Raw genomic sequence first — 531,566 nt, forward strand, 5'->3', positions numbered from 1 at the left:
CAAATTAGTCTGGTGACATAGAACTGCGCGCGAATGCTCCTCCCAGTCTGTGACGGACAGTAATCCATTGAGCGACACATTAATAATAAGTCCGGAGGAGATTCAAGCTGTTCTGCTTTTGTTTGTGATGTATTGGTTTACTAACGAGCTAATTAACAGAACGGCAGAAACGAGACACGAGCACTGATACTAAAGCGTATTCAGAAAGCTCGTAATGCTAGATATAAAAAAAAAGTAAAAATAAATAAAAACAGCCAAAAGATCAGAAACTCTTTCCAAACATATAAACGCTATTTACATAAACACATGCCAAACAATAACACCAGCCAAGCAAACAATCCCAAATAGCAACCGTAGGCGATCATGAGAGGAATCTGGAGAGCGAGTTAATGGTAGGTACACGAGACAATTTCCTCAGGGTGAGATCAGACTTGTCTGTAGTTTTTAAGAGGTCATATAGATGTCCCTCCTACAGAAAAGTTATTTTCAGTCCTTGGCTAATGTTATTACGGCCTCCAAAGGGAATCAAGGAAATAGGTCATATGGTAAGTAATCCAGGAGTAACATAACAGCATAAAAATCCTCTACAAGAAAAAGAAATACAACAAATCACCTCCTCATCCATAAACAAACAATCTATTTACAAAAAACCAGGTCTCCAACTAAATCAAAGATATTCAACAATCAAAACATGAAATGACATCACTTACACAAGTGGCCTTATGCCTGGTGCAACATTTGCTTTAATTTTAAAATAACGTTTCAACGCACTGGCGCTCAACACTGAACACCGCAAACTATCGTCATCACGGATATCTTGCTATAATACAATACAACACTCCCAGCTTGTGGGTTATTATTATTACCATAGGGAGTAAACCTGCGACAACACAAAAAGCACGATCCATACACAATGTAATGTACTAATCAATGTCAGTACATGTTAATGCCACACATCTCTTTTTAAACTTTTATTAATTTATAGCCTACATTTGATAAATTCTTATCTTTTTAAAATCAAACATATTCTAATAGTTCTGCCTTGATTCTGGAGCATTATTCTTGTCCATCACACGTTTATTTGTACTATTTTTCATGTATTTGGTGTATAATTCCATTGTTCTTCACTCGTCTTTTCAAAATATTTAATAAATAAATTCAGACGAGGAGTTTGCGGTTCTCAATCTTTATTGAAACACCACTTCAGATTTTATTAAAATCAAAAGCTCTTAATACATACATGCTGGAGACCTTTTACCATATGAATGCATCCAGATGTTATGTAATAATCCCTGAAGTAATTAACTTAATCCAGTATCTTTTCTCTCAGCAGACTAGCGTTACTGTTGTTAGCAGTTAGCACTAATCATTAGGCAGGGAGGGGCTGACTCTGCTGAGGAAAAACTTCAATGTTGTTATGTTACTGGATTTTAATATGAAATCTTCTGATAAATCCCTCAAATTGGAACCTCTTCTAAATAATTTACATATCTCAAAGGTGCTGAGTAAATCTCTTCTCGGGTCACACAACAGCAAATTCGACTAGGAGCAGGTACAATTCAGATATCTTAAAATATAATTGTGACTAGTCGAAACTGAATTAGAGATATCTATAATTACCTTTGCGTATGTGTGACTCATCAATTGAATATATTGCAGGGAATTATTTTAATTTTGAAAGATATTATGAACCTACAAATGCACTTCCAGATACATATACACGCACACACTAACACAGAGGCCCGGATGAAAGGCCAGAAGAATGCCCATATATAGGGAAAAATGTCGACACCAGAAGCCTCCTTGACTGAGGCAATAGAAGGTTGAGGTCACATGATTTAGTTCCTCTGGAAAAACCCCAAGAAATTGCATAGGAACGATGTAACCCAGTTCTGCTTTTTGACTGTTAGTTGTTGCATTTTTTATTTTTGATGTGTGCATCCCTGGGGAGAAATTAGCTCTCTTCCAGTTCAGTTTATTACCGGAATTTCTTTTTGCTTAAATTGCTCTGCTGTATTATCTTAACTTGAATAGCTCGGATGAGGACAAGTTATTTTGTATATCTATTGCTTGAACTGCTTACAAGGTAAATAGCCTGTGTAATTTTCCACTCATACAGGACTGCCCTGTTGAGATTGGATAAGCTGAAGTATTATAACCTGTAACCTTTTGATGATTTGCTACAAATATGAATCATTGTGTAACCAGTATTTTTATCTTCTGTTCAAATACATTTTTATTTTATAAAGACAAACACTGTGGAGTCAGGCTCTGACCAGGGGTTTAGTTACCATTTAAAGTTAATTAATACCTTGATACCAGATATCTTAAATGGAGTTTTGACTAGTCAAAATATATTAAAAGATATCTCAAATCAGATTTCTTACTGGTGCAATTATAATTGCAGATATCTCTAAATATTATTCTGACTAGTCAAATTATAATTATGACTAGACAAAATAGATTTATGACTATCCAAAATATATTTATGGATAGTCAAAACATAGTTATATATGTTAATTCGGCTTGCCATAATAATGCCTAGGGCAAAATCCATTATAGATATCTTTAATTACAATTTCTACTGGTCAGAACTCATTTGAAGATATCCGGAAATATTTTCCAATGGCAGAATATGACTTGTCAAAATAGCATTGTAGATATCTTCAATGTATGACTAGTCATAATCATAATCACATTGTAGATATTAATTTAAAATCACGATGAGTCAAAATTGGAATTAAGATATTTGGAATTTGAGTTCTGTCTAGTCAAAACTAAATAACGACTAGTACAGCCAGGGATATTTAATACTAAAACGGCTTGCCATTGGCGCATCTCCGATCATCTACAGTTGGCGGCCGATGACGTCACCGCTCGCTCGCGCCGTCTCTTCCAAGAAGTCCTCGCTGCAGCCTGTAGCACGATGACGTAGTTGGATGATCCAATACGTCATGGATGGGGAAGTTCGGATCATTTTGCTGACTCTCTTGTTCGATCTCGTTCATCAAAATGAATGAATCTTTTTACGAGTCATTTCGTTCATTTAAGGGGCTTTAAATGTTATACTTGTAACTGGCAAATTCCCCGAACACATCCACCTACGCAATATTGATCATATTCTGAATTAAGAAATCATTATAATGCAGTCAAAAATAATTTACAGGGAACATAAATAATTACTTTACCTTCCGAGTCTTTTGTTCATTTGTCACGTTCATGAACATAATTCGCATGCGCTCATTGCGCTGGTCTTAAGTGAGATGAATGTGATGCTTTCCTAGTTTCTCTCTACATACATGCAAAATAGTTCATTTTACAACATTTTAAATCACATGATTTTAAACCTAAATGTGATGGATTTAATGCGTGTATACAGAACATTTTAAAATAAAGCCATTTTATTTTATTCAGGTCATATTTGCTGTTGAGTGAAAGCAAAAAATTAGTCAAGTAATTGTCTCTGTAATTTTAATCATAGAGGTAGGCCTACAATAGCCTAGAATACGGTCTGTAAACAACTTAAAATACCAGTAGGCTACACATTCAAGGGAAAACGCAAAAATAATAACAGCATCAAGAAACTAAATCTTGTCAGAAAAAAAGTGCTTAATGATATTTTGCCTGGTAAGAGTTCCTTCTTTAATGGCTATACTAATTTTTCCACAGTGCTCTGTACATAAGGTCCCTTAAAATACGAAATCGTCCCGTATTAACAAGTAAGATGATGCGTCCCGACTCCCGTATCAAATCAATAAGGGACGGGATTTGTCCCGTATTTTTCATTAGGCCCACACATAGTTGAATAAAAACATAAGGATTTTACAGTATGGATACTAATAGCAAATATAAAAATATCATTTTCACAATAAGTAGTAGAGAAGCTCATTGTATGATTGCATTTTAGCGTCTTTGTTTCTATAGCGACGGAGTTTTATGTACCGGTACTTAGGCCTACATCATGCCATGATGTATACATAAAAAAAAATAAAAAAAAATAACCACACCCCCTGAATTTAAGTTTAATATACAAACTGATCACAGCAGTCAGATCACGCAGTTGTCACTCAAGTGATCATTTATATTTAACTTTTTTTATTTATTTTTATTTGTAGCCTACAGACCAAAACGCACCACCGCGCATGCGCGTCCAGTACGTATTGGATCATCCAACTACGTCATCGTGCTACAGGCTGCAGCGAGGGGTGTCTCGTCTCTTCCGTCATTGATTTTCAGCGTCGAGTCTTCTGAGGTGAGGAGAGCAGTTCACGGTATTTCTCATATTTACACAACTATCAAACACACTTTATACAGTTTGATTAAGCGACAGGCTCATTTCTGTATTATTTTCATCGATCACAGCGATACTTGTGCGTCTTTCAGTTTTCTGGCGTCTTCCTTCTGAAATAAACATTTAGTGCAGCAGCAGCGAGCATGAGGAGAATATGTTGAGTTCATTCAGACCTGAGCGAGTTTGTGTTCGTTTGTGTGATTGTCTCGATGTTTGGAGTGAGAACTGTTACTGAATGTCAAGTTAAAGTTTGAGATCTGTGAAGGGAATTAATTTGAAGTGTCATAGAACAGATTCTGCTAAATGCTTTAAATTGAGCCTATGACGACCCACGTGAGACATTAAACTAAAGCAATACTAATAAATATGAATAGCGTTTTACTCTTCCCTGTCAACACACCCATGTGGGGCCCATAAGGGATGGATATGGGCTGGTGAGTGGGCCCCATGTGGGCTGCCCAGATGGGGCCCAGTTAGTTTTGTCCGGGGGTTCCATGGTGGCCCCATGTGGGCAAGCCCAGATGGGCTGAAGGTGGGCTTTACATGGGCCCTAGCTAAAACCCACATGGGCAACCCAGGTTTCTCCCATCTGGGGCCCACACTAGCTGGGCCCCATGTGGGCTGATTATGGGTCCCTGCTATTCTACCCATATGGGTAATAACCATTATTATTATGGGCTAAAAAATTCATTTTTGGGACTTATTTTACAGTCAGCCCATACAGTTCAACAACTGTAAGATGTTAATATTTTTGTTACACAGCCAATATTCCCGGGTCTGGTGGACCCAACACATTATTAGGCTTTTAAATCAATACAGCCATAACAATTTATGTAAAAATACTTAACAGATGTTTACTTTAGCTCAATATTACCAATGGTATATACATAATTTATGGTTCTTATTCGCCATTTACCCCTGTGAGATCACAATTATGACCATATGATAGTTGTTGTGTTTTGTGAGAAAACAAGGAAATTCAATTATAATTTTTTTTTTAAAAAAAATAGAAACAAGATTTTTGATCATTATTGGTGCTCGTTTCTTAGAACTTAATCAGAACAGGTGAAACTGCTTGAAATGTAACGATTTTGTAACTTTGTGTGGGAATAGCAGTTGCAGAAAAAAAACATTCAGGCACACAGACAAGACACACACACAGCAGGCCCAGTTAGGAGGAGGACACAGTTAAGTTTCATAGCACCTACAATTATTATTCTCAGGTTCAGTAGAGCCGAACACCTCATATGTAATAGTTATGTGTAGGAGGGTGTACCATGTGCAGTCATTGAAAATAAGTAATTTTTTATGTTCTTCACAGAAAACTTTTTCTTTTAGCAAACATTGAAAACGGGTCCCACAGACCCGAACACAAGCTACAATAACAAAGAGACCAGTAATAGAATTAATTACGTTTTTATTTAAGTAAAATTTATGACAACATGCTTTTGCAATGTTCCCTCACTGTCACAGACAGAATTAGTTTCTTTCCACCTCAAAGGAGCATGAAGCCTGAAGTCCTTGTTGAGGGGTTGCCTGTCGGGCCTGTCTATTACCCCCCCGGTCCCTAGCACCAATGAGCCACTTGGAGACCGCCTTCTCGGCATCTTTACGGGTGATTTGGCTGGTCATGGCGTTTTTCTTTAAGCCTCCTTCAAGAAACAAATATAACGGTCACTTACTTCATATGTGCCAACACAACTCTCAGCCAGGACTGTAAAGACAACTATGTTAAAGGAATAGTTCACTTTAAAATGAAAATTCTGTCATCATATACTCACCCTCAAGTTGTTTCAAACCTGTATGAATTTCTTTCTTCTGCTGAACAGAAAGTAAGATATTTAGAAGAATGTCAGTAACCAGACAGTTTCTGATCCCATTGACTTCCATAGTGTCAATGGGATCAGAAACTGTCTGGTTACTGACACCAGACAGTTTCTGATCCCATTGACTTCCATAGTATCCTACTATGGAAGTCAATGGGATCAGAAACTGTCTGGTTACTGACATTCTTCTAAATATCTTACTTTCTGTTCAGCAGAAGAAAGAAATTCATACAGGTTTGAAACAACTTGAGGGTGAGTATATGATGACAGAATTTTCATTTTAAAGTGAACTATTCCTTTAAGAAAAGCGCTATATAAATTAAGATTATTATTAGAAATACAGACATTCTCTTAAACACACAAGCTAAGCAACTGAGAGACATGTGCGAACACACTGCTTAGCCAGGACAAAAAACGCTCCATTAACAATATTTAAAATCGACATGTTTATAATGTTAGGGTATTGTGACACCTTTCTATTATCGGTACAACTTAAAACATTATCCACATGCACACCTACCATATATTACTTCATACAGTTTTAAGGCCTTGAACTCTCTCTTCCCATTTCGGCCCAGAAAGTTATACTGCCTGGATAGGCCATGGTCTAGGAGGAAGGTCATCATCCTTTTTGTGGCCTCGTCAACAGTTCCCCCCCCTATGTCAGTCACAGCTGCAACCTGAGGGGGAACAAAGGCAATACAAAGCTATTTTATCCACAGTATATTGCTCACTGGCGTAAACCACTCAACATGAAAAAACTGCCAGAAGCATGGGTGTGAGCTAGGGGTGGAACGGTACATGTATTCGTATTGAACCGAAATGGTACGGGTGTCACGGTTCGGTGCATGAATATACACGGAGAATACACGGTATAAAAATAAATAAAACTTGCGTGCAAATTAATGTAATGCGAAACATTGTGCTTTTGTCAAACTGTAACCTACAACTGTCACCCAACCAAAATCTCTCTCACACACACACACTGTTTAAAAGCAAACAATATTTATCCAACCCCATTTAAAAACAGTCTGTCGGTGCCGTCTTTTGGACATTCATCATATTGCATTGGTTTTCATTTCTTGAACAGAGCACTAATCTGTTTATTTTTAAGTTACATATTCTACATTGATTAAAAAAGAAAAATCAAATGTTTTTAATGGTAGTACTATTTTATACAGAAATAAAGTATTTATAATTCAGATGAGAATAAAGTTAGTGTTAATTAAAATGATGGAAAACAAAAATATTGATCTGAAATATAGCAAATTAATTTTAAATTCATTCAGGTACAATTACCAAACATATCTAAACAAAGAAAAAAAATATTTTTGTCTTTTTATTAATTTAATTAATAAACTAATTATATAAAATTGTCAGTGCACTACAAATAAACTGGTTCTATGCCTTTACTTTATTAATAAAACTTATTTAAAAAATACAAGGCTTAAGACATTTATTTTACTTTGGTGGTACAGCCTGATATATGCAAAATAGGGATGTCAATTTTCACACATTTCCATGATCGATCGTCATTTAAATTAACGATCAATTAATCGATTAATCGTTAGCCTTAATACTGCGATATGCGTCTACTGCAGTGGCTATGACAGCATGACAGGGTCTGCAAATGCTGCTCAAAACGCTATGTTCGTCACCAAATCAATTAGAATGGTTTTAAATGTAAATAAAGGGCTAGTAGGATTGTAAAATGTTTCGATGTGATTGATAATTAAATTAATTATTTAATAATCAAATATAACTACTAATACAACGTGTCACCAACGCCGCCTCATATGCGCTTAGAATGTGTGACTGTTGTGGACGCGCTCTTCCTGGAACAACTGCACGCGCTGAATGAATCTGCTACCGTTAAACTGGAGCACTTTGTTTGCTCCAGTTTATTTATCTAAAAGAACGTTATTTATCTAAAAGAAACGCATCCTATATGAGATTAATCAGATATATTCAAAATAAACATAATATTACAAATTATATCTGCACAAAATGACGCAAATTCATGCACAAGTGAACTTGAACTAAGTTACGTGCCATTCATTCAGAACTACTCATGTTGTGGACGCGCTCTTCCTGGAGCAACGCGACACGGCAACTAAACCCAAATAATTCACAATGTTTTATTACAATATTGTTCTCTTTATAATGTTATGTAATATTACAGTCCCAGTAGTCATTATTAGTCGTGCACTGCCGTTTGAGCTGCGCGCGCTGAAGCTGACGCTTTACTACAGAGTTCATTCTTAACCAAATGCATCCAATATGAGATACATCAGATATAGATAGGCCTACAGAAAATAAACGGTATTACAACTTACATTTGCACAAAACAAAAGGCTGCGAATGCACACGCAAACTTATAGTCATGATGAAGGTGTAAAATGGTCCCAAACATAACTTCGGCGCGCTGGCTTTACATGTTTCGCGGTTGAGCAGCGCGCACGCGCATGAAGACCTGCTTAATCGATGATCGATAAGTTGTATCGATTAAATGTATTATCGACAATTAATCGATCGTCGATTAATCGTTGACATCCCTAATGCAAAATAAAATAAAAATGCTTCTTTTTTTTTGCTTTTCTCTCCCTCGTACCGAACAGTGATGTCTGAGCCAAGGTATGAACCGAACCGTGACTTCTGTGTCCATTCCACCCCTAGTGTGAGCACACCTGGGGAGTTTCAGATCAAATTCACTGCAAGCCCCCCAATAACAATTTAATTGAGTTGCACTACCCTAGACTTAACATACATACCAGTTCGGACATGAAGTTTGGGTTTGCCAGTTTTTCTTCCATGATTTCCACATCCCTAACTGTCTTTAGGGGGAAACCCTCTGGGGTAGAAGAGACGGTGGTGCTCATGTTGCCACGCTGTTGTAGAAGCGTTTGTAGCATCCTCCCCTGGATTCTTTGTGTCTCTTTCATCTCCTCAAGCAGTGTTAAGATGCGAACAAACATGTTGTCCCTGATTTGTCTTCGAGGGGTTTCTGGTGACGTGGTGACGTGGTGATGGGTTGAAACATCGGGCCATCTAAGGTTACCCGGTGCAAATGAAAAAGTAGACAACACAATACGAAGATCAAGCACATAGCACACAACTCAGTTCGCGGGCAGAGACAGACACAAGAACTCGATTCACTACAGAAAACTCATTGCGCTACAAGGAGCTCAGTTCGCTACAGAAAACTCATTCCACTACAAAGAGCTCAGTCCACTACAAAGAGCTCAGTCCACTACAAAGAGCTCAGTCCACTACAAAGAGCTCAGTCCACTACAGAGAGTTCAGTTCGCGATCGAGAGAAAGCATGAATGAACACGCCATCCTTTTAAACCAGCTGGGTGGCCTCCGATTGGCTCTCAAGCGCCGCCTTAATGATAACTGACGTCCGACTCAGCCACTCACAGCAACCTGTGAGCAGAGAGAGTGAGCTAGAGACAGAGAGAAGATAATGAAATGAGATAATGAAAAGTGTAAGCACTGACCTGAGGGTGGATGGAGGCGGTGCAGGTGTCTGCACTGACCTGAGGGTGGATGGAGGCGGTGCAGGTGTCTGCACTGACCTGAGGGTGGATGGAGGCGGTGGAAGTGTAAGCACAGATCTGAGGGTGGATGGAGGCGGTGCAGGTGTCTGCACTGACCTGAGGGTGGATGGAGGCGGTGCAGGTGTCTGCACTGACCTGAGGGTGGATGGAGGCGGTGCAGGTGTCTGCACTGACCTGAGGGTGGATGGAGGCGGTGGAAGTGTAAGCACAGATCTGAGGGTGGATGGAGGCGGTGCAGGTGTCTGCACTGACCTGAGGGTGGATGGAGGCGGTGCAGGTGTCTGCACTGACCTGAGGGTGGATGGAGGCGGTGCAGGTGTCTGCACTGACCTGAGGGTGGATGGAGGCGGTGCAGGTGTCTGCACAGATCTGAGGGTGGATGGAGCCGGTGCACTGTTTAAAAATCCACACTGTAAAAATCTTGTACAACAACAACAAAAAAACACACACAAAAAAGCCAAGAATCAAACCACCCAACCAAAGGAAGCGATCATCACCAAAATGGTAAAAAAAATTACAGTGTGGAGGTGATTACCTGAGGGTGGGTGGAGGTGTAGGCCTGATTTGGCTGCCGGACCAATTGTCATCATCCTCATCCTCACTGGACAAAATCACTCGCCTAGAAATGTATAATATACAAGCACAATCAACGAGTTTTTCAAATTCAAATTTTCATCATCCATTTAGTAGTAGTAATTCAAATAGCCTCACCTCTTTTTGCGCTTCCCCCTTCCTGTCTTCTCTGTAGAATCGGACTCAGTTGGTACATCTGTGTTCTGTTCATACTCGACTAATTTTGTGCGGGCAATTTCATACGTTGCTTTGGGAAAGAGACAAATGAGTGGCAATTAGTTTCATTCAGAGCTAATTTAAACTGAATCAACAGTGAACTCATCATGTCAGATAATCTCATACAAATGGACACCTTACCGACTTTTCTCTTGACTGTCAACTTGTATGTCGCCCAGTCAGTGTGAGGGTCCTGTTGCTCTATGACCGCCTTTGACATGTTCATCCTTGCTGGTGGCCAGTAGCATTCATCCTCCTCAGGCCCGATAAACCATTTGGTCGGTATAACTGCCAATCCTCCACTATTTATAAATTCTACTATTGCAAAAGGTAACATGCTTAAAGAAAAACAAATACATACAAAAAATTAAAACAATAAAAAAACAAAAAAAACTAAACAAATAAGTAGCACACTAGTGCAGGAGTGGCAATGCCACATATCCAGTCTTGAGTGGCAATAACACCATTTTTGTTTTTAACTCCTCCACGGGTAACAGCTGCAAGTCTTCAGATAAATTAAAAACAAAAAGGATTCCAAGACATGATGAGTCCATTGGATAGGTGAAAAAGGATTTGGCAGTTTCAAAGAAATTACACAGGACTTTAACAGTTCCAGAATGTGACAAAATGTTCCGCACAATAAGAATCTTTCCCCCTACAGAAAAACAGTCATCGCCACGAGAGGAGGAGATCAGTGTCTGTCCATCATTGTAACGCCTGTATTGTTCCCATGTTGCAATTGAATTAATCAATGGTCCAGAAAAGTGGAGCTGTTTAAGTGGGCTGAAAACTGATGTGGTCTTTTGGCTTGCCACTTTCTGCTTCTCATGGATCCGCCTGACGAGTTGTTGGACAGGGTTTTGAGGCCGACGGACAAGTTTTTTCAGTTTACCTAAGAATGTCTCAAAGGGAAAAGCTGAAACACTATCTAACGGACCGAATTTTCGTGCATCTTGAGCTAGGTGGATCAATGAATGCATGTTATAGCTGACAAATTCAGTGCCATAAATTGCAGCAAAATCTGTTACAAAGAGTTTCAAAATCTCCTCAGCATAGTCACAATTGTCAGGAGAACACAAGGCAGGACTCAGAAGAATTCTCATAGATACAGATAGAAGTAAAAAGTTTCTGTACATTATACTGGGGATATTATTGAGGAGAACAACAGGGCCAGTGTAAAGTAAAAATTGCCGAAGCTCTGTAGCTTTCCATGTGCTGAATTCAAACAAGGATCGTGGTTTCCTTGCAAAATTGCTAGGTAAATATTGCCTGATAGAAACCATATATGCTGACATTACAACAAAGAACTTCATAGATTGCCTGCATTTCAGCGGCCCCTTCAACCAAAGAAATATTAACTTACGCATTGCCCCCAAGCACACAAGGTGCATATAATCTAACACAAAACTGGTAACTAAACCTATACCCAGATCATTTAGGGGGGAGGCTGACAGTTGGTGCTGTTGATAGCCTTGCCTACCAAATTGCTCATCTGTCCTGAGCTCTGCTGATATTTCAGGATAAGCCACCTTCCCATTAATGTACTGGCCTTTTTGAGTGCACCTCTCACACCCATAATAGCCTGTATGGCCTTTGGAGCATTTAAGAAAGGCACGAGCAGGTGCATCACAAATAAAAGCATCGGGTAATGGTACCCTGAAATGTACACCATTGTACACAATACCACTCTGAGAAACGGCTTTCATATCTACAATGAATTCTTGTAAATACTCTTGCACATTTGCGGGTTTGGACGCACCCGAGTACACTCCAATTACAAAGACACTACACTCTGGAATTTCCTTAATCATACCCAGAATAGGCCACAGACTCATACTGGAGCTACGGAATAAGGGCAATCCATCGATGTTAATTCGAAGTGTGAGAGTATCAGTCACATTTGCTAAATGTCCTAAAGATGTTAGTTCAGCTATGAGAGCATTTTCGATTCCAAAGTGGTAGTAGGACCCCCCAGCCATATTCGCCACATTGCAAGATCTGTCAGTTGACATAAGAGTTCTGCCATCCATTGGGATATCAAGGCCCTTTCTCCTTAGGATTTTAAGAAGTGCAGACAGCGCTGTTTGTGGTATGTTGAATTCTGCAGCCCACTCTGCAAGCCCATGCGAATCATCATCATTATCATCTTCCAAGTCAGAACATTCATCTCCATGCAAATCACAGTCACTATCACAACCAGGCACCCAGTTTTCAGAATCCAAATCATCAAATGAGGAAATGTTAAAATCATAAAAAGAATCTGAGGAATTTTCATCTTCTAAATCATTTGATGAATTCTCAAAACAAATCTCATCACAAGCATCGTAGAAAGTGTCCGTGGAATCTTCGTTTTCAGTATGCTCTAACAAATCATCCAGTGGGTTTTCCTTTTCAGAATCATGTGCCAACAAATCATCAATCATAGACTCCTTTTCAAGTAGACGCAAATGTTCCTCCACTTTCGCTGATATTTTCCTCCTTTTAGTTCTTTCTGAACACGCCATTATTTCTATAAAAAAAAAAAAAGAAAATAAAAAAAGCATTTTAGTTTTTAGCTATGATTACAGGGGATCGGGAATGACAAACTCTAGAGTACAATTGCAATTCATATAGTTTGGTGAAGCTGGTATTAATGTGGCTGATTTTACCTACTGTTCTTCTAGTAGCCTTCAATTTGATCAGTACACTATTTTAAAGATAGCATTAATCTCTGTTAAGGCCTAACCTTTTACTACCGTGTGTCAATTGATTTCGATTAAGGCGAGACAAGGCAGGCAAAAACATCGGGTTTTTTTACTGGTCAATTTTGAGATTTTTGGATATTTGTCTTCAATAACATGTCTTCTTTCAGACTTGTGTTGAAAAAAAGTCAGAAATACACATTTAGGTCTTTATTGTATTACACTTTGTCTGTTTGCGTCTGTAGATTTCTCATAAATTCAACAAAATTTGGCGTTCTTAATCATATGCCTAATTTGCATATTTAAACATTAAATTACAGAAAACTTGTAATACATTTTTTTCTCATCTTAATGTAGGTAATCAACTGTTAAAGTTTCATGGTGATATCTCCTAGTTAACATTTTTACCCTATTCACCTGTAGTGTCTCGCCTTAATATGCGTGAGAGAGAGAGAGAGACAGCGCTCGTGTTGTTTGAAGACGGTGAGAGTGTGCGCGCGCGCGCGGCCGGGCGGGTCTCTCTCTCTCTCTGCTCGTTCGTGTTGTTTGAAGACGGTGAGAGTGGGCGGGCGGGTCTCTCTCTCTCTCTCTGCTCGCAGTCATTCACCGATCAAAATAAGGCTTTGGCGGGACAAAAAAAATTGGCCGCGAAAAAATGCAGGATAACCCCTGTATCAGTCGGCCTATGTAGCTTATAAGGTGCATGGCAATATGGAAAACACTGTCGATCAATCCACAATATTAAACGACGCATTAAACAATTCACACGTCGCCTTAATGTAACAGACAAATAAACATATTTATGTAGATAAATGAGTCCCTTATTACTATGGAAAACCCTTCCACGTCGCTATTTGTTCCATTTAAGAGGTGAATTCGCAGTGCAGGAAACTCCGCTTCTCTGCGTGCTCCCGCGGCCAGAGGATGCAAATCCTGGCGGGAATAAGTGCCTTGACACGACACCCTAGCCGATAAAACATTGCTGACATTCAAATGGACTTTCATCTGTGTTTTTGCTTTAACGTTAACTGTAAATACAAGTGCAAACATTAAAATGCCACCAGCTGGTAAAAGCGGAGAAATGGGCATTTTACAGCTTTTTTTTTTTTTTAACAGCTTGCTATGTTATGCCTGTTCGACTGCCTTGCTAACAAAGTTCACAACCAAATCCTTCTAAACAATATATTCAAGTCAACCACTCAAATTAAGCTCAACATATGCATGATATTGACTTAATAAATTAAACTCGTCTGTTCAACGCCATGCTTTAACCAGGTTTAATTAACGTTACCGAAGCTAACGTTACCTCACTGGTTTATATTCGCTAAAAGCTAGTTCCCTGGCCTCTTAACTAATACTTTACAAAAAAGCTTTTGGTTAACATTCATCATACGGTAAAATCATCCCCTGTTTATTATAGCCTACATTGAGGCAGATTCTTACCTGTCTTTTGTCCACACGACACCGTAATGGATGGATCCTTAACGGACAGCAGACTCAAAGGCGGCAAAGTTGTTGCTGGGCAAACTTCTTTCGCTCGGTGATGGGGGTGGAGCTTTCCGGATGTGCGCTGCACAGAGTGCGCACTTCTTACTTTAGGTTTTTAACATTTTGTGGGGAAACCTGCTGTGGCAAACTTGTCTGTTGAAAGTCGTATAGTGCTTAAGACCACTATTAAATTGCTATGGCTTCTAAATAGCTTAATAGTCTAATAAAATTCGTATAAAAAGTGGACCTAGCCCAGTGGCTATTGTTAAAAATAGCATCCATGTCTGACATAATCAATTTGGAATAATTATATATGAAAACATAATATCTAAAAATAATATATAAATATTAATATCTAATAATAAATAACAAAAACTAAAAATGCAAAAACGACAGAAATTAGAAATATAAGATATTATATTAGGCTATATTATATAATAGTATAAATACTATATATTTATATCTAATATCTATTTCTATTATATAGAAAACATAATATCTTAGGAGTGGAGCCCAGCTGGAGCCCACTTAGTTTAGCCCATCTACTGCCCATGTGGGGCCCAACAACAAAGCCCACTCTGAGCCCATGCCCAGCCGAAGCCCAACTAGCCCAAGTGAGGCCCATGTGGGCCCCAAGTGGACGTGTTTGCAGGGTTGGAACAATAGTGGGGGAGAGCTGGGACAGTTGAAACACTTTTCAGATAAACGTTGTTTTCTAAGAAGGTTACAAATAGTTTTTTATTTTTTTTTATTTTTTTTGATCAACAACCTGAACTCACATAGCCTATGTGTTCTCTTAGTATCATGTGTTATTCGGTACAAATATAGAATGATTTAAGTAAAAATTTACTTTGAACGGTAGTTGTGCTTTGTTTCAATCGTCTGACAGGGGTGGGACCATAGACTGTAAAAAAATATGGACGTAGTGTCCGTGACGTCACCCGTAGGTTTCTGAAGAGCATTTTTGAAGCCTAAAGTGGGCGGAGCCGGCCGTCGCCATCTTGGCCTTGCGTCACTCCCGGATAACAGAAAATAGGCAAACAGGCGGGGCGTGAGTGGAGCTAAGAAGCCTGGCCATAGATATGAGCCTGGCTATCTGAAATCACCTAGCTCGACGTGATCGAGTTAGCTGATGATGTAAAGCCAATTAAAAGTTCCTATTTTTGCCCTTCGAAATATTATAATAGTTAAAAGACATGGCTACAAGTGAGACTGTGTATTACTTCGAGAGTGTTTGTGCGTGACAGTGATTTATGTGCATAACGTTACATGTCAGTCACTCTTTCATGGTCCGTCAGCGCGGCATCGCTCAAGTTCGTAGAGAGCTTATTCAGTCCACTTTAAATTCTGATTTTGGCCGCCTCTCAAATTGGTTAAACCGTTAAACCATAGATATATTGCCTTTGAAGTGCAAGTAAATGCGCTAGAAAATCCGCGCTCATTCATGTGCATTTAATGCACGGACGGAGAAAGCGCCGACGCCTGCATGACAGTACATAAGCATATTATAATCCATCTGTTCCATGATAGCAGAATGAACGAGCCTTTATTGACGTTTTAAATTTGAGAACCCCAAAAAGCAAAGAAATTGTCAGACATCCATCCATGTTCACAGAGGAAAACAACTGAAATACAGCGCTGGTTGTTCTCTCAAACAATAACGACGGAATCCAAAGACGTGGGCTTTGTACCCAAGTATTAAATTTTATGAAATAATCCCGAAAAAAAGCACAAACACTGCAGAGAAGGCAAGTTCAGCAGCTAACATTTGCTGAGGTGAAGTGACGGCTAGTAACAGCAGACAAACGGCTAGCATTGACAGCGGCAATCCATCTGTCACTCAAGTGGCCACACCCTTAAATTTAAATATTAATCAACTAAACGGACGAGTTATAAAAAAATTCACCCCCCTCACAGTTGTTATGAAGGGCAAAATTAGCTGTATAGACCAAAGCCACATAGAGATCCAGGCTGTAAACATGTTTTTTTCTGCTGTAAAGTTGGCAATTTTAACATGAGGGAGATACAGATTTGACTCACTTCTGCAGCCAGGCCAAGCGGCCAGTTAATGAATTGCAGTTTAACTCACTTCCGTGTTGGTTTCAAGAGAGAGACGGGGAGGTTGCCGCTTGGGTGGGACGGATGAAACATAACAGTTTAAACGCCAACTATTCATCTAATGCTTGTTTTTATGAACAATACCTGACAATTAACTTATGTACATATTGTTACAAACATATTTTGTAATTTTATTTTAATTTAAAGGTTCATATTAACATTTTTGTTCTGTCGCCGAATAAACAATAGGCCTATGCGCATTTTGCGTAATCTTTCCAATGGCTCGTTTCCACTGAGCGGTACGGTACAGTACGGTAAGCAATTATTTGCGTTTCCACTGTCAAAAGTTGTGATTGGCACAAAAATGGCGTACCGTACCAATTTTTAGGTACCATTCCGTTGGGGTACCTAGCACAGTGGTACGGTACTAAAGGGTGGAGCTAGACTCACAGCAGAACGTTGATTGGTTGACAGAGAATCGTCACTTGCGCGTGCTACAAGGTGAATGACAACATTAGAAGCGCCATTTTTTTTATATACAGTGGAAATATAATACTACTGTTATTGTGTCACGAAATGTAGTTAAAGGGGGGGGTGAAATGCTATTTCATGCATACTGAGTTTTTTACACTGTTAAAGAGTTGGATTCCCATGCTAAACATGGACAAAGTTTCAAAAATTAAGTTGTACGTTTGATGGAGTATTTCTGTGCCAAAAATACTCCTTCCGGTTTGTCACAAGTTTCGGAAAGTTTTTTTCGACTATGGGTATGTGTGACGTCAGCTGTGGCGGAATTTCCTTATACAGGTCCTAAGGCCACTTCTCTCGGGAGGGCGCGCGCGTGCACCCATAGACCAGAGCGAGAGAGCGAAAGCAGTATGCCCATCAAAGCGCTGTGCTCGCTGCAGTCACAGGACTTTGTTTGTTCCCTGCATTTCGACGATGATTTTTTTTTATAAACAAGGCCCAGTTCGATGCTCTAATGCTTAAGGATGGAGCAGTCCCAACGATAAAGGTTCGCGGTCGTGCGTTGGAACCGCAGGCGGTGAGTAAAACCAAAAAAACTGCTTCAAATGTCTGTGTGTTGTTAGCTATCGGCGCGTAAGCACAGCCCACACGGCACGCCTCCAGCCGCTCGTTTTTTTCCGGAAAGACTCGGAACGGCCTATCTTTCTTTTATAAATATAATAAAACTAAAGACTTTTTGGAGATATGAAGGATGCAATACTACTCTTATAGTAGTAGAGTAGTTTCTTCTTGACATATTTCTTCTTGCTTGACTTTATTTATATACGTGACCTTGAAGTAATCCAAAAGTAATCAGTTACATTACTTTCATATTATAGTACTTGGATTACGTTACTGAATACTTTTTTATGAAGAAATTTGTAACTGTAACGGAATACATTTTTAAAGTAACCCTCCCAAGCCTGAGTACAGTGTATGCAATTATTTGCGTTTCCACTGTCAAAAGTTGTGAATAGTACCAAAATGCCGTACCGTACCACTTTTTAGGTACCCTTCCGTTGGAGTGCCTAGCACAGTGGTACGGTACTAAAGGGTGGAGCTAGACTCACTGCAGAACGTTGATTGGTTGACAGAGAATCGTCACTTGCGCTTGCTACAAGGTGAGTGACAACATTAGAAGTGACATTTTTTTAATTTACAGTGGAAATATAGTAATACTACTGTTATTGTGTCACGAAAAGTAGTTTTAAGAGTTTTTCAGGCGAGAATTTAGTTTAGTTTAAAGCTCACATATGTGGTTTATTTATAAAGATTTATGAAAATTTGATCCAGGTTATGAGATCCATTCCCGCCGATCACTGGGCGCTCGGCGCTCATGTACCTCGCCTGGAACATTCTGACATTCTGTAACGTTAGACTAGAGCGCTGAATTTGTATATTTGACTGAATTGTTTGCTTTATTTTTTATTGTATAGCTTCTTGTACCTTTTACTTGTACTTTTTTTGATAAAACTGAAATTAGGGTTGAATTACAAGATTATCACTGTAATGTTGTTTATTGCAACATTTGTACAAATGCACATATTGCCTGGAATAACAGGGGTGTGTTTTATATTTTGTTTTGTTATAAATAGGCTAACGTTATACATGCAGTGAATATAATCAATACACATGATTGTAAAAACGAAAAGAGGCAGAGTGGTGTTTTATAACACATTTCATTTTATTGTTGCCTAAAATGTACAAAGAAAGCCAGAGTAGCAGAGCGAGCTGAGTGATGCAGAATTACCAGACTTGCGTCCTCTGGAGTTATTCTCCTGAGTCGGACTTGGCAAGTCCGAACTTTGCGTACATGGTATTGAGAAACGCCTGATGTCAGCGCTTTTCTTCTTGTGACAAACACACTGAGAAGCAAGAACAAGATCTGCTGTATGTCATCCATTGTTTTTAACTATGGCTTTCTTATTTATGCGAAAATGACGTCGATCGCTTCATTCTGGCAAACACCACGCCTATCAAGTAAGGGTACTGCCTGGCGGTGGAAACGCTAGCCGGATCATGGTTTACCGACCCGAACCGTACTGTACTGTACTGTACCGCTCAGTGGAAACGAGCCATAATAGGCTATTTTGACGAAGACAGACAAATCCGTTAGGGCTGCACGATTATGACAAAAATCATAATTGTCGATTATTCCCTTGAAATTGTAATTGCGATTATTAATTACGATTATCACAATTCACATTGAATGATGTTTTGAATAGTTTGGCCATGGGACCCACATTTCCTCATGGTCATCAAGCTGCGACCCACCTTTTTAGGAATCATATAGGCCTATTATAATAAACAAAAATTGTTGACACACACACAAGTACTCTCCCCCTTTACTTAACATAATAAAATATAAGAATATGACTAATACTGATTTATTTTTTATTTATTTTATTTTACCTTTATTTTACCAGGGAAGAAAATCACATTGAGATTACAATCTCTTTTACAAGTGAGCCCTGGCCAAGAAGGCAGCACATAGAAGATACACTTTAACAGACAACAAGCAACAAAATGACAGGGATGCACAGAAATATTAAAATATACAGAAAATCACTATTTAAAACAATCACAAACATGATGATAAATTTGATTTAGGTAAGACTTGAATTCACTATGCGAAATAAAAACCTGCAGTTTTAGCTGGTTTTGCAACTCATTCCATGAAGTTGGAGCACTATAACTAAAAGCAGTTTTGCCAAACTCTGTTTTAATTTGTGGAACATCATACAGTATGTATCTACTTAATCTTAGCTTGTACTCAGATCTACTAGGTGTTAAGAGTGTAGTTAAATATGAAGGAGTATGTCCAGTTATTGATTTATACACAAAGATCAACCAATGTTTGAACCTTCTTGTGTTAAGTGAGGACCAACCAGCCATTACATATAATACACAGTGATGAACAGAGTACTTTGCATGCATTATAAATCTCAATGCTGAATGATACACAGAATCCAATGATTTCAACAAGGTCTTTGTGGAGTGTCTGTAAAACACATCTCCATAGTCTAAAACCGGCAAAAAGGTAGCTTCGACCAGCTTTTTCTTGGCTTTCTGTGTAAGGCAGGAACTGTTTCTGAAGTAAAAACCCAGCTTTAATTTTCACTAAGGTTATTAATATATACTGTAAACAGCAAAGGTCCCAAAATAGACCCCTGCGGTACTCCAGAGTTAACAGTAAGTGCCTCAGACATACAGTCATTTAAAAGTACACGTTGACATCTGTTATTTAAGTAGCTACTGACCCAACCTATAGCAGCATCAGAGAGGCCAATGCATGCCAACCGTGATAATAAGATGGCATGATTGACTGTATCAAAGGCTTTTGTTAAATCAATAAATAATGCAGCACATGATTTATGATCATCTAAAGCACTGATTATGTCATTAAGTACTTTCATAGTAGCGGTGGTGGTACTATGATTTTTTCTAAAGCCAGACTGAAAAACAGATAAAATACTATTACTAACCAAGAAGTGTTTTAATTGTTCACTGACGATAGATTCCAAAATCTTAGCTATCACTGATAATTTAGAGATTGGACGATAATTGTCCAAATTAGATGGGTCACCACCTTTCAGCATTGGTAAAACCAGGGCAGATTTCCAATCTTCAGGAACAATATTCTGTTCCAGTGATAAATTTAAGATATAAGTCAATGGCTCAGCAATAATTTCTGCTGCAAATTTTAAAAATATGGGTGCTATCTCATCAGGCCCTGCAGATTTACGAATATCCAGTTTTTCCAACGCCATTAAAACTTCATGACTCATAATAGGCAATTCATAAAATTGAATCTGGTACTATAGTCTTCCCTTGAGTGACATACGTTCAGATTATTTTGTTCAGACAAACCACTGAATATAGATCCAGCTGATACAAAATGCTTGTTAAAGCAATTTACCATCTTGGTTCTATCGGTTATTTGCCTTTCATTTATTATTAATTGGTTCGGGAAACCATTAGATGATTGAGTGGGAGACAACGACTTGATGGTTTTCCAAGACTTAGTTGGGTTATTTAGATTTCTCGTTGTTTCATTAAGATGAAAACTCAGATTTTGCCCTTCGAACCAGTGCTGTGCATCTATTTCTCAGGGATCTAAAAGCCACCCAGTCCTTTTGTTGGCCAGTTTTTAGCTCTGGCCCAAGCTGAATTCCTTTCACGAAAAAGCTCAGACAGTTCATCAGTGAACCAAGGATTATCGCGGCCCTTCACTCTAAATTTCTTGATAGGTGCATGCATATTTATGACCTTTAAAAATAATGTATGGAAATACTGCCATGCAGAGTTCACATCAGGTATTAAAACAAGTTTATCCCAGTCACATGCAAACAAATCATGCAAAAAACCTTGAATATCAAAGTTCCTAAAACACCTTTTTTGAATAATTCTAGGTTTTACTTTTAAAATCTTACAGTTTCGTATAGCTGCTACAGCACAGTGATCACTAACATCATCTGGAAAAATTCCTATATGGGTGAATTTATGGGGTTTATTTGTTAAAATGACATCGATTAGAGTGGATTTACTTGGATTCTTAAGATTAGTTCTTGTGAGTGTATTTATGATTTGAGTTATATTCACTGAGTCACAAAATTCCTTAAACTGGTTTGACACTGATGACAACCAATCCCAGTTTAAATCACCCAGCAGTAAGAATTCTTTTTCTAGCAACTCAACTAACACTGATGACAGTGAGGTGAGAGTGTTATTTACAGCTGAGGGTGGTCTATAACAGCCAACAATATTCAGATGACAATTATTTCCATAGTGTAAATCAATAGCTAATAGCTCAAATTGTTTTGGGATGGACAATGACTTTATAACAGTTGCATGGAATTGTGATTTTATATAGATTGCCACACCACCTCCCTTACTTTTCCTATCAGACTGAAAAACATTGTATCCCTCTATCGCAACATCATTATGTTAGGGGTTAACAGTTTAGGACCCAAGGACCAGATGTTTGAAAGAAGACCCGGAGTCAGAATTATAAAAAATAGAAGAAAAGTTTTACTGAAGATAGTTTGCAGTTTCATCAGCAGAAGTTCAGCTTCAAGACTCACACAGGAGTTCGTAGGCCGCCCCGCTTACAGTTACAAAGATCACAGCAGTTATACCATTTCCAAGGTCTAAGCTACGTCATTGCTTACAGGCTGAATGATTCTTATTGGCCAAGAAATTGATAAACATAGTAATTTTCCACACATATACAGATAGACAGAAGCATATCTCCATAGATTATGCCGCTGACACTCGGACCCTGAAGTTAGGCACGTCATGACCTTCCAGGTCGCAAATTTGGGTTGCTGGGTGCCAGCATGTCTCGAACAACAACTCAGTCAATCTCCAACAATGCCAGTGGTTCCTTAACCTGTAAGCAAGAAGACTAACACACACACCCGGCACACATCTTTTCCAAGGTTGGATTTGGCCAGGCTCTAACTATAAACAGGAGTCTCGTCTCAAAACATCAAGATAACAAGTTCTTTCTCTCAGGATAGGACACTTTATCCTAAATGGAAACTATAGGCTTTAACTGACAAATGGTACCTTAAACTGTAGACTTAAATGACCCCTATGTGTTTTAACATGTTGAAGACCTTTCTCAAACACAAAACCTATTTAATTTCTGGAAGCTGGGATAAATAGGCAAGCAACGTTACTGCATTCAAATATCAAATACTGACATTAATGAATACATGAAAAGAACATTTCAGTAATCACACTGGTAACTTCTATAACAAAGTAAAATCTCCAGAGAAGTCATTCAACTCATTTGATATTTAGAAGGAAAAGTATTGATTAATACCTTGATTATAGTCACTCATTACATATACATTGAAGCAGCAGTGGATTCCAATCCACTCCCTTCAATTATCTGTAATAGATTTTTTGAGCCAGGTCTCAGACAAGACCAAAATGTCAGTTTTGGTCGTCTTGGCCCAGATTTTTATTTGGTCTAATTTGGGCATTAAACTACGAACATTTAAATGTAGGACTGGACACCAAGGCCAGATCTATCAGAAAATTCCAGAGGGGTTGAAAGACAATTTCCCACTGGACCAGGATTTGGATTTATATTACCAGCCATCAAAAGCATCAACATTTTCAGGCATCACTGCTTTAAGTTTTTTAGTGGGAGATTGTAAACGGATTGTCCATTTTTAAAATCCAAACATAATTCTTTCGCAGAGCATAATACGTTCTGCAGAGTGAGAAGGAAAATGATAGTAAAATTTGTCCTTGATTCCATTACAACTGTAATTGTAATCGCTTGAAAAGATAGTTCCGTGCTTGTGTGTTTTGATGGTCGATGCCGGGGAAAACGTTCAGGGTTACACTAATTTTTGCCTTCGGCACAGCCTGGCCTGTAGCTTAAATCGAACATGCAGAAAGCTGCCCATATTAACAGCACAACTCTCATGTTGTCAACAATGTATGGAAAATACACCAACAACCAGTAACCTAGCTCATGGACTTCGGCTCGAAGACAACACCTCCGTGGATTAATATCGGGGAGTAGTGGCCGGAGCCAGAAAGTACACGCCGTTGATTATTTAGGCGAGAAAGCACCACCGACCTCAAAGTTGATTCCCTCCACTCCGACGTCCAGCAAACTCCTCCAATTCGTCCAACAACCAAGACCACGATAGGCTTCCAGGGGAGTATGGCGATGAGCCACTATTGCCAATTAGGCAGGTGAATTTACCAGGTTTAACAAGTGCAAATAGCGCAACAGATAGGCTCCACTTCAAGCAATGCGTAGGCTACGTGGCTAAAAGTCCGTCTTTTAGTAATTTGTTCCAACAATGGAGAAAGTGCAAGTTAATCCTTTGAACTGTGTAGTTTAGTTTAAAAAAAACATACGTTTAACATGAATGACGGGTCCAAATATAAAGTCAAACACAAGACGCACACAGAACTGCACACAGAGCTGCCATCTTGGATTGATGTCTACAAATAAATGTCTGTGATAAATAAACAGTATAGGCCTACAAGGTTAAGCTATAGCAGTCCCAAACTAGTTTTTGTTAATACAATCTTGCCACCACAGTCATATGCAAATATAGAAATAACCAATAAGTGGCATTTTGGGTTATGGAAACAACAATTAGGCTACCATGGTGATGCACAATACTTACAAGAACTGTTAAAGAAACATGGAAGCTGCTCCTGATAAATAGAATGAACATCATACCTGCATGCACATGACGTACCAATAACCTGATTTATTGGTATTTTACTTTTATTTCGTTACTTACTAATTTACGACGTTGCATGCTCGTATTTCTTTTGCGCTTTAGTGAAGTGATACAGCGCGCACCGGCACATTTGTGTGTGCAATTAAAGAGTGCAGGCTACGAGCACAGTATAACAATGACAGGACATGAAATTTCGTTTTTCTGAGGTGAGATTTTTTTTTCGTTACAAGTTATGAAAATAACGATAGAATAATGACACTGACATATAGCCTGACACCATCTTATCTGACCGCAGATATTGAATGTGAACGCGTTTTTTTTTCTAATTTAAAACGTAACGAAGTTGCATGCTTGTTTATTTTGCGCTTTATGGCGATATACAAGAGTGCAAGAGTGCGCGCTACTTCAGTATAGTCAAGTTAAGTCAAGTATATTTGTATAGCGCTTTTCACAATACAGATGGTATCAAAGCAGCTTCACAGTATTAAATCAAGGTTTGGTTCTAGTGGAAAAAAGTTCATGTTTGGTAAGGCTGATCACAATAGTATTATTGATTGATTAAATTAAATTAAATTTCCCCAACTGAGCAAGCCAAAGGCAACAGTGGCAAGGAACCGAAAAACTCCATCAAGTGACCTAATGGTGACCTGAAACTCCATCAGGTGCCCTAATGGAGAAAAAAAAAACCTTGGGAGAACCCAGGCTCAGTCGGGGGCCAGTTCTCCTCTGGCGTTTATGAACTAGAGGTCGGATTTAACTGTAAGATTAAAAATATTATATGAATGCCTGGCTGTAGAGATGCATCTTTAATCTAGTTTTAAACTGGGAAGAGCGAGTCTGAGCAACAAACAGTATCAGGAATAGGGATGCACCGAATATTCGGCCACCGAAAATTTTCGGCCGAAAATGGCCCAAAAGTGCATTTTCGGTTTTCGGCCGAAAGACTTTTATCACCGAAACAATACGGCCGAAATGTTGTGATGACGCAAACAGCAGATACCGCGACCTGCACGTGCTTGTCTGAAGCAACATATCTGCGGTGTGGACGTATTTCAATATATCTGAGAGTGACCCACGGACAGCGATTTTTAAAACACAGACGTCCCAAGTCTTCCGGAAGTTCCGGGAGTCTCCCGCGTATTGATAGCGGCTCCCTGATGCCCGCAAAGTAGTTTAAATCTCCCGGAATCGCGAGCGAGCATGAGCGCGCATACGTAGCGCGCGCGCGGCAGAGAGAGGGAGCGAGAGACCTTGCGTGTGTGTGCAGAGCAGCCGTCATTTATCAGAGGTGTGTGTGTTAGCTGTTTATGGTTTTTGCAACTCACGTCCATGAGCATATAGCTGCAGATATTATTATGGGCTATGGCAGTATTGACCTAAATGCACTTTGTTTTTATGAGAGGACATTTCATTTTTAAACCTTTCTGCAGGCCAGTATAGGCTTTTACATTATTATTTAATGTACACATGAGTGGGGTCAAGTTAAACATTTAATTTTATACTTTGCAATGTGCTAAATAAATATTTGCATAAAATGTTAATTGATTTATTATTTGAAACTTTAATATTAATTTATGCAATGCCTTGATTATAGTAAAGGTAGTACACAGTCATAGCCATAAATGCAATGGTACTAATAATTGGCATAAGTTATTTCGGTGTTTCGGTTTTCGGCCTTAGTTTCCTCTTTTTCGGTTTTCGGTTTCGGCCAAGAATTTTCATTTCGGTGCATCCCTAATCAGGAAGGCTATTCCAGAGTTTTGGAGCTAAATGTGAAAATGCTCTCCCTCCTTTGGTGGATCTGGATATCCTAGGTATGACCAAAAGCCTCGAATTTAGTGATCTTAAAGAGCGCGATGCATTATAGGGCGATATAAGATCCGTTAAATAGACTGGAGCTAAGCCGTTTAGGGCTTTATAAGTCAGTAGCAATACCTTGTAATTAATACGGAACTTTATAGGTAACCAATGTAGTGACGATAAAATCTGTGTTATATGATCATATTTTCTTGATCTAGTAAGAACTCTGTAACAGTTTTACAGTTACATTTTGTCCCATTAGCTTTCAGGGCGTGTGTTAAGCTATTTAATTCTGTCACTAGGGACGCTCTAGCCAGTGAGATGCCTAGTAGCATAAAAGGGTAAGAGAAGAAGTATGGAGTAGGAAGTATGTGTTAACCACATGGAGAAGCTTGCTCACCAGTGCGTCTTGCTTTTTTCCCTCATTTGAGGAACCTGAGGTTCTTTAACTCAAATGTAAGTGATCTTGTTAGTACTTTAATTTGTATATATGATGTTGGGTAATGTTTATGTAAATATGGGATGAGTAAACGTGTTAATGGTGGCACTAAGTTTATCTGTTTGTTTGATGCAGAGGGTTCAACATGCAGGCCTGAGCTGGAAGCTGAACTATTGATAGGACCTTGATAAAAAATGGGATTAACTGTCTTTGTTCTGTCCACAACATCTTTTTGCCATCTATGATTCATAAACTACAGTTCACATTACTGACAGTTATCTGGAAGCTCAGTTGTAGGCAGATGGGGCCTCATCAACAAGGCACTTGAGTACTATTTATTCTTGCTTCTACGTCACTTAAAGGAGAACTCCGGTCAATTTTAACATTGAGCTCATTTTTTTGTACATTTGGAGTGCTGTCAATACAGAGAACAACAACAAAAATCGGGGTTGCCTACACCGAGTTATTCTATTTTTTATATTTGCACCCTGTTGACTTCAATGGGGCAAGTAGTAAACCTGCTTTTAGCCTCTTGACATCCTTGATGTGTCATTACAAGTGCACAGAAGTCCAAAGTAGTCGATTGCCGAGTTCACGCGCATAGGTTTAGTTGCTATGATCACGCGCGTGAACTCGGCAATCGACTACTTTGGACTTCAACCGAAAACAGGATGTAAACACAGGTATTTGCGCTGGCTTAAATAACATCATTTTTATACATATCTTTCACATCTACTGCAGTCAGATTAGGGCTGGGACGGTATGGATTTTTTCTTACCGCGGTTGAAAAGCAAGAAATTCCCGCGGTATTGCGGTAAACCGCTTTAAACCTCAACCCCCCTCCCCACCCTCCCCCAGTTTTTTTTCTGTGATGTCGCGGCTGGAACAACAAACAAAGTGTGGCGATGATGATCTCAGGTACTGTTTATGTGCTTTATTTAATGTTAAAATCATGCAATGTGACTATGAATATCGTTTAGTGCTCCAGCTTTGTAGCTGTAAAAGCAGAATAATTCACCTCAGATCTTGATGGAAACAAGAACGTTCAAACTGTGAACATACAAGTGTATTCTTTGGCAAATATTGTTTTAGTAACTCAGTAGCCTATGTATTTTTAATAATGTTTAAATGGTGTAATATTTGTGAATTTAATTATGTAGCCTACTTATCCATTTTCTTGCAAGTGGCGTCAAGATTCCTCTCTGGTGCTGTGAGTGTGCACTTGCCGCGACTCCGCGAGGGTTAACAAATGCGGTCTTCACGTGAGAGAACTGTGTTAAATAAGCACGTGCAATTAAAAGTTGAGGTCCTGCTTTTACTTTTTTTTTTATTTACGGTGCGGCTTGGACGCGGCGTCCGTCGAAAATAGACTAGGCGCCTATCTTTAGCGAAGCGGCGCGGAGAGAGCTTCTGAAACGCGCCGCGTCGTGGCTGTTGTAAACACAAGCATTGACTAGAATGGGCACGATCAGCTCCGGGTGCCGCGTCGCAGCCGTAACGCGCCACAGGGGTTATAGTCAATAGCCTACAAATGGAATGTTATTATGTGTCATGGAACAACTTGCGAACGGTCAGATTTGCTCCATCTTTTGATGACGTTTTGTTTAGAAAACCTTGAATCCATGTAAGACACAATGTTATTAGACACAATCCATGTCATTAGAATCAATGAATCTATGTCATTAGACACAACGTGAACATGTGAAGGCCAGTGTTTTTTTTTGTTTTTTTTTGTTGCGGTGATGACGGTGACAAGCTCAGACCCGCGGTAGGCGTCACGTGACCGCGGTATTGCGGTAATGCGGTAACCGTCCCAGCCCTAAGTCAGATTCACTCGTGTTCTCTCAGAAGGAATCACTCACATTTTCTGTGCACTTGTAATGACACATCAAGGATGTTAAGAGGCTAAAAGCAGGTTTACTACTTGCCCCATTAAAGTCAACAGGGTGCAAATTTTAAAAATAGAATAACTCGGTGTAGGCAACACCGATTTTTGTCGTTGTTCTCTGTATTGACAGCACTCCAAATGTACAAAAAAATGAGCTCAATGTTAAAATTGACCGGAGTTCTCCTTTAAGACTGAACCTTGAGTAATCAAAGACACTGCTACAAAAGTCTGAACTGAACTGTTTGATTTTTCCCATGCAACTGCGTAACTATATGTACATTGTAAGTTACTGACTGTATGTTGATTTGTGGTGTAATACACGTGGCTCATTGAAATGATAATGTCTCTGGTCCCTTAATTATGTAGCATCAAAAACATGATTTTAAAATCAGGTGTTACATAATATAGCCTATGGCGCCCGAACAGGGACCAGGAAAAGAAAAAGCAAGACCGCATTGGTGAGCAAGCTTCTCCATTGCTGCGTTCCAGTCCAAAATTGTCATGCCCTTCACTCGCTAACTTCCCTCCGTCTCGTTCACTCGGATGTACGTCATTGCTTACGGTGCACGAGTGCCCAGTACTGGCGGAAGCTGCAATGGGCTGAACTGGAACGCCCTAAGCCCTTGATCACTTGGAATCAGCTATGGAGTTGATTTGTTATTTAATTTTTTTTTCTTTTAAGAATTTGTTTAATGCAGCATCCAAATGTTTATATGTGTGTTTGGGTTGTTTTAAAAAAAAAAAAAATAGAATTAACATATCATAGAGTTGTCTGTTGAAGTGGTGATTAGACGAGATCTGTGGTGATGTCACAATCGTACTGCATTGTGGGACATATAGGTGCCTGAAGTGTACATTTGAAGTAGACTCGCTCCCTCGGTCAAAATCGAGGGAACGAGGGTCTGTCCATATAAACTTCCCTCGTCCACTTCACGAAGTGGAACGCACTTCAAAATGGTGGCAGGGATTCCCCTGAGGGGAAGTGTTTAGGGAAGTTTGCAAGTGCGTGTCTAAAAGACTGGAACGCAGCACCAGTGGTTAACACATACTTCCTACTCCATACTTCTTCTCTTACCCTTTTATGCTACTAGGCATCTCACTGGCTAGAGCGCCCCTAGTGACAGAATTAAATAACACACGCCCTGAAAGCTAATGGGACAAAATGTAACTGTAAAACTGTTACAACTCTAGCGGCGGCATTTTGGACTAACTGTAGCTTGTTTATTGAGGATGCAGGACAACCAGCTAATAAAGCATTACAGTAATCTAGTCTTGAGGTCATGAATGCATGAGCTAACTTTTCTGCATCAGAAACTGATAGCATATTACGTAGCTTAGCAATGTTTCTAAGGTGGAAAAAGGCTGTTCTTGTAACATGAAATATGATTTTCAAAAGACAGGTTTGCAGTTAAGTATAACACCCAGGTCTTTTACTGTAGAGGATAAAGTAACAGGACATCCTACTATGTTAAAGTTGTAGTGTGAGAGGTTTTGTGGGCAGTTTTTTGAACCGATAAGTATTACCTCTGTCTTGTCTGGATTTAATAAAAGAAAATTACGCGTCATCCAATCTTTTATATCTTTAACACACTCTGTCAATTTGGATAATTTAGCGTTTTCATCCGGCCGTGATGAAATATATAATTAAGTGTCATCAGCATAACAATGTAAACTAATTCCATGTTTCCTTATAATATGTGACCCTGCCTGTGAAAACCCAGCTAAAGTCATTTTTTTGTGATTCAATGTTTTCTACATAAAATCATCCTACACAATGTAAAGAACATTCTGTGAAAATATAACCTTGATATCTTTAATATTGACTGAGTAAGGCCATGTCAAAGATTTGCTACAATTCGGGCTCAGAAAATCATATTTTGGAGAAATTCCAATTTAAAAAGAGGTTATTTGTTAAAACTGCAACACATTTGATCCATAGTTATCCTGCATATGTGCCATAACACATTAAAGCTGAGATTCTCCCCTTTTTAGTGATATATGAGACATTGGTGGAAAAATTCTTAAAGGAGAACTCCGGTCAATTTTAACATTGAGCAAATTTTTTTGTACATTTGGAGTGCTGTCAGTACAGAGAACAACGACAAAAATCGGTGTTGCCTACACCGTGTTATCCTCTTTTTAAAATTTGCACCCGGTTGACTTCAATGGGGCAAGTTTTAAACCTGCTTTTAGCCTCTTAACATCCTTGATGTGTTATTACAAGTGCACCAGCCATGTGAGTGATTCATTCAGAGTGAACACGGGTGAATCTGACTGCAGTAGATGTGAAAGATATAAATAAAAGTGACGTTAATTCAGCCAGCGCACAAACCTGTATTTACATCCTGTTTTCGGTTGAACTCCAAAGTAGTCGATTGTCGAGTTCACGCGCATAGGTTTAGTTACCTATGATCACGCGCGTGAACTCGACAATCGACTACTTTGGACTTCAACCGAAAACAAGATGTAAACACAGGTTTGTGCGCTGACTGAATTAATGAACACATGGCTGGTGCACTTGTAATGACACATGAATGATGTTAAGAGGCTAAAAGCAGGTTTAAAACTTGCCCCATTCAATTCAAGAGGGTGCGAATTTTAAAAAGAGGATAACACGGTGAAGGCAACACCAATTTTTGTCGTTGTTCTCTGTACTGACAGCACTCCACATTTACAAAAAAATGAGCTCAGTGTTCAAATTGACCGGAGTTCTCCTTTAAAGTTTTGTAAAACAGGTCTATTTATTATGATGTGCATGTCCAAAAAGCTAAAAGCATAAAAACATTGAAACGAATGGGGGGGTACCACAAGAGCTTGATCGTAGCAACAATTACCATGTCAATTCAATGGAATGATTTAATGCATAACTTTATTAGTAAAATGTAATATCAGTGAAAAAAATGTCAATAATATATCAATTAAATAACATAAACATTTATCATTCTCTTACTGGCCCACGGTGTAACATTGAGTAAATCTGGAGTAAAAAAATTATAAATAAATACAATTTCAAGGGATAGTTTACCCAAAAACTAAAATTCTGTCATCATTTACTCACACACAAAACCGGTTAAATCATAATTTGGGGCAATTCCACCGAGATTAATATCAAGCAAGCTGTTTAGGCCTATAGCAAGCAGCTATTTTCCGTTCCTGCTCATGCTTCGGTGTCGCCATATCAGATGTCAAAACACCGCATTACCATCCAGCAAATAACACGTAGCAGGCCAAAAACGTCCTTAAAATAAGTTTAATATTACTGGCAGAATACTGAGCTACAAAACAAATAAGCAGTTCTTAAAATATTGGCTATGACAAGAAAAAATCACCTCAGACATCTAAACGCGGCTGACGTGGCTAAACGCGGCTTACATCTCCTTTTTTTTCATTTTGACCTGATTACCGCTCGCGGATTGATATTAAAGTCCGTTTTTACTCTTTCTAATAGAAAAGACATAGAAAAGAAGTCCCTGAACCGAATAATATAAGAATCAGCAGTGTTGTTGCGTGAAATAAACCCAGAGACGATTGAAATCAATGTTTAGGAAGCCCACGTCCGTTTTTTTTTTTTCGCAAAAGTATAACGTAGTGTCAATAAAATCATTAATTTCAGTATTTATCATGTTATAAATGAAAATGTAAGTATTGCATCTCAAAACCATTGGTATAATCTATCATTTACAGCAATAAACACACATGGCCTAGTTTTGGCATTTTTATGGCTATGACTGCTTTGATGCTCGTTAACTCATAATGCGATTCTGCGACTTTAGCCGGGGTTTCACAGGCGGGGTCACATATTTCCAAGTGGCAGCATATATATTGAGAATAACAGAGGGCCTAACACAGATCCCTGCGGCACTCCATAGTTTACTGAAGTTATGATCGATTTTTCTCCATTTAAATAGACAAAATGGTAGCGGTCAGATAAGTATGATCTGAACCAGCTTAATGCTTGTCCTTGAACACCAGTATAATTTTGTAGTCGATCTAAGAGTATTGTGTGATCTATAGTATCGAACGCAGCACTAAGATCAAGTAAAACTAGTATTGATATACAGCCTTGGTCAGAAGCTAAAAGTAAATCATTTGTGATTTTAACGAGTGCAGTTTCAGTGCTATGAATCCAGACTGAAACTTTTCATAGATGTGATTTTAACGAGCGCAGTTTCAGTGCTATGGTGCGGCCTGAATCCAGACTGAAACTTTTCATAGATGTCATTTTCTTGCAAGAAAGAGCCCAGTTGAGCGGACACAACTTTTTCTAATATTTTAGACATAAATGGAAGATTTGAAATGGGTCTATAATTTTCTAGATTATGTGGGTCAAATTGTGGCTTCTTAATAGGGATGTTAACCGATGACCGTTTGACCGATGGTTGACCGCATCAACGTTAACCGATCAAAGTTGTCGGTAGTCGGTAAAAAAAAAAAAAAGTGATCTCTAAATTAGGCTATTATATAGAGATCTCATTCAAAAATATTTTTGTGTGAAGTGAACAAATCCCTCGCACTCAATTTTTCATAACTCGCCTGTATGTACTTAATAAACCAATAAAAACATTTGGCGCGAGGTCACAGCGTTTGGGTTCGCACGCTCACAAGGTCTGCGAAAAGTAAAGGCTACAGGCTAAAACACTCGAGGTTAGAGCCAGGGCAGACGTGCAAAGAAAAGTAGTGTGTGGGACCATTTCACCTAAAAGAATGACACAGATGTAAGTTGCAACTTGTGTGATACAGTGCTTAAATACAGTAGAAGCACATCATCTATGATGTAAGGTAGTGGTGTCAACAATAATCGATTCGGCGATGCATCGCAATGCGGGGCATGCACGATTCAGCATCGATGCGGTAAAGTGCCATAATCGATTATGTCACTGTTTTAGGGGTGTAACGGTACGCGTATTCGTATTAAACCGTTCGGTACAAGGCACGCATTTTTAAACCGAACGGTTATTTAAAATGTAAGCGCGTCGCGAGCACGCTCATAATGTAGACGCTGGCGCGACCACAACATCAAATGGCAAACGCAATGTAAGCGGAACGAAACTGAGCTACTCGTGACGGACTGTTTATCAGTTTGGACCAAAGCAGCGCGAGCCGATCTAATACTACACAGCGCTAAGAGATCCAGTGAAGAAAGCATTTGAATTCGCCACTAAAGTAATAACATCGCTGCGAGATCTAATGAGAAACATTCACATTTCTCCGTTATTAACAGATCAAACAGCGCTGACGTGGAAATCAGGAAGAAACATTGTGACATGAATGTCTGAATGAATACAGTGTCCACAGATCAGCAACATTCACCATGGATTTACTGTAGTAACACTAACTGCAACTTTGGAAGTTTGGCAGGAATAGTAGGCTATAATGCTTTCAAGTAACATTACGTCGGATTTATTTAGACATTATGAATACAATTGCTGCCCTCAAATGTTAATCTGAACTAAAATAAAAATTTGTTTATAAGCACAAAATATTACATTAAATTTTTTCCAAGGAGCTGTTTTGTTTTATATGCTCCTAAGAAGAGTCAAAGAAAAAAATATCATAGCCTACTTTATGATGTTAGTTTTACCGAACCGTGACACAAGTGTATCGTATTGAACCGAATGGTGAATTTTGTGAACCGTTACACCCCTACACTGTTTATTTTCTGGCCTCGAGTTGGACAATAATGTTGGAATTTAATTTCAAATGGTTCTCAAGCAGAGAGAAGAGAAACATTTCTCATTCAAAGCACTGAAAGCACGTGATTTATGTTTTCTTTTTCAGGTTTGAAAATCCCATATCCAATACCCTGTACCATTCAATTTTATTTTATTTAATGACATTTATATCAAAGATACAGGAGAGTGATAATACACACATAGCAGCCAATAAAATCTGTTGTTCAATATCTGACTGCTTGTATTGCCTCATGACTGATGAAAATTTTGCCTTGTTGTGTGCAGTAGAATTTTGATGCATCGCAATGCATCGTAGAATCGAATTGAATCGAATCGTTACCTGGTGAATCGTAATCGAATCGAATTGTGAGGGCAGTGCCAATGCACACCCCTAATGTAAGGTGATGATGATCATCATCTTTCTTTATTATTGTTAGCACTACCTCAAACTAAAGCGGCGTCTCATCGGAGCTGTCTTAAATGAGCCGCGGCAATGATTCAAAAGAGCTTAGACGCTAGACAAATGCCTTTATTTTCAACGCGATCACCTTGTACCCAAACCATTTCGAAACTAAGGAGCCATTTGTCCTCCGATTACATACAAGCTCCTCGCCGCGTTTGCGGGACTCATGTTTCGCGCTGTAGGGGATTTTAAAAAAGTGACGTGATTGGAAGGGCGGCAGTGTGTGTGTGAGCGGGAGGCAGAGCAGCAGAGAGATGCGACAGAGTTGCGAAATTGCAGGCGCGGCTCGAAATGGCTGTTATGTCAAATAGCGTAGCATATTTTAAACTAATCGATTAACCTGTTTTAACCGGCTAATGAGGCTCATGTCACTCCAAACCCGTAAGACCTCTGTTTCTCTTCTTAAGACATCTTAAGATATTTTAGATTTATTCCGAGAGCTTTCTGTCCCTCCATTGTAAGTCAATGGACGTGTCACTGTTCACGTCCATAAAGGTAATAAAGACATCATCAAAGTAGTCCATGTGTCATCAGTGGGTTATTTAGAATGTTTTGAAGCATCAAAAATACATTTTGGTCGAAAATTTATAAAAACTACGACTTTATTCAACATTGTATTCTCTTCCGGTCTGTTTTCCATCCGCGTTCACGAGTCCACATTGCAGGGTTTCCGCGGGGTCTTAAAAAGTCTTAAAGTCTAAAACTCTGAACTTTAAATTTAAGGCCTTAAAAAGTCTTAAAAACGGCCAATTTTTCATCCTAGGTCTTAAATTTAATTTAGTCAGGTCTTAAAAAGTGTTTACCCTAGTTCATCTCCAGAAACGCTGGCCGCAGAAAGTTATTATAAAGTAGCAAAAAAGTATCGAGTTGTAGCCTACAAAGCGGAGCTCTAGCAGGGGTCTCCAACACGTCGCTCGCGTGCTACCAGTAGCTCGTGGCTTGATATGAGCTAGTTCGCCTGAGGCCGTTCACATATCGCGTCTATTGCGTGCTCAAGTTTGTTCAAATGTAGGCGTGCGGCAAGCACGCTCATAATTGAAGCGGCGCGCTAATTTTTTTACCAGGCGCAACGAGATGAAAAAAATCTAAACTTTTCAGAATGCTGCAAACGCACCGCAGGTCATGTGACAGGAACCAACCAATCACCCCTTTCCATAACAACATTGAAAGCTCAGTCAACATGAAGGATGGGGGTGCACCCAAACACTACTAATAAATATAAGCTAATGTGTAAATGTCAGTAATTTATCTTTTGTGACTCATTCTTTTTATAAAAAAATATTTAAAGGCTGAAATATGAGGTTTATCTTTGTACAAAACCTTTTTTGTCAAAACTTTATTTGACCTTGTACATGTTAGTAGATAACATGTTGCAAGACACTCTTTTAAAATCTGGCCATCATTTTTAATGGTATTTTAATGTTTACGTAAACAAAAAGTGCATATTGATGCTAATCAATTTGTTATTTACTGTTTTTCGACATAAAACTTGTTGAATTGACTTAATTCTATAGTATTAGTACTTTTTGAACAGAATTCTGTGATAACCGTGATAATTTTGGTCACTTTAATCATCTCATCATTTCCTCTCTAGTTATGATCAACTAAAATCAACAATAATTGTGTTTTTACAGGATAATATGCAAAAGTACTATTTTCTATTAAAAAAATCTACCTCTCCCTCTCACACACACATCAGATACTCCTAGTGTGGTGGGGTCCTCTTCCAAACTCCTCACAATAGGGAGTAACACAGGCGTAGTCGAAAAATAGTGACGTGCTTTTTATTATGCCGGCCTCCAAAGTACAAATAGTGAATAAACTTGCAAGAGGGAAAAAAAACTATTTGAAAATAAATAAATAACTCACTATAATAAAGTTACACAAAAACAAAAAACATCCTCAATAACTCTATTTTTCTCTATTTTACGAAAAATGCAATTCACTAGTAACCTCCTCTGTAACCAGGCCAAGACTGCCTTCACAGGCCCAAAGCTGCGACTTTTAAAGCCAGTAGCCCCTCCCTTTAGGCTTAACCATCAATTACACAATATCATCAACACATTGTACTAACTCCAGAAAAGGAATTATATCTATTACACTTTGACATATTTTCAACAATAATTACAACCATCTCCACAAACATTTTCCTTCCCCTTGCATCCCAAATTATTATTACAATCCAAAAACCCATAATTATGCAGTTCACGTGACCATGAAAGCGCGCGAGAATCACACTATTTAAAGGAGACATATCATGCTTTTAAATCGTTCCTTTTTACATATAAATCATACATGTGTGGTCTATATAAAGCGGAACTGCAATGCTTGGGTCTGAATTCCTCATTATTATAGCTCCACAGGCCCCTTTTCTACCCCTTTTCTGATGTGCGTCTGAGAGCAACTCGTTTTGGTGCGGTCTTTTTAAATGCAAATGAGACGCGTCAGACCCCGCCCCCTCTCCAGTCTGCAGAGGTGACACTCGGTTCAACTCCACCCCGTTCGGCCACTTTTGTAGTTTGATAGCAGTGATACAATTATATAGCAGCACAGAAACTTTTGGACATCCAAGATTTCTGTCAACACAGAAAACATTTCATCATTGGATAGTTTTTTCCGTTTTATTAAAGTGTTGTTTTATGTCAGCTTAATGCCCGGAACGCTTTTCAGAAAAGATAAGGCAACTTATTTAGCACAATTCACACGGTAATATCTCCTAATGCTGCACATGAAACTTTGGTCTTCCGACCTTTTACCACCGTGTCGATTTATTTTGATTAATATGTGCGAGGGAGAGAGAGCAAGACAGCGTCTAGTTTGGAGATGGTGAAGGCTTGTTTACACTCGCCTGGCTCGGAAGAGAGAGAGAGAGCGCGCGCGCGCGACCGGGTCTCTCTCTCTCTCTCTCTCTCTCTCTCTCTCTCTCCTCGTTCTTTCAGTTAAACATGCGTCCTGACACAAGCGCGGCAGTTCATCTACATTACTCTCACCGATCAAATAAGACTTTGGCGGGTGCTAAAACAAGTTCAATGCAGGAAAAACCCTGTTGTTGCTGAAGTAATTATCCTTGAAGTGCTTCGCGTTCGCGCACACAGAAATGACTATGGGTACATTTCCGTTAAAAATAAAACTCAACCAGGCACTTCGAAGAGGTTCTGATGCTGGGAGACGGTGTAATGAAGCGTGTGGGTTACTACATCCAACAACCGAACATTTTGACTTACCCTCTCGCAACCTCTGCATCCTTGAGCTTAGACTACAAAATCACAGCGAGAAATAAATATGGCGGATTGCTCGAAGTGTTGAGCCGGTAGTCGATGTCCTTATTTGGCAGTTCCGCTGCAAATACTGTGACGTAATAGTTCACAAAACGTCATAGATAATAGAAAAATCGGAACCGGTTGAAAAATAAGGCCAGAACAGAATATAAAGATATCAACGAAGCACCTGAAGAGAATAATTTGAAATTTTCTATACTTCTAAACACTAAAAATATACAACAAAATGCATTTAAGGGCTAAAAAAGTGGATTTAGCATGATATGTCCCCTTTAAAAGGCGGAAATGTAACGCTTCGGTTCTGCCAAACTGAATGGGAAACAGAGCAAACCTGCGATGCATCTCGGCACATAGTAAGTATTTATGATGTTCGTTTAAATGTATGCTTAAAGAAGAGTAGAACTACCAAGTGTGCACCCTTGATCGCGCTACTTAAACAGTAGATGAAAAGTACATAACAGCGAGGTTTATGACCGGCTTAATTAAGGCTGAAAGGGAGCGGGGATTGAGTATGTGCATATGTGTGTATGTGTGTGTGACCCGCACTCAGTGACGGAGCCACTCCGTCACACCTAGATAGAAAGAAAGATAGATAGATAGATACTCTAATGATACCGAGGTAACTATCTATCTAACTTGGATAATGCATTGTGTAGGTCTTAAATTTCAATGTTTATGGTCTTAAAATGTCTTAAAAAGGTCTAAAATTTGACTTACTGAAACCTGCAGAAACCCTGACATTGACGCTGCTGACGTGTTATCTGGTGCGTCAATATGGACTCGTGAACGCGGATGGAAAACAGACCGGAAGAGAATAGTTAGCCTATCTCTGTAGTGGTTGATGAAGATGACTGTCATTAGTGATTGTTTTTGTGTTATTGATGTCTTCAGATCTCCTGTAAATTGACTCTTAAAGAGGACAGTGAGAACATGAGTGATCCAGAACCCTGCAGAATGAAACACACTGAAGATCCTGAAGAACAAAGAGGTTGGTGTTTATTCTTCATTCATTCATGATGCTGAAGAACATTCATGTTAGAAACATTGACGCACTTCATCACATTTAGATAAACAGTTCAACTATGAAATGGTACAGAATGTTCTGGGCAGGGCTTCAGACTAACTTTTTTCACTAGGAGCGCTGGAGCCCCTGACTGAATTTTAGGAACACAAGCAGAAAATTTAGGGGCACTTTATGAAAGTTTTATGTATCTGTATTAGGCTATTTTTCTTTATTCATAATTTCATAACGTATTTTGTCAAGCCAGAGTTTCATGTATGTGTTCAGTGCATGAGGAGATAGCATGGATGCATGTGAAGATCATATGTCACATGAGACAGGTGGATGAGCTATATTTTGTAGAGGGTGTGTACAATGTAACATGTTTTCAACTGATGCAGATGTAAACAGAAGTGAATTGTGCCATGTGTTCGTATGACATATACGTTCCATTTTTAAAGCTTAAGCAACATAGTTTGTTACCATAAAAGAAAGCTGCTCTGTAATTTATATAAGCTCAAGCTTACTGTACCACCTCAGAGAAACAGAGGCATGGGAAACTGAGAGACATGAGGGCAGAGAAACATAAAGCCAGAGAAACCATTTACGTCTAGCATGATGGGATGAGAAGATAAAGAAATGGGGAACATAGAAATCTGGAATGAAGACCTCTCATGTAGCCTTATGACACATGATACATAATAAATTGATATCTCTTGGCAAAGATAACTGGTGTAGCTTCCGTGATTCAACCATAAAGGGGAAACCATGATTTTTAAATCTACACCACTCTACACTTTGAGCTTGTGAAGTTTCTACACACACTGCAACGGCCGTGAAATGACGCCACTCTCTGCGGCAGCTTTTTTACAGACACAAGTTCAACATGTAACAAATAATAATAATTCAAAGTGTCAACATTTTTTAAATAAACAATCCACTCCACTTGAATGCTAAACGCTTGTGTTATTTCTCACAGGGTAATTCACTTGAGCTTGTGTTTCTGGTGTCCCACTTTCACATGCGCATGAATGGAAGTCAGTGCAAGGAAAAGTCTAGTGTGAACGGCCATTAATAATTAAAACAGTTTTAGTCAAATAAATATCAATCTCAAAGTTGGTGTCAAAATATATCAGTATTGTATATTTTAATGTTAATGTCATGTTAGATAATTGTGTCATTGATCAAATATATTTAATAGTTCTTGCTAAAGAAACATGGGATTCGTGCCTATAATGTTTTAAAAATAATAATTGGAAGATACATTTTCCTCATTAATGGAAAGTTTCAAGGACATATTATCAATTTATAAAAAGACATCAAATTATCATAATATTTTATAACAGTTGTCTACTTTCTACTATTACATCAGGGCTCACTTTCATGTCCTTTCACTTTATATTTCTTTATATTATTTTTATGTACTGATAATTTAATTGAATATTTGTATCTTTCATGTCAGATCTGATGGAAGAGAGCGAGGAGAGTGAAGAACTGAGTGAAGTGGAGGAGGAACATCTTGTCAAACCTGGAGAAAAACCTTTGAGTCGCTCAAAGACTAAACAGACATTTTTAAAGAAAAGAAGAGCCAAGAAATCTTTCACCTGCACTCAGTGTGGAAAGAGTATCACAACCAAACAAAGTCTTGAGCTTCACATGAGGATCCACACTGGAGAGAAGCCGTTCACATGTGATCAGTGTGGGAAGAGTTTCACAACCAAACAAAGTCTTGAGATTCACATGAGGATCCACACCGGAGATAATCCGTTCTCATGTGATCAGTGTGGAAAGAGTATCACAACCAAACAAGGTCTTTCACATCACATGAGGATCCACACTGGAGAAAAGCCGTTCTCATGTGGTCAATGTGGAAACAGTTTCAGGCAATCATCACACTTTAATGCTCACATGAGGATCCACACTGGAGAGAAGCCGTTCACATGTGATCAATGTGGGAATAATTTCAAAGACAAAAGTAGTCTTAATATTCACATGAGGATCCACACCAGAGAGAAGCCATTCACATGTGATCAATGTGGGAAGCATTTCTCAAGTAAACCTCATCTTAAAAGTCACATCAGAGTTCACACTGGAGAGATGATGTTCTCATGTGATCACTGCGGCAGAGAATTTCGTCATGCATCAGCCCTGAAGACACACCGGAGAATTCATACGAAGGAGAAGCCGTATTCATGTTCTGTGTGTGGAAAGAGTTTTTCACGGTGGGACACTTTACATAAACATGAGAAAACTCACACTGGTGTGAGAGAGTACATGTGCTTTGAGTGTGAGAAGACTTTTACTGCAGCGAACAGTTTGAAACTGCACCAGAGAATTCACACTGGAGAAAAACCTTACAAGTGTTCACACTGTGACAAGAGATTCAGTCAGCCAGGACATATGAGATCACATGAGAGGATCCACACTGGAGAAAAACCTTTCAGGTGTTCACATTGTGACAAGAGATTCAGTCTGTCAGCAAATCTGAAAACACATGAGAGGATCCACACTGGAGAAAAACCTTACAAGTGTTCACACTGTGACAAGAGATTCAGTGACTCATCATCTCTGAAAACACATGAGAGGATCCACAGCAGAGAGAAGCCGCACACGTGTGATCAGTGTGGAAAGAGTTTTGCTTTTAAAAGTGACCTGAAGCGACACCTCAAGATCCATGCAGTGGAGAAATCACATCAACACAATCTGAGATCACGGTAAGTAGTTTTTCATGTTCTGAGCTTCAAAGTCTTTTCTGTGTAAGTTAGCCACACATCACCCTATAGCCGGTGTGTGGTGAGCACAGGACACTTTGTTGATTGATTGATATCCATTAACTCGTGTTCAACCAACAGGAATGACTAATTTGTCAGTTCAGATCAATGCAAAAACCCACATATTTGCTCTCTGACAGTAGGTGGCGCTCATGTAAAGCAGAAATACAGCACTAAACAGGGCTCTAGACTGAGACTAAATGGTCACATTTTGTGACCTTTTTTAAGAGAGAGCTGCTATTTCTGCTGCATACGAGAAACATCACACGGCAAACGAAAGCAGAGTGAACCCACGCTACTCGTCTGAGCTGCGCAGCGCAAAAGAGTTTATCAGCTCGGAGCAATACTGGACAGCGGTTTACTCGTGAGCCGATCTCAATCACGCAACAACATTACCACACAGAGCTGGAAGATCCATTGAGAAAGCATTTTAAAGGGATAGTTCACCCAAAAAGGAAAATTAGCCCATGATTTACTCGCCCTCAACTCATCCTAGGTGTGTATGACATTCTTCTTTCAGACGAATGCAATCGTACAGTATATACAGTTGTAATAAATGTCCTGGCTCTTTATAATGTGCTTATAATGGCAGTGAATGGCTGTTTCTGTTTTGAAGTCCATAAAAGTGCGTCTATTCATGATAAAAGTGCATCTATCCATGATGAAAGTGCATCTATCCATGATAAAAGTGCATCTATCCATGATAAAAGTGCATCTATCCATGATGAAAGTGCATCTATCCATGATAAAAGTGTATCTATCCAAGATAAAAGTGCTCCACACATCTCCGGGGGCTAATAAAGGCCTTCTGAATTGAAGCAAGGAGTAAGAAAAATATCCACATTTAAAACTTCATAAAGTAAAATAACTAGCTTCTGGTCAAACAAACATACGGATTTGACTTAAGTCTAATGCTGCAAAAAGGACGACATCAAGGTGCAGCTCTTGGAGCAAATGGTGAAACTCGCCAAACTGGATAAGCCTCTGGAGGGTCTGGTGGACCCAATTACGGCAACAATGACCCTTATGATGCTGTCTCTCTCGATGAATGCTCAATTAACATCAGCCATCTTGCAAACAGACAACCGCCTAGCACTTGCCCCTCCCCCAAGAAGCGGATTTTGCCTTGGACGCACGTCAATTTAGCTTCAAATGCTTGCTTTTTACACGTGTCCATTTCGTTTTCGACGCGCGAGTGGATTCAAAATGTTTAAGCGTCCAACTAGACACGATAGATGCGAATTTGACACACTATTCACGTTTGGTGTGAACGTGTTGTGGCAAATTCAAAGTTCTTTTTGGTTCAGGTCTCAAATAAGTTAAGTTATAGCAAATTCAAAGTCCTTAGTTCAGGTCTCAAAGAAGTTTCTCAGAGTCAAAGTTCCAGGTCAGAAGAATTAACTTTATTGACAAGCAACAAAGTTAGAAGCCAGCTGGCCATCTGGACATCTAAAGTTACCATTCCCAGTCCTCATGTCTTATACTTTTTTCTGATCTGTAGGTGCCCAATGAGCACCCTCATATCTATGTCTTCTTCTTTGTCACTCCTTGTGGCCTTGCCACCATTAAAAACATCTCCCCCTAGACCTTCTTCTATTGGTGGAACATCTCAAAAACATGTTTTTCTTCCAGCGCATCCCAAAACCTGCATTTACAGACTTTTGGGTACTTTCCATTCTCTTATCCTTGTGACTTATTTTCTGCTGGGCATTACAGCATTCAGACTTTTACATGAGACAAGGGAAATTCTCCAACATAATCCCCCTTTTGGGACTAACTTTAGTCCCACCTTCACTTTTGTCCCAGAATGTATCTTCATGAATAAACCTCTGTTATCTATCAATCATGGCCAATATAGACCATCCATCTTTCTTATCAATAGGCTTTCATCACAAATGTACACTCTGGAGGAATAGTGAGACCAAACATCTCCACCCCCCTTTGACTGGAGTGGAGAAAAAGATCTCACCTTCCTGTTGGATCATCACTCTGAAGGGATAGATTACTTTAAACATTTGATTTCCAGTATAATCAACATATCTCAGTGTACAGACTTGAAGTTAGGATTGTCCCACAGTGCCAGAGGAACTGCATAGGCGTTTCCGGTGGCCTGGAGTGCTATCTGGGTTGCTCCATCGTTGCCAGAGGTGCCCTGTTCCTGTCTAGAGCGCTATCTGGTGTTGGAGCAGACAGCGGGTTTTTAAACCACCAGTTGAGTCTGCCCTTGCTGGTCCGGCAATTGTCGACCGCGCTTGTAATTAATTTATCTTTTTACCCTGTGGAAACATCTACCAGTAGTCTAATGCATGTACTTTTAATTCATAAAAAAACTGTAAAATATTAAAATAACTATTTTAAAATGAGTAAAATAGTAAAACATTCTTATCTTTTCCCATAATATCTGGCTGTATTACCTCGTACCACGGGAAATGACCTGCTTCAATCCTTGTATCGTCCCCTCTCATACACATATTCATATTTGCGAAGAGTTAGTGTGATTATATGTAAAAATATTCTCAGTAGGATTATAAGTATAAAACCAAATAAAAAACCCTCTAACTAACTCCCTACTTTACCCATGTTCTAATTATCTATCTGATTTTGCCCCAATAATAAAATACACAGTGTTACTACCTCCCGCTCTCTTCAAAAACAGAATCAAACTGTTAGAAATCAAAAGTAACAAGGTACCCCATTCCTTACTACTTCACCGGAACTCCTTATAGGAAGTCGTCTAGCTCGTCCAGTCCTGGCCCAATTGGGTACACTCTTGAGTTTGTGCACCTAATGTCAACTCCAGATGGTTTGTCTGACACATTAATCATCTGTTTGGAGGCCACGTTGGCTAGCATGAATCTGAGAAAAAGCACAACACAGCAAAACAACAAAAGAAAAATGACAACAGCCACAGCTATTATTATTATTCCCACTTTAATGAACCATTCTTTCCAGGACCCAAATATAGAGTCAAACCAGTATCCAACGTACTGTAAATGAAAAGATCGAATGAAAAGATGGCGCCTGTGACTGGCGGTACCACGGCTCGTCTCTTGCTGTATAGATTGCCAATGGTCATTTTGTCAACATATGCTATCATATCAGCCCAAATTACGAGAGGATTCCTGGCTTTAAGGACTTATGATCGGGACTCTTTGTTTCAAATTAAGCAGTCAATGGAGGACCTGTCTGATACGTGGGACAGTTACAAACAGGCGTTTCCTCCTCCTTTCATCATCGATCCTGGCTCACCTGACTACTTGTTGCTGTGTCGGGCGCCGAGTAGGGTCCGCAGGAGATCCAGGAGAAGAGGCTCTCGGTCCGGTGTCCAGGTTAAGCGAAGGCGTGCCGCAGCGCGTGGGGGTTACGCTGTCTTCGGTCGCCGGGATCGCTCTCGGTGCCTGCGCCGGATTCCTCTTCTCGATGCGTGTGACATGGTGTCCATGCCGACGCCTGCTTCGACTGCAACGGGTTTCCTTGATCCATCACAGCGCTGGAGTTGTGGTCAGGAGCTGTCATCGCCATTGTTTACTTCCGTGTTTGTGCCGGCTCTCCCAGGATGGACCAGCTGGAGTCCACGTGACTGCTGGACGTGCCTTCAACCAATCCCGCTGCGCAACACGGGCACTGCCTTCGTGACGTCATCTACAATCCGCGTTGGCCTGTTGAATACTCGTTCTATTGCGAATAAATCTCATTCATTGAATGATCTTTTCGCAAGGGAAAGCTTGGACATCATGTGTCTTTCGGGGACTTGGCAGAGAGAGGAAGAGTTCATTCATTTAAATAATCTCTGCCCAGCTGCCTGCTCTGCTGTTGGGAAGCCCCGCCCCTGTCGCCGTGGTGGTGGCTTGGCTTTTGTGCACAGGGATGTCCTCAGATGTAAGATGTCCCAGTCCCAAGAATTCTCATCTTTTGAATCTCAGATGGTTAAAGTGGGATTTTCATCCCCATTTTACTGTGTGTTGATCTACCGTCCTCCTGGCCCCGCTGCTGCCTTTTTAAAGGATTTTAGTGACTTTTTATCCTCTATAATAAAGTTGGAATCGGTTTTAATCCTTGGGGATTTTAATCTTCATGTTGATGACTGCTCATCTTGCCCTGCAATGGAACTGCTAACATTGACTGAAACTTTTAATTTTGAGCAGCATGTTTCTGAGCCCACTCACCAAAAAGGCCATATTTTAGACTTAGTTTTTACGCTTGGCCTAGACATTTTAGATATGTCTGTGATTGATGTCCATATGAGTGATCATAGTCTTGTTCGGTTTAATCTGCACTTTAGTCCTGAGTCCAAGCCTTCAGTAGTCAGGTCTCAGAGGCGTGTCATCTATCCAAGATGGCGCCGCGGATGGCTGCCTCGGTGTTGAGCTCTCCAGTTGTTACACTGTTTTTGTTAGTTTGTCCTGTTTTATGTTTGTCATTCGCTATCAGTTATACCAGGGACGAACTGCTGAACATTCGGCAGTGCACACCAACTGATCACCAACCAGTTTTTGATTCTTCTGGCGTTTTGCGGAACATTGTCGTCGGTTGCGCCGCTGCACTGTGGAAACAGTATAAGACGCGCAGGCGTGGGAAGCGAGCCGGCACACTCGTTAAGCTCAGGCAGCGCGGATTCAGAACGGCGCTGCCTAGCATCCATCTGGCGAATGTCCGCTCTCTCCCTAACAAAATGGACGAACTACTTCTGCTCTCACGCAAAAACAAGGACTTTACCAACTCTGCTGCTCTGTGTTTCACGGAAACCTGGCTGAACGAAGCCATTCCGGACAGCGCGTTACATCTACCGGACTTTCAGCTGTTCAGAGCGGATCGCGATATGGAGTCAACGGGGAAAACGCGCGGTGGTGGGACATGCTTTTACATCAACAGAAGGTGGTGTACTGATGTAACTGTGTTAAGGAAGATGTGCTGTCCTGATGTGGAAGTGCTTTTCATTAACTGTAAGCCGTTCTACTCGCCGCGGGAGTTTTCCTCGCTCGTTCTCATCAGTGTTTACATTCCACCGCAAGCACACGTGAGTACGGCGCTGCAACAGCTGGCTGATCTGATCACAGAAACAGAACAACAACACCCGGACTCTGTTCTTATCATTCTCGGAGACTTTAATCAGGCAAAACTCACACGTGAACTGCCTAAATTCAAACAGCACATTACATGCCCCACCAGAGACAATAATATTTTGGACCATTGCTACACCACAACAAAGGATGCATATCGCTCCATCGCCAGAGCAGCTCTAGGACTTTCCGATCACTGCCTGGTTCATCTTCTACCAACTTACAGGCAAAAACTTAAAACTGCTAAGCCAGTAATAAGGACTGTAAAGAGATGGACCAACGACACAGAGCAGGTCTTACAAGCCTGTTTTGAATGCACTGACTGGAGTGTTTTTGAAGCTGCTGCCAGCGATCTGGACGAGCTCACAGAGACTGTAACATCATACATCAGTTTCTGTGAGGATTTATGCATCCCTACCAGGACTTACTTATCATTCAACAATGATAAACCATGGTTCACACCAAAACTCAGACAGCTTCGTCAGGTCAAAGAAGATGCCTACAGGAGTGGGGATAGGATCTTGTATAATCAGGCCAGGAACACACTGACAAAGGAGATTGAAGTGGCTAAGAAGAGCTATGCCAAAAAGCTGGAAAACCAGTTTCCCTCCAACGACCCTGCATCAGTGTGGAAAGGCCTGAAAGACATTACCAACTACAAGACACCATCCCCCAGCATCGACAGCAACAAGCATCTTGCGAACGAGCTGAATGTCTTTTACTGTAGATTTGAGACCCCCGATCAGACACCCCATACCCGCCCTGACCATCTCTCTACACAGCCATCAACACCTCCAGCCATCCCCCTCCCCTCCCCCCCTGCACTTCAGATCAGTGAGGATAATGTGCGTCAGATCTTCAGGAAACAGAAGAGAAGGAAAGCACCAGGCCCAGACGGTGTTTCACCAGCCTGTCTGAAAACCTGCGCTGACCAGCTGGCCTCTATCTTCTCACTGATCTTCAACAGATCACTGGAGCAGTGCAAAGTCCCTCTCTGCTTTAAACGCTCCACCATCATCCCAATCCCGAAGAAACCAAAGATCACAGGACTCAATGACTACAGACCTGTTGCCTTAACATCTGTGGCCATGAAGTCATTCGAAAGACTGGTGTTAGCATATCTGAAGGACATCACTGGACCCTTGCTGGACCCCCTGCAGTTTGCCTACAGAGCAAACCGGTCTGTGGATGATGTGGTCAATATGGGACTGCATTACACCCTACAACATCTGGACAAACCAGGGACCTATGCAAGGATTCTGTTCGTGGACTTTAGTTCTGCCTTCAACACCATCGTCCCATCACTGCTCCAGACCAAACTGACCCAGCTCTCTGTCCCTAGCTCCATCTGTCAATGGATCACCAGCTTTCTGACAGACAGACAACAGCTAGTCAGAATGGGCAAAATCACGTCCGACAGCCGCACCATCAGCACCGGTGCTCCACAGGGATGTGTTCTCTCACCACTGCTCTTCTCCCTGTACACAAATGACTGCACCTCTAAAGACACCTCTGTCAAGATCCTGAAGTTTGCGGACGACACTACTGTTATCGGACTCATCCGGAACGGTGACGAGTCTGCGTACAGACAGGAGGTGGAGCAGCTGGCTCTTTGGTGCAGTTATAACAACCTGGAGCTGAACACGCTCAAAACAGTGGAGATGATCGTGGACTTCAGGAGAAACCCCCCTGCACTCCCTTCACTCACCATCATGGACAGCACTGTGACTGCAGTAGAGTCATTCAGGTTCCTGGGCACCACCATCTCTCAGGATCTGAAGTGGGACACTCACATAGACTCTATTGTGAAGAAAGCCCAACAGAGACTGTACTTCCTGCGTCAGCTGAGGAAATTCAACCTGCCACAGGAGCTGCTCGTACAGTTCTACTCAGCTGTCATCCAGTCCATCCTCTGCACTTCCATCACCGTCTGGTTTGGCTCTGCTACCAAAACCGACCTCCGTAGACTACAGCGGATAGTTCGGACTGCTGAGCGAATCACTGGCACTACCCTTCCCACACTCAAAGTACTGCACTCATCCAGAGTGAGTAAAAGGGCTCGCAAAATCACTCTGGACCCGTCACACCCAGCACACTTTCTGTTTGAACTGTTACCGTCTGGTCGACGCTACAGAGCACCGAGCACAAAAACAACCAGACACAGGAAAAGTTTCTTTCCCCAGGCCATCTACCTCATGAACACTTAAATGTTCCCCTACTGTGGAACAAACATGTGCAATACTTCCCTCAGACATTTCATTATAGCACCTTATAACTTTATATATATTTATAATTTATAATCTTTTATTTTTATTTTTATTTTATTTTTATTTTTTCTATTTTTTTTATTTTATTTATACCTATGTTACTTGTCACTTGTCTTGTCACTTTATATTGTATGTGTACTGGAAGCTACTGTCACCAAGACAAATTCCTCGTATGCGCAAGCATACTTGGCAATAAAGCTCTTTCTGATTCTGATTCTGATTCTGATTCTGATCTCTGCTAATACTGCAGATGGCTTTTCTGAGATGTTTGATCCTCTTTTATTCATGGACTGTTCTGATATGGATGATCTCATTCACTGTTTTAACAACCACTGTGTAACAATTTTGGATCAGGTGGCTCCTGTTAAATCAAACTTGTCACAGAAAAAAGCGTGTCCTTGGATAAATGAAGACATCTTAAGACTCAGGAGGCTGTGTCGTAAGACTGAACGTTTGTGGAAATCCACTAAACTTGAGGTGCACAGACTCTATCTCAGGGATCTTGTGTCATCTTACAATGTGATGGTTGAAAATGCCAGATCTGAATATATCCGTCAACAGGTAACATTGAATAAGAAAAATCCCAAAGTGTTGTTTGACACCATTAATTATTTTGTATGTTCTGCTGCTCCAGTTACCCCTGTCTTTTGTGAAGCTGACAGCAATGCCTTTTGGAGATTTTTCACAAACAAAATTAAGATGATCAAGGATAAGATCCCGCCCCTTCAGTGTGGTACCCCTGCTGTGTTTGAGCCTGTGTCCAGCATGTGGACATCATTTAAGAGTGTGACATTTGCTGATATTTCAGCACTGGTGTCTAAGATGAAGCCCTCCTCTTGTTCATCTGACATCATTCCTTGCAGGCTCTTTCAAAAAGTGTTTGAGGTAATTGGCCCTTGTGTTACCAAAATGGTTAATGTCTCTTTGTCAACTGGCGTGTTTCCCAGTGCCTTTAAACATGCCATTATTAAAAAGAGCAGGCTTAGACCCGACAGATCTTAATAGTTTTAGGCCTATCTCAAAACTCCCGTTCCTGTCTAAGATCCTTGAGAAGGTGGTCTGTGAACAGCTTACATTCTTCCTGGAACAAAATAACATCCATGAGCCATTTCAGTCTGGTTTCGGTAAACAACACTCTACGGAAACGGCTTTACTGAAAGTGTCTAGTGATATTATGATGGCTGCTGATTCTGGTAAACGCACTGTTCTGGTTCTCTTGGATCTGTCCTCAGCATTCGACACCGTTGACCATCAGGTCTTGCTGAAAAGACTGAGGGATCAAGTAGGACTATCTGGGTCAGTCCTTCAGTGGTTTTCCTCATATCTATCAGGGCGTAGCTTTAGTGTTTCAGCTAACCGAATAAGTTCTGAGTCTGTGGATTTGCTGTGTGGAGTGCCTCAAGGGTCTGTTTTGGGCCCTGTTTTATTTTTGTTGTATTTGATTCCTTTGGGAAAGATTATCAAAAGGTTTAGTGATGTTTCTTTCCACTTATTTGCTGATGATATCCAGCTTTATTGTTCCTTTAAGCCGTCTGAAATCCAGAAGTTAAACTCTCTGCTCCATTGTCTAGTGGAGATTAAACAATGGCTTAGTGAAAACTATCTGCAGTTAAATGCAGACAAAACGGAAACACTGGTTATCGCACCTGATGATGCAATTCCGGGGATTAAACAATACCTGGGCGATTTAGGCCAGTCTGCGAAGCCAAGTCTTCGCAACCTGGGAGTTATTTTTGACAAAGATATGTCATTAGCCCAGCACTGTAAGCAGCTAACAAGGAACTGTTTCTTTCAATTAAGGAACATTTCTAAACTTAGGAATATGGTCGCACGTAATGATCTGGAACTTATCATTCATGCGTTTGTGTCTTCACGTTTGGATTATTGTAATAGTTTGTTTTCATGCTTAAACAAGAAAGAGCTCTCTCGACTACAATTAGTGCAAAACTGTGCAGCGAGAATTCTGACCCGTACTAACAAGAGGACCCATGTATATCCCATTTTAAAACAGCTTCATTGGCTGCCAGTGTCTTATAGGATCCAATTTAAAATTTTGGTTCTAGCATTTAGAGCCCTGCATGGTCAGGCTCCTTTCTACCTCAGCGATCTGATTCAGCCGTATACCCCTGCACGGGCTCTGAGGTCTGTGAATCAAACTCTGCTGAAGGCTCCACGCACTTGTTTTCGGACTAGAGGTGACCGATCCTTCCAGGCTGTTGCTCCTAGGCTATGGAATGGTCTGCCGCTCTCTTTACGCTCTATTGACTCTGTGGATAATTTTAAAAGTAATCTTAAGACTTATTTATTTATTCAAGCTTTTAATTAGCTACTTTTTGGGCTGTTATGATTTCGGTGTTGTTTTCATTGCATGTCTTTTTTCTGATTTAAACTGTGTTGTGAAGCACTTTGTGGCCCTTGTCTGTGAAAGGTGCTATATAAATAAAGATTACTTACTTACTTACAACGTGTTTGTCTCTCCCCGCATTTTCAGCAACTTCTTGTCTTAGATCCTTCAGCTTCTTCATGGCCCTAGTAAAAGCTCCATCAGAGGCTGTATTATTCGGAATAAAGGTGCAACAGTCAGTTCCAAACATCACACATACCCCTCCTTTTTCTGCCAGTAGCCTCTTTGAGATAGCACCACAAGACGCTGTTCACTTGCAGAGCGTAAGCTCCTGGATGGCACGTAAGTCTGAAGTAAAGAGTTAAAGTAAAAGGGAGCAGAACCAGTGGTTGTTCTGTAGGCAAACGTCAGTGACTTGAATTTGATGCAAGCGGCAACTGGCAACCAGTGCAATTTTGTGAGGAGAGGAGTGACGTGTGCCCTTTTCGGCTCGTTAAAGACCACTCTAGCTGCGGCGTTCTGGATCAGTTGCAGAGGTTTGACTGTGCAAGCTGGAAGACCGGCCAGGAGAGTGTTACAATAGTCAAGTCTGGATAAAACAAGCGCTTGGACAAGGAGTTGTGTAGCATGCTCTGATAGGAAGGGCCTGATCCTCCTAATGTTGTACAAGGCAAATCTACATGACCGGGCAGTTCTAGAAATGTGGTCTGTGAAGTTCAATTGATCATCAATTACCACACCAAGGTTCCTGGCTGACCTAGATGGAGTTATGGATGACGAGTCTAGCTGAATGGTGAAGTTGTGGTGACGTGTTGGGTTGGCTGGGACCACAAGTAGCTCTGTCTTTGCAAGGTTTAATTGAAGGTGGTGGTCCTTCATCCAGCCAGAAATGTCTGTCAGGCAGGCTGAGATATGATCGGCTACCGTCGGATCGTCGGGCTGGAATGAGAGGTAGAGTTGTGTGTCATCAGCGTAGCAGTGATAGGAAAAGCCATGTTTCTGAATCACAGATCCTAGTGATGTCATGTAGATGGAGAAGAGAAGCGGTCCCAGCACTGAGCCCTGAGGCACTCCAGTAGCTAGATGTTGTGTCTTAGACACCTCATCCCTCCACGATACCCTAAAGGACCTACCTGAGAGGTAAGACTTGAACCATTGGAGTGCGGTTCCCGAGATGCCCTTCATCTTTAGGATTGACAGGAGGATCTGGTGGTTAACTATGTGAAGTTCAATTTCAGTCACTTTTTTCCATTTCTTGTTACTTTTTTCATGTGACTTATTCTAAGTTTCTCATCTGTCTCCTCCTCTTCATCTCTTTCCATTTGATGATGGCTCTGTTGAATTCAAACTGCTTAAGGGTCCAAGCTCTGAAATAATTATTAGATTTGTGAGACTTGTATTATTCAGTGAATTTCTGAATCTAGTTTTGATGCTGTTTTGGATCACACGACACACTCGCAACTGGTATGACCATGGCTGTCTGAATGAGTTTCTCCATTTCAGTGAAAACATGACTATGTTCACTTTACACAGTCTCTGCAAACTGCTGAAAGGACAATGAAGTATATGAATCACGTATATCACAAAGTATATAATATGGATCGTGATCTGCATTATCCGAACTTGCCTTTCGCTTCAGCCAGTGGTCCATATATAAACTACGCTAAACGAACAATTAATTGTCTGTGGCTGTGTTTGTGCGCGCGGGGAATATGCTGCGCATAACAATAGAAAACAAGGAGAAACGCGCCGTCACATGCTCAAACAATCAACAACGTTGCTCTAGATATGTAAAAACAAGTGGAAAGCGTGGGCGCGCCGCTGTCTCCTCCTTTCCACAAGCGCTTGATCTCTCGTGGCGGCTGTCGTTGCTATGCAACCACAAACTGCGCTCTCCATGATGACAAGGAAGTATCAGCAAAAGATGAATTGATTTCTAGCCCTTGCATTAGCTTTACTACTAGATATATTTATGGAGATGAAAAATAATTAGGCGCCCTGTACAGCTATGATCAGCTGTTCGGCCGAGCATTCATTGTTGTTAACTTTACGCTGTAAGCTGATCAGTTGGTTCGTTGCTGCCGCGCTCTATCACTCGCACACCATAAAGAGCAAAATGGTTTTTAATATTTCAATTTCGTGATTAAAATGACATCATTTGGAAGCGAATAATTTCTTCACAAACAGCTTATTATGACTCAAAATGATAGAATGCTGCACTTACACTCGAAAGTGTGAATAAGATCAGCGCAACGCAGACCACTGCATTGACAGCGTGAAACATAAGATCTGTCTACAGCCAGGACTCAGCGGGAGACAGAGAATGCCGGTCCAGCGCTGATTGAGGAATTAAATTCGAAAATAAAAGACAGTCTGACATCTTTTTTCTCACATCTGTGAATTTATTTTTTAATCTTTTGCTCTGAGATGAAGCAAATATATTTGTGCGGGAATTTCTCGCACTATAAAAGCTAACCTTGGTTTGGGTTAATGGTTTAAATTGTGCGCAATCCCTGCATTCCTGCACCGAAATTCAAGCCCTGGGTCACTATTACCTATTACTATCATTTGTTTTTGTTTTATGCCTGTACTATCTATGTATATTCCTTCAGGAGAGCACCATATCTGTAATTTCAGCTTGCATATAGCATCCCTACCCAAGAGATTAATTGGTGTTTGTTCTGACACTAGTACTGGAATTTTTATCTCTGAGTCTTTGATTTTTATGCTGACAGGGGCCGTCATTGAGATTAGCTGCATCAGTCCCGAGAATCCTACTGTCTTGACATATTTTCCAGATCTAGGGAGGTGAGAGGGGCATAATTTGGGCTCAAGCTCGTAAACGTCGTCCTCTATTTCAACCCGCAGCATAGGTTCTTGGTCAGCATTAGATAATATCATTGGAATCTGACCCCTCCCTGTAGGATTCTCTGGGCATCCCTAGTAGCCTTGATCTTGGCCACACCATGGGTTGACCGGTCCTGACACTTGGCCTTGCTTCATATCTTTTGTTTTGCTGTTCAGGATGGTATATCACAATTGGTGCATCTGGTTGCTGTGGATTTCCTGTGGTGATGGATGTACTCTGACCCTCAGGGGCTGGTGCCGGCTGCATGACTTGTGCAGCTGGGTTTGGGATGTTCATCGTTGCCATCACTGCAGACTGATCTTCAACATCCTTCATGGTAGCTTGAACTGACTCTTTTTTTTTTTTTTTTTTTTTTTTTTTTTTTGATTAGGTCATCCAGCCGTAGTTAGGTCAGCCTTCTTTGAAGTTCTCTTTCTTGATTCTTCAGCTTCTGTTCATTCTTCCTTTTATTGTTCTACTGCATTAGCCACATGGTCACACAATTATTTAGTTGTCTTTGAATTCAGACCCACTACATCTTCCAGTTTGGCTTTTACAGAAGGAGACATGGCTGCCACTATAGCAGACCTGAACAGTGCTGTTACCACTGGGTCTCGTTCAGGGTCTCTTTCCAGCTCTTGTTCCCATCTTCTTGATTGTCTCTGGACATAGGTAGTTGGGTTTTCTTCTCCCATTGGTTCCCCTTTTCTAGTGTGGTTTGTTATGGGGGAGTTCCTCCAGGAGGAGGGTCCCTGACACATTCTTGTATTCTTTGTTAGGGCTGGCTAAGCGAGGTCTGTTCCTTGTGTAGTCCTGAAGTGTCTGATGTTCTCTTCGCATGGTTTCCTCTAAGGCCTTTCACATGGACTCAGTCTCTCGTTGGATTTGTTCTTTGGTTATGAGTATGTCTCTCTCTATCTCATCTTGCTCAGGTTCAAATTGTTGGCTGTCAGCTTCCATCTCCTTCTGCAGTCTCTCTTCGAATTCTTGTTGGGCTTTACTTGCATGATGATAAGGATTGGAGAGGGTGGGGTCTGGGATTTTCCTGATCAGATGTCTCATGCTTAGGTTGCTGTCTTGACTTCTCCCATGACTCAGTGTGCCTTGTTTTGTTGGAAGTTGGAACTTCAAAGATGTCTGTAGGTTTTCTTTCTCCTGCTCTCTTCCTATTTTCTCTTCTCTTCACTCTGCTGGCCACTTAGTGTTTAACTTTCTAGTTCTTTTTTTCCCACTTCTCTGGTTTTTAATAGCATCTCTACATATCGAATATTGTGATATAAGCTGCTCTATAGGGGGTCTCTTGTTGTGGTGACGTCGAAGCCATTGTTTTAACCTCAGTTGTTCTGTCTTCCCACCCAAGACAAACTATAATCTGTTTTCTCAATTTTCTGTTTAGTTGAGGAATTCAGGTACCTGTTTGGTTTTTTGAAGATATCTCAAGATGGTTCGTATTTGTACATCAGACAATCCTCCCCCAGGCACATCAGTTTGAAGACTGTTATTTTCAAACCACCGGCCTCATGCAGTTATATCTCCTGCCCTATTTAGATAAGTAAGAGATGGTGTCAATTCCACTTCAAGGCCTTTCCACATGGTAACTGAAATATTTAATTCCTCTTTATTGCAAGTTTTTTTCTTAATAATTTTTTCTTTTGGTCTGTTAATTCTTGTCTCTGTCCTTCATGATCTACAAATTCCTTTTCCAGCCAAATGTTCCTTTTCTCTCACTCTGGTCCACATGTGTTCTTATCTTCAGGCTTCAAAAAAATAAAAAGCTCTCTTTCTCTGTCACCTCTCTCTCTCTCACACACACACACACACACACACACACACACACACACACACACACACACACACACACACACACACACACACACACACACACACTCACTCACTCGTTATTCTTATTCTATTTTTCTTATAACAAATGAAAAGACAAAGTTAAGCAATCAAACTTTTGTGCAATATGGGCTGTTTTTCCTTTACTGGATCACAACGCTTACAATCAGGAAAATAGGCAAACAGCCGACAAAACCAATTTCGAAGAATATTCTTTGTTTTTCTTTATTTATTTTCTTTTCTTTTCATTAATTTGTTTTTATTTTCCTTTAAACTTTTTAATAGCATTGATTCACCATTCTTATTTCTTGGAAGAGTTTTATTTCATATGCATTTGTCGATCTCAGCTTTCTCAGCCTGATTACTCCCTTTTTTTTTCACTGAGCGGTGCCAAGGTCACTTTGTAACAACAATTGTAACAACTCGGGGCAGTGCTGATTAATCTGACTGGCTCAACTGTAATTTTTCTCTTTTAGGCAGAACAGCCCAGTCAAAAAGCACTTTATCTTTGCGTCTCTGTCCTTTATATCAATTCTGCTTAAATGCGGCTATAAAATTTCTAACTTTTAATTTCTAGCGCTTTGGGTTTTTAGAAAAACACATTATAAATAAAATGTATTATTATTATTATTATTATTATCACTTTTGTTAATTTTCTCCTGTTGTGGCAAAAATTCATTAAACAATCATCAACTGCGTAAGAGACACTCTGAAATTCAAATGATCATTAAAAAGTATTTTATTCTTGCAAGAAGGCCCAGTTGCCACACAGAAGTCACCAGTACAGTCTGTGAAACAAGTGCGACGACGAGAGGGAGGGCAGAGGAGTCTTTATACTGCTTTCAAGGTCTTCTGCTCACAGGCCCTTATCTAAACAAGGAGAAGCTTTCCTGCTAGTTTTCTGATACTGCTAAGATTATTCTTACAAACTCACAATTTCTAAATTGTACGACTTCTGACCCTAGAAGTCAGAGGTCCCTTCTCATTCTGCAGCCTCCTGACGTCCCACCTGTTACCCAGCATTAAGAGACACACATACACGTCAGTTTTACCACGTAGACGACGTATAGAAGGTCATTTCAATGTTTTACTTAAAGTCAATGAAAATCAATACTGCAAATCAATGAAAATCTAAATTTTCTATAACATTCCGAAACGACTGTTCTCCTTATATTTACGATGAAAAATCACTTAGACTGACAAACAAAAAACACTTTACTTCTCACATAAAGACAAACAACGTGCTTCTCACGTATAACGCACTTTCTGCTTTGGGGACAATACAACAGATAAGACGCTTCTCACGTATAATGCACCTTCTGCGTTGAGGACAATACAACAGATAAGACTAACAAACGCGCTTCTCACGTATACAGTAACTCCCCTTCTGTGTTGGGGGCACGCGCTTCTCGCGTACACAGACAAACAAAAACAATTACTGCATGCACTGTTTTTCAAGACCTGGAACCTACCCTCCTTTTACTCTTTTATAAATTTTAGGTTATTTTATTTAAGGCAGTCACCAACCGGGCACCAGCTCACCAGTGGCAGCACAAAACAAATATAAGCAAAAAATTTGCTTACCTTAATTTGTTTTGTGAGGCCTCTGCCAGCACGTCCACTGTGGCCACTTCTTGACCACTCCTGGCTCGAGCTTGCCAATTATGTTGTGGCAAATTCAATGTTCTTTTTGGTTCAGGTCTCAAAGAAGTTAAGTTATACATGCATGAAAACTCCTCACCTTTCGGCAAAATTCGCCGTTTTAAAAACAAAATGGGTCACCTACGTGATTTTTGCAGATCAAGTTTTTACGGCGACACACACAAAACAAGAATAAAAGCAAGAAAAGAGCTCTTTTCCCCATGTAGGTCATGTGCCCGCTATAAAGTTCGCACACATGCACATAAGCATTGTCCCCACAGTTACCAATTCGCCACCACAGGCTACGAATTTAACAAATGTAGAAGGTGTGCCTAGGCCTGTCGCGATAGTCGATAAGTCAATTAATCGCACGATAAAAAAAAATGACCTCGATAATTTTTCCGGCCGCGATAATTCCATTTGCATGCTTGTTTGTTTTCCTCGTCTCTCTCTCTCAGTCTCTACCAAAGAGACTGGATGACCACTCTCGGTTCTTTAGCGTATAGGAGGAGTGAACTCTCTTGTCAGTTGCATGGTCTTTGTGTGGGGAGGCGGCGCGCGGCGCTTGTCAGTTGCATGGTCTTTGTGTGGGAAAGCGCCGGCGGGACTGTTTGCGGCGACTGCCAGGAGAGAGAGAAGACGCTAGTTGTGAGTTGCGACAGCGAGCCCGATCACATGAAAATGCGTATCTATACCACGAATGTTATTTCTCGTGCCATTTATACGGCAAAAATAGTTTTTGCGTGCATATGATACGCTCTTTATGGCGTGTAATACGCACGCACTCCTAGGGCTGGGCATCGTTCAGAATTTTTCGATCCGGTGCCAATTTCGATACCTCAGTTTCGATACCGATTCCTAACGATACTTTTTTCGATACCATATGTTTTAAAATTAATTTCAACATCAACAAAAATACATTAAACACAAAGCTTTTATTTTCCACCTTAATTGTGAATCAAAACAGTTATCAAAATAAAATAAAAAATCTGGTAAAACTACTCACTTAGCATGTCCACAAAACGTATATTTTTCTCTCCGTTTTGGCCTTCCGTCCACACGGAGACGGCGTTTTTATTAATGAAAATGAAGCTTTTTTGAAAACGCACTCCATAGTGGATACATTTGAAAACGCGGCAATACATGAGAGCAGTTGCGTTTTAGACCAAACATACGGTGACTGCGTGCGACCTGGACCGCATCATTGAATGGTGAGATATTTTACTAAATAAAATTATCCTGTCAGACGAATTGCGCGATAACTTCATTATTTATTTTTCCATCTGAATCATATCAGTGATCTTTGGTGGGGATTAACACATGCGCAGTAAGGTGAATTAAGCGTTTTCAGGCGTTTCTCAAAAGTTTCTCATCCACACTGAAACGTCCGAAAACGCCTGAAAACGCTAGTGTGGACGGAGAGCGTTTATAAACGAAAACGCCGTTTTCAAATGTATCCGGATTAATGTAGACATAGCCTAACATTAATAAAATGACTGCCTGTCAGTCAGTCATCAGGGGAGAGAAAACACCATTGTGGCTGCTTGTTTAGTAAGAGGAAGTGTAACGTCAACAGCACCGCGACCGCTTTCTGCTCGCCATTAAATTAATATCATATCGCAGCAAACGCTGTCTGCGTGAAGTTTTAAAAAACTGTTACCACACTTGAGACCAACCGTGACTCTCTGTGACTTCAGCAAAACTGCAAACAGTTTAATCCGTCCGCACCTCTCCGTGTGTGTGTGGGTCGGAGCTCCGCTCTTTGTCAATATGCAGAGAGGACAGATAAGCTTGCGCTTACGCGCTCAGATGGAACCGAAATTTGGCACCGAAAGATAAAGAATTTTTCGATACTCATAGAATTGGAGTATTTTTTTCGATACCATAAAAGTATCGAAGTTCGGTACCCAGCCCTCTCTCCTCACCCCTAATCCTAACCAAGTATTTTCAGTGCGTAGCATACACGCAATAAAGCGCGTCTCCGTCTTCCCGACAGTACACAATCACTTGACAAAGTAACAGGAGGACAAAGTAACAGGAGTAACAGTGCAAAATTGTGCGATATGGCTTGTTGAGGCTTTTTTTTGTTTTGTTTACAAAGGTCCTAACTGTCAGTTTTGCCTGTTATGGAATGTATCACTATTTATGCCTAATGTCTAAAGCCTAATGTTTAATATTTTTTGAAGTGCAATTTTGTTTACATCCATTTCATTTATTAACAGACATTTATTTTGTTAACAGACACTAAGAGTCCATTGCTTTTATTGTTTTTGTTAATTTTTTTGGATATTTAAAATGTTTTCCGTTTTCAATGTTTAATATTCTTTAGAAATAAAAGTTTATAGATCGTTGAAAAGGTGTACCTGCATTATTATGCCATTATAATTATATTAAATGAAAATGGTCTCAGAACGACAATATTATCGTTTATCGCGATAATTTCTTGGACAATTTATCGTCCAGCAAAATTTGTTATCGTGACAGGCCTAGGTGTGCCCACCACAAGGCCCGCACCTCCACACTCAAACACTGTGCATGCAGTCTCAAACACTGTGCATACAGTCATACAGCTCATGCTGCTCATGTAGTTCAGGTGCCCATTATAACGTTTACGCCCCTACACACAAGCATTTCCAATATGAACCGCTTTCTGACCGGAGGAACCTTTTCACAGTTCCTAGAACTATTGGCTAAAGTACCCGGATGTCGGCGTGTTCGCACCGCAGGAACTTTTATTTCTAGGAACTCCATTTGGAGGAACTAATTTAGGTCCTACTTCAGAGTAGGGGGCACACCCCCTCCAAGCTCAAAGTATATGTGGTGGCCATAAAAGCGTTTCATGCTCCGGTAGCCGACAAACCGCTAGGAAGAAACAAACTCATTGTGCGTTTCCTCTAGGGCGCTAGGAGGTTAAATCCTCCATGCCCACCCGTCTGTGCCTATCTGGGACTTCTCTAAGGTTCTGGAAGCCATGAGAGGTCCCCCATTCGAGCCGCTTCGGTCAGTAGACCTGAAGTCGCTCTCGCTCAAAACTGCTTTTCTGCTGGCGCTCGCCTCAGTCAAGCGGGTAGGTGACCTACAAGCGCTATCCATAAGCGCTTCCTGCCTGGAATTTGGGCCAAACAACTCTAAGGTCGTCCTTAAATCGAGGCATGGTTATGTCCCTAAAGTACTCTCCACTCCATTCAGAGCACAGGTCATTTCACTGGCGGTTCTCTCCTCGCCAGATGATGAGAGTGATGCGCATTTACTCTGCCCTGTAATGGCTCTCAGAATTTATCTGGAGCGTTCTGCCTCGTTTAGGCAGTCAGAGCAGCTCTTCACATGCTTTGGCAACTGTACTAAAGGTCTGGCTGCTACAAAGCAAAGACTGTCGCTCTGGATAGTAGATGCTATCGTGCTAGCTTACAAATTCAAGGGCCTTCCTTGCCGATTGGGCGTCAGAGCTCACTCCACGAGAGGCATGGCCTCTTCGTGGGCCTGGTCCAGTGGAATACCCATTGAGGACATTTGTTCGGCGGCTGGCTGGGCCTCGCCGTCCACATTTGTAAAGTTTTATAACTTGGAGGTACCCGCCTTACAGGCCAAGGTTCTCTCAGTATAAAAGTGTTAAGCACCCCCACAAAATCGTAGGGTTCATACACACCTGACACTGCTTTAGCTGGCCACTATGTATCCCTTATACCATGTTCTAAGGTTCCTAGTTATCCAATATTGATGCCCGTTTTCACTGGCTTATATTAGGTATAATATATGCTTCACTGTGATTCATACATATGCTTTTAGAGCAAAGTTAGCACGCACAGCGTTTTGCAAGGGGGTTCCCATAGCGTAAGCTAGCCTTACGCAATACGAGAGACCTCTCGAAAAGGAACTACTTGGTTACTAACATAACCTCAGTTCCCTGAGATGAGGGAACGAGTATTGCGTAGCCTGTCGTGCTACTGTGCTTGGATCAGGGGATCGCTTCAGTCATTTAAACCTGAAGTACCTAGGCGAGTCTTGCCAATATATAGCCTCTGACCACACCCATGCTGGCGGGCTATGACGCACCAGGGTGCCAAGCATCCCGATTGGTTCTCGCGTGAGAGCCGACTCGCCATAGGTTCATGCAGTTGCCGCAGCACAGCCAATGACCACTCTCGCGCTCAGTTGTGCTCGCAGTACAGCTGCAAATCGTTTTAAAAGTGTAACTTCAGTATTCTCGAGAAAAGGAGGTTTTCCCATAGCGTAAGCTAGCCTTACGCAATACTCGTTCTCTCACCTCAGGGAACTGAGGTTACATTAGTAACCAAGTAGTTAGAATAATAAAAGTCATGTTTGTATTTTAAAGAGAAGTGTTCTTGTGTCATGTGCTTACGAATTTAATGTCTTAAACTGCTGATCCAAGTTACCTTGCTCATAAATAGTGTTTCACTATAGATTGGATATTTGCAGAGCTGATAGTTACGACCTGTTCAAATGAACGCTGGACGAGTCATTGACTCGGCAGTAATAAGTGATTCTTTCGAATTCCCTATAAATTTGACCCTTACACCCTTTCAGGGGGTGCTTAATAAACTGGTAAACTTTATATCCGTAAAACGACTCTGATGTAATACACGACTCTGACTCTGACTGTAATAAAGTGCGCATTACTGTCGTGATCAGTAACGTTAGGCCTATCACTCCGGAGACTGTAAGCTGGATTAGAGCCCTGCACGGGCCTCAAATCTAGGCCCAAGCCCGGCCCTGGCCCGATACGCTCAGGCCCTAGCCCGACCCGTGTCCGACAGCTCATCAGAATTATCAGCCCGAGTCCGACCCGAGCCTGTTTTTTGTTGTTGTTTTTTTCACAGCGGCAGACTGCCATTAAAATATGTCCGTTTTGTTAGTATGTTTCTTTTCTTTTCATTTCATTTCTTTATTAAGCTAATTTAGACAAATGTTGGGAGCATTTAAAAAAAAAATATGACGGCCAAGCAAGCCGAGCCAACAGCGAGTAAAACATGTTTGATCAATTTAGCCTCTCAAATCAACGCTAATACTTTACTTAGCAACAATAAAATCCATAGATGTAAAACACTTCAAGCATATCACACAGACAGTTAGTTGAATGTTTATTTATTAAACCACAGTGAGTAATTTTTTTTTTTAAATACTGAGGCAGGCTCAGGCTGCTCGCAACAGCGCTCGCAAACGAAATGAGCAATAGTCAATCTAAACAAATTAAATTAAATAAATCAAAAACAAACTTGCAGGTTATCTTACCTAAAAAAATGCACCACAGAACATGGCCATTCTTTTTTCCCAGTAGTTTCCAACAGTTAAATGAAAATAAAGTCCAATCGAACGAAAAACGAAAAACATCAGTAGTTTCCAACAGTTAAACGAAAATAAAGTCCAATCAAACGAAAAGTTAGAATAGTCTCTTACAGAGCATCGTGGAGAAAAAGAATAGCATCCACAGTTTTGGAAGATTTTAACCCAGTCCTCTCTTCTATCACTCACGATTTTTCTCTTAATATTCTCCATTATTTGCACATGAGGTGAATCGTTGGTTCCGCTGACGGGAAACCACCTGTGTGTGCGTGCGTGCGTGCGTGCGACTGTCATGTCAATCATATGTCAGTGTAAATAATTATAAGATTATGAAAGTTATGAGGTTATTAAATGTCTTTCTATGTTTGTTTTTCTATCGTCGACGTCAACTTCTCATATTTTTTTTTATTAATGTCTAAAAATATAAAAAGGATAACTCAAAAAAGGCCAGAGGCTCGGCCCGCATGTGAACTATGACGTGAAAACTTGCCCGAAGCCTGGCCCTAGGGGCGTAAAAAAGTCGGGGCCCGTCGGGCTCGGGCTGAAATGCAGGGCTCTAAGCTGGATCACGAACAGTTGGTACAGATCCATCCTCGAGTAATAACGAGAGTAAATGAAGACGGCCATTTTCATTCTTACATCCAACAACAAAACACCTCAATCGCTTAGGAGACATTCGTGTCTACAGCTGCTCCGGCGTCGAAACACTGGCGGACTGTGTTTAGCTCACTCAGGGCGGGTCTACGCTAAAACTGCAGTGTCCCTCAAACACCATGTAAAAGTGAATTTTGCATAACAGGTGCCCTTTAGTCACATGATCAATCTCACTATTTTTTAAAAGTGATAAGCCTAGTTCAGAGTCTGAAATATTAATTATTCCTCTCGCATCATGTCTGTTAGAAATTAAACTTGATTGTTTTTAGCAGAACTCCCAGAAAGCATCTGGAAGGAGAGGACAGAGAGAACGCCAGTGATCCAGAATCTGCAGAATGAAACACACACTGAAGAACAAAGAGGCTGGTGTTTATTCTTGATTCCTCATTCATTCATCATGATGAAGAACATGCTGATGCTCACCAGATTTACATTGTTTCATGACCAAACTAGTGATTTATAACACACATCATCTTCATGACATTAAAATAGATCGTACTCGTGCACAGCAGTTGTCCACCAGATTTGATGGGATTGAAATGTCTATTGAAGACTGAATATTGACTTTGAGCTTCACTTTTCATTTCACATTTGTCTCTCATTTGAAATCTCACATGATTTATTGTTTCTTTTAGATCTGATGGACGTGAACAAGAAAGGCATAAGTGTAAAAAAACACTTCACATGGAAGAGTCTGAAGGTTCACATGAGAGTTCAAAGCAGAGAGAAACTGTGAAATGTGATAAATGCGGGAGGAGTTTCACTGAAGCCTCCGTTCTGAAATCATTCTGAAGAAGAGCACCGGAAAATTACCCCGGAAAAAGCTTCCGTGTTCAGGGAGCTGAAGAAGAGGCCGTAACACTTTCAACAGAGACATGACTCGAAATTTCTGAAAGCTAAGTATTACGTTTGCTTCTGGAGCTTCCCACCAAACACAGAACATTCCCCTATGGATCCTTTGACAATTTTCAATCTGGTTTCCGTCCGCACCACAGCACAGAGACAGCGCTCATAAAGATAATAAACGATATTCGCCTAAATACTGATTCAGGCAAATTATCAGTGCTGGTGCTACTCGACCTCAGTGCTGCATTTGATACTGTCGATCATAACATACTTCTGGACAGGCTGGAAAACTGGCTGGGGCTTTCTGGGATAGTCCTAAAATGGTTCAGGTCATACTTAGATGGGAGAGGTTATTATGTGAGTATAGGAGACCATAAGTCTGAGTGGACATCCATGACATGCGGAGTCCCTCAAGGCTCAATTATTGCGCCACTCCTGTTCAACCTGTATATGCTCCCAATGAGCCAAATAATGAGAAAGAACCAAATTGCTTACCACAGCTATGCAGACGACACACAGCTCTACTTAGCCCTATCGCCTAACGATTACAGCCCCATTGACTCCCTGTGCCAATGCATTGATGAAGTCAACAGTTGGATGTGCCAAAATTTTCTTCAGTTAAACAAAGACAAAACTGAAGTCATTGCATTTGGAAACAAAGATGAAGTTCTTAAGGTGAACGCATACCTTCACTCTAGGGGTCAAACAACTAAAACTCAAGTCAGGAATCTTGGTGTGACACTAGAGTCAGACCTTAGTTTCAGTAGTCATGTCAAAGCAATAACTAAATCAGCATACTATCATCTAAAAAATATTGCAAGAATTAGATGCTTTGTTTCCAGACAAGACTTAGAGAAACTTGTGCATGCTTTCATCACCAGCAGGGTGGATTATTGTAATGGACTCCTCACTGGACTTCCCAAAAAGACCATAAGACAGTTGCAGCTCATACAGAACGCTGCCGCCAGGATTCTGAGCAGAACCAGAAAATATGAACATATCACACCAGTCCTCAGGTCTTTACACTGGCTCCCAGTTAGATTTAGGATTGATTTTAAAGTATTATTACTGGTATATAAATCATTCAATGGCCTAGGACCTCAATACATTGCAGATATGCTCACTGAATATAAACCCAACAGATTACTCAGATCACTAGGATCATATCAGCTAGAAATACCAAGGGTTCACTCTAAGCATGGCGAGTCCGCTTTTAGCTATTATGCCAGCCGCAGCTGGAACCAGCTTCCAGAAGAGATCAGATGTGCTCCTACAGTAGTCACTTTCAAATCCAGACTCAAAACACATCTGTTTAGCTTTGCATTTACTGAATGAGCACTGTGCCACTGTTCGTCCGACTGTTTGTACTGTACTGTATTTTATTTTATTTTTATAAACTGTTTTAATTATTCTTATTTCTTTTATTATTTTAATTTCTTCTATGTAAAGCACTTTGAATTGCCATTGTGTATGAAATGTGCTATATAAATAAACTTGCCTTGCCTTGCCTTGCCTTGCCCTAATGTTAGAATTTGGTTCCTGATTGGTTATTGTTTTGGGAAATAAATAATAATGTTCTAGGAATGTTCTTTTTTATTTATTTATTTTTTGCAACAATAAAATAACTAGGGATGGGCAGGAGTACTTGTTCGTGACAGCGATGCTGGATCATGAAAACTATGTTAGCCCTGACTTTTAAATATTTTTCTATTTTTCTATTTTTCTGATTTTTCTGATTGGTTATTGGCTGGTCCACTGTCTCGTCCTCCTCGGGCAACCCTGCACGACCAAAGTTAGTAACGTTGCCAGGATCGAGTGCAAAATAATTAATCTGTAGGCCTAATGTTTGTTATTTTGAATAGAAATCATCCCTCATAAAGCGTCATTCACGTCTTCTCCGGTTTATTTGTGTTCACATACATGCAATAAACAGCATCCGCCAGGGCTCTTAATCCAATGGTGCGCATATTTGGAGAAATAATGATTTATCATCACATGTTTGTAAAAGATTTCGTCATACAGAATAACATTACTATTCATTTTCCAATGCATATCTGAAGAGCTCAAACAGCGAACAACACATCGAGCTCTGTCTCTGCTCTTCATGATTCGCGTCAGTTTATGATATCAGCGCTCTCTCGTTCGCTGTACAGCTGTCAATCATCTCAAGTGGACTGGTCAACGCGATTTGGGGTATTTTTTTTTTTAACCCTTTCATGCATGAATTATGATACCCTCAGTCAGGATTTTTTTCCTATGTGTTTTTATTGCTCTTAGGGCATGAAAAACAAGAATTTATTTTTATTTTATTTTTTTACAAATTTTTCAAAGAGATCTTCAGATGTCCACTTGAGTGGACAGCATGCGTTTGGTTTAAACTGAAGATATACTGTATTAAATATAAGACAATAATCAAACAGATAAAGTATGTGAATTTAACAAACTAATCAATGCAATTATATCAAATAATGTGAAAACTATAAAATATATACAAAAAATATAAATGCAAAATATTGCAATGGCTTCATACAACTTCATACAAGTTGCACTTTGCGTATCTTTGATATCAGAACATGAGGACGTGATTCCATCAGAATTTTCTACAGCCTGTCAAGGTACAACTGTGGAAACCACTCAGATGCTCCCTCCAGTGCACCAGAGTATGGAGATTTACCCTTATTAGCTGATAATTCTGATTATGTTCAAGATGGACATGCACATTTCTATCATAGCCCTCCTCTGAGAAAACCTAGCGATACGTTTTTTCAATCTCATCTGAAATGATCAGTGTTGGGGGTAACGCATTACAAGTAACATGCATAACGCATTCAGATTACTTTTTTGATGTTACAAGTAAAGTAATGTGTTACAAGTAACATGCATTACCTAATCAGATTACTTTTTGATCTAACAAGTAATTAACTACAAGTAATATGCATTACCTAATCAGATTACTTTTTGATGTAACGAGTAAAGAAACGCATTACAAGTAACATGCATTACCTAATCAGATTACTTTTTGATGTAACGAGTAAAGAAACGCATTACAAGTAACATGCATTACGTAATCAGATTACTTTTTGATGTTATGAGTAAAAAAACACATTACAATAACGCACATTACATAATCAGATTACTTTTTGATGTTATGAGAAAGGAAACGCATTACAAGTAACATGCATTATGTAATCAGATTACTTTTTGATGTTATGAGTAAAACATGCATTACAATAACATGCATTATAAAATCAGATTACTTTTTGATCTAACAAGTAAAGTAATGCATTACAAGTGTCATACATTATGTAATCACATGACTTTTTTCGATGTCAATGAAAATTACATTCTAATAATACAAATACATTTATTTACAGTAGAAAAAGTCAATGCATATTAAGTTTTTAAGTTTTAAATTTCAAAAACAATATTCACATTATAATTATGAATTGTATCTGAAATATAGCCATTGCATGCATGACGTCCACTACAGTGGACATGTGATTAATCAGAGTTTTCTCTCAATCTAAAATCAAAACTTGGAAAATTTTACTGTGATATGACTCATTAGATATTGCTTTATGCTGCAATATTTTTTTTACCTACAAGAGTCTCCTAGGATAGAAGGAATGGGTGGATATTCTGGAGCAACTTGGCATGTCTGACTGACCCTTGGCCATCTTGGTTTGGAGGGGGAAAAAATCGAAACACAAAGGCTTGCCACTTGATTGCAATTTATAGGATGATGCACCAGGGTCCAATGAAGAGATTGATGTGCAACTTTGCCATAAAAACCCGTGCAAATTCAAGAAAATGCTTTTTTAATAGCTGTCCACTGTAGTGACCACTATGCGTGAAAGGGTTAAATGAATAGAGAATGTTTATAGTATACGTGCTAAGCAAGGTAGCTATTAGCTGCATATAAAATGCTAAATATAACATATTTCAACATCTTTTTTTGACTTAAAACCATTTTAATACGCGACCGGATACAAATCAATGGTGTTTTAAAGTGAGCTTTTATACATTGAGTTAGTTTATACATGTCCAGAGAGTCCAGACCAGGGTGCAAGTTCTGCATATATAAATCTGTTTTTTGGTCTGGTGCAGAGGCATTCCTAATTTTCTCCCACATGGGCTGCAGCTCCCAAAACTAAAACTAAATCAAAATAAAATTTTCCTCTGTGAAATGAGCCTGTGACAGGTTTTGACTCCACCCCTCAAAGAATCGGAATTGAGAATCGAAAAGAACCCAAATCGAAATGAAGAATCGGAATCGGAATCAGAATCGTTCAAATCAAAACGATGCCCATCCCTAGTCATAAGGTGAACATCCTTGCTTCAGAAAGTAAAAGTCCAACCATGTATTGATCAAATATATTGTAATAACTAGCAGTTATTCAGTAAAACGTGTGGACTAACCGGAGCTAAGCTATGCTAATGCACTTTTAATAGGCTAATTGCTATCGCGACATACGAGCACTCATGTCCCATACACAGCACGACCAGGACACTCTGCGAGTGGCGTAGAACAAACCAGCAGGGGGCAGTACTGCTTTCTTTCTCATTTTTATTCCAAACACAGAATAAGAACAACACAGGCAAGGCCCCATCGCCAAGTCACTCCCTTACACATCCAAGAACACCCTAACTAACTTGAACATAAACACGCATAACTTTACTAACACAAATACCCAACCATCTTGCTTTAATAACGCATAAATCAACTCCCAACGCACAATATCCCATAATGCACCCAGCTGCTAGAGCTGACTGCTGGGTCATTACAATATGATAGGATGCATACCTTCTGTAGCCGGAGAGTTTGGTCATAATAGCACAGACCTACCACCATGGAAGTACTTTGCTTTTCAGATTCAACATTTGCAGTTCCTGTTCTGGTTACACGAACCATGAATTTCAGTGATGGTTCAATGACCTGCCAAAACCGCATCAGATGGTCATTGTTACATGTGCATCATGGTAGCACACCAGTGGGATAAATATTAAAGTGACTCTGAGAAACAAAGAGGTTAAAAGTAAAATTAAAGAATTCATAAAGAACAAATGTCAAGAAGTATGGAACAGTGATAACAACAAGTAAGAAATTGAAGAAGTGACAATAGAAAAGAAGATACAATTATATCTTGCATTCGAATAGGGCACACTAGACTAAATCATTTGTTGTTCAAAATAGGAAAACATAAAACGGGTAAATGTAATTATTGTGATCAGGCAGAAACAACTGAACATGTTTTAATAAAATGGATAAAATATGTAAAAGAAAGGTTAGAACTTATTAAGGAAGTAAGAAAATTGGGTGTTGTATTAATATGGAAAGCCTATTGAAAATGCATGCAGAACAAGATAAAATATATAGTGGTTTAAAAATAATATACAATTTTTAAATATATATCCTTTTTTCTTGACTATATTGTTTATTTAAGTTGTTAATTTCTAAACGCTTATTAGTGCTTCACACTCCAGTCTAGTTGGTGGCGGTAATGCACCGAAAGTTGGTTTGCCAACCGCCATAAAAACTCCACTAGAAGAAGAAGAAGAATGCGTTCGCTACTTTCCCATTGAAAATAGTTGGCAAAACTGTTTCCCTCATTGAGAGTTTCAGCGTCGAGTCTTCTGAGGTGAGGAGAGCAGTTCACGGTATTTATCATATTTACACAACCATCACACACACTTTATACAGTTTGATTAAGGGACAGGCTCATTTCTGTATTGTTTTCATCGATCACAGCGATACTTGTGCGTCTTTTCTGGCGTCTTCCTTCTGAAATAAACATTTAGTGCAGCAGCAGCGAGCATGAGGAGAATATGTTGAGTTCATTCAGACCTGAGCGATGTTGTGTTCGTTTGTGTGATTGTCTCGATGTTTGGAGTGAGAACTGTTACTGAATGTCAAGAGTTAAGGTTTGTGAGGGGAATCGATGGGAAACGATCTCAAGTGTTATACTGATAAGTTACTTTACGTTGAGCCTATAATGAGCAACGTCAGACATTTAAATCAACTCTTAAATGTTAATATTAATAAATGAATAGCGTTTTACTATTGGAACAATAGTGCTTTGTGATGCTCTTTATTTTTAAACGTTTTATGATCATTGTCAGTTTCAGCGCACATAAATGTAATATTTTAATGATTTAAGTACTTAGTGATTGTCATAAAATCTAACTAGATTTAGATTCAAATGTACATATTATGCTTCTGTAATTATTTATCTGTAGAGCAGTTTTACAGGCTTTTATCATGTATCCTGACTCAAATAATGTGTTTTTAACAGCAAACACTCAGAATAAAGTGAGATGATCTGCTGATGATCCTGAATGGCTTGTTGAATGAGTGTTGATAGTCTGAGGCTCATCAATATTAACAGATCTGCTGAAAACACTCTTTATTTCATGACAATAGTTCCTGTTTTCACCTCATTTATTAGATCTCCTGAAATTCATCATCAGTGAAGCTCCTCCCACTGCAATTCTCCAATAAATGCTGGAAAACAAGTGAAGACGAGCATCAGAGCATCAGGAAGAGCTGAAATCTGCAAAGACTGAGTTTATTAAAGAGGACAGAGAGAACATGAGTGATCCAGAACCCTGCAGAATGAAACACACTGAAGATCCTGAAGAACAAAGAGGTTGGTGTTTATTCTTCATTCATTCATGATGCTGAAGAACATTCATGTTAGAAACATTCAAGCACTTCATCACATTTAGATAAACAGTTCAACTATGACATGATACAGAATGTTCTGGGTTTTTCTTCAACAAATGGTCAGTAAAGGGAGGTTTGAGACACTTTTCATCAGATCAAGCTAAATACTATTTTATTGTTTTGTTTTACTTTTATATTATATCTGGTTCCCAATTTGCAACAATGTTACCATAATTTTAGTCACTTTCAATATAGATTACTAAATTTTTTTATTTTTTTTTAGGAATAATCAGTAAACACTAAATTACTGTTGAAGTTGTATTTGTCAAATATCAAGTTATTCATAATTATAGAGATTCTTCATCTTATAATAACCTTGGTAACAGGGTTGATGAATGTGATCGATGTAGGGGTGTGCGATATTGACAAAATTTGATCTCAATATTTTTGGGGATTTTGCCGATAACGATAATCAGATTGGTAAAATATTGCTCTCATGAAAAAAATATGTATGTAAACTAGGGCTGCATCTAAAGATTTTTGTTGTTGTCGATTAATCTATCGATTATTTGTTCGATTAGTCGACTAATCTAACGATTATTTTTGGGATTAGCTGATTTATCCAATGGCAAACTTTCCAATAAATGATAAGTACAACAATATATCAGTTGTATTTTGAAGAGGCTAGTGCATCTGTAAATTATTTTAACATGAAATTTATGAATGATGACAAAAAAAATTATTTCAGAAAGAGTATTTGTCATTTTATTATGTAATATGCAAACAGGAAGCATTTTAAACTTTTTTTAACTAATGGTACTATTTCATAAAATGTAAGATACAGTCACAGGCCTATTTAGGAAATGTTTACTGTAGTCTGTTATTAATTACCGTAGTGGGAGTCAGTGTTGGGAAAGTTCACTTTCTACATGAACTAGTTCAAAGTTCAGTTCACAAATTTTTAAAATGAACTAGTTCAGTTCATAGTTCATATACTCAATTTTGAACTAAGTTCACAGTTTCAAAAATGATTATTTATTTTTTTCCATGTTGCTGCAAGATATTATTTTTCAAAATGATTACCACAGCCCATATAGAACCACAGACAATTATTTTATCAGTTTTAACACTGAAGCTATGCGTCAGATTTTTCCCATCCTCACCGACCTTGTCATAAAACTCGTTTAAATGATCATACGACGCCTCTTTGCTGCTTTTTGTTTTGATTTGATTTGTGAGTCATTCATGAACGATCCATTCATTGTGTCTGTCACGTGGCAAAGAAACGAAAGACTTGAGGTAAAATAATTATTTATGTTCCCTGTATTTATGTACCATTTTGATGAACTAGATAGAACAAGAGAGTCAGTGGACACTGGTGGCTGGTGTTGCCAGATTGGGTGTTTTTTCCACTACATATTAAGGCCGGTTTACAGTGTGTTTTAGGTGGGTTTTTGCCTGGAAGGCCTTATGGAAATCTGGCATCCTACTGAACGAAGTTAAACTGAGAGAGCGTGGCGTTCACAGACACCAGAATGAACGAGTTCACCGTAACGTTCATCAGGCAGTAACGTTCAGTTCACGTTCGCCCAAAATATGAACGAGTTCATGAACTATCGTTCAATGAACGCGTTCAGGCACAACACTGGTGGGAGTATGATTTACTTTATTAAAGGGATACTTCAGGATTTAGCATTAAGCTTTGTATTAGTAGAAAACCTGTAGTATTTTCGAATTACCGTGCTTTCCACCCTCATATCCCCCTGAGACAAGAGATTTATGTATTTTTTGTCTGGAAAAAATCCTCCGATGACGCAAAAATCGTCATTTTGCGTCATCGGAGGATTTTCTGGCCAGAGGCTAAAGACTACAGCCAGTAGATGGCGTTTTTTCCGCATGTTTTCAGCCCGCCCATACAGGATGGGATCTCACTCACAGAATGTACACAGTGTCAGCCGTCTTTCTTTGGAAGCTAAGCTAGCAGGCTCTTGTTCTGTGGAGAAAGCTGAGTAAGTAGGGGTTACCCATAGACTGTAAAAAATAGGGGTTACCATCCTCTTTTTCCCAGACTTGTCCGGCCGGCGAGATCGTTCAAAATGTCCGGGTTTTGGCTTTTGCTTTCTGCGGTCGCCATTCATTGTTTACATGCACACCTTTTGTTTCAATCTAACTGAATTCATTCCGATTGGTGAATCTGAATGTAGTGTTTACATGAACGCTAAACAAGTGATCGGTTGATGTGCGTTTTACCATTGATAAGAAAAATCCCCGCTCCTCCGTGAGAGATGCGAGACCCGGCGCGTCTTAGTAATGACACCACCGGCCTCGCGCTGTTCTCCCGCGGCCGTCAGCCTCGTCCTGCTCGCCACAGTAAACATGATGAATGGCGACTTTAGAACGCAAAAGCCGAATCCCGGATATTTTGGGCTATCTCGAAATCCCTGGCAAACTCATCACGTAGGCTAGCCTTGTTGTTTTCAACTGCGCTGTCTTACCGGTAGGCGTGGCCTCCTAAGGCAGCGAAGCAAGTGCATTCTGGGAGTTGTTGTCTTTCATCCACATAAGCCAAAAATACATTTTCTGGCTTTTCTCAGTCTAGAAAGCTCCAAATTCAAAAATGTCTTCACATTTATTCTACTTAAATTTCTTCTTGCTTTGGCTCTCAACGAAGGCGGTCGCATTTTCCTACCCTCCTCTCCCTTATCTTCCCTGCTTTGCTCCTCTCGTCTCGTCTACTGTCTTGTACTTTGAGAGACTCTCTCCGCACTGCTCTACAAACTAAGAAATTATGGATTTGATCAACTGGTCTCTCAACGCAATTGACACCATCTTCTCGACGAGAAGCTTGGGTTCGGGGGAACCTGACTGCCCTGCCGGAACGTTCGCAGCTGGCTACACGATGGACGCATGGGAGAGGTGGCGGGTCGTGTGTCTGGCGGCTCTTTCCGTGGAGGACGTTGACGATATCTACCTATTCGGAACCATGATAACAGGTTTTCTGCTGTTTGGATTAGGCATTGCCCTGGTTTATCGAGGAATTAAGAAGACGGTGACAGCTGTCCAAAGCCCCACAAGGCTGCCCGTTATGATTGAAGCAGTGGGCAGAGCTGTTGGCACTCAGACTGTGACTATGAACCACAATATGGATAACATCATGGAGAAGCTCACAGCTTTGCAAAGGCAAATGGATCGTTTCGGAGACCCAAACGGACCAGGAGCTGTGTAAATTGGAATGCGGCTACTCGTCCCAAGACCAAACAACCACAATCTTATCTGCTTTTGGCCCCCCTCTATCAGCACTGGCCTTGGCCGAGGCCGCTGCTGCAACAACAACTCCCTCTGGAGAGAGCACTGCAAAGAGACGCTCTTGCGTTCCTTCCCCGACTCCACACTGACACCTGCTGATTGTTGACTCTGTCTGGGACCTGATCAAGGTTGTCTCCATGGCAACTGCTGTGTTTCGCTATGACATCCTGCGGACTGAGGCACCTAGATTGGGATGCCAGGCGTAGCGACTCTTCAGGCCCACACATACAGAAACTCTTTCATAGATACAGATATGCAATCACCCTCCCACCCCCCATCCCACGCCTTCGACGCTTTTTACCACCAGTTTGTCAGGCGGGTCTGTGACCAGCGCCGAAATGGCTGCAGGACCGGATGGCTGCTTGCCTGTGCTGGATTACCTCCAACCCCCTCTCCCCTCCCCCCTCCCCTGTTGCAAGTCTTGTGTGTTCATGTTGTGTACTGATTATGTGCAAATTGCTGAGGTGTTTTACTGTCCCCAAACTGTACTCCCTATTGGAGCATAGTCTGGGGGTTGCCTTTTTTTCTCCTCAACTCTCCTCATGTTATGCTGTATTCTTACTAACTTCAGGTCGGTCCTAAATTGCATTTCGTTGCCTTGTACCTGTACTTGTGTAATGACAATAAAGTTGAATCTAATCTAATCTAAAATGACCTATTTTAAATACACATTCATCTTCCCAGAGGTGTAATATCCCTTTAACCTGTCCGAAAATGCACTTGTGTTTATCTGCCAAAAAGTTCACATCCACTAGATTGCAGCCTAGGCTACTGTTAATGTAAATATAATGTTAGGCGTTTGTTTTTAAAGTCTACATTAGAGACCTGCGAGGGACGTATTTCTCCCTTAATAATTCCTAAAAAAACTGACATCTCACTTCATCGCAATCTCAAAAATCTCTGTTATTATCAATGAAACTGGCTGCTCAATGAATCTTACATAATATCTACACTTTGTTTGCTATAATCAGATGATTTGCCAGTATGCAGAACTCAGCACTGAACAAAAAGTCCATTTTGAGCGGCGAGGGGATTCTATCTTAAATGCATCTGATTGGCGTTCAAGAAATCAGCACATATGTCTGTGATTGGCTACATTGTTCAACGCTGCAAACATGTTATAAATAGATAAACTCTGGCATGTAAATCGTTTATATTTTGTTTTAGTTGTTCTTGTTGCTTTTGTGCAACAGATGAATGATCATTTATTCATTTTTAGATGTTCAATTTATAGATAATTCTATTTTGCGGGAGTCCCACGAATCGGAAAAAGTTTTTTTTCTTTTTTTTTCTGTGATGCAAAGATACATTTTAGCATAACAATTATTATTAGGCCTATTATTATTATTATTATTATTATTATTATTATCAATGTTGAAATCAGTTGTGGTGCTTAATATTTTTTGGGAAGCTGTGATAGTTTTTTAAAGGATTCTTTGAACAGAAAGTTCATATTCATATAGAATTTTTAAATAGACAGTTTTACTGTCAATTTTGATCAATATAATGCTTCCTTGCTGTATGAAAGTATTCATTTGTTTTGAAAAACTACTGACCCCAAACTTTTGAATGGAAGTTTGTTTCATTACTACATTTAGGCTACACTACATTTTTTTAATTTAGCCTACACTTTATTGACTTAGAAATTAAGAAAATGGTGCAATTTATGTTGTATGAATAAATATAATATTATGTGTCAATATGTGTAGGCTATGTCACGATATGTATCGTCAGGTTCTTATACCTCAAATTAAATCCCAGTGATGTCCACAGATCTTATGGTAACAAAATAAAAACGAAACTTAAGATTATTCCCTGTATCATAAAGAAAAAAAAAACCATTTATTTTGTGTTACATGATCCTAATGGTGTTGCCTACCGTACCTCTATGAACAGTGCTAATTCAGGTTAAGTAGCCTATACACTGTGACAAGAGCCAAAAATAAATCAATTAGAATAATAATGATGATGATGCAAAACAGAGAGAAAAGACTACCGTAATATAATAATTATTCATGGTTTGCTACAATTACATGATTTCTGGTGTGATCGCCTATATTGGGGATTTTGACCGTGATCCCATGCAATTAGCACAACATTAGAATTGCATCCCATGCAATTAGGCCTACTATACTATATTCCTATAACCATTTGCGTTCGTTTTTTTTACCGCTAATCCACGTAAATTATAACATTAATCATCTAGGTCAATCACAATCCCTCACGGAATGTTCCCACCTCTGGTGACACGCAGCGATCTGATATCTCATTGTTTGCGGTTACCATGGTGTCTCAGAACGTTGGAGTATCGGCGAGCCTATCAGGGATGAGTTCCCTAATGAATATTCATGAGTCTTCCCCTACCCTGCTAAAAAAAAATAGCCATCAGATCTATGTTTCCCCGCGGGAGTGCAGGTCTCTAGTCTACATGTGCATACACAACTTTTAAAAACTGGCAAATGCACTGAAAGCTTCGTTGACAGATTTAAGTTGAAGTTATAAATTAAAGTCCATTTTATTGTCACCGAATGGGGCATAGTTTGCATAGTAAACAAAGCACTTTTCTGTTCGGCCATAGTTTAAAGTATTCCCATACTTTGGATGATCGTGGTCTGTCATTTTCACCATGAGCGGGAGCAGAAGCTGCCAATACTCGATATTTAAACTAGGGGTGTCGCAATATACCGGTATTGACGATAATCGTGATATTCAAAGCATGAAATATCGACATCGTGTTAATTTAGAGCAAAACAATATACCGGTATTGGCGATATTGGCGTTTTCTAGACGCAGCGCTCGTCCGCGCCCGCGCAGCTAGAGTGAAACACTCTGTCCACACCCGAAAAAAGTAAGCTGAGCTCGCCAGTATTAACAACAGAGTTCTTCGGCTTCAAAGAAAACAGCACCTTAGAGGTGGTCGCACACCGGACGAGAAGCGCAGCGCCACGTCTTTAAAATTCGAACACATTCTGTATGAGTGTACACACACCGGACGAGAAGCCATACTGTCTATGCGAGAAGCACAGCGCGGTTCTATTCGGCGTCTGTCCGCGTCGCCCAGCAACGGCTCAGGACCTTGTTCAAAATCCTGCCGCGACACAGAGCGCAGAAAAAAGTGTTCAGATCACAGACTCAGCAACTATTGTATTTAATTGTACAGTATAATCATAACATAGTACAGACATTATCTCAATTCCATAATGTCCTTAAACAATGTTTAATAAACATAATGATATTGCTGGCCATAAACTGAGAAAGTGCGTGTCCGGTGTGCAATACCTGGAGTTGTCATAGACGCGACGCGGATATTATTTTACTAGTCATCATGGAATGGGAAACGTGACATTAACTGTTAACAGGGGGTTTCTGTGTTCATATATTTAATACAGGGTGATTATTAAAATTAAGAACCCCCGTTTTCTTTACTCATCTTATTTTTGTATTTGTATTTGCACCTGATTTTTTTATTCAAATCTGCTATCTGCATGACTTTATTGGCGCCAGTGCAACAACAGGTTTAAGAGCTTTTCAGTTCTTCAGGAAACCTTCAGACAGTGTTTGGCTTCAGTTTGAAACCAGATAAACTTCACATGCTTGTCTTCCTTCACAAAAATTTGCCATAGATTGAGTACCCCCCCCCACAGATTCTATAGATATCGCGATATATCGATATTGTGAATTCTTTTGGCCACAATAACCGTGGTGTGAAAAATCGAACATCGTGACAGCCCTAATTTAAACGTAAAAAATAAATGACACGTCGACGCATTTCATGTGTGTTGACGTATTTTCATAGTCCACGTAATCGATGACGTCGACGCGGCCCTAATGCAAACAAATGATTCTACTGTAAACAAAGTCTACGATTTAAAGACTAAAAGGTAAAATAGCCTTTATAATATAAAAGTCACTAGAACAGAGGAAACAGGCTTTCAGCAGCTTGAACATTTTTTGCCATTAACTGCGTTTCTTTGGATCTACATGCGTTTCAAGGTGTGTGATAAAAACACCAGCCTGTCCACAGAGCTGCACGGTGACATGTTACAAGTCAAGTCATCCTGATTTATATAGCGCTTTTAACAATGTAGATTGTTTCAAAGCAGCTTTACAGAGATAAACATATAATTTAAGGTAACAGAGATTGTTTTGGCTTTATAGCGGTTCTTTAATAAAGTTATTTTCCAGTTAAAGTTAGTTTTGATCGATTCGCTTCCGTCGCAACGATCATTTGTTATTAAACTAGGGGCCGCTAAGACGACACCATTCTCTCTACACAGACTTTAAACGCGAACCTGTGAGAAACGCTGATGGCGTTCACATGCACATTAAGAATTGGTTCTATAGTTATGTGCGTTTGAATATGTGTGCGCAGGGGCCCGTTCTTCGTACGTTGCAAAAGCAATACAAAGATACGATACAAAGCACGACTGGTTTCTGATTGCATAAAATAATAAAATAAACAAACAAGTTCATGGCGAATGAAGTGGTAATGAATGAAATGAAATTTTATATTTTTTTTCTTTTTTTAATGCCAGACCTGATGGAAAAGAGTGAGGAGAGTGAAGAACTGAGTGAAGTGAAGGAGGAGAGTGAAGAACTGAGAGAAGTGAAGGAGGAGAGTGAAGAACTGAGTGAAGTGAAGGAGGAGAGTGAAGAACTGAGTGAAGTGAAGGAGGAACATCATGTCCAACCTGGAGGAAAACCTTTGAATACATTTTTAAAGAAAAGAAGAGCCAAGAAAACTTTCACCTGCACTCAGTGTGGGAAGAGCTTCACAACCAAACAAAGTCTTGAGCGTCACATGAGGATCCACACTGGAGAGAAGCCGTTCACATGTGATCAGTGTGAAAAGAGATTCTTATGCAAAAGTAATCTTAAGAGTCACATGAGGATCCACACCGGAGTGAAGCCGTTCTCATGTGATCAATGCGGCAAAACATTTCTTAGGTCATCAGACCTGAAGACACACCTGACAGTTCATACGAAGGAGAAGCCGCATTCATGTTCTGTGTGTGGAAAGAGTTTTTCACTGCTGAAACATTTACATACACATGAGAAAATTCACACTGGTGTAAGAGAGTACATGTGCTTTGAGTGTGAGAAGACTTTCATAACAGCGAACTGTTTGAAACTGCACCAGAGAAATCACACTGGAGAAAAACCTTACAAGTGTTCACACTGTGACAAGAGATTCAATCAGTCAGGAGATATGAAATCACATGAGAGGATCCACACTGGAGAGAAACCTTACATGTGTTCACACTGTGACAAGAGATTCAGTCAGCCATCATCTCTGAAAACACATGAGAGGATCCACACTGGAGAAAAACCTTACAAGTGTTCACACTGTGACAAGAGATTCAGTCAGCCATCATCTCTGAAAACACATGAGAGGATCCACAGCAGAGAGAAGTCACATGTGTGATCAGTGTGGAAAGAGTTTATCTTTTAAAACTAACCTGAAGCTACACATGAAGATCCATGCAGTGGAGAAACCACATCACCTCAGTCTGAGATCACAGTAGCTCATCTTTATGTGCTGAGAAACATGTTTTTTCTAAGTTAGTTTCCCAACAGCCACGATGAGCAACAGGACATTTTCACATTAACACGAATGTTCGGCACCAAATTCACATGAGATTTGTTTGTTCGGACCAATGCAAAAAAAGTCAGTAAATGCAGTGTCAATCTCTGACAGTAGGTGGCGCTCATGGAAAAACGGAAAAACAACAGCGCTGCGCAACTTTCTGGCCATTTCTCAATATGCGTTCTTGTCTGTACTTGTGTTCTTGTGGACTTGTGAAACGTCATCAGTCGCTGCCCAAGTACTGTCCAAATACACAAGTTTGCATTTTGGCAAGAATGGTTAAAAATCCCGGAAGTGTTCTTGACATGCCCATTTTACCGAGGATGCAGCAGTTTGTAACTTGTGTGAACTTGACGGAAGAAATATCCCAGCATTCATTTCGGCATTTGAGAAAAGAGAGGCAGATCAAAGTCGTTTTTCATCACTAAATTCACTTCTGAGAACATTTGATGCGAGAAATCACCTGTGTAGATTTCAAATATTGCCATTTTCATGAAAATTTATGGCGAATCGAAAATGTGCTCAAACGTTTTTGGAAGTGAGAATCTCCATAAGCGTTGCTTTATTGTTATGAATATACATTACATTGTAGTGTACAGTAGAGTAATCCCTTGAGCTGAGGGTAGGCTTGGACGATAAAGCCTGGCTGTTAGCGTCAATAATTCTCGTTATGTTTGAGTACTGCAGACGGTGTCTGTGCGGGGGTATTATTGCGCAATACCAGCAAGAACACATCGTCTCAAACTGTCAGCAGCGTTCTGTGTGCTCGTCACCTTGTGAGTTCATTCTTCCAAGAACAACTAGCAAGAGCGTTCTCCCCAAGTCAAGTCATCTTCATTTATATAGCGCTTTTAACAATGGAGATTGTTTCAAAGCTGCTTTACAGAGATAAGTGTATAATTTAAGGCAACAGATTATTTTGGCTCTACAGCAGCCCTTTAACAAAGTCACTTTCCAGCCAGAGCCAGTTTTGATCGATTCGCTTCCGTCGCAGCGATCATTTGTTATTAAATTAGGGGCCGCTAAGAAGACACCATACCCTCTACACAGACTTTAAACGCGAACCTGTGATAAACGCTGATGGCGTTCACATGCGCATTTAGAATTGGTTCTATAGTTATGTGCGTTTTAGTATATACAGGTTTGGAATTCCCTACAGACCAAGCCTATACAAAGTATTGGTCTTCCCTTTATTTTTTCATTTATTTTATTTTGTCGCTTTGGGGTAGGAACGCAAAACGAATTTTCGCAACAACGCCTTATCTGTAGAGTGGTAAAGGGGTCCTCCATAGGGAGAGACTAGTTGGCACTTCAGCACTGCGTTGAACACAAGTCCGTTCTTTGCATTCTTGGTTTTGAGAAACAATGTCGGTCTCTGACTCCCGCTTGTCATACTTGCTACAGACTGCAATTTTTGGCATTTCTATAAGATTATAAATCAGACTGTACGATATGTATCTAACAAACTTGGTATGACATTTTGGACGTAATATGGACGTGTTATATTACAAATGTATTAAATGTTTAATTTAGGTTGCAACAGTAAAAGTTGAGTACATTGAAGTTAGCATTTTAAGGTTAGGATAATAATAACAACAGTTTCTGCCAGTCCTGTTTTTCTCTATTGTAAGTCACCTTTTGTCTTTAATGGCTCAAGCCCCAGCCCTAGACGATGAATAGTTAGGTTGATTGGATTAGCTGTAGGGGAGACTTTCACCTTTTGTCTTTAAATGGGGGGTGAAATGCTCATTTTCACTCAATCTTCTGTTAATCTTGAGTACCTATAGAGTAGTATTGCATCCTTCATATCTCCGAAAAAACTCGGTACAGCCTATCTGTCTTTTATAAATATAATAAAACTAAAGACTTTGTGGAGATATGAAGGATGCAATACTACTCTATAGGTACTCAAGATTAACAGGAGATTGAGTGAAAATGAGTGTTTCAACCCCCCCTTTAAATGTTAATATTAATAAATGAGTAGCGTTTTACTATTGGAACAATAGTGCTTTGTGATGCTCTTAATTTTTAAACATTTTATGATCATTGTCAGTTTCAGCGCACATAAATGTAATATTTTAATGATTTAAGTACTTAGTGATTGTCATAAAATCTAACTATATTTAGATTCAAATGTACATATTATGCTTCTGTAATTATTTTTCTGTATTTTTCTTACAGGCTTTTATCATGTATCCTGACTCAAATAATGTGTTTCTAACGGCAAACACTCAGAATAAAGTGAGATGATCTGCTTATGGTCCTGAATGGCTTGTTGAATGAGTGTTGATAGTCTGAGGCTCATCAATATTAACAGATCTGCTGAAAACACTCTTTATTTCATGACAATTGTTCCTGTTTTCACCTCATTTATTAGATCTCCTGAAACTCGTCATCAGTGAAGCTCCTCCCACTGCAATTCTCCAATAAATGCTGGAAAACAAGTGAAGACGAGCATCAGAGCATCAGGAAGAGCTGAAATCTGCAAAGACTGAGTTTATTAAAGAGGACAGTGAGAACATGAGTGATCCAGAACCCTGCAGAATGAAACACACTGAAGATCCTGAAGAACAAAGAGGTTGGTGTTTATTCTTCATTCATTCATGATGCTGAAGAACATTCATGTTAGAAGTTGATGAAAATAACTGTCATTAGTGATTGATGTTTTGATTGTCAACATCAGATCAAGCTAAATACTATTTTAACTGTTTTATTTTACATGCATTTTATATCTGGTTCCCAATTTGCAACAATGTTACCATAATTTTAGTCATTTTCAATTTAGTTTACTAAATTGTTATTTTTTTTAGGAATAATCAGTAAACACTAAGTTACTGTTGAAGTTGTATTTGTCAAATATCATACAAGTTATTCATAATTATAGAGATTCTTCTTATAATAACCTTGATAACAGGGTTGATGAATGTGATCGATGTAGGGGTGTGCGATATTGACAAAAAAATGTTATCTCAACATTTTTGGGGATTTTGCCGATAACGATAATCAGATTTGTAAAATATTGCACTCAGGAAAAAAATATGTATGTAAACTAGGGCTGCATCTAACGATTATTTTTGTTGTCGATTAATCTATCGATTATTTCTTCGATTAGTCGACTAATCTAACGATTATTTTTCCGATTAATCTAATGATTATTTTTGGGATTAGCTGATTTATCCATTGGTAAACTTTCCAATAAATAATAAGTACAACAATATATCAGCTGTATTTTAGTAGCATCTGTATATTATTTTAACATTAAATCTATGAATGATGACAACAAATTTATTTCGGAAAGGGTATTTGTCATTTTATTATGAAATATGTGAACAGGAAGCATTTTAAACTTTATTTTTAACTAATGGTACTATTTCATAAAATGTAAGATACAGTCACAGGCCTATTTAGGAAATGTGTTTACTATAGTCTGTTATTAATTACCGTAGTGGGAGTATGATTTACTTACCGTATTTTCCGGACTATAAGTCACACTTTTTTTCATAGTTTGGCTGGTCCTGCGACTTATAGTCAGGTGCAACTTATATATCAAAATTAATTCATACAATAAAGCACTAAGCTTAATTTAGGGTGTAGATGACATTAGAGGTCGACTGATTTGTTTTTTAGGCCGATGCCGATCTTTTGAAAGGCCGATGGCCGATTAATGCTGCCGATTTATTTTGGCCGATTAATGCTGCCGATTGATTTTGGCCGATTATGTGCTTGTTTTTAACCTCTATTTGGATGATAAAATGTAGCACAAATAATTACTTAAGATAGACAAGATTTCTCAACAAAAACATTTATTGAACACTTGACCAAATCTGTACAAAAGACCTTGAGATATGTTTGGTAATTGTACCTGAATGAATTGAAAATTAATTTGCTACATTTCAGATTAATATTAGGGCTGTCAATCGATTAAAATTTTTAATCGATTAATCGCATGATTGTCGTGAGTTAACTCCTGATTAATCGCATTTAATCACATTTTTTTATTTGTTCTAAATATACCTTAAATGAATACTTTTCAAGTTTGTAATACTCTAATCAACGTGGGCATGGATAAATATATATGCTTTATGCAAATATATGTTTATTATTGAAACCATAGTCAATATAGAGCATGAAGACGAGACATGTTTCAAAGGTCATAGATGTTTTTTCAAAGAACTTGTTCATGTCTATTAGACACATGTAGAAAGAACAAAGAAATACCATGTTCCCATTACTTCTCTTTCTTTGCACTGAGCAATTTACTAACAAAAAAATGTTTAGATTTTTGCATGACCGGGCAGATCTTCTGAAAATGCAAAATGTACATTAAGCATTTATTATTACATTGTAGTCTCTCTCTCTGTGCCCATTTTGATGAAGCTAAATTCTCAATAAAACTGTTTTTATTGGTATATTTGACTGTTTCTGTTGTCACACAACGGAATGAATTTGAAATGGTGACTGAAACGCGACCCAATAAACATAACCAGCTCTCCCTTCCAAGACGTTAAACTGCACAAAAATTCTGATAATCGAGCCGTCGTCTGGTGAAATCAAATACACATAAGCTAAAGACAATATCCGTGTATATTTGTAAAATTAGAGAAGCAACATAATATCTGTTTAACTGAATTAAAGCGTTGAGAGAGAGAGAGAGAGAGAGAGAGAGAGAGAGAGAGAGAGAGAGAGAGAGAGAGAGAGAGAGAGAGAGAGAGAGAGAGAGAGAGAGAGAGAGAGAGAGAGAGAGAGAGAGAGAGAGAGAGAGAGATCCCGCGTATCTAACAGAAGTTCTGCATTACTTTGCATGCAAGTTTTATTTATTTGTATACCATGCATTATACGTGTAAATCAGTGATGCGCGGGTTGATCTGAAATGAGCGGGTTCCTGTGGTCACCCGCGGTTACGAGTCATCCAAAAATATTTTTAATGATATTCGGGTCGCTGTCGGTCGGGTCGTTTGAAATAAAGATGCCAATTAAACCTTTGTAATTTATATAGTTCTAGACACAATTTTCTATGAATACGTTTTTAATTTAATTTACACTTTATTGGCTGAATAACTGGCGCGAAGATGACGCACGAGCTCAGTCTGCAGGTAGAGATGGAGGCGGCAAGAGAAAAGGTGAAGACTGGGGAGTGGAATCTCCGCAAATACACAAATAGAAAGAGCAAAGTGTGGGAGACATTTGCCGAAATAATGAAAGATGATGACCAAAGTGCTGGCTTTGTCATGTGTACGTAGGCTACTTCTTGCGATGCTATTTACACATTTGATAACCACAAAACTGGCACGACCAACCAGGCACGGCGCCAGGATTCCAGTTTTGGATAAGCCAGACCAATTGTGGCTGGGCCTTAAATTAAAAACGTTAAATAAAAAAAACTTAAAAAAAAACATTATCCAATCACTGCTTAACCTAATAAAAAAATATTGACTAATATAGCCTCCTAGCAACGGCGCTGTTTTCATTAAAACATGATTTTGACGACTTCATTAAGTTTTGTTTTATAGAAAACTCTTTTTAAAAGATTTTCGTTTTATATAAATTGTATCTTAATTTTGATCAATGTTTTATCAATCAATTGCCCGTATTTATTAAATAAGAAGCAAATATATAGCAGACAAAATAAGGCGCCGGTACGATCACTGCATGTGAACTGGAGGGTGCCGAAACTCAGCTTGTGCCTCACAGATTTGATAAATATAGGCTATATATTACAGAAAGCTTGAAATGTTTACTTTTAAACGAAAATATTCAAACCAAAATAAATAGGCTATACTCTCTGATTATGTAGGCTAATCCATATGAAATGTGCATTTCTCTCTGGCGTTCATGGCGAGTCCGCGATCACCGCATTGTCAACTTCATCTTTACAGCGACACAGAAAACACCAGTTTATAACTAAACAATTAAATGTCTCCTTGCTAATTTAGACACATTCATAATCATTACTTTAACCGGTTCTTTGTGGCAAGCTTTATGCGTGCGGTCATTACGCTTATTCCTGTAGAAGGCTAGCCTATTTAAGTAATTAATTTAATATAAAGGGGCGATTTGTCCACGAATGGCTTAAATGAACAACTAGTCGACTAGAAAAAAAAATTAGTCGGAGGCAGACCTTATTCCACATATTTTCACACCAGCAGGCCATCTGGGTTGGGCGAGCGACCGTGAGCGGAGCGGAATATTCAGAAATGCGCTCTCCGCTCACGAGCTCTGATCGGAACAAACCCGAACCTCACTAGTGTCTGCTGAACTTGCGCAGAAACATCAAAATAGACATAGCCAGCTTTTTAAAATGGTTTTTAAATCTAAACATTTAGACTATTTTGGTACAAATTATTAGCTTATATTGATGATTTTTTATAATTCTTGACAAAATTAGAATATTAAGTTATATTAAGACGCTACGATGAGCATTATAGCTACTTAAAAAAAAAAATGCGGGTCAGGAAGCGGGTCGGGTACAATATTTTCCTTTTCGTTTTTTGCGGTCCGAGTTGCGGGCGGGTTAGTTGAAAACGTCGGTCGGGTGCGGTTTGTTTATACATTGACCCACGCATCACTGGTGTAAATGACCGTGACGCCCGTACCGTTTTGGTTCAATACGAATACACGTACCGTTCCACCCCTAGTCTACAGTGAAATACAGTCACACGTTACACTGTTTGGCCAGCATTTTAACCGAGTTTAATCCACCTACTAGCTAATGGAATGTTAAAGTTAGCTGCTGACTTCGCTATCAATATCCAAAGTAGCCGAACGTCATGTCGCCTATTCATGTTTTTTCTCTAAGTTGGCAGTAACATATCAAAAGTTTTTAATTAAATATAAAGGAGTTTTCTCCAAAGAACTTAGCTCCTTCCTTAGGTACCAGTGATGCGCGGGTCAATGTATAAACAACCCGCACCCGACCGACGTTTTCAACTAACCTGCCCGCAACTCGGACCGTAAAAAAAAAGAAGAAAATATGTACCCGACCCGCTTCCTGACCCGCATTTTTTTAAAAGTAGTAAATGCACAGCAAGAAGTACACATGACAAAGCCAGTACTTTGGTCATCATCTTTCATTATTTCGGCAAATGTCTCCCACACTTTGTGTGTATTTGCGGAGCTTCCACTCCCCAGTCTTCACCTTTTTTCTTGCCGCCTCCATCTCTACCTGCAGCAGACTGAGTTCGTGCGTCATCTTCGCGACAGATATTCAGCCAATAAAGTGTAGGTATGTATTTCATAGAAAATTGTGAGCGGAGTGGAGAGGGAGCGAGCGGGGAGCCCGAGCGGGCAGATCTTGGACAGAGCGCAGAGCGGCATTTTTAAAAGGACGGAGCGTCGCCCTATTTCCCCCTCCAATTTCGCTCCGCGCACACCACGATTCTGAAGCATGCTCAGTCTAGCCTGACTCAGTTTTACTGTTGATGACTGCAAGATGGATTCTATTTTCAGTCAAAACTCGGCTCAATAACGGAGTTCAAAAAGTAGCCTACTTCAAAAAGGAAAATAAGAAGTCATACAGGTGTACTATAATATAAAACTAACTAATGTGGTAGAAGAAATAGGAGAAATCGTTTCAGTCAGTAAAGATTCATTTTGGAATCTAAAAAGACACATCTCTCGAAAACATGCAGTGTGCTATATGTGAACACGCTGGGAAGAAAGCAAAAGGTTAGCAAATTGAGTACGGTAACATGTAACAACGTGTAAATTAAATATAGCATAATATTCAAACAATTGATACAAGCCCATTTTTAAATTGTAATCCTGCGCGCTGCGCAAAAATTCAGTTATATGAATGTTGGCCTAATAGTTAATTTAGTCTACTTTTAAAACGTTTACGTATATTTTTTTATATATTTTTTGTTTATATAAATTTTATTTATATCATTAGGCCCATTTATTCGTTTTATTTTACAGCAGCTTGTGTGTAGGCCTACAATGGATATAGGATAAGCCCATTTAAATTTTAATCGTGCGCGTTGCGCAAAAGTTCACTTATCAAAATTCTGGCCCAATAGTAAATTTACTTTTAAAATTTTTATGTAAGCTATATTTTGTTTATATAATTGTTATTTATATTATGAGGCCCATTTATTTGTTTAATTTTACAGGACTTTGTAGGCTATTCCTTCTTACATAGGCCTAATTTGTAATTTGAAATAAAACATTTCTATTTGAAAAATGTTGTTGTTGCTCATTAGTTCTTTAGGAGGTAAGGCTGTGGTCTAAGCTAAAAGTGATATACATGTAGATTTTTTTTCCTTTTTTGGAGCGAGCGGGGTCGATTTGAGTGGAGCGCGGAGCAAACTGCGTTGAGCGCTGAGCGATAATGAGCGGAGCGGCCTGATGTAGCTTTGAGCGGGGGAGCAGAGGGGTGAACAGTTCCGTGAGTGATGAGCGGAGATTCTCACCGCTCCACTCCGCTCATATGCTCTCTAGTACTATATAAATTACAAAGGTTTAATTGGCATCTTTATTTCAAACGACCCGACCGACCGCAACCCGAATATAATTAAAAATATTTTTGGATGACTCGTAACCGCGGGTGACCGCAGGCACCCGCTCATTTCGGATCAACCCGCGCATCACTGATAACTATATGGATCCCCCCCCTTGTCCGTTCCATTTGGGAGAGACCCAGAGGTGAACTGTCTGGGTCCCCTCCCCTTTCCCCTTCTCAAACAAACAGCTTTGTGCACTGCATCTTCTCAGCAAGCAGGGGTGCAAATTTGTCAATTCCCCACACAGTGAAATGATAGATAATAGAAAACCGCTTCGCGGCGCAGATTTTTATAATTTTTTTTGCTCGTGCTGGCGGCGCCACCCCCCCAAAAATGCCACCCCGGGCAATTGCCCGGTTCGCCCGTGCCAAAAACCGCTACTGATCTGGCTTGAGAGCATGTTACAAGTCAAGTCATCCTCATTTATAGCACTTTTAACAATGTAGATTGTTTCAAAGCAGCTTTACAGAGATAAACGAATAATTTAAGCTAACAGAGATTTGTTTTGGCTTTATAGCGGTTCTTTAATAAAGTTATTTTCCAGCTAAAGTTAGTTTTGATTGATTCGCTTCCGTCACAACGATCATTTGTTATTAAATTAGGGGCCGCTAAGACGACACCATTTTCTCTACACAGACTTTAAACGCGAACCTGTGAGAAACGCTGATGGCGTTCACATACGCATTAAGAATTGGTTCTATAGTTATGTGCGTTTGAATGTATGTGTGCAGATTTGTAATTCCCTACAGACCAAGCCTAAATAAAGTACTGGGCCCGTATTCATAAAGAATCTTAATGCAAAGAGTAGCTCCTAGTGACAAAATTCTTAGAAAATTCTTAGAAATGTGGCCGTTTACTCTTAAAATTAAAGAAAAAATCCTAGTAAAGAAAAAAGTAATTCAGAAAGCATCTTAACCCTTAAAAGAGGTCTTAAGGTCAAAATTGTTAGGAGCAAGGACGAGGACTTTTAAGAGGCTTAAGAGTTTCTTTAGCAGAGGAGAAAATGGCAGAAAGACGAAGAGGGAGAAGAAATGTGTTGCAGACAATGGATGACAGTGAGTTAATAAGACGCTATAGATTAGATCGTGCAGGGATCATGTTTGTGACTGATCTTTTTAGAGACGCGCTAATATCTTCAACACATTGCAGAAATGTCATAGCGCCAGAAATGAAAGTAATCACTACATAATATTTGGCAACTGGGAAAATTCCATGTTTGATACATTAAAACCAACATTCAAACCACCACTTAAAGGGACATGCCAGCAATCAGTGTAACTGGAAAGAGTGGAACATTTTTTTATCAGTCTAAGCCAATCAAATACCTTATAGGAAATTAACAGCATGGTAAATAAAAAAAGGATTTATATACACATATATAATGTGTGTGTGTGTGTGTGTGTGTGTGTGTGTGTGTGTGTGTGTGTGTGTGTGTGTGTGTGTGTGAGAACGATCAAATAGGAAAAATTATGCATGTAATTTCAAAGTGAAGGCTTAGAATAGACCCTATACTTAAAATCACTCTTTTTTTCTTCCTTCTTGGACAACCAACCAATCACAGTCTTCAAAAGATTGTGTCATACATAGCAACGGGGTCAACCCCGCCTCCTTACTAAGATGAAAGTTTTTGTCTTTTCCTTACTCAGAGTTGCTCTCAGATCGGTCCCGAATCGCTTTTAAGCTAAGACTCCTACGTAAAAGTTTTTAAGCTAAATTAAGAGTTTTCTTAGAGGATTCTTAGAATCTTTATGAATACGGGCCCTGGTCTTTCCTTTATTTTTTCCTTTATTTTATTTTGTCACTTCGGGGTAGATGCGCGAAACAAATTTTCCCAACAACGCTTTATCTGTAGAGTGGTAAAGGGATCCTCCATAGGGAGAGACTAGTTGGCACTTCAGCACTGCGTTGTCATCGGGTCCTATCAAAACCATTCAAATTGCTCCTAAAAAAGACATGCGCTTTTCGGCAATATATGGCTTTATTGCGGTTATTGTCATGCTTTCCGTCAGTAAATGACAGCTGCTTTCTGGCAGAACAGGAAGGAAGGATTTGCACAGAGAGATACAAAGTGTGACCGGTTTGAGGGTTTCTGATTGCATAAAATAATAAAAGAAACGAACAAGTTCATGGCGAATGAAGTGGTAATGAATGAAATGAAATTTTATTTTTTTTTCTTTCCTGTCAGACCCGATGGAAGAGAGCGAGGAGAGTGAAGAACTGAGTGAAGTGAAGGAGGAGAGTGAAGAACTGAGTGAAGTGAAGGAGGAGATTGAAGAACTGAGTGAAGTGAAGGAGGAGATTGAAGAACTGAGTGAAGTGAAGGAGGAGAGAGAAGAACTGAGTGAAGTGAAGGAGGAGAGTGAAGAACTGAGTGAAGTGAAGGAGGAGAGTGAAGAACTGAGTGAAGTGGAGGAGGAACATCATGTCAAACCTGGAGGAAAACCCTTGAGTTGCTCAAAGACTAAACAGACATTTTTAAAGAAAAGAAGAACCAAGAAATCTTTCACCTGCACTCAGTGTGGAAAGAGTCTCACAACCAAACATGGTCTTGATGCTCACATGATGATCCACACTGGAGAGAAGCCGTTCTCATGTGATCAGTGCGGGAATAGTTTCAGTCAATCAGCACACCTTAAAGAACACATGAAAATCCACACTGGAGAGAAGCCGTTCACATGTCATCAATGTGGCAAAACATTTCTTAGGTCATCAGACCTGAAGAGACACCTGAGAGTTCATATGAAGGAGAAGCCACATTCATGTTCTGTGTGTGGAAAGAGTTTTTCAATGTTGCAATCTTTACATACACATGAGAAAACTCACACTGGTGTGAGAGAGTACATGTGCTTTGAGTGTGAGAAGACTTTTACTACAGCGGACGGTTTAAAATTGCACCAGAGAATTCACACTGGAGAAAAACCTTACAAGTGTTCACACTGTGACAAGATATTCAGTCAGTCATCATCTCTGAAAACACATGAGGTGATCCACACTGGAGAAAAACCTTACAAGTGTTCACACTGTGACAAGAGATTCAGTCAGCCATCATCTCTGAAAACACATGAGAGGATCCACAGCAGAGAGAAGCCGCACACGTGTGATCAGTGCGGAAAGAGTTTCTCTTTTAAAACTAACCTGAAGCAACACATGAAGATCCATGCAGTGGAGAAACCACATCACCTCAGTCTGAGATCACAGTAGCTCATCTTTATGTGCTGAGAAACATGTTTTTTCTACGTTAGTTTCCCAACAGCCACGATGAGCGGCAGGACATTTTCACATTAACACGAATGTTCGGCACCAAATTCACATGAGATTTGTTTGTTCGGACCAATGCAAAAAAGTCAGTAAATGCAGTGTCAGTCTCTGACAGTAGGTGGCGCTCATGGAAAAACGGAAAAACAACAGCGCTGCGCAACTTTCTGGACGTTTCTCAATATGCGTTCTTGTCTGTACTTGTGTTCTTGTGGACTTTTTGTGGACATTTTGGCAAGAATGGTTAAAAGACCCGGAAGTGTTCTTGACATGCCCATTTTACAGAGGATGCATCGGTTGGTAACTTGTGTGAACTTGACAGCAGAAATATCCCAGCATTCATTTCGGCATTCGAGGAAAGAGAGGCAGGTTAATACAGCAAGTCGTTTTTCATCACTAAATTCACTTCTGAGAATCAACTGTGTAGATTTCAAATATTGGCATTTTCACGAAAATTTATGGCGATACAGTAGAGATCAAAATTAGAGAACAATTAAGAAACACTTGATTATTTTCAGAAATATTGTTAATCTTCATTGCTTGAAATTTGAAGGATCATTTGCTGTGGGTATACCATTGTTCTACTAGCATTTTATTACAAAATAACCAAGGTAGTTCACCAAAAACCTTTATTTTGTGGAAAACACTGCGATCAAAATTAGAGAACAATAACCATTGCAGCACAAAAGAAAGCATTACAACTCAAATTTGAGGCTTACAGCAGTCACAATTTAGTAGGAAGTGTAGAGGCCCTTGCTTTGAATGACCTGAGCACATCTGTGGCCACAGGACATCACTAGATTCTCACACTGCTCTGGTGTGATCTTGGTCCACTCGTCTTCCAGTCTCTTCCAAAGTTCGGTAACTGTAGTGGGTTTTTTAGCCATAACTTTGTCACCAAGGATTTTCCAAAGATTTTCAATCGGGTTTAGATCAGGACTCTGGGCTGGCCATTTCATTATTTCAATTTTCTGAGTTTCAAGGTACTGCTTTACCCATTTTGCATGAAAATTGCATGCTGATTGGGAGATGCTTGCAGGGATGGAACCGCATGTTGCCGAAGGAGGTTCTGATAAACATTTGCATTCACCCTGCCATGCAGCTGTATAATAGGCCCAACTCCTGCTGCAGAAAACATCCCCCAAACCATGACACTTCCTCCTCCTCCTCTGACTGACTTCTTTACGCACTTTGGGTTCAATCTTTCCCCAGTTTGACGCCGAACATAATGTTTCCCATCGGACTCAAATAAATTAAACTTACTTTCATCACTAAAGTGAACTTTTGACCAGTTCTCCTCTGTCCACACAACATGCTCCTCCGCAAAGGTTAGTCTAGCCTTTTGATTCTTTCTGCTGATGAGAGGCTTGGTCACTGCAGAGTTAGCTTTCAGTCCAAATCCTCTTAAACGACGAGACACTGTATGCCGAGACAGAACCTTACCATGTTCAGCTCTGAACTGGCGAGCAATTCCAGCTGCAGTGTTGAACCGATTCCCCATTGAAAGTCTCTGCATCGTCCTGTCCTCTCGTGCATTTGTCTTACGTGGACGACCAGCCTTTTTGGGGGACTTGAATGAACGAGTATCTTTGTAAAGCTTCAATATTCTAGAAATCACCGATTTTGAACGACCAATTTCTGTTGCAATAGCTGAAAGGGTCATCCCTTTGGCCTTCATCTGGACAACCTGGTGTCGTAGGGTTTCAGTCACCTTAGAGCGGCTTGCCATCTTGCAAAGTAAGTTAAAATTGGAAAGTTTGCTGCCAGTTAAATAAGGTGTGCCAGATAATTAAGGAAATTAGCACCAGGTGCCACATTATCACCAATAACTTGGACGTATCTAAAAGAGTTCTCGTTTAATTTTTATATACTGTAGTTCTAAATACATTTAATTTATGAAATATGCAAAAAAAAAAAAAAAAAACTGCTCTTTTGCTCTTGTTTGTTTAACTTTAACTACGACTAAGCAGTGACCTTGAAATTTAGGAAATAGTATGTTGTTCTTTAATTTTGATCTCTACTGTACATTACATTGTAATGTACAGTTGTAGAGTAATCCCTTGAGCTGAGGGTAGGTGTTGAGGCAAAAACAAACAACTAACAAAACAGCATCAGGCATAAGAGACTTCATGATTCAAATTGTCCTTAAAATATATTTATTCTTGCAAGAATAGTTCCCAGTCCATCCACAGTCCAGCTGCAGGCGGAGTGAGACCCAGAGCAGAGGTTGGCCAGCTTCTTTATAGTGTTCTTTTCAAAGCTATCTCCTGTCACCCACCCCAAACACAAGGAACAAAAGGGACCCCCCTTGACCCCGGGAATCCTCTCACCTCTGAAGTCACACACACACACCCTGCAGCTGTATCAACATCACAAAACTCAAAATACAGCAAAAGAACGCATGGCATTCTTTTGTTAAATCATTGAAAATAAAATATAGAGAAAATATCAATTTTCCCATAACAATTCCTCCTCTTTATCATTCTCTGATAAACAATTTGGTTTCATTAACATTAGGTATGATTATAACATCTTAAAAACACCCTTGTTTCTAATTCTGCATCAAACCCATAAATGATAAGAGTTGTTTCAAGTCTTTACATCACAGTTACCTTTCATATCTGATTTTTGTATACCTGATCACTCTACTTGAACTTTGAAAGAAATAAGAAAAATAAACAAATAAAAATAATAACTTTAGGAGCAAGCAAGTAAACATTTTATCTGAAGCCGGGCTAAATGGATAAGCACTGCTTCCGCATTCCCGATAAATCGGACCCTCAGTCACTCCAGTATAACTTAAAGCATAGTAAGAATAAAGGATATTATAATACCGAAAAAACGTAAATGATTATAATTTCAACTTCTGTTACTCGTACCATCTGCATAATTTTGTTCACCCTTAGGATAGACTGTACCCATTAATAACAAAATTATCAGAATAACACATACAATCATAACACTATGTATTCAGCCTTTTTCAATTAATCACAATAATTTGTCAGGAAATGGTTTTACTTCTAAAGCTATATTTAATTAAAATCTATTTAATAAAATCTAACCAGAAAAGTTTTATAATTTGATCATTCGTTGTTCGAAATTATTCCCTGACTTTTCCATTACATACCTTCTTTCTTCTTATCACCATACTTCACATTAATTAATAGATCTTCTACCATTAATTGGTCAACATTTTTCTATGTTCGTTGCCCCATGGATGTTCCATCTTCACCATTTTGACACTTTGCGTGCCGTTGAAATGGTCTTTCCACCGTTGGCAAGGAGAGGTATGTTTCTAGCACATCCTTGATTCCTCACTTTATTCTTTGCGTTGGCGTGTGGGGTTGCTGACGTTGGTTGGTATAGTTTAAGGTGAGATGCTTGGACCCAGGTCTTCACACTCTCCAATCATTTTCAAATCCTTACAAGATTTTCCCTTAGATCACGATCGCACCCCCACTGGAATGAGTCGTTTACTGTCTGCTGTCACCTGTGAAAGCAGACCTTAAGTGATTTTGTTAGTGACCGCTTGTCTTGTCGTCCCTTTTGGTGTGACCTGTGGATTCAACAGCCTGAAACATTATTGTCACCAGATAATTTTGCTCACTGAATAGCACTCAGGGTCCTTGTCCCCTGAAAAAAACATTCAACCCACATTGCTCATGTTAACAAAACAATACAGAATCAGTTCTGTTTGGTTCAATCCATCCTGACATCCTGCAAAATGAAAATTTTAAGTTAGGCATTGCACAGGGTTAGGCACTGTTTCTTCACTTTGCTCATGCCATGTGCGCAAAAGTCTGCATCTTCTGTAAAGAAAAACAAATGTTGAGGTTATTGTCACATAGTTTTCTTTTGTCTGCTGTGCTGTCGCATCTGCCCTGGCGTTTCCTGTCGAAACAATTCTTGTTATTAGCACACTTAAAAAAAATACAAACAATGCACACAGCAATTTTGTTAGGGGGAAGAATGGCTTTTTGCAGGGCTTAAATCCAGTGTCCTTCCAACGTTTATCTTCCCACCTGTGCAATGGCTTTCAGCAAATGTGAACCCCTTAGTAAACCATATTTGGCAACTGTTATCATCCTCCTCTTGATGCACGAGATCTCATCTCATGCATCAATTTAACATAATAAGATTCTCTTACATTTATCAGACGCTTTTATCCAAAGCGACTTACATTTCAAGGTACACATTTACATTCTTATCAGTTCTTGCTTTCCCTCGGAAATCGAACCCATGACCTTGGCGTTACAGGTGCCAAACTCTAATGTTTGAGCTACAGGAAAACTGCCAATATTTGTTCATATTTATTTGGTAACATTTGTTTGGATAAAGTTTGCTAACCCAAACGTTGTCCTTCAGCCAAATTTCCTTTAGACATCTTCCAGTGAGAGGATTTTTCACGAGTGAAGATATTACTCCGCCAAGTCGAAGTGCTCATAAGGACTTGCTATGGTATTCCGCCATACAATATAGTTATCCATTTTACACGCTTAGAAAAGCGCAACGTTTTGTTTTGTGTCACCGTCCTAGGTCGAGTTACACTACGCGAGTAACTGTATTTAAATAGGGAAAACGTGGAGGTGTTTGGTAGCTTCTTTTCTTGGCCCATATTGAATGAACTGAGTGAACAAAGTTTCGCCGCGCGCCAGAGCGATTGAGTGCACGCACTGAGACGAGAGAGGTATGTATCAACTCGTCTTAGTTAAGGGAAGAACATAGTTTAATATGAAAAGACGGTGGAGTATCCCTTTAAGCTTCTGTTCATTCTTCCTTTATTGTTCTACTGCATTAGCCACATGGTCACACAATTATTTTGTTGTCTTTGAATTCAGACCCACGAACTGCTATAAACTGCACAAGAAAAAGTTCGCGTGGCTGTCGTCCGATTTGAAAGTCGCTCTAAAGGCTCTTTTCGCGGTTGTGGCTTGAGTCGACTTCAGTGAGGCGCGGTGGTTTATGGGAAGAGTAGTTCCTTCGCTCGGAAATGAAAATATGTACACAGTCTTGCAGAGGTGTGGACTCGAGTCATGTGACTTGACTCGAGTCAGACTCGAGTCATGAATTTGATGACTTCAGACTCGACTCGACAAAATGTACAAAGACTTGCAACTCGACTTGGACTTTAACATCAATGACTCGTGACTTCACTTGGACTTGCGCCTTTTGACTCGAGAAGACTTGCTACTTCCCATGAAAACTGGGGAAAAAATGTTCACACGGCCACGCCGCTCTGTTTATCTGCAACTGTGAAAAAATGTGCACCACCTGTATGCATGCAGAGAGCACCGCGCTGCCTGCACGACATCCAATCACTGTAGTCCCACGTTGTTTTGAAATCGACAGCATCTAAGCAGGCACATTGCAAGACAACCAATGAAGCGCAACAAGCAACAACGCATGCTACGAATTTGAACGAATGCTAAGCCCCTTATCGGATGTACCGTAACTTACTGCTACATAGCTGCCTCTCACGCATTCACCGTGAGACACACGCAATTGACACTTTTCACACGCTCTCAGCCACACATCCATTTTCTCACGCACAGAAAAATCGCGAAGCAAAGAGGACACGGAGACCGACAGACTAGACAGAGCAGGTTAGTAATGATATAAAAAAAAATCTCTGCTCTCAGATTCTGTCCCTTTTATTACGAAATTCAGACAATAAATACCGTTTTGGCGCTTGTAAATGTGACACGACAGATCCCTAGCGGCACGTGAACCGATCATCTCTAGCTGATAGTAAATGACGTTAAACACGAATGAACACTGTTGAAATATACAGTACAACTTACCGAAATGTATATCCCTCATACATAATATCGACCCATCAATCAAAGGGGTCAATAAAACAGTTGGAGAAATGTTAGTTGACTAGAAAAAGGGCTATAGAGAGTATTTTGCTAAATATGTGTACTATATTGCATGTTTATTATATTTGTACTCATATCATTAAATAAAGTTGTTATTATGATAAAAAAAAAAACGCATTATATTTAATTTGTGTTATTTGTAACCTTAAATAATACTGCCAGCTGATAGGGCTCTCTGTATGTTTACAGCATTAGGTGAGTTGTTTTTTTCTTGAGAAAAAATAATGCCTATCTTGTGTAGCCTACCTAATATTTATCCAAATGAGTCAATATTAAATCAAATCACAATTATTGAATTGAACTGAAATAATAAAAAAGTGTAGCTTACCAGAAATTGAACCATGTGTAAACATTGTCACATGTTGTCACTAAACCTAATAAAATTCAGTTTAGTTACTTAAATGTTTTGACAATCACAATACACTTATTGTGATGCAAAAATTACATCACAATTATTAATAATTGCATCACAATTGCACCTGTATTTTACTGTATTTGATTAATGTCATTGTATAAAAAGAGGTTTAAATAAATGCAAATCTTACAGACATGCATGATTTGTATACGGTACATTTTATTTCTGTGGTAAGAAGACTTGAAATGACTCGAAACTAAAATGGTAGGACTTTGGACTCGACTTGAGACTTGTTGGCTTTGACTTTTGACTCGACTCGGGACTTGCCTCATCTTTGACTCGACTTGACTCGGGACTCGAGGGCAAAGACTTGAGACTTACTTGTGACTTGCATAACAATGACTTTGTCCCACCTCTGCAGTCTTGTACCTTTGACTTTTTTTGGATTTTCTCGTCGTTTTTTCACTCGAAATAATATTTTGTATGCCTATGAGTTCAGCCGTAGCTGGTTATCCTCAGACATGCTCTAAAACTCTTAAGATACGGATTTTCCAAAAAGTCAATGGGAGAAATGAATGGGAAATTTACTTCCGGCACCGAAGCGCTCTCGGGCTGTGGGCGGGACTGTGATGCTCTATAAACTGGTAAACTTTATATCCATAAAACGACTCTGATGTAATACACGACTCGGACTCTGACTGTAATAAAGTGCACATTACTGTTGTGATCAGTAACGTTAGTCCTATCACTCCGGAGACTGTAAGCTGGATCACGGACAATTGGTTCAGATCCATCCTCGAGTAATAACGAGAGTAAATGAAGACTGCAATTTTCATTCTTACATCCAACAACAAAACTCCTCAATCTCTTAGGAGACATTCGTGTCTACAGCTGCTCCGGCGTCGAAACACTGGCGGACTGTGTTTAGCTCACTCAGGGCGGGTCTACGCTAAAACTGCAGTGTCCGTCAAACACCATGTAAAAGTGAATTTTGTATAACAGGTGCCCTTTAAGTCACATGATCAATCTCACTATTTTTTTAAACGTGATTAGCCTAGTTCAGATTCTGAAATATTAATTATTCCTCTCGCATCATGTCTGTTAGAAATGAAACTTGTTTGTGTTTTAGCAGAACTCCCAGAAAGCATCTGGAAGGAGTGGACAGAGAGAACGCCAGTGATCCAGAATCTGCAGAATGAAACACACACTGAAGAACAAAGAGGTCGGTGTTTATTTTTGATTCCTCATTCATTCATCATGATGAAGAACATGCTGATGCTCACCAGATTTACATTGTTTCATGACCAAACTAGTGATTTATAACACAAATCATCTTCATGACATTAAAATAGATCGTACTCGTGCACAGCAGTTGTTGACCAGATATGATGGGATTAAAATGTCTATTGAAGACTGAATATTGACTTTGAGCTTCACTTTTTATTTCACATTTGTCTCTCATTTGAAATCTCACTTGATTTATTGTTTCTTTTAGATCTGATGGACGTGAACGAGAAAGAAAATCTGTCTCCTGCCCTCAGTGTAAAAAAAAACACTTCACATGGAAAAGTCTAAAGGTTCACATGAGAGTTCAAAGCAGAGAGAAACTGTGAAATGTGATAAATGCGGGAAGAGTTTCACTGGAGCCTCCGTTCTGAAATCATTCTGAAGAAGAGCACCGGAAAATTACCCCGGAAAAAGCTTCCGTGTTCAGGGAGCTGAAGAAGAGGCCGTAACACTTTCAACAGAGACATGACTCGAGTCTGATATTAATTTTAACTTGTTCATTGTTTGAGATTGTCTCTGTTCTATTCACTTTTAATTAAAATATCATTTTATCAACAGCTTATTGTTATTGTCCAATTTTATTTGCATCAGGAATAATTTCATAATTTTCATTTCTGAAAGCTAAGTATTACGTTTGCTTCTGGAGCTTCCCACCAAACACAGAACATTCCCCTAATGTTAGAATTTGGTTCCTGATTGGTTAGTGTTTTGGGAAATAAATAATAATGTTCTAGGAATGTTCTTTTTTATTTATTTTTTGCAACAATAAAATAACTAGGGATGGGCAGGAGTACTTGTTCGTGACAGCGATGCTGGATCATGAAAACTATGTTAGCCCTGACTTTAAATATTTTTCTATTTTTCTGATTTTTTGGATTGGTTATTGCAGCATTTGGGGGGCAGTACCTGAGATCTGATTGGTTGGCGTTAGACTGCACGCCTTCCAGACCGGCAAAATAAAAGGAAGCTAGATTACAGTTAAGTGCAAAATGTGCAGCGCCAATCTGTCATTTACTTAGCATCATAATGAGAACACTATTGTAATCGATTAGAATGTTGTAAATGATCCGTGCTTTAGTTGACCGTGTATCAGTGTGCTGTTAAGGGAATCCACAACGACAGTTATACAACAGACTAGAGCGGGCAAGTTCTTGTGTGCATTCTTGCCCTTTTGTGTAGATGTTAGTTGTAAGATTTACTTTTATTTTATCGATCTGATTAATTTCATATATGAAGTGTTTGGTCAATTATATTAACCAGCTAGCAAAGCGCTGCAGGTGATAAATGTGCTTTAGTTGTCCGTGATCCAGCGTTATTAAAGGGTTAGTTCACCCAAAAATGAAAATTCTGTCAGTAATAAATCACCCTCATGCTGTTCCAACCCCGTCAGACTTTCGTTCATTTTCATAAAAAAATTTTCCACCGAAATTACCCGGAAGGAACCAGTCCCAGGAACTTTTTTTGCCCCAGACCAGTTTCTTTCGGTCTAAAGTACCGGGAAGGTTATGCAAATTAGCCTGGTGACGTAGAACTGCACGCGAATGCTCCTCCCAGTCTGTGACGGACAGTAATCCGTTGAGCGAAACGTTAATAATAAGTATGGAGGAGATTCAAGCTGTTCTGCTTTTGTTTGTGATGTATTGGTTTACTAACGAGCTAATTAACAGAACGGCAGGAAAGAGACACGAGCACTGATACTAAAGCGTATTCAGAAAGCTCGTAATGCTAGATATAAAAAATAAAGAATCGAACAAAGAAAAGTGAAAAAAAAAAAAAAACAGCCAAAAGATCAGAAACTCTTTCCAAACATATATTGATATATAAACACTATTTACATAAACACATGCCAAACAATAACACCAGCCAAGCAAACAATCCCAAATAGCAACCGTAGGCGATCATAAGAGGAATCTGGAGAGCGAGTTAATGGTAGGTACACGAGTCAATTTCCTCAGGGTGAGATCAGACTTGTCTGTAGTTTTTAAGAGGTCATATAGATGTCCCTCCTACAGAAAAGTTATTTTCAGTCCTTGGCTAATGTTATTACGGCCTCCAAAGGGAATCAAGGAAATAGGTCACATGGTGCGTAATCCAGGAGTAACATAACAGCATAAAAATCCTCTACAAGAAAAAGAAATACAACAAATCACCTCCTCATCCATAAACAAACAATTTATTTACAAAAAAAAAAACAGGTCTCCAACTAAATCAAAGGTATTCAACAATCAAAACATGAAATCACATCACTTACACAAGTGGCCTTATGCCTTGTGCAACAAAATTTTAAAATAACTTTTCAACGCACTGGCGCTCAACACTAAACACCGCAAACTATCGTCATCACGGATCTCTTGCTATAATACAATACATCACTCCCAGCTTGTGGGTTATTATTATTACCGTATGGAGTAAACCAAAAACAGAATCCATAGTACACAATTTTTAAACTTTTATTAAAGATGTTATGTAATAATCTCTTAAGTAATTCACTTAATCCAGTATCTTTTCTCTCAGCAGACTAGCGTTACTGTTGTTAGCAGTTAGCACTAATCATTAGGCAGGGAGGGGCTGTCTCTGGTGAGGGGGAGGAGCTGAGTAAATCTATTCTCACGTCACACAACAGCAGATTCGTACAATTCAGATGTCTTTAAATATAATTGTGACTAGTCGAAACTGAATAAGTTATATCTCTAATTACCTTTGAGTATGTGTGACACATCAATTGAAGATATCTATGACGTCATTACAGATTACACAGTAGCACACAGAACAACAGGCTGAATAGGTGTCCGGTATGTTAACGCAACACATTAACAGTTATTCAGCCACACAATAGCATAAGAACATATACCTGGGAGGCTGAATAGGCTTAATTAACATAAGCAAGCAACAAGCAAGTTACCAGTAAACAAGTTCACCAAGCTCCCGCAATCTCATTCCACATCATTTTCTTCATCCATGGTGTCACTTCTGAACAACTCCGCCAACTAGAGCCCCCTCTCGCGGCTGTAAATTTGATATAAGCCGCACCTGACTATAAGTCGCAGGACCAGCCAAACTATGACTTATAGTCTGGAAAATACGGTAGTCAAAATACATTTATGACTATCCAAAATATATTTATGGATAGTCAAAACTTAGTTTTATATGCTAAAACGGCTTGCCATAATAATGCCTACACAGTAAAAACAGAAGTGTTAATTCAACTCCTATAGAGTTGAATTTGACTCTGTTTCAGATAACATTTGGTCCCACTCGAAATCAGTGTAAAATTTACTCTTTGGTCAGTGTCAAGTTTTTAGAGTTAATTCTACTCAATATTGTGTAAAAAATAACAATGAAATGTGTAAAAGTATTTAACACTGTAGTTTAATCACACTGTTAAGAGTAATATGATTACACTGTATATAGTTAATTTAACTACAATTTTACTTTAAAAAAATGACACTTAAAGTGTAATATTTACTTTTCATTTCTCTACAGTGTTTTAAAAAATATATAAATCATAAGATGCAGTTACTGAATTATAGAACTATCAACTACTATCAAATGAAAACAAGCACAATAACACTAGATCACAGCACTCACCATTTATTGTAAAAAAAAATAGAGCATTTCAGTGTCAGTCAATTTACATTGCAAACCCATTGCCTTGTCTCTGACAGAAACATATAACATCATAATGTTTACCAGAGAAAGCAATATGGCACGACAAGGAGAGTTGTGTCATTCCCTCCATATGACATTTGTATGTCAAAAGGCCTAGGGTAATGCAGGTTGTCGACATGAAAAAAAACGAAATCCTGCTTTGATCTGATCACCTCATATGCATGGTAATGTTCTTGAAAAGTTACTGTAACTAAAGGCACTGTGAGTAGCAACAGTTTTTCACACATTATCAGAACTGACTCAATCTGATAAAACACAGGCACTTCAGATTCAACTTTGCCACAGATAACTAAGTATGGGCGATAAACAAACCCATTATGTTTAGCCCAATTAACCTTCATAACCTGAATGCTACTGGGCACTTGCATTGCCATAGCAATTCCAGAACCTCCTTTTACCATATTTAAAGACACCATTTTTCCTGGACCAATGTCTAACCGACTAAAAGTTGTTGAACTTCGCCAACTATGCGCCATATGATTCTGATGCTTTTTTGCCAGCGTTTTGGTAATGTTTTTAAACGATTTAAGCTGTTTTTTGAAAAAATTATGCTTGCCTTCATACCTCATACACCAACTATGAAGGACAGGCCCAATTTTCTGGATGCAGCGGGGATAGTGGATAAGAAAATGGTGCTTTGGTAAAAGGTTTTTCTGAGGATACAACTTCTTAAACAATGTGTGGTGATCCACAATTAAATGTTTTAAATATACACATAAACCTTGAGATAACATGGGCGAGAATATAATGTTTATTATTTGAAGTAGTAAAAGAAGCAGGCCCCAGTGTTGGTCAGTAGAAGTTACCAAATTTCCAAAGATAAGAGGAACATTCCTAAGTAAGCACCAAGACTGAGCTGCATTCAGTCCCAGATCATTAGATCCTTCACCTGAATCAGCCATTCTCAAACTGTGGTCCGCGGACCACTAGTGGTCCGTGAGGGTACTGCAGGTGGTCCGTGGAAAGGCTAAATCAAATATAAAATAATAATTTTTTTACCTTCATTTTACCAGGAAATTCCCATAAAAAAAGAAAAGTAAAAAGAATATGTAGGCCTATATTGATATAACATTTTAATTAAATTGTCAAGTTATTGTGTGATTACTAAAATAGCCTAGTGGTGTTCGGCCGTGACATTCAAGTTCAGTGCCGTTAGAACCACAACATTGGTTCGGTGGATAGCAACAGGTTCTCTGAAGAGAAAAGGGCAGAGGCAAATATGTTCTCATTATCACATCACACGCATAGCCTTTAATGGTGCGTTCACAACGGACGAAATTTCGCTTCAAACTTTTGTTTTTACGCGCGTCAATTTAGCTCTTGACGCGCGAATTGATACAAAGTGGTCAAGCGTATCACTAGACGCGGCAGGCGCGAATTTCACATAATCCCTTTTTGAATTTGACGCGCTATTCGCGTCCGGTGTGAACGCACAGTTAGGCATAGGCAGTTTATATGAAACGAAATGTTTATAAATGGAATGAATAAGGCCTGTTATTATTTAATTTCCAGTTAGTTTCTTGATCTCGCGTTTCTGAAATGTTTTGCAGATGTGCTGTTAAGTGGACAAACTTTTTGAGGACTAGTAAAACTCTGAAGATTAATAATAATAATCCCCTAAAATCGCCAAAGGTTTTGAAATGTTGACTATATTCCAGTGTTCTTATTACTGTATAGATTTCATACTACATTGCTATGGAAATAAGCCTGTTGTTCAAATGAACCTGATTATGCCCTGGGCGCTTGAGTAGCCTAAATAAATAAATTAAATATGTGGCAGCCGTTGTGTGCAGTAAACTTTCCTTTAACAAGCCTGTGATGTGATGACCAGTTATAGTTTTAGTGCTAGTAAGCCTATTTAGAGGTGCAGATTAATTCAGGTAGGACTGTGTGTAGACATATTTTATTATGTGTATTATGAGGTGGTCCGTGAAAATTCTTGATTACAAATAGTGGTCCACACACTCAAAAAGTTTGAGAACCCCTGACCTAAATTAACAGCTACAGGCCTGTTGTTTCTCTCCATGAAACCATAATCAAAACTTTGTATTCTTGAATGTATTTCTGCTGATGTAACATGTTTTTCCTTCAAATACAGAAATAGTAACTTCAGTTCGTACTGGCCCACCCCTTCTAACACATCATGCATCACATCAACTGAGAAGTTCTCTGTTGTGTGAAAATACTCCAATGAATTTAATATGCATGACCTTTTCACACCAAAAACGTATGGAAGGGATGGATTACAAGCCATTTCTTGACAGTGAGCAGTGTGTATATCTTTGGTGCGCAAAACTATTTTGGAAGAATCTTCAGAGAATTCTGTCTGAAAGTCCTCCTTTTCCGCTAAACAGAACCTGCAACAGTACCTTGCACTGAAAGACTCCACCAGACCAAACAAACTATGCAAACCCAAATTATCACCAGTAACCTGTACTACAGTGCCACGAACATAACCATTGTATAATGGAATCTCAATACCATCACTCTCTAACACTTTAATGTCTCGAACAATGGGAGCAAAAATTTCACTAAAACCATACCGTTTAACATCTTGAGTATGAAATAAGGCGCACAGGTGTATGTTAGCCAAAAAAGAATTCCATTTTGGAGAGAAGTTTCTTAAAGTAAAATATACTCCACCCAATTTATGAATACCTCGCTTAGGACCCAGAGGGTTGGCGACCTCAAAGTCATCATAGAACATCTGGATCTGTATTGTCTGCTTCTCAGTTGAGAACAGGGGGTGACTTTTAAAAAAAGATATCCCTCAGTCTAGAGTCGCTGGTATCTGAGCTTTGCAACATTTCTGCAACATACTGACTTTTAAATATTGACTGCAGTGTAGATAAAATTGGAATATACATGAATTTATCTTGAACTACTACCTGATCATATGTTCCAGTCTTTTTATTTCGTCTTGTGTTAAATCTTGAACCAATCACACATTCAACTGGTTCTACTATTTCCCACTTGTCAGTCATAAATTTTGATCGCTTGTATTCCGAATTTAGAATTGTGAAAGGATTCTCTAACCCCTCAAAACACGCCTCAACTTTCTTGCACATTTCCGTTTCTCTTTCATTACTAAATACATGCTTTATCACTGTCTCTTTAGCATGCTGATGGATATCTTGAACGATCTCTTCCATGGAAATCACTCCAGAATTCACTGTACTTTGACCAACACCTGCTGCCTTTAGATCAGATATTACAGCTGAACAACTATTTACAATGTATGGCGAAGATAACTGTGACTCGGCCTCTAAATATTCAGTCGACTCTTCAACATGAGAAACATTACCTGTATTGACGGTACTTTGAGGATATGAACGATCATATTCAACAGAATCAACTAAACTGCTTCCATGGCACTTATTAAGATGCTTTCTTAAACCAGAAAAACTACCAAAAGAACGTGAGCATCCTTCTTGAACACACTTCAGAAAAAGAGTCCTGCCTGTACATAGCCCATGAATTACCTTAAAGTGTTTAACAAGGTTGTTTGGACTTCCATGGTCACTTTTGCAAAGAAAACACTTCATCGTTTTATCTCAACTAACGCACCATTCTTGCTCGCAACTCTGCAACTCTAGGAGTCTCCTTTGTTTCCCCCATGTCGATGTTATAGATGGTTGTTTGCACAAAAGTGAAAAAGCTGCACAGGGAAAAACTGTATGACGTACCAAAGACGTAATGGGCTTTAAAGAGTTCGTCAAAAGCTCCAACTGAACCTGTTGCCTTGCATGGAAGTGCATGCTTGTCAACCACAATGAAGTAGGAGTGAATGGTGCTCTGTGTGGATCCCTGGGCGAGAAGGTAGGGCTGACTGCTTTGGGTGATGTTGTCTAGATGCTGCTGCACACTGGTTCCAACCTACAACAAAACACATTCAACAGAATTGTTTTGGTGACTAACTTCTGACAATAGATCAGATCACCTCTGGTGACAAGGTGATGGAATATATATTATAAACAACTGTTAAAGGATTAGTTAAACAGTAAATAGTTAAAGAGTAAATAATCAGCAAAACAATTTTTATAAGTGAACTAATCCTTTAAGCATACCTTTTGAAATCTGATGAGCTGATCTACAGCTTGATATGCAGACAGCTTTCCCGGCCTCTTTCTACCTTGTGCAGATGGTGGTAGCAAATGTAGCAGCAGCAAGATGGCAGACATGTCACTGTCCCAGCCTACAAATAAGTAAATTAAAACCTGGTTAACATTATGCCATAGCATAGCATTCAAATTGACAACTTGCACCATTACGAAAATGTACACTAAACACCTACATTAAAAAAGTAAAACAGTTCCATCCATACCATTCTCAACTTCAGCAGCTGACTCAGCATTGCGCATCAAATCCAAGAGTTCTATGGTGGGTACAAGTCCATGGCTTTCCTTTATTACTTTTGCTTTGAAAGTGGTTGGCCACTTCTCCAAGAATTTGTTGGCCGTGGCCTCACCAAACAGAAGTCTGAAATCTTGTTCTATCTGCAATGTAACAAACATAGACAGAAGTGATGAGTGATACCTAATGCTACATTGGATATTTTGGTGATGCAGTGAATTTACATTTACATTTAGTCATTTAGCAGACGCCTTTATCCAAAGCGACTTACAAATTAGGACAAAATTCAGCGAGTCATCATAAAGAGGCAAAAGCAACAACAACGCAAGAAGTGCTCAAAATACGAAGTTAATTAAGATGTCATACCAGTCCTGGTGTGTCCAGAAATCGTGGGAAGACCAAGAAGACATCTGATGATTTGGCTTCATCGTTGACCATTGCTTGCCGATATATGAAGGTCATTTCCATCTTCTCACGGACAGTCTTTTCATCAGCAGAGTGTCTCAAAACAGAAATAGCTGCTTCCACATCCTCATCAGATGGCTGAAGGGCTGAAGGGCTGACGAGCTGACGACCACGGCCTGGCCCACCAACTTAAGACAAAATACAATGTTAAGAACTCATTTCTGTACAATTCACAGGTCACCATTATAATCACATGTCACTGGTCAGTAAACATACCTTTAGGAGATTTGCTAACTGAGGCACCTCTCTCCTCTGCTGTTTTTCTTTGTATGGTCTTCAATCGCCATGCAAGGTATCCCGAACCACTCTCCGGATCGTAGTAATGTTCCTATGTGATTATAAATAAATTATAAAGGAGTACTATTAACATTTCAAAGAGTGAATATGTGCATAATTTTGCAATAACCCATTTACTTACATATCCATGCTGTGAGTATGGGTCTTCTAGATAGGGAACCAAAGCTACTATCCCCTGTGCATACATCACTCTGACACTTTTGGGGGGGGATGTCCTAGCATATGAATTCAAATTTAACATCACACTCAACTGACATTGCACAACACAATTTACATAATTAATAACTGTACAACAATAACAATGTTTCTTTACAGCCCATCTATATGCTTAATGCTTACCCATGTGTTTCTGTCATCTCAGCAGCAAGTATGTTAATCATCTGTCTTCTGGTGGCATCTGTCAGAGATTTGGTTTTTCCATACTCTTGCATAATGCGTTCACCACCAGGCTTTGATGTTAGGATTTTTTCAATCAACTATAGGTGGAATAAAATGTGCTTTCCGTTATTGTAAAACCATATGTAATGCTGAAAAAAATAGTTATCTAAAGAACACTTCCCATGGTGAAACAACAGCAATTTCCACCACTTACCGCTTTTGCCTCGTAGTTTATGTGGCATGGCCTTTTAGGCTGGCTTCCTTCGGCAGCGGCTTCTTCTTCAACAGGGTCACATATCGTGAAATTCAGGATGACGGTGTCATCAGATGTACCCGAGCATGATGATGATTGAGAGGCACCTGTTCATTATGAAATTTGTACAAAACAGAAACATATTACAAGAAACAGTTATTTTTAAGACAATAAATGTTCTCATTCCGGCCTTTAAACTAAACAAACTAATTTGTGAATTGTCTGAATGAATACCAAGTCCTCCATTGCCCAGCATGATTCTGAAAGTTCCAGGTGACTCCTTCACTATTTCTTCAAAAACCTCTGTGTCAACTTCTGTGTCTGACTGGTCATACACCTTAATGTCTGGCTGCCTGCTTTCTGGTATGTTGAATTTTAGACACGCTGTTTAAAAAAATTAAATAAAAAAACATGCATTCCCTTCTCACAAGAATCAAAGGTCATTTTTAAGTTTGCCTCATGTATTCACAAAATGATGAAAGACAAGTATCTGCACCCGATTTTATGTAACTGTAAATATAAAGCACAGCAGAAATGATTATTGACCTAACTAGATATCATAACATAATAGGTTAATGCTGTATCATTGGGTGATGTATTTTGCTTTAACCTAATGTACCCACCTTCTTTCAAGAAAGCATCGAATGTCAGCTCAGACAGCTTGACATATTTCTGCTCTTCCCCGAATTGAACACGCAACAGCATTTTGCCCCTGTTAACAAAGAAAATATATATTCAAAATCATAATTTAGGGCTGGTTCAACTAAGAGTTACCTATCCATTTCTCTCAGTAGTGGCAATGCTCTATGCATTACTTAAGATGTTACACTGCAATTGCAAAGGGTGGCTGAAGAAGACAAAGTTATGCTGGTTGAATATAACGTTAGGCTATTTTCTGCAGCAAATGGGTTAACGTTAACTTAGGCTAGTTAAAGTTTCGAGGCACGGTGTCCCACTAGCTACCAAATAACTGTGCCAAAGTTAGCTAGCTCATTAGCTATTTTAGTTCAAACAGTAACCCGTTAAAATGGTTAAGCCATGTTAAACAAACACGTCATGCAATCAGTGATCTAAGTTATCGTTTTATAAGACCAACATTAACAATCAGAAGCATGCTAACATTACCAGTATATATAAAAAAACCCAGATTAACGTTGCCTGGGAAGCTAAAAAAAAATAGGTATTAAATATTTTGTTGTTATATCGACCGAGCTAACGTTATTTTACGCATAAATCATTCTGACCAAAATCATTCGTGAAAATATTGCAACACTTAAAGAAACACAGTTACCGATACGGATTGCTCTAGCTGGTTACTTGTATTATGACCTCAACTAATATCAGCACAACTCTAAAATGATGTAAAGTTAAAAAATACCGTTTTATACTTTATTACTTACCTAGCAATATCAGTGGCCTAACGTTACTCCAGAGCGATCTTCCTCCACCGACAAACGTGCCAATCTTCAGCACAGCAGAGTGGCGGGTATTCATCACTGCTAGAGTTGAAATTGTCATGCGTTTCTGCAGATTTTTACACTCACTTTTAACTCCACTGATAGAGCAACTTTACTCTCCAAAATGTTGGAAATACTCTCTCTGGGTTAAAATAACTTTACTCTGTAATATTAACACCCCATTTTTTACTGTGTAGTGCAAAAAGTATGTCTAATCAAAATAGCATTGTAGATATCTTCAATGCATATTATGACTAGTCTTAATCACATTGTAGATATTAATTCCATTTACGACAAGTCAAAATTGGAATTAAGATATTTGGAATTTGAATTCTGTCTAGTCAAAACTAAATTACACTAGTACAGCCAGGGGTATTTAATGCTAATACGGCTTGCCATAGGCGCGTCTCCTTGGCGGCCGATGACGTCACCGCTCGCTCGCGCCGTCTCTTCTAGTGATGGGAAGTCCGGTTCTTTTCCGCGAACCGGTTCTTTCGGACAGTTCGTTTCAATGAACCGGTTCAAAAAACCGGTTCACCAGTTCTTTAACGTCATCACGTAATGACGTCAATTCTATCATCCCGGCGGATAAATATACATTCAAATAAAGGCATTTGTAATCATAACTTCAGTTAAATAATAGTACTCATCTTCATAATCATCTTGGATAGGTTTCTTACATTTACATTTTGAGAATGAACCCTGTAGGCTAGTAGGCCTAAGGCGATGCACAAACGCGGACCCAGCAAACATGCCAGTGTGGGCCCACTGTGGGTAAGTGTGGGTTTTCTGTGGGACAGTGTGGGCAAGGGCAAACCCTTTCGGGCCCATTTGGGCCCCCATTAGGATTTACTGTGGGCAGCCCACTGTGGGACTGCCCACAGAAAACCCACACGGGCCCCCAGTGGGTTAACCCATGCGGGGCCCATAGCAGTTTTACCCATTTGGGCCCCCATTAGGATTTTCTGTGGGCAACCCACTGTGGGACTGCCCACAGAAAAACCCACACGGGCCCCTAGCGGGTTAGACCATGCGGGGCCCATAGCAGTTTTACCCATTTGGGCCCCCATTAGGATTTTCTGTGGGCAACCCACTGTGGGACTGCCCACAGAAAAACCCACACGGGCCCCTAGCGGGTTAGCCCATGCTGGGCCCATAGCAGTTTTACCCATTTGGGCCCCCATTAGGATTTACTGTGGGCCCATAGCTGTTTTTCACTGTGGGGCCACCATGAGGGTTTACTGTGGGCAACCCACCATAACAGTACAGTTAAATAATTGTTTTAAGATTAGAAGCTCAGGGTTAATCAAACTATTTTAACGATCCTGTAAAATGTCATAAATGTTATTTCATTCAACAGTCCATCCCATACTTAACTAAAACTGCACACAGTCAACAAGATACCAAGACAAGTACTATCTTTACCTGTTTGCTTGTTGCAGCTGTTCCCAGACAGACTGATAAAGTCAGACAGACCACCCAGTTAACACAGAACATTCCCCTAACGTTAGTTTTTGGTTCCTGTTTGGTTATTTTTTGGGGAACCAAATACTAACATTAGGGGAACATTCTTTTTGGTTTTATTTTTATGTAACCATAAAATAACGTTCCCAGAACGTTGCTGGGTGGTTACTTTTAAATAACCTAAAAAAAACTTATAGAGAACGTTTCCTAATGGTTATTTTTAAGTTATTATTTTGCAACCATAAAATTACGTTCCCAGAACGTTGCAGGGTGGTTATTTTTTGAATAACCTAAAAGTAACTTATAGAGAACGTTCCCTAATGGATATTTTTAAGTTATTATATTGCATAATTGATCTCACTGAGGTTATACTTAAACAGGTTTTATTAAAATAGGAACAAATGGAACAAACCAAAGTTCAAGATATTTTATCTGATTATCAAATAATTCCCTCCATCAATTCTATGTTTATGTAAATGCTGCGTGACTTTTACGTGTTTTAATAATGGGCGCTCGCGCTGAACATTCGAGCCGCATTTGAACTGGAGCGGAGGGCGTTACCATGGAAACGGGACGACAGCTCAACTGACACAAGCAGTAACTCCGTCTCTCACTGTTGTTTTCACTACTTTCAATTTAGTCCCCAAACTTACACAAATAGTACATACAAATGCTTCTGACACATTCTTTAATGTAAATGACACGCTTCCGTTGAATATTTACTTTATAGAAATGATTTAGTGTCTTCAGGAAAAGTCCGCTAGCATCTCAACCGTTAAGTTAACAGTAGCAGCTAACTGTTACTAGCTAGAGGCAGGTTAACTTGAGCTGTAATTTAGGCTTTTAATCACATTGTATGTGTACAGTATATGAGAGATTTTGATAGTATTGTAAAGGTTTTGCTGGCAATTTCCAAATGTGTGAATGAAAGTAAACTAATTTATTTAACGTAAAAATATCACTGGACGGTTAATTCATTGATTTCACGTGACGTCACATGACTCACACCATTATAGGAACGCCCATCTGGAGGGCAAATGAAAGGAGTGCTATAATGCCATTTGTGCCTAGTGTTAACATGAATACAGTAGCCTAGTTTGAACCACTTTAAGATTCCTATTAATTAATGTTATACTAGTATGGCCGACTCTCTCATTATTAATAAATGGTAACACTTTATAATAAGGTTTCATTTTGTTAGCTTTAGTTAACATGAACCAACAATTAGGGAACAATTACTTCTACAGCATTTATTCATCTTAAAGTTAAGATCAACATTAAATACTGTATTTGAAATGTTGTTTGTCCTCTCTCTTTTCAGTATTTATTGCAGTCTAATCCTGATTGCAGAATTGAGCTCCAACCCCAGTTAAGCAGACCTGAACCAGTTGATCGAGGTCTTCAGGATCAGCAGACACTACAGACAGGCTGGAGCTAAACTCCTCCATGACCAGGACTGGACACCACTGCTGTAAGTGATCCATCTAGTCATGTTCAGAACATTTTGCAGGGGACCTCAGCTCTGGCCCTTGAGGACCACTGTCCTGCAGACTTTAGCACCAACCCTGGTCCAGCACGCCTGGACAAGCTAATCAAGCTCTTTTGGTTAAAAGAGCAAGTGAGATTGATCAGGTCTGGACATAAACTGCAAGACAGTGCACTTCGAGGACCAGAGATGAGAACTCCTGACATATTAATTAGTCAATAATCACTGATGAAAAAATAATCATTTTTATTTGTATAGATTTATGTAATATTTGACTAATATTCAGTTGTCTTCTCTCTTTTTTCCTTAATTGTGATGTGTCAAACAGCTAAATAATAAACCCAAAAGAGCCACTCAGGCACAGGTCACTCTTTTTCTGTGCAAGTACATTTTTGACTGTCGGACACATTCCCTCTATTTTTTTAAATAAAAATGACATATTCAGGCTGCAAGTTAAAGGTAGGGTAGGTAATCCTGTTCAGAAACACTTTTTTTTATACTGGGTGAAATGGTCCTTCCATCCTGATAGTAGTCAATACATTATGTGTTTAGAAAAAGGAATGAAAAAAATCAGACCTCTGTAGCAGCTGCAGGACAGTAAAAACTCTGACCAATCACTGCCATTCGGTGCGAATGTAAAGAACCAATCAGATGCCTTCATGTCTCGTGCCCGAGCCCCACTGCGCGCGCTGCCCTGCGTGCACTCATCACATGTCACCGTTCCCGGAAATATTCAGCTCAAAGCACCTGCATATGCAGTCAGCGAAGGCAAACAAGGCAAAAACTACTTCCTCGGACCCTGCCCGCGCTCTTGAACGACCTCCTCTGCTTCGCCCTCAACCCCGGACCTGTCCTCGAACCGACGATGCGGTACTTTTCTCGGAGTGTACGTTAACGTTAGTCTTCATTAGAGTCAACAATGTTTTCATCATGGAAACTCTTACATGCAAAACACCGTATATGTTATGAATCTTACACGAAATTCATCTTCATCACAGTGTAACTGATGGTAATGGAAAAACGTGTATCAATGCAACCTGTTTTTAGTTTTGCCTTATAAATATAGCTCGTTACCGAATGAAACTTTACCATTATCGATATGCTAGCTTGATAGTGAGTACTAAAAGAAATCTCATTTGTTTATATTCATAGTGATAAAGTTAGGTATTTTATTACATGTGATTCTGACATGATGTCACTGTATGCACTGTGCTCCTTCCTCTCCACTCGTCTCAGGTAATAAATGCGTCTTGTTCCAGCCTGAGCGTTTGGCGTCGCGCGTTCATGTGTTTTGGGGGCGTGGCTTTGGAAGGAGCTCAGAAGGGAGGGGGTGGAGTGAATGGAAATAATGAGCTGTGTTTATTGCAGATTAAAAGGTCTACAGTCACTCGATTTTTTAATTTTCTTTTTCAGAGTACTTACATTTTAATTATGTATTGGTATATAAAGACAGTTTAAACAAATTTGGAATGTTTTTTTTTTAGAAAAATGATTACCTACCCTACCTTTAAAGCTATCAATGATTTATTGATAAAGACATTAAAAGGATTGTTCTTCATGTTGTTCCAAACATGTATTTACTTTTTTCTGTGGAATGCAAAAGAAGATATTTTGAATTATGTTTAATCTGTTTTGTTCATACAATGAAAATCCCATTGGATCCCATTTACTTTTTATTGAGTCATTTTTCAAAATATCATCTTCCACAGAAGAAATCATGCAGGTTTGGAATGACATGAGTGTGAGTACAAGTTGACAAAATTATTCTTTACGTTGTGTTGATAATTTTAGTAAACTGTTCTCATGCTCTTATTTCATCATGCCCTCAATTGGTTCACTTTCTGTATGTTTCTCCTTCAACAACACTGCCTAAATTAGTTTTTTAATAATAATAAACACCTGTAACTATTTTTCCGGAACTCTAATTATTTTCAGGTTTCTCCAGTCATATATAAATTACACTTGGAACAACCCTTGTTTTTGTTTTGTTTTTGTAAAAAATTTTATGTTAACATTTCAATTGTTGTTGTTTTTTTCTCACTTTAGAGAAAAAACTGACACAAAAAACAGCCAGGCCGCAGCATCCGAAGGGGTTGATCCTGATCCTGTTAAATCATAATGCAAGAGACTGGGATGGTGGAAGGAGCAGAAGAACCAGAAGACTTGAGATCTGGCAAAGATCTTCTGGTATCCGAGGGGATTGATTTATTGTATTAGAGGATTCATAATCCAATTTTTTTTTGTTTTACTCAAAATCTATTTAAAATAAATGCTGCTCTTTTGACAGTTCTGTTCAAACGTTCCTGATTTGTTTTCACGATTTACATGCTGACGACTGGATGCTGGCTACTGTAATAAATTATTAACATAAATTTTTAACATCCCAGGAATAATTACTTTGTAAAATAGATTAAACCAGAAAACAGTTATCTTAAGTTGCAACAATATTTCAGAATATTACTCTTTTTAATGTATTTATTAAATACATGCAGCTTTGATGAGATGAAGGGATTTCTTTCAAAAGTATTTTAAAAAATGTACTGACCCCAAACTTTTGAACGGTAATGTATTGTGTATATATATATATTTTACATGACTGTGAATAAATGAAATTATTTGAAACATATGACTTCTAATGTACTACTTTGACTTTCACCAAGTGCAATTATTTTGCATGTATTGTGGCAAATGCAAAGTACAACCAAACTAATCTTGTTGTTTAAGGCCACAGGTATATTACAATACATCTTTGCATTGTCCGCAGTGTGCCCACACTTTTCCCAGTGTACCCACAGTATGCCCACACAGTGTACCCACAGTATGCCCACACTTAACCCAATGTACCCACAGTATACCCACACTTTGCCCATAGCGTGGGCTTGCTGTGGGCCCACAACTGGCCCCAATGGGGGCTCACTCTACACTCTACTCTACCGATGGGGCCCTACCTGGGGCCCACATGTGCCCCGCATTTCACGCTGGTATCTGGGCCCACAGTGGTCCCACACAGGTCCCTAAGGGGTTTGCTGTGGGCCCACAACTGGCCCCAATGGTTAGTGTGGGCTAGCCCACAGTCAGCCCACACTTTGGGCTGTCCCGATGGGGCCCCACCTGGGCCCCATAGTGTGGGGCCCACATGTGCCCCGCATTTCACGCCGGTATCTGGGCCCACAGTGGGCTGCCCGCAAGGGCCCCATTCGGGCCCCAAAGGAGCATGTTTGCTGGGGATGTTTTACATGTCTTAAAGTGAATAAATGGTCTTCATCATTTTTATTTTATTTGTAAATAAACTTACATTTAGCTGAATTCAGCCCCTCATTCAAGTCCTGGTTCACCCGTGCTCATGTATCAGCAGCACAGCACATCAATTGGCCAAAAGAAAGTTCGGTTCAGAGACGGTGCGATCACACATGCGCAGTCTCTCCAGCTCGTCGGTTCTCCGTATCGAACGCGTCCGAAAGAAACAGTTCTCGGTTCTGTGCTGGTGATCCGAGAACTGCTGCAACAACCAGTTCTTGACTCGAGAACCGCCTGTGTGTGAGCTGAGAACTACTGAAACCTTACTAGGCTTATTCAGTCGACAAAGCTAAAAACTTGATGCATATCTCCAGTATGTTTAATACGTTATGTTTTGATTAACACATTATAAACATTTACTTTGCACCCTTTAAAACCTAGGCAAGAGATTACGTCAAAAATGTATATCAACTTACTTCGAAATTAAATGATCTGTTGCAGATAATAATGTTTTAGTATAATAATAAATGTTTAGTTTTACAGTCCATTCATTGTGTTTCCAATCTTTAAAATAATACAGTGAAAAGGCAGTAGCCTATGAGATAAACATGTTTCTAACATGTTTTATTTTGTTACACTTATTGATGTTCAATAAAATAGGCTACAAGAAACATGCATTTCGTCCCTCTGAAAGAATTGCACGCATGCTCAGCTCATCAGCTCATCGGTTCTCCGTATCGAACGTGTCCGAAAGAAACAGTTCTCGGTTCTGTACTGGTGGTCCGAGAACCGCTGTACCTGTCTATGGTACCTGTACGGTACCATAGACTGGTAAAAAGTAGGCCTAGTGGTAAATGAATAGCTTTTAAGTAGTTAGTTTGTTTATAATGTTCTTACAGCTTTTGTGCATGTTTTGGATGTGATGCATACCCCATGATAGTGTTTTTATGAAAAAAATTTATCAACAATTAAACAATGAATTGACAAAAACATGGACTGTATGCTGATTATTTATATAGATTTACTGTTGTATTTTATCAGGGGCGTCATGCAAGCCAAAATTCTGGGGGGGGCACAATCTGAGACGTTGCAATTGTTTTGACGGGTGATATGGATCATGTTAGGAGGGGTAAGGGGGTTTCTCCCCCTGAAATTTTTTTTATTCTGGCTGCTAAACATACCATTTCAATGCAGTTTGGGAGGGACAGAAATACCTTAACGGAGCTAGCAGCAACCCTCCTCTATCTGAGGACTAAGTTAAAGTATCTATTTTGTAATGTTTATGTAAAAGACAGGTTGATGAAAGAACTGTAAGCTCAAATTCAAAAGCTTTTGAAGTCTACTTCATTAAAGCATGTTTACACACACACTTACTGTACACTTAGGCTTACTACACATGATTTTAAAAACAGTACCATTGCAGTTTTTATGTTATGATAATTGGTATGTGACCTAAGAACGATCTTACAGTCTGACTTTGTGGTGCTCTGAAATTAAGCTATTTTAATATTAATATGTGATGAAGGACTTTGAAAGAAGTTTGACAGATTTCAGTGCTGAATAAGGTTAACACTACCCCGTTTATTTGAAAATGGTTAATATTTGACAGAAATGTAAAAAAGTAATCAAATCAAATGTAATATGTAACATTACTTTAGTAAAATCATTGAAATACTGTAGTTACACTGCTCATTATTATATTTTAAATAAGGAACTTGTAAAGAGTAATTTAGAGCTGCCTGATCCGTGAATAACCGTGAATAACAGTCTATGGGAGAAACATCAAGTCGATGCCTTGATAACGTTAGGTTGTATTTTGCAGTTAGCCTACAACAAATTTAACACCCTCGTTTCTATGAAACTGAAAACAATTGAACCAGCTGGAGACTTTGACACAAGACAAAACAGAACAGATGTTTCAAAACCGATCAGATAACGTTACTATGGCTTTGTATGGCAGTAACGTTAGCCAACTAGTTTACGGTTAGACTAGGCTAGCTATCGATAACGTTACACTGACACAACTTAAGTTAATGCTCTGAATTCTCTCTTCCCTCATTGAGAGTTTTGGCGTCGAGTCTACTGAGGTGAGGAGAGCAGTTCACGGTATTTCTCATATTTACTCAACCATCACACACACTTTATACAGTTTGACTAAGCGACAGGCTCATTTCTGTATTGTTTTCATCGATCACAGCGATACTTGTGCGTCTTTTCTGGCGTCTTCCTTCTGATATAAACATTTAGTGCAGCAGCAGCGAGCATGAGGAGAATATGTTGAGTTCATTCAGACCTGGGTGCGTTTCCCAAAACCATAGTTGATAACCTGTTAGCAACTTAGTTGGTTGGCAATGGGAAATTGCCTTGCAACCAACAAAGTTGCTAACTTAGTTAGCAACTATGGTTTTGGGAAACGCACCCCTGAGCGATTTTGTGTTCGTTTGTGTGATTGTCTCGTCAAGTCAAAAGTCAAAGTTTGAGATCTGTGAAGGGAATTAATGTGAATCGATATCAAGTGTCATACTGGAGCAGAGACTGCTAAATGCTTTACATTGAGCCTAAGATGATCCACGTGAGACATTAAAGCAATACTAATAAATATGAATAGCGTTTTACTCTTGGAACAATAGTGGGGGAGAGCTGGGACAGTTGAAGCACTTTTCAGATAAACGTCGTTTTCTAAGAAGGTTACAGATAGTGTTTTTTATTTATTTATTTTTTATCAACAACCTGAACTCACATACGTGTTCTAGTATCATGTGTTATTCTGTAAATAGGCTAACGTTATACATGGGTCATTGATGAATAAGGTTTTTAAAAGTGTAAAAAAAAAATAGAATGGAGATATAACTATATTTGAAACCATTTTTTTTAGTTTACCTAGGTGTTAACAATAAGATTTTGTTGTTTGTACAATCAATTAGGCTAACACTCTTTTTTGTCGTTTTTTACAAGATGGACAAAATTTGCCACCAAATAATTTTTCCGTACATTCTTTCTCATTACAAAGCAACGACTTCTACACAGAATTTTAATACCATTTTGCACTATGTTGATGTATAATGTTATAAAATCATGCCAGAATAAAAAAAAAATATACAAATTTATTACATTTTAAGATATTTTAATCACAAATGAAATTGCTGTATTGGCCTTCGGATAGTTAAACCGACCTTTTGACACTTCAAAATCTTAAAAAATACCTTTATGTAGTAAAATATAATTAATACCTTTTGGCTTCAGTTAAAGAGATCAAGTTGCACTACCTTACATACTTTGGATGTTATATATTTTTTTTTATTATTATTATTATCAAGGCCTTTGGACAAAAAAATGACCCGTCACGTCATTGACCCATATGCAGTGAATATAATCAATACGCGTTGCCTCAACCACATTTGTGTGCCTATAATGTTTAAAATTTATTTAAATGAAAACGAAAAGAGGGAGAGTGGTGTTTTATAACACTTTTGTTTTATTGTTGCCTAAAAATACAAAGTAGCAGAGCAAGCAAGTCCGAACTTTGCGTACTTGGTATTGAGAAACGCCTAATGTCGGCACTTGTGACAAACATGTCGAGAAGCAAGAACAAGATCTGGTGTATGTCATCCATTGTTGTTTACTATGCCACTTTCTACGCTTTCTTTTCTTATTCGTGCGAAAATGATGTCGATCGCTTCTTTTCGGCAAACACCACGCCTATCAAGTAAGGGTACTGTTGGCGATAGAAACGCTAGCCGGATCATGGTTTACTGAACCGTACTGTACTGTACCGTACCGCTCAGAGGAAACGAGCCATAATAGGCTATTTTGACGAAGACAGACAAATCCGTTTACAACTAATTTTCTTACATTTCTTCCTTGAGTCATATTGCATGTTTGCTAGTTGAATAGCCTGCTATTATGAAGAAAATTAGTTTTCCTATGACCAGGTTTAACACTTGTTTCAACCGTCCCGACAGCGCCTCAAACAAAAACGTTTTGCCCTTAAACTAAAAAACTCTGATATTACACAATTAAGGGTGTGTTGTAGTACTAATACACCTTCCGTATTATCATTACTAGAGATACACCGATTGATCGGCTGGTGACCGGAATTGACCGTTCGCAAAGACCCGCCCCCCTTAGTTACTGTCGCTATGTCCGAAAAGCTACGCCGTTCTCACGCCACGCCATGTTCTCACGCAGTGAAAAATACATTGCGGAGCAGAGAGGAGACTGACAACACGCTGACAGACAGGACAGACCAGGTTACTTTTCGGTTACGTTTGATATTAAACATATTAAACAAAGTCTCATCTTTCAAATTTGGTCATTTTTTAAAAGAAATTGAAAAATAAATACCGTTTTGTGGCTCTTTAATGTGTCGCGACAGATCGCTGTAGAGCATCAGTTAAAGCTGCTCGTGAACCGATCATCTCTTCCTTCTAGTTAATTTATAGCCTCAAATAAACATGAACAAACATAAGAAGGAATGTTGTTTTAACCGCGGAAAGGCGTCAGTACACTCCGTTTTTCAAGTTCAAATCCTCCCATGTTAATCTGCTATCTCTCCTGACTGCTTTGTCGGACAAAATGGCGGATGGCGAAGTATGATTGGTCAGATCACCTGTCAATCAAGCTCCCTGCGAAGGGTCAATTGGCCGATTTTCACGTGATCGCCCGTAACCGGCGACCGGCCGGTCAGTCTGACAAATGTCGATTTTATGCCGGTCAAATGCACTCGGGTGCCGCATGATTAACATCTCGCAACATCAGCATCACACGTGCACACGGAGCACATGTAGAAAACCTCGTGAATTACGTCCGTTCAGACCGCAAGCGCGTATTTTTTTCCGGCGTGCATGTTAATCAATGAGTGCATTCACAACGGAAGCAAGAGCAGCGCGTGAGCATCAAGCAGGAGCGTCGCGAGCAGTGAAGCAAGTACATACTACATACTAAATACATATATATATATATATATATATATATATATATATATATATATATATAAAATGATTGGATAATGAATGGGAAAAGGAAATAGTTCTTCCACAACACTGCACTTTAGATGTGTGTGAACTATGCAAATTGTAAAATGTTCTATTACAGAAAAGATATAAAATAAATATTTGTGTGTGCTGTAAAGTGGTTAGAAAAAATGAAATCGGAATCGGCTAAAATCGGTATCGGCAGGTCAAAAAATGAAAAATCGGAATCGGCCCAGAAAATTGTAATCGGTGCATCTCTAATCATTACAGTGGCACATGAAACAGTATGTTTTCACGGATCTGGTAGGCATCGCGTGCTTTACGTGCTGACGAAATTTGACGTACATGACGTGAGTGGTTTTCAAGGAAATCTCAATGATTCATCCGTCCCGCGTTTCAGTCGTCCCGGCTCTGCCCTTCTTGTGGTGCTCTTTATTTGTAAAAGTTTTATGATCTTTTTCAGTTTCTTTTACTTTATAGTGATGAATGTAGATAAGATCAAACTTAATGTGGACATATTATGCTGCTGTAATTACTTCTCTGTAGTGGTTGATGAAGATGAGTGTCATTAGTGAGTGTTTTTGTGTTATTGATGTTTTATCCATGTCATAGTGTGAGAAATAACAATATTGTCTTTTCAATGGATCGGTTTAATAGACTTTTGTAATTTATGCTGACTCAAATAATGTGTTTCTAACAGCAATCACTCAGAATAAAGTGGGATGATCTGCTGATGATCCTGAATGGCTTGTTGAATGAGTGTTGATAGTCTGAGGCTCATCAATATTAACAGATCTGCTGAAAACACTCTTTATTTCATGACAATAGTTCCTGTTTTCACCTCATTTATTATGCTGATGTCATTTAAAGCTCATTTCATTGGTGTCAGCAGACTGAGGGTATTTGATGATTACTATATACATTTATTTCTCTGTTTATGATTTTAACTGTTTTTCTTACCATTTATTTATATTTGGAAGAATTTAAATTATATTAATTCCTGTATTTTAATGAAGAAGCAGAATAATGTTAGGATTAGCAATATAAATAGATAGGCCTAGACAAAACAAAGTACTGGTCTTTCCTTAAAATAAAATAAAATTCTGTATCAAAATTTATGTCACTTCGGAGTGGTAAGCGAAATGAATTTTCCCGACAACGCTTTATCTGTAGAGTGGTAAAGGGATCCTCCATAGGGAGAGACTAGTTGGCACTTCAGCACAGCGTTGCCATCGGGTCCAGGCGAAGGTCCTTTGTCAGATCTGGTTGACAAATGGCCAAGAAAAAGTACTTTTTTTGAAAAACAAAACTTTTTAAGAAAAAATACATATATTTATGGAGTATGAAAACTGCAGTTTCAGAAAATAGTAGTGGTCACTCATTTTGTCAATGACTTCACATATTTTTTTCACGTTTTCACTCAACAGTACTGTAAATGTGTCCTATGGTGTGACATTTAAAAAGTACTAAGAAATTCTATTAAATAACATAAAAAAATACTTGAGACAGAATTGTTCACATTATTAAAACATTATTTTCTTAAAGTGATATTTATTTTACATGAAAGTACTAATTAGAATCATTTTCAACATGGATAGATGAACCTGATAAACTTTTCCCTATGAATGTCAATAAAACTTTTTCGAAACTGTTTGAAATTGTACCTATTTAAGAGGAGATATTATTGTAACTCCCCTAATGCCAAACTTGACTCTTTTTTTAAAAGATATTTTAAAATAAGTATATTTTTCTGTTGTTTTATGTTTGTCAAACCATAGGACAAAACGTCACACTAAAGGACAAAGATAGTCATTGCATAAAAAGAGTCAGAATATATAGTGTTTATTGTAACAATAATAAAGGAGGACATTTGTTTTTTTTGTTGAAACTTTATATATTTGTTTTAAAAGCTTCTTAAGGAGGTCTTGTCCTATGGTGTGACATCTGTGTCCTATGGTGTGACAGGCCAAAGCGTCACACCAAATGACATTTCATGTGACATTTTCTGTCACACCAAAGGACATTTGAGCTTTTGTGGCAGTTAATAACCATGCTAATACTAGCTGAACTGTTATTAGCAATTGGCATGATACATTTGCATAATATTACATAGTCCTGCTGTTAAACATACACATTTTAATTAAAAATTTTAATTTAGGAGTGTCACACTAAAGGACAAAAAAACTTAACAACTGCAGTGGTCTGAGAACATAGTTAAATATTTGAACAATTCTGAGAGAAATACTTGCCATGTGCACTTCTCATGGGCTTCATAGGGGTCTTCAGTCACATGACCTTGAATGGGGTCTTTCAACTAAATTTAGTTGTCCATGATATTGCCCAACTTAATGTCAGGTTATTGCATAACACCAAAGGACATTTTTTTTCTGTGACAAACTTTATTAAATTCCTACACTTTTAGAAATGTATGTAAACAAAATAACGACTTTAGTCTACTATTCATTTCCTTCTCTCTGGGCCTCGTAGTGTTTTTGCGCTGCGCGTCTGTGTTGCACGTCATCACGCATCACACACATGACCAGCGTCGGCCAATAGTGAGCCTACGTGGTGACGTGTAACACAGACGCGCTGTGCAAAAACACTACGCGAACCAACTAGAGGTCGAGAGAGAAGGAAATGAATAGTAGAATAAAGTCGTTATTTTTGTTTGTTTTTGCGCACAAAAAGTATTCTCGTCGCTTGATATACTTAAGATTGAGCCACTGTAGCCACTTGGACTATATTAACGATCTCTTTAATAACTTTTCTGGGCCAGCAAGTTTGGGCCACCTAGCAGCCTATGGAGGAGTGAGACAAGGCTCAGATTTCATCAAAAATATCTTAATTTGTGTTCCGAAGATGAACGAAGGTCTTACGCGGTTGGAACAACATGAGGGAGAGTAATTACTGACAGAATTTTCATTTTTGGGTGAACTATCCCTTTAACAGAGCAGCCATCAAGTGTTTGACAGTACTCTAGGTTATTACATGTGGAAGTTTTTTGTCCAATAATTAGAATCTCTGTTTTTTCAGAATTTAGTAGTAGGAAATAACTAGTCATACAATTTTTTAGATCAGCTATGCATTCCGTTAATTTTGTGAATTGGTAAGTTTCGTCTGGGCGTGAAGAAATATAGAGCTGAGTATCGTCGGCATTACAGTGAAAACTAATGCCATGCTTCCTAATGATATCTCCTAAGTAGGGGTGGTTAATCTGTCTGATTTCCCGATTCGATTAGATTACGATTATTGAAGTTCCGATTCGATTACAGTCGATTTTCGATTATTAACGATTCTCGATTAGCGATTATTGATTTTCCATTTCACAACAGTAAACGAAAATACACTACAAAGTGACTGCAGTATTAAAAAAAGTCAGCTGCTGAATTACTTAACTCTTTTATTGAGTAACAACAACTCAAAGCACTTTCTGTGTCGTGTAGTTAGAACTTCAGAATTATTTGTATGTAGCTTATGTTCTGTAGAACACAGAAATGTGACTCATCAAGTTGAACTAAACAATAACAAATAAATGAAAGGCTTATTTCCTTTAGGAAGTAAATCAGAACCAACATACTGTAGAAATTGGACAATTTTCTTCTAGAAAGACAAGGTGTTCAGGTGGAGGAAGACTGCAGGTTGCAGTCGAAACATGTCAAGGTAAAGAAAACGTTTTTTCTCCACCTGAACACCTTGTCTTTCTAGAAGAAAATTGTCCAATTTAATCATTAAAAAGACAAAATGAACATTTTTGAACAACTTACTGTAGCTTCAATTAGTAACATACAAAGCCACTCTTATACACAACTAAATAATAAAGAGTTATGACTTGAAATGTTTGCTGTACTACAATCAAAAACAGCTTATACAAAAAAAGTGAATGAACATCTGCAGAGAGCACAGTCAAAATGTAACTTTTTGTGACTGAAATTGCACATATTGCAGTATAACGTACGTATAACAGATCGGTTTACAGTGTACTGATGTGAGAATTAAACAATACAGAAAGCAGCTCTCATACAAAAATACTAAATAGGTAACAATGAAATTGCCAATTTTACATACGTTAGCTTTTACATTTACATTTATTCATTTAGTTGACGCTTTTATCCAAAGCGACTTACAACAATTGCTATATATGTCAGAGGTCGCACGCCTCTGGAGCAACTAGGGGTTAAGTGTCTTTCTCAGGGACACATTGGTGTCTCACAGTGGATTCGAACCCGGGTCTCTCACACCAAAGGCATGTGTCTTATCCATTGCGCCACACCACCCCAGCTTTTAACGAAGAAGGTGCCGTTCGAATTTGGTGCTCAGCCATCATGAGTCTGTTATGTGTGTGCACGACTCTGTTATGTGCGCGTCTCTGTTATGTGCACGCCACAGACTGCACGCGCACTGCACGTCCGCTTATAGTTCCACCTTTTGCGTTCCGTCAATATTATGTTATTAGAAATTATTATTATTTTTTTTTTTAGAAAATCGATTTTTTGACATTTGTGAATCGATTCAGAATCGTCCGCATCGCGATGCATCGAAGAATCGATTTTTTCCCCCACCCCTACTCCTAAGGGTAGCATGTACAGAGTGAACAGAATTGCACAAGCATGGTTTAAGCATACTTATCTGACCGTTGTCAGTTTGTAGCAGTAAATGAATAGATGTCTCATCGATCACAAGTTCAGTATTGGGTACCACAAGGCTCAGTACTAGGACCGTTGCTATTAATGCCAACATAATTTTCGAGTCTATTTAAAAGAATGTTATGGTCGATAGTGTCAAATGCAGCACTTAGATCGAGTAACACTAATATGGAGATCTAACCACTATCGGATGATAGGAGCAAATCATTTGTGACTCTAATGAGAGCTGTCTCAGTACTATGGTACGGTCTAAATCCTGACTGGAAATTCTCGCAGATATCATTTCTTTCTAAAAAGGAACATAGTTGTGAGGATACTGCCTTTTCTAGTATCTTTGACAGAAAAGGTAGATTCGAGATCGGCCTGTAATTGACTAATTCTGTAGGACCAAGTTGCGTTTTATTAACAAGCGATTTAATCATAGCCAGCTTAAAGTTTTTGGTACATATCCTATTGACAAAGATGAATAATGATATTAAGAAGAGGATCTATGACCTCTGGAAGCATCTCTTTCAGTAGCTTAGTCGGTATAGGGTATAACATACATGTCGATTTAGATGATTTACGAGTTAAGTAAATTCTTCCTCTCCTATAGCAACGAATGAAAAAAATTTTTTAGGAGACTACAATGCACTGCCTGATGCGATACTGTAGTAGACGGTTGCATAGTTATAATTTTCTCCCTGATATTATCAATCTTGTTAGTAAGGAAGTACATAAACCCATTACTGCTGTGCTGCTTGGAAACATCTGGGGTTGAAGATTTATTTTTCATTAGTTTAGGCACAATTTCAAATAAATACCTAGGGTTTTGTTTATTTTCTTCTAATAGGTTTGAAAAATAAGCAGATCTAGCAGCTTTTAAGCCCTTTCTGTATGCAATCAAACTGTCTTTCCATGAAATGCGAAATACCTCTTGTTTTACCTCTGTATACCTCTCTTAAGGGCCCAAGTGTGCTCGTTGTACCACGGCGTCGGACTATTTTCTTTAATCTTCTTTAAGCGCAAAGGAGCAACTGTGTCTAAAGTGCTGGAAAAGAAAGAGTTAAGAGTTTCTGTCGCAATATCTAGTTATTCTAAGCTATCCGGGATGCTGAGATGATGAAACTGATCAGGAAGATTATTGATAAAGCAATCTTTAGTGGCAAAAGTGATAGGTCTAACATATTTATAACACGGAGTCGGCTTTGCAGACTTGGCTAAATGAAGTTCACACAAGACTAAATAATGATCTGAGATGTCATCGCTCTGCTGCAGAATTTCAACGGCATCAACATTTATTCCATGTGATTAATATTAGATCTAGAGTATGATTTCGAGAATGAGTAGGTCCTTACACGTATTGTCTAACTCCAATAGAGTTCAGAATGTCTTTAAATGCCAATCCCAAAGCATCTTTTTCGTTGTCCACATGTATATTAAAATCACCAACAATTAGTACTTTATCTGCAGCCAGTACTAATTCTGGTGCAAATCTAGTTTGATTTCTAACATTATTCTCTCAACAGACATTTACATCAGTAGTCTGGCGTTATAATTGATTTGCTTTTGGTGTACTGTGGAGTGGGTAAAACTGTTTTTAATGGCAGGCTAACGCGTGTACCGTTGACTCGCGCTAGCCTAGCACCAGCGAACTATCCAAAAGTAAGGACTAGATGAATTTTTTTTGAAAACGGTCTCCACTGATGAATGACAAACAGGCTCACTTGAAAATGAGGTCCGATGTTGAAAATCCTGAACCACCCCTTTAATTTTGGGTGTAGATGAGGCCATCCTTAAAAATATTTTGGTTTGCCGTAACAGCAAAAAAAAAAAAAAAAAAGGTCGGTAGGTCGGTCTATATTTTTTTTCCGGGATTCGATGTAAAAAAAAAAGTACAATTTTGGTCAAATTTGCATATCGGGACTTCACTATGGAAGTAAAATAATGTCAAATGTTTTTGAAACAAAAAGCCTGTTGAATTGCACTACTTGAAAAAAAAAATAGGCATTGCATTAACCATGCTTGCATTTTAATGCATTGTATTTTTAGGGCTTGCATTTTTATGGGCTGAAATTCAACATGGTTGAATATTTAAGCTGTGAATATTTCAATTAAAAACATTTCAAACACATTTTCATTATTAAAAATTCAATAATCCCTATTCACCTTTCATATTTCACTTCCAAAATATTCAAACTGTTTAAAAATACAACCTATAATATTCAACAGGCAATTTTCGGTCCATTTTATTTCGCTTTGCAAATTCGTTTCCACAAATTCAGTGGTTCAAATTCGACAGTAAATTCAACGGAACTGCAGGAAAAGCAGTAGATTACCGAGATACTCTCCATCTGCTGTTAGTCAACCTCACCAGCAGGTGGTGCAAAAGTCGTTCTATTCAAATGCTATTGAAGTTAGAAACGTGTATACCAAAGTCGTACACTTTAGAGACGGTCCCTAAATGTGCGAATGTCCAACGTCAAGCCAACTTTATGCCAGTCTTTCACTGGGAAACGCTCAGCATTAAACTTTGCGCGTTATTCTGAGTCAATCTGCTTGCCTGCGAGTTTGGTCTTTTATATCACTGTAATTAGTCCACTAAGCTATACTTTAAGCGTTTTATATGTCCAGCTGGGGAATCCTTAAGTATTGAGGGAAACCCTAATAGCTTGCATGCAGCACATCGCCACAATATAAAGTTAAGGCAACTAAACAACCAAGAGAAATATGTCAACCTCAAAAATGTAATATTGGATCTGTATATCCGCATCGGGGAATAACATTATAATCTTGTTCACGGTAGAGAAAGATGCTTGTAGGCTTCACAGGAAAAGTAACCGTGAAGACACTGAATTTAACATAAAACCGCCGTCATAATAATCACAAATACACTTGCATTGCTGTTAAATGAGTTTTATGAATGAATGGCTTGCTCTAACTGTTGCTGGTCTTCGTCAACAACAAGCGCTTTTGCACCTCCTGCTGGTGAGGTTGACTAACAGCAGATGGAGAGTATCTCGGTAATCTACTGCTTTTCCTGCAGTTCCGTTGAATTTACTGTCGAATTTGAACCACTGAATTTGTGGAAGCGAATTTGCAAAGCGAAATAAAATGGACCGAAAATTGCCTGTTGAATATTATAGGTTGTATTTTTAAACAGTTTGAATATTTTGGAAGTGAAATATGAAAGGTGAATATGGATTATTGAATTTTTAATAATGAAAATGTGTTTGAAATGGTTTTAATTGAAATATTCACAGCTTAAATATTCAACCATTTTGAATTTCAGCCCATAAAAATGCAAGCCCTAAAATACAATGCATTAAAATGCAAGCATGGTTAATGCAATGCCTATTTTTTTTTTCAAGTAGTGCAATTCAACAGGCTTTTTGTTTCAAAAACATTTGACATTATTTTACTTCCATACTTCACTGATAGTTTTCCAGAACTTAGTGCCAAGTTTTATATATATATGTGTGTGTGTGTGTGTGTGTGTGTGTGTGTATATTAGGCATGTGCCGGTATCACATTTTCATGCTGCGATTAATTGAGTGAGCTTTTATCACGGTATACGGTATTATCACGATATTTTAATTGCACATGAGAAACAGATGGATTGGGGGGTGGTGTAAAAAATAAATAAAACTTGCATCACAAGGTGTAATTGTGATTGTCAAAACATTTGGTAACTAAACTGAATTTGATTAAGTTTAGTGACAACATGTTACAATGATTACATGGTACAATGACTGGTAGGCTACTGTTTCTATTGCTTAACACAAATTTAACGATTTCAATTCAATGCTTGGGATTTGATTTAAATCTTGATTCAATATTTACTAATTTTGGATAAATATTAGGAAGGCTACAGTAGATAGCCCACATGTTATTTTTTTCTCATGAAAAAAAAAATCTCACAAAATTCTATGTAACCATATAGAGCCCTATCAGCTGGTATTATTAAAGGTTACAAATAACTAATTAAATCAAATATAATGTGGTTTTCATTATAACAATTATGTAATGACACAAGTAAAAATATAATAAATATGTAAAAAAGTGCAGTGCACATATTCAGCAAAATACTCCTCTTTATCTATTTGTTTTAGTCATCTAACATGCTGCTGGTCATTAAATGGTTTAAATGTAACGTTATGTGACACAATTGTTCTGTTTCATATCAAAAGTAACCTGCTCTGTCTTGTTTGTCGGTCTTCGTGTCCTCTTTGCTCCGATTTTTCTCTGCATGAGAAAACGGATGTGTGGCGTGAGCGTGTGAAGAGTCTCGCGCTGAATGCGTCGAGTTGGCAGCTCTGCTTTTAGAAGCGGGATGGATCCGGATAGTTCGGCGGCGGCCATATAGACTGTATGCGGCGGCGTTCCTCCTTCCACCATGCTGCTTCTCCATGTGAGGACTGTTTACATTAGACTAGAAGTGCGCACTGGCCACATGCTTATACATGTGGCGATTGTTTACATCAGAGTGCGCACGTGTTTCGCGCAGCATATACGCAGTGTTTGTTTAAGCGGTTGATGGAAAATAAGCTATAATGCGCGTTTTAAAAATCTAAATTCGGATTATTATTTTTCGCGGTATTTTGAAGTGCCCGCGATAACAATATCGTGCATATTCATTACCGCGATTTATTGCATTACCGAATACCGGCACATGCCTAATATATATATATATATATATATATATATATATATATATATATATATATATATATATATAATATTAAATAACAATTAGAAAACCTGTATAAACTGAACACCAAAGAATAATATTATAGCGGTAATATTATAGGCCTATTCATGTAACGGGTGCGCTGCCAATAACGCGCCTAAGCTGTCAGAACTGGGAAAAGTAATGATTATTAGTATGTCAAATATATCAAGGAGACATTTCAATTGTTTATTAATAAACAAGTGTTTTCTGTGTCAAAGATGAAGTTGACGATGCTGACGCGATCTTCGCAGTAGTGAACGTGCCAGAGAGAAATGCACATTTCATTACATAAGCAGAGAGCAGTCTGTTTTCTTTCGTTTTGAATTGTTTTGTTTAAAAGTGTACATTTCATGCTTTTTATATATAGGCCTATATATATGTCTCAGGTCTGTGAGGCAAGTTTCGGTTGATTTAAGAGACCAGCTCCAGTTCACGCGCCGGCGACTCCGTGTCCTGATTATATTGCCTTATTTAGCCTACCTCTTATTTATTAAATACAGGAAATTGGTTGATGAAACATTGATCAAAATTTAGATACAATTAATACAAAACGAAATTCACTTTAAAGACAGACTTTCTACAAAAACAAACTTAATGAAGTGGTTAAAATCATGTCTGCCCACTCCATTTGTCTTCCGATATTTTCGGGATCATCTTATCTTATTCATGCTATTCACTTTTCATATAATCAACATGAAATTTAAAAAATATATATTATTTTATTTAAACATGAATATGAAACTATCGTTTTTTTAATGACTGCGGGCTACAACACAGGCCTATTAGACAGTAGCCTACAGAGAAATTTACTGTCGGAGCGTTGCCGGTGAGATACAATTTTCGATCAATCATCTAATTTTATTTTGCTTGATATGCCCATTCTTAATATTTGGTGTTTTAAATGCCTGTTTGAGATCTCTGTGAAGTTTTAATTGTAGTGCCGCTTTCAGAGTGGTCACGTCCATAACATTGTTTCTTCCTCATAAATGCGAACACGAAAAATAAAATAAAATGAATAGGCTATTATGTTCTGTGGAGAGCCGATCCCTCTTCATCCGGTGGGTATATTAGCCTACTTTTGGTTTGCGCAGTGTAATTCATAGAAGTAGCCTACTAAAACATATTTTTCGTGGATCTGAGTGTCGCAATTTCGCTTTCATTTCGCATAGGCCTACACCCTACACAGCCCTTATAATCATAGATGACGGTCTATGTAGTACAAACGGATGAGTATGTAGGCCTATTTATTCACAATAAAATATAATTAATATAATTTTATTGCATTTGTATTAGTTGTTTGAAGAGTAAAAAAAAAATCGGTCGGTCTTAACGCAAGTTTACAATCGGCAAGTCGGTCGGACTAAAAGAAAAAAAAAATAATTAATTGGGTCGGACCTAAATTGACTGGGTCGGTCGGGTTACGGCAAACAAGAATATTTTTAAGGATGGCCTAAAATTAACTTGAATTATTATCATTCATAATGTCTTAATATTCATTAAAAAGCAAAACAAGTGAAAAAAAATTTATATTAGGGAGTGAAAATAGCCAATAAGCATCCTACTGTTTACAATGGTAATTAATTTTTGTTTTTGTTTTAGGGCAATCTTTGAAGGATAAACAACATGTCAGGGTTCTGTCACTTCTGTCTGGGTTATATTCTGGTTGGTGACAGAGCTCTGACATTCCCAGTTTGTCCTGTTTTTGTTTAGTTTGGTTTATTGTGAGCACATGGCTTGTCTTGTATTCCTTGTGCCATGTGCTCTCCTGTCAGTTGTCTAGCCCCTCCCATCTTGTTACCTGATAATTGATTAATCTTCTCCACCTGCTTTGTTCATTACCCTCTTTTGTTTGCTCCCTATTTACTCTCCCTGTGTTTGCAGTCCTGTGCTGGTTTGTTGTCCATGTTTCCCTTGTGTTTCCTGTTCCCGCCTGAGTTCTCTCTTGTTTTTTTCCCACGGGGTAGTTTTTGTTTGTAGGTTTGGTTTTGTCTTTTATTTACTTAATAAACATCCTTATTTCCGCACTTGTATCCTCGCTTCACTTTTGACCATTCCATGACCGTGACAGAACGAACCAGCCAACATGAGGATACAGCGGTGTGAGGTTTCTCTACCTGGAGGAGAGTCAGGGTCTCATATGACCTTGTTTGAGTATTGTGCTCGAAGGACTGAGGAGACCATAGCAGCCAGGTGTCAAGTTGGAAGAGGAAGGTCCAATACTGTTACTAGCAGCTCCCCTGAACCCCCTTCCGTCAGCACCATGGATACCTGTTCAGCTAACACTCCTTTATACAAACAATCCTTTGAGGGAACCCGCCTAGCCATATTCCCTGGGACCCGTGGAGGCCTATAGGACGTGGTCCATATGGACCCTGACGCCATTCCCCACTTCAACCTCTCTTCAGCCTTGAACCCGTGATGTCTAGCGGCCCCGAGTCTGAGTCGGGGGTCTTAAGTCCGGTGGTCCGGGAGGACCCGACTTCGGGGGTCTCAAGTCTGGTGGTCCAGGAGGACCCGACTTCGGGGGTCTCAAGTCCGGTGGTCTGGGAGGACCTGACTTCAGGGGTCTCCAGTTCGGTGGTCTGGGAGGACCCGACTTCGGAGGTCTCATGTCCGGTGGTCCCAGTGGTGGCCCAAGAGGCTGCAGCACCCCCAGTGGTGGCTGAGGAGGCTGCAGCGCCGCCTCGCTCACGGAGATGGAGAAGGAAGGCTTCCGGTTTCCCATTAGGCAAGGCAAGGCAAGTTTATTTATATAGCACATTTCATACACAACGGCAATTCAAAGTGCTTTACATAGAAGAAATTAAAATAATAAAAGAAATAATTAAAACAGTTTAGAAAAATAAAATACAGTACAGTACAAACAGTCGGACGAACAGTGGCACAGTGCTCATTCAGTAAATGCATAGCTAAACAGATGTGTTTTGAGTCTGGATTTGAATGTGATTACTGTAGGAGCACGTCTGATCTCCTCTGGAAGCTGGTTCCAGCTGCGGCTGGCATAATAGCTAAAAGCAGATTCGCCATGCTTAGAGTGAACCCTTGGTATTTCTAGCTGATATGATCCTAATGATCTGAGTGATCTGTTGGGTTTATATTCAGTGAGCATATCTGCAATGTATTGAGGTCCAAGGCCATTGAATGATTTATATACCAGTAATAATACTTTAAAATCAATCCTAAATTTAACTGGGAGCCAGTGTAAAGACCTGAGGACTGGTGTGATATGTTCATATTTTCTGGTTCTGCTCAGAATCCTGGCGGCAGCGTTCTGTATGAGTTGCAACTGTCTTATGGTCTTTTTGGGAAGGCCAGTGAGGAGTCCATTACAATAATCCACCCTGCTGGTGATGAAAGCATGAACAAGTTTCTCTAGGTCTTGTCTGGAAACAAAGCATCTAATTCTTGCAATATTTTTCAGATGATAGTATGCTGATTTAGTTATTGCTTTGACATGACTACTGAAACTAAGGTCTGACTCTAGTGTCACACCAAGATTCCTGACTTGATGTTTAGTTGTTTGACCCCTAGAGTGAAGGTATGCGATCACCTTAAGAACTTCATCTTTGTTTCCAAACGCAATGACTTCAGTTTTGTCTTTGTTTAATTGAAGAAAGTTTTGACACATCCAACTGTTTACTTCATCAATGCATTGGCACAGGGAGTCAATGGGGCTGTAGTCGTTAGGCGATAGGGCTAAGTAGATCTGTGTGTCGTCTGCATAGCTGTGGTAAGAGATTTGGTTCTTTCTCATTATTTGGCTCATTGGGAGCATATACAGGTTGAACAGGAGTGGTGCAAGAATTGAGCCTTGAGGGACTCCGCATGTCATGGATGTCCACTCAGACTTATGGTCTCCTATACTCACATAATAACCTCTCCCATCTAAGTATGACCTGAACCATTTTAGAACTATCCCAGAAAGCCCCACCCAGTTTTCCAGCCTGTCAAGAAGTATGTTATGATCGACAGTGTCAAATGCAGCACTGAGGTCGAGTAGCACCAGCACTGATAATTTGCCTGAATCAGTATTTAAGCGAATATCGTTTATTATCTTTATGAGCGCTGTCTCTGTGCTGTGGTGCGGTCGGAAACCAGATTGAAAATGGTCAAAGGATCCATTCAAGCTCAAGAATTTGTTCAGCTGATTGAAGACAACTTTTTCAATGATCTTGCCTATGAAAGGAAGATTTGAGATCGGTCTATAGTTGCTTAATATGGTCTTATCCAGATTGCTCTTTTTCAGGAGGGGCTTGACAACTGCAGTTTTCAGGGAGTTCGGAAAACTACCAGAGTGAAGTGAGGCATTTACCACTACTAGAAGATCTGCTTCTAGACTGTTTAACACACTTTTGAAAAAAGATGTGGGAAGTGTGTCAAGAGCGCAGGTTGATGTTTTAAGGTGCTGTACGGTTTCTTCCAAAATTTTGCCATCAATTTCTTTGAAGTCAGACATCGTAACTACTTTCTCAGGTGGTCTGATCTGTCTGACCCCAGTGCAACTCAAGGATGTGCTGATCACCTTTCTGATATTATTGATTTTCTCAGAGAAGAAAGAAGCAAACTCACTGCACTTGTTGTCTGAGAGCATTTCACTGGGAATCTGGCTTGGGGGGTTTGTCAGTCTCTCTACAGTAGCAAAAAGAGTGCGTGTGTTGTTTAAATGACTGTTTATAATATTTGAGAAGAAAGTCTGTCTAGCTTTGCCTAGTTCCATATTGAAAGCATGAAGGCTGTCTTTGTAGATGTTATAATGGACTACAAGTTTTGTCTTCCGCCACATGCGCTCTGCTTTTCTGCATTGTCTTTTCATATTTTGCACTGCTGTTGAGTTTCTCCAAGGTGCTTTTTGTCTGCCACTCTTCTTCCTGACTTTCACAGGAGCAATTTCATCAATTACACTTTTAACTTTTGAGTTAAAAGAATCAAGGAGAAAATCAACAGAGTCTGCAGATATGCTTGGTGTTAAGGATATAGCCTTCATAAATAGTACACTAGTGTTCTCATTTAAGCATCTCTTCTTGACAGACACAGATCTCGCTTCAGTGGCAGGAGAGATCAATATATCAAAGAAGATACAGAAATGATCAGACAGTGCTACATCCTTAATGACAATCGATGAAATGTTTAGACCCTTACTGATAAGTAAATCTAGAGTGTGTCCATGATTGTGTGTGGGTCCATGTACATGCTGATTCAGATCAAAAGTTTTTAAAACAGTTTTGATTTCTTTTGCCATATTGTTTTCTGCATTATCTATATGGATGTTAAAATCTCCAGCAATGGCAAAACAGTCAAACTCTGAGGTAATTGTTGATAACAGTTCTGTAAAGTCCTCAGCGAAGGCTGGAGAGTATTTTGGAGGCCTGTAAATAATAAGTAAAATGCGTGGAGCACCTTTTAACACAATACCCAGATATTCGAAAGAAGGGTAATTCCCAAATGATATTTGCTTGCATTGATAGATATCTTTTAAAAGAGCAGCTAGACCCCCACCTCTCTTAACAGCTCTGCAGACACTCATAAAAGTAAAGTTAGGAGGGGCTGCTTCATTGAGGATTGTTGCACTGTAGCTGTCTTCTAGCCAGGTTTCATTTAGAAGCATAAAATCTAGGTTGTTTGTGGTTAAGTCGTTAACTAGAAGTGATTTATTTTTAAGTGAACGAATGATTAAAAGTGCTAACTTAACAGTCGTACTTTTTGTCCCCACATCAATCTCACAAATGCCAGAGGAGAACTGGCCCCCGACTGAGCCTGGGTTCTCCCAAGGTTTTTTTTTCTCCATTAGGTCACCTGATGGAGTTTTAGGACACCATTAGGTCACTTGATGAAGTTTTTCGGTTCCTTGCCACTGTTGCCTTCGGCTTGCTCAGTTGGGGATATTTTGGGGATATTTAATTTAATTTTATCAATCAATAAATTCCTCTTGAAACAAACTTTGTTGTATTATTTTTAATTTAATACTGTGAAGCTGCTTTGATACAATTTGTATTGTGAAAAGCGCTATACAAATAAACTTGACTTGACTTGACTTGACTTTCACGTGTAATAGGCACCAGATTAGATGGGTTTGCTGTACGGCTATTGAAGGCCTTAGACATTCTATCTTGTATTAGAACAGCAATAGAGAAAGATACAGGCACACTGGGTTCCCGCTTGTTTTGTAAACATTTGAGAAAGTTACTGTTATCAGAGCGGGGACCCGACACATATCACTGAGAGCTGGTATCAGTTGTTTTTGGTTCACCTCGAGCAGATGGAGGAGGGTGTGGGCCCTGGCGTTGTGGCAGAGGCCGAAGAGCTCTCACAGGAGGAGGGGGAGGGCGAGCTGGGCCCGCAGGCTTTGGTGGTAGCGGTGCCTGTCGTTTTTTGGTTGGTATCTGGGGGCTTGCAGCAAAAGAGTGGGATAGTTTGGTTCCAGCATACACCAGTTCTTCCATTTTCTGTGAGAAGCACAGAAGTGGCGATGATGATGCTGGGGAGAGGGAAAAGGTGTCTGGTGAAAGGGGCTGTTGCTCTGGTGTTAAAGGAGGCTGTGATATGCTGTCCTGGCTTCCCTGGCTGTTTTCCAGGAAGTCGTCCTTGGGTGCTGAATCTTGGAGCATTTCTAATATGTGTGTCTGTGGTGAGCTCTGTGGGCAGGGCTCAGCTGAGATTGAGTCCGTGAGCAGAGGTTGTTGTGGCGGAGTGGTGTTATCATTGTCCTTGTGTGATATGTCAACCGCATGTCCATTTTGCTGCTGAAGTGAAGTCCTGTGGTCAGTCATACTGTGTCCTGGTGTGTGTGTGCCATTCAGATTGAGTGGATTGGCACACATTGCAGAAGGATGATTGAGGGAGAAGTAGAAATTGTCCTTTAACACTCTTGAACCAAGTTTGTTTGGGTGATGGCCATCCCGATGAAAAAGTTGTCTCTGACTCCAGAAAAGATTGAAATTGTCAATGAAGTTTACTCCTTTTATATTGCAGGTTTTTTGCAGCCATGTATTTAGCCCAAGCAACCGTGAAAACCTGTTTGTTCCTCTTGCTGGGAGTGGTCCACTGATGAATGTTTGAACTTTCAGTCTTTTAAGTGTTTCAAAAAGTTCATTGAAATCCTTCTTAAGGAGTTCTGACTGCTCTTTATGAATATCATTCTTCCCCACATGAATTATGAGTCGATTTGCAGTCTTATGTTTCATTAGAATGTTCTGAAGTTCCCTGTTTACATCAGAAGTTGTTGCTTGTGGAAGGCAGCACGTAGTTGTATCCCTGCTGCTAATGTTTCTGATTATGGAGTCCCCCACTATCAGAGTCCTGGGCTCGGCTGCGCTCTGAGCTGAGTGCCGCTGTCTGCTCGACCTTGAGCACCAGTTAGCATCAGTGTTAGCTACTGGCCCATTCAGTCTGTTTTCGATCACATTCATCACATTTGGGGATTCCTCATTTACATTCATTAGTACTTCAAATCTGTTCTCAAGATGTATAGGTGGTGGTAGCAGACCAGTGTTTGCAATCCTTGTCGGAGCTGTATCTGGGGTAGAGGATGCTACTGCGGCAATATGTGATGCTCGTGACAATCTGATGTCTCGAGTGCCTTTGGGTCTCGCTCCCTGTTTGTGCCATCGATTTGTAAGTCGATCGGCTTGTTTCTCTACCTGTCGAGGAGCACTAGTTTCATGGGACTTACCGGCTGTATGCTGAGGCTGTCCATGACGAAGCTCTGTTGTGTGCCCCGTCTGGTTTGGTGGTCCCGTAAGTAACTTTGTTTCAAGAACTGCAATCCTTTGTAAAAGTCTGTGGCAGTTGGTGCAGCAAGTAGATTCTTGAACCTGAAGAGGCATTTTCTCTCTTATCCTTATGAATGTAGGCAGTTGTGTTTTCCTTTCCCGGAATGTAAGCTGGTCGGGTAAAATAATTCTGCGTTTTTGTAGTAATCCAAACTTTGTTGTCTGAGCACTGTGCTGATTGCTGAAGATAAAATTAGGTGATAAAAGGAAATAAAATATAAAAATATAGGAGATAAAATGTAAAAGCAATAGAGCAGAGCGCGGAGCAGTAAGCAAGAGCGTCCAAACAGTAGCTGAGCAGGAAGTAGTGTGTTAGGCCCGGAGATCGTTCCTAAGCCTGCTGTGGGTCAAGAGGCCGTTCCCAGGCTCATTGCCTTGCCGGCGCTGCCCAAGGGTCTTGCCCTGCTGGCACCGCCCAAGCTCCTTGCCCTGCCGGCGCCGCCCAAGCTCCTTGCCCTGATGGCGCCGCCCAAGCTCCTAACCCTGCCGGCGCGGCACAAGCTCCTTGCCCTGCCGGTACCTCTCAAGCTCATTGCTCTGCCAACCCCACCCATGCTGCCTGTCAAGCCTGAATCTCTTCACGTCGGACCTGCCAAGCCTGAGCTCCTTCGCGTCAGGCCTGCTGTTCCAGAGACTGTTCACGTCACGTCTGTTTATCCAGAGACTGTTCACGTCACGTCTGCCGAGCCAGTGTCTCCGGACAAGATGGCCGCCGCCGAGCCAGTGTCTCCGGACAAGATGACTGCCGCCGTGCCTGTGTCTCCAGACAAGATGGCCGCTGCCGAGCCAGTGTTTCTGGACAAGATGGCCGTCGCCGAGCCGGTGTCTGTTCCTGTTCCTGAGCTGGTGTCTGTTCCTGTTCTTGTTCCTGAGCCGGTGTCTGTTCCTGTTCCTAAGCCGGTGTCTGTTCCTGTTCTTGTTCCTGAGCCGGTGTCTGTTCCTGAGCTGGTGTCTGTTTCTGTTCTTGTTCCTGAGCCGGTGTCTGTTCCTGTTCCTAAGCCGGTGTCTGTTCTTGTTCTTGTTCCTGAGCCGGTGTCTGTTTCTGTTCTTGTTCCTGAGCCGGTGTCTGTTCCTGTTCCTGTTCCTTAACCGGTGTCTGTTCCTGTTCCTAAGCCGGTGTTTGTTCCTGTACCTGCGCCGGGTCCTGTTTCTGTTTCAGACCCGGTGTCTGTTTCTGCGCTGGTGTCTGTTCCTGTGTCATGGCTGCCCAAAGGGTCATCTCCACCATGGTGCCTGAAGGGTGGTCTCCACCATTGCTGCCCGAAGGGTTGTCGTCTCCGCCATAGCTGCCCGAGTGGTCATTTCCGCCGTGGCCGCCCGATGGACTGTCTGCTCTGCCCTGGCCACCCGATGGACTGTCTGATCTGCCCTGGACGCCTGCTCGGCATTCACAGTTTGTCCTGTGTTTGTTTAGTTTGGTTTATTGTGAGCACATGGCTTGTCTTGCATTCCTTGTGCCATGTGCTTGTTGATTGATATCATTGATTAATCTTCCCCATCTGCTTTGTTCATTACCCTCTTTTGTTTGCTCCCTATTTATTCTTCCTGTGTTTGCAGTCCTGTGCTGGTTCGTTGTCCATGTTTCCCTTGTGTATGCTGTTCCTGCCTGAGATCTCTCTTGTTTTCCCCCACAGGGTAGTTTTTGTTTGTAGTTTTTGTTTTGTCTTTTTACTTAATAAACATCCTTATTTCCGAATCGAAATGTTTCTCACTAGATCTTGCAGCGATGATGCTATTAATTCTGAAGCGAATTCAACGGATTTCTTCACTGGCTCTCCAGAGTCTGAATCTCCTAGTAACAGTGTTGCGTGACTGGCAAGTTCGGGGTGCTGCGCTGTTTATGATTTGTCCGAACTAATAAACGGTCCGTGAAGCATAAATGAGTAACGCATTTTCGTTCCACTTTTATTGTTTGCATTCGCTGCTCGGCAACGTTGTGGCCACGCCAGCGCGACCTAAATAAATATTTGGCCGCACCGCAGGAAAAATGGTCGCAAAATGTGACCAATTGGTCGCAGTGTGGAGCCCTGCTGGGGTTTTTTTTTTTTTTTTTTAACAAATGGTCATAAAGGGAGGTTTGAGAATTTTATATTGATTGTCAACATCAGATCAAGCTAAATACTATTTTAACTGTTTTATTTTACATAGTAAACACCACGTTACTGATAAAGTTGTATTTGTCAAATATCACAAGTTATTCATAGTTATAAAGATTATGCTTACATAACTTTGGTAACGGGGTTGATGAATTCAGTCAATGCTACAGTTTGTGTAAAAACTGAGACAATGGATTGAGATTATTTTCTTGTCTTCCCATCATGCTGTAGAAAGAGCCCAGATGATGTCACGATTTTAAGAAATGCTGTTTTAAAAGGAAGAAAATCATGTCAGGAGTAACAGGGTTGAGTGAAACATGAAGGACACAGATAAAGATAATACAAATAGTTAATTTAAAGCCAGTTAAAGTTATGGCCACTCTACACTTTGAGCTTGTGAAGTTTCTACAGACACTGCAACGGTCGTGAAATGATGTCACATTCTGCGGCAGCTTTTTTACAAACATTAATTCAACATATAACAAATAATAATAATTTCAACATTTTAAAATAAACAATCCACTCCACTTGAATGCTAAACGCTTGTGTTATTTCTCACAGGGTAATTCACTTGAGCTTGTGTTTCTGGTGTCCCACTTTCACATGCGCATGAATGGAAGTCAGTGCAAGGAAAAGTCTAGTGTGAACGGCCATTAATAAAACGTTTTTAGTCAAATAAATATCAATCAATCAAAGTTGGTGTCAAAATATGGCAAGTGTTCACACTGTGACAAGAGATTCAGTCACTCATCATCTCTGAAAACACATGAGAGGATCCACACCGGAGAGAAGCCGTTCTCATGTGATCAGTGTGGCAAAACATTTCTTAGGTCATCAGACCTGAAGACACACCTGACAGTTCATATGAAGAAGAAGCCGCATTCATGTTCTGTGTGTGGAAAGAGTTTTTCACGGCGTCACAATTTACATAAACATGAGAAAATACACACTGGTGTGAAGAGAGTACATGTGCTTTGAGTGTGGGAAGACTTTTACAATAGCAAAGTGTTTAAAACAGCACCAGATGATCCACACTGGAGAAAAACCTTACAAGTGTTCACACTGTGACAAGAGATTCTGTCACTCATCAACTCTGAAAACACATGAGAGGATCCACACTGGAGAAAAACCTTACAAGTGTTCACACTGTGACAAGAGATTCAGTCAGTCAGCAACTCTGAAAAAACATGAGGATCCACCCAGTTAACAGGGAACGTTCCCATAACTTTCACTAACGTTATGTTAAAGTTATGTAAATGTTAGTAAAAAAAACTTTACTGAAATAATGTTTCTGGAACATTCTTATGTTTATAGAGTTAAAATACATTTTCGTAACGTTGAGAGAAAAACGTTCTTAGTTTTGGAACGTCCTTGTGATGTTATTTGTTCTTGGCTGATGTTCTCATAATATTGAGAGAAAATGTTCTTAGAACAACATTCCCAGATAACAAAAATATGTTCTTAGAATGTTTTTCTAACATTCCCATTAAGTTATGAAAACATTATTTCTGAATGTTTTCTGGACGTTCCAAACATCCGTTTTTTTTTGTTTGTTTTTTTAAGTATTAATAAAGTTTTATCCTTTTGGAAATGTTATGAAAACATAATAATTTTTTTTAAGACCGTTTTGTCCTAACATTTATACATAACTTTTAAAGAACGTTAGTGAACAATATGGGAATGCTCTCTTTAGGTTATAAAAAAAAGAAAGTACTTGAAAGTTCTCTTCAGGTTATAAAAAAGAACCTACAGAGAATGTTCCTACTAGAACGTTCTTATTTGGTGCCCAAAACAATAACCAAATGGGAACCACATGGGAACGTTAGGGGAAAGTTCTGTGTTTGTTGGGTTCCTTGTTAGCTGGGATTGAACCTAAAGCATTACACTAATCAATCAGGACTTTGAATTTCCCTTCACTAACGGCATTTCATTAGCCTGGGAAAACCCAGACAACTTCCGGTAAATTTAGATAAGCTCTGCAAGTAGTCTGGCAAAGAGCTCATTCAAGCCCATTTCTAATCCGTCGAAATTGCGGCACCAATCAGAAACGTTGAGGCAGGCTTTACACGATGACGATCGCTCTGATTGGTTTTAGGTCTATCCAATTGCGCCCAGAGGCATTTGGGCGACGTCCACTCCGCTGGTGAAGCACCAACTTTTAAATGCATTATTATATTCAAATTGCAAACACATGAGGACAGTCTCCATGAAAGACCCACTGGCAGATGAACGTGCTACTACATTTCTCTCCGAAACGGTAGGAAATTAAATTAGATTTAATAGAGGATTTTAACTGTGACAAGATGATTGACGGCAGTTTACGTGACAGGATGCACGCGACAGATTCGTCCGATAAAGATGACGAAGTAGTATGTTCCAAAGCTTGCCTACTTTTTTGCTACACATTCAAAAGTAAATACCTTTTCTTCACAAAAAGAATACATACTTTTATGGCGTTGTGTAACTTAAGGTACACGATGACGATTTAGGTCTATCCAATTGAGCGACGTCTGTTGGTGACGCCCCTTTGGAAATGATTTGTCTATGGAGCTTTGCCAGACCATAACTCAGTTACTACTGAGAATGGTCTGGTTTTAACCAGGCTAGCATTTCATCTGATTCTGATTAAAAGTCTTAAAGTTTTTGGAATTTTCAGTGCATGTCTGTGTGAGTGCAAGCTGTTGAAGCTCCGCCCCCTGTGCCGGGAGCAGCAGCTCATTTGCATTTAAAGGAACAGACACAAAACGGTGCATTTTTGCTCACCCTCAAAAATTGATAGATTTAACATGCTATATAAAAATATCTGTGGGGTATTTTGAGCTAAAACTTCACATACACACTCAGAGACTTATTTTACATCTTGTGAAAAGGGCATTATACCACCCATTTAAAAAATGTGACAAATCTAAAAAATGTTATGATACCAGCATTTCCCTCTAGCATTCTGAGCAGATTCTTAAACACCTCTGATTGGCCACTGTGTTGACACATTCAACATATAGACAAACATCCAGCGTCTCCAGACAACCATTACATTTTAAGGTCTCTCTTCAGCCTAAAGCATCACTGTAAAATAACAGTATTTGAATCTCCGTTTGAAACAATTCATATACATTGAATTTACATTGGGTTGTGTTTTTGGTTTAGAAAATGTAATTTTTGCTCTTTATAATTCCATTGTTTGGACTGTGTACTTCCCAGAGATTATTTACAAAATTTTGTGTACTACTTCAGTAAAATGTGAATCTTAAAGTAAAGTCTTATCTGTTATTTTTGTCATTTTAATATTTAATGCACTTAGAAATATTATACTCTGGAAAAAATGTGTCAACAGTTTTTGGTGCTTAAAACTCCTGTTACTTTGAAATCCAGACCTGTAGCTGTAAGAAATGAATTGCTTACATGTTATGAATTAATATAAACATAAATAGAAACAGGGCAGCACAGTAGCACTATCACCGCGAGGCGGTCCCCGGTTCGAGTCCTGGGTGAGCCAGGAGTTAGCAGGTTCTCCGTGATTTCCTTCAGGTTAGTTAGCGATACTCGAGTGTCTGTGTGTAAGCCGGGTGATGGGCGGGCCATCCGTTCAGGGTGATGTGAAAGTCCAGAAAACATTCAAAAATAACGTCTTCATAACATTTCCAAAATTATAGAATGGAATGTCCCTGTAACGTTTAGATACGCCAAGAAAAAAAAAAACGGATGTTTTGAACGTTCAGAAAACTTTCAGAAATAATGTTTTCAAAAAAACAGGCTCTGCTGCTGAAGGTGAATCCCATGCACTCTCATAGGCCTCTCCATGACTCTCACAGAGGTTATGTAGAGCACAGGATGTCAGCACTGTAGATTTCACAAGGTCGATCCCACAGTCACTTCTTTTAAAGGAACACGCCGACTTTTGGGGACTTTAGCTTATTCACCATATCCCCCAGAGTTAGATAAGTCCATACATACCTTTTTTATCTCTGTGCGTGCCGTAACTCTGTCTGACGCACCCACCGCTAGCCTAGCTTAGCACAAAGACTGGAGGTAAACGGCTCCAGCTAGCATACTGCTTATTTGTCACAGCGTGTACAAATAACAAGGTCACATGAGACACAGCCATCTTCTAACCGCATACATACTGGGAACTATATTCTCAGAAGGCGAACTCCACAGAAGTAGCAGTGCTTCGCCTTCTGAGAATATAGTTCCCAGTATGTATACGGTTAGAAGATGGCTGTGTCTCATGTGACCTTGTTATTTGTACACGCTGTGACTATACAAATCACAACATGTAAATAGGAAAATCTTGGCGTTATTTTGTCACTTATTGGGAGCAGTCGGGCCATTTATTTAAATTTTTTTACAGATCGGGTTTTGGTCGGACTCGGGCTCATTTAGCTTCTCTCTCCTTTCATCGTGCCCATAATATACGTGCAGAGGCAGGCTACTGTATGAAATATTGTTATATTGATAATATTATAAATATGCAATGCAGTATGCAATTACGTGAGTGCAATGCATTAGGTGACAGTTGACCACATTACCACAACAAACAATGAGCCTGAAGACTTCAACAGTGGATGCTATTCTTTTTCTTCACAACACTCGCGAATAAACGGTGGTTCAGTGGTACTCAGTTCAACAGATTTTTTTTTTTTTTTTTTTTTTTTTTAACGTTAACCAGTTGGCGAAGAGTTCTTTGAAACGTTGTTCTTCAGTAAAGTTATTAAACATCCAAAAAAGGCAGGCCTTAAATCTTTATTTACTGCTGGATCACATTTGGCTATATAATATTCTCTACTGCATGCTTATGCTTCACTGTAATGGACAGTCTGTATTCATATTTGTGGGCATGATTGTCGGTGGTGGTAGTTGTTTGAGGCCTATAATAAAATTTGACCTAGTAGCGTGTGTGTATGTGTGTGCGTCTAGCAGAGACAGCGTGCATCACAGAGCACGCGAGAGAGCTTAAAGTGATATTGATGTTGGTCTCGGTTTGGGCTGAAAAATTGCGGATTAGGGCTTGAACACCACGGGCCAAGTCTCAGTTAGGGCTGGATTTTTTGCCCTGTGCAGGGCTCCAGGCAGGATGCTAGCTGGAGCCGTTTACTTGCAGTCTTTGTGCTAAGCTAGGCTAGCGGTGGGTGCGTCAGACAGAGTTACAGCACGCACGGAGATGAAAAAGGTATGTATGGACTTATCTAACTCTGGGGGATATGGAGAATAAGCTAAAGTCCCAAAAAGTCACTGTGTTCCTTTAATAAGGCAACGCCATCTTCCTTTCAATCTTCCAAAAAGCATTTTCAACCACTACACATGCTCTGGAAATGTTCATGTTGTAGACCCGCTGTTCCGCAGTCAGCCGACAAGTGTCAATGAATGGTTTTAAGAGCCAGTTCTGCAAGGGATAGGCAGAGTCCCCTAGGATGTAGTAACCAACATTCACCCCACCAATGTTTTTGGTGTTAGCTGGTATGTGGTTTCCACGGCTTGCCAACTCCCAAAGTGTGGACAGTCTCAAAAGTCTCTCAGTCTTCTGTACTCGGAGCCGGTTGCAAGCTTCCACAGTGCAATGGCTACTCTCATCTTTAGAGGTACACACACACAGAAGTTTGTGTCCCGTCTCTACATCGCTGGACGCAGTTTGTTGCACAAGTGCATAAATGTTTCTTCAGACATTCTGAAGTTCTTCAGCCACTGAGTGTTTGCAAAAACCAGTTCAGATCAACGCAAAAAAAAAACTTTTTTAAGAGAGAGCTGCCATTTCTGCCACATACAAGATCTCGATCACGCAACAACATTACTACACAGAGCTGGCAGATCCATTGAGAAAGCATTTTAAAGGGATAGTTAGGAAAATTAGCCCTTGATTTACTCACCCTCAACTCATCATAGATGTGAATTCTTTCAGACAAATACAATCGGGGTTATATCAAAAAATGTTCTGGCTCTTTATAATGTGCATATAATGGCAGTGAATTGCAGATTAGGATGATTCTGAGGTGAGACTTGCGTCTCGAATGATGGTGCTACCTTCACAAGAGAGAGTTCAAATGTTAATTCCCTTTGTTCTCTCAGAGAGTTGCCCTCTCTTCCAGTTCTTCCAGTTTTTCCAGTCTTACATCCGTAATCTTTCTAAGTTTTTTTGTAAAACTAATAAACTAAGTTTTTCTTTCTAAACTCTTTGCCTGTTCTTATATTAATTTTTGCCTTCAAAAATATTTGCTAACAATTTAACCTGGTTCACAAAATTCTTATCAGAAAGCAATTGTTGTTTAATTTCCAGTATCTACGTATCATATTACCTTTATTCAAATACCCATCAAAAGAAATCAATATCAATTTGTGGTCTAATAGAGGAGCACAAGCAATTTTTGCCAAGGTAGACAAAAATCGACAGGCTTTGGATGGGTGCTTAGTCACCACGAGAGGAAGCACTCTGCGGACACAGCTGCATCGCTACAGAGCGTTCCACCGGGGGAACCCCAGTGTACCCACGGGCAGCGGCCTCATCGGGGGGAGGAAAGGCGGAAGAGGTCGACGAACGATCGCGGGAAGACAATGGTGTCTTCCAGGACCTCGTTACCTCCTCATGCACCTCCGGGAAGAAAGGTATTGGGGTAGGACACCGACGAGGGTCAGCGGCCGCACCCAAAAACCAATCGTCCAGCCGCGAGCGCACAGGGTTGGGTGGCGGGGACCACTCGAGCCCAATGGCCGTGGCTGCCCGGGAAAGCATGGCTGTCATCTCGGGTCTGACTCGGGCAATGCTGGCACACCGTAAGGTGGCAGCATAGCCGAATCTTCACTTCCCGAGGACTCCTGCCCACCTTGATGCAGCGATCGACATTGCACCCTCATCTGGAGCGCCGAAAGAGACACGCGGGGCCTCCGTAGAGGGACCAGCGGTCTCAATCTGAACACTCTCGTATATAACTATAATTTTCCTATACTATTGTGTAATGTAAAATATTATTTTTCATTTATACTGTACATTTATAGGCTATATGGATTACGTCATATGAATACTTATATAAACCATAAACACCAGTGATAATGTAATGTAGACTTGAGACTCTATATCATAACTAAAAAGATGTTTGAGCCCTCTTTAATGTCCAGGTACAAGTCAATGCTTTTTCTTTGTTCAATGGGTAGAAGCTCTTCATTTCCAGCTCTCAAAGTGCACCAGATTGATGCATTTAACCTTAAAATCGACAAAATGTTCTTGCGGGGGAGCATGTCCCCGAACCCCCCTAGAGGGACAGAGGTCCACCCAATATAGTTTTACAAAATCCTATGAGAAAGAACGATCATTTATGAACTTTACTCCCTCCAGCATAGTGCAACAAAGTCCTTTTAAGTCAGTAAAACCGTTAATGGCAAATTAAAACGGGGGTTCAACAGGACAATGTTATTATTATAGATAAATGTGAATAAAATGTTATATGTTTGATATTTTTGTGTCAGATGGTGAGAAATAACAGTAAACAATCTTTCAATATAGCAGTTTTATAGGCTTTTATCATCTATCCTGACTCAAATAATGTGTTTCTAACAGCAAACACTCAGAATAAAGTGAGATGATCTGCTGATGATCCTGAATGGATTGTTGAATGAGTGTTGATAGTCTGAGGCTCATCAATATTAACAGATCTGCTGAAAACACTCTTTATTTCATGACAATAGTTCCTGTTTTCACCTCATTTATTATGCTGATGTCTTCAGATCTCCTGTAAATTGACACTTAAAGCTCATTTCATTGGTGTCAGCAGACTGAGGGGATTTGATGATTACTATATGTACATTTATTTCTGAGTTTAACTGTTTTGTCTTATCATTATTTGTATTTGGAAGAATTTACATTAAGATATTTATGTTTTTCTTTATTTTTGCATATTGTAGAATATTTGTATTGGTTATTAACTGGATTAATTAATATGAATAATGTAAATTCACAACATTTCAAAAATAATATTATCAAAGACATTATTCTATTATATCTGGCTCAGGGCAGGAGCATAAGAGAAGCAAAAGCCGCGTTTCCACCGAAATTACCCGGAACAATTTGTCCCAGGAACTTTTTTCCCAGGAACTTTTTTTGCCCCAGACCGGTTGCTTTCTGTGTTTACACCGCGGTCTAAAGTACCGGGAAGGTAAACTCATAGGGTAAACTGCGCGCAACTGCTCCTCCCAGTCTGCGACGGACAGTAATCAATTTTGAGCGCCACATTTATAATAAGTATGGAGGAGTTTCAAACTGTGCTGCAGTTATGTATTGGTTTACTAACGAGGTAATTAACAAAACAAAATAGACGAGCACTGATACTAAAGCGTGTTCAGAAAGCTCGTATGCGTATAAAATTAGACAAGGTATGTTATCAGTTATTGTGAGATGCCTGGGACGAACGCGCAAAAATTTCCCCTTTCGCAAATACGCTTAAAAAAAAGCCTGAACCCCATCTATCAATCATAAATAGTGAATAGTCTTGTAAATAGTTGTTTGTTACTAACCTCAAAGCGCTATATTTCAATCCTGTTATAGTAAATTTGTAACATGGTTTAGAGTGCCTTGCAATAGATGACAATGTGTAAACATAATGACTTAATAATAAAAGCTGTGGCAGAAAAGACACGAGCACTGATAAAGTGTGTTCAGTAAGCTCGTAATGCTAACGTTAGATATAAAATGTGTATGTTATCAGCTATTGCGGACATTGGCCGTGAGATGGCTGGGACGAACGCGCAGAAAGTTTCCTCTTCCACAAATACCCTTAATAAAGCCTGAAACTCGTCGCCAGTCCACCAGTTTTTTTATTAAATTCCATATTTGCAGACAGACAACTCTTACTGCATGAAGCCACGACACGAACCGCAATAGATTTTTTAAAAAGGGAGGTTAAAAATAAATAAATGCTGCGTGGTGTCATCCAACCAAAATGCGGCGTGAACACAACCAATCAGCTTGTGCAGCGCACAAGTCCCACCCCTGAAAGTTCCTGAACTTTGAAAAAGTACTACCTCATGAGCAGGGACTATCGGAGGGGGAAATATTTACCCGGAACTTCATTTAGACCCTGGTTCCTGTGGTGTAAACACATCGAGTACCAGCCCAAAGTTCCTAGTTCCTGGGGAAAGTTCCTGCGGTGGAAACGCGGCTAAAGTATGCGACTGGAATGGATGGAAATGCTCACAGATGGTGAATTCCTTAGTCTCATGTTCACTGCTTAAAATAAAAGTATATGGAATGTATTGATTACCTTTAAGGTGTTTATATGTTCGATACTGGACTCAAGTTGCTTTTGCAAATGCACTCTGCTTTGTTAGATACAAAAAAAAAAATGTGTATAGTAAAGTTTATTCTCTGGCATCAAAACCCCAAGACTTCAATATTGACTTTTAATGCAGTGACAGACTCCACAACAATATTTGAATGAAGAAGGAGAATAATTTTGGGGTTCTGAGTTGAATGAGCATCAGTAACTTTATGATAGACAGACAGACATGATGTACACGATTTTACAGATGTGTCATTTAGTTAAAAAACCCTCACTAACTGATTTTTTGTTTTGGCAGATAAGCTCCTCCTACAGCAATCACATCATCAGTGAAGCCCTTCCCACTGTAGTCACATCATCAGTGAAAATCCTCCCACTGTAATACATCATCAGTGAAGCTCCTCCCACTGCAATTCCCCAATAAATGCTGTAAATTCCCATCAGCTACAAGTGAAGACGAGCATCAGAGCATCAGGAAGAGCTGAAATCTGCAAAGACTGAGTTTATTAAAGAGGACAGTGAGAACATGAGTGATCCAGAACCCTGCAGAATGAAACACACTGAAGATCCTGAAGAACAAAGAGGTTGGTGTTTATTCTTCATTCATTCATGATGCTGAAGAACATTCATGTTAGAAACATTCAAGAACTTCATCACATTAAGATAAACAGTTCAACTATGAAATGAGTACAGATTTTCAACAAATGGTCAGTAGAGGGAGGTTGGAGAAACTTTCACATTGATTGTCAACATCAGGTCAAATTATCTCCCTTAATTTACACTTATTTTATATCTGGTTCACCTTTTTTTTGCTACTATTTTAGCAAGATGTCAGACATCTTCTAATGTAGTTTACAACATTGGGTTTATGTACAGTGTGTATATATTTTACATTATTATTTTTATTATTATTGAAGCAGTAAACAGCAAACTATCAAGTAAATGAACTTTCCAGAATGGCTGACAGGGTTGTAATTATAATTTGAGCAAAAGCCATTTCATAGTATTATTTATTTTATAAATTTTATAAAATATTTTATAAATATTATTTTATTGTATTTCCACTAGAGTGTTCCCGTTTAGTGGGGTCCCAGCGCATCTCATGAGATTTATTTATTTGTGTTTTTTGTGGTATCATCCACACATGCACTGATAATATAACTGCAATAAAGTATTAGGCAAATTAGCGTTCACTTGTTAATATAGGATAATAATGTATTTTATTTCATTTATGCACCTATTGTTAAAAGAGCTATATAAATAAAAGTGACTTGACTTAACTAACATATCAGTAAAAAAAAAAAAAAAATGCAATCAAAGTGCCATGGTAGGTTAAACTAACTTTACTTAACATGTATTGAACATTTTAATTTCCTGTCATCTCTTTGAATATCTGAAAGCCAGGTTTTTGCTAATATGTGTCATTATTAGCAGAACACATTTTGGGGAAATTTATGTTGGTGCAGGATGATGTTTTCCCCTCTTTTCATCAGTCTTTTTAGTTTATGTGGCTGTTTTACATCATGTTTGACATTCTCATTGTGTTTTAAAGCAGTAAATTCTAGAATTCAAATAGCAAATTTTTTTCCCAGACTTTCAGATTTTTATCATTTCATAATTCACTATATTAAATTACACAAATATACGTTATGTACTTAATCTCATTTTGTTAACCAATGGCTTTGCTGCTGACCTTCAATTATCTAATTCGACCATACTAATAAGCAAAATTGCTTTAGATTAGATTTAGAAATAAGAGTGTTGAACCTCCTTCTCCTGTATCCTATTGTTCTTTAATCCAGAACGGTGGCAGCTGAAAGGTTTATTTGAGCGGCGCCCTCTACTGTACATTAAAGGAAATGCATATTTACTCCATTACAGTAATCTAGTCTAGAGGTCACGAAAACATGAACTAACTTTTGCATCAGAAACAGAGTTTAGCGATGTTTCTGAGGTGGAAAGATAAGTTGCTGTCTAATATAACGCCCAGGTCTTTAACTGTAGAGGATGGAGTTACAGGACATCCTTCCAAATGCTAATTGTATTCTACGAGATTCTGTGTACTGGTTTTTGGTCCAATAAGTAATACCTCTGTCTTAGCTGAATTTAATAGAATAAAATTACAGGTCATCCAATATTTTATATCTTTAACACATTCTGTTAAGTTAGACAGTTTAGAGAATTTATCTGGTCGTAATGAAATATATAACTGAGTATCATCGGCATAACAGTGGAAAATTAATTTCATGTTTTCTTAATAATATTACCAAGTGGCAGCATATATATTGAACATAGCAGAGGGCCGAACACAGAGCCACAATTCCAAGATGGCACGACAGCAGAGGTGTCTGCAGTTTAAACAGTCTATGAGGTGTATCATATCACCTACATCTACTCAGTTGAATAATTGATGGATGGTTACTGCCGTAATAATTGCATGTTTGATAATTGTTCAAACACGGCATACAATCCTATCTTTGGGGGCTGAGGAGTGTTTGTTTATACCTCCGGCAAGAAGCCAACATGTACTATACTCAAAGTTCCTGGTAAAGGGCTATGCCAGCGCCCCGTCCTCGTTGGACAAAGGCATGAGACACTCAACTAACCAGGGTCTCGCCCAGATAGCGGTGATGCTGCTGTTGGCGGGGGATATCGAGCTGAATCTGGGACCACATCCCTGGCTGTCTACTAACATGGATTCTATTGTTAGCCACACAGCACAACATCTTCAGTTAGCTCCACCTGTCAGTGGATCTACCAGTTAACTAACAAACTTAGCCTCTCAGCTGATTAATCCAGGGCTGAGGTTTGGGTTGGGGTCTGCGGCCTCGTTGTCCACGTTTTCCGGGGCTCTTCAATGTGACAGAGACGGTGCTTCTGATGACACGTCGTACTGGAAACTCACAACATTACTGTGTCTTGTCGTCTCCTATCTCCGGTACCCACCATCGTAATGGTACTGAGAATATGCCCCGGAGTAGTGAAGACCATCACAATAAGCACATGACAGCATCTTCGAACAGCAAAGCAGTGGATGGCCTGACATCGGAGGATAAGGGCACAGACTTTAAATCAACTTTTAGTAAGAAAGGTTTACATTTCCTACATCTTAATGTTAGAAGTCTACTACCTAAAATTGAGGAAATAAGACAATTGGTGAAACAATTAAAGATCGGGGTTATCTGTTTAACGGAAAGTTGGTTAGATGAAACTATAAGTGATGAGGAAATTGCCATTAATAATTACTGTATAGTTAGGAAGGACCGGAATAGAAAGGGGGGCGGGGTCTGTGTATATGTGCGCTCAGAAGTGGCTTTTATGTAGAAATGATATTGCTAGTGATTTAGAGATTGTTTGGATGGACATATGTTTACTAAAAACTAATCCCATTTTATTGGGGGGCTTTCTATAGACCACCAGGCCATTCTACTTTTTATGATAAGTTAGAACAAGTTCTCTTGAGACTATCAAACAAAATGAGCTCTGAGATGATTTTAATCGGGGATATGAACACAAATGTGTCAGGCTGTGGCCATCCTTACGGCAAAATACTGGAGGAACTGTGTCACTGTTTTGGTCTTGAACAGCTGGTAAAACAATCCACAAGAATAAGTAAGACTTGTGAGAGTATTATAGATCTGATCTTAGTATCAGACAAAACTAAAATATCTCAAAATGGTATTATTACTTACGGTATAAGTGACCATAATATAATTTTTTGCACAAGAAAAATTGGTAAAAAAAACTTTTACTCTCACAAGACTGTACTATCTAGATCATTTAAACATTACTCTCAGGAAACTTTTAGGATGCTGGTTGATGAGGTGGATTGGTCCCCTGTTGTCATCAACAAAGTGACCCCTCTTAGACAGACCAGAGTCAAACAGCGTTCTAGTGCATGGTTTGACAAAGTTATACATGATGCTATTAAAACCAGGGAAAAAGCACTTGTTATGTGGGTGTGTGGAGATGAACCCAATTGCAGACAGTAGTCACAGCAACACAGTTTATTGTACAAATAACAGGAAAAACAAAGCCCACACGGGGGCAAAACAAGACAAGACAGGACTACGAGTGACTAAACTAGACTATGACTCTGACAATTAACTAGACTATAAACAAACAGCAAAAACAGAACTTTCTCTAGACAATACTCTTGACAGGATACTCACAAGGTTTCACAATGAATAACACGCAATGTTAGACAATGTACCGACACAGTAGTGATGTTACGTATGACACTAAAGCTTCGATGCGCGTATCACACAAGCGACACAATTTCTAGTGAAGCCCCGTATCGGGGCGTGTATCGGTTTACTAGAGTCACGTGATCGATGACAAACGAAGCCTCACTTTCTGTCCAATCACGTGCGCGTTTCGCTTTGGGTGTCAGAAGGCTCGAACTCCAGATCTTATATAACGAGTCATTGTTGCCTCAGTCTGGTTGATGTGTTTGTGAGGAGAGTGTTGTACTTTGAAAGTTAATCAATATATTACATTTAAATAAGCAACATTTATTTTTCACTACTTAGGCTATTATTTTTTGTTGTTTTTTTGTCTTTTTGTTATTATAAAATCTTTGCATTTTTTGGTGATTTTAGGTCATTTGGTGTTGGTATTTGGGTTTAGGGGAGAGGGGATAGGGTGTTGGTGTTTGGTGAAGGGTTTGTATTTAGAGCAATGGCAACAGCCAAAAATAATAAATATAATTAAAAACTTGATCACCTTTCTGTCATTCCTACAGTTAAGCACTATCAGTAACAAGTGTCATAAGTGCATTTAATAACAGATGATCCTATCAGACAATGTCCTTATTCATTGTGTGTGTGTGTGTGTGTGTGTGTGTGTGTGTGTGTGTGTGTGTGTGTGTGTGTGTGTGTGGAGAGAGAGAGAGAGAGAGAGAGAGAGAGAGAGGCCTACATTAAATCTTGTTGAATCATATAAGCTTATATTATATTTTATTGTCACACTTTAATGGGAAAATGAATTTATTTAATGAACAAATCAAACACAAACATGTAAGGCTTTTATTTGTACACATAACATTGAAACTATGGAGTGTGTTGTGGAGAGCTTCTAACACAGGCTTCTGGCTGCTTTATTTTAAAGAAGCACCAGATGGCGCTGTTCACGACCAGTTCTCGACACTCTCGAAGCTTTGAATCTTTTCCCGGAACAGTCAGGAGAAAGCCTCAGTGATTCATGAGGCTTCATTTCCCCATCCCTACGACACAGGACAGAGAACATGAGGGGATTAAATAGGGAGCAAACTAATCAGGAACAGGTGAAAGCAACAATCTAATAATTACAAGATGAGATAACAAGGGGGCGGGTTAAGGTGACAAGACAACGCAAGCACACAGCCAAAACAAATGGCCATGTGCTTACACATAAAACATGGGCCTGTCATGATCCTGCCTCAAGACCAAGGAAAATCAGAGACAAGGCGGCAGAATCATGACAGCACTTCAAATTTTTCATAGAACTAAAAATCATGATGATTTTATTTTATATAAACAAGCAAGAAATAAGACTCAGGAACTTATTAGAGATGCTAAATCAACCCACTATAAGAATGATATATCAAATAATAAAGATAACCCAAAAAAGTTATGGAAGACCTTAAAGGAATTGGGGGCCGCTAAGACAAATACTATGAAACCAAGAAGCACAGGACTAACAATTAAGGGTGTCCTAAATTTCAATAAGAAAAAGGTTGCTAGTTATTTTAATATTTATTTCACTTCTATAGCAGAGCAGCTGGTCTCAAATCTTCAACCTTCCTATGGGTTTTTTAATATTGATAGGGTGAAATCATTCTACAATAAACTTGGAGCATTTCCTCATTTTCCTCCATTTTCATTTCCTCAACTCATTTTCCTTACCTAAGGTTGAGGTAGGGGAGATGAAAAAAAAGGCTATTACAGTTAGACTGCTCTAAGGGACCTGGGTTATCTCCTCGGTTTTTACGAGAGACCGCTGCCCAAATAGCCCCATACATCTTAACCTGTCTGTTGAAACTGGTGTTTTCCCTAATGACCTCAAGAGGGCCAAGGTAGTCCACCTTTTTAAAAAGGGAAACAGCCATGATCCCGGTAACTACAGACCAGTCTCTATTTTATGCACAGTATCAAAAATATTTGAAAGGTTGGTCAATGAGCAATTTAATGAATACATGAATAAAAGCAACTTCATGTTTAAATTCCAATCCGGATTCAGGAAGTCACATTCTACCGAATCATGCCTATTCTATTTATCTGACATCATACACAGGGAAATAGATAATGGAAATCTCTGCGGAATGGTGTTATTGGATCTTCAAAAGGCATTTGATACGGTGAACCATGACAGACTGATTGCCAAACTTGAGGCCTTAGGGGCAGTCAGACAGCGCCACCTGTAGATGGTTTAGATCTTACCTATCAGGGACGGAACAATTGGTGGTCTTAGGGGCAGTACTGTCAGACCCTTGTATAGTTGAATGTGGAGTTCCACAAGGAAGTATTCTCGGACCGTCCTTATTTTTAACATATATAAACAGTGTTGTGTGTAACGCGTTACAAAGTAACGCGTTACAGTAACGTAACTACTTTTTTGGGTAAAAAGTAGTGTAACGCGTTACTACTAAAAATTTGGTAACGAAACGTAGTTCCTTTTTCAATTCGCCGCAACGTTACTTTTGCCATGGATATATATGACAGCGACACTGCCTCAGCTGCGCACTTGAGAGAAGAGAACTGTTGAGAACTGAAGAAAACGATTTAAGGCCATTGCACACTGAGTCCGAAATTCGCATCCGAAATTTTCGCACGTTTAAAAAAACGTTATGTCAATCACGCTTGCACACTGTCTACGAAACTTTTGTCCGTAATAAAAAAATTCGGATCGGGTTCGATTTTCTGCGTTTTTCGCATCCACAGCCAGTATTTTGAGAGGTTTTTTCACAATTCAGAGCCACCGTACAACTAAAAATGAACGACAAAATCCACAATGGATTTAGCAGCCAATTCGATCACTAATCATGTATTATTTGGGTATAAAATATAACCTGTATACAGCTGTTCTATCTGCCCAGCGCTTCCGCCGCCCGCTTGCGTGTGTGTGTGTGTGTGTGTGTGTGTGTGTGTGTGCCCATACCTTATACTGCCAGTCTCTGTTCAGGATCGATTGGTTCACGGAAATTGGTGGTCTTGTTTTTAATATGTGGCTCCAGTATCGCTAGCAAAGCATCAAACTGTTCCACTGACATTCTGAGGTAAATTTTGAATCGCTCGGGATAATTTCGCAACTCCTTGAATACTGAAACTCTCCTTCCTCTCGGCGCAATCTCAGTATTGGGTGGACCCAATATTTCTTCTTTCTTTTTCTCTTTTTAAGAAGAAAGAGGGCAACAAAATCATCCCCACTGCTACCCTTGACGAATACATTTTGTATTTTTTGCGTTTTTTTTTCAGCAAAGGTTTAATAAATACGCATCGGACTCAGTGTGCAAGGTTTCTGTGCGTGACGAATTTTAAGGCTGACGAACACGAAAAAACGCATACGAAAATTTCGGACTCGGTGTGCAATGGCCTTTAGTTTCATATTTATGTTTAAATTAAATTAAATAAAAAAATTGCGTGTGGAGACATGATTTTGACCACTTTATTAAGTTTGTTTTTGTAGAAAACCTGTATTTAAAATGAATTTCGTTTTGTATTAATTGTATCTTAATTTTAATCAATGTTTTATCAACCAATTGGCTGATTTTAATAAGAAGTAAATTAAAGAAAACTATTTAGTTTCATATTTATGTTTAAATTAAATAAATAAATAAATAATTTAATCTATGTTGATTATATGAAAAGTGAAAAGCATGAGTAAGATCATAATTTTGTGCAATATATCGGGAGATAAATGGAGTGGGCAAACATGATTTAGACCACTTTATTAAGTTTGTTTTTGTAGAAAGACTTTCTTTAAAACGAATTTCGTTTTGTATTAATTGTATCTTAATTTTAATCAATGTTTTACCAACCAATTAATTGCCTGAATTTAATAAATAAGTAAATATGGCATGCAAAATAATCATGACGGCACCAGCGCGTGAACTGGAGCTCCTCTCCATACTGTAAATGAACCGAAACTCATAAGCTACTTGTCTCACAGACCTGAGAAATATATAGAAAGCTTGAATATGTGTACTTTTAAACAAAATATTTTTTTTTTCTCTCAAAATCTCTTTTTTTTCTACTCCCTTGATAGAGTGAGTCGTATGTCTGAAAACTAAGCTTATGTCTTCTATATCATTTTGTCCTATGTTATCAAGACGCGATTCGCACCGGTGTTAGAGAGCAGGGAAGCTTTATTGGCTGTTGCCGAAATTTAAAGTTCGGTGGATAGGGGAAGCGGAGCGGAGAGAAGTGGCGCGAGCACGCGGCTCATCGCGGAGTGTCGCACTCTACCCCATGATGCAGAGCCGGCTGAGAATAAAAGTTGCCGCACACAGCAGCGCCAATGAGAAGGACTTTTTTTCTTTTGAAATTGATACTATTTTTTATAATAAAGAGCACAAAATAATTACCTGTTATGTCCTCCATTATAACTTTATGTCTACATATTTAGGAACAGATATTGGGTTCTGCCCAAAGTCAAGCAACATAAAAGTAACGTAAAAGTAACGAGTAACGTAAAAAGTTACTTTCCAAACGGGGTAACTAAGTAAAGTAACGGATTACTTTTTTAAAAAGTAACGAGTAACGAGCAAACACTACTTTTTAAAAGTAACTTCCCCAACACTGTATATAAATGATATGGCAGACTCCTGTTCATGTGAACTATTTCTGTACGTGGATGACTCTGAACTTTTAATGTCTCATAAACAACAATCCACTCTAGAGAGTGTTGTGGAAATTCTTTCTAGACTTTAAACAATAATTGGAAGACAGCTGGAAATTTCAAAAGTTATAAAGATCTTTATTTCTTGCAAGAAAGGCCGTTCACACATCAGTCAGAGTCTGATATGAGAAGCGCACTGACTTCTCCTTTTTGCCCAGCTTATATACACAAAACTCATCACACTTATTCTAACACCCCATGGTTATACGCACACACTTACACACATATGTCATTAAAACAATTGAATATATATTTTCCAAATCAACACCTTTGCTCTTAGTGCAAGTGAGCTTATCCGTTTTAGAAAGAACAAACTGTTCGTTCTGCAAATGTCCTTGTCAACTCGTCTTCAGCTATGAGGAAGAAGATGATATCCAACTTGCAGTTTATTTAACACCATGTATGGTATAAGCTGGCTAGAGTAAATATTTCCACACCATGTATTGTATTATGCTGGCTGGAATAAAAATTTCTATTACAAGAGTAACCTGAGCTCTGAGCTATCTTCTGAAAACAACTGGCTGATTGACAATATGCTGTCTCTACATTTTGAAAAGACAGAGGCCATTCTGTTTGGCTCAAAATACAAATTGAATAGATGCTCGGAATTTAGGATTATTTTAAATGTTGTGGTCAGTACAAAAACGTCATTAAAATACCTGGGTTGCATCATAGAAAACAACTTAGATGGCAGGAAGTTGGCCAATAAGGTTCTGAGTAAAGTCACTGGGCTTACAAAGTTTTTAGCCAGAAATTCGACATTTTTAGATAGGTCAACAATGATCATTTTAGCTAACGCCTTAATTTTAAACCAGTTTGAATATGCACGCACTTCCTGGTTTGAAGGCCTAACAAAACGAATTAAAAGGAGGCTGCAAACAGCACAAAATAAATTAATAAGAGTAATTCTAAACATGGGCCATAGGTCTCATATAGGTAGGTCACAATTTGTTGAGCTTAACTGGCTTCCTGTTGAGTCACGTTTTATTATGTCAAGACTGACCATGACCCATAAAATATTGTATGGTAATGTCCCAAATTATTTGTTGTGTCTTATTACTAAGGTGAAGGACACACACACTATTTACACTCGTGGCAGTATATCAGACCTCTGTCCTTATGCATTCAAGACAGTGTTAGGGAAAGAAACATTTGCCTATATAGGGGCAGTTCAGTGGAACAAGTTAGATCGGCAAATTAAAGTGATTTCAAGCATGAACTCTTTTAAAAAGAGGATCAAGGACTGGTTATTAGAGAGGGTAGCGGAATAGAACCAGGGGCCAGTTACCGCTTATATTTTTGCTTATTTAAGAAAAATGTTTGTACAGTATGTTATGTCATTGATTATCACAAGTCTCTTGTCCTGATGTTATGTGTTGAGGACCACAATGGAAATAAGTCCTGGACTTTATTGTGTTTTTATCCTCTATTGTATTTGATGCCTTGTGTTTTATGTTTAAGGCATTCTTGATATAATTAAATAAATCAAATCAAATCAAGCCTTGAGGCACTCCATAATTTACTGACATTATCTTTGATTTTTCCTCATTTAAGTACACAAAATGGTAACGGCCTGATAGATACGATCTAAACCACCGTGATGCCTGTCCTTGAATACCGGTGTAATTTTGTAATCGATCTAAGAGTATTGTAATGTCAGTATAAATGGAAGACGCTAGTTACTTAGTGTTATGTTGTTCGACAATGTTAATCAAATCATAAGTGGTTCTATCTGTTAGTCCCTGGTTCTTTAAGGGGCAGGGTTTTAGTGGGGTCAAGTAACTAGAGCGAGTGGAGAGCTGGGAGCGGAAAGACAGAGTGCGTTTAACAGCAGAGACGGCACGTTATAGCTCTCCCTTCATGTTGTACGGCGTGGGTTACGGCCATAACAGTAACCCTGCAGTTCCTTAGAAGGAGGAAGAATCCGTCTGTTTACTTTTTAGTAGCGAAACGCTACAGGATTTTATGATATTTTCACTAAATAGTGCTGTAGCCTAAGTTTTTGCAGATGCACCCTACTTCGACAGTTCAGCAGAACAGTGTCTGCAAACGGCCATATTTGCATCTTTCTCTGAGACTCTAAAATGCTTCCACACCGTCGACATGTTTGCTGGATTCATAATTCACTCTATGCTGGTTGCCATTTGATCGCGTCATCAAAAGCGTCATTGTTCGGTAAAATTTATTCTGTCTTTTCACTTATTCGGCCGAATACCGAAAGTGCAGTTGTTGATATTTTCAGCCAAATAATTTCGGTAGCCGAACATTCAGTGCATCCTTAGAAAATGCAATCAAACTTTTTTCTTTCATTTCAGACCTGATGGAAGAGAGCGAGGAGAGTGAAGAACTGAGTGAAGTGAAGGAGGAGAGTGAAGAACTGAGTGAAGTGAAGGAGGAGAGTGAAGAACTGAGTGAAGTGGAGGAGGAGAGTGAAGAACTGAGTGAAGTGAAGGAGGAGAGTGAAGAACTGAGTGAAGTGAAGGAGGAGAGTGAAGAACCGAGTGAAGTGAAGGAGGAACATCATGTCAAACCTGGAGGAAAACCTTTGAGTCGCTCAAAGACTAAAAAGACATTTTTAAAGAAAAGACAAGCCAATAAATCTTTGACCTGCACTCAGTGTGGAAAGAGTCTCTCAACCAAACGAAGTCTTGAGATTCACATGAGGATCCACACAGGAGAGAAGCCGTTCACATGTGATCAATGTGGAAAGAGTTTCCCATACAAACAAAGTCTTGAGCTTCACATGAGGATCCACACCGGAGAGAAGCCATTCACATGTGATCAATGTGGCAAAACATTTCTTAGGGCATCACACCTGAAGTCACACCTGACAGTTCATATGAAGGAGAAGCCGCATTCATGTTCTGTGTGTGGAAAGAGTTTTTCAGTGCTGCAATATTTACATAAACATCAGAAAATTCACACTGGTGTAAGAGAGTACATGTGCTTTGAGTGTGAGAAGACTTTTACTTCAGGGAGAGATTTAAAACGGCACCAGAGAATTCACACTGGAGAAAAACCTTACAAGTGTTCACACTGTGACAAGAGATTCAGTCTGTCAGCACATCTGAAAAGACATGAGAGGATCCACACTGGAGAGAAGCCGCACAAGTGTTCACACTGTGACAAGAGATTCAGTCAGTCTTCATCTCTGAAAAAACATGAGAGGATCCACACTGGAGAAAAACCTTACAAGTGTTCACACTGTGACAAGAGATTCAGTCAGTATTCATCTCTGAAAAAACATGAGAGGATCCACACTGGAGAAGAACCTTACAAGTGTTCACACTGTGACAAGAGATTCAGTCAGTCTTCATCTCTGAAAAAACATGAGAGGATCCACACTGGAGAAAAACCTTACAAATGTTCACACTGTGACAAGAGATTCAGTCAGTCATCAAATCTGAGATCACATGAGAGGATCCACACTGGAGAGAAGCCGCACACGTGTGATCAGTGCAGGAAGAGTTTCTCTTTTAAAAGTCGCCTGAAGCTACACATGAAGATCCATGCAGTGGAGAAACCACATACGCAGTATTTAGTTTGATCAAACTTCAGCTGTGTTCCTGTAACTCTTTATCTCGTCTCTCTCTGCTGTGATCATGAAATACCGCAGTATGATGATAATCAACAGAAGACAAACAAGCCCGAAACTCACTGTTATTAAAACCATCACCACACACCAGCTATAAGTGGAGATCAGTGTTGCCAGACGTACGATAATTATCGTATTTATACGATAATTTTGACCTCTGTTCGATTTACGATCAATAATAATAAAAAAAATCCCATAATGTATGATAATTTCAGAATTATGTGACACTTCAAATGATGGTGGTTGTAATCATAGGGCTTCTATACTCATTGATCTAGCTGTGGATTCTACATCTACCGTGAGAAGAACCTGAACGTGGTGATACACATGTCTTTCATCTCATCTCACGTTATGTCTTCTCGGCCAATCATCGTGGAGAATGACTCTCTCATGAGCACAAGTTAATGTTCTTTTTGTATATTGTATACAAAGTTGTGTATCATTAACATGTCATCTCTGTATGTTTTGCAAGAAGAAGAAAAAAGTAAATAAAAAAGAAGAGAGTTCCTTCCGCTTAGGTAGGGCTGGGCGATATATCGCATGACGTATCGCCTGCGATAATTAATGCGATATGGCTCAGCTTGTCAGTTAACTACGGCTCTGTTGTAAATGCCGCTCCATCTGAAAGCAGGTGATGGCGATTTACTACTAATCAAGGAACCGGCTTTACTGACGAGATGCACCTAACAATGCCATGCGATATATCGCCCAGCCCTACGCTTAGGTCCGTTTTCTTCCAAGCCGATGTTGATATTTTAGCAAAAAAAGTCATTTTCATGTTGTGTCAAAAAGTTGTTGGTCAATAAATAGCTGTATTCTGTACGTTTGAATTGTTTACGATAATTTTCTTCCAAATACGATCATTTTGAGCTTCTGGTATAATACTTGGACATTTCCAACCTGGCAACACTGGTGGAGATGGAGTGATTTGACTTTGACTAACTTACACGTTTGGCCGAATCCCCTGTCAGAGAGATCTTCAACTTCCAACTCCGGCAGAGCTTCGACCGGATCCCGAGGGAGTCTGGAGATATTGAGTCCGAGTGGACCATGTTCTCCACCTCCATTGTCAACGCGGCCACTCTGAGCTGTGGCCGTAAGGTCTCCGGTGCCTGTCGAGGAATCCCCAAACCTGGTGGTGGACACCAGAAGTAAGGGATGCTGTAAAGCTGAACAAGGAGTCCTATCGGGCCTGGCTGGCGGGACTCCTGAGGCAGCTGACGGGTACCGGCAGGCCAAGCAGACTGCAGCCCGGGTGGTTGTGGAGGCAAAAAATCGGGCATGGGAGGAGTTCAGTGAGGCCATGGAGAAGGACTACCGGTCAGCCACAAAGAGATCCTGGCAAACCGTCCGGCGCCTCATGAGAGGGAAGCAGTGCCCTACCAATGCTGTTTTCAGTGTAGGTGGGCAGCTGTTGACCTCGGTAAATAACAGTCATAAACTCCTCGGTGGCAAGGCATCGAGGGTGGATGAGATCCGCCCCGAGTACCTCAAGTCTCTGGATGCTGTGGAGCTGTCTTGGCTGACACGCCTCTGCAACATTGCGTGGGGGTCGGGGACGGTACATTTGGACTGGCAGACCAGGGTGGATTTGAACCCTGATTCTTTTTAAGAAGGGGGACCGGAGGGTGTGCTCACACTATAGGGGGATCACACTTCTCAGCCTCCCCGGGAAAGTCTATGCCAGGGTACTGGAGAGGAGAATGCCGCCGATAGTAGAACCTCAGATTCAGGAGGAACAGTGCGGTTTTCGTCCCGGTCGTGGAACACTGGACCAGCTCTATACCCTCTCCAGGGTGCTGGAGGGTTCATAGGAGTTTGCCCAACCAATCCACATGTGCTTTGTGGATTTGGAGAAGGCATTCGACTGTGTCCTTCGTGGCATATTGTGGAGGGTGCTCTGTATGGGTATGGGGTTCGGGGCCCTTTGCTAAGGGCTATCCGGTCCCTGTACGACCGGAGCAGGAGCTTGGTTCGCATTGCCAGCAGTAAGTCAGACATGTTCCCGGTGCATGTTGGACTTTGGCAGGGCTGCCCTTTGTCACCGGTTCTGTTCATAATTTTTATGGATAGAATTTCTAGGCTCAGCCAGGGGCTGGAGGGTGTCAGGTTTGGGGACCACACGATTTCATCTCTGCTTTCTGCGGATGATGTTGTCATGCTGGCCCCATCAGACCAGGACCTTCAGCATGCATTGGGACGGTTTGCAGCCAAGTGTGAAGCGGCTGGGATGGGAATCAGCGCCTCTAAATCCAAGGCCATGGTTCTCATTTGGAAAAGGGTGGCTTGCCCACTTCAGGTTGGTGGAGAGTTTCTGCCTCAAGTGGAGGAGTTCAAGTATTTTGGGGTCTTTTTCACGAGTGAGGGAAGGATGGAACGGGAGATTGACAGACGGATCGGTGCAGCTTCTGCAGTAATGCAGTCAATGTACCGGTCTGTCGTGGTGAAGAAAGAGCTGAGCCGCAAGGCGCAGTTCCTACGTTCCCACTCTCACCTATGGTCATGAGCTGTGGGTCATGACCGAAAGGACAAGATCCCGGATACAGGCGGACAAAATGAGCTTTCTCCGCAGGGTGGCTGGGCAATCCCTTAGAGATAGGGTGAGAAGCTCGGTCACTCGGGAGGAGCTCAAAGTAGAGCCGCTGCTCCACATCGAGAGGGGCCAGCTGAGGTGCCTCGGGCATCTTTTCCGGATGCCTCCTGGACGCCTTCCCGGGAAGATGTTCCGGCCATGTCCTACCGGGAGGAGACCCCGGGGAAGACCTAGGACACACTGGAGGGTAGGGCTGTAGCAATACACTAATCTCACGATACGATACACGATATTCAGCTCACGATACAATATATATCATGATATTCAGCCAACGATACCATTCGATACGATTCGATGTAATACGATACACTTACATAATTTTCTGAAAGATTTAAAGGGGACAGAGTGATTCGGTGAGATCTTGTGAACTGAAAACTGAAAACATTAATTACAAAATATATGTCTCTGACTGGACAGAGAGTCTACAGCTTGCAAATACTGGACAAAATGAATCAAAGATGTGTTGAGAAAATTAGTTCCATTTATTGAAACAGTGCAAACTGTAGCTTACAAGCCTTTTAAAAGTAAATAAAATGCAGTATTGCAATTAACAATGGAGTTAAAAAGTGCAGCAAGTGACCTGTTCTGAACAGTTTCTTTGACAGCTTTTCTAGCTTGACACTGAACATATGAGGTAGCCAGTCTAGCCACCAGGTAAGTAAACATAGTACCATGGCTTTTCCAAAACATCCAACTATTCAAGTCACTAAGAAGAACATTTAAACATTTAACTTAAAATGTACCCGTCTTAGCCGAGTAGTTTAAGGCCTTTAGGCCTACAAGTATGTGAGGTAGCCAGTCTAGCCAGCAGAAAAGAAAAATAAATCATGGCAGCCAATAATTCAAGTCCATAGGAGCAACATTTAAGCCAACTTAAAAGTGTACCCATCTTAGCAGAGTAGCTTAAGGCCTTAAGTGAACACTAAACAGAAACTCTCCTCTCCACATAACTGCAGACCAAGTGATCTACATTGTCTTCAGATTTTTGTTCAGGAATAGAATCTGATCAACGTGCTCTGGGAGAAGTGCACTTCTCTGAGCAGTGATGATATCTCCGGTGGTGGAAAAGACCCTCTCTGAGGAAACACTAGTGCCAGGGACACAGAGGTACCTTTTAGCAAGTTGTGACAAGAGTGGATACTGATACGGGTACTCCTTCCACCAGACCAGTGGATCTTCTTTCACTTCCAGGAGATCTGCCTCCTTGTAGCGAGTCATCTGCTCCTTGGCCTCGTCCTCTTGGGTATTTGTCTTGGGTCGTGCTGCACCACCACTGTATCGTTCACCAAGAAGGGCAGCCAGTGGACAAGACGGCCTTGGATTCCTGGGTGGAGGACGCTGGCCATCAAATAAATAAACAATAAAAACAAAAAAGCATTATTTATAGTTATGCACATTCCATAATTCCTACACAGAGGTTCAGACAACACAGTGCGCTTCACTGGATAATGATGGGTGATACTGACCTTGACTGCTCTCTCCTTCCATAAATTGCTCTGCTTCATCTACAGCGTCTTCTTTAGAGCGTCTTCTTTACATCCCCTCATCATCAGCACGAGCATTTGCTGTCCCCTCTTCATCCACACTCCAAAGTGACTAAATTACTGAATTGAATTACTATATTTAAAATATGCCTTTAAACCTGTTAATGATTTGCCTTTTAAACTTTGAACAATGCATTATTTAGGCCTATGCTTACTCTCGCCAGGAGATGGCGGATAGGGTACAAGGCCAAAGGTTAAACCTAGCAGTACCATCACTGCCTTACCTCTGATGGCTGCATGCTCAGTCTTGCAGCCTCTACAATCAGTCCATCATAAACTTCCTGTCTTTCTTTGAATCTTGGATCCATCGCTGAACATGCATGAAGAGTTGCCTTGAGGTCAATGTACCTCTTCTGAAGATCTCCAGCCATGGCAGCCTTCATCTCTTTTATGACTGCAGATTCACCTTTGATCGGTTTCAGTCTGTTGATCAGTGTGTCCTGGAGGGGTGCGACGACTGACAGTGAGGGGGTCTTCTCCTTGGACATGTACTGTGTAGCCTCCTTCATGGGCTTCAGCGCGATGACTACTTCTTCAGCTGTTGTCACGTCTGACTCAGTCAGTGTGCACAGATACTTCTCGGTCTTCCTGACTTCACTCGAGAGCAGGGCTGTGCAGATGGCCGGTTGTTGCTCCACACACTAACCTGGTAACCACATCCGTCATCAGCTTGTGCTCTGGTAGTCGTAGAAGCCTCTGTTTCTCTTTCAGCATGTGGTTGGCTGTGGTGCTCCATCTGAAGAAATTCACAATGCGTCTCACCCTTCCCAGCAGGCGTGCGACTGCTGTGATTTTGAGGGCACGTTGTGCAGCCAGATTTAGTGTGTGAGCGTAGCATTTGAGATGAAGTGTGAATGCTGCCTTCTCAGCTGCGATTGTCATATTTGACACATTGTCAGTGACTATTACTGGATCCTTTTCTGTGATTCCCCTCTCAGATGTTCTGCCAGGTTGTGTCTGGTGTGGCTCTCGGGCAAGAGCTCCCATTCCTCATTGATAAAGTGGGCCGTGATGGTGACATATGCTTTAGTTCAATCAATCAATCAATTTTTATTTATATAGCGCCTTTACAACAACCAGAAAGGTGCACAAAGCGCTTTCCATTAAACACATAAAAAAGGCAGCAGGATATAAAAATAGCAAATTAAAGCTAATTTAAGCAGTTAAAACAAAGTAACTAACACAAAGACTAAAAACACAAAACAAGTGGTTACATGTTGAAAGCCTTCCTGAAAAGAAACGTTTTTAACTGCGATTTAAAAACACTAAACACAGTTACGTTACGAAGGGAAGTAGGTAAGGCATTCCACAAAGTAGGTCCCTGGATGGCAAAAGAGCGGCCTCCAAACTTTTTGCATCTAAACTTAGGGATAATCAAAGAAGTGTTCTGAGAGGAGCGGAGGGTTCTGGCAGGTTGGTATACAGTGACCAGCTCGGAAAGGTATGCCGGGGCCAGACCATTGATGGCCTTAAAAACAAACATCAGAACCTTATACTCCACCCTAAACCGTACCGGGAGCCAGTGAAGTGAGCAGAGGACGGGGGTGATGTGTGAATGTTTATGGGTATTGGTAAGGAGACGCGCTGCTGCGTTTTGAACCATCTGAAGACGGTTGAGAAGTGATTGGTTAAGCCCAATGTAGAGGGCATTACAGTAATCTAGCCTTGAGCTGATAAAGGTATGAATGGCTTTTTCTAGATCAGCACGGGACAGGAATGATTTCAAATGTAGTTGTTCGCAAGGTCCAGCCGTCGCACGTGTGCCCTTGTCTGAGCATACAGCCTGGGAATGCAAACCTTGGTGAGGTCTTCGCGGGTTGGAATAGGATATTCCATCGCGTTCACCATGTGCCTAAAATCCTGACAAATAAAGTAGGCAATGGACTTTGTAATTTTCTGCGACCATAGTGAAGCAAATGGAAACTTGTGGGAACAACCGCCATCGATGTCCAGCATGGTTTGTTTTGGGTCACACGACCGCAGCTTCTTGGGGTCCTCCGTTTGCATTACCTTGTCTGGGTGGTGACGTTTTAGGTGGGCTCGTAGGTTGGTGGTATTTCCAGAGTGTTTCATGTTTGTCTCACACAGCTTGCAAACCGCGATGCTTCTGTCTAAGTCGTCGCTTTCCTTCTTTTTAAACCCAAAGTGCTCCCACACATCTGCTTTAAAGCATGAAGGTGCTGGATTTATTTTAACCGCCATTTTTTTTAATCTCCTCGCTCTGACTCCGTAAACAGGAAGAGGTAGACGTCGGCGTCTGTGTAAAGTTAGTACGAGTAACTTGCTCTACAGCGACACTAGCGGCTGACTGACCAAATTGCTCTTCCTGCAACGCGAACGGGGGTAACCATGGTGGATTTGAATGGCACTTATGTATCGATACTCGCGGCTTAAAAATCGATACTTTCTTGGGAAAAAAATATCGATTTATGTCGCAGAATCGATAAAATTGGTCAGCCTTACTGGAGGGACAATGTCTGGTACCTTGCTGGCCTGGGAACACCTCGGTGTCCCCCCTGGAGCTGGAGGAAGTGTCTAGGGAGAGGGAAGTCTGGGCATCCCTGCTTAAGGCGGGAATACACTGTGCGATTTTCGTCCGATTTTGAGCCGAATTCTGACTTGTGCGACTCTTTTTCGGGTCGGGACGATTTTCATCTTTGTCGTGCAGTGTTCATGCAGTGTACACGGAGAAACGAGAGCCGATGAACCTCTCCGGACCGGCAATCGGATGGTCGGATGAATTTCTGGCATGTTAGAAATTTTGGTCGCTTCTCGTGACTATATCGCACAGTTGAAGCAGAGCTATGAACCGATTGCCCTAAACTCAGTGTTGTTTCCCTCACTGCACCTGCGCGAAAACAGAAGTTTAACCATTTCATCTGCAGCAAAAAAAAGAAAAAAGAAAAAAGGGAGATCTTTAAGTTTTGTAGTTCAAACTAGCTACAAATTACTGTTGCTTACTTCCAGTGTTGCAAAATGGATTAACCATCACCCACTTCTTCCAAGCCACCTGCGATGTAGGCTACACTTTGCCTCTTTTTATTAATTTGTTAAACAATGTTTTTGAAATAAAGCCGTTTTTAATTTTCATTGATGAATTATTGCAGTGTTCGGACATATTATAGACTGTTAATAATTAATTATATGCCTATTCATTGTAATCGACCTAAATGTTTTGGACAATTTTCAATGAGGAGGAGTAAGCTTCTATGTAATATTTTATTATCCTCACAGGTTTTGCGGTGATATGGTTTGAAATTATTGCGCGGCAATTTAATTATAACAGCCTATCACTTTAATAATAAAAGTAGTCTAGGCCTTCCCTATAATAATAATAATATACAATAATAATAATAATAATAATTTAATACATAAATTGGAAATGCTAAATCATCTTGATATTGATAGCTGATGCTTGTTTTGACATCTCTGGATACATGATATCATCTATATAGGCGTAACCCGGCACAAGGATTATCGCGCTGATTCGCGCATATTTCACACGTATAGTGTGAGCAGTGAAGTCGCAGCTCGGAGTTTGGACCGTATAGTGTGAGCACAGAAATCCTGAGCTTTGGCTTTACAGCGCATGCGATCTACTCGTTCAGTGTGAGTAGGTACCTTGCTGACATCGCACAGTGTATGCCCGCCTTTAGAATGCTGCCCTTGCGACCCAGCCCCGAATAAGCAGAAGTAGATGGATATAGCATAGAGCTATTGTGAAATCACAAAGGCTGTGATTCAGTTAAATAAATATGCACTCTTTTTTTTCCCCTCTCGCCACAACAACGCTTTAATTGTTTACATGTGTAGCAAAACGTGGCTCGTCTAATAGTGACTATGCCACCCCGAATTACCGGGGAAATAATTCAATAAACGGAACACAAGTCCGTTTGCTCAGAAGAGGCAGGAGGCCTGAGTTCACATTTAAACAAACAATTTTTATTAAAGAAAACAATTAAACAAATAATAACTCACAATAAGTTGTCTTGATCCGTAAACAAAAAGACAAACAAAAGACGACAAGGAATGTAGATCACTGCAGGGGCTGAGGCCCCCGAAAAGCAGGCTAGCTATAGCTGCATACGGCAAAGAAAACACAATTTGTTTGAAAAATCACACTCCACTACAGTGCAGCCGTGAGCATTTTAGTTTCATTTTCGGGGCGGATTGCTTGAATGTATTTAAAAAAAGCACAATGTTGTGTTTTATTGCTACTGTACAAAAATATAAGTTAACACTTTGCAGTTTGAATGATGTTCTGAACAAAATGACAGAGTATGTTTTTATGTGTCCACTGTTCAATCGCGCCCCCGTTTTATTGATTCCCAAGTTATTTTTCTCTACGTTTTTTTCATTGTTCTAATCAGGTCAGGCAAGTAAAATTTTCTGTGTCTTATCCCTTACATTTTTATATAATATATACACTACTGTTCAAAAATTTGGCGTCAGTAAGATTTTTAAGCGAAGTTTCTTCTGCTCACCAAGGCTGCATTTATTTGATTAAAAATACAAACAAAAACAGTAATATTGTAAAATATTATTCCAATTTAAAACAGCTGCTTTCTATTTTAATATATTTTAAACTGTTATTTATTCCTGTGATCAAAGCTGAGTTTTCAGCATCATTACTCCAGTCGTCACTGTCACATGATCCTTCAGAAATTATTCTAATATGATGATTGATGCTCAAGAAACATTCATTATTATTTTAAATGTCGAAAACAGTTGTGTACAGTCTTCGATGAATAGAAAGTTCAAAAGAACAGCATTTATCTGAAATCTAAAGCTTTTGTAACATTAAACACTACCGTTCAGAAGTTTGGGGTCAGTAATAATTTTTATTTTATTTTTGGGGAAAATAAATAAAATAAATCAATACTTTTATTCATCGAGAATGAGTTAAACTGATTAAAAGTTACAGTACAGACATTTATAATGTTAAAAAAATTATATTTGAAATAAATGCTGTTCTTTTGAACTTTACATTCATCAACGCATTTTGAAAAAAAATCTGTACACAACTGTTTTCAACATTGAAAATAATAATTCATATTTATTGACCATCAATCATCATATTAGAATGGTTTCTGAAGGATCATGTGACACTGAAGACGGGAGTAATGATGCTGAAAACTCAGCTTTGATCACATAAATTAATTACAGTGTAAAATATTTTAAAATAGAAAACAGCTGTTGTAAATTGGAATAATATTTCACAATATTACTGTTTTTGTTTGTATTTTTAATCAAATAAATGCAGCCTTGGTGAGCAGAAGAGACTTCTCCTAAAAACATTAAAAATCTTCCTGACCCCAAACTTTTGAACGGTGTATATATATATATATATATATATATATATATATATATACACATATATAAATACATATATATATATATATATATATATATATATATATATATATATATATATATATACACATATATAAATACATATATATATATATATATATATATATATATATATATATATATATGTTTGTATAATATATATATATATATATATATATATATATATATATATATATATATATATATACACATATATAAATACATATATATATATATATATTATATATATATGTTTGTATAATATATATATATATATATATATATATATATATATATATATATATATATATATAAATATAGCTGCGAGCAGCGATGGAGGGCCAAAGCCGGCGTTACCGCCACCCCGGTGCCTTTAGGTAACTAAATACCTAGGGTTGCGGTGCCACCGGCTTGGGCCCGTAATCGCTGCTCGCAGCTATATTTATTATTATTATTATTTTTCTGTCAACCTTTCGGGCACTTTTGAGACCCTTAACGTGCTCGAAAACTCTTGAAACTTTGCACACGGGTCAGAACCCGCGGCCATCAGGGCCGGGCTGAAGCTGGTACCCGGGCGTGGCAGGGGGGCTCAATAGCGCCCCCTTGAACGGGGTCCGAAAAGTTGGTCCATAAATCAAACACGCTTGCATGTAATAATATGAAACTCGGTACATATATAGATCTCATCGGGCCGAACAACTTTCCTACTTTTACTTTTTACGCCAGCTCAACAGGAAGTCGGCTATTATGGGTTTTTTGGAAACGCATGCTCAGGAATTTGATGTACTCCTCCTAGAGAATTGATCCAATTGCCTCCAAACTCAGTGTGCATGAAGTCAAGACATTGAGGATGAAAAATTGCCAGGGGATTTTTGATATCTCGAACGGTTTGGCTGTGGCGAGGAAACGAATTTATGGCGAATAAAGGGTCACATGAAGTGTATTATAACTTCAGCATACATTAACTGATCTTGATGAAACTTCCACAGTGTGTTCGTTGTAAGAGGCCGATCACATGGATGTGACTATTGTGAGTCAAAGTTATAGCGCCACCAACTGGCAGCAGGAAGTGTGTCACTTTCAAAATGCTTTGAAATCACCCTCTTATTTTTAACCGATTTGCTTCAAACTTTATGTGTATAATGTAAACACACGGCAGATGTAGACCTGTGAAAGGATTATTGATATCTTAGATACTGTTGCCGTGGCAACGCATCAAACTTTAATATTCTTTTTTGATGCTTTTGAGACTCTTAACATACTTGAAATTGCATGAAACTCGACAGACACATCACATTTATTAGCCAGTAGACATGTGCAAAGTTTCAGAAACGGGCGTGGTGCAGGGGCTCAGTAGCGCCACCTTTTGACTAAAGAGGGGGAGTTAGGTCTATACTTTTATCTACAATGATAAAACTCAGTACGTATATTGTTCTCGTCGAGCCGGACAACTTTCTAATTTACATTCATTACCTCCGACCAACAGGAAGTCAGATATTTTGGTTTGAATGTGGATGTTTCGAAGAATTTTCTCTCTCTCTGTGAGAGGGAGAGGGAGAGGGGGGGGAGAGATTTTTCTTTGAGTGAGAATAATTTTAATTCCTGGTTTTCATGGTTTCAGGGGCTTTTGGGGCCTTAAACGTGCTAGAAAACTCTTGAAACTTTGCACACAGGTCAGAACGTGCGGCCATCAGGGCCGGGCTGAAGCTGGTACCCGGGCGTGGCAGGGGGGCTCAACAGCGCCCCCTGGAACGGGATCCGAACACTTGTCCATAAATCAAACACACTTGCATGTAATGATATGAAACTCGGTACACATATAGATCTCATCGGGCCGAACAACTTTCGTGCTCTAAGTTTTACGCCAGCCCAACAGGAAGTCGGCTATTATGGGTTGTTTGGAAAATGCTTGCTGTGGAATGCGAAGTACTCCTCCTAGAGAATTCATCCAATCCCCACCAAACTCGGTGTGCATGAAGTCAAGACATTGAGGATTCTAAATTGCGGACGGATTTTTGATATCTCGAACGGTTTGGCCGTGGCGAGGAAACGAATTTATGGCGAGAAAAGAGAAACACGAAGTGGAATAACTTCTGCATACATTAACTGATCTTGATGAAACTTCAGCAGTGTGTTCGTGGTAAGAGGCCGATCAGATGGATGTAACTATTGTGAGTCAAAGTTATAGCGCCACCAACTGGCAGCAGGAAGTGTGTCACTTTCAACACACTTTTGACAAAAGTGGGCGGGTTAGTTTTAACTACAGTCAAAAAAAATTTGTTTGTATATTGTACTCATCAAGCCGGACAACTTTCTAATTTACATTCATTAGCTCCGGCCATCAGGAAGTCAGATATTTTGGTCTGAATGTGGATTTTTTTGCAAAATCAGCCTCTGAATTTTTAGCCACTCCTCTTAAACTATTTATTTTATTCCCACCAAACTTTTTCAACATGATGAAAATACATTAAATATGCTAAATTATGAACAGATAATAAATATCTCAAACGGTTTTGCTATGGCGAGGGATTAAAGTAATGTCCAAAAAGGAAACACTAAAAGCCTCAAATCTTATAAAAATGTAATTATATACCATTTATTTCTATATAAAAGTATACAAATATTACAACTAAACCCATTTTTTTCTGTTTTTAAAAAGAATTTTATTCTAATTTTATTCTAAAATTAAAAACAGTAAAGTAAAAAAAAAAAAAAAAAAAAAGTCATACACAGGGCTATTCTGCCCTCTTGTGTCCAAAAGGACATCAAAATAGTATATAAAACTTTTTACCAGGTAGGCCAATATTGTATTTAAATATACATTTATTAGGTATGTGTCTGAGGATATTTTCCCACCGGTTAATCGACGTGTGACACGAGCGGGTGCTTTTAAATTGCTAATATAAAAGTGAAAGAAAAATACGGACGTCCGCACGGACATTGATAATGTTGCACACACAAATCACACACACGTTGGAAAGAATGATACTTTTAAACATAACACTAAACCGCCATTAAGTGACGCCAGGCGACCGTCTTAATGAGTGAGTCATTGATTCATTCGTTCAAACGATTCGTTTGAATGACTGAGTCATTCATGATTAAGACATATGTTTATGGATTGATCATTCAATCTTTGAGTCAACCGATTCGTTCAAAATGCTGAATCATTCAGTAATGAGAAAACACATTGCTGAGAGATGCGCGTGATGATTCTGCTGTGATCTTTTTGTTTAACTATTTTCGCTGCTGAAACAGAACAAAAACAGTCAATATTGCATCTAAAATGTAAGTGACTTGATTGTAACTGTTTTTTAACCTGTTGTATGAAATCAATGTCACAGTTTCAATCGTGATTGTATTCAGGAAACAGCCTTCTCGTCAAGTGAGGTTGCTTAACTGTTATAAAATATATCAAAACTCCATATTTATCATTTTTATAGTCAGCAAGTTGTTAACTGAGTTTGTTTTTTGTGTGCTGATCTCATTTGTTTACATTTCTCCTGGAGAAGCTGCATGAGCCTCAGCAGCGCAACCTTGTTACCATTGATCAAATGATTACTGGTAATCCATTCATTAACAACTGTTGATTGCAACTTAAAATGAATGTAATCAAATTAGAATAATCTCTCGTTTTAGTGATTCCCAAGTAATTTTTTTGTCATTGACGTTCTAATCAGGCTACTCTGGTCGGGCAAGTAAAATTCTCTTTCAGGTTGGCCTATTGTATTTATATATAAATATATTAGGGATGTGACTGGGAAAATTTTCCCACCGGTTAATCGATGTGTGACATCGCTGGGGGCTTTTGAATCTGTAACTTAAAAACGAAAGTAAAATATGTTCATCCGCACGGACATTGATAATGGTGCAGAGCGAGCGCATTGCAATCTTGATATCGCAGTCTGTTCATTATAGCCTTTATAAAATATAATAATAAAATAGTCAACCTAACATATAAAAATTACACTGCTCTGAATAGTATGAATTGTACTGACTATTTAAACACAGTAATCACCGCTAAACTGTGATGTTTCCAAGCACATATTTGCGCATGTGAAGAGGATAATTTTTCCCTTCAATAGTGGAACGTGAGTGAAGTACAAAGCATATAATAAACAAATGTTTAGCATCCCAAAAATTTAATATATATATATATATATAAAATATATATATATATATATATATATATATATATATAAACACACTTAAAAAAATATATATATATATTTTTTTTTTTTTTTTTTTTTTTTTTGATATATATATATATATATATATATATATATATATATATATATATATATATATATAAATATAGCTGCGAGCAGCGATGGAGGGCCCAAGCCGGTGAAACCGCCACCCCGGTGCCTTTAGTGCAACTAAAGGCACCAGGGTGGCGGTGCCACCGGCTTGGGCCCGCAATCGCTGCTCGCAGCTATATTTATTCTTCTTCTTCTTCTTCTTCTCCAAAGTGAATCGCTTTTTAGAGGGCCTTAACATGCTCGAAAACTCATGAAACTTTGCACACGCTTCAGAAGTGGTGAAAATTTACGTGTGATATGGTTTTCAAAATTGGGTGGGGCAAATTCTGTAAATTATTGCCCCCACATTTTGCCCCGGCTCTACGTTTCACGCACAGGTATGAAATTTGGTACATACATGTAATGACGCAATACCTACAAAAAAGTCTCTTGGAGCATAGCCCTAAACACAACAGGAAGTGAGCTATTTTGAACTTCCTCCTAGATTTTGGGCATTTTTCGTAATTTCCTGATGTTGTACTTTAACGAACTCCTCCTACAGATTTCATCTGATCCTCTTCAAATTTGGTGAGTGTAATCTTAAGGCCTTTGCGACGTTAAATTGCGAAGATCTAGAGTTTTCATCGAAGGGTGTGTCCTCGGCGGCCTGACAAATGTTCACCCAATTTCGGCCTTTTGGTGATATATGCATGATCAGATAAGTTCTCTGTCAATATTGCTTGCAGTTCCGATGTTGTTAGGCAACCACAGACAGCCTGCAGTAACTCAGGCATACAATTTCCAATCTGTCCCAAACTTCACATGTTTGATAAGAGTCCTGTCCTGAACACATGACCATGCTCATTATGGTTATAGCAATAGCGCCACCTGCTGGTAGCAGGAAGTGTGGCAAATACGAAACGTGCTTGAAAAATCATGAAACTTTGCACACACTTCAGAAGTGGTGAAAATTTATGTGTGATATGGTTTTCAAAATTGGATGGGGCAAAATGGCTTAATTATTGCCCCCACATTTTGCCCCGGCTCTACGTTTCACGTACAGGTATGAAATTTGGTACATACATGTAATGATCCAATACCTACAAAAGTCTCTTGGAGCGTAGCCCTAAACACAACAGGAAGTCAGCTATTTTGAACTTCCTCCTAGATTTTGTGCATTTTTCGTAATTTCCTGATGTTGTACTTTAACGAACTCCTCCTACAGTTTTATCTGTTCCTCTTCAAATTTGGTGAGTGTAATCTTAAGGCCTTTGTGACGTTAAATTGCGAAGATCTTGAGTTTTCGTCGAAGGGAGTGCCCTCGGCGGCCTGACAAACGTACACCCAATTTCGGCCTTTTGGTGATATATGTATGATCAGATAAGTTCAATATTAATGTTGCTTGCAGTTCCGATGTTGCTAGGCAACCACAGACAGCCTGCAGTACCTCAGGCATACAATGTCCAATCTGCCCCAAACTTCACATGTTTGATAAGAGTCCTGTCCTGAACACATGACTATGCTCATATTCGGTTATAGCAATAGCGCCACCTGCTGGTAGCAGGAAGTGTGGCAAATACAAATTACTTTGACAAGGAAGTGTGGCAAACACAAATTACTTTGACATAGTCCTCCTATATTTACATACTGCCCACCGTGCTCTGTTTTCCTAAAGGCGCCGGGTGGCGGTGGCACGGCTGCGAGGGCCCTTTTCATCGCTGCTTGCAGCTTTAATTAGGGCCCGAGCACCGATGGTGAGAGGACCCTATTGTTTTTGCTCCGTTTATTATTATTCTTCTTCTTCTCCAAAGTGAATCGCTTTTTAGAGGGTCTTAACATGCTCGAAAACTCATGAAACTTTGCACACGCTTCAGAAGTGGTGAAAATTTACGTGTGATATGGTTTTCAAAATTGGGTGGGGCAAATTCTGTAAATTATTGCCCCCACATTTTGCCCCGGCTCTAGGTTTCACGTACAGGTATGAAATTTGGTACCTACATGTAATGACCCAATACCTACAAAAAAGTATCTTGGAGCGTAGCCCTAAACACAACAGGAAGTCAGCTATTTTGAACTTCCTCTCAGATTTCGTGCAGTTTTTGCCATTTCCTGATGTTGTACTTTAACGAACTCCTCCTACAGTTTTGATCTGATCCTCTTCAAATTTGGTGAGTTTAATCTTAAGGCCTTTCCTAAAGCCACCGGGTGGCGGTGGCAGGGGTGCGAGGGCCCTTTTCATCGCTGCTTGCAGCTTTAATTAGGGCCCGAGCACCGATGGTGAGAGGACCCTATTGTTTTTGCTCTGTTTATTCTTCTTCTTCTTCTTCTTCTTCTTCTTCTTCTCCAAAGTGAATCGCTTTTTAGAGGGCCTTAACATGCTCGAAAACTCATGAAACTTTGCACACGCTTCAGAAGTGGTGAAAATTTACGTGTGATATGGTTTTCAAAATTGGGTGGGGCAAATTCTGTAAATTATTGCCCCCACATTTTGCCCCGGCTCTACGTTTCACGCACAGGTATGAAATTTGGTACATACATGTAATGACGCAATACCTACAAAAAAGTCTCTTGGAGCATAGCCCTAAACACAACAGGAAGTGAGCTATTTTGAACTTCCTCCTAGATTTTGGGCATTTTTCGTAATTTCCTGATGTTGTACTTTAACGAACTCCTCCTACAGATTTCATCTGATCCTCTTCAAATTTGGTGAGTGTAATCTTATGGCCTTTGCGACGTTAAATTGCGAAGATCTAGAGTTTTCGTCGAAGGGTGTGCCCTCGGCGGCCTGACAAATGTTCACCCAATTTCGGCCTTTTGGTGATATATGCATGATCAGATAAGTTCTCTGTCAATATTGCTTGCAGTTCCGATGTTGCTAGGCAACCACAGACAGCCTGCAGTAACTCAGGCATACAATTTCCAATCTGTCCCAAACTTCACATGTTTGATAAGAGTCCTGTCCTGAACACATGACCATGCTCATTATGGTTATAGCAATAGTGCCACCTGCTGGTAGCAGGAAGTGTGGCAAATACAAAACATGCTTGAAAAATCATGAAACTTTGCACACACTTCAGAAGTGGTGAACATTTACGTGTGATATGGTTTTCAAAATTGGATGGGGCAAAATGGCTTAATTATTGCCCCCACATTTTGCCCCGGCTCTAGGTTTCACGTACAGGTATGAAATTTGGTACCTACATGTAATGACCCAATACCTACAAAAAAGTATCTTGGAGCGTAGCCCTAAACACAACAGGAAATCAGCTATTTTGAACTTCCTCTCAGATTTCGTGCAGTTTTTGCCATTTCCTGATGTTGTACTTTAACGAACTCCTCCTACAGTTTTGATCTGATCCTCTTCAAATTTGGTGAGTGTAATCTTAAGGCCTTTCCTAAAGCCACCGGGTGGCGGTGGCAGGGGTGCGAGGGCCCTTTTCATCGCTGCTTGCAGCTTTAATTCTTCTTCTTCTTCTTCTTCTTCTCCAAAGTGAATCGCTTTTTAGAGGGCCTTAACATGCTCGAAAACTCATGAAACTTTGCACACGCTTCAGAAGTGGTGAAAATTTACGTGTGATATGGTTTTCAAAATTGGGTGGGGCAAATTCTGTAAATTATTGCCCCCACATTTTGCCCCGGCTCTACGTTTCACGCACAGGTATGAAATTTGGTACATACATGTAATGACCCAATACCTACAAAAAAGTCTCTTGGAGCATAGCCCTAAACACAACAGGAAGTGAGCTATTTTGAACTTCCTCCTAGATTTTGGGCATTTTTCGTAATTTCCTGATGTTGTACTTTAACAAACTCCTCCTACAGTTTTGATCTGATCCTCTTCAAATTTGGTGAGTGTAATCTTAAGGCCTTTCCTAAAGCCACCGGGTGGCGGTGGCAGGGGTGCGAGGGCCCTTTTCATCGCTGCTTGCAGCTTTAATTATTATTATTATTATTATTATTCTCCGCATTTAATTGCATTTTTGAGGGCCTAAACGTGCTCGAAAACTCACGAAACTTTGCACACGCGTCAGAACTGGCGAAAATTGACATCTGATATAGGTTTCAGAATTGGGCGGGGCAAAATGGCTCGATAGCGCCACCTATAAAAGTTCAACGGAGTGCGCCTCCCGCTATGTTCCACGTACGTGTACAAAATTCGGTACATATGTGTAAGGACCTAATACCTACAAAAAAGTCTCTTGGAGCGTAGCTCTAAACACAACAGGAAGTCAGCCATTTTCAACTTCCTCTCTGATTTTTGTGCACTTTTTGCCATTTTCAGGCCTCGTACTTTAACAAACTCCTCCTACAGTTTTAATCTGATCATCTTCAAATTTGGTAAGTGTAATCTTAAGGCCTTTGCGACATTAAATTGCGAAGATCTTGAGTTTTCGTCGAAGGGCGGGTCCTCGGCGGCCTGACAAATTTTGATGTTTCGCCATGAAACAGGAAGTTGCTGTAACTCAGGCATGGAATGTCCAATCTGCACCAAACTTCACACGTTTGATAAGAGTTCTGTCCTGAACACATGACCATGCTCATATTCAGTTATAGTCATAGCGCCACCTGGTGGCAACAGGAAGTGACATGTTTAACACTGTTATGGACTCCTAATAACATATAAAAAAGTGCAAGCAAGTGCTAAACATGCTAACAACATACTAGAAGCATGCTAAAACATGCTAGCAAACTCTTAGCTAAGTGCTAAAGCATGCTATTATTGCAATTAAATAGGAATTTGCTGTAACTCAGGCATGGAATGTCCAATCTGCCCCAAACTTCACACTTTTGATAAGCGTTCTGTCCTGAACACATCTACATGAGAATATTCAGTTATAGTAATAGCACCACCTACTGGTAACAGGAAGTGTCATGTTTAACACGTTGATGCCATTCTAGCAACATGTTAAAAATGCCATTGACTTCTAAACATGCTAGAAACATGTTAAAACATGCTAGCAATACTTAGCTAAGTGCTAAAGCATGCTAATTCAATGAAACAGGATGTTGTTGTTACTCAAGAAGGCAATGTCCAATCTGCGCCAAACTTTACACGTTTGATAAGAGTCATGGCCTGAACACATCTACATGAGAATATTCAGTTATAGTAATAGCGCCACCTACTGGTAACAGGAAGTGTCATGTTTAACACGTTGATGCCGTTCTAGCAACATGTTAAAAATGCCATTGACTTCTAAACATGCTAGAAACATGTTAAAACATGCTAGCAATACTTAGCTAAGTGCTAAAGCATGCTAATGTCATGATAGATTACTGGAAGCAATAGCGGGTGAAAACAGTGTTTATTTGAACAGCACACTCAAAGGTAATATGTCAAAAGAGTCAATGAAGTTGAATCTCTCAGAGGGGAAGCAGCAATCAGGCTCTCTCGCAGGGACTTCGATGGTCAGGTGAAGTGGTGCTCAGATGAGGTGAATCGGTGGTGATATCCCGTGCGCGGTGCTCGATCCAGTGAACCAGAGAAGACAAATCCACAGACAAGACAGGATCCGGTAGACACGGCACGACACACTCAACAGGACTGCAAACAACGGATGGACACTGGAATGGAGAGATGAGTGTGTATTTATGGAGAGCGGGGATTGATAGCAGCTGGAGCGGGGAGTGAGTGTGATTAATATCAGCTGGAGCACTGAACAACCACGCGAGCGGGACAACGCCCACTCGCGCACACTCACAGACATGAAAACAAACAGTGACACGCGACACAGAGGAAACAGTGCATAACTCAACCGTGACAGCTAATTCAATGAAACAGGATGTTGTTGTTACTCAAGAAGGCAATGTCCAATCTGCGCCAAACTTCACACTTTTAATAAACGTTCTGTCCTGAACACATGACCATGCTCATATTCAGTTAGTCATAGTGCCACCTGCTGGCAACAGGAAGTGACATGTTAAACACTGTTGTGGACATATAAAAACATATAAAAAAAGTGCCAGCAAGTGCTAAACATGCTAACAACATACTAGAAACATGCTAAAACATGCTAGCAAACACTTAACTAAGTGCTAAAGCATGCTATTACTGCAATTAAATGGGAATTTGCTGTAACTCAGGCACGGAATGTCCAATCTGCCCCAAACTTTACACGTTTGATAAGAGTCATGGCCTGAACACATCTACATGAGAATATTCAGTTATAGTAATAGCGCCACCTACTGGTAACAGGAAGTGTCATGTTTAACACGTTGATGCCGTTCTAGCAACATGTTAAAAATGCCATTGACTTCTAAACATGCTAGAAACATGTTAAAACATGCTAGCAATACTTAGCTAAGTGCTAAAGCATGCTAATTCAATGAAACAGGATGTTGTTGTTACTCAAGAAGGCAATGTCCAATCTGCGCCAAACTTCACACTTTTGATAAGCGTTCTGTCCTGAACACATGACCATGCTCATATTCAGTTACAGTCATAGCGCCACCTGCTGGCAACAGGAAGTGACATGTTAAACACTGTTGTGGACTCCTGATAACATATAAAAAAGTGCCAGCAAGTGCTAAACATGCTAACAACATACTAGAAACATGTTAGCAAACACTTAGCTAAGTGCTAAAGCATGCTATTGCTGCAATTAAATAGGAAGTTGCTGTAACTCAGGCACGGAATGTCCAATCTGCCCCAAACTTCACACTTTTGATAAGCGTTCTGTCCTGAACACATGACCATGCTCATATTCAGTTACAGTCATAGCGCCACCTGCTGGCAACCGGAAGTGACATGTTTAACACTCTTGTGGACTCCTGATAACATATAAAAAAGTGCCAGCAAGTGCTAAACATGCTAACAACATACTAGAAACATGCTAAAACATGCTAGCAAACACTTAGCTAAGTGCTAAAGCATGCTATTACTGCAATTAAATAGAAATTTGCTGTAACTCAGGCACAGAATGTCCAATCTGCCCCAGACTTCACACGTTTGATAAGAGTCATGGCCTGAACACATCTACATGAGAATATTCAGTTATAGTAATAGCGCCACCTACTGGTAACAGGAAGTGTCATGTTTAACACGTTGATGCCGTTCTAGCAACATGTTAAAAATGCCACTGACTTCTAAAAATGCTAGAAACATGTTAAAACATGCTCGCAATACTTAGCTAAGTGCTAAAGCATGCTAATTCAATGAAACAGGATGTTGTTGTTACTCAAGAAGGCAATGTCCAATCTGCGCCAAACTTCATACTTTTGATAAGCGTTCTGTCCTGAACACATGACCATGCTCATTCAGTTACAGTCATAGCACCACCTGCTGGCAACAGGAAGTGACATGTTAAACACTGTTGTGAACTCCTGATAACATATAAAAAAGTGTCAGCAAGTGCTAAACATGCTAACAACATACTAGAAACATGCTAGCAAACACTTAGCTAAGTGCTAAAGCATGCTATTGCTGCAATTAAATAGGAATTTGCTGTAACACAGGCATGGAATGTCCAATCTGCCCCAAACTTAATATGTAACATGCAAGAAACATGCTAGCAACACATAGCTAAGTTCTAAAGCATGCTAGAAATGCTAAAGGAAGTTGTTGTAACTTAGGCATACAATGTCCAATCTACCCCAAACTTCACACGTTTGATAATAGTTATCTCCTGAACACAAGTCCATGCTCATATTCAGATATAGTCATAGCGCTGCCTGCTGGCAACAGGAAGTGACGTTTAACACTATTCTGGACTCCTAATAACCACTGTTGTAGTCGAGACCAGCTCACTCGAGTCCGAGTCGAGACCGAGACCAGAGGGGGTCGAGTCCGAGTCGAGACCGAGACCAAAGAGAGTCGAGTCCGAGTCGAGACCGAGACCAGAGAGAGTCGAGTCCGAGTCGAGTCGAGACCGAGACCAGAGAGGTTGGATAACCTAAGGTTGGGTCTAAAAACCAGACCTAAAGATATCTTCAAGAATATGTAAAATATTTGGTGGTAACATAAAATTGGCACCATTCTCAAACAGTAAATCAAATATACCATGGAATCATGTACACTGTAATGGTAAAAAGGCCACATAGTAGGTGGTGTAAAGGTCATTTTATTACAATTATTACGCGAACGTTAGTCTCAAGTCATGCGCAGTTGCGCACAAGAAAGTCAGCAATCATTGGACGTTTCAATCAAACAACAATTTAAAGAAATATTAACATACAGTAACAATCATGAAATATTTTGAATGGGACTCGAGTGGACTCGGGAATAAGTCCGAGTCCTAATATGTTCGAGTACGAGTCAATTCCGAGTCAAAATGCACACGAGTGCATGACAAGACCGAGACCATTAAAATATGGTCTCGAGACCGAGTCCGAGACCGAGTCCGAGTCTCGAGTACACAACACTGCTAATAACATATAAAAAAGTGCCACCAACTGCTAAACATGTTAGCAACATACTAGAAACATGCAATCAAATACTTAGCTAAGTGTTAAAGCATCCTATTACTGCAATTAAATATGAATTTGCTGTAACTCAGGCATGCAATGTCCAATCTACCCCAAAATTAATATGTAATATGCTAGAAACATCATAAAACATGCTAGAAATGCTAAAAGAAGTTGTTGTAACTCAAGCATACAATGTCCAATCTGCCCCAAACTCCACATGTTTGATAAAAGTCCTGCACTGAACACATCTACATAGCGATATTCAGATATAGACATAGCCCCACCTACTGGCAACAGAAACTGACATGGTTAACATAGTAATGCAGTACTAACCACATAAGTATTGTGTACTGAGCATGCTAGAAACACACTAAACATGCTAGCAACTACTATATATACCTCCTTAAATGCACATTGTCCAACCATGCTCTGTCTTCCTAAAGCCACCGGGTGGCGGTGGCACGGGTGCGAGGGCCCTTTCATCGCTGCTTGCAGCTTTAATTTTAATTTTGTGATTTTAACTTCTGCTTTACAAAGCTTTTTATTAGATTGTGTTCTAATGTTCTTCTAATAATCATAACCATGTACTACAGCTGCCAAACAAAACCAGAGAGAAATGTATTCATAAATCTTTAAAACAATCTAATTAAATCTTCAGCACAAAACATTCAGCCAGTAAGAAAAAGAAAACCTTTATATATAAAACCTATATACCTATATATATATATATATATATATATATATATATATATATATATACTATTAGTCCAAAAATAAATACACAGTATACAGAAAATCAACTTAAATAAGGCTACAATGATAAATTAGACAATAGACATACATGTATGTCTATTGTCTAATTTATCATTGTAGCCTTATTTAAGTTGATTTTCTGTATACTGTGTATTTATTTTTGGACTAATAATGGTTAATAAAGTCCAATAATGGTATGAGAGAGTGTCAGTGGTAATATCATTGTGTTCTTGTCGGTCAGTGTTAGAGGATCTGTGTAACAGCTGAGGCTTAGCCTGACAGTTAGCCTGCCCTGGACCAGGCTAGTTTCCCAGCATAAGTTGCCAGGGTAACTGAGTTTGAACTATTTTAAGTTTGCTTTATGAAACAGAATCCACCGACAATAAGTCTGACTAACCAAAATAAGCCTGGCTTGTATTCTAATCTTGTTTTATGGAACAACCCTCTGGTTCACTCCCGCCCAACGCCTTATGAAATCTCAGAGCCGTCAGCTGGAACGCCTTGCCAATAGAACTGGACTCACCATTCACAACAATATGTACAAGGACCATGTCAATCTGTATAAGGACTCCCTCTCCTCAGCTAAATCTGCCTACTACTCTCATTTAATTCACTCTAATCATCACAATTCTAAAACCCTGTTTTCCCTTCTCACCTCCATTACAAAACCTTCTGACTCTCTTCCCTACCATATGCAATCCCAGGACTTCTGCAATAAACTCATGTCCTTCTTTGTTTCCAAAATCACTGACATCCATAAACACCTGACTTCATCTGGAGCTGCAGCTTCTGGAGGCAACTTCAACACCCCTTATCCATCCCCAACTACTACTTTTTCCAGTTTCGACCTTCCCTCCGTTCAAGCCATTTCGGATATTATTCATAAATCTAAACCTTACACATGCCAGCTCGACCCACTTCCCTCCACCCTGGTTAAATCCTGTTGCTCTTCACTTGCCCCTCTCATCACTGAGATTATCCACTCCTCCCTAAGCTCTGGTTTAGTCCCCCCTTCACTTAAAACTGCCTCGGTCACACCCATTCTGAAAAAACCTGGCCTTGACCCCACCAATTTCAGCAATCTTCGTCCTATATCTAACTTACCCTTCATATCCAAAATTCTGGAAAAAACAGTCGCTTCTCAACTTCATAATCACCTCATGTCCAACAGCATCTACGAGCAGTTTCAATCTGGCTTCCGTCCCCTTCATAGCACTGAAACCGCACTCCTCAATTTCAGATGACCTTCTCATGGCTTCTGATTCTGGGTTACTTTCAATTCTCATTCTTCTGGACCTCTCAGCAGCTTTTGATACCATTTCCCATCCTACCCTCCTTAGTCGACTATCATCCATTGGTATCACCCACATTCCCATAGCCTGGTTTACTTCATACATTTCTGATTGCACACAGTTCATACAACTCAAATCCCAGAAATCCGTTACCTTCCCCGTCTCCGCTGGAGTGCCCCAAGGCTCTGTATTGGGGCCTCTCCTTTTTATCATCTACATTCTCCCTCTTGGTCACATCCTCCAAAAACATAACATTCAATTTCATTGCTACGCGAACGACACCCAGCTCTACCTCTCTACTAAACCATCCTCTTTACTCCCACCAACCTCTCTCACCCTCTGTCTCCAAGAAATCCACTCTTGGTTCTCATCCAATTTTCTCAAACTTAACAGTTCAAAAACCGAAGTCCTCTTGGTGGGCACACCTCATACTCTCTCCAAAGCCAATAAAGTTTCCATTGCCATTGATAACTCAATTGTCCTTCCCTCCCCTCAGGTTAAGAGTCTGGGTGCCGTCCTCGACAGCACATTATCTTTCCACTCTCACATTAATAGCATCACTCGGTCCACCTATTTCCACCTGCGTAACATCTCCCGTCTCCGTCCCTCTCTCACTCCCCAAACCACCGCCATCCTGGTTCACAGCCTTGTCACATCTCGGATAGATTACTGCAACTCACTCCTGTTTGGTCTCCCTAATAAGTCGCTCCAGAAGCTGCAGCTCCTACAGAACTCTGCTGCACGCCTGATTACTCGGATCCCCATCTCTCATCATATCACTCCCATCTTGCAACAACTTCACTGGCTTTCCATCAAACAGAGGATCATCTTTAAAATACTTCTCATTACTTTCAAAGCAGTTCACAATATGGCTCCTCCATACATCTCAGATCTCCTCCATTTAAACATCCCGACCCGTTCACTCCGATCCTCCTATACCTGCCAGCTTTCTGTAAGTAAGTAAGTAAGTAAGTAACATTTATTTATACAGCGTCTTTCACAGACACAGTGGGTCACAAGGCGCTTTACAATAGACAATAAAACATAATAAAACACTTTGAAATCAATTGAAACAGATAAAATTAACAACATCTACAACATAGATCACCCAAAGGCTAACTTAAACAAGTGAGTCTTCACTTGTCTCTTAAAATTGTCCACATTCTCAGCAAACCTAATACTGATCGGTAAAGCATTCCATAGACGAGGTGCGATAGCGGCAAAAGCTCTATCCCCACCTGTCTTTAGGCGAGTACGTGGCGTAGCCAGCAGATTTTGATTATTAGATCTGAGGGACCGGAGAGGTGTATGAAAATGAATTAAATCCGCAAGATAAGAAGGGGCCTGGCCATATAAGGCTCGATATGTTATGGTGAGAATTTTGAATTGGATCCTGTAAGTTACAGGAAGCCAATGAAGGGAGCAGAGTATTGGGGTGATGTGGGTGCGCCTATTTGATCGGGTAAGTAACCTAGCAGCTGAATTTTGAATGGATTGTAGTCGATGAAGAACAGATTTGTTGAGTGAAGAAAAAAGTGAGTTCCAGTAATCAATACGGGATGAAATAAAAGCAAGAATGAGCATCTCCAGTTCCGACTGAGAAACCATTTAAACACAATTAAAACCTCAGTCTTATCTGGATTCAGCTGCAAAAAACTTTCGGCCATCCAGCTGTTTATGACATCTATACAATCTAAAAGCCTCGAAAGTTTGAATGACTCATTTCGCCGGAAGGTAAAGTGAAGCTGAATGTCATCTGCGTAAAAATGATAGGAAATGTTAAAATCTCGTATGATCTGACCCAGAGGCAACAAGTATAAAATAAACAATATTGGGCCCAACACAGAACCCTGTGGAACACCACAAAGCAGGGGTGACGAGGCAGATTTAAAATCACCAATAGATACGTCAAAACTTCTATCTGTAAGATATGAGCTAAACCAATCTAGGGCCACTCCTGACACGCCGACCCACTCGCGCAATCTCATAATCATAATATTGTGATCCACAGTATCAAAGGCAGAACTCAGATCCAAAAGTACCAACACTGAACATAGGCCTGCATCCGATGCCACTTGAAGGTCGTTATTAACTCTCACTAAAGCGGTCTCAGTCGAGTGTCTCTTCCTAAAACCTGACTGAAATTTGTCATACAATTCCAAGTTCTCTAATACAGCAGTAAGTTGATTAGCAACAACTTTCTCAAGAATTCTGTCCCCCCTGCCCGTCTTGTCACAATGGAGAGCAGGGCGTTTAGTCGCTCTGCTCCCCATCTCTGGAATTCCCTCCCTCCAGACCTTTGTACCATCGAGTCATTTCACCTCTTCAAATCCAAACTCAAAACTTTTTTGTTCAGACAGTCATATTCCACCTGACCCATATCATCTCAATGTTGTCTTGCCAATTTTATTGTTTACTGATTTAATGTTTTTATCTGCTTTGTACAGTGTCCTTGGGTGTCCTGATAAGGCGCTTTTAAATAAAATGTATTATTATTATTATTAACACGTCTTGTTCTTTTTCTCTGCTTTATAGTGTGACTCGAGATGACCTTATCAAAGCACAGCAGGTGGATGATTCTTCAAGAATTGTTCTCTTTATCTCTGAAGCAGGAGACAAGGCTTTATCTCCCTTCTATTTTCTTCAAGATGGATTGCTTCATAGACAACAACCTATGAGCTCTGACTTTTCACTCGATCCTAGGATCCAAATCGTGGTTCCACTTAATTTCCGTCAAGACCTCCTACAGCTTTCACACCAGGGAATGGCTGGTCATATGGGCGTACGAAAGACCTATGAGAGAGTTCTTAGGAAATTTTATTGGCCTAGCCCACATGGAAAGAATCTATATGAGGATATATGCGCATATATGAAACCTATATGCAGTTTATATGCACATATATGCTGCATATATACAGCATATATGCACATATATGATAATATATATGCTGCATATATGCGTATATATGCCACATATAGGCATAATTGAGGTGCATATATGTGCATATACAGGCCATATAGGTCTCCTGTATTGCTTCTTTATATATACATATAAGCCCTATATGTACATACAAGATATGTCTCCTATAGCTCATGGCAGGATGGTCATTTTGTAGCTCATATCTCACTTTGGAAACTGTCATACATGATGCCTAGCTCAGATAGGCACATCTATCAATTCGAAGCTCACGGAGCTGAGATCAAAAAGATAAAAATAATTTTTTTTTTTTAAATTCTGTTAAGTTTTTTGTCTTATTTTTGTTCTTGTACTATTTGATTGTTCTTAAGTAAATAAATAATGTAAATTTCTACATTTTGGGGTTTTATTTATGTTGCCTACACTGTAAAAAAAAGTGTACTTTTACAGGTAATGGTCTGTATTTTTTTAACAGAATTTTACCGTTTTGTCATTATAGTGAATGCCTGTTATTTTACAGATATTTGCTGTAATTTAAAGGTCCACTATTAAATTTACAGGTAATTGCTTGTATTTTGGTTTTACATCAATTTACGTTTTTTAAGGAACTTGTCTGTATTTTTACAAAGTAATATTTTACAGATTTTTTTCTGTGAAATTAGAAAACAAAGAAAAGAAGGTATAACTGCAGAAATCTGCATCTATTCAATATGTTGTCCTTACAGATTATTAAGCATGTGGGGGTTAAAGTGATGTTTTTTTTAAGGTTAAATAATAGTATTTGTACATACAGCCTACCCTACATAGGCTACAGTAGACCTGTATTGAATTGTTTTTAGGCTATAGTCTTTTAATCTTGTCTTGCAAATAGATGCTCATTTTGATCATTATTTCATTGTCTTATTCTCCCATAATTTCATGTATATTTTATTAATATTTTTCTAAATCTCCGTTGCTGCACATTCAGGGCTTTGTGTGTGTGTGTGTGTGTGTGTGTGTGTGTGTGCGCGCGCGCGCACGCGATGACGCAGATTCAAATTCGCCGCCATTACGTTTCCGCTGTTTAGTCGCGCCCACAACGGTCAGCTGATCAGTCGACTTTGGATCTGTATCAAGTGCAAGTGGGAGATTTGAATTCAGTCTACTCTCCTGAAGTGGATTGTGAGATTAACAGGGGTTCAATATGACACCTCATAATTCAAAGCAATCGTGTTCGTCGAGAGCAGCCGTGAGCAGGAGCCCTAGCTGTTGTCAGTTTGGATTCTTCGGAAATAGCACCCTTTTCAGTGAGCCTGGTTCGTCACAGCGGACATCATGCCAACCGATCACCGGCTGAGGTAAGAGTCTGCATGTGAACGATATTTTATATTACATTTGTGTTAAGTTTACGTTACAGTTTTCAAGCTAACATTAGCATTTTAAATGATGAGCTGGAGGCAAAACACTGAAAATGTAGCATGCATCTTTACATTTTCCATCTGTTTTAAGAAAGATCAGTTGAACCCACACCTCAAAAAATACCTAAAACAAGCTTTCGTAGACTTGTTATACATAAAGTCTGTTTAATTGTGTATAAAATCTTTGTTAATACGCGATAGTATCTGTCAGTAAATCAATCTCTTAAATGGCGGGACATTTTTAAACACTGTCTGGAAGCTGAAAACTCTTCTCTTAAAAAATAGTAACCACGTTTTTGGCGGATTTTTATTACCCTTTTTAATAACCACAGTTATACTACAAATAGGCCTAACGTTACCAAGGTTTTTTTTTTTTTGGTTAAACCATAGTTAATTTTCATAAGGGTTAATGTGGTTATCAAGACCGTTAAGAAAACGAATTCAGCAAATACTGTACTTGTTGTTGATACAGGAAAACACATGAGGCTAGAATATGAACACCACATGATAAATTCCATATTCTGGCTGCATGCTTGCCAACACGTCAGTTGAGGTTTTGCATTGTCCCAGTGGAACATATTCTGACATATGCAAATGTAATACTGAGTTGTAAAAAAATATATATATATATATATATTTGTGATTTCAGGTCAAGTGGAAAGCAGAATGATCATGGCAAACAAGGTATGGGAAGAAGTAATTTAAAATATTGTAATGGCCGAGTCTTCTGATTCCATATGATTGCACTAAAAGTGGCAGAAAATTTAATTTGTTTTATACTATATTTTCCCATGTGAATATTCATTTGATCCTTGTGAGGCCACTGGAGCTGCACAAGGTTTGGTTTTGCTTCAGTAAGACCACGATTGTGTTAGATTCCACCCATCTATTATTATTCTTTTTTTGTATTGTAACTAGGCTCTGTCATTTAGAAACATGGGTTTTCCTATCACTTATAATGACATATATCTCTACCTTTCATTCCAGCCAGAGGATCTGACGGTTGCTGCTCGCATCTCAGCCTACCTGATGGAAAATTCTTGCTGGATGAATGACCTTCACCTTCAATTCAACCTTGCCAAGACAAAACTGCTTATGGTTTCACTTTCAGCCAAACCATGCGATCCTGCTGATTTGCCTTATACAACACCAGAAAGATCCGGCCCTTCCTGTCGGAGTCACACAACTCCTTGTCTAAGCTCTTGTTCTATCCAGACTGGACTATTGTAATGCTCTCCTGGCAGGCCTTCCAGCATCAGTCAAACCTCTGCAACTGATCCAGATGCTCCAGCAAGACCTAAACTCACTGCTTCAGATCTGTGTGTCTCCAGAAGCTTGTGTTCTGCAAGTGAACGGCGCCTTGTGGTGCCATCATCCCAAAGAGACACAAAACCACTTTCACTGACCTTTACCTGGACTGGTCCCTGCTGGTGGGATGACCTGCCCAACTTAACACATTTTCAAGAAACTGCTAAAGATCCATCTTTTCATAAACACTTGACCCAATAATACTAAATCTTTGTTTTAATAATAAATAAATAAACTTGTATACTGTGCTACACTAACTGGGACTTGTCACTGCACTTGTTGCTTCTATTGTTCTCTTAATTTTTAAGTCACTTTGGATAAAATGTAATTGTAAATGTGTAAAATAAGTTATATTAGAGTATAAAGGCATACAGCAATTGCCTTTTAATGTAGATATTTTTACATGTTCTAAATTATATACTAAGATTGTATTTCCTATCATTCACATATCTTGATGTTCAGTGTTTGTTTAATGAGTAATACTGTAAATGTGCAGGTATTTTGTACTTATACGTTTAATTAATTTAACAGAAATTGACTGTACATTTGCTATTATTAAGTACTTAATTAGAGATTGGTCAAAGTTGTGAAATTGGAAATGCCTTAACTGTAAATATACAAACTTTGAATTTGAATTTATGTATTTAATGCATTTTTATACATAACTTCATAGTTATTATACACAGGAAAAACTATATATTAAAAGATAATTACTGTAGATAGACAGCATTATTATAAAATAACTTTATAAAACCCTAAATTTACAGTTTAACTTGAAAGTTAAATGTTTTTTTTTAAATGTAATTTGACATCATTTATCCGTTTTTCCACGGTTTAATAAGGCATTATCAACAGTAATGTACTGTAATTTAATAAATTTTGACTGTAAAGTCAATTCTGTATTTTCACTGTTTTTGCCTGTAATTTTGTGAAATGGTTATTTGCTGTAATTTAACGGAATCCGTCTGGAAACTTTGCTGCCAGAGATTTACCGTTTGTATACGGGATTTTTTTTTTTTTTTACAGTGTAGGCCTAGTAGCTATGGATTTTAATAATTTTACTAATATATAGTAGGTAAACATATAGGTGCATATATAGGTGAACATATAGGTGCATATATGTGAACATATAGGTGCATATATATGTGAACATATAGGTGAGCATATATAGGTGAACATGTAGGTGCATATATGTACATATAATATAGGAAAACGGCCAATTTTATATATGTCACATATATTAAAAACATATATCAAAACATATATTAAAACATATATGTTTATATAGGTTCTTTCCATGTGGGAGATGTAAGTGAGATGTGATAAACTATATACGGTCTTGTTATACTTGTCAAATGACCGGAAAGCCAAATCAAAAAGTTCCATTGGCTCCTTTACAGCCTATTGCTGCAGTTACCACTCCTTTTGCACACTTGACTATTGATTGTGTTGGTCCTTTACCACGATCTAAGGCTGGATATGCTTATTTACTTACTGTAATGTGTCAGACTACACGTTACCCTGCAGCTTATCCTCTGAGATCAATTACTTCTAAAGCTATTTTAAAGGGACACTCCACCCATTTGCATTAAGCTTTGCATTGTTAGAAACCCAGTCATACTATTGAATGGTCGTGCAACACTCTCTCATTTTCCCCTGAGACGGGAGAAATCCGTTATTTACCTTTTACACTTCCTCCTACAATGACGCAAAAATCGTCATTTTGCGTCATTGTAGGAGGAAGTGTAAGAGGGGGGGATTTCTGTTGAGACTACAAGCACTAGTTCCTCATCTTTCCCAGGGGGCGGGACCCGCTCACGCTACAGACCTATTACAGATCATTGGGTGGGACTTTACTCTCTGAAACTGAAAGCAATATCCTCCATCTTGTTTGAAGCTAAGCTAACAGGCGCTGTGGAGACAGATGTAAAGTTATGACAATAGCGGAGGAGAGTGCTCAATATGATATAGAAGAAGAGGATTTCGGAAGTCTGATGCTTGAATCAGGTGTTTGTGGCTACCTTTACAAGCCGCATTATAGCGAAGAGCAGCTGAGGCAGAAGACCTGCCTGCCGCGGACGAGGAGCCCGGACTGGCTCGAGTTAGGGCGGACTGGTGGCGCCGGTGATCTCACTATGCAACTCATAGACTGTAAGATGCAACTACGAACACAGAGATAGAGTCCGTCTGCGGCAAAGAATTTCAACGATGACAATTTCTCCTGGACGAAATCTCTGAATCAGACGAGGACATGGACGTTTGTGTTGAGAACTATCCTAGTTTCGCACCGCATATGTTCTGACTGAACATCCAGGTACCATGCAATAATTCACCTTTTCGAAAGAAATACAAACGAGGAGTAATGAGTTCGCCAACTAACTAGACATTTTGTGTGAATGTGAAATGAATTTCAAGCTCTGGTGGTAGCTAGCCTTGTAGACGGAAGAGTGATTTCTCTTATAGGCAGATATGCGCTTTCTGGATTAGTGGGAGTGGCTTGTGGAGCTGTGCAATGTGGTGCATTGTGGGAGTTGTTGTCTTTCATACAAATGCGTCCTGAAGTTATTTTTTGTCTTTCCTCGGTCACGAAGGCACCAAATTCAAAATTTATTTTACATTTCGACTACATATATGACCCACTTTAAATAAAAAACAATGTTCAAATGGGTGGAATGCCCCTTTAAAGACTTTAACAAGTTTCATGTCTATTTTTGGCATTCCAAAAACCATTCAGTCTGAGACCAGGGCTCAAATTTTATGTGCCGAAACTTCTCTAAGGTCGTGTGACAACTTATGCTGCGTTCACACCAAACGCGAATAGAGTGTCAAATTTGCATCTATCGCGTCTAGTTCGATGCTTGAATATTTTGAATCCATTCGCGCATCTAAAGCCTTGTTTATACTTTTGCCTGGCTCCGCAGACTGCGCACACACCTCCCCAAACGGACGAGGTATTTATACTTGACGAAATATTATTTGATATATGAAAAATCATAGCTAGAATCAAGTAAAGGGTGTATATTTTCATCACTTACCAGGTAGTCCAACTTCTTCGCTGATTTTTCTCCTTGCAATCTCCTTTTCTGTCCGGTCTCTGTATGAGTATGATGTTGTATCATAAATTTCAGGGTAACTTTCAGGGTAAGGCATTTTGGCCCAGACCGGCCCACTATATGATCATAAACACCACCCATCTTTGCACACCCTTAATTATATACATACCAACTCCTATTCATTAAAACCACTAATGCCATGTAATGAGTGAGTATAGGAACGAGTGAGAGTTAACAGATGAAATAAGTAAAAAATGTGACATTTATTAATACAGTTGAACTATACTCCACAGTGGTGAATCCTAAAACAAGCTGTGGCATAGCAATACCAGTGTTTCTTAGAGGATTTTTGGTGAAACAGTGGTGGGTGGACCTTGTCCTTGTAGGGGGGTTCGGGGGCATGCCCCCCCTGTGAGAAAATTTTGTGCATTTTAATGTTAAATTCATCAATCTGGTGCACTTTGAGAGTTCAAAATTAAAAGCTCCAACCCATATTCAGTGTGCAAATTAAACAAAGAAAAATGCAAACCTCTTTTAGTTACAGTGTCTATTTACATTACACCTACTACATAATAATAGTTATAATATTAATCCAATGACAGTAATAGCCATATTTTGTAAAACAAATGCACAAAAAAATAAAGGAAACTTTTATAATTAGTTTTGTACCAATTTCTATACTTGAAAGAAATAAGCACATGATCTTTTATTTTGACGCAAACTGCATCAAGCTTTTATTTTGGCAGAAAACATGGTTTACAAACGCCTCTCATTAAATTTCAAGTGAATTGCGGTAATCGTCAACTATGCAGATGTGGAAATTATCTGTAACTGGGTTATGGGTTCCTACACTCATGACATGGCCTAAGTGTTTTGAAAGTAGTTCTGCTTACCGCAGGCTCTACACTTTCTCATCTCTCTCCTGATCCTCCTCACTATCATCATCTGCCACTGGAGCTGATGAAGGTCAGAAAACATATTTTGACACATTTTACAGTGTCTGCTTTAAGGGCCTGGTTCTATTTTTTCACGCTATTTCTCTGCACATTCCATGCGTTTCTTCTCCATCTCGCTGACTATTTTGACAGATACACACTGACACTGCTGCACGCTCGCTCACTCGTTTAAAGTTGTGATTGGGCCAGTCCAGTGTCAATCAAGAAAAGAACCAATGGGCCGCTGATCTATGTGTTTCATGGGCTGGTCTGTCAGAAAAAAAAAAAACTAACACTGACTTTTTTGGACCAATGCATTACACCGGCACAAACCCAGCTCCGCCAATTAAGCAAAACAAAACGAATGGGCCACCGATGTACAAATTTTATGGGCCGTTAAAAAAATAAAAAAATAATAATAATAATAAAAATTATGTATGAGTATGAGATGTGTCGGCCCAAAAAGCACATCGTTAGTTAGAAAGATGGCCAGTCCAGCCCTGGTAACCGGATGTATCAATGAGCTCTTTGTTGATTGGCTTGCGTCATGCGAATTTTCTGCTCAAATTGAAATTTTTCAACTTGCGCGGAAGACACGCTTGAGGCGATTCGCGGCAAACGCATCGCCCAATTTGCGTAATTTGCGCCTTTGCATTGACTTTGTATGTAATCTACTCGCGCAAATAATTAAATTCGCGTTTGGTGTGAACACGCCATTAAAGTTAAACATAATATCTCAAGTGCTTATCACCCTCGAAGTCTGGAAAGATTCCATGAGTTTTGAGGTCTTATTGTGTCGAACTTGACTGTGACTGGGAGGAAGGACTTCCTTTGATGTTGCTAGCTATCCGTGAGGTTGTACAGGAGAGCATAGGTTTTAGCCCTAGTGAGTCAGTGTTTGGACACACTGTTAGGGGCCCTATTGCTGTCCTGGCAGATGAGTGGATGACTTTAGACCCTCCTGAGAATGTTTTAGACTATGTAAGTAGTTTCCGTTATCGACTCTACGAAGCTAGAGCTATTGCTCTACGAAAGTTAGCCAAGTCTCAGGGAAAGATGCAGAGGTTGTTTAATTGCAAAGTCAAGTCCAGACACTTTCAAGCAGGAGATCAAGTGCTGGCGTTGTTACCTGTTTTGACTAGTCCTTTTCAGGCTAGGTTTGCTGGACCTTATACGATTGCAAAGTGTTTTCCGAATAACAACTATTTATTAAATACACCAGATCGTCGAAAGAAAATAAAGGTTTGTCATGTTAATTTATTGAAATCTTATGTGACTCCTGTACCTTCAATGTCATTTGATGTTGTGACATCTACCGAATTTGTAAGTCGCTTTTGATAAAGGCTGATGCCAAATGACTAAATGTAAATGAGTTTCAGCGTCGAGTCTTCTGAGGTGAGGAGAGCAGTTCACAGTATTTCTCATATTTACACAACAATCACACACACTTTATACAGTTTGATTAAGCGACAGGCTCATTTCTGTATTGTTTTCATCGATCACAGCGATACTTGTGCGTCTTTTCTGGCGTCTTCCTTCTGAAATAAAAATTTAGTGCAGCAGCAGCGAGCATGAGGAGAATATGTTGAGTTCATTCAGACCTGAGCGATGTTGAGTTCGTTTGTGTGATTGTTTCGTCAAGTCAAAAGTCAAAGTTTAAGATCTGTGAAGGGATCTTTCTTTCTTTATTTCTTTCTAACTAATCTATCTTTTTCTATATAACTAATCAATCTTTCTTTCTTTCTTTCTTACTAATCCATCTTTCCCATCTTTCTTTCTTTCTAATCTATCTTTCTTTTTAACTAATCCATCTTTCTTTCTAACTAACTAAGCCACCATTATTTTTTCTTTATTCTTTCTTTCTTTCTTTCTTTCTTTCTTTCTTTCTTTCTTTCTTTCTTTCTTTCTTTCTTTCTTTCTTTCTTCTTCTCTTTCTAACTAAAATATATATCGGTCTTTCTAACTAATCCATCTTTCTTTCTTGCTTTCTTTCTTTCTTTCTTTCTTTCTTTCTTTCTTTCTTTCTTTCTTTCTAATCCATCTTTCTTTATTTCTTTCTAACTAATGTATCTTTCTTTCTTTCTAACTAATCTACATTTCTTTCTATCTTTCTTTCTTTCTAACTAATCTATCTTTCTTTCTAACTAATCCATTTTTCTTTCTTTCTTTCTTTCTAACTATTCATTCTTTCTAACTAATCTATCTATCAAACTTTAAACTACTTTAAACTCTTCAAACTCTCTGGTCAGGCTTTCTCAAGCCAACTTAAAGTTTGTCTCAACAAACTTTTTTTTCTAGTTAGTGATTGTTTTTGTGTTGTTGATGTTTTATCCATGTCATATTGTGAGAAATTACAATATTTTCTTTCAATAGAGTAGTTTTACAGGCTTTTGTCATGTATCCTGACTCAAATAATGTGTTTCTAACAGCAAAGTGAGTGTTCTGTGAGTGAGTATCTGAGTGTTGATAGTCTGAGGCTCATCAATATTAACAGATCTGCTGAAAACACTCTTTATTTCATGACAATAGTTCCTATTTTCACCTCATTTATTATGCTGATGTCTTCAGATCTCCTGTAAATTGACACTTAAAGCTCATTTCATTGTCAGCAGACTGAGGGGATTTGTTGGCTACTATATGTACCTTTATTTCTGTGTTTATGATTTTAACTGTTTTTCTTAACATTTATTTATATTAGGAATAATTTAAATTATTTATATTCTTTTATTTATTTCCAGATACCTGTATTTTAATGAAGAAGCAGAATAATGTTAGGATTAGCAATAAAAATAATTAAAAATAATTAATGAACTGGCATCAGTAACTGTAAGATGAATAGATAGACAGACATAAATGCTTAAAAGTGTCATTTATTATTTTTAAAAAACTCGGTAATTTATATTTTTTTGGCAGATCAGCTCCTCCCACGCTGGAATACATCTTCAGTGAAGCTCCTCCCACAGCAATCACATCATCAGTGAAGCTCCGCCCACAGTAATTCCCCAATAAATGCTGTAAATTCCCATCAGCTACAAGTGAAGACGAGCATCAGAGCATCAGGAAGAGCTGAAATCTGCAAAGACTGAGTTTATTAAAGAGGACAGAGAGAACATGAGTGATCCAGAACCCTGCAGAATGAAACACACTGAAGATCCTGAAGAACAAAGAGGTTGGTGTTTATTCTTCATTCATTCATGATGCTGAAGAACATTCATGTTAGAAACATTCAAGCACTTCATCACATTTAGATAAACAGTTCAACTATGAAACGGTACAGAATGTTCTGGGTTTTTCTTCAACAAATGGTCAGTAAAGGGAGGTTTGAGACATTTTTATATTGATTGTCAACATCAGATCAAGCTAAATACTATTTAACTGTTTTATTTTACATTTATTTTATATCTGGTTCCCAATTTGCAACAACATTGCCAGAATTTTAGTCATTTTCAACATAGTTTACAAAATATATATTTTTAGGAGTAATCAGTAAATGGACTGCATTTATATAGCGCTTTCACAGACCCAATGGCCACCAAAGCGCTTTACAATATTGCCTCACATTCACCCATTCACTCACTCATTCATACACCGACGGCGGTGTCAGCCATGCAAGGCGATTCAGCTCGTCGGGAGCAGCTGGGGTTAGGTGTCTTGCTCAAGGACACCTCGACACTTGGTCAGGTGGAACCGGGGATTGAACCACCAACCTTCCGGTTTGTAGACAATCTACATGAACCACTGAGCCACTGCCGCCCCTACTGTTACTGATCCACCAAGTTACTGATCAAGTTGTATTAGTCAAATATCATACAAGTTATTCATAGTTATAGAGATTCTTCTTACAGTAACTTTGGTAACAGGGTTGATGAATACAGTCAATGCTACAGTTTGTGTAAAAACTGAAACACTGGATTGAGATTATGCTTGTTTGAGATGAGCAAAATCTGCGCAGAACCGATCACCGGTGATCAGCGCGAGATGCATGCTGGTTAGAAATGTGTCCGAGTGCGGTCCGCCTTGCTCTGATGTCATGATGACGTGTATCTGAAACTCTCGCGAGCGCAAGCCGCACCTGTCGGATTCTGCAGTCGCGCGCAGTTGCTCTCCACTGACTGCGCTGATCAAAATCACGATGCGACTTGCTGACGACACAGCTTAATGCTCATTGGTTTAAACAACCGTGATGTATTGTTCTCTTTTAAAATGTTTGATTTTAAAACTCTGATATCATGTTTTATGTGTATATGTTATGTGTGAATATTCCCAAACTATCTGACAGTGCGATCTCTTTGGGTTAAGCAATTTAATTTTTATAAAAAAAAACACATAGCCTATGTCTGTATTAAAGAAAAAATTATTGATAAACATGCATTTGGAATGGAATGAATTAAACAACAAGTAGCCTACTTTGGGTGTCTTGTTCAATTTATTTATTTTCATATAAAAGCAACAGAACTTGAATTACATCCAGTTTATTAGCAACACTGCACGAGCGTGAATCCCGCGATATCCATCTTTGATCTCCCAGTGTCTGATCCACTACGAGAAGAGAGAACTGTCTGGCTTGCCTGCTCTTTTTTCACTCCTCCTCTCACTGCAGCCGCCTACTCTCGCATACATTTCAGGCGACGCAAGGCGCATCTCAAACAAGCCTATTATTTTCTTGTCTTCCCATCATGCAGTAGGAAGAGCCCAGATGATGTAACTTCCTGTGTGTCACAGTTTTAAGAAATGCTCTGTTTTTAAAAGGAGGAAAATCATGTCAGGAGTAACAGGGTTGAGTGAAACATGTAGGACACAGATAAAGCTAGTAAAAATAGTTAAAGCCAGTTAAAGTTATGGCCACTCTACACTTTGAGCTTGTGAAGTTTCTACAGACACTGCAATGGTCGTGAAATGACGTCACATTCTGCGGCAGCTTTTTTACAAACTCAACTGGGCTCACTTTCATGTCTTTTCACTTTATATTTCTTTCTTTAAATTATTTTGATGTACTGAAAATGAAATGAATAATTTCTCTTTCATGTTAGATCTGATGGAAGAGAGCGAGGAGAGTGAAGAACTGAGTGAAGTGAAGGAGGAACATCATGTCAAACAAGGAGAAAAAACTTTGAGTCGCTCAAAGACTAAACAGACATTTTTAAAGAAAAGAAGAGCCAAGAAATCTTTCACCTGCACTCAGTGTGGAAACAGTTTCACAACCAAACAAAGTCTTGAGCGTCACATGATGATCCACACTGGAGAGAAGCCGTTCACATGTGATCAGTGTGGGAAGAGTTTCAGTCAATTATCACACCTTAATGTTCACATAAGGATCCACACCGGAGAGAAGCCGTTCTCATGTGATCAATGCGGGAAGAGTTTCCCATACAAACAAAGTCTTGAGCGTCACATAATGATCCACACCGGAGAGAAGCCGTTCTCATGTGATCAATGCGGGAAGAGTTTCTCAACCAAATATGATCTTGATGTGCATAGGAGAGTTCACACCGGAGAGAAGCCGTTCTCATGTGATCAATGTGGCAAAACATTTCTTTGTGCATCACACCTGAAGACACACCTGAGAGTTCATACGAAGGAGAAGCCACATTCATGTTCTGTGTGTGGAAAGAGTTTTTCACTGCTGCCGTATTTACATAAACATGAGAAAATTCACACTGCTGTGAGAGAGTACATGTGCTTTGAGTGTGAGAAGACTTTTACTACAGGGAGAGATTTAAATCGGCACCAGAGGATCCACACTGGAGAAAAACCTTACAAGTGTTCACACTGTGACAAGAGATTCAGTCAGCCAGCAAATCTGAAAAGACATGAGATGATCCACACTGGAGAAAAACCTTACAAGTGTTCACACTGTGACAAGAGATTAAGTGACTCATCAAATATGAAAACACATGAGATGATCCACACTGGAGAGAAGCCACATACGTGTGATCAGTGTGGAAAGAGTTTCTCTTTTAAAAGTGACCTGAAGCAACACATGAAGATCCATGCAGTGGAGAAACCACATATGCAGTATTTAGTTTGATCAAACTCTTCAGCTGTGTTCCTGTAACTCTACATCTCGTCTCTCTCTGCTGTGATCATGAAATACCGCAGTATGATGATAATCAACAGAAGAAGACAAACCAGCCCGAGACTCACGGTTATTAAAACCATCACCACACACCGGCTATAAGTGGAGATCAGTGTTGCCAGACGTACGATAATTATCGTATTTGTACGATAATTTTGACCTCTGTTCGATTTACGATCAATAATGAAAAAATCCCATAATGTACGATAATTTCAGAATTGTGTGACACTTCAAATGATGGTGGTTGTAATTATTGGGCTTCTATACTCATTGATCTAGCGGTGGATTCTACGTCTACCGTGAGAAGAACCTGAACGTGGAGATACGCATGTCTTTCATCTCATGTTATATCTTCTCGGCCAATCATCGTGGAGAATGACTCTCTAATGAGAACAGGTTAATGTTCTTTTTGTATATTGTATACAAAGTTGTGTATCATTAACATGTCATCTCTGTATGTTTTGCAAGAAGAAGAAAAAAAAAAAAAAAAGTTATTTCCACGGCGCTTAGGCCAGTTTTTTTCAAGCTGAGGTTGATATTTTAGCAAAAAAGTCATTTTCATGTCGTGTCAAAAAGTTGTTGGTCAATAAATAGCTGTATTCTGTTCGTTTGACTTGTGTACGTTTTCTTCCAAATACGATCATTTTGAGCTTCTTGTACAATGCTTGGAAATTTCCAATCTGGCAACACTGGTGGAGATGGAGTGATTTGACTGTGACTAACTTACACAGAAGAGATTTTATTTGCTCAGCACGTGGCAATTACACTGAACTAACACTGGATATAGATCGCAATGTCGCATCTTTAAGTGATCAACTAGAAAAGTAAGCTTTTAATATGGTTAATTAAGGTTAATATGAATTCATTTCAGTGTCAGTAGTTTATTTTTCCTAATTGTCTTTATCAGCCTATATTAGTCCCCGAAAAAAAGCCATTTTAGCAGGTTTAAACGACTGAAGCGAGACTTCGCCAGGTTACTATAGTGCAGCCGGCTACGCAATACTCGTTCCCTACTCTCAGGGAACTGAGGTTACGATAGTAACCGAGTAGTTCTCTTTCGAACGGTCACTTCATATTGCGTAGCTATACGCAGTCGGGACGCCATGCAAAACGCTGCACTATAAGTAACTGGTTGCCTACTGCAGCTCAGGACCCCTGACTTCACAGAACGCCGGTTACTGGTGTAACCTTGGTTCTATGAATAGTGGAAGACCGCCAGAGACGGTCGAACATAGTGGAAGGAGTCGCGTCTTGCGAGCCATATCGAAAATCTTGCATTGATTTGTGACCCTGACCGATGACGTGTCGGAAGCTATATCCACTCCGTTCATGTCACGGTCGTTCTCTGCAGTCATTCTCTCAATCCGAGTGACCAGAGACTCTGGCGGTCTTCCACTATTCATAGAACCAAGGTTACATCAGTAACCGGCGTTCTATTTCATTGTTACAGACCGCCGGAGACAGCCGAACATAGTGGAAGACGAATACAACCAAGTCAAGTCAAGTCAAGTCAAGTCGAACCCGATCGAGAGAGTGAGTCTGCCACACTGTTGCAGTGACCGGGAATGTGTGCCACTCTGATTAACAGGAAGTGCTGGTTTGCCCACAAAAGCAGCACTCGTGAAAGTCGAAGGCAAGGTAGAGACCTCGTGCCCCCTTGGTGATTGATTAAAAACACCACTGTGTTCCACCTTCCCAGCTCCAAGTACTTCCACCGTCCCAGCTCCAAGCACTTCCACCATTCCAGCTCCAAGTACTTCCACCATTCCAGCTCCAAGTACTTCCACCATTCCAGCTCCAAGTACTTCCACCGTCCCAGCTCCAAGTACTTCCACCATCCCAGATCCAAGTACTTCCACCATCCCAGCTCCAAGTACTTCCACCATTCCAGCTCCAAGTACTTCCACCATTCCAGCTCCAAGTACTTCCACCATTCCAGCTCCAAGTACTTCCACCGTCCCAGCTCCAAGTACTTCCACCATCCCAGATCCAAGTACTTCCACCATCCCAGCTCCAAGTACTTCCACCGTCCCAGCTCCAAGTACTTCCACCGTCCCAGCACCAAGTACTTCCACCGTCCCAGCTCCAAGTACTTCCACCATCCCAGCTCCAAGTACTTCCACCGTCCCAGCTCCAAGTACTAAGTACTTCCACCATCCCAGCTCCAAGTACTTCCACCATCCCAGCTCCAAGTACTTCCACCGTCCCAGCTCCAAGTACTAAGTACTTCCACCATCCCAGCTCCAAGTACTTCCACCATCCCAGCTCCAAGTACTTCCACCATCCCAGCTCCAAGTACTTCCACCATCCCAGCTCCAAGTACTTCCACCGTCCATGCTCCAAGTACTTCCACCGTCCCAGCTCCAAGTACTTCCACCATCCCAGCTCCAAGTACTTCCACCGTCCCAGCTCCAAGTACTTCCACCGTCCCAGCTCCAAGTACTAAGTACTTCCACCGTCCCAGCTCCAAGCACGTCTACCGTCCCAGCTCCAAGCACGTCTACCGTCCCAGCTCCAAGTACTAAGTACTTCCACCATCCCAGCTCCAAGTACTTCCACCATCCCAGCTCCAAGTACTTCCACCATCCCAGATCCAAGTACTTCCACCATCCCAGCTCCAACAACCTTCACTGTGCCAGCCACCCAGAGTACGCAAATACAAAGGGTCCATGTGAAGCAAGTACTGCGTAAAAATTGTCCCATCTGCCAGCTTAGCATGAACAGAATCAATTTTAAAAGGCACATAGAAAGGAAACACACAGGAAAACATAAGGACATTACAGCATGTTCACACCTTCCAAGTGAATGCATAGATCCAGAGAATGGAGTTTATACTGTTCACAAATATTTTCACGGGGCAACTACACCTCTGCACGTTCAAAATAAAGTCTGGGGGGAAAATCAACGTGTTTTTCGGTGAATCTGCTGAGTGAAGTGGGTTGAAAGCACATCAATGTGTACACCTTAAATCATTAACTTACTGCACATCCTATGTCTCCTCTCCTGTACTTAGTGAGGAAACACTTAATGAGATGGTGAACAGCCGGTGGTTTGGCAAGGATAAAAAGAAGGTCTGCCTTGATCTGCAAAACCTTGCAAATGCAAACCATATGCCTCTGTCTGTATACTCCCAAATTGGAATCCCTCAGTCCAAAAAATACATATCCGTTTATGAGCCGACTGTTTCATATTACAGTCGTTTAGGAAGAGTCATGGTGTCATATGACACAAAAAAGAATTTGTGTCACTGTCCTTGTGCAATGACGAAGAGATCATGCCAACACAAGTACATTGCAAAATGGCACTTATTTCAGACTCACCATGAGCTGTTCAGGAAAGTCCGGTGCACCGAGGAGGTGGGATTTCAAACACCAGCAGAGGATGGAGGCCGTCATGATGAGGTTGAGCTGGGTAACATTCCATATCCTCAAAAAGATGACCAAAAGTTCAAAGCCATGGCTGAGTATATTTTGAAGTTAAAAAAATTACCTGCTGTTCTGCCAGAACATTTACGGCATCCATTATTGGAAAAAGAATACCCAAGGCACCTCATTCCACTGGAGATGATGTGCCAGCAGTGCCCTGGCAATGTACCTATGAGTGACACAATCCTCATTACAAATAAGGTCAACATCCTCACCAACTCGCGTATTGTTGAAGGTAGGTCAATGAAACTATATCTTATGACAATCCACTGTGGTAGATTTGCTGTGCTTTCATTAATCATTGAATGTGTTGTAAACCGTACTGAAAATATTGTTGAAACTTCTGATTTCAAGACATCTCTATGTACTGTAAATCTTGCCATCAAAGCGGAACCTTCTACCTTTACCAAGAGTGGAAAGATGGCCTACACAATTTTAATGACCGGATAGTGCTTGATCTCTCTTTATGCTTAACCATAAGGAACATGCCACAGGTATTTTTTTATTTTTTTATTTTTTATTTATGAATTAATCTTTTAAAAGGGTAAATATATGAAATTTAAATTTTCTGTATTTTCACTATAATGTTTCTCCCTTAGGTGCATACTGCAGTGAGCAGAGTGGTAGAATATGTAGAATTGACTTCAGGGGTAAAGTTTCCCTCAGCTAATACAGTTCTACATGGGTATCTTTATTTTGAAGCACTCACTGATCATGACTATCAGTATTCCTGTGTAAATTGTGGTGATCATCCACCAGTGGTCATCATGGACCTCCATAAAAAGGGACCCTTCCATTTGTCAGGTAATTTTTTTTTCATGGAATGGACTGATTTAGATTCAATTACAGACCTACGGTCGCAAGTTCTGTCATTACTAATTGAGCTCAATGGTACTTACGACCATAGTTCACTAACAATGCTTGCTCAGTTGCTCAAACTGTTCCTGGGACTGCGGTTCTCCGACTCGGAAGGTGGCGCTGTCACAAAAAACTAGGGTCCTAGAAATGCGGTCCTAGAACTGGGGTCCTGAAAATGCGGCCTCCGGGACTGCAAACGGATAATATTGGTTTCAACAGTTACAGCTGCTTCATTAAACAAAGACAAGAATGTATTAAAAATGTAAAACTGAACTTAAATGATAGCAAAATATGATTTTAAATAAAGGTAATTGATGAGACAAAGTTCTTTTTCTTCTTCTTCTTTTAGACAGGACTTTCATTAGCCTATTTAAGTTTAAATGTTGTATATTTAATATGTTTAAAGAATATATATTTATTATGATACGATAAATATTACATAGGCATTTCTTTCTGTATGTATTTAATTATTTAACAAACATATACACTCATTCATAAATCATATTTATACATGTACAAAATCATAATTTATATATTATATTTATAATATGCTATATATTATATTTCGCTGCGTGTAATCAGCACTAATTACCCCCCCCCCCCCCCCCCCCCCCAAAAAAAACACAACTGTAACAAATGATTTAGCCTTTGTTGCTTCAAAGAAAAAGAATGCCTTTTTGAATTCACCTTATAGGACTACAATAAAACGAGGTTGATCGCGAATTAAAGCGCCCTGTATCTGCTGCTCACTCGCATTCGTTTCTAGCTGACATGAGCGCGTTTCGTCAACTGTTCATGTTTAAATAAGGCCAGATTGTTGACAATCATACACACTGCTCAAACATTCTAAAACTGCGAAACCAGTTGAAACAACTGGCATTGAACACTCCGATTGAATTTTGTTTATGAAAAACCTTTAAATACATTAGCTACAATATTTATAATTTAATAAAGATAGGGCCTATTTGGACAGAGATTTATCCTGAAATTAATTTTGCCTTTGCCTCATTATTTAAGTTTATGTTTTTAATAAATATACAATATGATTACATCTAGGCATTTATTTCTGTATGTATAGATTTCATTAGTTAACAAACATGTACACTCATTCATAAATTATATTTATACACGTACAAATTCATATTTTCAAGTGCAGCTTAATGTTTAGCTTTTTTCTATTATGTCTATGATCTTCGTTACTTGATTTATATTGCAGGGCTCCAGACTAACTTTTTGCCTTGGTTGCACTGGTGCGCCTAACTTATTTATTTAGGTGCACCAGCACAAAATGTAGGTGCACCCAAATTTTTTCTCGGCTCACATCAACTTTAACGCCACAATTTTAAGGTCACCTTTTTATCACGCTCTATATACATTCATATTATGTAAATGATTTTAAACAAGAATAAGGTGTAGGTAAATACTTTTTTAATTTGAAGCACAATTTTACTGTATATAAAAATAAAAATCTTTTTTTTTTTTTTTTAACAATGTTTAAAGTGTTTCACTGAGCTGCCAAACTAACTATTTTGAGTCTCTAGCTCAGGCGCGGTATAGGCTCTACCTCCATCTCTGAGTCGGATGCCATCTCAGACGAAGGACCAGGGCTTGGCATCTTACCAGGAACTGGGGAGACTGGTGGCTGAAGTAGCTCATGTCTGGGCTGTTGTTGGAGCAAGTGCAGTAATGGCGCAATTGTCCGCATGTTTATTAGACTGCGGCCCCTTTAAGACCGAGTGCAGATCTGCTACTGATCTGATGCACCATATTCTCCCAACTATTTCCATAACTACGTCCATTTAAGACATAAACAGTTTTTAGTGAATCTCCAAGCCGGTCATTTTGACATACTTTTGTGTACATTTGATCGTTTAGACGCGCACATGAAACTCAAAGTAGGCTATAATTTCGTGTGTTTTTGAAGCTTTGATTGTGTTTACAGTGTGCAATATAACATGTGTTCATGGTTCGCGTGTAAAAAAACACAGTATTTTTCACACAATTTACTTATCTGTATACCGCTGTTTTCACTGTCCTAAGTGCTTTACAACTATAGAACAAAAAGAGTTAAATAAACTTATCACTTCATCTAAAACAACAACATGTTTATTAGATCCTATACCAACTAAACTATTGAAAGAAGTGTTACCTATAGTGGAAGAGCCTCTTCTCAATATTATGAACTCATCTTTATCTTTAGGTCATGTTCCAAGAACATTTAAATTGGCAGTTATAAAACCACTCATTAAGAAACCACAATTAGACCCAAATAATATAGGGTTCGATACTATAGTTCGATACTATAGATCACACAATACTTTTAGATCGACTACAAAATTATACTGGTGTTCAAGGACAAGCATTAAGCTGGTTCAAATCATACTTATCTGACCGCTACCATTTTGTCTATTTAAATCTATCATAACTTCAGTAAACTATGGAGTGCCGCAGGGATCTGTGTTAGGCCCTCTATTATTCTCAATATATATGATGCCACTTGGAAATATTATAAGGAAACATGGAATTAGTTTCCATTGTTATGCTGATGACACTCAAATATATATTTCATCACGGCCGGATGAAAACGCTAAATTATCCAAATTGACAGAGTGTGTTAAAGGTATAAAAGATTGGATGACGTGTAATTTTCTGCTATTAAATCCAGACAAGACAGAGGTACTACTTATCGGTTCAAAAAACTGCCCACAGAACCTCTTACAATACAACTTTAATTTTGAAGGATGTCATGTTACTTTATCCTCTACAGTAAAAGACCTGGGTGTTATACTAGACCGCAACTTGTCTTTCAAAAATCATATTTCATATGTTACAAGGACAGCCTTTTTCCACCTTAGAAACATTGCTAAGCTACGTAACATGCTATCAGTTTCTGATGCAGAAAAGTGAGTTCATGCATTCATGACCTCGAGACTAGATTACTGTAATGCTTTATTAGCCGGTTGTCCTGCATCCTCAATAAACAAGCTACAGTTAGTCCAAAATGCAGCCGCTATAATTCTTACTAGATCAAGAAAATATGATCATATAACACCGATTTTATCATCACTACATTGGTTACCTATAAAGTTCTGTATTATTTACAATGTATTGCTACTGACTTATAAAGCCCTAAACGGCTTAGCTCCAGTCTATTTAACGGATCTTCTATCGCCCTATAATCCTGTTATGAGGTTGAAGGAGAGAACCCAAACGCAGACGAGGTGCAGACACTCAAGGTTTATTTGGACACAAAACAGAAAACAAAACCCACGAGGGGGCAAAACAGGAACGAGGAGAGGTCACTTAGACTAAGACAAAGTAATAAACAAAGACTAGACTCTGACTTGACGATGACAGAAAACAAACTCACAATACTGATTAACAGGTCTTTTGACAAAGTACTCACAGGGTATAACAAGCAATGTTTCACACTAAGTTAGACAATGTACCGACACAGGACAGAAAACATGAGGGGATTAAATAGGGAGAAACTAATGAGGGAAACGGGTGACACAGGTGAAGCAATAATGACAAAACGAGGATAACAAGGGGGCGGGACTAGGTGACAAGACAACACAAGCACATGGCCCAAACAAATGGCCATGTGCTTGCACATAAAACATGGGCCTGTCATGATCCTGCCTCAAAACCAGGGAAAATCAGAGACAGGAAGGCAGGATCATGACAGAACCCCTCCCTTAAGGAGCGGCTTCCAGACGCTCCCTAAGGGAACACTAAACACGTGACATGACGGACTGAGACATGGACACAAACCAACAAAACATGACAAAAACCAACAACGGCAGACACGAAAACACGACAACAGGGTTGGGATGAAACAATAAAAATAACAAACACGGGATGGGGGGCGGAGGAACAAAAAAGTTCATGGGGGAATGTCCAGGGTAGGTGGGTGGGACTGTGGTCTTGGGTCTTCTGGACGAGGGCTGTGGACAAGGAATCCGGGCAGGTTTGGATGGGGACACACGAGGAACAGTCTTGGGGGAAACAGTCCGGGGTGAAGTGGAGACAGGGGCGTCCGGGGAGACAAACAGGGGTCGGGTGACAGAGGGGACCGCTACAGCCGGCAGCGGAGTGAAGACAATGGGTGTGGCAGGTGGTAAGGGAGCGGAGAAAGATGCAGACTGTGAAGCTGGGACAGGGCTGGACACGTTAGCCGGGACAGGGCTGGACACGTTAGCCGGGACAGGGCTGGACACGTTAGCCGGGACAGGGCTGGACACGTTAGCCGGGACAGGGCTGGACACGTTAGCCGGGACAGGGCTGGACACGTTAGCCGGGACAGGGCTGGACACGTTAGCCGGGACAGGGCTGGACACGTTAGCCGGGACAGGGCTGGACACGTTAGCTGGGACAGGGCTGGACACGGGCATCCTCCCGTCAGCTGGGATAGGGCTGGACTCCTTAGCAGGGACAGGGCTGGACACATTTGCTGGGACAGGATCCCCGTTCTCAGAGACAGGCTCGGAACCTTCGCTCTCTGAAGCAGACTCGGACCCAGCGCTCTCGGCGGCTGCCCTGGAAACAGCACTCTCCTCAGCTGTGGGCACAGGACTTGAGGACATGACAGGAATTTCAAGGATCTTGGCCAGACTACACAGGTAATCAGACAAAGTTTTGGCAGCAACAATAACAGGCATCTCCTTTCGGGCAGAAACTGCTTGCAGAACCTCTTTAGCGGCTAGATCAGCCACAACTCTCGCAGCAGATTCTGGAACAGCGCTTGTAGTAGCGGGCTCTGGAACAGCGCTTGCAGTAGCGGGCTCTGGAACAGCGCTTGCAGTAGCGGGCTCTGGAACAGCGCTTGCAGTAGCGGGCTCTGGAACAGCGCTTGCAGTAGCGGGCTCTGGGACAGCGCTTGCAGTAGCGGGCTCTGGGACAGCGCTTGCAGTAGCGGGCTCTGGGACAGCGCTTGCAGTAGCGGGCTCTGGGACAGCGCTTGCAGTAGCGGGCTCTGGGACAGGCTGAGACGAAGGACAAGAGGCTCCCTTTCTCCTCTTCTTTCTCTTAGGTCGCGGTGTGGAAGTCATAGCCGGACTTGTGACCGGTTGGAGAAGCTCAGCGGGATCTGTGACTAGAGTAGGAAGGGTAGTCTCAGGCAGCGCTGACTCAGTCGAGGATGACTCCGACGGAGAATCCCACGAAGTCCGCCTCCCTCGTTTGCCACGAAGATCAACGGGAGTGGATGGGACCTCAGGAGACGAAACAGAACCAGCCTGATCACCCTGGGTAACAACGGCCAGGACGCAACCCTCCGGGACCACTGGCAGCGAGGCGGGTGGAGAGAAGATGGAGCCCCGCAACTCCCTTCGCGACAGGCAGTCCACCATATCAGTAAACGGGCGGTCTACCAACCTCTCCCGTTCAGCAAGAGGCAGAGGAGCGTTGAGACCCGCAATGAAGTAGCGGTTGAGAAGGATGTCAGGAAGGAAGAGTCTCTTCTCATGAGCGACCCGAGCGTACTCCTTAATGGTCCTTTCTCCCTGAGGAGGAATCGGCAGCTTGCCGATTCTGACGTCAGAGCTCGTCTTGTGCCACCATTCTATTAGAAGGTCTGCTTGGGACTCGACGGGCGAGGACCTTCTGTCTGCTGGGTTCGAAGTTGGTCGGTACATTCTGTTATGAGGTTGAAGGAGAGAACCCAAACGCAGACGAGGTGCAGACACTCAAGGTTTATTTGGACACAAAACAGAAAACAAAACCCACGAGGGGGCAAAACAGGAACAAGGAGAGGTCACTTAGACTAAGACAAAGTAATAAACAAAGACTAGACTCTGACTTGACGATGACAGAAAACAAACTCACAATACTGATTAACAGGTCTTTTGACAAAGTACTCACAGGGTATACCAAGCAATGTTTCACACTAAGTTAGACAATGTACCGACACAGGACAGTGTAACGGAGAGCAGATCACCAGTTGCATGGTGATTAAATCAAATTAATTAATGCAGTCTAAATCTACAAAACCCCCGTCTCGCTCTGACTCAAGCTATTCTCACATTCCAAAGCCCTCTCATTTACGACACCTCTGTGTTTTGAGATTGCTCCGCGCAAGACGTGCAGCCCAAACGGCGCCGAAAAATGGTGTAAATCAGTGACTATCTCTCTCTCTACATGATCTCTTACGTCTAAATCAACAAAGACCGTCTGTTTAGGGCTTGGAGAGCCTACGCTGACCAATGAGAGCGATCCCGAAAGCACCCCCCCCCAGGGAGTCCCTCGGACACTGATTTACACATAGACACTAATTAACTCTTCACAACAATAAAACAGTGTTGTAGCGACCAGATGCCCAAAGCATGTGATCTGTGCCTAATACATCAATCCAAAAAGCCAAACGCACGCACACACATAAGCCTCACCCGCGGCGCTGGGGACAAGGGTTCAGCGGACGGGTATGAACTTTCAAGACACACTCATACACACACACACAGACACACACGCAGATCCCACCACGTGGGACCAAAATCCTTGTATGAAATATTTTAAATGTATTTTCTTGATGTGTGTCTGATCCCCTGTCCCAAATATTATGCCTATGAAGTTTGTTGGCCTGTAATCACTCTGTGGTGTCCACAATTACAAGAAATGATGTACCTCCCTGATTTTAGATATTAGAACTGTCATTCGCGGTATTGCCGTGTTCCACGAACAACAACGATGCTGAATCTTTAACACAAAATATCAGAGAATGCATTGTTTTATTAAATACCAGTGGTATTAAGTTATGGACGAATTCATCGTTCAAAACCCCGCGGAAAAGGAGGCGTATAGACCTCAAAACGTCAGGAGGTGGGCCCATACGTTGTTAAAGACGATTGGCCCACGTACGTGAGGGAGGCGTGAGTTTAGCCCTTTAAAATTGCGCGCCCCTCTCCTCTCATTGCAGTCCGCCAGAGAGAAAGAAGACACGCCTCCTTCCCTCAAGGAAGCTCCGCTCGCTTTTATTTTCCTTTTATTTCCAAGTCTTTTCTTAGAACTACCATTACTTCAGTATAGTCTTCTGAAACCAACCCACAAAATCAACTTAAGGCTAAAGATAATCTTTGCTGAGTCTTCGCTCGCTTCAAGTCGCCATAGCAACCAGAACGCTGTGACCACGTGATCCAGGTGTCTTTATCCAACACAGACGAACGCACCCACAGAAGGTCGATCTTTCAAACAGAGTAACGTAGATCTTTTAAATTTGCAATCTGAAGGAAATGCTGTTTAAAGTGGTCTAAATATTACTGAGAAACGTTGGGGTTTTGTGGTGAATGACTAAACTGTTCCTATCCCTCTCTCTAAATTCTCTTTCACACACACAAACATACACATACACACACACACACATACTCTCACCCACGTGTGCCGAGACCAACACACTACCACGTGCTCACGGAGCGACACACCCACCTTACAAACGCTACCATCTCCACATCTCACACACACACCTAAAATCATTCGTATCGCAACTATTAGTTTCCTCTCGCTGAGTTTCTCTTTCTCTCTCTCTCTCTCTCCCTCTCCCAATCTCTCTCTAAAACCTTTTATTTTGTTGTATTTCTGTATTACGATCGTTATATTGCCTGTTTTGTTTATGCATTTTTACTCCTGCGTGATTTAAAATAATTGTGTAATCGCTAGCCTGTTTAAATAAACTTTGTTAAATCATTTGAATTAAGTTTGCCTGCTTTGTTTCAAATTCTGAGTCCCTGATGAGTGCAGATTGTACCTTATAAGCTCTACGATTGGTTTTATTCTTAAAAGAAACCTAAAATTGTCTAAAACACGGAGATAATTATCTTCTTTGTGGCCACAAGAAAGTGTTATCTATCAGTGTTAAAGACGCCCGATCTCCGTTCATAAATTATACATTCTGTCCGCTGGACGGCCAGTCTGCATGATAAATGAACATTCGTCAACTTCTACCTCAAATTCCCCCAAATTGAGTAAATGCTACCCGTCTCTATCAGTGATTATTACAAGTAATTGTGTAATCGCTGATACAAGCCGAGGTCTTGACCTATTCCCTAATTTGAATAAATTAATTTATGGAAGCAACAGATGCATATTCACATTGATGAATATTACCGCTAATTTGAGCTAATTAATTCCCCAACACAAAGTCATTGTTGTTACATAAATATTGGTTTTTTGAATGCGGGCACTCTCATACTCAGTTTTGATACAAATTGTGCAATTTGATATTCATGTGTGATTTTTGAAAGTTTAACGTTTTTGTGCGCGTTTGAATCTTGAAACGTTACTGAATAAGTATTGAATTACTGAATAAGTCGACTCGAAAAACTGATCAAAGGGCAAAAAGCCATAACCCACCAGTAAGTCTGGTCGTGGAGAAAAACTGCAGTTAGTTACAGTATTGTTGCGAGTCCAAAATTAGAGGAAAATAAACATCTCTTTTTACTTGACCGTACATGTAATTCTGTTTTAATACCTGTGTTGGAACAAAGGAGTCCATCAGGCATTGTTACCGGTATTTCTGTAAACCCCGAGAGCAAAATAAGCTACTCCGGTCAGAAAGAATATATTCTATTGTATGTCGCTAGCAACGACACTTACGGGTTAAACCACTGGCTTTGCTAACCAGCAAGAAACCCGCGTTATAGTTCTGCACGGAACAGAAACAAAAGATCCGCCGTGATCTCTCAAGAATTTATTTGCAGTGTGATTTTTGTGTTTGCAAAAGGTCTGCGTGACCTTTTTAAAGAATTTATTTGCAGTGTGATTTTTGTGTTTGTAAAAGGCCTGCACGCGTGAAATTGCGATTGCTGAAGTCAATCTTACAGGCGTGTATTGTTCTCATGTTTTAAATTTACCACCTCGTGTCTTTGTTCCGCGTAAGCGCAACACTGCCACCGCGTGGTCGACGACGGGGTAAACACCCGTCGGCCATTTCCTTCCGCCTTGATTTTTGGTGATAAAAAATAAATAAATAAATTCGCGGTCGTAAGTATCTAAGACGCTGTTTAAATACATATTTGTATTTACAGCTCGCTAAGTTCGTTTAAAACAACCCTTGTATTTTGGACTGAGACAGTTTATTGTGAATTTAAATTCCCAGAAAGGAAACCGGAAATTATAGGGTGTCTCAATCCAAAAGCACTGATAGTTCACCCGGAAGAGGACAGTGCCCCACGTGGCCACCCCCCCTCCAGGTCAACTATCCCTCTTCTCCTCAGGGTCACTATACCCTGCTGTGTTTTCCACTTCTAAATCTACATTGATGATTCTGTTTGGGTTTATTCCCATTTTTAAATAATCATTTAATAACAACTTCAATGTTATAGTGATTATTTTATTTTGTTGTTGAAATCCTTCCATTTCTAAAAAAAAAAAAGAAATTTTTTTTTTTTTTGTTATTCCCAATCATCATACCCCTGAGAAAGACCGAGCCCCCTAGTGGAAGCTCCCTGTCCAAGTCAGCTTTCTACAAATTTACTCTGTTGAATTTCATTCCATAGATGCTGATTTCGAATGATTAGTTTGTAATCATTACAAAATAACTTAAGTGTTGTTTGATTGTTATAAATAACCATTCGAATTCTCTGTTAAGGTACCCCAGGATCATTTGGATTTGATTTTAAGCCAATTTTGAATTAAAAGTTTAAGTGTGTCCAACAGTTAAGGCGAACCGACGAGAGGAAGAGCGCCCCCTAGAGGCTCTATTAAACCACTACAGTGGTCTACCGCACCGCTTCTCCTGTTTCCACCTACATCGAGAAACCGCTAACCTTCTTCTATTTCACCTTTAACTGACAAGACCATACACCCCTTTAATTCGGTTTTTCCGCTTCAAGGTTGGTTTAATTTTACTTTGTTTTTATTTTTTTCTCTCCTCTACGAAGTTTTATTTTGTTATTATTGTTTTACCACATAACCCATTTGGTGTAAGCAAGAAATCTTAATTCACTTTAAAGTCCCTTGTTTCACTCCATGTTGTGGCTCTTAAAGGCAAGAATCTCAGCACTTGCAGTGGACTAGGAAAGTCCCGGTTTGACCTCTGTGGGTGAGTCTCCCGACTGACGTTTCCGACACTGACCGGGCGGTGACCCTTGAGTTTCTCTTACCTCTGCCACGGGCGGCGGCACGCAGTGCGTGACCTCAGCAATCCGGTGCTTCGGAGTGTCAGCCATAAAAACCGACGCAAGAGTCAATTGTTGGGACCGCTGCGCAAACACTAGGCAGACCCTGCCACTGTTCTGTGATGCACCCACCTTTGCATTGCGTTTGGTTGGTTGATATCTCCGGAACTACTAGGATTGTGTTAAAAGTCACCCTGTTTGAGGGGTCGTGTCCGTGAGCAGAGTAACGGAGAATCCAAGGTCACGGCGGCCAGGTGTTCGGGGCGCCAGGAAGGTTGACCGCGCTCGGGGAGGGCCGGCCGGGGCGACCTCCGTCCATTTCAGGTAAGACTAAATCATTTGAAAAAAAAAAAGAAAACTCTGCCTCCCACTATGAGCCACATAATCTTAAATATCTCCCCCAAGGCACATCCTTTGTGCTATTAGTGTCCAAATTACAGCTCAGATCAAATCACTGATATTTTTGTTTTTGTTTTTGTGTTCAATTTCTGTTTCTTCCTCCCCTTTAAATCCTCGCCTACTCGTGCCTTGCATGTTCTGTGGTAACTTGTTTTTCAGTGCACCAACGAGACCCCAAAAAGCTAAGTAATAGAGGGACAACTGAACAGTCTCTATTCCGGGTCCTATGCTGACCCGCCTAACTGTCTAAAGTCAGGTAGCCCAAAGTTCTATAGACGGCATACCGTCCTATAGTTTATTAGCTTCACGACACGATTGCATTGGCCCTTCTTGTGTGTGTGTGTGTTGTGTTTTCTCTCGCCTACAGTGAGTCAACATGTCGCGCTCATCCAGCCCTGCGGCTCACTGGAGTAGCCTAGAAGCGTGGCTGTCCGCCATGACTTCCGGATGTCTATCCAAAGACTTCGGTGACCCAAAACTCCTGACCCAACAGGAACTGGAAAACAACGTGGACCAGATCATGTCCCAGGACCCCACGCAGGCCTACAGTTCAAAAGAATGGAGTCGCCTCATCGGGAGTCTCTCTCACTACCTGGTGTCCCAGGCACGTCTGCTGGAGGAGGACAAAGCCCAGCTGGAAAAGGACAAAGCCAAGCTGGAAAAGGACAAAGCCCAGCTGGAAAAGGACAAAGCCAAGCTGGAAAAGGACACCGCTGGACTAAAGACTCAGCTAAAGGAAGCCTGCAAACAAAAGGAGCTGGCACAACAACAACTGGACGAGCTACTTCTGGGAACTGAGGAGGAAACACACCCGGAACTACAACAGGAAGTGGAAAGACTACAACAGGAAGTGGAAAGATTACAGCAGGCCCTGGAGGACCTGCGTCTGGACACAGACAGGACAGTGGAGGCGGAGAAACAGACCACGGCTGCCCTAAATTCCAAGCTGCTACGTGGAGAGGATCTGCTAGCAAGAGCACGCACAGAATTAACGGACAGAGACGCTAGAGTCAAAGTTTGTGAAACATTTTTGCAGAAAGCCCGAGCTGAAATTGAAGAGCTCATCCAACAAAGACATGAGCTTAAGGACGAGCTGGACATGGTCCACTGTGAACTCAAACATGTGTACGACCTACAAGATAAGCGGGAGGGGGAGACACACACCACCCCGTCTCTCCTTACCCGCGAACCTGCACTTCACAGCCGAACTATTAAAGCTAAAGAAGAAGAGGAAAGCCCACGCCCTGACACTATCTCACCTGCTGGCCCCGTCCCGGAAAGACGAGCCACCAGTCACCGCACAGCCCCTAAAGAACTGGACAAGCTGGCAAGAAACATCCCTACATTCAACCCAAATCCAGCAGGTGGCAACGACGTGCACTCTTATTTAACCGATATTGAATTTCACTTGCAAACTGTGGACAATGTCACGACTTGGGACAAGTTATATCTCCTTCGGACCACTTCTGGGCGCATCGTAAGAAGTTTCCTGGATCGCCAGCCAGAATCCGTTAAAACGAACTATCCACAATTACGACAAGCCCTCATCCGTGAATTCTCTGATCCAGACTCGGACCAAGGCATCATTGCGGCAATGGACCTCAAACAAGCTCGTCTGGAAACGCCGCAAGCCTACTACGAACGTCTGCGGCTCGCCTACTTCGGACCGAGGAATGAGGCACACATGGAAGAGGACGTGAGTTTCAAAACGCTTTTTCTGCGGAATCTCCACCCAAGTCAAAGTGCGCACCTGGGCGTTCTAGTCTGTCCACAGACCCTGTCAATTCAACAGTTACGTGACCTGGCCCACAAAGCGTACGTAAAACAAAAGACTGTGTCTGAAAAACCTGTAAAATACCCCACAGTGTGTGCCGTCGCTGCGCCCGGTCCAGAACTTGCCCTGGAGGGTGCACAGCCTGCCAACTACGAACCCGGCAACAAACAGTCCCGACCGTTCCAAGCCGGCAGAGGACAGCGAAACCGGGGAGGTGTCCGCCCAAGGCCGCAAAATGATCGTTTCGGTGGATCCTGGGACCGGCATCGCTTCCCCCACAACCAAAAAGGCGGAGGCAGCTGGGAAGCCGACCGCAACCCCAGAAGGGGCCGACCCCGATCTCCCCGAACCACAAGCCCAGATCAACGGCCAAGGGACCCATCTCGACATGACAACGGTAAAGTCAAAATGGAGCCCACACCCGACAGAAACAGTGCAGCCACGCCCGAAGAAGCAGAACTCATAAGAGCACTGAGAAATCTTGTCCAAAAGAAACCTCACAAGGAAGACAAAGATAAACCAGACACCGCATGACTAGCCCACAGGCCTGAAACCAATGCTCCTCACGCTGACAGCCCACCTGAAACTATTGTTAAACCTCAGACTGCTGAACTCGCTGTCACATCACAAAATGACAGCTCCACTCACTCCCTCAAACTGACAGCCCCGCAAAACACTGCTTTCAAACCAAAGACTATCGAACTCGCTGTCACACCACAAAATGACAGCTCCACTCACTCCCTCAAACTGACAGCCCCGCAAAACACTGCTGTCAAACCAAAGACTATCGAACTCGCTGCTGCATCACCAAATGACAGCTCAACTCACTCCCTCCAGCTGACAACAACGCCTCCTGCACAAGACTGCAGCAGCTCTCACAACAAAATGCCAGACAGCGCTGTCCTAGTAATCTGCACCAACAACGAGACACTAGAGACCTACCCCCACTGCTTGTCAATCAACACACAAGAGCCCATGCCACAACTCCTGGGCAACCTCATTGAGAGAGGAGTGGCACGAAAACTGTACTTAACCATCACCTTAGAAAAGGAAATGCAGCTCGAAGCCCTGGTGGACACAGGTTCTGACCTAACGCTAATTTCTGCTCAACTATTTCAAAAACTCAAGTGTGAAGCGCAAAGACAAAACCGAACTCTTAAATTCCACACTTGTGAGCTGAACGTGCAGTCATACAGCCAGAACGACATCCAGCTAAAGAACTTAGCTCCCATTCACCTGGCAATCGGTCCTATGAGCGTAGTCCACCCTGTGTATATTTCCCCTGTGAACACTTATCAATTTCTCATAGGCAAGGACCTGCTGGACCGTTTTGAACCCTTGTTGGACTTCAAGCATCTACAAATTTGGGCTCAGGTGCGCGAACCCCTCCCCCTCCAGCCGCACAAATCCATTGAGCCAGAATGCCAAGCCACAAGGATCGTGGAAATTCCCTCAGCCAGACATGAGGATGAAATCCCCACAGCTGTTCAGGGTTCAAGTTCGCTACTCTGCACGTTCAGAACAACGCCAGACTCCAATAATTACTGCCCCCAGATAAAAACTCCCCTGCAGCTGCAGGACGTAACCGCAACAGACATTATCCTGGCACTATGGGCAGACAACTCAGCTATAAGCTTGTCACTATTCAATGCCATTCTCGAAAAGACTCCAGACCTGCCCTACACCTGTAAACGCACCCGTTTCCCTTTGAACCCAGAACCAACCTCATTGACATCTGCCAAAGGGATCTGTGCCTTGAACTTGACATGGAATCACCGGCACTTGACCCATTACTTCCTGATCCTGGAAGACCCAGCTCACGACGTCTACATTGGAGCAGACATCTTGATTCGCCTCAAGGCTCATGTGGACATGTTTAATGAGGTTGTATGGGCTCCATTGATTTCACTGCCACCTGTTCCCATCAGTCATGACAATCTACTGTCAGGTCAGACCATCCCTGAAGTCTGCACCATCATCAACGAACACGGAACAGTCGTACCTGCTTACACGAAAGGCGTCGCCGTGCGCCTCAACCTGCGACAGGGCCAAACCCTAAACCACACACTGGCTTTCTTCCAACCTTCACCTGAATGTGTAGAACTCGGACTCACCCTCGAAGCCACACCCCTCACTGAAGTGTCATCTCGGGTAGTCTACATTCTGTTCAACAACTGCACAGCAGCTGACATCAACATCCCCAAAGCCTACCGACTGGGATGGCTAGTCAGTAATGACTTTCATGACTTTGAACTGATACTACCCGTAATAGGGCCTATTCCACCTGCACTGATACCTGAGGGACATACTGACAATACATTGTTCACAGCACCCTTCCAATTCATTGCCATCACATCTGTCATGTCGGTAGCCAAACACCGTGTGTGCAGAACAGAGCTGACAGAGGATCAACACCTCACAGTGTACACAGTCTCCCACCAGCCCGTCAGTGAAGCTGACGCACCTGCCGTGCCGGTTGAAACCAACCCGACTGATGACAAACCAACAGAGGAACCATACCAAGGTTTCGAATTGCAAGTGCAACAAATTCTACAGGATGCTGATGCCCTTCAGGATGATGCAGACCGCCAAAGACTAAAACAAGTCCTATACAAGTTCAAAGAATCATTTGCAAAAGACTCTTTAGACTGTGGTCTGACGGACCTCCACACAGTGCGTATCCCCACGCACCCTGAGGCTCCGCCCACCTTTGTCAAGCAATACAAGATTCCCATCGCCTCACACGAACCGGTGCGGGAAATCATCGAATCAATGCTTGAGAAAAATGTCATTCGAGCCTGCAACAGCACATACTCTGCGCCACTATGGCCTGTTCTCAAGCCTAATGGAAAGTGGAGACCAACCATCGACTATCGCAAATTAAATCAACAGGTGCCATTGTCACGATGGCCCATGACTCAGCTGGAACAGGAAATCCCACAAATCAGAGGAGCCACCATCTTCTCTACACTCGATGTGGCCTCTGGATTCTGGACCATTCCAGTACACCCTGACGACCAACACAAGCTGGCATTCACGTTTGGCAACCGACAGTACACCTTCAACAGATGTCCGTTCGGATATGCAAACTCACCAGCTGAATTCAACATATTCCTGAACAAAGCATGCCCAGACGCCAGAATGAGAGGTAACCTGATTTACGTCGATGATGTGCTTATGAAAAGCACGACGGTGGCAGACCACCTAAAAGAAATTGACTATGTTTTAAACCAGTTATCTGCTGCCGGCGCCAAAATAGCCCTCCACAAGGGGCAGTGGTGTAAAAGCAAAGTCAATTACGTTGGCTTGCTCATTGGACCCCACGGCATTGAACCACAATCAAACCGTATTCATGCCATTCAAAACATCAAGCCTCCCACTAACGTCTCAGAACTTCGAAGCTTTCTAGGAGTTTGCAACTACTCCCGACAGTTCATCGAAAACTATTCAGACATCGCCAGGCCTCTAACAACTTTGTTGAAAAAGGACTGCCCTTTCGTCTGGTCAGATGCTCAAGAACACGCCATGGTAGAACTAAAAAGACATTTATGCACAGCTCCATGCCTTGCTTACCCTGATCCACAAAAAGAATTCCACCTGGAAGCTGGGTTCTCAAACCAATGTCTCAGTGCTGGCCTATACCAACAACATGACCAAGACAAAAAGGTAGTCGCATATGCCAGCAAGACACTTCTCCCTCCAGAATGTAAATTCTCAGACTGCGAAAAAGCCTTGCTCTGTACAGTGTGGGCAATTCAGCGCTTCTCCAACTACATTGGTGCACAGAAAGTCATCATAGAAACATGCCACCAGCCCGTCATGTTCCTCAATAGCCAGCGAATCCGCGATGGCGTAGTCACTAATTCACGCATTGCTACATGGCTAATGGCTCTCCAAGGACGAAACGTCGAGGCAAGGTATGCACAAAACCACAAATCCGCTCTAGGTAACGGCTTGGCGGCCTGTCAAAACTGCTCTGACAACTCTCCTGCCGCAACGCTGAACACACCTGAGCCCCAAGAACCACCACTGACCTGCCACAGGTACTTTGACAAGAATGCGTGCGAAGGCATGCCCACAGCCTACGTGGACGAATGCTCCTACAACAGCGAGGGCATCCTAAAAGCAGGTGCAGGGGTACTGTGGGTGAACGACCACCCATGCCCACCACAACACTTCAAGCTAGGCCCCAAGTCATCACAGTATGCAGAAATCGCAGCAATTCTCATAACTCTGCAAATCGCAGTATCAAACAACATCAAAGAACTTCTCATCTGCACAGACTCTAACTATGCCAGACTCAGTTTTGTATGCCATCTCCAGACCTGGAAACAGAATGGTTTCAAAACTGCTAACAACAAGCCTGTAAAACACCAACACCTGTTCCAGGAATGTGATAACATCACAACGACACACGATCTCGCCGTGTACTGGAAAAAGGTAAAAGGACACTCCAAACTCCCAGGCCAAGACAAAGACTTCAATGACCACACTGACGCCCTCGCAAAAGCGGGCGCCCTACACGGTGAACCGTGGAATTCCCCAAAACCCTCACCCACCCCCGATGTAGCAGTGCTAACCCGAAGCAAGAATCCATCACCTGCTACTGCACCTGCTTCGCAGATGCTGTCACTAACCCCACAAATTTCAAACAACGACCTTGCAGAAATGCAAGCCTCGGACACTGCCATAAAGACTATGATTCTCCACCTCAAAGACCCCTCCCCCAACCCAATCGCACCGTCTGACACCACTGATAACTCAGATCTCAGACACTTACACAACAGCAGACACATGCTGCGTGTGCGGGACGACATTTTATGGTTTGTCACCGATGACACCACTTCGCCAAAGCTTGTCGTGCCCCGATGTCAAAGGGGGGAGATGATAAACCACGCCCACAACGCACCTTACGCGGGGCACCACGGTACCAGAGCCACGTATGAGACACTTAGACAAGTGGCATACTGGCCAGGTATGCAGCAGGATGTGGCAGAGTATGTGAGAGAATGCCTGGTCTGTTGCCAGTTTCACCCAACAAACCTGACTCACAGAGCCCCGTTGCAACGCAGAGGAATCACATTTCCCTGGTCAGATCTCCAAATTGATTGGGTGGGACCGCTGCCCAGATCGAGCAGAGGTAACAAATACTTTCTCACGGTGGTGTGTCAGTTTACCAAGTGGGTAGAGTGTTTGCCAGCACCTAACGACACCGCCCAAACAACGGCATATCTCCTGATGAACCACATCTTCTCCCGATTCGGGTTGCCACTGAGAGTCAATTCAGATTGAGGTACCCATTTCACCGCCGAGATCATGCAAAAGATCTGGAGAATTCTAGGGGTACAAGCCAAACTTCACATCAGTCACCATCCGATCTCATCCGGACAGGTAGAAAGGTCTAACCGAACGGTGGTCGCCATGTTGAGAAAATATGTGTCGGCTAACCAGAAAGACTGGGATGCGAAACTTCCCCTGGTGCTGATGGCTATCCGAGCCACACCACAGGAATCCACCAGAGTGGCTCCATTTGAACTCATGACTGGGAGGCAGATGACTCTGCCCTTACACCTGTTGTACCAACCAGGAGACAACAACCTCGTCACCGCCTATACTACGTCCCAATATCTGGACGAGCTCCATAGACACTTGAAAACAACTTTCGCTTTCGCTCAGCAACACCTGAAGACCAGCGCTGAAGGCCGAAAAGCCTTTTACGACAAAAAGGCATCACACCAAGAACTCAGTGTGGGCGACAAAGTCCTGTACTACAGTTTCGCCTTGCCACCCAAGCAACTGTCAAAAAAGTTTCTGCCTCACTGGACTGGACCACATGAAATTGTGAACAAACTCTCTCCTGTAGCATACCAGATCCAGCTTAAACGGGGACCAAGAGAACCCGTTCTCAAATGGGTCCACCGAAATCAAATTAGAAGATATGTGGCCCGTAGTAGGGACAGACAAGAAGAGGCCAATACGAACTAAACTCAACCGCCGTCCCTACAGGAAAGAAGACTGTCCCATCCCCCGGGACAACCCTCGCTGACCTATGACCAACACGACACTGCTACACGTGTCAGCCTGCTCAACCAAAGCATGTGGATTCAAGTCCCACGAGGAGCCATCCTCCACCTAGATGACCTGGCCTTGTACCACCTCCCAAGTGAAGAGTACCAAGCCGAACTAGAAATTCTGTCTTTCTTCAAGAGCCGCAATTTCACTCTAGATCCCGAACTGGAAGATTGGATTGAAAAAGGGGGGGCCACAAGTTATCGACATAGCTCCCCTGGACTCAGCCCTTCAAGCATTGTCTCGACTACCCATTCTGAACACTTCACCTGTGGTACAAACATGGACAGCCGCTGATACCGCACTGTGCATTACCAGCATCCTCGGACACGCCCTAGCTTTGGGTTTGGCCTATATCCTGTACAGAAGGATCAACGCAATTCGAACCTCCACAGCCAAGCTCACAGAGGCAGTCTCCGTCGGCTTCAGGAGAAACCTCCGGAAGGATGACTCCCCACTAGAGCAAGCTGAAGACCTCATCGAGCTCACGCTGCAATCCTAAGCAACACCCGTGTGCAGCCTCCGCCCATCCATGCACCTGCCATCTGACCGTTGTTACCGTGATGACTCGACTAGGCCCATACACGCCCGGTCGACTCATCAAAAGGGGGAATGTAACGGAGAGCAGATCACCAGTTGCATGGTGATTAAATCAAATTAATTAATGCAGTCTAAATCTACAAAACCCCCGTCTCGCTCTGACTCAAGCTATTCTCACATTCCAAAGCCCTCTCATTTACGACACCTCTGTGTTTTGAGATTGCTCCGCGCAAGACGTGCAGCCCAAACGGCGCCGAAAAATGGTGTAAATCAGTGACTATCTCTCTCTCTACATGATCTCTTACGTCTAAATCAACAAAGACCGTCTGTTTAGGGCTTGGAGAGCCTACGCTGACCAATGAGAGCGATCCCGAAAGCACCCCCCCCCAGGGAGTCCCTCGGACACTGATTTACACATAGACACTAATTAACTCTTCACAACAATAAAACAGTGTTGTAGCGACCAGATGCCCAAAGCATGTGATCTGTGCCTAATACATCAATCCAAAAAGCCAAACGCACGCACACACATAAGCCTCACCCGCGGCGCTGGGGACAAGGGTTCAGCGGACGGGTTTGAACTTTCAAGACACACTCATACACACACACACAGACACACACGCAGATCCCACCACGTGGGACCAAAATCCTTGTATGAAATATTTTAAATGTATTTTCTTGATGTGTGTCTGATCCCCTGTCCCAAATATTATGCCTATGAAGTTTGTTGGCCTGTAATCACTCTGTGGTGTCCACAATTACAAGAAATGATGTACCTCCCTGATTTTAGATATTAGAACTGTCATTCGCGGTATTGCCGTGTTCCACGAACAACAACGATGCTGAATCTTTAACACAAAATATCAGAGAATGCATTGTTTTATTAAATACCAGTGGTATTAAGTTATGGACGAATTCATCGTTCAAAACCCCGCGGAAAAGGAGGCGTATAGACCTCAAAACGTCAGGAGGTGGGCCCATACGTTGTTAAAGACGATTGGCCCACGTACGTGAGGGAGGCGTGAGTTTAGCCCTTTAAAATTGTGCGCCCCTCTCCTCTCATTGCAGTCCGCCAGAGAGAAAGAAGACACGCCTCCTTCCCTCAAGGAAGCTCCGCTCGCTTTTATTTTCCTTTTATTTCCAAGTCTTTTCTTAGAACTACCATTACTTCAGTATAGTCTTCTGAAACCAACCCACAAAATCAACTTAAGGCTAAAGATAATCTTTGCTGAGTCTTCGCTCGCTTCAAGTCGCCATAGCAACCAGAACGCTGTGACCACGTGATCCAGGTGTCTTTATCCAACACAGACGAACGCACCCACAGAAGGTCGATCTTTCAAACAGAGTAACGTAGATCTTTTAAATTTGCAATCTGAAGGAAATGCTGTTTAAAGTGGTCTAAATATTACTGAGAAACGTTGGGGTTTTGTGGTGAATGACTAAACTGTTCCTATCCCTCTCTCTAAATTCTCTTTCACACACACAAACATACACATACACACACACACACATACTCTCACCCACGTGTGCCGAGACCAACACACTACCACGTGCTCACGGAGCGACACACCCACCTTACAAACGCTACCATCTCCACATCTCACACACACACCTAAAATCATTCGTATCGCAACTATTAGTTTCCTCTCGCTGAGTTTCTCTTTCTCTCTCTCTCTCTCTCCCTCTCCCAATCTCTCTCTAAAACCTTTTATTTTGTTGTATTTCTGTATTACGATCGTTATATTGCCTGTTTTGTTTATGCATTTTTACTCCTGCGTGATTTAAAATAATTGTGTAATCGCTAGCCTGTTTAAATAAACTTTGTTAAATCATTTGAATTAAGTTTGCCTGCTTTGTTTCAAATTCTGAGTCCCTGATGAGTGCAGATTGTACCTTATAAGCTCTACGATTGGTTTTATTCTTAAAAGAAACCTAAAATTGTCTAAAACACGGAGATAATTATCTTCTTTGTGGCCACAAGAAAGTGTTATCTATCAGTGTTAAAGACGCCCGATCTCCGTTCATAAATTATACATTCTGTCCGCTGGACGGCCAGTCTGCATGATAAATGAACATTCGTCAACTTCTACCTCAAATTCCCCCAAATTGAGTAAATGCTACCCGTCTCTATCAGTGATTATTACAAGTAATTGTGTAATCGCTGATACAAGCCGAGGTCTTGACCTATTCCCTAATTTGAATAAATTAATTTATGGAAGCAACAGATGCATATTCACATTGATGAATATTACCGCTAATTTGAGCTAATTAATTCCCCAACACAAAGTCATTGTTGTTACAACAGAAAACATGAGGGGATTAAATAGGGAGAAACTAATGAGGGAAACGGGTGACACAGGTGAAGCAATAATGACAAAACGAGGATAACAAGGGGGCGGGACTAGGTGACGAGACAACACAAGCACATGGCCCAAACAAATGGCCATGTGCTTGCACATAAAACATGGGCCTGTCATGATCCTGCCTCAAAACCAGGGAAAATCAGAGACAGGAAGGCAGGATCATGACAAATCCATCGCGCTCTATAAGATCACTAAATTCGAGGCTTTTGGTCATACCTAGGATATCCAGATCCACCAAAGGAGGGAGAGCATTTTCACATTTAGCTCCAAAACTCTGGAATAGCCTTCCTGATACTGTTCGTTGCTCATACTCACTCTCCCAGTTTAAAACTAGATTAAAGACGCATCTCTTCAGCCAGGCATTCATATAATATTTTTAATCTTACAGTTCAAACTACAATTCGGCCTCTAGTTCATAAACGCCAGAGGAGAACTGGCCCCCGACTGAGCCTGGGTTCTCCCAAGGTTTTTTTTTTTCTCCATTAGGTCACCTGATGGAGTTTCAGGTCACCATTAGGTCACCTGATGGAGTTTCAGGTCACCATTAGGTCACTTGATGGAGTTTTTTCAGTTCCTTGCCACTGTTGCTTTTGGCATGCTCAGGGATATTTAATTTTATTTTATCAATCAATAAATTCCACTAGAAACAAACCATTATTTTAATTTAATACTGTGAAGCTGCTTTGATACAATATGTATTGTGAAAAGCGCTATACAAATATACTTGACTTGACTTGACTTGACTTGACTTGACTTGACTAAGAACGGGCTGATTACTTCCTTGTTCTACGAAGTCCCTCCTACAGAGATACGTAACGAGTTCTGATTGCGCCAGCGGTTCCTGTGTTGTGATTCGACAGCAGCTTAGCGCACGTTGCCAGGAAAGGTCACGCCTTTGTACTGAAAATGCGTTCGTCTGAAAAAGATTGACATATGCATCTCAAACGGCTTGAGGGTGAGTAAATCATGGGTTAAATATCATTTTTGGCCGAACTATCCCTTTAAGGCCAGATTTTAAACGAACTGCCAAAATTAAAGCAAGTAATTTATAATCGACATTTGACAGTGATATAGGTCTCCAGTTTTCAATTAAAAGCGGGTCTTTATCAGTTTTGGGGATCAAGGAAATAATACCCTGCTTCATTGAGGGAGTCATCTCTCCTTTTTTAATACAGTCTTTAAACAAACTATGTAGAGGTTGCTTTAAGATGTCCCAAAAATGTAAATAAAATTCAACAGACAAGCCATCAGTACCTGGAGATTTTCCCCTCTTCATAGATTTCAGTGCATCCTCCATTTCAACTATAGAGATATCAGAATCACAAAGTTGCTTAAAGTCATCCTTAATACCTGAAATCTTATCATGAATACTCAAAAGAAAATCGTCAGATTTTTCTTGAGAAAACTGAGAAGTATACATTTTTTTTATAAAAGGAGTATACAAAGGTTGAAATCATTCCTGGATCTGCACATAAAACACTATTAATGTTTAAGGCAGAGAGAGAGAGATGTATTTTTACGATTTCTTTTTTCATCCATTTTACGATCCATTTTGCTCTAGAGTGTATAAAAACACCTTTAACAATCTCTGTGTACATATTTTCAATTTGCAAATGACATGTGCTCATTTCTACCTCATCCTCTTTACTGAGATTTTCCTTCTGCATTAACACACTTAATCTATGAATGAGTTCTACTTCTTTAATGTTTTTTTCTCTTTTAATTTGCTTACTTCTACACTGTAAAAAGTGAACAGTTGGATCAACTTAAAAAAATTACTTCAATTGGTAACACCTAAAGAAATTAAGTTTTCTCAACTTAAATTATCACATTTTATCGGCCAAGGCCAATTGATGATTAACAGTATGGACATCTTTCAAAATAGCATGAGAAATGAGAAAAAAGATAAATTCTAGCTTTAAGCGATCCAGATTTGTTGGACCAAGTAAAGCCTCTACAACCAGAGTTAAAGAAATACCAAGCATCTGCCACTGAAAGATTTCCACACAACCATAAAATAATATTATCATGTGAATTAGAGGTAGTTCTTATAGGAAATCTATCTTGTGCATCGTCAGGGGTTTCATTAAAATCTCCAGCTATAATCAAATAAGCATTACTAAAACGACTGTATACTTGTAAGCTTAGCTCCCAGTTCTTTAAACAAATGTTGCTGAACCCCCTCTCCTACAGGTGGCGGCCGATGACGTCACCGCTCGCGCCGTCTCTCTTCCCTCATTGAGAGTTTCAGCGTCGAGTCTTCAGAGGTGAGGAGAGCCGTTCACGGTATTTCTCACATTTACACAACCATCACACACACTTTATACAGTTTGATTAAGCGACAGGCTCATTTCTGTATTGTTTTCATCGATCACAGCGATACTTGTGCGTCTTTTCTGGCGTCTTCCTTCTGAAATAAACATTTAGTGCCGCAGCAGCGAGCATGAGGAGAATATGTTGAGTTCATTCAGACCTGAGCGATTTTGTGTTCGTTTGTGTGATTGTTTCGTCAAAAGTTTAAGATCTGTGAAGGGAATTAATGTGAATCGATCTCAAGTGTCATACTGGAACAGAGACTGTTAAACGCTTTACATTGAGCCTATGACGAGCCACGTGAGACAAAGCAATACTAATAAATATTAATAGCGTTTTACTCTTGGAACAATAGTGCTTGTGGTGCTCTTTATTTTGAAAGTTTTATGATCATTTTCAATTTCTGAGCATATAAAATGTAATTTTTTTAATGCTCTAACTACTTCTTTAGGGATTTATGTATATTTTAGTGTGTCGTCACTAGCTGATCTCATGATTGCTTTGATGGCATTCACCTGTGGAAGGAGTACACAAAGGGACTTTAACCCTCTGATGGTCTCAGGGCCGGCGCGTCCATATAGGCGAACTAGGCAATTGCCTAGAGCGGCACTTTTGTAAGGGCGGCAAAATGTGTGCCAATCGGGAATGAACAATTCACAAAATAGGCTATATGATTTGCTGAGCTGCCGCTGCGCCGCCCTGCGCCGCCCCGCGCCGCCCCCTGCTCTCACGAGTCATGACTCATGACTGAGTGATGGGAAGTTCGGATAATTTTACTGACTCTCTTGTTCGATCTCGTTTATAAAAGAGTCATTTCGTTAATTTAAGTGGCTTTAAATGTTACACAGCCAAAATCCCCGATCACATCCACCTACGCATATAGTATGTATATATTTGCTTCCTCTTGGCCTAAAGTGTTCCTGCAACGGGAGTGTTCTCTGGCTAGAGCGCAGAACAGCGGAGTTTGTATGGACAGAAGTGCATGCCTGAGCTTGTGTTTTGGGTTAAGCTGCGTTGCTTTGACATTGTGGAAAATATAACAATAGAAACAAAATATAGGCAATTAGCATTTTTACCCATTATTATCAATCTAAATTAATCTCGATTTTAATTTAACTTAATTTCGTTTTTCTTTATGTAAATTTCGTTTTTCTTTATTTAAATTTCGTTTTACTTTATTTAAATTTCGTTTTTTCTTTATTTAAATTTTAAATTTTGTTTTTTCTTTATTTAAATGTTTTTTTAAATCGTCACCACTTTTGAATAAGAAACAATATCAAGACTATAAAACTCCTCAAAAAACGCGCACACTCTCAAACCTGACTGCACATCACATTTTTGACTTTATTGATTCTGCTTTTATTCCGGAGTCCCTTTTATTTTATTGCTCCGGAGTCGCATATCAGTCACAAAATGCGCCACGAGGAAGAAAAAAACATATATAGCCTAAGTCGCACTGGACTAAGTCGCTTTTTTTTTTTGAAATGTATTTCTCTAAAGCGGCACTAAAAGAATGTTTTAAAACTTTCACAGAGACCTCAAACTGAAAGCACAAAGCCTGTCTTTAAATTTAATTTCGTTTTGTATTAATTGTATCTTAATTTTAATCGATGTTTCATCAACCAATTGTCTGGATTCAATAAATAAGAAGAATATATAAGCTATTAGAAAATAGATAATCAGGACACGGAGGCGCTGGCGAACCTGGAGCTCGTCTCATAAATGAACCGAAACTCACCGTGGGCCTATAAGGTAGCCTATTGCCTCACAGACCTGAGACATATAGATAGCTTGAAATGTCTACTTTTAAGCAGAACAATTCAAAACGAAAGAAAACAGACTGCGCTGCTTATGTAATTCGTATGAAATGTGCATTTCTCTCTGGCGCTGCGAAGATCGCGAGTCGTCAACTTCATCTGTCTAGCCTACACTGACATAAAAAATAACTGTTTTATTAGTAAACAATTAAAATGTCTCCTGCTATATTTTACTTATTTGCCTGTTCCTTACAAAACACTGACAGTGGGGTTTTTTTTTTTTTTTTTGAGCAGCTGCGGACAAATTCTTTCGACACACACACACACACACAATATTACGTAACACTCTGCGCTTATGTTTTAAAAAGATAATTTAACATATAAATAAAAAAAATTAAATAGCCCACTTAAAGTGTTTATTACAAATAAATGACTAAATGCTAAAAATTAATACATTTTAATGAACAAACATATGCGTTGCATTTACAATTCTGTGAAAACAGGGGGTGCTGCAGCACCCCCAGCACCCCCACTTCCCGCGGCCCTGTTCGGACCAGCCCTAGGGGCGGCACAAATGTTTTTCGCCTAGAGCGGCAGAAGTGCACGCGCCGGCCCTGGATGGTCTTCGTTTCTTTCTACACTCGTGGTCTTTGGGGTCTCCAGAGACCCCAGACAATAACATTTAATTTTGTAACAAGATAATAGTTTTTTTTTTTTTTTTTTTTTTTACAAATGTAATTTTACTCAGTTTGTTAATGTTTTTACTCAACATTTGTGCAGTTTTTGGAGGATTTATGATATCTTTTAAATTTCTATAAATGAATAAATAAATATTTATTTAAATAGGCTTTTTACAAAAAAAACAGCATTTGATGTAAAATTCACTTTATAAAAGACCCAGATTTCTAACTTTCATTCATGGGGATAACATGGATCATTTTAAATGGTTTAATGTAACATTTATACCCATTTTTTGGAAAATGCAGTTAAAAAAAATAAAAAAATAATCACTTTAACCACTAGATGGCTATAGAGCTCCACTATATGCTATTTGCTATTTGACTACCTGAAAGATGTCTTTTCACAAGTTGGATTCAGTTGGATTCATATCTAAATATTATAAAATCACAATTATAACAAAAATAAAATATTTTTTGTCAAAGTTTAGTATTTTTTGTACTGAAAAAAACCCAGTTTTTCAATAATGTTACATTATGATTAGAATCAAACCTGAACAAAATGTTACAAAGAGAAATTTTGGAGTCTTAAGATTTTATCATTTATTTCAATCATCTATTTTTAATATAATTCTACTATTTTAATCAACATTTCAGTTACTAACTGTAACAGAACAAAAATGAACAGAAATGAACATATTATATACTGATGTGCATGTAATGTACATTACATTACATGAACTGAACAGCAATAACAAGTGAGCAAATAAAGCAGTAAAAAGATAAAATTTAGTAAAAAAAATCAGTAAATGGGGGGGAAAAAATCAAACAACGAGGAACAATAATTGGTGGTTTCATCTCATACAGCTTCTTTTATAGTGCACTGCAGGTGTTTATGCGTCAATGCATTGCAGGCAGTAGTGTAAGGCAGTATAGCCTTACAAGTGTGTGTGTGTGTGTGTGTGTGTGTGTGTGTGTGTGTGTGTGTGTGTGTGTGTGTGTGTGTGTGTGTGTGTGTGTGTGTGTGTGTGTGTGTGTGTGTGTGTGTGTGTGTGTGTGTGTGTGTGTGTGTTTGTGTGTGAGTGTGCACATTTTCAATGTGTCAGTGTCACCAATTTATTTTTGTGGTGGTACTGCATTTTGGATGATTTTATTTTACAAATGATAAGAGAACAGTTTTTATAGTCTCAAAAATGTATTCCTCTATATGTGTGTGTGTGTGTGTGTGTGTGTGTGTGTACGCGTGTTGTGAGCAATATAATTTAGCATTGTGGATGTTTTTTGCATTGGTGGAAGTGTGCCACTTTATTTGTGCCATTTCTGTCGATGTGTTCTGCGTTGTTTCTGATTTTGATGATGAATTTTGTCTATTTTGATTGCGGGGTCTCCAGAGACCCCGAAGACCACGAGTGTCACAAATTTTGTCACGCTAACATAAAAACAGATATCATTCCAATTTTTTTTTTTTTTTTTTGTAGATCTAGAAAGTGTTGAGAGCCGTAGAAGGTTTCATACCATTTGGACAAAGGGAAACATTTTTTTAATTTGAGCAAAAGTCATTTGTGGTCAAAAAGACCCCGAAAACCATCAGAGGGTTAAAAAAGAGGCGTGGGGCAAGCGGGTTTGCTGGGCTCTGAGGTGGTGACCTGGGGAGAACGTTTTGGCTGTCTCTCGGGGACAATAGGTCCTCTGGAGATGAAGATAGTTAGTTAGCTGCCTTTGGGTGAGAAAGTGGAGTTAGAAGGGGGGGGGGGAATTATTATAGAGTTACCAATTACCTCGGAAGACTGCTCGGCTGACGCCCACATGCCACTGAGACTCTGCGAATGAGAATTCTCTGACGCGAACGACGCACTGACTTGATGAATGAACTTATGCTTTAAACGCCACTCCTGGATGGTGGATTAGCGTCCTTGGCTGAGGATACGGGAAGCTGCCTGCACTATTCACCCCATATGGATGGGTCTTCTTTGCCCTGGGAGAGGGAAGTGTTTTTAATCGATTATATGTATGTATGTATGGACTGGTGATTGTGTAACGGACAGCGAGTTAAGGAGGGAGGTCGGGGAATTGAGAACGGAGAAAACACGCCTTACTTGTGTCCACTGTGTTCTGTGCAGGCTGGGGTGTTACGTTGAGTATAAAACACTGTGTGACGTATTAAGCGTGAAACTCACTGTGTGTAGATGAAGTGATGTGCCCTGCGGGTCTTCCCGTGTTTCTCTTCCCCTTCTCCGTATATCTGTGCCTGTGAATATGAGTTTTATCTTTTCTATCTGAAATAAAGTGTAAACTCCTTTTGATCAAACCGACTGGCTGTTGAGAGTTTTTGACCACCGTTGGGCTGTTCTCTGAGGTTTATTACAACATCATAAGATCAAACTTAATGTGGGCATATTATGCTGCTGTAATTATTTCTCTGTAGTGGTTGATGAAGATGAGTGTCATTAGTGATTGTTTTTGTGTTATTGATGTTTTATCCATGTCATAGTGTGAGAAATTACAGTATTGTCTTTCAGTAGAGCAGTTTTACAGGCTTTTGTCATGTATCCTGACTCAAATAATGTGTTTCTAACAGCAAACACTCAGAATAAAGTGAGATGATCTGCTGATGATCCTGAATGGCTTGTTGAATGAGTGTTGATAGCTGAGGCTCATCAATATTAACAGATCTGCTGAAAACACTCTTTATTTCATGACAATAGTTCCTGTTTTCACCTCATTTATTATGCTGATGTCTTCAGATCTCCTGTAAATTGACACTTAAAGCTCATTTCATTGGTGTCAGCAGACTGATGGGATTTGTTGGCTACTATATGTACCTTTATTTCTGTGTTTATGATTTTAACTGTTTTTCTTAACATTTATTTATATTAGGAATAATTTGAATTATTTATATTCTTTTTTTAATTTCTAGATACCTGTATTTTAATGAAGCAGAATAATGTTAGAATTGGCAATAACAATAATTTAAAATAATGAATGAATTGGCATCAGTTACTGTACAATGAATAGATAGACAGACATAAATACTTAGTGTCATTTATTATAAAAAAAACTCGGTAATTGATTTTTTTGGCAGATCAGCTCCTCCCACTGGAATAATACATCAGTGAAGCTCCTCCCACTGCAATAATACATCAGTGAAGCTCCTCCCACTGGAATAATACATCAGTGAAGCTCCTCCCACTGCAATTCTCCAATAAATGCTGTAAATTCCCATCAGCTGCAAGTGAAGACGAGCATCAGAGCATCAGGAAGAGCTGAAATCTGCAAAGACTGAGTTTATTAAAGAGGACAGAGAGAACATGAGTGATCCAGAACCCTGCAGAATGAAACACACTGAAGATCCTGAAGAACAAAGAGGTTGGTGTTTATTCTTCATTCATTCATGATGCTGAAGAACATTCATGTTAGAAACATTCAAGCACTTCATCACATTTAGATAAACAGTTCAACTATGAAACGGTACAGAATGTTCTGGGTTTTCTTCAACAAATGGTCAGTAAAGGGAGGTTTGAGACATTGTTATATTGATTGTCAACATCAGATCAAGCTAAATACTATTATAACTGTTTTATTTTACATTTATTTTTTATCTGGTTCCCAATTTTCAACAACGTTACCAGAATTTTTGTCATTTTCAACCTAGTTTGCACAATTTTTTTTTAGGAATAGTCAGTAAACACCAAGTTACTAATAAAGTTGCATTTGTCAAATATCATACAAGTTATTCATAGTTATAGAGATTCTTCTTACAGTAACTTTGGTAACAGGGTTGATGAATACAGCCAATGCTACAGTTTGTGTAAAAACTGAGACAATGGATTGAGATTATATTCTTGTCTTCCCATCATGCAGTAGAAAGAGCCCAGATGATGTCACTTCCTGTGTGTCACAGTTTCACGAAATGCTCTGTTTTTAAAAGGTGGAAAATCATGTCAGGAGTAACAGGGTTGAGTGAAACATGTAGGACACAGATAAAGCTAATACAAATAGTTAATTTGAAGCCAGTTAAAGTTATGGCCACTCTACACTTTGAGCTTGTGAAGTTTCTACAGACACTGCAACGGCCGTGAAATGATGGAAATAAATTTAACAAATAACAAATAATAATAATTCAAAAATGTTAAATAAACAACCCACTCCACTTGAATGCTAAACGCTTGTGTTATTTCTCACAGGGTAATTCACTTGAGCTTGTGTTTCTGGTGTCCCACTTTCACATGCGCATGAATGGAAGTCAGTGCAAGGAAAAGTCTAGTGTGAACGGCCATTAATAATTAAAACGGTTTTAGTCAAATAAATATCAATATCAAAGTTGGTGTCAAAATATGGCAGTATTGTATATTTGAATGTTAATTTCATGTTAGATCATTGTGTCATTTATCAAATATATTCAATAGTTCTTGCTAAAGTAACAAGGGATTTGTGCCTATAATGTTTTAAAGGTAATAATTGGAAGATAAATTTACCTCATTCATGGAAAGTTTCAAGGACATATAATCAATTTATAAAAAGGCATCAAATTATCATAATATTTTATAACAGTTGTCTACTTTCTACTATTACATCAGGGCTCACTTTCATGTCCTTTCACTTTATATTTCTCTCTTTCAATTATTTTGATGTACTGAAAATTAAATGTAATAATTTTTTTCTTTGATTTCAGACCCGATGGAAGAGAGCGAGGAGAGTGAAGAACTGAGTGAAGTGGAGGAGGAACATCATGTCAAACCTGGAGGAAAACCTTTGAGTCGCTCAAAGACTAAACAGACATTTTTAAAGAAAAGACGAGCCAAGAAATCTTTCACCTGCACTCAGTGTGGAAAGAGTCTCACAACCAAGGCAAGTCTTGAGCAACACATGAGGATCCACACCGGAGAGAAGCCGTTCACATGTGATCAGTGTGGAAAGAGTTTCACAAGCAAACCTAATCTTGATGTTCACATGAGGATCCACACCGGAGAGAAGCCGTTCTCATGTGATCAATGTGGGAAGAGTTTCACGCACAAACAAAGTCTTGATGTTCACATGATGATCCACAACGGAGAGAAGCCGTTCTCATGTGATCAGTGCGGCAAAAAATTTATTTGTGCATCACACCTGAAGAGACACCTGACAGTTCATATGAAGGAGAAGCCGCATTCATGTTCTGTGTGTGGAAAGGGTTTTGCATGGCTGCCAACTTTACATAGACATGAGAAAGCACATACACATGTAAGAGAGTACATGTGCTTTGAGTGTGAGAAGACTTTTACTACAGGGAGAGATTTAAAACGGCACCAGAGAATTCACACTGGAGAAAAACCGTATAGGTGTTCACACTGTGACAAGAGATTCAGTCAGTCTTCATCTCTGAAAACACATGAGATGATCCACACTGGAGAGAAGCCACACACTTGTTCACATTGTGACAAGAGATTCAGTCGATCAGAACATCTGAGATCACATGAGAGGATCCACACTGGAGAGAAGCCGCACACGTGTGATCAGTGTGGAAAGACTTTCTCTGTTAAAAGTGACCTGAAGCGACACATGAAGATCCATGCAGTGGAGAAACCACATATGCAGTATTTAGTTTGATCAAACTCTTCAGCTGTGTTCCTGTAACTCTTTATCTCGTCTCTCTCTGCTGTGATCATGAAATACCGCAGTATGATGATAATCAACAGAAGAAGACAAACCAGTCCAAGACTCACTAGGTCATTAATAATTTTCATGTTGTGTCATAAGTTGTTGGTCAATAAATGGCTGTATTCTGTACGTTTGACTTGTGTATGATAATTTTCTTCCAAATACGATCATTTTGAGCTTCTGGTACAATACTTGGACATTTCCAATCTGGCAACACTGGTGGAGATGGAGTGATTTGACTGTGACTAACTTACACAGAAGAGATTTTGTTGCTCAGCATGTGGCAATTACACTGAACTAACACTGGATTTAGATCGCAATGTTGCATCTTTGAGTGATCAACTAGAAAAGTAAGCTTTTAAACAATGTTAATACGAATCCATTTCAGTGTCAGGAGTGTTTCTAAAATCTGTGTGCTTTACATGGGTTTTTCATCTCCATGGAAGAGAAGAGCTGGTCTGATAGCAGACTAGGGCTGTCACAATTCCTCGATTAAAGTGGAGTATTAGATTTTTAAAAATCCTCGATTGCAATTTACCTGTGTCGAGTAACCGCCAAAGTACCGTAAGTATAATACATGGAAGAATCCATGTACCACATTATTACACCTTTTTAAAGCTACGCGATATATTAAAACCATTTACAATCATAATATAGCATAGTGCTATTGTGAAATCACAAAGGCTGTGATTTAGTTAAAGGTGCTCTGTTGTGTCAAAAGGGAGGCCCACTGTCTTAGCCCACTGTCTTAGCTCACTGTCTGTGTCACGGGCTGGAAAAATGGCGAAGCGAGGATTCAAGTGCAAAAAGGAATATTTATTAAGTAAATGAAAAGCAATACCAAAACTACAAACAAAACCTTCCCGTGAGGGGGGAAAACGAGACAGCCATTAGACAGGAACTTGAAACACAAAGGAACAAACACAACAAACCAGCACAGGACTGCAAACACAGGGAGACTAAATAGGGAAGCAAACAAAAGAGGGTAACGAGAAAAGCAGGTGGGGTTAATTAATCAATAATCAGGTAACAAGATGAGAGGGGCTAGACAATAGACAGGAGAGCACATGGCACAAGGAAATACATGACAAGCCATGTGCTCAAACACATGACAAACCGGGAGTGTCAGAGCTCTGTTTCCAAACCAAGATACAAACCAGACAGAAGTGACAGAACCCTGAGTTTCTTCACGTCAGGTCTGCCGAGCCTGAGTCACCTCACGTCACGTCTGCCGATCCAGAGACTGTTCACGTCACGTCTGCCGAGCCGGTATCTCTGGACAAGATGGCCGCCGCCGAGCTGGTGTCTCTGGACAAGATGGTCACCGCCGAGCCAGTGTGTCCGGACAAGATGGTCACCGCCGAGCCGGTGTCTGTTCCTGTTCCTGAGCCGGTGTGGTGAACAATCGAGTCCGGTTGAAGAGATGAGTCCGAGCTTTGTCAATAGCAGAGGAGAAAGACCGCAAAATTTAAAAATACGACTGTTATTGTGTCACGAAATGTAGATTTAAGAGTTTCTCAGTCAAGAATATAGTTGTTTGAAGCTCAAATATGTTGTTTATTTATTATATAAAAAAACACACTAACAACGAGAAATGTTTAATTTCACAATATATAGCTTCGGTTAAATACTAGTATATTAAACATATAAGTTAAAATACATGAATTACTCATTATAACGTAGTACAAACTTAAATTATTAAGTCAAATTAAATTTAAATGAACTACAATAAAGTGATTTCGTATTATTTGTAACCAGGCACTAAAACGATTATTACCCATAAAACGTGCTTTGAACCAATCGGATTTCTTGAGTCCTAAGCTCGGACTCACCTCTTCAACCGGACTCGATTGTTCACCACACCGGTGTCCAGGCCTGGGACCACCGAAGTCAAGTCCTCTTGGACCACCAGACTTTAGACCACCGAAGTCGGGTTCTCCTGGACCACCAAAGTTGGGTCCTCCTTGACCACCGGGCTTGAGACCACCAAAGTCGGGTCCTCCGGGACCACCGGGCTTTGGACCACTGAAGTCAGGTCCTCCTGGACCACCGGGCTAAGGGAAGCAACAGGAGCCTTCCTCCTCCTGCGCTTGCGCTTGCGAGGGTGAGATGGTGTGGAAATAACCGCCTCTTCTGGGATGACAGCAGCCTCCCTAACTGGAGGATTCCTTTGGCGATCCAGAGAATTAATGAATTCCCCAAACGTCAAGTGCTCCAGCTCTATCATTGTCCATTGACATCCAGCCCCAGTCAATTTGCACAGGTGGGGGATGAGAGAGGACCCACTGTGCAGGTTGTGTAGTGGGTAAGAAACAATGGCGCACATTCTGTCAGGGTGTAAGATTGCATTGACACACGGGATATACAGGTGGCGCCATGACAAGGTGTTGGCAGTGCACGCAGACATCCTGGAGCAAGAAAGGAGGAAGAAACAACCAGCCAAAGGCCAATGCTGAGCACCATCGCCTTTGTAAAAGAGGGCCAAAGACCTGTTGTCCACAGCCAAGCCAGGCAGAATCTCCTGCAGTCAGCCCAGGGATGGGAAATGGAGGTTGATCTCGGGAGGAAACTCCACTTCCCCGAGGCGGTATTGTTCACAACTCTAAGGCCCGATATTATCATGTGGTCTCCAGAGGGAAAGCATTAGACAAGAACTTGAAAAACAAAGAAACATACACAACAAACTAGCACAGGACTGCAAACACAGGGAGACAAACAAAATAGGGAAGCAAACAAAAGAGGGTAACGAGAAAAGCAGGTGGGGCAAATTAATCAATAATCAGGTAACAAGATGGGAGGGGCTAGACAATAGACAGGAGAGCACATGGCACACATGTCAGGTATTTTCATAATAATAGATTATATTTATAATGTAATGCTAATCGATATAGACTTTATCATCGTGCAGAATACTATAAAATAATATATTTTCTGTCTGATTTTTTTATCTGAAACCAAATTAGATCACAGAAGATTATTTAAAACACTTGACTTGCGTTATAAAGTAAGTTTGGAGCACAAACATGGTTTTAATCTCATATATTGTCGTGTATTGATGGTGTGCTAAGCTAACATGCTAGCTCCCCCTAGGTGCACCTGCCACCTAGCAGTTATTCTTTTATGATTTTTTTCTAAATAGGAATGCTTACTGAAATGTTTCTTTATTCAAGAAGGGCATTTTATACAGTTTCAAATCTCATGTGAAATGAGAACTTTGATAAAAGAAATTAGGGATTGAAACAGTGTGAATAGTCAGTTGTTAGTAATTATAATGCAGCCAAAAGAAATGCATATTTAGAGCCATAACCAGGCTGAAGAGGTGTGAATGTGTGCAGGAGAGACTGAGACTGAATGGGGCTCGTTTGCACCACAAAACAATAGAGACAATAGACTGAATGTTGGATGCTTAGAAGATGACAATAAACATCAGTTTGCATTTTAGAGTCTAATCAAAATAAAGTCATATGACATGATCTTGAAAAACATTTAACTAAATACAGTTTAGTTTTAGACTTATCATCTTCAGATTTTAAATATAACATGGTCAGACATGTGGCTTTAGCTGCAGTGCATTTCTAGATTGATACAATGCCAACTTCAATTTTATGTTCATGAAGATGTTTCATAAAAATAAATTTCAAAATAACTTTACAAAACTTTGAAGCTATTTATAACTATTTTTTCATTATGATTAATTAATTCTCCATTTACAATAATAAATAAAGGTGTCAGCTTTCAAGTGAGATCATACTTGTGCTTTTAGTGCAAAGGGTTCATGAAGGGTCCTGTTTCAGTTTGGGTATGCCATTTCTGGGGATTTTTCCTGAGTGGGGTTGCAGCTTAACAGGTTAAATACACCAGATCATCGAAAGAAAATGTTAATTTATTGAAATCGTATGGGACTCCTGTACCTACTCTGTCTGTTGATGTTGTGACTACTACCGACACTGCAGATACAAGTGTTTCAGAAACATCTGTAGAGGGGAATGATAATCTAGAGGAGATGAAAGTGAATCTCCAGAACATTCTCATTCACGCTTCCATGCTGGTGGAATGATCTCCTCACCCTCATCCGGAGGGCAGAATCCCTGACAACATTCACAACACAGCTGGAAACTCGTCTCTTCCGTGAGCACTTAACCTCATAAAAACATGCAAATAAATTACTTTTCCTTTAATCCTCTGGTGTCTGGCTTATGCTACTCTGAACAATGCCTGAACATTGTATTTTGAGCACTTCTTGCGTTGTTTTTGCCTCTTCACGATGACTCGCTTAATTTAGTCCTAATTTGTAAATCGCTTTGGATAAAGGCATCTGCTAAATGACTAAATGTAAATGAGTTTCAGCGTCGGCATTTCTCATATTTACACAACCATCACACACACTTTATACAGTTTGATTAAGCGACAGGCTCATTTCTGTAGTGTTTTCATCGATCACAGCGATACTTGTGCGTCTTTTCTGGTGTCTTCCTTCTGAAATAAACAAACAAACAGGAGAATATGTTGAGTTCATTCAGACCTGAGCGAGTTTGTGTTCGTTTGTGTGATTGTTTCGTCAAGTCAAAAGTCAAAGTTTAAGATCTGTGAGGGAATTAATGTGAATCGATCTCAAGTGTCATACTGGAACAGAGACTGCTAATGCTTTACATTGAGCCTAAGATGAGCCATGTGAGACATTAAAGCAATACTAATAAATATGAATAGCGTTTTACTCTTTAATAAATATGAATAGAGTTTTACTCTTGGAACAATAGTGCTTGTGGTGCAATTTATTTTGAAAGTTTTATGATCATTTTCAATTTCTGAGCATATAAAATGTTTTTTTTTTAATGATCTAACTACTTTATAGGGATTTATGTATATCATAAGATCAAACTTAATGTGGACATATTATGCTGCTGTAATTATTTCTCTGTAGTGGTTGATGAAGATGAGTGTCATTGGTGATTGTTTTTGTGTTGTTGATTTTTTATCCATGTCATATTGTGAGAAATTACAATATTTTCTTTCAGTAGAGTAGTTTTACAGGCTTTTATCACTTATCCTGACTCAAATAATGTGTTTCTAACTGCAAACACTCAGAATAAAGTGAGATGATCTGCTGATGATCCTGAATGGATTGTTGAATGAGTGTTGATAGTCTGAGGCTCATCAATATTAACAGATCTGCTGAAAACACTCTTTATTTCATGACAATAGTTCCTGTTTTCACCTCATTTATTATGCTGATGTCTTCAGATCTCCTGTAAATTGACACTTAAAGCTCATTTCATTGGTGTCAGCAGACTGAGGGGATTTGTTGGCTACTATATGCTAGGACTGCACGATATTGAAGAAAAATGTGATAACTCATTAAATGATGCAACATGCGATACGATAATGCTTAAAGTGTGTAAAATGAAATTAAATGCTCTATTATATAGCCTACATGTGTGTTTCACATTCTTTTTGTGACAAGAAAACATCCCCACAACTTCTGAGAGTGAACATCAGTGTTTTACTGTCGCATTAATGTGTTATTTTAACATCAGTGTAAACCTCTGGGTTTAGAGTTTTAGGTTATCCTACATTAGGTTTATTTAACAACAGAAACTGATTATTCAAATGTAAAAATAAAACATGGCTTAGTTTTCACTCTATGAATTAAATATATTTAGCCTACTGATTCTTATTAAAGCTACAAAAGTTATTCAGCCAAGAGTGAGTGATTTTTTCTTTGTCTTTTGTTCCAGTTATTGCAAGCCGTTGCGATATTCATATCGCGATACATTTGTGATATTTTGATAATCTCAATATATTGCGCAGCCCTACTATATGCATGTTTATTTCTGTGTTTATGATTTTAACTGTTTTTCTTACCATTATTTATTCTTGGAAGAATTGAAATGATTTATATTATTTTCTTTATGTCTAGATACCTGTATTTTTATAAAGAAGCAGAATAATGTTACTATTAGCAATACAAATTATTAAAAATAAATAATGAATTGGCATCAGTTACTGTACGATGAATAGATAGACATAAATGATTAGTGTAATTTATTATAAAAACAAACTCAATAATTGATATTTTTTATTTTGGTAGATCAGCTCCTCCCACTGCAATCACATCATCAGTGAAGCTCCGCCCACAGTAATTCCCCAATAAATGCTGTAAATTCCCATCAGCTACAAGTGAAGACGAGCATCAGAGCATCAGGAAGAGCTGAAATCTGCAAAGACTGAGTTTATTAAAGAGGACAGAGAGAACATGAGTGATCCAGAACCCTGCAGAATGAAACACACTGAAGATCCTGAAGAACAAAGAGGTTGGTGTTTATTCTTCATTCATTCATGATGCTGAAGAACATTCATGTTAGAAACATTCAAGCACTTCATCACATTTAGATAAACAGTTCAACTATGAAACGGTACAGAATGTTCTGGGTTTTTCTTCAACAAATGGTCAGTAAAGGGAGGTTTGAGACATTTTTATATTGATTGTCAACATCAGATCAAGCTAAATACTATTTTATCTGTTTTATTTTACATTTATTTTATATCTGGTTCCCAATTTGCAACAACGTTACCAGAATTTTAGTCATTTTCAACCTAGTTTACACAATTGGTTTTTTTTAGGAATAATCAGTAAACACCAAGTAACTGATAAAGTTGTATTTGTCAAATATCATACAAGTTATTCATAGTTATAGAGATTCTTCTTACAGTAACTTTGGTAACAGTGTTGATGAACACAGTCAATGCTACAGTTTGTGTAAAAACTGAGACAATGGATTGAGATTATTTTTTTTGTCTTCCCATCATGCAGTAGAAAAAATCCCAGATGATGTCACTTCCTATGTGTCACAGTTTTAAGAAATGCTCTGTTTTTAAAAGGAGGAAAATCATGTCAGGAGTAACAGGGTTGAGTGAAACATGTAGGACACAGATAAAGATAATACAAATAGTTAATTTAAAGCCAGTTAAAGTTATGGCCACTCTACACTTTGAGCTTGTGAAGTTTCTACAGACACTGACACGGTCGTGAAATGACGTCACTCTCACTCTGCTGCGAGGCTGTGCAGGCGGGCAGGGCGGACCAGACCGTTCAGGTGGTCAGGGTTGACCAGACAGTTCGGGCGACCAGGGCGGAGACAACCCTTCGGCTGGCCAGGGCAGAGATGACAGTTCAAAGGACCCACTGCCCCCTCCCAAAATATTCTTGAGGGCAGCTGTGGAGTTATGCTCAAGAACAGGCCCACACACCGGCTCAGGAACCGACACGGGCTCGGCGGCGGCCATCTTATCCGGACGCACTGGATCGGCAGTCGTGACGTGAACAGTCTCTGGATCGACAGACGTGACGTGAACAGTGTCTGGATCGGCAGTCGTGACGTGAACAGTGTCTGGATCGGCAGACGTGACGTGAACAGTGTCTGGATCGGCAGTCGTGACGTGAACAGTGCACTAATGATGTTCAACTCCGCCAGTCGGAGATCACCAAAATTAATATTAAAGAGGTGTGTGAACTCGCAAGTACGATGTCAGGCACTGTAATTTGCTCTGGCCCCCTTCCTGTTCGCAGGAGTGATGAGATAGTTAGTAGATTGTGTTCACTGAATCGCTGGCTGTCTAAGTGGTGTCCGCATAATAATATAGAATTCATAGACAATTGGAAAAGTTTTTGGGGCAGACTTGACCTGTTGAAAAGAGATGGTATTCATCCCTCCTGGGATGGTGCTGCTCTTCTCTCTAGTAATATGGCTCATAGTCTTAGAGCTCAAACATGACAAATTGGGCACCAGGTCAGGAAGCAGACAGACTGGCTAAACCGACCGTCTGCTAGTGGCCTCGTGTCACCCAGGTCAGATAAATCCCATCACATAGAGCCTCTTTCACCTAGCTATCATCATTTAGAGACTGTGTCTGTTCCCCGAATTTGGAAATCCAAAAAACGTTTAAACCCATCTAAGGTTAAAAATTTAATTGATGTTCAACAAATAAAAAACAGCTATAATACAGATGAGCAAATGCTAAAGCTTGGGTTGCTGAATATTCGATCGCTTACTTCAAAAGCACTTATTGTTAATGATATGATTTCAGATAATAACCTAGATGTGCTGTGTTTGACAGAAACCTGGCGAAAACCAAACGATTACATTACTTTAAATGAGTCCACCCCGCAAGATTACTGTTATAAACATGAGCCTCGTCTGAAACGCAAAGGGGGTGGTGTTGCTGTAATTTATAGTAATATTTTCAAAACCACTAAGAAATCAAGTTTTAAATATAATTCTTTTGAAGTGTTAGTACTTAACATTCAAGATGGCGCAGGGCTGTTTGCTGGCTTGCCGTCGGATGTCAATGTTATTTGTTTTATATGTATTGCTATGGGCGATTTGTTGGTCGGTGATTGAAACCACTGCTGTACTCACCTACGATCGTCAAGCCCTTCTTTATTTACGTCTCTCTTCGGCGGACTGCTGCGGACGCATCCCTATTGAGGATTATTTCTTCAACTCACGGGCCTCCTCTATCTTTCCTGCGATCAGCTGTCACTCGACGGGCTGCTGTCTGCATCGTAAAAAGCGTGCCAGAAAACGAGGAAAACGCAGTGGACTTCTTGTTAGGCTAAAAAGACGCGGGGCTTCATCGCCACGGATTATCCGCGTCTGGCCTGGAAGCTATTGCTTGCCTGAACACAACAGCGCCTTGGAGTCACAGCTTATCGGTCCTGTTCCAGTCCTCTCGGACTCATGGACCCCCTTTCGCCAATCATTAAGACAACGCCGCGCCAACAGAGGTGTCGACATTCGGAACCTTCGCACTCTGGAATACGAGTCTTTAAAGAGCCTTAAAGAGTCTTTAAAGAGTCTTTAACAAGGTCTGTTTTGGAAGCCCCATCGCTTAACCTCAATACTGAGGAAATTACCATGTTGTTTAATGAGACATGTACAAATATCTTAGACTTGTTTGCACCACTAAAATCAAAGCGCTTTAAACGCAGCTCTTGCCCTTGGCTTAACCATCATACCCGAGCTCTCAGGCAGGAGTGCCGTAAAGCAGAACGTAAATGGAAAAAAGATGGCTACATGTCTCATCTGAGATTTTCAAGAACCACCTGTCTACCTATCAATGCGCTGTCAAAGCAGCTAAAATTGAGTACTTCTCAGATTTTATAAAGAAAAATTCACATAATCCTAAAGTACTGTTTAATACTTTTGATAAAGTGGTTAATCCGAAGCCTTATTCACATCCAGATGCTACCCCTGAGTTGTGTATACAATTTCTTGATTTCTTTAGGAATAAGATTGAGGTTCTATACTCCTGTATCCCAATCTATCATGCCTCTAGTTCTTCCAATTCTAGCCCTAATAATGTCCAGCTAACACATTTTAATCCAATTGATCTTATTAAAATGACAGAGTTAATTTTAAAATTGAAACCGACCACCTCACTTGCGGATATTATGCCGACACGTTTTTTTAGAGAGGTGTTAGGTGTGTAAGAAAAAATTATGTGGACGTCGAAGATCTCAAAAATGACGTTTATTACAGCATAGCATTGGCAAGGTACACAAAGCACCTTGGATTCAGCGGAGTCAAACAGAATGAACCTCATCCTCTCAGCTCAAACATTTATCCTCCATTTCGTTTGTCTTCCCCCTCTACATGTAAATTAAGCACATTGTCTTTCCCTTCAACATGTAAATGAAGCTCTGTTTTTAAGTGTAATTTAAGAATAACAGATTCGTCTTCCCTCTCAACATGAGGCTGAAACTCTGTCTTAAATGTAAATTGAGGATCTTTCCTCTGTGCCCACATCTTTGATGTTCTGTGAAATCAGAACAGCAAAAGGTTAAGGTGATAAAATCTATCTGAAGAGGATCTTCTGTTAAAACAGAACGGTCAGATGTTTAAGGTGACAAGCTATTTGAAGTCCCTGTAATCAAGATGGTTGTTAGTTGCCCTCTGTGATACTATTTACATATTACTGAGATTGGATGTAATTGTCTCTATATGATAATTAAGCTCTTTTAAGTGAAGGAACATTTTGATATATATATATTGGAGTGGAAGTTGTTGGGAACAGACCATAATTTCTTATAGACCCCCCTTTGATGCTCTTGGCCCAAAGTAGCATCACAGCCACTCCCTTTTCGTAGATAACACCTCCCGAAACCTGGTTGTCATGGTAAAGGATGATGGAAGCAAGATGCAAGAAACTCAGATTTTAATGTAATTGAAGCACAAATAATCTTCAAACACACAAACAAATAGTCCAGCACACACAGCAACTGGCAACGCAGGGACTAGATGGTCAGTGCAGAAGAAGTGATGAAAAGTCCGGTTGAAGAAGTGATTCAGGTGATTTCGTGAGCGGTGAAACAATGAACAGGCAGGAACACGAAACAGGAACACCAACGAGCAACACAGGATCTCAGACACGGACATCAACCAACGATCTGACAATGAGAGGAGATAAGGAGTGAGTATATATATATAGATCGCAAATGAGTTGCAGCAGTGTGATGGTGATGAGATGATGGGAATCAGCTGGAGCGCTGATAACTGAGCGCGAGTGGAAACGCCCACTCGCGCATACCCACACACATGTAAACAACAGTGACACGAGACAAGGACACAGTGAATTTACAAACCGTGACAGTACCCCTCCTCCTAGGAACGCCTCCTGGCGTCCCCAGACTCCCTTACCTGTCGATTGTAATCAATAAGGGAGTGATCCAGAATGTCTCGGGCAGGTACCCAACTTCTCTCCTCCGGACCGTAACCTTCCCAGTCCACCAAGAACTGGAATCCCCGTCCCTTCCGTCTCGAGTCCAGAATACGGTTTACCGAATATGACGGTTCCCCATCTACGAGACGCGGCGGTGGAGGAACCGGGGCTGGCGGATTAATACGGGAATAAAACACTGGCTTGATTTTGGAAACATGAAACACGGGATGAACTCTCCTGTACGCTGGAGGAAGGTTAAGGCGGACTGCCACCGGACTAACAATCTTGGTGACAGTGAACGGGCCAATAAATTTGGGAGCAAGTTTATTCGAGACGGACCGGAGAGGAATGTTCTTTGTTGAAAGCCACACTTTGGAACCGACGACGTATACGGGAGGTCTAGACCAGTGGCGATCGGCCTTGACCTTGGTGCGCGCCCCCACTTGGAGTAGAGTCTCACGGGCTCTAGTCCATGTGCGGTGACACCTCTGGACAAAAGCGTGGGCGGAGGGAACCGCGACTTCGGATTCCAGACTAGGAAAAATTGGTGGCTGGTAACCTACACTACACTCAAACGGAGACAGGCCCGTAGATGACACTGGTAATGTATTGTGGGCGTACTCCACCATAGACAATTGTTGACTCCATGAAGTAGGATTCTTAGAGACCAGACATCGTAATGTTCTCTCTAAATCTTGGTTGGCTCTCTCAGTCTGACCATTGCTCTGGGGATGGAACCCGGAGGACAGACTGACCATCGCCCCCAATAATCTACAGAATTCTTGCCAAAATTTGGACACAAACTGGGGTCCTCTGTCGGAAACCACGTCTGTCGGGAGGCCATGTAAGCGAAAGACGTGGTCAACGACAGCCACCACTGTCTCCTTGCTGAGGCTAATTTGGGCAAGGGAATGAAATGAGCCGCCTTCGAGAACCGGTCCACCACGGTCAAAACTACCATGTTACCCTGGGAGGGTGGGAGGGCGGTAATAAAATCTAGCGAAATGTGGGACCAGGGTCTCGAAGGGACTGGCAGTGGTTGAAGGAGCCCATCAGGGGGTCGATTGGAAGTCTTACCAGTGGCGCAAGCTGAACAAGCCAATACAAAACCGTGAACATCATGAGCCATAAGTGGCCACCAGAATCGTTGTTTAACCAAAAACTTGGTACGACTAACCCCTGGATGACAAGCCACGTTGGAACAATGCCCCCACTGAATAACGTTGGACCTTACTGACTCCGGTACAAAAAGGCGGTTTGGTGGACAACCGGCCGGGGGCGCTACCCCTTGTAAGGCTCTCTTGACCTTCGATTCGACCTCCCATACGAGTGTTGAGACAAATAGACTCGCAGGTAAAATGCACTCGGGAGTAGACGGGCGGTCGGAACGGTCAAAAATACGCAATAAAGAGTCGGGTTTGACATTTTTGGAACCCGGGCGGTACAAGAGAACAAAATCAAAACGTCCGAAAAAAAGTGCCCACCGAGCCTGCCTGGAGTTCAGTCTTTTAGCAGTCTTAATGTATTCCAGATTCTTGTGGTCGGTCCAGACGATAAAAGGTACCCCTGACCCTTCTAACCAGTGACGCCATTCCTCCAACGCTAGTTTGACTGCCAACAATTCTCTATTACCAATGTCATAATTGCGTTCTGCAGGGGACAAACGATGAGACAAAAACGCGCATGGGTGCATTCTGTCGTCTGTGGGAGAACGCTGGGATATCATTGCACCTACCCCCACCTTTGACGCATCGACCTCCACCACGAACTGACGTGATGGATCAGGGGTAGTGAGGATGGGAGCCGAAACAAAGCGACTCTTCAGTTTGGTGAACGCAGCTTCAGCTGCGTCTGACCACCTGAACGTCGTTCTGGGGGAGGTCAAGGCGGTCAGAGGCGAGGGTAGTTGGCTGAAGTTGCGAATAAAACGCCTGTAGAAATTGGCGAACCCCAGAAACCGCTGTAGGGCCTTACGGGAATCTGGACTTGGCCATTCTACCACAGCCTTAATCTTCTCAGGATCCATGCGTATTCCCTCAGCCGACACAATGTGACCTAGAAAAGAAACAGACTGTGCATGAAAATCGCATTTCTCCGCCTTGACAAAAAGCCCATTCTCTAGCAACATTTGAAGCACTCGTCGGACGTGCTGGATAAGTATTCTTTACTGTGATGCTATTCAGCCCTCGGTAATCAATGCAAGGTCGCAGGGACCCGTCCTTCTTCCCCACAAAAAAGAACCCCGCCCCCGCTGGAGAAGAGGAAGGACGAATGAACCCCGTTGCTAGAGAATCAGAAATGTATTTCTCCATGGCCCCCCTCTCTGGAACAGAAAGCGAGTATAACTTGCCCTTCGGCGGAGTCTTACCTGGCATTAAATCTATTGCACAGTCATAGGGACGGTGCGGAGGTAGAGACGCAGCTCGAGACTTACTGAACACTTCCTTCAGGTCCAGGTACTCCGTGGGCATGTTAGATAAATTCAGAAACAGACGAACAGGCAGACACAAGACAAGACTCATGACACTTAGTGCTCCACTCCAATACTGTCCGCTGTTGCCAATCGATTCTGGGGTTGTGTTTGATGAGCCAAGGGTGTCCTAAAACGATGGGAGCCAGGGGGGAGTCCAGGATGTAAAATGATAATGTTTTAGTGTGATTGCCAGAAGTGATGAGCGTGACTGGTCCGGTGTCGTGTGAAATGTGAGGTAGGTCTTGACCATTGAGTGCATGGACCTCAATCTTGTGGGTGAGTAGTTGGAGTGGAATCTGTAACTTGAGTGCTAGTGAGTGGTCCATGAAGTTACCTTCGGCTCCCGAGTCCACCAGTGCTTGACAGTCGTGCTCGTGAATAGACCATCGTAGTCTAACCGGGAGGAGAGTCGATGTAGATGAGGTCTTTTTGGCAGAGATCCCGCCCGACAGTAGCCTCATGCTTACTGTCGGGCTTGCCCTTTTACCGGGCAGTGAGAGGCAAAATGTCCCGCGGCTCCACAATACAAACAAAGTCCCTGGGATCTCCGCCTTTCCTTCTCCTCCCGGGAAAGCCGAGCTCGCCCCACCTGCATGGGCTCGGGATCGTAGATGTGACCGACCGCATCCCTGCCGCTGGACCGCTGGCTCTCTGTTAACCCCGGATGGCGATTGGGTGGAATGCGTCGCTCCATCCGGGATAGACGTGCATCCACTCTAAGAGCCAGCCCCACGAGTCCATGAAATCCGCCGGGAGGTCCAGGGCGTAGATCTCACGTTGAATGCGGTCGGCCAACCCATGCAGGAACATGTCCCACTGCGCCTCGTCGTTCCATTGGCACTCTACCGCCAGTGTTCTAAATTCAATGGAGTATTTGGATACCGATCGTTCGCCTTGCTTTAATTCGGCCAGAACGCGGGCCGCTTCTCGTCCGGTGTTGGCCCGATCAAATACTCTCCGCATTTCGGCGGAGAGTGCCTGGAACGACTCGCAGCATGGATCAGAGTTCTCCCACACCGCCGTCCCCCATAGCGCTGCCCTCCCAGTCAGCAGGGTGAGAACAAATGCCACTCGTGCAGCCTCCGTGGCAAAAGTGCGGGACTGTAAAGCAAAGTGCATCGAACAACGGGTCAGAAATGCTCTACAAAAGTTAGGCTCACCTCCATAAGCCTCCGGAACCGGCAGACGGGGTTCTGACTGGGAGGCGCGATCTGGTGGTGTGGGAGGAGCGGCTGGTGTGGGGGGCGCAGCGGGACCTCGCAACAGTTGTACTTGCTGGGTGAGCTCGGACACCTGCGTTACCAGTGCCTGAACTGCCCTCGCCGTATCATTGAGGTTTTTCTCTTGTTGGTCCATCCGTTGAATGCTGCTTCCCACAAATTCCTCCAGGGATGACGGAGCTCTTGCTGCTTCCATGGCAGGGTCAGATCGTTCTGTCATGGTAAAGGATGATGGAAGCAAGATGCAAGAAACTCCGATTTTAATGTAATTGAAGCACAAATAATCTTCAAACACACAAACAAATAGTCCAGCACACACAGCAACTGGCAACGCAGGGACTAGATGGTCAGTGCAGAAGAAGTGATGAAAAGTCCGGTTGAAGAAGTGATCCAGGTGATTTTGTGAGCGGTGAAACAATGAACAGGCAGGAACACGAAACAGGAACACCAACGAGCAACACAGGATCTCAGACACGGACATCAACCAACGATCTGACAATGAGAGGAGATAAGGAGTGAGTGTATATATATATAGATCGCGAATGAGTTGCAGCTGTATGATGGTGATGAGATGATGGGAATCAGCTGGAGCGCTGATAACTGAGCGCGAGTGGAAACGCCCACTCGCGCACACCCACACACATGTAAACAACAGTGACACGAGACAAGAAGGACACAGTGAATTTACAAACCGTGACACTGGTGGGCAGGTGCCCCAGTGGCGGCGTAGCCCTGGCTTAGGTTGTTCCCTTATGGCCAACAGAGAATCTTACCCGTCTTCGGGATCTACGCCTCCTGCACACTGAGTTATGGCTCTACTTCACTTGAGCAAAATTATCATAGTTTGTGATAATGAAATGTATTTATTATTTTTTTTTTTATACGAGGTAACCAAGAACCATCATATCCACTTGGAACATTCAATATTGATCATGGAATTATCTTCAATCTTACGTTTCAGCATGGAACACATACATCATAACATAATGCACTGACCGATAATAAGAATGATACATACACAAACAGCAGTTTTAAAGGTAACATCCCAAAGTAAACCAGAATAGGCGATAGCTAAGTCTCCATCATGTATCTGTTTTGCAAAAATCTTGTCTTTCTTCAAGGCCTTGGCCATCAGTGATGTTAGCATATTGTTTAGTTTTGATAACTCAAATAATCAACAATCAATAGACAATATAGTGTGTGTGTGTGTGTGTGTGTGTGTGTGTGTGTGTGTGTGTGTGTGTGTGTGTGTGTGTGTGTGTGTGTGTGTGTGTTTTGTGTCCATTTTCTCAGTGTGGACATCCTTTATCCACTTGTTTCTTCTCTATGTGGAAAAACTGCAGTCCATAGTCTCTGAAATGGTTTGTTTCTGAAATCTCCTCTTGTTTCACATCTCATTGTCCATTTTTTTTTCCACTTTGAGTGCAAGTCCTTCCAGAATCTAGAAGAAACAGTCACTGGTGTTGTTCGAGTCTGTGCCTCTTCATCAGTTCCATCCATCCCATGGTGGGTCTCAGGGTTTCTAGGTCTTTTAGGCCTGGAGTTCTGGATCTTGCAGGTCTGCAAATCTCTATTCTTTTCTTTTTCTTGAGAAAATCCCCCTGGCTCCACTTCCTTCTCGTCCTTCAAACGACCAGATCATCTTTCTCCAGGAGGTCACACATTTCAAACAAACATCTCGATGCTTATATCTGAAACTATAATAAAAAGAAGAGGTTGCCCCCCTTTCCCCCACAAGCATCTTTTCACATTCAAACATCAAAGTCAGTTTCATCTCAAAACATCAAACATCAGTAATGTTTTTAAAAATTATTTCTAAACATAATGGCCCTCATTTATCATTCTTGCGTAGAAACGGGCGTATATGTTGGCGTAAGATTTTGCTTACACTCTTCTCACCGCCTGATTTATGAAGCTGTGCGTACCTTTGAAATCCAGGTGTACGCAGTACCTGCGCTTGATAAATGCCGCGGCTGAAAACGAGCGTCATTAGAATAACACGCCCCTATATATTCAAGTCTCCGCTCCCCCCACGCCCTCATTTTACGCCATGGACACACGGAAGACGGCAAAGAAGAGAAACTTCTTTGAGAAAGAGAAAGAGAAACCAGGGAAGTGGAAAGAAACAAAATTGATTTCTAGATTTTTATTATTAATGACGCTTATTGTTATTTAGAAGAAGAATGTCGTTATTATTTGTATTATTATTATTATTATTATTATTTAAAAGAAGAAGAATGTCATTTTTATTATTTTGTCAGTCTTAATTATTTTTTGGTCATTGAAAGCCTTTCATTACTGAACCCAGTCCGTGCACACCTGCCGGGCCTAACCCTGGCCTAACCATCGTTTTAAAGAATAGTACAACAGCGAGCGCGTCGAGTATAAACGCCGCGGTCGTTTACTGCGGTGGTGCGCGCGCACTCTGCGGAGACTCGCGCTGCGGAGCCAGGCGAAAGTATTTAACTAGGCTTGAAACGTCAGGTAAAGCGCACAGGCTCGCAACTGAAGGAATACATATGCATCAAATGCTTTGGTAAAGTCACACAAAATTAAACATTGTCCATGTTGCACAAAAATAAACACTGAAGTTTATAATTACTATGTTGTTGTTTTTTTTACAGTGGGTAATAATATATCATATCTTTTAGTTTGTCAGTGTGTTTTGTGGTGTTAGGAATTGTTTTTCTGCGCATTCCCGCACTCAAAACGTGCATACACCACCTCCTGAGCTGGCGTAGGATTTGAGCGTGCCGTATGCCAACGTCCATATTGATAAATCTCAAAGTCACCGTGGTTTTGGGTGTACGCCAGGTGTACGCTGGAAATTTGGTGTACGCACTTTTGATAAATGAGGGCCAATGTCATTAAAACATTTATTTTAAATTACAACTACATATCAATGCTAATAAAACATGTTTCATAAATCATAAATAATCACCCCCCTTTTGATAGTAAACCTTTTTCTACAATGTGTTACTATCATAAAACTAATTCTAATTTGCATCAGCATTTGCTTGTGACTGAGCTACAGTCATGTTGCTCGTGTAGTGATATGTTTGACTAACTTCAAACATATGTTGGTATGTTGTGAATGACTTCTTTATTTTCTTCCAACAGTGCTAACTGGTTTTCTAAATTGCCTATTTTCTTAAGCAAACCACGATAGCCCATCTTTCTTTTGTGTGAAAAGTGACACTGTCTTGCCTTGTGTCCCATCTTTCCACAAGCAAAACAAACAACTTCCTGATCTTCCTTTCTTTTCTCCAAACAGTGCCTTGCAATATGACCATCCTTTCCACATGCATGACAGACAAAGTTTTGAAGAGGTCTCTCATTGTCTTGACAATATCTAGCAATGTGACCAGCTTTTCCACATGCATAGCAAAGAATAACACCTTCTGAATTTATTCTTGCAAATCTCCTTGGTCTATGATGGAAACCGTAAGACAATGTAGAACATTCTCTCTCTCCAAAGGCAGCAAATAGATGTCTAGATTTGGCAGCTTTCATTTGACTATTTGCATTAGCATTATTGTTGTAAAACTGTGTCATTTTAGCAATAATGTCATTATATTCAGAGAGTGGTGTCACTAGCATTGTCACAGCAGACCGGGTGAGTGGGTCACATTTGTTAATCAAGGCATACATGAAACTGACATCATTCTTAGTAATATCAGGATTGCCACTGAATGTCTTAAATGTCTCCAATAATCGTTCTGAAAATGCTGCTGGATGATTTCCTCATGTGCATCTCAGATATTTTATCCCAATTAACTGACATCACACCTAAGACTTCAAGCAGTGCCTGTTTCCTCTCTGACTTATTAGCATTTCTGTCCTTTACTTTCTGAGTTAAGGCTCCAGACAGAGTTTCAGGCAAACACATTCTTAACAAAACGCATGCATCACCATCTGTTAAATTGTAAACTTCAGCATATTCCTCCAAGTTTTTCAGAAAATTTAATGGATCTTGTTTGTCACGATCAAATTTACGAATATTCTTGATCACAGTTTCTAGTTCAGTTGGATTAAATCCTCGGACTGTGGTAGAAGTCATTGGTTCTTCCCTTCCTTCACTAGCACGCATAGTCATAGTAGTATGAACTGGTGCCATGGGAAATCTGACTCTACAGTCAGAGTATTGGCTACTGAATGACTTAGAATCTTTTCCCCAAACCTCTGTCCTGTCTTCCTGTAAATCTGGCATTTCTGGAACTGGGTTACACAATGTGACACCTAACAATGTCTTACTAGGGTTTTTCTCAGTTGTGACATTCTTTATCATAAACTGACAAGCCGCCTTCGTCTCCTCCAAATTTTTGGACAATGTTTCCACAGATGATTTAAGCATACTATTGTTAGTTCTTAGAAGTGCAATCTTGTTCTGCATCTTGACCTTTTCTTCTTTCCATATCGTTTCACTAGCCAGGTAATTTTTTGTAGAAATTACCCCAACACTGAGTCGCTCATTTTCAGCCTCTAACTCATCTACTCTCCTCCTAGTTACTTTGTATGAAGCAAAAAGTGCTTGAAGCGCATTAGCAATTTTCCCATTTTTGTTTAGTTTAGTTTAGTTTATTAAGATCCCCATTAGCTGCTGCAAAAGCAGTAGCTATTCTTCCTGGGGTCTATAGACTTCAACAAAAAAAAATTCTTATAACATAAAAACATACATTATACAGACAAAAAATGGAGTGCACACATTCATACATAATACAACAACGTACTAAAATAAAAACAATAAAACAACAGCTCTACATTATTCATTATCACAATACACAGTTACAGCTATACTACTATAGGGTTCATAATTTTCACAAAGTTTTCCCTCTCTTCAACCATTCATATCAAAAAAGCAACAAATATAAATAATAACAATTATTCAAATGTAAATAAATATAATCTTAATCTTTTACGAAAATTCATTGCATTCATTCCCAAAATCAAAAACTGCGGAAGAGAATTCCATGCCACCATTGCTCTATATAGCACTGTCCTTTGCATAAGATTAGTTCGACACAGAGGCAACAGAAAGCGACTCTCTGTTATATCTCTCTAATATTGATGCACAGCACTAAAAAAAGACAGTCTGCTGTATAGTATTCCTGGCATTTTTGTAACAATAATTTTTCTAACAAAGTTAACAATACAATAATTAATTCTACTTTTTACACTTAGCCAAACTAACCTAGTATTCAAATCTCTAACACTAGTCCTGAAAGGGCAACTCAAAACTACCCGAGCTGCTTTATTTTGAGCAACTTGCAATTTTCTTAAATTCATTTCAGTTGTACTTGACCAAATAATTGAACAATCAGGGCCGGCGCTCCGCACACGCACATCACGCACTGCGCGTAGGGCACCAAGTGCTTGGGGGGGCACCAAAAAATCTGGGTCGTGAAAAATCATCACAATAGGGTACTAGTATAAATAACAAATAAAATATGTCTAAAGCATGTTAATATTGGGTTTAAGTGGTCGTTCAATGAGGCCTATTATATGTTGATCCGACGAAAATTATGTGTGTATTTAAGTGGTCCAGTGGTAGAATTTTTGCCAAGCGTGTCAGAGGTTCTGAGTTCTAATCCGCACTCATATAGTTTTTTTTTTTTTTTTTTTCATCAAAACCGATTATGTTTTTTAGTGGTTGTATATCAGGCAGGGACACTTTTTGTGCTTTTTGTTTTCTAATTGTACCGGAGCGAATAGAGAGTCTCTCCACAACGGATTGAAACGCGCGTCTGAGTGAAGGCTGTGCGCGAGCCAGAAACAAACATAGTATCCGCGCCACTGATCGCTCGGCAACGAGCACTTTGATCAGTTGATTTAAAAAAACAACACATTTCAGCGCTAGATCGACTCTTATTTAAAAAACGAATGAAATGAATGCTCTGCTGGTTAACTGGAGATGTTTTGTTTGTTTGTATTGGTACATTCGTGCCGCGAGATGTTTCAAAAGTGGTGGGGACATGTCCTACCCGCAAATTACGCCTATGCGTATGCATGTCCAGGGGCGTCGCTATAGTAGTGCAAAAGATCCGGGGCTTTAGCCCTGCATGGCTAAAATCTTTTTTTTTTTTTTTTTTTTTACTTTGAAACTGCAATTAGAAGAAAAAAACCCCCCACAATCTCAGTGTTTGTATATTTTCATATTCACAGAGTTGTCAAATTATGTACAGAATTATTATATTGTGCCTGACCTTTGCACTTTTAACTTTCTGTGTTTACATTGTTCAGTTCCAAATCTGTGTTTTTAGTAATTGTGGTGGTATTTGGTATTTATAATTTTAACCTTTATATTATTTATTTCTTTTCATGTTTGGTGCCATTGTTAATGTAAAATTATTTATTTGCAGCAGTTATTTTGGAAGTAAAGAGAACCTAACTAAGAAATTCTGAATGGTTGTTATTCCCTTGGTGGGTGGGTGGGGGGGGGGCACCACCAAGCATTTGTGCTTAGGGCACCCAAATGGCTAGCGCCGGCCCTGTGAACAATAATCCAAATGTGATAAGACTAATGATTCTACTAATATTTTCATCACTCGATTTGGAATAAATTTTCTACAATGCTTAACAACTGCCAGACTCCTACCCATTTTCAATAATATTTGATTTATATGACTATTCCAATTTAACAGGCTATCAACAGTCACACCGAGTAGCTTTCCCTCAGTAACCTGTTCTATTACAATACCCCCCACAGTCAGACTCAACACAAGCGGATCTTTTAACAAATACTTGGATCCCAACACCATACATTTACTTTTCCCTACATTAATCACCATTTTATTGTCCCTAATCCAATTTTCAATTAGTTTCAGTTCAGCTTGTAAAATTTTATTAAGTTCAACAAGGGTTTGTGCGGACGTATAAATTGTAGAATCATCTGCATATAAAGCCATGGTGGAATTCTCTAAAACAAAAGGCAGGTCATTTGTAAAGATAGAAAATAAAAGTGGCCCAAGGCAACTCCCTTGTGGCACACCACAATCAAGAGTCTGTATATCGGAATTACTCCCATTAAATGTTACAGTAAATTCCCTGTTGGCAAGATAACTTTTAATCCATTCAATAGCAGATTTTTCAAAACCATAACAGATTAACTTTTCCAACAAGATTTCATGATCAAGTACATCAAAAGCAGCACTCAGATCTATCAATACTGTTCCAACTATCTTTTTATTTTCAATATCTTTTATCCAGTCATCAGTTATCTGAGCCAAAGCTGTGGTTGTAGAATGTTCCTTCCTATATGCATGCTGATAAACAGAATTTAAATCGTTTATACTAAAATACATACTGATTTGTTCATAAACAATTTTTTCCATAACCTTACTCAGCATAGGTAAAATACTAATAGGTCTACTATTTTTTCCCGACAGTGGTTCCTTATTATTCTTTATAAGTGGCATAATTTTAGCAACTTTCCAACTAGTAGGACAAATGCCTTTCTCTAAACTTAGATTTATTATATGACTTATAGGCATAGCAATCACATCAGCTACTAATTTTAATAATTCAGCACCTGATGGTTTCTCTTTCATTACTTTTAATAAATTCTCAACTGTGGTAGTACTCACTCTTTCAAAATCAAATGTGCATGCTTTATTTCCCATTATTTTATTACATATTGTTCTATTATTTAGATAACTTTTTTGTTTCAGGTTCATACCTTGTCTTAAAGTTAAAACTTTATTCTTAAAATAAGAACTTAAATGATTTGCAATATCACTGGGTTTAGTCAAAAAAAATCCATCAGCTTCAATAAAAGATGGCACTATTACAGCTTTTCTCCCCATTATTGTATTAAGCATACTCCAAATTTTCTTACTATCAGATTTTGCCTCTTTAATCCTATTTCCATAATAATTTCTTTTTTTTGTTCTGTTTAGTTTAGTAACATAATTTCTTAATTTCCTATACTTATTCCACAGGATACTATTACCTGATGCAATTGCTTCAGCCTTTAATTCATTTCTCAGCTTTATGTGCTCCTTAAGTTCTAAATCTACCCATGGAGCAGCAATGGTTCTCACAGTTATTCGTCTCAATGGTGCATATTTATCCATGATTGGCATTACTGAGCTTATAAAAGCCTCTAAGGCTCTATCAGGATCATCCTCAATTAATATCTTTGACCAATCAACATTTCTGACTTCTTCACAATATTCATTTTCATTAAAATGTTTAAATATCCTTTTAACAATAATTTTCTGCCCTGATTTGGGAACCTTAGTTTTCCTATTAATTGAAACTAAATTATGATCACTAAAACCTATCGGCATAGAGATTGCTTTTGAACATAAGTCTGCGGCATTTGTAAAAATGAGATCAATACATGTAGCTATTTTTGTGCCATCAGATCTATAAGAAACTCTAGTTGATTTTTTAACAACTTGTGATAAATTACAGATCTCTGTTAATGAGAGCAACTTATTTTTTAACGAACAGTTATTCAAATGCCAATCAATATTCAAATCTCCCAAAAAATATATTTCATAATTTGTATCACAAACTCTGTCTAACATAGTACAAATCTTATCTAAATAAACTATAGGTACATTAGGTGGTCGATAACAAACACCAATTAGAACCGGCTGGAGATGTGGTAACTGTACTGGGAGATGTCCCATTTTTGTTCTTAGGCATTTTGGGATCATTTTCAAACTTAGAGATAGCCCACTTGTACGGTTTATCAACAATATTCTCTATTCCGTCAAACATTCCCTGAGAACCGTGTTTACCCATATGGAAAAGGTTTGCTAAAAACACCTGTGATTCTTATATGTTCTAACAGAATGGGACATATATGCTGCAAAAACCACATATATGAATTGCATAATATTAATGTATTTTTAATCATACTATGTCATATATGTCCTACATACAACTAAAGCCATATAGATTTTCATGATGTAAAAACATAGGAAAATAATGCTAATTTGATATGAATGTCCAGCATGGACGTGTATAAAACGCAGTGCAGTTTACCAATCAGTATAAGGCTTTACTTCACTCATGCTTGTTCTTATCTTGTCCTGAGTCGAGCCCTATGCCTGTAGTCAATCATGGTTATATAGCCTACTGTATAATCAGCCTAGATGAAACACAGCATTTTACACACAAGCACACATTTTAATTTCAAAATTATTTATTAGAGTGTATTCTACAAGATACAGTTACATATATCACATATCACTAATTTTCATTTTAATCATGCATCACCAGATTTCATTTTCATTTGTGACAATTTCTCTAAACTTTATCACAGTACAACTCTGGTATACAGCAGTTCTATTCTTAACCTACAAACATAAAACTAAATGTCGAAGTGATTCTTATGTTTATCACTAGAAAAAATAATTCAGTGGCTTAGTAAATATCACAGTAATAATTAACTGTATTAACTTAATAAAATCTCTGAATATCATTTACTTGATAGTTTGAGTTGAAAATAATTGACTAAACTAAATTTACAGTTGTATTTAAGTTTGAAGTTTTCCACTAAAATAATTTAGTATTTGACTAACCAATTATTTATTTAAAATACACTGAGCTAATATATTTGTGAAATTTCCATCACAATATTTGAGAATGTATAATTAAAATGATCTGTTTCAAGAACCACAAATATTACTTAAATAAAATCAATATAATTAATATTTAACACGCATAAGAAATTGATTAAGTTTACTCAGTTAAAACAAGGCACCCCTCCCCCACCCTCTGACGTGACGACAGCTCAGCCAGCGGTTGAGTGAGCGCGCGCTGTATGAACTCTCTCCAGTCCAGCACAGTTCTCCTCTTCTCTTCTCAGCGTCGCAGAATTGGTGAATTTCCTCTGTGAAATTCAGGTGTGTGTATGTTTTATTTTATCTGTATAATCATTAATGTGCTTTAAATCATTTTATTTAATGCGAGAGAACATACAGAGATGCAATGTTACTCACCTTAAACGAGTTTAACGAGTGTCGACTCGCGTGATTGTAACGCCTTGCATAAAAAACACACGACTATATTCCTAAAGATAATGAATATAACTAATTTGGATGATAAAATGTCCTCAGAACTGTGCACTGTGTGTTTATTGGCAGGTGATTGAGTCAGTCGCGTCGCAGCATCTTTCGGCTGTGAGTGACGCAGGACGGCGGTCTAAAGTTAGAGGTTCCCCCGCAGAGGCGAGTCCATCTCCGGCACGCGAACCAGCGCTGATCCGGTGGATACTGGATAACAGACCGGTTGATTACACTTGAATTACTTGAATGTTTAGGCCTAAATGTTTAATTTTTTCTTAGAAAATGTTTCTTACATGAGTAGGCAATATTTTATACGTGTTAAAAATAGTATAAAATATGCTGTATTGCTGTAGGCTACTCATCGACAATAAAGGCCAATGTCATGTAGTTATACCGGTGGTTGTATGGAATATTTTTACAAAGGTTTAGAGGAAATAAAAAAAGTTAATACTACTGGCATGTAAACACAGTTAATATTACTCATAAATATTTGTTTTTAAATGCCCAATTATTTCTACTGAATTTTATTTGTAAATGTACTAAATGCAGTTACTCAGATCTATTTAATTTGTTTAACTTACATTTACTCAGTAAATACAGTGTATGCAATTGATTTCACTGCTTAAAAATCTAATCATTATTCTAAGTGTAAAAATGTTTCACCAAAAAATTGAGTAAATCATATTAAAAGTTTTTAGAGAGTGCATCACCACCAGAGTTCATGTCACATATACAAAAACATATTCCAGCCAATTTTCAACATTTTAATCACTGTTCAAGAAAAATATTTGTCTCAACTTTATTCATTTGCAATAATATGTTATGATTTGTTAACAAACAACAGGCCCATTCCATTCACAATTAATGTAAATACACGGTCTTACAATGTCATTGCTTTATAACTGCTCTTTCAAATCCTGTAGGAAAATGAACAGTCTTCATAAAGGTCAGTGATATTCTGACAGCTAGTAATCCTCGAACTGGCTTCTGCACTTGTACAATTTAAAGGGATACTCCACTTTAAAATGAAACTTCTGTCATCATATACTCACCCTTATGTTGTTTCAATCCTTTATGAATTTATTTCTTCTGCTGAACAGAAAGGAAGATATTTAGAAGAATGTCAGTAACCAGACAGTTTCTGGTCCCATTGACTTCCATAGTATATTTTCCAGTCAATGAGACCAGAAACTGTCTGGTTACTGACATTCTTCTAAATATCTTCCTTTCTGTTCAGCAGAAGAAATAAATTCATAAAGGATTGAAACAACATAAGGGTGAGTATATGATGACAGAAGTTTCATTTTAAAGTGGAGTATCCCTTTAAAAATGTGCCAACTGCATATAAGTGAATCAGATGTTGGTCATCAACACATGAAATCTGTATGAAACACATAAACAAATGACACAAAATGTGTATAAATTCTATGACTTTAATTTGACTAGCATATGATTCAATATAAGAACTTTAAATGATTTATATATGAATTTTATATGAGTTTTGTATATTTCTACTAATACCATATACATTTGCATACTTTTGTCATGTAAAACTCATATAAGTCTTTTAACAGTATTCATATATAATGCAAAAAAACCCTACAAGTTTTATGTGTGCAATTTAGTATGAAATGGGCCATAATCGGTCTGATTTTGTATAGGACATATATTGGCCTTATATGAAACACAGAAGGTAATTCTGTCCGATTTAAGTAAGGAAGATATATGGTTGCAGTATATGAACCATGCAGGTTTTTTTTCATATGGGTTATTCATGCAATATCTATTCAGTCAGTACAGTAGCCTACACTTTAGTAATGTTTCTGTTTAACGTTAAATAAAATGACCTGTCCCTGTCCCTGAACCCTCAGGCAGCGCGCCCACTCGCAAAGCAGACAGCCGCGCCTCTGCTACCGCGGGCGTTTTTCCACATTAATATTCATTTTCACCTTCGAAATTCTGTTTTTTAAAACTATTCGAATATATATTCGAATTTAGAATATTCGTTGACAGCCCTAATAGCCTACTCATGGGGGTTGTAGTGTCGTAGTGTCACACTTAATTCAGATGCCTTTTGAAAAGACTAAAATTATTCAACCCGCCAAAGTGGCTAGTTGGAGTGACTATGTTACCCGCCACGAGCAAAATCCACCCGCATTTGGCGGGTTGGCGGGTGTTAATGTCAAGCCCTGACTGCCATCATTTTTAAATAAATACAAAACAAAAACAATACCTCTATCTTCACTTATCCATAAAAAATGACTTGTTTCGGATTAAAATGTTCAAATTATTCCACAGAATTTCTTTGTGGGGAGAAAAATTGTGCACATAACACAATTTCCAAGCAAGTAAAACTTGTTGGTGAAATTTGGAGAGAGAAATAGGTAATTTAGAAGGGGTGAAATTACATTTTAAAAGAAACTCTAAACCGCCTAATCTACGGAATATGACATTGGGGATATAGTACCAAATTGAACCATTACTACAAAAACATTTTTTTTAACCAACTAATTCTGAAAGAGCTGACTAATCCTTTAAAATGTAAAACTTCCAGTCCACCCTCAGAACGTCTATTAGACAAAACAGATTTCCTAACTTTGTGAGATCTGTTCTTTCAAATAAAATTCAATAAGATTTTGTCAATATCATCACAGATTTTGTCACTAACAAATAAAGATAAAGAGGGATAAACACAACGAGACAAACCCTCTGCTTTAGAAATAAGTACTCTCCCATAGATTGACAGACCTCGTTGTAGCCAACAATTAAAGATGGTTCTTGTTTTCTTTATTTTATGTGAAAAATTAAGAAAATTGTTGGCGGAGCAATCTATCTTTAGTAGGGAAAATCCCCAGCTACTTGATACAGTCTTTTACAGGTATATGGTGCATTGATGGTTGTTGAGTGTCATACAGACAGAACAGTTCACACTTTGACACATTTAAATATAAGCCTGAAGCTTCAGAGAAAGAATTAATAATATTGACACACAGGGGAATTTGACTTTGGTCTTTAAGAAATATAGTTGTATCATCAGCTAGTTGAGATATTTTAAATTCTTTACCAAGAATAGAAATACCTTCTAAACTGGGATTTTGTAAAATAACAATTCAACAGCTAACAGAAAAAGAAATGGGGGAAATGGGGCAACCTTGGCACACTCCTCTATCGCAATTAAAGCGTTTAGTAGTTTGAAAGCCAACAAAAACTGAAGAGTTAATGTCATTATAAAGCATGCTCACCATATTGATAAAAGTACATCCAAAACCAAACAGACTAAGAGATTTAAGCAAAAATTGGTGTTCTAAAGAGTCAAATGCTTTATAAAAATCCAAAAACATTATAATAGCTTCTGAATCAATATTCTCTGAATAATCAATAATTTCAAGAACCAAGAACTAATCTTATGTTAGAGCTAATATGCCTATTTTTCATAAATCCATTTTGTGTTTCGCCAATTATACTATTAAGGCCAGATTTTAAACGAACTGCCAAAATTAAAGCAAGTAATTTATAATCGACATTTGACAGTGATATAGGTCTCCAGTTTTCAATTAAAAGCGGGTATTTATCAGTTTTGGGGATCAAGGAAATAAGACCCTGCTTCATTGAAGGAGTCATCTCTCCTTTTTTAATACAGTCTTTAAAGGTGCCATGTGTAAAAATTGAGGTAAAAATATCCAAAAAATTAGCTACACGCATCAAAAGAATGAGAAGAAATAAGGGCGATGATGTCATAAAAAAAATGTCAAGTTATAGTGCTGCAGAGATATCAACCTTAATTAGCATTAGCATTACTAGCCACGGCCCGACAGGTGTCGTAATACCAGTTTCGGCCATGGGAGGCAGTATGCAGGCAACATAACCACCAGCCAACCTGCAATACACGAATAACTCGCACGGCTTGTGGGCGTACTTGAACCTGATGTCAATCGTGTGGAAAGTACAGCCCACTACTTCATTTCAATTCAGGGAAGAGAGCGGAAGGATGGCTGAAGTCCTTGGCAAGAGACCCCTACCACCACCACCCGCTGCAGGGAAAAAAACGCGCTCTGAAGCACAAATCAAATCAGATAAGAAAAGGACCGCTTGTCACAGTCCGGGCTCGAAAGCGCGGGGGACGGCGAGCGAACTGCAGTGCATAGCCCTGTTTTACAACGTTCAGCACCCATTCTGACACGCCCGGGATCGCTTCCCATGCTTTCGCACGCATAGCTAGGGGCAGAATGGTCTCCGTGTTCTGACCGCCGCACTGCGCGGGTTCGAGAAACTGAATCGGAGGTATCAACGCGGCGCGCGCGCCCTCGTTGTCTGAATATTGCTGCTCACTGACGACAGCAGCCGGCTGTTTCACATTCAATGACTCGGTCGCTAAGGACGGAGAACAATTTGTGGCGCGAACAGGTCATTTGGTCAACAGTGTTCGTGTTTTTTTTACTATAGTAGAGATGATCGGTTCACGTGCGCTGTCTGATGTTGACCAATGATGTTGACAGAATGCTGTCTGTCAAATTAATTTAATTCAAACAATGTGTATATACAACTCAAAATGTAATATGAACAAAACGAATATGAACATATTCACTGGTAAAGGTGAAGGGGAGTAGCTTGAAGATGTCATGTTTCAAAATCACTTGACATCACCCAACGTTCCTCTGGAGGCAAAACGTCCTCTATTAGGCTTCGGCTATGGCTCTAGGGTTGTTGTGAAGGTAGGGGCGGAGCATAGAGACTATGCCGTTTCTCGTCTGTTACTCTAGAATAGACCAATTCACTTTATGGAGGTATACTGCCCCCATCTGGAATGGAATGTGGAGTATGACTTGATTTTTTTAAAGTTTCTATGTAGAGCAACAACCTTTAAACAAACTATGTAGAGGTTGCTTTAAGATGTCCCAAAAATGTAAATAAAATTCAACAGACAAGCCATCAGTACCTGGAGAGTTTCCCCTCTTCATAGATTTCAGTGCATCCTCCATTTCAACTATAGAGATATCAGAATCACAAAGTTGCTTAAAGTCATCCTTAATACCTGAAATCTTATCATGAATACTCAAAAGAAAATCGTCAGGTTTTTCTTGAGAAAACTGAGAAGTATAAACATTTTTTATAAAAGGAGTATACAAAGGTTGAAATCATTCTTGGATCTGCACATAAAACACTATTAATGTTTAAAGCTGCCGTCGGCAAGTCTGGCAGATTGGGTCGATTAGCCAAAATTTTGAATGTTTACAACTCTCATGCCCCTCCCCACTACCAGCGAGCACCCTCCCATCGAGGTCGTGCTCGTCAGTGCGTCACTGTGCGTGTGTACCTGATTTTCTGTGAACGCGTCCGTCTCTTCAGCATCTATCAACACCATGGACTCGGAGGTAGGCTGCCCTGGCTAATCTATCCATAGATAGCAATAACCGAGGAATTGGAAGCTTGTTAGTAGATTTTCTCTCAGCCATCACGCTTCATGCAATCTCCAGGCGAACTTCAGGCGTGGCGTGTGCATGTGATATTAACGTGCGCGAGTGAGGGGGGATCTGTGGCGTGTGCACGACCTGTGATTGACAGTCAGATCTCACACCCCCCTGCGCTGATTGGACCTGATGAAGCGGGAGCGCTGGATTTTTGCAAAACAAATAACACGCTCCAGGTGGAGTTAGAAGCTCGGGTTTTTTTCTAAAACCACCTTATTTATGTTGTTCTGTCGGATTATAGTGTCGATTACACTGAATATGATCAAAAAAATGTTGCCGACGGCAGCTTTAAGGCAGAGAGAGATGTCTTTTTACGGTTTCTTTTTTCATCCATTTTATGATCCATTTTGCTCTAGAGTGTATAAAAGCACATTTAACAATGTCTGTGTACATATTTTCAATTTGCAAATGACATGTGCTCATTTCTACCTCATCCTCTTTCCTGGGATTTTCCTTCTGCATTAACACACTTAATCTATGAATGAGTTCTAATTCTTTAATGTTTTTTTCTCTTTTAATTTGCTCACTTCTATTAACAATAAGGTAACTCTAACTCTAAATAAATAAAAAAAACTCCCAGCTAGAGCCAGGGTCGCTTTCAGTATTACTAAACATAAAATTAGCCAGTTGATCTATCATTAAAATTGGGTCTTCCAAAAGACAACTGTTAAATTTCCAGTAACCCCTTGTTCTATTTAACTTACTGTATTGTGCAAGATTCAAAGAAATTAACATGTGGTCAGTAAACGGGGCAAATTGATGATTAACAGTATGGGCATCTTTCAAAATAGCATGAGAAATGAGAAAAAGATCAATTCTAGCTTTAAGCGATCCAGATTTGTTGGACCAAGTAAAGCCTCTACATACAACCAGAGTTAAAGCATCGTCAGGAGTTTCATTAAAATCTGCAGCTATAATCAAATAAGCATTACAAAAATGACTGTATACTTGTAAGCTTAGCTCCCAGTTCTTTAAACAAAATGTTGCTGAACCCCCTCTCCTACAGTTGGCGGCCGATGACGTCACCGCTCGCTCGCGCCGTTTCTCTTCCGTCATTGAGAGTTTCAGCGTCGAGTCTTCTGAGGTGAGGAGAGCAGTATGGCAAGCCGTTTTAACATTTAATCATTTAAAGGTAGGGTAGGTAATCCTGTTCAGAAACACTTTTTTTTATACTGGGTGAAATGGTCCTTCCATCCTGATAGTAGTCAATACATTATGTGTTTAGAAAAAGGAATGAAAAAAATCAGACCTCTGTAGCAGCTGCAGGACAGTAAAAACTCTGACCAATCACTGCCATTCGGTGCGAATGTAAAGAACCAATCAGATGCCTTCATGTCTCGTGCCCGCCCCGAGCCCCACTGCGCGCGCTGCCCGGCGTGCACTCATCACATGTCACCGTTCCCGGAAATATTCAGCTCAAAGCACCTGCATATGCAGTCAGCGAAGGCAAACAAGGCAAAAACTACTTCCTCGGACCCTGCCCGCGCTCTTGAACGACCTCCTCTGCTTCGCCCTCAACCCCGGACCTGTCCTCGAGCCGACGATGCGGTACTTTTCTCCGGACTCGGAGTGTACGTTAGTGTTCATTAGAGTCAACAATGTTTTCATCATGGAAACTCTTACATGCAAAACACCGTATATGTTATGAATCTTACACGAAATTCATCTTCATCACAGTGTAACTGATGGTAATGGAAAAACGTGTATCAATGCAACCTGTTTTTAGTTTTGCCTTATAGCTCGTTACCGAATGAAACTTTACCATTATCGATATGCTAGCTTGATAGTGAGTACTAAAAGAAATCTTATTTGTTTATATTCATAGTGATAAAGTTAGGTATTTTATTACATGTGATTCTGACATGATGTCACTGTATGTACTGCGCTCCTTCCTCTCCACTCGTCTCAGGTAATAAATGCGTCTTGTTCCACCCTGAGCGTTTGGCGTCGCGCGTTCATGTGTTTTGGGGGCGTGGCTTTGGAAGGAGCTCAGAAGGGAGGGGGTGGAGTGAATGGAAATAATGAGCTGTGTTTATTGCAGATTAAAAGGTCTACAGTCACTCGATTTTTAAATTTTCTTTTTCAGAGTACTTACATTTTAATTATGTATTGGTATATAAAGACAGTTTAAACAAATTTGGAATGTTTTTTTTTTTAGAAAAATGATTACCTACCCTACCTTTAAACCGACTAGTCTCTATTTTCATGCTACTAGTACTTATTTTTTAGATACTAGTATCTATTCCATTAAGTACTAGTACTTATTCATTAGCTACTAGTGCTTATTCTTTAGGTACTAGTGCCTATTCTTTAGATACTAGTACTTATTCATTAGATACTAGTACTTATTCATTAGATACTAGTACCTATTAAATAGATACTAGTACTTATTCATTAGATACTAGTACGTATTCATTAGATACTAGTTCTTATTTATTAGATACTAGTACTTATTCATTAGTTACTAGTACTTATTATTAGATACTAGTACTTATTCATTAGATACTAGTACCTATTAAATAGATACTAGTACTTATTCATTAGATACTAGTACTTATTCCAATAGTGACTAGTAACTATTCTTTAGTTACTAGTAACAAATAAAAAAATTTGCCATTGACTTCTATGGGGATCTGTCATTCAGATATCAACTATTCAGTTCTGACTAGTATGTATTCCAATTGTGACTAGTACATATATATTAGATACTAGTAGTTATTTATTAGGTACTAGTACTTATTTTTTAGATACTAGTAACTATTACTAGATACTAGTATGTATTCAATAAACACTAGTACTAAGTAATTAGATACTAGTACCTCTTAAATAGATACTAGTATCTATTTATTAGATACTAGTATTTATTCCGGATGTTACTAGTAAGATTTTTTATTTTACTAGTCACAACTGCTTTTTTACTCGTCTTATGTTATGACTAGTCAGAACGGCCACTGGATAGTTCAATTAAAAATCTTACTAGTAAAATAAATAATCTTACTAGTAACATTTGGAATAAATACTAGTATCTAATAAATAGTTACTAGTATCTATTGAATAAGTACTAGTAACTAATTTATAAGTACTAGTATCTAATTAATAGGTACTAGTATCTAATGAATAAGTACTAGTATCTATTGAATAAGTACTAGTATCTAAAGAATAAGTACTAGTAGCTAATGAATAAGTACTAGTATCTAATGAATAAGTACTAGTATCTAATGAATAAGTACTATCTAATGAATAAGTACTAGTATCTAATGAATAAGTACTAGTATCTAAAGAATAAGTACTAGTATCTATTTAATAGGTTCTAGTATCTAATGACTTAGTACTAGTGTTTATTGAATACATACTAGTATCTAGTAATAGTTACTAGTATCTAAAAAATAAGTACTAGTACCTAATAAATAACTACTAGTATCTAATATATATGTACTAGTCACAATTGGAATACATACTAGTCAGAACTGAATAGTTGATATCTGAATGACAGATCCCCATAGAAGTCAATGGCATTTTTTTTTATTTGTTACTAGTAACAAAAGAATAGTTACTAGTCACTATTGGAATAAGTATCTAATGTATCTAATGAATAAGTACTAGTATCTATTTAATAGGTACTAGTATCTAATGAATAAGTACTAGTATCTAATAATAAGTACTAGTAACTAATGAATAAGTACTAGTATCTAATAAATAAGAACTAGTATCTAATGAATAAATGGTAAATGGACTGCATTTTATATAGCGCTTTCACAGACCCAATGGCCACCAAAGCGCTTTACAATATTGCCTCACATTCACCCATTCACTCACTCATTCATACACCGACGGCGGTGTCAGCCATGCAAGGCGATCCAGCTCGTCGGGAGCAGCTGGGGTTAGGTGTCTTGCTCAAGGCGACTCGACACTTGGTCAGGTTGAACCGGGGATTGAACCACCAACCTTCCGGTTTGTAGACGATCTACATGAACCACTGAGCCACTGCCACCCCAAAAAATAAGTACTAGTAGCATGAAAATAGAGACTAGTCGGTTTAAATGATTAAATGTTAAAACGGCTTGCCATAGTGTAGTTCACGGTATTTCTCATATTTACACAACTATCACACACACTCTATACAGTTTGATTAAGCGACAGGCTCATTTCTGTATTGTTTTCATCGATCACAGCGATACTTGTGCGTCTTTTCTGGCGTCTTCCTTCTGAAATAAACATTTAGTGCAGCAGCAGCGAGCATGAGGAGAATATGTTGAGTTCATTCAGACCTGAGTGAGTTTGTGTTCGTTTGTGTGATTGTCTCGTCAAGTCAAAAGTCAAAGTTTAAGATCTGTGAAGGGAATTAATGTGAATCTATCTCAAGTGTCATACTGGAACAGAGACTGCTAAATGCTTTACATTGAGCCTAAGATGAGCCACGTGAGACATTAAAGCAATACTAATAAATATGAATAGCGTTTTACTCTTGGAACAATAGTGCTTGTGGTGCTCTGTATATTGTAAACGTTTTATGATAATTTTCCGTTTCTGCGCATATAAGATGTTTTTTTTTTTTTTATGATCTAACTACTTTATAGTGATCAATGTAGGCTAGTGTATCATAAGATCAAACTTAATGTGGACATATTATGCTGCTGTTTATTTCCCTGTAATGGTTGATGAAGATGAGTGTCATTAGTGATTGTTTTTGTGTTGTTGATGTTTTATCCATGTCATATTGTGAGAAATTACAATAATTTTCTTTCAGTAGAGCAGTTTTACAGGCTTTTGTCATGTATCCTGACTCAAATAATGTGTTTCTAACAGCAAACACTCAGAATAAAGTGAGATGATCTGCTGATGATCCTGAATGGCTTGTTGAATGAGTGTTGATAGTCTGAGGCTCATCAATATTAACAGATCTGCTGAAAACACTCTTTATTTCATGACAATAGTTCCTGTTTTCACCTCATTTATTATGCTGATGTCTTCAGATCTCCTGTAAATTGACACTTAAAGCTCATTTCATTGGTGTCAGCAGACTGAGGGGATTTGTTGGCTACTATATGTACCTTTATTTCTGTGTTTATGATTTTAACTGTTTTTCTTAACATTTATTTATATTAGGAATAATTTAAATTATTTATATTCTTTTCTTTATTTCTAGATACCTGTATTTTAATGAAGAAGCAGAATAATGTTAGGATTAGCAATAAAAATAATTAAAAATAATTAATGAACTGGCATCAATTACTGTACGATGAATAGATAGACAGACATAAATGCTTAGAAGTGTCATTTATTATTAAAAAATAAAATTATTATTATTTATTATTGATTTTTTTGGCAGATCAGCTCCTCCCAATGGAATACATCATCAGTGAAGCTCCTCCCACACTGGAATACATCATCATTGAAGCTCCTCCCTCTGTAATTACATCATCAGCGAAGCGCCGCCCACAGTAATTCTCCAATAAATGCTGTAAATTCCCATCAGCTGCAAGTGAAGACGAGCATCAGAGCATCAGGAAGAGCTGAAATCTGCAAACACTTAGTTTATTAAAGAGGACAGAGAGAACATGAGTGATCCAGAACCCTGCAGAATGAAACACACTGAAGATCCTGAAGAACAAAGAGGTTGGTATTTATTCCTCATTCATTCATGATGCTGAAGAACATTCATGTTAGAAACATTCAAGCACTTCATCACATTTAGATAAACAGTTCAACTATGAAACGGTACAGAATGTTCTGGGTTTTCTTCAACAAATGGTCAGTAAAGGGAGGTTTGAGACATTTTTATACTGATTGTCAACATCAGATCAAGCTAAACACAATTTTATCTGTTTAATTTTACATTTATTGTATATCTGGTTCCCAATTTGCAACAACGTTACCAGAAGTTCAAGACTCTTTGAATTATTTTGATGAAAATGAAATGAATAATATTTACTTTCCTGTCAGACCTGATGGAAGAGAGCGAGGAGAGTGAAGAACTGAGTGAAGTGAAGGAGGAGAGTGAAGAACTGAGTGAAGTGAAGGAGGAGAGTGAAGAACTGAGTGAAATGAAGGAGGAGAGTGAAGAACTGAGTGAAATGAAGGAGGACAGTGAAGAACTGAGTGAAGTGAAGGAGGAGAGAGAAGAACTGAGTGAAGTGAAGGAGGAGACTGAAGAACTGAGAGAAGTGAAGGAGGAGACTGAAGAACTGAGAGAAGTGAAGGAGGAGACTGAAGAACTGAGTGAAGTGAAGGAGGAGAGTGAAGAACTGAGTGAAGTGAAGGAGGAGAGTGAAAAACTGAGTGAAGTGAAGGAGGAGAGAGTAGAACTGAGTGAAGTGAAGGAGGAGAGTGAAGAACTGAGTGAAGTGAAGGAGGAGAGTGAAGAACTGAGTGAAGTGAAGGAGGAGAGTGAAGAACTGAGTGAAGTGAAGGAGGAGAGAGAAGAACTGAGTGAAGTGAAGGAGGAGAGTGAAGAACTGAGTGAAGTGAAGGAGGAGAGTGAAGAACTGAGTGAAGTGAAGGAGGAGAGAGAAGAACTGAGTGAAGTGGAGGAGGAGAGAGAAGAACTGAGTGAAGTGAAGGAGGAACATCATGTCAAACCTGGAGGAAAACCTTTGAGTCGCTCAAAGACTAAACAGACATTTTTAAAGAAAAGAAGAGCCAAGAAATCTTTCACCTGCACTCAGTGTGGAAAGAGTCTCACAACCAAACAAAGTCTTGAGCAACACATGAGGATCCACACTGGAGAGAAGCCGTTCACATGTGATCAATGTGGGAAGAGTTTCACAACCAAGGCAAGTCTTAATCAACACCTGAGAATCCACACTGGAGAGAAGCCGTTCACATGTGATCAATGTGGGAAGAGTTTCCCATACAAAACTAGTCTAGATAAGCATAGGAGAGTTCACACTGGAGTGAAGCCGTTCTCATGTGATCAGTGCGGCAAAACATTTCTTAGGGCATCAGAGCTGAAGAGACACCTGACAGTTCATATGAAGGAGAAGCCGCATTCATGTTCTGTGTGTGGAAAGGGTTTTTCATGGCTGCCAACTTTACATAGACATGAGAAAATACATGCTGGAGTGAGAGAGTACATGTGCTTTGAGTGTGAGAAGACTTTTACTTCAGGGAGAGATTTAAAACGGCACCAGAGAATTCACACTGGAGAAAAACCTTACAAGTGTTCACACTGTGACAAGAGATTCCGTGACTCATCATCTCTGAAAATACATGAGATGATCCACACTGGAGAAAAAACTTACAAGTGTTCACACTGTGACAAGAGATTCAGTGACTCATCATCTCTGAAAACACATGAGATGATCCACACTGGAGAAAAACCTTACAATTGTTCACACTGTGACAAGAGATTCAGACTGTCAGCAAATCTAAAAAGACATGAGATTATCCACACTGGAGAGAAACCTCACAAGTGTTCACACTGTGACAAGAGATTCAGTGACTCATCATCTCTGAAAATACATGAGAGGATCCACACTGGAGAAAAACCTTACAAGTGTTCACACTGTGACAAGAGATTCAGTCGGTCAGCATCTCTGAATAAACATGAGATGATCCACACTGGAGAAAAACCTTATAAGTGTTCACACTGTGACAAGAGATTCAGTCAGTCAGCAAATCTGAAAACACATGAGATGATCCACACTGGAGAGAAGCCTTACAAGTGTTCACACTGTGACAAGAGATTCAGTCAGTCAGCAAATCTGAAAACACATGAGAGGACCCACACTGGAGAGAAGCCGCACACGTGTGATCAATGTGGGAAGAGTTTCTCTATTAAAAGTGACCTGAAGCGACACATGAAGATCCATGCAGTGGAGAAACCACATATGCAGTATTTAGTTTGATCAAACTCTCCAGCTGTGTTCCTGTAACTTTTCTTCTCGTCTATCTCTGCTGTTATCATGAAATACTGGTATGATGATAATCAACAGAAGACAGACCAGTCCAAGACTCATGGTTATTAAAACCATCACCACACACCAGCTATAAGTGGAGATCAGTCTTGCCAGATGTACGATAATTATCATATTTGTACGATAATTTTTGACCTCTGATTTACGATCAATAATGAAAAAAATCCCATAATGTACGATAATTTCAGAATTGTGTGACACTTCAAATGATGGTGGTTGTAATCATTGGGCTTCTATACTCATTTATCTAGCTGTGGATTCTACGTCTACCGTGAGAAGAACCTGAATATGCGTGTCTTTCATCTCATCTCACGTTATGTGTTCTGGGCCAATCATCGTGGAGAATGATTCTCTCATGAGCACAAGTTAATGTTCTTTTTGTATATTGTATACAAAGTTGTGTATCATTAACATGTCATCTCTGTATGTTTTGCAAGAAGAAGAAAAATGTTTTAAAAAAGTAAAGAGTTCTTTTGAGGTGCTTAGGCCAGTTTTGATATTTTAGCAAAAAAGTAATTTTCATGTCGTGTCAAAAAGTTGTTGTTCAATAAATAGCTGTATTCTGTACGTTTGACTTGTGTACGATAATTTTCTTCCATATATGATCATTTTGAGTTTCTGGTACAATACTTCGACATTTCCAATCTGGCAACACTGGTGGAGATGGAGTGATTTGACTGTGACTATTGGTGCGTTCAAGTCATCTCGTATAGATCGTATTTACGAGTTGAACGCACCACAATGTCGTAAATACCAGTGGGGAGCTCAGGATTTTCTCTAAGCTCCGATCTCTACGAGTTGGGGGTGTGTCAGTGATTAACATGGCGGAATACACAATACGTAAAGGGATTTAGCTGTGATATTGTCAGGCTTTTCTATTAACAGCTCAGTTAGCTAATCGCCAACACAGAATATGATAGTATTATAATATAACAATGCAACATGTAACGATGTGTTGGCAGTGCCTTCATAAATTAATTAAAAACATAAAAATACAAAGTACACCTGATGCACATTTCTTTGTTCTTTATTTTCTAGAACAAGAGTTTAAGAACCTTACTGTATTTTTGTGTAATTAATTAAGAGAAAGTACTCCGCCATTTTGCTCCGACGAAAGTAACTTGAACGCACATGCCGTTATAAGCATGACTTCCCACCTCGTACGTACGAACTTCCCAGGAGGACTTGAACGCACCATAACTTACACAGAAGAGATTTTGTTGCTTAGCACGTGGCAATTACACTGAACTAACACTGGATATAGATCGCAATGTCACGTCTTTAAATTATCAACTAGAAAAGTAAGCTTTTAATATGGTTAATTAAGATTAATATGAATCCATTTCAGTGTCAGTAGTTTATTTTTCCTAATTGTCTTTATTAGCCTATATTAGTCCCCGAAAAAAAGCCATTTTTATCAGGTTTAAACGACTGAAGCGACAACTTGCCTGGTTACTATAGTGCAGCCGGCTACGCAATACTCGTTCCCTACTCTCAGGGAACTGAGGTTACGATAGTAACCGAGTAGTTCTCTTTCGAACGGTCACTTCGTATTGCGTAGCTATACGCAGTCTGGACGCCATGCAAAACGCTGCACTATAAGTAACTGGTTGCCTACTGTAGCTCAGGACCCCTGAGTTCACAGAACGGCGGTTACTGGAGTAACCTTGGCTCTATGAATAGTGGAATACCGCCAGAGACGGTCGAACATAGTGGAAGGAGTCGCGTCTTGCGAGCCATATCGAAAATCTCGCATTGATTTGTCACCTGTGACCCTGACCGATAACGTGTCGGAAGCTATATCCACTCCGTTCATGTCACGGTCGTTCTCTGCAGTCATTCTCTTTTCTTCCACTATTCATAGAACCAAGGTTGCATCAGTAACCAGCGTTCTATTTCATTGTTAAAGACCGCCAGAGACAGCCGAACATAGTGGAAGATGAATACAACCAAGTCACGAGGGCCACTCACCTTGATACTGTCTGCTAATACAGCAGAACTGACCAAAGGAATAGGGGCCACATTGATCCTGTAGAATCTTGTGAACGTGCAAGGTGACGTCCATGTAGAAGCACATATTTCAGAAAGGGGCATCCCACGTAGTGCTGCCCAAGAAGTAGCCACTGACTGGTTTGAATGGCATTTAATAGATGCTGGAACTGTCTGACCAGCCGAATCATATGCCTGTACAATGGTATCCACCACCCAATGAGAAAAACCTTTGCTTTGACTAGGGTGAGCCTCTCTTACAGGCATCAAAACGGACAAACAGCTGATCAGTGGTACGCCATGAAGTAGTTTTCAACACATACTGTCGCAATCTCTCACTGGACACACAGTTACATTTACATTTACATTTATGTATTTGGCAGACACTTTTATCCAAAGCAACTTACATTGCATTATCCTATACATTTATACATAGGTATGTGCAATCCCCTGGGATCGAACCCACAACCTTGCGTTGTTAACGCAATGCTCTTACCACTGAGCTACAGGAAAGCTTATAATTTTATCTGCCCGGGATTCGAACACGGGTTTCTCGTGCGAAAGCCTAAGATTCCGCCGCTGAGCCACAGGAGGGGAACACAGTTGTCTGGGAAGCCTCTTGATTAAACGTTGCAAGCTGAATGGGTTGGTTCACAAAGCGATCAGACAACACTTTAGGTCGGAAAGCTGGATTCGGCCAGAGTGTAACCTGATTGTACTCATCTGAGGCCCCCATCTGAGACACTGTGGACTCACCGAGAGGGCATGAAGCTCACCTACTCTTCTGGTTGACGTTATAGTCAAGAGAAAAGCAGTCTTCATCGAAAGACTCCTAATATCAGCTTGTTCAAGTGGTTCATAAGGCAGTAAACGCAGGCTGTTAAGGACCATCTGAAGATCCCACTGGGTATGCATTATCCGTGCCGGTGGATTAAGACGTACTGCTCCCTTAAGGAAAGCCACCACCAGTTGTTCCGCACCAATCGATATCCCCCCCCAAAGGAGTTCCGATGTGCTGACAAGTCCGCCACGAATACCCTTAGAGTCGCTGGGGAGCGCCCAGTGTCCAATAAATGTTGTAAGAATTCCAACACTGAACTGATGGAGCAAGTGACTGGGTTAACAGACCGATCTGTACACCATGAAACAAAGATCTTCCATTTATGTAAGGGCCAACAGCAGACTGAACCATGGTCTCGCTGGCCAGCAGGGTGCCACTAGAATAAGCCTGTGTCGTCTCACCTGCACATGCCTCAGCACAGGCCAGGGAAGTGGAATTGGAGGGAAAGCATAGAGGAGGAGGTCTGGCCAGTCGTGGGCCAGGACATCCTGGCCTAGTGATCCCTGCTCCTCTTGATCCACGAACCATAGCGGACAATGTGTTGTCTTTCTGCTGGCAAAGAGGTTGACTGCTGCCGTCCCATAAAGTCCCCAAACTGACTAAACTACCGCCTTGTGCAGACACCAGTCCCCTGACTTCGGACCCGATCGAGAGAGTGAGTCTACCACACTGTTGCAGTGACCGGGAATGTGTGCCACTCTGATCAACTGGAAGTGCTGGTTTGCCCACAAAAGCAGCACTCGTGAAAGTGGAAGGCAAGGTAGAGACCTCGTGCCCCTTGGTGATTGATTAAAAACACCACTGTGTTCCACCTTCCCAGCTCCAAGTACTTCCACTGTCCCAGCTCCAAGTACTTCCACCGTCCCAGCTCAAAGCACGTCTACCGTCCCAGCTCCAAGTACTTCTACTGTCCCAGCTCCAAGCACTTCCACTGTCCCAGCTCCAAGTACAAAGTACTTCCACCATCCCAGCTCCAAGTACTTCCACCATTCCAGCTCCAAGTACTTCCACCATCCCAGCTCCAAGTACTTCCACCGTCCCAGCTCCAAGTACTTCCACCGTCCCAGCTCCAAGTACTTCCACCGTCCCAGCTCAAAGCACGTCTACTGTCCCAGCTCCAAGTACTTCTACTGTCTTAGATCCAAGTACTTCTACCGTCCCAGCTCCAAGCACTTCCACTGTCCCAGCTCCAAGTACAAAGTACTTCCACCATCCCAGCTCCAAGTACTTCCACCATCCCAGATCCAAGTACTTCCACCTTCCCAGCTCCAAGTACTTCCACCATCCCAGCTCCAAGTACTCCCACTGTCCCAGCTCCAAGCACTTCCACCATTCCAGCTCCAAGTACTTCCACCATTCCAGCTCCAAGTACTTCCACCGTCCCAGCTCCAAGTACTTCCAACTTCCCAGCTCCAAGTACTTCCAACTTCCCAGCTCCAAGTACTTCCACCGTCCCAGCTCCAAGTACTTCCACCGTCCCAGCTCCAAGTACTAAGTACTTCCACCATCCCAGCTCCAAGTACTTCCACCATCTCAGCTCCAAGTACTTCCACCGTCCCAGCTCCAAGTACTTCCACCGTCTCAGCTCCAAGTACTTCCATTGTCCCAGCTCCAAGTACTTCCACCGTCCCAGCTCCAAGTAATTAATAATAATAATGTTACATTTATATAGCGCTTTTTCTGAGACCTCAAAGCGCTTTACATAGAAGGGGGAATCTCAACCACCACCAATGTGCAGCATCCACTTGGATGATGCGACGGCAGCCATATTGCCCCAGAACACCCACTACACACCAGCTTACTGGTGGAGAGGAGACAGAGCGATGAAGCCAATCAGTATATGAGGATGATTAGGAGGCCATGATAGACAGAGGCCAAGGGGCAAATTTGGCCAGGATGCCGGGATTACACCCCTACTCTTTTTCGAAGGACATCCTGGGATTTTTAACCCTCTGGGGACCAAGCTGTTTTTGGGGCCCTTGAGATGTTCTGACATGCTCTGACATTTGTGCTTTTTTCAGTTATTTATAAACATGTTAATGGCAAAGGTGTAAATTCACTCTATATAGCACAAACAGGCCTACCATAATATGCGAGCAACATGTATGTAGATGTTTGTATTTTTAAGAGAATAATGTTTATGCGTGGTTATTTAAAAAAATAAAAATGAAAGTTGCTGAAATAAGACCACAAAACTCATACAAAATATGTGCCCACAAGACTTTTGACTAATGGATGTTGTCCCTTTCAGTTCTAGCTTCAAAATTATGTGAAAATAGTCTTGCTTTATCGTTCACAAAAAAAAATACATTGATTTAAATGGTGTAAAACATGGTTTTGCTTGGAAAGCCAATATGCGAGGGGGAGGAGTAGTTTACACCTTAGTCCCACCCACTCTGCATAATGACTCTGCATAATTAGCCATTCATTCAGGTGTGACACTGACTGAGCCACAATACAAGGACAAAATATATATTTTGAAGAAGACTTATATTGACCATTTAAGATTTTGCTTACATCTATCTTGTAAATATGTTTTGCTATTTTATTAAAAAGGTTACAATTACAACAATAATTACAATTTCAGCAATATTTCTGCAAAAAAAGTACTCTTTCTTTGTAAAAAAAAAAAAAAAATGATTATAGGCCTACATTTTATCATATGTATTCATTAGTTTGAATATAGCCAACATTGGAACATCTTAGTCTATGACTTTATTTTTGACAAAATAGTATTTTATATTTATGAGCAGAAAAGCTTATTTGATGTGACAGTATATTCTACAGTAAAAACTGTACCCAAATCTAGTCAACAAAATGTTGTCTTTCATACTTCGCCTGACTGTAACGCAGTAACTGTAACTGTAAAAGCAGTTTATTCTTTCACACACAGACGCGCGATTCATATTTAGGCTAAACACTCTTTACAAATATGTACCCTTCATTCATCTCACAGAAAACGCGATTCATATTATAGAAACGCGATTCATCTTTTTGTTTACATAAGCCTACAACGTTATTCCATAACGTTATTCCACATTAACACTTGAGAAAGGATAACTTAGCCTACCTCACTCCTCAGCGGGATCTGCTCCTCATATCAGCACGGAAAATTTTCTCCATAAGGTAGGCTATATTATGCCTCTTTGTTTACAGCTGATGTGGGGGCGTTTCACAGACTGAAATGGTTCTCAGAATTTGCGTTTGAATAGCACGCGCTCTCCGAGGCGTGGTCAAATTACTTTTGAATGGCTCGTAATGAGCTCGACTGGAGTCGGTCTCTTTTTATACAGATTACAGAAGCTGATAATATTTGTTTTTTATATAAATTACTTCTTTTAAAAGCTGCGATCTCAAGCTTTATGCCCGTGGGTCTGTTTGCCTGTTTGACTGAATTTTCGCGGAGTTATAGATAATTTTCGAACGCGTTTCAAATGGGAGTTTACTGACAGAGAGAAGGCAGAAATAGCATCATGTTAGTTTTTCTTTATTTGTCAAAAAGCAAAACACTTTATTTGTATTGTGAGTATACAGAAAAAAAATAGAAACTGAACAGGATCGATTGATGTATTACACGAAAATGAAAGATCAAAATTAACAGAGCATTTTGTGTTTATTTTTCATTGCTAAAAAAAAAAACGAGCAAGACACAGACCACAGGGTGAGCACGCCCTACTGGCCTCACTAACACCTCTTCCAGCAGCAACCTGGTTTTTCCCAGGAGGTCTCCCATCCAGGTACTACCCAGGCTCAGCCCTGCTTAGCTTCAGTGGGCAACCAGTCTTGGGCTAAAGGGTGATATGGCTGCTGGCTTATAAGTACTTCCAATGTCCCAGCTCCAAACACGTCTACCGTCCCAGCTCCAAGTACTTCCACCGTCCCAGCTCCAACAACCTTCACTGTGCCAGCCACCCAGAGTACGCAAATACAAAGGGTCCGTGTGAAGCAAGTACTGCGTAAAAATTGTCCCATCTGCCAGCTTAGCATGAACAGAATCAATTTTAAAAGGCACATAGAAAGGAAACACACAGGAAAACATAAGGGCATGCATGTTCACACCTTCCAAGTGAATGCATAGATCCAGAGAATGGAGTTTATACTGTTCACAAATCTTTTCACGGGGCAACTACACCTCTGCACGTTCAAAATAAAGTCTGGGGGGAAAATCAACGTGTTTTTCTGTGAATCTGCTCAGTGCCAGGTGAACATGGAGTTGACATGGAGAAGTGGGTTGAAAGTACATCAATGTGTACACCTTAAATCATTAACTTACTGCACATCCTATGTCTCCTCTCCTGTACTTAGTGAGGAAACACTTAATGAGATGGTGAACAGCCGGTGGTTTGGCAAGGATAAAAAGAAGGTCTGCCTTGATCTGCAAAACCTTGCAAATGCAAACCATATACCTCTGTCTGTATACTCCCAAATTGGAATCCCTCAGTCCAAAAAATACATATCCGTTTATGAGCCGACTGTTTCATATTACAGTCGTTTAGGAAGAGTCATGGTGTAATATGACACAAAAAAGAATTTGTGGCACTGTCCTTGTGCAATGACGAAGAGATCATGCCAACACAAGTACATTGCAAAATGGCACTTATTTCAGACTCACCATGAGCTGTTCAGGAAAGTCCGCTGCACTGAGGAGGTGGAATTTCAAACACCAACAGAGGATGGAGGCCGTCATGATGAGGTTGAGCTGGGTAACATTCCATATCCTCCAAAAGATGACCAAAAGTTCAAAGCCATGGTTGAGTATATTTTGAAGTTCAAAAATTTACCTGTTGTTCTGCCCAGAACATTTACGGCATCCATTATTGGAAAAAGAATACCCAAGGCACCTCATTCCACTGGAGATGATGTGCCAGCAGTGCCCTGGCAATGTACCTATGAGTGACCCAATACAAATACAAATAAGGCCAACATCCTCACCAACTCACATATTGTTGAAGGTAGGTCAATGAAACTATATCTTATGACAATCCACTGTGGTAGATTTGCTGTGCTTTCATTAATCATTTAATGTGTTGTAAACCGTTCTGAAAATATTGTTGAAACTTCTGATTTCTAGACATCTCTACGTACTGTAAATCTTGCCATCAAAGCGGAACCTTCTACCGTAACCAAGAGTGGAAAGATGGCCTACACAATTTTAATGACCGTATAGTGCTTGATCTCTCTTTATGCTTAACCATAAGGAACATGCCAGCTCGATGGTGTTTTAAGCCCCCAATGGCTCCTTAGAGGCAGCTAACCCTACCCTCAACCTTAAACCTACCCATCCCCTCGCTGCCTGGAAGGCGCCGTTGGGGGCTTAAAACACCAAAGACCAACATGCCACAGGTATTTTTTTATTTTTTTTTTTTTTATTTATGTATAACCTATGAATTAATCTTTTAAAATGGTAAATATATGAAATTTAAACAGAACATTTTCTGTATTTTCACTATAATGTTTCTCCCTTGGGTGCATACTGCAGTGAGCAGAGTGGTAGAATATTTAGAATTGACTTTAGGGGTAAAGTTTCCCTCAGCTAAAACAGTTCTACATGGGTATCTTTATTTTGAAGCACTCACTGATCTTGACTATTGGTATTCCTGTGTATAAATTGTGGTGATCATCCACCAGTGGTCATCATGGACCTCCATAAAAAGGGAGCCTTCCATTTGTCAGGTACATTTTTTTTCATGGAATGGACTGATTTAGATTCAATTACAGACCTACGGTCGTAAGTTCTGTCATTACTAATTGAGCTCAATGGTACTTATGACCATAGTTCACTAACAATGCTAACTTGCTAAATTTTCTACCGATTTTCAAACGGTTTGGTTTGTTATAAACATCAGAGATGTAGTTATGACACTGCATACTTATCAATAAATATAATATTATATATTTAAACATGTTCAGTAGAATTATAGCCACGTTAATAACGTTTATAAGAAACCAAACCATTTGTAAATCCGTCAAGATTTCAGCGAGATAAGAGGATTTGTGTTCGTGCTGATCACTCGCCTTACTTAAGATACTGTAAGCTCCAATCACCGGCCCAATGACGGTGTCCGATGTCTTGGTCGAAGGCAATGCAGCGTGTATGTCTTTTCGGGCGCTTCTGAAAAATCACTTTAAAGGGGTGGTTTACTGCTTTTTTTCTTTGCATGATTGTGTTTATGGGGTGCAATATAACATGTCTTCGGGTTTTTTTTTTTTTTTTTGTCTTATTTTTCATAAATTTCACCTTTATTGTAAGCTGCTTTCTCCTCTGTCATTTGAACGACCGGTTGACTTCCTGATTCTATGAAACCACTCCCTCAGAAACAGGCAATGGGCTCAGATTGGTTAGTTGGGCCGGTGTGTTGTAATTGGCTAAACTGTGTAGTGCATGTTGTCCGGAAACTTCACGCCCATTACCTTTACGGGCGAAAGTTGCATGTGCTCCGGTCAAATGTAAATAATGGTGTCAATACTGCCGTATCAGTTTGATCAGAATCAGACCCAGAAAGCGGCAATGAAGAGAATCAAGCAACCTCAGCAAACACGGCTCTTACAAAACGTTTCTGAATGGTACATTTTTTATTATTATTATTCTATTCTATTCTATTCTATTCTAATCTACTATTATTATTTCGATACGCTGTTACTTGAAAATGCTACTGCTGCTTGTTAGCTTTTGAGATACGGTTTTCTCCTGATTAAACATTTAATATAACTGAATAAATGACTGAGTAATACCGTTTTTTAAAGTTATTGTTTTAACTTCAGCAGCTGAAGTTGGCTGTTGCGATTACATATATTTTTTTGAACTTTATACACGTTTGTCTTATACACACAAAATAGCATCGAACTAACTGGCTATAAACAAACAGCGTTGGCATTGGTTTACGTTCTTGATCAAATCGAAAAATTACGTCATAAAATATACATGGAAAATACATTTACAAAATTAGTACATAATTACAAATTCAGGTCCAAAATGTTTGTAAGCGTTTGTACGTGTAAGTGGCTACTAAAGCCAGCGCTGGCATTTGTTTACGTCCTTGATAAAACTAAAACATTAACTTACGTCTGAAATTATACATGCAAACAATATTAAGTCTTACTTACAGGTTGTGGCCCAACAACTGCTGCCTCTGGTTTTAAAGTTGGAACTGCTTCATGTTTTAGTAACAGTTTCTTGTTGAATCCGGCATTGAATTCGTGGAGATTCTGGAAGCTGTCTTCCGTAAAATGCGCAGCACAGAGAGCTATTACGATTGAAATTTTCAGGAACATAATCAAACATAAATTTTAGCCATTGTTGATGAACTACAGCGTCCGTATGAAGCCCGAACACAGAAGACCTGGCAGCTGGGTGAAAATAACACACTTTCGACGGCATGGCTACAGCTCTCCACTATAACTCTTCCTCTTCGACAAAGCCGCAGAAATATGGCCATGCCCCCTTTTTTGCATGGGTTAGTTACGTATAAAACCCGGGAAGTATCTCGTTGTAGTCCCATTCCAGTCGTTTTTGTAGGCATTAAACTTCCTGATTTTTAAAAGACGATATCTCTGCTTACGTTGAACTTTCAGCGCAGCAACTTTGCAGATACTGTTCATGCACCAACAGCAACATTACACACCATTTAAAATGAAAAAAGTGAAATCACAATCAACCACCCCTTTAATTTATTAAACAGTTGATTTCCAATTTTAAATCTGACTCCATTAATAATTTAATCTGACTCCAATTTTAAGTGACTCTTTGTTTTTACAGATTTTTCTCTTAATAGCTGATCAACAGAGGAATTGTGATTTAATTTAGATCTTTATTATTCTTAACATTCCATACTTTCAGTTATTAATACATTATGGACCCGAATGCCGCTTAGAGATCACGTCGGCCAAATCGTGTTTCTCACGGACACAAACCTGTTAATTCTGATTTTAGTCAGTGGATGTAGGGTTTGCTAATATACCCCTAAAGTCGGTTGCCTACTGCTCACTCGAGCTAGAGAGTGTAGTTTAATTTAGCCATTTCCATACAACTTGCTAAACCAGTGATAGACAGAAATCAAAAGGTCTTCAGATGACGTGCCTACTGCTCCGTTCATACATGCGCCTTTAGTTTGACCTACCTTAACTAAGATTTGCGGTAGCACCAGCCTCCTTAAATATACTAAAATAATGATTTCAGAATACTTCAGAATAAATCAAGATGTAACATTTTATTTTGCCAGGCAAGGTTAAACATCAATTAAAAGAATTAAACAGAATACACAATACATAACTGATCAGCATAAAATACAAACATAATTCAAAATGTAATATCAAAATAGTTTAAAAGAGTCAGCATACCTGGCAATAGAGACACACAGCAACAGTGTGGGAAGTTCTGTTTACAGATGCTTCCTTGAGTGGTTTGCCAATCCCCTTTAAATACCCAAGTGGAACAAAAGAACAATAAACATCTAGCACCCAAATATTTATTCAGCTTTTGCTGGACCCTTTCTCGTGCCCAAGTGGTCACGCCTGAGTTTGGGGGATAAACACAAATGGTTATCTATTATCTTTATTGGGGCATCTTCACACATCAGAAGAACAGGCATTGTTTTCTTTGTTCTGACTGTTCTGCTGCTGCGGGAATGAAACTTCTTTACCATTCGCACCAGAAGTATTTATTTTGACCTCTCATAAAACAACTGGAGACAGTAGGTGTGTGTGTGTGTGTGTGTGTTTTGCATGGCTGAATGAGACCTGGGGGGGAAGAAGACAGTGTGAGGAATCAGGAACCCAGCATGGGGGGAAGAGACAAGATTGGAGAAGTTGTGTTGTGCTCTGTCCCATAGATCTCTTCTTCAGATTAGTGAGTTTTATTGTTTTATTGCAGGTTAGGATTCTTGAATTCAGTCTTAGTAAAAGTCCATCCTTACAATACCACAGAGCCAGAAAGCTCCCCTGTGACAAGATGGCTGCCGGTGTGATGCTGTTCGAGACTCCGCATTAAGACGTCTAGCCTTATATGGATATCTATGGGAAATACTGCCTTGGTGGCACTTTTTTCAGTCCTCCAAAACTAGGGTCCTGGAAATGCGGTCCTGGAAATATGTTCCTGGGACTGCGGTTCTCCGACTCAGAAGGTGGCGCTGTCACAAAAAACTAGGATCCTAGAAATGCGGTCCTAGAACTGGGGTCCTGAAAATGCGGCCTCCGGGACTGCAAACGGATAATATTGGTTTCAACAGTTACAGCTGCTTCATTAAACAAAGACAAGAACAGAGGAACCTTGATTTTGTGAGGCAATATTGTAAAGCGCTTTGGTGGCCATTGGGTCTGTGAAAGCGCTATATAAATGCAGTCCATTTGCCATTTGCAAGAATGTATTAAAAATGTAAAACTGAACTTAAATGATAGCAAAATATGATTTTAAATAAAAGTAATTGATGAGACAAAGTTATTTTATTTTTTCTTCTTCTTTTAGACAGGACTTTCATTAGCCTATTTAAGTTTAAATGTTGTATATTTAATATGTATAAATAATATATATTTAATAAATACAATATGATTACATAGGCATTTCTTTCTGTATGTATTTAATTATTTAACAAACATGTACAATCATTCATAAATTATATTTATACACGTACAAATTCATATTTTCAAGTGCAGCTTAATGTTTTGCTTTTTTGTATTATGTCTATGATCTTAGTTACTTGATTTATATTGCAGGGCTCCAGACTAACTTTTTGCCTTGGTTGCACTGGTGCGCCTAACTTATTTATTTGGGTGCACCAGCACAAAATGTAGGTGCACCCACATTTTTTCTCGGCTCACATCACCTTTAACGCCACAATTTTAAGGTCGCCTTTTTATCACGCTCTATATACATTCATATTATGTAAATGATTTTAAACAAGAATAAGGTGTAGGTAAATACTTTTTTATTTGAAGCACAATTTTACTGTATATAAAAAGAATAGTCTTTTTTTTAAATAAACAATGTTTAAAGTGCTTCACTGAGCTGCCAAACTAACTATTTTGAGTCTCTAGCTCAGGGGCCTGTACCATGAAGCCGGTTTAGGTGGCTAGCCAGCTATGTTTCAGTTTAGTTTCCGCCAACCCTGGGTTTTAGGTACTATGAAAGTAGCTTGGCTTTAATCGGTGTTCGTTGCCATGGTATCTTACGCCACACGGCTAACCTGCTCGAGGGCAGGTTCTGTTCTGGATTCAAGATCTCAGACTGAAGTTTGACCAATCAGCTGAGAGCAAAGAAACATATAGGTGACATAACTTATTCCCAGTGTCTGTTGCAATGACTTCACCTTTTCTTCCAAATCCTGTGACATCTCAGCGCAAATTGTTTGACGAGCACTTCGTAGAGAAAGAGTTTTTAGCCAGACAAAATCCCCTTGCCTTTCCTGATAGTTACTTGTATGAAAGATACAGATTTTCCGCGGAAGGAATGTCTTATCTTTGCGAACTTCTTGAGCCGCACATAAAGAATTTAACACGTCGAATTCATGCACTTACTGTACCGCAAATATTGCGTTGCGTTTTTTTTTGTTGCAAGTGGTACATTCTTGCACGGTGGGTGACGCACAGAAGCTCGGGGAAAACACGGTTTGTCGAACCATTCGTAAGGTGGTCCTCGCTCTGCAGGAGTACATGAATAGTTTCATTAATAGTGTTCCCCGGACATTTATCGGCCATGTCCATAAAAGAGGGCTTTTATAAAATTGCCGGTAAGATATATTGATAGGGTGACATCACATGAACACATTTTTTTTTTTTTCAAAAAGCAAATTGCACAAATGTACTATACAATATAATACATGTTAAGAATTATTTTAAATCTTTATTATTATTCTGTTAATCTTATGATAGGATTCCCTAGCTTTCTTAGTAGTACAAATACGTTCTATATTTATGTAAAATTATGTATACATGTATGTGTAGCCTATGTGTAATATAGCCTACAGCCTATTTTTATAATATATAAAAAATGTGCATGTATCATTTTTATATATTATAAAAAATAGGCTATAGGCTATATTACACATATAGGCTACACATATACATCATTTTACATAAATATAGAACGTATTTGTTTAACTTACACATTAACAATCAGCAATCTTTCTCCAACAGTCTTCTCTTGCTTTGGCAGCAGAGACCGTATTGTTTCGAGCTTGAAATACATATTTAAATTCATCGTAATTCTGAATGATTATCTCTTGCTCCTCCGCGGGAAAATATATCGCTCACGCTCTACCCGCGATTGGTTGTTCAGTGTCGACGTCACTCTTTTATGTGCACGCGCGTGTGGAGTAATCATAGCTTGAGGATCAAAGCCTGAGTTGACAAAGAAAGTTGATGAGCTGCATCATGGTACCAATAAAGCCTGATTGCATCGGTTTGGTTTTGTCAACTCAAAACTAATCCTGTAACCCCGAGTTTGTTCAGCTACCTTCATGGTACAGGCCCCAGGTGCGGTATAGGCTCTACCTCCGTCTCTGAGTCGGATGCCATCTCCGACGAAGGACCAGGGCTTGGCATTTTACCAGGGACTGGGGAGACTGGTGGCTGAAGTAGCTCATGTCTGGGCTGTTGTCGGAGCATTGACCGGGGAGTAGGGTTTTAACGGTATTCCTACTCTTACCGATACTGCTTATCGATCCGGTACTTTAACTGTATTCTTATCGGTTCTTTTTGTTATATATATATATATATATATATATATATATATATATATATATATATATATTAAACAAAGCTAAACAATAGATAAACAAAAGATGAACAATTAAACAAAGATACACATTATATATGCCTACACAGTGCTTTAATTTCAGGAAGTAGAGATGCACCGATTACAATTTTCTAGGCCGATTCCGATTTCCGATTTTTCATTGAGTTTGACCTGCCGATACCGATTTTAGCCGATTCCGATTTAATTTTTTTCTAACCACTTTACAGCACACACAAATATTTATTTTCGATCTTTTCTTTAACCCTTTCAAGGGTAAGTAAGTTAAGTCAAGTAAGTTTAAAATATTCGAACTGACACCCCCTCCACCACCCCAGGAGTGAGTTTTTTCAAGGCGAACGTTCCCTTTAATGTTTTCATGGCGACGCGTCACGCGATACACCGCTGCCACAATAATACTGTATGACAGATGTGTCGCTTTTATTCCGCTTTTCCTTTTTTATTCAAAATATTCACAAACTTGCTTACCATGTCATCAACTAGCCTATCTGATATTCCGATTCTCAAATACATGTAGGCCTAAGTGAGTGTGTTTGGTCGTTTAAAAACCTTTATAAATAATCTTGATCTATAACATGAGATGGGCGCCGCAATGTTGTCCTGTCAGTCAGATTTACAGCACGTGAATGAATCAGTTTCTCCCGAAATAAATGCAAGAAAGTGGCCGGTGAACTGAGAAGAATAGAGTCAACTTTATAGTTACTTCCACTATGTTTGTCTGATATGAATAACACATGTCGGCAAATTATATTTGAATAGATTGTTATTGCTGCTTCCACAGACTTCAGTGTGTATTTTACAAACTCCAAATGTATTGTTTTACTCGTGCTTATGTGTATTTAAATATCTGAAACCTTAAATAAACATTATGAGGTTGAAAACACTGCTTAGTTGTGATATATGACAGCGCTGAACGCGTCCGACTCTGGCTCAGCGCCAGCCAACGCGCAAAAGCACAGTTTGAATCTGGCAGTGATGCGACGTCACTGAACATTATAAATGTGCCGCCGTAACGTTACTCTCAGGGGCACAGAAATAAAAATCCCATATATGAGACCGTACCTCTCAAAAGGTTAATCGAGTGCATTTGACCGGCATAAAATCGACATATATGTCGGACTGACCGGCCGGTCGCCGGTCATGGCCGATCACGTGAAAATCACCAGCCGATCAATCGGTGCATCTCTATCAGGAAGGTCTACTAACATTACTCTTCAGGTATGGTCTAAAAAGAAATCTAATAAAGTAATAAAATGTAAAATAACTCTGCATAATTTATCATAAATAGATTAATGCTTATTAAAGCTGAAGTTATTCTTTCAAGTGCTGTGAGTGATTTTTCTCTTGTTGTTTGATTCGCAGTAATGGAGCAATCGTCCGCATGTTTATTAGACTGCGGCCCCTTTAAGACGGAGTGCAGATCTGCTACTGATCTGATGCACCATATTCTCCCAACTATTTTCATAACTGCGTCCATTTAAGACATAAACTGTTTTTAGTGAATCTCCAAGCCGGTCATTTTGACATACTTTTGTGTACATTTGATCGTTTAGACGCGCATATGAAACCCAAAGTAGGCTATAATTTGCTTGTCTCGGTCTCGGTTTCGGAGCACGTGCCGCCTTGCGAACAGCATCTCTTGCGCAGATTTTTGTGCTTTTAATAGCTCTTTTAATTATTTAAAGGTCCCGTTTTTCGTGTGTTTTTGAAGCTTTGATTGTGTTTACAGTGTGCAATATAACATGTGTTCATGTTTCGCGTGTAAAAAAACAGTATTTTTCACTGTTTTCACTGTCCTAAGTGCTTTACAACTATAGAACAAAAAGAGTTAAATAAACGTATCACTTCATCTAAAACAACAACATGTTTATTAGATCCTATACCAACTAAACTACTGAAAGAAGTGTTACCTGTAGTGGAAGAGCCTCTCCTCAATATTATTAACTCGTCTTTATCTTTAGGTCATGTTCCAAGAACATTTAAATTGGCAGTTATAAAACCACAATTAGATCATAATAACCTAGCAAATTATAGACCCATTTCAAATCTTCCATTTATGTCTAAAATATTAGAAAAAGTGGTGTCCGCTCAACTGGGCTCTTTCTTGCAAGAAAATGACATCTATGAAAAGTTTCAGTCTGGATTCAGGCCGCATCATAGCACTGAAACTCCGCTCGTTAAAATCACAAATGATTTACTTCTAGCTTCTGACCAAGGCTGTATCTCAATACTAGTTTTACTTGATCTTAGTGCTGCGTTCGATACTATAGATCACACAATAAACTATGAAGTGCCGCAGGGATCTGTGTTAGGCCCTCTATTATTCTCAATATATATGATGCCACTTGGAAATATTATAAGGAAATGCTGATGACACTCAAATATATATTTCATCACGGCCGGATGAAAACGCTAAATTATCCAAATTGACAGAGTGTGTTAAAGATATAAAAGATTGGATGACGCGTAATTTTCTTTTATTAAATCCAGACAAGACAGAGGTATTACTTATCGGTTCAAAAAAACGCCCACAAAACCTCGCACAATACAACTTTAACATCATAGGGTGTCCTGTTACTTTATCCTCTACAGTAAAAGACCTGGGTGTTATACTAGACTGCAACCTGTCTTTTGAAAATCATATTTCATATGTTACAAAAACAGCCTTTTCCACCTTAGAAACATTGCTAAGCTACGTAATATGCTATCAGTTTCTGATGCAGAAAAGTTAGTTCATGCATTCATGACCTCGAGACTAGATTACTGTAATGCTTTATTAGCTGGTTGTCCTGCATCCTCAATAAACAAGCTACAGTTAGTCCAAAATGCCTCCGCTAGAGTTCTTACTAGATCAAGAAAATATGATCAAATAACACCGATTTTAACATCACTACATTGGCTACCTATAAAGTTCCGTATTAATTACAAGGTATTGCTACTGACTTATAAAGCCCTAAACGGCTTAGCTCCAGTCTATTTAACGGATCTTCTATCGCCCTATAATCCATCGCGCTCTTTAAGATCACTAAATTCGAGGCTTTTGGTCATACCTAGGATATCCAGATCCACCAAAGGAGGAAGAGCATTTTCACATTTGGCTCCAAAACTCTGGAATAGTCTTCCTGATACTGTTCGTTGCTCAGACTCGCTCTCCCAGTTTAAAACTAGATTAAAGACGCATCTCTTCAGCCAGGCATTCATGTAATATTTTTAATCTTACAGTTCAAACTACAATTCGGCCTCTAGTTCATAAACGCCAGAGGAGAACTGGCCCCCGACTGAGCCTGGGTTCTCCCAAGGTTTTTTTTCTCCATTAGGTCACCATTAGGTCACTTGATGGAGTTTTTTCGCTTCCTTGTCACTGTTGCCTTTGGCTTGCTCAGTTGAGGATATTTTTGATATTTTATTTTATTTTATTAATCAATAAATTCCACTAGAAACAAACCTTGTTGTATTATTTTAATTTAATACTGTGAAGCTGCTTTGATACAATATGTATTGTGTAAAGCGCTATACAAATATACTTGACTTGACTTGACTTGACTAAGAACGGCTGATTACTTCCTTGTTCTATGAAGTCCCTCCTTCAGAAATACGTAACGAGTTCTGATTGCGCCAGCGGTTCCTGTGTTGTGATTCGACAGCAGCTTAGCGCACGTTGCCCGGAAAGGTCACGCCTTTGTACTGAAAATGTGTTCGTCTGAAAAAAGATTGACATATGCATTTCGAACGGCTTGAGGGTGAGTAAATCATGGGTTAAATATCATTTTTGGTCAAACTATCCCTTTATGGTCAGATTTTAAACGAACTGCCAAAATTAAAGCAAGTAATTTATAATCGACATTTGACAGTGATATAGGTCTCCAGTTTTCAATTAAAAGTGGGTCTTTATCAATTTTGGGGATCAAGGAAATAAAATCCTGCTTCATTGAGGGAGTCATCTCTCCTTTTTTAATACAGTATTTAAACAAACTATGTAGAGAGGTTGCTTTAAGATGTCCCAAAAATGTTAATAAAATTCAACAGACATCAGTACCTGGAGAGTTTCCCCTCTTCATAGATTTCAGTGCATCCTCCATTTCAACTATAGAGATATCAGAATCACAAAGTTGCTTAAAGTCATCCTTAATACCTGAAATCTTATCATGAATACTCAAAAGAAAATCATCATATTTTTCTTGAGAAAACTGAGAAGTATACATTTTTTTTTTATAAAAGGAGTATACAAAGGTTGAAATCATTCCTGGATCTGCACATAAAACACTATTAATGTTTAACGCAGAGAGAGAGAGATGTCTTTTTACGTTTTTTTTTTATTCTTTTTTTATCCATTTTGCTCTAGAGTGTATAAAAACACCTTTAACAATGTCTGTGTACATATTTTCAATTTGCAAATGACATGTGCTCATTTCTACTTTATCCTCTTTACTGGGATTTTTCATTCTGCATTAACACACTTAATCTATGAATGAGTTCTACTTCTTTAATGTTTTTTTTTTCTCTCTCTTTTACTCAGTACTTCCTGCTCAGCTACTGTTCGGACGCTCTTGCTTACTGCTCCACGTTTTGCTCTATCGCTTTTACATTTTATCTCCTATTTTTTCTATATTTTATTTCCTTTATTTTATTTCCTTTTATCACCTAATTTTCACTTCAGCAAATCAGCACAGTGCTCATACGACAAAGTTTGGATTACTACAAAAACTGAGAATTCTTTTACCCGACCAGCTTACATACCGGGAAAGGAAAACACAACTGCCTACAAGGATAAGAGAGAAAATGCCTCTTCTGGAATCTACTTGCTGCACTAACTGCCACAGACTTTTACAAAGGATTGCAGTTCTAGAAACAAAGTTACTTACGGGACCACCAAACCAGACGGAGCACACAACAGAGCTTCGTCATGGACACCCTCAGCATACCGGTGAGTCCCATGAAACTAGTGCTCCTCGACAGGTAGAGAAACAAGCCGATCGACTTACTAATCGATGGCACAAACAGGGAGCGAGACCCAAAGGCACTCGAGACATCAGATTGTCACGAGCATCACATATTACCGCAGTAGCATCCTCTACCCCAGATACAGCTCTGACAAGGATTACAAACACTGGTCTGCTACCACTGCCTATACATCTTGAGAACAGATTTGAAGTACTAATGAATGTAAATGAGGAATCCACAAATGTGATGAATGTGATCGAACACAGACTGAATAGGCCAGTAGCTAACACTGATGCTAACTGGCGCTCAAGGTCGCGCAGACAGCGGCACTCAGCTCAGAGCGCAGCCGAGCCCAGGACTCTGATAGTGGGGGACTCCATAATCAGAAACATTAGCAGCAGGGATACAACTACATAGGGGTGGTGGTGGCGCAATGGATAAGACACATGCCTTTGGTGTGAGAGACCCGGGTTCGAATCCACTGTGAGACACCAATGTGTCCCTGAGCAAGACACTTAACCCCTAGTTGCTCCAGAGGCGTGCGACCTCTGACATATATAGCAATTGTAAGTCGCTTTGGATAAAAAGCGTCAGCTAAATGAATAAATGTAAATGTAAATGTAACTACATGCTGCCTTCCATAAGCAACAACTTCTGATATAAACAGGGAACTTCAGAACATTCTGATGAAACATAAGACTGCTAATCGACTCATCATACATGTGGGGAAGAATGATATTCATAAAGAGCAGTCAGAACTCTAAGAAGGATTTCAATAAACTTTTTGAAACACTTAAAAGACTGAAAGTTCAAACATTCATCAGTGGACCACTACCAGCAAGAGGAACAAACAGGTTTTCACGGTTGCTTGGGCTAAATACATGGCTGCAAAAAACCTGCAATATAAAAGCAGTGAACTTCATTGACAATTTCAATCTTTTCTGGAGTCAACGACAACTGTTTCATCGGGATGGCCATCACCCAAACAAACTTGGTTCAAGAGTGTTAAAGGACAATATCTACTTCTCCCTAAATCATCCTTCTGCGGTTTGTGCCAATCCACTCAATCTGAACGGCACACACACACCTGGACACAGTATGAATGACCACGGGACTTCACTTCAGCAGCAAAATGGACATGATAACACCACTCCGCCACAACAACCTCTGCTCACGGACACAATCTCAGCTGAGCCCTGCACACAGAGCTCACCACAGACAGCCATATCAGAACTGCTTGAAGATTCAGCACCCAAGGACGACTTCCTGGAAAACAGCCAGGGAAGCCAGGACAGCATATTACAGCCTCCTATAACACCAGAGAAACAGCCACTTTCACCAGACACTTTCTCCCTCTCCCCTGCAACGCCATTACTGTGCTTCTCACAGAAAATGGAAGAACTGGTGCATGCTGGAACCAGACTATCCCACTCTTTTGCTGCAAGCCCCCAGATACCAACTAAAAAAAGACAGGCACCACTACCACCAAAGCCTGCGGGCCCAGCTCGCCCTCCCCCTCCTCCTGTGAGAGCTCTTCGGCCTCTGCCACAACGCCAGGGCCCACACCCTCCTCCTTCTGCTCGAGGTGAACCAAAAACAACTGATACCAGCTCTCAGTGATATGTGTCGGGTCCCCGTTTTGATAACAGTAACTTTCTCAAATGTTTACAAAACAAGCGGGAACCCAGTGTGCCTGTATCTTTCTCTATTGCTGTTCTATTACATGATAGAAAGTCTAAGGCCTTCAATAGCCGTACAGCAAACCCAACTAATCTGGTGCCTATTACACGTCAAACTAATATTGCTGTGGGGAAAAGTAAGTCTGTTAAGTTAGCACTCTTTAACATCCGCTCACTTAAAAATAAATCACTTCTAGTCAATGACTTAATAACCACAAACAACCTGGATTTTATGCTTCTAAATGAAACCTGGCTAGAAGACAGCTGCAGTGCAACAATCCTCAATGAAACAGCCCCTCCTAACTTTACTTTTATGAGTGTCTGCAGAGCTGTTAAGAGAGGTGGGGGTCTAGCTGCTCTTTTTAAAGATATCTATCAATGTAAGCAAATATCATTTGGGAATTACTTGTCTTTCGAATATCTGGGTATTGTGTTAAAAGGTGCTCCACGCATTTTACTTTTCATTATTTACAGGCCTCCAAAATACTCTCCAGCCTTTGCTGAGGACTTTACAGAACTGTTATCAACAATTACCTCAGAGTTTGACTGTTTTGCCATTGCTGGAGATTTTAACATCCATATAGATAATGCAGAAAACAATATGGCAAAAGAAATCAAAACTGTTTTAAAAACTTTTGATCTGACTCAGCATGTACATGGACCCACACACAATCATGGACACACTCTAGATTTACTTATCAGTAAGGGTCTAAACATTTCATCGATTGTTATTAAGGATGTAGCACTGTCTGATCATTTCTGTATTTTCTTTGATATATTGATCTCTCCTGCCACTGAAGCTAGATCTGTGTCTGTCAAGAAGAGATGCTTAAATGAGAACACTAGTGTCCTATTTATGAAGGCTATATCTTTAACACCAAGCATATCTGCAGACTCTGTTGATTTTCTCCTTGATTCTTTTAACTCAAAAGTTAAAGGTGTAATTGATGATATTGCTCCTGTGAAAGTCAGGAAGAGTGGCAGACAAAAAGCACCTTGGAGAAACTCAACAGCAGTGCAAAATATGAAAAGACAATGCAGAAAAGCAGAGCGCATGTGGCGGAAGACAAAACTTGTAGTCCATTATAACATCTACAAAGACAGCCTTCATGCTTTCAATATGGAACTAGGCAAAGCTAGACAGACTTTCTTCTCAAATATTATAAACAGTAATTTAAACAACACACGCACTCTTTTTGCTACTGTAGAGAGACTGACAAACCCCCCAAGCCAGATTCCCAGTGAAATGCTCTCAGACAGCAAGTGCCGTGAGTTTGCTTCTTTCTTCTCTGAGAAAATCAATAATATCAGAAAGGTGATCAGCACATCCCTGACTTGCGCTGGGGTCAGACAGATCAAACCACCTGAGAAAGTAGTTACTATGTCTGATTTCAAAGAAATTGATGGCAAAATTTTGGAAGAAACCGTACAGCACCTTAAAACATCAACCTGCGCTCTTGACACACTTCCCACATCGTTTTTCAAAAGTGTGTTAAACAGTTTAGAAGCAGATCTTCTAGAAGTGGTAAATGCTTCACTTCTCTCTGGGAGTTTTCCAAACTCCCTAAAAACTGCAGTTGTCAAGCCCCTCCTGAAAAAGAGCAATCTGGATAAGACCATATTAAGCAACTATAGACCAATCTCAAATCTTCCTTTCATAGGTAAGATCATTGAAAAAGTTGTCTTCAATCAGCTGAACAAATTCTTATGCTCGAATGGATACTTTGACAATTTTCAATCTGGTTTCCGACCGCACCACAGCACAGAGACAGCGCTCATAAAGATAATAAACGATATTCGCTTAAATACTGACTCAGGCAAATTATCAGTGCTGGTGCTACTCGACCTCAGTGCTGCATTTGACACTGTCGATCACAACATACTTCTGGACAGGCTGGAAAACTGGGTGGGGCTTTCTGGGATAGTCCTAAAATGGTTCAGGTCATACTTAGATGGGAGAGGTTATTATGTGAGTATAGGAGACCATAAGTCTGAGTGGACATCCATGACATGCGGAGTCCCTCAAGGCTCAATTCTTGCGCCACTCCTGTTCAACCTGTATATGCTCCCAATGAGCCAAATAATGAGAAAGAACCAAATCTCTTGCCACAGCTATGCAGACGACACACAGCTGTACTTAGCCCTATCGCCTAACGATTACAGCCCCATTGACTCCCTGTGCCAATGCATTGATGAAGTCAACAGTTGGATGTGTCAAAACTTTCTTCAGTTAAACAAAGACAAAACTGAAGTCATTGCGTTTGGAAACAAAGATGAAGTTCTCAAGGTGAACGCATACCTTCACTCTAGGGGTCAAACAACCAAAAATCAAGTCAGGAATCTTGGTGTGACACTACAGTCAGAGCTTAGTTTCAGTAGTCATGTCAAAGAAATAACTAAATCAGCATACTTTCATCTGAAAAATATTGCAAGAATTAGATGCTTTGTTTCCAGACAAGACTTAGAGAAACTTGTGCATGCTTTCATCACCAGCAGGGTGGATTATTGTAATGGACTCCTCACTGGCCTTCCCAAAAAGACCATAAGACAGTTGCAGCTCATACAGAACGCTGCCGCCAGGATTCTGAGCAGAACCAGAAAATATGAACATATCACACCAGTCCTCAGGTCTTTACACTGGCTCCCAGTTAAACTTAGGATTGATTTTAAAGTATTATTACTGGTATATAAATCATTCAATGGCCTAGGACCTCAATACATTGCAGATATGCTCACTGAATATAAACCCAACAGATCACTCAGATCATTAGGATCATATCAGCTTGAAATACCAAGGGTTCACTCTAAGCATGGCGAGTCTGCTTTTAGCTATTATGCCAGCCGCAGCTGGAACCAGATTCCAGAGGAGATCAGATGTGCTCCTACTGTAGTTACATTCAAATCCAGACTCAAAACACATCTGTTTAACTATGCATTTACTGAATGAGCACTGTGCCAATGTTCGTCCGACTGTTTGTACTGTATTTTATTTTTTATTTTTCTAAACTGTTTTAATTATTCTTATTTCTTTTTATTATTTTAATTTCTTCTATGTAAAGCACTTTGAATTGCCATTGTGTATGAAATGTGCTATATAAATAAACTTGCCTTGCCTTGCCTTGCCTTTTAATTTGCTTACTTCTATTAACAGCAAGGTCTCTAACTCTAAATAAAAAATAAATAAAAACTCCCAGCTAGAGCCAGGGTCGCTTTCAGTATTATAGAATTAGCCAGTTGAATTACACTATCATTAAAATTGGCGTCTTCCAAAAGACAACTGTTAAATTTCCAGTAACCCCTTGTTCTATTTAACTAACTTTGTGCAAGATTCAAAGAAATTAACATGTGGTCAGTAAACGGGGCAAATTGATGATTAACAGTATGGGCATCTTTCAAAATAGAGAAAAAAATCAATTCTAGCTTTAAGCGATCCAGATTTGTTGGACTAAGTAAAGCCTCTACAACCAGAGTTAAAGAAACGCCAAGCATCTACCACTGAAAGATTTCCACACAACCATAAAATAATATTATCATGTGAATTAGATAGTTCTTATAGGAAATCTATCTTGTGCATCGTCAGGGGTTTCATTAAAATCTGCAGCTATAATCAAATAAGCATTACTAAAACGACTGTATAAGCTTAGTTCTTTAAACAAATGTTGCTGAACCCCCTCTCCTACAGTTGTCGGCCGATGACGTCACCGCTCGCTCGCGCCGTCTCTCTTCCGTCATTGAGAGTTTCAGCGTCGAGTCTTCTGAGGTGAGGAGAGCCGTTCACGGTATTTCTCACATTTATAAAACCACCACACACACTTTATACAGTTTGATTAAGCGACAGGCTCATTTCTGTATTGTTTTCATCGATCACAGCGATACTTGTGCGTCTTTTCTGGCGTCTTCCTTCTGAAATAAACATTTAGTGCAGCAGCAGCGAGCATGAGGAGAATATGTTGAGTTCATTCAGACCTGAGTTCATTCAGACTTTTTATATACTGTCACCTGAGCGATTTTGTGTTCGTTTGTGTGATTGTCTCGTCAAGTCAAAAGTCAAAGTTTAAGATCTGTGAAGGGAATTAATGTGAATCTATCTCAAGTGTCATACTGGAACAGAGACTAATGCTTTACATTGAGCCTAATATGAGCCACGTGAGTCATTAAAGCAATACTAATAAATATGAATAGCGTTTTACTCTTGGAACAATAGTGATTGTGGTGCTCTGTATATTGTAAACGTTTATTATCATTTTCAGTTTCTGCGCATATAAAATGTTTTTTTTAATGATCTAACTACTTTATAGTGATCAATGTAGGCTATGTATCATAAGATCAAACTTAATGTGGACATATTATGCTGCTGTTTATTTCCCTGTAATGGTTGATGAAGATGAGTGTCATTAGTGATTGTTTTTCTGTTATTGATGTTTTATCCATGTCATATTGTGAGAAATTACAAAAATGTTCTTTCAGTAGAGCAGTTTAACAGGCTTTTATCACGTATCCTGACTCAAATAATGTGTTTCTAACAGCAAACACTCAGAATAAAGTGAGATGATCTGCTGATGATCCTGAATGGCTTGTTGAATGAGTGTTGATAGCTGAGGCTCATCAATATTAACAGATCTGCTGAAAACACTCTTTATTTCATGACAATAGTTCCTGTTTTCACCTAATTTATTATGCTGATGTCTTCAGATCTCCTGTAAATTGACACTTAAAGCTCATTTCATTGGTGTCAGCAGACTGAGGGGATTTGTTGGCTACTATATAGGGCTGCATGATATTGAAAAAAAACTCATTAAATAATGCAACATGCGATGCAATAATGCTTAAAGTGTGTAAAATTAAATTAAATGATGTATTATATAGCCTACATGCTTGTTTCGTTCTTTTTGTGACAAGAAAACATCCCTACAACTTCTGAGAGTGAAAATCAGTGTTTTACTGTCGCATAAGAAGTGTTATTTTAACATCAGTGTAAACCACAGGGTTTAGGGTTTTAGGTTATCCTACATTAGGTTTATTTAACAACAGAATGATCAGAACAGAATATATTGTGATATATACAGTGGGCATGGTAAGTATTCATACCCCCGGTAAATATGATCAAAAATGGCTGTAAAAAAATTAATCTTTCGTTCAAAAAATTTGCAAAAATCTAACCTTTCATTGAAGTAAAATAATTCAAATTGGGGGGAAATCACATTATGAAATAAATGTTTTTCTCCAAAACACATTGGCCACAATTATTCATACCCCTAGAATGTTTTATGAATAAAATATCTCTGAAGTATATTCTCATTAATATTGACCTTTTTTTAGCACACCAGGGGGACTAGGAACATGAAAATGTCCAGCTATGACTTCTTGTTTCACAGGATTTAAAAAATGAGGAAACACAAAGGCCAAATTCCCTTAATCATCCATCACAATGTGTAAAACCAAATAATACAGTTCTGATTTGCAGCAAAAGATTGTTGAGCGTCACAAAATAGAAAGTGGCTGTAAGAAAATAGCCAAATAATAAAAAATACCCATTTTGACCATCAGGGCAATAATTAAGAAGTTATAATCAAGTAAAAATGTTACAAATCTGCCAGGAAGAGGACGTAACTAGTATTTATTAGTAAATATTTTTGTCAGGTGTTCTCCAAACTCATCAGGCATTATAGGAGAAGACTCAGAGCTGTTATCTTGGCAAAAGGAGATTGCAAAAAGGTATTTACTAAAAGGGTATGAATAATTGTGTCCAATGTGTTTTGGAGAAAAACATTTATTTCATAATGTGATTTCCCCCCCAAATTGAATTATTTTACTTCAATGAAAGGTTAGATTTTTGCCAATTTTTTTTTGAATAAAGCCATTTTTGATCATATTTACCGGGGGTATGAATACTTTACGTACCCACTGTACATGTGCGATGTTTCGATAATATATTGTGCAGCCCAACTATATGCATGTTTATTTCTGTGTTTATGATTTTAACTGTTTTTCTTACCATTATTTATTCTTGGAAGAATTAAAATGATTTATATTATTTTCTTTATTTCTAGATACCTGTATTTTAATGAAGAAGCAGAATAGTGTTAGGATTAGCAATAAAAATTATTAAAAATAAATAATGAATTGGCATATAATTGATATTTTTGATTTTGGCAGATCAGCTCCTCCCACGCTGGAATACATCACCAGTGAAGCTCCTCCCACAGCAGTCACATCACCAGTGAAGCTCCTCCCACTGCAATCACATCATCAGTGAAGCTCCTCCCACTGCAATCACATCATCAGTGAAGCTCCGCCCAGACTAATTCAGCAATAAATGCTGTAAATTCCCATCAGCTACAAGTGAGGACGAGCATCAGAGCATCAGGAAGAGCTGAAATCTGCAAAGACTGAGTTTATTAAAGAGGACAGTGAGAACATGAGTGATCCAGAACCCTGCAGAATGAAACACACTGAAGATCCTGAAGAACAAAGAGGTTGGTGTTTATTCTTCATTCATTCATGATGCTGAAGAACATTCATGTTAGAAACATTCAAGCACTTCATCACATTTAGATAAACAGTTCAACTATGAAACGGTACAGAATGTTCCGGGTTTTCTTCATCAAATGGTCAGTAAAGGGAGGTTTGTGACATTTTTATATTGATTGTCAACATCAGATCAAGCGAAATACTATTTTAACTGTTTTATTTTATATTTATTTTATATCCGGTTCCCAATTTGCAACAACATTACCAGAATTTTTGTCATTTTCAACATAGTTTACAAAATATATATTTTTAGGAGTAATCAGTAAACACCAAGTTACTGATAAAGTGATATTTGTCAAATATCAGTTATTTTAAATTAAGTTATTCATAGTTATAGAGATTCTTCTTACAGTAACTTTGGTAACAGGGTTGATGAACACAGTCAATGCTACAGTTTGTGTAAAAACTGAGACAATGGATTGAGAAAAGGCTTGTTTGTAGGGCTGCAACTAACGATTATTTTGATAATCGATTAATCGGGCGATTATTTTTACGATTAATCGATTTATGTGCTTATATTTTAGTTTTGCCCATTTTTCCCCAAGTAAATTATTAACAAATGGTCTTTATCATTCAACATAGACTTTTTAGAGATTTTAACCATTTTGCATTGTCATATCCACATCAAAAACATACCTGGAGTTGTGTTTTATTATGTGTTAGTAATCGTTTGTCGAACTCTTCTGCAATCAAAACACTGACCCATATGTACTCTAGCAAATTTCACAAGGAGATTTCAAATAATGTTTTCACCATGGCAGTCATTAGGTCTCCTAAAGTAGTTTAACATCCCGAACAAAGCTTATTAAGGAATCTTGCAGAAAATATTTTCACGAAGAATAAGAATAAAACAGAATACAGTTGCAGTAAATTGCATTTTATTTTATTTTTTCCTGTAAACACGCAGCTTATACCTGAGAAACAGCTTTATAGCTTATGCTGTGAAATCAATCAGAAAGTTGAAAGTAGCTCAACTTTATGGTAATGAGCTATGATAAGGTTCGAAACATACGATGTAAACTTTTGTTCCTACCAAAACATTAGTTCCGAGAAAAAAATATTAATTGCAGAGTTTAACCATCATAGAGTGAAAGTGTATCATTTGCATGTGTTTTTAAGTCCTGTCAGTTTAACAGGGCGCGCTTGACAGGGCATATATAAGAACAAGCAGAGAGAGAGAGAGAGAGAGAGAGAGAGAGGAGAGCCCTGGCCGCGCGCGCGCGCACTCACCCGAGCGCTGTCTTGCTCTCTCTCTCCCTCCCTCGCGCATATTAATCAAAATCAATTGATACGATGGTGTCGAAAAAAAAACTCTCCAGTGATGAAATGTTTTCTTTGTTGACAAATCTTGTGCGATATCCTAAACTGCCGAATGCTGCTTCGTTCGATTAGTTTTATCTTCCGCTTTTTTCTTTCTCGAGCTTACTCCACTGCCGCCATAGACAGTATAAGAAATGGACAGAGTCATCTCATTGGAACTCAATTGAGGCAAGTGAAGCCCATTTTCAGCGATTTTTTTTAGGACTTCCGTTCCTGATGCGCAGACTCAAACTGAGCTTGACGACGTAGATGTGACGTGAGCAACCCGTCTGTCTTCTAGTGGCTGTGGCATGAGAAATCTGAATCATTCCCTTCCGAATCTTGCAGAGACGGAGATCGTGAGTAGGAGGTGTCCATGAGCTAGGAGCAGGAGAAACTTTTGCTAGGTATTCTGATTAATTATTTTGTCATTTTGCCTCCACGTCTCCCCGATTGTCCGCGAGCTTCTCCTCCCGTCAATACGGTAATCTCTCTACTGTGCGACAGAGAGTCGCGTGGTTATGACGCAATCGTTAGCCTACTTTTACAAAAACAGTTTTTACGGGGCCATAACGTAAGATATAAGGTAATGGAGCATTTTATACATTGTCGTGTTTCTTTAGAAATAATTAATGGACAAATGAAGTCTTCAAACGCCTCAGATGTAAAGTTATTCGCTGTCAAAGTGACGCCAAAATGAATGGGAGTCAATGGGATGCTAACAGCAGGTGAAGTTCTGCTACAAGATGGTGGCACGCGGCACGCGGCTTCAACTTCCGGTCGACTTCCTTCCCGCTTGACTGCCGCCTGCCTCCGCCATCTCGCTGAATGCTGCAGAGAGACACTGTGCGGGAAGCACGTGGCATAAAACAAGGCCAACTATTGGCTATTCGCTACTTCTCCTGCTGTACTGGCTGAGTAAAACCTCCGGTGGCTCATTACTGCCACACTTTGGTCACAGCAGATTTAAAATATGCACGAAATGAGCCGCTTACGGCAAATAAAAGTTATTCAGCAACTAATCGATGACTAAATTAGTTGACAACTATTTTAATAATCGTATTTTAATCGATTAAATCGATTAGTTGTTTCAGCTCTACTTGTTTGAGATGCGCCTTGTCTGGCCGGTTTTATTTTGACATTACGAATGAAATTGCCCTCAAATGTTAATGTGAACTAAAATAAACCTTTTGTTTGTAACTATTACAATATTAGGCCACATTTATTTATTTTTTCAAGGAGCTTTATTTTACATGCTCCTAAGAAGAGTCAATTATAGCTCCACCATTGCTCAAAGTAAAAAAAAAAAAAAAAAAAAAAAAAAAAATTATATATATATATATATACACCAAGACCAAGACAGACCAAGTCAAGACCAAGACCAAGTCGAGACCGGAGAAAAAAAAAAAAACAGACTAGTGTTGAAGCTAAGCAATAACTTGTATGAATTCAAGAACCAATTGAAATTATACTTAATGTGTAGATGAAATTGTAACATCAAATTAAAGATACACAATTATAAACTTGGATTAGGCCTAATGTTTAGTCAACACAATGGAGATATGCAGATAATATTTAAAAGACCATTTATTTAGTCTAACACCATCTTAAATACAATACTGTAATCAAACAACACACACACACACAGATATCAAAGACACAAATTCATCTAAGCAAATGCCTGCCTATCTCTGCCGATTTCGGAGTCTCCAAATGAATCCATTCTGCAACTTTTAAATGCATAATTAAATTTTGTTTTAAACGAAATTATAGGCTTAAGTGCAGGATCCGAAAGTTGGTCGTTTTGTCGCTATGGTTACACACACACACACACACACACACACACACACACACACACACACACACACACACCGTTGGCGGTGCGCTCAAAGTCATCTGTCAGTTGTGCAGTTAACCTAAATCTCCTGAATGAAGTTAAAACCCATCATGTCACTGATATGTGTTTTTTAAAGCAAGTGATCAAAGTGCTCGTTGCCGCTGCGATCAGTGGCGCGGATAAAGTGTTTTCACGTGTGGCTCGCGCACACGCCGCACTGTCTTCACTCGGACGCGCGCTTCAATCCGTTCCGTTGCGGATAATAATGTTGCATTATCGAACGTTGTGTCATCGTGGATATTGTAGCATTGTATTGCTAAATCCCCCGACCACTATGTCGGTCTGAAATAGCGAGACCTAGACAAGACCGGGAGGTCCGAGACCAAGACCAAAGACCGTCAAGGCCGTGACAAGACCGAGACCACGTAAAAGTGGTCTCGAGACCAAGACCGGTCTCGAGACATACATCACTAATATATATATATATATATACTTTATTATGTTAGTTTTAATTAAAAAAATAAAAAATTATCTAGCATTTCTTTATTTTTGCTGTATCGAAAACGTACTGAAACGTGACACAAGTGTATCGTATTGAACCGAACCGTGAATTTCGTGAACCGTTACACCCTCTGAGGTCTGAGCTGTTTTCTGGGCCCTGGAGGTGTTCTGATATGCTCTAACATTTCTGGTTATTTCTGTTACTTGTGACATTTTCATGGCTAAAGTCTAATTACACTGTATTCAGCACAAACTCTGCTACAATAATATATCAGCAGCATGTATGTAAAAGTTTGTAGTTTTGAGATAATGACATTTATGCATGGTTTGTGAAAATACAAAAAAAAATTCTCACTGAAATAAGGCCATGAAACCCATACTGATTATTTCTTCACAAGACTTTTGAAAATTGTATGACATAGCCTAGAATATTTGCTCTAAAAGGATGTGAAAAATCACCCTGACTGCTCATTCAGATAAGACAATATATTGATTTAAAATTTTTACGACGTGTTTTGTGTGAAAAAGCTTTATGCGGAGATCATTAATATGTAAGCTTTTCACACCTGAGAAAGACAAAGACCCTCCCCTAACGGCCCTATTAGGAGCTATCAGGCCCTGTCATTCTGAGCAACCTTGCACAATACTGTAGATGAGGAGATTTTTAAAAAGAATGGCTTTTAACCCTCTGGGCTTCTTCGTAAATGGGTTACACAGCTTCCTCCCGCCCGAAAACGGACGAAGCCTTAACATTTTACTTTACTTTTTCCCAGGATAACCAATCAAATATATTTTTGTTCTATAATGTTTTCTGATTATTATTTAGAATTTTTTGAATTTTTTATGATACTTTGCATTAATTATATAATTTTCATTAGCTATTTTTTCTATTAATATATATATATATATATTTTTTTTTTTTTTTAATTTATTTTATTTCAATAAATGCAACATTTGACATCAAAATAGAGTGCAGGCCAAAAAAAAAATAATAATTTCGTCTAGTGGCTTCAAAATGTATAAATATGTGTCATGTCCTATAACCGCCTATAGGCGGCCTATAGCTTTTTTATTTATTTATTTTATTTATTCCCATTCGGAAAGAAAAAAATAATTACTAAGCAACCACTGAATGGAACAACACAAATGATATATCATTTTAAAGCTTAGGATCTCAGCTTTTTAATGCATCTAATTACTAGGGCCGGGACTCGATTAAAAAAATTAATCTAATTAATTAGAGGCTTTGTAATTAATTAATCGAAATTAATCGCATTTTAATCGCATATAAATTAGGGCTGTCAATCAATTAAAAATGATTGTGTTGAACATGTTATTGAAATAATGTTCAAATGGTGAGCATTGGAATAATTGTGCCTAGCAAATAATCAATACAATACAATACAATTGAACATTATTAAATTATTGAACATTATTAAATTATACATTTAATATTAAACATTAAATTATAAACATTATTTACACTTGCTTTACAGGTTTTTAACATTAGCCTACTTCGAAAATGCTGCAATTTTAAGTTTGAGATGTTTTTCATCTGTTTTAGAAAGTATTTTTAGACTTGTTTTTTCAGAATAAAACTTGTTTTACAATCTTTTGCATGTTATATTTTTATTAAATGTGTTTAATTAAGCCATTGCTGCAAGTAATTTGACAGTTAACAATATTTTAGTATACAGTTAATCACAAATTCAGTCAGCATTGTCATGACTCATTATCCCATGATGGACGGTGAAACATCGTCACGATATCAACGTTGATTCAATTTGCAAAACCGAAGCATAATTCAACATTGGTTCAACGTCGACATACAATCTTTATTCACCCATATTGAAAGAAGAGACAGTGAAACAATGTCACGAAATCAATGAAACAACGTAACGACATCAACAGTGAAACAACGTCACGATTTCAACGTTGATTCGTTTTGCACAATCGAAACATAATCCAATATTGATTCGACCTTGGTCCCTTACGTTCACCGGTGAATTAACGTTGAAATGCCGGCTGCTTTTTTATAAGTAAATGTTCCAATCAATGATCCAGGCAGCGCCAGCGCGTTCTCGTCTCCCTCCTTCATTTTACAGTTGAATGGTGGCTAGAACGGCTCCAGGTTCAAAGGTCAATACGGAATGGATTAATCTGCGTTATTTTTTTTAACACGTTATTTTTTCTCCGATTAATTAATCGAAATTAACGCGTCAATGTCCCAGCCCTACTAATTACATTTATTAACTCTTAACGAGTGCTGAGTAATCCCTCTAAAACCGAGTGTACCGCCAGCAGGCGCCACCTAGCTGCAAAAATATTCATTACCATATTTTTCAAAAATCTTGCCTTGATTAACACAAAGTTGATGTCATTTGAAAGCTTAGAGTCTGAACTTTACTGTGAATGTATCCACTTTGAAAAACTCTAAGTATTGCTGAGTTATTTGCTGATAAATAGAATTTCTTTTTTTTCATAATCTATGAAATAATGTACTGCAATGTGTCAAAAACAATGTCCAAATGTAATGTAATTTATATTTTCGAAAAATGTAAAAAGAGTTCTACCAAACGATACCTACCTTTTGACTCTCCTTGCTATAGTTTTGGAGTTATTATGATTATATAATTTTTATATAGTTTGGTGCAAAATTTGCTGTTTCAGTCTTACCAGTTCATTTCTCTGTGTGTGTGTGTGTGTGTGTGTGTGTGTGTGTGTGTGTGGGGTCTTATTTGCACTCTTGATGTTTAAGAGTGTCACCCCTTCATTGCTGTACACTTTTTTCAGCACAGTGGCTGATCTGTATCTTGTACCACCAAAAGTTTCTCTGAGTTTTCCTATTTTTTTCGTATTTCCTATGTCGCCAGTTTTTGACCGGGAGGAAGCTAAGTGTGACTATTTTTTTTATGACCCTTTAACATATCAGAATCATCTCCTTGATTTTTTTGTGTGTTCATATAGGTAATACAACAAAAGTCACCAAGTTTCACCCCCATCCGATGAAGCAAATAAATTAAACAATTCGAAACGTTCAAGTTTTCGGGCGAAGAAGCCCAGAGGGTTAATTTATTTACAACACAACATAATCCAAAGATACACAACAAATGCCAAAAAAGCACTTATTGAAAACAATGATCCAAAGACAGAGACCTTTGTGCCATTCCTAAAAACATTGTACATACCTTTCATTTCCAAGGTGTTTGATTTTCACTTTACCATGTTCATGTACAGAGACTCATGTGGATGTTGAAGTTCTTAGTGGCATCTGGGCCCTGAAAAAAAAAAAAAGTGAACATACTGAAAGGCCTGCACGATTTTGGAAATAAATATTAGATTTTTCTGGTTAAAATTGCTTTATAAATCTCACAGAATACACACACACACACACAAATGTTTCCAACAATATATAATATAATGAACACCAGGTTTGTTGTGCCTTGTAGGCATAAGCTATGCGCAGTGCTGGATAAAATAACAATAACCTGTAGCAGTATAAATCTTCCAAAAGATTTCAGTAACAACTAAGCTAGAGAAAAATATATTGATTATCATGTTACTTCAAATGTTTCCATTCGTTATGATGATATGAAATGAGATAATAGTAAAAACATGAAGCCGTTTGGTGCGTTTTGCTTTCATCCAAAATATGATGCATTCAAACGAGATCGTGCTGCAAAATATGATACATTCAAACGCGATCGCGATCCAAAATATGATACATTCAAACGCGACCGCGCTGCAAAATATGATATATTCAAACGCAATCGCGATTCCAAAATATGATACATTCAAACGCGATCGCGCTCAAATATAAAACATTATGGTTACCATATACATATCTACGTTTGAGCAGATATCCACAAACACAGTAACAGTAAATACGGGTCTAAATATTATAATATTCCCCCATATATCTAGCAACAGTTCAACTGCAACGTGACATTTATGCAACAATAACAAACTAATATGTAAGAATTTCTTACCTTACATCTTTCATGTCTTCAAATGGCGTTCTTCTTCTTCTGAGGTAGCCTAAATCCAATGTAAGCTCAGGCGCGTCTTTCAAACTCGACGAAAAGTGAAGTGAAGTGAAGTGAAGTGGTGTTCTGTTGTTGAGGTAATGAGCGAGTTCGCGTTCCATGTGGAGATTTGCATGTCAATCTCTTTTGCGTGAGTGGGCGTGGCCAAATTAACTAATGAGCAAGCGTTTGAGAAGCTGGACATCTTGTTGGTTTTATACAAATTACTTAAACAGAGAATATTTGTTTTTGTTTTGAATCCGATCATTTAAAAGTACACACTTAAATGTTTATAAAGGTATATGGCTCATAAATGTGTGACAAGTATTCGCTGAGTTTTGTTTCAGTTTATAGACGTGCTCAAGAAAAAAAAGTTCACCGCGACGGAGAGGCAGAACGCACACCCTGTTTATTTTCTTTATTTTACAAAAGCACAATGTTTTGATTTGATTGTAAGTGGACACATACAAAAGAAGAAATATCACAGATTCTTTTTTTTATATTTCTTTTTTCTGTATGACCATAAATGACGGAGTAATTTAAGTTTATAGTGCTACAATGTGGAGAAAATCCAGCAAATCGCGCCCGCGCGTTTGCCGACCTCAGAGGGTTAAACTCCTACTTTCTACTATTACATCAGGGCTCACTTTCATGTCCTTTCACTGGTCCTTTCATGTCCATATTTCTCTCTTGGAATTGTTTTGATGCACTAAAAATATTATTTAATACATTTTTCTTTCATGTCAGACCTGATGGAAGTGAAGGAGGAGAGTGAAGAACTGAGTGAAGTGAAGGAGGAGAGTGAAGAACAGTGAAGTGAAGGAGGAGAGTGAAGATCTGAGAGAAGTGAAGGAAGAGAATGAAGAACTGAGTGAAGTGAAGGAGGAGAGAGAAGAACTGAGTGAAGTGGAGGAGGAGAGAGAAGAACTGAGTGAAGTGGAGGAGGAGAGTGAAGAAATGATGGAAGTGAAGGAAGAGAATGAAGAACTGAGTGAAGTGAAGGAGGAACATCATGTCCAACCTGGAGAAAAACCTTTGAGTCGCTCAAAGACTAAAAGTACATTTTTAGAGAAAAGAAAAGACAATAAATCGTTCACCTGCACTCAGTGTGGAAAGAGTCTCACAACCAAACGAGGTCTTGAGATTCACATGAGGATCCACACCGGAGAGAAGCCGTTCACATGTGATCAATGCGGGAAGAGTTTCAGTCGATCATCATCCATTGAGCGTCACATGATGATCCACACCGGAGTGAAGCCGTTCTCATGTGATCAGTGCGGCAAAACATTTTTTAGTGCATCAGACGTGAAGACACACCTGACAGTTCATACGAAGGAGAAACCACATTCATGCTCTCTGTGTGGAAAGAGTTTTTCAGTGCTGCAATCTTTACATGCACATGAGAAAATTCACACTGGTGTGAGAGAGTACATGTGCTTTGAGTGTGAGAAGACTTTTATTACAGCATACGGTTTAAAACTGCACCAGAGAATTCACACTGGAGAACAACCGTACAAGTGTTCACACTGTGACAAGAGATTCAGTCAGCCATCATCTCTGAAAACACATAAGAGGATCCACACTGGAGAAAAACCTTACAAGTGTTCACACTGTGACAAGAGATTCAGTCAGTCAGCAAATCTGAGAACACATGAGAGGATCCACAATGGAGAGAAGCCGCACACGTGTGATCAGTGTGGGAAGAATTTCTATTTTGAATGTTACCTGAAGCGACACATGAAGACCCATGATGTGGAGAAACCACATATGTGGTATTTAGTTTGATCAAACTCTCCAGCTGTGTTCCTGTAACTCTTCTTCTCGTCTCTCTCTGCTGTGATCACGAAATACCGCAGTATGACGATAATCAACAAAGGAAGACAAACCAGCCCGAGACTCAAGGTTGTTAAAACCATCACCACACACCAGCTATAAGTGGAGATCAGTGTTGCCAGACGTACGATAATTATCGTATTTGTACAATATTTTTGACCTCTGTTCGATTTACGATCAATAATAATAAAAAAAATCCCATAATGTACGTTAATTTCAGAATTGTGTGCCACTTCAAATGATGGTGGTTGTAATCATAGGGCTTCTATACTCATTGATCTAGCTGTGGATTCTACGTCTACCGTGAGAAGAACCTGAACGTGGAGATACGCATGTCTTTCATCTCATCTCACGTTATGTGTTCTCGGCCAATCATCATGGAGAATGACTCTCTCATGAGCACAAGTTAATGTTCTTTTTGTATATTGTATACAAAGTTGTGTATCATTAACATGTCATCTCTGTATGTTTTGCAAGAAGAAGACAAAACAAAAGAAAAAGTAAAGAGTTCCTTCCGCTTAGGTCAGTTTTTTCCAAGCTGAGGTTGATATTTTAGCAAAAACAGTCATTTTCATGTGTGTCAAAAAGTTGTTGGTCAATAAATAGCTGTATTCTGTACGTTTGACTTGTGTATGATAATTTTGTTCCAAATACGATCATTTTGCGCTTCTGGTACAATACTTGGACATTTACACTGGTGGAGATGGAGTGATTTCACTGTGACTAACTTATAGAAGAGATTTTGTTGCTCAGCACGTGGCAATTAGACTGAACTAACACTGGATTTAGATTGCAATTTCACATCTTTAAGTGATCAACTAGAAAAGTAAGCTTTTAAACAAGGTCAATACGAATTCATTTCAGTGTCAGTACTTTATTTTTCCTAATTGTCTTTATCCTTGCTGTTTAAAAAGGTGTGTGTGTTTCTAAAATCTATGTGCTTTAGATGGATTTTCATCTCCATGGAAGAGAAGAGCTGGTCTAATAGCAGACTAGGGCTGTCACGATTCCTTGATTAAAGCGGAGTATTAGATTTGAAAAAAACCTTGATTGCAATTTACCTGTGTTACAGAGTAACCGCCAAAATACCCAGTGGATTCTTCTATGTATTATACTTCATGTATTTTGAGATGGTCCTCACTGCAGTACACAAGATCCAGGGGGCAGATTTGGGAAGGAGACTCAGACGGGTCAGGATTCTTGGCTGCGGGCCAGGCTGGAGCAGGTGTCAAGGGTGGAGCAGGGGGCCAGGGTTGACCAGACAGTTCAGGCGGCAAGGGCGGAGACAACCCTTCGGCTGGCCAGGGCGGAGATGACAGTTCAAAGGACCCATTGCCCCCTCCCAAAATTTTCTTAAGGGCAGGTGTGGAGTTATGCTCAGGAACAGCCCCACACACCAGCTCAGGAACAGACACTGACTCAGCGGCGGCCATCTTGTCCAGAGACACTGGCTCGTTGGCGGCCAGCTTGTCCGGAGACACTGGCTCGGGGGCGGCCATCTTGTCCGGTGCCGGCAGGGCCAGGAGCTCTGGCATGGCCTCCAGGCCCTGTGGGACGGAGAACGCCTTCCTCCTCCTCTGTTTACGAGAGCGTGGTGACACTGCCTCTTCAGCCACCACTGGGGCTGCGACAGGGAGACTGGACTGCTCTAGGACAACCAGGCCTGGGACCCCCAAAGTCAGGTTCTCCTGGACCACTGGGCTTGGGACCACCGAAGTCAGGTTCTCCTCAACCACCAGGATTGGGACCACCAAAGTCAGGTTCTCCTGGACAACCGGAGACAGGCATTAGACAGAAACTTGAAACACAAGGGAACATACACAACAAACCAGCACATGACTGCAAACACAGGGAGACTAAATTAGGGAAGCAAATAAAAGAAGGCAACGAGAAAAGCAGGTGGGGCAAATTAATCAATAATCATGTAACAAGATGGGAGGGGCTAGACAATAGACAGAAGAGCACAAAACAGGAGATACAAACGTAGTCGTTAGTACCAGCCCTATAGCACAGGTTTTCTCAACCTTTTGCAACTCATGGGCCACCAATGACTGTTTACAAACATTTCGAGGATCACCTTTCCCAATATAATGAACACAGAATAACAGAAAATTCAAAAAGTATATAGATGAAAACTGTCCTTGTATAAAAAAGACTGGCCAGATATACTCAGTAACAATTCATTCCTGTAGCATTAACAGGGCAGGTCAGACCAATGACTGAATACCGTTTCTGAAAATTCCTTGTACTGTGTGTACGGATGTGGAAGATGTGATCCCTGTTCATGAGTCACATGATGTTGATGACCATAAGACTGATAAGTCTGATTCTATGTCAGAAAGTCAATTTATCTGTGATGACCATGTTAACACGTCTTGTTCTTTATTTCCGCTTTATAGTGCGACTCGAAATGATCTTATCAAAGCACAGCAGGCAGATGATACTCTTCAAGAATTGTTCTCTTTAGCTCATGAAGTAGGAGACAAGACTTCATCTCCCTTCTATTTTCTTCAAGATGGATTGCTTCATAGACAACAACCTATGAGCTCTGACTTTTCACTCGATCCTAGGATCCAAATTGTGGTTCCATTTAATTTCCGTCAAGACCTCCTACAGCTTTCACACCAGGGCATGGCTGGTCTTATGGGGGTACGAAAGACCTATGAGAGAGTTCTTAGGAAATTGTATTGGCCTAGATGTAAGCGAGATGTGATTAACTATATACGGTCCTGCTATACTTGTCAAATGACTGGAAAGCCAAATCAAGAAGTTCCATTGGCTCCTTTACAGCCTATTGCTGCAGTTACCACTCCTTTTGCACACTTGACTATTGATTGCGTTGGTCCTTTCCACGATCTACGGCTGATCATGCTTATTTACTCACTGTAATGTGTCAGACTACATGTTACCCTGCAGCTTATCCTCTGAGATCAATTACTTCTAAAGCTATTTTAAAGGCTTTAACAAGTTTACAAGAAGTTTACTTTAACAAGAAGACAAAGCGATTCATTTGTAGCATCTCCACATGCATCTCCCATCAAAACGTACGGGTACTATCTTCATATTTCTTCATATTCCTGCAGCTATCAGTGATGCTCTTACCTCACTGTCAGCTGTTTTAATTGACCTGCTTTCTAAAGATCTTGTATTATTGGGTGATTTCAATTGGAATTGATTGACATCAAACTCAGATCAGTTCAAAGCATATTGCGATTCTGTGAATCTTACTCAATTTATTGATTAACCTACACGACCTAATCATAAGAACCCAAGCAAGTCCACTCTAATAGATATTTTACTAACAAATAAACCCCATAAATACACCTATGCAGGGGTTTTCCTGATGATGTCAGTGATCATTGTACTGTAGTTGCTATAAGGAATTGTAAAATCGGATATAGAAAGAGATTGGGTAGCATTTAGAATATTGAGAAACAAATGTACAGCTCTTATACGCAGATCAAAATCTGAATATTATCTAAATGAAACTTCAAAAAATCTAAATAATCCTATTCAATTTTGGAAAACCATCAAGTCACTTTCTCCCTCCACGTTATCTAATGATTTTCCTGATCAAACTTTAGTAAAATATAGTCTTATTACGAATAGGACGGATATGGTAAATAGCTTTAATAAGCATTTCATTTCTTCAGGTTCTATTTTTAACAAAATTTCAGTGAGTGATATACCAAATCCATCTCCTCTTCTTAGAGAAGATAACCATACTTTTAGCTTTTCTCCATTCTTAAGAAGTGAAGTTTTAAAGGCCTTAAAAAAACCTGGACATTAAGAAGTCTGCAGGGCCTGATGAAGTTAAGCCATATTTTTTTAAAGTAGCTGCTGAGATCATTGCTGGCCCACTAGCTTATATTTTCAATTTATCATTAGAACAGAATGTTGTCCCTGATGTCTGGAAATCTGCTCTGGTTGTACCCCTGTTGAAAGGTGGTGATCCAACCAATTTAAATAATTATAGACCGATTTCTAAGCTATCAGTTAAAGCCAAAATTTTAGAATCTATTGTCAGCGAACAGCTAAAGGAATTTTTGGTTAGTAACAGCATTTTGTCTAAGTTTCAGCCCGGTTTCAGAAAGAATCATAGTATAGTAACTGCCACTATGAAAGTTCTAAATTACATTACCTGCGCCCTAGATAATGGAAGATCATGTGTTGCAGTGTTTATTGATTTGACTAAAGCTTTTGATATGTCAATCATGGTATTCTTCTATCGCGTCTACACAGTATCGGTCTTTCTGAAACCGCATTAGGTTGGATTAGGAACTACTTAAAGAATATGTGCCAAAGGGTGCAAATTAAGGGGGTCTCTTTCTGATAGGCTCAGTATTGAATCTGAAGTGCTGCAGGGGTCCATTTTGGGTCCCCTGTTATTTACACTTATCGAAATTCAGGCTGATGGTCATCCTGCTGGGCATTGCTGCCTGACACACCTTTTGTGCAGGTGTGCTCCCCTGAGCACCTCTCTGGGCATAAAACGGGTCATCAGCTAGGGACCACCAGTCATGGATGTTTCGCTCCTTTAACCCCAGTACATCTCTCTGACCACATGATCAGGTCTGGCTGGAGCAAAGTTTCTGCAATCTCCCTGGGGAATTGGAGCTGCCTCCCCAGGTCGACCCTCATGTTCCACTCACTGCCAGATGAGAGGACTCTAGACGTTGCTCTCTGATGAAGGTGGTTGTAGTAGTATAGTATAACATAGTATAACACTATACTGTATATTAACAATCTTGGTGACAACCTATCAGACGCAAGTATTCATTTATATGCAGATGACACCATAATTTATTGTTTTGCATCCTCCATTGATAGTTGCATTTCAAAGTTGCAGGAAGCATTTGTAATAGTTCAGCGCAACCTCCTCTCTTTAAAACTAGTTCTGAATGATAAGAAAACAAAATGCATGGTCTTTTCTTGGAAACATAAGTGTGAATCTTCTCCACCACCTCTTTACAGGGTAAATCTATAGAACTGGTCTCCTCCTACATATACCTAGGCTTTGTGTTGGAGGAGGATGTATCATTCAAGTTACATGTTAAACAATTGCTATCTAAGTTAAGGCTACAGCTGGGGTTTTATTTTCGGAATAGTGCCTGCTTTTCACAGTCAGCCAAGAGAAAGTTGGTGGAAGCTACCTTCTTACCTGTCTTAGATTATGGAGATGTTTTTACAGAAATTCCACTAAGGCTCTTTTACAATCATTAGACTCTGCTTATCATTCTGCTCTAAGATTTATAACTCATACAAATTATTATACTCATCACTGTGCACTGTATGAAATGGTTGGTTGGCCTTCACTTCACGTAAGAAGGTACAAGCATTGGCTTATACTTGTGTACAAGGCCATATTTGGCCAGCTTCCTCTGTATATGATTAGTCTATTAACTGTCAATAGTCAAGGTTATAATCTCAGTCAAGTAGATATATTCTTTTAAATGTTCCCTTAATGAAGACAGAGTTTGGAAAAACTGCTTTTATTTATAGTGCACCAACTGCTTGGGATGACATTCAAAGATCATTGAAACTTACTGTATTTATTTCAATGAATGAGTTTAAGTTATATCTCAACCAAACATTCCAAACTGTCTACACTGTTCTTAACTTTTAATTTTGTTTTAATGTGTGTGTGTGTGTGTGTGTGTGTGTGTGTGTGTGTGTGTGTGTGTGTGTGTGTGTGTGTGTGTGAGTGTGTTAGTGTATGTGTGTGTTGTGACTTGTTTTATGTACTTAATTTTACTTTGTCTGTTTTTATTATGTTTACTGTGTGCTGCTACCCAGGGCTCACTTGTAAATGAGATATCTATCTCAATGTGATTTTCTTCCCTGGTCAAATAAAGGTATAATTAATAATAATAATAATAATAATAAAAAGTCTATTTTTGGCATTCCAAAAAACATTCAGTCTGAGACCAGGGCTCGAATTTTATGTGCCGAAACTTCCCTAAGGTCATGCGACAACTTAAAGTTAAACATAATATCTCAAGTGCTTATCACCCTCAAAGTCTGGAAGAGGAAAGCTCTGGAAAGATTCCATGAGTTTTGAGATCTTATTGTGTCAGGCTTGACTGTGACTGGGAGGAAGGACTTCCTTGGATGTTGCTAGCTATCCGTGAGGTTGTACAGGAGAGCATAGGTTTTAGCCCTAGTGAGTTAGTGTTTGGACACACTGTTAGGGGCCCTATTGCTGTCCTGGCCGATGAGTGGACGACTTTTGCCCTCCTGAGAATTTTTTAGACTAAGTAAGTAGTTTCTGTTTTTGACTCTACGAAGCTACAGCTATTGTTCTACAAAAGTTAGCCAAGTCTCAGGGAAAGATGCAGAAGTTGATTGATCGCAAAGTCAAGTCCAGACACTTTCAAGCAGGTGATCAAGTGTTGGCGTTGTTGCCTGTTTTGACTAGTCCTTTACAGGCTAGGTTTGCTGGACCTTATACGATTGCAAAGTGTTTTCCGAATAACAACTATTACACCAGATCGTCGAAAGAAAATAAAGGTTTGTCATGTTAATTTATTGAAATCTTATGTGACTTCTGTACCTTCTCTGTCTGTTGATGTAGTGACAACTACCGAAACTGCAGATCCAAGTGTTTCAGAAACATCTGTAGAGGTGAATGATAATCTAGAGGAGATGAAAGTGAATCCCTCTCCAGAACCTTCTCATTCACGGTTCCATGCTTCTTTCATGCTTCCAGTGCTTCTTCCTGCCTCTATGTATTAATGCTCATGGGTAGCCTAAATGGGTTCCATTCAGAGCTTAATGTGAAGTATTTTACTGTTATATGTCAACAAGACATTTTCACCTGGCTATACCCAATGTTTAGATCTGTTGTGGTATATATGCAAATTAGCACATATGTTATTAGATTATGCACCGTTTGTCTATGTTAACAAACAATTAAAAAAAAACTTGTAATACATTTTTTGTTAGTCTTGATGCAAGTAATCAACTCAGTAATTGTCAAGGTTGATATCTAAAGGTTTAAAATGTTACCCTATTCACGTGAGGAAAGAAAATGCATAGGGTATGAATAGGCTATATTTGGGTCTTTTTCGAAACTTTCCCCTTATGGGATTCTTCTGGACTTTTTTTTCCTTACTCAGGACATATTGAGGATACAAAATCAGTTGAGTTTGCTTCTGTTGCAATTTGTTCAAGGTTGACCCCCATTTTGGCTTAAAATGACTGGACTATTTAGCACTTAACCTCATAAAAACATACAAATAAATTCCTTTTCCTTTAATCCTCTCTTGTCTGGCTTATGCTACTCTTATGCAGATCCACTTTTGCGACACGACTGCCGCGTGGTGTTGCGACGCCTCCCCACATTTGTACGTTGATGGGCGTTACCGCTATGCGCGTGGTTTTGACCGAGCGGGAAATGTTGCGTGTTAGAACAGAGGACCTGCGAGAGACTTCCCCCTGTCTCCATATGGTCTACTTCTATTGGATAGTCGCGTCACATTCAACAGAATTAATTTGCATAAAAATGGGCATCAGACAACTTTTTGATGCGCAGCATTTTTCCAATTGAAGCGCCGCCTTCCCAGAATGCTTTGCGGGTGTCAAAGTCGCTTGACGTCAACCTTAGGAATATAGTGGAGTGCGGCGCGTCAGAAGTGTCGCACGGACAAGTGGATCAGTACCGTTACGGTTTATTAGAAAATAATAATTGGCATATGATCCTGCACTAAAAAAAAAAGTGAACATAAATTAACTGGATTTATTGAAGTCTAAAATAGACTTTGATATAAACGGCAAACAGCTTGAGGTTTGATCAGTGTTATTCCGTCTGACAGTGATGTGTTACAGACGCGCGTAATTACAAAGCACATGAAAGCTGGAGAGCTGCTTATGTCGAAGATAATTTTATGAATCTGCTTTGAGGGTTGACTAATAAGAAAAGACTTTCAGAATATAAATGAAACTCGAGCATGTTCATGGAGTAGCTGCAGTTCTTTCTAACAGAAGAATTAGGTCAGTTGAGTTCCAGCCATCCCACTGCGTGCAGAATATCCCACAATTATCATCAAAATACACAGCGAATGTTGAAGATTTTATTATTTAGAAAATAAGTAATTTAGCTATATATTTGTACACTATTATTTCCTTTCTGTGTGTGTGTCTTTGGGTTTGACTTTGGAAGCCTGAACGACCAGATTGTTGATGCAACAGAGAATTCTATTTCAGTAATGTCACATGGTACAAAATATTTCTCAAAATATCTTTAGAATGCATTACCATCTTTGGAAGGGATGCAGGAGGCGTTCGGCTTTGTTTCTGAAATAAAGTCTAATATTTCTGCCATCAAAGATCTCTGAGAAGTGATTTCCCAAAAAGATTGAAACCATGTCAGGGTTCTTCCATGGCAGCTTTGACTGTGTCTTTGTTTCATGTATCTATGGCTCTGTCTTTCTTTGTGTTGGCCATGTGCTCCTCTGTTCCTGCCTCCTTGTTTCCCTGTACCACGCCCTCTTGTCTATTTGAGTCCTCGTTTGTCTGAGTGTTGTCACCTGTTCCTTGTCTGAATGTGCTCACCTGTTCCTCTTGTTCTTAGCTCCCTTTATATGTGTTGCCAGTTCGTTAGATGTTGTGCTATTGTGCTACATAGTTTATACAACATGTGCAAATATATTTCACATGAGCTCCATATAACCTATAGTAGTAACATGTTTTCCACATGTGCCATGTGCCCCATTATGTTCACATGTGGTGAAAAGTTGTTCACATGTGGTGACATGTTGTTCACATGAGGTGACATGTTGTTCACATGTGGTGACATGTTGTTCACATGAGGTCACATGTGATCACATGAGGTCACATGTGATCACGTGGAATTCATGTGTTTTTTCTGTAAGGGACTATCCGACTGTGTTGCTCGACACAGTGGCCGGAGGTTACGGAGATTAACTCCGCCATGGTAAATATGAAGATACATCCCAAGACGATGCGTGGAAACAATAACAGGTATAATCGCGCGTGGCCGCTGGAACTGAGCCTCAGGAGAAAACCTTCCAGTGTCGCATCCATAAACCTGAACTCCCAACGAGTAAAGTGGGTGCTGAGCGCCGTTCTCTCGAGCCAACGCAGTTTTCCGGCGAACAGCGACACCAGCCCGTTTGCCGCGCCTCCTCCGGCGCGTTCTTTTGGGTAAGTCCGTAGGACACCTACGCAGGTGCACAGGGAGATTGATCACAAAAGATGATGCGAACACTCGATGTCCATTAACATCACCATTTGCAGAGTCCATGACCACACTACGAATGTTAAGCAGTGTTAGGCGGTCGTACAAGAGGGTGGAATTAGAATTTGCGATAATGATGGAGATAAGAAAAAGAATAACACATGCCAACGGCAACGACGAAGCAGACAGCAGACGGCCAGCCAACACAGGTGCCATCTTGAATCTCTTGATCTTTATTGATTAATAAAGAATTTTAAACTGACTTCTGTGTGTTGTCATAATTGACGTAACATCTAATAATCAGTAATATAACTGTAATTCATTTTACAGTATAAAAATGCTGTAAGTTATTATACGGTATGCTGTGAAGTACTGTTGTCAGATTTACAGCTACCGGTAGCTCAGCTACCGTTCGGACGCTCTTGCTTACTGCTCCGCGCTTTTATATTTTATCTTCTATATTTTTATATTTTAGCTCCTTTTATCACCTAATTTTAACTTCAGCAAATCAGCACAGTGCTCAAACGACAAAGTTTGGATTACCACAAAAACGCAGAATTCTTCTACCCGACCAGCTTACATTCCGGGGAAAGGAAAACACAACTGCCTACAAGGATAAGAGAGAAAATGTCTCTTCTGGAATCTACTTGCTGCACTAACTGCCACAGACTTTTACAAAGGATTGCAGTTCTTGAAACAAAGTTATTTACGGGACCACCAAACCAGACGGAACACACAACAGAGCTTCGTCATGGACACCCTCAGCATATAGCCGGTGAGTCTCATGAAACTAGTGCTCCTCGACAGGTAGAGAAACAAGCCGATCGACTTACAAATCGATGGCACAAACAGGGAGCGAGACCCAAAGGCACTCGAGACATCAGATTGTCACGAGCCCCACATATTGCCGCAGTAGCATCCTCTACCCCAGATACAGCTCTGACAAGGATTGCAAACAATGGTCTCCTACCAACACCTATACATCTTGAGAACAGATTTGAAGTACTAATAAATGTAAATGAGGAATCCCCAGACGTGATGAATGTGATCGAAAACAGACTGTATCAGCCAGTAGCTAACACTGATGCTAACTGGCGCTCAAGGTCGAGCAGACAGCGGCACTCAGCTCAGAGCACAGCCGAGCCCAGGACTCTGATAGTGGGGGACTCCATAATCAGAAACATTAGCAGCAGGGATACAACTACATGCTGCCTTCCACAAGCTACAACTTCTGATATAAACAGGGAACTTCAAAACATTCTGATGAAACATAAGACTGCAAATCGACTCATAATTCATGTGGGGAAGAATGATATTCATAAAGAGCAGTCAGAACTCCTTAAGAAGGATTTCAATGAACTTTTTGAAACACTTAAAAGACTGAAAGTTCAGACATTCATCAGTGGACCACTCCCAGCAAGAGGAACAAACAGGTTTTCACGGCTGCTTGGGATTAATACATGGCTGCAAAAAACCTGCAATATAAAAGGAGTAAACTTCATTGACAACTTCAATCTTTTCTGGAGTCAGAGACAACTATTTAATCGGGATGGCCATCACCCAAACAAACTTGGTTCAAGAGTGTTAAAGGACAATATCGACTTCTCCCTCAATCATCCTTCTGCAGTGTGTGTCAATCTGAACGACACACACACACCTGGAAACAGTATGAATGAACACGGGACTTCACTTCAGCAGCAAAATGGACATGCGGTTGACATATCACACAAGGACAATGATAACACCACTGAGCCACAACAACCTCTGCTCACGGACACAATCTCAGCTGAGCCCTGCCCACAGAGCTCACCACAGACAGACATATTAGAACTGCTCCAAGATTCAGCACCCAAGGACGACTTCCTGGAAAACAGCCAGGGAAGCCAGGACAGCATATCCCAGCCCCCGATAACACCTGAGCAACAGCCCCTTTCACCAGATACTTTTTCCCTCTCGCCAGCAACTCCACTTCTGTGCTTCTCACAGAAAATGGAAGAACTGGTGCATGCTGGAACCAGACTATCCCACTCTTTTGCTGCAAGCCCCCAGATACCAACCAAAAAACATCAGGCACCTCAAACACCGAAGCCTGCGCGCCGAGCTCGCCCGCCCCCTCCTCCTGTGAGAGCTCTTCGGCCTCTTCGGCCAAAACGCCAGGGCCCACACCCTCCTCCATCTGCTCGAGGTGAACCAAAAACAACTGATACCAGCTCTCAGTGATGTGTTTTGGGTCCCTGCTATGATAACAGTAACTTTCTCAAATGTTTACAGAACAAGCGGGAACCGAGTGTGCCTGTATCTTTCTCTATTGCTGTTCTATTACAAGATAGAAAGTCAATGGCCTTCAATAGCCGTACAGCAAACCCAACTAATCTGGTGCCTATTACATGTCAAACTAAGATTGCTGTGGGGACAAAAAGTAAGACTGTTAAGTTAGCACTTTTAAACATTCGCTCACTTAAAAATAAATCACTTCTAGTCAATGACTTAATAACCACAAACAACCTGGACTTTATGTTACTAAATGAAACCTGGCTAGAAGACAGCTGCAGTGCAACAATCCTCAATGAAACAGCCCCTCCTAACTTTACTTTTATGAGTGTCTGCAGAGCTGTTAGCTGCTCTTTTTAAAGATATCTATCAATGTAAGCAAATATCATTTGGGAATTACCCGTCTTTCGAATGTCTGGGTACTGTGTTAAAAGGTGCTCCTCGTATTTTACTTATCATTATTTACAGGCCTCCAAAATATTCTCCAGCCTTTGCTGAGGACTTTACAGAACTGTTATCAACAATTACCTCAGAGTTTGACTGTTTTGCCATTGCTGGAGATTTTAACATTCACATAGATAATGCAGAAAACAATATGGCAAAAGAAATCAAAACTGTTTTAAAAACTTTTGATCTGACTCAGCATGTACATGGACCCACACACAATCATGGACACACTCTAGATTTACTTATCAGTAAGGGTCTAAACATTTCATCGATTGTTATTAAGGATGTAGCACTGTCTGATCATTTCTGTATTTTCTTTGATATATTGATCTCTCCTGCCACTGAAGCTAGATCTGTGTCTGTCAAGAAGAGATGCTTAAATGAGAACACTAGTGTACTATTTATGAAGGCTATATCTTTAACACCAAGCATATCTGCTGACTCTGTTGATTTTCTCCTTGATTCTTTTAACTCAAAAGTTAAAAATATAATTGATGATATTGCTCCTGTTAAAGTCAGGAAGAAGAGTGGCAGACAAAAAGCACCTTGGAGAAACTCAACAGCAGTGCAAAATATGAAAAGACAATGCAGAAAAGCAGAGCGCATGTGGCGGAAGACAAAACTTGTAGTCCATTATAACATCTACAAAGACAGTGTTCATGCTTTCAATATGGAACTAGGCAAAGCTAGACAGACTTTCTTCTCAAATATTATAAACAGCAATTTAAACAACACACGCACTCTTTTTGCTACTGTAGAGAGACTGACAACCCCCCCAAGCCAGATTCCCAGTGAAATGCTCTCAAACAGCAAGTGCAGTGAGTTTGCTTCTTTCTTCTCTGAGAAAATCAATAATATCAGAAAGGTGATCAGCACATCCTTGAGTTGCACTGAGGTCAGACAGATCAGGCCACCTGAGAAAGTAGTTACTATGTCTGACTTCAAAGAAATTGATGGCAAAATTTTGGAAGAAACCGTACAACACCTTAAAACATCAACATGCACTCTTGACACACTTCCCACATCTTTTTTCAAAAGTGTGCTAAACAGTTTAGAAGCAGATCTTCTAGAAGTGGTAAATGCCTCACTTCTCTCTGGGAGTTTTCCAAACTCCTTGAAAACTGCAGTTGTCAAGCCCCTCCTGAAAAAGAGCAATCTGGATAAGACCATATTAAAGCTGCCGTCGGCAAGTCTGGCAGATTGGGTCGATTAGCCAAAATTTTGAATGTTTACAACTCTCATGCCCCTCCCCACTACCAGTGAGCACCCTCCCATCGAGGTCGTGCTCGTCAGTGCGTCACTGTGCGTGTGTACCTGATTTTCTGTGAACGCGTCCGTCTCTTCAGCATCTATCAACACCATGGACTCGGAGGTAGGCTGCCCTGGCTAATCTATCCATAGATAACCGAGGAATTGGAAGCTTGTTAGTAGATTTTCTCTCCGCCATCACGCTTCATGCAATCTCCAGGCGAACTTCAGGCGTGGCGTGTGCATGTGATATTAACGTGCGCGAGTGAGGGGGGATCTGTGGCGTGTGCACGACCTGTGATTGACAGTCAGATCTCACACCCCCCTGCGCTGATTGGACCTGATGAAGCGGGAGCGCTGGATTTTTGCAAAACAAATAACACGCTCCAGGTGGAGTTAGAAGCTCGGGTTTTTTTCTAAAACCACCTTATTTATGTTGTTCTGTCGGATTATAGTGTCGATTACACTGAATGTGATCAAAAAAATTTTGCCGACGGCAGCTTTAAGCAACTATAGACCGATCTCAAATCTTCCTTTCATAGGCAAGATCATTGAAAAAGTTATCTTCAATCAGCTGAACAAATTCTTAAGCTCGAATGGATACTTTGACAATTTTCAATCTGGTTTCCGACCGCACCACAGCACAGAGACAGTGCTCATAAAGATAATAAGCGATATTCGCTTAAATACTGATTCAGGAAAATTATCAGTGCTGGTACTATACTCGACCTCAGTGCTGCATTTGACACTGTCTGTCACGGTTCATGAATTCACTGGTTTCTTCGTGTCTCGTGTATTTGTTGTTTTGTGTGTGTGGGTGTGTGTGAGTGGGCGTGGCTGCTCGTTCAGTTGATCAGCACTCCACCTGATCTCATTCCCCTCATCAGCTACCATCAATCATCTCTGCTATATAAACTCATCGCACTCTCCTTTCCCTGTCAGATCGTTGGTTTTGGTGTCCTCAGTGTGTTGTCGTCGTCTGCTCTTCCGGTTCCAGTTCCTGTTCCAGTTCCAGATCGTGTCCTGTTCGGTGTTTTCGTGGTGTTCGTCGTGTTGGATGTTCACTTCACTGGATTCACCGTCACCAGTCTTCACCTCCACGCTGACCATCAAGTCCCTGCGCCACCAGCCCACCCGTGTGTTTTTGCTGTGTCTTCTGACCAACAATAAAAGAGTTTTACTTGCATATTGCTTCCGCCCCTGAATTATGACAGAACGATCTGACCAGACGATGGGAGCAGCAAGTGGATCCTCTTCGCTTGAAGACTTCATCAGAGTAACCATTTCTCGGATAGAGGCTCAAGAGAGGACATCTACGGAGTCGGGTCGGGCCATTCAAGCTCTCGTGGCGCAGGTGTCCGAGCTCACCCAGCAGCTTCAACATCTACAAGCTCCCACTGCGCCACCACCCACACCGGCCGCTCCCCCAGTTCCACCATCAAGCGCCTCCCAGTCAGAACCCCGTCTACCGGTCCCTGAACCCTACAGTGGTGAGCCAAATTTTTGCAGAGCTTTTCTAACACGCTGTACTATGCATTTCTCTCTGCAACCCAGAACATTTGCCACAGAACAAAGCAAAGTGGCATTCGTACTCACACTGCTGACTGGGAGGGCAGCTCTGTGGGGGACGGCGGTGTGGGAGAATCAAGATCCGTGTTGTTCCTCGTTCCAGACACTCGCCGCCGAGATGAAGATGGTGTTTGACCGCGCGGTCGCGGGAAGAGAAGCAGCACGAACCCTGGCGGATCTCAAGCAAGGAAGCAGATCCGTATCAGATTATGCCATTGAGTTCCGGACCTTGGCGGCTGAGTGTCAATGGAACGAGGAAGCGCAGTGGGACATGTTCCTGCATGGGCTGGCTGACCGCGTCCTGAGAGAAATCTACGCGTTGGATTTACCCGCTACACTCAACGGACTCATCGACCTGGCGCTTCGCGTGGATTCTCGTCTCTCTCGTGTTGAACGGATGAGGTTACCGGTTCGGGCTTCAACCACCGTGGAGACCACGCAAGCCAGCGGCGGGGACGCGGTCAGCCCCGTCCACGATCACGAGCCCATGCAGGTCGGGCGAGCTCGGCTTTCCCGGGAGGAGAAGGAAAGGCGGAGATCCCAGGGCCTTTGCCTGTACTGTGGGACTGCTGGTCACTTCGCTTACAACTGCCCGGTAAAAGGGCAAGCCCGGCAGTAAATCTGAGGCTACTGTCGGGTGGGATCTCCGCTGAGAAGACCTCATCAACATCAACTCTCCTTCCGGTAAGACTTAGATGGTCAGCCAACACTCACGACTGTCTTGCACTTTTGGATTCCGGGGCAGAGGGTAACTTCATGGACTACACATTCGCTCACAAGATTCACGTTCCCCTGTTACCACTCACCCATTCCATTGCTGTGCACGCCCTCAATGGTCAAGCCCTTCCCACCATCGCATTCACCACTGGACCCATTACACTCACTGTATCCGGCAATCACACAGAGACTACCTCATTTTACATCCTGGACTCCCCCCTTGCACCTGTCGTTCTCGGTCATCCCTGGCTAATCAAGCATAACCCCAAGATTGACTGGCAGCAGAGATCAGTGTTGGAGTGGAGCAGTTTTTGTCATGAGTCCTGTCTTGTGTCTGCCTGTCCGTCTGTTGTTGTTTCTGCTTTTCAGGAGGAGGCAGTGGATTTATCAAACGTGCCCGCGGAGTATCTGGACCTGAAGGAAGTGTTCAGTAAGTCTCGGGCTGCTTCTCTCCCTCCGCATCGTCCCTATGACTGTGCAATAGATCTACTGCCAGGTACGTCTCCGCCTAAAGGCAAGCTTTACTCTCTATCTATTCCCGAGAGGGAGGCCATGGAGAAATATATTTCTGATTCTCTGGCATCCAAATTCATCCGACCTTCCTCTTCTCCTGCGGGGGCGGGGTTCTTTTTTGTGGGGAAGAAGGACGGTTCTCTGCGACCTTGCATTGATTACCGAGGGCTGAATAACATCACGGTAAAGAATACTTATCCTTTGCCGTTGATGTCTTCAGCCTTCGAGAGGTTGCAGGGAGCGTCGGTCTTCACAAAACTGGACTTACGTAACGCTTATCATTTGGTCCGCATCAGGAAGGGGGATGAATGGAAGACTGCGTTTAACACCCCCAGGGGGCACTTTGAATATTTGGTTATGCCTTTTGGGCTGTCCAATAGTCCAGCAGTCTTCCAGGCACTCGTCAATGACGTGCTCAGAGACATGGTCGATCAGTTCATTTATGTCTACCTGGATGACATATTGATTTTTTCTTCGTCTCTCCAGGAACATGTTCAGCACGTCAGACGAGTGCTTCAGAGGTTGTTAGAGAATGGTCTTTTTGTCAAGGCGGAGAAATGCGCTTTTCATGCACAGTCTGTTCCTTTCTTAGGGTACATTGTGTCGTCTGAGGGGATGCGTATGGATCCTGAGAAGGTTAAGGCTGTGGTGGATTGGCCAAGTCCGGATTCCCGTAAGGCCCTACAGAGGTTTCTGGGGTTCGCCAATTTTTACCGGCGGTTCATTCGCAATTTCAGCCAACTAGCCTCACCTCTGACCGCCTTGACCTCCCCCAGAACTACGTTCAGGTGGTCAGACGCAGCCGAGGCTGCGTTTGCCAAACTGAAAGGCCGCTTTGTTTCAGCCCCCATCCTAGTTACCCCTGATCCATCACGTCAGTTCATGGTGGAGGTCGACGCGTCAGAGGTGGGGGTAGGTGCAGTGTTATCCCAACGTTCTCCTACAGACGACAGAATGCATCCGTGCGCGTTTTTGTCTCATCGTTTGTCCCCTGCCGAACGTAATTATGATATTGGTAACAGAGAGTTGTTGGCAGTCAAGTTAGCATTGGAAGAGTGGCGTCACTGGTTAGAAGGGTCGGGGGTACCTTTTATCGTATGGACTGATCATAAGAATCTGGAATACATTAGAACCGCTAAAAGATTGAACTCTAGGCAGGCTCGGTGGGCACTTTTTTTCTGACGTTTTGACTTTACTCTCTCGTACCGCCCGGGCTCCAAAAACATCAAGCCCGATTCTTTGTCACGTATTTTTGACCATTCCGATCGCCCGTCTACTCCCGAGTGCATTTTTCCGGAGTCCCTAATTGTCTCCACACTCTCATGGGAGGTCGAATCGAAGGTCAGAACGGCCTTAGAAGGGGTAACGCCTCCGCCCGGTTGTCCACCGAACCGGTTATTTGTGCCAGAGCAATTACGGTCCAACGTCATTCAGTGGGGTCATTGTTCCAATGTGGCTTGTCATCCAGGAGTCAGTCGTACCACGTCTTTAGTTAAGCAACGATTTTGGTGGCCACGTATGGCTCGTGACGTTCACAGTTTTGTTTTGGCTTGCTCAGTTTGTGCCACTGGTAAGACTTCCAATCGACCCCCAGATGGGCTCCTTCAACCGCTGCCGATCCCTTCGAGACCCTGGTCCCACATCGCTCTAGATTTTATCACCGCCCTCCCACCCTCTCAGGGTAACACGGTAGTTTTGACCGTGGTGGACCGATTCTCGAAGGCGGTCCATTTCATTCCCTTGCCCAAATTACCCTCAGCCAAGGAGACAGCGGTAACAGTCGTTGACCACGTCTTTCGGCTACATGGCCTCCCGACAGACGTGGTCTCCGACAGAGGACCCCAATTTGTGTCCAAATTTTGGCAAGAATTTTGTAGATTACTGGGTGCGACTGTTAGTCTGTCCTCAGGGTTTCATCCCCAGAGCAATGGCCAAACTGAGAGAGCCAACCAGGATTTGGAGAGAACGTTGCGATGTTTTGTCTCCAAGAATCCTTCCTCATGGAGCCAACGACTGTCAATGGTGGAGTACGCCCACAATTCGTTACCAGTATCATCTACGTGTAGTCTAGCGTTAAGTGTAGTCTAGGTTACCAGCCACCAATTTTTCCTAGTCTGGAATCCGAAGTCGCGGTCCCCTCCGCTCACGCCTTTGTCCAGAGGTGTCGCCACACTTGGACTAGAGCCCGCGAGACTCTACTCCAAGCGGGAGCGCGCACCAAGGCTAAAGCCGATCGCCACCGGTCTAAGCCTCCCGTATACGTCGTTGGTCAAAAAGTGTGGCTTTCTACTAAGAACATTCCTCTCCGCTCCGTCTCTAATAAGCTAGCTCCCAAATTTATTGGCCCATTCACTGTCACCAAGATCATTAGCCCGGTGGCAGTCCGCCTCAAACTCCCTCCAGTGTACAGGAGGATTCATTCCGTCTTCCATGTTTCCAAAATCAAGCCCGTGTTTCGTTCTCAGTTTAATCCGCCCGTCCCGGTTCCCCCCCCGCCGCGTCTCGTAGAAGGGGAACCTACGTATTCGGTTAATCGCATTCTGGACTCAAGGCGGAGGGGACGCGGATTCCAGTACTTGGTGGACTGGGAGGGTTACGGTCCGGAGGAGAGGAGTTGGGTTCCTGCCAGAGACATCCTGGATCACTCTCTTATCGATGATTACAATCGACAGGTAAGGGAGTCTGGGGACGCCAGGAGGCGTTCCTAGGAGAGGGGGTACTGTCACGGTTCATGAATTCACTGGTTTCTTCGTGTCTCGTGTATTTGTTGTTTTGTGTGTGTGGGTGTGTGTGAGTGGGCGTGGCTGCTCGTTCAGTTGATCAGCACTCCACCTGATCTCATTCCCCTCATCAGCTACCATCAATCATCTCTGCTATATAAACTCATCGCACTCTCCTTTCCCTGTCAGATCGTTGGTTTTGGTGTCCTCAGTGTGTTGTCGTCGTCTGCTCTTCCGGTTCCAGTTCCTGTTCCAGTTCCAGATCGTGTCCTGTTCGGTGTTTTCGTGGTGTTCGTCGTGTTGGATGTTCACTTCACTGGATTCACCGTCACCTGTCTTCACCTCCACGCTGACCATCAAGTCCCTGCGCAACCAGCCCACCCGTGTGTTTTTGCTGTGTCTTCTGACCAACAATAAAAGAGTTTTACTTGCATATTGCTTCCGCCCCTGAATTATGATACTGTCGATCATAACATACTTCTTGACAGGCTGGAAAACTGGGTGGGGCTTTCTGGGATAGTCCTAAAATGGTTCAGGTCATACTTAGATGGGAGAGGTTATTATGTGAGTATAGGAGACCATAAGTCTGAGTGGACATCCATGACATGCGGAGTCCCTCAAGGCTCAATTATTGCGCCACTCCTGTTCAACCTGTATATGCTCCCAATGAGCCAAATAATGAGAAATAACCAAATTGCTTACCACAGCTATGCAGACGACACACAGCTGTACTTAGCCCTATCGCCTAATGATTACAGCCCCATTGACTCCTTGTGCCGATGCATTGACGAAGTCAACAGTTGGATGTGTCAAAACTTTCTTCAATTAAACAAAGACAAAACTGAAGTTATTGCGTTTGGAAACAAAGATGAAGTTCTCAAAGTGAACGCATACCTTCACTCTAGGGGTCAAACAACTAAACATCAAGTCAGGAATCTTGGTGTGACACTAGAGTCAGACCTTAGTTTCAGTAGTCATGTCAAAGCAATAACTAAATCAGCATACTATCATCTGAAAAATATTGCAAGCATTTGATGCTTTGTTTCCAGACAAGACTTAGATAAACTTGTGCATGCTTTCATCACCAGCAGGGTGGATTATTGTAATGGACTCCTCACTGGCCTTCCCAAAAAGACCATAAGACAGTTGCAGCTCATACAGAACGCTGCCGCCAGGATTCTGAGCAGAACCAGAAAATATGAACATATCACACCAGTCCTCAGGTCTTTACACTGGCTCCCAGTTAGATTTAGGATTGATTTTAAAATATTATTACTGGTATATAAATCATTCAATGGCCTAGGACCTCAATACATTGCAGATATGCTCACTGAATATAAACCCAACAGATCACTCAGATCATTAGGATCATATCAGCTAGAAATACCAAGGGTTCACTCTAAACATGGCGAGTCCGCTTTTAGCTATTATGCCAGCCGCAGCTGGAACCAGCTTCCAGAAGAGATCAGATGTGCTCCTACAGTGGTCACATTCAAATCCAGACTCAAAACACTTCTGTTTAGCTGTGCATTTACTGAATGAGCACTGTGCCGCTGTTCGTCCGACTGTTTGTACTGTACTGTATTTTATTTTATTTATCTAAACTGTTTTAATTATTCTTATTTCTTTTAATTATTTTAATTTCTCCTATGTCAGCAGGGCATTTAGCCCGAAACTGTAAATGCCCACTCAGAAGGTGTAAAAGAAAGTGATAATATGAAAGTGACGTGTATTAATGTGGGTTTTAAAGTAGAACAGTATTTAAATGACGATATTAAAGTTTTCGTCTGAGAAAGAATGTGAACGCAGTGCTAAAGAAAGTGAAAAGAACGTGTGAGTAAATGAGGGAGAAAAGAAAGTTAAAGGAAAGTTGATAGATGGAAGTCGTAAGAAGATTGAAGGTTAAAAGAAGGTTGAAAGATTTAAGTCTTAAGGGAATCCTTTGAAGGAAAGATCTATAATAATATTCTTTATTTTTTATTTTTTAAAAGTACTGTATTTTATTTTATTTTTCTAAACCGTTTTAATTATTCTTATTTCTTTTCATTATTTTAATTTCTTCTATGTAAAGCACTTTGAATTGCCATTGTGTATGAAATGTGCTATATAAATAAACTTGCCTTGCCTTGCCTTGCCTATAATAGCCTAATTTAGAGATCTTGGAATGAGATGGCTAAAACTGTAGTAGCGTTTAGTCCACTGCCTATAATAGCCTAATTTAGAGATTACTTTTTTTTTAACCGACTACCGACTAGAGAGTAAACTTGAGGCACTCGCAAGAAAATGGATAAGTAGCTACATAATAACATTCACAAATATTACACCATTTAAAAAAATACATAGGCTACTGAGTTACACTAAAACATTCTTTGTCAAAGAATACACTTGTTTGTTCACAGTTTTAACATTCATGTTTCCATTTGTTTAATTTCAAGATCTGAGGTGAATTATATCCATTGTTGCTTTTACAGCTTCAAAGCTGGAGCACTAAATGATATTCAAACTCACATTTCACGCTTTTAACATTAAATAAAGCACATAAACAGTAGCCTACCAGAGATTATCATTGCCACACTTTGTGTTTGATGTTCCAGCGCGACGTCGCAGAAAAATAGAAACCGTTTCTAAATGAGAAATGTCGCGTGTCGCCGTCGCGTCTGGTTAGGACAAAAACTCTGATTAACATGGAAAAGATACCTTTTATCGCGTGTCGCGTCTCGTGTAGTTAGTTAGGACAATTTTAATCGGACAATTTGACCGGAGAGATTTAATTTTGTCGGACATTTAATTTTTTTTCCGCCCAATGTCCGGCAATTACTGGACAACGGAAACCCTGCTCTGCGTATGTCTTAACATAATGTAAAACACTGAATCTATTAAGTCTACTCTCACCCTTCCTAAACTCCCAACACTCTGCTAACAAAGAAATTGAAGGAAGAGCTGACCCAGAGCTTTTAATTTTGACGAAATAATTTAATGCCAATTTTGCACGTCGCAGCCTCAGCGGACCCTCCCCTGCTTCCACCAGCAGCGACAGAATCGGCGTTGTCCCCAGTACATATCCTCAAAGCCCTAGATTGAACCACATCTAACTTACTAAGTGTGGACCTATAGCTGCTGATCCATATGCAAGACACCCATAATCAAAAACTGATCTTATCATAGCTTTATAAATCATCAGCATAAGATTCCTGTCTGCACCCCAAGAGCGTCCCACCAAACACCTCTAAATATTAATAACCTTTCCACATTTATTCACCTTTCTACATACATGTTCTTTATACGTTAGCTTCTCATCTACCCAGACCCCAAGAAACTTGAAGACCTTAACTCTTTCAAGAGATTTCCCATATAACTTAAGACCTAGACTTTCTATATTCCGCTTTCATTTTGTTTCAATTCATTTTGTGACAACATCGCCCTCCTGTGGACATCACAACCATTTTTGGTGACAACTTCCAGTTCGTCACATCTTTCACTGTATGGACAAAAAACACTGAGACATTTCTCCAAAAAAAAAAAACAACAACTAGTGAATAAACAACATTAAAAACTTGAACAGCAGCTTCATTTACATTTATTCAATCAAATCTCAATCAATTGATCACAGAGCCAGTGATATTATTCATACAACATAAAGACAGATTTGTTAGAAAGCTATAGGATACCAGCTAAAGCAGAGGTGAAATGCAGATATTTAGGTCCACAAAATTCAAATCAATATCACTTGCTCTTAAATGACATAAGACAGTTAACCTTAACATGCTAAATTCAATGTAAACCTAAATTAAACATTTTAATAAATTTGTAATCCCACAACAGTTATCCTTTACTTTTTGTTGTTGCTATCCCTACCTAAACTGAGCTGCTCACATGTGTTAAAGACAACAACAACTAAAATTATGTAAATAAAATGATTACTTTAGATTTTAAGTTATATTTATATTATAGACATATTAAGAAGGATATCTGTTGGATATGATGTGTTTGCACTGCTGATCTACAGAAATGTTATGAATCTAAATAAACTTACATTTATCAGATGCTTTCATTCACAACAACTTACAATAGAGGCAACAATATTCATCGTCTACAATGCCAGTTTAAAAAAGAAGCTATATTAGGAACTAATTTGAGTAAAGAACAATCTTCTTTTAAAGTAATAGGCTATTCTTAAATTAAGGGACATTTATTTGAGAACCAAAATGACAATGGATAATACATGTTGTTTTCTGTGAAACTCATAACATGCATAAAACAAAAAATGGCATGGTGTAACGAGCGAGAGTATAACCATCAGAGGATACGCCAACCCGGACAATCACCACACATTTATGAACATTTGGCTAAACGTATCTTTACAAAAGTTCACAATGCTGCTGCAGATGCAATACAATGTAGACAACATTGATTAAATACATGTTCGTCAGGTTAGAAACTGATAATTAATCACCCAAACCCCTTTATCTAAACATATCTGCATAACCGCCGGACTCGCGCGTCCTCCAAGTCTGTAGTTTTTAAGCACTTTTCACTCGTGTTTGTAGTTCTAACCGAATCCTCGGCCAACGCGCGATCTGCACTATGGATTCTGACCGGAAATAGTAGACCATCCGGGTATCTTTGAAACCAACATACTACGATCTGGGATGTACTAATTCTATTTGCTGAGACTATTTAGGGCGGATAGTACAGATTTGAGACGCACCGTCGAGACTTCTGAGGTGAGGAGAGCAGTTCACGGTATTTCTCATATTTACACAACCATCACACACACTTTATACAGTTTGATTAAGCGACAGACTCATTTCTGTATTGTTTTCATCGATCACAGCGATACTTGTGCGTCTTTTCTGGCGTCTTCCTTCTGAAATAAACATTTAGTGCAGCAGCAGCGAGCATGAGGAGAATATGTTGAGTTCATTCAGACCTGAGCGAGTTTGTGTTCGTTTGTGTGATTGTCTCGATGTTTGGAGTGAGAACTGTTACTGAATGTCGAGTCAAGAGGTAAAGTTTGAGATCTGTGAGAGGAATTATGTGAATCGATCTCTTACTTTACGTTGAGCCTATAATGAGCCACGTGAGACATTAAATCAACTCTTAGGCTACATGTTAATAAATGAATAGCGTTTTACTCTTGAACAATATTGCTTTGTGATGCTCTTTACTTTGAAATGTTTTATGATCATTGTTAGTTTCAGCGCATATTATTTTAATGATCTAAGTAGCCTACTTGATTAATGTCAAAATCAAACTAGATTTAGATTAATGTGGACATTATGCTGCTGTAAATTCCCATCAGCTACAAGTGAAGACGAGCATCAGAGCATCAGGAAGAGCTGAAATCTGCAAAGACTGAGTTTATTAAAGAGGACAGTGAGAACATGAGTGATCCAGAACCCTGCAGAATGAAACACACTGAAGATCCTGAAGAACAAAGAGGTTGGTGTTTATTCTTCATTCATTCATGAGTCTGAAGAACATTCATGTTAGAAACATTCAAGCACTTCATCACATTTAGATAAACAGTTCAACTATGAAACGGTACAGAATGTTCTGGGCAGGGCTCCAGACTAACTTTTTTTACTGACAAATTCTTTAATAATAAATAGACAACGTACAGATTTTACAATGTGCAGTTTTATTTTAAAGGAACATGCCGACTTTTTGGGACTTTGGCTTATTCACCGTATTCCCCAGAGTTTGGCTACGTTCACACTGCAGGGCTTAATGCTCAATTCCGATTTTTGCAATAATGCTCGATTTTTTTGCAAGGCCGTTCACATTTCCAATTATATGCGACCTTTTGTGATCTCCTGTGTGAACGTGAAATGACCCAGAAGTGACCCGCATGCGCAGAAGAGTACTCAACGGTCAACGACGTCACTTGTTGTTTGCGGAAGTAGCTAAACTTTAACTGTGATTCTCTCACACACACACACACACACACACACGAGCGCGCGCAGCGACCGTTACACAAGAGCCAGACAGCAGCCGCTGACCTATCTAATATCAGATTCAGCACAAATAAGTTAACATAACGTATATATAATGGGCGTGGGCTTTTTTATTATTTTTTTTTTTATTAACGGGCTCGTCGAGGTCGACCAGTTCGGCAGATTTACCTCAGCTCGACGAATATGCAGTCCGTTTTCAAACCGACGACTACTTCAACGCAGAATTATGACGTTTTTCGCGTATCAATGACGTGCGGGTCGGATACATGCGACCTGGCCGTTCAGACGCATTTCAAAAGATCGGATATGTATCGGATTTGGGACCACATACCCAAGTGGCCTGGGTCGCATTTGAAAAGATCGGATCTGTGTCGTTCAGATTGTCATGAAAAGATCAGATACAGGTCGGAATTGGGTCGTTTCAGCCTGCAGTGTGAACGTAGCCTTAGATAAGTCCATACCCTTCTCATCTCCATGCGTGCCGTAACTCTGTCTGACACTCAAGGTCTTCGGGACCAAATGGTCCGCCATAGGAAATGAATGGGAAATTGGCAAAAATGTGAAAATACAGAGTTTTTTTTGTGCGTACAATATACAAATCAGCCACGATCCAGAAAAAAAGCACACAACAGTGAAGGGGTGAATCTATAAAACATCAAAAGTGCAAAACAGACACACACACACACACACACACACTTTTATACACATACACACTAATAAATTCAGATTACAAAAATCTGTTTAGAATTTTTAAAAATCACAGCTTCATCGGAATGTTACGAAACTTGGTGACTTTTATGGTATTAGGTATGTGAACACACAAATTATATTATATTCATTGGGAAAAAATGGGTCATAATTATTGCATAAATATTAATTATAAATCATAAAATTATCTCAAAACACCAAAAAAGAAAAGAAAAAATATTATAAAAAACAAGTAAAAAAAAAAAAAATTATGATTTTTTTTTATAAATATTATTCCCACCCTCCCGGACCATTTGGTCCCGAAGGTCTTGAGTGTGACTCTGAAATGAAGGACACCAGAGGGTTTTTAAAGGGGGGGGTGAAATGCTATTTCATGCATACTGAGTTTTTGACACTGTTAAAGAGTTGGATTCCCATGCTAAACATGGACAAAGTTTCAAAAATTTAATTGTACGTTTGAAGGAGTATTTCTGTGCCAAAAATTGTCCTTCCGGTTTGTCATAAGTTTCGGAAAGTTTTTTCCGAGTATGGGTCTGTGTCACGTAAGATGGGGCGGAATTTCCTTATATGGGTCCTAAGGGCACTTCTCACTCGTAGACCAGACAGAGAGAGAGAGAGCGAAAGCAGTACTAGGGTTGTGCCGATGGAGTGCGACGCGCTAATCGTAGTCTCTTCTATATTAGTTAACCTAAAAACATTGCAGGGATTTGTATGTAAATTAAATTGAGAATATAACTAATGCAGATATGCTATTTTAAATACTGTAGTCTATGCCAGAGACGTGACGTGCTAGTCTGTGAAAATACCGTGTCAGGCAGGCTACACAAATATTGATCTTGACATTGTTAGACTCTTGTCTTTTTTAAATGTCTTACACTGTACATTTAACTTAAAATATTTAATTTTGTACAAGAAACAGCCCTTATTATTGAATTATTAGTAGCCTATCGTAGTGTCTCAGGAAATATTGCTCATTGTCCCAGCTCTTCTGTACACTGAAGCGGCAGTTTAAAATAAACGCAGACTTCAGGGAACGTCAAATAACTTTTGTCTGGTTAATACTTTTAAAGACAATTTGCCTTGGTCATAATGTCAAAATAATCAAATGAAAGCATGAAGGTGATTCTGATAACGCATTTATTAAAACACAGAAGAACTCAGAACGAAACTCAGGATTTACATTTCACTTAATAATAATTAACAGCACAATTAACTTTGTCGTGCAAAGCATAGCATAGGCCAAAAAATTAATGATGTTATTGAAATATTGTAAAGTGATAATATGAACTTCACAAATGAACATTTAAAAAACAACATGAAAAATCTAAATTGAATAACGGATTGCGAAAAGTGTGTAAAGAAAAATAAGTCTAATATCTTTCGTCATAGACCATGTTTAAAGTTCGATGTTTCTGGCCAGAAATACCAACATATTAACTTTATCTGGTTTTAATAAGCTGCGTATTGGAGTAACTACACTACCCGCTGTGCTGAAGACCCGCTCTGATGGAGTACTGGTAGCACATATGCACAGATATTTCCGTGCTAATCTTGCCAGGAACGGAAACCTTTTTTCGTTCGTTTTCCACCAAGTCAGTGGGTCCTCTTCCCCATCAATGGCCATTTCCTGCAGGTACATGGTCATTTCTGACTCGACCTTTTGCTCATCGGTGAGCATGGCAGCAGTTGCTGTGGCTGTTCTCTTCGCAAGAAGGCTGCCCAAAGACCACTTTTTTTTCTTAGGCGCGGTGGCGGTGGTAGCGCCGGCGCTGGCATCTGGTTCCTCTCCCTCTTCTCCAGCATGTGAGGGACCTGGTGTTGTCATCGTCAGAGCAGTGTCTCTCAAAATCTCTTCCATCATTTCAGTTTTTGTGGAATGAAGTTCGGGAGGTTTCATATGGTCCCCTCGGTACCTGGGGTCAAGCAGTGTTGCTTTGCACATCATCCTCTTGATGGTGTCATCACCATATCTGCCTTCCATCTGCTCTAGGATGACACGCTTCAGGTCGGCTGTCAGTTTGGAATCATCATTTGTCTCCTCCAGCACACCTTCTAAATGGGCCAACATCGGCAGCAGTGAGGACACCGTTACATAATTTTCTCCAGAGAGAATGTCTGTGAAGTCCGCTACTGGTTTCAGCGCGTTGTTCACAGATTCCAGAACACTAATGTCTTGCCATGTCAGCTGGGGGAGTGGGCGGCGGCTTTTGTCTTGGGCAAACACGCGTTTGATGGCTTGCTCCTGCTCCAGCATTCTCTCCACCATTTGTTGTTTTGAGCCCCATCGTGTTGCACAGTCCTGTCAGTAAAGACCCAGTAAATAATAAAATACATAATAAATAATTTAAACAATAATTAGTTCGTTGTTAGATAACCATTTTAAAAATTACCGTGATCAATGAGTGCTCAGGGAGTTTCAATTCCACTTGTGCTTTCTGCAGCTCACGTCGCCTTAGCCAGCTGTGCGAAAACGCAGTGTTGACTGCCCGGCAAACACCGAACGCTCGGTCTGTGCTGGCCCTCTGTTGCGCAAGCGAGTTGTTTATGGCCAGGTTCAAGTTGTGCCCAAAGCAACTTAACCATGGCCATTTCAACTGCCGGATGGCTGCAACAATATTCGCCCCATTGTCGGTAGTTATACAGGCAATTTGTTTCTCCTGTAGTTTCCAGTCATTAATTGCCTCGCGCAGTGCTTCTTCCAAATTATCTGCTGTATGGCTTTCGGGCATGAAGCTAGTTTGTAAGCATTTGGACTGCAGTGTCCACTCCTTATTCACATAATGCACTGTTACTGACATGTAGGGCATCATATTGCAGCTGGACCACATGTCCGTTGTCAGGGCCAAATATTCTACATCACTCAGCTCTTTCTGACCTCGTTGAAAATGTTTGGGATAGCCGTCTTGGAAAAATATTTCCGACCTGGCAGCTCGTATTGTTTATCAAAGGTGTGCAGCATGGCCTTGAACGACGGCTTCTCCACTGTATTGAACGACACCATTTCTTTGGCCAGGAAGCGAGTTACCGCATCTGTCAACTGCCTCCATCTGTCACTGTCGGTTTTATATTTAGTGCTTTTTGCAAAAGCCCCAGTTATCGTCTGCTGACCCTGGCTAGTTTTTTTGCTAGGCCCAGCACGTGCAGGCAAGGTGGCGTATTCTGCTGGATGGCGCACACGCAAGTGGTCATGTAGATTGGTCGTCTGCCCATCTTTTGCGCGGATCACACATGAGCAGATCTTGCACACAACTTCAGTCAGGTCCCTTGGCTGTCCACTCTCATCAGGTCTAAATCCAAAAAATTGCCATATAGGCGAAGTAGTACCCTTTTTAGCAACCAATACCAACGCCATTGTATCCACTCTTCTTAAGTGAAAGGAAGCTACTTTTTTTTTCTTCCTTGCGTGCAACCTATTGAAAAGCCCGGGTGAGTAATTGGTTGGGTTAGTAAAATAACGAAATTATAGTTTTTAAGTAGAAAAAAAAAATTTATGTAAAGAGATGTATTAAATTAAAAAGTGCTTAAAAGTGCACAACTCTTTTTAAGTGGAAGAAAGCTACTTTTTTTTCCCCTCTTCCGTGCAACCTATTGGAAAGCCCGGATGAGTCATTATTTGGGTTAGTAAAATAACGAAATTATAGTTTTTAAGTAGAAAAAAAAATATTTATGTAAAGAGATATATTAAAATAAAAATGCTTAAAAGTGCACAACTCTTCTTAAGTGGAGGAAGGTACGTTTTTTTCCCTGTGCAACCTATTGGAAAGGCCGGATGAGTCATTAGTTGGGTTAGTAAAATAACGAAATTATAGTTTTTAAGTAGAAAAAAAAATATTTATGTAAAGAGATATATTAAAATAAAAATGCTTAAAAGTGCACAACTCTTCTTAAGTGGAAGTGGAATTTAGCCTATTCAGCCTCCCAGGTATATGTTCTTTATGCTATTGTGTAGCTGAATAACTGTTAATGTGTTGCGTTAACATACCGGACACCTATTCAGCCTGTTGTTCTGTGTAGTTGAATAACTTGCCTTTCCAGATTAAATGTCTGTTCTTGGTCTTGGATTTTGTTAAATAAATGCGACTTATAGTCCAGTGCGACTTATATATGTTTTTTTCCTCTTCATGACGCATTTTTTGACTGATGCGACTTATACTCCGAAGCGACTTATAGTCCGGAAAATACGGTAAACTGCTGTCTCTGTGTTGTTGTTGTTAGCTCGGTTAGCCTCCAGACGCTCGTTTTTTTCCGGAAAAACTCGGTACAGCCTATCTGTCTTTTATAAATATAATAAAACTAAAGACTTTTTGGTACTCAAGATTAACAGGAGATTGAGTGAAAATGAGCATTTCACCCCCCCTTTAATTACTATCATTCATAATGCCTTAATATTAATTAAAAGCAAAATGAGTGAAAAAATTGACATTAGGGAGTGAAAATGGCCAATAATCATCCTACTGTTTACAATGGTAATTTAGTGTTTAAATAAGAGTTTTCCTAAATCTTAAAATGTTTAGTTTTAGTGGAATCTTTGAAGGATGAACAAAATGCAGTGTTTCCCCTACCATTATATAAGGGGGGCGCCCGGCCCCCTAACGGCTCCCCCCGCCCCCCTTGAAGGTCAAGTAAATTTGATTTGATTTTCTTTATACAATTTTTACAGATTACAATTTGTTATTTTATTAAAAAAACTAAATAGCCCTTAAGTAATCTGTTATTTATCTTATTTCCACGATGGCATGTCTTTTCTGTCTGTGTTTGCGCGTTTACAATTATCCCAATGAGTGCGCAAGCGCGCACACTCACACACAAACACTTGCGTCAAATACAGATGAGCACTAGCGGACAGAGAGCACGTGGCGGGAAATATGTCGCTGAACTGAAGATGGCAACACTCGCTCTACTGCGAGTAGCAGCCGGAGTAGCTCTCCTGCTCCGCCCGTTTCTCACATATTTCGTTTGCAGTGCGTATGCGGTGAGTATTTTTTTTCCGTAGCCTACCCATGTTAACATAGCTTTCACACTGCACGCGGATGCAGTCCGTCGATGATCGATCCGTTCCAGTTGCGGTGCAGCGATCGTTTCCGCACCGAGTCTATTTTTGCAGTTTATATACTGTCTATGATTTCTGCTGTGCTGCAAACGCTGAATTAAAGTAACAGCGCATGTTTCGTGGTCAAAATGAACACAGATTGACCTGAAAATGTAGTCATTTCACCATAAGTGCGATTAATTAAATAAAATGTAGTAATCTCACCATAAATGTATTTAATTAAATACTACTTTTTTCACTTTAAGACCGGGGTAAAGCAAGGAAAACAATTTACCTCAACAAGGCGACATAATGAACGACACTCGTCTTATTCGTGGAGGTGGAAAAACAAGTTCTTTGTGACATGCAAGATTTATTGTATTCATTTAAATGCAAAAGATTTTAATATAAGTACATGGTTAAATATTTTACCACTTGCTTGAGCAACTTAATATATAATTATATAGAAGTAATGCATTGAATAATACATTGTTTAAATGTGAATGCGCGTTCACAGCAGGGCTGCGTCTGACATGATTATTCTCTCCAATAAATGCATCATAGAAATAAAAACTTCTCACAAAAAAGCCCATTTAAAATTTGTTTGTCATATAAATGTATTAACTAACATTAACGAACAATGAATGAGCAATATATTTGTTAGTATTTCTAAATCTTTTTTTAGTTGTTAGTTAAAAAATAAAACTATTTAAGCTCTGGTCCATTAATATGAACAAATACTTATATAAATTTAACAAAGGTTATTTGCAAAAGTCAATTTAAAAAAGATTAAAATATGTTTATTTAATTTTTTTAAAGAGCAAATCCTGTGTGTTCACCGCTGCGTTCACACTTTAAAACAGTATATTTCCGAGGCGTTGTTTCAAATGCCTCGCACCACCTGCGCCTCGTGTAGAGGCCTACTCGTCGGTGGAGACCGCCACATTCTGTGCGCTTCCTGCCTGGTCCGCGACCACGCCGAGCTGCATTTGCTAAGGGCTGCTGCCCGGAATGTGACGTGATGGATCTTACCACTCTGCGGGCTCGACTCGCCTGCTTCACCGATGACGACCCGCTCCCCGCTCTCCGCTCCCCGCCCCTTTGCTTGAGCCGCGCAAGAAGAAGCGCCGTTCACAAAGGGAGCCTGAGCGAGCTGAGACGAGCGAGCTCACGCCGACCCAGTCCTCGGGTGCCTCGGTCTCTCTCCAGCGGTCTCCCTCGCCAGTCCTGTTTACACAGGTCGACCAGCGACCCTCTCTGTGAGCGGCGGACCTCGTGTCGTTCGGGACTTCGGACGAGGAAGAAGAGGAAAAGGATGACAGCCTTTCCCTCGCGGCTTTGGACTGCGACGACTGGACGGGGTCCGTTTCCGCCCCCCTCCGTCCACACAAGACAGCGTGAGGACCAATATCGACACAGAACTTCTCCGCGTACTCACCAAGGCAGTGGCAGACCTCTCTCACAGCGACCCAGGTCCTGTCTTCATCCAACCCCTAACTATGAGGGCAGAAGCCTGGGAGGCTATCCCCGAAATATCAAAATGGGTGTTGAACATAATAAAACGAGGTTACTCGCTCCAGTTTGCTTGCAGACCTCCACACTTTTGAGCCAAGGTCGAGACAACGGTCGAAAAGGGTTTGGCCCACGTTCTCCGTACCGAAGTGTCAAAACTGTTGGAAAAGGGAGCTGTCGAAACTGTTCCTATATCACAGAGCGAGTCAGGCTTTTACAGACGCTACTTCCTCGTCCCCAAAAAGGATGGCGATCTCAGACACTTGAACAAAGCGCTTATGACGCGTCTGTTCAGGATGTTGACAACCAAACAAATTCTCGCGCATATTGGCCCGGGAGATTGTTTTTTCTCAGTAAATCTGAAAGACGCCTATTTTCACATCCAGATAGCGCCCCATCACAGATCATTCCTGAGGTTTGCATTCGAAGAGCAGGCTTATCAGTACACAGTACTAGCATTCGGCCTGTCTCTAGCGCCCTGTACCTTCATGAAGTGTATGGACGCGGCGCTCTTCCCCTTGAGACAGTGGGGAGTGTTAAACTACCTTGACGATTGGCTCATCGTAGCCCAATCGGTGGAGCTATTAATAACTCACAGAGCCTGGCTCCTCAACCACTTAGAATGCCTGGGCCGCAGGATCAATTTCTCCAAAAGCACACTATCTCCCAGCCGGAACTAGGGCTGGGCGATATATATCACATGACATTGTTAGGCGCATCTCGTCAGTAAAGCCGGTTCCTTGATTAGTAGTAAATCGCCATCACATGCTTTCAGATGGAGCGGCATTCACTACAAAGAGCTGTAGTTAACTGACAAGCTGAGCCATATCGCATTAATTATCGCAGGCGATACGTCAACAACAGGGCAGTGGTGTCGTACATAATCCGCCAGGGTGGTCTCAGGTCACACAACCTGCACAGCATGGCAGAGAATTTTTTTTCTCTGGTCCCAGCACAACCTGTGCTTGCTGAGGGTGACGCATGTGCCAGGCGTTCTGAACCAGGGTGCGGATATGTTATCCAGATGCAATGTTCTTCCAGGGGAATGGTCTCCTCCCCCACAAATGGTTCAGCTGCTGTGGGGATGTCTTCGGCAGGGCGGAGGTCGACCTCTTCGCCTCAGAAGACAACGCTCACTGCCAAATATTTTTTACAAATAACAGGGACGCGCCCATCCACGACTGGCCGAGCCGCCCTCTGTACGCGTTCCGTCCTGTTACGATGTTACCAAAGGTCATCGAAAGGATCAGGGAGTGCAGATGTGCAGTGCTGTTAATAGCCCCCTAGATAAAGCTGCTGAAAATTCCACAGAGGAAAGACCTCACACAGGCGAACGGGAAAATTTCGCACCCACGTCCCGACTTATGAGCCCTTCACGCATGGCCCCTCAACAGGTACCCGGGTATCTCCCGGATAGGGTGCTGCAAACCATTTTGGAAGCTAGAGCGCCCTCAACAAAGGTGCCTGTACGCTCAGAATTAGGCAGTGTTTTCTAGCTGGTGTGCTACACTAAACGTAGACCCTCGTTCATTTTAAGTACCGAGTGTGCTCGCATTTTTACAAGAGCTCCTGGATCACTGTCACACCCCCTCCACACTCAAGTCTATGTGGCAGCCATAACAGCGTTTCACGCACCGGTAGCCGACAAACCACTGGGAAGGAATTCCCTGGATTGCGTCCACCAACAAGTAAATAGGAAATAAGCGAATCAGAACACTGCCAAACCAGCAGTATGTGCGCAAGCGTGAACCACTAGTCTGTCTCACTCTGGATCTGCCACTGCATCACATTTCTCTCTGCGTGGCGTGGCGTGTCCGTTTTTATGTCGGCTCTCATGTTAACTGGTTAGAGCACAATGCCTGCGTGACGCACACACTTCTCGAGCCGCGCCGAAACGCGTGCTAGAAATAGAACCGCAACCGACGCCTATTTTTCACGCGACACGCAAGAGTGTTGGAAGTTTTCAGACAAAATAGAAGGCGCAAATACATATTAATAAATTACATTTTGATGCTTGAAAGTCTCTCGGTTTTTACAAATGCATATATAATTGTAATTAAAAAAATAGGCCTAATTATCGATTTTCAAATATTGCCCCTGTCAATAGGCCTACAGAACGAAATATTCTGTAGCCTATTTTGCCGTCAATACTGCCGACGTTGTCTTTGCTGTATCTGGCTATATTATGTTTAACATCCAAATGTAGATGGTCTGTCGGCGCACAGAGCCATGCAGTCGCAGACAGCACGTGAAGTTCGTGAACACCAAATTCCCTTTTCTTTCTTATCTATTTGTGTTTGAACAGACATGTGCACGAAAAAATAAGCCAGTGTCCGTCTCAACGAGTTTCCCCGTAAACGCAGTCAAAATAAAACGGATGCGTGTCATTACTGGTATTAGATACGTGCATTCGTCTTAAAGGGACAGCACCCAATATACCTGCAGCTGTTTGTGTCACCAAAGTTAATCAAACAACAAAAGAGAAAGAGAAAAAATCACATTTTGTCAAAAGATAAACTGTATTAATACGTAATACAGTTAATTTACCTGAAAAAACATAAAGCACTGCTTTATTTCTCGTGTATTTGTGTTTTATTGTATTTATATATGCTTGCATTTTGTTTATTAGTTTCTATGCAGATGCACTAGGCCTACCCTACACAATTACCCCAATCATCCTAGAATTATTAATTCTTTACAAAAAGAGCTATTCAAATCATCAGGTGAAATTGTTTTCAGGAAGTAGCAGTAAAGCAAGAAGAAGTGCAAGATAGTTTTTCTAAATTTCATTTGACTCTATGTGCCTATAGGGGTGGGTTGGGGATGGTGGCAATGTAGTATCTGAATATTTGCCGCGGGACGAGGGCTTCGATTACCTCTCTCTTTTTTGACCATACATGTGTTTGCACCCTTGCATGGTGCATTATCCTGCTGGAAGTAGCCATCAGAGGATGGGTACGTGGTGGTCATAAAGGGATGGACATGGTCAGAAACAATGCTCAGGCAAGCCGTGGCATTTAAACAATGCCCAATTGGCACTAAGGGGCCTAAAGTGTGCCAAGAAAACATCCCCCACACCATTACACCACCACCACCAGCCTGCACAGTGGTAACAAGGCATGATGGATCCATGTTCTCATTCTGTTTACGCCAAATTCTGACTCTACCATCTGAATGTCTCAACAGAAATCGAGACTCATCAGACCAACCAACATTTTTCCAGTCTTCAACTGTCCAATTTTGGTGAGCTCGTGCAAATTGTAGCCTCTTTTTCCTATTTGTAGTGGAGATGAGTGATACCCGGTGGGGTCTTCTGCTGTTGTAGCCCATCCGCCTCAAGGTTGTGCGTGTTGTGGCTTCACAAATGCTTTGCTGCATACCTCGGTTGTAACGAGTGGTTATTTCAGTCAAAGTTGCTCTTCTATCAGCTTGAATCAGTCGGCCCATTCTCCTCTGACCTCTAGCATCAACAAGGCATTTTCGCCCATAGGACTGCCGCATACTGGATGTTTTTCCCTTTTCACACCATTCTTTGTCAACCCTAGAAATGGTTGTGCGTGAAAATCCCAGTAACTGAGCAGATTGTGAAATACTCAGACCAGCCCGTCTGGCACCAACAACCATGTCACGCTCAAAATTGCTTAATCACCTTTCTTTCCCATTCTGACATTCAGTTTTGAGTTCAGGAGATTGTCTTGACCAGGACCACACCCCTAAATGCATTGACGCAACTGCCATGTGATTGGTTGATTAGATAATTGCATTAATGAGAAATTGAACAGGTGTTCCTAATAATCCTTTAGGTGAGTGTATGGCAGTATTGTATTTTTGAATGCTAATATCATGTTAGATAATTGTGTCATTTACCAAATATATGTAATAGTTATTGCTAAAGAAACATGGGATTTGTGCCTATAATGTTTTAAAAATAATAATTGGAAGATAAATTTTCCTCATTTTTGGAAAGTTTCAAGGACATTTGATCAATTTATAAAAAGACATCAAATTATCATAATATTTTATAACAGTTGTCTACTTTCTACTATTACATCAGGGCTCACTTTCATGTCCTTTCACTTTATATTTCTCTCTTTTAATTATTTTGATGTACTGAAAATGAAATTAAAGGGGGGGTGTTTCATGTATTCAGTTGTTTACAATGTTAAAGAGATGGATTCTCATGCTAAACATGGCCAAAGTTTTAAAAATATATATTTTGGACGAATAACGGAGAATTTCTGTGCCGAAAATCTTACTTCCGGGTTGGTACAAGTTTCGGCTGTTTTTTTTCCGATCGTGGATCTAATGACGTAGACCAGAGTGGAACTCCTTATATGAGCATTTCTCTTGGAAAAGCGCGTCCGCGCACACGTCGACCAGAGGAGAGCGAGACCGCGCACATCAACGCGCTTCAACAGGAAATCATCGGCAGTGCTGCATAGGTTTTATAAACAAGGCCCAGTTCGACGCCGGATTTACAGATCGTCTAATGCTTAAGGATGGAGCAGTCCCAACAATAAAGGTTCACGGTCGTGCGTTTGAACCGCAGGCGGTGAGTAAAACTGCTTCAAATGCCTGTGTGTTGTTAGCTATCGGCGCGTAAGCACAGCAAGTAAACAGTGAACAGCGCTCGTGATTCTTTAGCTCCGCCCACACGGCACGCCTCCAGCCGCTCGTTTTTTTCCGGAAAGACTCGGAACAGCCTATCTTTCTTTTATAAATATAATAAAACTAAAGACTTTTTGGAGATATGAAGGATGCAATACTACTCTATAGGTACTCAAGATTAACATGAGATTGACTGAAACTAAGTGTTTCACCCCCCCTTTAATAATTTTCTCTTTGATTTCAGACCTGATGGAAGTGAAGGAGGAGAGTGAAGAACTGAGTGAAGTGAAGGAGGAGAGTGAAGAACTGAGTGAAGTGAAGGAGGAGAGTGAAGAACTGAGTGAAGTGAAGGAGGAGAGTGAAGAACTGAGTGAAGTGGAGGAGGAGAGTGAAGAACTGAGTGAAGTGGAGGAGGAGAGAGAAGAACTGAGTGAAGTGGAGGAGGAGAGAGAAGAACTGAGTGAAGTGAAGGAGGAGAGTGAAGAACTGAGTGAAGTGGAGGAGGAACATCATGTCAATCCTGAAGGAAAACCATTGAGTCGCTCAAAGACTAAAAATATTTTTTTAAAGAAAAGAGCCAAGAAATCTTTCACCTGCACTCAGTGTGGAAAGAGTTTCACAAGCAAACATAGTCTTGATGTTCACATGAGAGTTCACACTGGAGAGAAGCCGTTCTCATGTGATCAATGTGGAAAGAGTTTCAGTCGATCATCATACCTTAATGTTCACATGAGAGTTCACACCGGAGAAAAGCCGTTCACATGTGATCAATGTGGAAAGAGTTTCACAAACAAACATAATCTTGATGTGCATAGGAGAGTTCACACCGGAGAGAAGCCGTTCTCATGTGATCAGTGCGGCAGAGCATTTATTTGTGCATCAGCCCTGAAGACACACCTGACAGTTCATATGAAGGAGAAGCCACATTCATGTTCTGCGTGTGGAAAGAGTTTTTCACTGCTGAAATCTTTACGTAAACATGAGAAAATACACACTGGTGTGAGAGAGTACATGTGCTTTGAGTGTGAGAAGACTTTTATTACAGCGGACAGTTTAAAACAGCACGAGAGGATTCACACTGGAGAAAAACCTTACAAGTGTGATCAATGTGGGAAGTGTTTCACTAACAAAAAGCAACTTGATGTTCACATGAGGATCCACACGGGAGAGAAGCCGTTCTCATGTGATCAATGTGGGAAGAGATTCTCATGCAAAAGTAGTCTTAATGTTCACATGAGGATCCACACCGGAGAGAAGCCGTTCTCATGTGATCAATGTGGGAAGTGTTTCACTAACAAAAAGCAACTTGATGTTCACATGAGGATCCACACGGGAGAGAAGCCGTTCTCATGTGATCAATGTGGGAAGAGATTCTCATGCAAAAGTAGTCTTAATGTTCACATGAGGATCCACACCGGAGAGAAGCCGTTCTCATGTGATCAATGTGGGAAGAGTTTCACAAACAAACATAATCTTGATGTGCATAGGAGAGTTCACACCAGAGAGAAGCCGTTCTCATGTGATCAGTGCGGCAGAGCATTTATTTGTGCATCAGCCCTGAAGAGACACCTGCCAGTTCATATGAAGGAGAAGCCACATTCATGTTCTGCGTGTGGAAAGAGTTTTTCACTGCTGAAATCTTTACGTAAACATGAGAAAATGCACACTGGTGTGAGAGAGTACATGTGCTTTGAGTGTGAGAAGACTTTTACTACAGGGATAGATTTAAAACGGCACCAGAGAATTCACACTGGAGAAAAACCTTACAAGTGTTCACACTGTGACAAGAGATTCAGTCAGTCAACAAATCTGAAAACACATGAGAGGATCCACACTGGAGAGAAGCTGCGCACGTGTGATCAATGTGGGAAGTGTTTCACTAACAAAAAGCAACTTGATGTTCACATGAGGATCCACACGGGAGAGAAGCCATTCATGTGTGATCAGTGTGAAAAGAGGTTCTCATTCAAAAGTAATCTTAATGTTCACATGAGGATCCACACCGGAGAGAAGCCGTTCTCATGTGATCAATGTGGCAGAACATTTCTTAGTGCATCAGTCCTGAAGAAACACCTGCCAGTTCATACGAAGCCGCATTCATGTTCTGTGTGTGGAAAGAGTTTTTCACTGCTGCAATATTTACACACACATCAGAAAACTCACACTGGTGTAAGAGAGTACATGTGCTTTGAGTGTGAGAAGACTTTTACTACAGCAAACTGTTTAAAACAGCACCAGAAAATTCACACTGGAGAAAAACCTTACAAGTGTTCACACTGTGACAAGAGATTCAGTCGATCAGCAAATCTGAAAACACATGAGAGGATCCACACTGGAGAAAAACCTTACAAGTGTTCACACTGTGACAAGAGAGTCAGTGACTCATCATCTCTGAAAACACATGAGAGGATCCACACTGGAGAAAAACCTTACAAGTGTTCACACTGTGACAAGAGATTCAGTCAGCCATCATCTCTGAAAACACATGAGAGGATCCACACTGGAGAGAAACCACATCACCTCAGTCTGAGATCACGGTAAGTAGTTTATTTTCATGTGCTGAGCAACAAAGTCTCTTCTGTTTAAGTTAGACACACATCACCCTATAGCCAAATCTCTCCTCTCCACCTATAGCCAGTGTGTGGTGAGGACAGGACATTCTGTTGATTGTTTGATATCTATTAACCCTCTGGGGTCTGAGGTGTTTTCTGGCCCTGGAGGTGTTCTGACATGCTCTGACATTTGTGCTTATTTCTGTTACTTGTGACATTTTCATGGCTAAAGTCTGATTACACTGTATTCATGCCCCCGAACCCCCCTAGAAGACCCGAGGTCCACCCACAACAGATTTACCAAAACTCCTGTGAGAAACACTGTTATTGCTGTGCCAATGCAGTTTATAGCTTGTTTTTTGGATTAATCACTGTGGAGTATAGATCTATTGTATTAATAAATGACAATTTTGCACTTATTTCATCTGTTAACTCTCATTCGTTTTTTTATTATTTTTTTTTATTATTATTAAGGACCATGTACAATTTCTAACATAAATGTTGCCATTTGATGCATTGTACCAGAGTTAGCCGCAGGCTAATTTACATCTGCAGTCCATACAAATAACACTCCCCCACCCCCTATACAAAAGAGAAAAAGTAAAAAAAAATTAAAGAAAATATGAAAAACACACACAAGATACAAAAACACAATTTGACAGTAGCACATCAATGTAAGTGAGTACAAATTTGATTGTTTTTCAGAGAAACTTTCAGTTCTGATTTAAAACTCTTAATGGAACTGCAGCTTTTTATAACATCTGTTAGTGCATTCCACTGTGTGGTTGCTTTAAAAGAAAAAGCAGATTGTTTAAAAGTCGAACGGCAATAAGGTATGTTACAGTCAAAAATAGACGCTATTCTAGTAGATTTGACAGAAATCGCAGAACGAGTGTGAACATAAACCAATAAGCATGCAGGGGCCAGGCCATGTCGAATCTTATACACTAGAGTCAAGTTAGAAAGAGTATAAAGTTTTCAAAACTCAATAGATTGTGTTTCTCTAGAATCTTACAATGGTGGTATCGAAATGGCTTTTTATCAAAGATTTTTAAAGCTTGCTTATATAATTCCGGCACCGTGCCGGATCTCCGGCGTGCGGCCGTGAGGGAAAAAAATATACCGTATATATATATTTGAGATGCGGTTTAATATTTTCGAGCCAATTTATTTCACCTACCAATCATATGAGAGGAACGCAGCTTTAACTAACGTTACAAGCCTATCAGAAGCAGAGAAGGGCGGGTCCTTGCAACACAGTATGATTGACACCCATACATCAATGTCACGTTAGCGTTGTCGGAGAAAAAAAAATGGAGCGCAAGTTTATGAAGCCTGGTGATGATGTCCTAGCAATAGATAAAGGACTCAAAAATAAATGCCGCTGGGCGTGGATTGAAGAAAGTAGAGATGGTGAGCCTTTTGGCAGCTGGTGCAAGAAACTGAAAGAGCCCGGGGCTTGTTTCTGCACAATTGTCTCGAGGAAGCTACTGTATGCTAGCAGCGGTAAGAAAGTGCTTGCTCGTCATGATTTAGACTCCGGTCATAGAGCCGCTGCCCGTGCACTCAAACTTACCACGACGTTGCCGGGAGCAACTGTTACAGCTGACACACCGTTGTCTATGACTGACCGTGTCTGCGATTTAAAAATACGTTTGTGCACATTTATAGCAGAACATGATTTGTCATTCAGAATTTCGCAGCCACTGGTCACCCTGTGTAAAAAACTGGCAGAAGACAAAAAAGCGTTAACTAGCCTGTCGGTGTCAAATCAACATGCGAGTTACATAAACACTCATGGCATTGCTCTACAGTTCAAAAAATGTTTGTCTGAGAAGCTAAAAAAATGCATGTTCTCACTCAATGTTGATGAAGCAACAACCTTGAATATGGATAAAATACTCAATGTGCTTGTTCGCTTTTTTGATGATGAAAGCAACAGAGTAATAACACAACATCTTGCAAGCAGAAAAGTCAACATTGCCAATGCCCCAAACCTTATGCTGGAACTTAAAGATGTCATGCAGACTTATGGTCTTGAGTGGAGACAAGTTACCAGCATCCTCCTTGACAACTGTGCAGTCATGAGAGGAAAAAAGTCTGTCCTTGAAACTCAAGCAAGCAAGGAAGGAAAACCCATACCTCCTTGACGTATCTGGAGACACTGTGCACATGGTTTCCAATGCTGCCAAGGCCCTCATGAGTCCGTTCAGCTCAGAAGTGGAACATTTCTGCTCCGATGTCTATTATGATATTGAGAAGTCACCAAAACAGAAGGAGATTTTCTCAGAGTTTCAGAGTCTGCTCCATCTTCCTTCCAAGAGCTTGATAAGACCAATTAGCAACAGATTTCTTCAGATGCTGGAGGTGTGCACCAGGCTGAATGAACTCATGGATGTACTGGTGGTGCATTACTACTATGTTCTGGATCCAAATGAAGAACACAAATACAGGTAAAGCTAATAATTTTGTAGTATAAATTAAGTATTTTTTAATGTGCTGTCTCTGCAGTTAGTTAACCATTTTTATTGTATTATATTGCATGTAGAGTGATGTGCTAGTTTAGGGTGTGGTTAGGTTTTATGTAGGAATACGCAATGAAAATAGCCACAGTGGTGTGTGTGTGTGTGTGTGTGTGTGTGTGTGCAAGTGTATATATATATATGTGTGTGTTTGTGTGATACAGAAGGCTTCTTAACGAAGAGATATGCACTAACAGTTGAGGAAAAGACCAGAGTAGAAATTCTTCAACAAGAACAAGCCACAGCATCCCGAATGGGAACACAAGTCAACCTTAACCGGAAGGCACAAATCTCTGTGCTCTTTACAGAGTTTGACCGATTCAAAGTCATGGTCGACATGTTCAGAGGTATCTTGTAGTAGGCTAACTTGTGTAGGCAAAAACTTTAGGCTAAATGTAATGAAAGTTAATAACAGTTGTTGTTTTTTTACAAAGGGAACAGCCAGGTCTCTACTATAGCAATCATAACCAGCTTTAGAAGTTATACAGAGTTATATAGAAGTGTTTAAATAAATAGCAGTTTATTGTACAAAACAAGTGAATAAAATGAAATTATTTTAATCAGTATGTTATTTCCATATTTCAAATGTAATGGAAAGATTAGACATTCAATTCCAAGGCAAACTATTAAAATACTTTATGAAGTCTGCATTTTTTTTAACAGGAAGTGAAGAAAAGGAATATTTATCTTAAGAAAAAAAAATAGCAGTAATGAGAATTGTATTTTCTTTTCTCTTCAGCCACAAACATTGACACACTTAAAACATTTTAAAGATTTAACTGATGATAACATCTGATTATGATCTGATTAACATCTGACAAAAACAATGATTATGCACCATAATATTACTTCAGTAATTTAAAGTTAAGTTAAATCTTGAAAAATGTCTTAAGTTTATGTCAAGTGTTTGAGGTTGAAGAGAAAAATCTCAACACTGCGATTTTTTTTATTTTATTTTTTTATTTTTTTGCTTCCAGTAAAAATGCAGAAAAAATGCAGACCTGGTCAAATTCGTTAATAATTTGATTTGGAGTAATTTTTCCTTTACATCTGATATACTGTACGTTCACACCGCCGCCGACTTGAGCTTCCAAAGTTACCGGAAGTCATTCATTTTCAATGGAAGCTGGCTTCTCTCAGCTGCAAGGAGCGTCAAATCCATCGGCGTCGCGTTTTGGGCGTTTTGAGCGTCAATCTGAAAGTTGAAAGTATCTCAACTTTATGGTAATGAGCTATGACGCGGTTCAGCGGCAAGCAGCGGCAAACGCCAGCAACCAATCGGAATATAAACGTCCTTCGCGCTGGCTGATTCCGGAGAAACATACGATGTAAACTTTCGTTCCTACCAAAACATTAGTTCCGAGAAAATGGAGGAGAAACTGATAATCGCTGTTGCTGGGTTTCCTATCATTTATGATATGACGTTATTTTCATATAGGGACCAGTTACAAAAGAGAGAGAGCCCCGGCCGCGCGCGCGCACTCACCTTCACCGTCTTCAAACAATACATCTCGCTCTCTCTCCCTCGCGCATATTAATCAAAATATTTTTTTTCCCGACCAAATGTGACCAAAACGGTAATAAAAATGCTGTCATTATAAAAGGTTCCTAGTGTCAATGTATTGCTTGTTTTTTTTTCTGTTTACATTTCATGGTGTGACAGACTTCAGAGCGGCCAAAGCGTCAACAAGCTTCCCCGTACTTTTTTGACAAGCGTCCTTGACAGGGCGGCCAGAGCTTCTTTGCAGCTCAAGTCGGCGGCGGTGTGAACGTACAGATATGGAAATAAAAGCTATTAAAAGTATTTATACTTTATTCACTCTTTTTAAAACGCACTGCTATTTATTTGAACTGTATGTAACTGTTGTCTTTAATTCTGTTTTCTTGTTGTGACAAGTTTTTTTTACGCATGTGAAAATGTCAAATCAAAGTAACATTTTTTTTTTTATGTTTGCAGGCGTACTTTTCCCCATTTCAGGGATTTTTGAAAAAAATGCGACATGAAAAACCAATGGTGCACTTGCTGCACGTGGAGATGGTGGCCCTAGTTCGAGAGCTCCTCAGCAAATTTATGAAGCCGGAAGCCATCCCACTGAGTGCAAAGGATATCATCAAGGTTGATGTCTGGAGTAGAGATTTGCAACTATCAGACAAAAGGTTGTCTGTTGGAAGATACTGCTACTCTGCACTGAACAAGGCCCGTGTGGAGAGGAAGATATGGGTGAGAAACCTTTACGACTCTCTCAGAGAAGGATACATGAAGTCATCAGAGTTCCTTCTCAAAAACCTTCCTCTGGACAACAAGATAATCACCTCACTTTCTGCACTCACTCCCTCTCTGATTCAAGATGACTCCATCTGTGGGGCTTTTATCACATTAGGAGAGGCCTTGCCTAATGTGGTCGCACCAGAACAGATTGGTCAACTAGAGGAAGAGATACGGGCATACCAAATAGAGGTGGACCTGGTAACGTGTGCCCAGAACTACATTGAAGAGGAAGGCCGAGTTGATGTAGACTGGTGGAGCAGAGTTGTATCCATGAAAAATCCAGAGAGAGGTGTGAGATTTCCCATTCTGGGTCAACTGGTCAAAGCACTACTTAGCATTTTCACAGGCCCCCTGGTTGAGGGATCATTTAATCTCATGGATGATATTCTTGAAGCAGACAGATGCTCCATGAATGTTGAAACTTATGAGAGCCTTGCAATTGTAAAATCCACGATTAAAGCAAGGCAGTGGACAGCATCAACAATGACAATAGACCAGCCATTAAGGTGGTCTTGCCTGTCATCGTATCAAACATATCAAAAACATCTGCAGAAAAAGAAAGAGGCACAACAGGCACAAAAGAAGAAAAGGGTGAGTGAGGCAGCAAGGATTCGGCCATCAGAGATGGCAAACAAACTCATACGGCAGGCCAGGAATATTGCTGGATCAGCCAAAGCCTCCTCTAGACGAGCCAAACACTCATCCTCCTCCACTGGACCATCCAGACCCTCTTCAACCTCCTCTGGACCATCCAGACCCTCTTCAACTTCCACTGGACCAGCCAGACCCTCATCCTCCTCCACTGGACCATCCAGACCCTCACCAACCTGCACTGGACCATCCAGACCCTCTTCAACTTCCACTGGACCAGCCAGACCCTCATCCTCCTCCACTGGACCATCCAGACCCTCACCAACCTGCACTAGACCATCCAGACCCTCTTCAACTTCCACTGGACCAACCAGACCCTCATCCTCCTCCACTGGACCAGCCAGACCCTCAGCCTCCTCCACTGGACCATCCAGACACTCTTCAACTTCCACTGGACCAGCCAGACCCTCATCCTCCTCCACTGGACCATCCAGACCCTCACCAACCTGCACTGGACCATCCAGACCCTCTTCAACTTCCACTGGACCAACCAGACCCTCATCCTCCTCCACTGGACCAGCCAGACCCTCAGCCTCCTCCACTGGACCATCCAGACCCTCACCAACCTCCACTGGACCATCCAGACCCTCTTCAACTTCCACTGGACCAACTAGACCCTTATCCTCCTCCACTGGACCAGCCAGACACTCATCCTCCTCCACTGGACCAACCAGACCCTCATCCTCCTCCACTGGACCAGCCAGACCCTCAGCCTCCTCCACTGGACCATCCAGACCCTCACCAACCTCCACTGGACCATCCAGACCCTCTTCAACTTCCACTGGACCAGCCAGACCCTCAGCCTCCTCCACTGGACCAGCCAGACCCTCAGCCTCCTCCACTGGACCATCCAGACCCTCATCCTCCTCCACTGGACCAGCCAGACCCTCTTCAACTTCCACTGGACCAACCAGACCCTCATCCTCCTCCACTGGACCATTCAGACCCTTTTCAACCTCTTCTGGACTAGCCAAACTCTTTCTCCCTCCCTCTGGACCAGCCAAAGCCTCATCTTTATCCTCTGGACCAGCCAAAGCCTCATCTTCATCCTCTGGACCAGCCAAAGCCTCATCTTCATCCTCTGGACCAGCCAAAGCCTCATCCTCATCTTCTGGACCAGACAAAACCTCTTCTGGACTAGCCAAACTCTTTCTCCCTCCATCTGGACCAGCCAAAGCCCCATCTTCATCCTCTGGACCAGCCAAAGCATCATCCTCATCCTCTGGACCAGACAAAACCTCTTCTGGACTAGCCAAACTCTTTCTCCTTCCCTCTGGACCAGCCAAAGCCTCATCTTCATCCTCTGGACCAGCCAAAGCATCATCCTCATCCTCTGGACCAGACAAAACCTCTTCTGGACTAGCCAAACTCTTTCTCCCTCCATCTGGACCAGCCAAAGCCTCATCTTCATCCTCTGGACCAGCCAAAGCCTCCTCCTCCTCCTCCTCTAGACCAGCCAGACCCTCCTCCAATGTACCAGCTTCATCTTCTGGTCCACAACCCAGAAAAAAAGAAAAAATAAGTGATAATGGCCAGGCCTTGATTTCACTTCTAATCTTCAGTTTAGCAGTTCAGTTCTTTAGCACTTTGAGCACTTTTTATTTAAGCACTTTAAAGGGTCATTCCACCCATTTGAACATTGTTTTTTATTTAAAATGGGTCATATATGTAGTCGAAATGTAAAATAAATTTTGAATTTGGTGCCTTTGTGACCGAGGAAAGACAAAAAATAACTTCAGGACGCATTTGTATGAAAGACAACAACTCCCACAATGCACCACATTGCACAGCTCCGCAAGCCACTCCCACTAATCCAGAAAGCGAAATCACTCTTCCGTCTACAAGGCTAGCTAGCTACCACCAGAGCTTGAAATTCATTTCACACAAAATGTCTAGTTAGTTGGCGAACTCATTAGTGCATTACTCCTCGTTTGTATTTCTTTCGAAAAGGTGAATTATTGCATGGTACCTGGATGTTCAGTCAGAACATGCGGTGCGAAACTAGGATAGTTCACAACATAAACGTCCGTGTCCTCGTCTGATTCAGAGATTTCATCCAGGAGAAATTGTCATCCTTGAAATTCTTTGCCGCAGACGGACTCTATCTCTGTGTTCGTAGCGGTTCGTAGTTGCATAGTGAGATCACCGGCGCCACCAGTCCGCCCTAACTCGAGCCAGGCCGGGCTCCTCGTCCGCGGCAGGCAGGTCTTCTGCCTCGGCTGCTCTTCGCTATAATGCGGCTTGTAAAGGTAGCCACAAGCACCTGATTCAAGCATCAGACTTCCGAAATCCTCTTCTTCTATATCATATTGAGCACTCTCCTCCGCTATTGTCATAACTTTACATCTGTCTCCTCTCCACAGTGCCTGTTAGCTTAGCTTCAAACAAGATGGAGGATATTGCTTTCAGTTTCAGAGAGTAAAGTCCCACCCACTGATCTGTAATAGGTCTAGCGTGAGCGGTTCCCGGCCCCTGGGAAAGATGAGGAACGAGTGTCTGTAGTCTCAACAGAAATCCCCCCCTCTTACACTTCCTCCTACAATGACGCAAAATGACGATTTTTGTGTCATTGTAGGAGGAAGTTTAAGAGGTAAATAACGGATTTCTCCCGAAAATGAGAGAGTGTTGCACGGCCATTCAATAGTATGACTGGGTTTCTAATAATGCAAAGCTTAATGTAAATGGGTGGAGTGTCCCTTTAAGCACTTGTTATTTAAGCACTTTAAGCACTTGTTATTGTTTAGAATAAAACACTTTATTTGACATATTACTTTTAAATAAATGGTGCAAAGAGAGTCATCATTGAAGAGTCATGTCTATCTCAGTCTCAGTTTACCATTTTGTAAGCACTTTAAGCTCGTTACTATATTTTTGTTATTATAGTCAATATTTGAAGTAAGTCCGTCTGTGCAGTTTCTCTCCAAACAGCCTCACCCCCCCCCCCCCCCCCCCCCACAAAAAAGTTCAGGCTCAGGATTTTTTTTCACTTTAACCCCTGTATACTGATTCTAGAGGTCTAATGGCAGATTCGCTGGCCTGTCCCCAACAGGTGACACAGTATGAAATATGTGAGAAAATGAAAGCATGCATAAACACTTTGGCTACATCCATTGGGAGGGACGATCTAATCTGTCTGAAGTTTGCTAAATTATATTTTATAGTTTTTGTCATTTTCTTGATATGTTTCTTAAAGTTAAGATTCGAATCTAAAATTATACCAAGGTATTTAAAGTCGGTAACTATATCAATTAATTCATTTTTAATAAAAATGTCTGCAGTTTGAATCTGCCGCTTAGTTTTATAAAAGAACATACCTTTTGTTTTGTTAATATTTAATGTAAGACAGGATTCTTCAAGCCACTCAACAACGCCTTGCATGGCACAAGTTAATTTATCAGCCGCTAGTTGAGCATTTTTTGCATATGTGTACAACACGGTGTTGATATACAATTATATGCCGATGACACTGTGACAATACTGTGGAAGATCATTAATATAAAGACTAAAGAGTAAAGGACCTAATACAGATCCTTGAGGCACACCAGTTGTGTTTTTCATATAACTGGAGCGTGCATCTTTAATTCTAACACACTGCATCCTATTTGATAAGTACAATGAGAGCCAGGCTAGAGTTTGTGCTGAAAAGTTAAAAGTAGAAAGCTTTGAAATAAGGACCTCATGATTTACTGTATCAAAGGCTTTACGCAAGTCCAAGAATACAGCAGCAACAACTCCTCCCTTATCAAGCTGTGTTCTTACTTTTTCTGTGAAGTGCAAAACGGCTGTTTCGGTGCAATAGCTCTTCCTGAAGCCAAATTGCATAGGATTTAAACCAGGATTACAGTTATCTAGATGCGTTGTCAGCTGCTCTTTGATAATTTTCTCCATTACCTTGGATAGTACTGGTAATATACTTCTCGGTCTATAGTTACTTGCTTCATAGCGGTCTCCAGATTTGAAGATAGGTGAGATGACTGCATGCTTCCAGTTCTCAGGAAAGCAGCTGTGTGTAATTGAAAGATTAATTAAATGTGTAATTAGGGTGGTTAAAGTCTCTGAATGTTTCTTAACTAACATACTATCCATGTTAAAAGCATCTATACTTTTAGAATTCTTTAAAGAAGCAATGATCTTTTTAACTTGTCCTTCATTTGTTGTCATCAAATTAAAACCCTGTCCTTTATTAATATGTATAGTAGGAATGCTTTTTTTTAAATGATTTCCTAACTCATGTACTGACTCAATAAAAAAAGAATTAAAGATAGAAGCAATCTCCACATTTTCTTCAATTTTCTTATCCTGAAATCTGAGCTGTATATCTCTTGTATGAAGTTGTTCTCGCCCTATGAGGTTATTCATATTTTTCCAGGTTTCTTTACTATTACCTTTACTCTTATTTATTACTTGAAGATAAAAGCGTGATTTGGCTAATCTCAATTCCTTAATCACTTTATTCCTCAATCCTTTATAAATTAAAATATCTATATCTCTTTTAGACTTAATAGCTTTTTTTAAAGCTGCGTCTCTACACTTCATCATTTGCCACACGTTGTCACTAAACCAAGGTAGATTAACTCTCTTTCTGGGTTTTCTCTTGACCTTCACAATAAAATTCCTTCTAACAGATTCAATTTTTGTTGTAAATAAATCACAACCATGTTCCACATCTTCTGTTGACAGAATATCATCCCAGACCAAACCATCGATCTCACTGTCAAATGCAGGTTGTTTACTTTTAGGTACATGACACATAATGTCTGTGTGATATGATGTTAAATTCTTAAATCTGTTTTTAGTTAATTTCCTTGCTACAAGCGTCAAATTATGATCAGATAGCCCAGTGATCAGATTGTAGCTTTCTGTTATCCTCTCTGGTCTACTAGAGAAGACAAGATCCAACACTGTACTTTAATTTTTTGCAATTCTAGTTGGGCCTTTGATCAACTGTTGTAAGTTATATTTTTCTGTAATTGTTTTAAGTTTTCTCCTCTTCCCCTTGTCTGCCCAGTTTAAGTTAAAATCACCCATAAGAATAAGCTCTTTATTAAGATTACACTCTTTTAACATATCAATGAGTTGATCATAAAAAGTGTCATTTGCTGATGGAGGTCTATAGAATCCTATTAGAGTAAAAGACATTTGTTGGGACAATACGACTTTTAAAGCAACGTATTCCAATGTGTCTGCTGCTTTAAAAAGAATGCGCTCACATTTAATGTCGTCTTTGACGTATATCAATACTCCTCCTCCTCTCCCCCCAATTATATCTCGTCTGAAGCACTGATACCCCGGTACAGAGAAAACATTAACTGGGGTTGACTGTTGTAACCACGTCTCCGATTAACATAGATAGTCCAAGTTGGAATTTAATAATAAATGTCTCAATTGTTCGGTCTTTGAAACAACACTTCTGATGTTTAAGTGTCCCCCAAATAGTCCTCTGGGTTTCAATTTTGGATCCCATACGACCTTTGTGTGATTTAACAGTCTGAAATAAGTACGAACCTCGCTGCTTTATCACTGCAGGATTCCGACACGCCGGGTAGCTTGTAGATTTTGAATCCTGTTCATTGGCCACTTACTTAAAATACTGGTTGTGTGTCGGTCATAGAGTCACAGAAATCAATGGCAAATGAAACCGCGTGGGCGCCGGGTGTAACGTTAGATATTCCATAGTCACTCACCTCCAAGGATGATGTTACCCGGGGTTCAAAAAGAAGCTCAGCTCCGTTATTTTGTGATGCCTCCAGGGTAGTTGGTCCTGGATTTAAATGGACATCCCCTGACAGCACCAGTATTAACAGTAGAATGCCATGAATCCCTCGAGCCGGAGTGGTGAGTCTCTGCCGTTTGTTGGTTTGTTTACCTTGGTCAAACATGGCCTTCCCTTGATTCAGCACGGACAAGTAGACTGTGTAGAATCCCAACAGATTATAGCGCAGGCTTGCGGCGCCAATGCTCACTGTGTAGTTAGAAGGAGCCCGGTTTACACCGGACCAGTTCATCCGATGTTTCCACTGATCTCCGAGGTCTGAACGGCTGACATGTGTCGCTCCAGACAGGTAGACTCGCAAAGGTAGTGAGATGGTGATTAGCAGCAACAGAGTGAAAAGCGCATTATGGATACTTTGCAAGATCTTTCATTTATAATGTTTAACGGTAGACCTACTGCATGATGTGTCTGCCAAAAAGTGTATTTTGCCACGCGATAGGCGGCCTTTCTGATGTAATAAGAGGTGCGGGTCGGCAACCCCTGCCACGCAACATCTCCGCAACGCCGCCGCCGCCATTCCTCTCTCCACCATTTTTACATGAAGCCTTGCTTATCGCACACCCCGTTTCAATGAATTCTGCAAAACCTTCTTGTGACTTCTCGGTGGACAAACACATTAGCTTAGGTAATGTACTTCATACAGTCCTGTAATGAAAAACATCTCAAGATATTGCCTCCGCCTCTCTATATTCGGCATCGCTCAACTGGAATTCTCCGAAATGTGATTAAAACATTACAAGGGTGATGTTTCAACGCCTCACGGGTAAAGCACTGTTTCTTATGTGAGACTGGGCTGTTCAGTACCACAGTTACATGAAACTATGGGATTACCGGCACATTTATATTTTAGGTTCTTCCTTCCACAAACCCAGCAGAGACCCACATGTCCGTATATAGAGAGTCAGAGGAGGGCTAGGCAGAAGGACAGAGGAGAGGAAGGTCCCCACGCACAGTTTTGTGCCAGGACAACCATCCGTTTACCCGCACTGACTTCCAGAATCCTTATCCATATAGCTGTAGCACTTAGATCCGATGAAGATAAATCCAAATAGACAGCCAACATGCGAGACAATCTGCTTGTGCACAGACAATAACAATAACCCTGTTCCTGCTCGCTCATTAGTTTGGGGGTGGGGGGCGTTCAGGTCCTGGATATTGGATAGAGGGCGCTGGCCCAAAAAAGGTTGAGAACCACTGAGATAAGACAATATATTGATTTAAAAGTTGTAAGACGTGTTTTGTGTAAGAAAGCTTTTATGCGAGAGGAGTAAACATATCCTGAATATTGATGGCTTTTCACACCTGAGAAAGACAAAGACCCTCCCATAATGGCCCTATTAGGAGCTATCAGGCCCTATCATTCTGAGCAACCTTAAACAAAGAATGAGGAGATTTAAAAAAGAATGGCTTTTTGATTGTTTGGATTTATTTACAACACAACGTAATCCAAAGATACGCAACAAATGACAAAAAAGTACACTACTGAAAACAATGATCCAAAGACGGAGACCTTTGTGCCATTCCTAAAAACATTGTACATACCTTTCATTTCCAAGGTGTTTGATTTTCACTTTACCATGTTCATGTACAGAGACAGGATCTGATCCCTGTAAAAAAAATTAAATAATAAAAAAAAAACTGTGTCAGGAGAAACTATAGGGCTGCACGATTTTGGGAATACATTTTAGATTTTTCTGGTTAAAATTAGCATTTTAAAATTCACAGAACACACACACACACACACACACACACACACACACACAAATGTTTCCACACACACACACACAATATATAATGAACAGGTTTGTTGTGCCTTGTAGGCATAGGCTACACGCAGTGCTGCATAAAATAATAATAATAACAACAATAACCTATTGCAGCCTATAAATCTTTCAAAAGCAGCATTTCAGAGTAACAGCTATGCTAGATAAAAATATATTGATTATCATATATTACTTCAAATGTTTCCATTTGTTATGATGATATGAAATGAGATTGGAGTAAAACATGAAGCCTATTGTTTGGTGCATTTTGCTTTTCAAACTCACAGCCCATTTTCAATATGAAACAATCAAACGCACAGCACACTCCAAAATATTAAACATTATGGTTACCATATTAGGCTTTACATATCCATGTTTGAGCAGATATCCACAAACAGTATTTAACAGTAAACACGGGTCTAAATATTATAATATTCACCATATATCTAGCAACAGTTCAACTGCAATGTGAAGTTTATGCAACAATAACATGAACTAATATAATGTAAGAATTTCTTACCTTACATCTTTCTTGTCTTCAAATCGCGTTCTTCTTCTTCTGAGGTAAATCCAATGTAAGCTCACGGCACGTCTTCCAAACTCGACGAAAAGCAGAGACTTTTGAAGTTTTTTGGTGCTTTGTGTTTGAGGTAATGAGCGCGTTCGCGTTCCAGGTGGAGATTTGCATGTCAATCTCTTTTGCGCTCGTGGGCGTGGTCAAATTAAAAATAATGAGCAAGCGCTTGAGAAACTGGACATCTTGTTGGTTTTATACAAATTACTTAAGCAGAGAATATTTGTTTTCAGTTTGAATCCGATCATTTAAAAGTACACACTTAAATGTTTATAAAGATATATGGCTCATAAATGTGTGACAAGTATTCGCTGAGTTTTGTTTCAGTTTATAGACGTGCTCAAGAAAAGTTCAGCGAGACGGAGAGGCAGAAAGCACACCCTGTTAATTTTCTTTATTTTAAAAAAGCACAATGTTTTGATTTGATTGTAAGTGGACACATACAAAAGTAGACATCTCACAGATTCTTTTTTTATATTTCTTTTTTCTGTATGACCATAAATGACGGAGTAATTTAAGTTTATTGTGTTACAATGTGAAGAAAATCCAGCAAAATGCACGGGCACGTTTGCCAACCCCAGAGGGTTAAACAAGAGGTTAACTCATGTTCAACCAACAGGAATGTCTAATTTGTCAGTTCAAATCAATGCAAAAAAACACAAATTCGCTCTCTGACAGTAGGTGTGGCGCTCATGTAAAGCAGAAATACAGCACTATACAGGGCTCTAGACTGAGACTAAATGGTCACATTTTGCGAACTTTTTATAAGAGAGAGCTGCCATTTCTGCTGCATACGAGAAACATCACACAGCAAATGAAAGCAGAATGAAACCACGCTACTCGTCTGAGCTGCACAGCGCAAACAGTTTATCCGCTCGGAGCAATACTAGACAGCGGTTTACTCGTGAGCCGAACTCGATCATGCAACAACATTACTACACAGAGCTGGCAGATCCACTGAGATAGCATTTTAAAGGTTTAGTTCACCCAAAAAGGAAAAATAGCCCATGATTTACTCACTCTCAAGTCATCCTAAGTGTGTATGACCTTATGACCAGAGATATCACGCAACACCTGAAATCCCCACATGTTGAGCCTGGTCATCGATGACAGAACCTTGTCCCACTCGCCACAGCACAGACACTCTATTTCAGTCGGCATAGGTTGGCATATTCCCCCACTCTCACATCACCAGTTCATGTTGGCTCTCATCCTCACATCCTCAGGCTGTTGAGCGATCGCAACCTCCTCCTTCTGTCGTTCTATTTCCAAAGCGCGCAGCTCCTCTTCTCAAACTAGAGGTTCATAGATATGTTGATAGTTCATAGTTCATAGAGGTATGGTTCTGGATCTTGATTGTCTGAGAAGTCACCCTCTTCGTCTCTCACAAAATCCGCCATGTTCATCGCAATTCATTATGTCTACTGTAGGAAAAATAGCCGGCTACTTTTCACGCCGATATGTTGACGGAAGTTTTCAGGTGTTGCGTAATATCTCTGCGCCCAAGTAAGTGCTTTGCCTGTCCTTCCCCCCCAATATAGTCCCAAGTCAATATCTGACTAGGAAATCACCTTAAGTCAAGTGAAGTCAAGTCATCTTCATTTATATAGCGCTTTTAACAATGTAGATTGTTTCAAAGCTGCTTTACAGAGATAAACGTATAATTTAAGGTAACAGATTGTTTTGGCTTCATAGCGATTCTTTAAAAAGTTATTTTCCAGCTAAAGTTAGTTTTGATTGATTCGCTTCCGTCGCAACGATCATATGTTATTAAATTAAATTAGGGGCCGCCAAGATGACACCATTCTCTCTACACAGACTTTAAAGGCACACTATGCAGCTTTCCGTTTTTGTCAAACGGCGACCCCTAGAGTCGCTGTGGAGTACTTGTATTTAACGTTACTGTCGTAAATACCACTCGCGCAGAGCCGTCTCTGCACTCACTGCCTGATCCCTTTCGCCCTCTATACCGGTACCTTGTTCAGTAGGATGGAAGCTGTAATGAGTGGAAATAAGGTGTGACCCCTTTAAGAGCTGCGCGTGCCCTGTTGAACTGTCGGCAGTCTGTATTATATGTGCACCTCCAACACCCCGTGTATGCAGGTTATTTCAGTTTGATGCTCATTCTTATCCTACTTTTGTTTATCAAGTAAAGCTGTGGACGGTAGAACGGGTGATAGACAGTTACACAAGTTCGATTGGGGAATAAAGTGCAAGTTGTGAGATGTCAATCGCCTCCGGCGGTCCACCGGCCCAAAGTTGCAAGGGTGGTTTTTCGTCTCACACATCTACAAAAATACGCCTGTATTTCAAGTTGATAAAATCATTTAAAATCCACATCAGTTTATTTGTGCCCACGCGCCACGCCCTCCCAGGCTACTTTCACTTTTAAAAATCCCTCATAACCGCGCGCGATCTGCTTGTCTTCGAGATGGATGCTGAGGAGTTGAAGAAAAGAATAGCTCTAGTGGAGATTGTAAAGTTGTCGACAATACGTCATAAAAAATCAAGTCCAGTGTGTGGGAGAAATTTGGAGTTATCTGAAGAAAATATTGTGAAAGGCTTTGCTGCGTGCATTTTCGTGTTGGATAGCCGCAAATGTGGAACTTCATCGCTGAGGAAGCACGCAGAAACTGTGGTAAGAAAGCAGTTCTATCGAACAGTATTTTTCAAATTTAACACTGTTAAGTATGTGTGGTGTGCAGGGTGTGTTTGAACCCAAAATTGTCAGATGTAGGCTAGACGAATTGCGTGGCATATAGTGTTGTAGCCGTGTCTGTTCGATTGGTAAAATGTTATAAGGCTACTCAGTTTTGTGGTAACGTTTGCCATGTTCTTCATGTACCGGCCTTTTGACAGCTTCGGCTGAAGTTGTCCTTGTGTTAATTGTTGTGTAATAACTTCTGTATGACCTGGCAATAAACATTTTTGTAATTGTGTCTATAATGTGATAGTCTAAACCAGGGGTTCCCAAACTTTTTAGCCCGCGACCCCCATGATAAATGCGCTGCTGCCCCGCGACCCCGCACCTCCCCCACCCCAGGGTCCGAAATTACATTTTTGGCTCACCTGCCACGGGGACTGGTAGATGAAAAAATCCTCCAGCCAAGCATATTTTTTACCAGCCAAAATAATAAACAGCCTTTTTTTTGTCACATATACATTCATTTCAGTACTTTTAATTGAGATAATAAGGTAGGCCTATTATGTTGAATAGAAACGTAAAAAAAAATGTCCAGAGCAAAATTTGAAATGCATAATAAAAAAAATCGATATTGCCTATATATATTGATCAAAATGTGAGAAATATATGAAATATTACTATCATTGGGGTGAAATAATATATATATTTTTTTTTTTTTGTCAGTTTTGTTAGCCGACTCATGTGGAAGGGAAGGCACAACGTAACCTCGGTTCCCTGAGAGATAAGGGAACGAGTATTGCGTTGCGAACGCTATGGGAAAACTCCTTTTCTCGAGAAAAGAACGGCCATGGTGTGTAAAGCAGAAGCAGCCTGAGCCTGGCCAGCGGCGGAGTATGCACGATCCGCGAGTGCTGAAGACGTTCTGCACAGCTTAGATGGGTGCGCAGCCTTCCAACTGCCAGCAGGACACAAATGGGCGGCGACCGCTTCTTCCAGTGGCAGGAGCTTTTTCCTCAGCGCCGTCAACAGATAGAGCGTTAACTGTGTACACACCGCCGCCGACTTGAGTTGCAAAGAAGCTCTGGCCGTCCTGTCAAGGACGCTTGTCAAAAAGTATGGGGAAGCTTGACGCTGGGCCGCTCTGAATAGTGAATGCGCGCGCGCGGCCGGGGCTCTCGCTCTCTCTCTCTCTCTCTGTTCGTTCTTAGAAGAGCGCGTGCGCGCTGAAAATTTCATATTTTGGTATGAACATTCACCCGCCAGTGTGGCGGATAGCCTTTTGAGATTTACTCGCCAAACAGAAAATCTACCCGGTGTGATCGTACGTGCGAAAGGGTTAAATTAATTGCAACAAAAATATATAGGGCCTATATATTTTTTCCACTTTTTTAAAAAGAAATCATCTCGCGACCCCTGCGCCGGGGTCCGGCGACCCCCCGGGGGGTCGCGACCCCCACTTTGGGAACCACTGGTCTAAACTGATATTATTTCGGGTGCGGTTCGGGTATCGGTTCTATTTTAAGCGGGTCGGGTCGGGTGCGGATTTTAATTAGTGCTGCTGTCGGAAAACGGGTCAGATGCGGGTTTAAGCACTGCGGGTACGGGCGGGTGCGGGTTTACAAAATCGGACACGTGCAGGACTCTGGCAACGGTCCTAGTACTGGGCCTTGTGGTACGCCATACTGAACTTGTGAACGATAAGACATCTCTTCATTTACTGCTACAAACTGATAACGGTCAGATAAATATGATTTAAACCATGCTAGTGCAATTCCACTAATGCCAACATAATGTTCAAGTCTATTTAAAAGAATGTTGTGGTCAATGGTGTCAAATGCAGCACTAAGATCGAGTAACACTAATAGAGAGATACAACCACGATCGGATGATAAGAGCAAATCATTTGTGACTCTAACGAGAGCCGTCTCGGTACTATGGTACGGTCTAGATCCGGACTGGAAATCCTCGCAGATATAATTTCTTTCAAGAAAGGAACACAGTTGTGAGGATACTGCCTTTTCTAATATCTTTGACAGAAAAGGTAGATTCGAGATCGGCCTGTAATTGACAAATTCTGTAGGATCAAGTTGCGTTTTTTTAACAAGCGGTTTAATCATAGCCAGCTTAAAGTTTTTTGGTACGTATCCTAGAGACAAAGACGAATTAATGATATTAAGAAGAGGATCTATGACCTCTGGAAGCATCTCTTTCAGTAGCTTAGTCGGTATAGGGTCTAACATACATGTTGTCGATTTAGATGATTTAACGAGTTTAGTAAATTCTTCCTCTCCTATAGCAGTGAATGAATCAAATTTTTCCTCAGGGAGACTACAATGCACTGCCTGATGCGATACTGTAGTAGACGGTTGCATAGTTATAATTTTGTCCCTGATATTATCAATCTTATGAGTGAAGAAGTTCATAAAGTCATTACTGCTGTGCTGCTTGGAAATTTCGGTGCTTGAAGCTTTATTTTTCGTTAGTTTAGCCACTGTTTCAAATAAATACCTAGGATTATGTTTATTTTCTTCTAATAGGGTTGAAAAATAAGCTGATCTAGCAGCTTTTAAGGCCTCTCTGTATGCAATCGAGCTCTCCTTCCATGAAATGCGAAATACCTCTAGTTTTGTTTTCTTCCAGTTGCGCTCCATTTTTCTGGCTGCTCTCTTAAGGGCCCGAGTGTGCTCGTTGTACCACGGCGTTGGACTATTTTCTTTAATCTTCTTTAAGCGCAGAGGAGCAACTGTGTCTAAAGTGCTGGAAAAGAGAGAGTTAAAAGTTTCTGTCGCAATATCAAGTTCTTCTAAGCTATCTGGGATGCTGTGATGATGAAACTGATCAGGAAGATTATTGATAAAGCAATCTTTAGTGGCAGAAGTGATAGGTCTAACATATTTATAACACGGAGTCGGCTTTGCAGCCTTGGCTAAATGAAGTTCACACGAGACTAGATAATGATCTGAGATGTCATCGCTCTGCTGAATTTAAACAGCATCAAAATCTATTCCGTGTGATAATATTAGATCTAGAGTATGATTACGACAATGAGTAGGTCCTGACACATGTTGTCTAACTCTAATAGAGTTAAGAATGTCTTTAAATGCCAAACCTAATGCATCTTTTTCATTATCGATGTGTATATTAAAATCTGTAAAGTAATTAAAGTAATTTATCTGTAGTCAGTATTAATTCTGATAGAAAGTCAGCAAATGCTTTGATAAAGTCTGTATGGTGCCCTGGTGGCCTGTATACAGTAGCCAGCACAAACCTCAAACGTGATTTATCGTTTATACCAGTGGTTCTCAACTCCAGTCCTCGGGACCCACTGCTCTGCACATTTTGTATGTCTCCCTTATTTAACACACCTGAACCAGATCATCAGCTCGTCAGGAGAGACTCCATGAACTGATTTGAGTGTGTCAGATAAGAGAGACATACAAAATGTGCAGAGCAGTGGGTCCCGAGGACTGGAGTTGAGAACCACTGGTTTATACTATATATTTTTACATTAAGCACCAACACTTCAAAAGAATTATATTTAAAACTTGATTTCTTAGTGGATTTGAAAATATTACTATAAATTACAGCAACACCACCCCCTTTGCGTTTCAGACGATGCTCATGTTTATAACAGTAATCTTGCGGTGTGGACTCATTTAGGCTTTCCTGTACCTCAAACAGCAACGCCAAGGTCATGGGTTCCAACAGGTCAGGTCTGCCCCCAAAACTTATTCTGCATTGCTATTTGTACTCGTGGATACGCAGGCCACAATCATTTTTTTTTTTTTTAAATCACATGCTAACTGGCAACAAAGGATTCCATTCATTATGCTAAGCTAAGCTAGCGGTAGCGCTGCCAAACTAAAACAATGCATGCACTGAGACAAAAATGCGTTTGCCCACCTGTCTAAATGTAGGAAAGGTGTTTCTTTAAAAGTGTATTATAACAGTATATAAACTTCCTTATGTGTGATTTAAAGAAGCAGCTTACAAATAAATCATTTTTGACCTTAAATATTAGAATGATGTACCAACTGGGGTTCCTTATGGTTTACTTTACAGCATTAGTTGAGAGAGATTTTTTTCTTATGTACTGTACCTGATAGGCCCCAACTTAATCAATATGGAATCAAATTGTGTCAAATGTTTTTTGTTTTTGTTTTTTTTCACAGGCCTTCACAGGGGAGAGACTAGTTGACACATCAGGACTGCGCTGTCGTCGCGTCCAGGCGCAGGTCCTTCATCAGATCTGGATCCCGCGGGCTGTGGTAAACCTCGGGATAAACAGAGAGACTAATATAAGCATAGACACCATTCTTCTCATGATGTAACGAGTACATCAGGATTTATAGGAAGTGTTCCCAGTTCCGGCTGGCCTAATCTATGCAGCCTAACATTGAATTATAGAAGTCTATAATGTGTTATGTGAATGCTAGGTCAAAGAGATGTGTCTTTAATCTAAAAGACTCGTTCCCGCAGTTCTTCTGGATTTAGTCTGTCTCAGTTTCTTCATGTTACGTTCCACGTGTGTTTGTGTATTTTTCTTTTTTGTGTGTGTTTGTGTTTCTATACGTTATTCCTAGGTGGTGATCATTGGTTGCCCATAAGAGATGTGACGTCACAACGTTAAAATCAGAACTGACGTTCCAGCAATCCACAGACGTTCTGTGGGTTTAAAAGGCCCAGTGACCAAGAGCGAGGGGGGTCAGTGCCAGATCTCAGACAACTTCCCATGCCTGGAGTTGTTTGTTGAAACCATGATTACGTTTATGATTTGTTTTTGTTTTTTGTTTTTGCTTATGCAAGTGTTTAGAGATGAACATTCCTTTGTTAGTATTACTGCCGATGGAATGCACTGTTTAGAGTTAGAACACTAGACGTCCGTAGTGCGTGTGACCTGTGTGTGTGTGTGTGTGTGTGTGTGTGTGTGTGTTCCATCTTTAAAGACCACGGTAGTTAGAATTGTTTTCTGTTATTTAGTTGGAGAGTGATCACCACGCATTGAATTTATTGTTTTTTTTAGACAGCGTAGTTTATTTAAGGCGGCGTATACACTGAAGATTTCAGGTTTTGTTTCTGCATTTTTCTTTTGATGGGTAGATTTAGAGGTTTGGGTGAAATAATTATGTTTTGATTATTTAATTGATTTGGTGACACTCTCGTTTTCTTGCTTTGTTTTCCTTTTATATTTTATAATTTTTCATGTTTTGTAACGTCATTCACACCTTTTCAAATTAAACGTTTCCGACTGGGATATTAACATGCTTTTAAGACTTTTGCACTTTACTGTATGTTTATATATGTAGCACGGTGGTCTTGTGAGGCACAACATTTAGTTCCTCCATATAGAGGAATTATAATAAAACATTGATAAACAAAAACTTTGAGTCTCCTCGAGATATGGACCTATCATCCTACCACAGTGAAATAAATACTTTCATTCAGTGGTGTGACAAGAACTTTCTTGTGTTAAATGTAAAAAAGACACAAGAAATGGTCCTTGACCCAAGAAGTGTATCTGAATACAAGTCTGTGATCACTGAAGACACAGTGATACAGCAAGTGACATCTTATAGATACCTGGGCCCGTATTCATAAAGATTCTAAGAATCCTCTCAGAAAACTCTTAATTTAGCTTAAAAACTTTTACGTAGAAGTCTTAGCTTAAGAGCAATTCGGGACCGATCTGAGAGCAACTCTGAGTAAGGAAAAGACAAAAACTTTCATCTTAGTGAGGAGGCGGGGTTGACCCCGTTGCTATGTATGACACAATCTTTTGACGACTGTGATTGGTTGGTTGTCCAAGAAGGGGAAAAAAAGTGATTTTAAGTATAGGGTATATTCTAAGCCTTCACTTTGAAATTACATGCGTAATTGTTCCTATTTGACCGTTCTCACACACACACACACTCACACACACACACACATTATATATGTGTATATAAATCCTTTTTATTTTTATTTACCATGCTGTTAATTTTCTATAAGGTATTTGCTTGGCTTAGAATGATAAAAATTGTTCCACTCTTTCCAATTACACTGATTGCTGGCATGTCTATTTAAGTGGTGGTTTGAATGTTGGTTTTAATGTATCAAACATGGAATTTTCCCAGTTGCCAAATATCGTAATGTAGTGATTACTTTCATTTCTGGCGCTATGGCATATGCGCTGTATCGGAGATATTAGCGTGTCTCTAATAAGATCAGTCACAAACATGATCCCTGCACGATCTAATCTATAGCGTCTTATTAACTCACTGTTATTCATTGTCTGCAACACATTTCTTCTCCCTCTTCGTCTTTCTGCCATTTTCTCCTCTGCTAAAGAAACTCTTAAGCCTCTTAAAAGTCCTCATCCGTGCTCCTAACAATTTTGACCATAAGACCTCTTTTAAGGGTTAAGATGCTTTCTGAATTACTTTTTTCTTTACTAGGATTTTTTCTTTAATTTTAAGAGTAAACGCCCACATTTCTAAGAATTTTCTTAGAATTTTGTCACTAGGAGCTACTCTTTGCATTAAGATTCTTTATGAATACGGGCCCTGGGGTTTATATGGACAAGGTTCTTTGTTGGAAGTTGACAATTGACAGCGTGTGCATAAAGAAAAACACTGCAATTGTTGTTGTAAAATCATTTATTGAGAAAATGGTTTATAAAGAAAAATACCACACTGAATGTTAAGGTCATTTAGTAAGCAAAAAAGTAGAATAGAGAGAAACGAAACATGTATTAGAAAGTATTTATCTGAATATTAACTTTTAGACAGGAGATGTTGAACTAGAATGTGCTTCCCATTAAACCAGGCCCAAGGCCATGGGTCGCCTGATCAAATGTCTGTCAGTTCCTCCTTAAATACCCGAAGTGTAGGTCTTCCTGCAAATGAAATGCATAAAGATTTGTTTCAATGCACACTGATAGTCATACAAAAAATGTATTTCAACTGAAGGCTTCAGTTTTGGATATTGAAAAATTAACATCCTCATTTTTAAATATTTCCAGGACTACTTTCTTTTGTGGAGTAAACTTGGTGCCAGGAACATTAATGAAACCTTATTGTAAAGCCTTTCTCTGCTCTGTGTAGTAATGTTGTTGCGTGATCGAGTTCGGCTCACGAGTAAACCGCTGTCTAGTATTGAAGATCAAGTGTGTGTGTGTGTGTGTGTGTGTGTGTGTGTGTGTGTGTGTGTGTGTGTGTGTGTGTGTGTGTGTGTGTGTGTGTGTGTGTGTGTGTGTGTGTGTGCGCGTGTGTGTGTATAATGGTGTAGTTTGAGGACAGAAACACACACACACACACCTCTGAGTACCAGCTCTGATCACAGTCGGGAATACTGGTTAGATTCAGTATATTAGACTGAAGTCTGTATTCAAACCCGCCGTCAGTCTGAATCTCTGCACATGTTTTATTGAGTCTGTTCATGTTTCAGTGCTGAAAACAGGAGAGAAATTTTTTAAAGAACCAAATGACTGCAGTTTATTAATATTGTGTTGTAGAACAAACATTTAAACATACGTGGAAAATGTGAAGTGATGTGCATTTAAACCAGTGAAAATTACCCCTTAAAATATGAAGCTTTCAACAAATAACCTTAATTTCAATCTTTTCCTCCCAGAAAGCATCACAGTTCAGAAGAAACTCATATAAATTGTAACAAAACGATGACATGCAGAAATGACATTATTTGAATATGTAGGGCACAAGAGGGCGCTATTGTCACTGAGGAAATAATGAAAGTGAAAGTAAGTGTTGACGTTACTGCAAAATCTGGGAAACATTAATAATAAAAAAAATGCAAAGACAAACTCCTATTTGTGTTACAAATTAGTCAAATTATTAAAAACTAAATATTCATAATGAATTGTCTAGTTTAAAAGAGTTTTAATTGGGCAACAAATAGATACAATAGAAAAAAAATACTAGTTTACTTTATCTTATAGTGAAAAACTGTTTTTTCAACAAAAAAAAAAAATGTTACCCCATGTTATGGCAGGATAATTGAATTCCCAGGGTTGCCTAATGGTTTTATGTCATAGGCTAGCACTTGCTCCCGCTAATGTCTTTACTCCACTCGTGCTGCCATTGTTGTGTCAGTCTTTCCTTAATGATGCTACGGCACTCCAGTCTGTCAAATGGCACCTCCACCTCCACATTTCCCCTAACTAAACTTGCCCTAGCAGCCTCATTCCCCTCAACCCCCACATGTGCTGGAACCCACACTACACCCCCGCCTCTCTGATCTATAAACACTTGTTAAGATCTCCTCGACTAAATCTAACCTAGCCCCTCCTCTTTCTCCCCTTTTTAATAGATATATCTACATCAGCCTCAGGCAGTAACCAATGAGGGATAGATGACCAGTAGACAGAAGGCACCATTTTTCTTTCATTAAGCTTAAGCTCCTCTACGTATGTTTTAACAGAATGTAAAACACTGAATCTATTAAGTCTACTCTCACCCTTCCTAAACTCCCAACACTCTGCTAACAAAGAAATTGAAGGAAGAGCTGACCCAGAGCTTTTAATTTTTGACGAAATAATTTAATGCCAATTTTGCATGAACCACATCTAACTTACTAAGTGTGGACCTATAGCTGCTGATCCATATCCAAGACACCCATAATCAAAAACTGATCTTATCATAGCTTTATAAATCATCAGCATAAGATTCCTGTCTGCACCCCAAGAGCGTCCCACCAAACACCTCAAAATATTAATAACCTTTCCACATTTATTCACCTTTCTACATACATGTTCTTTATACGTTAGCTTCTCATCTACCCAGACCCCAAGAAACTTGAAGACCTTAACTCTTTCAAGAGATTTCCCATATAACTTAAGACCTAGACTTTCTATATTCCGCTTTCATTTTGTTTCAATTCATTTTGTGACAACATCGCTACTCCTGTGGACATCACAACCATTTTTGGTGACAACTTCCAGTTCGTCACATCTTTCACTGTATGGACAAAAAACACTGAGACATTTCTCCAAAAAAAACATTTATTCAATCAAATCTCAATCAATTGATCACAGAGCCAGTGATATTCATACAACATAAAGACAGATTTGTTAGAAAGCTATAGGATACCAGCTAAAGCAGAGGTGAAATGCAGATATTTAGGTCCACAAAATTCAAATCAATATCACTTGCTCTTAAATGACATAAGACAGTTAACCTTAACATGCTAAATTCAATGTAAACCTAAATTAAACATTTTAATAAATTTGTAATCCCACAACAGTTATCCTTTACTTTTTGTTGTTGCTATCCCTACCTAAACTGAGCTGCTCACATGTGTTAAAAACAACAACAACTAAAATTATGTAAATAAAATGATTACTTTAGATTTTAAGTTATATTTATATTATAGACATATTAAGAAGGATATCTGTTGGATATGATGTGTTTGCTGCTGATCTACAGAAATGTTATGAATCTAAATAAACTTACATTTATCAGATGCTTTTATTCACAACAATAGAGGCAACAATATTCATCGTCTACAATGCCAGTTTAAAAAAGAAGCTATTAGGAACTAATTAGAGTAAAGAACAATCTTCTTTTAAAGTAATATTCTTAAATTAAGGGACATTTATTTGAGAAGCAAAATGACATGGATAATAAATGTTGTTTTCTGTGAAACTCATAACATGCATAAAACAAAAAATGGCATGGTGTAACGAGCGACAGTATAACCATCAGAGGACACGCCAACCCGGACAATCACCACACATCCACACACTACATTTCCCATGATCCTTTGCCCAGACCAATCAGCCATGATCACGTCCACCTGTGTGTCATTACCTTGTTTAGCTCACCCCATATAAGCCTGGTGTTCGCACTCATTCCCTGCGAAGTCGTGTTATTTGTTCACACTGCATCTCTGAGTGTTTTCCTGGTCTTATGGCTCTTGGTTTGGGATTTCATGGCTGTCTCTGGATTAGGGGTTCATAAACAGTGGAAATATTCTGCTATTATGAGCTTCTTAACCCCATTCCTGGAGTTCAGGGAAACACACTCCGCATATGAATATTTTATTTAGACTTTGTGATTTCATAATGCTGAGCCAATTCACGATTCCAGCTTAAATTCAGTTGATAATGCAGCCCTAGATTGCCCTTACACACAGGGCCTAAAACTAACTTTTTACCACACCTGCCAATGGCCGGTGAATTAAGAAAATGTACAGGCCAAAGATATTTACTTTTACAAGCCATGACACAAGAACAGGCAGGTATGACACCACATCTAGATGCTTGTGAGAATGAATATACTCTATTCCAATTTCGCTACCAAAGCTTAAACTTCTAGCTTAACTAATATGAATTTAAAAGCCTACATTTTGTAAAGACAAGTAAACAGTCAGTAATAAAATAAGAACAATCAAATTGAAAGTGGTGCCAAAAGTCTGGGCTCCCCCTCGAGAGAGAACAGAAGGCTCACAGGAATTAACATCTGAAGCAACACCCGAGACGCAGCTCACACTTCACTTGGACAATCTCCCCTTTCTCCTCCTCACCTAGAACTCGCTGAAAACCTACGCAATGTTAAGGATGTGCAAAAAGTAAATATGCATGTTTGGTATCATTTAAAGTGTCTCAGTGCGCCTAAGTGAAAATGAAATGAAAAGCTAAAATAAAATATGAGAAAAGTGATGTGTCCCTTAAAGGTGTTCCCTCCCCCAGATCCTCCATTCAGACTATACCTCCTGTGTGTAAAACAGGAACCCATTCAAGTATCCTGATCTCACAGTTGTGAACCCCTCAATAGGGGACCAAAATTGAATTCATTTTTTTAAGAATATTAAGTAAGGAAAAGGAGCAGAAAGGTACGAGGAGTCTGTAGGTTGACTTTCCACACGACCGCTGTGTGTAATTGTCGTTGCCAGGTAATCATTTCTACAAATTTCTGAACTGTTGTTATGATAGGGTAGAGTGGGGGAAAACGCCCCCCTTAAGGAAAATGTGACATTACAGTGAAACAAAACATAAATGTGACTAGAATTGCCATCCCGGTTTTGAGTGACTATGGCAGGAGTTATTCACCAAATATTAAAATTGCTCAGCCTTCATAATTAATTAGTATTTTCACTGAAAATATTTTTGTACAAAGGGGGCGTTTTGCCCCAGCGGTGGGGTAAAACGCCCCCCAAGGTGGGGTAAAATGCCCCCTTTCTTACCAACCAGTTTGCTTCATAGATCAACAGCAAAATTAACAGACAATAGTTTTTAATCTCTAAAGGTAAAAGGCAAGTAATGTATGAACATGTATATATATTAATATTTATTTCAGCAATGTTCAAAATAGGCAAAATTAACTACCTTCCATCAGTGAGCTAACTGTGCTAGCAAGCTAGCTAGTTAATGCTCACTTGAGGTAATTTTTTCATGTTTTGTTCAAATATTTTGATTTTACCACCTAGTTATACTGCATTAAGTGTAAAACAAAGGATTTGATAGACAGAAATATTTTTTTTTTTACCCCACAAGCTATGAGTTTTTTAAAAAAATGTTTAATTTTTAAAATATAATTATATTCCTTATAAATAATATATGATCTCAAACTACAGACTTCACTATTCATCTATCATACATCACTGCGATATCCTGCAGAACAATATTCTCTTAAACACTTATTTACTAATATCTGAAAATTATAGCATTTACCATGTAATCCTCTTCTCTTCAAATGTGTCGCTGGTGTCAGCTTCTCCATAGAGATTTGTATATCCCCGACCCGTTATCAACGTAGTGCATAGCAACAGTAAAAATGTATCTTGACTACTTTTAGTGGTTATTTTGGGAAAAACAGGTGGGGGGCGTTTTACCCCAGGGGGGCGTTTTCGCCCACTCTATGATTAACTGATGATTTTATGATTTAGGCCGGCTTACAAAAGCAAAAGCACAAATATTAGCCTACCAATGAAATAAACAGTGCTCTTCAAGCAGGTCTCATAGTTTTCAGGTACCGCAATTTAATAAAGCAGGCTTGTGTGTGTGTGTGTGTGTGTGTGTGTGTGTGTGTGTGTGTGTGTGTGTGTGTGTGTGTGTGTGTGTGTGTGTGTGTGTGTGTGTGTGTGTGTGTGTGTGTGTGTTGTGTGAGTATCTTGTATCTTTACAAAAGTTCACAATGCTGCTGTAGATGCAATATAATGTAGACAACATTTAATAAATACATGTTCGTCAGGTTAGATAGATACTGATAATTAATCACTCAAACCCCTTTATCTAAACATCTCTACATAACCGCCGGACTCGCGTGTCCTCCATGTCTGTAGTTTTTTAGCACTTTTCACTCGTGTTTGTAGTTCTAACCGGATTCTGACCGGAAATAGTAGACCATACGGGTATCTTTGAAACTAGCATACTACGATCTGGGATGTACTGATTCTATTTTCTGAGACTATTTAGTATTAGGGCGGATAGTACAGATTTGGGACGCAGCGTCGAGTCTTCTGAGGTGAGGAGAGCAGTTCACGGTAACGTTATTTCTCATATTTACACAACCATCACACACACTTTATACAGTTTGATTAAGCGACAGACTCATTTCTGTATTGTTTTCATCGATCACAGCGATACTTGTGCGTCTTTTCTGGCGTCTTCCTTCTGAAATAAACATTTAGTGCAGCAGCAGCGAGCATGAGGAGAATATGTTGAGTTCATTCAGACCTGAGCGATGTTGTGTTCGTTTGTGTGATTGTCTCGATGTTTGGAGTGAGAACTGTTACTGAATGTCGAGGCAAGAGGTAAAGTTTGAGATCTGTGAGAGGAATTATGTGAATCGATCTCTTACTTTACGTTGAGCCTATAATGAGCCACGTGAGACATTAAATCAACTCTTAGGCTAAATGTTAATAAATGAATAGCGTTTTACTCTTGAACAATATTACTTTGTGATGCTCTTTAGTTTTAAATGTTTTATGATCATTGTTAGTTTCAGCGCATATTATTTTAATGATAGATCTAAGTACTTGATTAATGTCAAAATCAAACTAGATTTAGATTAATGTGGACATATTATGCTGCTATAATTATTTCTCTGTAGTGGTTGATGGAGATGAGTGTCATTAGTGATTGTTTTTGTGTTATTGATGTTTTATCCATGTCATATTGTGAAAGATTACAGTATTGTCTTTCAATATAGCAGTTTTACAGGCTTTTATCATGTATCCTGACTCAAATAATGTGTTTCTAACAGCAAACACTCAGAATAAAGTGAGATGTTCTGCTGATGATCCTGAATGGCTTGTTGAATGAGTGTTGATAGTCTGAGGCTCATCAATATTAACAGATCTGCTGAAAACACTCTTTATTTCACGACAATAGTTCCTGTTTTCACCTCATTTATTATGCTGATGTCTTCAGATCTCCTGTAAATTTACACTTAAAGCTCATTTCATTAGTGTCAGCAGACTGAGGGGATTTGTTGGCTACTATATGCATGTTTATTTCTGTTTTTATGATTTTAACTGTTTTTCTTACCATTATTTATAGTTGGAAGAATAGTCCTGATTGGTTCTGGCGTCATAGCCTCGCCATAGGTTCGTGAAGTTGCCGCAGCACAGCCAATGACCGCTCTCACACTCAGTTGTGCTCGCTGTGAAGCTGCACTGCATTTTAAAAAGTTTGCTTCAATATTCTGGAGAAAAAGAGGTTTTCCCATAGCGTAAGCTATGGGAAACTCGTTCCCTCATCTCGTTCCCTCATCTCAGGGAACTGAGGTTACGTTAGTAATCAAGTAGTTATGGCTAGAGTTACTACATTAGTCTAAATCCATGGTGAAAGTTGCTGATTTGTGGACTGAAAGCCTTCTATAAGTGTTTCTCTTGTTTCCACGTCAGCGCTGTTTGATCTGATATCTATGGGTTAGGGTTAGTTGGGGAACTCTGCGTCAAATCGAAATGTTTCTCATTGGAACTCGCAGCGAAGATGATATTAATTCTGAGGCGAATTCAATGGATTTCTTCACTGGATCTCCAGAGTCTGGATCTCCTAGTAACAGTGTTGTGTGATCTGCGCTGTCTATGATTGGTCCGAAATAATAAACGGAAGCATAAATGAGTAGCGCATTTTCATTCCACTTTTTTTTTGCATTCGCTGCTCAGCAACGCTATGGTCGCACCAGCGCGACCTAAATAAATATTTGGTCGCACCGGCAGGAAAAATGTTCGCAAAAATGCGACCAATTGGTCACAATCTGGAGCCCTGCTGGGTTTGTTTTTTGTTTTTTCAACAAATGGTCAGTAGAGGAAGGTTTGAGAATTTTATATTGATTGTCAACATCAGATCAAGCTAAATACTATTGTAACTTTTATTTTACATAATCAGTAAACACCAAGTTACTGATAAAGTTGTATTTGTCAAATATCATATGTTGTTCATAGTTATAGAGATTCTTCTTACAGTAACTTTAGTAAAAGGGTTGATGAATGCAGTCAGTGCTACAGTTTGTGTAAAAATTATTTTTTAGAGATTATTTTTTTTGTCTTCCAATCATGCAGTAGAAATAGCCCAGATGATGTCACTTCCTGTGTGTCACAGTTTTAAGTAGAGATGCACCGATTACAATTTTCTAGGCCATTTCCGATTTTTCATTGAGTTTGACCTGCCGATTCCAATAAAAAATTTTTCTAACCACTTTACAGCACACACAAATATTTATTTTCGATATTTTCTTTAACCCTTTCACGCGTAAGTTTAAAATATTCTAACTGACACCCCCACCCCCCACCCCCAGAGTGAGTTTTTTCAAGGCGAACGTTCCCTTTAATGTTTCCATGGCGACGCGTCAGGCGATACACCGCAGCCACAATAATACTGTATGACAGATGTGTCGCTTTTATTTCGCTTTTCCTTTTTTATGCAAAATATTCACAAACTTGCTTACCATGTCATCAACTAGCCTATCTGATATTCCGTAAGTGAGTGTGTTTGGTCGATTAAAAACCTTTATAAATAATCTTGATCTATAACATGAGATGGGCGCCGCAATGTTGTCCTGTCAGTCGGATTTACAGCACGTGAATTCATCAGTTTCTCCCGAAATAAATGCAAGAAAGTGTCCGGTGAACTGAGAAGAATAGAGTAAACTTTATAGTTACTTCCACTATGTTTGTTTGATATGAATAACACACGTCTTCAAATTATATTTGAATAGATTGTTATTGCTGCTTCCACAGACATCAGTGTGTATTTTACAAACTCCAAATGTATTGTTTTACTCGTGCTTATGTGTATTTAAATATCTGAAACCTAAAATAAACATTATGAGGTTGAAAACACTGCTTAGTTGTGATATATGACAGCGCTGAACGCGTCCGACTCTGGCTCAGCGCCAGCCAACGCGCGAAAGCACAGTTTGAATCTGGCAGTGATGCGACGTCACTGAACATTATAAATGTGGCACCGTAACGTTACTCTCAGGGGCACAGAAATAAAAATCCCATATATGAGACCGTACCTCTCAAAAGGTTAATCATGCATTTAGAGTGTGTTTGACCGGCATAAAATCGGCATATGTCAGACTGACCGGCCGGTCGCCAATCATGGCCGATCACCTGAAAATCGTCCAATTCTGGTCACCAGCCGATCAATCGGTGCATCTCTAGTTTTAAGAAATGTGAAAGGAGGAAAACGTTTTTAAAAGGAGGAAAATCATGTCAAAAGAAACAGGGTTGAGTGAAACATGTAGGACATGGGTAATGCTAATAAACGCTTGTGTTATTTCTCACAGGGTAATTCAATTGAGCTTGTGTTTCTGGTGTCCCACTTTCACATGCGCATGAATGGAAGTCAGTGCAAGGAAAAGTCTAGTGTGAACGGCCATTAATAATTAACGGTTTTAGTTTAGTCGGTTTTAGTAATAGTTCTTGCTAAAGAAACAAGGGATTCGTGCCTATAATGTTTTAAAAATAATAATTGGAAGATAAATTTTCCTCATTTTTGGAAAGTTTCAAGGACATATGATCAATTTATAAAAAGACATCAAATTATCATAATATTTTATAACAGTTGTCTACTTTCTACTATTACATCAGGGCTCACTTGCATGTCCTTTCACTTTATATTTCTCTCTTTGAATTATTTTGATGTACTGAAAATGAAATTAATAATTTTCTCTTTGATTTCAGACCTGATGGAAGTGAAGGAGGAGAGTGAAGAACTGAGTGAAGTGAAGGAGGAGAGTGAAGAACTGAGTGAAGTGAAGGAGGAGAGAGAAGAACTGAGAGAAGTGAAGGAGGAGAGTGTAGAACTGAGTGAAGTGGAGGAGGAGAGTGAAGAACTGAGAGAAGTGAAGGAGGAGAGTGAAGAACTGAGTGAAGTGAAGGAGGAGAGTGAAGAACTGAGTGAAGTGAAGGAGGAGAGAGAAGAACTGAGAGAAGTGAAGGAGGAGAGTGAAGAACTGAGTGAAGTGAAGGAGGAGAGTGAAGAACTGAGAGAAGTGAAGGAGGAGAGTGAAGAACTGAGTGAAGTGGAGGAGGAACATCATGTCAATCCTGAAGGAAAACCATCGAGTCGCTCAAAGACTAAAAATATTTTTTTAAAGAAAAGAGCCAAGAAATCTTTCACCTGCACTCAGTGTGGAAAGAGTTTCACAACCAAACAGCGTCTTGATGTTCACATGAGGATCCACACTGGAGTGAAGCCGTTCTCATGTGATCACTGCGGCAAAACATTTCTTGGGTTATCACACCTGAAGAAACACCTGAGAGTTCATATGAAGGAGAAGCCACATTCATGTTCTGTGTGTGGAAAGAGTTTTTCAGTGCTGCAGTATTTACATAAACATGAGAAAATACACACTGGTGTGAGAGAGTACATGTGCTTTGAGTGTGAGAAGACTTTTATTACAGCGATAGAATTAAAACAACACGAGAGGATCCACACTGGAGAGAAACCTTACAAGTGTTCACACTGTGACAAGAGATTCAGTCAGTCAGCAAATCTGAAAACACATGAGAGGATCCACACTGGAGAGAAGCTGCACACGTGTGATCAGTGCGGGAAGAGTTTCACTAACAAAAAGCAACTTGATGTTCACATGAGGATCCACACGGGAGAGAAGCCATTCATGTGTGATCAATGTGAAAAGAGATTCTCATGCAAAAGTAGTCTTAATGTTCACATGAGGATCCACACCGGAGAGAAGCCGTTTACATGCGATCAATGTGGGAAGAGTTTCACAAACAAACAACATCTTAATGTTCACATGAGGATCCACACTGGAGAGAAGCCGTTCTCATGTGATCACTGCGGCAAAACATTTCTCTGTGCATCAAACCTGAAGACACACCTGACAGTTCATACGAAGGAGAAGCCGCATTCATGTTCTGTGTGTGGAAAGAGTTTTTCACAGCGGCAATCTTTACATACGCATGAGAAAATTCACACTGGTGTGAGAGAGTACATGTGCTTTGAGTGTGAGAAGACTTTTATTACAGCGGACGGTTTAAAACTGCACCAGAGAATTCACACTGGAGAAAAACCTTACAAGTGTTCACACTGTGACAAGAGATTCAATCGATCATCATCTCTGAAAAGACATGAGAGGATCCACACTGGAGAGAAGCCGCACACGTGTGATCAGTGCGGAAAGAGTTTCTCTATTAAAACTCACCTGAAGCGACACATGAAGATCCATGCAGTGGAGAAACCACATCACCTCAGTCTGAGATCACGGTAAGTAGTTTATTTTCATGTGCTGAGCAACAAAGTCTCTTCTGTGTAAGTTAGCCACACATCACCCTATAGCCAAATCTCTCCTCTCCACCTATAGCTGGTGTGTGGTGAGAACAGGACACTTTGTTGATTGTTTGATATCTATTAACCCTCTGGGGTCTGAGGTGTTTTCTGGGCCTGGAGGTGTTCTGACATGCTCTGACATTTGTGCTTATTTCTGTTACTTGTGACATTTTCATGGCTAAAGTCTGATTACACTGTATTCAGCACAAACTCTGCTACAATAATATATCAGAAGCATGTATGTAAAAGTTTGTAGTTTTGAGATAATGACATTTAAAAAAAAAATTGTCACTGAAATAAGTTCATGAAACCCATACTGATTATTTCTTCACAAGACTTTTGAAAATTGTATCACGTAGCCTATTCATTCTGCTCTGCTCATTCAGAGAAGACAATATACTGATTTAAAAGTTGTGTAAGAAAGCTTTTATGCGAGAGGCATCCTGAATATTGATGGCTTTTCACACCTGAGAAAGACAAAGACCCTCCCCTAATGGCCCTATTAGGAGCTATCAGGCCCTGTCATTCTGAGCAACCTTGCACAAAGAATGAGGAGATTTTAAAAAAGAATGGCTTTTAGATTGTTTGATTTATTTACAACACAACATAATCCAAAGATACACAACAAATGACAAAAAAGCACATTATTGAAAACAATGATCCAAAGACGGAGACCTTTGTGCCATTCCTAAAAACATTGTACAGACCTTTCATTTCCAAGGTGTTTGATTTTCACTTTACCATGTTCATGTACAGAGACAGGATCTGATCCCTGTAAAAAAGAGAGATTTTTCTGGTTAAAATTTGCATTTTAAAATTCACAGAACACACACACACACACACACACACACACACACACACACACAAATGTTTCCAACAATATATAATGAACAGGTTTGTTGTGCCTTGTAGGCATAGACTACAAGCAGTGCTGCATAAAATAATAATAACAATAACAATAACCTATAGCAGCCTATAAATCTTTCAAAAGCAACATTTCAGAGTAACAGCTACGCTAGATAAAAATATATTGATTATCATATATTACTTAAAATGTTTCCATTTGTTATGATGATATGAAATTAGATTGGAGTAAAACATGAAGCCTTTGTTTGGTGCATTTTGCTTTTGAAACTCACAGCCCATTTTGAATATGAAACAATCAAACGCACAGCACGCTGCAAAATATTAAACATAATGGTTACCATATTAGGCTTTACATATCCATGTTTGAGCATACAGTATATCCACAAACAGTATTTAACAGTAAACACGGGTCTAAATATTATAATATTCACCATATATCTAGCAACAGTTCAACTGCAATGTGAAGTTTATGCAACAATAACATTAACTAATATAATTAAGAATTTCTTACCTTACATCTTTCTTGTCTTCAAATCGCGTTCTTCTTCTTCTGAGATAAATCCAATGTAAGCTCACGGGGTGTCTTCCAAACTCTACGAAAAGCAGAGACATGTAAAGTTTGGTCAAATTAAAAATGATGAGCAAGCGTTTGAGAAACTGGACATCTTGTTGGTTATATTTGTTTTCAGTTTGAATCCGATCATTTAAAAGTACACACTTAAATGTTTATAAAGATATATGGCTCATAAATGTGTGACAAGTATTCGCTGAGTTTTGTTTCAGTTTATAGACGTGCTCAAGAAAAGTTCAGCGAGACGGAGAGGCAGAAAGCACACCCTGTTAATTTTCTTTATTTTAAAAAAGCACAATGTTTTGATTTGATTGTAAGTGGACACATACAAAAGTAGAAATATCACAGATTCTTTTTTTATATTTCTTTTTTCTGTATGACCATAAATGACGGAGTAATTTAAGTTTATTGTGCTACAATGTGAAGAAAATCCAACAAAATGCACGGGCGCGTTTGCCAACCCCAGAGGGTTAAACAAGGGTTAACTCGCGTTCAACCAACAGGAATGTCTAATTTGTCAGTTCAAATCAATGCAAAAAAACACAAATTCGCTCTCTGACAGTAGGTGGTGCTCATGTAAAGCAGAAATACAGCACTATACAGGGCTCTAAACTGAGACTAAATGGTCACATTTTGCGAACTTTTTATAAGAGAGAGCTGCCATTTCTGCTGCATACGAGAAACATCACACAGCAAACGAAAGCAGAATGAAACCACGCTACTCGTCTGAGCTGCACAGCGCAAACAGTTTATCCGCTCGGAGCAATACTAGACAGCGGTTTACTCGTGAGCCGAACTCGATCATGCAACAACATTACAGAGCTTGCAGATCCACTGAGAAAGCATTTTAAAGGGTTAGTTCACCCAAAAAGGAAAAATAGCCCATGATTTACTCACTCTCAAGTCATCCTAAGTGTGTATGACCTTATGACCAGAGATATCACGCAACACCTGAAATCCCCACACGTTGAGCCTGGTCATCGATGACAGTACCTTGTCCCACTCGCCACAGCACAGACACTCTATTTCAGTCGGCATAGGTTGGCATATTCCCCCACTCTCACATCACCAGTTCATGTTGGCTCTCATCCTCACGTCCTCAGGCTGTTGAGCGATCGCAACCTCCTCCTCCTGTCGTTCTATTTCCAAAGCGCGCAGCTCCTCTTCTCAAACTAGAGGTTCATAGATATGTTGATAGTTCATAGTTCATAGAGGTATGGTTCTGGATCTTGATTGTCTGAGAAGTCACCCTCTTCGTCTCTCACAAAATCCGCCATGTTCATCGCAATTCATTGTCTACTGTAGAAAAAATAGCCGGCTACTTTTCACGCCGGTATGTTGACGGAAGTTTTCAGGTGTTGCGTAATATCTCTGCGCCCAAGTAAGTGCTTTGCCTGTCCTTCCCCCCCAATATAGTCCCAAGTCAATATCTGACTCGGAAATCACCTTAAGTCAAGTGAAGTCAAGTCATCTTCATTTATATAGCGCTTTTAACAATGTAGATTGTTTCAAAGCAGCTTTACAGAGATAAACGTATAATTTAAGGTAACAGATTGTTTTGGCTTCATAGCGATTCTTTAAAAAGTAATTTTCCAGCTAAACTTAGTTTTGATTGATTCGCTTCCGTCGCAACGATCATATGTTATTAAATTAAATTAGGGGCCACCAAGATGACACCATTCTCTCTACACAGACTTTAAAGGCACACTATGCAGCTTTCCGTTTTTGTCAAACAGCGACCCCTAGAGTCGCTGTGGAGTACTTGTATTTAACGTTACTGTCGTAAATACCACTCGCGCAGAGCCGTCTCTGCACTCACGGCCTGATCCCTTCCGCCCTCTGTACCGGTACCTTGTTCAGTAGGATGGAAGCTGTAATGAGTGGAAATAAGGTGTGACCCCTTTAAGAGCTGCGCGCACCCTGTTGAACTGTCGGCAGTCTGTATTGTATGTGCACCTCGAACACCCCATGTATGCCGGTTATATCAGTTTGATGCTCATTCTTATCCTACTTTTGAATGAATGAATGAATGAATGAGGCATTTATATAGCGCTTTCATATGTACTACTGTACACCCAAAGCGCTTTACAATCATATCAGGGAATCTCTCCTCAACCCCCACCAGTGTGCAGCATCCACTTGGATGATGCGACGGCAGCCACAGTACAACGGCGCCAGTGCGCTCAACACACACCAGCTACAGGTGGAGAGGAGAGAGAGTGATAGAGCCAATTCAATGTAAGGGGATTATTAGGAGGCCATGATTGGTAAGGGCCAATGGGTGGAATGTGGCCAGGACACCGGGGTTACACCCCTACTCTTTACGAGAAGTGCCATGGGATTTTTAATGACCACAGAGAGTCAGGACCTCGCTTTAACGTCTCATCCGAAGGACGGATTTTACTTTTGTTTATCAAGTAAAGCTGTGGATGGTAGAACGGGTGATAGACAGTTACACGAGTTCGATTGGGGAATAAAGTGCAAGTTGTGAGATGTCAATCGCCTCCGGCAGTCCACCAGCCCAAAGTTGCAAGGGTGGTTTTTCGTCTCACACATCTACAAAAATACGCCTGTATTTCAAGTTGATAAAATCATTTAAAATCCACATCAGTTTATTTGTGCCCACGCGCCACGCCCTCCCAGGCTACTTTCACTTAAAAAAATTCCTCATAACCGCGCGCGATCTGCTTGCAGTCTTCGAGATGGATGCTGAGGAGTTGAAGAAAAGAATAGCTCTAGTGGAGATTGTAAAGTTGTCGACAATACGTCATAAAAAATCAAGTCCAGTGTGTGGGAGAAATTTGGAGTTATCTGAAGAAAATATTGTGAGGCTTTGCTGCGTGCATTTTCGTGTTGGATAGCCGCAAATGTGGAACTTCATCGCTGAGGAAGCACGCAGAAACTGTGGTAAGAAAGCAGTTCTATCGAACAGTATTTTTCAAATTTAACACTGTTAAGTAGCCGCGTCTGTTCGATTGGTAAAATGTTATAAGGCTACTCAGTTTTTTGGTAACGTTTGCCATGTTCTTCATGTACCGGCCTTTTGACAGCTTCGGCTGAAGTTGTCCTTGTGTTAATTGTTGTGTAATAACTTCTGTATGACCTGGCAATAAACATTTTTGTAATTGTGTCCATAATGTGATAGTCTAAACTGATTTTATTTCGGGTGCGGTTCGGGTATCGGTTCTATTTTAAGCGGGTCGGGTCGGGTGCGGATTTTAATAAGTGCTGCTGTCGGAAAACGGGTCAGATGCGGGTTTAAGCACTGCGGGTGTGGGTTTACAAAATCGGACCCGTGCAGGACTCTGGCAACGGTCCTAGTACTGAGCCTTGTGGTACGCCATACTGAACTTGTGAACGATAAGACATCTCTTCATTTACTGCTACAAACTGATAACGGTCAGATAAATATGATTTAAACCATGCTAGTGCAATTCCACTAATGCCAACATAATGTTCAAGTCTATTTAAAAGAATGTTGTGGTCAATGGTGTCAAATGCAGCACTAAGATCGAGTAACACTAATAGAGAGATACAACCACGATCGGATGATAAGAGCAAATCATTTGTGACTCTAATGAGAGCAGTCTCAGTACTATGGTACGGTCTAAATCCGGACTGAAAATCCTCACAGATATCATTTCTTTCTAAAAAGGAACACAGTTGTGAGGATACTGCCTTTTCTAGTATCTTTGACAGAAAAGGTAGATTTGAGATCGGCCTGTAATTGACTAATTCTGTAGGATCAAGTTGCGTTTTTTTAAAAGGCGGTTTAATCATAGCCAGCTTAAAGTTTTTTTGGTACGTATCCTAGAGACAAAGACGAATGAATGATATTAAGAAGAGGATCTATGACCTCTGGAAGCATCTCTTTCAGTAGCTTAGTCGGTATAGGGTCTAACATACATGTTGTTGATTTAGATGATTTAACGAGTTTAGTGAATTCTTCCTCTCCTATAGCAACGAATAAGTCAATTTTTTCCTCAGGGACACTATAATGCACTGCCTGATGCGATACTGTAGTAGACGACTGCATAGTTATAATTTTGTCCCTGATATTATCAATCTTATGAGTGAAGAAGTTCATAAAGTCATTACTGCTGTGTTGCTTGGAAACTTCGGTGCTTGAAGCTTTATTTTTCGTTAGTTTAGCCACCGTTTCAAATAAATACCTAGGATTATGTTTATTTTCTTATAATAGGTTTGAAAAATAAGCAGATCTAGTAGCTTTTAAAGCCTCTCTGTATGCAATCGAGCTCTCCTTCCATGAAATGCGAAATACCTCTAGTTTTGTTTTCTTCCAGTTGCGCTCCATTTTTCTGGCTGCTCTTTTAAGGGCCCGAGTGTGCTCGTTGTACCACGGCGTTGGACTATTTTCTTTAATCTTCTTTAAGCACAGAGGAGCAACTGTCTAAAGTGCTGGAAAAGAGAGAGTTAAACGTTTCTGTTGCAATATCGAGTTCTTCTAAGCTATCCGGGATGCTGAGATGATGAAACTGATCAGGAAGATTATTGATAAAGCAATCTTTAGTGGCAGAAGTGATAGGTCTAACATATTTGAAACACGGAGTCGGCTTTGCAGCCTTGGCTAAATGTAATTTACACGAGACTAGGTAATGATCTGAGATGTCATCGCTCTGCTGCAGAATTTCAACGGCATCAACATCTATTCCATGTGATAATATTAGATCTAGAGTATGATTACGACGGTGAGTAGGTCCTGACACGTGTTGTCTAACTCTAATGGAGTTAAGAATGTCTTTAAATGCCAAACCCAATGAATCTTTTTCATTATCAATGTGTATATTAAAATCACCAACAATTAGTACTTTATCTGCAGTCAATATTAATTCTGATAGAAAGTCAGCAAATTCTTTGATAAAATCTTTATGGTGCCCTGGTGGCCTGTATACAGTAGCACAAATCTCAAACGTGATTTATCGTTTATACTATATATTTTTACATTAAGCACCAACACTGCAAAAGAAGTATATTTAAAACTTGATTTCTTAGTGGATTTGAAAATATTACTATAAATTACAGCAACATTTTTTTTATGTCCTAATTCGGAGAACAGACACAGTCTCTATATGATGATATCTAGGTGAAAAAGGCTCTTTGTGATGGGATTTATCTGACCTTGGTGACGCGAGGCCGCTAGCAGACGGTCGGTTTAGCCAGTCTGTCTGCTTCCTGACCTGAGCCCCAGATTGTCATGTTTGAGCTCTAAGACTATGTGCCATATTACTAGAGAGAAGAGCAGCACCATCCCAGGAGGGATGAATACCATCTCTTTTCACAGGGTTTCCCCAGGTTTGATCACCCCAAATTTAAGACTTTTTTAAGACCACTTTAATGAAAATTAAGTGCCTCCAGCTCGATTTGTTTTGTGATTTTTAATATGCAAATGACACATTTCTGCGCGCTTTATTATACACATAAATTTGATGTTGGTGTATTAGCCTAAAACAACATGCTCGCCAGATTATCTAAATAGCCCTATGTTGTTAGAAATTATCCCTAATCGCATCCCATGAAACAAGAGATTAACACGGTTGCCAAATTGCAAATTGCTTTATGTTACACATACTCTCGCATCAGCTGTTGTGTAAACAGTCACATTTAACTTACCCACATCATGAATGACTGCCTACCGCGAGAGTGCGCACGACAACCTCCGTAAGAATATTCAGGGTGGCTCAGAATTCGAGTAGTAGCCGTATATCTCGGAACTCAGGGCAGAGCACCCGGCTAACGATAAGCCTAGCTAACGTTACAGGGATATTCCACCATTTGGGGAATTAAGCTAATTTTCCACCTCCCCTCGAGGGAGGGGAGGTCCAAAAAGCTTTTTTTCTCCAAAAAGCTTGACTTACCTCGAATTTAACATAAGATTCCTTCACGTTACGAGTTTCCATCAGATTCGCGTGGTAGCCAGGCGTCTCATCCAATGGCGAGCTCAGTTGACGCTGTGTGCTTCAAGATTCTGACGCAAGTGCTAAGATTCCGATTGGCCAAGAGAAAAAGTGCTAAGATTCCGATTGGCCAAGAGAAAAAGTGCTAAGATTCCGATTGGCCAAGAGAAATGTCAATTATAAAAATTATCCAATAATGTTTTGCAATTCTAGACTGCATGGCATGCAGATGAAGGGCAGCCTTTCATTTTGTGTGTAACATCTAAATGAGGCGATCATCAGCGCTGCCAGTCAGGAGATTAACGAGCAGCTTTGTGGGTTTTTGAGTTTTAATGTTAAAGACACTATCAACATTACAGTAATATTTTACTTTTAATAAAGTAATGTTTTATTTTAATGCCTTAATGTTGATAATATTTGTCCAAATTACTCTTTTAATACTATTACTGTAATTCAGTTTGCAAATACTGAATACACCTTTTGTTTGTTTTTCACATTTGGTAATGTTTGCAATATTTTAATTGCATATTCAATAATAAATTGATACTTCCACAAAAAAAAGCTTAACTTGCATGTCAGTTTTATTGCAACACTCTTAAGTGATTGTCCGGGAAGCAGACACACTCTGTCAGTTTAAATCTAGACTAAAACGCATCTCTTTTACCTGGCATTCATATAGAACATATTATTCAAATCAGTTAAATGATTATTAGGCTGCATAGGTCAGCCGGAACCGGGGACACTTTCCTATAACAACTGATGTACTCATTATTTAATAAGAAGAATGGCATCTATGCTAATGTTTGTCTTTCTGTTCATTCTAGAGTTTACTGAAGTCAGACAGATCAGAAGGTGGACCTGCGCCCGGACCCATCCATGATGCATCCCTGAAGTGCCAGCCTCATCAGCCCTGTGAAGGCCTCATCCACACGACTGATCCTCAACAAACTCGTCTCCATACCGGTGTGATGACTCCGACTTCCAACCAGATGGAACTGGATAAATGAATGTTCTGATTCAATCTGACTTCTGACCTGTAATGCTGCCTGAATCATAATTATACACTGTTCGCTCGATGGCCAGAGGAGAACTGAACGACTGAGCCTTGTCCCAAAGTTGTCCCAGTTCTGTCAGTTTTGGTTCCTTGCCACTGTTGCCTTGGCTTTTGGCTTGCTTAGTTGGGGGACATTTAATATTCAACAATATTATTGATTTGCCTTAAGGTGGACGATGATGCAATTTTCTTCCAGAAACAAACTTTGTTGTATTATTGTATACAATACTTTTTGTTACAGTATGACTTTGAAGCTGCTTTGATGCAATCTGTATTGTAAAAAGTGCTATATAAATAAAGATGACTTGACTTGTGTAATCAACAGGTGAGGACCAACATGGTTGAATATTTACAAAATGAGATGACTGGAGGATTGCTGCACATTCTGTGCCTCAGGGATGAAATGAGGGGGACGTGTCAGACCTTTGACATTAACACTTGTATTCGATAAAGAAAAGTATTAAAGAAATGTATAAAAATGCTGAAAAAAATTTGATTGAAATCACATATACAGTGGCCTCTCTGGTTTATTGTATTACAGAGATAAGTATTTTACGTTCGTAATATAAAAAAAATATGTGTTACTAATTTTTTTAAAGGGCACCTATTATGAGCCTTTTCACAAGATGTAAAATAAGTCTCTGATGTCCCCAGAGTGTGTATGTGAAGTTTTAGCTCAAAATACCCAACAGATATTTTTTTAAAGCATGTTTAAATTGTCATTTTTTGGGGCTCAGAAAAACACGCTGTTTTAGTGTGTATCCCTTTAAATGCAAATTAACTGCTGCTGTCGGCCCAGGGGGCGGAGCTTCACAAGCTCTCGCTCAGAGCCAGGACAATCTCATCTGATAATATCAAAACAGAAACTCTCAGTTGCAGTGTTCATTTCGACTCAGAGTCGGACAATAATGCCCACAGAGCCGGAGAATATATGCTGTATGGAGATAGAACAGGTATAGTTTAGCTTAATCATGGTTATAACTAATTTATCATTTGCTTTTATCCACCATTAATACAAGCCTGCTGTAGCAGACCTTGTCCGAATGATGACCAAAATACAATGATGAGTTCAATTAAGTTTATTGTACATCACACAAAAGATGAAGCATCAGTTTTACTCCAGAGAATCACTGTAAGAGCAGCTAAATAAACACAGTATAAGATGTGAGCATTTAAGTCTTATACAAAACTCTCTCTCTCCCTTTTCATTAGCATGGAACATACACAGCGAAGTACACAAACCACTCGTTACAAGTAACAGTAAACATATATACACACCTTTTGAGTCTGTGCTAAATAAACTGGTACACTGTATATCCGTACATCTCGCGTTTTCTCAAATCGCTTGCTGGAAAGTCTGTTTCTCTTTGGGGTCCGCACAAGACTCCTTAAACTGTAAAGTCTTTCCACAGGAGCACTCGATGGTGTTGCAGTGTTGTACTTGAGTGAGATGACTTTAATGTTTGGGAATTTGTTGAGAATGCCCAGCTCTAATCCTGAAGACTTCAAGTACTCCATGACATCGGTCTCATTTACAATATGGCCCTGAGAGTGCTGATCTTGACATTCAGCAGTGACTTCACATGGTTTCTTCTCTCCTCATCTTTAATCCAGCGTATCTTGAACCGGGGTAAAGTTGCAGCCGCCAAAAGAGCATTTTTACTGTCCAAGACAGAGTTGAATCGCACTTTTATGGACATACCAAATATGCATATCATAAATTATTTACAAGTGTCATGTTTAATCTGTGCTAGTTTTGGGCGGAGACAGAACGTGGAGGTTTAACACGTTCCAAAGAATGATTATTCTGAAAGAATGATTATGATCATGCATAAATTCCATCATCTGACATAAATTCCACAAAAGAGAGAGGCATTTTTCCCCACAAATCACACCCTGTGTGACGCTAACAAAAGTATCTTTAAGGTTTAGAATGAGTAAAAGAAACTGCAACTTAAATCGCATATGGCAGACCAGATGTCATCGCAGAAAGCCCAAGGTTTTGGATATGAGAACTTCTAGTGTTGGTAAGATGGTGCCATAGTAGCAGTGATCTTCACCTTGTAGGATGTCCCAACCCGTTCTCATCTCAGGGCATCATATAAGGCCGTTTTGTCACGTCCTTCTGCGTTTTCTGCCCACGCATATAGCACCCTTTTGCGTATAGATGACACGCACATGGCTTTCAACCAACTTCAATGTAAAACCATCCGCGATGTAATTACACGCTCAGGGCTTCGCCAGTCGTCAATTCACCTCAACATTGATCGACTGCACAGACTAAAGACGTTTTCAGCAACGACTTATGTTTGCTCTATGATTAGGATTGCCTACACCTAATATAGGAGGTCATTGTTTTCCATTATTTATCTTTCGAGAGGAGATATTCGCCATTTTCAACACCCTTATGGTCTGTGAGAGACGCGCGCGGCTTAACCACCTCCAATGCAACCCACCCGCGTTTTACAGGACGCAGTTGGACTTTGCTAGTCAATCCAAGTGCGTGATATCAGACGCTTTCAGCAACAGTAGCATGCGTAGGCTACAATTTCGTTTAGTTTTAAATAAGCCTGTGGTAGCCTACTCAATTTAAACGTGAATGTGTGCTAGGTATCCTAACTAAAAACATGACAATATAGGTTCCATCATCCCTTAATTGCCCGCAGGAGTATATTGGCCGAATTCAACACACACCCTTTATCGTGTGTGAGAGACGCTCATGGCTTTCAACCATCAATGCAACCCACGGGCGTTTTACAGGACGCAGTTGGACTCGTTAAATATGGACGCTTGGCCAGGACCCCTTGGCGGCGTCACTTTTTAACGCACTGGGTATACCTTTGGCGTCATTTTTCAACGTGCAGGGTAGTCCGTTTGACTTCTATAGAACTCTGAACCGGAGCCTGCGGCGTTGAAATTTGACGTCTTGGGTAACACCGCAACCCGTCTGCTGTGTATGGGTCGAGGCTACAATAAATACAAATAAAAAGGAATAGACTACAATGAATGATCTATGCCAGGGCTAGTCAAATGGCGGCCCCCAGATGATATTTATCTGGCCCTCCAACTGGTTTTTGATGTTTAAAAACCCTCGAAATCTGATATCAAAGTGCCCTCTCTGCGCATAGGTTTAGCGCGTTCGGCAACCGCATTCAGCGGTGAGTTTAACACATACATGGTGTGCAACCGCATTCAGCGGTGAGTTTAACAACGCTCCACAGCAGGTAAAACGGCATTCAGAGGTGAGTTTAACCAAAACAACGCTCAACTGCAGGTAAAACTGCATTCAAAGGTGAGTTTAACAACGCTCCACGGCGTGCAAGTAATTAGTTTAATCGTTTTCTTGTCATAGGTACTGGTACATAGGTACACTGCTTTAACTAGAGCATGCTGGGTAACGTATTTTTATCGGAGGTTTGTTGATGTTAATAAATATATATATAATATGCTACGATTGTGTTCAATTAATATTTTATTTTTTATTTTATTTTTTATTGATTAAATTCTCTAAATGAATAACGCTGACGTCACTGTATGGGGCGATCCCAAGGTCCATTGCGATTTCCCACTTGGTAAGTAGAAGAGTTAATTAATAGAGATGGATACTATTCTTAAATTTACACATCTAAAAACTGTTGAATCAGGACAAGAAGTTGTGTTTAGAACCTTTAGATGTGTAAGGTGGCAATTTCGTATGACGGTAAATAATAGAAGGCATTATAAAAATATAGCTTGCTGCACCAAATGTGCAGGCTAGCAAAGTTAGCTAATTGAATTCAAGTTCATTTTTGTCGCATATAATCATCATGTATCGTAGGGGAATGTAATATTTTCAGTATTACATTAGCCCACAACTATTATCCAATATTAGAAATGTTCAGATGAAGAACAGTTGCCAGATTGGTTTGTTTTACAGCCTAATTGTTTAAAATCCACGCAAAATTATATAATTAACACCCAAATAAATCTATAATTAACAATACAAATTAATTTATAACTACAGCATTATTGTGGCTCATCACAATATGAAATGATATATAATTTGTGTGTTCTTTCAGAGGCTATTTAAGGCTACTACAGTGAACAGTGCAACTGTAAAATTATTTTCCATTTCTGTCCTTTGCCTTAAAATAAAAAAATTCCACTTGCCCAAGCCTTTTTTTTATCACACATAGATCAACCCAAAACCAACCAAATGGCTGGGAAACTATCCAATCTGGCAACATGAAGAATACTGGTGTAAAATATAAGGTGTTCGATTCTGAATTGCTTTTTTCTCCCTCATCAGGTCCTTCAGTTTTGCCTGCTCTTTATTCTAATCCCCCACCACACACACACACACACACACACACAGAAACACACACAATAAAGGCACTTTTAAGAGCCACGTCTGTCTTGTGTTTTTCTGTCAAGTATTACTGTAAGTAAGTCATGATGGCAATGGCAGAAACTGCAGAGTACCTCTGGCCTTATCTGAAACTGGCCATTGATTGCATACAGTTCAAGAGGAATGTTTCTTGCATTGTACTCCAACTCCATTAAATGTCCTTAAAATAAAATTGATTTATATATTACTGATGTTTCTAATAATTCAGTGGATTTAACTAATGTCTGATAACTGCTTTTGTTCATTTCAGGTGAGTAAACTTGAAGCTGTAGGATACAAGCCAATTTTATTTATTGGTAAGCCAGATAAAAGGGCTTCGAATAAATGGGTTGCAGATATAATAACCCATCTGCACCCCACTCCTGTCACTAAAATTCTTTTGGAGAAGATGCGGAGGGCCTATGAATTTATCTTGACAAAATGTAAGTAATGTTTTGATTTAGAAATTATGAATGTTTAAAATGTATATTTCTTTGTTAATATGTAAAGATTTTAAATGAAAGTAAACTTGTATTATAGCAACCTCCACAGCACAGCAACCGGAGAGTCAAATGGTGCAGCAGGCGGAGAGTCAAGCGGCGGCGGAGAGTCAAACCAAGGAGTCTGAGACTGTATTTGTTCTTAACCTTGTTCCTCTGTCTTCCCCACTCTCTCCAACCTCTCTCTCTTCTACTTCTTCTTCTACTTGTACAACTATTCTTCCTTCACTTTCTTCCAAACTTCCACTGCCATGCTCTAAGTCTTTGCAACAAATGAAAAGGACAAACACCTCTGCCTCTTCACACTATTCTCCCTCTGTCTCTCTTCCATCTCCGTCTGCCTCTTACATTTCCACGTCTTTGTGTCAGGAAGGGCCACGTGTGAAGAACAGAAGAAAAGGTAACTTTTTGCATGGTACATCTTACCCCACACTGGTAATAAATTTGCTCCCAGTCAGAGTTGACTTCATGTAAATTTGATTAATTTGGCTAACCGGGTCATTGGTAGCCAGTTCACAGTATTTAGTTATTTAGCTGTGGCCAATGTCCAAGGCATGTGGTTAATGTCAGTCCCTGACTTAAGGTCCTTCCACACTGAGTCTGAAATTTTCGTATGCGTTTTTCCGTATTCGTCATTCGGTGGCTCTGAATTGTCAAAACACCATTCCAAATTCTTGCTACTGATCCGAAAAACGCAGAAAATCGAACCCGATCCGATTTTTTTATGACGGCAGTGTGTAAACGTGATTGACAAAACATATTTATTTGTCGTATTTCAGAGTCAGTGTGCAAGGACCATTAAGCTAAGAGGACTTTGGGAAAGCCAATCCTGTACATTTTGCTTTCAAAAACAGGGACAAATTTACTTTGACATGAATGAAAAGGACTGCATATTACCTCACATTTGAAATGATAAATTTGAACTGATTCAGCTACAAAGCATGGCATCATGGCTTAATAAACTTTCCGTGTCTTTTCATCATTTCAGGTTGCCGAAAATGTAGTAGGCAGAAGGTTTTCCTCTTTGATCGAATAACTGGGGAACGGATAAATGAGGTAAAATGTGTTCTGTTAGGCTGCTTTCTTGTCTAAATGACTGATTCTGACCTTTCAAAGATAATAAAACAATATGTTATGCCCTAATCAGTGATTGCTAAAACAGTTAAAATAATTATTATTCGTGTTTTTGTGTGTAGGGGAAAGCCGAATTGAAAGTCCACTGGTTGCCATGCACTGTGTGGTAAGTCATATTTTATTTATTATTTAATTCTCAGTACTCAGAAGCAAATAGCGATGAGGTGGAGGCATTTGGAAGAGCTAGATCCGGCAGGTAGGCCCTTGTAACCTTTAGGACATGCATTCCGATGATGAAAAATTATGGAATAGTCTTCCAAGCATTCCAAAATCAGACACACTCTCTCAGTCCAGACTAAAGACAAATATCTGGACTGTCTTTAGTCTGCACTGAGAGAGTGTGTCTGAATTTGGAATGCTTGGAAGACTATTCCATAATTTTAAAGACAAATGGGCGAATGATCTACCTCCTTGTCTTTATTTAGAATATTCTATTTGTAAGATCCTGGAATTTTGTGATTAAAGGGATAGTTCACTTTGAAATAAATTTTTGGTATGTTTTAGCTTACCTCAAGGGCATCCAAGATGTAGGTGTCTTTTTTTCCGCACTAGTTTCAATTTTTATATTTTTAGGTCAAACCGTTCTTGTCTGTCAGTCATATAATGCAGGTCTATGGTCATTATCTCAAAGAGCATGCACAGAGTCCAAATTAAAACAATTCCCCATCGTAAGTACACATTGATGGCCTAAGACACGAAACGAGCGGTTTGTGTGAGAAAACGAACAGTATTTATATCGTTTTTACCACTTATACGCAGCCATGTCGAAGTGATCTGATCTGACGTGTGCGCAGACTGGTGCATAGATATACACACACTAGATGTCGCCTTGTCTACAGCAGTTCATTGGAACGAATGTCTTTAAGGCGACATCTAGTGTGTATATATCTATGCACCAGTCTGCGTACACGTCAGATCAGATCACTTCGACATGGCTGTGTATAAGAGGTAAAAACGATATAAATACTGTTCGTTTTCTCACACAAACCGCTCGTTTCGTGTCTTAGGCCATCAATGTGTACTTACGATGGGGAATTGTTTCATTTGGACGACGGGGAATTGTTTTAATTTGGACTCTGTGCATGTGTTTTGAGATAATGACCATAGACCTGCATTATATGACTGACAGACAAGAACGGTTTGACCTAAAAATATTAAAATTGAAACTACTGCGGAAAAAAAGACACCTACATCTTGGATGCCCTTGAGGTAAGCTAAAACATACCAAAAATTAATTTCAAAGTGAACTATCCCTTTAACACAATGGATTGTAGGTAATGAGGAGCTGAACCATTCAGTACTTGCTGAGTAATTAATAGAACTCTAAAATTAGCTGACAGACAGCCAATGTATGGACAATAATATGGTCCTGATGTGATCTGGTTTTACTGTTTCTAGTAAGTTCTCTAGTGGCTAGCTCTAGCTCTGAACTATCTTATTTATTGAGCCTGCAGGACATCCACTTGGTAATGCATTACAAAAGTAGCAGTGTTTCATGCACACATAAATTAATCTTTCAGCATCTGAAACACTTATGTGTCATAATTTAGTTGTTTCCTGTTGTACATGTGTTGGAAATGTGATTTTCCTCATCCCACTAATGACAACTTCATCCCTCAGTTTATCAGAAACATTTTGAAATCCGTAAATTTTGAGATACATGGCTTTCAATGTACAGGAACTGTGTGGAACATTGTGTAACTAGAGCTGCCAGACAATTGTCGTTTAGTAAAAAGTACAATAGTTTCCTGTGAGATGCAATGTTGTATAAAAATGTGTAAAATGAAAAAACACCGTAAATTGAGTGAATGTACTCAGTTGCATTCCACCACTGGGCTTAACCAGGGTTAATGCTACTTTAACAAACATAAATACATTTCAATGAACTCTCTAAATTTAACCCAACAGTGATTTTGATTTTTTTTTTTTTCTCTGTTCTAATGAATTGTTTTGCACTTATGATATTTTACAGTGGCAAAACCTGGGATGACACATGGGAGCCTGCCAGTGAATTCCTGCTTGTTATGCCTAATTCCCCACATCCCAACCAGCTTTCAGCATGACAGCCTAGTCACCTGGACTCAAGCACCCTTAATTTCTTTTCTTTTCTTTTTTTTGTTGAGTTTTTTTCTTTTCTTTTTCTTTTTCTCTTGCTTTTGTTCATTAAAGTTTTTTGCACAATACCCAGTCTCTTTTTGTGTTTATTTTCTTAATGGTGTGTAAAAAAAAAAAAAAACTTTTGCATTTTCATTAACTGCACAACAGCCAGGAAGTGTGCCATGGAGATCATAAGGGAGAAAATGAGTGCTGTTTGGCATAATGGCATTCCCAAAGGCATTATTTGTACTTTTTTATTTTTTTATTTTTTTATATAGTTTAGGTAAGTCTACTTGAACTATTTGTTTGGTATGCCAGCCATGAATACATACCATAGAATACTCCTAAAGATATTAAAATGTTGTAATCCTACAATTTCCGATATTAATTCCTTTAACATTTATAATTATAATTGTAATTACCTATTTATATTTGCCTTTTTACAAAATAATGTAAAATTAATCATGTAAATATATATATTGTTTTTATTTTGGGGGGCAAAGTGTTCTTCAAAGGGAAGAAAATAATGTATTTTCTGGTGGCAGCCTTGCATCTCCTGTTTTTTTTGTTTGTTTTTTTTGTTTTTTAAAGAAAAGAAAAATTAATTAGTTTGGCATATCAATACATTTTGGGAAATTAGTACAAAGTGTGAGCACAATCATCTTTAAATGTTACAGACGCATTTTATTTGATTAAGAGATTAACTTACATCTGTTTAAAACAAATACTGCATGCCAGAATAACTATCAAGAGTAATTTTCTTTTTGTAAGATCCCTGTAGGGTTACATCCTATCTTCAGTCAGAACTCGGAAGTGTCTGTTTTTTTTTTGTTTTTTTGTTTTTTATTGCAGAACTTATACATACATGATCATGGAAATTAAGCGTTGTTGTATATCTTTCAATGAAAAATAACAACAACAAAATGAATAAATATCCTGGATTTGCGTACATCAAAAGTCGGAAGAGCCTGTAAATACCATATATGGACAAGTGTGACGTGGCTTTGACGTTTCCATGGCCCCAGAAGGACAAGCTGTGGTTGGACTAACGTTTAGGTCAGAATAAAAAGCGCTCCATATCGCACACTATGTTTTGCTGGCGTTATGTTGTCAGTAATACTGTCAGTTAACAATAAGGTATTGCTATATTGAAAGAAATTACACGTTTACCGAGATCCTAACCCTAACCCTATAGTGTAACTACACACTTCAATGAACTACAATTTACAGCGCCCGTCCCATGGACACAATGATAGAGGCTTATGGGTAATGTAGTTTAAAAACGTTTAGTAATGGAATTAAATAAATACAATCTTTAATGAACAAAGGGACATCTAAATATGTTAATTATACAAACCTCTTTGACATATTTGAGAGCCAGACTGAAATTTGGTATTTTACTGTGAGCACTTTTTTAAATGCTTTTTTAACACCTTTCCATGCATGCCAGACATCTCTGTCCAACATTATGTATTAAACATAGCATAAATAATTGTCCTACCAATTTTCACTTTTATACACTTATCAGACTTTGCATTTGCAGACTTTGCAAAATGTGCATTTTTTTGCTCTTCCAGGGGTGCTACGGGACCCCTGGGGGAGGAAGGGCAGTAAAACCTACACATATGTACTCTCTTCATCATGGACAACAAACTGTATTGAGTCACATTTATATCTGAACATTCTTTTGCTTTCCCGCCTTTTCTATATTTACATCATGCTTGTGTTAGGTTTTGATTATATTGCAAGACTCTGAACTCGGAATACAAAAATACAGTAATATTTTACAAATGTTGTAAAATATACCTTTTCTGAATTGCTAAAACACTAAACCTCCCAAATTCTCAATAGCCTAATCGAATTTGTCGAGTAAATCACTCTTTCTGTAAAACATTAAACAAGTTCAGGTAGTTAAAACACTGTTTGCAAATCTCATGCACTCTTTTGGCAAAACTCTAAACACATTCTCACTCACTAAAACACATTTCGCACTGACACATTTATGTTTCAAAACACTAAACACAGGCAGGCAAAAGTTAAACAACTACAACACAGTTGTCATCGTTAACACACAACTACTCAAAATTGTTCACTTATTTCTAATGATGAGACCAAACCAACTGTACATCATACAAGTCAGTTCAGAGTGCCAAAACTGACTCAAAATGTTACACTGAATGTTACCAACAATGGATGGAAACAATATAAGAGGGAGAGGAGGAAGAAGAGTATGTGAAATAGGTGGTGAACAAAGAGGAAGAGGAGGAGGATGAGAAAGAGCAAGGTGTGAAGAATGTTGTCAAGGCTGGATCTGCTTTAGGGATTTTCCCTTTTCCTGAGATGACATTGTTATGTGGAAGAAGTCATCAGGCCGGACCAACATGAAGACATGATGCTGAAGCAGAATAAAATCTCTCTCACTGACCTTGATTCCTCTAGTTGCACAACTCTCCTGAGTGACTGTAACACTTTTCATTTAGAGTTTTTTACTGTAACCTTTTTGTCTTTTGCAGTTGGGTCACTGTATTTTCACAGTATAAAAAGTGCTGAATATACAGACCTTCAATACTATACTTGCAGTGCATACAGTATACAATTTATTCACCTTACTACTGTAAGTTGTCATTACTATACTTTTTTTACGCAATTGCAAAATTTGTTTACTTAGTTACGATATACTTTTATTTCGGATTCTGCTCTTCGTTTTTCTCTGTAGTGTCTAACGAATGATCTGTAGTGTTTATAATATTGACTGATGTGTGTATGATCTGAAAGCATTGTTTGATTTGAGCACAGATAAAATGGTTTTGAGGCAATTGTTTGATTTTGCCATAAGAGTCAGATGTTCTCTGAATGTGGTTTGAAAATTTGGTTTTGTGTTTAAGGTTTTGAGAATGTGAGTTTCAAGAAATGTGTTTTAGCAATCCAGAAAACTGTAACATTATACTGTTAATCAGGTCACAGCTGATAAATCTACACAATTGAGTGGTGAAATGTTCTGAGTACCACAGAATCACATCAGTTGACTATGAAACCTGTACTAGATTACACAGAAAGCACATTGAATATTATGTTGGGGAGAAAATTATTCCTCATCATTATGGTGTTCTTCCTTATAATCTGCTTCTTCCATGTCTCTTAACAGGTTTCAATTGTTATACAGCACCCTACAGTTCAACTAATGAAAGTTACTGTACCACACAGTGCATGCATGCACACATTTCTATGTATGTGAAAGAAGAGGTAACACTTTGGTTATATTTATGGTGATAAAAAGCAGATTTTATTACATGCTTTATATTAATAGTTAAGGTCATTGTCCAGAAGTATGAAAGGTGTTACTGTCTTGTAGATTACAGTCCATCATCAGATATTTCATAGTCACTGTCGTACTCATCAGCTGAAGCACTGTACAAGAAGTTGATGTCCTCTGCTCCAGACAAAACTTGCAGGTAACAGTCTCTTGCTTGCACCTTCATTTCTCTGATTTGATGTCGCTTTCTGAGGATGATGCTCTGCAGACCTTTCAAACCTTCTTCACTTAGGCCACATTGCGAATCTTAAAAGAGGAACACAAGAATATAAGACCAGCATTAGAAACTTTATAAACAGTCATCATTGTTGTGTATATTTATTAGGGCTGCCCCCTAATATTAATCTTTGGTCGGGGCAACCCTATGTTTATGTAATTTATTACAAATACATACTTTTCATTATCTCACTGGAAAACAAGCAGGACAGCTCTCTGAGGGTATCGGAACGAGTTGAAAGAGATTTCCAATGGTGGTCCATCTCTGCAACAAGAATCTTCTGCTCCTCCTCAAGTCTCCTTACTGACATGATGATGTCAAACGCCTTTCTCTTTGTCCTTAGATCGACAGAGTCTGGAATGCATTTATGATAAATAAATAAAGAATTTGTATTAAACATCAACCTTCAAAGAATCTCTGAAATAGTATGGGGTTACAGAATGACATTTGAAGCATTGTGGGTTATGTGTCATTATGTATCAGATTTGTCAGAAGCAGTCAACAAACAGTAACAATTACAATTATTTGTGACTAAATGTATTACAAGTAATCATTTCCTCACCGTCAGCCCAATCCTTTACATCATTCTTCCAATTGGCTCGCTGTCACTGTCAATTGCGCTTTCATGGACTCTAGGTTTTGTAACTGGCTTTGCAGAGCTTTTGTGGTCTACAATAACAAACAGTGGTAAGAAACAAAAAACAAATGTTCAATGCACAGCTTCATACACTGCTAACATGCAGTACTGAACATCTAAAATTAATTCTACTGATGTCATTACCTTTTGATATCGGCGGGTCAGTGAGATAGCCAAATTGTTGAACTTTTGCTGATTCCAGCGCATGGCCATGAGAGTCAGCATGTCTGTGCATCCTGAAAAACAAAGAAAATATGATGTTACCATATTCCTCCTACGTATTATGTAAGGATGTAACTAGTGCAGTATGTGGTCATCTTACCTGCTTTTGACATATGCTTTCTGGTTACTGCAATCCTAGATAGGAAGGCATTGCACTGTTCCACCTCCTCCCCTAGTGTTAAACCAGCACCGTCCTGATATGCCCCACTCCATTTTACCTGGTTAAGAATAAAAAAAATAAAATAAACAGATGTTTGCAGATGTTCAGTTTAGATAATACGATTCTATCACATAGCAACACTTCCTTACCTCGTATTTAAAATCATGGGCTTTGGCATGAAATACCGAAAGGAATGGCTTCATGTTAAGAAGGTGCTGGAGCTCTGGAGCAGGACTCCGTGCCGACACACCACAAGCTCCAATCCCTCCTCGTCTACCTTGCTGGCAGATCTTTGGGAGGTATCTCTGGCTGCTGACCACTCCCCTCCACAAACACTTCTTCCACTGAACTACAATATGGAAAATTGTTGATGAAAATAAGACTCTCGTAAACAAACTCTTCAGAAAGAGGTTATTATAGTGCTGTAGTCTAATTATCATCTAGAATTTTACATGTTTGGTTGTGTTGTGAATGTGGTCTACAAATCTTTTTACGTCTTCATCCTTGGCTATGAAGACGCCTTCAAAGATGGCCTGTTCCTCAGATCTAAAAAAACAACAATTGATGATTGACAACAATTTATAACTTAAAATCTGAGATTTCTTAGTTCACATTAAAGAGCTATGTTTTCTTATTAATACAAACACTGTGATACACAGTTTGGAGTAGCTAGCAGCATTCTTGAAACGGTAATGCTTGCGGTTTCCATCAACTGAAACTGCAAGCACATCTAGGGTGCATGCAGGACAGTTGAAGGGCTCTTCCTTGCATATGTTGTCCACCTCAAATCTCACAGCCTCCCACTCAAAAAAACTTTTCAGAAAACTGTCTGCTGAGATCTTGCTTATCAACCAACAACTCAAAGATATCAACAACACTGCAGGATAGATCAATTCAATACTCACACGACCAAAGCGGACCGTTGGCTGATTCAGTATTCTTAAAAATGCTTGGCAGGACAGTCCTGGTGCCGCCATCTTCATTTCTTCAAATGAAAAAAAGACATCTGTGGCATAAACTGTGGCAAATTGAAGGGTTGCAGGCCAGTAGTCACTTCTGTTTAAGTCATCGACTCCAGCAGTCCAAGTGGATTGGCATGCCTCACAAATTAACTCGGGCATGGTTAGATCATGTCATCCTGGAAATATCAAAAACACATCCACTGTAATGTAAACCAGGGTTTGGGTTCTTTGTACTATTTATATATTACTTTGTATACTTCATATATTTTTAGTTTTATATCTATGTCAAACTTGTAGGGAGTCGCGTATGGATATATATTTATTTTAAAGATGCTTCTCAAACAGGACAAAATAAAGTTCTTCACATTCTTACCATTCATTGTGACAACAGCAACAATCTTTCCTGGACTAACCCTCAATAACTCTGGTGAACAACCACAGATTTTGTCAGGCATCTCCACAGGTACAAGCCAGACTGAAAAAGAGCATACAGTACACTTGAATTATGTTAAGGGGGTAAGGCTAAAAATAATTTTTGAAGCTGCCGAAGAGGGACCTAAAGAAAAAAAACAAAAAAAACAGAATTGAACATTTTACACCAGTATTCTCTTCATCTGTGTTGCCAGAATGGGCTAAATTGTATGTGATATTCCTTTTCAATAAACAAGAAGTGAATATTGTTAATTACATTTTAGATAGAAATTAGACAAAAATTGTCAATGTAAGTTTTGCTCTATTTCGCAAAAAAAAAAAAAAAAAAAAAAGTTCCAAACAAAGCCACAGCAGAACTTCTAATATATATATATATAAATCAGTCAATAAGTTATGACAGCATTACTTGTTACATTAATTATACACATTAATTGTTTTATTTCATATTGAAAAATTGTGATGAGCCACAATTTAGTAGTTATGAATTAATTTGTATTGTTAATTATAGATTTATTTGGGTGTTAATTATATAATTTTGCGTGGATTTTAAACAATTAGGCTGTAAAACAAACCAATCTGGCAACTGTTCTTCATCTGAACATTTCTAATATTGGATAATAGTTGTGGGCTAATGTAATACTGAAAATATTACATTCCCCTACGATACATGATGATTATATGCGACAAAAATGAACTTGAATTCAATTAGCTAACTTTGCTAGCCTGCACATTTGGTGCAGCAAGCTATATTTTTATAATGCCTTCTATTATTTACCGTCATACGAAATTGCCACCTTACACATCTAAAGGTTCTAAACACAACTTCTTGTCCTGATTCAACAGTTTTTAGATGTGTAAATTTAAGGCTGAATCCCAATTCTCTGTCTTACCCCTTCCCCTTACCCCTTCCCCTTAGTTTTGCTCGTTCACGTGAGAGTAAGGGCTATCCCAATTCTCATTTTGATCAAGGGGTAGGGCTAAGGGGAAGGGGTAGATACCCCTTAAAACCAAGAATTTTCGCGAGCTTACTTGAAACCAAGGGGTACCCAGAATGCACTGCGCAACCGGCAACAAAGGCGGGCATACCATCAAGAAAGTCTCATTTTCGGCTTAAATGATTGATTGAAAAATTATGACAGTCGTGTTTTGTACTCTACACAGTCATGTACATATATATTTGCAACCATGTTGTTAACTGAAACGTTTTTAAACGTTTTTAAAAATCGCTGGTCTGCTACGCTAGGCTATGCTAACGATACATTGCTGGTTTGCACAATCAGTCCCGCATTTCTCTGACTAATGTCCGGGATTCGGCTTTTGTTTTCTACAGTCGCCATTCATTATGTGTAACGTTTCATTATTTGACACTGACACGTATGTGCCAGCTTTGCAGGTCATGTATTCAGCTTCAAACGGATCCCGACTGATACGAAAACACAGGAATTTAAGCAATGCTAAAACGCACATAAACCGATCACTTGTTTAGCGTTCATGTACGTTAAACACTACATTCAGATTCAACGGTTTGAATGAATTCAGTCCGGTTGAAACAACACTCTCTGTGCATAATGAATAGCGACGGCAGAAAGCAAAAGCCGAATCCCGGACATTTTTGGGTGATCCCGAAATCCAGGCGACATGTCCGGGAAAAAGATACGTGCTTAACATATTGTAACGCGTTGTGTTAGGAGGGAAACAAAATAAGGATAGCTCGCAGCTGAAGTATTAGGCCAGACAGACTCACGGAGGCGATTATTCACTCGCAATTTATTGACAAATCAAACTCCTGCAACTGTCTGCCACACGCTCCACCTTGACTTCCACAGCGTCACTCAATAAAACAAAGCAAGAATAATGAGCATCAACACAGAAATGACCCACATACATTCGAGTCGCACGGCACAATACCATTACAGCCTGTTCAACAGAGAGCGCGCAGCTCTTAAAGGGGCCATACTTATTTCCACTCGTTACAATATACTGTCCTGTATCACACAGGGACGCCGGAGTATGATGTATGATGACGTAACCAAGTGGCGTCTCATTTCATAGGGGTATGTTTTCAACCCTAGCGCTTACCACTCGGTTTCGAGGGACAAGGGCTAGGGGTAAGACGAAGGGGTAGGGGTAGGGGAAGGGGTAAGACAGAGAATTGGGATTCAGCCTAAGAATAGTATCCATCTCTATTAATTAACTCTTCTACTTACCAAGTGGGAAATCGCAATGGACCTTGGGATCGCCCCATACAGTGACGTCAGCGTTATTCATTTAGAGAATTTAATCAATAAAAAATAAAATAAAAAATAAAATATTAATTGAACACAATCGTAGCATATTATATATATTTATTAACATCAACAAACCTCCGATAAAAATACGTTACCCAGCATGCTCTAGTTAAAGCAGTGTACCTATGTACCAGTACCTATGACAAGAAAACGATTAAACTAATTACTTGCACGCCGTGGAGCGTTGTTAAACTCACCTTTGAATGCAGTTTTACCTGCAGTTGAGCGTTGTTTTGGTTAAACTCACCTCTGAATGCCGTTTTACCTGCTGTGGAGCGTTGTTAAACTCACCGCTGAATGCGGTTGCCGAACGCGCTAAACCTATGCGCAGAGAGGGCACTTTGATATCAGATTTCGAGGGTTTTTAAACATCAAAAACCAGTTGGAGGGCCAGATAAATATCATCTGGGGGCCGCCATTTGACTAGCCCTGGCATAGATCATTCATTGTAGTCTATTCCTTTTTATTTGTATTTATTGTAGCCTCGACCCATACACAGCAGACGGGTTGCGGTGTTACCCAAGACGTCAAATTTCAACGCCGCAGGCTCCGGTTCAGAGTTCTATAGAAGTCAAACGGACTACCCTGCACGTTGAAAAATGACGCCAAAGGTATACCCAGTGCGTTAAAAAGTGACGCCGCCAAGGGGTCCTGGCCAAGCGTCCATATTTAACGAGTCCAACTGCGTCCTGTAAAACGCCCGTGGGTTGCATTGATGGTTGAAAGCCATGAGCGTCTCTCACACACGATCAGGCACGTGCAGAGGGGGGGGGCGTTGGGTGCTCCAGCACCTGCCCTTTTGCCCCTTGGTGCCCAAAGTGCCCTTTTGTCAAGGCAAAATTTCCTCTCCTTTTTTTTAAATTAAAGGCCCTTTTGTGGATGCCTGCCCAATCTAACTATTAGTAAAATTAATGAATAATAATTTAGCCGTAAATAAAATGACCCACATGATGACCTTTCACCTTACGAACTCATCCGGGACGATTCCTCACGCTGCACGCACATTTTTTAATTTCGCGCGGCTACGCGCACTACCAGAGGATATCTTCAACTCTGCGGCTGCTGGTAAGTGGTGTTTCATTCTCAGCGAAGTGCTTTTGATGTTTGTTTACTTATTATTATTATTATTATGCAAGAACGACGTGAAGAGAGCATGCAGACAGAGATGTTGTTTATATTGCTGTGTGTAGGCTGTAGAAGTAACGTTAGCTTGCTGTTTGAGAGAGACAAGTTTCAGAGGGTCTGGTCTTTTTATGTTATTTGACTAAAAACTATTATTTATACTTTAAACTATTGTTATTATTTCTACAGTATTAATAAAAAAAAAAACGTAGAGTGCCTTAAAAATGATCACAACACTGGTAAGGCTTACCAGTATCTTATGTTTTGTGTGCAGCAGCCTCTGTGAACATCTCCCCTAACAGCCTGGACAGAGTCTGCAGCTTTACAGCAGGTCAGTGAGCGAGTGAGCCAGTTCCAAACACTGTCAGCTATCTTTACATCTTGTCATGGTCACATAAAAATGGTTTAATCAGCTAATATATCTCCTATATGTTTGTTTTAATGTCTACAGTCTCAGATCAACTCCAGCAGTATCATCATCATCATCATCATCATCAGCAGCAGCAGTAACAACAACAGCAAAGGCAGCACACTCACTTAAGGACTTTAGTAAGAATTTACCAGAACAGGTACCACATTAATGTTAAAAATCTTGTAAAGTATTAATTGCTGTATTTTTTCTGTTTGCTTTGTTTTTATTTTCATTGTATAAATGTAACTCTTGTATTTTTGTAAATCAGTTTATGCCATGAAAGTAGCCACAGATGCTGACATGGCATTAAATAAAACTATACTGTACTCTACGAAACATGGGCCACATTGATTTTGTCCTACACAGTTTACTATAACAGCTGTTCTTTATTATTCTGTTTAACAGAGAAGAAAAAATCCATCAGGTTGGGACAACTTAAGATACTTCAGTTTCTAATCCCAGAGTTATTAATAGGTGCACATAATTTTTTTTTTTTTACTCTTAAACTTAAAATTAGTCTTTTCTGTTCTGTTTCTTTTTCAAAACTGCATCAATGCATTTGCTGCCGTATCGATACAGAATCATCCATATTGATATATTGCTGTATTGATATTTTGAGCACAGCCCTATTTAAAGCCTTGTTCCATGTGCCCCCTTTTATACTTTGAGCACCTGCCCCTCCAGAGGTCTCTGCACGGCCCTGCACACGATAAAGGGTGTGTGTTGAATTCGGCCAATATACTCCTGCGGGCAATTAAGGGATGATGGAACCTATATTGTTGTGTTTTTAGTTAGGATACCTAGCACACATTCACGTTTAAATTGAGTAGGCTACCACAGGCTTATTTAAAACTAAACGAAATTGTAGCCTACGCATGCTACTGTTGCTGAAAGCGTCTGATATCACGCACTTGGATTGACTAGCAAAGTCCAACTGCGTCCTGTAAAACGCGGATGGGTTGCATTGGAGGTGGTTAAGCCGCGCGCGTCTCTCACAGACGATAAGGGTGTTGAAAATGGCGAAAATCTCCTCTCGAAAGATAAATAATGGAAAACAATGACCTCCTATATTAGGTGTAGGCAATCCTAATCATAGAGCAAACATAAGTCGTTGCTGAAAACGTCTTTAGTCTGTGCAGTCGATCAATGTTGAGGTGAATTGACGACTGGCGAAGCCCTGAGCGTGTAATTACATCGCGGATGGTTTTACATTGAAGTTGGTTGAAAGCCATGTGCGTGTCATCTATACGCAAAAGGGTGCTATATGCGTGGGCAGAAAACGCCGAAGGACGTGACAAAACGGCCTTATATGATGCCCTGAGATGAGAACGGGTTGCATGTCCAAGGCAGTGGCGAGGGGCTTCAGTATTGCGCAATATTCCTTCAGGAAATGATACTCCATTTCTGTGATGCATTTAATCCCCATTTGATTGCAAATTGATTGAGAGAGCCTGGCCGACATCTGTGAATGTCACTTCATCGTCATCCAATTCGTCTCAGGACTCCTCAGTAGGCTTGTACATTCTGCAGGCTTCAAGGAAATTCGCTGTGATTTTCAATGACAGTCCAAATGCTGAATGCACCTGCTCTATTTCACTTGCAATCACATCATATGTGTCACTTCCTTTGATTCTTTCACAGGCTAAGGCAGCTTTTTCACGGCTGAAATTCACAGGATTAATGCAATGGGCGCTCATTCCAAGGAAGCTTTTATTATTACAAGTCCATATGTCTGCGGTTGTGGAGACATATTCCAAACGCTCAAATGTTTTTTTTTAAGTTCATACTCCATATCCGCATAGCATTTATCTAGATACCTTGCAAATGTCTTTCAGTCCTGCAAGGGTACAGTCCTATCCGTCATGGGAATCATCAGAGGTGGGTAGAGTATCCAAAAACTGTACTCAAGTAAAAGTACAAGTATAGAAATATTTACTCAAAGTAAAAGTAAAAGTAATAATCTTAATAGTTACTTGAGTAAGAGTAAAAAAGTATCCAATGAAAAAACTACTCAAGTAGCGAGTAACTAGTTACTTCGGATCATATAGGCCTATATATATATATATATGAAGACTTGATGCAAAAGCCTCTGAGTGCCATCTGAAATTTTCTTCTAAAACAATCATTTTTATCAAGCTCGTATATTTAAATTCAGTAATTTCACTTTAATGACAATTAATAGGTAGGCTACTTTTCATTGCCATTTAAGTGTGAACATAAACATACAAGCTTGATAAAAATGCTATTTTAGAAGAAAATTTCAGATGGTACTTAGAGGCTTTTGCCTCTTAAGTCGTCATATATATAAAATATGATATTATTTAGATTTTGTTTATTTAAATTACTATTATTATCAGCTATCTTTGCAACAAAAACAGAAGAGAGACGTAAGCAATATTTCTGCCATCTGTATAGCTCGAAAATCATTGCCTGTCCTCTGGTTTGTATAATAGTAACTTATACAACTACATTTGGATTATTAGACAATGTCGAAATAAAGTGAATCTGCAGAGTGTTGCATTCAAAGGCATGTATAGAGATCGCTAAGACATGTGACGAAATGGGCGGCAACCTCATCAGAACGCAAAGAATTATGGGTATGTTTGGCCCGGCTGGCATAGCAGGCTAGTGTTCTGGTATGAAAATAATGAAAAATTAGCATGAAAAACAGAATATAATCCCACAAAATGCAGCGGGCTAAAGAAAACATTGTCGGACCATACCGCCTAAAACTAAATCCTAATGCAAAAACGAGATATGACGAGAAAATAAAGGGAATCAAAGGACTGGATCCTTACGAGCAGAGCGACTGGTCAAGGGACGTCAAACTGTTGCCCAACTTCCAGCACCCATATATATACAACTATATGATATTAAGTGTTAGTGCATACACACACGAAGTTTTCAGTAACTTCAAGTCGCTGCAGCAAGCCCAGGTCTTTTTTACAGATGGATGGGTCCAGGACCTGGAGATCGTAAAAGTGGGAAAGAAAACTGTCGTCCGTTCAAATGTAAGCTAATGTTTTAAGCACCACACTCCTCGCTCTCTCTCATCTATCTGCATGCAGTCAGAATTCAACAAACCAACGTGTGTGTGTGTGTCTGGGTGTGTCTATGTGTGTGTGTAAGTGTGTGTGTGTGGGAGAGGCGCTGGCGCGATCGAACAGTGGAAACATAAAAACATACTCTGTCATTTTGTTCAATTGTGTAAAGTGTTTACTTATATTTGTGTACACTTTTGTGAAACTGTAAACTCTTGTCAAACTGTAACCTACAACTGTCACCCAACCAAAATCTCTCTCTTTCTCTCTCTCTCACACACAGTTTAAAAGCAAAAAATATTTATCCAACCTCATTTAAAAACAGTCTATCAATGCCATCTTTTGGACATTCATCATATTGCATTGGTTTTAATTTATTGTCCTCAAACAGAGCTATAATCTGTTTATTTTTAAGTTACACTTAGATTAAAAAAGAAAATCAAATGTATTTTAATGGTAGTATTATTTTATACAGAAATACATTATTTATAATTAAGATGAGAATAAAGTTACTGTTAATTAAAATTTTAAGGAAAACAAATATATTGATCTGAAATATAGCAAATTAATTTTAAATTAATTCAGGTACAATTACCAAACATATCTCAAAGTCTTTTTGTTAATTTAATTAATAAACTAATTATATAAAACTATTGCCAGTGCACTACAAATAAACTGGTTCTATGCCTTTACTTTATTAATAAAACTTATTTAAAAAATACAAGGCTTAAGACATTTATTTTCCTTTGGTGGTCCAGCCTGAGACACGCACGATAAGGGTCAGGAAGGGTCGGGGTAGCTAAGGGCTGCATTAAGAAAGAGGGGAGGGATGAATGATGTAAAGGTGATGAATGGTTTACATGTGGGGGCTGGGGGCAGTGTGTTGTATGTATGAAGGGAGTGAGTTTACTGGTGTTGTGGACAAATCAGTGTAGTATGCAGGTAAGCCCATCCATCCCCAGCCCACTTCCAACCACATTGTACCCCTGATTGGCTGCATGCATCAAATAGCTCAATGTGTCTTACTAGTACTGTTTTGTATTTCTCTACAAGCTATTAATAATGCTTTTATTGTCTTAGGTGAATCACTCCATGCGACTCAGCCAGAAGCCCCTACAGCCATGGGTCATACTTACAGCATCTGGGGAAGTGGAGAGCGCTCACTGCACTTGTATGGCTGGAGTGGCAGAGAAGTGCGCACATGTGGCAGCCCTCCTGTACAAGATCGATACAGCTGTGCGTCTGCGGGGAAATGTGACTCCAACAGATGTTGAAGCATACTGGGTGATGCCCTCCAATATAACCAAAGTGCAGGGAGTGCCTGGCCATACTATTGATTTTACAACAAGCTCAGCCCGAAAAAAGGGACTTGATCGGTCAGTCTGTGGAGACACCAGCACAGCACCCAAGATCCGGACCCGCTCAGGTGGCACATGTTTACCGCAGAAGACACTTGCCGATTTAAAACCCCTCACAGAACTCATGCATGCACACAGGTCCGGACTGTGCTCTGTAATGGAGGAATTCTGCCACCTCTATGCTGATCCCATTCAGCCATGTGTCCTGCCCAAGTCACTGCTGCGTCTTCGCGATCCACAAATGGATGGCTGTGACTTGTCGGTCCTGCTTCAACACTGTGAGAGCCTGACACACCTTGTGGCAGTGACAGCCACAGAGGCAGCTGCACTGGAAAAGAACACAAGACAGCAGCACAAGTCTGACATATGGCACAGCACACGGGCTGGAAGGATAACCGCCTCCATCATGCACGCTGTTGTCTCCACCTCCATAACCAGACCAGCAAAGTCAACTGTGGAGAAGGTGTCCATAGAAACCTTCACTGAGAAAGACTGACAATGGCCCAGAGGCCATTAAATGGGGGAGAGAAAAAGAGGATACTGCAAGGGTCTCCTACATCACACAGATGGAGCTGCGGCACAGGGACATGAAAGTGGAACACTGTGGATTCATAATCAACCCTTCTTTCCCTGAAATAGGCGCGACTCCTGATGCACTTGTGCATTGTGCATGTTGCGGGAAAGGATGTGTGGAGATTAAATGCCCTTTTAAGCACAAGGACCAGAACATTCTGCAGGCATGTACTGACAAGGAGTTTTGTCTGCAGTTCACAGAAGGAAGGATGGTGTTGAAGCAGACCCACAAGTACTACAAACAGGTACAAACTCAAATCTTTGTCACAGAGTCACAGTTCTGTGACTTTGTTGTTTGGACGACCAAAAGCCTTGCAACTGTGCGTGTCATGCCTGATGTAGAACTTTGGGAGACGCTTTTGCCAACCGCACAACATTTTTTTTACAAGGTTGTCCTACCTGAGCTTGTAGCCCATCACTACACTCAACCCCCACCCCCTGTGCCATCAGCCGATTCCCAGCCAACAGACAAACCCAAAAAACGAGCACAGAACACAGTCAGAAAAACATTGGCCACATTACATCCAGGTAAAACACCCAAGCACAAGGTTTTCCAACCAGCCCCTACCAGCACCCCACCTTCAGCTGACCTACCTGTGCCTCCAGCTGACCTACCTGTGCCTCCAGCTGACCTACCTGTGCCTCCAGCTGACCTACCTGTGCCTCCAGCTGAGCTACCTGTGCCATTATTTGATTCACAGCCCACAGACAAAAACAAAAAACGAGCACGAAAAAAAACAATCAAATTGGCCACACTGCAGCCAGGTAACACCCCCCAGACCAAAAGAAGGGCATGTGAAAAGGCTGTGTTGTGGTGCATTTGCAGACAGCCTGAAGAGCTTGATGACATGGTTGCTTGCGATAATCAGAACTGTCCTATACAGTGGTTCCATTTAGGTTGCGTGGGACTCAGCAGCGCACCAGCCAGAGAAGAGTCATGGCAATGCGATGCTTGCACATGTCTGTGACTTATCACCCACAACCTACCTCATACATTTCCAGTTCTTTTCTATGGATTCTTTATAATGTAAATGTCTTGATCTAAATGTATTTACATGTTAAATATGTAAAGAAACTGAAATTAAGTTGGTTGTTACTTCTATTCAAGTTATGTAATTGAGTTTGTAATTGTGTTAATACAGATAAAGGAGGCAGAATTTCATTCAGTCTTTGTGTATTTTATTTACAGAGATGGCTAAAAATCATTACATGTGAGAAGAGACATTACAAAATCTTTTGGAAAACAAAAAAAACATTTACATATTAGATGTGAGCATGGTGTATAATTTTAACACGACGACTTCACAACAATACTTGGACACATATTGGTCAAAGCACAGCACACAACCACAATTTTATCCAGCAAGGTCTTATCCTCCCCCTCACAAGGCACAACAAATCCCAGGCGTATTGTGTCATTTAATATGTTAAACTTAGAGCGCATACACCCTATCACTCGCTCCATGTGGATCCTGACATGAGCTAACTTCCTGGTCTCTTCCACATCTTTTGCATTAAGTTGGCTGTGGCCCCTGGTGAAGGCAGGTATTTTCAGCGTAGCACCCACAAGGGCAACACTTTCTTTAATATCAAATCCACGGTCCGCTAACACTAGGTCTCCAGGCGAGAGCTTCTGAAGAAAGCCACAGTTCTCAGTGATCTGTTTATCACTGGCACGCCCCCCCCACCCTTTGGAAATGAAAGAGATGGTACCTTGTGGTGTTATGCCAATGAGATATTTCATTGTGTGCCTGCTTTTATAGTTTGAATATGTCTGTGCCTTTGCACGTAGATTTTGTGCCCTTTCAATGAAAAGCTCGAAGCAGTCAATAATAACAGTAACACGATTCCCAAACATCTCTACAAACTGATGTGGCATGCTTGCCTGTATACAATGTCGCTTTGGCCAGTACACCAAAGGGCTGAGGTGTGCATGCAGTACATTGATGGTCTCAGTGAACAGATTGGATGCGGTTTGTCGGCTAATGTCAAAGAGGTGTGCAACATGTTCGACAGGCAGATCAAGTCTTAAGCGCATAAGGGTCTGGAGGAGCATTTGAAAATGGGAGAGTTTTCTTTCTTTTGTTTTTGGTAGACTGGGAATGACTTGCATCAGTACACCCATCAATAGACTGAAAGATGGAAGGCCAGTGTAGTACTTCACTTTTGAATCATTGTCTTTGAGAAAATTCTCATCCAGGGCCTTTTTGGAGAGCTCTCCCTTCAGTTTTCGATTCTCCTCCTGCAAGCGGATTATTTCTTTGAGTCTGAGGCCACACATGGTGCACTTCTGTTGTTCATCTGCATTCCCCATTGGAGCACCATCATCCCCTGATGTTTCAGTTTCCATATCTTCCTCTCTCCCTGCATTGTCTGGGGCTGGTGGTAGGGGCTGAGTCTCTTGTCCTTCCATCTCAGCCACAGGTGCAGAGTAGTCTAATTGTAATAACAATAAGAATAATAAACTGTAAATCTCTGTATACTTGCCTGATGCCCAGGGCCCACTGTTTTCACCATTGGACATAAATATATTGAGTCTACTTGCATCTGTTACCAATATTTACCTGGGAACAAATGTGCTGCTTCATTCAACTCCGTCTCATGATCGGTGTGGACAGTGCCCGGCGATGGGGGTGGATTCACGGGACCTTCCATCTCAGTTGCAGGTGAAGTGTCTGACAGTAACCATAAAAAGAAATTGTGTCATATCACAACCTCTATTCCTAATGAATCCAGATTAGCTATACACAGGAGGCAACATACAGTACCGTTCAAAATTTTGGGGTCAGTAAGATTTTATTAATGTTTTTAAAAGAAGTCTCTTCTGCTCACCAAGACTGCATTTATTTGATTAAAAAAAACACACAAAAAAATTCAAATTTTAAAATTTTATGACAATTTAAAACAGTTGTTTTCTATGTTAATATACAGTAAAGTGTAATTTATTCCTGTGATCAAAGCTGAATTTTCAGCATCATTACTCCAGTCTTCAGTGTCACATGATCCTTCAGAAATCATTCTTATGATGATTTGATCACAGGAATACATTACACTTTACTGTATATTCACATAGAAAACGGTTTTAAATTGTAATAATATTTCATAAAATTACTGTTTTTGTTTGCATTTTTAATCAATTACATGCATCCTTGGTGAGCAGAATATACTTTTAAAACATTAAAAATCTTACTGACCCCAAAAATTGAACGGTAGTGTATATTGTATTCTTTTACTATTTACCTGGGTATAAAGGTGCTGCATTATCCGACTCAGCCTCGGGACCAGTGTTGTCAGTGCCTCGCGATGGGGGTTGCTGTTGTTGTGACCTCGTCGTCGCTCTTCTCCTAAACCGCTTGAACCGGTCTGTGTTCGTAGCTTTGACCTCAGTATGGCCGAGGTACAGAGAAGGGGCCCAGTCAGGATCACACTCCAACATTTCATAGGCAGGTTTGCCTGCAAACACAGTCACCAAATAAATTGCTATGTAGCCTAGATGTACAACATTTAAAACTGATTAACGTTACGCTTTAGTACATTGGTAACTTGCTCATTTTCTAGCCATTTCATGCTAGTTAACAGTTGACATTGGCCTAACGGCAAATCTAATGGTCAGGTTAAGTCACACAAAACACGCTGGTTATTTGCCCACAACATAACATTTACAGAGAGTAATTGTAACTTACCTTTGTGGAAATGCTTTGAACACACCATCATGTGTGGTGGAGTGTTATCGAAGGTAATCTTGGGCCTCCTTACTGCTGCTATCCATGCCATTCGTCGCCTTTTTGTCACCTCTGAAACATGGCTTGTACTATTATTTTTCCACGCTGGAAAACGATAAAAGGATATTACGTTCTTAAGCTTTATGCCACTTCTATCGTGAGAACGACTATTACAGTTTATAACACAGCAGGTAGACGGCATCTTGAACACTGCGTTCTTCCCTTCCCTCCATGCAATGAAGTTTGGCGCCTTATGTTTGTGCCGCGGATTCCCAAAATGCTTTGCGTTCACCACTGGGAATACGTCATGATGACGTCATGATGACGACACATTAGCAAGCCTTATTGACAGAGAAGAGTTAAGAACTCTTCACATGTGCTCGCGCTCATGACTGCTACTGAACCTGAACACACACACAAAAAAAAAAAAAAAAAAAAAAAAAGTACATCGACGAATCTTCTTCTGACAGTTCTCCAAAATATAATCAAATGTATATTTCTGCAAGCATGTTTTAACTGGTTAACTATCTACGGCAGGCAAAGGCATTCGTTTTCAAGTCGAGTTCGCACGCCACTGCGCAATACACACACACACACACACACACACACACACACACACACACACTACCGCGGGATGGCGGGTGTTCATAAACTGTGAACAATGGGAGCTTTATTTAATGTAAATTAATGTATATGTCCAAAAAACGGGTAATGTCATACTTTCTAGTATCGTGGCGTAATAATCTGTTTGGTTGTAAAATGTATTACCTGAGTGAAATGAAATCGAATATATCGTCCTGACTCCTGTGGAATCATTCATTCACAGACAGCTTACGAAGATGTTCAACTAATAAAGATCTTCATCGCTGGCAAAAATATGATGCATTTGAAGATTTGCTCTCACTTGACTGTACTGTAGGTCCACTGCCACTTCATCTAACGCTCTTGATGTGCTTAAATCTTCCTGTTACGACTCCGAGTCGAGTGTGAATTGAAATCAGTGTTGCCAACTAATTTTCAGGGGAAGTTGCTAAAGGCAGATCGATTTGTTGCTAAAAGTTGCTAAATGACGTTGTGACGTCATTGCGTTATGACGTCATTACGTAATCGCAACGCAAAACTACGCCATTATGTAATACGTAGATATTATTGTTTGTTAAATAAATTATATATATATATATATATATATATATATATATATATATATATATATATATATATATATATATAAAAAATTTAACTAAAAAAAGTTGGTTTAGTTACCCAGTAACTAAACCCTAAACCAACTTTTTTTAGTTAAAGGTGGGGTATGTAATTCTCTTTTTTGGCCATTTTTTCAAAATCACTTGAAATCCTATCCCTAACCCACTTACAGCCACTGAGTTAGAAGCACTGACATGAAAATTAAGCAATTTACTCATCTGTGGAACGGGCAAGACTCGAAAAACTCCAGCCAATCATTTCCAAGACCACCTAGAATCATTGGACAGTAAGTGCGTCAATCAAACGGTCGTACCATACCCCCCTCCCCCCATCCATGTCCATGCTCTTCGAATGGGTGGAGTCAAAGGAAAGAAGGTAGGACCATTTGAGTTGTGTATTTTCAAAATCTGCCAGCCGTTTTGCAAATCACATACCCCACCTTTAAAAAAAAGAAGACCTAAAACAACTTTTTTTAGTTAATGATCTGTAAGACTGGGGCTTTATTAATGCTGTTCATTTATTCAAGTAATTTATTTGACATTTGGGTATAAAGTGTTTTAATTCTACAATATATGCTGTAAAAAGGCTGTTCAACCTCTTCAGGTAGAACGGTAACTACTGCAGTTCAAATTTCCTATTGGAAGTTGTGGTGCCCTTACCAGCTCACCACGCCCTTGCGAGTGTTGTTTGGATTAGAGTCACTTTCCAAAAGTTGCTAAAAGTTGCCAAATAAACTAAAAAAATTGCTAAATTTGTTGCTAGGTGCTTTTTGAAAAAAAAGTTGCTAGGGTAGTCTGAAAAGTTGCTAAATCTAGCAACAAAATTGCTAAGTTGGTAACACTGATTGAAATCGCTTCAGATGATTCAGTGCGTGCAGGAACTGAACAGAATCAGGAACTGAATCATTCAAACTGATTCGCGAACCGACTTAGACAGATCTGAACTTGTTTGATGAAGTCTTTGAACAGAATCGACTCAAAAGAGTGATTCATTTGTGAATTGAGCATCGCTCAAGTCCAGAAAAAAAGATACAGCGCGCTTGGAATAAACTACGCATTTAACAACACATATTGCATTAAAATAAAGTAACGAGAGGAACGTCGCCCAATGTAACGAAGTAAAAGTACAGTTTTTTTCATTAGAAATGTACTCGAGTTAAAGTAAAAAGTACCCACATTCAAATCTACTCTTAAAAGTACAATTTTTCTAAAAAAGTACTCAAGTAAATGTAACGAAGTAAATGTTACTACCCACCTCTGGGAATCATCCTAAGCAAGTCTCTAAATGACTGCGATTCCACAGTCGACAAGGGCAGCTTTTCCTCCACCACATACGCTGCTACAGCTCTCTTCACCTGTCCAGAAGTTACCTTCCCTTCCGATCCTGAACCAAAAATCCAATCTAGCTTGTTGCACCGCTCTCGTCTTGGGCGTGGGTAACGTCCTTGGCGACGAGTTTTGTCATAGAAAGCATTCTGTTCAAGTGCTTCAACAAATTGCTGGTCGAGTTAATAGCGGTATAAAATTCTTTAGAAATTATGCACAGTTTACATTTAACAGTTATTTTTTGTTTTTACGCTCAATGAAATCAAAATAATGTTTTTATTTTTAAAATAAAAAAAATTTAAAGGTCCCGTTTAACGTGTTCATGTTTCACGTGTAAAAAAACAGTATTTTTCACACAATTTACTTTACCGCTGTTTTCACTGTCCTAAGAACGGGCTGATTACTTCCTTGTTCTATGAAGTCCCTCCTTCAGAAATATGTAACGAGTTCTGATTGTGCCAGCGGTTACTTTACGTTGCGATTCGACAGCAGTTTAGCGCACGTTGCCCGGAAAGGTCACGTCTCTTACCATAATGTGGAGATGCATGCGCTCATTGTTATTGTAAACATGTCTTTAAAATAACAGCGTCTTGACGACATGCCGACAAACACACTCTACAAACGCAACTCTTCCTCTTCTCCGTGGGAGCGCAACAAGACCACTTCCCTTTTTTGTGTGTATTCCTGTGGGCGGAGGTTAGTCAAAAAACTATTCTACTGACGTCATTAAAGCAGGAAGTAGAGGGATGTAGTCAGGGGCGGCCTTAAGCATCTGGGGGCCCGTTTCAATAACTAATATGGGGCCCTACCCACATAAAATATAAACATAATAGAGCAGAAAAAGCAAGGATTCCTGTTGGTTTGCATCATATTATTTTATTACGTGCACTTTCAGCTTCATTAACAGGCAGCTCAACATAGAAATAATCCAACCTTATTTGATTAAAACTATATACAATACAGCGTTTTACGTTGGAATAATGCTCGCCCTTTCACGCAGGGCAACTTCACTGCTTAATTGATTTGCACAGTATATTTTCAGCTGTCTGGACTGACTTAAAAAAAAAAAAAAAACAGCTAAAACATCCCCTCAACTTGAATTATTACGGAGCCCGGGAAGTCAACTGTGTGAGTAAAAAAAAAAAAATAATCCGTGGCGACGGTTTTGCAATCCGTGCGCCCAGTTTATAAACCGTACTCACGAATTCTCAAACTGTTCCCTCGGTTTAACAAATCGTGCCCACGGATTAATAAACCGTACCCACGAGTTTCTATTCCGCGCTCTCAGACTTGTAAACCGTGCCTTCAGTTTGTGCAATCTGTACCCACAAATTCATAAACCGTGCTCACGCTTTCGCAATCCGTTCCCACGGGTTTGTAAACTGTACTCACGGATTTGTGGCTCACCCTCATTTTAGAAGAACACCAGGAGGTACGTTGTTAACGAATCTTATAGTATATTGTTTTATTGTGTATTAAGTGGAATACATCAAATTGTCTTTGCGTCTGCATGCTTAAAGTGATTCTAGTTGTAGCGGGTATGGGGTGGAATATACGATTTAATATGAATGGCGTGCATCAAAATCTTTTGTTTATTTGTGGTAATCTTAGCACGGTAGTACGGTATATTTGACGAATTGCTTTGTTCCTTTTTTGTAAGTTTTGGACGAAAGCGTCTTCTAATGTAGCCTATAAAATGTAATAATAATAATAATAATTATTATTATTATTAAAGTTTATAACTATAAATGAGTTCACTTAAGACAGTAATATGTTTATCATAAAATAATTTATGAACGCTTTATTTAAGCAAAAATTATGCAAAAAATGTAGGCCTATTTTATCCCAAACTGTAAAAGGTTAGGTTAGCCTATAAAAATAAAGCATCAATTATTTTATGACAAACATATTACTGTATTACTAAGTGAACTCATTTATAGTTAAACACAAATAATAATAATAATTATTATTATTATTTAGAAGACGCTTTTGTCCAAAACTTACAAAAAAGGAACAAAGCAGTTCGTCAAATATCAGTCATAATACAGGTTAGGCAATAATACTAAAGTGCTAAGATTATCACAAATAAACAAAAGATTTTGATGCACGCCATTAATATTAAATCGTATATTCACCCATACCCGCTACAACTGAGAATCACTTTAAGCATGCAGACGCAGTAAAGACAATTTGATGTATTCCACTTAATACACAATAAAACAATATACTATAAGATTCGTTAACAACGTACCTCCTGGTGTTCTTCTAAAATGAGGGCGAGCCACAAATCCGTGAGTACAGTTTACAAACCCGTGGGAACGGATTGCGAAAGCGTGAGCACGGTTTATGAATTTGTGGGTACAGATTGCACAAACTGAAGGCACGGTTTACAAGTCTGAGAGCGCGGAATAGAAACTCGTGGGTACGGTTTATTAATCCGTGGGCACGATTTGTTAAACCGAGGGAACAGTTTGAGAATTCGTGAGTACGGTTTATAAACTGGGCGCACGGATTGCAAAACCGTCGCCACGGATTTTTTTTTTTTTTTTTTACTTACACAGGTGACTTCCCGGGCTCCGTAATACGTTTAACAAAAGCAAAGAAGAAAAAGTGTCTAACTGACACTGAACCGAACTTCATAAATAAATAAATAACGATGTTTTCGCGTTATTTCAGCACCGTGGACAGCTCACCGGGCGGCGGGCGTAACGTTAGATTTCACCTGAGCCCTTTTTAGAAATCCACCCTTCTGTGTTTGAGTGCTGAGAATGCCCTGATAAGTTCATCTTTGTCCAGCGATTTTGTCACCTCGTGCTCAATTGAAATCTGAGCGAGAGCTGACAGCCGCTCCTGGAGCATTGTTGACCTCAGGTGTGTTTTTATTAGCTTCAAGCGAGAGAAACTCCTCTCTCCGCTCGCTACAGTCACAGGCACTGTCATCATGAGTCGGAGAGCAATGCTGAGGTTTGGATACAGTTCAACTAAATTGTTGCTGTAAATGTAGCTCAGAATCTGCAGGCCAGTGGTTTCTTTTGCAGGCACGGCAGTAACAGCAGCCGAGATCTCGCGCACAAGGTCCTCAGCGTCCACATCGCCGAGGGTTTTTTCTATATTTGCGCAGCTTTCTTTGAGGGTGTAACTTTCCACGGCCCTTTTCATTTCCTCTCTACTATAAATGAAACCAAACAGACCATGAAATGCCTCCATCAACTTGAAGCGCTCACTAGTGCCTGTAATGGCAGAATCCACTAGTGGGAGGAAAACATCTCTCCTGAACTTTTCCTCGGGTGTCACTGTCAAGGAAGGATCCGGATTTTGGGGCTCGTACGGAAACTGGCGTTTGGGTTTTCGGCCTCGTGTAGTGGGGAAGACCATTGGCATCTCCATCTCTTCCGCGATGTCTCTAGCATCTGTCAGGGCGGATGAAAGGCCGTTCTCTCTGTATTCCTTTAGGAATTTAAGAACATATCCCACCTCGTGCTGTAGCACATCAATCCCAACTTGTGGGCTCTGGAGCAGCTTGCTGACACGATTAACCTCATGTAGAATGTTGTACCAGATGATGACAGTAAGCAGGAATTTCCAGCTCGTTATCTCCTGTTCAAGACCTCTGGCAGCAGACGCAGTCTCACTGTCACCTGATAATAACAATAATGTTGTTTTCTTAAATTTCAACAATTTATAATGACGCTTCACAATGCCATGCGCCGCTGGCATTGTACTGAAACAGTTTTTTAATAGGTTAAAAACACCCTAATAAGTAGCCTAATACACTAAAATCATAGACTGTTTATCACAAAAAATAAATAAATAAATAAATAATAAATAACACAACACACACAAGTACATACCTTTTTTTGTTGCATGATCGACCAGTGAGAGAAGAGCTTCGCCGACAGCAGGAAGCTGATAGCGCAGCACTTTCACACTTTCCACGCGGCATTCCCATCTCGTGTTCGATAAGGCCTTTAGAGTCATCTGTGGCACGATTGTCTTGAAAATCTCCCATCTCTGTGTGGAGGAGCTGAAAATGGTGTACAGACGTTGCAGCACCCCAAAGAAGCTCACAGACTCCACTGTTGACTTCGCAGCATCTACAATGACGAGGTTTAGACTGTGGCTGGCGCATGGCATGAACAGTGCTTTTTTGTTGATATCAAGCACTCTTTTCTGCACACCGCTATTTTTCCCCCGCATGTTGCTACCGTTATCATACGCCTGTCCCCTGCATTTATCGATATCCAGGCCTAACTTCTCCAAATGCTCCAAGAAGACATCTGTTAGCCCTGTGCCTCATGTGTCTAGCACTGGTAGGACACCGACAAAATGCTCTCCAACAGTAGCCCCGGCACCGATTTGGCACTTGACAAAGCGCAGTGTCACAGAGAGCTGCTCTATGTGTGCAGCGTCCGGGGTGCAGTCCATTATCACAGAGTAGTAATGGGATTGTTTTACTCTTTGTATTATTGCTTCCACTGTCTTGTCTCCAATAAGAGTGATCAGCTCATTTTGTATCGTTTTTCCCAGATAATGGTCAGCAATCTCTTTTGTCTCCGCTCGTCTGACATGCTCGCTCATCACTGGGTCAAACTCTGCAAGCAGCTCCACCACACCTAGAAAGTTTCCATTGTTTGTTTCATGTAGGTTGGAATTATGGCCACGGAAAGCAAGGTTTCGTTCTGCAAGGTGACAGACTATGGCAATTAACCTTTTCATGACGTCGTTCCACTGTCTTTTTTTCAACATTTGCATTTCTTGATAGGTATCGTCAATGGTACTGTGCGTTTTTACGCGTTTCTCCAGCTCGCGCCAGCTGTCCATAGTGGCACGGTGTGTATTAGATTTTTCATGATCCTGGAGTGTAAGAGTGAGTCGTTCCCACATTCTGAAACCTCTGTGAGTGAGAGTACTCGTCCGCTTGCCAAATAAGGTACAGCAGAAACAGAAGACTGAATCGGATGATTTTGAGTACACTAACCATGACCTGCGTATCTTTTCTCCATTTTTCATCTTCATGAAATATCTGTCCTTGGTAAAACGGCGGTGTGATTGGCTTTGTGGGAAGTTAAACTCCTCTGTCTGAATGGGACCGCTCCTAACAATATCCATTCGTTGGTCATCGGCAATATGCTCTGGCCAGCACCCCGGGTCTGTCTCTGTAAACGGGGCTTTCTCCCTGGCATCTCCCTCACCTGTCTCAGCGGTAGAAACTTCATCGTCATGTTCTTGTTCTAACAATGTTTGGTCATCATTATTGCTAGCAGTTTGAGTTGAAGACGGATTATCTTTATTTTGGCTAGCATCCTGTGACGGGGGTTCGGCTGCTGTCGCCGGTAGGGTTACAGATGCTGGACCAAAGAAAGAGGTCACTTTTGGTAGACTGGATAAAGCTTTTCTTTTGTTGTCTGATATCTTTCTTTTTTCAGCACCACTGGCATATGTACGTTTCATTTCCTATTCAAATTATTTTCCTGCTAAAAAAAAAAACCTTACGGAAAAAAGGCAAAGTATAAACACATAAACTACCGGTATTTATTTACTTCAGATCACCATTCGCGGGGGCGGTAAACGTCGCCATGGTAACCACGGCGCGACTCAAGTTCGACCAATCAGAGACGTCAGTGTTTTGCTTAGAATTATGGGTAGTGTAGTATTTCTCCAGAAGATCGCAAATAACAAGGTTGATTTTTATACTTTGTGGCTTTTATAGGAGCAGAAACTTTCGTTTCACAGCCTCGTAGCTCATGGTCAATCTAACTTGGATGGTTTAGGGGTCTCCAACCTTTTTTAGCTACTTTTTAAAAATGAAAGTGGCCGAGAGCTATATGCAATAATTAAATCTCTTAAATAATGTCTCATAACTCCTAGGCCTATATATGTCACCCTTAATTGACATATAAAAAAAATATTATACTGTAAAAACACATAATTATTGTTGATTTTATAGTGCATCATAACTAGAGATGAAATGGTATGAACATGTAATTTCATGATTATAGTGACCAAAATGAGCATGGTTATCACATAATCCTGTTCGAAAAGTATACTAATACTACACAATAAAATCAATTCACCAAGTTTTATGTCGAAAACCAGCAAATAACAAATAAACTTACCATCAATATGCACTTTTTGTTTGCATAAACATTAAAATAGTAACATTAAAAATGATGGCCAAATTTGAAAGGAGTGTCTTGCAACATGTTATCTACTAACATGTACAAGTTCAAATAAAGTTTTGACAAAAAAGTTTTTATAAAAAGATAAACCTCGCATATTTCAGCCTTTAAATCATTTTTATAAAAAGAATGATTCAAAAAAGACAAAATACTGACATTTACAATGCACATTAGCTTATCTTTTATTATTAATAGTAAAATTCGGTCCGATTTTCCCGTGGCGTCTGTCGTTGCTATGTACCATGCATGCGCTCTCCACAACGACAGAGAAGTTTTAATAGCTAATGGATTTCCACTACCGATAAACGCTTGCTGTAGCTCTGCTAGAAGATTTATTTACGGAGAAGAAAAAAACACCCGTAGTTTGGGTGCACCCCCATCCTTCATATTGACTCGCGCGGCGCCTGTAAAAAATTAGTGCGTCGCTTCAATTATTTGAAATAACGAACTTGAGCGTGCAAAAGACGCGATATGTGAACGGCCCTTGGCGAGCTACCTCCAATCAGGCCACGAGCTACTCTCGCGAGCGACGTGTTGGAGACCACTTTAGACATTATGTCTGAAAATAAATATCCTATTGAGAAAATGAATGGGATTTTCCTGCTCTGTTGGGGGCCCCCTTGGAGGGCGGGGCCCGTTTCAATTGAAACGGGTGAAACATAGGTAAGGCCGCCTCTGGATGTAGTCCAAACCGGCCGTTCGATGTAGGCTTTGAAAGGGGACTTCTGTTAAATAAAATATCTCGCTTGGCATTGAACTTTGAGCTTTATAATTTTACAGGTATTATTTATGCTCTAACAGCAACATTACACACTAACTAAAGTTTGAAAAATGGAATCACGACGAACAGGACCTTTAAAGGGATACTCCACTTTTTTTGGAAATAGGCTCATTTTACACCTCCCCCAGAGTTAAACAGTTGAGTTTTACCGTTTTCGAATCCATTCAGCTGAACTCCGGGTCTGGCGGTACCACTTTTAGCGTAGCTAAGCATAGATAGATCATTGAATCCGACAGGACCAATAGCATCTCTCTAAAAAAAAATGACCAAAGAGTTTCGATATTTTTCCTATTTAAAATTTGACTATTCTGTAGTTACATTGCATTTAAAAGAGCAATGGAAAATGTAAAGTTGTGATTTTCTAGGCTGATATGGCTAGGAACTATACTCTCATTCCTGCGTAATAATCAAGAAACTTTGCTGCCGTACCATGAGTCCAGCAGGCGTAATGATATGACGCAGCGCCTGAAAATAGTCCCCAGCTCGGTAACTTCCAACGTGACTAAAATAGGTCTAACAGGTTAGACAGACTTAGTCCCAGTCACGTTGGAAGTTACCGAGCTGGGGACTATTTTCAGGCGCTGCGTCATATCATTACGCCTGCTGGACTCATGGTACGGCAGCAAAGTTTCTTGATTATTACGCAGGAATGAGAGTATAGTTCCTAGCCATATTAGCCTAGAAAATCGCAACTTTTCATTTTCCGTCGGTCTTAGTACACGATGTAACTATTGAAGAGTCAAGTTTTAAATAGGCTAAATTTCTTTGGTCATTTATTTGAGAGAGATGCTAATGGTCCTGTCTGATTCAATGATCTCAATGATGCTAAGCTATGTTAAAAGTAGTACCGCCGGACCCGGAGATTGTCTGATTGGGTTCGAAAACGGTAAAACTCAACTGTTTAACTCTGGGGGAGTTGTAAAATGAGCCTATTTCAAAAAAAAAAAGTGGAGTATCCCTTTAAATTAGCCCATGATTTCCTAACCCTCAAATCATCCTAGATGTATATGCCATTCTTCTGTTAGGGGGTAACAGTTTAGGACCCAAGGACCAGATGTTTGAAAAAAGATCCGGAGTCAGAATTATAATAAATTGAAGAAAAGTTTTACTGAAGATTGCAGTTTCATCAGCAGAAGTCAGCATCAAGACTCACACAGGAGTTCGTATGCCGACCCGCTTACAATTACAAAGATCACAGCAGTTATACCCTACACCAAGGGGTCTAAGCTGGTTTCTGACTGGCTAAGAACATAGTCTAAGCATATTTCCACACATGGATAGATAGGAGAGTATGTCTCCATTAGTCAAGATATTTGTCGGACGATTCCTAGATTAAGGTCTGCTGTGACCTCGGAGGTCGGAGAAAGGCGTATTTGGGTCTGTTGTTGCATGCCGAAGTGTCCCATAGCTCCTATACAGAATCTGCACAGAACATCCAACGCAAAATACGAATTATAAGCAATAAATGCAGAAAAACTAAATTGTTCATGGTAAGCTAATGTATTTAGGCATTAGTACAAAACATTATAATACATATATTAATCATCTTTGCACAATCCGTTTCTTAATAAATATATAAATCATCTTTGCACAATCCGTTTCTTAATAAATATGATGCCCTACAGTGTCTCCTAATATTATTATGTAAAGTATAATACATATAGAATGTATAATAAAGTCTAACTTACCACTAGTGTTTAGTAATGAGGGAAATTTGGTGACGTCTACGTTCATGCTTAAACCCAGAAATGGTGGACATGCTGTTTTGTGTGTGTGTGTGTGTGTGTGTGTGTGTGTGTGTGTGTGTGTGTGTGTGTGTGTGTGTGTGTGTGTGTGTGTGTGTGTGTGTGTGTGTGTGTGTGTGTGTGTGTGTGTAAAAAAAAAAAAAGGCATTTTTTTGGTTTTGAATTCTGTTAGTTTTTATTTATTATGACTGTATTTTAGGTTAGTTAACCTTAATTTATTTTATTTTGTCTGTTTAAAAGCTTCCAATAATATGTTATTTCATTTTAAAATGTTTTGTTATGCTCTTGTTGTGCACTGAATACATTTAGAATGTAGCATGTTTGAAAAAACAGAAACAATTGAATAAAAAAAAAAAAAAAAAAAAAAAAATCGCAATCTGATTATTTTGTCCATATTGCACAGCCCTAGTGTAAAGTAAACCAAGTAAAATTCTAGCTTCCGGCCATACGCAGTCTACTTGCGCCTAAAGTGTGTCATGGCGTAGCGTAAATATCAGCAGTGCGTCACATTATTTGTATAAGTTGCGCTTAGACTGAAGTCAAATCCATGTTTGTTTGGCCGGACGCTAGTTATTTTACTTTATAAAGTTTTAAATGTGGGCGTCGCTTCAAAAGACGTTTATTAACCCCCTGGAGACATTGTATGATTTTTATTTTTATTTTGCATTTTATTGCATGGCATAAGTATTTGATCACCTACCAACCAGTAAGAATTCCGGCTCTCACAGACCTGTTAGTTTTTCTTTAAAGGTCCCATGACATGCTACTTTTTGTAGGCTTTAATATAGTCCTTAGTGGTCCCTAGTACTGTATCTGAAATCTCTTTCCAAAAATTCAGCCTCGGTGCAGAATTATAGCCACTACAAGCCAGTCCCAGAATGAGCTTCCTTCAGACGGGCCGTTTCGGTGTCTATAGCTTTAAATACTAATGAGGAGGAGAAAGGCGGCGCAAGGCGGAGGGTGGGTGTGGCCTTGACCATGTTGCGCAACGGTACCATACATGTTTGTTTATGTTGGATATATTGCAATGGCACGAAGACACGCAGTCGTTCATGCATTTCAGTTTGACCCAGAATCTGATCCAGATGGAGAAGCAACGGATGAAGAAGTTGCAACTCAGTGGCTCCAGCAGGACGTTTCCGAATGGTTAGTTTAAAATATTATGTCTGGATACGGTACTTTATTCGGATGGTTTACAGTTATTATCATGTAGCTAACGCGAACCTACTGTTGCCTTTTCATGAGAGATCTGTAACGTCTGTAATTTATCTTATTAACTTACAATTACTCTGCTCTGCGATCTTGAAATGCGGATATATAACCGCGCGCCATATAACCAACAGGAAAACGGTTATCCAAATAACAAAGAAATGTACAACACTCGCGTTACAGTGTGTGTAACTTGATGCTGTCTACCCTTACATTAGCGCAAGTAACTGCATAGCTAATGTGACAGCCACATTCTACGTGTAACAAGCTAGGTAACCATAAACAGTAAAGCAACACACTTATATATAATTTGTTGACTTACTTGTCTGACGTTCAGCAAGCCCAGCTCTGTATTTACCATTCGATGTTCATTTGTACATCCAATTATTGAGCAATTATTATGCTTCGCTCGCTCAAAAGCCATGATATCTCTCGTGGACAAACTAAAATCGCGCGTGCGCGTTCTTCCTAGCTCATTTTCGGCGAGAAATATTCTCTGGGCAGGCAAAGCAGAGAAAGGGGACGTAACATTCCTCCTTATAACGTCATAAGGAGGAGATTCAAGATCAGCCCGGTTAAGCTTTCATTTTCTCAAAGGCAGAGAAAAATAGCAAAAGCTCGATTTACACCAATTAAAATTTCTAGAAACTTGGGGACCATATACAGGCTAGGGGAACTCATATTAATGTTAAAAAACCTCAGAAAGTGGAAATTTCATGTCATGGGACCTTTAAGAAGCCCTCTTGTTCTCCACTCATTACCTGTATTAACTGCACCGGTTTGAACTCGTTACCTGTATAAAAGACACCTGTCCACACACTCAATCAAACAGACTCAAACCTCTCCACAATGGTCAAGACCAGAGAGCTGTGTAAGGACATCAGGGATACAATTGTAGACCTGCACAAGGCTGGGATGGGCTACAGGACAATAGGCAAGCAGCTTGGTGAGAAGGCAACCACTGTTGGTGCAATTATTAGAAAATGCAAGAAGATATGACGGTCAATCTCCCTCGGTCTGGGGCTCCATGCAAGATCTCACCTCGTGGGGCATCAATGATCATGAGGAAGGTGAGGGATCAGCCCAGAACTACACGGCAGGACCTAGTCAATGACCTGAAGAGAGCTGGGACCACAGTCTCAAAGAAAACCATTAGTAACACACTACGCCGTCATGGATTAAAATCCTGCAGCGCACGCAAGGTCCCCCTGCTCAAGCCAGCGCATGTCCAGGCCCGTCTGAAGTTTGCCAATGACCGTCTGGATGATCCAGAGGAGGAATGGGAGAAAATGTGGTCTGATGTGGTCTGATGAGACAAAAAAAAAGAGCTTTTTGGTCTAAACTCCACTCGCCGTGTTTGGAGGAAGAAGGATGAGTACAACCCCAAGAACACCATCCCAACCGTGAAGCATGGAGGTGGAAACATCATTCTTTGGGGATGCTTTTCTGCACAGGGGTCAGGACGACTGCACCGTATTGAGGTGAGGATGGATGGGGCCAAAAACCTCCTTCCCTTAGTAAGAGCATTAAAGATGGGTCGTGGCTGGGTCTTCCAGCATGACCACGACCCGAAACACACAGCCAGGGCAACTGAGGAGTGGCTCCGTAAGAAGCATCTCAAGGTCCTGGAGTGGCCTAGCCAGTCTCCAGACCTGAACCCAATAGAAAATCTTTGGAGGGAGCTGGGCCAAAATCCCTGCTGCAGTGTGTGCAAACCTGGTCAAGAACTACAGGAAACGTATGATCTCTGTAATTGCAAACAAAGGTTTCTGTACCAAATATTAAGTTCTGCTTTTCTGATGTATCAAATGTCATGCAATAAAATGAAAATTAATTACTTAAAAATCATACAATGTGATTTTCAGGATTTTTTTTGATTCCGTCTCTCACAGCTGAAGAGTACCTATGATAAAAAATGACAGACTTCTACATGCTTTGTAAGTAGGAAAACCTGCAAAATCGGCAGTGTATCAAATACTTGTTCTCCCCACTGTAATGTTGTATGAATCATGTATGTTGATTATGGTCAGAAAAATCTAGAGAAAGGGTTGGAAATTTCAGTCTGTGTGGAAAAGTGTAAAATTGAAAATAAAGATATTTGAAAATGAACAAACATTTTCTTTTACTGTTTCAACCCCCCTCTTTCTTACCCCAATAATCATTTGCAATTCCTATAGGCAGAGGTATAAGTGAAGTAATCACAGCGGTGCTCAAGGCCTGTGGGCAAGCCGTATCGCCTGCGATAATTAATGCGATATGGCTCAGCTTGTCAGTTATCTACGGCTCTGTGTAGTAAATGCCGCAGTAATTTATCATTCTTTCTATCTAATATTTCTTTCTATCTGATCTATCTATCATTCTTTCTTTCTAACTAATCTATCTATATTTTTTCTAACTAATCTATCATTCTTTCCAACTAATCAATCTATCATTCTTTCTAACTAATCTATCATTTTTTCTAACTAATCTATCTGTCATTCTTTCTAACTAATCTATCTATAATTCTTTCTAACTAATCTATCTATCATTCTTTCTAACTAATCTATCATTCTTTCTAACTAATCTCTTTATTTCCAACTAATCTATCTATCATTCTTTCTAACTAAACTATCTATCATTATTTCTTTCTAACTATATTTTTTTCTAACTAATCTATCATTCTTTCCAACTAATCAATCTATCATTCTTTCCAACTAATCAATCTATCATTCTTTCTAACTAATCTATCATTTTTTCTAACTAATCTATCTATCATTCTTTCTAACTAATCTATCTATAATTCTTTCTAACTAATCTATCTATCATTCTTTCTAACTAATCTATCATTCTTTCTAACTAATCTCTTTCTTTATTTCCAACTAATCTATCTATCATTCTTTCTAACTAAACTATCTATCATTATTTCTTTCTAACTAATCTCTTTCTTTCTAACTAATTATCATTCTAACAAATTTTTCTTTCTTTCTTTCTAACAAATATATCATTCTATCTATAATTCTTTCTAACTAATCTATCTTTCTTTCTAACTAATCTATCTATCTATATATCATTCTTTCTAACTAATATATATATAATTCTAACTAATCTATCATTCTTTCTAAATAATCTATCATTCTTTCTTTCTAACTAATCTCTTTATTTCCAACTAATCTATCTATCATTCTAACTAAACAATCTATCATTCTTTCTTACTAATCTCTTTCTAACTAATCTACCTATCATTCTAACAAATTTTTCTTTCTTTCTTTCTTTCTAATTAATTCCATTTATAATTCTTTCTAACTAACCTATCTTTCTTTCTAACTAATCTATCTATCATTCTTTCTAACTAATCTATCTATCATTCTTTCTAACTAATCTTTCTTTCTTTCTTTACAACTATTCTTTCTTTCTAACTAAACTATCAATCAAACTTTAAACTTCTTTAAACTTCTAACTTCTTTAAACTTCTAACTTCTTTAAACTTCTAACTTCTTTAAACTTCTAACTTCTTTAAACTTCTAACTTCTTTAAACTTCTTCAAACTCTCTGGTCAGGCTTTCTCAAGCCAACTTAAAGTTTGTCTCAAACTTTTTTTTCTAGTTTCTCTTTGTACACATATAGGCCTACACGCTTTAATAGACGTATTCACGTCTAAACACAATCTAAACTAGGGCTGTACCAGAATATTCGAGTATTCGAATATTCGTTCGGTGGGTTGGTATTCGATTTTCAAATTTGACATTCGAATATTCGTTTTAAATTGTTATTTTTATTTTATTTTTTTCACACCTGGCATACCCCTAGAAACGGTTCCCATTCGCGCTTGAATGGGGCTGTCATGCGTTTTCTCAGATCGGATAGGTCTCTCTGATTTATCAATATGAACAAATAAATGTGTTTTTGCAAAACGGATATGAATCCGAACTTCAAATCACGCGCTATAGGCAGATGTATTGGATTGCACGTCACCAGCAACAGATAAGCTGCATTTTACTGATCGTCAGCTAAAATTTCTAAATCAAAGACCGCAATAAGAGAGCGGCAACAGCCCTGGTAAGATCATTTCGGTTCTTTACTTTTAATGAAGTTGATTGTGTGTTAAAGCATCTGCGACCCACTTTCACTTTGATTTGCGATAGTTTGCATGTTGGCTTGATGAATAGATGCTGATCTGCGGTGACGCGTGCTGTAAGCGTCGTCATATCTGGCTATAACATGATATAGCCTAAAACGCTCTCACACGGTTATTTTTTTAGCATTTTTGGGCGAAATACAATACTCTTATTTTAGAGCGCAGAACAGCGGAGTTTGTATGGGCAGAAGTGCATGCCTGAGCTTGTAGGCTATAAGCTGCGTTGCTTTGACATTGTGGAAATAGAATAGAAACAATATATTAGCCTACCCTTTACTGTGTCAGTAATTACTGTGCTGCTGATTTCTGATTTGAGAGTTATTTGTTACTCAGAAAAATATTAGGCTGTGTTTTTTATCACTAGTGCAGTGTCCGTTCTCGGAGCCCTGCGCGCGAGGCGCGAGCGGGAATTAAAAGTTTATTAATTCTGAACGTGTCACGTCTCGCGTGTCTATATTGCACCAAATGTGACACTGCACTCGTGAAGTCGATTGGATGAACGGTTCAAAATGCAAGATAAATAATCTAAATGCAAACAGACAGACGCATAGAGATTCCTGCCTTTATTAGAGAGAAGAATATGTTCAGCCCCCTCCCTCCGAAGCTTCGAATATTCAATGTTAATTCCTATCGAAGCTTCGAAGCTCAAAAAATGGTATTCGGACCAGCCCTAATCTAAAAAAACTATTATTCAATGCATTACTTCTATATAACTATACATAAATCAGAATCAGAATCAGAAAGAGCTTTATTGCCAAGTGTGCTTGCACCCACAAGGAATTTTTCTTGGTACTGAAGCTTCCAGTGCACATATACAAATACAAATACAACAATAAACATAGTAATACAAATTCTAAGAATAAAATATATATAAAAAAAAAAAATAATAGTATAAAAAGTAAAAAACTCCCACTGTCGGATCACATGTGATCAAAGTTGCTCAAGCAAGTGGTAAAATATTTAACCTTGCACTTATATTAAAATCGCATACATAAATAAATCTTGCATGTCACAAAGAACTTGTTTTTCCACCTCCATTTCTTCCCCAAGCTCATAAAATAAATTTGGGTCGCACATAAATTGACAGGGTCGGTCGGAAACCAGAACCAAACAATTTTTTTTAGGCCTAGGGTGATGTGTGTCTAACTTACAAAGAAGAGACTTTGTTTCACAGCACATGACAATAAATTACCGTGATCTCAGACTGTGTTTAAGTGGTTTAAGGATCCACTGCATGGATCTTCATGTGTAGCTTCATGTCACTTTTAAAAGCAAAACTCTTCCGACACTGATCACACGTGTGCAGCTTCTCTCTGCTGTGGATCCTTTCATGTTTTTTCAGATGTGTTGACTGACTGAATCTCTTGTCACAGTGTGAACACTTGTAAGGTTTTTCTCCAGTGTGAATTCTCTGGTGCAGTTTTAAACCGTCCGCTGTAGTAAAAGTCTTCTCACACTCACAGCACATATACTCTCTCACACCAGTGTGAATTTTCTCATGTCTATGTAAATATTGCAGCAGTGAAAACCTCTTTCCACACACAGAACATGAATGTGGCTTCTCCTTCATATGAACTGTCAGGTGTGACTTCAGCTCTGATGACCTAAGAAATGTTTTGCCGCACTGATCACATGTGAACAGCTTCTCTCCGGTGTGGATCACCATGTGAACATTAAGGGCTGATGATCGACTGAAACTCTTCCCGCACTGATTACATGAGAACGGCTTCTCTCCTGTGTGGATCCTCATGTGAACATTAAGGGCTGATGATCGATTGAAACTCTTCCCGCACTGATCACATGAGAACGGCTTCTCTCCGGTGTGGACCATCATGTGAACATTAAGGGCTGATGATCGACTGAAACTCTTCCCGCACTGATCACATGAGAACGGCTTCTCTCCGGTGTGGACCATCATGTGAACATTAAGGGCTGATGATCGACTGAAACTCTTCCTGCACTGATCACATGAGAACGGCTTCTCTCCAGTGTGGATCCTCTCATGTGTTTTCAGATGTCCTGACAGACTGAATCTCTTGTTACAGTGTGAACACTTGTAAGGTTTTTCTCCAGTGTGAATTCTCTGGTGCCGTTTTAAACCGTCCGGTGTAGAAAAAGTCTTCTCACACTCAAAGCACATATACTCTCTCACACCAGTGTGAGTTTTCTGATGTCTATGTACATGTTGCATCAGTGAAAAACCCTTTCCACACACAGAACATGAATGCGGCTTCTCCTTCGTATGAACTCTCAGGTGTGTCTTCAGGTCTGATGCTCTAAGAAATGTTTTGCCGCATTGATCACATGAAAACGTCTTCTCTCCGGTGTGGATCATCATGTGAACATTAAGGGATGATAATTGACTGAAACTCTTTCCACATTGATCACATGTGAATGGCTTCTCTCCCGTGTGGATCCTCATGTGAACATGAAGACTTCGTTTGGTTGTGAGACTCTGTCCACACTGAGTGCAGGTGAAAGATTTCTTGGCTCTCTTCTTTAAAAAAATATTTTTAGTCTTTGAGCGACTCAATGGTTTTCCTTCAGGATTGACATGATGTTCCTCCTTCACTTCACTCGGTTCTTCACTCTCCTCCTTCACTTCATTCAGTTCTTCACTCTCCTCCTTCACTTCACTCAGTTCTCCACTCTCCTCCTTCACTTCACTCAGTTCTCCACTCTCCTCCTTCACTTCACTCAGTTCTTCACTCTCCTCCTTCACTTCACTCATTTCTTCACTCTCCTCCTTCACTTCACTCAGTTCTTCACTCTCCTCGCTCTCTTCCACCGGGTCTGACAGGAAAGAAACAAATGTTACATTTAATTTTCAGTACATCAAAATAATTCAAAGAGATAAATATAAAGTGAAGGACATGAATGTGAGCCCTGATGTAATAGTAGAAAGTAGACAACTGCTATAAAATATTATGATAATTTGATGCCTTTTTATAATTGATTATATGTCCTTGAAACTTTCCATGAACGAAGTCAATTTATCTTCCAATTATCATATTTAAAACATTATAGGCACAAATCCCATGTTTCTTTAGCAATAACTATTAATTTGATCAATGACACAATTATCTAACATGATATTAACATTAAAATATACAATACTGCCATGTTTCGATACCAACTTTGAGATTGATATTTATTTGACTAAAACCGTTAATTATTAATGGCCGTTCACACTAGACTTTTCCTTGCACTGACTTCCATTCATGCGCATGTTAAAGTGGGACACCAGAAACACAAGCTCAAGTGAATTACCCTGTGACAAATAACACAAGTGTTTAGCATTCAAGTGGAGTGGGATTGTTTATTTTAAAATTTGTACTTATTATTTGTTATATGTTAAATTTATTATTTCTCAGTCATTACACACACATCCAAACTTTAATTGAGGATAGTAAGAGTGCAAGGGCTTTAGATACAGCTTTGGATGTGACTAGCTTAGTGAACACTGTCCATTGTTGGGTCCCCAATACCGACTAAGCTAATGAAATATATGCTTCCAAAGGTCATAGATCCTCTTCTTAATATCATTAATTCCTCTTTGTCATTAGGATACAACATTACTGAGACTGCTCTCATTAGAATCACAAATGATTTGCTCTTATCATCTGATCATGGTTGTATCTCTCTATAGCCTAAGTGTTACTCGATCTTAGTGCTGCATTTGACAGTATCGACCACAACAGCCTTTTAAATAGACTCAAACACTTTGTTGGCATTAGTGGAATTGCATTAGCATGGTTTAAATCATACTTATCTGACCGTTATCAGTTTGTAGCAGTAAATTAAGAGATGTCTTATAGATCACAAGTTCAGTATGGCGTACCACAAGGCTCAGTACTAGGACCGTTGCTGTTCACTCTGTACATTCTACCATTAGGAGATATCATTAGGAAGCCTGGCATTAGTTTTCACTGTTATGCTGATGATACTCAGCTCTATATTTCTTCAAAACCTAACGAAACTTACCAATTCACAAAATTAATGCATAGCAGATATAAAAAACTGGATGACTAGTAATGTCCTACTACTTAATTCTGAAAAAAAAAAACAGATTCTAATTATTGGACAAAAAGTCATCACGTAATAACCTAGAATACTGTCTAACACTTGATGGCTGCTCTGTCAAGTCTTCGTCGTCGGTGAGGAACCTGGGTGTGCTCTTTGATACCAATCTTTCATATGAAAGTCACGTGTCTAAAAAGATCTAAAAAAGATCTAAATTACGCCATATGCTCTCAATGAAAATGCTGAGCAATTAGTTCATGCGTTCAAGACATCAAGGCTAGATTATTGTAATTCTCTACTGGGTGGTTGCCCTGCACGCTTAATAAACAAACTACAGCTGGTCCAAAACGCAGCAGCTCGAGTTCTTACCAGAACCAGGAAGTATGACCATATTAGCCCGGTTCTGTCAACACTGCACTGGCTCCCTATTAAACATCGTATAAATTTTAAAATATTGCTGATTACTTACAAAGCACTAAATGGTTTAGCTCCACAGTACTTGAGCGAGCTCTTAACGCATTATAGCCTAGTCCTTCATGTCTATTACGATATCAAAATTACGGGCAGTTGAAAATACTTAGAATATCAAAATCGACCGCTGGCGGTAGATCCTTTTCCTATTTAGCACCAAAACTTTGGAACAATCTTCCTAACATTGTCCGGGAAGCAGACACACTCTGTCGGTTCAAAGCTAGACTAAAAACACATCTCTTTAACCTAGCATACACATAACACATTATAGACTTCTATAACACTTCCCATAAATCCGGACGTACTCGTTACATAATAAGAAGAATGGTATCTACGCTAATATTAGTCTCTGTTTATCCCGAGGTTTACCGCAGTCCATCGGATCCAGGCCGTATCCAGATCTGATTAAGGACCAGCGCCTGGACATGACAACAACGCAGTCCTGAACTGTCAACTAGTCTTCTCCCCTATGAAGGCCTCCTTCCCTTTACCTCTATACAGATAAAACGTTGTCGGGATAATTCCGGTTCGCGTGGCTACGCGGACGCGACGACAATTTCTGTATTATAAATCTTTAAGGCATAAAACGTAGTTTGTTGAGAGTTGATTTTGTGAAGGACTACACGCCTGCGCACATATTCAAACACGCATACCTATCGCCCAAACACGTGATGCACATATGCGTGCCTTCTGCATTTTCCCAGATTTGCATTTCAGAGGTTTGCGCAGAGAAAACGGGTAATCATTTGCACCTTCGAACCTATTTCAGGGAGTGCGTTCTCGAGACACTAGGCACTTTTTTGTGCGGATGGGCAGCCGGAGCGAGTTAAAGGGCACCTCTTATGGAATTTTGAAAATGACCTTTCATGTAGTTTGTAACATAGATCTAAGTGAACAAAAACATCCTGCAAAGTTTTATAAATGAAAGTTCACCGTAAAAAAAGTTATTGTCCCTCAAAAGTAGGAGTCGACTGAGTCAATTTAATGAATCGTTTTTTCATTTAATGAGTCATTTTCCTTTTCGTTGTGACGTCAAGACGAAAAAAATTCAAATTGACCGCGCCCACTCATTGCGCACACACGCAGACACCAGGGAAAACTTGAAAACATCATGTCGACAAAAAAACGCTGTGTTCTGAAGTGCGAATCAAAAGCGACCTTTTTTCACTGCCCAGGGACGAGCATGTGAAGAATCAGTGGCTAGAGTTTATATTTACAACTATACCACGCAAGTAACATTATAGCCCAAACCTTGTGCTGTGTTCGCGTCATTTTAATGACGATTGCTTTACAAACTGCTTTCAAGTGTGGATTCGCGAGCCGGTTGTTACAGAAGGAAAGTTCAGCAACAAGTTTATTTGGATCAGCTTCCTCCCTTGAATCACAACTTGTAAGTATTATTAATAATTGTTGCTTTTATGTGTTATGTAGCATGCTCAATAAGTATTTGTGTGTTGTGTAAGTTACGATCAGCGCAGCTTCTAGGTCTCCAATGTAATTTTTTTTAAGTGAAATGTTAGTTGTTATTGGATTTGTCAAAGAATAGAGCACTACCTTGTAGTACTGCAGTGCTTTGTGACACCTTGAGGCTGAGGCCAGCAACTCGCCCTAGGGTGCCGGCTTGGGACCTGGCAATAGTTTTGGAAGGCCTGTCAGGGACTCCATTCAAGCCCCTAGATTCGTTCTGACTTTCAAGACCATCTTTCTTCTAGCTATTTTGTCCCTCAAAAGAGTCGGAGACCTTCAGGCCCTTTTCGGTTTCTCCCACCTGCCTTGAGTTTTCACCCAGGATGGTCAAGGCATTCTTATACCCTAAGCAGAGATACGTCCCGAAGGTGCCGACCAATATTCCGAGGCCTATTGTACTGCAGGCTTTCTGACCTCCTCCGTTTACTTCTTCAGACCAGGAAAAACTGAATCTCGTGTCCAGGGCGAGTCCACAGGGCTGCCCAGTGGAGAAAATCAGATCAGATGTTTGTCTGCTTTGGATCACCCAAGAAGGGTCTTCCAGCCTCTAAGCAGACAATCAGAAAGTGAATAGTTTAGGCTCTCTCTCTTCCCTATCTCCCTATCTATCTCTTCCCTTCAAGAGGTTTGTGATGCGGCGGGTTGGTCCTCGCCGCTCACATTTGTGAGATATTATAGCCTGGACCTGGACGTATCTTGCCGACAGTTTTACATACAGGCAATTTTAAGTATGGCATATTGGGAATTCTTGTTCCCAAAGCGTCATTGATGCAGCGCGAGTTCCCTCGAAAGAAAAAGTCTCAGGTTACCACTGTAACCCTAGTTCCCTGAGAAGGTAACGAGATGCTGCGTCGCCCTGCACATACTTCCTGCATCCCTGTGATCGACTTTGCTTTGGCTCTCGAAGCTAGCGCCGGTTGCACAGGATGTGCTTTTATCCTTTACCCGCCCGTGACGTTCCTTCTTTCCAATGGACTAGTTGACATACGTGCTTCAGACGTAATCACGTAGGGGCGTTCCCAAATCATCATCGACGCAGCGTCTCGTTCCCTTCTCAGGGAACTAGGGTTACAGTTGTAACCTGAGACGTTTTCTTTGTAACAAAATACTGTTGAAAAACAAACAGAACTAAACTACATTGTGGAGATGATTCGAGCACTAGGGGTAGGAATCTCTAGGCACCTCACGATTCGATTACGATTCAGAGGGCTGCGATGCGATGATAAAACGGTTATTGATGTATCTTTTTTCTTTATAGATTTTCTTTTTTACTTCCAATATATTTTATTAAGTAAACAAATGAAAGTGATTTGGCAATAAATGTAGCGATAGAGTTTGTAATTCACTTTTCTTTTTCCGAGTTGGGTGGAAGCTTTTAAGGTTGTCCTGGTTTCTGATCTGACGTGTGGTTTATAAAAGAATTATGCACCGAATTTGAATGCTTCCAATTAGATCTCGCTGCGATGTTTTTAATTCTGCGGTGAATTCAAACGCTTTCTCACTGGATCTCCCAGCGCTGTGTAATAACAGTATCGTGTGATTGAGATCGGCCCAAGAATAAACCTGTTCTGTTTCATTTGATGTTTCTTGTATGTAACAGAAGATTGTAATGCAGAGGGTGCCAGTCGGATTTCTCGCTCAACCATCATGCGTCTCTGCCTTTTGCGTTTCGTCAATATTTCGTTATCAATGAACATTTCCGAAATCGAAAATTTATTTTTGACATTTGTGATTCGATTCAGAATCGTCAACATCGCGATGCATCTAAGAATTGATTTAATCCCCCACCCCTATCAAGCATGTTGAAAATTATTCTTCAATCAAGTTCTCTTACATCTACGAAGTAAATTAAATGGCTACTGTTTCATACTGAGGTAACTGAGGCTTACTGTCTACTGTAAACCACAAATGACATATTGCCTATTCCACATCTCAAGCGCAGGCATAACGTTTGCCACAAAGAACCGGCAAAAGTAATGATTATGCATGAGACATTTTAATTGTTTATTAATAAACTAGTGATTTCTGTCAGTGTCGGCTGCAAACAAAGTTGGTGATGCTGACTCGCCATCCTCGCAGCACTTAGTGAACGGGCCTATAGAGAGAAATGCACACTTCATACGAATTAGCCTACATAAGCAGAGAGTAGGTCAGTTCTTTTCGTTTTTAATTGTTTTGTTTAAAGCTGCAGTCGGCAAGTCTGGCAGATTGGTTGACTTAGCCAAAATTTTGAATGTTTACAACTCTCATGCCCCTCCCCCACTACCAACGAGCACCCTCCCATAGACGTCGTGTTCGTTAGTGCATGTGTACCTGATTTTCTGTGAACGCGCGCATCTCTTCAGCATCAATCAACACCATGGACTCGGAGGTAGGCTGCCCTGGCTAATCTATCCATAGATAGCAATAACAGAGGAATTGGAAGCTTGGTAGTAGATTTTCTCTCCGCCATCACGCTTCGTACAATCTTCAGGCGAACTTCAGGCGTGTCCTGTGCATGTGATATTATAACGTGCGCGAGCCGCGAGGGAGAGGGGATCTGTGACTGTGGCGTGTGCACGACATGTGATTGACAGTCAGATCTCACACCCCCCTGCGCTGATTGGACCTGATGATCCGGGAGCCGTGGATTTTTGCAAAACAAATAACACGCTCCAGGTGGAGTTAGAAGCTCTGTTTTTTTTCTAAAACCACTTTATTTATGTTGTTCTGTCGGATTATAGTGTCGATTTCACTGAATATGATCAAAAAAATGTTGCCGACGGCAGCTTTAAAAGTACACATTTCAAGCTTTCTATACATATTTCTCAGGTCTGTGAGGCAAACAGCTTATACACTGAGTTTCTGTTAATTTATGAGGCGAGCTCCAGTTCACGCGCCGGCGCCTCCATGTCCTGATTATATTGTCTGCTATATTTGCTTCTTATTTATTAAATCTAGGCAATTTGTTGATGAAACATTGATTAAATTAAGTTACAATTTATACAAAACGAAATTCACTATATATGTATGCCCAATATATCAGGATACATATGGAGAGGGTCAGACATGATTTTGACCACTTAAGTTTTGATTTGTAGAAAGCCTTTTCGTTAAGAATTTTGCCTTCTCACATGGTGACACAGGTTCGTGGATCTGAGTGTTGTGATTTCGGTTTCATGACTCTACAGCCCTAATCAACACTTATTCAACAAGTCATTCGGGATCACCAGCTGATCAACTCACTTTATTCTGAGTGTTTGCTGTTAGAAACACATTATTTGAGTCAGATAGATGACAAAAGCCTATTAAACTGCTCAATTGAAAGACAATACTGTCATTTCTCACACTATGACATGGATAAAACATCAATAATACATTTTACACCATCATGACTATAAGTTTGCGTGTGCACTCGCAGCCTTTTGTTCTGTGCAAATGTAAGTTGTAATATTGTGTTTATTTTGTGTAGGCCTATTTATATCTGATTTATCTCATACAGGATGCATTTGGTTAAGAATTAATGTATTAAAGTGTAAAGTGTACGGCAATGCACGACTAATAATGACTATTGGACTGTCATATTACATAACATTTTAAAGAGAACAATATTGTAATAAAACATTTATTATTTGGGTTTAGTTGCCGTGTCGCGTTTATCCAGAAATAGCGCGTCCACAACATGAGTCTTTCTGAATGGCACTAGGGTTGTGCCGATGGACGATATCATCGTCCATCGTGATGGCTGACCGACATCACGATGGAGAGCCACCATCGTGATGCCACGCCCCCCACCCTGTCAGACCAGCCCAGTCTCACGGCAGTTCGTTTTCGTGTGTACACCAGTGGTTGGGAACCTATGGCTCGTGTGGCTCGCAAGGTCTCTCACCCTTTACCAACAAACGATAAAAAAAATGAAGACGTGTGTGTTCAGTGCTGTTCGCGAGTGTCACGAGTCACCACAGCAATCTACCAAACGCTTACGTTTCTGTGGTAACCTAACAGTTACTGCTCCTGCACTGGGATTCAAGCAGAGCAGCTTGTTTAAGGTGATGGCGAAATTCAGTTTAAAACAGCAATGAAAATGTAAAAGTAGGCTTTATAAACTTTAATATATCCTTTTATTGAAACGGGTGCTTTGCTGTGCAAAGAGAAACATTTCACCCGTTGGCCGCTGGTACTTTCACTTTTGCCGCAGAGACCCTTTATGTCCTATAAATGTATCGTATTGTTGATAATCCGCGCAGATTTCAGTTGACGATTATGTAAAGTTCATAACAAAACATGAATGAGAAAGAAAAGAGCAGGATGTGCTATTGAAAAGAAATATTAAAAGCACGGTAAGTCGCGAAAGAGAACTGAATTCTACTGACAGGATGGTGCGCGCGCGCTCCGAGCGCAACATGGTCAAGTAGTCTTTGTCTTCGGTTGCGCGCCTGAACGGCCAAATAAACATAGAAATATTTCAAAATGCCAAGCCGAGTATTCCCGTGGCGTAAACACAGTAGATGTAAGTAGCTACAATGTGCACTCTCCGTGTCTCTTCGTGATCGTGAGCACACAACCCCCCTCCCCCCGACGATATCATCGTCCATCGCGATGTTTTACTGTAAACATCGTCAACTGCCAATTTAGGGGACATCGCCCAACCCTAAATGGCACGTAACCAGTGATAGGAATAACGGCGTTATAAATAAACAGTGTAACTAACGTTATTATTTTCAATAACGAGTAATCAAGCTAATTACTGTTACTTTCCTCCGTAACTTACAACGCCGTTACCGTTACCGTCACTAAAAATGCGCCATTACTATAATTGAGCTCACTGAAACAGTTTTCATCTGAGTAGACTCTCTCTCAGCCACATGAGCTGCAAAGTTTTTTCTCTGGTGTGTGTGTGTGTGTGTGTTTATGAGGCGCCGGACTGGCTCGACAGTGCGCGAGAGAGACCGAATGTGAATTACACATTTCAGCATTAGAATAATCTCTGTAGCATATTGGTATCATATAGCCTACAATGTTTAAATTAGTTATAACATAAACTCCAAAATAACCTGCAGGGAACGATGATAATATTTTAATAAAGGTGTCCTAGAATTTGAAATTTAATTTGTCTTGGCATAGTTAAATAACAAGTGTTCAGTACATGGACATGACATACAGCGAGTCTCAAACACCATTGTTTTCTCCTTCTTATTTAAATCTCGTTTTTGAAAAACACCCCTGAAAAATAGGCGAATCTCCAGATAACACCGACTGACGCAACAGTCGGGATCATTAATATGTACGCCTAGGGCTGGGCGATATGGATGAAAATTGTATCGCGATATAAGCGTTTCATATCGGTCGATATCGATAATTATTGATATTTTTTATGACCTATTTAAAATAAGGACCAGGACAATTTCCTCGTTCGCTGTGGCACTCATTTTCCACTTATCACTCCACGCCAGTTCTGTTACTGAAGAATCCAACACGAGACAATGATATGGCGCAACCAAACATGATACTGTTACATGACTGGCTGTTAAGGGGGTCGCACACCAGACGAGAAGTGCAGCACCACGTCTTAAATATTCGAACACATTTTTCTCTATGAGTGAGCTACGGCTCAGGACCTTGTTCAAAATCCTGCCGCGCCACAGAGCGCCATTTACATAAGTTTATATTACATTTACATTTATTTATCTCAAATCATAGTTAATACTGACTTCACCCTGTGCTGCTATATGCATTCAGTTTTACATTCATTTACAGAAATCAGCTGGTGGAATGAAAATAGCTGATGTTATCGGATTTTCAGGTGATATTCTCATTAACGGACACTCTGAGGTAAAGTGTTCAGATCACAGACTCAGCAACTATTGTATTTAATTGTACAGTACAATCATAACATAGTACAAACTAGGGGTCGACCGATTATCGGCGCCGATATTAAGCATTTTTATTGTTATCGGTATCGGCCATTTTAAAAACCGATTTGCCGATAACATTTTTTTTTTTTAAATGCGCGATCTGGCACTGATCCAGCCACCTCAGTCAGAGCGCACTGCTCTGTGTCCTAGACTAAGCCCCGCCCATCGACCATCTGATTTGTTGGGAGTCACAAGTCCGGCCAATCAATACGGCTGGCGCGGCTGGAAAATGTTCCGCTCTCACACCGAAAGCACTTGCTAACAGGAGCTGCTTCAGTGATCAATGATCATCATCACACATCAGTTATCTATCTCTCGAAGGTAAGAAAGCAGTAAACGTTCCTGAAGTTGCATTAAATCATTACACTGAAGTTGCAAAACACCTAATCGATTTATGATGACAAGCGCCGTTCAGTTATTATACTGTGAATTCCCGGTCAGTGTCCGTCATTGCAGTGATATGCTTTAACGGAGCTTCACATCAGTGCTAGTGAAACTAAAACGTACTTCTCTCACCATTCGGCCAACTTAACGTTATATTGTGAATAGATTATCAACACGAATGAATTCACTCACATCTGCTGCGGTTTTTGTGTTGTTCACATCGCTTCACTGAACATCAGTGTCCGTTCCGTTTGGGCTTTTAGTCAAAAAATTGCGCATATTTGGAGAAATATTGCATTGTTCTCACGTCACATGATTGCAAAATAATTTGTCACAGATTCAGAATTATCATTATGCAATTTTGAAGAGCTGAAAGGGCATCAAGCGCGAGCTCTGACGCCCGCGACGCGAGCTCCCTATCCCTGATTAGTTATCTATCTCCGCGGCCGCGCTCTCTCATTTGACGAATAACGTTAGTTGTCAATAATCTCACATTGATTGCACGTTTCTGGATGACGCTGTCCTGTATACTTCCTAGTTTGTATCGTCGTGATAAACAGTCAAACAAACATTTCACACATCAAAAATAAAGAAAAAAAAAACACTATTACAATATGGTTTGTATGTGATCTTAATGCAATTCTTCTTGGTATATTCATATGAATAATGTTCACATTATGCATGCAATAGCAGGTGTAGTGATTAGCTGCAAATAAAATGCTAAATATAACATGCATACACACACACACATACATATATAGTACAGTATTATATATATATATATATATATATATATATATACATACTGTATGTGTGTGTGTGTGTGTGTGTATGTTATATTTAGCATTTTATTTGCAGCCAGAGGTGTGGACTCGAGTCAGACTCGAGTCATGAATTTGATGACTTCAGACTCGACTCAACAAAATGTACAAAGACTTGCAACTCGACTTGGACTTTAACATCAATGACTCGTGACTTCACTTGGACTTGCGCCTTTTGACTCGAGAAGACTTGCTACTTCCCATGAAAACTGGGGGAAAAAATGTCCACACGGCCGCGCCGCTCTCAGTTTATCTGCATCTGTGAAAAAAATGTGCACCAGCTGTATGCATGCAGCGAGCGCGCGCGCTGCCTGCACGACATCCAAACACTGTAGTCCCACGTTGTTTTGATTCGACAGCATATAACGCCCGTTTCACACAAACTCCGTTTGCAGTGCGTATGCGCCAGCGGTGCGTATTTTTTTCCGTAACCATGTTAACAGGTTAGAGCTTTCACACTGCACGCGGTTGCAGTCCGTCGATCCGTTCCAGGTGCGGTGCGTATACAGCAGTGCAGAGATCGTTTCCGCACCGAGTCTATTTCTGCTGTGCTGCACATGTGCTGCACGCGCTGAATTAAAGTGACAGCGCATGTTTCGTGGTCAAAATGAACACAGATTGACCTAAAAATTTAGTAATTTCACCATAAACGCGATTAATTAAATACTATAATCACTTATAGACCAGGGTAAAGCAAGGAAAACTACAATTTACCTCAACAAGGCGACATAATGAACGACACTCGTCTAATTCGTGCAGGTGGAAAAACATGTTCCTTGTGACATGCGAGATTTATTGTATTAATTTAAATATAAAATAAAAGACATGAGAGTCGGCTGTTTTTTTTATACAAGTAGCCTACATGGTTAAATATTTGACCACTTGCTTTAGGAACTTAATATAAGTAGAAGTAGGCTAATGCATTGAATAATAGGCCTACGTTGTTTAAATTGTGTTTAAACGTGCATACGTCTATTAAAGAGTGTATATGTGTAAAGAGAATCGCAATGCTGAGACGTTAAGACCGGGGTAGCCTAAATCAAGGGAAAATACATATTTCAACAAGGCAACATAACACTCGTCTCATTCGTGGAGGTGGAAAAACAAGTTCTTTGTGACATGCGAGATTTATTGTATAAAGATTTAAATTATGCAAAAGAAAGAGTATGAGTCTGCTGTTTTTGTCAATTTTAAGTTTTAATTTAAAATGTAGGCTATGCGATTTTAATATAAGTACATGGTTAAATATTTTACCACTTGCTTGAGCAACTTAATATATAATTATATAAGAGTAATGCATTAAATAATACGTTGTTTAAATTGTATTTAAACGTGAATACGTCTATTAAAGAGTGTATACGTGTGTACAAAGAGAATCGCAATGCTGACAATTTTTTTTTTTAAATAAAAGATGCTAATAACTTCTGGATTTGAAATACAAATAGTGAGTATGTATTTGTGGTACAGCCGCGGATCACGCACTGCAAACGCAGCATATGTGAAAGCACTATTGCGCGTGCTGGTCTTGCACCGCATACGCACTGCAACACGCATTCCAATTATATTATCAGGTTGGTCCAGTTTTTCAGAAGTGATAATTTTGAGGAGTGAGGATTTTATTGATGACATGTTTAAAAAGGTTTAGGCTAAAACGACCCATGTCTATTTGAAAGTTAAACTGTTTTGCAATATGAGGTTAATACAATACAGGACTGAAGCTGCATGCTGTGCATTGTTCTAGTGCAATATGCTGTTGAAATACAAGCATTTTTTGTGAAAATTAAATTTTCTGTTTTTTACTGTATTTGATTAATGTCATTGTATAAAAAGAGGTTTAAATAAATACAAATCTTACAGACGTACATGATTTGTATACATTTTATTTCTGTGGTAAGAGGACTTGAAATGACTCGAAACTAAAATGGTAGGACTTTGGACTCGACTTGAGACTTGTTGGCTTTGACTTTTGACTCGACTCGGGACTTGCCTCATCTTTGACTCGACTTGACTCGGGACTCGAGGGCAAAGACTTGAGACTTACTTGTGACTTGCATAACAATGACTTTGTCCCACCTCTGTTTGCAGCTAATCACCTGCTTTTCACACACGCGTACAGAATAGTCACCTCTATTATTTGGATGCTCCCACTACTTTTTATGTTTGTTGTTATTATTAATGATGTTGTTATTATGAATAGTTCTCAGAATTAAAGATATGTTAAAATAATTTAAAGAGAGTCTTTGTCAGAGGCCTTTTTATTCTTAATTTTGACATTAATTTAAATTTTTACACTAGACACATATCGGTTCAAAATATCGGTTATCGGGCTACTTGATCTGTAATAATCGGTATCGGCATCGGCCCTGAAAAATGCATATCGGTCGATCCCTAGTACAAACATGATCTTAATGTCCTTAAACATAACAATATTGCTGGCCATAAACTGAGAAAGTGCGCGTCCGGTGTGCGATACCTCGAGTTGTCCTAGACTAGACGCGACGCGGCGTGGCGCTGCGCTTCTCGTCCGGTGTGCGACCCCTTTAGCGTGTCACACTCCCTACGTTGCTAGGTTACCAGAGAGTGAGTGCCTTTGTTCATGCAACCAAACTTGCTTCACAACCTCTGTTTTTTTAAAAGAAAAGAAAATTATTGAACGTTTTATTGAACGCATTTTTTATTGATATTGATTACGTGTCTATCGCGATACATATCGTTATCGTTTTATCGCCCAGCCCTATGTACGCCTCCAAAAATTTGCATATGCCAGCCCATGTTCAATGCCATAGTTCTGCAGGTGAATAAACAAGCAAGGATCATAGGGAAAATGGCAGATCTATCTATCTATCTATCTATCTATTGGATACCGCTACAGTTCAAAGTTGTTAGTTTGCTCTGCCCATTTCACCACGGACTGTTTTTTTAACCTGGAACAATATCAAGCAGCCAGGCTTCTCTCTGCGTCTCATACCGACGAAGGGGGCAGTTTCAACTAACGTTATATTCCCGCAAGCGGTAAGTAGTGATTTTATTAACGATAATTTACACTGTGTTATCTAGATCCAGCGCGATATTGTTTTTTCCTCGAGAGACATCATGGCTTGCAACAAACGAGCGAAGCATGGCAGTTGCTCAGTGTTTGGATGTACAAATGAACACAAAAGTATTTTTTTAGTTCCTTCATCCGAGCCTCTGGAGAAGAAGCAGTGGGTTATGTGAAAATCTGATGCGTAATTGTTCAAGTTCAGAAAGATAATCTTTCTCTCAAAGTTGTTCAATACTGTTTATGCATCAGTAAATTAAGCCAGTGACTAAACGCTCAACTTCACGTCGTTTCTCGCAGAAACTGCGTTGCAGTGATAAGATCTTCATTCACGCGATCAACAGGCTGTCATCTGCTCAATGCTCATCACTGCAACCTTTTCTGTGATGGGAATAGATCTAAATACTTAAAACTTCTCACGATTCGTTAATCCCGATAGCTGTAATAGTAAAAACGTATAAAAGCTGTAATAGTAAAAGTTTTCCAGATAGTTCTACATGTAATGCCAGATATTTCATATGCAAGCATGTCAGCCAATCACAGCAGTCTTACATTGAAGTCTCACAGCAGACACGCCCCTTCAAACAGAGTGTTCAAATCAGGGGATAAAATCAGGCTAGGAAATATGCCTTTTATTTCTAAATTATAACAACTTTAGATCTAAAAAACATACTAACATTATAAGGGCACCCCAGGAAACATTATAAAATAATAAAACAATCCATTCTAGGGCAACTTTAATATAAGTTTATAAGTGTCTCTCACATTGTCCTACAGCAACATTAAAATAGTGTAGATAAGTGTACAATGTTTTATAATAATACAGTGTTCTATTTAGTGCCCATTTAACATTTCATATTGGGGGTATCCAAGAAATTTCTTTTATTTAAACTTTTTTTTTAAAGTAACGCAATAATTACTCTCCCTGGTAATTAGTTACTTTTGTAACTTTTCTTACTTTCTCAGCTCTCAGATTCTGTCGATTTAATTACGAAATTCAAACAATAAACACAGTTTTGGTGCTTGACAAATCCCTGAGAGTTCAAGCGGCACGTGAACCGATCATCTGTTACTCGCCGCGTCTTTAAAATGCGAACACATTATTCTCTCTGAGTGCACACACACCGGCGTCGCCATTCGGCGTCTGTCCACGGCGCCCAGCAACGGCTCAGGACCTTGTTCAAAATCCTGCCGCGCCACAGAGCGCCATTTACATAGTTTTATATTAAATGTACATTTATTTGTCTCATATCGTCATTAATGTATATACTGACTTCACCCTGTGCTGCAATATACATTTAGTTTTACATTAATTTACAGAAATCAGCTGCGTTGATGAAAACTGCTGATGTTATTGAATTTTCAGGTGATATTCTCAATTCATTCAGTTAACAGACGCTCTGAGGTAAAGTGTTCAGACTGGAGACTTAGCAACGATTGTATTTAATTGTACAATACAATCAGTACGCTGCGCTTCTCGTCTGGTGTGAGACCCACTGACCGTAGTCAGACCAGGGCTGGACTGGCCATCGGGCATACCGGGCATTTTCCCGGTGGGCCGACGTGCTTTTTGGGCCGACACATCTCATACATAATTTTTTTTTTTTTTTACGCCCCATAAAATTTGTACATCGGTGGCCCATTCGTTTTGTTTTGCTTAATTGGCGGCGCTGGGTTTGTGCCGGTGTAATGCATTGGTCAAATGTATTTTTTTTTCTGACAGACCGGCCCATGAAACACGTAGATCAGCGGCCCATTGGTTCTTTTCTTGATTGACACTGGGCTGGCCCAATCACAACTTTAAACGAGTGAGCGAGCGTGCAGCAGTGTCAGTGTGTATCCGTCAAAATAGTCAGCAAGATGGAGAAGAAACGCAAGGAATGTGCAGAGAAATAGCGTGAAAAAATATAAACAGGCCCTTAAAGCAGACACTTTATGTGTCAAAATATATGTTTTCTAACCTTCATCAGCTCCAGTGGCAGATGATGATAGTGAGGAGGATCAGGAGAGAGATGATAAAGTGTAGAGTCTGCGGTAAGCAGAACTACTTTCAAAACACTTAAGCTATGTCATGAGTGTAGGAACCCATAACCCAGTTACAGATCATTTCCACATCTGCATAGTTGACGATTACCGCAATCCACTAGAAATTTAATGAGAGGCGTTTGTAAACCATGTTTTCCGCCAAAATAAAAGCTTGATGCAGTTTGCGTCAAAATAAAAGATCATGTGCTTATCTCTTTCAAGTATAGAAATTGGTACAAAACTAATTATGAAAGTTTCCTTTATTTTTTAGTGCATGTTTTACAAAATATGGCTATTACTGTCATTGGATTAATATTATAACTATTATTATGTAGTAGGTGTAATGTAAATAGACACTAACTTTTAAACAGTTAAAAGAGTGAATTTTTCTTTGTTTAATTTGCACACTGAATATGGGTTGGAGCTTTTAATTTTGAACTCTCAAAGTGCACCAGATTGATGAATTTAACATTAAAATGCACAACATTTTCTCACGGAAACTTTTTTTGTCCCAGTCCAGCCCTGAGTCAGACCAATGTCGTCTGCAAATTATGCAAGACCGTCGTCGGTTTCTCTATGTTTATTTAACACTTTGCACTATTTTATTACTCTTTATTAAGCATTTCTTGATTATAATTATTTGAGTGTTTTCCATGGTTGTGTTGACATTTCTGCCTTTGTAACTGAGGGGATTATAATCAGAGGAGGGTTAAGTTTAAAATATTTTTTTTTTAAATGTAATATATTTCTCTCCTGGTCCTTTAAATATGTAATTATCAATATCGATAGGAAACACTTAGGCTACTCATATTGTGATACAGTTTTCAGCCATATCGCCCAGCCCTACTACAGATAAATAACTACAGCAGCATAATATGTCCAAATTAATCTAAAATCTTATCTAATCTAATCTAAAATATAGTTTAATCTTATGATTCATTAATCACTATAAGTTAGATCATTATAATAACATTTTATATGCGCAGAAACTGAAAATGTTCATAACACTTTTGAAAATAAAGAGCACCACAGAGCACTATTGTACGAAGAGTAAAACGCTATACATAATTTTTAGCAGCTAGGCTATTGATTTAATGTCTCACCTGGCTCATTATAGGCTGTATGTAAGAGTAAAATAAAGTAAAGCATTTAGCAGATCTGTTCCAGTATGACACTTGAGATCGATGTAATCCATTCATTCCCTTCATAGATCTCAAACTTTAACGTTTGACTTGACAAAACAATCACACAAACGAACACAACATCGCTCAGGTCTGAATGAACTCAACATATTCTCCTCATGCTCGCTGCTGCTGCACTAAATGTTTATATCAGAAGGAAGACGCCAGAAAAGACGCACAAGTATCGCTGTGATCGATGAAAACAATACAGAAATGAGCCTGTCGCTTAACCAAACTGTATAAAGTGTGTGTGTGATGGTTGTGTAAATATGATAAATACCGTGAACTGCTCTCCTCACCTCAGAAGACTCGACGCTTCTTCTTCTTCTTTTTCGTTTTTATTGGCAGCTCGCTTCTCAGATAGAGCATTACCGCCAGACTCGACGCTAAAACGTTCAATGAGGGAAGAGACCGGAAGAGACGGCGCGAGGCGAGCGAGCGGTGACGTCATCGGCACGCGCGTAGTACGGGACACCCCCGCAGCCAATCAGGACCACGCAGATTCAGCTTCATTAGTAGCAGTGTATGGCGTTATATATGTGCCTCATTCCTGAGCGAGTAATTGTAAGTTTTGAGCACAGAGAACTATATTTTGCAAGCACATTACATTATATTTTGAACAGAAATTAACAATCGCAAAAAAAAAAAAATTCGTTTGAGCAAAGAAAAAATGATTCCGTGCTCAATAAATGTATTTGCTTGCTATTATCCATATTAACGTGCAATAATAACCCCTCTCACGCAGTTTACTCAGGTGCGCTCTCACAAACTTATTCTCTGCGCTCCTGTAAAGTCCCTCTCTCTCTCTCTCTCAACCTCTTAATTCTGTGGGCGCTCAACTCTTGACACACACGCTCGCTCAACTTGCAACAGCGTTACAAGCAGAGGTGGGTAGAGTACCCAAAAACTGTACTCAAGTAAAAGTACAAGTACTTATATAAATATTTACTCAAAGAAAAAGTAAAAGTAATAATCTTAATAGTAACTTGAGTAAGAGTAAAAAAGTATCCAATGAAAAAACTACTCAAGTAGCGAGTAACTTACTTCGGATCATATAGGCCTCTATTTTATATATATATATATATATATATATATATATATATATATATATATATATATATTCATTTATATTGATATATGTAACCCGTCTTGTCTGTCTGCGTTGTGTTCTGGGTTGATCTCAAGTAGACACAGGGGCACTGGCTGTCACAATGTAGTTTATTATCTGCGGTCATAAAAAATATGGCAATGAGTGTTGCGTGACATCAGATTAGCATCTCAGTCAAATCCAGCATTGCTCTGCCTGTATTCACATTAATCACATTTAACCTCTTTTCATAAAGAAAAACTACATGTGTAATCAAAACAAATACAAAGAAAAATATCACAGATATTCCCAATAGGAAAACACATTGTAAATTCCTCTTGGTCATTCATTAATTCCATTAGATAAACTACACATATATTCATTCATTCATCTAGAACAAATATGCACAAACACACAAAAAAAACATACCTGCGGTCATAAAAAATATGGCAATGAGTGTTGCGTGACATCAGATTAGCATCTAAAAAAGATAGCATCACGTCAATACAATGTTAATGGCCTGCCGAACAGCTAGCTCACCACGTGCTGCAGCAGCTACCGAACTGCATTTAACATATAAAAAACAATATCGCGGTTCGTGGTTCATTAAGACTACTGCAAAATTCACTCATCATCATAGACGCTCTTACACGGTGATAAGTCAACAAATAAGTGATAATAGCAACTTATATATCCGTTTTATTATTGGAGAGACCTGACGTGAACTCACCTCAGTCAAATCCAGCATTGCTCTGACTGAGGTCAACCTTGCGCGGCGCAAGTCCCCGGTCTGATGACGTCACACGCACGCACTGCACTAACCCGACGCGCAGGCAGAATGAACCCAAAACGAAACTCCCAGTAATACAAAAAGAAATATTTTTTGGTGGAATTCATAAGTATACAAATAAACCTGCTACATTCACCCCCCCTGAATTCCACCAAAATAACGACACCCCTGAATTCTATAATAGCACCAAAGATGCATTAATGTAAACACACTCGTACCCGGACCAAATAACAATGAGATCTAATCCCAAAGTTCAGTAAAAACTATCCGTAAAACAGATCAAGAGAAAAAAGAAGGTTGATCAGGCCCTCATCCTCTCAGGAACATAAAGGTGCAGCCTACACCCCTAAACATCTGGTCCCCTGGCTTGAAAAACCCCACAGTACGGCTTCACATTCAAGGAAGGGAAAAAAAACAAAAACCCCGTTTGAAAAGAGAAAAACTTAACGGTGTGCACTCTAAATCAAACTTTCTGAGGCAAAGAGAGGCCCCATATAACAGGTCTCTGAACCATACTCTCAATAAGCCTATTGACAGACCTAACCACCCTCCCAGTTCTAGTTACAACCCTGCCTTGAACTCTGTTATTAACTACAGCAGTCTGAGTCACAGTAGAGTCAGCAGGTGAGCAGGCTTGAGTGGGGGTAGAGTCAGTCGGACTCGTATCAACGTCAGTAGGTTCATTTGACTGAACAGGGTCTGGGTCAGACAGAGTCGCTTCAGGTGAACTGGCCATGTCTTCATGAGCGTGAGACTCATCCTCAAGTTCTGGAATAGAAGCTTCTTCGGCTGCTGAAGCCTCAGCAGCTCGATCTGGGTCTGACAGAACCCATGAGGACGTCCGTGCCAAGGAAGACTCTCGCCCTAGATTGCTCAGGCTATCCGCATCTCCACAGACACTTGAGCCTTCAACTTCCAACGAGCTGACCAGAGACTGATTCCCCAGGGTGTCTTGGATAGGAAGGAAGCTCACGTCAAGCAAAAGGTTCCTGTGCACAACCTTGCTCTGGCCAGAGGCATCGCTGATCTTGTAAATGTGAGTCTTGGGGTTCCGCTCCACTACCGTATACACTGCAGGTTCCCACTTGTCGGCTAACTTCTTTTTTCCTTTCTCTCCCTTGTTCGCGAGCAGCACTCGGGCTCCAACATGTAAGGAAACCCCTCTGACCTTTTTATTATACTGACGAGCCTGCTGTTCCTGCTCTTTAGTGGCATGCTGCTGGGCGATGTTGGCTGCCTCAGACAGGTAAGATAGCAGGGTCCTTGAGTAGCTGCTGAAGTCTGTCACAGTGAGGTCGTGCAGAACAGACTGAAAGACAACATCAACTGGGAGCCTCGGAACGCGGCCAAACATTAAGTGGAAGGGTGCATAGCCGGTTGTTTCGTGAGCAGTCGCATTGTATGCAAATGTCAGCGTCTGGATCTGCTGTGGCCATTCTTGCTTGGCTCTCAGAGGAAGACTCCGTATCATGTTGCCCAGTGTGCGGTTAAAGCGCTCTGTGCCCCCGTTGCCCATTGGGTGATATGCCGTTGTATGAGACTTTGCCACCCCCGACAGCTGCAGCAACTCCGACACCAGCTCACTCTCAAAACTAGGGCCCTGGTCAGAGTGGATGCGCTCAGGGAACCCGTAGACACAAAAGACACAATCCCATAACTTCCTGGCCACTTGCTTGGCAGTCTGGTTCCTGCAAGGAAAGGCAAAAGCCATTTTCGTAAAGTGGTCAGTCGCCACCAGCACATCAACAGAGTTCTTGTTCTTATCCTCTGCTGACCAAAAATCAATGCAGACCAGTTCCATGGCAGCGGAAGTTTTAATACTTTCCAAGGGGGCTCGTGCTGAGGGCTCCGGGGATTTTGCAAGTACACACCTCTCACAGCATCGCACATGCTCTCTCGTATCTCTCTCCATACTGGGCCAGAAGAAGCGCTGTCTCGCCAGATGGAGCGTCCTCACCTGTCCTTGATGCCCTGCCAAGTCATGAACTCCCTTCAAGGCATCACCCCTCAAACTGGCTGGTAGTAGCAACTGGAATCTTTTCATCCTGCTCACAGGGTCCTTCGTTTCTCTGTACAAGACACCATTCCGAATGACTAGCCTCTCCCAGTGTTTCAGTAATGCCAACGAACTGGGGCCCATACTGTGCCTTTCTCGTCTGGATGGCCGACGTCTGCGGACCACAAACGGGAGAACCGAAGATATAGTGGGATCCTGAAGCTGCTTATCTTCCAATTCGCGCAGAGTGAGTGAGGGCAGGGTACACTGGCCTGCAGGTTGCAGCTGTTGGACATGTTGGCCAAGACAAAGAGCCCTGTTCTCCACACCACTCCTCCAGGAACTGTGAGAGGCTAGAGCAGCTTTGACTTCAGCTGCACTGTAGGAGCCTGCGGTTTCATGTGGTGGCTCGTGCTGTTGAACCGCTTGGTGGTGTTGGACGCCCAGTCTGAATGTCTGTTGCACCTCCTCAGCCTCCGCACCTTCAGCCTCCTGCACTAGGCTACCATATGGCTCTTGGATCAGACGCCTGCTAACTGAAGTGGTAAAGGGATCTCGACTGAGTGCGTCTGCTACAACATTTTTTGGGCCTGGGATGTATTTCAGGTCGAAGTTGTATGAAGACAGTTTGGCTACCCATCTCTGTTCGTATGCATCGAGCTTGGGCTTGGTCATGATGTGGGTCAGCGGGTTGTTGTCTGTCCACACGGTAAAGTCATGTCCCTTCAGCCAGTGACTGAACTTCTCAGAGACGCTCCATTTCAGTGCCATAAACTCAAGACGATGAGCGGGATATCTTTGCTGTGACTTGCTGAGGGTCTTACTGGCAAAAGCAATGGGGCGAGCCTTGTCCTCTCCTACTGGCAATTGTGACAACACAGCCCCAAGCCCGTCCAGGGATGCATCAACGGACAGGATGAATGGTCTGGAGAAATCAGGATGGGCCAATACAGCACAGTTGAGCAGATCTGTCTTGAGCTTCTGGAAAGCTTTCTCGCATTCAGGAGTCCAATCCGCCGCAGTCAGCTTCCTGTACATGCCCGCACCTCCTCCACTCCGACCAGTCCGGCCTCTCCTCTTCTGGCCTGCCGTCAGGGCAAACAGGGGCTTGGCAATGGCTGAGCAGCCAGGGATGAAAGACTGGTAGAAGAACACCATGCCAAGAAATGACTTCAGCCTCTTTACAGATGGGGTACGACCATCCTCCTCCATCAGAGCCTCCTTTGACATCTTGCAGATGACATCAACCTTGGTGGGATCCACCGCAATCCCACTTTGGTCGATGACGTGACCAAGGAACCTCACTGACCTCATCAGAAGGTGGCATTTCTTGGGGCTCAGCTTGAGGTTGTTGTCTCTGAGCTTACTGAAGACCACTTGGAGCCTGTTTAGTGCTTCCTCTTCAGTGGGCGCAAAGACAAGTAGGTCGTCTAAGTAGCAGAGCAGGCTTGTGAAGTTAAGGCTGCCAAAGATGCTCAGCATCATACGCATGAACGATGCTGGGCTGTTACAAAGCCCCTGCGGCATCCTGTTGTACTCGTACAAACCAACAGGTGTCGTGAAGGCTGTATACTTCTTGTGGTCTTCACACATCGGAACATTATAGAAGCCCGAGGTCAGATCCATTGTACTGAAAACAGCATTACCTCCCAGTGCTGCTAGACAGTCGGCCTGATGAGGCAGAGGGTGAGCATCTTTTAAAGTCCGTGCATTCAGCCACCTGAAGTCTGTGCAGATTCTGAGCCCACCATCTTTCTTCCACACCATGACGAGAGGGGATGCATACTCACTGATGGACTTGCGGATGATCCCCCTCTCCTCCATGTCTGAGAGCACGCGTCGTAGCTGTTGGTAATGTGCAGGAGGGACTCTCCTATATGGCATGCGAAATGGGCGATCGTCTGTCAGGCGAATGCTGTGCACAAACTCTCTCGCCTCGCCACAATCAAGTGAGTGTCTGGAGAAGATGTCTTCATACTCTCCAACCAGTTCGACAAGACGTTTCTTCGCCCAAAAGCTGGCTTGGCATGAGTCAATGTCCAAATCGCTCAACCCCAGGTTGGACAGGCGTTCTTTGAGGTCAGCATCTGTGGCAGCTGAAACTATTACACTCTCTGGCTCCAAGCCCTCCATCTCACACAGACCTTGCTGAACGTTGAAGTCCTCCACAGCAAGACACGGGAACACATCAGCGATGATGGCATTACGTCTCAATGTGATTGGCTTCGGCGAAAGATTCGTCATCTTCAAGGGCACCCACCTGTCAGCCCACATCGCCGTGATGACACGACCCACAAGGACATCCCGTGGACTTGACCTGGAACCACATGGCTCCACAATGACTGTGCTGCCTGGAGACATCGGCACCTTGCTGGACAGCCTGCCCCACACCAGGTGTTCGTGCTGCGGTTCCAGTGTGACAGCATAGGGCAGCTTCAAAGGGCCGATCTTGTCTGGGACATCCTCACTCTTCCATCTTGTGGTGCAGGACAGCATATCAAGGAACTGGTCACAGTCTGACGGTACTTTCTTGCCTCCAGCTGATATGAGTCTCCAGTAGTTTTCATCGCTCTTCATGGTACGTGCGAGGTGCTTGAGGACGTTTGAACCGATGATGAGCTCATCACGCTGGCCCGGCACAAGCAGAACAGGAACAGCGCACTTCACTCCATACACAGACAGCGTCAAGTCATAAACACCTTTGGGACGTGTCTGCTTTCCCCCACAACCGACAAGCACAATTCTTTCGGCTGATTCAGGCTCTTTAAGAAGGACTCCCGCCACCTTGAGTAATGCTTCAGCCCCCTCACTCATCGTACAAGCCATGGATCCTGAGTCAATCATGCCCTTCAGCTCCACCTTGTCATTAACCACAACCTGGACGTAGAACAATTCACTGAAAGCTGGCACCTCAACAGACCCTTGAACCACGACCTGAAGACCTTCTGGTACGGCTGAACAGGCATTAAGGTAAAGTAGCTCCAAGTCCTCGTCTCCAATGAGGGTTTCGTGTTGATCCCCCACACTGCCCCTCTCCAAGTGTGGGCTCTCTAGTTTCCCGCCGGCGGCCCTCGTCTGGCATCAGCCTGGCCCACCCGCTTCCGTCCATACTTGTCACAGTCCTTCTTCCAGTGACCAGGAGAAAAACACGCGAGACACAGGTTTTCTCTCCTGCAATGTGCGAGCGTGGAATGTCTGACATCGTCACAGACTCTACAACTCCTCCTCTGAAAGGGCATTGGAGCATATGATGGCTCTTGTGCAGGGGCTTGGACGTTCTGACGCACCACCAAGTGATCTAGAAGACTGATCAGTGCATTCATGCTATTCACACCAACAGCTGCGGCAGTGGCTGGAGTGGCGTGACTGGACTGGGGAGCTTGAAAGCATGCTGGTGACTGTGCATGTTGTGGAACAGACTGTGCATGGGATGGTTGAGGCAAGTGAACAGCTGGGAAATTGGGCACAAACTGTTCTGCTAAAGGTGAAAGCTGTGATGTTGGCGTCTGAACTGATGCGTTAGCAAACCTAGTGGCTTGAGGCGGAACGAACCCCTGGGAAAAAGGCAGCTGAAACTGGGGCTCTGCTGGCGCTGGTTGAGACAGCTCTGGCTCTCGTGACATGGCTGACTGGGTGTGAGTGACTATGTGTCTCTGTGGAGTATGAGAACTGGTCAGCGTGCGCATCCTGAGTTCCCTCTGGTAGGCGTCAATGCGTTCCTGGACCTCACTCGTGGTCCATTCCTCAGCCGCCTTGAAGCTGAGTCTGTTAGAGAGTATGGGGTCTGGGCAAAACTTGATGAACATCATGCATACCTCCCGTCCCGGATCTTCAACACTTCGTTTCTGTCTCTTTAGGCATTCGTCAGCGATATCAATGGCGTTATTCAACCTGATCCAGTAGTCCATCACCCCTTCGTCTCGCAGTGGCCTGGTGTTGTAAAAGTCAGCCATTGGCATGGATGAGTAGGTCAACTCACTAAAGTGTTGTTTCAGTATGTCATAGACAAAGTCGGGAGTTGCGTCAGTAGAGTTATGTCGTAGAGTAACCCGTACTACATCTCTGGCCTTCCCCCTTAGCTTAGCTAATATCTCCTGTAGCTGCTGGTGTACTGGAACATTACTCTTACGAAAATATGCCCCTACCATTTCCACCCACTCCCGGACAGAACACTTATCACTGCTATCACCCCTATAAATAGGAGGCTCCTTAGCATCAGACTGCATTACTAGCCTAACACCGGACAAATTAAACTCCGTCGATTGCTGTTCAGGCTGTGAATCCCCCTTTTTTACAGAGGTGTCGTGTGCTGTTACATCCCTATTACGTTGCAGCTGGTCTGCAATAGACTGGCCAATTTGGCTGGCTAACTCTGTAATAAGGGCTCTTACATCATCACTAGAGGCTGATGGGGTACGCTGCTCACTTGGGGAAAGACTGGGGGGAAACTGGACACGACTGGAACACGCCCTGGGCGTTCTCAACCCTCCCACATCAGGCGACTGAACCTCGTCCTTGAATAACCTCCCCCTCCCAAACCCCACAGAAGCATACACATCCCGATCAGAAACACCCATACCCACTGGTGTATTTACTGAGTCCATTGTGCAACACTTGGGTGAAACAATGCAGTCCCCACGGCGATCGAAGTGGTGTCGATACTCGAAGAATCCAGAAGGTCACGGCACCAATGTAACCCGTCTTGTCTGTCTGCGTTGTGTTCTGGGTTGATCTCAAGTAGACACAGGGGCACTGGCTGTCACAATGTAGTTTATTATCTGCGGTCATAAAAAATATGGCAATGAGTGTTGCGTGACATCAGATTAGCATCTAAAAAAGATAGCATCACGTCAATACAATGTTAATGGCCTGCCGAACAGCTAGCTCACCACGTGCTGCAGCAGCTACCGAACTGCATTTAACATATAAAAAACAATATCGCGGTTCGTGGTTCATTAAGACTACTGCAAAATTCACTCATCATCATAGACGCTCTTACACGGTGATAAGTCAACAAATAAGTGATAATAGCAACTTATATATCCGTTTTATTATTGGAGAGACCTGACGTGAACTCACCTCAGTCAAATCCAGCATTGCTCTGACTGAGGTCAACCTTGCGCGGCGCAAGTCCCCGGTCTGATGACGTCACACGCACGCACTGCACTAACCCGACGCGCAGGCAGAATGAACCCAAAACGAAACTCCCAGTAATACAAAAAGAAATATTTTTTGGTGGAATTCATAAGTATACAAATAAACCTGCTACATATATATATAAGGGGTGTCCCCGACTATGGATTTTCATAGTCGAATCAGAATCGTCAAGTCTTGCCTATAGTCGACTAATAGTCGAATCATGTGTATGGGGGTGGGGCTTTAACCCGCGATGTACAGAAAATCACACAAAGATATAGAAGAAAATGTATAAAACATTTTGGATCAATAAAACTAAGAAATAACATAAATAACTCCAGAAAGGCCACACTGCAGACAGGATTTACATTTCACATGCAAATCAAATTAAATCAGCTAAATTACCTGTGCAAGCAGGCTCTAAGTACAGCACAACATTGATGCACCGAAAAAATAAACAGTTAATTTACTGAATTAAATTAGAACAGAATATACCTTTCTTATAAATAAAAATACAAAACGAAATAAATCAGAATCAAGTCACAAGATGAGGAGCAAATGTGTGCAAAATGCCTAAAGTGCAGGGGAACATATATTCAAAACACAAGCCACAAATAGTTAGATTAGATAACCCTGACAGATCAATAAATAAAATTAAAATAAAGAAATTATTAAAATAACGATAGTAGCCAGAATTTTCTACTTTGTCTTTTTAACTGCAGAAACAACAATAAATGCTAAACTGGAGTGGCAGTCTTTTTAGCTAAAAATGTTCACAGCATCCAAAAATCTAATTAGAACCGGCGGAAAAGTTTTGAAATCACTTGTACCTGATCGAGAGAACAAATCCAGTCGTTCACTCTGTCTGTGTCCGTTGGAGTCTTTTCAAATTGTGCGCTCGGATAAAATACATTCTAAAACACGTAACATGAAAAACGTTTAACGACATAATCTCCTAAAATAGTTAAATTAAAATATGAAAACGCTTTACTATAGGAGGAACGCATTGCGTTCATATTCTGGGTTCATCTGCTTATCTGCACATGGTATGGTTTCTTAATAAAGTGTGTACTGTGTACATTAAGCCACGTTAAAGTGCCTTTTAAGCGTTTTAAAAGCTTTTTTCACGTTAAGCATTTTAGAATGTCCCGTGGAAAACCAACTTGTTAACGTTGGCCGGCAGAAGTGCGATCATGGTTTTCCTGATGCTAAATCCAGCCTTGGAGAATATCCTTTCTGATGGTGTACATCCACACTTTAGATTTTCTTATCCCAGGCATTGTTTAAGATTTAAATCCTTGCCGCGAAGACGCTCCTCTGTCGGTCACGGATTGAAAGTGAAACTTAAATCTGTCACGGGGTGTTTGGATTTATTCACGCACGTTAAAAAATATTAATTAAAAGCTTCTTTCTTTGCACATTTTTATATACAGCATTATCATAATAGGCTGAATATTAACGTATTGACAGAAAACCGGTAGTTCTATGTGAAATCAGACATTGAGCGCCCTCATATAGCCAACGTGGCATAATCCTCGTTTCATAACACCTCTGCGAAGATTCGACTATGAGTTCGGTAGTCGAATCAGGCTCCTCCTATCGAAGCATCGAATCTTCGACTATGCGGGGTCACCCCTAATATATATATATATATATATATATATATACAGTATATATATATGAAGACTTCAGATGCAAAAAGCCTCTGAGTGCCATCTGAAACTTTCTTCTAAAACAAGCATTTTTATCAAGCTTGTATATTTAAGTTCAGTAATTTCACTTCAATGACAATTAATAGGTACTTTTCATTGCCATTTAAGTGAAATAACTGAACATAAACATACAAACTTGATAAAAATGCTCTTTTAGAAGAAAATTTCAGATGGTACTTAGAGGCTTTTGCATCTGAAGTCGTCATATATATATAAAATAATATTATTTAGATTTTTTTTTATTTAAATGACTATTATTTTCATAAGTAGATTGGCTCTCTTTGCAACAAAAAACATTATTTCTGCCATCTGTAGCCCGAAAATCATTGCCTGTCCTTTGGTTTGTATAATAGTAACTTACATTTGGATTATTAGACAAGCAATGTCGAAATAAAGTGAATCTGCAGAATGTTGCATTCAACTGACACAGAGAAGAAAGAGTTAAAACTCTTCACATGTGCTCGCGCTCATGACTGCTGAACATCTGAACACAAAAAAACAAACACAAGTAGGCCTACATCGACGGATCTTTTTCTGTCTGTTCTCCAAAATATAATCAAATGTATATTTCTGCAAGCATTTAAACTGGTTAACTGTGTGTACGGCAGGCAAAGGCATTCGTTTTCAAGTCGAGTTCGTAAGCCACTGCGCAACAATACACACAAACTACCGCAGGATGGCGGGTGTTCATAAACTGTGAACAATGGTAGCTTATTTAATGTAGAAATGAATGTATTATGTCCAAAAAACGGGTAATGTCATCCTTTCTAGTAGTGCTATCATGGCATAATCTGTTTTGTTGTAAAATGTATTACCTGAGTGAAATGAAATCGAATGTATCGTCCTGTGGAATCATTCATTCACAGGCAGCTTACGAAGATGTTCAAGATCTTCATCGCTGGCAAATATATGATGCATTTGAAGATTTGCTCTCACTTGACTGTACTGTAGGTCCACTGCCACTTCATCTAACGCTCTTGATGTGCTTAAATCTTCCTGTTACGACTCCGAGTCCAGTGTGAATTGCAATCGCTTCAGACGATTCAGTGCGTGCAGGAACTGAACAGAATCAGGAACGGAATCATTCAAACTGATTCGCGAACCGATTTAGACAGATCTGCCAACTTGTTTGATGAAGTCTTTGAACAGAATCGACTCAAAAGAGTGATTCATTTGTGAATTGAGCATCGCTCAAGCCCAGAAAAAAAGATACATCGCGCTTGGAATAAACTACGCATTTAACAACACATTGCATTAAAATAAAGTAACGAGAAGGACGTCGCCCAACGTAACGAAGTAAAAGTACAGTTTTTTCATTAGAAATGTACTCGAGTAAAAGTAATAAGTACCCACATTCAAATCTACTCTTAAAAGTAAATTTTTTCCAAAAAAATACTCAAGTAAATGTAACGAAGTAAATGTACTTCGTTACTACCCACCTCTGGTTACAAGTGTGCCACAAAATCAACCAATCGGAAAATTAAAGGTCTATTGTGATTGGCTGTTGGTCTCCAATCACCATGCAGCACAAAGAAGACGAAAAGGGAATTTTATGGATAGATGTCTAATTTAGCCACCATCAAACATGACGGAGTCAAATGGTGAAAACGGCAACAATATGCCACAACGTCAGGTGAGTTAGTAATTTCTAGTTTTATGATGTTACGGTTTTCTATGCCTTTGATGAAACCCTGCTATTATCCGACCGTTTCGTAAAAAATGAAGTTAATTAACGCCATATAACTTAAGCTAATAACCTATCGGCTAGTGTGACAGCATGCATGGCTAACTCTTGTAGAATATTACTTGTAACTTATTTATTGTAATTTTAATGATTTAGGGTCATGGTGGTACAGTTGAGTCAGCAGCCAGAAATTTCAGTAGCACCTCAATGCAGAACACGAGATCAGGGGGGCGGAGTTGGATCCAGATAAAGGGGTGGAGATTGGTAGGTTTAGGGGTGGGTTTAGGGATTAAGGGGTGGAGATGGGTAGGTTTAGGGGTAGGTTTAGGGATCAGGGGGTGGAGATGGGTAGGTTTAGGTATATGTAAGGTGGGAGGAGTTGGATCTAGATCCGACTCCTCCCCGTGGATTTCATGTTCTGCAGTGAGGACCATCTCAGAAATTTGGTGTCTGTGCTGCTAAACCAACCCGTTCTCATCGATCTGCGTATAAATAACACGACTTTACACTTTCAAACTGCGTGTAATGCGTACGCCAAAGTCCAATTTTGCGTGCATATGATACGCCAATCCTTCCCATTTACTTCGGTGGAGAGCAGATGCGTCTAAATACCACGCATCACCTTCAACGGCAATGACGTCACCAGCGAGGCTCAGTTCGACCAGTTCGCCTGCACCTGATGCGCGTACCGTTACGTTACACCTTCAAACAGGTAAGTAAGGGCACTAAACCTTTTTTTTTTTTTTTTGTAATGAGATCACTGTGTTAACTGTATTATTTTAATTATTTCAGTGTTTCTGTTACATGGGGCCATGTGTCAAAATGGCAGCGTAATGCGTTAAAATTAGTTGTTAGTGGAACCGTGGGCTGCTCCGTTAGCACAGATGGTATCCTACCATTGACATTAGCCTAAGCTAACTTCTACTGTATGCCTGTTGCAGTTTGAAATACATAAAAAAAAACAGTTTTTAATCATGTTTTGACATGGCTGATGACAGCACTACAAATCAACAGACTGAATTAGTGTTTGCTAACGTTTTTAGCTAAAGTGGCATGGTTAGCCTAAAGGCCAATTTATACTTCTGCGTCGGGTGCGCGTAGAAGGTACGGCGTAGCATACGCATTGACGTGTACCATACGTCGTACCCTTCGCCGTACCCTGACGCGCACCTCCTCAAAAATGTAACTACGCGTCGCGGCGACGCGGACCGCAAGATCTGTGATTGGTCGGCTGGATAGCATCGCGTTTCCTCCTACGCATTTCCGGAATGATCTTCTGCACTCTGCACCGCCCGCCCGCCATTTTTAAATTCCGAAGATCAGTGAAGAGCCATGGAAACAGACCAAGTGACCGAGAGATTGCTTGAAGAAGTGCGGAAATACAGCCATCTGTATGACTCCTTCAGTCGCCATTGCTCGTAGAAACCTAAACTCAAAACAGCCGCGAGGAATGTAAACACAGTGGAACTGGAACATTAAAACCCACCCGCGCCAACTAGCGTTTCGGCGGTGTAACTGCAGAGCAACACAGACATTCGCAGAAGTATAAATGCTCACGACGGCGTCGCCTACGTGCGTACCCTACGACGTACACTACGGCGTACACTCGACGCAGAAGTATAAATTGGCCTTAAGCCTACGGGACCCCCCAGGGGTCAATAATGTGGACTAATCAGTGCGCATGGAATAATTCAGGCACGTGCAGACATTACTAGTTGCTTGCAGATGCATGATACTGTAGGGTTGGATTCGTTTATATACTTTCTATGGTTGGATTAGACTCCCGTCCTATCCCCAAGATATTTGATTTCTAATGTCATCATATATAGTGCATTTTACCTAAATTGCACATTGTTGGTTTGATTGCTTCTATTGCTCTCTTCATTTGTAAGTGGCATTGGATAAAAGCATCTGCTAAATGATTAAATGTAAAGGGAAAATTAAGCAAGATTTAGACTAGATCCTTTTGTCTCTAGCTGAAAAACAGTAACCGCTTAAAAAAAACAAAAAAAAAACATGAATCTGTAGTTGATAATAATAGCTAATATGTTAGGTGACATAATTGTAGCCTTGGTAAAATAAATAATTGAATACAGAAATATCATTATAGTTACAACCAAAGGTTGTAATGAAAATCTGCATTCTCCTGCAAATAGTCAGACACCACTATCCTCTACCGGAAAATGTTAAATTTTAACCTTTACCCTCATATCACTGATGTGGTCAAAATTTCCATTCAATTATAATAGTCAGCAAGTTTGAGTTGCAGGCAGATCTCAGATCTAACTGACACCTTTATTTTCTGTTTAAGTAAAATGTCAAGAGGTAATAAGAACAAACTAGAAGCTGTTCTTCAGCTCGGGGATGCATTTGTTGAAGAGATACAGGCAAGTTTCATTCTTGTTATACACAAATGTGTAATTAATTAACTCCAGTTAGTTAATGCCTATGTTTCACCCATCTACTTTTCATTACATGTGCATAAAGAAACGTAACACAGAGTTACAAACTCAGAAGGCTGAAGTCACAGGACAATCTAAAGTGACCTGGTGGAAGAGGGACCGTGATGGGCAGCGTGTGATCACCAGCAAACGGATGAAAAAAGGTTCATCTGCTGGTTAGTGTACATCTTATCAAATTTATGTCAAATACTTTAAATGGAGAGTGATGATGTGTGATTTAGAGTAGGTGCTGGTTTGATAATGCTGTTGTTACTCAATATTCTGTATGCTTGCACATTTATAATGTAAATTACATTATAATGGCAAATACATTTAGGTTTGATAGTTTCCATGTTTGTAAGTTTGCCAAAGGTTTCAGCTTTTATTTTTGTACATCTGGCAAAGAGTTTGAAAGAATTGTACTCTAATAAGAATTCTAATGTGGTTTATGTTATTTTTACTTCCAAACAGTTGGTACCGGTACTTCTGCATGTGCTAGTTCCACCATCACAACTTCATGTACTAGCTACCAAGATCCTGGTAAGTAGAAAAACTACTTTAAAAACACTTTTCTTAATATGGTGCTTCAAATGAAAACAAGGAGTTACGTAAAAAGGAAGCCTCATTATACCTGCACTTTTGCTATGTTTAGTAACTAGTCATCTAACGATGTTCCTTTTCTAAATGCTTTTTCCACAGTCCCCTAACATGCCTCAAATATTAAAGTTACCACAATTTGGTGCATCAAGCCCTGTCAACATGACAGAAATAGGAACACTTTAGACAATAGCATCACTGTTTCTCAGCAAAATCACATGCTTGTTGTTTAGTTTCACAATTAAGTGGGCAACACTACTGACAGCCAGCACCTACACAGAATCTTAAGGGTCATGGATTTGATTGCCCATTTCCAACTATCCTTTCACCCTCTGCCTTCTCTGCTATCACTGGACTGTCCCTGTATTAAAATCAATGGAAATGCCTCAAAAGATGTCAGGGGTAGTGGAATTGAAATGTTGGATTTCTAGTATGTTTTTATTTTTCTCTTTCTCTCTCTGAAGATTTTAATATGCAGAGGCTTGAGGACCTTCTACGGGATTCGGAGAGCATTGATGGGCAAGATTTTGCTCAGCAGCCATCTTTGTCCAGTTGGTGTCAAAGACAAAAAGGAGTCCAACAATGTTGGCAACAGGCGAGGCCACAAAACATTCACAACTTGTTGTCAGCTGAGAACATTGTCCAGATGAAGTGCAACCACTGTCACGTGACCGAAGCCATCATTCGTTGCAGGGAATGTTTGCCCTCAGAGTGGTTTTGTGCAGAGTGTGATCAATTGGTACATAAACGCCACACTCTGCACAGTAGGCAGACCACCATGTATGGCTTTTATAAATACATTCCCCCAACAGAGTTTGTGAAACTCCATGATGATAAGTACATCATCTGTGAACAAGGTTGGTGTCTCTTTTTCAGTTGATTTGCATTTTTTCATCAACACACAACATTATTAAATGATTCATTATGTTTTCCAAGTACTTGCTAACAATCCAAACATTCTTTAATGTCATCCTGATTGTCCTTTGCTCTTGCTCTTGCAGATTGTTTGCTGCCAACAGCCTTTCCTCAAAATATCTGCTCCTGTGACACTGGTGATGTTGCAATCTCTGTTGGTAGATCCATCATACTGGTTTGCATAAATGGTAGGATTGGGTAAAAAAATATTGTTTATCTAACATATTACTTTAGTTCCTTGTTAGGTATTTGTTTTTCATCTGCTCTCAGGCCGTTATAATCTTCAAGTTCCGGTGCTAACATGCAAACATTGCAATAAGCAATGGGCTCCAGAAGTCAGTGACTTTGTAAGGAGTGGTTACTGGCCCGCTACCATGCAAGCACAGACACTTTTCCACCAAGATCTGTTCCATTCCTTTGAAGCTATGAAGACAACAGCTCCAGGAATGTCAGTGAAAGCCTTCACAGCAATGTTGGACCAGAGAACAAAGCAGTTTGGAAGAGTGAGTAAAAATTTGAAGCTGAAAGACAAATGCATTCGTTATTATTATAAGTAGCTGTAAGGCTGGACAGAATGGCAAAAAGGGTGTTCGAGGTCAAACAGGGCGCAAATTCAAATATACCCACATATGAAGTCAAGGTCCACAAGTGGCTGTAATATTTCAGGTTACTGAAATTAACTGAACTGAAGACCATATTAGACAGCGTTGCCAATTGCATCCTTTCTTGGGTTTGAAAAGGTACATTGACAAAACATAAATGGGGTGACCTTGTAGTTCATTGTCATTTAAAGCTGTTCTATAAATTGTTTTTCAGACTGGCAAAGTGAGTGCAGATGCTTTTCAGAGGAGCTTTCTGCAATATGTGTACTGCAACTCTGAAGAGGACCAACTTCTGGAAAAGGAGCCATTTGTCTGTCCAGCCTGTAGTCCTGAAATGGTGGCTGTTTCAGTGGATGGCAACAGAAAACTCTACAGGTTCCAGAAAGCAAACCAGTGAGTTTTGTGTACACATTAAAAACAGCCAATGTAGTTAATGTATGTACTTGCTATTAACATTATCATAATAATATAGTTCTCATTTTGTTATTTAAAATTAAGCTGTTGATACTGTAGCTGTTGAATATAATATCCATGTTAGACTTTGTAACCTTGTTTTTTTTTTAAAGTGTCATATAAATACAATTATTATAATTTATTATTATTATGTAAAACTTCTTACTACAGTGGTTATCCAGAATACATTTTGTTGTAGGAGTGAACAGCCAGGGTTCTTTGATGGAGTGTTTTTATCCCAAGACTCTGAGGTGTCCAGTTTTGTTGAGGAAGTCCGGGGGGCTGTCAAGAGTGTAAGTTTTCAATCAGGCTGAGCAGCGGGTATCTCGGGCTTATTTTATAACTAATTGGAAGTAAAGTTGGAAACACTGTAGCCTTATGTGTTCGGATGAGGGAATCTTTGATCAGGTGTTGAAATGGCAATGGCAATGGCAGGTTGCTGAGGTTAGCGATGCAATCGGACTTTCACAAAGAGTGAAGTTGCAGAGCTGGATGAAAAAAAATACAACTAGATTCTAATCCAGAGGGCACAGTGTATCTATAGTATTGGTTGCCGCACATACAGTATGTCTGACACAATTTCTGACAAAGTTAGACTATTGCAATTATCCTCCTGCATGCTAAATGGCAAATAATTTCAATTGGTTTGTTATACTCCAGGGAGTTGCAGATGGAAGATGGGTCAGGCAATCAAAGACAAAATCTAATCAGAGTGTAATTGTTGGTGTGTTTGAGCATGCAGCCCTGCTATTTAACTTTTTACTTTGGTAGACGGCAGGAAGAGCGATGTGTGGGGACTCCCATTGGACAGCAGCAAGAGAGACATCAAAGCAGGCCAACAAGTTGGATGAAGAAGGTGTAGAAATTGCTGTGTGCAGGCATGGATTCCTCCTCAAAGGTTGGTATTGGTCTTGATAAATTGCAATGAAAAATATTTGTAGATGAAACATCTGAAGCCTATTCTTCAGTGTGCAATGTGCTCTCTACTTATTTATTTTCTTTTTTTTCAAAAGGTCTGAATATCAGGGTTCCCGCGGGGTCTTAAAAAGTCTTAAAAAGTCTAAAATTCTGAACTTTAAATTTAAGGCCTTAAAATGTCTTAAAAACGGCCAGATTTTCATCCGTGGTCTTAAATTTCATTTAGTCAGGTCTAAAAAAGGTCTCGCCAACAGGCCGTTCACATATCGCATCTTTTGCGTGCTCAAGTTCGTTCAAATGTAGGCGCGCGCTCATAATTGAAGCGACGCACTCGTTTTTTTCCAGGTGCAGCGAGATAAAAAAAATCTCAACTCTTCAGAATGCCGCAAACGCCCCGCAGGTCATGTGACAAGAACCAACCAATCAGCTTCGCCCCTTTCCGTAACAACATTGAAAGCTCACTCAACTGGAAGGATGCGGGTGCACCCAAACACTACGGGTGTTTTTCTCTTCTCCGTAAATAAATATTGAAGCAGAGCTACAGCAAGCGTTTCTCACCGGTGGAAATCCATTAGCCACTAAAACTTCTTTATCATTGTGGAGAGCGCAGTGCACGGTTGCATAGCAACGACAGACGTGGGAAAATCCGACCGAATTTTACTATTAATAATAAAAGATAAGCTAAAGTGCATTGTAAATGTCAGTAATTTTTTTTTATAAAAAATTATTTAAAGTCTGAAATATGTGAGGTTTATCTTTTCATAAAAAAACTTTTTTGTCAACTTTATTTGAACTTGTACATGTTAGTATATAACATGTTGCAAGACACTTTTAAAATCTGGCTATCATTTTTAATGGTATTATATTAATGTTTATGTAAACAAAAAGTGCATATTGATGCTAATTTTATTTGTTATTTGCTGGTTTTCGACATTGTGTAGTATTAGTACTTTTTGAACAGGATTCTGTGATAACCGTGGTCATTTTTGTCACAATAATCATTGAAATGAAATGTTCATGCCATTTCATCTCTAGTTATGATCAACTATGATCAACTAAAATCAACTAATTATGTGTTTTTTACAATATAATATGCATAGTACAATTTTCTATAAAAAAAATTATATAGCTGATTCTGACACACGTTGTTGGGTGTGGAAGGTTACTAATGTGATTGTTTTATCTGTAAATTAAATTAATGTTTTTTCAATTACTTAATTCATTGAAATAAAATTAATTCTTTGATTTGAATTTTTTTTTTGGCAATGTAGGTCTTAAATTTCAAACTTTATGGTCTTAAAATGTCTTACAAAGGTCTTAAATTTGACTTGCTGAAACCTGCAGGAACCCTGGAATATGTATAGAGGAGAAATCTTTGCATATCCAATGTTTCTCCAAAAAGAGTTCCAGGGTGCTGCATTTTTGGCCATGGATGTGACCTGCCGTTATGTGCCATACCTTGAGAAGGTGTCAGAGGCCCTGACTCATCTTCAACCTCTTAAGAAAATGAAACATTGCTTGTCCGTGATGCATGCCAAAGCCCACAATACAAAATGCGAGGTGATGCTTTTAACTACTTTTACATTTCAGAGTGATGTAGCCAACAATTAATGTAAAGTACCATAATGAATGATGTTGTGACCCAAACAACAACCCAGGAGTGTGTTTTGAGTTGTACATGAGCCCCTATGTGCTGTCCTCTACAGCTGGTGACCTTGGGATATGCATCAATATTGATCACCCTGTTGTCCACCCTGTTTAACAAGTCCACTGCTTCCTGTAGATTCTGTGGAATGCAAGGAACCAGGAAGGTGCCGGAACCACTCTTGGTGAAGAAGTGGAGCAGGTCAATAGTTTTCTCTCCAGATGTGCCCTGACCACAAAGTACATGTCCAAGTCAGGTTTGTAAGCTTCTTTGCCCCCTGCTCCCCTGTAAATGTACACATTAACGTTTTACAATTTATTGTGATTTTTCTGTTGTTCTTTACAGTAAGAACTGATATGCTTACTGTCCATGCTATTGGGTGGAATCGACGTAAAGAGAACGGCCTCCACATTGCCTTGTCTTCCAGATTCAAAAAGGTATGTTCATGTATTGAAAAAGGATGGACTTTTAAACCGTTAAATTTGAAATTAAAGTCCACCCAAAATGCATCACTTCAGCTATGTATCTGTTGTCAAATATGTCATTATATTAAATCATGCAGGAACATATACTTTTTGGTATTTTATGAGATAAGTGTGTTGTGTATTGCTGTTTTGCAGACAGTAGAAAACACCTTAGATGCAACAGAGAGCCTGAAGAAGATGCAGGACCAGTTGCATTGCAGTGATGACATGCTAAAGCAGTGGGTTGTTGATGTCATCAGTGGGCCAGTAGCGGTAAGGGCAATGTTGTTTTATACATAAACACTGTTGGAGTAATTTGGTTGTAATGCATGTAGCTGTAGCTTAATGTTAAATTATGATGTGGGGATGGGCACTATTTGCAAGTCATAAGTCTTCAATTAGTATTTTGACTTAAAGAAAGTAAACATTTTAGCAATGAAAACAGAATGATTGGTGCATGTTCATGCAAATCAGACCAAAATGGAACAATATTATTTGAGGTAGGAAATGACAGACCAAGCACAATGTGCCAGTAAAGCCCAATTTATACTTCTGCGTCGAACTCCCGCCGTAGCTGCGTCGTAGGCTGTGTGTAGCGCGCGTACCCTGACATGAAATGTAAAAATGTAACAACGCGTCAATTCTATGCGGACGCAAGCGCAGTGGTTGTTCTGCTAGAACCCCTCCCTCAGTTTTCTACAGATCTAGTTTCCAATGAGAAGCTATGAACCTAAGGTTTTCACTTTTTTTCTTAATCCGCAAGAGCACCACGTGTTACTTCTGTCAGTACAGAGGATATCGGGGGGGGGTTCATCTTTGAAAGTTTGGCCTATTGGTGGAGCTACAATAAAGGTCATGGGGTCACCAAATTCAATGTGTGGAATGGATAGGGGACATAATCCCCCATCAATGACTTTCATAAAGAAAGACTGTAGACTATGGACTCTCATAAACACAGACTCTTGAAAAGTGATGATAATAAAGATATCACACAGATTAGATGCCTATGCCTCTTGGCCTATGTTGCTTCGTCCCTAATTGTTGCTGAAACATGCAGTCAGTGTCCAGTACGGTATGAGAAAAACATACAAGATAGATATTTCTGTCCATATTAAACATTGTCCTAAAGTGTGTGTGTTGCTGCTGTACTATGTGCAATTAAGAAAACTTAAGGGTGTTTGAAACATTTCTCTTTCTTCTTAACTTGAATTTAGGAAATGCAGCAGCCAGTTCTGTTGATGCTCGTGGTTTGCAGATCTCCATCGACACACTCTTTGTGAGCATTTGTCAGAAGAAGCACTACCTTTATAGACAGAATGGTATGTATTAGTAAATGTAAGGGATGCAGATGGAAGTTCTATTGTTTCTGTTCATTAAATGCCATGGCAGCTCTTTTGTAATACCAGTGTTTTTGCTCTTATTACAGATCGCAACAAAAGGCGTCAGAAGATTACTCAGAAGATTGCCCAAGAAAAGAAGCGCTTGCTAGATGAGATCCAGAGATACAACAAACAACCTGATGGTGATCCCGTGGACACACACTCAGTTGTGCAGAAACTCTCCAACAAAGCTGCAGAGAGCATGATCTGGCCTTGGCAGGAACAGAACACAGGTGTTGTATTAATATTTAACTTTGTGTTTTTTTAAAATGTATCATCATCAAATTAGTTTATTAATGTATGATCTTTTCATTCCTTCAGATGGTATAGACATTCTTGCCAAGAAGAAGCTTTTTGACCAACTAATGCTGGTCTCACGACTGCCAGAAGAAAAGCAGATCCTTGTGAAGGAGATGATGCAGCACTGTCAGTACCTGAAGGACTCCGTTGCAAAGGTCCAGACACTTATAGCCACCATTTCAGACTGCATGAAAACAGGAAGTAAGTGTAAATCAAACTATATGGCTTTATGCACTTTAAAATTCATAGGTCAAACTATTTTCAAGTGAAAAGCAATCATGCTAGTATTGGCTCAAGAACTAAGGATATATGGCCTTCAAAGATTATTTTATCAAATTTTTATTTTCCAATTTGACTTTGTATTTAACATTTGTTCTAACATAAATAAGCTCTCTCTGATAAAATGTTTAGTGTGACGGTAATTCCATTACTCTTCATGTGTGAACTTATAGGCTATCCCAATGGATTCACAGAGGAGGCGTCCAAGGGTCTCTTCAGTCTACTTAAGAGAAGACTGCATAACCTCAGACTCAAGCAGCAGACTGTAGCATGCACATACTGAGGCATTCTCCAACCAACTCCTAGGCTGGTGGAAGAAGATGAAGGGGAAATGGAGGAAATGGACTGGCAACGTGACCTCAGCTCTGATGATGATGATGATGATGATGAGGAAGATAATGATGCTGAGGTGGGGACTCGTCACTTGATTTGGGACTCAAGTCACAGTTGTAATCCCTTTTGCTTTGACTTGTACTTTGATGACTTGAAAAGGTTTCTAAAGTCTTGACAAAAGATCCTGTTTTTCTAAGTGAGTTAGATTGAAAGTGACAAAGTTACTCCTCAGTTGTTTGTTCCTGCAGTTATCTGTATTTTGCTACATATGCTCTCAGATTATACTCATGTAATAAGCATGGTTATGTTTGCAACTGATAATGTCTGTAAATATTTGCTGATACCTGTATATATGTGTATGGAAACAGAAATACAAATTTGATTTGTCATCAGACTATTGAGTTGACTTTTGCTCATCACACATCAATCCTTACAAAAAGAGAGAACTGGGAGCTTTCAGATTCAACCTGAACTGCCAACATTTTGGAACAGTAGAGGTCACAGTCACAACAGGTCACATATTAAGATAGTGTACAGTATGTAAGTTTCATACATCTGATAGTTACTGGCAATGTAATGTACTTCAATACTGACTATGTAAAACCATTGTAGTTATTGTCTAAATATATATCAACCATATAGTTAATCACATGTTATACAGATGATCGGTTAGCAGGGTTGGGTCAGATTGCTTTGAATACAAACAACATGGCAATATTAATAATCAGTTATGCAATTTACCTTCTCACCCATGCCATGGGCAATGATGCACAAATATCCTAACTTTTCTGGAAATGGGGTTTGTAGTTTCTCACAGTGATAGGTGTTGGAAGGAGGAAAATGTAAATAGAAATTTTTTTTTGTTTGCCCTTTTTTGTAGAGATCAAAAAAACCTTTAAACAGAAATAAATACAGAGGATGCAACAGGGCTTTTTAAAAATCTTTTTTAAATCCCAATAATAATGTTACAAGTACAAGAGGAGACGACTACCCATCAGAGACCATGGTCTTTTAGTGTGTGTTTTTTTTTTTTTTTTTTACCATCATAGCAGCATTAGCATAAATAGATATTCATATAAGCCGTGTGTGTGTGTGTACTTGTACAACTATCTTTGTGAGGACCAGTTTGAGTTTTAGACCATCTGAGTGAGGACCAAGAGAGTAAAGTGAGGACATTTTGACCGGTCCTCACTTTCTGAGAGCCTGTAAAGGTCAGTTTGAGGGTCAAGAGCTGGTTTTAGGGATCAGGTTATAATGAGGATTTGGGCAGGTTTAGGGTCAGGGTTCAGGTCAGACACTTAGATGTGATGGGTAAGGTTAGGGTAAGGACATAGAGATTGCATTGTCAATGAATGTCCTCACAAAGATAGATACAAACGTGTGTGTGTGTGTGTGTGTGTGTGTGTGTGTGCGTGCGTGCGTGTGTGTGTGTGTGTGTGTGTGTGTGTGTGTGTGTGTGTGTATAAATCTGTTTACACAGTCAGAAACAAACAAAAAGCTTTATTTTATATATTGAGTCTGCATGCTCCCTGAAACTAGACCTGAGATGGCTTGTGTCAGAAAAATTAGAAAATTAAAACTTTGTTGTATAGCTGAACCAAATACATCGTTGGAAAGGCCGTGACCTGGAGAGTAACATATGTTAGTATGAAGATTCTACATGGCTCCTGCTTTGAAACACTGACCTTTGAAACTTCACCTCGGTGCATGTTTGAAGGCTTATAATTCAGCAACAAAAGGGGTTACAGATCCCCTTATGGTCCCATACCAACTGTTATAGAGAGCTCTTGACCTGAGTATAGTCAACAACTGGGGGCAGTTAACCAAATATGGATAAAATATGGATTAATTAATTTGACCCCATTTAACAATTAGATATTTAAAATCTGATTACATAGATGTGTTTACCATCCCACTAAACCCCCCACTATACTCCCAACTCACTATTTACAACCTCCAATTGTAAGAAAAACACTAATGTTTTAAAAACTACAATTCCCTTATATCCACACCATGCAGCTTGATACAAATCAGCACTACAGTTGTAGTTCTTCTGGTTTGCAAAGTAGGGTTGTAAAATAGGGTTGTAAAAAGATATATCTACTGAATATATTAAATATCTAGTACAGCCAAACTAGTAATTACACTGCATCTAGATGATCTATATGAATTGTAGTTTTTAAAACATTAGTGTTTTTCTTACAAGGACACCAGAAAGGCACTTAAGTATCTCCTCTTCCCCTTCTCTTCCCACTACTTACCTTATTGTTCACCTTAATCAACATGTGCTTTCAATTCATTCCTGTTATCTCTCGGCACCGTCCTTTCATCACGCGCAATAGGCAGCGCAATACTGCCAATCTGCGTCCCATCCTCACATCCTCACATACTCCTCTCTCTCTTTCCGTGGGTCTATGGAATTGTCAGTCAGCAGTCAATAAAGCTGACTTCATTCCAGCCTTTGCATCTCATTCTACTCTTAGTATCTTGGGGCTGACTGAGACCTGGATTCGTCCAGAAGACTCAGCAACCCCTGCTGCTCTCTCTAGCAATTTCTCCTTCTCCCACTCCCCTCGCCAGTCTGGGAGAGGTGGGGGTACAGGGCTTCTCGTTTCTAACAATTGCAAATACTCCACGCTCTCTTCTCTATGCAACAACAACTCATTTGAATATCATGCTATTACACTTACAACCCCCATTAAAATCCATATTGTAGTCATTTATCGCCCCCCAGGTCAGCTGGGTAACTTTGTAGATGAGCTGGATGTGCTGCTGTCCACTTTCCCTGAGGACGGCACCCCACTTCTAGTCTTCGGTGACTTCAACATTCATCTCGAAAAGCCACATGCAACAGACTTCACCTCTCTCCTAGCCTCTTTCGATCTCAAACGACTCATCACCACAGCTACTCACAAATCAGGCAACCAACTGGACCTGGTTTACACACGCAACTGCACCACAGAAAACATCCTGGTGACACCTCTCCACGTTTCAGATCATTTCCTCATTACTTTCAGTCTACAACTCTCTACCCCTGCACCCCCACCCCCACCACCAGTCACTTTCAGACGAAACCTGCGCTCACTTTCCCCCTCCCATCTCTCCTCTGCCGTGTCATCCTCTCTTCCCCCACCCTCACAATTCTCATCTCTGGATGTGAATACCGCAACGGACACCTTATGCTCCACTCTAATCTCTTCTCTAGACATTATCTGCCCTCTCTCCTCCAGGCCAGCACGCACTACTCCCTCTAACCCCTGGTTATCTGAGGTTCTTCGGGAACACCGGACCAAACTCAGGGCAGCGGAGAGGAAATGGCACAAATCAAAAGACGCATCTGACCTGAGTATGTATCAATCTCTCCTCTCCTCCTTTTCTGTTGATGTTCATGCTGCAAAATCTTCATACTTCCACAACAAGATCAACAGCTCCTCCAACACACGATTACTCTTCAAGACATTCAACTCTCTCCTCTGTCCACCTCCACCACCTCCCGCCTCCTCCTTAACTGCTGACGATTTTGCGACCTTCTTCACCAACAAAACAACAGCTATCAGCAGTCAGTTCTCAGCTCCACACACACAGGAACCCAGACCGACCCCTTCCACAGCCAATACCCCTCTGTCCTCCTTTTCTTCGCTAACCGAGGAAGAAGTATCTACACTTCTCCTCTCCAGTCACCCTACCACCTGCACGCTTGACCCCATCCCCTCACACCTTCTACAAGCCATCTCTCCCACACTTCTACCATCACTCACACACATCATCAACTCATCCCTCCACACTGGCACCTTCCCTACAGCATTCAAGCAGGCTCGGGTTACTCCACTGCTCAAAAAACCAACGCTAAACACATCATTGGTAGAGAATTACAGACCTATCTCTCTCCTACCATTCATTGCGAAGACACTTGAAAGAGCTGTCTTCAACCAACTAACATCCTTCTTGTCTCTAAACAACCAGCTGGATGTCAACCAATCTGGCTTCAAGAAAGGACATTCAACTGAGACTGCATTACTGTCAGTCACTGAAGCCCTACGGATCGCAAAAGCTGCTTCCAAATCTTCAGTCCTCATTCTCCTGGATCTGTCTGCTGCCTTCGACACGGTGAATCATCAGATCCTTCTGTCCACCCTCTCATCACTGGGCATCACAGGAACTTCACTCCACTGGTTTGAGTCCTATCTCACAGGTAGGTCCTTCAAGGTCGCATGGAGAGGCGAGGTATCCAGAGCACATCAGCTGACCACAGGGGTTCCCCAGGGTTCAGTTCTTGGTCCCCTCCTCTTCTCCATCTACACCACATCACTGGGACACATCATACAGGCACACGGTTTTTCCTACCACTGCTATGCTGATGACACACAGCTCTTCCTCTCCTTTCAACCAGATGATCCCACAGTAGCTGCACGGGTCTCAAGCTGTCTGGCGGACATCTCCACATGGATGAAGGAACACCACCTGCAGCTCAACCTGGCAAAGACTGAGCTTCTCGTCCTCCCTGCCAATCCGTCTCTACAGCACGACTTCACCATCCAGCTAGAGTCATCATTAATCACCCCATCAAGATCGGTCAGAAATCTTGGAGTAACGTTTGATGACCAGCTGACCTTCACTGATCACATTTCAAAGACAGCTCGATCATGCAGGTTTGCACTGCACAACATCAGGAAGATCAGGCCTTTCCTAACTGAGCATGCAACACAACTTATCGTCCAGGCCCTGGTCATCTCTAGGCTTGACTACTGCAATGCCCTTCTGGCTGGACTCCCAGCATGTGCGACCAACAGGGTTGGGGAGTAACGGAATACATGTAACGGCGTTATGTAATCAGGATACAAATATCCAGTAACTGTAATCCGTTACAGTTACGTCAAAAAACGTAGTAATCAGATTATAGTTACATTTTGAAAAAAGGGGGAATACTTTCAGGATTACAATGGTTTCATTTAAAACTAAATAAATAAGTATTTTGGCATAATAACACTATATTAAGCGCTGCTTGATTATACAGTGGTTCCTGGTTCTGTTGCCAGTAATGACTCACGTGTGCCACGCGCTGGTGCATGTGCAAATAACAGCTTTCTACAATCTCCTCAGACGCAGATTGAATCACTGCTGCTAGTAGAAACGATGCTGCCTGCAGGTAAAATCGCTTTTAATTCACGGAAGTTCCGCTGCTATTTTGTAGAAATTAGGAGAGTAGCTTTTTTAGTACCCAAAATGTCCTTTCTTATTCTTTTCTCGCGTAACGGGATGTTCGCTGTCTAGGTAACGTAGGGGAACTCCCACTGCCAACGCCCCAAGTTCAGTCAGGCAAATTAAGAAAGATCACGGCTTTAGTCAACATGTAGGCCTATTTTAAAATAAACTAATATGTAGATTGTGTAAAAATGTTAAATGTTGTGTTTTTATTTTTTAGTTAAAAATTAGTAAAAAATAAAACAAAATAATCTGTAATACCATACATTAGCCACTAGATGTCTGTATAGCCCTTTACATAAATATATATTCAGGCATATGTGTGTATATTTTGCAAATATTGTACACTGGACCAAATTTTTTATAAATAATAAAAAAATTTTTTATAATATTTCTTCTTGCTTGACTTTATTTATATACGTGACCTTGAAGTAATCCAAAAGTAATCAGTTACATTACTTTCATATTATAGTACTTGGATTACGTTACTGAATACTTTTTTTATGAAGTAATTTGTAACTGTAACGGAATACATTTTTAAAGTAACCCTCCCAAGCCTGGCGACCAAACCCCTACAGATGATCCAGAATGCTGCAGCTCGTCTTGTCTTCAACGAGCCCAAGAGGGCCCACGTCACTCCTCTGTTCATCTCTCTGCACTGGCTACCTCTCGCTGCTCGCATCAAGTTCAAGGCACTGACGCTTGCTTACAGAACTATCACAGGCTCAGCTCCCTCCTACTTTCACTCACTCCTACGCAGGGGCGTGTCTAGAGCATTTTCAGTGGGGGGGCCATGCTGGGGCACTGCCTCCAAACGGGGTGGCCGCCAGTGACCAAAAAAAAAAGAGCTAAATTCTACAGTATATTACGTAAATCCTATTGATTTTATTATTTTTTTTTAACTTGAATAAAGTTACTTGTAAACAAATGTAGTAATAAAGCACATTTTGATTAATTTAGTTTTTTGTCATCCCTGTATATATCCATTAAGTTAAATTTGAGAGCCAGTGTTTATTATTTTTTGTGTTTTCATAAAACTAACAAGTTTATCAAATAAAAACAATTTTTAATAATGAGCAATTTTAAATTCCCAGAAGCAGAAACGATGTAAATTATGTAAGGAATAATTGACGACAGGCCGTTGAATTATTAGAAAAATAATGCACACCCGAGGTGGTAATGCGGTCACGACGCGAAGCGGAGTGGCCGTTACACCTCGGGTGTGCATTATTTTTCTAATAATTCAACGGCCTGAAGTCAATTATTCCGCTTATACTACAGTTACCACACCTCGAAACATTGTTCAGATTATGTATTTCAAGACGTTTGTAAAGTTTTTGTCATTAAAACGCTCTTGTATGTAGGACTAATTTCTTACGCATCTAATCCCATGCCTTCGTTGCTAATTCCAAAACGTCATTTCAGAGTTAGTAACGGAGGTTTGAGCCGCTGATAGCAGACTAATGCTGAGTTAGGGTTAGGGTTAGGTAGAGTTAGTAACGGAGGTTTGAGCCGCTGATAGCAGACTAATGCTGAGTTAGGGTTAGGGTTAGGTAGAGTTAGTAACGGAGGTTTGAGCCGCTGATAGCAGACTAATGCTGGGTTAGGGTTAGGGTTAGGTAGAGTTAGTAACGGAGGTTTGAGCCGCTGATAGCAGACTAATGCTGGGGACACACGACTAGCTGACACATTCTCTGACTGTTTTCATCGACTGCAGCAGATTTTAAACACCGACTTTGAACACAGACTGAACGCGCTGAACACGCGTTTGGACATGATCAGTCATAAGTATCAAATTACATTCATAACCGGCCTTAAAGTGTGTTCCCGGCTTTATGCAGTTATTAATGCAGTTATTAGAGAGAGATGGTGCAATAATGAGACAGAAAAGCATGTGCGTCAATATTATTATTTATTAATTAATTAAATTCGTTTTAATTAATTCGTTAATTCTTTTTTTTCTTTCTATTATTGACAGATGACAGTAGACTAGCCAAATAAATGAAACCCAAAGCCCTTTTAACAAGTAGGCCTATCAATAATTATTTATTTGTTAAATTATCTGCAATAAAAATCCGTGCTGCAGGACTATCCATTTATTTAGCCTATATTCAGTTTAATTTTCTATTGATTATAGATAGGACTTTATAGTTTATTTATTCAAATTAAACAACATGTTTCTATTGATTGTGAAGCTAGACATTGAAAATTGCAGATCAAGCGCATGGGGCGAAATGCTTTTTCTTGTTATGAATTGTATCCTATTTTCCGTTATTACAGTTGACTACGCGAAGTGATATGGAACTGTAATGCGGTCGAGACCTGCCTGGAACTACTTTAGCCGTGCGTTTCCCTGAAAATAATGCACACCTTAGAACGTTCGTCAACCAATCAGATTCAAGCATTCAACGGCCCTGTAGTATAATTTCTTTTAATAAGTAGTTTGGCCATTACAATATACAGTAGTTTTATTCACAATCTCTTTCAAATAATAATAAATTAATAAATAAAAAATTCCCCCCACTGTAATAATTCAAATGGTTTGGTCAAAACATCATAGTGTTTCATTCAACATTTCTTTCAGATTAAATTACAAAAAAGCTGAGTAACACAGAGTTAAAGTTTTAGCACTGTAACAGTTCAAAAGAAAACAACACATAATGTTTTATAAAATGTTTTATAAAAAAAACATTTTACTAACATTGTCACTAACATTTTAGTAACTAAACTGAATTTTATTAGGTTTAGTGACAACATGTTACAATGTTTACATGATACAATTTCTGGTAAGCTACGCTTTTTTATTATTTCAATTCAATTCAATTATTGTGATTTGATTTAATATTGACTTATTTGGATAAATATTAGGTAGGCTACACAAGATAGGCGTTATTTTTCCTCAAGAAAAAAACAACTCACCTAATGCTGTAAACATACTGCCCTATCAGCTGGTAGTAGGCTATTATTTAAGGTTAAAAATACCTCAAATTAAATATAATGCGTTTTTTTATTATTATAATAACTTTAATGATATAAGTAAAAATATAATAAATATGTAATATAGAACACATATTTAGCTAAATACTCTATAGCTATTTTTTTTCTTGCCAACTATGTGCCTATATTATGTTCATTAAATGGCTTTCCTGAGGTAAATGTGACAATTGTTCTGCTATGTTATTGACCTCTTCACGCTGATGAAAAACACTGATTGATCGATATTATGTATGAGGAATATACATTTCGGTAAGTTGTACTGTATCTTTCAGTGTTCATTCATGTTTTTTTACTATTAGCTATTACTATCTGTCACGTAACATTTACAAGCGCCAAAACGGTATTTATTGTTTGAATTTCGTAATAAAATTGACAGAATCTGAGCTGAGATTTTTGTATATCATAAGTAACCTGCTCTGTCTAGTCTGTCGGTCTCCGTGTCCTCTTTGCTTCGCGATTTTTCTGTACGTGAGAAAATGGATGTGTGGCGTGAGAGAGTATGAAAATTGCGTGTCTCACGGTGAAAGTGTGAGAGTTGGCAGCACTGTAAAAACAGTAGCAGAAAGAGAGGAAAACAGTCGAAAAAGGCAGACCTCAACTAAAACAGCTGGAACTAAAACTTCTGTTTCGGTGGTGACTGGCAGCTCTTTGTTTGGTGTCTTGACTTCCCACTCTTGATTGATAAAGTAAAAGTCCAAGTCTGCGACGACCGTTGTTTATCTGGCGCTGCACTTCTTTGAAGTAAACTTCAGTAGAGTCTATAAAACTGATTGGTCGTAAAATGAACCAATCACAAGACATCTTATAGGGGGGGCACCTGGGGTGGCCAATCGAATTTCAGGGGGGGCCGGTGCCCCCCCTGGCCACCACGTAGACCCGCCCCTGCTCCTACGAGTCTACATCCCTACCAGACACCTACGATCGGTCAACGAGCGACGTCTCGTGGTTCCATCACAGAAAGCCACAAAATCACTTTCCAGAACATTCTCATTTACAGTTCCATGCTGGTGGAACGCTCTCCCCACCCTCATCCGGAATGCAGAATCCCTGACAACATTCAAAAAACAGCTGAAAACCAATCTCTTCCGTGAGCACTTAACCTTATAGAAAAAAAAAAAAAAAAAAAAAAATCCTTTCCCTTTGAAACATCACTTATCAGGCTTATGCTACTCTGAATAATACCTGAACTTCGTATTTTGAGCACTTCCTGCGTTGTTGTTGCTTTTGCCTCTTTATGATGACTCGCTGAACTTAGTCCTAATTTGTAAGTCGCTTTGGATAAGGGCGTCTGCTAAATGACTAAATGTAAATGTAAATGTAAATCTATGTTAACAAAAAGTAGATATGTTGGTTTATTTCAGATATTTTAGCCAAAACAGTATAACGCGCAAACTCCGCCCACAACACAAAGCACTTCCGTAATCTTATGCTACCAAAAACTGAAAAAAAGAAGAAGAAAGTTTTCTCATTTTCCAAGGAGAAATTATTAAAAGTGATAGCCTTAACATGAACATAACGTATTGTTGAGTTATCAATTAGTTTTTCTGTGGAGAAATGTTGAAGATATCATTAAAAAAGCGGGTGTCTGTGAAGACGGAAGTAGCCTACGTAATGCAAGCGAATGCAAGCTACGTGGTTTCAGCGATAGCAACATCAATAGCAACCACCATAGCAACGAAGATACAACTAAAGAACGAAGATTATGAAAACAAAATGCAACTGTAAGGTTATTCTTAACACCAAAGCTGGCTATATACCTTGAGTACTACAAGGATTAAAAAGGAAACGAAACAAAAATGTATGGGAATATACTGCTATTGATACATATTATTAAATATTTATAAATGAAGACAAAAATAACATTACATGTAATTTTCACAAAGTTTTATCCTTTATTGTGTACATATATTGCACTTACCTGTTCCCATAAATGTGAATGTATTATACACACATATACACCCAATCACGGAATGAGTTACAATCAGTGGTTACAACAGACTTCTAGTTCCCAGCATGCCTTTCCTCTATGTTAAAATACAGTAATGTTAAAAATAAGTGTTATTTCATATGTTTTGCTCAATATGAATATAGGGGGATATCTATTTGTGTGTAATGTTCTATTATTTTGGTATTTGAAAGTTTTGGGGGTTACTATTGTACATGCAGGTGTGCTTGTGCTTTATTAACTAGCTTGAATACATGGGGCCAGAATGAGGTGAAAATGAAACTTTGTCATAGGACAAAATTAAAGATATTTATACACCCTCAAGTACTCCAGTAACAATGTCAATTCCATGCTTTCAGAGAGGGAGAAACAACAACAAAACCCGCAACAGAACTTTTATTGTGAAATGCTCATAGGAAGTGCCAAACAATGCAAACTAGTTTTTCTGGGTGGAAGGTTGTGAAAAGGCAAACTGCACAATACAACGATTGGCCTTTTGGATGATGAAAAGATATTTATACACCCTCAAGTACTCCAGTAACAATGTCAATTCCATGTTTTCAGAGAGGGAGAAACAACAACAAAACCCACAACAGAACTTTTATTGTTAAAAATAAGTGTTATTTCATATGTTTCACAACATTTGTTTCTTTGCACCATCAATGTGACAACAGTATTTTTAGCAGACCTTCCTTTATGACACAGTCATTCTGATGTTCTCCTGCGGTTCCCAAGATGGGGGCCAGGCCTTTTGGCTGAAAGAAATGGCAAAATAAAACATACAGAAATGATGTATTTAATTTCTGAAATAGGTTAAATATAAGGATAGCCTCTGACATGGTTTATAAACCCTGTTAGGCTTCTACATATTTCCCTGACAGAATGGGGTGGAGAAAGCAGAAGAGTGACAATAATATAATTTGGATATAAATATACGAAGAGTTCAGATGCAAAAGCCTCTAAATGCCATCTGAAATTTTCTTATAGAATGATAATTTTTATCAAGCTTGTATATTTAAATTCAATAATTTCACTTAAATGGCAATGAAGATTACCTATAAATTGCCAATTAAGTGAAATTACTGAACTTAAATATACAAGCTTGATAAAAATGATCATTCTATAAGAAAATTTCAGATGGCATTTAGAGGCTTTTGCATCTGAACTCTTCGTATATTTATATCCAAATTATATTATTGTCACTTTGTAATGACATTTTAAACTGTACATGTATGTTGTAGTTGTGTAGCTTAATCTCTCTGTAGGCAAAAACAGATGCCACATGTGGAGAGGTCTTAGTTCATCCGAATTAAGCAGCCCACCTGACTTCCCAAAAAGAAATGTAACACTGGTCCAGGTGCTTATTACATAAACTTAAATAACTCCCAATTCATTTAAGGACAACTCATAAGACAGTTAAACAAGAAAGCTGATGTTAACATGACGGACACGGGAGCCAATGGACCAAGACTTCTTTACAGCCCTTGGGAAGAGGGTAAAAGACAAACCAAAGTCATACTTTTATTTCATAATTAAATATTTCATTAAATTTTTCGTCCCAGCCTCTAAAAATCAATTGCCATATAATTACCAAAACATCAAAGTTTTGGTTTAATATTTAGAACGCTCTAACAGCAAATGATTTAACATGTTAACTACTTTTTATTTAGACTTTTCTGACAAAAGGCAACAGTTTCAGCACTATTCTCCTGGTGTAGTATAGTATCAATTTATGCACTTACAGTCATACAGAATGTTCTCCGTATAGCGGCTCACCTTTTTTTCACGTGTCTTGGACACATATTGCACTGGGAAAATGTCCAATGTGCTGTGATACTGGCAAGCTATAAAGAAAAATTAACAAATTAAGTACAAACCATTGCAATGTCACCGTATAAACCCACAGAAAGGGTATTGTATGCATTTCTCTTTGAAATATAAGACCAGAAGTAAATGCACATCATAATTTCCCTGGATTATTCCGAAGCCCCAAAAACTCCAATGTAAAATGAGTAAATTAAGCAAGTAAAAAACATTTTCAACTAATATTACGTTAATAGTTTTATATTTGTTATCAGGCCTGTAATGTACTAAACTAGCAATAAGAAGATATTATATTGTGGGCCAAAAAGCTATTAGATTAGGATTAGTTAAGAGTTTAGGACTTAACCTACCATCATCATTGTTTTGGCTTCTTTTACTTTTCCTTTTAGCTGAAATTTTGACAGCTGACTTCCTGTATAGAGAAATAAAAAACATGTGTAAATTGCAATAGAGGTGTGTGGTGTCTGCCTTGCAAACCAGGTGAATACTTGCGAGTACACCAAAATGCAGGACAATCTGTTGACACTTTCTTTGATGACTTCACCATTGGGCATTGCCACACTGCATTATGGCACACCGGATGCCAAACTACTGCCATACAAATAACTCCACGTTATAAGAAAAAGTACTAGAAAAAGAGCAACTTGTGAAATACCATCTGACTTCTGAGTCTAGTGTGGTGTGCTACCTCTTTTTGTACATGGACACATTCTTTACCATTCTGTATATCATATTCTACATAGTCAAGATTGCCCTTAATGCTCTGCCTCTTCTATTCTGTATTGACACTTACCTGTTTGCTGCTACTACTTTCTTCTTCGCCTCAATCTCTTTTTTCCCCATTTCCTCTGCCTGTTCTCTCTGCTTGTCTGTCTCCATCAGTTCCAGCTCTTCGAAGTCTTCCTGTCTCTCCATCTCTCGTCTCTCCACTTGGTCTTCCTGTACATCTATCTGTCCTTTCGCCACTCTCTCACTCTCTTCCTGTACCTCTATCTCTCCTTTCGCCACTCTCTCACTCTCTACTCTCTCTTCCTGTGCCTCTATCTCCATCTCCTGCATGTCCCTTATCTCAGTCTCTCCTATTTCACGTTGCCCCTCATGTCCTCTCTGGTCTTCATCATCTATTTGTCTTTCTGCCTCATCTTCTTCTCCTGTCCTCTCTTGCTGCCCCACCTCCTCTCTTTCAAGATCACATGCTGTGATAAAAAAATAAAACAAAACAAGACATTTAAGATGCAGTATGTGGTTCAAAATGTGAGTAACCAAAGAAATATAAAAAGTTTAAGACAAAAGATAAGTAGAACAAAATTACCCACCACCAGCAATCTAGATTGTGTGAAAAATTCTCTGTACTGACATTTAAAACCGATCCAACTGGATAGGTACACAATACAGGATCAATCTTAATAGAGAGTCATGAATGTACTGATGTTGTGATGTGACCTACCTTCTAACAAACCTTCAAATAGGCACAATATCTTCTCCAGGACCGCATGCGCTACCACTGGCAGCTCAAAGGGGAACTGGAGCTGGGCCATCCACTTTTTGTTTTGTGGTCTGTACTTTCCCCACAGCAGGAGGGGAAAGTACCCAAGGGCCTTCAGTTTCTCCACCTTAACATAGAAAAACAATAAGACAGGGTTATAAAGGCAAGAAAGATGTTATTATTATTATACACATACAAGCTGTCTAAAAAAATTAGTATGGGTTTTATTAGGGGTGTAACGATACCCTCATGTTACAATTCAATACATATCACGATACTGAACTCACGATACGATACTATTGCGATACTTCAAGACATGTACAAGGTTAACAAAACATGTGCTGTTGATTAAAATGCTAAATTTAATATTACATTGTGGGTGTAAATTAATAGGCTTGGACTTGGTGCTGATGCACAGGGCAAAAAATATTTATGATTCTGAAGCTGAAAATACAGAATCATTTTAGATGAATATGCTTGCACTCTGTCACTGACTAGATATATTTAAAAATGTTGGCCACTTTTTACTGGTAACATCAGACATTTGGCATTATCAGGACCCACACATATTCCCCCATTGCATCACTATACATTATATTCAACATTATATAGTAGTTTCATGAAGTTCTGACTAACACTAACTATACACAATACATATTGTCACTATCCACGATACATATTGTTGCATTTTTGTATTGCGATATATTGTGACACAATATAATTGTTACACCCCTAGTTTTTATAAGGGTGAATGTCCTTTCTGGAGTAACTGAGGCATATGCAAATGTATCTTTTCCTGTAAGAAATCAAACTTTCTCTCTAAAAGATTCTGTACTGCCCCTGCATCAGCAAGTGACTTAACCTACTCTTCTGCATGACCACACAGTAAAAAAAAAATCCAAATTTTACAGGAAATAACTGATTTGTCCTGTAGTTGCTGATGGAATGATAGTTATATCAGCTCATTCATATGTGCTGTTGCTAGCTAATTGTAACTGCAAGAGATTTACATTTTATAGAGAATGTTTCACAATAATCATCTTGGAACTACCTGTAAAATAACTGTTTTTTGTAAAACACTTATGAATTAGGATATTTTACCTTAATTTTACAGTTTTTGTTTGGCAAACACTTCTGCCAGTCATTGACCATTTCTTTTTTAACGATCTTTAACCAATATTTTCATTAATGGTAAACGTTCGGCACCCTGTGCTGCCATACATTTCACAGTTTTTTTTTTTTTTTTTTTTTTTACAGTGCAGTGAACCAAAAGAAAAACCTCTTAGTGTAAAGTGGCCTTGGATACTGGGGCTGAATGAATACAAGTTGTAGGCAGGGCTAAATTCTGTGTATTGTTTTAATATTTATATATGGACTAGCTCATTATTATCTGAAATATTGCAAATGCAGTTGGGTTGATGACATCATGACACATAACTGCATGACATTACCATAGTTGCTGCTTCCTTGCACAATGTAAATACAATTCTATATTTCTGTAATGTTGACAGGAACCTGAAATGCCTGACCAAAAGAGAAAGACAAAATTTGTATTACCAGCAGGGCACTGTTGTCAAAAATCTTTGCCTGATTGCGGGACTTTTTGACTTTTTGTGCCCATTCCTTGGCTCTGGTCCGGAATCCTTTCATACGGGACGTCTGCCTCTTCATGTCCAGCAGCTTCCCACACTGAGTAAGGGAGAGAGACAAGAGAGAGCGGCATGACTCACGGGAATAAAAATTAAAAAAAATTCTAAACTGGGGTCCAGTTGATCAAGCATTGCTGATTTTCTAGCCCTCTATTTACAAGGGCCTAACTAATAACTTGGATATCAAGTTTATGCAATTCATTGAACAGACAGACTAAATATGCAGCTGAGTCAATGCACCGGCACATTTTAATAATATTAAAAGGCATAATGCTAAAACCTAGTTAGATATGTATCCATATTTTAATGGAAAATACGAATGTCCATTATCTGGCCACAGACATTATAACTTAAAGGGATAGTTCACCCAAAAATGACAATTTTGTCATTGTTTACTCACCTTCAAGTTGTTCCAAACCTGGATGAGCTTCTTTCTTCTGCTGAACACAAATTGACCCATTGACTTCCATTGTATTTTTTTTTTTTTTCTACAATGGAAGTCAATGGGTGCTTCAACTGTTTGATTACCAACATTCTTTAAAATATCTTCATTTGTGTTCAGCAGAAGAAAGAAACTCATCCAGGTTTATTTTGGGGAGAACTATCCCTTTAAGTTGTCATTATGGTATGTGCTAGTGGAGATGTTGCCATTTTCTTAAAATATGGATAATCTAAAAGAACTGAGTGACCACAGTTGAGATTCACCGCAATACAAAGTACTGTCTGTAATAGACAGATTCAATGTCAAATATGTAGCCTTGTAAGAGGATGTTACTTAAAGGAACCAATAGTCAAAATTTCAATAACAGCAGGTACCTTTCCATCAGGTGGGAAATGTAACATTTTGAAAAATACCTACTGTGATGCAAATTTATAGAGTAACAAAACAAAACTCTTTCTGTCTTTTGTATGATGAACTTAATGTCTCCACTGCAAACTCCTGTTCTCAAATACTGAGATATTTAATGCCAATAAAGTTTATTTTAATTTGGACTTAATGACTCTGGCTTTAATGCATGAAAATGGGGGTTAGCAGTTAGACAGTTCAATAGCCTATTGTAGCCTACATTATTTACCTTGGTGCATCTTCTATTGGCACAATTGATCTTTTCCAGGCAATGGGTGCACTGTCGAAGAGTTGATCCACCTGGCATTTTCACTACAAACAAAACATATATAATTATCGACATGCCACGTTACAAAATATTTAATTCTGTGGGAGGGCCTGATGTGAGCATATCCTATGCCTTTCCAATGTCGCTATAAAGATAAAAAACGACATAAATTTGTCTTTATTGTCCACCATGGATAAATTGTGTTGGACCTAGGGATGGGTGATATAGAACACATCAGACAAACTGCATATTAACTTAAGTATTCCAATTGATGTTAATGATATTGAACTGCAAAGTAAAGTAGGTAAAGTATCATAGTTTCATATCAAAGTGAGTATGGGTAGCACTTTTCACAACACACATTATAGGGTAATATCACAAAGTAACTTATTTTATGGTAATGACAAGTAACTTTTGTAAATTAATGTGTACATTTTTGGCAAAAATGTGTAATTATTAGCATTATAACAGTACTACATCAATGTAGAAATTGATGCAATGCACTATGTAATACTTTGGAAGCATTGGCTTACTACTACCTTCTCTAATTACATTTACATTTACATTTATTCATTTAGCTGACGCTTTTATACAAAGCGACTTACAATTGCTATGTATGTCAGAGGTCGCACGCCTCTGGAGCAACTAGTTAATGGAACTTCCATATTCTTGAGGACAGATAAGGTTGTGTGACAGTAATGTTACCCAATAACTATTGTGAAATAGTGGGAATGACACAATGGCAGACATCCCAAGTCTCCCGGAAGTTCCCAGTAGCACCTCACTGCAGTAGCACCTCAATGCAGAACACGAGATCCGGGGGTCGGAGTTGGATCCAGATAAAGGGGTGGAGATTGGTAGGTTTAGGGGTGGGTTTAGGGATTAAGGGGTGGAGATGGGTAGGTTTAGGGGTAGGTTTAGGGATCAGGGGGTGGAGATGGGTAGGTTTAGGTATATGTAAGGTGGGAGGAGTTGGATCTAGATCCGACTCCTCCCCGTGGATTTCATGTTCTGCAGTGAGGACCATCTCCCTCACTGCAGTACACGAGATCCAGGGGGTGGAGATTGGTAGGTTTAGGTATATGTAAGGTGGGAGGCGTTGAATCTGGATCCAACCCCGCCTCCTGGATCTTGTGTTAGAGAAACACCTCCCCCCCCCCCCCCCCCCCCCCCCTGTTGCCCACAATTTGGGAATAAATCCGGTTTAGAAGTCCATGCGCACTGATTAGTCCACATTATTGACCGTAGGCTTAGGCTAACCATGCCACTTTAGCTAAAAACGTTAGCAAACACTAATTCAGTCTGTTGATTTGTAGTGCTGTCATCAGCCATGTCAAAACATGATTAAAAACTGTTTTTTTTTATGTATTTCAAACTGCAACAGGCATACAGTAGAAGTTAGCTTAGGCTAATGTCAATGGTAGGATACCATCTGTGCTAACGGAGCAGCCCACGGTTCCACTAACAACTAACACATGGCCCCATGTAACAGAAACACTGAAATAATTAAAATAATACAGTTAACACAGTGATCTCATTAAAAAAAAAAAAAAAAAAAAGGTTTAGTGCCCTTACTTACCTGTTTGAAGGTGTGACGTAACGGTACGCGCATCAGGTGCAGGCGAACTGGTCGAACTGAGCCTCGCTGGTGACGTCATTGCCGTTGAAGGTGATGCGTGGTATTTAGACGCATCTGCTCTCCACCGAAGTAAATGGGAAGGATTGGCGTGTCATATGCACGTAAAATTGGACTTTGGCGTACGCATTACACGCAGTTTGAAAGTGTAAAGTCGTGTTATTTATACGCAGATCGATGGCCACAAACTGCCCAACACGGCCGTCAGAGACAGAGCTCCCTGTCCCTAGAAATGTAACAGTGCAGCAAGAAATGACAAGGTTCGTTATTCACCTACAGTACTGTAGATATGCTTATATTCAATTTTCAAATCATGACGATTTTTTCATGAAGTCTTGTTACGTGTTAAATGCAATTTGGTAACGTCCAGTTTGTTAATTTACTTGGATGTATACTGTATCAAAATAGGCATTATGATTCACCTTGAGACATGACCTTGGATTTCTAGGCCAATTGCCTTGTAAAAAATATGCTCTTTAGAATATTTGCTTGATTGTTATATTTACTGTATATTTAATAAACTAATATAAAGCTATAACTTAATCCACAGATCTTTTCCAGGATATTTCAAATCAAACTTCAGTCGTGGTAAAAAGAGGTGTTTGACTGCCACCAAGCAACTTGTAAAGACAAGCAAAACAACTGCTCTCAATTTTTATCTTCTTCCCAAAAATACATCCCACACACCGTTGCCAACTGAGGAGCTTGAACTCCTCCAGGCGGGTATGGGAAGACAAACAGTGTCTCTTCCAGAAGATGGTGACCACACAGAGGTACATATCCCAGTCCAGCTTTTTGACTTGAATGAAAGATAGTTATTGTAAAATATACTTAAGTCTTGTCACTGTCAAGGATTTTTCTGTGGGTATCTTTATTTTAATTTTACTTTCTCGTTAACCAAGATTTCAAAGCACCTGGCAAACACATTTACAAAAATGGAGGATCTATGTGGGGGATGGCTCTTGCATAAGGCAACAGGTCTGTAAGTCTATGATTGTTTTGTTGAATTGTCATATTTACTGTTAATCAAATGCCAATCTTCTATTTATTTTTGGTGCATGTAAATCCTTATGGTGTATTAATTACTTGCTGCAAGCATTAGAGATGACAGATGGACAAAATGTTTTTGTTTTTTCTTCAACAAAACAAATCATTTTAAGGCATTTCTCTCTCTCTCTTTCTCTAAATAAAGGTGGCAGTGGTCGACGAAAGCTGACTGTCATTCCACCAGAAGCAGAGGGGTATTCTGTCAAAGCTCTGCGAGCTGCGTCAGCGGGGGGGCAAAGCCACTTTTTACATCGTACCACTCCAGGAGACTTTAGACACCTCTCCTCTGCCTCCTGACTTTCAAAAATGCCAAAGACAACATGTTACCAGTGTAATGAGACGTTGCCTTTGCATATGCTTGCAGTACACATTAAGACATGCAAGGGAAAACTCACCTCCGATGAGTCTGGTGAAGAGGTGAGAGCAAGTTTGTTTGTCTAATGTAAATGAAAATAAAAATATAATGAATACTTTACTTCAAATACTGTTTTGTAAATCTGCAGTACTCTGATGAGTTAATAGTTGTGGAGAACAAGTGCAAGGTAAGGCCATAACTAAAATCACTTTAATTGCCTTTTGCACCTGTAATCTTTGTTTCAGTTGCTTGTAACATGGAGCGACTATCTTTCAAATTTCAGGTGGTTTGTCCAATTTGCACCAAAGAATTCCCAGACGATGAGATCACATTCCATGCTAGCCTTTGTGGAGAGAGGTAATCTGCTTTGTTCAGCTCTCTGTATAATACATGTTTTTTTTTTTTTTTTTTTCAGGTTTAAGTCTATGTAGCCTATACATATACAGGTGTTTGAAACTGCATTTGTTTTCATGTACAGCTTTGAATCTATAGTGACTGCTGAAGCAAATAGCAGTGGCCCAAGTACCCATGCTCATCAATAATCAATAAGGTATGTTTTATTTAGATGCCTTTCGTGTGAGTTTATATCAAATACAGAAATATTTATTTACACAATCCATGTTTTCATGTTTTTTAGCCATCTTATCTAGACATCACATACTATCAAATTATTTAACACAGCACATGGTGCAGTAATTCATAGTCACATATAATGTAATTATTTTCCAAACACTGTTCTGCACACTGCTGGATGGAACTATGGGTAACACTTTATAATAACGTTCAGTTGTAAGTCATGTATAAGCGATTTAGTTAATGATGAACTAATCATTTACAAAACATTCATAAATGATTAGCAAGTGATATACTAACATTTTATGTATGTTTTGTAAATTCAGTTACAAGTCATTTACAAGTGATTAGTAAATGATTAACTAATTATTTACGAAACATGACTATGCGTTCATAAGTGATTAATAAGTGATATGTTCATTATTGTATGTATGTTTTGTAGATTCAGTTATAATAAGTCATTTACATTTCATTAGTTAATGATTAACTAATAATGTACAAAACATGACTATGCGTTTCATAAATGTTTAAAAAATTGTTACTTTTTTTATATGTTTTGCTCACTTTAGTTGCACAGTGGTTAAAGAAGACAGCTGTCTATACCCTCACCAGTCAGCACTTACACTGCAGTACACACTACACTACACTACACTACACTACACTACTACACTACAGAAGACAGCTGTCTATACCCTCACCAGTCAGCACTTACACTGCAGTACACACTACACTACACTACACTACAGAAGACAGCTGTCTATACCCTCACCAGTCAGCACTTACACTGCAGTACACACTACACTACACTACACTACACTACACTACACTACACTACACTACAGAAGACAGCTGTCTATACCCTCACCAGTCAGCACTTACACTGCAGTACACACTACACTACACTACACTACAGAAGACAGCTGTCTATACCCTCACCAGTCAGCACTTACACTGCAGTACACACTACACTACACTACAGAAGACAGCTGTCTATACCCTCACCAGTCAGCACTTACACTGCAGTACACACTACACTACACTACACTACAGAAGACAGCTGTCTATACCCTCACCAGTCAGCACTTACACTGCAGTACACACTACACTACACTACAGAAGACAGCTGTCTATACCCTCACCAGTCAGCACTTACACTGCAGTACACACTACACTACACTACAGAAGACAGCTGTCTATACCCTCACCAGTCAGCACTTACACTGCAGTACACACTACACTACACTACAGAAGACAGCTGTCTATACCCTCACCAGTCAGCACTTACACTGCAGTACACACTACACTACACTACACTACAGAAGACAGCTGTCTATACCCTCACCAGTCAGCACTTACACTGCAGTACACACTACACTACACTACACTACAGAAGACAGCTGTCTATACCCTCACCAGTCAGCACTTACACTGCAGTACACACTACACTACACTACAGAAGACAGCTGTCTATACCCTCACCAGTCAGCACTTACACTGCAGTACACACTACACTACACTATTTACAACACTTTCGGCACCCTCTAATTGCTACATACATACAAAAAACAACAACAATTTATTAAACATTTATGAAACGCATTTTCTTGTTCTGTACATAATTAGTCAATCATTAACTAATCAATTGTAAATTACTTACAACTGAATATACAAAACATACATACAATAATGAACATATCACTTATTAATCGCTTATGAACGGAGTCATGTTTCGTAAATAATTAGTTAATCATTTACTAATCACAAAACATACATAAAATATTAGTATATCACTTGCTAATCATTTATGAATGTTTTGTAAATGATTAGTTCATCATTAACTAACCACTTATACATGACTTACAACTGAACGTTATTATAAAGTGTTACCAAACTATGAAATGGCAATAATGTATACACATTATTTTTGATAATTTGGGACTATTTTATATGTTCTCTGTTGTCTTTAAGTACGGAAGATATATTGGACTTCCTTGAACATCAAGTTGACACAACAAAAGAATGTAAGTTGTGTGTGGACAGAGAAGACCTTCCAGACAGGGGCATTCTGCAGTGGAAAAGAAAGAAAGCTGCATCTCCTGCCAGTAATCTGAGAGGCAGGTATTGATACAGGAGCCCTCAGGAAAGAGTTTTTAACTGGTAAGTTGGTCATTTAATTGTTGTGTTCTAATATGAAACAAATCCAATCAATCAGCTAAAACTGGGTATTGCTGTTTTGTCTAAGATATGGTTTCAGGTATTGAAAACAGATTCTTTGAAGGAGCTGGAAACCAGGGTAAAAATCCCAAGTACTCCTTGACAGACCTTGATAACGAGAACTTCAGGTTTTTCACATTACTGCATGTACTGGATGTAAGGATTTTAAAACTGAGATGTTTTCTACCTTGCACACAGAACTATTGGTGAAATAATGGCAGTCAGCCTGGCACAAGGTGGCCCACCTCCTGCTTTTTTGAGAGGGTGGTGCTACAGCTTCCTCTGCACAGGAGAAGTGGACTTAAATTCTCTGTCTAAGGAAGATGTGGCCGATCTAGAATCCTGTCAACTCATCAGCAGGGTGAGCACTCTGTTTAAGAGTTTTCAGATATAAATTAGATAAAGATTAGTTTTAACATTTATTTTATTCGCTGCTTTATTTAAAAAATACTTATTTTCTTTTTTCTCAGGTTGAAGATTCTGCAGATGCTCAGTGTCTGATGTTGAACACTGATGAAATTATAAGCTGCGGATACACGAGCCAGATCAACCTGGACAGCAAAGAAAGCATCATTCGGTAAGAGTTTTAAAAGAATATTACATTTCAAAATATTTTTCATGTAAAATTGTAAACATTTCAAACCATGTTTTTTTCTCCAAAGAGCGATTGTCCTACATTCCACAACAAGACTAATTCCAATGCTGCAGCAAACTCGAAAGGGCTTGGAACTATATGGCCTGGTGGACCAGATGGCTACAAACCCTGAAGCTTGCCGCTCCCTGTTTGTTCCTGGGAACATTATCAAGGTATCAATTTTAACTGCCACTTAATCCTTTCTTACATTTGCGTAGTAATATATTGGAATTTCCATTTTGTATAACCTTTACAAGCCTATATTTCAACCAAATATGCATTCACTATTTCTTTATAGCCTGATGCTGATTTCATAATGATGTGCGTCCAGCCCAATTTCAGTGAAAAGGGGACTTCTAAGGAGAGAACTGAGAGGAAGATCATCAACTTTCTGCAAGATTTCTTGCAGGAGGTTGAAATTTCAGGTACTATATACTTTATTTTATGCATAGACAATTACACATAACAATTTGAATGAACTGAGCACATTCTTGAATAATTTATTTTATCTGTAAATTTGAATAGCTTCTCATGTTATTTGAAATATACATCAATCACAGATGGGGAGACAGAGAGTGCAGCTGGTGACGCAGAGCCTGATGCAGTGCCACACGTGCTCCAGTGGATGACGGGGCAGTCCCACATCCCTGTACATTTCAAAATAACATGCAACTTTGACCACAACTGCAGGGAACGACTAGGAGATCACTCAGTTTGCTACCCAATTGTGAGTGCATGCACTCAGACTGTGACTTTTCCAGTACAGCATCTTAGCTCTTACATTGACTTTAGAAGAATCATGAGTGAGGCAGTACAATTTGGTGGTGGATTCCACAGAGTTTAATACAATGAGATCTACTCAAATCAAAGCAATAACTAAGCAATCATTGTTTACTGATTTTGATTAGAATATTGTACATACAGAGGTGGCAAAAGTAAAAAGTACTCTTCTGGGTGCTGCTGAGTTTACAAGTTTTGGGAAGTTCCTAATTCAGACAAAAGACTGGTAAAAATAATTCATAAAAAAATCAGTGATCTATGAAATTAATACAAATTGTAAACCAATTATTGTGTTAAATATATAGAAGTAAACTACCATTACACGTTAATTTGGGTTTTATTTTGGGACTTCCCAAAATGGGTGAACTGAGCACTTTTAATTTTGCCACCTCTAATTGTATAACATCTTTAGTATTTCTTTTTTTAGAGCTAGATAGAACTCATAACAGTTGTTGCTACTGTTAGTTATACATCCCAAAGGGTGCCACTCCTTAAGTGCCTTTTTTTTTTTTTTGCTGGTTCATTAGTAAACATAATGGGATGTTTTTGCCAAGTGCAATATTGTAACCAGCTAAGAAGTTCAGGTTTAAATGTCATTGTTGGTTGGATACTAGTTGCAAGTATCGTGTGTACAAGTCACGACCGTGTGACTGAGAATGTTCCATAGGATCAAGAGTTCTCTGAAGTTCTTCCAGGGCTTCATCATCCAGTGGGCACACAATTTCGGGAACCACAACTGTACCGTTGGTGTCTCCTTGCAGCATTGCACTCTCCCATTCAATGCCTGGATCTTGAAGTTCCCACAAAGCCAGAAAACAATTCAAATAAATTAAGACTTTGAACCTTAAAACGTTTTTCTGATGTTTTCTGTTTATTTAAAATAATTTAATATTTTTTGGGAAAAAAATTACAAAAAAGGTGCAAATGTTCATTGAAAACATTAAATTTAGAAATAAAACCTGCTGGTAATTGAACAGATGGCTGTTGCCAAGGATTTTATATATTTCTCAGTGTATTTAAAGGCATTTGTAGATAAACTATATTTAACCGCAGCATTTACATTATGGTATTTTTTTGGCAAATATGCTCTAAAGTCCAATTGACATTTTTGTCATGAAACAAGACATATGTCTGCCAAATTTTTGCAACTTAACTTTTATATATATATATATATATATATACATTTTGTGAACTGTCCTTTTTATATTTGTGTACCTCAAGACTCTCCCCTTCGTCTAGATCTTGTTGATGTCCCATATACCACAGCTGTTCAGGACTGAGACCTCCCTCTGTCCGTAGAGGATGATTATTCCATCCTCCAGTGAAGGTATCAAGGTCTGCTCGGAGTCGAGGGACAAAGATGTAGTGGACACCAAAGAGAGAAACCTCATCAGAGATATCAAGCAGACCGTCTTCCTCCAGAGAGTGAAGAACATCGTGGTACTTGCTAGTGACCGCAACCCAGACATCCCGCCAAAGTCGCTCTATTCTAGAATGACATTTTAATTGGTTGACTTGGATTTATAAAGCAATTTGTACTTTATTTAAACAATTAAACTGCAAGAAGTATTTATGCAATCAAAAATATCAAGACTGAAAACACAACTTACCTCTGATTGTGGACACTCTTTCCCGAGATAAAGCTGGCTCTTCCTGTTCCCCGTGTGGAGAACATAAAGTGTGCGATGTCCACGTTCTCAACACCCTGATCCCCCCTTACTCTAAGATACAAAACAAATTTAAATGACATTCAGCAAGGTTTACTTTTACTTTAGAATATGAAGTTATAATTTCTGGTATACAATTATAAGTTAATAAAAAAATCTGAAATATAAAAAACTGCCACTTCTCCAGATGTGTGTTTTGTCATGGCAAAAATACCTTGATGGTAAGCCATGAAGCTGGGTTGATCTCAGGAAGAATGAAAATGCAGTTGATGCTTTGTTATTTGTTGCAGCATCCAAGTACAAGATCTAATAAAACCACATGAAAAATGTTAATCTTCTTGCAGCTATAAAGTTACATCCTATTAGCTGGCCTTGAGCCTTTAGTTTTGTTTAGTGAACATTCTACGGGTTTTGGTACCTAAATTATTACGTGTTCATATATTTAAAAAAATAACTTGGTTACCTTGCATCTTAGAATATTACATATATTGCACATGTACTGTTGCAACTTACTCTTGCATGTCTATCACTTTTGGTTGAAGTATTCAAACAGACTCACTTATACTGTACATATGTTGATTAGAAATACATAGGATTCTATAAATCGAGCTTCATTTTAATGTTAGCCTTGGTAAGAAAGGAAAGCAGAAGAAAAGGACTACTACCTAGAATGCAAATTTGAGAAAAGGTAGTGCTTCAACATGAAATTCTATAACTTTTTCTGTACTTTCTGCAAGAAATATGTAAAGTTAATGTTTAAGCATTGTGGTTTCTGAGCACTCAGAATACTGGCAGTTGATGATAAAATTATGATCAACCATCATTACACTCTAGCTGAAGATAAAATATACACTAATTGTTCGAACCTACAATAATAATGAATGTTATGTCTTAAGCAGCTGATTACAATTGGATGCTTTTGTCAAGTCGAATGTTATATACCCCATAATCACAATTTGTGTCAGGAGGCTTTAATCTGTACACCCTCTGTCCTTAGACCCTCAATTTGAAAAGGATTTTAGACCCAATTTGTAAGGGTACATCAACTATCATGGCTTGATGCAAAAACAAAATGTATTTGTTGTACTTCAACTTTGAGGAATATGAAAAAATGAACAGTATCTCATGCACGCCTTAATGCAAGAACAATATTATAATGCAACAAATAGGTATTTCAATCATGATGTTGGAGTTATTAATGATGTTCATCTGTTATTCTGATGTTATTTATCAGTGTTAGAGATGGACTGTTCATGTCCACAATCTAAGTTAATCATGATTACAACACTTGGAATTCATCAATGTGCACACTGTGACTGGTCAGTTTTTTTTTTTTGGCTGTCCTTAACAGCAGACCTACCTATGAAGAAGACATGATCCTTAATAACTCAGAAATTAAGCCATGCATGACATACTGTTAATTATTGTACATTACTGTTAGTTCATGAATGAATTTATTCTGTTTTATGCACAAAGTATTGATGAATTATTGAAACCTCCCCCCAAAAAAAGAAAAACCCCTTCATACAATATGTATTTTATGGTCCATTTAAAAAAACAACAAAAAAAAACAACAATCTATATTAGGCTAATAACATTAACAATAACAAAAACAAGAACACATAAATTACCTTCCTTGAGTAGCCGTCAACTCCTCAAGGAAGGACAATGTTGTATCTGTTCAAGAGGGAAAAAAGTTACAGTATAACTAAAAGCTGTTTGTATGGGATTTGAATGGCATGCATCCTACACCACAACATTCTGTGTTTAAATAATTAGATCAACATTATATTTGAATCTACCTGATCAGTTTGTGATTTGTGTCAATGTGGGCCAAGGACAAAGGGCCTCGCACAGAATAACTTCTTCGCACAACACAACCTAGTTCTGTGAGCCGTAAGAAGATCCCTGCAGCATCAACCCGATGCATAGAGGCCATCATTATCCACCACTGAATGCGGAGACCCATTGACACCAAATGGCCTTGAACCATTCGATAACCAGCATTTGGCATCTGACTTTTGATGGCTGAAATCATGTTGTCAAGCTCTTGGTCAGTCACTGTGCTGTATGATCCTCTTACAGATAAGCCAAATTCTTGCATTCTTCTGTAAATTGTTCTCCTTGAAACACACAAAAATTTTGCAATGCAGGAGACTGGCAGATGTGTGTCCAGCAAATTCTTTAGTTTTTCTTTCTCTATTACAATTTTGGTGTGACCAGAACCTGGACCAACCTCTGTTTCCTGTTCAACAATGGGCATAGATCTGGCATTAATTTCCCTTTTGATAACATCATAGAGGTTTTGTAGTGCTTCTGTAATGTGTGATACACCGCCTATCTGCTCAGAGAACGATTCGAACAGAATAAGCTCATGGCGTGTCAGAAACTCCAAATAATCCAAATTTAGTGGTAGTTGGTTTATGGCAGATTGCAGTTTGGTAAGAAGTCTCTCCATCAACTGCTGTCTCAGCAAGTCCTGTTAGACAGAAAGCGCTCAGATTAGCAAAGAAGAGGGATTCATAGTTAGCCATATACGTTTGAGAATAATCTACCGGTACATGACTGAGATAAGATAACGTGTGGTGGAAGATAGTAATAAATGTATCCCTTATAGCATCCTAGCCATAGCCAAATAGGAATTTGTATTTAAACTTTAGAATAAGATGTAGAACATGGTGTCTAAAAACATGTTTTAGATTAGATTAGATTAGATTAGATTATAACTAAATTTCTCCGATGATAGTTTACTTTGGCAATGTATGTGTAGATTATCAGCACGGTTGTGAAGGGTAACTTTTACTTCAATACCAAATATGCAATTAAAGACAAGGGAAAAATGTTATATTAATTTTATTTCAGTTTATTCTATAAGACAACATACCAATGTAACATTAGAAGAAAATAAAATATTTTTCATGAAGTAGACCTAAATTCATGCAGTAGCCTAAAGCATTTTCAAATCTGAAAAAAAACTTTGGTGAAATGTCTACCTAGTGAAAACTTTCTTTCCAATAGAGGCCATGATAATACAGATGAACTATGGTTATACTGGAGACCAGAGGTGTTGTGAGACTCGTGAAGTGTAATGTGTTTGACTGCACATTTGCATGTTGCAGGTAGTACTACATGTTTCTTTTAAAATGAATTACTATTTTAATTCTGCTAATAATCCAAAATGTTACTAAATGTAACTATTAACATATCTATTCCTGCTCCTGTAATGGAATACATGTACTTTGTAACCCGATTGCGTAGCTCCCATACATCCTCCCCAAGCCTCAAGTCCAATTTCAATTTAACATCTGAAATGTCTGGCAGCAACGTGCATTCTAGGTAACGTCATACGTTCAAATAACATTTAAATCATTATGGAGAACAAAGTTAAGCCTTTATTGTTCTCTTAGTTTGCCAACTAAAGTTATCTTGGGAGTTAACCTACTGCTTTTTCATATAAATTAGTTAACGTAAGCAACGAAATGTAGTTTGCAAGCTAAGAATGCAGACAAACAAAATAAAGGTAATAAACACAGTAAGTTAACTATGTAACCAAAATATTAAAAACTACTCACATGTGGCTGTGGTGGGACAGTTAGGTGTTGCTGATCTGATGACATTGTCTGCGGCTGTATGGCAAGCCGTTTTAACATTTAATCATTTAAACTGACTAGTCTCTATTTTCATGCTACTAGTACTTATTCATTAGCTACTAGTACTTATTCAATAGATACTAGTACTTATTCATTAGATACTAGTACTTATTCATTAGATACTAGTACCTATTAAATATATACTAGTACTTATTAATTAGATACTAGTACTTATTCATTAGATACTAGTTCTTATTTATTAGATACTAGTACTTATTCATTAGTTACTAGTACTTATTATTAGATACTAGTACTTATTCATTAGATACTAGTACATATTCATTAGATACTAGTACTTATTCATTAGTTACTAGTACTTATTATTAGATACTAGTACTTATTCATTTGATACTAGTACGTATTCCAATAGTGACTAGTAACTATTCTTTTGTTACTAGTAACAAATATTTTTTTTTGCCATTTACTTCTATGGGGATCTGTCATTCAGATATCAACTATTCAGTTCTGACTAGTATGTATTCCAATTGTGACTAGTACATATATATTAGATACTAGTAGTTATTTATTAGGTACTAGTACTTATTTTTTAGATACTAGTACCTATTACTAGATACTAGTATGTATTCAATAAATACTAGTACTAAGTCATTAGATACTAGTACCTCTTAAATAGATACTAGTACCTATTAAATAGATACTAGTACTTATTCATTAGATACTAGTACTTATTCATTAGATACTAGTACTTATTCATTAGATACTAGTACCTATTAATTATATACTAGTAACTATTTATTAGATACTAGTATTTATTCCAAATGTTACTAGTAAGATTTTTAATTGAACTATCCAGTGGCATTTCTGACTAGTCATAACATAAGACGAGTAAAAAAGCAGTTGCGACTAGTAAAATAAAAAATCTTACTAGTAACATTCGGAATAAATACTAGTATCTAATAAATAGTTACTAGTATCTATTGAATAAGTACTAGTAGCTAATTTATAAGTACTATTATCTAATTAATAGGTACTAGTATCTAATGAATAAGTACTAGTATCTAATGAATAAGTACTAGTATCTAATAACAAGTACTAGTAACTAATGAATAAGTACTAGTATCTAATAAATAAGAACTAGTATCTAATGAATAAGTACTAGTATCTATTTAATAGGTACTAGTATCTAATGAATATGTACTAGTATCTAATAACAAGTACTAGTAACTAATGAATAAGTACTAGTATCTAATAACAAGTACTAGTATCTAATGAATAAGTACTAGTATCTAATAACAAGTACTAGTAACTAATGAATAAGTACTAGTATCTAATAAATAAGAACTAGTATCTAATGAATAAGTACTAGTATCTAATGAATAAGTACTAGTATCTATTTAATAGGTACTAGTATCTAATGAATATGTACTAGTATCTAATAACAAGTACTAGTAACTAATGAATAAGTACTAGTATCTAATAAATAAGAACTAGTATCTAATGAATAAGTACTAGTATCTAATGAATAAGTACTAGTATCTAATGAATATGTACTAGTATCTAATAACAAGTACTAGTAACTAATGAATAAGTACTAGTATCTAATAAATAAGAACTAGTATCTAATGAATATGTACTAGTATCTAATGAATAAGTACTAGTATCTAATGAATAAGTACTAGTATCTATTTAATAGGTACTAGTATCTAATGAATATGTACTACTAGTATCTAATAACAAGTACTAGTAACTAAAAAGTACTAGTATCTAATAAATAAGAACTAGTATCTAATGAATAAGTACTAGTATCTAATGAATAAGTACTAGTACCTAAATAATAAGCACTAGTATCTAAAGAATAGGCACTAGTACCTAAAGAATAAGTACTAGTATCTAATGAATAAGTACTAGTATCTATTTAATAGGTACTAGTATCTAATGAATAAGTACTAGTATCTATTGAATAAGTACTAGTACCTAAAGAATAAGCACTAGTATCTAAAGAATAGGCACTAGTATCTAAAGAATAAGCACTAGTAGCTAAAGAATAAGCACTAGTATCTAAATAATAGGCACTAGTACCTAAAGAATAAGCACTAGTAGCTAATGAATGCACTAGTTGTCACAGTTCTGTCACCCTTGTCTGGGTTTTCTCTTGGTTTAGTGACAGAGCTGTGACACTCCCGGTTTGTCATGTGTTTGTGTTAGTCTGGTCTGTTGTGAGCACATAGCTGTCATGTTATTTCCTTGTGCCATGTGCTCTCCTGTCAATTGTCAAACCCCGCCCATCTTGTTATCTCGTTATTGTTTAATGTCCCTCACCTGCCTGCCTCGTTACCTTCCTTGTTTGTTCCCTATTTAGTCCCCCTGTGTTTGCAGTCCTGTGCTGGTTCGTTGTCTGTGTTCCCTCGTGTTCCTTTTGATGCCTGCCTGAGTTCTCTCCTGTTTTTTCCCCCCCACAGGGTTGTTTTGATTGTAAGTTTGTTTTGTTTATTTAATAAATTCCTTTTACGCACATGAATCCTCGCTTCCTGTTTTACCCATTCCGTGACACTAGTACTTAATGGAATAGATACTAGTATCTAAAAAATAAGTACTAGTAGCATGAAAATAGAGACTAGTCGGTTTAAATTATTAAATGTCAATACGGCTTGCCATAGCGGCTGTGCTAGCGTTAGAATGCTTGAAAAGGATAAGTCAAACTAACTTTAGTCACAATAGGAGATATAATATTGTAAGTTAAACAACACAACAGCATTATAATACACAAAACTAACAAGGCACTTTTAAGTTCATAATAAAAAAAAAATGAATATGTATGCTGTAGAATAGTTCTACCAGAAGGGCTTTGGTTCTACTAGCGATTTGATTGGAGACCAACAGCCAATCACAATAGACCTTTAATTTTCCAATTGGTTGATTTTGTGGCACACTTGTAACGCTGTTTTTTTTGCGATTGTTAATTTCTGTTCAAAATATAATGTAATGTGCTTGCAAAATATAGTTCTGTGCTCAAAACTTACAATTACTCGCTCAGGAATGAGGCACATATATAACGCCATACAGCAAGGCAGTACAAAAGTCAGAAACAATGAGGACGCCGGAAAAGATTATAAGCATTCAGCAGCCTATCTCTAAAAACTGCAACTTAACGTAGCATAAAATAACGGTAATAAAATAAGTTTAAAATTAATAAAATAAAATAAACACACGGTAGAGAAGCGGCAGCCAACTGCGCCAGCGTCCTCTCTCACCGGAAGTCCGAAGACAGATATCCGTAGTCCGAAGTCATATGGGATAACGCTAAAATAACATATATAATGTGGATTTTATGTAAATATGTTTATTTAGCTTGAATTTACATATTTGGAAGTTGAAGGTAAAGGTTGCAGATTTCTATAGGTAGCCAAAAATACTGCCTGATTAAGATTTAAACTGAGTTTTGTCATACCGGATAACAATTTTGTCATATAGGATAACAGTTATTTTCTGTTATGCCCATAATGTCATCCGCTATCTTGGATGGCATGTGTTTGACAATACATTCTTATACAGTTTTCAGCTTTAATTTGTATAATTTCCATTCAAATTGTGATATTAACATATCATTAACATTGTTTAGTTGAATATTAGCTAATTATATAATTCATAATAATATTTAATTACAATTACATTTAATTATTGTCCAACCTGTCATATTGGGGAATCCGCCCTTTTAAGAACAGGCCATATCCACTCTAGTGACATCAACATGCATTTTTTTTTTTTTTTTGCTTGGTGGGCATGTTAGACTCATGGCCCTAGAGGTATGTAAAATGTGAAAGAAATCGGCCACTAGTTGACGCTAACGAGTTTTATGGCTCTGTAATCACGTGGTGTTGCACACACCCACACAATATGCATATCATTTGATAGATCTCCTCATGCTGAACAACTTTGCCTCAAGAACCACTGCTGTCAATCAAACCGTTCATTAAATATTAATGAATATGTTTAAAAACCTACTTTTGCGAACTAGTCCTAGGTTTTTTGCCCGATCGGAACCAGACCAGTCTAGGACAATTCTCTGGACACTCTAGATCAATAATTATTGAATAAAAGTTTTGCATTTGGGTGGCTATAACAGGGTCATTTAGAAAAGGGGCTTGGCAAAATACACAAAGTCTATAAATCCTAAAGGAAAACTAGAAAATTGATGAGCCATAGCCATTGGACCATAGGTGGCGCTATAACTGTCAAAAATTTTGAAAACCACATATTTCCTAGTAAATTGCCTGTATTTACTAGGTGGTTAAAAGCTTGCTAAATAAAGCTTAATGTCTTAAATGCTTATGTGCTTAAAGGCCTTAAATGTTTGAACCCCAATAAATGCTGCTTGCAGCTTTAATTCTAAATTCTTCTGTTATTTTAGACAATGTCTATAAAATATGTAGTGTTCATTTAATGAAATTTAGTGATTCAAAGTACTTCAATCCATTAATAAGATTTTTCTTTATAAATATGTTGTTCAATTACATGCTTTTGTAAATTTGTTGTTCAAATAAATGATGTTCAGTGAAATGAGTGAAGATCGCCTACACTTTAACCCTTTAGCCTACATTAATTATGAATATTGATGTATAGTGACTATGATCATCAATAAAATGGTTCAAGGTACTTTTCAGTACTAAATTAAACCTAATGTTGAAAAGTTGTGCTGTTTTGATTTTCATAAACATGAAAAAAATTGTTTAAATGTATTTGTATACTTGCCAAATCTGGGAAGAAACCACACTGAGTTTGTGTGTAACAGTTTACACACTGAAAACCACATCTGTATTTCTTTACAGCCTAATTAATTTCCTTAGAAAAACATTGCATAACATAAACATTAATTATTTATGAACATTATTATGTGTAAGTGTTGTAAAAATGACAATTCATGTGTTAACTCATACCGAGTAACAATTTAAGTCAGGCGGGATAACGCAGTTTTTTTCCATTGAAATGCATAATTTCACTTCATGGAGTTGAGGAAACAATAATAACATGTTACCAAGTCCTGTAAAACATTTTCAGACATTTTGCATTTTAAATCACATTGCAGTGTTAAAATGTGGGTTGAGAACTTGAACAAGTAGGGTCACGTTTAAAGAAATCACAATATAATGAGAAAAAAAAGTTGTGCAAATTTTTTTTTTCTGAGCTCTAAATATTGTTTACTGCATCACTTTATATATTCATTAAGTATTATTGATTTGAAAAGTTTTAATATCATAATATTTAGAAAATGCATTAACGTTATCCCGTATGACATTTTGACTGGTGTCGTCAGATGATTCTCAGTTAAACTGCTTAAAATTCATTGTTTAAAATTGAGATTTTAGTAATAAGTAAAAAACATCCCCATAAAGATAATAACTACTTTGATGTGCAGTTTTAACCTATTTGAATTTTTTATCAGTTGAAAACCTTTGTCACTGGCCCATTTGCTGAGTTTTGTTTCAGTTTATAGACGTGCTCAAGAAAAGTTCAGCGAGACGGAGGCAGAACGCACACAGATTATTTTCTTTATTTTACAAAAGCACAATGTTTTGATTTGATTGTAAGTGGACACATACAAAAGTAGACATCTCAAAGATTTTTTTTTTTTGATTTTTTTTTCTGTATGAGCATAAATGACGGAGTAATTTAAGTTTATTGTGCTACAATGTGAAGAAAATCCAGCAAAATGCACGGACACGTTTGCCAACCCCAGAGGGTTAAACAAGGGTTAACTCGCGTTCAACCAACAGGAATGTCTAATTTGTCAGTTCAAATCAATGCAAAAAAACACAAATTCGCTCTCTGACAGTAGGTGGCACTCATGTAAAGCAGAAATACAGCACTATACAGGGCTCTAGACTGAGACTAAATGGTCACATTTTGCTAACTTTTTATAAGAGAGAGCTGCCATTTCTGCCGCATACGAGAAACATCACACAGCAAACGAAAGCAGAGTGAAACCACGCTACTCGTCTGAGCTGCGCAGAGCAAACAGTTTATCAGCTCGGAGCAATACTAGACAGTGGTTTACTCGTGAGCCGAACTCGATCATGCAACAACATTACTACACAGAGCTGACAGATAGTTCACCCAAAAAGGAAAAATAGCCCATGATTTACTCACTCTAAAGTCATCCTAAGTGTGTATGACCTTATGACCAGAGATATCACGCAACACCTGAAATCCCCACACGTTGAGCCTGGTCATCGACGACAGTACCTTGTCCCACTCGCCACACTCTATTTCAGTTGGCATAGGTTGGCATATTCCCCCACACTCACATGACCAGTTCGTGTTGGCTCTCATCCTCACGTCCTCAGGCTGTTGAGCGATCGCAACCTCCTCCTCCTGTCGATCTATTTCCAAAGCGTGCAGCTCCTCTTCTCAAACTCTGGTTCATAGAGGTATGGTTCTGGATCTTGACTGTCTGAGAAGTCACCCTCTTCGTCTCTCACAAAATCAGCCATGTTCATCGCAATTCACTATGTCTACTGTAGGAAAAATAGCCGGCTACTTTTCACGCCGGTATGTTGACGGAAGTTTTCAGGTGTTGCGTAATATCTCTGCGCCCAAGTAAGTGCTTTGCCTGTGCCCCCCCCCCCTCCCAATAAGCAAATCGCCTTATGTCATTTATATAGCGTTTTTAACAATGTAGATTGTTTCAAAGCAGCTTTACAGAGATAAACGTATAATTTAAGGTAACAGAGATTGTTTTGGCTTTATAGCGGTTCTTTAAAAAGTTATTTTCCAGCTAAAGTTAGTTTTGATTGATTCGCTTCCGTCGCAACGATCATATGTTATTAAATTAAATTAGGGGCCGCCAAGATGACACCATTCTCTCTACACAGACTTTAAAGGCACACTATGCAGCTTTCCGTTTTTGTCAAACGGCGACCCCTAGAGTCACTGTGGAGTACTTGTATTTAACGTCGTAAATACCACTCGCGCAGAGCCGTCTCTGCACTCACGGCCTGATCCCTTCCGCCCTCTATACCGGTACCTTGTTCAGTAGGATGGAAGCTGTAATGAGTGGAAATAAGGTGTGACCGCTTTAAGAGCTGTGCGCGCCCTGTTGAACTGTCGGCAGTCTGTATTGTATGTGCACCTCGAACACCCCGTGTATGCGGGTTATATCAGTTTGATGCTCATTCTTATCGTACTTTTGTTTATCAAGTAAAGCTGTGGACGGTAGAACGGGTGATAGACAGTTACACAAGTTCGATTGGGGAATAAAGTGCAAGTTGTGAGATGTCAATCGCCTCCATGAGTCTTTGAGCCTCCGGCGGTCTGCCGGCCCAAAGTTGCAAGGGTGGTTTTTCGTCTCACAGGCACTTGGGGGGTGCGAGACGACCACCATTCAACCCAAAAAAAGTCATATAACTATTCCAATGACTCAGAAGCTGTTCGGTTAAAAAAAAAAAAAAAAAGTAAAAAAGTTACTTAGTTAAAATTTAAACGCGAACCTGTGAGAAACGCTGATGGCTTTCACATGCACATTAAGAATTGGTTCTATAGTTATGTGTGTTTGAATATATGTGCGCAGGTTTGTAATTCCCTACAAACCAAGCCTAAACAAAGTACTGGTCCTTCCTTATAAATTTTGATACAGAATTTTATTTTGTCACTTCGGGGTAGGTACGCGAATTGAGTTTTCCCGACGACGATTTATCTGAAGAGTGAAGGGATCCTCCATAGGGAAAGACTAGTTGGCACTTCAGCACTGCGTTGTCATCGGTTCCAGGCGAAGGTCCTTCGTCAGATCTGGATACGGCCTGAATCCGGCAGGCTGCGGAAAACCTCGGGATAAACAGAGACACTAAAATTAGCGTAGATGCCATTCTTCTTATGATGTAAGTTCTTCCAGTTATTTTTAAAAATAATTAAAATCTGTTTTTTTTCTTTTTTTTTCCAGAATTTAGAAGTAGGAAATTACTAGTCATCCAATTTTTTATATCAGCTATGCATTCCGTTAATTTTGTGAATTGGTAAGTTTCGTTAGGTTTTGAAGAAATATAGAGCTGAGTATCGTTGGCATAACAGTGGAAGCTAATTCCATGTTTCCTAATGATTTCTCCTAAGGGTAGCATGTACAGAGTGAACAGCAACGGTCCTAGTACTGAGCCTTGTGGTACACCATACTGAACTTGTGATCGATGAGACATCTCTTCATTTACTGCTACAAACTGATAACGAACACAGTTGTGAGGATACTGCCTTTTCTAGTATCTTTGACAGAAAAGGTAGATTCGAGATCGGCCTGTAATTGACTAATTTTGTAGGATCAAGTTGCGTTTTTTTTACAAGCGGTTTAATCATAGCCAGCTTAAAGGTTTTTGGTACGTATCCTAGAGACAAAGACGAATTAATGATATTAAGAAGAGGATCTATGACCTCTGGAAGCATCTCTTTCAGTAGCTTACGGTACAGGGTCTAACATACAAGTTGTAGATTTAGATGATTTAACGAGTTTAGTAAATGTTTCCTCTCCTATAGCAACGAATGAATAAAATTTTTCCTCAGGGAGACTACAATGCACTGCCTGATGCGATACTGTAGTAGGCGGTTGCATTGTTATCATTTTCTCCCTGATATTATCAATCTTATAAGTGAAGAAGTTCATAAAGTGATTACTGCTGTGTTGCTTGGAAACTTCTGGACTTGAAGCTTTCTTTTTCGTTAGTTTAGCCACCGTTTCAAATAAATACCTAGGATTATGTTTATTTTCTTCTAATAGGTTTGAAAAATAAGCAGATCTAGCAGCTTTTAAGGCCTCTCTGTATGCAATCGAACTGTCTTTCCATGAAATGCGAAATACCTCTAGTTTTGTTTTCTTCCAGTTGCGCTCCATTTTTCTGGCTGCTCTCTTAAGGGCCCGAGTGTGCTCGTTGTACCACGGCGTTGGACTATTTTCTTTAATCTTCTTTAAGCGCAGAGGAGCAAGTGTGTCTAAAGTGCTGGAAAAGAGAGAGTTAAAAGTTTCTGTCGCAATATCAAGTTCTTCTAAGCTATCTGGGATGCTGAGATGATGAAACTGATCAGGAAGATTATTAATAAAGCAATCTTTAGTTGCAGAAGTGATAGGTCTCATATATTTATAACACGGAGTCGGCTTTGCAGCCTTGGCTAAATGTAATTTACACAAAACTAGATAATGATCTGAGATGTCATCGCTCTGCTGCAGAATTTCAACGGCATCAACATCTATTCCATGTGATAATATTAGATCTAGAGTATGATTACGACAATGAGTAGGTCAAGACACATGTTGTCTAACTCTAATAGAGTTAAGAATGTCTTTAAATGCCAAACCCATTGCATTTGGCTTTTTCATTATCAATGTGTATATTAAAATCACCAACAATTAGTACTTTATCTGCAGTCAATATTAATTCTAATAGAAAGTCCACAAATTCTTTGATAAAGTTATGGTGCCCTGGTGGCCTGTATACAGTAGCCAGCACAAATCTCAAACGTGATTTATCGTTTACACTATATATTTTTACATTAAGCACCAACACTTCAAAAGAATATATTTAAAACTTGATTTCTTAGTGGTTTTGAAAATATTACTATAAATTACAGCAACACCTCCCCCTTTGCGTTTCAGACGAGGCTCATGTTTATAACAGTAATTTTGCGGTGTGGACTCATTTAGGCTTTCCTGTACCTCAAACAGTAGAGCGTTGGCGCTAGCAACGCCAAGGTCATGGGTTCGATTCCCAGGGAAAGCAAGAACTGACAAAATGTAAAATGTGTACCTGGAAAGCTTTGGATAAAAGTGTCTGCCAAATGCGTAAATGTAAATTTAAAGTAATGTAATCGTTTGGTTTTAGCAGTTTTCTGTCAAACACGGCACATCTAGATTATAGTCTGTAATCATATCATTAACAATGAGTGCTTTTGAAGTAAGCGATCGAATATTCAGCAACCCAAGTTGTACCATTTGCTCATCTGTATTATAGCTGTTTTTTATTTGTTGAACATCAATACAATTTTTAACCTTAGATGATTTTAAACGTTTTTTGTATGTCCTAATTCGGAGAACAGACACAGTCTCTATATGATGATATCTAGGTGAAAGAGGCTCTATGTGATGGGATTTATCTGACCTTGGTGACGTGAGGCCGCTAGCAGACGGTCGGTTTAGCCAGTCTGTCTGCTTCCTGACCTGAGCCCCAGGTTGTCATGTTTGAGCTCTAAGACTATGTGCCATATTACTAGAGAGAAGAGCAGCACCATCCCAGGAGGGATGAATACCATCTCTTTTCAACAGGTCAGGTCTGCCCCAAAAACTTAATCTGCATTGCTATTTGTACTCGTGAATACGCAGGCAAGAAGTAAATTTTTTATTTTTTAATCACATGCTAGCTGGCAACACAGGATTCCATTCATTATGCTAAGCTAAGCTAGTGGTAGCGCTGCCAAACTAAAACAATGCATGCACTGAGACGAAGATGCTTTTGCCCACCTGTCTAAATGTAGGAAATGTTGTTTTAAATAAACGGAGGAGTGTTCCTTTAAAAGTGTATTATAACAGTATATAAACTTCTTTATGTGTGATTTAAAGAAGCAGCTTACAAATAAATAATTTTTAACCTTAAATATTAGAATGATGTACCAACTGGGGTTCCTTATGGTTTACTTTACAGTATTAGTTGAGAGAGATTTTTTTCTTATGTACTGTACCTGATAGGCCCCAACTTAATCAATATGGAATCAAATTGTGTCAAATGTTTTTTGTTTTTGTTTTTTTTTCACAGGCCTTCACAGGGGAGAGACTAGTTGACACTTCGCGTCGCATCCAGGCGCAGGTCCTTCATCAGATCTGGATCCCGCGGGCTGCGGTAAACCTCGGGATAAACAGAGAGACTAATATAAGCATAGACACCATTCTTCTCATGATGTAACGAGTACTTCAGGATTAATAGGAAGTGTTCCCAGTTCCGGCTGGCCTAATCTATGCAGCCTAACATTGAATTATAGAAGTCTATAATGTGTTATGTGAATGCTAGGTTAAAGAGATGTCTTTAATCTAAAAGACTCGTTCCCGCAGTTCTTCTGGATTTAGTCTGTCTCAGTTTCTTCATGTTACGTTCCACGTGTGTTTGTGTATTTTTCTTTTTTTGTGTGTGTTTGTTTCTATACGTTATTCCTAGGTGGTGATCATTGGTTGCCCATAAGAGATGTGACGTCACAGCGTTAAAATCAGAACTGACTGGACTGGCATATTAAAATGTACAACTGCAGACTTCAGTTTTGGATATTGAAAAATTAACATCCTCATTTTCAAATATATTTCCAGGACTACTTTCTTTTGTGGAGTAAACTTGGTGCCAGGAACATTAATGAAACCTTATTGTAAAGCATTTCTCTGCTCTGTGTAGTAATGTTGTTGCGTGATCGAGTTCGACTCACGACTCTAGTATTGCTCTGTCTAATGAGCGGATAAACTGTTTGCGCAGCTCAGACGAGTAGCGTGGTTAAAAAGGCTAAGTCTCAGTCTAGAGCCCTGTATAGTGCTGTATTTCTGCTTGTCTGTGTTCCCCTGTCTTGTCATTCCTGCACCACTCTATATGAAAACAGGAATGTTGAGAGAGAGAGAGAGAGAGAGAGTTGATTTACTCCACTAGAATGACACTGAATCTCATGATGAAGCTCCTCCACACAGCGAGACGTGACGAGACGATCAGATGAGACTGAAATAACAGGATCACTCAGTTTTTCAGGATCTGATGGATCTGCTATCACACGCTGGTCCTGAACACACCAGACACAAGAAGATCAAGTGTGTGTGTGTGTGTGTGTGTGTGTGTGTGTGTGTGTGTGTGTGTGTGTGTGTGTGTGTGTGTGTGTGTGTGTGTGTGTGTGTGCGTGTGTGTGTATAATGGTGTAGTTTGAGGACAGACACACACCTCTGAATACCAGCTCTGATCACAGTCGGGAATATTGGTTAGATTCAGTATATTAGACTGAAGTCTGTATTCAAACCCGCCGTCAGTCTGAATCTCTGCACATGTTTTATTGAGTCTGTTCATGTTTCAGTGCTGAAAACAGGAGAGAAATGTTTTAAAGAACCAAATGACTGCAGTTTATTAATATTGTGTTGTAGAACAAACATTTAAACGTGGAAAATGTGTAGTGATGTGCATTTAAACCAGTGAAAATTGCCCCTTAAAATATGAAGCTTTCAACAAATAACCTTAATTTCAATCTTTTCCTCCCAGAAAGCATCACAGTTCAGAAGAAACTCATATAAATTGTAACAAATCGATGACATGCAGAAATGACATTATTTGAATATGTAGGGCACAAGAGGGCGCTATTGTCACTGATGAAATAATGAAAGTGAAATTAAGTGTTGACATTACTGCAAAATCTGGGAAAACATTAATAATAAAAAAAATGCAAAGACAAACTCCTATTTGTGTTACAAATTAGTCAAATTATTCAAAACTAAATATTCATAATAAATTGTCAAGTCTAAAAGATTTTTAATTGGGCAACAAATGTAGCCAAATAGATACAGTTGAAAAAAAAATACTAGTTTGCTTTATCTTATAGTATCTTATGATTATGTTTTATTGCACAAAAATACCAAAGTGTAAATGGCCGATGCAGAGCATAAAAGTGCAGAGTTATAACTTTACTAAAACTGTATAACTTTATGACTGTCGTATCGTTGTTTGGATCGGCTGAATTGATTATGACAGTTGAGAGTTCATGTGACTGTGTGAAAATAAATCGAGCGTCAGTCAGTGAGATCTGAGTGAAAAACAGTTTTTTCTTAAAAAAAAAATGTTACCCCATGTTATGGCAGGATAATTGAATTCCCAGGGTTGCCTAATGGTTTTATGTCATAGCACTTGCTCCCGCTAATGTCTTTACTCCACTCGTGCTGCCATTGTTGTGTCAGTCTTTCCTTAATGATGCTACGGCACTCCAGTCTGTCAAATGGCACCTCCACCTCCACATTTCCCCTAACTAAACTTGCCCTAGCAGCCTCATTCCCCTCAACCCCCACATGTGCTGGAACCCACACTACACCCCCGCCTCTCTGATCTATAAACACTTGTTAAGATCTCCCCGACTAAATCTAACCTAGCCCCTCCTCTTTCTCCCCCTATCGCCATCAAGCCAGATAGCGAGTCAGAACAAATGATGGCTTTCTCCACCCCACCTTCTTCCACCCACCTCAGAGCCCATATGATTGCTACACGTTCAGCTGTAAAGATTGAAAGACCATCAGGCAATCTATGACACTGTCTAACATGGAAATGCGGAACATATAAACCAAAGCCCACTTTCTTACTCTCAGGGTCTCTAGATCCATCTGTGTAAATATCTATGTAGCTATTCCATGAATTCCTAAGATGCTCCTGTATATAGTGAGCAACATTTCCTACACTTCCTTCCTTTATAAAAATGTTAATAGATATATCTACATCAGCCTCAGGCAGTAACCAATGAGGGATAGATGGCCAGTAGACAGAAGGCACCATTTTCCTTTCATTAAGCTTAAGCTCCTCTGCGTCAGAGTTTCCGCTAGAAAAAACTGGTGGCGGTCAAAGTGACCGACAGAGGTTTCGTTTTCCGGACATTTTTGATGATATGCCAGTCAGATATCGCCTCTTAATTAGGGGGGCGGGATTATTACACGATTTATTATTTATAATAATAATATTACCATCTTACGTGACAGTTCTCCATTACGGACGCGACCGCCCAAAGCGGCACTAAAAGACTGCTTTAAAACTTCCACAGAGACCTCAAACAGAAAGCACAAAGCCTTTCTTCAAAACGAATTTCATTTTGTATTAATTGTATCTTAATTTTAATCAGTGTTTCATTATCCAATTTTCTCGATTTAATAAATAAAAAGTAAATATAGCAGACAATAAATAATCACGACATGGAGGCGCCAGCGCCTGAACTGGAGCTAACGTTAAGCTATCATCCATGAACCGAAATTTTACGTATAAGGTAGCCTCACACACCTACAAAAAAAAAAAAAACACAGAAAACACTTGTTTATTAATAGACAATTAAAATGTCTCATTGCAATATTTTACATATTCATAATCATTACTTTTGCTGGTTCGTTGTGACAGTTATGAAAAATTGAGTGTGAGGGATTTGTTCACTTCACACAAAAAGATCTTGGAATGAGATGGCTAAAACTGTAGTAGCGTTTAGTCCACTGCCTATAATAGCCTAATTTAGAGATCACTTTTTTTGTAACCGACTACCGACTAGAGAGTAAACTTGAGGCACTCGCAAGAAAATGGATAAGTAGCTACATAATAACATTCACAAATATTACACCATTTAAAAAAATACATAGGCTACTGAGTTACTAAAACATTCTTTGTCAAAGAATACACTTGTTTGTTCACAGTTTTAACGTTCATGTTTCCATTTGTTTAATTTCAAGATCTGAGGTGAATTATATCCATTTTTGCTTTTACAGCTTCAAAGCTGGAGCACTAAATGATATTCAAAGTCACATTTCACGCTTTTAACATTAAATAAAGCTCATAAACAGTAGCCTACCAGAGATTATCATTGCCACACTTTGTGTTTGATGTTCCAGCGCGACGTCGCAGAAAAATAGAAACCGTTTCTAAATGAGAAATGTTGCGTGTCGCCGTCGCGTCTGGTTAGGACAAAAACTCTGATTAACATGGAAAAGATACCTTTTATCGCGTGTCGCGTCTCGTGTAGTTAGTTAGGACAATTTTAATCGGACAATTTGACCGGAGAGATTTAATTTTGTCGGACATTTAATTTTTTTTCCGCCCAATGTCCGGCAATTACTGGACAACGGAAACCCTGCTCTGCGTATGTCTTAACATAATGTAAAACACTGAATCTATTAAGTCTACTCTCACCCTTCCTAAACTCCCAACACTCTGCTAACAAAGAAATTGAAGGAAGAGCTGACCCAGAGCTTTTAATTTTGACGAAATAATTTAATGCCAATTTTGCACGTCGCAGCCTCAGCAGAACCTCCCCTGCTTCCACCAGCAGCGACAGAATCGGCGTTGTCCCCAGTACATATCCTCAAAGCCCTAGAATGAACCACATCTAACTTACTAAGTGTGGACCTATAGCTGCTGATCCATATGTAAGACACCCATAATCAAAAACTGATCTTATCATAGCTTTATAAATCATCAGCATAAGATTCCTGTCTGCACCCCAAGAGCGTCCCACCAAACACCTCAAAATATTAATAACCTTTCCACATTTATTCACCTTTCTACATACATGTTCTTTATACGTTAGCTTCTCATCTACCCAGACCCCAAGAAACTTGAAGACCTTAACTCTTTCAAGAGATTTCCCATATAACTTAAGACCTAGACTTTCTATATTCCGCTTTCATTTTGTTTCAATTCATTTTGTGACAACATCGCCCTCCTGTGGACATCACAACCATTTTTGGTGACAACTTCCAGTTCGTCACATCTTTCACTGTATGGACAAAAAACACTGAGACATTTCTCCAAAAAAAAAAAAACAACTAGTGAATAAACAACATTAAAAACATGAACAGCAGCTTCATTTACATTTATTCAATCAAATCTCAATCAATTGATCACAGAGCCAGTGATATTCATACAACATAAAGACAGATTTGTTAGAAAGCTATAGGATACCAGCTAAAGCAGAGGTGAAATGCAGATATTTAGGTCCACAAAATTCAAATCAATATCACTTGCTCTTAAATGACATAAGACAGTTAACCTTAACATGCTAAATTCAATGTAAACCTAAATTAAACATTTTAATCAATTTGTAATCCCACAACAGTTATCCTTTACTTTTTTTTGTTGTTGTTGCTATCCCTACCTAAACTGAGCTGCTCACATGTGTTAAAAACAACAACAACAACTAAAATTATGTAAATAAAATTATTACTTTAGATTTTAAGTTATATTTATATTATAGACATATTAATAAGGATATCTGTTGGATATGATGTGTTTGCTGCTGATCTACAGAAATGTTATGAATCTAAATAAACTTACATTTATCAGATGATTTTATTCACAACAACTTACAATAGAGGCAACAATTTTCATCGTCTACAATGCCAGTTTAAAAAAGAAGCTATATTAGGAACTAATTTGAGTAAAGGACAATCTTCTTTTAAAGTAATATTCTTAAATTAAGGGACATTTATTTGAGAAGCAAAATGACAATGGATAATAAATGTTGTTTTCTGTGAAACTCATAACATGCATAAAACAAAAAATGGCATGGTGTAACGAGCGAGAGTATAACCATCAGAGGACACGCCAACCCACACTACATTTCCCATGATGCTTTGCCCAGACCAATCAGCATGATCACGTCCACCTGTGTGTCATTACCTTGTTTAGCTCACCCCATATAAGCCTGGTGGTCACACTACTGTTAAGAAAAACACAGTTGGAATAAATATGAACAATTTACTGAAAATTCCCACTTCCAGCATATTATCACTTATGGAAACAAAACAAACAGAAATTAACATGGCTCTTTTTAATGTAAGGGCATTAACAAACAAATCATTTTGTATTAATGATCTCATTAGTGATTTTAATTTGGACTGTCTTTTTCTTACTGAGACATGGCTTGGTACAGATGCACCGGCCACACTGATTGAGACCTGTCCACCCGACTTTACTTATTCATTTTCAACTAGAATTGGAAAAAGAGGCGGAGGGACTGCAGTAATCTACAGAGAAATCCTAAAGGGAAGGGACATCGACCTTGGTACATTTACTACTTTTGAATATAATGCTATTCTTTTAAACTTCCAACCACGTCTTTTTTGCAGTGACACTATACAGATCTCCAAAATTACCTATATCTCCACTAGGGGTGGAGCCGAACCCGAATACGGTATTCGGAAAGCACAAATAATGTGTTTTTTACGAATACTTATTTCGAACAAATACTTTTAAAAATATTTGTATTCGGGAACAAGAAAAACTTTATATCAAAAAGCTACGTTTCCTCATGAGACATGGCGACCGGCGGTGCTGCTGATGTGGTGGCTGAAATATTTTGGATTAGGCTAATGTCACGTTGTCATAAGGGGTAGTTCACATAGCGCGTTTTTTGCGCGTGCAGATTTCAAATGTAGGCGCGCGGCAAGCGCGCTGCATAGCAACGACAGACGCCACGGGAGGGCAAGCGCTTGTGGAAAGGAGAAAGCGTGCGAACTGCGCTCTTCATGATTACGAAGTATCAGCAAAGAATTAATTGATTTCTAGCCCTTGCATTAGCTTTAGATATATTTATGGAGATGAGAAATGAAATAAAAAAGCCGTCATTTTGTCATTAATATCAGTCCGTCAGAAAAGCAGTTCTAGGCTTATTCTTGGCTGGATAACTCTTAGCAGGTTTAAAAAGCTCTTTTAAAATTAAATATGAATGCAGTTTTGGATTAAATATAAGTACAGTCAAGTCAAATAAAACATGTTTTATCTCCTGTTTGGTAACACTACAATAAGATACCATTCATTAACATTACTTAATGCGCATCTAACATCAACACATTGAGTGAACAATATATTTTTACAACATTAATGTTTGTGAATGTTATTTAATACAAACACTTGATTGGTCATGTTTGTTCACTTCATTCATTGTGCATTAAATAATGTTAACATAAATAATGTTAACTTTTGATTTTAAAAATGTATTTTTAAATGAACCCCAAGGAGAATAATTGCGACAGTATATAGCCTAACTATTGTTTATTGTTAGGTCATTTTATCTATTGTTATCTAACAAATGTAATATTAATGTAGTGTTTTTAATACTACAGTTTCCATCTTTGTAACCGTGATATAAACTTTAATATATGTAAATTTAATCTAAATTAAGCTTTACCGAAATTGTTACCGAGAACCGTGGATGTTCACAGGTATTGGTACCGAATACTGAAATTTTGGCACCGTGACAACACTAGTAGCTCTGTTAGCTTGGTAATTTAGACAATATGCTGTTGACAGAGTAACATTAACGTAGGTAATGGCTGTTATGTTATTTTCTTTTCAATGACGTTCCTTGTTACATGTTCATTGCTGGATTTATGGAAAAACATCAACCAATATTGCATATCCATAATTATTATAATTGATATATAATTAAAGAATACTTACACTATAACGTAAATTAGAAGTGTAACGCAAAAAAATGGATTTTTACACCTATTTTGAAATTTACTCGAATACAAATACAAATACAAATACTTTTCCTCTCTCAACAAATACAAATACAGATACAAATACCGGCTGCTTTGCACACCCCTAATCTCCACTCATTAAGGATTTCTCTGACATGTTATCTGTTATTCATATGAATTATGACAATTGTGTTTTAACTGGGGATTTTAATATGTTGATAATTTGTCAGATATCAGAGCAAATGAATTCTTGTAACTGCTAGAATGTATGTCGTTTAAACAGCATGTAAACATACCTACCCACAAACATCGATGTCACACATTGGATCTAGTCATATCATATGGTTTAAATATCAATATAACTTCTGTTGTTGATTTGGCATTATCCGATCCTTTTTGTGTTTTCTTTACCGGTAATAGTATTTATTCTTCTGTGCCTTACACAACTGAACGTATTGTTAAAAAAACGTTTTATTACCTCTGAAGTAGCATGAAATTTCACAATGCATTATACGACTTATGAAAAGAATATTTTACATTCGTTCCTATGATTGTAACGGTCACCAGCTGGAGTGCCCTTGAGAGCCACCAGAGGGCACTTCACATAAGACTATTATCACTCACAAACTACATTTCCCATAACTCACTGCCCGGACTCATCATCACTGATCACTGATCACATTCACCATTCACTGATTGCATTTACATGTGTCTCATCATCCTGTTAGTCTCAGTCTATTTATACCATGTTCATTCATTCACTCACTGCGAAGTTTTATATGTTGTTGCACTGCATTTCCGAGCGTTTTCCCTGGTTTCGTGTCTCTTGGTTTTTTGGATTTCTTGCCTGTTCCGTGGATTGTTCTCTTGCCTCTGGTCCCTGCCTGGTTTGTTTGTTTGTTTGTTTGTTTGGACTGCCTACCTGTGTTTTTGACCCACTGCCTGTACTTTGGATTACGCCTTTGGATTGCCCATAATAAAAGCTGCATTTGGATCTAAACCTTCGTGTCTCGGAGCAGTTCATGACAATGATGTCTTAGTTGATGAGCTTAATAATAAATTGAGAACAGCTCTTGATGCAGTTGCTCCACTGAAAACAAAAAGGGACACTAATAAAAGTGTTATTCCTTGGAAGAAAAATCTGACCATGAAAATGAAAAGAAACTGTAGAAGTGCTGAACGAAGATGGCGAAAAACAAAATTAGAAATACACCTTAATATACTCACTGAAAATCTATAACAAAGAAGTTCAAAAATCACGGCAAGCTTATTTTTCAAATCTTATAAATGAAAATATTAGTAACCCACGATTCCTATTTAGTACCATAGATTCACTAATAAATCACAAAACTGATTACAGTTCTGCGTTACCAAGTACCAAATGTGAAGAGTTTGCTGGCTACTTCAGAGATAAAGTTATAAATATTAGATCAGGAATCTGCTGTGTAAACAAAAACAAGATTACGATGCTCTCTCCTTTACCTAGCGCACATAACACTATCCAAATGGAAAGGTTTACTTTGGTTGATGTTGAGACCTTAAGAAAGGTAGTAACAGAACTGAAACCGTCCACTTGTTCTCTTGATCCAATTCCTACCTCTCTTTTTAAATGTATCTTTACCTCAATATCTAATGACATTCTTGAGATAGTAAATCACTCCCTACAGCTTGGCACTTTTCCTTCTGATCTTAAATTGGCCCTAGTGAAACCTGTACATAAAAAGGGAAACTCAATTATATGTTAACTCCTAGTAATTATAGACCCATTTCAAATCTCACATTTTTAAGTAAAATTATAGAGAAAATTGTTTTAAATCAGTTAAATACATTTTTAAATACTCATTCAATATTAGAGATGTTTCAGTCAGGTTTTAGAAAACATCATAGCACAGAGATAAAAGCTCTTATAAAAGTAGTAAATGACATAAGAATAAACTTAGATAGAAATTGGCCTTCAGTTCTGGTGCTGCTTGACTTGAGCGCTGCGTTTGATACTGTTGATCACCAGATTCTCTTAAATAGATTAAGCGAGTATGTTGGCCTATCTGAAACCGTTTTTAGTTGGTTTTCATCATATCTTAGCGGAAGAACATCTGTAGTATCTATTAATAATACCTTGTCTGAACATTATGAGGTAATCTGTGGTGTTCCTCAGGGATCAATTTTAGGACCACTACTTTTTAATTTATATATGTTACCTCTTGGTCGTATCATCAGGAGACATGGTATATCTTTTCACAGTTATGCTGATGATACACAGTTATATGTAGCCGTATCTCCTGATGACACTGGTCACATTGATTCACTTGCAAACTGCATCCAAGACATAAATGACTGGATGTCGCAAAATTTCCTACAACTAAACAAAGACAAAACAGAAGTTTTGATAATTGGATCAAAAGCTCAGAGAGAAAAATTTACCCCTAAACTAAATATCCTGGGATTAAACCCAAGCAAAGTGGCAAAAAATTTAGGGGTAGTGTTTGACTCTGATTTAAATTTTAAAGCGCATGTGAGTAATATTACAAAAATAGCATTTGATCATTTAAAGAACATTTCTAAAATAAGACCATTTCTCTCTTTGAGCAATACAGAAAAATTAAATGCATACATTTATAACTAGCAGACTTGACTATTGTAATGCCCTCCTTTCTGGTCTACCAAAGAATTACAAGCCGCTACGCTCCTCGCCTCTGGAACAATCTTCCAGAAGAAGTAAGACGTAGAGTTCTCAACGGGCCTAAAAATTACAACCCGACCCGACCCGGCCCGTGGCTTTTAAAGCCCGGACCCGATGTAACCCGACACATCAACATGAATTATCTGCCCGAACCCGGCCCGCGGCCCGACGCCGCGTCGGAATTTTTTTTCTCATACACGTATTATCATGACCAGCAGACGCGAATTCAAATCAACCTTTAATGTTCACGCCTTTTAACAATACAAACAACTGAAACAATAAACTTTAAATATATAAATAGGCTGTAGTAGCGACGGTGAATTCACCTGCGGCAAGTTTACTTTTCACCAACTCCATCCTCTTCTCCAGGCAAAAGGCGTGCACGCAGCGGCGTCTGCCCCCGCCCCTCTCCATGTTGCACGCAGCAGCCAGACTTTCTTTACGGTGAACAGCAGCGATGATTAATAAATGTTTTGTTTTTTTACTGAGCGGAAAAGATTGAGCCCGAGGTCCGACCCGACCCGAGTCATTTGCTTATATTTTCGACCCGAACCCGGCCCGAACCCGCGGGTCCCGTCGGGTTTGTCGGGCCGACCCGACCCGTTGAGAACTCTAGTAAGACGTGCTAGACATATAAATAGTTTTAAGTCTAAATTAAAAACATATCTCTTTAGCCTGGCCTTCCTATAAATCCTATAATCTCCTCTTCACTGTAAAAAATTTCTAACCCTCCCAAATCAAAAATTTCAAGTGACCGATAACATCTACATTTTTCAATTGGCCCAAGGGAAATTCTGTAAATTATAAAATAAAATTTACAGATTTTCACTTGGGCTAATTGAACAATTTAGATGTTATCGGTCACTTGAAATTTTTGATTTGGGAGGGTTCGAAATTTTTTACAGTGTTCTTCTTCTTTTCTTTATTCTAATAGCCTACATTTTCATACATTTTTTATTTTTGTATTTTACTTGTACTTGTATTTATATATATATATATACATATATATATATATATATATATATATTTTTTTTTTTTGTGTGTGTGTGTGTGTGTGTGTGTGTGTGTGTGTGTGCCTGTAAAGCACTTTGAACTGCATTGACTTGTCTGGAAAAGTGCTATATAAATAAAATTTGCTTGCTTGCTTGCTACTCATTCCCTGCGAAGTCTTGTTAGTTGTTTACACTGCATCTCTGAGCGTTTTCCTGGTCTTATGGCTCTTGGTTTGGGATTTCATGGCTGTCTCTGGATTAGGGGTTCATAAACAGTGGAAATATTCTGCTATTATGAGCTTCTAAACCCCATTCCTGGAATTCAGGGAAACACACTCCGCATATGAATATTTTATTCAGACCTTGTGATTTCATAATGCTGAGCCAATTCATGATTCCAGCTTAAATTTGGATGATAATGCAGCCCTATTACCCTAAGATTACCCGAGTCAGAGGATGATGTACTGGAGCTTAAGCGGATGTTTCAACGGTTCATACAGGATCAGCAAGAGAGAGATACCCGTCAGATAAGGCCGGTGACTTAAGAAAATGTACTGGGCAAAGATTTTTTTTTTACCAGCCATGACACCAGGTATGACACCAAAACTTTAGATGCTTGTGAAAATTCATATACTCTATTCCAATTTCGCTACCAAAGCTAAAACTTCTAGCTTAACTAAAATGAATTTAACAGCCTACATTTTGTAAACAAGTAAACAGTCAGTAATAAAATAAGAACAATCAAATTGAAAGTGGTGCCAAAAGTCTGGGCTCCCCCTCGAGAGAGAACAGAAGGCTCACAGGAATTAACATCTGAAGCAACACCCGAGACGCAGCTCACACTTCACTTGGACAATCTCCCCCTTCTCCTCCTCACCTAGAACTCGCTGAAAACCTACGCAATGTCAAGGATGTGCAAAAAGTAAATATGCATGTTTGGTATCATTTAAAGTGTCTCAGTGCGCCTAAATGAAAATGAAATGAAAAGCTAAAAGAAGTAATAAAATATGAGAAAAGTCATGTGTCCCTTAAAGGTGTTCCCTCCCCCAGATCCTCCATTCAGACTGTACCTCCTGTGTGTAAAACAAGAGCACATTCAAGTACAAATCCTGATCTCACAGTTGTGAACCCCTCAATAGGGGACCAAAATCTAATTCATTTGGGAAGAATATTAAGTAAGGAAAAGGAGCAGAAAGGTACGAGGAGTCTGTAGGTTGACTTCCCACACGACCGCTG

At 39.7% G+C, this 531,566-nt stretch overlaps 16 protein-coding genes and 6 long non-coding RNA genes across 38 annotated transcripts; 14 read left to right on the forward strand and 8 right to left on the reverse strand.

The window, feature by feature from the left end:
* Positions 1-1,810: 1,810 nt before the first annotated feature.
* Positions 1,811-66,042, forward strand: LOC309492201 (uncharacterized protein). The gene is made up of 5 exons (XM_082161073.1): positions 1,811-2,086; positions 38,855-38,951; positions 40,426-41,677; positions 63,961-64,050; positions 64,324-66,042. The coding sequence occupies exons 2-4, from the start codon at positions 38,894-38,896 to the stop codon at positions 64,025-64,027; spliced, it is 1,377 nt and encodes a 458-aa protein (XP_082017199.1). The 5' UTR covers positions 1,811-2,086; positions 38,855-38,893; the 3' UTR covers positions 64,028-64,050; positions 64,324-66,042.
* Positions 5,692-9,907, reverse strand: LOC309486624 (uncharacterized protein). Of its 2 annotated transcripts, none has more exons than XM_082153987.1 (4): positions 9,618-9,907; positions 8,889-9,543; positions 6,638-6,797; positions 5,692-5,943 (listed from the first exon to the last, which is right to left on the reverse strand). In XM_082153987.1, the coding sequence occupies exons 2-4, from the start codon at positions 9,090-9,092 to the stop codon at positions 5,771-5,773; spliced, it is 537 nt and encodes a 178-aa protein (XP_082010113.1). In that variant the 5' UTR covers positions 9,093-9,543; positions 9,618-9,907; the 3' UTR covers positions 5,692-5,770. The 2 variants fall into 2 exon arrangements, with proteins under 2 accessions (XP_082010113.1, XP_082010112.1); XM_082153986.1 differs by having other exon boundaries at positions 8,889-9,563.
* LOC309486749 lies at positions 10,425-15,288 on the reverse strand. Its single transcript, XR_014201669.1, has 3 exons — positions 14,591-15,288; positions 10,608-12,975; positions 10,425-10,497 (listed from the first exon to the last, which is right to left on the reverse strand). It is a non-coding gene; the product is annotated as an uncharacterized lncRNA (long non-coding RNA).
* A 2,528-nt stretch (positions 66,043-68,570) lies between the features above and the next one.
* LOC309492401 (uncharacterized protein) lies at positions 68,571-99,922 on the forward strand. Of its 6 annotated transcripts, none has more exons than XM_082161356.1 (5): positions 68,571-70,192; positions 82,273-82,332; positions 82,469-82,669; positions 90,775-99,300; positions 99,574-99,922. In XM_082161356.1, the coding sequence occupies exons 3-4, from the start codon at positions 82,612-82,614 to the stop codon at positions 91,788-91,790; spliced, it is 1,074 nt and encodes a 357-aa protein (XP_082017482.1). In that variant the 5' UTR covers positions 68,571-70,192; positions 82,273-82,332; positions 82,469-82,611; the 3' UTR covers positions 91,791-99,300; positions 99,574-99,922. The 6 variants fall into 6 exon arrangements, with proteins under 6 accessions (XP_082017482.1, XP_082017481.1, XP_082017479.1 ...); XM_082161353.1 differs by lacking the exon at positions 68,571-70,192 and having other exon boundaries at positions 82,194-82,332; positions 90,775-92,213; positions 99,208-99,300; XM_082161354.1 differs by lacking the exon at positions 68,571-70,192 and having other exon boundaries at positions 82,194-82,332; positions 90,775-92,213; positions 99,211-99,300.
* A 6,024-nt stretch (positions 99,923-105,946) lies between these two features.
* LOC309506598 (uncharacterized protein) lies at positions 105,947-110,427 on the reverse strand. 2 transcript variants are annotated; one of them, XM_082180464.1, is made up of 11 exons: positions 110,181-110,204; positions 109,404-109,492; positions 109,015-109,164; positions 108,742-108,887; positions 108,489-108,625; positions 108,271-108,364; positions 108,069-108,180; positions 107,754-107,980; positions 107,359-107,530; positions 107,102-107,229; positions 105,947-106,910 (listed from the first exon to the last, which is right to left on the reverse strand). In XM_082180464.1, the coding sequence occupies exons 2-11, from the start codon at positions 109,483-109,485 to the stop codon at positions 106,593-106,595; spliced, it is 1,566 nt and encodes a 521-aa protein (XP_082036590.1). In that variant the 5' UTR covers positions 109,486-109,492; positions 110,181-110,204; the 3' UTR covers positions 105,947-106,592. The 2 variants fall into 2 exon arrangements, with proteins under 2 accessions (XP_082036590.1, XP_082036589.1); XM_082180463.1 differs by having other exon boundaries at positions 109,404-110,427.
* A 2,532-nt stretch (positions 110,428-112,959) lies between these two features.
* On the forward strand, positions 112,960-115,720 carry LOC309508669. The gene is made up of 3 exons (XR_014209659.1): positions 112,960-113,646; positions 114,701-114,928; positions 115,234-115,720. It is a non-coding gene; the product is annotated as an uncharacterized lncRNA (long non-coding RNA).
* Positions 115,721-118,481: 2,761 nt separating this feature from the next.
* On the forward strand, positions 118,482-313,757 carry LOC309492462 (uncharacterized protein). Of its 2 annotated transcripts, XM_082161454.1 has the most exons (3): positions 118,482-118,511; positions 303,374-303,623; positions 312,185-313,757. In XM_082161454.1, exons 2-3 carry the CDS (start codon positions 303,566-303,568, stop codon positions 313,123-313,125), a joined length of 999 nt encoding a protein of 332 aa, XP_082017580.1. In that variant the 5' UTR covers positions 118,482-118,511; positions 303,374-303,565; the 3' UTR covers positions 313,126-313,757. The 2 variants fall into 2 exon arrangements, with proteins under 2 accessions (XP_082017580.1, XP_082017581.1); XM_082161455.1 differs by lacking the exon at positions 118,482-118,511 and having other exon boundaries at positions 303,226-303,623; positions 312,088-313,757.
* Positions 150,254-166,403, forward strand: LOC309508330 (uncharacterized protein; the record flags this gene model as incomplete). Its single annotated transcript, XM_082182921.1, has 3 exons — positions 150,254-150,463; positions 161,072-162,061; positions 166,360-166,403. The coding sequence occupies exons 1-3, from the start codon at positions 150,406-150,408 to the stop codon at positions 166,401-166,403; spliced, it is 1,092 nt and encodes a 363-aa protein (XP_082039047.1). The 5' UTR covers positions 150,254-150,405.
* Positions 190,536-192,982, forward strand: LOC309505011. Its single transcript, XR_014208251.1, has 3 exons — positions 190,536-190,783; positions 191,493-191,527; positions 191,831-192,982. It is a non-coding gene; the product is annotated as an uncharacterized lncRNA (long non-coding RNA).
* LOC309487938 (uncharacterized protein) lies at positions 290,126-373,563 on the forward strand. 6 transcript variants are annotated; one of them, XM_082155940.1, is made up of 4 exons: positions 336,402-336,581; positions 337,160-337,299; positions 349,916-352,208; positions 372,592-373,563. In XM_082155940.1, the coding sequence occupies exons 2-4, from the start codon at positions 337,242-337,244 to the stop codon at positions 372,611-372,613; spliced, it is 2,373 nt and encodes a 790-aa protein (XP_082012066.1). In that variant the 5' UTR covers positions 336,402-336,581; positions 337,160-337,241; the 3' UTR covers positions 372,614-373,563. The 6 variants fall into 6 exon arrangements, 5 of the variants coding, with proteins under 5 accessions (XP_082012064.1, XP_082012066.1, XP_082012065.1 ...); XR_014201952.1 differs by lacking the exons at positions 336,402-336,581; positions 337,160-337,299 and adding an exon at positions 343,817-344,060 and having other exon boundaries at positions 344,244-352,208; positions 372,592-372,687; positions 373,003-373,561; XM_082155938.1 differs by lacking the exons at positions 336,402-336,581; positions 337,160-337,299 and adding an exon at positions 290,126-290,247 and having other exon boundaries at positions 348,846-352,208; positions 372,592-373,561.
* A 7,256-nt stretch (positions 373,564-380,819) lies between these two features.
* LOC309491227 (uncharacterized protein) lies at positions 380,820-394,990 on the forward strand. Its single transcript, XM_082160698.1, has 3 exons — positions 380,820-380,899; positions 384,554-386,102; positions 394,343-394,990. The coding sequence occupies exons 2-3, from the start codon at positions 384,559-384,561 to the stop codon at positions 394,350-394,352; spliced, it is 1,554 nt and encodes a 517-aa protein (XP_082016824.1). The 5' UTR covers positions 380,820-380,899; positions 384,554-384,558; the 3' UTR covers positions 394,353-394,990.
* A 3,606-nt stretch (positions 394,991-398,596) lies between these two features.
* Positions 398,597-402,752, forward strand: LOC309492735. Its single transcript, XR_014203677.1, has 5 exons — positions 398,597-399,381; positions 399,479-399,838; positions 400,427-400,494; positions 400,635-400,678; positions 402,545-402,752. It is a non-coding gene; the product is annotated as an uncharacterized lncRNA (long non-coding RNA).
* Positions 402,753-405,945: 3,193 nt separating this feature from the next.
* On the reverse strand, positions 405,946-408,272 carry LOC309505417 (uncharacterized protein). Its single transcript, XM_082178779.1, has 8 exons — positions 408,124-408,272; positions 407,671-407,764; positions 407,368-407,567; positions 407,159-407,276; positions 406,981-407,072; positions 406,762-406,868; positions 406,377-406,553; positions 405,946-406,228 (listed from the first exon to the last, which is right to left on the reverse strand). Exons 3-6 carry the CDS (start codon positions 407,419-407,421, stop codon positions 406,782-406,784), a joined length of 351 nt encoding a protein of 116 aa, XP_082034905.1. The 5' UTR covers positions 407,422-407,567; positions 407,671-407,764; positions 408,124-408,272; the 3' UTR covers positions 405,946-406,228; positions 406,377-406,553; positions 406,762-406,781.
* A 10,422-nt stretch (positions 408,273-418,694) lies between these two features.
* On the reverse strand, positions 418,695-421,441 carry LOC309508338 (uncharacterized protein; the record flags this gene model as incomplete). Its single annotated transcript, XM_082182928.1, has 5 exons — positions 421,303-421,441; positions 421,090-421,200; positions 420,647-420,859; positions 419,971-420,081; positions 418,695-419,842 (listed from the first exon to the last, which is right to left on the reverse strand). The coding sequence occupies exons 2-5, from the start codon at positions 421,178-421,180 to the stop codon at positions 418,695-418,697; spliced, it is 1,563 nt and encodes a 520-aa protein (XP_082039054.1). The 5' UTR covers positions 421,181-421,200; positions 421,303-421,441.
* A 3,071-nt stretch (positions 421,442-424,512) lies between these two features.
* On the reverse strand, positions 424,513-427,853 carry LOC309481978 (zinc finger MYM-type protein 1-like; the record flags this gene model as incomplete). The annotated part of the gene is made up of 2 exons (XM_082147105.1): positions 424,513-427,294; positions 427,508-427,853. 2 exons carry the CDS (start codon positions 427,851-427,853, stop codon positions 426,390-426,392), a joined length of 1,251 nt encoding a protein of 416 aa, XP_082003231.1. The 3' UTR covers positions 424,513-426,389.
* Positions 427,854-432,379: 4,526 nt separating this feature from the next.
* Positions 432,380-457,435, reverse strand: LOC309491975 (uncharacterized protein). 4 transcript variants are annotated; one of them, XM_082160919.1, is made up of 4 exons: positions 457,290-457,435; positions 436,455-440,477; positions 434,299-436,334; positions 432,380-433,103 (listed from the first exon to the last, which is right to left on the reverse strand). In XM_082160919.1, exon 2 carries the CDS (start codon positions 440,413-440,415, stop codon positions 438,904-438,906), a length of 1,512 nt encoding a protein of 503 aa, XP_082017045.1. In that variant the 5' UTR covers positions 440,416-440,477; positions 457,290-457,435; the 3' UTR covers positions 432,380-433,103; positions 434,299-436,334; positions 436,455-438,903. The 4 variants fall into 4 exon arrangements, with proteins under 4 accessions (XP_082017045.1, XP_082017043.1, XP_082017042.1 ...); XM_082160917.1 differs by having other exon boundaries at positions 434,299-435,921; positions 436,034-440,477; XM_082160916.1 differs by having other exon boundaries at positions 434,299-440,477.
* Positions 457,436-469,891: 12,456 nt separating this feature from the next.
* Positions 469,892-471,974, forward strand: LOC309504332. Its single transcript, XR_014208058.1, has 3 exons — positions 469,892-470,107; positions 471,707-471,782; positions 471,883-471,974. It is a non-coding gene; the product is annotated as an uncharacterized lncRNA (long non-coding RNA).
* Positions 471,975-472,000: 26 nt separating this feature from the next.
* On the forward strand, positions 472,001-474,717 carry LOC309482722 (uncharacterized protein; the record flags this gene model as incomplete). The annotated part of the gene is made up of 7 exons (XM_082148256.1): positions 472,001-472,012; positions 472,308-472,376; positions 472,898-473,290; positions 473,435-473,536; positions 473,619-473,851; positions 474,165-474,343; positions 474,603-474,717. Exons 3-7 carry the CDS (start codon positions 472,906-472,908, stop codon positions 474,715-474,717), a joined length of 1,014 nt encoding a protein of 337 aa, XP_082004382.1. The 5' UTR covers positions 472,001-472,012; positions 472,308-472,376; positions 472,898-472,905.
* A 1,963-nt stretch (positions 474,718-476,680) lies between these two features.
* On the forward strand, positions 476,681-478,937 carry LOC309504337 (uncharacterized protein). Its single transcript, XM_082177386.1, has 6 exons — positions 476,681-476,881; positions 477,105-477,222; positions 477,312-477,403; positions 477,587-477,703; positions 478,645-478,749; positions 478,857-478,937. Exons 1-5 carry the CDS (start codon positions 476,708-476,710, stop codon positions 478,708-478,710), a joined length of 567 nt encoding a protein of 188 aa, XP_082033512.1. The 5' UTR covers positions 476,681-476,707; the 3' UTR covers positions 478,711-478,749; positions 478,857-478,937.
* Positions 478,938-490,076: 11,139 nt separating this feature from the next.
* LOC309505436 (uncharacterized protein) lies at positions 490,077-495,978 on the reverse strand (the record flags this gene model as incomplete). The annotated part of the gene is made up of 7 exons (XM_082178808.1): positions 490,077-490,620; positions 491,642-491,709; positions 492,040-492,101; positions 492,483-492,885; positions 493,137-493,302; positions 494,733-494,864; positions 495,901-495,978. 7 exons carry the CDS (start codon positions 495,976-495,978, stop codon positions 490,525-490,527), a joined length of 1,005 nt encoding a protein of 334 aa, XP_082034934.1. The 3' UTR covers positions 490,077-490,524.
* A 2,151-nt stretch (positions 495,979-498,129) lies between these two features.
* LOC309474043 lies at positions 498,130-499,512 on the forward strand. Its single transcript, XR_014197201.1, has 6 exons — positions 498,130-498,348; positions 498,478-498,553; positions 498,768-499,039; positions 499,126-499,164; positions 499,261-499,334; positions 499,456-499,512. It is a non-coding gene; the product is annotated as an uncharacterized lncRNA (long non-coding RNA).
* Positions 499,513-501,669: 2,157 nt separating this feature from the next.
* LOC309483511 (G2/M phase-specific E3 ubiquitin-protein ligase-like) lies at positions 501,670-503,611 on the forward strand (the record flags this gene model as incomplete). The annotated part of the gene is made up of 8 exons (XM_082149390.1): positions 501,670-501,707; positions 501,793-501,892; positions 501,963-502,125; positions 502,235-502,341; positions 502,427-502,571; positions 502,697-502,823; positions 502,959-503,125; positions 503,606-503,611. Exons 2-8 carry the CDS (start codon positions 501,795-501,797, stop codon positions 503,609-503,611), a joined length of 813 nt encoding a protein of 270 aa, XP_082005516.1. The 5' UTR covers positions 501,670-501,707; positions 501,793-501,794.
* Between the last annotated feature and the right edge of the window lie 27,955 nt (positions 503,612-531,566).

The sequence above is a fragment of the Leuciscus leuciscus genome, assembly GCF_965113295.1.
Source record: "Leuciscus leuciscus genome assembly, chromosome: 1".
NCBI classification, from domain to species: Eukaryota; Metazoa; Chordata; class Actinopteri; order Cypriniformes; family Leuciscidae; genus Leuciscus; species Leuciscus leuciscus.

Bases quoted from the DNA above. Each gene is read 5' to 3' on its own strand.
- LOC309491975 (XM_082160919.1), bottom strand. From the start codon at position 440,415: ATGAGTGAAGTGAAGGAGGAGAGTGAAGAACTGAGTGAAGTGAAGGAG.
- LOC309506598 (XM_082180463.1), bottom strand. From the start codon at position 109,485: ATGCTGTTGCGTGTTCAATTCGGGGAAGAGCAGAAATATGTCAAGCTG. The intron at 108,626-108,741 runs GTAAGTGGTGGA...TTCCACCTATAG, and splicing joins TAAACTACGAGGCAAAAGCG to TTGATTGAAAAAATCCTAAC. The intron at 108,365-108,488 runs GTAAGCATTAAG...TTCATATGCTAG, and splicing joins GAGATGACAGAAACACATGG to GACATCCCCCCCCAAAAGTG.
- LOC309492401 (XM_082161356.1), top strand. From the start codon at position 82,612: ATGAGTGATCCAGAACCCTGCAGAATGAAACACACTGAAGATCCTGAA. The intron at 82,670-90,774 runs GTTGGTGTTTAT...CTTTCCTGTCAG, and splicing joins AGATCCTGAAGAACAAAGAG to ACCCGATGGAAGAGAGCGAG.
- LOC309491227 (XM_082160698.1), top strand. From the start codon at position 384,559: ATGGAAGTGAAGGAGGAGAGTGAAGAACTGAGTGAAGTGAAGGAGGAG.
- LOC309487938 (XM_082155938.1), top strand. From the start codon at position 349,855: ATGAGATTGACTGAAACTAAGTGTTTCACCCCCCCTTTAATAATTTTC. The intron at 352,209-372,591 runs GTAAGTAGTTTA...TTTTTTTCACAG, and splicing joins CACCTCAGTCTGAGATCACG to GCCTTCACAGGGGAGAGACT.
- LOC309492462 (XM_082161454.1), top strand. From the start codon at position 303,566: ATGAGTGATCCAGAACCCTGCAGAATGAAACACACTGAAGATCCTGAA. The intron at 303,624-312,184 runs GTTGGTGTTTAT...AAGATCTGAGAG, and splicing joins AGATCCTGAAGAACAAAGAG to AAGTGAAGGAAGAGAATGAA.
- LOC309505417 (XM_082178779.1), bottom strand. From the start codon at position 407,421: ATGAAGCCATTCCTTTCGGTATTTCATGCCAAAGCCCATGATTTTAAA. The intron at 407,073-407,158 runs GTAAGATGACCA...TTTGTTTTTCAG, and splicing joins AAAGCATATGTCAAAAGCAG to GATGCACAGACATGCTGACT. The intron at 406,869-406,980 runs GTAATGACATCA...TTGTTATTGTAG, and splicing joins TGACCCGCCGATATCAAAAG to ACCACAAAAGCTCTGCAAAG.
- LOC309492201 (XM_082161073.1), top strand. From the start codon at position 38,894: ATGAGTGATCCAGAACCCTGCAGAATGAAACACACTGAAGATCCTGAA. The intron at 38,952-40,425 runs GTTGGTGTTTAT...CTTTCATGTCAG, and splicing joins AGATCCTGAAGAACAAAGAG to ATCTGATGGAAGAGAGCGAG. The intron at 41,678-63,960 runs GTAAGTAGTTTT...TGTTTTTAGCAG, and splicing joins CAACACAATCTGAGATCACG to AACTCCCAGAAAGCATCTGG.
- LOC309486624 (XM_082153987.1), bottom strand. From the start codon at position 9,092: ATGTTTGTTCGCATCTTAACACTGCTTGAGGAGATGAAAGAGACACAA. The intron at 6,798-8,888 runs GTATGTATGTTA...GTTCCCCCTCAG, and splicing joins CAAACTTCATGTCCGAACTG to GTTGCAGCTGTGACTGACAT. The intron at 5,944-6,637 runs GTAGGTGTGCAT...TGTTTCTTGAAG, and splicing joins ACTGTATGAAGTAATATATG to GAGGCTTAAAGAAAAACGCC.
- LOC309504337 (XM_082177386.1), top strand. From the start codon at position 476,708: ATGTTTCTCCAAAAAGAGTTCCAGGGTGCTGCATTTTTGGCCATGGAT. The intron at 476,882-477,104 runs GTGATGCTTTTA...TGCTTCCTGTAG, and splicing joins CCCACAATACAAAATGCGAG to ATTCTGTGGAATGCAAGGAA. The intron at 477,704-478,644 runs GTAAGGGCAATG...ACTTGAATTTAG, and splicing joins TCATCAGTGGGCCAGTAGCG to GAAATGCAGCAGCCAGTTCT.